Below are 555,405 nucleotides of genomic sequence, written 5' to 3'. Positions count from 1 at the left end.
ATGGGCGTGAGGTTCTGGGGGCGCTCCGTCTCTGGGCTGGGACCCGGACCGGGCCTCGGGGGCTTGGGTCCTGGTTGGTGTGTTGCCGGGGTTGTGGGCGGGTGGGTGCATGGGGGCCCAGCCCTGGAGCAGGGTGCCGCCGGTGCGTCGAGCCACCTGGGGGGCTCTTCAACTGGTGGGGGAGATTGTCACATCTTGCAGGAGCTTTCCTCTCCTCAGGAGCTCCCTCTGCAGGAGGGGGAGATACAGGAGAGGTGGAGGAAGATCTCAGCCTGGGTGTTTATTGTCTTATGTAGTCTGGAAGATGAGTGGATGGTGGGGTGGGTGCAGTTTTCTCTGTGGTGGGGTTGGGTGGACTGTCCCGGGCTCTGTGGGGCCGGGCGGCGCTGCTGCACTGGGCCTGGTCTGGATGGGCCTGGGCCCCCTTTCCCTGGCGGGTCGCGGAGTATGGGGGTGCCTACTGGGGTCAGCGGGGGAGCTGGCCCCAGGGAGGGGTCACTTGCCCCTCCCTTCCTTCCCTCCCCATCTCCAGCTGCCTCCCTCTTCCCGCTCCACCACAACCACCCACACATGCAGGGCCTTGGAGTAGGGGTATGTCACCAGGGTGCAGAGGAGGCTACCCCCCCTCTGTCCCCTTCTGGCTGCCTCTGCCTCAATTTTATCCCACAACTTAGACATTCACATTACTCACACTCTCATTACACATACATATAGGATTTTGGGGGTGGGCACGATACACGGAGTCCAAAGTACCATCAGGGTGTACACCCCACCCCTGGCATCGTTGCCCACCTCTCAATTTTAAATACACGTAGACATTGAGGGCTAGCAGGAGGGACCATGCGCTTACCTGCTGCTCTCTGGCAGGTAGCTCCAAGCCCTCCTGGGTTTTAAATGCACCTTAGAACACACATGCATCAACATTACAATGAGCGGGTGGAGGGAGGTTTGGAGTCTTCTCTCACCCCCATTCTCTGCGACCTGCTGGAGCAGGGGGGCTAGGACTAGGAGGAGGAGTTGGCCGTCCGACTGCGGTCTGGAGTGTGGAGCCTTCCTGCTGCTGCGGAGTCGGGGCGGTCTGCCTCTCCCCACCGCAGGGAAAAGGGAAACACCACCTGGGTCTGGGTGCAGTTCCCCCCTCCAGGGGCGGGGGCACCTAGACCCGGTTTGTAGAGTACGCTTGGGGAGTGTGATCGTGTGTACAACGTCTCTTTATGTCTGTCTCCACGTTGGTTGAGTGTGGAGTGAGTGCATATGAGAGCATGAGGGTGGGAATGGATGTTTGTATCTGTGGCAGAGAGGCAGGCGCGTGGAACAAAGAAGCTGCGAGCAGACCGGCGTCGGACTGAGGTCAGGAATATGGAGGTGAAGAGCTGGCATCCAGCGGGCTGCTGAGAGCAGAGGGAAAAACAGAATTAAAACAGAGTTTAACTATGACGAGGTTCTACGACTGTGAAGCCTTCACTAACGAGGGTTAATCGACATCCTGGCACAGAATGTTTGAGACCACCGGCACGCTGGAAAAATCCAGAACTCACCCGGACCATGACAAAATCTGAATTAGTCAGTCTACACATGCTCCAACACATTGTGAGGTGATTGTATTGGAGCGAGAATCCCCAAGAGAGTCAGGTGCGTCTTCACACATCGGCCAGTGTAGGTAAAAATGACAATCTCGTTGACTCACGAAGCAAACCCTGAGCTGTGGCTCCTCCTCCAGCGATAAAGCAATTTAAACTAGAGGTGGCCCTACCCTTTACCATTGAAAAAAACAACAGTGATCAATAGAGCAATTTCAGATAGGCAGACTCTTGCTTTGACCAATCAGAGAGATTGGGTCTAACCTGAACTGGAAGTTATCGCCTGTCAGAGTTTGAGGTAATGTCAGACCAGTAGAAAAAAGTTACGTTTTTACTGTAACACCACAAACATTTTTAACAAAATATCTTCATAACTTCAAATGCAAATAGAAATTTTTAATTTAAAAATGTATCCACAAGTTTTTCAAACAACAAAGTTACACGCAATCTTTTACCTAAAAATGCAGCAAAGGCTTTTTACATAAGCATTTAAAACTATTTACAGAACAATCAGGTCTTCTGCATCAAATAAGAAGGTACACACATTATTTGTGCCACTCCAAAAAACTGTTTCTGTCCACTATAAGACAGAGGAGAACACCACAGGCCTAAACACTGCACACCTGACAACAGGAGGTGTATCACTCCTGTTTTTCACCTGGAGACAGCGTTTACACTGCAATCCTCCGTTGGTGGCTCTTTTGCGACAACTGTGACATTCACTAGTATAACTGACACACAAAACAAAACAACAGCTACACTACACACTAACTACACAAGACATCAAACTACCTATAGACTCCAAACATGCTAAACGTCACACACCTCTCACATCTCAAAACTTGCTCTCTCCTTCTTTCACTTACTCGCTCTCTCACTCCTAAAACTTCCCCCTCTTCCTAAACAACCAAATGCCATGTTTCCATATAATTGTTTGATTGGTTGACATGGTACAGTGATGCTTATTAACTCAATATGTACATAATTTTCTGGGCAAAAAACAAGAAGCTTCAGGTTATCCATCATCCGCATGTCATAAACGAGGAGGACAGAATGCTTTACATTAATGACTATGATGCTAAACACCCCTCATGTCAGCCATACCTGAAGACATTGATGGTGGCTGACGCTATATTCTGATGGTGACTCCTGAATTTCCTTCACTTCCTCCTCATCCTTGAAATACTCCTGATGGATGTCCACAGCATTGTTCAGTCTGATGGCATCCTCCATGACCTGGACAACATGATACCATTAGAATGACATCATAGAATGAGGGGTGTGACCAGAGCCAGAAATGCACTCATTGATCCTTTTGTTGATTTATTGCTATCATCATACACTACTCAGGGCTCTAGACTAACTTTTTGCCATGGGCGTACCGGTACGCCTAACTTTAAAAAGTTAGGCGTACCGGTACAAAAGTTAGGCGCACACAAATTTTATAATAATTTATATAATATAATGTGTTTTTCTGGATACACTGTGCTTTTTCAGCATTCAAAGATTGATGACACCGTGTCAGAGCACTGGCTATGAATTTCAGAAGGATCAGGCCTTAACTTAACAGAAAAGTTAGCAATAGTTCTTTTCCTATTACAGCTACATCCACTTCTGTCGTGCCTAGGCTGCTCACTAGGGCTGGGTATCATCACTGATTTCTATAATCCATTCGATTCCGGTTTTCAAAGTCCCGATTCGATTCAACTTAGCCTCAGACAGTCAGAAATATTATAATTCTGATCATTTATCAGTACTGACTTCTTCAGAATTGTGAACATCACAGCAGATGCCTTTGTGTGAAAGTAACAGAGAATAAAACAGAAAAACATGAAGGAGATTTTTCTGGTCTGGCTTTTTATAGCAGATAACCTTAAAAATATTCTTCAATGTTCTGCATATAAAGTTTAAATTTCTTCAGTTTTGAATAACAGAAAAAATAGGCTTTCTTGTCCGAGGTCATTTAAGTGAAAAAAAGAAAAGAAAAAGACAGCAGCCACAGCGCTGTAAACAACGGTAGACTGGTGGGTAATAAGCGAATGAATAATACAGAAAACAGAGATTGGAGACGGGAAACTGTTCTTGAAGTACAGAGAGAGATCGAGAGAGAGCTAGCTGTGCATGAAGTGTGATTTTAATAGTCGTGGAAGCAAAACAGCAAAATTCATGACGACATTGATCAAATGTGAAGCGCAGTTTGCTGCTTCTTTTGCTGCTGGCTCGGTGGATTTTGGTTGGAGAGAGACAAAACCTGCAGCTCAGAATCAGCGCAAAAAGACGTAAACACAGCGCGGACCGGACGCATCAGAATCCCTAATCTCCGACTGCGTGTCCGTCTACGGGCCGTCGGGTGAGAAAGCCGAGAAAGACAAAGCTGATTCTGATGCGTTGGCTCTGTGTTTACGTCTTTGTGTGGAATCCGTGTACCTGCTCTCATCTGCTGTTTGGTTGTTGTTGAAATGGTTTTGTGAGCTTTAATCTGAGAATCTGGCGTTTCTTGCAAAACACAGTTATATTTAAAAGTCGATTCAGGATTTAATGAATTGATATCGCTTTATTCAAGCTACTCACCTCCCACTTCCACCTGCACTTTCAACTGGACCACGGCCAATCAGAGAGGTCCCGCCCCTGACTATCTCTGATTGGTTTAGTCCACGATAGGGGCAAAATGTGTGTCTGTTGTTGACCACAGGGAATGTTGCAGATTTTTTTTTTTTTTTTGCTACCCGAACAGTTGGTCGCACAGGTGCAACCAAATTTTTTTTTTTTAGTCGCACCACTGAAAAATGTGGTCGCATTTGCGACCAAATTGGTCGCACTCTAGAGCCCTGCTACTAATCAACTAATCGAAGTGCAAGTGTCACAGTCTGTTATTTATTCTCCCTCCATGCAAGGCAACATCCAGGGGTGCTGTGGGTTCAGCATGGCTGGCAGCCATTGTTCAATCATGCCTCCCCTACTTCAGTTGGAACGCTGGGGCCTGGAGGAGAGAGCTGCGGACTGCCATGCACCATGAGCAGCCGATGGGAGCGAGAACAGTCGCAGTTCTTGCTTTTTCTGTTGGGGGAGGCCCAAATAGTGCCATTCAACCTTCAGCATCAGCAAGGGGCTGTTTTTACAATGTCTGCCAGGTAATTCTACACCGACTGGGTAGAGGGCATCAGAGGGCCACTACCGCCGTTTCTGAGGAGGACGGATGGAGCCAGGGAACAGGCCCTTTGCATATGCTAATGCACAATGCAGTAGCCAGAGATGCAGCCTGGGCCAACAAGGAAGAAGCTCCACTGCTAAACCTCCTCGTACTGCAGCAATTTGTAGAGGCGCTCCCAGCAGGAATAGCGGAGTGGGTCCACTACCATCAGCAAGCGAGCCTCAAACTTAGTATAACACTGGCCAAAGACCACTGGAAATTAAACAAAGGGGCAAAATATACAGCCTAAGGCTGCGGTTAGCTCCTGCGTGACACACACCTTGACTTTGGGAACAGATTGATGTGATTGCTGTGATTGATGCGATATTTGGCCACATTGCTATAACGACACCACTTGATTACTTCACACGCATGCTACCAATTATCCATAAATTGCTGCTTAAGGAACTAAGGACTAACGGAAAATTTTAAATGCAAGTTCTTTTTTCTAATGTGTTGTACAACTATCAAATTCATTTTTTTATGTTACATAGTAATATGGTCCTTACCAATTGTGAAACTAAATTAATTAGTTTCATAGATCTAATCCATACTGCTCCTTTAAGGCAGCAAACTCGCTATATTCTATTCATTATACCAATTAATAACACCAGTGGTAAACAAAAACACTACTTTAAAACAACTCAGTGCAAATAGGCATGCATGTTCATTTTCTTTCAACTCACAACAACAACTCAACTTCCAAACCAAAACACCAACACAAAGGAGTGTGAGTTTAGACAGCACCAGTTAGCTAATCACATAGAACTGTAATCTTTGACATTTGTTTACCAAGTGAACAGCTTTAACATTTAAGCAGCTGCAACTGTTAGTGCAAACACTGTGTATTTATAAGGAAAGAGCTTCAGGTCTCCAGATCTACTAGCTAACAAAAGACACGTTACGCTTTCACCTGCTTCTCTGCTTCAACAGCAACAATGTTCCTCTTACATCAGAGGCACAGCTACAGCAAGTGTAGAGCCAAGCAGCCTCACCAGCGTAACCAGTGTTGCTCTTTTAGCTTTGAATGTTTTAACTTAAATGTATTAACAACTTGTGTAATAATTTTAACAAAAGGTTTCTACTTTTATCTGTTTGTAACCCTGGGCTACACAACATCCATAAACAACATGTATCCATTCAATATCAATCCAACCAACAACACCTGCATTAACCCAACCATCCATAAAGCCAGCAACCATCCCGCCAACATGCATCAACCCAAAACTCCAACCAGACAGCATGCATCATAGTAAGACTAGGTGGACTGCTGTGGATTCATTTGGATCTTACTCTGCACAGCTGCAGAACACTGTTGATATAGCTCTCGTCCTTTTCCACCTTATTCCTGAAAAGGCTTGTTTGTTTCTTCTCAGCAGGGTCGATGTCCTTGGGCCACCCCCCCTCCACTTGGTTTACTCCACAGCTTCTTGTCTCATGAAGTTTTGTGTTCACCTGAAAACAACAAGTAGCACCTGAGATTCACACAGACAGGCAATTCACACAGTGCACTGTTAATCAGGAGGTAGAGCAGGTCACTAATCAGAAGGTTGGTGGTTCAGTCCTTGGCTGCATCCCTTGGGCAAGATACTGAACCCTGAATTGCTTTCTGATGCATTCATCAGAGTGTGATAAAAAACACAGAAAAGTTGCTTTTATGAATGGGTGAATGAGGCATGTTCTGTATATAAGAACCAGTGTCTTTACTATGTATGTAATTTCAACCCTTTTGGCAATCCAGTTCAAGCTGTGTGTAGGTGATCAGTTACTGCAGGAGCGTCACACTCATTTTAGTTCATGGACTGCTTCTAGCTTGATTTATCCTAGCCCAATACTAATAAGATAATAATAATAAATACTGTATTGATCCCCGAGGGAAAATCCCTCTCTGCATTTAACCCATTCACTCAGAGAAGGAGTGGGAAGCCACTGGGCACCCAAAGAGCAGTGCGTAGAGACAGCACCTTGCTCAGGGGTACCTCGGGGGAGCCGTTCAGTGGATTTGAACCCCCAACCTTCCAATCATAGGGCCACCACTGTACCTACTGAGCTATCCCTGCCCATAACTCTAGAGTATTCACATTTCTCTGTGTAAAGGCGGCTGATCTGACAGTGTCCACGACTCATAAATAATTTCTAAAACTCATCAATAGCCTGAGATGTCTTCAGAAAAATAAAACATCTCCATTTCTACAAACTACAAAGAAACGCTGCAGTAAAAAATGAGAGAAAACCATCAGCATGGCTCCTCAGGCTCACACTCTATGATGTGGCAGGCAATTAATTTTCCCAAGGGCCCACATAAGAGACTGGGACTGGGAAGTTCTGGCAGATCACAGTCACATATTCTAGTCTTGTATCTCTATTCAAACTTTTTGGAATGAAGTTTAAGTAATAAGTTACTTAAGTGGCAGGTAATTTCAGACTGACATAAGTCTGCATGCATCAAGACCCTTCAGATTCATACAATTTTGTTTTTAACGTTTTCTGTAATAATTATTTTATTATTTGATTTTGATAATTTAGTTGATAATTATCCCATGATCTCTTGGGAGTGAGGCTCACCTCGTGCTCTGACATCTCCACACCTGTCTGCGTGGCCAGGTCCCGGTGGCTCTTCTGGCTGAAGTTGAGGGCCAGGCTTGGGTCCGGGTGGATGTCCACCAGCAGCTCAGCAGGTGAATCCGAAAACTGACACTGACGGCCAAACTCGCAGCAGTGCTTGGAGTAAGTATAAGTGTTTTCCATGCTGCCATGAAAACACAGAAGAGCCTGCTCTGTACTTGATTCTCTTAAGTGCAGAGGTGGGAAGTGACGAAATGCAAATATTTTGTTACTGTACTTACTTAAAGTAACTTACTTAATGTGGCCGGGGTGTGTGATCTTTCTTCCCCTTCTGTGTATTTAGTAACGGTGGAGCCGGAGGAGCGGATTGGTTGCAGCAGCTAAGGTGTGCCTGTTTCCTGCGTCTGAGTACCGAAAACAACAGTATCAGCTGCTGAGTATTGAATAAAAGCCACACTGAGCACGCAAAGATTGTGTGTGTTGGGTCGATTTCTTCACACTTAGCAGAATTTAAAGACATCTGTATTTTACTTGAGTAGTTTTTTTTCTCACTACTTTTTACTCTTACTCCATACATTTTTAAACAAATATTTGTACTTTCTGCTCCTTACATTTTCAAAGAGGCCTCTTTTGTTTTAATGCATTTCGGAGGAGTTATTATTTCACGTTACTATTAGCCTCCAAAAATCTTTGTTTATTATGCAGCAGCCTATATTATAGGATAATGAGAGATGATTTCTGCCAAAGTAAGAGGTTAAAGTGGAGCAGTGTTTTGTTGATGTTTGTTTCTTCATTTTGTTTTTGCCACAACACCAGAACGGAAGTGCAGGTAATAATAATAATAATGGATTGCATTTATATAACGCTTTTCGAGATCCTCAAAGCGCTTTACAATTCCACTATTCATTCACTCACTGGTGGAGGCAAGCTACAGTTGTAGCCACAGCTGCCCTGGGGCAGACTGACAGAAGCGAGGCTGCCATATCGTATGAGGTGCCGTAAGGGACATTATTACTGAAACGCTCTCACACACACAACTGAAACGCTCTCACACACACAACTGAAACGCTCTCACACACACTACTGAAATTTTAGCTCTCACACACACTACTGAAACGCTCTCACACACACTACTGAAACGCTCTCACACACACTACTGAAACGCTCTCACACACACTACTGAAACACTCTCACACACACAACTGAAACGCTCTCACACACACTACTGAAACGCTCTCACACACACTACTGAAACGCTCTCACACACACTACTGAAATTTTAGCTCTCACACACACTACTGAAATTTTAGCTCTCACACACACTACTGAAACGCTCTCACACACACTAATGAAATTTTAGCTCTCACACACGCTACTGAAACGCTCTCACACACGCTACTGAAACGCTCTCACACACACTACTGACATTTTAGCTCTCACACACACTACTGAAACGCTCTCACACACACTACTGACATTTTAGCTCTCACACACACTACTGAAACGCTCTCACATACACTACTGAAACGCTCTCACACACACTACTGAAACGCTCTCACACACACTACTGACATTTTAGCTCTCACACACACTACTGAAACGTTCTCACATACACTACTGAAACGCTCTCACACACACTACTGACATTTTAGCTCTCACACACACTACTGAAACGTTCTCACATACACTACTGAAACGCTCTCACACACACTACTGAAACGCTCTCACACACACTACTGAAACGCTCTCACACACGCTACTGAAACGCTCTCACACACACTACTGACATTTTAGCTCTCACACACACTACTGAAACGCTCTCACACACACTACTGAAACGCTCTCACACACGCTACTGAAACGCTCTCACACACACTAATGAAACGCTCTCACACACACTACTGAAACGCTCTCACACACACTACTGAAATTTTAGCTCTCACACACACTACTGAAATTTTAGCTCTCACACACACTACTGAAACGCTCTCACACACACTAATGAAACGCTCTCACACACGCTACTGAAACGCTCTCACACACACTACTGAAACGCTCTCACACACACTACTGAAACGCTCTCACACACACTACTGAAACGCTCTCACACACACTACTGAAATTTTAGCTCTCACACACACTACTGAAACGCTCTCACACACGCTACTGAAACGCTCTCACACACGCTAATGAAACGCTCTCACACACACTACTGAAACGTTCTCACACACACTACTGAAACGCTCTCACACACACTACTGAAACGCTCTCACACACACTACTGAAATTTTAGCTCTCACACACACAACTGAAATGCTCTCACACACGCTAATGAAACGCTCTCACACACACTACTGAAACGCTCTCACACACACTACTGAAATTTTAGCTCTCACACACACTACTGAAATTTTAGCTCTCACACACACTACTGAAATTTTAGCTCTCACACACGCTACTGAAACGCTCTCACACACGCTAATGAAACGCTCTCACACACACTACTGAAACGCTCTCACACACACTACTGAAACGCTCTCACACACACTACTGAAATTTTAGCTCTCACACACACTACTGAAATTTTAGCTCTCACACACACTACTGAAACGCTCTCACACACACTAATGAAACGCTCTCACACACACTACTGAAACGCTCTCACACACACTACTGAAACGCTCTCACACACACTACTGAAACGCTCTCACACACACTACTGAAATTTTAGCTCTCACACACGCTACTGAAACGCTCTCACACACACTACTGAAATTTTAGCTCTCACACACACTACTGAAACGCTCTCACACACACTACTGAAACGCTCTCACACACACTACTGAAACGTTCTCACATACACTACTGAAACGCTCTCACACACGCTACTGAAACGCTCTCACACACACTACTGACATTTTAGCTCTCACACACACTACTGAAACGCTCTCACACACACTACTGAAACGCTCTCACACACACTACTGAAATTTTAGCTCTCACACACACTACTGAAATTTTAGCTCTCACACACACTACTGAAACGCTCTCACACACACTAATGAAACGCTCTCACACACACTACTGAAACGCTCTCACACACACTACTGAAACGCTCTCACACACACTACTGAAATTTTAGCTCTCACACACGCTACTGAAACGCTCTTACACACACTACTGAAATTTTAGCTCTCACACACACTACTGAAATTTTAGCTCTCACACACACTACTGAAATTTTAGCTCTCACACACACTACTGAAATTTTAGCTCTCACACACGCTACTGAAACGCTCTCACACACACTAATGAAACGCTCTCACACACACTACTGAAACGCTCTCACACACACTACTGAAACGCTCTCACACACACTACTGAAATTTTAGCTCTCACACACGCTACTGAAACGCTCTCACACACGCTAATGAAACGCTCTCACACACACTACTGAAACGCTCTCACACACACTACTGAAACGCTCTCACACACACTACTGAAATTTTAGCTCTCACACACACTACTGAAATTTTAGCTCTCACACACGCTACTGAAACGCTCTCACACACGCTAATGAAACGCTCTCACACACACTACTGAAATTTTAGCTCTCACACACACTACTGAAATTTTAGCTCTCACACACACTACTGAAATTTTAGCTCTCACACACACTACTGAAACGCTCTCACACACACTACTGAAACGCTCTCACACACACTACTGAAACGTTCTCACATACACTACTGAAACGCTCTCACACACGCTACTGAAACGCTCTCACACACACTACTGACATTTTAGCTCTCACACACACTACTGAAACGCTCTCACACACACTACTGAAACGCTCTCACACACACTACTGAAATTTTAGCTCTCACACACACTACTGAAATTTTAGCTCTCACACACACTACTGAAACGCTCTCACACACACTAATGAAACGCTCTCACACACACTACTGAAACGCTCTCACACACACTACTGAAACGCTCTCACACACACTACTGAAATTTTAGCTCTCACACACGCTACTGAAACGCTCTTACACACACTACTGAAATTTTAGCTCTCACACACACTACTGAAATTTTAGCTCTCACACACACTACTGAAATTTTAGCTCTCACACACACTACTGAAACGCTCTCACACACACTACTGAAACGCTCTCACACACACTACTGAAATTTTAGCTCTCACACACACTACTGAAATTTTAGCTCTCACACACACTACTGAAATTTTAGCTCTCACACACACTACTGAAACGCTCTCACACACGCTAATGAAACGCTCTCACACACACTACTGAAACGCTCTCACACACACTACTGAAACGCTCTCACACACACTACTGAAATTTTAGCTCTCACACACACTACTGAAATTTTAGCTCTCACACACACTACTGAAATGCTCTCACACACACTACTGAAATTTTAGCTCTCACACACACTACTGAAATTTTAGCTCTCACACACGCTACTGAAACGCTCTCACACACACTACTGAAACGCTCTCACACACACTACTGAAACGCTCTCACACACTACTGAAATTTTAGCTCTCACACACACTACTGAAATTTTAGCTCTCACACACACTACTGACATTTTAGCTCTCACACACACTACTGAAACGCTCTCACACACACTACTGAAACGCTCTCACACACACTACTGAAACGCTCTCACACACACTACTGAAACGTTCTCACATACACTACTGAAACGCTCTCACACACACTACTGAAACGCTCTCACACACACAACTGAAACGCTCTCACACACACTACTGAAACGCTCTCACACACACTACTGAAATGCTCTCACACACACTACTGAAATTTTAGCTCTCACACACACTACTGAAATTTTAGCTCTCACACACGCTACTGAAACGCTCTCACACACACAACTGAAACGCTCTCACACACACAACTGAAACGCTCTCACACACTACTGAAACGCTCTCACACACACTACTGAAACGCTCTCACACACACAACTGAAACGCTCTCACACACACTACTGAAACGCTCTCACACACACAACTGAAACGCTCTCACACACACTACTGAAACGCTCTCACACACACTACTGAAATTGTCTGAATGTGTCTGTGTCTGAGAGAGAGAGAGAGAGAGAGAGAGAGAGAGAGAGAGAGAGAGAGAGGGAGAGAGAGGGGGAGAAATACACTTGACTCTTTACAAATTGGCAGCTGGAATACTTTTAAGTTCTCTTTATGGTTTTTTGTTTTAAAATTCTGTTTTACTTCCAATAGTTTATATTGAAATACATGCAGATTGAAATTAAATTTGAAACATGATTAAATTTTAATTTGTGTGTGTGTGTGTGTGTGTGTGTGTGTGTGTGGGGGGGGGGGGGGGGGGGAGGGGGGGGTTGCAAGACAGAGAAAAAGAAGTAATGAGTTGACAGTTAGTATCAGCGAGTGAGTGACATACAGAGAGAGAGTGGGACTGGCATCAAATGAACTGTTTTGTAGTCTATTCCATGTATCTGCTGAGAAAGCTCAAATCTCAAATACTGTATCGAATCATTGGTTTACTTTGTGGTAATAGTGGTAGTAGTGCCACCTAAAGTCAGCTTTACAAATGACACTAAAGTTTATTATGTGATAAAAAAAAAATTTAATTCCTTTTTTAGAAAAGAAATTAATCAAAAAAGTTTAAGACACCACTTAATACAGATACAAAAACCTGGCTAGGTCTCACGTTGATTAAAAAATTCCCTTTTACAATTGTCTACTTGTTATATCTCTAGCTCTGTTCTGTTGAGCATGTGCCACTCCTGCATTAAAAAAAAATACGTTTTTTGACTGACTGTAACTTTTTACTGGGGAAAATAACTTTGAACCTACAATGAAACTTGTAAGATTATGATGTCAAATTTCTTAGAAAGGGCCCTGCAAGGAGAGCTCATTGCCACTATCTGCACTAGTGATGTGTCGGTCGCGAACGAAACAAATCTTAGAGCCAGATCTTTGAAGTGAATTTCCCCGTACCTCCCTGCATATCTGTTTCTGGTTAGTTTCTGTTAGTTTTTCCCAGTTTAGGTTTTCTTAGTTTCATGTTCACCCTCGCCATTCCTGTTGTATCCTCTTTTGGTTTAAAAAACTCACTTGCACCACAGCTGCCGCATTTTGGGTACTAAATAATTCTCACACGGCTTGCCCCGGCAACCCGTGACAGAAAGCTGAAAATTCAAATAGTTAAAAGTTAAAATGTAAATGGTAAATGGCCTGTATTTGTATAGCGCTTTTCTAGTCCCTAAGGACCCCAAAGCGCTTTACACAACCTGTCATCCACCCATTCACACACACATTCACACACTTAAACCATTTAAAATGTAAATAGTTTTTGTATTTTTTGTATTGTAGTTTTTGTAACACTGCTCATGTAAAAAAAAGTGGAACAACTAAGGTTTTAAAAGCTGTAGAAGCTTTACAGTTATATTTTATCACATCGGTTGAACACAGAAACATAAAAAACAACCCTAATGAGACTCATGAGACTCATTTTTCATTTATATTAAGAACAAAGGAATTTCACTGATTATTACTCTGAGGACAGCCTGCGTTCCCCCTAGCTGCACAGAAAATGGGCAAAAACTTTTATCTGGTAGGACCAGGGACTATAAAAAGCCACAAGCCTCTTTATTAAGCTGCAGAACACAGCTTTTGTTTATCATTAAAGCTTTAAATGCAGGTCAATTTGTGGTACAACAAAAACCGGTTCACATGACCACTCCACATCCTTATAAGCCTCTTAAGAATTAAACTAATGTCTCCATATTGTGCATTTTTTAATTGTCTCCTTTCTATCCTCTGTCTTCAGCAGAGTGTCGTTCTTCAGTCATAAATAATGAAGGGATACTGCTCTCGCCAAACTACCCAATGAACAATGAACAACCACAAGTGCATCTACAGCATCAAGGTCATAGATCTTAACGCTTCAGAATATGCATGACATGAGTTTTTATTGAGAAAAATAATGGCTATTGATCATTGCAAGTATTTAAGAGATGTCAAATGTATTACCAGTCTTCAAACCTTTGTGAGGGCTTGTCACCTGCTATGTGGGTCATTAGTGCTAATTTCGATTTGATGTTGATCTGAGGTTCAAGCTGGGAAAGGAATCAACATCTCTGTAAGAACCTTTCATCTTGCCCAGGGTGATATACTCAAAGTAAACTCACTCACACATACACACATTTGGTCTTTGCCCTTGACAGAAGGATACAAACTGGTGTACTCAAGTAAGTTAGCAGTGAACACCACCGTTTAGTATAGAGCGAAAGCCTAATCTGTTTCTCCAAGACTTCATTGAAGATTCATTCAGGAGGTGACAAAAAGCCCTACAACAACATTTCAGGTTCCACTTGCCTCATTTAAGGTCAGAGTTCATGAAATGGAAGTTTTAGAGTGGCCTAGCATATTTTGTATTGACTCTGCCAGTATCTTTGTCTAATCTTTGAATTTTTTTTGGATTATCTGGGGCAGATGTACATACATTCTAGCAGTATGCCTCAAATTATTCACCAGTTAGATGCCTCATGACAACTGCTGATTTCTGACAAATGCAACAGGCTCACTAGAACAGTTTAACTCTAAATGGATGGATGGATCACAGAAGGAAATATGAAATTTTCCACTGAACCGATCACAAGAAACATGTCACGTTTGATTAACAAAGCTTTCAGCGTAGGACGACGTGGTAAAGATGTGTTTTGATGTTCACCAAAGCACACCCACATTTGGCAGTGCCCTCTTAGACGCACAGTTGGAATTCTAATTGTTTAAATGGTGTCATGAAGGGTGATCGCTTAGTATTATTCACTTTGAAGTGTCAGGATCCTGGGTCTCCTGACCCAGTGTTGAGTTTCTTGTATCTCAGTGTTTTTGTACTATGATGTATGTTCTAAGTTCTCTTTGTTGCCCCAGTTTATTCTATAGAGTCTAGTGTCTTGGGTTTCTTGTATTCTGTTTAGTTTTCTGAGTATTTAGTAGCTGCCCTCTGTGCTCCTTTATGTTGATCTCTGTGTTTCTTTGTTGCTCTGTCTCTCCTGTCAGCTGTATCTCCTAGTTCAGTCTGCATCTCTGTGTTACATTTCCTGTTTTACTTTAAAGGTCTGTGTCCTACGTGAATATATTGTGTTTCGATTCCCTTGGCTCTCGTTATGTCTGATTTCTCCTACCTGTGCTCCCCTTCTGTGTCTCATTCCTCTCGTTATTTCCCAGTGTATTTAAGGACACGCTGAAGCGATTATATCTCTCGGCTGGCCTGAAAACACCTTTGTGGAGGTGGCTGAGGAGCGGGAGGTCTGGGCTTCTCTGCTTAAGCTGCTGCCCCTGGTCTTGGATAAGTGGAAGAGGATGGATGGATGGATGGATGTTTTGAGTTTACCTCTCTATTGTTGCTTTAGCGGTGGCTTCTGGAGAAAGTCTCTCTTGGATCAGAATACCAACTTTTGTCTCTGTTATCAATCTGACCATTAATCTGCATTCAAAGAACAAATTAGGGCTTTACTCGTGTTGCCAGCTCACATGAAAGGCATTTTAAGGGCTTTTATTGTGAAGCAAACACAAACTTCACCAACTATACCGATTATTGACCAACTTTTTCTTTCTCTGTGCCAAGCTGAGCTTTGCTACAGTAGTAAAGCGCCCTTTAGAGCGCTCTCACCTTAAGCATAACCAGGTAGTCGTCATGACGCTGTATGTTGGGGATGTTTGACAAAGCTGTAACTCCTGCTTTGAAATCTGGAGAAACCTGAAAAAAACACATTGTGGTTTTAACTCTTATCCTGTGAAGATTTAAAGAGAGAAAGAAGAAAGAATTCCAGAACAGAGGAAGCTCAAGTCAGAGTTTTACTTACTCTTGAGGTTAACCAGAGGGTCCAAGGCTTTATCGCAGTTACTGGAAGCTGCCAGGGGCTGACAGTTTTTGTACTTCTCCACTGTGAAGAGACACACAAAACACGCCACTGATGAACAGACTGACTTGCACTACATCAACGGGGGAGCTCACACTAACGAGTACAAGGGTAACAATTTGTTCTTCTTATTCTGCAATAAAAGGAAACATATGAGCTGACACTTAGCAAACAGTGTTCCTTTTGTAATGTCTCCATCTCCTGGTCATCATTGGAATTTCAACTAGTGACACAGATTAAAGAGACAGAAATTGTTTGTTCTATTGACACCAATAAAACAAGAAATGTCTTCATGTAACCTGTTATATGCACACAACTGAAAGGGACACAATAATAATTGGTGATACTTTTTTCCATACAAATGACTGGCCAGTAGGTGGCAGTTTTGTACACATCATTACTTATCCTGACCATAACCTGCTAAAACACAGATTAGGTGTGGGGCACATAACCGTGTTGATGTGAACCCCCTCTGCAAACCTGTAAATCCAGGTCAACCCTCAGGATATCTCACTAAACCTCTGCTCTGTAGCACAGCTCTCTGCACGTACTGCATTCAATTCAGCTTTATTGATATAGCGTCCTCTTTTCGAGATTTTCGAGATAGATGATAGATGTCTGGGTTTTCCTACACACACATATGTGTGACGTCATCCCTGAGCTGCTGCTTTGTGAGTTGTTGTTCCGCGCTCACAGACGGGACAGAGCTGCAAAAGAAATTTCCCTCGTAGCGTCCCGGTACTGGTCATTTTTCTTATTCAGATTAGGCCTTATTTCTGTACCATTATTTAATTCCACTGGCTTTAAGTTATTATTATTATTTTTTTGCCCTTGTTGACTTGTAAAAGCCTATATGACATTTTTTTGTTTCACCATTCACTAACCACACCGAGAAGGCATCGTTTAAATGTGTTAAAATTATCTTATTTTCTTCAAGAAAACAGTATTATTAAAGTTTATCATGACTGGGCCGAGTGTCCTCTTTTTTTTGGAAATCAAAATATGGTCATCCTACGTGTGTGTGTGTTTATTTCGTGTAAACTGCACATTTCTAATTTCTAATTTTTATTGCACAGATAAACTACGTCATCTAAACACTAATCAAAAATAGCTAAAATTATTAAAAGTGTCGAACATAAGAAGCTTGTACGTTGCTGTTTTCGTAAAGATACCTTTGTCTCACACGGAACATACATGTTCTACATTATTACTCTGGCAGCTCTCAGTCCATACAGACAGGACACGTTGCAGCGTAATTGCAGACAGGTGAGTGGGCCTGAGCTCCACCCAGGCAGAATGACGAGTGGAAGAAAGCAGCAACACAATAAACATATGTAGCCTTGCGGAGCCGGCCGGGCAGACATCGAGACCATGACAGAGTGCAAAAATCGTATACTTGACAACACACACACAAAAAAAACCACACACACACACAACAAAAATCATAATGTGTTTGTGATTTGGATTTTTATTTAAAGGTGAAACCTTTTTTTTCTTTTTTTGCCAGATTAGACATTTTGATTAATTTCATTGAAGTATACTTTAGTTTTTTTGTTTTACTTTGATGCTATAATAGATGTTTTTAAAATTTAGTAATATTTAATACTATATTGCATCATGGCAAAACAACAGTCTCCTCAAGCTGCTTTATACTGTAAGGTGAAAACACTACAGTAAAAGCCAGAAAACCCCAACAATCCAATGATCCCCTTTGAGCAAGCACTGGGCGACAGTGGGGAGGAAAAACTCCCTTTAGGAAGAAACCTCCAGCAGAACCAGGCTCAAGAAGGGGCGGCCATCTGCAGCGACCGGTTGGGGGTGGGTGGGCAATCTCAGTCCACGAGGGCCGGTGTCCCTGCAGATTTTAGATGTGTCCTCGAACCAACACAGCTAATTTAAATGGCTAAATTAGCTCCTCAACATGTCCTGAAGTTCTCCAGAGGCCTGGTAACGAACTAATCATGTGATTCAGGTGTGTTGACCCAAGGTGAGATCTAAAACCTGCAGGGACACCGGCCCTCATGGACTTCTTCTTCTCCTTTGTGTTTAACGGCGGTTGGCAACCAACGTAAAGGGGCATTACCGCTAGGGCTGGGCCATATTATACCGTTCACGGTAATACCGGTATGCAACGATAGGAAAATGAAATATCGCGATAGAATATGAGTAAAACGCGCATGCGCAGTGCCTTTGTTTTCATACGCACATGGCCGATTGTTGAGTGAAACAGATGAACCAGAATTGGTTTGTAAAAATGGTGCAACTTCAGTGATGTGGAACTGGTTTGGTGTTTGTCCGTCAGATACACAACAAAGCACATTTTTTTGCAGAACATGCAATCGGCCGTCGTTATTGTCGTATTTGTCGTATTTGTCGGACTAAGATGCTCTTAAATCTGGGAGTAATCTGGGTCCTAAACTCTGTGTCCTTCAGGTCAAACGAACGCTGTAGCATCACTGAGAGTTAAAAACTGTCTAAATTCTTTCATCTTTAATAAAACGATCAGCATTGCTGCTTTACCAGGTGTAACTATGAAGTTTAACTTCCAGGCATCCATGAAAACAAAATGTATTACATTTAACGGAGTTAGAAGTTAGCAGGAAGCTAGCGGAAGTTAGCTCGCTAGTTTTGCTAGTTACCTAAGCATGATATTGCATGTTCTGACTGAGAAATTTCTGAAAAAAATTCAAACGTACAGCTCTGCTATCACTTCCAACATAAATGAAGACAGGAAACTAAACAGCAGTGACGTTTGTAGGGTTACTGAAGTTGGGCTAGCTGGTATATAATGATGTGCTACATGATCGCTAGCGACACAGCTATGTTAGCATAACATAAACAGTGAAGCTGGAGGACGAACACTAAGGTTCCTGACAGAGGTGGGACCAAGTCATTGTTTTGCAAGTCTCAAGTAAGTCTCAAGTCTTTATCCTCAAGTCTCAAGTCAAGTCTCAAGTAATGTCAGGCAAGTCAGAGTCGAGTCTCAAGTCACTGGTGTAAAAGTCCGAGTCAAGTCACAAGTCTGAAACTTTGAATTTCAAGTCCTTTCGAGTCTTTAAAAAAAACAAACGAAAAAATAATGTTGCAGTTATGCTAAATGTAAATATTAGACCATGTAATTTTAAAATCTGTGTTTTTCTCAACACATACAAAATAGTGAACTTAGAAAATATACACAAATTGTGAAATTGCACCTCTTTAAAATGCAGCTCAATTAAACCTAGCTCCAAGAGTAATTTTCACCGACAGTTCTGAGATAAGCAGCATGTTATTCTTGGATGCGGTTGTAGGACCAGCTTTAAAATCGCATGACAAAAATATCATACACATTAAAAAAAACTGTATCACCAACGTAGCCTGGAAAACATTTGCTAGTTAGATGAAGTCAGCTATCTCATCTTAGCATATTTATATGCATATTTATAATTATACGGTTCTTGGAGTGAGTGCATACACTCATGAAGTTTAGTAACTTCAGGTCACTGCAACAAGCCCAGGTACAGTTTACCGACGGATGGGTGCAGGACCTTGAAATGCACCGTGTAGAACGAAAGACCATCGTACGTATCATAAGTTTACCAGTCTCACAAATCGTCTTCATAAATACACATTCGTTAACCGTTTATTAATATAACCTTTGAGCTCAACGGTAATTAATTAGTAGTGGAAATAATTTCTGGTAGCATCACAGAAATGTAGCAGTGACAATAATATTGTATGCAGTAATCGTACTGGGCAATTAGTGATACAAAACAACTGTTTTATCCTGTGAATAAAAGTATGTGTTTTTGTCAGTGTACCATAATAACAGAAGCGAAACGCAATATTGTGTCAGGACAATTCACTATTTATGCACAATAAATAAAGGAGCATAGCGCGACAATTTCTGTTCAGCGCCAGACTTGCTTGTAACCTATATCACCAATTATGTTAAGAAAAATGACGCATTAACTACAACAGCAGACTGACCTTTGTGTAAATGCTTGGAGCAGACTAACCTGTGAGCTGGAGTGTTCTGGGACGTTATATTTGATCTTTGAATGGCTGCAATCTATTTTGAACACTTTGGAGTTCCATAGCAATCCAGGCCATCCGTCGCGTCTTTGTTACTTCGGAAACATGGCTCGAACAATTTCTCTTCAACGATGTAATCCGATAACAACCGATCTCTTTACCCGTCGGCTTCCCGTGGCTGTCATGCGACCGGCTATTGCAGTTAATAATACAACGGCTTCTTGACATTTTTGTGTTTCTTTTTATCGCTGTATAACTGATTTTAATTGAAAGCCTGCGTGCGCTAGTACCGCTTGCCACGAGTTCCCAGAATCCTTTGCAGTTCTACCCGTGAATGACGTCACATTTTCAATCTCCATATAATATGCATGTTAAATTTTATATTTGGGGTAAAATATCAAGTCTTTTCAAGTAAACCGGTTCAAGTCCAATTCAAGTCCCAAGTCATTGGTGTAAAAGTCCAAGTCAAGTCACAAGTCTTAGAACATTTTTTCAAGTCAAGTCTAAAGTCATAAAATTAATGACTGGAGTCTGACTCGAGTCCAAGTCATGTGACTCGAGTCCACACCTCTGGTTCCTGATAGTTAGAGACAAATGCAATCGCATGGCAGGATGCTGTAAACGGACCGAACTTCAGTCAGGAGAACAACTGAGATAATCCATCCACAATACGAGGTTAGTCATTAATATACTGCAACAACATGGGAATAGAGCAGCTGCCAGAGAATTCAACATTAATGAATCAATGGTACAGAAGTGGAGGAAGCAAGAAGAATGAGTTTAATAAAGTTTGATTTATCTGACTGCTTTGTTTCGCTTAATGTGCGTTATAATCCCGTGCACCTTATGGTCCGAAAAATACGTACTGCACACTGCAGTTTAATGTTGCAAAGCACCTCTTTTTAACTTCAGTGGATATTATACATGGTTATGCTCAGGATATGTCAGCCCATTTCTACTGGAAATGCCTTTTGGTTAAACTTTCAGCAAGGAATTTGCATTTGCACTGTTACATTTTTATAAAGCTTTAATGTACATAAAAACCAGCTTCTTGTTTAAGTGAAAATAAATGGAAGGTTGTCTTTTTGCGCTAGTAATGTTGTGGAGTTGTATTTTGTCTCGCATCAATTATATCGTCAGTTATATCGTTATCGCAAATTTTCAAATATATATCGTGATAAATATTTTTGGCCATATCGCCCTGCTCTAATTACTGCCTCCTACTGTTCCGGAGTATGGGTCAGACAGTGAGTTCACAAGCTGTATCAAAAAAAACAAAACCCTACACTCTTTCATAAACACATATAGCCTTCAGAAACCCCACCAGTTCCCTCACCTGTGCCCTACTACCCTCCAACACACTCTTCAGATTAAATTCCCCAATTCCCCGCTCCTTCAATCTATTCTGCAGAACTGACCTCTCCACATCATAACCCTTGCACCGCAGTATTACATGCTCTACTGTCTCCACCTCCTCCTGGCACACTCCGCAATGCCCCGTCCCATGTTCTCCTATCATCTGTAGTGTTTTATTTAATGCACAATGTCCCAGTCTAAGCCTGGTAATGACTACCTCATCTCTCCTATTACCCCTATACAACCTACTCACTGCCACCTCCTTCTTAAGATGATACAATTGCCTGCCCGTACTCCCTGAATCCCACCGCTTCTGCCACTCCTGAACAACCTGCCTGCAAACAACACCTTTCGCTTCAGATCCACTGCTTGTAATTTCCATCTCAGTCCTATTTTTAGTCAACGCTCTTTTCGCCAACCTATCCACCTTTTCATTTCCACTGATCCCTACATGAGCTGGCACCCAAAGAAAGTGAATATTGCCACCACAACACCTTATTCTGCTGACAGTCTCCAGAATAGCATACAGCATGCCCTGCCTTGTCTTCGAACAAAATGATTGTAGACTTGAAAGAACAGCTGCCGAGTCAGAACACACTACCACCTGCCTGATTTTCGAACACTCTACCCATTTCAATGCTACCAAAATTGCTACCATTTCAACCGTGTATACTGCCAGTCCATCCGAAGTGCGTCTGTGTATTCCAATATATTTTGACGGAACTGTCCAAACCCTGTACTTGCAGTAACTGGACTTTTAGCACCATCCGTGAACACATGAATACACTCAGGGTATTCAGTCAAGCTGTGAAAATGAAATGCTGAAACAAGATCGACTCTGCCTTTCAATGTTCTCTTCAGATCCAGCAAGTACCAGTCCACAGGAGGGGTCTCCAATAACCATGGGGGAACCACAGAGAACACTACTGCAGGACATATTTTAAGTTCATACACCTGACACTCCTTAGCCCACTGATTCCCCACCTTTCCAAAATGAGCCTTCTGACTTCTTCCATACTCCCAGCATTCCAAAAGTACCTCCTTTGTGGGATGTGCGTCACCATGACCACCAAGATGAACCCAGTAATTCACCGACACTTGCTTCCTCCTAAGATTTAGGGGCATTTCTCCCATCTCCACCTGTAGGGCACCGACTGGAGACGTCTTAAAAGCTCCACAGCATACTCTAAGGGCTTCCAATTGCAGAACATCCAAACGTCTCAACACAGAAGGAGCTGCTGAACCATATGCCACACACCCATAATCAAAGACCGACCTAATTAATGCCTGGTAAAGTCTTTTCAAAGCAGAAGAGCTCGCTCCCCAACCCCTCCCAGCTACACACCTCATAACATTAATAACTTTGTTGCATTTGGTTTCAATCCGATCAATATGCTCCCACCATGTCAGTCTCGAATCAAACACAACACCTAAGTACTTAAAAGAGCTCACTTTCCCAATTACCTTGTCATACAGTGTCAATGTCAAAGTCTCACTCACTTTTCTTTTGGTAAAGAACATCACTTTTGTTTTTTCCACCGAAAACCTGAATCCCCAGTCAAATCCCCACTCAACCACCATATTCACAGCCTCCTGAACCTTGCCCACTAGGTGCTCAATATTTCTTCCTTTTTTCCATAACACACCATCATCAGCGAACAAAGACCTCCCAATTCCCTCAGGAACATCAGAAAAAACATCATTGATCATTATAACAAAAAGCAGGGGACTAATCGCACTGCCCTGTGGCGTTCCATTCTCAACCATGCACTGATTAGAAATTGTAGACCCAATTTGCACTTGGATCTTCCTACCAGATAAAAAGTCTTGGACCCAATTGAATGTCCTGCCACCAATACCCAACTTATGCAACTTGATTAAAAGCCCATCCCTCCACAACATATCATATGCCTTTTCTATGTCAAAAAACACTACCAAAACAGACTCTTTATTGGCCTGCGCTTTCCTAATGTAGAGAGTTGAGAATAGCTCTCTAGTAAAATCTGGTATCAGAAATAAACTGGGGAAAACAGCCCCCCCCCCCAAAGGTTTTTGTTGTGATTGTATTTTTGTACCTGTCATTTAAAATGCTATCCTACATCCAGCCGCTAGAGGGCGCATTACGCGCAGTGGTATCGAGTAGCGTTTTGGGGCACAGAGGAAGAATAAACCTTCCTGTTGTGAAACTGACATCAACTCAACCTGTGTCCCTTTTTCTATTCTTTATCACAGGTTAGTAAATGCATTTAAATGAATGTATACTGCAGACCTTACAAACGGACGATGTTGTTTATGTGGGTAATGAGCGCAACTCGCTAAAGAAATGGATTCGTTCTGAGTTGTGTCTGAATTGTGGGTTAAGGCTGCAGGCTAAATGATGCTAATGCTAGCGGACTTGGCTAATGTGGAATACTGAGTGTGTGTGTGGGGGAGCTAATCTGACCTGTGAGAGACTTCTGGACTGTGAACTAGTAATGTATTATGCACTCTGATAAATGGGTTTTATACTATGTTTTATTCTTCTGGTTGATGTTGTGGTTTAATACAAAGACATTTGTAAAGTGTTATAAGGAAACTGTTTGATCAATGCTGACTGCATAGTAGTAGTGAACGCTGTTAAAGGAGCATTGCACTCTATATAGTTGTAGGTTGTATAAGAACAGTGAATATTAGGGGTGCAACGATACACAAAATTCACGGTTCGGTTCGATACTTTGGTGTCTCGGTTCAATATTTTTTCGATACAAAAAAATGTTCATGCCTTTTTAATTTGTCATTTATTAAAATTATAAATATATATTTTAACTCAAAAGTACAGTTTTTAAATTTAACCCTAACCCTTGTGCGTGTTTTTTATTTTGACAGCGAATGCGCACCTGCGGACCACTTATGTGCAGCCCCGGTTATATAGCTCGTCATATTGCAGCCACAGAAATTCTTTTGTCCATGAAACCATAAAGCTGCACTTTCTTTTTGCCTTATAGTCTGATTTGTCATAACTTCTCCGTTTTGTGGTAAGCTTTTCTTTGGCTGTCACTTCTTCACCCTGACCTGTCTTATTTGGCTCAGCAGAACTAAAATATATATCCTGCCGCTTTTACACGCGCACTCACATAAGCTCAGCGATTCTCTGCGCGATCAACCTCTCACATGTTTAAGCTTGCTGCGGGAGATTTCACTTGTCATGTTTGCATAGTAAGCTAACGATTGATAAGACGATGTCAGAGGAATTGGTGCACAAATTATCATCACTCACGGATCAGTGCTGTTGCTCTCTATACACAGTTCGCACGATTGCAAAGTGAAAGCAAAAAAACAAGCGCAAATTCAAATGCGATTTCAATATGTCACATATTGACAGTGGCTCACCGATGCCAATGACATAATTACCCAGCTACATTTCTGAAAGAATGCAAAAGCATTGACATATATTTTTCCTTCCTACAATAGCCCGACGGGCAGGGAAGAGATAGATTTTGGTAGCCCGACTGAAAAAATCGCTAGCCCCGGGACGTCGGGCTAGCGATATTGCGAGCCCTGTATCTGATTGAGGAATCACTCATCTTTGGAAAAGAGAGTTTATTACAGAGAAATGGCTCTTTCCAAAATAAAAGCTATACTATCCACTTCTTCTGGGCTATATTCTCAGCAGCATATTAAACAGCTGTCTAAATGACTCGGCTAAAGTTAGTAGCATGCTTGCTTGTTTTTGTCTGCTTCCACTTGTCTTTGCACTAGGATGATGTCGGCGTAAATGTGCAGTCATATTCGTTGTGTTCCCACTAGTGCTTTCAGGTTAATCTCGTTGAAATGACCTTAACGCCACAACACGGCAAATCTCCGTTAACGAGCTACCGCCGATCGCCCCGTGCATGGGGCTAGACGGCCAACACGTTAACGAGCTAACTGCGCTAACACACTAGTTCCCACCCATGTAATTGAGCATTGCATGGCACATCCAACATACTGTTTTACTTTAGTCCATGACTCGCTTACCTTCAGGGTCATACGTCACATGAAAACCAAAATAATTCCAAACGCCAGATCTAAATGAGGGTGGCGGAGGTCCATGTTGCAAGGAGAGCTTAACTTCTGTCTCGCTAGCTTGCCCTGCGCTCTTCCTTCTGATGATGCTGTCTGTGTTGAGCGCTCAGTGGATCTGCGCTCGACAGTGCAGCCTAGGCGGAGTAGTCGAACGCAGATTCACTGAGCGCTCAACACAGACAGCATCGTCAGAAGGAAAGTTGATAAAATAAATTACAAATGTTGTATTGTTCGATACATATGCGTACCAAACCGAAAGCACTGTATCGAACGGTTCAATATCGATACGAATATCGTTGCACCCCTAGTGAATATGTTTGTTTTATGTCAAAGACATTATTTTCTTGTAAAGAGTAAAATAGCTATATTTTAAAAAACAGAAGTTACATTGTCAGTACAGTGGAAATACATTTCACATAAATAATTTAGTGCTGAACAAGAATTAAAATGTTTAAAAATGAGTTAATTTTATGATGTTTGTAAATGTAGTTAAAAATGAAGTACAGAGTACACTATTGTGTTTTGTTTATCTTTGTAAAACAAATGTGTTTATTGTGATACATTGTGGATCTGATATTATCAATGGATTTAAGCAACATTTTGTTTATGTTTTGTCAAAGTTGTATTGAGAGATTTATACAGTCTCTAGCTCAGGGAACTGTGGCCATGTATGGTAAACCGGACTGAAGCATAAGGCCATTTCTTTGCAGTTAGTATGGTGATATCTGAAGCTGTTCTAAGCTGTTGTGAAGAATAAACCTTCCTGTTGTGAAACTGACATCAGCTCAACGTGTGTCCCTTTTTCTATTCTTTATCACAGCACCACACATTGTTGAACAGGAAACCAGTTGCCCCTCTGGTCATCATCTTAGGGAGGCAACACAAGCAACGTGCCGTTATCGATCACATCCACCCCACTAAAAAGCTGAGGATCTGCAGTTTCTGCTACAAGAATATTAATGAAGAGAAGTTTCGCGACAGGGGAGACAGCGCCGGGAAAAGCAGCTCAGAGGAGGAAGAGTTTTGTCCTTCTGAGGAAAATGAGAAAGTGGAGGAAGGAGAGATAGGGATCTATTCTCCCAGCAACTGGCTGGACACCAAAAACGGGACTTGGGAACGACTGAGCATTTATGATTACCCAAAGTCAATACCATCACAGTAGCCAATAAACTGCAACAAAGACACTTTTGAATGGATTCAGATTACAGAAAGTTGATTTTCTTACATGAAGTTACGTAAATGTAAAGATAAATGTGACGACGTATTATTTGTTTGTGTCTATTTGTGTTTTAATCTTAGGCTGTATACGCAACAATTTGCACTGTAAATAACAAATCAGGAGTGAGTCGAAAAAATCATTTTAAAAAGACAAGAATATATCATCTTTGTACATATTCAGTGCCATTAACCATGCTAGTTAAATGAATAATGCTCCATCTGCCTGTCACTTTGCTGCTGGAACAGCTGAATTTCACAATAAAGGATATTTCTATTCCAAAAAGCACTGTCTTCTCCCTGTGCATGTGACTCTGAATGCATGTTTCTTTGTTTGAATGCATGTAAAGTATTTGCATCCAGTATCTGCTCTTTTGCTGCTCCTTAACCTCAACAATAAAGTGCAGATAATCAATTTGTGAGAGATGTTATTACAACACTGAAATCTCATCATTTAGTAATAAGTCCTCTGTTTAGCCCTCAGAGTCTTATTGGAGCATATTACAGTGTTTTCTTGTACTTCTGTGACTTTTTGGGGTTTTTATTGTGCAAGTCAAGGTCAGTGAAGTAACCGTATATAGTTCCTCACCCACTTAGGGTATACATTTTTCCAATAAGCATGTATATAAAAACCATTCGGGAAAACACATAGAACCTTTACAGCACCATTGATTTATCATCATTTTTCTTCTCACTGGCATTTTTCATAAATATAACATACAAACATACATATCAAACTGTAGCACGTCCTAGTGTTACAGTACTTGATGACGCTGCTCTAATAATGCGGTAATAACAGAATGTGGCTAAACATTTACACTTCTTTTCAAAGATTTAAGTTCATTCTAGTTAACTCTCTGAATCGAGCACATCCTAATACAGTAGACAGCTCCAAAACAAAAGCGAGTACATTTTTGAGTCAGTCAGCCAGTTTTGAAAGAACAGTAAATCGACTGAAAGCAAAATACTGATGTAGAAACTGTAACTATGTAACAAGAAGTAGACAAATTGCCTTCTAACTAGTGGTGGTTTCGTCAGAAATTTACTGACGTTACTTTACTGACTGCTTATTTTCAAAAGTAGTTAGTTACTCAGTTACTTAGTTACTTTTTAAAAACATGATACACAACCTGAATAGGCAATAAAGCAATAGACCTTTCAGCCCAATTCTACTTTTTCTGCATAATACATCATACAAAATGTAATCAAATAAAAAAGTCTCTTTTCAAAACTTGTTTTATTAGTTTTAATCTTTTAACTTTGTGCACATTGCATCAAGCAAAAATTTAATTATATGCAACAGTCTTTGACAATTAAACCTATTTTCTGCATATTCCAGAATATAAAATAAGATATATTTTTTTCTGTTTACACTCACTCTTTCAAATAGATGCAAGTAAAACACTCCCTTACTTTACTCATTACTTGAAAAAAGTAATCGGATTACAATGATACATTACTTGTAACGTGTTACTGCCCATCTCTGATGATGACAAGTGTGTGAGTAGCTAAGGCCAAAAACACCCAGTTTCCTGAATTCTTGAAGAACGCTGAAGTTTGAAATACTTCAGGCTGATCGAGCTGATGCAGTGATCTCACTGCATTATCTGCCACATAACCTGATCTTTGCTGATTGACTGGAAGAAATTCACCTGGTTCTACGAAATCACAGTGAGTCATAACGAGGTCAATGTTGATGTCCATTTAAGTTACCAAAAATGGCTCCTTGTGCAGTGAAGGGTTTATTAGACTGAGAGGCAAACTGCTTCTCGCTCAGTCATGTGGAATGGTTTCCACAGAACCCATTTAATATCAGCACTAGTACTGATATACTGGTCAACACAGAGCATGAAGTACAAATAAATACTTGTTGGTTTAAGAAAAAATACATGAATCCCTTTTGAGAAGTTTAATAGAAGTACAGCCACAAAGACTAGAACACCTAGTGTTCAAAAGTAAAATTACCACATTGTCGGGATGCTTGGGGCTTCCCATGCTTTAATTACAATATGATCAGACACATAGAGCTATTTGTCTGTTTGTATATCTGTCAGCGAATTTCCTGAAAGTGGGTGAAGAGGTGGAGCATGAGGAAATGAAGATCTTGGTACAGATTCAGACTGCTTATTTGAAATATGAAAAATATGCCACTGGCTTTGGCAGATGATGTGCTGCTTTAACTGTTGAAAGTTTATCCCCTAACCTGTCAGTATCTTGGATATATGGCCTGTCTGTCTGTCTGCGAGCCAACAATGATTAAATGATAAATGGTAAATGGACTGATTCTTATATAGCGCTTTTCTACTCAAAGCGCTCTGTCATGTCATAACATGTCATAGTTTCAGGTTTCTGCAGTGTATTTGTTCTGTTTGATCCTTGTTACATTGGCTGTGTTTATGGTTTTTCCAGCCTCCGGCCTGAACGTTTGTCTTCATGTGTTAGTTTTTCATGTTTTTGTCATTTCCTGTTTTAGTCTGTAGGTTCGGTTTTTTTCTGTCTTTTTCAAGCCTTTTTCCTGCTTTTGTTCCTCTCATTTTTGACTGAAAGCCCCATCGTCATTACTCTCACCTGTGTTTCATCGTATAATTAGGCCCGCCAATTTAATGCAGTTTCCTTGTATTAAAATATCTCTGGGATTAAATGTTAAGTTAAAGGTAGTAACTTTCTTTAAGCTGACAGAAAGAGTCTGACCCCTTTGAGATCAGGTACGCTGTATGTGACCCACAGTGTAGTATAAGTTTGACATCCCTGGTTTAGATCCAGTTTGTAGTCTGGATGGGAGGAGTCATTTATGGTGTTGTGAGCCTTCTTCGAGCTGTTATTCCAGGGTATGTTGAGAGTGGAGGAGAGCTGGGCATACAAGATGCCCAGCTCTCTGTGATGTGGACTCATAGAAGCTTAAAGATAGCACTAACAGCTGATTGTTGTACATGTAGGACCAAAGAAATTTCACAAACTAACTTGTTGCAACTGTTGCATCCTATCACACTATCACACTCAAATTCAGTGAGCTCTTAAGAACAACCTGTTCATTCACAAACAATATGTTATAAAGGGAGACTGCATGGCTTGGTACTACATTTTACACACCTATGGCCACAGGACTGAAAACATCTAAATTCAAAGATTTAAAGAGTTTGGCCTAATACTTTCTAACTAAATGGTGACACCGTCACATCTTTTGTAAACATCCAGCTCTTTCTTAGAATGAAGAGCAACCTGTTTATGACCACATGGTACAAGGAAATGTTGCCTCTTTTATACACTTACCGAAATCCACATTGCACATTCCAGTCATTGTTTCTCTCTTGTTATGTAATGCCATTCGATTTTTTTGTTTTTGTTTTTTAAACCATCTGGGTTCATGTTGCTTAAGCAAAAGTTATTTTAGTGATACAACAACAAAGCAGATACTGTATGCCATAAACAGTATAGAGTGAGAATGCATGTCAATGTTATTTAAAAAACACTACAAAAGGGTATGAATGTGTGTGTGAATGGGTGAATGAGGCATGTTTCATAAAGTGCTCTGAGTGTGCAAGTGGAGCAGAAAAGTGCTGTATAAAAAACAGACATTTATGTATTATTATGTATTATATAATTGTCCCTTTTTGTTTTATTTAAAATCTTCTTTCAGATGTAACTGTTTTCTGTTTTCAAGACCGCAACAAAACGAATGTCAAAAACTGACCACAGGGTGATATATCAAACTAAAACGTCTTAAATCCATTTCTGAGGCTGGGACAGACAGTGCGTTGCATGTGGATTCATGAGCATGAGCCAACAAAAATGTCACCACAGACTAAGGCACTGCAAACTGACAGAGCATAACAGAGATTTTTATACAGACACCTTTTGGAAAGAAGTTATTACTGCAACAGATCTCTCTAGCGATTGACTTTGGAGCTGTACATAGCTGGTTCCACGGTAAAAGGGTGACACCTATTGGTGAAAGTGGGTAGTGCAGCGGGTTCAGTACAGTGAGTAGAAAGAGAGAATTTGCTACTCTCCGGGCCATTTATAAAATAAGCACAACTTATGAAATCCAGTAGTTTTCAAATACAATGAGCTGCTGTGATATGCTGTGGCAAATAAAACCACTTTTGCTCTGTTTTGACGTATTTTCGTATGATCATTACGCACCACTTTGATGGAGTAATTATGTGGATGCCTAAATATTAAAAAAGCCGCCATAACTGAGGTTGAACTGAGGGAAAAACTCACTAAAAACAATTATTACAGTGATTTTTAACAGTAGGTACAAAAATGCGTGATTTAAAATGACAGGTTGCGTGGTTGCTATGCGTCTCCAGGTTCTATTTGCATTGCATCTTTTGGTATAGTTCAGACAGATTTCACTCGGCGTGTTGTGCAAAGCTACAAGGGATTTCTGCAAATTTCTGCAAAAGTAAGACAACTTTCTGCTCAAGACTTCTTGCAGCCTTACAAGTGTCCAACTCCCATGTCACGGAGGAAAGCGACCCAGCAACCATCATCCATCATGGAAAATGTGAGATTTTATGACCGTTTTCAATAAGTTTTGAATATTTACTCGACGGCCAGAAAGAGTTCACTTTGCAACAGGGCAACATGAAAATATAGACGACATAAATGTGGATAAAAAGCATTAAAAACTTAGGCCTGTGCACGTGGGAGTTATACCTGCATGTTAGACTGTTGCACTGTAGCTGTAAACGGGTAAACTGTGCATAAAGTCATTTAAACTAGTATGTTACCTATAATAACGTTTTCTTTTGTGTGTATTAAATGATCTTGTGGCAGACATGTCACCAAAGATTGCAGCTGGGATAAAAATGTTCAGTCTTTGCTAATAAGTAGAGTATCTTACACCTCGAATTAACTCAAGTGCATAATGATCACCAGGCCTGTTTCTAGCTTTTTTGGGGGGGGTGGGCTGTGCATGTTCCTGATTGGGGGCCTTTATTTTGTATTTAAAACTAAAATCAGGGAATAAAACAAGTAAACACTGAGACTTTATTCACTGTAGAAAAGCTAATCCCCAAAATGTTTATTTACAAATATGCAAGCAATGTTCTGCAGCATCATCTGAATTTTCAAATGTACACACACTGTCACATGTTTACAGGAGCCACATGTAACTGTGATCATCTTTAAAATCCTCAAAGCTTCTGCTTTTGGGCTTTTTTAACTAAAGTTTTAATCTCCTTCTTCATTGTGGCTTATGCTACAATTATTCACCTGACAAGACAGTCACCTCTGGGTAGAGGTCCCTCATTACACCACAGCCTAATGATGATCTTGAACTCATTACCCCCCACACACAAGGCAGGGCTCTCCTATTATTGCAGCTTGCTTTTCTTTATATCCTACACGTAATTTTAAACCATATAAGTGCCACACGTGACCAAGCTTAGCCAGTTACAAAGGTATTTTGTGCATCTGCATTGTTCAAAAACGGCAATAAGCAGCAATGATTATAACAGAAATTAGAGTTTAATACAACATGGACTTTGGTGTTTGTTTAGCTTATGCAAATTATTATTTGACATGTCATTTGGGGGTATGCAGCAGTGAAGCTCTAACACGACGAGCCCATAAGTTGACACGTCTTTTATTACACTGACCTTGATGCATTGTCCTGGTTTTAGTTCTTATGATTTTATGTGAACATGTTGGATATTTTTTGTCGTTACAATCACTGTGGACAAGTTATTCAACCATGCAAGTGGTTTAAGTAGTTTATGGACATATGAAAGGGTTTGTTATTTTTTAAATATTTCATGAACTACTAACTGATGTCTGCATTACTGTCATTTTTGTGTATACCTGCAGCTTACGGTGCCTCACCTCAAAGACCATAATTATTGTAAGAGAAACACTGCATGCCAGGCCCGTGATGCAAAGAAACCCAGAGCCAGCAGGAAACAACCGTGCTGCAGCAAGGACCAGGTTGGATGTGTAAAATTTCAGGAACAGAATCATTTGAGGGTTTTGAAGTTTGGACTTCATTGTGGTTCATCAAATTTAGATTTTTGTCTTGTTTGAAAAAAATGAGGTCGCTATTAACTACTGACATTCCCTTGTGTGCTTCTGACCTTTCCCAGGTTGTTAATTCAACCCAGAGGCCCCGGCGCCGTGACAGAACAGTCAGTCAGCCCCGGAAAAGGAAGCGAAGCCCAGCATCCAGTTCTTCCCGACCTCCAAAGACCTCAGTGCCTCCCTCTGCAATCTCCCATGATGACCTGCCAGTGTCAAAAAAATTGCCCCCCAGACCCGAGCCATGCATTACCGACCACCAGCCAACCAGCTCCAGTGACAGCACTTTAAAAATCTACAACTTCTCAGTGGAAGATTATCAGCGAGTCTACCATGAGGTGGTAGATAGCATGCTGACGTACGTTTGTCTCCAAATGTCCTGTCACTTTTTTAAATCGCCAGCTCTAAAATGGTTACAGTATGGTTTTTGACCACATGCATCATTTTGATTGAATTTCTTCTTGCAGGTCCAAGCATGGCCGCAAACGTCCCTACAGTTTAGAGCTGGGGAGAAGCATTAAAAAAAAGCTGTGGGAGAGACTGAATCGTCCTATGGTGGAGACATCAACCAGCGAGGACGGACTTGAAGAAATTGACATTGTGTATGGGCAAAAAGTCAAAATCCCACAATATGATTTTGACATTTCGAGTTAGCCAAATCCTCAACATCCACCGAGCAAAAGAGCAAAGGAGAGGTGAATGTAGAGCAGCAGGGGCACTGCTACAAAACATATAACATATAACCCATTTTTAAACTCTGTTTACTGCAGCCTATTTAACAATATAAGCAACTATATAAAAACATAAAAAGAGATCTAGACATAAAAAAAAACACGCAAAAAGTGATTGGCATACGATCACTTTTTGGCACATCAGTGCAGCGAGGTTGTAATTGCTGCTTGTAACCATCAGGGGGCAGTATCGCTAGATTGCAGTCTTGGAACCTGTAACGAGAATCACCCTTCATTATCATTAGAGTTACATTGCGCCACACAATATGAATATGATAAAGTCCTAGTATATGTACAAATGCTATGAAGTGAAGTTTTAAATAATACCGTTCGCCCAGTTAGTTTTATTTTTCTTTCACTGCTCGCTTGTTTTGATGACGTCAAAATCGCCTTTCCGCTTTCATTCGCGGCAGTAAACATGGCGGACAGTTAGCGAAGCCACGGTGTGATATTCAATCCTGGGGGGTTTGGATTTCTCTTTCAGGACGTACGCAAAACGTGTTGCATTGCTTTTGGCACACGGAGGTGTGCGTGTGTGTAGGGCGTTGTGCCCTGTGAGTTTTTACTGAACAAAAGGTACAGTGAATTTTTCCCTCCTGTGCTGCTTTCGTTGCTAACGCGGGCCTAGCTATAAGTGCAAGCTAACGTTAGCCGCTAACCTGCCAGGCAAATGCTTTTGACCGGCATGATTTAACATATGTATGTATGTGTTACAAATGTTTGATTGGCTCTGTGGTGTTTATCAGCTCATTCAATAGTTTAATTGTGCAAAGAGCTTAGATAGTTTGACTCGTGCGTTGATTGTCAACTTTCTTATCTTCTTTGCTAATAATAGCTAACAGTAAAATTCTTTAAGGCGTGTATTGTAGATAGTTTGGTTAAACTGCCTTGATATCGAAGTTAGAATTAACAAAAAGGAGGCTGCAATTTGTCAAAAATGAATTCAAACATTGTTTAAAGTCTCAGTGATTCATAAATATGAGCTAAAAGTGTTATTTTTAGGTTGTGACAAAATCCGACTTATTCTTGAACGTACCACAAAATAACAACGTAAGGTTTCCTTTACAAGTCACTTCTCTTCTGTTTTGCTGTATTACATGGCAGCGTGAAGGAGACCTACCGTCACAATGGGGCGACGTTCAACCTCCTCCACCAAGAGTGGGAAGTTTATGAATCCCACCGACCAGGCCAGTAAGTGCTGATAACAAACTGGCGCTAATTCAATCATGAATTGATCTGCTGGATATTGCTCAGTTGCTGATTAGATATAAAAATGGTCATTTCTTCCCCCCCTTCTACAGGAAAGGAGGCCAGAAAAAGGGAGTTAAAAAAGGTTAGAACCATTCACTTAAAAAAAAAAGATATTTCTAAATATGCAATACAGGATAACAATACTGTGATAATATGATGGTAACATCGTTTTCATTTGGAAATATTAGAACAAGAAGCAGAGGATGATGGTGAGAGCAGCAGTCCTGAAGATGAAGGATCCCAGACAGATCATCAGAGACATGGAGAAGCTGGATGAGATGGGTGAGATGACAGGGCAGAGTTTATGCAATTTAGATGTTAGAGATATATTTAGTTGTAACTATTTAGTTGTATGTTTGCCACTTGTAGAGGACCTGAGCTTGTGGAACACATGTATCAGTAGATTAATGCTATATATAATTAGTGTGTGTATTTAAGTATTTCAGGCCTTTAGGTAACAGCAGAAAATCACAGTCAAAATCTGAATTCTACAATTAATTTGCTGCTTTTCTAATGAAAATAATTACTTTGTTTCTGAACAGAGTTCAACCCAGTTCAGCAGCCGTTGCTGAATGAGAAGGTGTTGCGGGACAAGAGGAAGAAGTTGCGTGAGACATTTGAGCGCATTGTTCGTCTGTACGAAAGAGAGAATCCTGAAACCTACAAAGAGCTACGCAAACTTGAACTGGACTATGAGACTAAAAGAGGGCAGCTGTCTCTTTATTTTGACTCAGTCAAGGTGTGTTGGAAACTACATGACAGTTTTGGGGGGCGGGGTTCCTCAGTTTATAATAATTCTTGCATAAATTGATGCAGGAATGAGAGGTATATTGTATGCACATTGTTCCACAGGCTTGTGTACGCCTTGTTGGGCTGCAAAAAAATCTTAAAAGTCAGGATTATGAATATTTTCGGGCAGACACCAAAACCCATTACTCGTCTTTTATTTGTCTTGAGCTTGATTGCTTCAGATGTGTGCTCCATTACCTTATTTATCCTTTGTTGTGCTCTCTGTTTACTCTGTTGTGTGATATTTCCTCTTTTTCAGAATGCAGAGTTGGTGGAGGTTGACAGTATCCCTCTACCAGACATGCCTCATGCCCCATCCAGTATCCACATCCAGGACATCCCACTACCAGGGGCTCAGCCTCCCTCCATATTGAAGAAGAGCTCCACTTTTGGGTAAGACTCATTCTATGAGTAGTAAAAGTTTCAGCAGTTAAACTCCGTATGTGACATTTTAGAATTTTAATGGGCAGTTGAGTTAATTCTGTTTTTATGCATGTCTTAGTAAAGGACCATCGTCCTCCGGACCAGCATTGGCAACAGTGCCAGGTGTCCCACGCTTACCTCCAGGGAAGAAGCCCCCTGGGCCTCCACCTGGCCCCCCACCTCCTCAGGTCCTGGCACTGTATGGACCTGCTCGACGCGGTTACGGCACAGATGCAGGTGAGATACAGCCAGTTTCCCTCTGATAATCAAATGATTTTTTTCCACCTATAATTTAACATTTCTTCTTGTTACACTATTTCTCCTTTGAACAGAGCCTTCCATTCCTGGATTTGAAAAGGACTCTGCAATGGATTTGGGGAGAGATCGGGACAGCGGGAGTGAGAGCGACAGAGATCAGGACGATATTGATGACGACAGCGACTCTGAAGACATCAGTGAAGAAGAGAGAGATGAAGGGGGAGATGGTGAACAGAGAATGCGCTTGGACAGGCAGGACGATGAGAGAGAACGAGAAGAAGATAGAGACAGAAGTGAAAGACATGGTGGTGAGTGTTTCTGACTGCTTCAACACATTTAAGCCTCAACTCACGTCTTTGTTGCCTTTATTTATCTCTTGATCTTATAACTGTTTGTATTCTGTTGTATTCCTGAATTTGTTATTATTTAACTACTGCAGGTCGTAGCGTACGTTTCGCAGATATGCCTGCAGAGGCACCCCGTGAAGGAAAAAGGAAGAAGAAGAGGGTTGTGAAGAAGACCAAGGCCATTACACCTCTGCAAGCCATGATGTTAAGGATGGCAGGTACTGTTAGTGCTAAGCACTTACTAAGCTAGTGCTCCTCACAGTGTCTTTTCTTTGTATGATGATATGCTATGCCATTTTTATTTGTTCATTTTTTGTCTTCAGGTCAGTCAGTTCCTGACGAGGAGGAAGAAGAAGAGGTAGAGGAAGAATACACAGATGAATCAGACAGCTCTGACATTGAGGACAGAGGCCCTCCAGGGGACAACCAGTCCCATCTCATGGCCAATCAGCGACTACCCCCTCCAGCTGGGACCACGGGACAGCAAGGGCCTCCACACATGCAAGGGCCGCCGATGACAGGACCTCCACCACTTGGTCCACCTCCGGCACCACCAATGAGGCCTCCTGGTCCACCATCTGGCCCACCTCCTGGCCCCCCACCAGGTTCGCATTCTGATTAGCTAAAAGATTGATTGCTTCAACTCTGAAGTCATACTAGAATAATTTCCTGTGCCTGTTCTGTGGGGGTCTTCTACTTCTCTAAGTGTGAGTGCTCTGCATCGTTTTTTCAAAGAGATCTTCTGTTATCTTCAGGTGCTCCTCCGTTCTTGAGGCCTCCTGGCATGCCTGCAGGAATGAGGGCTCCAATGCCTCGGCTTCTGCCTCCTGGGCCTCCACCAGGTCGACCACCTGGTCCTCCACCAGGCCCCCCTCCTGGCCTTCCACCAGGCCCTCCACCACGTGGTCCACCTCCCAGATTACCACCCCCAGCACCACCAGGTAGGCACGTGTGTGGAGGCAATCTAAAGATATAAAATAGTGAGAACTTCTGTTGAATGCATTTCTCATTTATGTTTTTTTTTCTCCTTGTAGGTATCCCGCCTCCTCCCCCAAGAGCTGGAGGGCCTCCGCGTCCTCTTGCACCACCTCTGTCTCTCTTCCCTCCACCTCTCAATTCCAATGTGCTGAGTGCTCCTCCAAACATTGTTCAGCGACAAAAAGGCTCAGGATCCAGCCAGGACGGTTTACAGACCAACCTGCAACCCCCTGCCATGCCCATGCGACCTGGTGTCATGCAGATGCCCCCTCCGCCTGGGACAGCTGCTGCCTCCACAGGCACCAATCCGGGCAGCAATCCCCCCAGCCATCACCACCCTCCCACCATCGAAAAACGCGCAAACATCACCTCTGTCGCAGCTGCAGGAGGCAACCTGGCAGCAGGTGCCGGTGCAGGCGGGGCTACCATCTCTGCCAAACCTCAAATTATCAATCCCAAGGCAGAGGTGACCCGCTTTGTGCCCACAGCGCTGAGGGTGCGTAGGGACAAGGTTGGAACAATGCCAGGAGCAGCACCTGGGCCCATGGAGAAAGCAGGGGGTTCTGTTGGAGGAAGGAGGGGAGATGAAGGTGTGGGAGGAGGCCAGTGGCAGAAACAGCACACCGCAACAGCTCCTATGGGCGTGGCCAATCCATCACAGATGGGTGCTGTGTCTCAGCCCAACATGAAGACTAAAGACCAGGTGTATGAAGCCTTTATGAGGGAGATGGAGGGACTCCTCTAAGACTCGGGAGCGTACTGCCGATAATGATGATCAGTGTGGCAAGCTGAACAACAGCAGTGTGTTTGTTTTGTGTTTTCTGTGCAGAGTTATAGAGGTAGCCGTCTTCAAACTTTCAGCTAGAATCAGTTTGTCTGTCACCTACCAGTGAAAGGCCACTACACCCTCAGCTTTGTTCTCTACAGGCTCATATTCATTTGATCTGGGTTAGATTTTTGTTGCATCAACAAGAATGTGCATTTCAAAAAGAGTAAGAAATCTGTTTATTTTACTGGGTAACTTGCATAGTCAATTCAAGAGAAGAACACTATGCTCTGCACAGAAGTGCTTTTTCACATCCAGCATATTGTTTTGTTTTTTTTGTCTTGTTTTTTAACTCTGAAATTGTTTTTCTTCCAACCACCTGTTTGCAACTTGACCTTAGAAGCAATCTTGTATTACTTTTTTCTGTTTTTTTTATTGCAGATCTCCTAACATAAAAATAGTTATAGAATGTTTTCCAACCACTGACAACGGTAAAAGTGTAAAACTGTTTGATCTTCAGCCAAATAAAAACTCAAACTGGTTTAATCTTGTTTCAGTGTGAATCAATCAGTGGCGTGTCTAGAAAATTTTTGTTGGGGGGGCCAGGTAGGGGCACAGATTTGGAGAAGGGTGGCAGATGTAATTGGCAGATAATGTTTAAAAAAAAATTCTACCAACCGTTAACCATAATTCAATAATCCTATAAACCTAATAACCAAATGCACTTTTAACTCTTATTAGAATGAGATTTTAACCACTATGGTGCAAAGTTTTTAGATACTGCGTTGATAAAGTACAAGAGATACAATCAGTGCTTTGTCAGTGTTTACTCAGCAGTCAAGGACAACAATATTTGCATAGTATTTTTACTGACATATAGTGCACATATGTTTTGAGCAAAAACATTTTTGAAAATTAAAATACGAACATTTGTAACAAACAATTGACAAATTAGCCAGTTCCAATGTAAAACTTTCTCTGCCTGTTAAAAAAAGAAGATAATCTTCTCACAAACTGGTGTTTGATTTTGAAACAGGAAAAAAGTGGGGAAACAACTGAAAAGACTAACATTTGAATAAAACCTGAAAGCAAGTAAATACTTTCTATGCTGCCTTATGGTAAACTTTGGTAATATTGATAAAGAACAACACTGGCTGATGATAAAATACAGTCAGCTGGCATGGTGACACTGCCAGTATTAACCTGCAGGGCTGGACTGGGACAAAAAAATTGGGCATTTTCACTACAGACCGACCCACCAGGTATTAAAGCCATAAAGACTTTGACTGAAAACAAACGCTGTTGTGACAGTGATGTACAGTCTTGTTGGTATATGTATGATTTCTATACATTTTACGTCAGATAAAAACTTTGGTTGTAAGATTCAGATAATTATTTAATAAAAGTGAGATATTTTAAATGAGAATAAGAAAGAAAAGTATTTCTTTGTGCCCCCCTTTCCCTGTTAATGCCCTACCTGGCCCCCTGGCAAAACTTTCCTAGACCCGCCCCTGCACAGTTACCAGCTGTCAGCTACATAAAAAAGGATCCTGGTGTTATTTGTCTCTCAGAAACAGTTGATAACTTCAACTCATTCATGTCACCTAAAAGGTAAACCTGTTTCTCCATCACCTGCTCAGCTCTGATGATTCAGTAAGGACATCTCCTGGTTTCATCTTCATGTTTCCCTCTCACCAGATAACCAAACCGATATCAAGACCAGCAGCTTTACAGCTGTGGCTCCAGCAAACATCAGCTGATACTAGAAATTAATATTAAATAAATTCTAACAACAGCTGATCAAGCTTAAACGTGCTGCTGTTGTTTAGCGCAACATCTGCTGGTTTCCTCTTTCTGGCGCAAAGTGAGCGATAAATAAATGAGAGAGAAAAGCCGATCAGCTGATCATTGATCAGTTTAATGATTGAAGTAGCAACAGGAGAGGGAGGGGGAGAGAATGAGAGGAGAAGAGGCAGCTGTGCAGCATAAAGACAGAATAAATCCAGCTTTGTGTCTTTTTTTCATTCTAGCTGAAGTTCGGGATAAACTGCGTCTCTTCTCAGCTCAATACGAAACGTGTAATATTTTCTCTGAATGAGGGACCATTCCATTTTTTTAAGGAGCCGTTGGCAACTCTACTAACTAACCTTATGAATACAATAAAGTTCACTATCAGTAACATCATAGCACCCACACAGCTGTATAAAAACTCCAAGCTGGCTAGAACGCAGTATGAGTTATTGCAACTGACAGTAAAAAGTCAGCACAATGAAAATAAACTCCACCTAAACTTGGTTTATATCTGACCCAGATAGACTGCAGGTCATAACTTCTTACCTGAAGTTCAGTTCACCTGACACTCGGACTGGCGGCTGCCTCGGGGCTCTCCTCCTGCCTCCCCTTCCCTCATCCACCTGCTGGCCTCTGTGGAAGCTCCGCCATAGTCACCACCAAACAACTGAGTTATTTTTACACATCGACCTGCATCTGGCCAATCCACCACCTCTCATTGTTCATGCCATTAAAAATAAATAAATAAATAAGTCACTGGGGATATGCCCGGTATGCCCGATGGCCAGTCCAGCTATGTTAACCTGCAACCAAATCTGCAGCTCCATACAGCAATGTTACGACTTAGATTATATCTTATAACTCATAACTCTTATGTTAGCTGCCCTCAGTAGCATACTGTCTGAAATATTCCACAGCTGCAATAATTCTTTAAGTGTTATTTTTTCCTTGGTATTCTAATTTCACCGAAGTTTACTAAACTCAACAAACTTAATATTACTTACCAGGACATTTATTCTGTCCTCATTTTCTTTCACCGAAAAATTGTTTCCTGCAGTGCCGTCTTTTGCGCTTGGCTCTCCTACCTTTGCTAACGTGATGCGCATAGTGCAGAAGCCGATGCTGCATTCACTTACACTCGGATATCTGAGCTTCACCGTGAAAACATAATCGGACATTTGATATTTGATTGAAGTTTATTGTTTTGCCTTTGGGGTGGCACCTGGGGTGGCCAGTCTGGTTGGGGGGGTGGCCTGTGCCCCCCCAGGCCACCCCGCTGGACACGCCATTGGAATCAATCCGCGACAGAAATTCCCATGTCGTATTTTTAGCCAATCACTGGCTTTTTCGGTCGTAAACACAAACTTCCATCATCCACTGCGGCTTAAGCTCGAACTCGTTTCCGCATCTGCGCAGTGCGGAACTGACGACACGTTGGGGCGAAAAGCATGGCGGACGAGGAGAGCGTGAAGCCAAACACATACGAAACACTCGAAATTTCGAGCAGCGATGAAGGAAGCGATCACGGTGATGGCGGAGAAAACGACGAGACGGTGAAGAGCTTCAAGGATCTGGTAGGTTTGCTTCAGCGAGTGAAGGAAAAGAGTCAGGCACATTAACACGGAGAGACCACTGCTGTTCGAGTTAGCTACAACTCCGCTGTGTTATGTAAACCTCATTTTATCCTTTTAAATATGAATGGGATATGTCTGTGAGACATATACGGCGCTAGTACACAATTACGATCGTGTTACAAAGATTTCTACCTTTTGTCTGCTTCCGACAGGGTGTTACTGATGTCCTATGCGAGGCTTGTGATCAGCTGGGATGGAAGAGCCCCACGAAGATCCAGATAGAAGCTATACCGGTGGCTCTGCAAGGTGAGAAATCACGCTTACCTCTTTCTGTCAGTTTTACTCAAGTAACAGTACATGATCACACGGAACAACCATACGCACATTTTTGGACATCAGGAAAAATACAACCCTTCTGGAATAAAATTCTTTTCGCTCTGCGGGAAATATTTAGTTATGTAATTCCAACGATTGTTTCAGATCCTCTATTTGGATCATCTTAGAGGCCATTTGCGTCCATGCTGTTTAAGTCCCCTAAGGTTTTAAACAATGAGCTGTAGACAATGGGTGGTTGTTGTTGAGGAGATCCTTGTGATGGACAAACTCGCATACAGACAGAAAAAGAAAGAAGAAAACTTTCTACAAGACTGGGACAAATGTTTATTATACAAAGTGAAGAAAGGACATGAATAAATTGAATTATTAAAAGAGGCAGATTTACTCCGACACTACCAGCCCCTGAATGCTCAAATATTCATGAACTTGTTTTTATATGTTTTTGTATGGCTACTTTTCAGCTTTGTTTTGGCATTAGCATAGCCACCATTTGTGCATCATTGTACTAGACCATCAAAAAAACAAGTTGAAGTAACAATGACAGCAAATATCCTGTTAATCAGAGATGATGGGCTAAATGCATGGCCCAGGGATTTGAAATCTGAAATCTCAGCAGAGGATTGGAAATCAGTTTGTGCTCAAATTCATACCGTGATTACACACCTCATATCTGTACGTGTAACATATGAAACTTCTCCATATTTCTCTGTGAATCATTACGATTTAACATGGACTGAAGCTAAAGGAGCAGCGCTTCAGTCTGAATCTCAGGACTTGTTTAAATCTCTAAAGGTTAAAGTGCGTAACATTTCTTGTCTCCTTGTGACCTGCAGGGAAGGATGTTATTGGCCTGGCGGAGACTGGTTCAGGAAAGACCGGTGCCTTCGCTCTGCCTATCCTCCAGTCGCTGCTGGCCTCCCCCCAGAGGCTTCACACACTTGTTCTCACCCCCACTAGAGAGTTGGCATTTCAGATCTCTGAGCAGTTTGAGGCCCTGGGCTCCAGTATCGGCGTTAAGTGCGGTACGTGTCCTTGAAAGGTGAGGCGGCTTGCAGTAGTGCGGGAGGCTCTGTGCTCTAAATCCGTCTGTCTTCCGTTGCAGCCGTGATAGTTGGTGGAATCGACATGATGTCCCAGTCCCTGGTGTTAGCGAAAAAGCCGCACATCGTTATTGGTAAGACTTTACCTTTAAGAACGTTGCATATTTTTCACACTTCACACGTCTGCTTATGTTCACCCACTGTTGTAATGTTTGTATCCTTTATAAACTGATTTTGATGATATACTTTTAAGTAAAAAAATCGTTTTGTTTTTTTCCAGCCACGCCCGGTCGTTTGATCGATCACCTCGAGAACACAAAGGGCTTCTCTCTACGAGCGCTGAAGTTCCTGGTCATGGATGAAGCAGACAGAATCCTCAACATGGACTTCGAAACTGAGGTCAGTAGCTTCCTATTGGTAGGAGACTCACTATAGCACCTCAGCCACATCCTCCTCAGTGTGCTGTTAAATGGCAGGCTCAAAGGTTATTGATGAAAGCATTTTAAAGTGAATGTGACAACCTTTATGGCAGTTTAAATCCAAAAAGTGAAATTTACCTAAACTTCGCATTACTGGCCGTAAGCTGGTAAAAACCCAAGTTGACGTATATTTTTTTTGGTTGACAGTGGAGCATTTTGAAAGATTACAAATAGCTGATAGGCTGAGCTTTAAATTAAAAACCTGCTGGCTACGGGCTCCACACCTCCAACGCCTCAGGCTAGATTTGCACCTGTGACGTGTCCATTTGTGAAGCTCTTTGCCTATAAACAGAGAAGGTTTTCGAGAATTTAACCTGTACAAATTTCAAGAAGCATGTAGCTGATGTAAACTGTCATTTTTATACCTATTATTATTTATTTTTTTACCAGGTGGATAAAATCTTGAAGGTGATCCCAAGAGAAAGACGCACTTTCTTGTTCTCGGCTACCATGACCAAAAAGGTATCTTTGTGTTCTTCTCTCTTTGTCGACTCTAGATGACGGAGAATGTTAGTCGCGTTTCTTTTAGCCGTCCTTGTCCTGCACATTATGGGGGACAGTAATAAGCAGCTGCCAGAGTAGCCTTTGCCTGACCTTCTGTCATATGTTTACAGGTCCAGAAACTAGAGAGAGCAGCTTTGAAAGATCCTGTGAAGTGCGCGGTGTCTACGAAATACTCCACAGTAGACAAACTGCAGCAGTACTACATCTTTATACCATCTAAGTACAAGGTAGGGTGCACACGTGTACATGTGCTGACCATGTGCTGACAGTTGTGTTTGTGACCTGCTGAAGCTGTTTTATATTCAGTAAGTTTAGCTCTTGGTTTTGCCAACAGGACTGCTACCTGGTTTCCATCCTGAACGAGCTGGCCGGGAACTCCTTTATTATTTTCTGCAGCACGTGTAACACAGCCCAGCGGGTGGCGCTGTTGTTGAGGAACCTCGGCATCACTGCTATCCCTCTACATGGGCAGATGAGTCAGGTAAAGCTTCAGAGACTCGGTTGAGTATAAGGATTTAACCTGAGATGTTAGCATTCATTATAGTGCCTGCTGCTCTGTCAGCATTACCTACGCATACTATAAAACCCTGTAAACAGTTTGGTTTACGATCACACTTGCAACACATGCTAAAGTCATGCTTAATTAACTTTACATGCAAGTTAGTGTACTTTTTGTACCATTTGGAAACATCTGGAAGTCATTGTCATGGTCTGCAGTTTACCATAAGCAGTCTACAATCAAATCTACATTCAAATCAGGCTGCAGTTCACTTAAATGTTTGAATAGAGCTCTTTGCACCATCTAAGATGCTGTTTTTGTAGACCAAGAAAAATTTCTTTCACTCATGAATGAAAGTGAATGTTGACCAGCTTTGGTCCCGTTTGGCTGGATGTCAGCCCTCTTTCTGGTTTTGTGGCATTACAGCAAATGTGACCTAATGTATGATATGAGTTGTGTGTAAATATGCACACAGACATTTATCAAATGGAGTTTTTAAGGAAGTGAAAGTTTTCCCTTTTTCTTTCTGGTGGATACTGTGATGTGATCTGGATCTTCCTTCCTTCGCCGTGCAGAATAAACGTCTTGGAGCTCTGAACAAGTTCAAGTCCAAGTCTCGGTCGGTGCTGCTGGCGACTGACGTGGCATCCAGAGGACTGGATATTCCTCATGTCGACTGCGTCATCAACTATGACATTCCCACTCACTCTAAGGTACCGAGGCGCTGATAATCATGTTGGTGGTGCGTTTGATGATTTATTTCACTTCACCGATGAGCTGATCTGTGGATGTGTTTGATCCTACAGGACTATATTCACAGGGTTGGCCGAACAGCCAGAGCAGGACGATCTGGAAAATCCATCACTTTCGTCACTCAGTAAGAAGGGCCTTTTTATTGTCACCAGTCATTCCATATACAATAACATCTCTGCTTTGTTTCCACTTATTGCCATTTTTATACCATTTTGACATGGTTGAGTAAGTTGTGCAATACTGTGGTTTGGAGAGGAAGGTCACTGCAGCAAGTAAATGTGTCTGGTGTCCATATAACCATAGGTATGATGTGGAGCTTTTCCAGCGAATTGAAAGCTTGATTGGGAAGAAACTTCCAGCCTTTCCAACCCAAGAGGAGGAAGTGATGATGCTGGTGGAGAGGGTGAGCGAGGCCCAGAGATTTGCCAAAATAGTAAGTCATCCTGTCTTTATTGTGTCTTTTCTCTGTATTTGTCAGGTATAGCCTAAAATTTGAAGAAGAAAAAAACATGCTGTGTGAAAACAATGGTGCATAAACCCGTCTGAGCCTGCCTGGCCAATGCATCAGTATTTAGTGGTATGTTTCTACATGAGGTGATTTGAGCTTTGTGACACAGTGTGTTATCCTCTTGAAATCAGCCATCAGAAGATGGATACAGCGTGGTCATAAACAGATGGACATGATCAGACAGGCTGTGGTGTATGAACAGTAAACAGTTGGTGCTAAGGATCCCAAACTGTGCTGGAAAAATATCCCCAAAACCATTACACCACCAGCAACCTGAGCTGTTGATAAAATGTCGTTTATGCCAACTGTTACCATCCTATCCAATTGTGGCAGCAGAAATCAACACTCATCACACAAGGCAACATTTTTCCAATCTTCTGTTGTCCTTCTGTTTCATGAGACCATGCAGCTTCTAGCTTCAGTTCCTTGTTTTTAGCTGACCGGAGCAGCACTCTGTGTGGTCTTCTGCTGCCGCAGGCCATCTGCTTCAAGTTTCGAAGCAGATGACCAGAGAACTGACCACACTGGATATTTGCATTAACAGGCAGGTGTAGGTGGTAAAGTTGTTGGGGAGTGTAATGATTTAAATGTAACCATATATTTAAAAGAGCAATGACTGCAAGCATAAACTAAAAGTTACGAACAAATGTTTGAAACTTGGCTAAACCTTGGCTAATTTCTTCAAAAATACATATTTAGAAATGTTTGATTTTTTAAAATTAAACTTGTTCCGTCTTGACCTAAAATGCCTGTATATAGAATATAGTCAGCTATTAGTGTAGATGAACATTAAGAAAACGTTTGTGTTCCCCAGGAAATGAAGGAGCAAGGCGACAAAAGGAAAAGGCCTAAAAGAGGGGACGGAGACGATGATGACACGGAACAGGCGACCGGCGTGAGGAAGAAGGTTAAAGGAGGAGGAGGAGGAGGAGGAGGAGGAGGGAAGAAGCGTGGCGGAGGAGCCTGGAGGGGCGGACGCTGAAGAGCCCCAACATTAACAGACTGTACAGAACTATGACATACAACGCCTTTACCGTCTTTTGAAACTTTCATTGTTATGACACGTTTTCCACTGCTTCCTTAGTAAAGTGAATGACTATTTAATTACAGAAAACACATGTTTTTCTCGCCCCTGGTGACATGTTTCCATTTGTAATAAAACTCAAGAAGTCGCACGATTGTGTGAGCTGGTGCCGCTGCTGATGTTGCTTTCAGACACAAGAGGGAGCTGTTTCAGTCAAAAGCCACATTATGTTTTATTAAGAAGTACTTAACCCTTCTTGTTTTCTAGCTTTTTTGTTTAGAAAACATGTGAGGTATTAGACAACAATAACAATGCGTGGCAAATTGAGGCGGTTTTATAATGCATGCAAGCAGCAGTTGCAATAGTTATTATGTTTTGGGTTTTTTTTATGCTTGTCAGTGGTTTGCAGCAAATTGGGGGGTTGGTTTGTTCCAGCCAATAGTGGAGAAGGGCAGAGAAAGACCGCAAAGCGAGAGCCCAATCGCTTCTAGGCTGCATGTAGTGGGTGTGCAGTGCCTAGATATTTGTGGGATAGATCTTAAAAGGTATCCACCGCAGCATAATGCCCGACAGTGTATTCATTATTGCTGCCTTCATTAATGCCATTGAGGGGATTCTGACAGGCGTGAAGGCACGCACATAAAAATTTATTAGCGGCTGAATCCTGACAAGAGTGCGACAGTGTGGCGTATTGATCTGCGCGATCACTTTCTAGTGCGCACAGTCCACCGTAGGCGGGAGCAGCGGTGGTCAAGCCTGCTCTCTTTAGGAGGGGCCCGAGTGTGGAGGCAGCACTGTGCACTGTGGTGCATACCGAAGCCCAGATACATGCCTGCATTTCTCTTGTGGCTAGCAGCTGTATAGTTGCGTTCAGGGTCGAATCAGGGGGAGCTTTGTGAACAGGTTCTGACTGCTGCAGGTAAGTTTGCTCGCGCCAGCCGCGAGGGCGAAGAACGATGGGGCGCGTGGTGATTATTACGGCGTCAGTGAGTGAGCAGCCTCCGGGATAGGGGATGGAGGTCGCTCTGGAAACTTACTTTGGCTGTAGTCTTTATTTGAGTAGCGGGGTTCAAAATCCACCGCTCGGCGTCATAAGCGCTCTGGTTGACCTCGAGGACTCTTTCTCTCTCTTTTTTCTCTCACCATAGAAACGTGTTAATTGGTAACACCTGAACTCTTAATACGTAACAGAAAAAGTGCAGACTGTGGTAAGCTAGCTTTATGACTCTTTCTTTTGGCTCATGACAATAATTTTCTCCGACAGTAACCTTATTTTTGTTTATCCTAATGGTTGTTCTCCAGACAATAACTTTTAGCCGCTGTTACTCGTTCTTTTAAATTAACCGTGTCGTGACTTATTCCCGTTACCCACTTATGTAGCTAGCTCCGTCAGTTGCGCAGGTTTATTACGCAGTTATTAGCCTAATATTTGGAAGGGCGACTTCAGCTGCATGTTTCAGGCGTTTATAGTTTCCAGAGCTACCTGGATAGGTGTTAAAATTCGGGTTATTTTGTATACAGCGAGCTCCCTGGAGAACGAGAGCGACTTATTGTATGTGACACTCACAGTACGTCGTCCATCTGTCCCGTTTGGTTTTCTGGCAGAGCGGTGTAGTCTCCGCAGTACGCGCATTATTGTTGTGCAGTGCCAGGCTGCCAAACCTACACTGAAGTCTGACTCGCAACTTTTATTTGATTGTCTGACATATGAGTTCCCTTCTTCACTGTATTACTTTATTATACCAGCTATGAATCAAGAGACATACTTAAATTCATGCATATCTATGTGATGTATAATGATCAGTGAATTCTACTAAATTCATAAGTATTAGTGTCACTGGACGTTTCTGCCATTATTGGATCTATAGTGATGACTACAAGTGGGAATCACCAGACACTAAGTTCATAATGCGATGTTATTTTAACAGAACTACTTTGCCATCTGCTGAGAATTGCAGTAGTATATATCACATTCTTTCAACTGCAAATCATGCCCTCAAAGTTGAAGTTTTTATCTCACTTCAGTTATTTATTTATTCATTTATTCACTAAAACCTAACATACGACAGATTCAGTCTGCTATTGAATGGGGTGAAATTGGCATCTACATGCAGTCACAGCCAGTTAATTGTAATATATCTTCAAACATCACCGTTGCTGTCTACATAGACAGAAATTCACATTTAACAGAAATGTATATTTAACTGTTGCACTAAGCAGTGTTCCTGTTTTATAGGAATATAACTAGAATATAACCAGCTGGCAGCCAGTTGTGTGGAGTACCTTTGAGTTGTGCTCGCTGACAATGACTCATTCAGACTGATGGCAGCATGTTAGCAATCCGTCTGTATTTATAAATTAGCTAGTTATCTGCAAACCTCCATCACTCACTCTGAGAGTGACTACAGTCAGAGTGCAGCTGTTTGCAGAAAGGTTACTTCCTATGAAGTGACCAGTGCAATCCCATTGCGATCAAACACACACACACTCCTGTTGATCACATAGGGTGAGATGTAAAATTTGACTAAATTTCACGTTTTGCTACTTATCGCTGCACCCCCTTTTCTTCTAGGTGGCCATATTGTGGTGATCATTCCCAGTTAAAATGTCTCATCGGAGTGGGCAAGAGGACCCAGAGCGCTACCTGTTTGTGGACCGGGCTGTGGTTTACAACCCAGCCACACAGGCTGACTGGACGGCCAAGAAGCTAGTGTGGGTCCCCTCCGAGCGCCATGGCTTTGAGGCGGCGGGTATCCGAGAAGAGCGTGGCGAGGAAGTGCTAGTGGAGTTGGCAGAGAATGGTAAAAAGGTGGTGATCAACAAGGATGACATCCAGAAGATGAACCCACCCAAATTTAGCAAGGTGGAAGACATGGCTGAACTCACCTGCCTGAATGAGGCGTCTGTGCTGCACAACCTGAAGGACCGCTACTACTCTGGACTCATATATGTGAGTGACTTAGACCTGGAGCCTTCAAAAGGTTCTTTTTTTTTTTTCTAACAGTTTACTGTAAACTCAACACACTGGTGGATGGTTGACCTCAAAATTATTTCTCTGGCTGTTCTGCTCGTTGCAGGCAGTTGTTTCGTGTTTAGTCACCTGTCTTACAGTCTTGGTTAAAAGTGAGATCTGATATTTATCCATCTTTGTTTAGGGAAAAAAGCAGCTCATCTGAGTGACTCATGACCACACAAACACACTCACATATTTGCACACAGAATGACTGACAGAGCTCTATGGTCTTAAATGCCATAACTTCTCTCTCACCTTGGCTAAAGACAGACCTTTGCCATAAACCTTGCTGGTGTCACCCTAACCCCCACATTCCTTTATTTTAGCTGTTTCTCAGATCACAAAACAACCCTATCAGTTCAGTTTTTCTCATCCACATGGCCATTTTTTAAAATATATTACACATGTAGACCAGTCAGGAAAATCTCTGGTGTCTGTATATCTAAATGTTTTGTAGTAGTGAATTTTTACGCAGTGTCTGGAGTGGTCTCTATCACTGCATCGCTTCTGTCCCCATAATCCAGTTTCACCACAGATGAAGCAGCTCTGTGACGCGATCTTGACCCATTTAGTGACATGTTTACCAGGAATAGAATGTGGGTTAGTTTTTACCTGAGAGACTGTGGTTCGGGCGCTGCTGGGTGACTCGTTGCACTTATAAATGAGCCTTTCATCCAACAAGATGTGATAAAGTGAATGCAGCAACGCATTGCAATCGTCAAATGCTTAAAAGTATTATTATAATTTGCCGCTACCAAAATGGAAGAAAGCGTTTCAGCAATTTCCCATATGGCTTGAATTTCCATGTCATTCCACCAGCTCCCTCTTCAGTTTCTTCCTAATACCATGGTGTCATGGTTTCAGTTTTTTTCTGGGTTCAGAATTGGCTTTGGTGCTTGTTAATTGTCCCCTTGCCTAAGAGAAATTGAAAACATATGTCTGACTGTGTTGGTTTTCTAAAAGGAAGAGAATTTTCTCCTGTTTAGCTCACTGTTAGAAAAAGAAACCCCCTGTGCTTGAAACTTCTTTCCAGTGCGTTTGACTTACCCCCCCAGAGCTCTGATATATCTACTGCAGACATAATATAATGCCTACCCCAAGGCTGTGCTTTGAATTGAGATAATTGGAAAGACCTCTGTATCTGAGTCATAATATGATTCTGCAAGTCTTTTACAAGTTGAGGTCTGTACTAACTGTTTTTCTAAACCTGTAAAATATTTTCATAGGTTTGCCTTTAGGACACAATTACTGTTTTCAATAACCTAATATTAAAGGGACTCTGTAGTTTGGTCTAACTGTACTTAGAAGACCTATGTTGATAATCCCCAATATCACAATCCACATTCTAGCAGACAATGCAGGTTGTTGTGTATGTTTATACAGTACAGGACTTACTGTACCATGTCTTTATGTATCAGGTACTTAGAAACTAGGGGTGCAACGATACACAAAATTCACGGTTCGGTTCGATACTTTGGTGTCACGGTTCGATATTTTTTTGATACAAAAAAAATGTTCATGCCTATTTAATTTGTCATTTATTAAAATTATGAATATATATTTTAACTCAAAAGTACAGTTTTGAAATCACTCATCTTTGGAAAAGAGAGTTTATTACAGAGAAATGTCTCTTTCCAAAATAAAAGCTATACTACACGCTTCTTCTGGGCTATATTCTCAGCAGCATATTAAACATATCAGGTCCCCATAAGGAGAATCATGTGCTAACGGCTGTCTAAATGACTCGGGTAAAGTTTGTAGCATGCCTGCTTGTTGTTTTTGTCTGCTTCCACTTGTCTTTGCACTAGGATGATGTCGGAGTAAATGTCCAGTCATATTCGTTGTGTTCCCACTAGTGCTGTCAGCGTTAATCCCGTTGAAATGACGTTAACGCCACAACACGGCAAATCTCGGTTAACGAGTTACCGCAGATCGCCCCGTGCTTGGGGCTGGACGGCGTCAACACGTTAACGAGCAAACTGCGCTAACGCACTAGTTCCCACCAATGTAATTGAGCATTGCGTGGCACATCCAACAAACTGTTTTACTTTTGTCCATGACGCCCTTACCTTCAGGGTCATACGTTACATGAAAACCAAAATAGTTCCAAAGGCCAGATCTGAATGAGGGTGGGGGAGGTTCAATTTGCCATGTTGCAACGAGAGCTTAACTTCTGTCTTGCTAGCTTGCCCTGCGCTCAGTGAATCTGCGTTCGACTACTCCGCCTAGGCTGCACTGTCGAGCGCAAATCCACTGAGCGCTCAACACAGACAGCATCGTCAGTAGAAAAGTTGATAAAATAAAAATTTTGTATTGTTCGATACATATGCGTACCGAACCGAAAGCACTGTTTCGAACGGTTCAATATTGATACGAGTATTGTTGCACCCCTATTAGAAACTGTATTGCTTTGAGAGAATGCCTCACACTGGTGTCCCTTGTGATGTTATATTATTTCATTTTCAATTGTGTAAGCTTTGAAAATTCAAGTTAAGTGGAGTAGACTGAGCTCCTGCTGAGCTAGATGAGTCAGTAGGTCAGTAATGCACATTCTGTATGTTAAGGTTACTGTGAAGAAAACAAATCTTATATATTGTTGCCGAAACATGCAGAAAAGTCAACTGTGGGCGTCCAGTAATTTTCCAGTGTGTATCTTTACTGTTAATTACAATCACACATCTGTTACTGGTCAGTGAAATCCTAGTTTCTGTGTGATTTTTCTATCCTGTACAGCCTCTTTTGTATGGCCCTTTGTAGAGCTGACGGCTTGTTTCGTGTAAAGTCAGGCCGCCTGTCAAGCTGGCTCACTAAATTTGGCACCTTTCTATCTGTACGGTGGTGAGTCACAGGCTAGCCACCATGCTACTCACTAGCTGGGCTACAAGCAAGCCTTTGTGTTGCTAGATAAGCCTCAGCTGTCAGAAAGCCTCAGCATTCTTCCACGGCAAAAAGACCATCCGTCTGTCTGTCTCCTGCCGCCTACTTCAGCTCTTCTGCTGCTCAGTGTCTGTCCTATCTTCATCAACTCAGTTCCTTTTCCCACACTCACTCTGCCTCTCCGCTCTGACGTACTTGTCCTGGAGAATAATGACATAGATTTTCTTTCTTTCTTTGTTTTATGGCATGCATTGGTTTTCTATAAGTATCAGCTGATATTCACTCTGTTGACCGATCATCAACTTCATATATCGCAGTTTTGCACTAAAAATGTGTATGAAAACTCTTACTTTAAACATCAGTATTGACCCACAATCCATTTCTTTCTTATTGATTTCAAATATTTGCGTAGTTCCTACACTATGGCCCTGCTCAGAATGATTACATTATAATAGTGGATCTGCCTGCAGGTCTAGAGCAGGCGCAACCTAAGAAAGAGAAGAAAACCTGCATGGCCAGGCTCATCCTTATAACTTTGTAGAGAAAATGTTTTAATATGATTAGATTAAAGTCATCGGTTGACTTCTATTTCTGGAGGAACTTAGGTTGGTTATGATGTAACCTGTTGCTGTGCTATGATTGTTCTTCATTTTGCCTCTTAGATTTCTACAGAAATAAAATGTGTGGTGGATGTAATGCCATAGATTCATACAGCTTTTCTGATAGCATATAGTATGTTTTATATAATGGGCTCCACTGCCTCAAAGCTTATACATTTGATCGTTCTGCTGCTGCTGTTAAACTGATTGGATACCACACATACCAGTGTTTTACTTCAAAAGCCAAGTCTGAAGTATTTATTAGCTTTGCTATGAAATCAGTGAAGCAGAGCCCCGTTGGGGAACTGGTCAAAGTCTACTGTAGTCCACACAGATTAGTGGCGCCGAGCAAGTCTCTGCACTCAGAGTGCCCTTAACGGCTTTTGGAGTGGAGAAAGTCCCGTCAACGTAGGCCTGCTGTCTGACTGATCAGAGGTGGCAGATGGGGTCGGCTGTTGTGTCTGCTGTTGGCTATGTGTTGCTCAGCTGTTACTAGGCCACGGCATCCCCTCCCCTGGATCTGATTTCACAGTGGAAATATCACCTTCTCTTTCCTGGACTGGGCATGGCTTCTTGTCAGGCGGTGTTAAGTTAGCTGTGTCCTCTGCTAGTTGGCAATAGCAGTTGTTAATGGTCTTCGTACTGGATTTATCCTGCAGGATATTTCACAATAAGAATATCCTTATTTTATTTTTCTCATATTTGCATATGTTTGAGGAATAATAACCACTTAATATTCTGGCATCATATCTTTTTTTTTCACTGTGACAAACCATTATGAATAAGAGAGGAGCTGAAAATAGTGTTTTATGACAAAAGACATTTTACTTGACCCTCAAAATGAACAAGAAATCTATAGATAAGGGCGGGTCTGCTCTGTGCAGTTTTAACCAAATAAAACATGAACATAGAATGTGATACAGCAAACTTCAAGTCCAGGTATCTCTCTGCAGCCACACCAGCTGCTTTTGCACTAAATGCTGCAGAACTAAACCATGGAAACAGAACAGACTCTCCATTTATAGTGGCTCCAGTTTTCAGATACGGGGGAATTAAATTTTCATTAGCCTTCGAAAAGGAGAGTGGAGAGTTAGAGTTTCAGCAGCTCTCTCCCCCTCATGTAGGGAGCAATTTACAGAAAGGATGAGAGCATGGCTAGGTGTTTTTTTACGCCTCTGCTTCTCCATTGGATTGGACCACAGGGAGCTCCGTCAGCTGGATCATTGCTCTGCTCTTCATCCTCGTCTGCCTCTCTCTACTTCATCGCCTTCTTTCTTCTGTATCAGCAGCACAGCATCAGTTGCTCAGTGCTGACTTAGGCCCCTGACTGAGCTGTTACGTAACAGCTACAGTACGCTGTGTGCTCTCCGGGTCCTTTGTGATCGTCTGCTGAGTCACTCAGGTAGACGTCCCAGTGCTGTACTCAGCCTTAGGTGCAGCGTTAATAATGAAGCAGGTGTCATGATGTGTGATGCTTTGATACAAAAAGATCCCAGAAGGAGATTGCTTTTCCAAATATTGTAGCTTTGTTTACTAGTTGTACTATATTAATGGCTGAGGAAGCGATAGAATAAATAGCTTTTTAAATATTTACGGCTCTTCAAAACAAAGGCTCTTATTATGGACAACAGTTCATGGAGCATTTGCCTTTTAAATTTATTTATTTCTGAACTGCATTTGTCATGTTGACAGTCAAAAGAGGAACCTGATCGTCAAAATAATTTCAGTTTCATAGATCAGATTTCTATTTCCGGACTTCTCCTCTGCTCGAGAGGTTTTAGTGATTGGTTTGTTGCCTATTTTTTTTTGCAGGATTACTCAAAAGGCAACTGCTTGAAAATTTAACCAGAAGTGAAGTTGGGCCCAAAATAGAAGTCATTAACTCTTGGAATTGATCCAGATTGAATCTGGATCATCAACACTTAAGAGAGTGCACGATTGGGCATTTTGTGTAATATTTTTCACAAAACCACATCAAGTTGAAATAAAAATGAAATGAGGATTGTTCTGATGTTCTCAAGAAAATGGAGCAGACTCATCCAGACTCTGATATCCTTCTGGAACCCATGAGCTTAATTCAAGCATGGTCTCAAGTGAATTTTTTATCATTGGTGGAGATATGCACCTCTGGAATTATGTTCATGTTTTTGTAAGTAGTGTTAAGTAACACTGCACAAACATATCTGTAACTCCAAGTAGCTAGCAGAGAGGTGCCCGACTCTGGTGCCCAGGGTGTTTAGCCATCTCGGCCTCACAGATTTATAATATCCATCTATCTTTTGTTCAACATCTGGCTCTAATTTTTTTAGTTATATATGAGGTATTAACTCACTGAAAGAGGCATAACTCAAGGTATGCGTTTATTATTACTTTCTTAAGGTTCAGTCACTATAGCTGTACTTTATATTCTGTAAATACAATGGAGATTTGTGTGGGCTCCTGGAATAAGCCTAGCATGTCAGTGTGAAGGTCATACTACCGTGAAGCAGCCTTTTCTCTGTGTCATCCATAGGGGAAATGTGAAGCCCCTATAGCATCTGCAGAATGAGCGAGAGCCACTGCCCCACCAGGGCCCCTCACGCCGTCTGCCTTGCTCTCTGGTTGAGTCAGATTCAGCCTACAGCATAGCTCAGAAGCCTTCGCACACACTCTCTAGGGAGACATTGTCAAGCTAATGGCATAGCCAAATGCAACACCGCAAGTCAGAAAGTAGGCTAAACATTTGCAGTGCACACTGTTTGCTCTAACATGAGTCTTTATAATATTCCATAAACTCATTATTCATATTAATGCGGTGCTGTTTTGGCTTAAAAAGGCTCTCTGGGTATTGCACACAGACAAGTGTCTGCTCAGTGTTTCATTTATCAGCATTCCCTCAGATCTGCTCTGCTCTGCGTCTATCACTGTCTTGCATGCCAGCTATGATGATGTAAGCTACCAAAATGTGGGTAATGACAAGTCTTCCTGCACTGATAAAATGCAAGCTAGATGATTTATAAAACCAGAAATGTACATGCTCCTTTCAATCTAAAAGACCTTAATGTTTTACACATCCTGTTTGTATCCACTTATGGTTCCATTGAGCCTTTATGTGATCATTGTGAGCAAACTTGAGAAACATCCACAACAGACCTAATCATATGTTCTTTTAGTTCTTAGAGAACTCTTTGATATTAACCTCCATGTTTGTTTGTTTCATATCTTTAAATACAGACATACTCTGGGCTTTTCTGCGTGGTCATCAACCCCTACAAGAACCTGCCCATCTATTCAGAGAACATCATTGAGATGTACAGAGGGAAGAAGAGGCATGAGATGCCTCCGCACATTTATGCCATCTCTGAATCAGCATACCGCTGCATGCTTCAAGGTATGTTACACATCTGCTCTTTGGAAATGGACCTTTTGCTATGATTACTTGAAAACTACAGTATGTAAAATAAGTGATAAACACATTTAAAGGTAACTTAACTTATTAGCAAACAGGTATAATGGAAGCTGAAGAATTTTGGTGTTTATCTCACTTGCGAGCAGGATTGGGTTTGCCTGTATAGTGTTGGAGATTAGTGTGTGAATATAGTTGTGTAATGTATGTGGAAGGTCACAAGGTCAGAGAGGTGTCTGTTATCACTGAAGGGGTCAAGTAGCAGATTAACTATGTGGCAGGTTTTCCAGGTGTATGGCTGGGGTCAGTCAGTTAATTGGTAATTGCAGGGTAATGCAAGGCTGTTCAACACAGTCTTTATCCTTTAAACACCAGGCAAAGAGTTTTACATCAAAGCTTTAAGTTGCATCGTTTATTCTTAGCTTGTTCTCACAAATACTGGCCAGAGGTCTGCTAATGTAATGTTTTTGGCTCTCTACATAATTATTTCTCCAAACCATGAACTGATTTGCCTTTTAAACCACTGCAGTATTTTTTCCAAGCTGAAATGAAGACAGAAGTTTACTTTATAATGGTGGCATTTTTAGGAGAGCCTTAGACTGGATGTCTCAGATTAGGAGGGGGACATAAAATGGCATTTTCAGCCCCATGGTAGCTGAGAGCCGTAGCATTTCAACTTTCTAACTCAAGGCTTGGTAGTGCCAAAAGCCAAGGCTTGTTCCTCTGTCTCACTCTTATGGTGAACCATCGTACCATCTGCAATACCGCAGAACCACATGCAGGTTTGAAAGGAAAAAATGTGGTGCTTCAGCTTCCACTGAAATCACAGAACCACTGAGCCATAATCAAACACAGGGCAAAAATAGCGTAAGCTCCTGTATATGTTTGATATATGATGTAATGTAGTCCCAAAGAGTTGAGCTAAAAATCTCATCACTGGGGATGTTTTATAATTTAGGTAGAAATTTCAGTATTGACATCATAGTACAGTGGTATCTTTTACTATGCAGCACATAAGCACGTTTAAGTCTGCACTATGTCTTTAAAAGGTTAGATTTGTGCAGCCAAAACTTCTTACTTTGAATTTTCAGATACTGATTTAGTTTTTTATAGAAACACCGTAGTTCTGAGATCCTCTCCTTTTTGTTCAGTTTGAAAAACATGATTGTTTTGGAAATTTAAGCCAGGTCAGCTAAAAGGTTTAGTATATCATTGCTTTGTTTCAACAGAAAGAGACAGTAGTCTCTTTCTGTGTTTCAGATGAGCGTAATGTGCTGTGAGTTGCGAGAGTGAAGCCTGTAAGCTCCTAATAATGTGTGTAGCGAGAGGCTCGCCTGGTAGACCTGATGCCCTGTGACAAAGGAATTTATAGCAAAAGTAAAGGAGATACAGAAAGGCAGGGCAGACACCGAAGGAGGCAAAGTGAGAAAGCAGGTTTTAAAAACATCAGTCTTCAAGTTGTCATTAACTTGACCTGCAGCACAGATTGGTTTTCATCTTGCAAATACACTGCATAGTTGGTTCATGTCTTGAGCTACAGCTGTTGCATACTTGAACTTACGGTGTAGCTGGAGCTCATCAAAATCCACCCGGCCTGCTGTAGGATAGACAGCAGGAAAAGGTTAATAGAGCATGCATTATTGGAAAAGAGTTGCACAACTTGTTTTGATGGTCTTTTATTGAAGCCCACACTAGTCTCCTTTTTGTAATTCTAAAAATGTCATCATGTGAGCATGATTACAATATAAAGACCCACAAGACACAAGGCCATGACCCAGTTTGAATACCAACTAATTGTTTTTGAATTTCTGATGTAGAAGGACTGCTGTGATAAGCAGAACCTTTATTAGAGTTTATCAGTGTTTAGACAGCTTTAGCCTGTCTGCTCTGAGCCATCGCGGTCACTAGAACAACAGTGTTCATGTCTCCCTGTTGTTTCTCTTGAGTCTTCTTTCACATCTGAGGGTTTTGATTCTTTAAATTGTGTGTTTATTTGTACCTGTTTCAGCTTTATGCGACAGTAAGAGGCCTTTCCCACTAGTACCTGCTCAGTTTTTAGGGTTTTTCATTAGGTGGTAATACCTGGTACCTGGTACTTTTTTTGGAGTACCTATTCGGCCAGGGCTCCAAGTGATCTGAGCTGATGTGGCTTCACTCAATGAGTCATGAGAGCATCACCTCCACAAAATCAAATTAAAATTCAAAACCTGGCAACGAGGGAAATGGCTACACAAAAAAACAACGCTGTGGTCCCTGAGTTTGACCTATATCCATAGACAAAGCAGAAGGCATACCATCACCATACCATGGCATTCGTGTCACATGCAAATGACATCACGGGACTTTCGGCAGTATCACTATAAAAACACTACACGCGTTAGGTGGTGCTGGGTTGTGATGGAAAATGTCCAAAGTCGAGTAGATATAAGTGAAAAAGGGCTATAACTGTCTGGTGGACCTGCTGCAGCTGTAAAGCTTCAGGGTTTGTGTGTCTGACTGATGTGCTGAAGGCTTCCTGTCATGACCTCAGGCTGTTCTCTGGTCTCTGCTTTCAGCGACTCTCGCCACTCCAGGGAAGTCATAACTGGCCAAAAGTCACATTCAGTTATTTAAAAAATAAGAAAATCGCCCACGTTTAGACCATGTGAAGAGGCCCAGCCAGTATATTGAGATATATATCTGCTTGTAGAGGTACATTTGTTTCAACAGAAACATGTCTTTTAATGGATCAAAGTACTAACACATACTAAATAAATCATATCAAATCCGAAGTACCTCCAAATGGGACTTTAACTAACTTCCTCTGAGGCAAGTTGTGAACTCTCTGCCTGCTTTACCACATGGTTGTTGCTGAAAGATTTCAGGCCTAAATTGACCTTGGATCTGATTTTTAAAGTTTGGTTTTGGAACTTTTAAGGTGGCTCGTGTAGAGTTAGATCCCAAAGTTCTGGGAAAACAAATTTATATAACATGAGGTTAATGTTGCACCTTAATTATATAGCTCCTGTCTTTGTATATTTTCTTCAATGTGGTTTTCAAAACTTTGAATACACACACACACACACTCAGTCTTACCGGCCTGTTGTGCCTTCAGAATGTGTTTGTCTCGATATAGGACACCTCTCTGGTGCCATCATTCTTCTCTCTGACCCCCTTTCTCTCTGTTCATTCTTTCGGACCCCTCACAACAGGCAGGGCAAACCAGGCAGTGGAATGAGGTCATCGCTGCTCCAGCTCTCCATACCTCACTGTGTTAAATTATGCGAGCTGAGTCATTGTCAAGTTCTCATAGTTGTCCAAGCAGCCTGTTGCCCACTGCTGGGCTGCTGTGAGCAGAGGTAGATCACCGTGGATACCGATGTGTTTATCTGTATATGCAACTAAAATAACCTACCCCTGGGATCTTGAATGGAGGTGTCACTCTGAGTGGCACTATTTAGCTGGCTGCTTCTGTATGAATCTACTTCAGCCTTTTTAATATTTCTGCAGTCTTGTTCAGGATGTCTTTTGTAGCTCCATCTCAAACTATTTGGGATCTCCTACTGATTTCTTTCTCCTCTCAGCAAGTAGAGCAGCTGGCCTCTCTTATTTCTACCCCTTTACTGTTTCACTTACTAGTTTGTTCAGTCCCTTTCTTCCTTTCAACCAGAATGTTTTGGCTCTGAAGACACTGAAGAGGAAAAATTCCCCAAGTCCTTAAAAGCATTTTGGTCGCCTTTCACTTAACATGAAAAATACAAACCGCAGCTCTGCTGGAAACTCTGTGGCAGCGCAGTTTTCTTTGTTCCTTCTGTCTCAGGCTTTGATTAGGAAACACAGGAGAACAAGTGTGGGGAATGTCCACATTCTCATCCCTTCTCCGTGTCAGGATGAAGCCAGGGTTAGACCCCTGTTTAATTGACAACACCGTGTCTCAGTTTTCTCTTATTTCACCTCTCAACTGCTCAGGCCACAAGGCTCAGTTCATGACAGATTTGTCCGTAAGTATTGTAAGTATGCATTTGTGTTTTGTGTTCAGCAGTTTTCATCCATATTTTTTATCCTTTTATGAGTTAGTTGTCTGTTTCTTACTGCTGCTTCACTCTATGAGAAGAGTGCGCCTCACACTCAGGTTGGAACTGTATAATATAGTCATGTTACTGCCACTCGACTCACTTACAGGACTGGTAAGTGAATGCCACAGATAGTCACATATACTGACTGCACTCCATAGGAGTAATTTGCTTGTCAAAAAAGGGCAATATGAGTGCATCCATTTATGAGTCTTTCTTTTTTCTGTATGCAACACAGCCTGGTTTGCAGCCTCACATCAACAAATTTGAAAAGCAGATTTTACAGTGAGATTATTTTTATTTTGATCTCCATCACATGGTAGAGATCCAGCACATCTGAGAACACAGATGGTACTGTAGACACAACCTGTTTAGAAATAACTAAAAAAAGAAAAGCAAACCTACTGTCTCCTTCTACTGTAAAGACATTTTCTTTGCTTAGGTATTGTAGATCTCATTCCATATTTATTCTATATACTCATCCTGACGTCAGTGTGATGAGCATCTGTCAGTATAAGGGAAATCTACTGTTAATGTTAGGTGTAAATTCACACAAAACCCATTGTGATTTGAATGGGAGGTGAGCCTTTATAGAGTGAATGCAACCTCAGAAATTAAAGTAATGCTATCACAAAACTTTTTCTTAAACATGAGAACTACAAGTCCCTCACTAAAGAATGCAGTGCATTTCCCTTAGTATAGGTCAGGGGTCGGCAATCCTGGGCACGCGTGCCAGGGTTAACTGATGGCACGACCATAGCTGGACTGGCCATCAGGTATACCGGGCATTTGCCCGGTCGGTCGAAGCGCTTTGGGGTCCTTAGGGACTAGAAAAGCGCTATACAAATGCAGGCCATGGTGATTTTTAGTTTTTATGGGCCGATGATTTTTTTTTTCTTGTAACGGCATGAACAATTAAAGGTGGTGGATTGGCCAGATGCTGGCAGATATGTAAAAATGTCAGTTGTTTGCTGGTGGCTATGGCGGAGCTCCCACAGAGGGCAGCAGGTGGGTGAGGGAAAGGGGAGGCAGGAGGAGGAGAGACGCGAGGCGGCCACCGGTCCGAGTGTCAGGTGAACTGAACTTCAGGTGATAAGTTATGACCTGCAGTCTATCTGGGTCAGATATAAACCAAGTTTATGTGGAGTTTATTTTAGTTCTGCTGACTTTTTACAGTCAGTTAGAATAACTCGTACTGCGTACTAGCTAGCATGATGGAGTTTCTATGCAGCTGGGTGGGTGCTTTGATGTTACTGATGTTGAACTTTATTTAATTCACAAAGTTTGTTAGTAGAGTTTCCAACCGTCCCGTAAAAAATGGAATGATCCCTCATTCAGAGAAAATATTACGCGTTTCGTATTGAGCTGAAAAGGAACACAGTTTGTCCCGTACTTCAGCTACAATGGGAAAAAAGGCACAAAGCTGGACTTTTTCTGCGTCTTTACACTGTCAGCTGCTTCTTCTTCTCTCATTCTCTCCCCCTCCCTCCCCTGTTGTTACTTCAATCATGAAACTGATCAATGATCAGCTGATCGGCTTTTCTCTCTTGTTTGTTTATCGCCCACTTTGCGCCAGAAAGAGGAAACCAGCGGAGGTCGCGTTAAACAACAGCAGCATGTTTAAGCTTGATCAGCTGTTGTTAGAATTTATTGAATATTAATTTCTAGTATCAGATGATGTTTGCTGGAGCCACAGCTGTAAAAGCTGCTGGTCCTGATATCAGTTTGGATATGTGGTGAGAGGGAAACATGAAACCAGGAGATGTCCTTACTGAATCATCAGAGCTGAACAGGTGATGGAGAAACAGGTTTACCTTTTAGGTCACATGAATGAGTTGAAGGGAAGTTATGAACTGTTTCTGAGAGACAAATAACACCAAGATCCTTTGTAGCTGACAGCTGGTAACTTGTGCAGGGGCGGGTCTAGCAAGGTTTTGCCAGGGGGCTAGGTAGGGCATCAACAGGGAAAGGGGGCACAAAGAAATACTTTTCTTTCTTATTCTCATTTAAAATGTCTAGCTTTTAATAAATAATTATCTGAATCTTACAATCAAAGTTTTTATCTGATGTAAAATGTATAGAAATCATATATATACCAATAAGACTGTACATCACTGTCACAACAGCATTTGTCTTCATTCAAAGGCTTTATGGCTTTTCTTGTAATACCTGGTGGGCCGGTCTCTAGTCAAAATGCCTGGGCAGATTTTTTTTGTCCCAGTCCAGCCGTTGGCATGACACGCAGTGAGTTAATCTGAGAATGTGGATTAAAAAATAAATGGCCGGGCCAGCGATGCACATCACAAATTAGCTCGCATAGACAGACTAGTTCTGCAGGTTCTTAATGACGGTATCTTAGCTAACAACCCCAACTACCAGATTCAACTTGTAATTGCCTAAAAATAACTTACCAGTGAGAGGGACATTGCTAGCTGGCAGTTTTTTCAAGCGATGTTGAAATTTCCACATTCCGACACTTCAAATGCTTCAGGAGCACCGCGGAAATACACGTATACATCTGTAGACTCGAGACAGAATTCACAATGCGTTTTCGGGACTTTCCGGCATATGGACCAGTTTTTTCTTTACTGACCAAACCAGAAAGCTTTAATGAGCAGCTGGATTTGTTTCGCATTAACTGGCTAAGTTAATGCCAATTAATGTGACTTCGAAATGCAGCTGATTAAAATGAAAAGCTCGACTCTGTGGGGGTCCAAGTTTGCAGAACTACGAACGCAGCTGGGATGCATAGCTGTGCGTGTTCATGGAGCTTGCATTTTCACCTGCTGGACATCACTAACTGACTAGTTTAACTGTCTTCAAAACATTGCAGAGGCCTTATTGACAGTATTTGGCTCTAAATATCTGCGTGAGCAGATTTTCTCTCACATGAGTGTCCTCAGGTAGCCGTCTGAATGCTGGACACTCGGAGACCTGTGTCTCTGAGTGGGAGACCAGAGATCACATTAACATGTGTATCTCTGTATTAACAAACATGTCATATTGGCCCAGTTCATTTTTCTTATCATTGTTGTGAGATCTGTTGTATAGTTCATTTGCTGTTACGGGGTTCTTGTTATGGATAAAAAGTCTTTTTTTGTTTCAAAATAGCTGATAACTATTCGCTGATAGCTGCAAACATCTGCAAACAAATGTAATTCTATAAAGTTGTTCTATATAGTGTGTAACTGTTATTATAGAGCATTATTAAATTATTGCTAATGCAGTTATATGGCACATTGACTTCTGAGGAAATTTTAGATGGCACTCATCATCGGAAAGGTTGCCACCCATGGTATAGGTTATTTTTATCCAAATACAAATCACATATTAAAAGCAGGCGACACTGAGTCAGATAGACTGGAATGTCTCCATCACAATGTCGTGTAGATAACTGAGGGAGGAAGAGGAGACATATTTAGCTTTTTTCACTATTGGTTGCTGACGTCCTCCTATTTTTAGTTTATAGCTATTATACTTATACTTATATCAAATCTGTCAATTAAAACTGCACATAAATGTTCTTAATTAAATATGCCATTTAGGTGCATTACCCTTTATTTAACCTTTTTAGGAGGAATTTTCCCTTTACTTGATGAGGCACAGCTGCAGATGTATTGGTTTTAAGCTCTGTAAGACAAACTGTGGGACATCTAAATATAGCTGCACTGCGATGTATACACATGCACTGCAGCCCTGAACTTGCCTAGTCATTTCCCAGCAGAGGTGCAAGTGAGAACACAAATGTCTGAAGTCATAGTAGACATTAATTAGGTTTTTAATCTGCCATCTTTCCAGTACAATACATCTGTGTGATGTTATATTGCACTGATTTGTGCTGATGTTATAACAACGCTGGAAAAAGTCTAATCAGTTTGTCCAATTAATGAGAACACAGAGGATGAGAACCATCTCCTGCTGTGTGATAATGTCTTAACCTTATCGCCCCAGTGTGTTTTAGTTTTTGTTTTGAAATGTGTAGTGTTGTGTTGTTAAAAACAGGTCTGCAGATACTGGGAAAAACACTGTTGTGGTATATGTTTAGTTTCTCTTCCTCCCCAGAGTTGCAGATACACCTATATATGAAATATCTCCCCAGCAAAGCAGAGAAGGAAGATTCAGAGGTAACAAAACAGTCACAGAAGTGGAAAATGTCTTGGAACACAGAGATGTGAAGGAGGTGGGCTGTGCTGAAAGAGTTTGGGGGGGGGGCATAGAGACGTTAATTTTGAAGGGGATCCTTGGAAAGGGTTGCACAAGAATAAAAGATGGCAGAGCCCAACAGACAGGATCAAAGTTTAAGGAGGAATAACTACGAGGGAAGAGGAAAGACGGCAAAGACTGAAAAGGAGTCAGTGATGGAGATGGGTAAAAAGGAAGAAGGGGCAGAAGCGACACAGTTTATGGGGAAATGGAGTAGAGGGTACAGGGGAAAGGCAGAGGGGGTGGCTAGCATTGTGCCTCACAATGGGGGCTTTGTGCAGTCTGGAGGGGGCTGGGACCAAGGCCCTGTGAGTGTGGGTGCAGGCAGGGAGGCCTGGAGTACAGAGTGCTTCCCTGGGAAATGGGGCCACTTGTTGGGGCAGTGAGGGCTCGAGTGGCGTGCTGGTGAGGGGCACACCCAAGATCTGACTGACAAGACAGGTGTGTGTGTGTGTGTGTGTGTGTGTGTGTGTGTGTGTGTGTGTGTGTGTGTGTATTGAGGAGGGGGGGCAGTCAAAATGACTGTCTATACTCCGAACATACTGAAGCTATAACTTCCAGGGAAAGGGTGAAGCTTGTTCAAACAGCATACTTGGATGAGTGTACTGCAAATATACTCCGACTCATACAAGCACACACACACAAATATATGTGAGGGGATGAGTCTTTAATGACAGGCAGCTGCGGAGTTCGTGGAGGATAAAATCATTTTTCTGTTTGGGGGTCATACATCATTTCTGATTTATGGTTACAGTCCTCTCCATGTGTAAACACTTATAGTTTTCTCCTACCTAACCTGGACAGGGGCAAGGTCCAGAAAGCTGTTCTCTGTCAGTTATCTTGGTATCCTTGGTGTCTGACATGGCTTCTTTTTTTTTTTAACTACAAGTTGATGGACTTCAGAGTCTTGGTAGAAATGTAAAAATTCCTTAACTGTGTATGTTAAGAAGAATAAATGTATTATTTCTGCTTAGTTCACTGATTTGACTTTATCGCCCTTTATTGTCATTGTACATGTACAACAAAATTGTGGATTGTGTTTTATTGCCCAGTGCCATAGTGTCACTTTTCTAAAAGGATATTTTTTGAGCTTTTTAGCCTTTATTTGGCAGGAATGTAGATGCATCATATGCCTGAATAAATGGATCCCTACTTAAAATGGTTCAAATATTTTTTTTATTACAGTTTTGTGGATTTCCTTTTAGGGATACCAAAACCTCTTGGGTTTGATAATCTTTTCCTAAACCTAACCAAATAGATTTGCTGACTAAACATAACCAAAGAGCATCTGGAAAACATTGACACAATTACTACCTCGGTCTGGGTGAAAGTCCTGTTTTTGGCCTACCTATGCATCTCTAGTTTTTATAGCTCTGTATTTATTTCAAGCCCCAAATGTATAACTATCTGCGTGAGATAGGCATTAGTCTACTATGTGTAGATAACACTCTCAGCCCGAACACGGTGCCAATGTTTGAAAAGAGTGGTGAGGAGATGATTTAAGGTGGAGTCACTGTCATATATTCCCCTCGTTCTTCGATAGTGTTGTCATCAGAGAAGCATAGCACTGATGCCAGAAGCCTCAGCAGTACAGATACGATTACCTGCCGTCACTGCTCTCTCTCTGACAAACTCATAACCCTCTGAAGGCAAGAGAGAAAAGCAGATGACTGCTCCATCACTGGGTTTAATGAGCAACTGATTACATGTGCATATTTACTGATCTGTAAGGTAAATATATGCACAGCAGTGTAGCTACAGTACAAGGCTGCAAATCACTTTTTCCATTTTTGAGTTAACAATTACTCTCATAATTTCTCTTTTGAGAATTTACTCCACTTCTACTTGTTGCTGTTGCACAACATTAAGTTTGACTTATATTAGTTACACCCACTAGATTTTTGCTTAACCTTGTTACAATAAATCTGAAAATGTATTTTTTTAAACATCTTCTTTCACTCGTTTTATCAGAGTCAGTCATCATCACACTGATACATTTTTCTCCCTATGATTGAATCCCTTTTCCCCCCTGTGTGTCTGGAATTCCTGTGGGGCTGCAGAGCTTAGCGCTATGATATCAGAGGTACCAGCATAAACACACACACAAACACGTGAAAACCGCCTTGTCCTGTTGGATTATGGCAGGCCTAGCCATCACAAAGAACCACTGTGGACCAAACAAGCCCCCCCGATGGCTGCCATCTGCAATCGATTACATTGCCAAACGCTTGCTGCCATATCTTCCGCAACTGCATTCTCTCCCCTTTCAAGCTCTGTTGGGAAAAACAAACCTGTGCGTATGTCACATCTATAGTTATGCAGCTCAGTGCGTCCACTGTCTTGAAAATTTGTCTTAGGGATAATGTGGATAGTATTTTGAGGGATTTTTGACAGTTGGTAGCCATGCTGATCATGAAGGAGTTGTCCCTGATGTTCCACAGAAGAAGTAGAACAAGAAAGGTTTCAAACGTCTTAGTTATTTTATATTATGTTCCCTACTATGCGATAGAGGTTTTAATAGTAAACAGGCAGGTTGGTCCACTAAAAACATTATCTTTGGACTTCAGAGAAATCGCAGGTTTCTCATTTGTACTCTGCACTAGAACAGCGATAATCTTGTTTTAGTCAATGATGATCTAAATAGTGACTGAGCATATCAGAAGAGGAGACTGAATCCCACCCTCATTTGCTATTGTTGGAAATGGGAACATGACTGTGTGTTTCTGCTATTTGACAGCGCTAGTACTTTGTCTGGTATGGCCACTGTGTTCACTGAACCAAAAAAGTAGATTAAGTCTCAGCGTTGCTATGTCTCTCTACTCCATGTAGTATCCCATGTGTATGGATTTAGTGTTAATGTATTGTGTTTCTTTTGTCAACCCGCTTGGACAATTTTTTTCCAAAATGGAATTTTCAGGCAGTGTTTGAATATGAATATCTTGAAAAGCATGAAATTTTCACTGGCCTTTCTTACCGTCAAAATGAGTCATGATATATATCTCAAGTACTGGCTACTTAAAAAATGAAATACAAATTTAAGCAGTTCTACAAAGTATCAGTATTTATTTATAGTTCAGGAAGTATAAATAAAAGAAAAAAAAAATTAAACGAATGACAAAACAAACTGATTTTCTCAGTTATAGTTAAAGATCTTTTACATTTTTATTCCAATTAAGCTATCTATTGTTATTTTAGTTTTAGCCAGTACTGAAACATTTTTTGATGTATTTGTCCCAAATTACAGATTCTGGTTCATTCTGATAGCAATAAAGGCCAATGAAAATTTCAGGCTTTTATCTTTAATAGTTTTCAAAATATTCATGCCTCAGAGTTCAGTGTACAAAAAAAGGCCTGAAAGTGGGTCAACAGACCATTTTTCAAAAAATATCTTTTTAATAGTATTGATATATAATTCATAAATTTATACCAATAATTGTAAATGTTCAAACTTTGTAACCAAAAATTTTTTATGCAAAATGGAGATGGTCAAGCAGAAGGCCCGTGGAATGGCTCATATGTTAAACTGACCAGACTCACGAAAATAGCATGTTTACTCTTTTCTCTTGTCATAGTAACTGAACAAGGGATACTTTTTAAAATAATTTATCCTTTTCAAATTTGTTAAAGCCTAATGTTTTACATATTATTATGGGCCTACAACTTTAAGCCTGGTTGACAGGTGACTAGTTTTGGTTAAGTGAAACTTTATTATCCTAACAGGTTGTTACTTAGCACTCCACCCACTAAACTTAACATGGCCACTCCTGTTTCCAAAACCAACATGGCAGCAGCCAAAATACCAAAGCAGAGGCTTCAGGATGCAGACTCCATTCACCAATAGGCAGGTAGTTCATGTTTCATAGACATTCTATGCCCCACAAAGTTGATTCTGTTCATGTGGACGTAGCGTTTTCAGTCTAAGACTGAGGAAGAAACTTGGATGAGTTTCCCCCACTGAAAAGTCTACATCCAGATGAACAGGATCAACTTTTTGAGATTTACCCGCCTGAATGATTGGGCATGCATCAACACATACTATGGTTGCAATCATTCTCCAAAACATATTTAGGTGAATTCATGTAAGCACAGGATTAGCTGTGTCCATGGATGCTGAGATGCAGTGCTTCTCATTTCAACTCAATTTGGTTAATGGTTCAATTTACAGATGTCTTCATCCTGTTTATGTTCTGATACCATTACAAAAGGATGTTGATCTGTAAACTGCTGTTCCTCGTTCGTCATGGTCTGTTTGGACAGCGCTGTTCTTTATTTAATAATCTGAATGGTTACTCTTCAAAGCTGATGCCAAATTTAGATCATAGAAGATCATCAGATCGCCCACAGATGTGCTCCACACCACTCCAGCACCTCTTCATGAGAAACATGTGGGAACTGGGTGTAAACTCCTTTCCCTCTCACATTGTCTCTATCTCTGTGTCTATCTCGATACCCCTCATTTTCTCTTCTTTGAAAAATGTGCTTTGTGGGACTCAACATAGGAAAGACTCCAGAAGCCTACTCCCTGTGGAGTCCAGCTCAGACAGAATAACACAGGCTCTACATGTCGAACCCAAGCCGACGGGACGTGGGGCCGAGAATATTAATTTGACATGCAGAAGTCTCTACATTCCAATCATATGCAACACTTTCTCAGACTTCCTCTAACCTTTTTTTCACAGACAGCCATGCAGTGTTACAAATGTTTTTGGGGTTAAGGTTGTCTTGGCTCTTAGTATGAGCGCACACTGATACTGTCTGTTGATACAGTCTAAAATGCTTTAGATATATCAGTCTTAATATGCCTGCTAGGTAATCTAATAAATAATAATAGTGTATATTTTATAGGTTGATATATTGGTGAAGTGGTTAGCCTTACAGCAAGAAGATCCTCTGTTTGAATCTGCTGGCTGGAACCTTTTGTTGTGGAGTTCTCCGACTTCCTCCCACAGTCAAAAGGCATGGATGTTAGGTGAACTGGCAGTTCTAAATTGGCAGCAGGTGCAAATGTGAGTGTGTCTCTGTTAGATAGACTGGTGAATAATACAAGGTGTACCCTGCCTCCTGCCACATGACAGCTGGGATAGGCTCCAGTAACCTGGAACTGAATAAGCTGAGGTGGATGGATAGATTTTATATTGCCATGAAAAAGGCTTTCTATGAGATTAGCTTAAGTGGGTATTATTCCTAAGAATCTTGTTTACAAAGGGTTGTAGATTTTCTGTCCTTCCGTTTCCAGTAGTGTGTTTGAAAAACGGTATAATTGTTAGTAGGGCTGCTCGATTATGGCAAAAATGATAATCACGATTATTTTCACTGAAATTGAGATCACGATTATTTGACGATATTTATTTAACCCTTTAAGACCTACCATAGAACCAAGTCCGCCAGAGCTTATATTATTTTTTTACATGTTGTAGTGCCATTTGTGGGAGCATTTCAAGTTGCTATACATCAATACAACTGTTATAGCCCAAATTTTAATAATATGTCTGCATTAAGTCCATAGTAATTACATTAATTGCAAAAAAGCGCAATAAACTACAAAAAAAATTGAAAATCTTTTTTTTTTTTTTTTTACATATATTTCTACTTGGAGAAATTTAAGAGGTTTATCCCTCAAAACTAAATACAAAAAAGTTGCAAAAAATAGTTTACAACAACAGGAAATTTATTTTGATCCTATGATGCAAATTTGCAAAGAAAACAGCAGGTGCATCAAAATAAACTATTTCCAGCAGTGCAATTTGAGTTCTAAGCATCACGGAATCTATTCAGAAAAGTCAAACATGACTTATAAAAACACCAGTATAGGTATAGGCCTACAAGTAAAAAACTACATTTTCCGCGAAAATGATGTCACTTCCGGTTTCGGGCAGGAAATGCGACAGTTCACGTTGACGTGTTTTTCAATGTGGGAAGTGTTAAGAACAGCTGATCAGATCGGCAAAGTGTTTCTGGAATATTATGTTTTTGTTCCTGCAAGTGCTTTTTATGCAATTTTTGCAAAGCTTTATGTGGAAGCAAACCGTGACTTAGGACAAGCTGATGGCATAAGATGTAAGTACAACTCCTCTGGTTTCATATGCAAAACAAATTATTGCGCTAGCTTACACGGTTCAGGTTCTACAGGGATTTAAAAATAGTTACACAAAACGGAGCGTGCTGCTCTGACTGGCTTTAAAGGGTTAATAATAACAATGTATTGAATAATGACTTTAAAAAATAATATAAAATAGTGTGCAAATACGGATAACAGTGCAAATGTTTGCAATATAAGAAATAAATGAAAAATGTAAACATCTATGTTTAGTGAACTTTGCAGTGTTGCTCTGTGGTGCAGCTACGACACCATAGCAAAGTTTACACACTGTGTCTACTTGATCCACGTCTGACTCCGCAAACCCATAATGTTTCCACACCACTTAAGTTTTTTTTTTTACCTCTCTTTTCAACCAACGGCAGTCACTCTCCTGTCCAAATAACTTCTGCTTAGCTTTCCGAGCTTTCCTCGGGTCCTCTTAATTGTTGTGATGCGTGTTCGAAATGCAGAGAGGTGCGCTCGATTTACCACACGGAGCAGCGCGAGAGTAAAGCACGAGGGAGGGAGGGGCTAATAATCGGCTCAGTCATTTTTAATGATCGTTGAAAGCCCAGATCGTAATCGTGATTAAAATTCGATTAATTGAGCAGCCCTAATTGTTAGCTGCAGCTTTGTCTCATCTTAAAACTGTGGCTGTTGTGAAAATCCAAATTCCTCCTTTCATGCCAAAGACAGTTGAATACACTTCTTATCAGCCGGTATCCCAAATGTAGTTACATACTCCACTCTTTCCCATTGTGTCCTCACACTCCTAACTATATGTATGTCTAATAAGGGAAAAATGCCAAAAGATTTAGCATTTTATAAAAAATAAAAATTCATCCTTGTGGTTTAAAATGTGTGTGAGAGAGAGAGAGAGAGAGAGAGAGAGAGAGAGAGAGAGAGAGAGAGAGAGAGAGAGAGAGAGAGAGAGAGAGAGAGAGAGAGAGAGAGAGAGAGAGAGAGAGAGAAGCCTAACATGCTCCAGAAAGGGAAGCTGAAGGTGTAAATGATGATAAAACCACCTCCACTGGTGTTATTTCCAAGAGGGTGGAGACAATCTATTTCTGTCTGTGATCTCAGCTGCCAACTGTCATCACTATCCCACGAGTGACACAGAAACATCCTTAGGATTTCGTTTGCAAGCGAGTCAGTATTTAAAGCTGGAAAGCTCCCGTTTCAGTACTGTTTTCTTTCTGTCTGCCTCCTATCTCAGTTTCCTCCTGTTCATTCTGCTATCTGGTCGCGTCGCATCACACCCTCCTCTTTCTTACTACTCTCTTCCCTCTCATGGGAAGTATTCGCCTATGCCAGATGCACAGGGGAATGTCCTGTGACTGTCAATGGGATCTAGTATAGTCTCCACCCTTTTGTTCATTTGTTGATGGTGTGAAAATGATGCGTCTCACTGGCACATTTTAAATTGTTTTTTCCTGGCATGGAGAAGGGTTTGATTATTGTGTTTAGTTGATGATGGAGCACATCAGTTTCCGAGTAGGAAAGCAGGCCTCATTTCCCTTTAATGCCACCTCTGTTGCACCACCAGCCTGCTAAAAACAACGCCTGTTCCACACCCAAGAGGCCCCAGTGCTGGAATCAAGGGAAACCAGGAGCAATCAAATTCCAGGACACACACTCTCACACTGACTGTTACTTGCAAAGGGCTTGGCATCTCGATGGGGCTTTCTGCCCTTCTGTTCTTGTGAATGCCTAACTGGCAGCTGGTTCAACAGCATTACATTGAGAAATGCACTTGAGCTGTTTAGTCACTCAGCAGTTACAAATGGCCATATGTAAAGAAACGAACAGTACAAACGAACGTCCTACGAATGACAGTAGCTCAAATATAAGCTGGAATGTCTTTAAATGTTGCATTTTTTGTCCTTAGCTGAGAGTCATAAAGCTTTTCAGTGCCTGTTAACAATTTGGTTTTATGCCAAATAGTAACAGAGCTCACAATTTTACTACATCAATGTCTTAACAACGTTAGTGGGATGTTGTTAAACCATCATCCATTCACTGCAGCTTACTCTGCTCTATACCCATCCAGGGAAACAATGCTGTCAATAAACACTCAACGGACACTTTGTTAGGTATATCTTGATTGTACTGTGTACTAGTACTACTTATTGCACTTATTGTACTGGGTACTAGTACTGCCTTATTTGCTTGTGAAATAGGAATATGCCAGAATTCAGAGGAATCATTCCTCTGAAATTTTGGTCCATGATATGGTAGCATCACAGCTGCTGCAGTTTTGTCAGCCATTTGTGTGCAGTGAACTCAGTCTCGTGTTTAACAAACCAGTTTGTTGTGCTTTGAGCTTGGTGACATGATTTGTTGTGTTATCCTGTTTGAAGCAGCCGTCAGATGGATACACTGCATCAACCATCCCTTTATGACAATGTAGTCATAAAGGGAGGAACACAGTAAGCAGCAATACTCGGATAGATTTGTGAGTCTAAACAATGCTCAGTTGATACTAAGGGGTGGAAAGTGTACCAGGAAAATATCCCCAACACCATTATAGCTACCACCAGCCTAAACAGTTGATACAAGGCCGTTTAGGCCGCATTTGGCAACAACATGCTTTTCATTTACCATCTGAATGTTGCATCATACTAGGGAATGTTTTTCCAACCTTCTGTTGTCCACTTTTGGTGAGCCTCTTGAATTATAGCCTCAGTTTCTTGTTATTAGCTGACAGGAGCAGCACCTAGTGTGGTCTTCTGCTGCTGTGGTCCATCTGCTCCAAAGCTCAAGGTGTATTCAGAGATGCTCTTCTGTTACCTTGGTTGTAACCAGTGAATGTTTGAGTTACTGTTGCCTTCTTATCAATTCAAAGCGGTCTGTACATTCTCTTTTGACTTCTGGCAAAAACAAGGTGTTTTCTCTAGAAACCCTAGAAATGGTTAAGTGGAAAAATCTCAGTAGGTCAGCAGTTTCTCAAGTACTCAGGCCAGGCCATCCGGCTCCAACAACCACGCCACATTCAAAGTCCCTTCACCATGCTGGATTTGAACTTTAACTAGATGTGTTGACCATTTCTTCATGCCTAAATACATTGAGTTGTTTGGTTGATTAGATATTTATATTAACGAACAGTTGAACAGTTGTAACAGTAAAGTGAGCATTTGGTGAAGAAATTCTTATAATTCCTTTAAATCTTGAGGAAGTCGGGATTAAATCTTGTGTTTACTTCCTATCTTATTGTTCTGTGCTCTTAAGTTTTGTCATTATGTTAAAAAAAGAGTAGGTGAACATTTGCACAAAGTTGAGCTGAAAACTGCTGCGCTAAACATTCAAATTAAACCATTAAACATAAAAATATAAAATTAAATGCTTGACATGTATACAGAAATAAAAGGAATTAAGATGGAAAAACCTTATAATTTGATATAAGCCAGAGTCTAAAGTGCCCTGAACACAGTCCAGTTCTCCTTCACACACAAACACACTGTTGGTGCGTCTGTCTCTAGCTACTTTATAGCTAACATTTGTACATTTGGTTTATTGGTTGTCTTGGATCAATCCACACAGACTTCAAAAAGGTTCGGCGCTCTTTTTGGCTCAAAACGAACATTCACTTCGCTTTCTGTCCAAACACACGTTTAGAGGGAATATGTGATAACGTAACCCTGATGATTTCATGTATTTTCTTGGCTTGTCTTTGTGGCCTAGTGTGGGGTTTTTTTTCTTTCTTTTTTCTTCTTTACTCCATTCCACACCAGAGATTGTGTTAAGTGAGTGTTTTTACTACCTTAACTGCCTTTTAGATAATATATAATGTCTAAATGTGTCTGTTTTATCGAAGTTGCTGTTTGAGGATGTGGCACATTACATATTACTCTTCCTTAATCATCTACTTAACTGTGTTAAGTGTGCTTCTCATAATCGTTAGGAAGCTTCCAAGTGACAGTTACACACTGCAGGTACCCACAGACACTACCCAGATCACACTGACTGTTTGCTACTTCCACTGTCTGGGAATGTGAATGAGCGCTCACTCTCTCTCCCACACACACACACACACACACACACACACACACACACACACACACAGCCAGAGCCTTTCTTTTGTTTCAAGTAGCTCTGGATTCTCTCTCTGCTCCTTTATGAGTAATCAGAGCTCCATTTTTATATTACCTTCATATCTGTGTTGTGAGCAGGGAGTTGAGTGTGCATGAGTAATCCCCACAACATATAACAGTTTATGAGAGAGCAGCTCACTGGCCGTCACTCAGGATTTCTAATGTGTGTGAAGTGGTTGCCATGGTGCTATGATTTTCACTGTGTGCAGTTGCGTTTTACGACTTCTTTTATGAAGCAAATTGTGGGAGCTTGTGCTTCAGGGTGGAAAAAATGTGTTACATCCAATTGCAAAGACCCCCTGTTTTAATACTCTTTCCGTTGCTTTTTATTCATAACCAGAAAGTTGTGATTTGTGTCAAAATGCGTGTGAAAGCATTGAGTGCAAAGAGGTGTCAACTTTTCCTGTTTTGTCAACGTGATGACCGCAAGTATTGGATTATTGAAAATGAACACAAGTGTGCAGTGTTTGATAGCTGTCTGATTCATGTGCATAAACGTAAAACATCAGCTTGCAGCAGTTGTAAGCACATTATGTTGATTTAGACTTGAGCTGCATTGGACTGAAGCCACAATGCTGAGGACCATTGACAATAAATGGGCACAATTATGATTCTTGCACTAAGAATGTTTTTGTACACTAAGGTCTGGTTTCAGCTTGGGATGTGGAGTGTTTTTGGTGGCTGCGGTGAGAAGATTGGAGTTTAAATGAGAAATTTTCTTCTGCCCTCGGAGTAATGCTCATGACTTGGGGTCAAAAAAAATATTTCACAGTTTGAAAACTGAACTGAAAACTTGACCCAGGAGAGGAGCGCTAAGGCTGCATAGGGTTAAATAAGGTTGATAATAGGGGGGTTATGATAATGACTGAGGCTTTTGTGGAGACGGGGGGAAAGGGGGGCAAAGCTTTGGAATGTATGGAATGAGGGTTTGTTTAATCCTCATGGGGGATAAATTATTAGCAGCAAAGGGAAACCCTGCTGTGCAAGACAGGAACGTTAAGGGACATTCTTGCATACAAGTGCCAGCATTATATGTCCTCAGTTTGCACTGTGGACATATTTAAATTAACTGGAGTGCAAAATAGTCTTAAGAAATGTTTCATTGTGTGCGTGAAAACAACAATAAATTTTTTATAGTGCGGTCAAGCATTTGTTTTTCTAGCTTTCTTCTTTCTACCTTTGTATTGAAGCGTTCCACCTCTCAGTAAACTACCATATGTCATTGTAGTAATACTGATAAAAATCAGCTTTTTTTGACTCGTTATTTACCTTAGCTGAGCTGAATGAACAGCCGTTTTTATTTCCGACTCACATTAACATCAACTAATGACCTTTGAGTTGTGGTGGAGGAAATAACTAAAGAAACTAAAAGCTAAGTTGATGAGGTGTTTAAATGAAAAACATCTGTTACTGTGAAAAAGTGATTTTGTCTCCAGCAAGTTCCCCCCTCTTTTGTGGTGTGAGTGATCTGGCTTTGCCGCATTCGTGGGGGGTAAAAGGGGAAATGAGAGCAACCGAGAGAAAATGAAGCACAAAGGGGGTGAAGATTTAGTGAGACAGTAATGAGCTACTGGAAAGGAAGCGCATGTTCAGTTTGACTGGTCCACCTACGCCTAGCCAGCATGGCATCCTGGGTAAATATGACCCTGCTGTTGGTTGCTGTGGTGATTTAGGAAACAGGAGCTGCCAAGAAGGCCAAGGTGGCAGCAGAGGCAGGGTGAATGCACCCACTAATTCATTCAGATAGCACAGGTCACAGTAAACTGATTTTTATAGAAGACCACAACAAAAATGTAACAAAAGCGCAAAAATGTCATTTACAGTGAAACAATGAACATACGTTATAACAAATAGACTACTAAACAGTATGCACATAATGTCAGGGCTCTGTGTGCGGGCAGACAGGGATGAGGATCCAAATGCAGGACTCGAAGACAGAATGCAACTCAAAACCAAAGCTTTATTGCAGGCATGAAAACAAAACATGAAGAAACACACAGGCATAATCTAATGGTACGACGCGACACTGAGCATGGGAAAACACAGGGCTTATATACACAGGTTGCTAATCAGGGAATGGGCAACAGGAGGAAGACACAGCTGGGAGGGATTGGACTAACGAGACATGGGGAGCAAAGCTGCACACACTAACATAAGACATAGACTTTCACAATAAAACAGGAAACAAGAAACCATTAAACAAAGCCGCAGACATGACACTGAGAGACAGATTAGACCAGACTAAACATGGGAGCACAAAACGTAAGAACTAATCCCGAAACAAGAATAACTGAAACATAGATTCATAATAATAATCATCATCATCACCAACAAGAGCACCACAAGAGAATAAGAAAACAATCCATGATGCCAAAAACACACCAAAACATAACTCAAAATACTGGGTCAAACTGACCCAGAACTGTGACACATAATCTTTCTAACAGTTTACTACATGCAGTCTTAACACTCAGTGCAGCCCAAACTCGCACAGGCCTAGACAGCAGTCAGCGAATATCTGGCAACTACCAGTTGCTAGGTTACAAGGCATACTTCCTCACCTGGTTAGAGAATGGTTACTGGCAGTCGAAGGTGAAAATTGGTTGCAAAGAGGTATACAGTGGTTCAGTGGAAACCTCCTTGTGATTGCTTTGGTCGTTGACACATTGTATCCTGTAGTTTGCATGGAAAACACCAACTTGACTGCAGACTACATTATGAGCAGAAGAACACAGAATGTTCAACTTCAAAGTAAAAGTTTCACCTTTTGAAATGTGCTGGTTACAGCATTGAGGCACACGTTTTAGAGGGACATTCTCCATTTGTAGTTTGATTCTGCACTAGAGGTGGATAAACAATGGAAATATAGATAAAATTATCAACACACCAGCACTACATGCAAGCTTTATCACTCGTTAGACTTCCAGGAGTCTAGGCACTTACCAGATTAGTTGGACAAGGTGAGCAGTTTAGTTTAGTTTATTAAGATCCCCATTAGCTGCAGCAGTCCAGCAGCTGTTCTTCCTGATTTTGACGGTGCGCCCTAAAACCTAAAACAAATCCAAACAACAAAAACAACTCCTTAAGATCAATCCAGGCTCATCTTAACAATTTCTAACTGTTATCAAAAATTCAGACCAAATAAATATTGTTTTAAAAGTTTTCTAAATACAGTTTTGCTGGTTTCTTGACAGGAAAACGGTGGCCTGTGAGAGATGGCTAATAAATATAACTGACACTAAAAGTGAATAATAATGGTGATACACACAAAATGTATCTAGTGTCACTGAGTAGCCGTATTGTTATACCATCGTTAATGCAGCAGATATATTGTTGCATACTCTCTACTTGATGGATCACTGTGTGCTTGAACATGAGGCTTTGTGCAAAACTCCCCTCTGGCAGGTGAAGTCAGTGTTACCTTTATTTTGTGTGGCCTCACAGGGGAAAGAAATCAGAAAGAGGACACTAGATTAAAGGAATGATTTTCAATCAGTGGAAAAGCTGAAAGGTGTAGGATGTTGACTGAAAAATACATGGCTGGATAAAAATCACAGGAGAGCATCAAAGGTGTGATGGGTAAATAGATGTCTGATAAGCAGAGAATGAAGTGACTGCGACTCCAGTGGAAGTCCAAGGTTGTGTGTGTTTGTGTGTGTCTGCCAATCCCTGTTTTTTCCAGTACAAACAAGATTCGTTATTTTTATCCCCTTTCCATCTGACAGAACTGATAGCTTGTGTATATGTTGCTTGTCCACAAACACACTCACACATCTAAACACCACTTCCATCAGCCCCATCTGTTACCTTATAAAGACACAGTGCAGAAAAAAAGCCTGTCTGCCTTTTTGTGTTGGATCACATCAGTTGACACTTGCAGAGTTTGCTTTATTCTTTTTCTTTTTGTAACGTTAGCAGACACATACAGCAATATCTTAAAATATCCGGGTCTGATTGTATTACTACTGACTACCAGAGATGGGCAGTAACGCGTTACTTGTAACTGAATTAACTACGGTAATCCGATTACTTTTTTCAAGTAATGAGTAAAGTAAGGGATTACTATTGCAAAAACAGTGCGAGAGTGTCTCATGACAATGACGTAAGCGAGTGCGACGTTCGTGGAAACAGCTGTGTGCAGATCAACAATGGATCATAAATCGATTGTAGGAGAGGTTGAGCGTGCAGCGTTTAAAGCGTGGAAGTACTGACCTTACTTTGAGTTTGATTACGTAAAAAAATGACAAAAACATTAGCGTCCGCTGTTCACTGCGTGGGAAGAAAACTTATTTTTACAGCGAAAAAAAAACCCTTAAACTTCCGAGCAAGCACCGAGTGCGCTACGACGTAATGTGAAATTCACAGAGAAACTCGCGGATTCTTCAACTGACCGCTGCGGCACACCTGCACCAGGGCAAACCTCCGCCTACCCTACTCCTGCTTTACAGGTGAAAATAGAGCAACAGGGCCGCTAGTTTTTTATTTTATTTATTTTCTGCTGTGTTTCACTTGCATTTATTTGAAAGAGTGAGTGTAAACACAAAAAATATTTTATTTTATGTGCTGGAATGTGCAGAAAATAGGTTCAAATGTTAAACAAATTTCTTCCAGTCAGAGAATGTTGCAGATAATTTAATTTTTGCTTGATGCATAAAGTTAAAAGATTAAAACTAATAAAACAAGTTTTAAAAAGAGACTTTTCCATTTGATTACATTTTGTATGATGGATTATGTAGAAAAAGTAGAATTGGGCTGAAAGATCTATCGCTTTATCACCTATTCAGGTTGTAAATCGTGTTTTTAAAAACTAACTAAGTAATTAATTACTTTTGAAAATAAGTAATCAGTAAAGTAATGGGATTACTTTTTGGGGGAAGTAATAAGTAATTAGTTACTGATTACTTTTTTCAAGTAACTTGACCAACACTGCTGACTACTGACAAGCTGCTGCCAGAAGAACAAAACATAATTTCTGTGTATCAGAACCTATGTTTCTGGGAACTAACCCGGCACATGGTGTTTAGGTCATAAACTGCCATTTGGGCTTGTCACAGTTGTACTGTATGCATCATTTAAACACAAAAATCCAAAATCACGCTGAATTTTTTGGGATTGTTCTGTTCGAATTGCCATCAGGTGTTAATTTCAGAAACATGAGGTCATGCGCCTCCCCTGTTTAAACCTGTAAACACCTGATGTTGTTCAGAAGCTGTGTAGTTAGTATGTGTTTGGTTTTAATTTTCATGAGGGGTTACGTGCTGTTGCGTGAGTGTCCGATAGGACTTTTGGGCCTGTTTAAACCAATATTGGGTAAATCAGATGAGCATCAGGTCTCAGACTATAAAACACAGGCAGGATGAGTTATCAAACTTTGACCCGAGTTTAAATTCAATTCAATTCAATTTTATTTATATAGTGCCAAATCACAACAAAAGTCACCTCAAGGCAGCCTGATTGTCAGGGGAGATGATGCCAGTTATATTTGCATACATTAGGCTTGAATCTTTGTGTTGCATCTTATCTGCCCTACATTTACATCCGTGATTCTTTTTTTTTTAATCAAACAAAGCTGATTTTCCGTGGAGAGAAAAGAGAATCCCTTTTAATGTTTTCACATGAACACACTCGCACAAACTCATTTGTCACCTGCTTTTTGTCACTTAAAGGAAGTTTCCGCTTTAGTACACAACAAAAGGACATTTCTCTAGGGAAATATAACACCTTAAAGACTGTTTGAGCCACCTGTGAAAACTGAGCCATGTCAACAAGGTGTGAGTAAATTTCTGTGCCAAGTCCTTTAAGCTGAACTATCATCTCTGCGGAGCGGATGGCTTTTAGAGAGACCACTGTAATTATCCATTAGAGCTTTTAGTTAATCGCCATGTTTTTGTGAACCAGCTTTATTCACACATAAAAAAGAACCACTCAACAAGATTACTTTAAACATGTGAGAAAAACAGGACTTTACCTGCAAGCATCTAATGTAGCCACAGCAAAACAGACCCTCTGTGATGTCTAACAGTAAACCTGCTGCTGTTTCCCCAGCACTGATTTGTAGTTGTGATACGTTCCTTTCAGTTTCACTTTTAAAAACATAATTTATTCAGATGCTTCCTTGATCAAGTCATATGTCAAAACAATAAATAAGAATAAAATAACATGTTTTGTCCCCGTGTCATCATTAAATGTGTGTTATAGATATTTTGTTAGCAGTAAGGCATTCACCCTTATGCTGCAGCTGCTCCTCAGCTCAGTGCACGTTTTTACCCCCTGGCCTTTGTCATAGGCACATGTGATGAGGTAATTTCTTCTGTGTTTTCTGTCTCCTAAAGGGCAAAGCGATGATGTCAGGCTTCATTCTTCACATGGTACACAAGCAGATGGTTTTAGGTTTAGTTTTAGGTTATGACTGCAGGTATTAGTCACAGTAAACAGCTACTTAGAGAGCATGGTTTTTATTAAGTGGCTGCTCTCGTGTGAACTAGTAAATGGAATGGTGAGTGATCTTTGTATATTTGAAGTTGTACTTGAGGCTCTAAATAAGTGTCAGGAAAAATTATGGTTTGCTATCATTTTAAAACAACAAGAAAAATATTTTTTAACTGCAAATTGTTTGTTTCTTCAGAGATGACTGCGGTTTTTGAAGTTCTTTTCTCATCATTTCTTGTTCTCAGTCTCTTGAGATGAAGTATGCTTCTTGGCCTGTAGTCACGAAGGCCTCAATTTCACCAAACCAGGTGTCTGTAGCTTAGAAAACCTCAGGGAAGATTCCTAGAAAGTGTAGTATGCTATGAAACTGATAAATGTTTCAAGTAGATACATTACATACATTAGATACTAGGGATGGGTACCGGTGTCCGGTGCCATGATGGCACCGGTTCTGACATAAACGGTAGTAACCAGACCGAAAAGCAGCGCACATTTCAGTGCTTTATTTCGGTGCTTTTTTTTCCTGAGCTGTGATACACTTTTAGCCAATCGTTTTACGTTTCCGAGGATAGTAGGCGGGGCCAGGTACGTACGTTCTGTTAGCGCAGAGCTACAGATTAAAAATGTCCAAGGCGAAGCGGTCAAAAGTCTGGCTGTACTTCACAGCAAAATATGCAAACTCAGCAGCAACAAGTGCTTTAAGCTGATACTGTGATACTGTCAAAGGAGGTAACACCTCGAATCTCATGAAACACCTGGCGACGCATAGCGTTTTTTTAAAAGCCGAGAAATGCGCCGTATTTGATGGCAGCAGCAGCAGCCGTTCTTCTCTGCGTGAGTAGCTTAATGTTGTTCTTGTGTGATTTACGTTGAGTAGGCTAACCACGTTATTACATTAATGCATGTAAGGTGAACTAGCAAACATCATCATAGCTACATGCGGCTGTCTTCTTGTTTGATGGCAGATACTCCCTTCACCCTGGCCAAAAAGGCTAAAATGACCAAAGAAGAAGTGGAAAACAGTTAAACATGAGAGGTTTTTGGACAAAGTTTGTGTTTTTTCCATTGTTTAAGCACTGCTTCCAGCCAAGAGTGATACCATATATGACCCATAGCTGCAGAAAAGGCTAACATTGTTATCTTTTTACAAAAAAAACAGCTGAACATGAGAGGTTTTTGGACAAAGTTTGTGTTCTCCATTCTTTAAGCACCGGTTTGAGCACCGTTTGAGCACCGGCACCATTTCAAAAGTACCGATTTGGCACCGGTATCGGATAAAACCTAAATGATACCCATCCCTATTAGATACCTAAAGTAATTATTTAAACTAGGTGAAATGGCTAAAAATAATACAACGTACATCAGTTTTGAGTTTAAATAGATTCAGCTTCTGTAGTTCACTAAACCATTTTAGTTTTTGACACTATGAAAGGTTCACAATAAATTCAGTTGTTTTAAAAATTGTATTTTGGAGAAAGGCAAAAACTTCTGAATTTGTCAAGACTTGGGAGAACAAGTTAATGTATATAAAGATAACATATACTCATTGCTTAGGTTTAGGGTTAGGTTATGACTTAAATGTCAGAAAATTGAAAAAATATCTGAAAAAACATGAGTAACCCTGTAAGACCCAACCTATCAAATGAGATTTTTATTAACCCTTATAACAAAATCCGCTTTTTTTGCTGTATCATGTTGTGTATGATATATTTTAATTATATATTTATTATATGTTTTTCTATCACATTTGATACATTGGGCATTTTTGGTAACTTCTTTTTTAACAACAATGTTCATTTTAGGCAGCGTTTTGTCCATAACATTTTGAAATCATGGCAAATATTGATCATGTTGATGAGATAGAGGTCTCAAAAACTCATGTATCAAATATGATACAAAGGGTATTGTAGGGTTAATTGTTAGTGTTAGTTAACATCTCTTAAAAATTTTAAATCTCTTCACAAGATCATATTAAAAAAGTCTGGATTTGCTGCCTGGTCATCTGGAAGATTAAACCTGCCATATTACCAAACATGTCGTGTTTTCAAACATATTTTTAAGTCTCTAAATTAGCCCAGAGTTTCTCTTTGATGATAAGCATGTCAGTTCCCTGCTGGCTGTGGTGAAAAATGCATTCCTAACACACCTCCTTTATAAACTTCAGTGTTCACGGAGCAGTATGTTTCTCCTGTTATTCTCAGGAAATTCTCAGGAAAATGCAAGCTGTGTTTATGTACGTGTATGTACTCACAGCTCCAGTATTAGCCTGGTGAAAACTATTAAACTGTTATGTTCCATTGTATGTGACAGCTTAGCCATTGAATGCTATCTCTGTACGTCAAAATGAATGACTAAACAAGAGATGCTTTCTTTCTTTTTCTGTTTTCTCTGAACAGACCGTGAGGACCAATCAATTCTTTGCACGTGAGTACTGCAACTCTTAACTTCTCTTTTCTACTTTTGTCTTAATTTCTTTCTTAGGGCAGATGGTTGAACTGGTCTTTAAGGTGGTTCTAGAGATCAACCAGCTTGATGGACTGGAAAATGAAACTGTCTCAAGACAAGGATTATATCGCTTCACCTTAATAGAGTTACATTATATAAAGACCGCTTGTCCTTGAAATGCCTTTAAATATAAGTATCTTTTATAGTTATGAGTACTTTACAAGGATTATTTATAGTATTTTTTTCCCGTGTCTTTTTATCTTCATTTGGCCAGCTCCCTTTATCCTGCCATGTTCTATTTAAAAGTTGGTTTCAAATAGCTTTTTGCGGATGCTGGGCTTTTACAGTGGCTCTACCCAATACCGAGGGAGTTATGAGTGTGGTTTGGTGGCCGGCCTTCATCTTCTTTGGCAGAGGGTAATTAAGTGCCACTGTCTTTCTTGGGGTTTGATGCTGCCAATGAACAGATGAGAAGCAGTTGCAATAATATGCCCTAAATTCAGAAAACTGCACCCCCTGTTGGGGAAAAGGCGCCCTTTTAAGAGTTTAGCCCCACAGTTTAGATCAGGTGTCGAATTCCAGGCCTCGAGGGCCGGTGTCCTGCAGGTTTTAGATCTCCCCCTCGATCAACACACCTGAATCAAATGATTACTTCATTACCAGGCTTCTGGAGAACTTCAAGACATGTTGAGGAGGTATTTTAGCCATTTAAATCAGCTGTGTTGGATCAAGGACACATCGAAAACCTGCAGGACACCGGCCCTCAAGGCCTGGAGTTCGACACCTGCGGTTTAGATGGTCAACCAGTTTAGAGAAATGTCTCCTCCTCATCCTGCTCTAAGGAAAATTACTCCTGAAGAAACAGATGAAAAAGGTTGCTTATGACCTACATTTATGCAGCTCTGTTGTAATATAGATCACTTTGATTCAGTTGAAAGGCCACCATGCCATTAAGCATAACAGTGCATAGCACAGAATTATATAGTGCATAGTTTAGAATAACATTTAGAGATCCAGGCCTTGTGTGAGCAGTCAGCGTCTGGTATGTAATGATGCATAGTGTTGTATAAATGGTCAAATGTGGCAAGAAACCATGCATTAACTATGTATGATGTTTTCCAGTCATTGGAGTTGACTCTAAAAGTAGGGTCTAACTGCATGAAAACAAGCCACAGAAATGTTCTTTTAATTGGATTCATCTTTAGGTAGCGCCAATTCAAAAGCCGCTGTGTTACAAAATGTCCATATGGTACATATCATAGGACAGGAGAGGGAATATCCAGGAAGACTGAGACCTTGAAGAATCTCTCATTTAAGTTTTCAGAATCTAGTTCGACTCTCTAGCACTGAGATCTGTGAGAAAAGGAGAGGCTAGACATAAAAATAGTTCCCAAAGTCAAAGGTCTTTTAAACCACATGCTTGGCGAAAGAGAGAATATACGAGAAAACCAATGAATGATTTCTGGGAGACTTATTCAAAGAGGATTCATGTCTTCATAGTAAAACAATGAAGACATCAAACCACACTTGGATGAGTACCTGTTTGACCTATATTCCTATGTTCGTACACTGCACTCGAGGACTCGCCCGTGCAGTTCTAGTGTTGCAGCTAAAACTGCAGTGCACAGCTAATAGTGAGTTAGACTAAAGCCACTGGTATGTAGATGGATGTAGTGTCACTGGCTTCTTTTCACTGCTGGCCCTGGTTTTCTGAGCTCCAGGACCCGACTGTGGGAGTTGCGGATGGCCGTGCCTGAACACAGCTATCATTAAGGACAGCCCAAAAGTGGGGTCTGGAAACTTTGGAGCCTGGCTCTCCAAACCACAGGGTTCTCTAGCAAAACAGACTGACAAACAAATGGATTGATTTTTACAAAAACAACAAGATAGCCTGATGTTTAGTCACTCTCTCTGTTTTCTTTTTTGTTTCTATTAATTGTGTCCTTGGAGTTCATCCAATCACTCTTAACCACAATAACGATGAGTGAAAGTTATCTTGGTTAAGGTTTTAGGGTTGTTTTTTCTGTACCTTGGTAAACTGTGAACAACTCATACATAATATTTCCTGTTATGTGGCTGTGCTTCACAAGGGAAACCTTGTAATTCAGGTCAGAAACAAAACCTGTTTGTTTCTCCCTTGTCATGTATTGGCTCACATTTTCTCACTCTATTCATGTGTATTTGTCTTTACTCTTTCTTTTCAGAGGTGAATCAGGCGCTGGCAAGACAGAGAACACGAAGAAGGTCATCCAGTACCTGGCCCACGTTGCCTCCTCACACAAAGGACGCAAAGATCACAACATTCCTGTGAGAGCCGTACTGCCTACGTTTCTCCTACACTAAACATGGCCCCATCTCCTCTAAAATTCATATTTCATTGAAAAACTGGCTGGCTTTATCACTGTGTGAATTATTTCTAAGTATTATTGCTGTGTTTTAAAAAATGTCAGAAAGCTTGAGAAGGTTGATTTCTGTCATACAGTGATTTTATCTTACAACCCATTAGTTTAGCTTGGCACAAATCAGGAAACGGCAACAGCCTGACTCTCATTTATTTAATCCATGCAAAAACTAAAGTGTAATTGAGTTATTTATGTGTAACACTTTTCTTGGCTGTTACCACCAACCTGCATGAACCTCTGCTGGTTTCTACTCAGAGGCAAATGATAGTCTAGCATGTAATGCTCCATAAAAAGGTGAAAAGTCATTATATTGTGGTTTCTGCGTGGATTAACACACCTGAGTAGTTCATTTGTGAGGTACAGTCACACTAGAGAAAACAGTGGAGACCGCGGCACCAAAGTAATTGTGTCTGGGTGCAATGAAATTTGTGATCTCACTGCCTTTGAAATGGTTGCTTCAATGTAGGGCACTGGGGGGTGAACATGTACAGTCAGCTGCTGTATAAAAAGTTACTTTGGTGGATCAAGACAGCAATAAAGCAGTAATAAGATGGCAATAAAGCACCCTGCCGTCAGTTTATGTTAACTGGGTGTATTTAGCAATTACAGGAAATCTGTTTGTGATAATACACAGTAATTAACAGTCAGTGGTAAATTGGCAAAAAATTAAGTGGTAGTGTACATAGACAGAAATTCACGCTATTTGCATTCAGAATCTGGGCACAACATCATAGATGTGAATCTCAGAAATTCCTCCACAAATAGTGACATAGTTGCTGCAGGATGGTGCTTTAATTGCAAAATGACAAACATACTCAACAACCTTTCTTTTCTGTTGGAGTACAACCAGTTTGCAACCAGCTGAGTCTAGTCCTCTAAAGCAAAGAAGCAAGTTGCAGTTTCTGCAACTACTGACTCAGATTGATTGTAATGTGTTGGAGACATGTTGCCTCCCACCAGACGACAAATGCAGTCACCTAGCAGTCAACTTTGGTTGCCATATCTTCTTGCATTTAGTTGTCGAATGTGAAAAATGTAATGCAGTTGTCAACACAGATTGCTATCCTGTTTTTACTCTAGTGTGACTAGCCATTTGTTTTAGCTTTAGCCAATGCTAAGCTAACTGTTTTCTTGTTCAAGAAGCTAAGCTAGCTTCAGGAGACATGAAACTAGCTTAGCGCTCAGCTGTAAAGTAAACTTTTTTAATGCTGTTGTGTTCTACCTAATCCTAAAGTGCCTACCTCAGTAAAAGTTAACCTAAAATGTTAGCTCTTGCTCGAGCGTTGGGCTAAGTTTGCACTGGTGTTCTCTTTCTCATGGCTTTTGTCTGACATAAGAGCTTCAGGTTTTAACACTTGTATTTGTTTATCCATAACAAACAGCCCGATTCTCCCAAAGCATTCAAACTACAGGCAAGTGTATCTCCAGCTTTTTCCAAAATCAGTGTGCCGTCCGTTTTGTCTATGTTTGTGTATATTTGCATGCCCTTCTCTCTAAATCTCTGCTACTTCTGTAATGATGATGACGGACTAATCTAAGCTTCTTTCTTTATGAGGTATTTGTTTGTGCTGGCTCGGTGTTTTCACATGATTATTTGAAACCAAGTGAATCTGTCCGCCGGCGTGCAGGCTCACGATATTAAACACTTTGTTTTATCAGTTGGTTTGGGTTTATTAGAACTGAGGAAAACTGAGAGGTCTTATTAGAAACATCTGTCAGTCAAATACCTGTTGTTAAAGCTGTTCATTGAGTGCTACGGGAGCTTAAATGAACCCTTTCTGGCACAGTTTTGTGTTCTTATTCACAAAGAGCGGTGTGAAAATCAGATGACGGCCACACTAAACATCTCTCCTCAAACTTCGTCTTTCATATTTTGTCAGAGCAAATGTTTTTATTTCAAATATCAATGTGTAAATGTTGCATATATATATTTCTGCATGTTTTCCTTTCGTGATGCATGTTTGTAGTTTAAATAGCATGATCACTGTTGTGATTGAATGTTACAGCCTCACATGGATTTTCAAATATTAAGTCACAGATAAGTTTGAAAAGTACAGAAAACTCCCAAATTCCATCTTCTGTTTGTTGTGGTTTCTCCAAAACTATTTTCTGGCTCTCCTTGTCTCTGGTTGATTTATTTGGTAGCTATTTATCTTTCCCCCTAAACCAATATCTGATGTTTCTTTGTCTTCAGAAAATCTAATAACTGTAGAAAAAGAGGCCCTCGTAGAAGTCCAATAACCCGCTTGTGCAAAGGCAATCTGAGTAAATGCCTGTTTAATATACTTTCAGTCGCAGAGAGTGAGTAGCTGTAACTAAGTGCCTCAGTGCTCCCTTGCCAGTGTACACCATCCACGCTTACCTCCTTAATGCCGCTTTACCGCTGCGTTGCATTAGAGTGACCTCTGAGCGCAGGAATGTAGAGCCAGGGATTGAGGGGGAGCAAAAATATGAAGCAGGACAGGAGACTGTAAGAGGAGTGAAGATGGAGGTGGTGAAGAGGTAAAGCAGACCTGAAGGGAGGAGACTATATGAATTCTCTCTGTAAGAAATATGAATGGAAATGCCATTTGTAGACGAATGTATGTACTGGTTGGAATCGGTTACTCCCAGCTTTTCTCAGTGAACCTCATGCCTGTCAGGATACTTGAATGGAGAACAGTTCCAGACAGCTCATTAGGCAGACATATGTAGCAGACTGCACACGCATACTGAAGCGGCATATGAAGATTCAAGCAGTTCATGATATTTGTATGTTTTTGCACATATTATATTTCCATGTGTCGCCCATATGTCTGCTCAGAGGGTTTAAACTTTAGTATTAACTCTACTCGAGCTCAGTATTTTTGTTCATAAACCTTTTTTCTCCTTTTTGGTATCATATGGAGCGACAAGCTTAAAAGATGGTCCGCTAGAAATGCTTTTTTTTCCACATTTTGACTTATTTGTCTCATTCTGCTCATAATTTTTGCAACACTGAGACTGCTTTTTGTGGAATATAGGATAGAGGATCAGGTTGCTCTTGTTCAGTCACCCAGCTCAGATCTTTTTTGATTTACCTTATTTGTTCTGTTTTACTCTTTGCTTCCTCCATCCGTGCTATAAGATAAAGTACTATTACCTCTTTGTCTTTGAAATATCTTTGTGGGGCATTTTGTTTAAATTAGGTAATGTCGCTAAGATGCAGACAGGAAATGAGGAGAGACATGCGGCAAGTGAACATGGGTCATGAGTCAAGCCGTGCCTGTTAAAGTTATGTGGTATCCGCCTTTAAACAGTAAGCTGCTGGCTCCCTGTTGTCTCTCTTTGCGTCGGTTTCATTTTTCTATTTAAAGTAGACGTACTGTGCTTGTCCTTGTTTTCAGTAGATTGCTCGAGTGGTGAATGGTCATAGTTTCTAACGAGGTCAGCAATTTCATAAGTAATGGCTTTGAGCCAAAGGCTCAGGCGTCTGACTGCTCTTGGTTTTATTCACTTTTTTCAAACACCGGGCTCTGTATGATGTCACGGAGCTGGGATGTCCTGAATTTGGTCATCTCAGGCACACGGCTCTAGCTGTGAGCGCAGAAGCCCCACCCAGTTGGCTTCATTAAAAATTAAATTAAATTATTTGAAATAAGTGGTCAAAAATTAATTTAATTATAAATTCAATTAGTTGAAAATTCTAAATTTTATTAATTAATTGTAAGATATGAGTTTGAGGTTCTTTTTTCCTTCTTTTTTGTGATTTTCTTTTTCAAAACTTTTCATTTTTATGTCAAAAATCAACTTCAGTGCACTTACTATGAGGTTATGGTTTAGGCTGGGCTCTTAGATGCCTTAAAGTCACGATCTGTAACATAGCCTGATTGCTGATTGGCTGGCAAAAATCCATGTCGTTCCAAGACCTCATGGAAAGGGGAGAGAGGCCAGGTTGGATGTCTGCTGAATTTAGTGAATGTGGTTTGCTAGAAATCATGTTTGGTAGACAAAGTAAAATAGAAAAGCTACTCTACTAGAGTCCAAGAATGAAATTATGGCTCTTGAAATAAGCATAATAACTTCAGTTTAAGAAAAAAGATGGCTACAGGTGGACCCATATTTTCTTTATATGCCATTATAGGCCATTACTGACCAGCTTACAACAAGAGCCAGCTTGGCAGCAAATTAGAGTTAAGGCATAACTTAATCTGTTCCCCATGAGTTATCAAAGTCCAGAGGAATATCCTCAGTAGATTTTAACAACTCTCTGATTTGCAGTAGAGGCTATTTTTGGACTGTCATGCCCTGGATATAGGAGGTTATCTCATTTCTCCGGGAGTAAAAGGTTTCATAGGAATGTCTTTTTCCAAAACTGAGAGGAAGCCATCATTATCACAGTGTTGGCAGACTTTTCAGACATACGTTACAGGGTATATTATAACAACGAGAGGAATGCGAAGGCCGGAGGAAGCATCTCATTCATCAACCCAAGATAATCACTCACTTTGGGATATGTGACGAAACACCGTCTCTGTAGTGCCTTTGTGGTTTCACAAGTTCTCTAAAACCGTTTGGTTGTTTTGGCCCCCTAAAATCCTTTCGAGTTCCCCAGAGAAAATTCACATTGTACTGCAATTGACTAAAGTAAAGCCAGCAGAGTCATGGTAAAAAGCTTGTGAGTGGACTTGGTTGTCTAAAGACTGGTTTAGCATATTGACTTTGCTACATTTTCTCTCTCTGCTTTTCGAGAAGATTTGATTTTGCCTTGCCAATTTGTGGATATTTTGGAAGACACAAAAAATAGCGATAACAAGAAAATATTCAGTTGCATAATGCACACGTTTGACAGCTAGTTGGCTTACCTCCCTTTCTTTCTCCACAGGGTGAGTTGGAACGCCAGCTCCTGCAAGCCAACCCCATCCTTGAATCTTTTGGCAATGCCAAGACGGTGAAAAATGACAACTCATCTCGCTTTGTGAGTTCACATTTCTTGTTTAAATGATCATTTTCCAGATTTAAACACATGAGCAAGAACAGATATCCAGAAGGGAAAAACATTGAGTCTGTTATGAGGTTATAAAAACATTGTGTCTTCATGTTAAACAGCTTTAGCATGCAATGTTTGATCCCACTCTAGGTTTGACATATATTTAGTTACAGAATCTATTCAAAATGTTTCATGCAAAAACATCAAACATTTGAATCTTCCTTTTTTCCCCCCCTGAGATAAATTGCTCTTATTTGGAGGTAAAACTAACCATTTCTGGTCTTTCCGACATACTCTCGGTCATGAGTGTTCCTCAAGACGTCATTTAAACATTTCTGCAGGATTGTCAGAACAAGCCACAGTACTCATTCAATCAGTTACAGCACTTTGCAAACATTTTGAGTCATTTATTTTTATTTTGCTTCAACTAAGTGGTCTCAAGCAATAGTTCTCTGGGCTTTCTAACGGTCTTTCAAAGTTTTTCTTTTGACATTGACTTCAGTCCAGTCCTTGTACCTGATCATTTAGGAGGAATGTTTTTGTTTGCTGAGCTACTTAACGCTCACCTGTAAATCATTCAAGCATAAAAGAGTCACCTAACTCCACGTGGGATGAGCCAATGTTGAGTCTGCACAATTTCAAATTATATCTTTAGGCACTTTGATATTAATAGCAGCTTTTGGTTAAAAATGCCATCAGCATGTACAGAGGAGGTGAAGGGAGAAGTACATCAGTGAGTGTGTGTAGCCATCTGTAAAGCACAGTGGAGGCTCTGTTGTGGTTTCACCATCCAGTACCATCTGGAAAGTGGCACTGGCTTTATTTTTCAGCATGACAATAATCCCAAACACAGTGCCAATGCAGTAAAAGCATACTTGGATAGAAAAAGACAAAATGTAACTGTATTAGTCAACAAGAGCTTTAAATGTCAGTCAAGAAGCCTGCAGAACTGTTCCTGAAACTTCAGGAGTAAATTACGGCAATAGAAATTACAAAGAAGCTGCCTAAGAGAGTTGAGGTTGTGTTGAAGAATAAATGTAGTCATGCCAAAACTGACTCTGCATATTGCTAGAATTTTACACATTCTGGCTTAAGACTTTTGCACAATACTGTACTGCTTCTCAATTTGACAGTATATAAAGGTCCAGTGACTTTACAGACTTGTACTGTGTTGAAAGCAATATGTAAACATTACTAGATCCAGATTGTTCAGAAAATTTACCAAAGAGCACATTCACACATGTTCAGGCTCTGTCAGGTTAAATGGGAGGGGTGCATTTCTGAATGAGGTTTTTGTGAGATTTTGACGGGCATGGTGGGTGGAATATTCTTACCTTTGCAGAGTACTGCAAAGTTTTCTTCATATTCCCCCATCTAGATGAGAGCAGTCCCGGTCTTCTAATCCAACGCACAAAACTGTTTAATACATTTTTGGGGCTTTTTGGTTTGACTAATGTAACTTTGGAAGATTTTATAAAAATAAAAAGGTTGTTTCGTAAGTGGACTGATGTCATGCTTCTAATATTCGCTTATTTCAGATCATGTTGAGATGAGTTACAGTAATCGCAACAATTTTCACTCTAAACATTTGACATTTTTTTGTGACTAAGTAAACCATGTGGTCAAGATTAACCACTATGGAGCCTGGGTCCTCGTGAATCACCCTCTGTCTGGGATGCAGAGCAGTGAATACCAGAAGACAGATGGGCACAAATATTCATGCACGCTTGCTCACAATCACTGTCAGGAAACCGCACACATGCCTGAGATTCTTTCTGACCTGTCAACCTGGTATTTCCTAATATAGACATTTTGTTCTTCACCACATTTCTGTCATCTGCAAGGACCTACAAGGTGGTACTTAAAACGCAGCTGTGCCCAGAGGGAGAAAAAATAAAGAGAGGACAGCTGCAAATACACATATACATAATAACGTATAAACACTCATGCATCACAGGCTTCGTGATTATCTGCGGAGTTCAACAAATGTCTTAATTTCTCTTAACAGTGTTTTGTTTCTTGCAGGGAAAGTTCATCAGAATCAACTTTGACGTCACAGGCTACATTGTTGGGGCCAATATTGAAACCTGTATCCTTATTATTTGCAAGGACTAAAGAAGCAAAGGCATAAATCAATGTTTAAAAATAAAACGACACAGAGCAGGGCTAAAGGAGAGGATGCTCACTGGGATAAGAGAGCAGTGAAGGTTGTATGTATCACCAGAGCTTGGGCTTAGCCACAAGAATGTAATTTCCCAGAATAAACACGAGGACACTGAGCTATAGAGAAGCAACACTGTTATTGTTACTCCTCATTTTTATGTGTTGTTATTCACGGTGAGAAATCAAATACACAAGTCAAATTTTTTAGGTGAAATTTGTGTGTTCTAACACAAAAAAAAGTTAAAGATAGTTTCCCAACTTATTCATAGGCCTCCACTGGAAACAAAGGATTACCAAAAATTGCAAGAGGTAAACCTTTCCAGTCAAACTGCATGTGGCAAAACAGGAGCTTCCTCATTAGTGGGACCACAGAGTCATATTTTAGTTTTGTGATTTCCTTGTCAGGACTTAACTTTTGTTCTCAGATCTTCTGGAGAAGTCAAGAGCGATTAGACAGGCCAAAGATGAGAGGACCTTTCACATTTTCTATCGGCTGCTGGCAGGGGCTGGAGAGCATCTTCGAAGTGAGTGTCTGTGCACTGCTTTCAAAGCACGGGCAGTGAGAGTGAACTGATTTAATTGGCAAGCTGTTAAAATTGTAGACAAACAAGGAGTTTGTCAGAGTTTCATTCTAAGTCTGACTTCATTTAATATATATTTATATGTATACAAATGAACTTGCTATTCAGCTGGATCATTGTGCTGTTCCTGGCTTTTCCCCCCTTAGATTAAGAGATGAAATCTTTGTTTTATTCTGATCGCCTTGTTCTTCTGTCTCCTACTGAACAAAGATTACAGCCACAGTCTGACACATAAATTGTGTCAGAACTGGGACCTCGCAGTAAATATTTAAAAAACTAATATAAACAGATTCACCATAAATAATCAAATCACTTAACACAGGATAAGCTGTACCTGCCTTGATACTGCAATAAGAGCATTAGGAAGCTCAAGATATTAGTGAATGTCATAAAAATAAAACATCTGAGACAAATGTTAGAACTTTCAAATTCCAAGTAAAATCTTCTTTAACTCTTTTCCGCTTGAAAGCCAACTATGAGTAACCCTTGAAGCTCTTTTCTGAACTGAGAGCTTCTGTCATATTTTACGCCTGCTTATATAACAGAATGACTGGGTATCAGAAGTTAACGAAGATGCCCACGCAGCTACTCTTGGAAAAACACGGAAACTATTCTAATACCAAAGCTTCAAAACTTGCCATTAAATGTAGAGTGGAGGTCATCACATGTGTTTATGGGGAAAAGAGATGAAATGTTTGATAGTATCATCCTGCCCTGGATCACCATCCAATAGAATTTCCATGCAGAGTTCTGCAGATGCATTTTAGATGTACACAGTAAAACACCAACAAATGCCTATTGTGCAAAATTAAGCAGATACCCACTGATCATTAATATTCAGAAAGGAGCACTTAGATGTTTTTAATCACCTTAAGTCCAGCCCCAACACGCTCACTGCTCCAGAGCCCTCCAAACTCCAGAAAAAACAATTAAAGTTGCTTTTACCATCATCCTTAATTTAACCTCCTAAGACCTGAACTCTTCCAGAGCATGCATTTTTGATTTCTCTTTGATATTTGGGCATATTGGGGCCCAATTAATGTAAAAACAAAGAATTACCAGATTTTGTTTTTACCTTATTTTTGTTTTTAAGAAAAATGAGAGCCACGTATGAGGATATTCGTTTAAAATTTTGATAGAACAGTGGCGTATAAGGAAAATATGTTCTACGGTATAAAGAACAACTCTTTTTTTCCTTTCCTTCTTTAGCGGATCTGCTCCTCGAAGGCTTTAACAACTACCGTTTCCTGTCAAATGGTAACATTCCCATTCCGGGCCAGCAGGACAAGGAGAATTTCCAGGAGACGATGGAGGCCATGCACATCATGAGCTTCTCCCATGACGAGATTGTCTGTGAGTTATAGTTCCATCTGTGCTCCATTCCTTTGGAAATCCAGGTTCAGACACTGCTTTTCCTCAGGCATTGTCTGGCACTCAGTAAGGTTTTTATCTCCTGTTTTTGTCAGGCATGTTGAAGGTGGTCTCTGCAGTGCTGCAGTTTGGAAACATTGTTTTTAAAAAGGAGAGAAACACCGATCAAGCTTCAATGCCTGAGAATACAGGTAAACGACATCCAGTCGAAATAAACAAACATAACTCTTCTCACAGTTTCTGATTTTAAAAAGCTTTTAAATACAGCAGGTTTATGTAAAAATAAAACTTTCACTGTATTCTTTATGATTTGATTTCTGTTGTATATAAATTAGTGGCATGGTTTGTTTTCCCTACTTCTCCCAGCGGCACAGAAGCTCTGCCACCTGCTTGGAATGAATGTTATGGAGTTTACCAGAGCTATCCTCACCCCGAGGATCAAAGTGGGGCGAGACTATGTGCAGAAGGCACAGACCAAAGAACAGGTAAGGTGCCATCTATGGCCAGGTCTTACTAGCCTACCAGGAAGTCCACCTGGAGGATATATTTGTAGTTCTAGCCTTGTAGTGTATGGACTAGATCAGCGGTCCCCAACCCCCGGGTCTCCGACCGGTACCGGTCCGTGAGTTGTTTGGTACCGGGCCGCAAGAGTTGAGGCTCAGGTGTGAAATGTATGGTTTTCAGGGTTTTTATCGGTTTTCAGCGTTATTTTGTTATCGTCTTTATCGTTAACTCTGTTTTCCTGGGTCTTTTCACGTGTGTTATGAATAAATCTTCTTTTTTTCAGTACTAGTACTAGTTTTATTTTGTTGTATTTATCCGCGACACCTTAAAGGCCGGTCCGTGAAAATATTATCGGGCACAAACCGGTCCGTGGCGCAAAAAAGGTTGGGGACCGCTGGGCTAGATCACCAGACCAAAGCAAAATGGAGAAGATGCAGACATCCACACAGAGCTTCACGTTTAACCTCTGATGACATTTTTGTCACTTTGTCCCAAGCGGACCGTTGCATCTTCCCAGAAGATTAGTGTAAAACTGTGAGAATAATTAAGCAAATCTTCTCATTATTTAATTGAATGTCAGGAAATCATGACAGATTTTCTGAAAAATGTTTTAAATCTCAAACTTTTCAAGTAGTTTTTATTGCACGAGCAGCATTGTTAAAATCCTCAGAGCTGGAAACCAAAGTCTGGAAACGTTTTAGATTCCCGATTACAAAAAATCCAAATCAGTAATCAGTTTAGTTGAATTTTAAATTGTTTTTATAAGAACTTAATAAACTAAATGTTTTATAATAGCTATGTTTGTATTCCGTTTTTGTCTTTTTGTTTGCAGCTGAAAAGGTTAATTTCCAGAGTGCTTAAGGGTACACTTCGTTTTTGCGAACTCAAACCATATGTTTGAACTGGTCCACCAGCTGGCTAATGGATTGTCCTAATTGTGGCCCACTGTTTGACGTCATGCCCCAACACTCCAAACTAAAACAACAACACGAGTCTGTGTGTGTCTCATGTATAATTCATGTTGCTCTCCGCACTTTTCTGCTCTCTTTGTTTTACCTCAGGCTGACTTTGCTGTTGAAGCCTTGGCTAAGGCGACGTATGAGCGGCTGTTCCGCTGGCTGGTCCATCGCATCAACAAGGCGCTGGATAGGACCAAACGGCAGGGGGCGTCCTTCATTGGCATCCTGGACATTGCTGGCTTTGAGATCTTTGAGGTGCTCGTGGTGCTTTTAATAGTGACAGATGCTTTTCTACAACATACAAAGTGACGTCTGGCAGATGTAGTTTTGTTCCCTTGTAAGAGTATAAAAACAGACAGGACAGATGATCCAGCGAAAGGATAAATCACATGTAAAAAAAATATGCCAAAGATTTCCTTCTGCTATTCACTTTCCTACCAGCTGAACTCATTTGAGCAGCTGTGCATCAACTACACCAACGAGAAGCTGCAGCAGCTCTTCAACCACACCATGTTCATCCTGGAGCAAGAGGAGTACCAGAGGGAGGGCATCGAGTGGAGCTTCATCGACTTCGGCCTTGACCTGCAGCCCTGCATCGACCTCATCGAGAGACCGGTCAGTGTGCTTGTGTGCATGTATGACAGTGTGTATACGTGTCTGCTTTTAAATACACGGTTATTCGCTAAATATATCTCCTCAGAATAACCCCCCTGGCATTCTCGCCCTGCTGGATGAGGAGTGCTGGTTTCCCAAGGCCACTGACAAGACGTTTGTAGACAAAGTGCTGCAGGAGCTGGGCACACATAGCAAGTTTCAGAAGCCACGTCAACTCAAAGACAAAGCTGACTTCTGCATCATCCACTATGCAGGAAGGGTACGTATATCAGGCTTGGAAGACAAAAATCAAAACGAAAGCAATTATCTTTGTTTCCTTTATAGCTTTAAATCTTTCTGGGAGCTCTGTGCATTCCTTGTCCAACGACTTTGCTGCTTTTCTCTGTGGCACAGACTTGTGGTTGCGTAGTTTAACCAGGTCATTGCATTAAAACAATAGCGCTGTTGTTGTGCTGCTGCCGCTGCTGCTGGAACCCCACATCTGGTTCACATTGGTGTGAGATTGAGTGCCTGATGCCTTGCGGTTGCATAACTGAGATGTGAACTTTCACCTTTGTGTGGTATTCTGCCATCTGTACGGAAAAAATGATCCTCCGCGGCATTCCAAAGGGGGCGCTTGACATCTGATATCACAGCTACCCTGATGTGTTGAATACTATTTACCTGCTTCTTTTTCTGAATTGCACATATTTTTACAAGCTCATTGAAGACCACCAGTCAGTTTAACATTAGTCCGTATGAGAAACGGGTGATTCAGATAAATATTTCACATCCAGCTCACAAAACTGGATCCAACACTAAATCTGAACTTGGGCAAACAAATCCTCTGTGACAGAGTGATACCGAAGAGGAAAATAAGTACAAACATAGCAAGTTTGCTTTTCCTGGACTTTGATTAAACCCATATGCGGCTCTTACATTCTTCATGTTAGGTTGCCGGGCGTGTAATTTGCTTGTTATGTTCCACTCTCGTCCAGCACTGTTCGTAGTATGTCACATTTCTGAAAAACACATACAGGTCATTATCCTGTTTCAGACACTTAATCCAACCCAACTGTGCCGCCGCGATTCTTCACTGTGCTGCCAGTCAAATATAATATCCAACTGTGAATCTCATCATATACAGTATTATATCAGTTTGTGGTTTGAAATAGACTCACACAGCACATCTGGTGCTGCCTGTAAGTTAAAACAACTGCTGCGTGGTATCTGGAAACAGCGCCAGACCTAGCTGTCACTTAAGACAGGTGAAGCAACAGAGCAGAGGCAGTTAATCAGAGCCTGAAAACCATTCCTCTGAGAGTGGATTTTTCACACATGTTCTTTTTATTATTTATACAGTTACACTGGGGTATAAGATAAAAGACAGGAAAGAGAATGAATGGCCTAGAGCCAAATTTGCATAAATAAAGCCTGATTTGATGCTGTTTTTCCTGTGTGGGTTTTAGGTGGAGGTCACAGCCCTCATGGTGTTCTCATCTTTGATTTTTGTTTTTTGCACATATAAAAACACATGAAAGCATTTTTTGTGCTTAAACAATGGCGATCACTGTTTTTGCTTAGGTGGACTATAAAGCTGATGAATGGCTTATGAAGAACATGGATCCTCTGAATGACAATGTAGCCACGCTGTTGCACCAATCAACTGACAAGTTTGTGGCCGAGCTCTGGAAAGATGGTAAGTCATTTAGAAGTTTGTAGTGGCCTGAAAAAGCCCACTGAGTCTTCACCTGTGTGTATTTATATGTATTTTCCTGCTCTCTGCACCATTTCAGACTGACATTACACACCACAAGTTCCAATGTGACATGCTATAACTGAGTGAATGTCATATTTCATGGAGGGAAGTATACTTCCTCTCCTCTCACACTTTCTCTCAGAGCTAGAGGTGTGTTTTATGGTTTTACTAATGAGGGGAAAGGCTTTGCCAGCAGAAACATTAAGGGTAAGTGAGTTAAACCACAGCCCACTCCGTTCAGTCGAATGAGCTGAATGACATTTGGTGCTAAAACTGCCAATTATACCAGTAAACACCTTATTAGTTTTTCAGGTGCTAACTGTGGCCCTTAACATTGTTGTTCTGATTTTGTGGAATTAACAATCTGATTAATGAGAAGCTTAATAACATGGTAATAACACTGATATTTACTCTTCTGTCTTCTTTAATAACAGCTAATCAGTGTTGTGAAAGTGTGCGTGCGTGCGTGCGTGCGTGCGTGCGTGCGTGCGTGCGTGCGTGCGTGCGTTGCATCCTTGCTGTCTTTCTTTTTCTCTCTTACTGTCCTGTCTTCTGTCTGTGTCTCTGTTGCTGTAGACATTCAGACGTTTCAGAGAGCCTCTTTCTATGACAATGTGTCTGGGCTCCATGAAGCTCCAGGTGAATGATAGTAACACTTAACCTTTGTAAACCACTGGCTGCTTCTCCTGCTCTGCACTGGCGGTCTCATTGGTTTCCTGTCCTGTCATGACTGCACCGTGCATCTGTCCAAAAAGTTCTCCTCCAGCTTTGCATGGCTTTAAAACCTCTCATACGTATTTCTATTGGTGCTGGTGGTTTACTGCCACTCTTAATACATCTATTGTTTGTGAAGTCTTCTTTTACAAATTGTGAAAATCTTAAACACTAAATCGGAGTGTGCCTGATCAGGGGGATGCATTTTAAAGTTGATTCAGGCTCTAGTGTACAAATGAAGGATTTAAAAAAAAAAAAAGCTCACTGAATTAATGGGCTGCATATTCAGAATCAGGGTCAACAATTCAAAAGGAAAAACAACTACATCCTGTCAATCCTTATTACTCATAGGAGGCTGTGATTAACAATCTACTGTTTAACAAAAAGTGTTTAGTTTACTTAGACATTAAGCAAATATGATGAAAACTAACAAGAAATAGCTCTTCAACATGAGGGTTTTATTATTATTTTTTTGAAATAGCACAGAAAGAGAAAACGCCAAACCCAACGACCCCCTTTGAGTAAGCACTCGGCGACAGTGGGAGGGGTAAACTAACTTTTAACAGGAAGAAACTTCCAGCAGAACCAGGCTCAGGGAGGGGCAGCGATTTGCTGTGACCACTTGGGGGTGACGAAGAAAGTGAGAAAAGGATTAATAATAACTAATGATTAAATGCAGAGAGAGGTAAAAAAGAAACAGCCACAAGTAAGCCAGCATCCTGAGAACAAAGTGATGTTTTATAAAAATTCATGAATTTGTGGCGAAATCTTTTTTTGTTTCATTTTGTTTGTTTACATTTTGAATATGATTTCTAGCACTGATAATTCCTCTGGTGATGTTTATACCACAGTTTGTAAACATGTGAATAAAGATGTTTAAATGGGGTCTGTTTCTGAAGTTTTATGCAACCTTTGGTGATCATGTGCACATAGTGCCTAATCTAAAAGCGGAGTGAAGAACAGAAACTGCTAGTAAGTAACTACAGATGTAAGAAAATGTTTCTTAAAAATCTGCTTTGCAAATGTCTTATGCAGAAGGAAGTGTGTGTGGGATTCATCCAGCAGAAATATTGTGTAGCATTTATGAGCACCTTGATCTTTTTGTTTATTATATGGAATTTCCCTTTCTTAGATGACATCAGCGTGCCACCACATATTAAAATTTTGGTTTACTAAACCACCGAGCTACACCCAGAGCAAGAAATGTGATTGCATATTGATTTATTTTGGCCAAATTTACAGAAAAAATTTGCAGAAAATTATAAAAGACATTCATATCCAGATCTTACCCGACAGAAAAAAAGGAATAGCGATCCTAGTTTTTCTTATTCTCTACCACACCCCCATTTTTTAGCTATATTTTCATGTGTGTACGGCGTTTAGAAGATCATCTGAAAAACATTACTCCTGCTTTGTGGACTCAAATCCATTAGATTAAAAGCTTTAAAAGCATTTAAGAGTAAAAGACAATTAAGTAGTGTGCTAACTGAGATGGTCATCGCTCACAGCTGGTCTGGTAACAGTGTTGTCTGTCTTCATGCTGTACTATAAAAATAGAAAAGAGCAAACCCAGCTGAGTTTAACACGTCAGCCATTATTGGCAGCGTCTCATGATAAACATTCACATTAGATTTAAAATACACATCAAAGAAAAATTGCCGGCTTTTCTCTTTTCTTTTCATGTAAATAGCAGATCATATCAATCATATCTGCATCTGTGGTTTCCTCCTTTAATCTAGTTATCTGTAATCCTCTTTAACTAATTTTTCTTTACCAGTTGACCGGATAGTGGGACTGGACCAGGTTGCGGGCATGAATGAGACAGCGTTTGGTGCTGCCTACAAGACCAAGAAGGGCATGTTTCGCACCGTGGGGCAGCTGTACAAGGAGCAACTGTCTAAGCTCATGGCCACACTGAGGAACACCAACCCCAACTTTGTCCGCTGCATCATCCCCAACCATGAAAAAAGGGTGAGTCTTAAAATCTAACCATCAGCAAAATGTCCTGCTTCAGCGTAGATTCTGAGTTCGTCACTACAAACAAATGTGCAAATTCTGTGGGAATTTTAAATGCCTTCACTTATTTATGCTTGCACTGAGATGGGAAACATTTGCACTGATCGTCGTGAGTACAGGCAAGAAGCACTGATGTCTTTGGCTGAGAGGATGACACGTGCAGTGTCATGGAAACAGATCTCATTAAACCCTTTTTTTTTTTTTTTTTTAAAGGGCTATTTATACAGAAGCTTTACATAATGTTTTTCATGGTCTCATGTTTTTTTGTTGATCTCATTATTTTTCCTCTTCCTGCTTTGCCAGGCTGGTAAACTGGACCCCCACCTGGTTCTGGACCAGCTGAGGTGTAATGGTGTGCTTGAGGGGATCCGTATCTGCAGACAGGGCTTCCCCAACCGCATCGTCTTCCAGGAGTTTAGACAAAGGTCATTTTTAATCTATGTCTCAGTTTGTCACCTTAATGTTTTCCTACTAAGGTTTGGAATAAGCTAAATGTATTTATTACTTTGGGGAAAAAACGTGTAAGGCTCTTTTCGGAATTAAACTTGTCATATATGAATCCATCCATCTGTGCATTTTCTTAAACGCTAATCCAGTTCAAGGTTTTGGGGGTGCTGGAGTCTATCCCAGCTGTCACTGGGTCAGAGGTGGGGTACACGCTGAACTGGTTGCCATTCTGTCACAGGGTTAATACAGAGAGACAGACAGCTATAAAAAGTGTGATTTACATGTTAAAATACACACTCACTGGACATTTTATTAGGTACAGCTTGTTAGTAATGAGCGGGAGCACCTTTTGTCTTCAGAACAGCCTTAATTCTTCATCAAGGTGCTGGAAACATCTGTATTGACGTGATAGTATCGCACAGCTGCAGATTTGTCGGCTGCACATCCATGACATGCATCTTCAGTTCCACCACATCCAAAAGATGCTCTACTGGACTGAGATCTGGTGACTGTGGAGGCCTCTGCTCAAATAAGTCACGTTATTCTTGGGCTGATTAAATATTTGTATTAACGAGAAGTTGAACAGATGTAACTAAAAAAAGGGATTCATGTGTGCAGCTTCTACCTGACGGGAAACAAAGGACTCGGTCCTGTCTTTCATTCTGTTTTATATAATATTAGCAAGGACATTTTGTCACTCAGTGATGGTGCTTGTTTCTTTCTGCTTTTTAACAAGGTATGAGATCCTCACTCCTAACGCCATTCCCAAGGGCTTCATGGATGGCAAGCAGGCCTGTGAGAGAATGGTAAGGACCCGTCCAAACTCCGGTGATTTATCTTTACATGGAGGAGTCTAAGAAGTAAAGGTCACCTTGTTATTAAAATGATTATAAATAAATTATGAATAGACAACAGTATTATTTCCGTTTCAACCACATCTTCACCTCATCTCCCTCTAAATGATAGATTCAAGCCCTAGAGCTGGATGGCAACCTTTTCCGAATTGGCCAGAGTAAGATCTTCTTCAGGGCCGGAGTCCTCGCCCACTTAGAGGAAGAGAGGGACCTGAAAATCACGGACATCATCATTTACTTCCAGGCTGTTTGTCGAGGATATCTGGCACGCAAGTAAGTATAAACAGAGTTGTTTCTATATATTTGATCACAAAAATCTCACTGTTGTCTCTCTTTTCTTCTCTGTTTGCTTCAGGGCCTTCGCTAAGAAACAACAGCAGCTCAGTGCGCTAAAGGTTCTCCAGAGAAACTGTGCCGCTTACTTAAAGCTGCGTCACTGGCAGTGGTGGAGACTCTTCACTAAGGTGTGTAACTCTCATTTCTCGGTGCTGATAATTATTAAGAGTTTGTAGTAGTCAGTGTTGTGCAAAAGCAGAGTCCCTCTGGTTTTGCTGCTACTGTTCATTTGTACCCACAGGTGAAGCCCCTGCTGCAGGTGACCAGGCAGGAAGAAGAGTTGCAGGCTAAGGATGAAGAGCTGGTCAAAGTGAAGGAGAAGCAGATGAAGGTGGAGGGAGAACTGGTGGAGATGGAGAGAAAACATCAGCAGGTTGGTTACAACTACAGCAATAACATCAAATGTTCGCTTTAATGTTGAACTCTCTGAGGTGCACAATCGACACAGTAACATTATCGATGTGTAGCTAATGGAAGAGAAGAACATCTTAGCCGAGCAGCTGCAAGCGGAGACAGAGCTGTTCGCAGAGGCCGAGGAGATGAGAGCTCGTCTTGCTTCCAAAAAACAAGAGCTGGAGGAGATCCTCCACGACCTGGAGTCCAGGCTGGAGGAAGAAGAAGAGCGGAGCCAAGAGCTGCAGAACGAGAAGAAAAAGATGCAGTCCCATATCCAGGTATCAGGGCATTAATGCTGGGAGAAATAGATTCTTTGTCTCTCAATTACTTATGTAACAGCTGGGAATGTTAAAAAAACAAGTATATTTTAAAATATAACTGACTTACTCAGTGCAAAATATGTTTGCTCATTATGTTTGTTGCTGTGCGTAGGACCTGGAAGAACAGTTGGATGAGGAGGAGGCTGCCAGGCAGAAGCTGCAGCTGGAGAAAGTGACGACTGAAGCTAAAATGAAGAAATACGAAGAGGACATTTTGCTGCTGGAGGACCAGAACTCCAAGTTCCTCAAGGTGAGAGGAAGATGCCTCTAAAAGGGTGGACGCATTCATGTTTGAGTTGGGAAGTTAGCTGTGCATTAAGGGGTCTGTCTCTTTTCATGTTTAGGAAAAGAAGCTGCTTGAGGACAGAATCAATGAGGTGACCTCGATGCTAGCTGAAGAGGAAGAGAAGGCCAAGAACCTGGGCAAGGTCAAAAACAAGCAGGAAATGATGATGGTCGACCTGGAGGGTAAACAAGTATAAAATAGCATACGGAGAATAGTAAACTATCGCTTCTACAGCACAGTTGTTAAAAGAACTGTCTTATATTAAACTGATGTTTTATTGTGTTTTATAATCAGAGAGGCTGAAAAAAGAGGAGAAGACCCGACAGGAGCTAGAGAAGGCTAAGAGGAAGCTGGATGGGGAGACGTCCGACTTTCAGGACCAGATATCAGAGCTTCAGTCCCAGATAGAAGAACTTAAAATGCAGCTGAGCAAGAAAGACGACGAGCAGCAGATGATGCAGGCGAGGTAGGAGATGGTAGCCCGACTACGGAGGAGAATGAGTCCTGATCAGTTCAACAGACTGAGCTAAATATGGGCTTCAGAGTCATAGAAATTCTAAAGTGATTAGAGCAGGAGTGAGATAAGTGTTGCATAGCATTACGAAGCAGTCAGCGCACTGGAAACATTCACACTAGCCATTTTATATGGAGCGTTTTATTAGACTTGCAGGCCGGTTGTACAACAGTGCTCATATTGTTAGAGTTCACTTTTTGTTGTTCTGCTTGGTGACCCGGCGCCGGCTGATATTTACTACGTGACTCTCACGGCACTGGAATGTGTTTGGAGTGTGCGATTGTTATTTGTGAGGCATTATTGATCATTTATAAGTGTGAGATCATACTACATTCATACATTTCTTTTAATTAGAATCAACAGTGATCCTGCCTCTGCTGCCACCCACTGGACCAGTGGTTTCATTACATGCACGGCATTTTTAGAGAAGCAAATCTGAACAAGCACTGGCACTTATTGAGTTCGTGGCTCAAGAGTTGGGAGTTCGCCTTGTAATCGTAAGGTTGCCGGTTCGAGCCCCGGCTTGGACAGTCTCGGTCGTTGTGTCCTTGGGCAAGACACTTCACCCGTTGCCTACTGGTGGTGGTCAGAGGGCCCGGTGGCGCCAGTGTCCGGCAGCCTCGCCTCTGTCAGTGCGCCCCAGGGTGGCTGTGGCTACAATGTAGCTTGCCATCACCTGTGTGTGAATGTGTGTGTGAATGGGTGGATGACTGGATGTGTAAAGTGCTTTGGGGTCCTTAGGGACTAGTAAAGCGCTATATAAATACAGGCCATTTACCATTTACTTTTATTCAAGTCTAAACCGTCTTACATTCAACCAATGGTTTTTCTGTTTTATAATTAGACGGGCTGAAGGAAGAAGAGAGGAAATGACTGAAAAAGTTTCTAGTGCTTATTTTTAGTGGAACATTGAGGTTGTCCTATATCTCCAGAGGCATTGTGTTTTTTTTATTATAGCCACTTTTATACTTTGATTTCAGGAGCGAGGAAGAAGTCAGCCATAAGAACAATGCTCTGAAGCAGATTCGGGAGCTGCAGGCGCAGCTGTCTGAGCTGCAGGAGGACCTCGAGTCCGAAAAACAGGCCAGGAACAAGGCTGAGAAACTCAAGAGGGACTTGAGTGAAGAGCTTGAGGCCTTGAAGACTGAACTGGAGGACACCCTCGACACAACTGCAGCCCAGCAGGAGCTTAGGTACTGTATGCTACATTTCTCATCCATATTTTAAAGAGTGGTGCATTTAGGAGAGCTTGTTATGTTCTCTGTAGGACCAAGCGTGAACAGGAGGTTGCAGAGCTGAAGAAAGCCATTGAGGAGGAGACTAAAAACCACGAGGCTCAGATCCAGGAGATGCGACAGAGGCATGCCACAGCCCTAGAAGAGCTGTCCGAACAGCTCGAACAGGCAAAGAGGGTAACTGACCTTTTTCCAATCAGCAGATTCACAAGTTACTATAGGTGCTACTCTGTCATTTATACTACTAATGTTTATTATGGATTATACGTAGTTCAAGGCTAACCTGGAAAAGACCAAACAGAGCCAAGAGACTGCCAACAAGGAGTTGGCCAGCGAGGTCAAGAGCCTGCAGCAGGCAAAGCAAGAGTCCGAACACAAGAGGAAGAAGCTGGAGGCTCAGCTGCAAGAATTCATGGCCAGGGTCACTGAAGGAGAGAGGGCTAAGGGAGAACTGGCTGAGCGCTCACACAAACTGCAGGTGAGGTGGTGTTGGGTGGTGGTGAAACTGGTTTAAGGTACCAGAGCAGAGGAAAAACACATTTTTATTAAATGTGCTAGCTTATCAAAAATATCTGGATTCTTCTAGAAGTAAAATCCTCTTGTTCGTGTACATAAGCTTAAAGTAAATGAACTGGTTCTTCTTTAGTGCTTTCTATCTATCATTCACCCTCCGAAGGATACTTTGGCATATAGACTCGAGTAGCCAGGGATCGAACCACCAACCTTTTTTAACCTTTTTCATTGTAGTGTAACTTCATTTTTTTCACTGTTCAGTTGTATTTCTTTGTGTGACTCTTTATCTTTTCTCTTGACGATAAGTCGACGTTGTAAGAATTCTTTTGTAGCTGTTTAGTCTTTACTTTGGACAACAGCTGCTTCATTTAATGAGTTTATAGTACATACTGACTGCTAAAGGACAGATTCTTGAAAAACTGTAAATATAAGCTCGCAGAGATTTTGTTTCGCCACTTGTCATTTTTGTATTCAAATCTGTTGGACCAAAGCAGATAATCTGGTTTAAAATCTTCACACAGACTGAGCTGGACAATGTGTCTACCATGCTGGAAGATGCAGAGAGGAAGGGGATCAAGTTGGCCAAAGATGTCGCTGGGCTAGAGAGTCAACTGCAAGACACACAGGTAGCGTAAAGTTAACTGTGATATTAAAGGGAACCTCCTATGCTCATTTCCAGCTCAGTATTTCTATTCTTATTCTATTTCTATTCTTATTCAAGTACAAAATGTTTCTTTGTCTTATACTGGGCCTTGGTGCACACCCTTATAACTTTTCCAGTGCCCATTTCCAGTCTCTATTACTGGAGAGTGTATATAAGATAAGATAAGATAAGATAACCTTTATTAGTCCCACACGTGGGAAATTTGTTTTGTCACAGCAGGAAGTGGACAGTGCAAAAGTTATGAGGCAAAAATTAGAATACAATAAGAATAAATACAGTACACAACTGTACAGAATAGAATAAAATACTATATACAGTAGAATAAAATAAATATACAATAAGATAAAAATAGAATACAAATACAAATACTATATACAACTGAGTAAAAATACAACGATGACAGAAAGGATTATTGAACTTAGTATTATTGCATATGTATGGATGTGTGTGCTTGATCAGTTAAAGTCTTTATTATGGAGTCTGACAGCAGTGGGGAGGAAAGACCTGCGAAATCTCTCCGTCCCACACCATATACATGCTGTAACGGGTCCTCTTTTAGCCTCAAAATCATTTAAGTGAAACTGTTCTTTTAAAATAACTGTATCCATATTCATTGTTATTAGGAGCTACTCCAGGAGGAGACCCGCCAGAAACTAAACCTCAGCAGTCGAATTCGCCAGCTGGAAGAGGAGAAAAACACTCTGCAGGAGCAGCAGGAGGAGGATGAGGAGGCACGCAAGAATCTGGAGAAACAGATGTTTACCTTACAGGCTCAGGTAGGACATGATTTCTGCTGTAGGAAACAAAGTTTAAGTAATGTGACTGTCCTTTAAAGTTTCTTTTCTGTGGTGCAGCTGTCAGAGAGCAAGAAGAAGCTTGAAGACGATGTTGGAACAATTGAAGGTCTGGAGGAGACGAAGAAGAAGCTGCAGAAGGACCTGGAACTGGCCAACCAGCGTCTGGAGGAGAAGACGATCGCTTTTGAAAAAATGGAGAAGACCAAGACTCGTCTGCAGCAGGAGCTAGATGATCTAACTGTGGACTTGGACCACCAGAGACAGATCGTCTCCAACCTGGAGAAGAAACAGAAGAAGTTTGACCAGGTGAGAACATGTCAGTGGATGCATTTCAGGTCAAGTTTGTTGTACATACAATTTTTTGTTTTAAGCTAAGACTATAGAGAGCAACTCTGTTCTCTTGATAGATGCTGGCTGAGGAGAAGAGCATCTCTGCTCGTTATGCTGAGGAGCGTGACCGTGCTGAAGCTGAGGCCAGAGAGAAGGAGACCAAAGCTTTGTCCATGGCCAGAGCCTTGGACGAGGCACTGGAAGCCAAAGAGGAGCTAGAGAGGATTAACAAGCAGCTCCGCGCTGAAATGGAGGATCTGATGAGCTCGAAGGACGACGTGGGCAAGAATGTGAGCGGCACAGTGTTTTAGAAGGGGACCTTTGAAGTTTGTATCCAAGTGTTTCTTCTTCTTTTTTTCATTCACTCCTCTTTTTCATATCTCACACACACATATCAGGTCCATGAGCTGGAGAAGTCGAAGCGCACGCTGGAGCAGCAGCTGGAGGAGATGAAGACTCAGCTGGAGGAGCTGGAGGACGAGCTGCAGGCCACAGAGGACGCCAAGCTGCGCCTGGAGGTCAACATGCAGGCCATGAAGGCCCAGTATGAGAGAGACCTGCAGGGCCGGGACGACCAGAACGATGAGAAGAAGAGAGCACTGGTCAAGCAGGTGGAAATTAAATCTAATTATGTTGCATTGGTTCATTCCCCATAATTTCCACACTGATGACTTGTGATGTCTCCTTCCAGGTGCGAGAGATGGAGGCGGAGTTGGAGGATGAGAGGAAGCAGAGAGCTTTGGCTGTGGCTGCTAGAAAGAAGCTGGAGATGGACCTGAAGGATATAGAGGGTCACATAGAAGGAGCCAACAAGGCTCGAGACGAAGCCATCAAACAGCTGCGCAAGTTACAGGTGCAGATTTTATTCACGTGTTTGCATCAGCCGAATTTTTTTACTTTATTCTCCAGTAATGCCTTGTTGTTGCTTCCTTCAGGCCCAAATGAAAGACTACCAGAGGGAGCTGGAAGACACTCGAGCTTCCAGAGACGATATTTTTGCCCTATCCAAGGAAAACGAGAAGAAGCTCAAGAGCCTGGAGGCAGAGATTGTACAGCTACACGAGGTCAGGACAGTCTGAAGCTCAGACGTTTTGTGATGTTTGTTGCTATGCAGGGTGTCGGTAATTCACAGTTAACAGCAGTTTATACATTCAAGAGTCCCTCTTAATGTTCGATGAAGTGCTGATCAATGTTCCCTCTAAGCTGCACACGTGCGCAATTGCGCACTGCTGGCACGGTCTCTGCGCACAGAAAATCTTCGTTGCGCACAAAAAAAAGGTAACCTGAATTGAAATTAAAATTAAAATTTTAACAATTCTGTTTTGCAGTGTTAGTCAGTAAGTGACTGGCTGCTCCCGTATGGGATTAGAACGATGCCACCTTATCCCATAGTCCAGCCAATAATGCGATTCACATTCGTATATACGCAGCTAATCAATGTCGCTGACAGGCTATGACAGCGTCCTTATGTGCCGACACCGGTGTTTTAGCTAGCAAAGCGGTGTAGCTGATGTGGCGTGAAACCACGTTAATGACAACGTGTACAACCATTGGAGATGTGAGCAGGACAGACGGAACAACTAACGGAAAAAGTGTGGACTTTATACCAGTTTTTAAATTGTGTTGATTGGCCACGTAAAACCAGAGTTATGATAAAAATATCTGCAATGTTTGGTTTTCTTCCTGAATACTATCGTTGTTTATATTTACTGCGGGAAGAAACGTTCTATAAGAAAAAACGCTCGAAAGCACTCTCTGCCTGTGAGCAAAAACAAAACCAAAAAAACCCCACCCTTTCCTATTGGTCGAAAAATTCCATGTCGACCAATCAAAAAATGATATGGCAAGTTGTTAAGAAACGGGGGGAAGTTTTAGGAGTGACGGCGGTGTTTTGAGATGTAAGAGATTTGCACCATAGCGCAAATCTTATGTAGTTAGTGTGTAGTGTAGTAAATAGTCTTGTTGTGTGTGTCAGAACAATGAGGCGACTGCTGAGTGTTACAGGTGTTACAGCAGTGATGCATCTCCTGTTGTCAGGCTTGCAGGTATCAGGCTGTTGTTCTCCTTTATGTGGACAGAAATTATTTTTTGGAGTGGCACAAATAATTTGTATGGAATCAAATTTGATGCAGAACAGCTGATTGTGCTGTAAATAGTTTGAAATGTTTATTAAAAAAACACCTTGGCTGCATTTAAAAAAAAAAAATAGCTGCAAAAAACTTTGTTGTTTGCCAAACTGAGGTACTTTTTTGAAGAAGTAACTATATAATTAATTGCCCAACATTGGTCATTATATACTGTATTTTGCAGACAGAGTTACAGGACTCTCTCCCAGACCACAGACTCATAATACAAGTCAGAGCTTTATAAAAAAGAAAAAAGAAGAAAGTTGTGTTTTCAAAATTTGAGTTCAAGTTATTTTTACTTCCAATAGTGTTACCATACTACACAGGTCAATGACTACATTTTTGTTTTACATTTTCATTGTAAGTGGGCTAAAGCAGTTAATTAAAAGTAGTCTAACATACATGTAAATGCTGTAATTTGATTATCTTAATAAACCATGTAACTTGGATGGATTCAATGCTGGCGTGACCACAGTGCACACGTCTGATGTCACTCACAGTGGTCCAAGGGATCGCTCAGGGAGTTTGTGTGTTCGCTCAGACACATGGAAAATTAGAGGGAACATTGGTGCTGATAGATTTTTTTTTTTTTTCTGCCCTGCAGGACTTAGCAGCGTCTGAGAGGGGACGACGCCACGCGGAGCAGGAGCGCGATGAGCTGCAAGATGAAATCTCAAACAGCACCTCTGGGAAGTAAGTTCACCTGCTCTAGGAAATGACATTACGAGAAAAGTGCAAAAGTCAAAACAAATGACTCTCAAAAACCAAACCAATAATTTACAGAAAAACTAAAATGACCCTGACAGTCGTATTTCGGCTGCTCTGTTCATCGAGGACATCTTATTTTTCTCGTTGTGTCAGGACTGCTCTGATGGATGAGAAGAGAAGGCTGGAGGCTCGCATCGCCCAGCTGGAGGAGGAGCTGGAAGAGGAGCAGGGCAACATGGAGCTACTCAATGACCGCTTCAGAAAGACAACCATGCAGGTTTGATTTCATACCGCAATGTCAGTATGAGCGTATTCAGTGTCTTTAATCATCCGAGTCTTCATTGGACTAAAACATTTACTGAGCTCCAAGAAGCTGTAAGAATGTAAGAAAGATGGATGGGCCCTTGTTTCATTTCAGAGGTGTATCAGTTTGTCTTGAGTTGACTGCAGCTTTTTAAGGAAATGTAAAAAGCCAACAAATCCATGTGAAACCAAATATCAACTGATGTCATCTCCAAATGAAAATATCTGGGGGGGGTTTTGTCAACCTCAGTCTGGCAGCACTGATGAGGAGGGCAGGTTTTTACCCATCTCGGCTATCGGAGAGGAACCATAACCTGTGTCGTGCACCATCCCTGTCCACTTGGATTCTCTCTGTTTCTCCGTGACAATTTTTTTTTTTTACTCCACCTTTCTCGCCCTCCATCAGGTGGACACTCTGACTACAGAGCTGAGCGCAGAGCGCAGCACAGCCCAGAAAAGCGAAAATGCTCGCCAGCAACTGGAGCGTCAAAACAAGGAGCTGCGGGCCAAGCTGGGCGAGCTGGAGGGTTCTGTGAAGAACAGGTTCAAGGCCTCCATCACTGCCCTGGAGGCCAAAATAGCACAGCTGGAGGAACAGCTGGAGCAGGAGGCAAGGTAGGAATTTACTACACCGCTCTTCGTGCTCTAGCTAATGAACAAAACCAGTCAAAAAACTTTAAACGTGGAACATCTTCTCCACTCAAGGGAGCGAGCGGCAGCCAACAAGATCGTCAGAAGGACCGAGAAGAAGCTAAAAGAAGTCTGCATGCAAGTGGAGGATGAGCGTCGCCATACCGACCAGTTTAAAGAGCAAGTATGTCTACTGCTGCTGTAAATAAGCTGCATTTATCACTCACTGCGCGTGTTCTCAGCTTCAGCTTAACAACAGCTCTATGTCTCGCGTCTCCGTGTGTGTGAAGGTGGAAAAGGCCAACTCCCGTATGAAGCAGCTGAAGCGGCAGCTGGAGGAGGCTGAAGAGGAGGCCACGAGGGCCAACGCTTCACGTAGGAAGCTGCAGAGAGAACTGGATGACGCCACCGAGGCCAGCGAGGGCCTGAGCCGTGAGGTCCACACTCTCAAGAACCGCCTCAGGTGAGGAGGGAGAAAGTGGCTGCAGTCACAGGATCCTCATTTACTTGATCTTTTTTTTTAAAGTGACATTCCTACTTTAACCATTTGTCGCTAACAGCAGCAGACATTTTCCATTTTAATTTGTGTCTTCCTGTTTTTTACCTCCTCTCTGCTCCTCTCCCTCTTACAGGCGTGGTGGCCCCATCACCTTCTCCTCCAGTCGCTCAGGCAGACGTCCGCTGCAGGTCGAGGGAACTTCTTCTTTGGACCTCCTGTCCGACGATGAGCTGGAAAACAAGATCACTGACAACAATGCCAATGAGACCCCAGCGCCACAAACAGAGTAGAAGAAAAGCCTTTACCCTCCCTCAGTCAGCCCTAACAGACACAGCGGGACTCTCACAGCTTAAACAGGGACCCTCTTCTGGCCACTTTAGCACATGAAGTCCAAAACATCCCCAGTTTGACTAGATTTCCCTCTTCAAACCACAGGCAGCATGACCTAAGCCATCCTGACTTTCCTTTTCAACCTTAGCAGACACCAGCAGTTGGACCCCCAATGCTCTCACCACCGCCCCACTAAAGACTGTAAGAAACGCCTTACTACTCCAGCTCTGTGCTCAGCTCCTCTAGTTGATTTTCTTCTGCTGGACCACCGTTTAGCTCACAGGTGTCGAACTCCAGGCCCCGAGGGCCAGTGTCCTGCAGGTTTTAGATGTTTCCTTGATCCAACACAGCTGGTTTAAATGGCTAAATTACCTCCTCAACATGTCCTGAAGTTCTCCAGAGGCCTGGTAATGAACTGATCACTTGATTCAGGTGTGTTGACCCAGGATGAGATCTAAAACCTGCAGGACACCGACCCTCAAGGCCTGGAGTTCGACACCCCTGCTCAAAATGCTTCCAAATGCTAAAACGATAGCACTGCAATATTTGAAAGGAGCGCATCATAATGAAAACAGATGCTATTTTTTTTCACCGATCTACAATACATGCACCATGTGACTCAGTTTAGTTATATTAGTTATGAACTGGAACTGATATTGTTTGCTTTTCCAGTCCTATGCTAGGATTGCTTGCTTGCGTATGAGTATAAAATGTGAGTGTAAGCTGCTTCTTGCATTGGTTTCTCTTACGTTCGACAGTAGGTCAGTGTTGACTTGTAATTATTTGGCGTGAGCGCTAAATCGCACTCATGTCCTCTCGCTTCATTCTTCTTCTTCTGTGCCTTTTTTCGCTCTCTTTAAACTCTAAACCCATTTATGCCACATATACTGTTCATATATTGAAACATGCTTAATTTCATGAAGGTATTTTCATAAAGCAAAAATCATAAATTTACATTTGTAACAGATTATATTAGTGGAAACCTGATTTACTTTGGCGTGTATGTCCTCCTGCAGCGTGTATGTTGCCACGATGATTGATATGTCAGCCGTGTGGGGTTCTTTGTAGATGGGTGCTATGACTTTTCTTATCAGTAACTTTTATACTTTTTGAGTTATTAAGAGTTAAAAACAATCCAATAGACATCAACTGTATTTATATCTCTGCTATTGTATACGAGACAAACTCCATTCATATTTCAAAATGCTCAGTATTGCACATTGCTCAACTGTACCTTTGCTCATGACACGTACAGTTTATGAGTCTTTAGAAGTTCTATAATGCATTAAAGTCTATGGAGCCCAATACTCTCCTGGTTTCCTCAGCAGTCACTGATGTTTTTGTCTATTTTTTGTCTTTTGACTAAAGAGCATTTAGCTGAACTCAAAGATGAGATGCTACAGATGTCTTCTTCACTGCCAGAGGCATCAAACTTCTATTAGTTTGGGAGTCACACATAGCCCAGGAAAATAACTGCATAATAACTAATAACACATCCATGTTTTTATCTTACAGCTAATATAAAAACAAGAAGATTTACTTTCATGAACGATCTGTTTAAAGATCGGATGATAAACAGCTTTAGATGTCTCAAGAAAAGAAAAATGATGTGTCCGTTTTTCACCCTCCACTCATTGCTGTTAAGAACCTTGCCAGTGTTTCCTCAGTTTAACCAATTTACTTGTGTTTGGGGTGAGAACCTGTGAGGGTTGAGTGTTACAAAATACAGTCATGAACCAGTTCAAAGGTCAGATAAAAAGGGTGAATGCCAACGGAGATAACAGAGTTAACAGAACCAAAATGTATCTACGTTTTTAAGAAAAAGAAAGAAGAACATCGTGTGGTGAGTTTGTGAATGCTAGTTTGTAGTGACGGATCCTTAAAAAAAGAAAATCTAAACCAGAACAAACCCATACACACCTGCCTGCTGGGATCTTTTAACACAAAACCAGAAAGACAAAGAAGGTAAAGTATGATGAATGTCCTCAGAAAGCCAAAATGGGAGCACTTCTAACACTTTGGCAGCCCAGCAGAAGGTTTTTATAAAATTGTCTTGCTGATCTTACACCTTTTTTGTAAGCCCTCCAGTCCTAGAAGGTAATTTAATGTCAGTCCGTCTTTTTGAGCACAGGAACCTTTTTTAAAGTCACAGAAACCAAACTGTGAACACCAACAGTGTCCAGTAAGTTTACTCCAGTGCTGTACCTTAACAGTGTTTAAAGGGGATCCATTATGTTCTCAGTTATTTGGTTTTGAGGCTCTAATAAAGTGTCTTAGTAGTTCAACATAATCTTTATTTATCCCACACTGGGTGATAAGTTGCTTCCTCTCAGATCATCCTCTGTGTGAAACAAGTTCCTCCCGCTTTCATGCCAACTTTGTTCTGATTGGCTGCCCCTTGACAATGAACATTTGAACTAACATATGTGGATGCCATCCCCAGAGCAGCCTTCTCCCTCAGACGAGCTGAGACATTTCACCCCTAAACATTTTTAGGTGATTCAATCAACAGCCCAAACATAAAATTATGGAGCGTTGGGAACCACTTACATACAGTGCTTCCCTTTTTATCCAAAACACACTGTGGAGTCTGTGTGCGTGTGTGTGTGTTCAGTGAGAGAGGAGATAAAGTGCCTGTAATGCGCCGAGTTGTGGAAACAACTTCTGTAATCCTTCACCATGTGACTCATAGTAATAATCACTCCATAATGAAGAGAGCTGTGCAGCAGGTGAGACGCAAACAGAGAGACGCAGAGCTGCTTCAGCAGTCACTCCGCAAACTTAACGGACTTACACGTCAACACCTTCCGGTAAGTATCGCTCACAGCCTGGTTGTTGCTTTGGAAAGTGTACAAGTGATGGATGACAGAGGTTTGTTTCGTTATAATCTGCTTCTTATCAGACTTGACCGCACTGGATAGTTTGATCAAATGCAATAAAAGCACTTAAGCAAACTTTTACCACCTGCAGCTGCTCCAGGGGCATCATGGCTCCCTGTACACAAGCCAAGAAAAAAAAAGCCAGCAGTGGTGACTCAGTGAGTCATCAATCATTGTCTGTCGGTTTTAATGGTAAATACCAACAATGGCTTCTGTTGATTACAGGGTTCAGAAAATGGCCCTACACTGTTGTGACCTTTTTTTTATTCATTCATTGACAGCCAAAATATTCAAATGCAAATCAGCCTGTGAATCACAGCTAGGAGATCTGTTCTATAAATACGGATCCAAACCCCCCTGTTGTCCTCGCAGGGCCCGACAGAGGTGATCCTGCGAAGCAGGAAGGAGAGCAGGAGAGCGCAGAAACACTTTTTTCCGGGAGGAGAGCGCAGTGTCGTATAATGTCAGTTGTGGGCGCGCAGCCTTTCATCAAGCCAATGCAGTCCCCACCTTCAGTTTCGCCCGGTATCCAAAGGAGACACACGCTTCCCGCGAGTGAAGTCCGACCGCTCAACACGCAGGATGCCATAAGCGTCTTTGAAATCGAGCGAGAGGGTAAGTGATCCTTCCTGTGGGTCTTATGCTGACGCAGAAATCCGCTCTGGACTTTTTGCTGAGTGGAAATAATGATTTTGTTAAAGTGTGGTTTCATGTGGGGATTTGATTTATTTAACGAAGTCACGTGATGCATTTTTCTTTGGTGTATGAACTAAAGATGTCGTGATTGCTCCACAGTCGATTAATTGATCGATTTGGTCCGTTTAAATGTGTGCGTAAAAGTTGTGCCAAACCGCTATTGCGCACGGACCACCAATCTCTCTCTCTCTCTCTCTCTCTCTCTCAGCATTTATCTCAGTGTCAGGTGAGTGCCCCCTCCACCTGGATGAAGTACGTCACTTCCTCACACTGTGTCCAGAGCTATCCATGGGCTGGTTTGAGGAGGGTCGGTTGGTGGCTTTTATCATCGGCTCTCTGTGGGACCAGGACAGGCTCACCACAGTAAGACATCCTGCATTTTTTTTTCTCTCTCTGTCCTTTCACAGTTAAAAATCATCACTAATTATTAAACCTCCCATTTCCGCTCCCCTCCAGGAAGCGCTGACGCTCCACAAGCCCTGCGGCTCCACCGTGCACATCCACGTCTTGGCTGTCCATCGCACTTTCAGGCAGCAGGGCAAAGGTCCCATCCTCATGTGGCGCTACCTGCAGTATCTCCGCTGCCTGCCCAACGTGCGCCGAGCGGTGCTGATGTGCGAAGACTTCCTCATCCCCTTCTACCGCAAGTCGGGCTTCAAGGTGCTGGGGCGATGCGCCATCACCGTGGCCAACCTGACCTTCACCGAGATGTGGTACCCAATCAGCGGCCACGCGTACATGCGCCGCAACAGCGAAGCGATCCGCTTCCCTCAGCACCCCCTGACTGTGCCCCTGACAAAGACTGACGAACGCGTTGATGTATGAAGTGCTTACTGAGGGCCGAGCAGGCTGTCTTTAATCTAAGAGGAAGGAATTCAGTGTTGTTCTCTGTAGCATCTTTCAGGGTTTGTCTCAAGTTTCCAGCCGTTTCTCTGATTTGTTGGACTTTTGATCCCATGTGAAATGATTTTAATATGTATAATAAAACAAAGGATGTACTATATACTGTACTGTGACGTGTTATAAATATGCGAGAAGAGTCAAGTAGTGAGTAACTGGAGTTAAATGTCGCATTTGTGGTAGACTTTGCGCTTGGGTGTAAAGCTGTCTTCTGCTAAGCACCTTCCTGGGCTTCCTACAACTGTGGTCTGACGTCAGTAAACCGGGCTTTAGCAGCTCAGTCACAGCTCCACCATCCTCCAGCTCCTCCTCAGCTCCATTAGGGGGCTTTAGCTATTGTAATCACCGAGTGGGGATTAGTTAACCTGTAGGACCAATGACCTTTACCTAGAGAAGCACAAACAGAGCAGGTTGGCGTTAGTTGTGACGACAGTTTGACAAACCATGTAATTTTTTTTAAGTTCTTTTCTGTGACAGTGTTTCAATAAAATGTTTTATACTGTTTTTTAAGATGAAAAAGTTTCATTTTTAATGTAATTTGTTCTCTCAGACATTTGATATTCTCTTTGCTGTAAGATTGCACTAACCATAGCTTACACAAGCACCCACTGTCTTTAGCTGTCCCTGCACTCCATGCTGTAGACAGTGTGCTGTGCAGGTGAAGCTGTAATCCATGACACAGTCACCGACTCAGGTGTAATCCCCTAACGTACCAGGACGAGCTGCTCCCACCCCTCTGAAGGACAAACCTGGTAGTGGTCACCTCATAAATGACCCAGAACTGTCACATCAACACTACCTCAGAGTGGAAGTCTGAATGTAAGCGCATTTATGGATATTTCTTAAAAAGCTATGGGGAGAAAAATCATCACAGGATTAAAATTGCTCTCTCTTGGATGTGAGAGACGAGCTGGATTCTATCTTTACACTTTGTACCTTAAAGATCAGGTACTTATTTAGACCCCTGTATTTCCTACGTCATGAAGGCCAAACCTTAACCTCTGGTGATTTGGTACTTCCCTGTAATGGTCCAAAAATGATGATTATGGTCCAAAAGTAGGGAATTTGAATCTGCACCTGTAGCCACTAAACACAGAGGGATTTAAACTCATCAGAAATGGAAATAAAACTTTAAAACCATTAAAATATAATCCAACCATTTTCTTCCACTTACCCAGCTGCAGTCTGTCCGAGCTATCAGTGACCGAACACGGTTCAGTGGAATGTAAGTATGTGCATACAGTAGTTTTGTGAAGTATGAAGACATAATGACGCAAGACTCAGACTGTGAAAAATCAGTCAGTGCCTCTCATCTGATCACCTTAGGATCAGCTGGGGGGTTTTTTTGTTAATTAGAAGAAGAAAAAATTGTAAATAAATGTAAAACTGATTGGGGTGCAGTTATACACTCAATAGTCTCTCCATTAGGTACACCTGATCAGCTGTGCGTTAATGCAAATATCTGATCAGCCAATCACATTGCAACATTTCAGTGCATTTAGGCGTGTAGACATTGACGAGGTGACCTGCTGAAGTTCAAACTGAGCATCTGAGTGAGAATGAACTGGGATTTAAGTAACTTTGAAGGTGGCATGGTTGTTGGTGCCAGGCAGGCTGGTCTGAGTGTTTCAGAAACTGCTCATCTGCTGGGATTTTCCAACACAGCCATCTGTAGGCTTTACAGAAAATGGTCTGAAGAAGAGAAAACATCCAGTGAGCAGTAGTGTTCTGGCTGAAAGGCGATGGTAAGCCAACTCATCTCCTGATTTATTACAACCACAGAAGAGCATCTCTCAGTGCACATTGAACATGGAGCTGCAGAAGAGCACACTGGGTGGTGCTTGTGCCAGCTAAATAGGAAACTAAGGCTACAATTAGTACAAGCTCACCAAATTGGACAATAGAAGAAGTTTTATTAGCTAGAGTCGGTTAAACATTGCCTGATCTGATGAGTCTCGATTTCTTCTGTGACATTCAGATAGTGGGTGTCAGAATTTGGCATAAACATGGGTCCATCCTACCTGGTATCAGGCGGATGCTGCTGGTGTAAAGGTGTCGGGGACATTTTCTTGGTTAACCATGGGTCTCGTAGCACCAAATGAGCATCATTTAAACATCACACCTACTAGAGTATTGTTGCTGACCATGTTCATTCCTGTATGACCGTAGTGCACCCATCCTCTGATGTCCCCCTCAGATTCAACCAATCTAACTTGTTGAATCTGTGCCGCAAAGAATTAAAGCAGTTCTGAAGGTAAAAGGCTGTCCGAGCAAAAGCCACCTACCTAATAAAGCAGCTGGTAAGTGAAAGTTTTGTCTCTCTCTTTTACTGTATAAAAATGCTCTCTTTAAATATGATTTTTTCCAGGAAACTGAACTATTTCAATTTGTGACTCCTTTTAAAAATCTTGTAGACTTTGGGAAGGATGATTGCATCAAAGATTTTTTCACATTCTTTCAGTTAAATTTTTCTCTTCCAGCAGAAATCTGCAGAGTGAAGTTGGCTCGCAGCGATATTGTCTTATGGCTGATTCCAGCCAGCTGGCACCTTTGCACATTTTGCTCGATGGGAGTTTCTTCCTCCTGGCAGAAAGTTTTATTTTAGTCTTGTGATACTGAGGTCTTCATAAGGCCATGCATGCTGTTTATTTAAGGATTTGTCAGTGTGTGGATGACTGTGATGAGAACTCATATAGTTTGCAGCTTTATATTTAAATGCTTTCAGTAATGATCAATTTCAAGTAGCAACAATAGACTGAAAATTTGCTGCCTATATTTATTTAAAGAGTGCAAATACTGGACGGGCTGCCTGAATGAGAGCGCTCCAAATGGTAGCTGATATGTTGTTGGCATGATTGCAGGGCAGGCATATGTGAGGCTTTGCCGTCTTCATTCACAGAGTCCAAATCAATTCAGAGACCCATTGTCAATGTTTAACCGATAGCGCCGTAGTCTAGAATTATAACTGCAATAATCAAACAAAACAAAGAGGAGCTTCCAATTATCACATACGTCACTCGGGCAATAATCGGTGAGTCCAAAGGGACCACTTTTGCTGCTACGCACTAGTGATGCTGCCATATAGCAGGCTTTTTAATAGGCAGGCGGTTATTAGACACGCATTATGGGGTTAGACACAAAAACATCTGAAATCCACAATTTAACTCCAATTTTCACTTTGAAAAAATGAGAAATTACATCATTATGTGAGCCAACTACATTAAGTGAGATGACCCAACCAAATCAGGGGACATCCTTCATCCCCCCGGCTTTGGACACAGAATGGGGCTACTGCAGTCTCCAGACAGGCTCACGTGCAATAATCCCACAAAGTCCTTACAGTCACCGGGTAATCTGGCAGGCAGACATCCCAGCATGGAGGCCACACATTCCCAACACCGTTTTCTATCACCACCGCAGTGTTAGACCATAACCAATATCACAACTTAGGCCCATGTAGACAAATCAGCTTCTGCACGCTCCTTTGCTCATCGGCCTGGAGACAAGAAGGCGTGCACGTCGCTGGGGCAGTCTGTTATTAGACGCACGCCTCAACGAGTTCGACCTTGTTAACCTTAACGCACTACAGTGCTCTTATGTGACTCATGTTTAATCTGTATCCGTAATCCACCATTTCCAAACATATGACTCGCTGGGGTTGGCAGCTTTGTACAACTATTTTCATGAGAGGGGTATTTGTAGTTGCAACACAAGCGTCACTTATGAAGAACACTGTTTCTGGTAATGCCAGATTCCTCATATTAATGTTGAAAACTAGGAGTCCGCGGTCATCATGGACTGTATATAAAACATGGACAAAGCTGGCAAACTAAAAAGTGAAGGCCGGAGAACTGGAGAAGTGGCTTGAACCTGCAATGTCCAGCAGGGGGCAGCAAATGCAGCTGCATAAAGTTGTACAGAAGTCTGCTTTATGACCTGAGTAAACGCTTTCCAGATGAGTTTATAGGTTCTATTGCTACTTTCAGATCATACCGACTCAGTTCTGCAGCACTTTGATGTCCAGGTTACACCCGTGACTGGTCAAAAGCCTATCACAGGCTGCAGCTGGTTGTATTTTAAATAACAAGGCAGAAAAAAAATCAAAGTGAAGCATTTTAATAAGCCCCTATGCAGCACATACATAACAAAAAATAACTGTTTTCACAGCAGACCAACAATAGAACTGGAAAAAATGAAACAGATAAAAGTGTGCAGCTCTACCAGACACTTTTTTTTCAGTGTTTTCAAAACATATGAACACCTGTCTTTCTCTTTTTCTTTCCCCCCTAAATATGTTAAATAGACTTTTCATGCACCCTCTAGCACCACAGTCTGTAGAAAATTAAATCTTTAGCTAAATTTAGACTTTAAAACTTCCTAGAAACGGAAGTTTGAGTATGATGGAGCATTGGCAACGTCAGTGGAGGTTGCAGGAAGAAGCAAGAGGCCTGTGCTGAAATCTTTTCTACACAGATCCATCGCCTGTTTGTATGATATCTTCCCTTTACTGATGGGGTCCACCAGCTCCTTTGTGTGGGAAGCCTCATCTTGCAGATCTTTTGCCGTTGTGCTGTCAATCAGACCGGTGGCGAGAGCTTCCTTGATAGTGAGGCGGCCTGCTTTGGTGGGATCTACCAACCCGCCGGTCAAATACTGCGCCTCTAAGTACCTCCTGGCATTTTCTTGGGGAATGAACCCTTTCTGTGCTGCCTGTCCTACAGCGAGACGCTGTTTGGTCACAGGATCCTCGACTCCGGTGAAGGCCTTCTGGGCATTCAGAAGCTTATACTTTTGGTTTGTGTCAATGAGGCCCTGTTCAGCTGCTTTGTGGACAGACAGCTTGTCCTTTTTGCCCAGATCAACTATTCCACCGGTGGCTGCTTGTGCCTCCAGCAGCTTTAGAGCAGTGTCGGCATCAATGAGACCGCGGGTGAGGGCACTTCTCACAGACATGCGGCTTTCGGTGGTGGTGTCAAAAATGCCAGAGATTGGGAAAAACTCATCACCTGGTAAAGCGCTGAGGTTGGTCAGACTGCCGAGACTGCCGCTGTATTGAGTGTTCAGGTTAGTGTAGGAGGACCTCAGAGATGAAGACATGGAGCTCAAGGGAGAGGTTGAGATGGGTTTGGTAGGAGCGGTTGGGATTGTTTTGGTGGGAGATTTTGGCATTAATGGAGGAACGTAGGGCTTGCTTCTTTCGCCTGCAACGAGGAGAGCAAACTCAGAAATGGGCATTTTCCCTTCCTTGTAGCGGCTCACGTCACGTTGAGTCAAACGGCCCTCCCTCAGAGCATCCCTCACAGAGTACTGATTCCCACTTTTTCGATCGTGCAAAATGATTGTATCTCCACCTGGACCAGTTGAAGTGATTTCCTCCCAGTCACACTCCAGCTCTGACAGCTTGATGTACTGGTTTCGATCGATTAGTCCCTGTAAGTAGGCATCGTAGGGTGACAGATCTTTACCAGTTTCTGGATCGAAGATGGTGATCTTGGTGGAAAGATTTGCCTCTCTGGTTTTAGTGTCAGAATGGTCCTCATGCTTTATTTTGTCCAGCATCTCGATGATGAGTTTGTCTTTCTCGTGTATTTTGTCCTTCTCTTTTAGGATCTCTTTTTCAAGCCTCTGTATTTCAGAGGACGTCTTAAGACTTCTCTGCCGCACCGTCAGGTTCCTCTCACTCATCAACTTGGACTGTTGCTGGAAGGTGATGCTGATACTCTGTCTTTGGGACTCTAAGGTTTTGAACTGCTTCAGGAGATCTTCCTTATCTCTCTGCAGAGCATCTCTGATGGAAATGAGAGTGGTCTCCTCCTGAGAAGTCACAGACCTTGACGTCTGCAGATGGGTCATTTTGAGGTGCGTGCTTTGAATGTTATCTTCTTGGTTCCGCCTGAGATTTCTCTCCTTTGTTACTAGCTCTCTGAGTTGTTCCCTTTCAGCTTCAACTGCTGGGTCTTTCTCCACACGGACAACTTCTCGGTAAACAACCTTCTCAATCGATTTTTCCTTTTGCAGAGTTTCAAGCTTGAGCTTTATGTTGCGGATTTCTCTCTCTAAACGATTGATTTCATTGCCCTCTGTCTCCAAGTTGTCATGTATACTACCAATAAGTTTGTCCAGCTGAGGATCCTTCTCCACTTTCAAGACCTCCTCGACAATTATTCTTTCCTCAATGGGTGGTGGGGTATTCTCCAGTTCAAGAATACGAGCTTTGATCTGTCTCAGCTCTGACTCTACTTGGATCTTCTTCTGACGATCATCCAGCTGAGCCAGCATAATCTCTTTATCTTGAATCAGAGCTCTGAGTTGTCGGACTTCCAGTTCAAGTTTTCTGCGGGTTTTCGTTTCATCATCCAGTTTCTTGTTTAATTTCTCATGCTCCAGGATCTGCTTAGGGTCCTTCTGAAGCCGAACCACTTCTTGTGTTAGAATTTTCTCCTGTGGCTTCTGCCTTTCGAGGGTGATGTGTTGGTTCTGCAGGTCAAAGAGACATTCCTCTAAAGATCGGCGCTGCTGAATCTCTTCTCTGAGGTTCCGTCGAAGCCTGTCAGCTTCTTTCTCCAGAAGAGGATCATTCTCATATTTAATGACTTCTTTATTCACTAGCTGTGTCTCCACTTTAGTTTTTTCAGCTTTCAGCTCATCCCTTTCTTTGCGCAGGTGGGTCAGAAGCTCTATGGTGGTGTGATAGTTGACTTGCAGACGGTTCATTTGGTTGTTTAGTCTTTGTAATTCCCTGATGACTTCTGGACTCTTTTCTTCTTTGATCACCTCTTGGGTCACCTCCTTGTACTCCACCTTGGGCTTCTGAGCCCGCAGTGTAACCAGAGTTTTTGTCACTGTGTCAATTTCTTTCTCCGTGTCCGTGCGGTTTTGGCTTGAATCCTGCAGCTCTTTTCTCAGACGTATCATCTCGACCTCTGTCTCAGGATCGACTCTGTAAATCTCGTTGATGATTTCCTTCACCTCCACCTTTGGCCTGAGATTCTCCAGTTCACTGTAACGTAACTGAAGGGTGGTCAGGTCTTTCATCAAGATAACGTTTTCATCCTTCTCTTCTTCCAAAGTCATCCGTAGCTTGTTTGACTCTTCAACCGTTTCCGGATCTTGTCGTACCTGGCTCACAACCTTCGTAATAACCTTGGGCTGGATGGTGGGGATGACCCTCTCCAGTGTGTTTATTTGGCTCCTTGTGCTAAAAATGTGATCATTGAGGGCCTTGCATCGGTACTCCTCCTCTGCAATATCACTCTGGAACAGAAGAACAGCTTTCAGCATCTCTGGATCTTTCTCAAGTCTCACCACTTCCTTTTTAACAACTTTCTCTATGATTTTTGGTTTCTGCTGAGCCAAAACGGTTATCTCTTTTTTCACTTGAACTGCCTCTGTGTTCCTCGTTTGGAGTTCCAGGCGCAACCTCTGTATCTCGTCTCGAAGCTTAGCTGCTTCTTTATCAAGCTGGGGGTCCTTCTCGTATTCGGTGAGGATCTTAGTCACTAGTTTAGGCTCGACTTTGGTTAGCTGCAGCTCCAGTTTGATAATCTTCTCATTGTTGATTTCAATCTCTGTTTTGGTGCCTGACCTTTTCAGTTCTTCATCCTCGATCCGACTTTTCAGCGACTTCAGTTCCATCTCCAGTTTGGGATCGCGGTAATATTGCACCACCTCCTTCTCCTCCAACCTCTCCACTCCTCTCCTGTTCTTCAGAGACATAAACCTCTTGCGGTATGTATCCAGGTTGTTTTCAGCATGAAGACGCCTGTTGACCTCCTCACTTAATTCCTTTTTCAGACTATCGCTTTGCTCCTGGTCTTTCATTTGGCTCTGGAGCTGCAGCTGCTGAGTGACAGCCACCTGACTGATTTTCTCTTCATTCTGCACATAAATAAAAGGACACAAAGGAGGTCAGAGAAGGCAGGTGAGGTGAGGTGGTGAGTATTATTTAATGTAAAAAAACAGAAAACAAAAAACACAGACACACAGTGAAATAACAACAACAATGCTGCTGGGTTTATTTTGATTCCATGATATCCTACCATAGCCATGATGTTCTTTGTTGTACCCAACTGATTTAGTAGCTGGTTGTTCTCTGCAGACACCTCAGCGAAGTGGTTCAACAGATCTTTCTCCTGTAGTAAAAGAAGAAGATTCTTATTTCCATCTACAATAATTTAAAATTTGGTTATACAGAAATGGCAAGACCGCAACAGAGAAAAAAGCAGGGAACTGTGAATTATGACAGTAAATAAGTCAAATACAGCATGACAAAAAGGTGGGTTGCAAAGCTGCTTGCAGAGTCACTTATTGACTCTGTTGAGCCAATGGTGTGCTTGAAGTAATGATTGACAAAGAAAAATATCTTTTTGTAGCTACTTTATTGCCTTTGTGTAGCTGTGTGAAACCATACCGTTCTCTGTATCGCCTGAGACAGAGTTGAAGTTTGACGTTTCAGTGAAACTGGTTCCTCGTCAACGTCTTCTTCACTCTCGTCAGCACCATCATCATCCGTCAGAATGGCACTGTAAGTGTTTGACTTGATCTCATAGTCCTGAAAAGAAATAGAAATACATTTAAACATTTAAGAATGGCATCATTTTGAGGCTATGCCTAATATACAGTAAATATTTCGCTAGGTTTAGGTCTTCTTCTCAGAACTCACATTTAAGACATTTTGCAGATTGCGGGAAAGGTCCTTGACGCGGTTAAGATCACCTGACTTCTTCTTGATGTCCTCTACCACTCTCTAAAAAATAACCAAAAGCAGACTTGAGCTATTTTATTTATAGACATCAGAGTCTTGTTAATGCATGTAAATAAAATGAAAATTACAAAACAAAATACTTCCACTCACCTTCTGAGAATTCTCCTTGCTTGTAATTTGTGCCACTCCGTCCGTAGGTTTGATCTTATTATCTGGCAAATTGACCAAGAAGAAGTCCAGCGACTGAACGGCACTCTGGAAATCCTGGTTTTTATTGACTGCTTGCTGCACAAGAGCAGACCTAAAGCAAAAACATACACGCGAGTTACAACAACACCCATGTGCAATGGTTACCACAATGCCTGATTTTGTCTTTACTTTTCTCTCACCTCTCCTGAAGCTGGCTATTGACCCTTGTGTAACGGTTTTTCAGGTTCTTCACCTGGTCCTCCTGGCGGCGGATGTCGGGACAATACTCATTGAGATTCTGTTGCAGAGAGTTGCACGCCTGCTCTGTCAGGTCCAATTCTTTGCCTAATTTCTTCAGCTCATCTTTCTTTGAGGCCACATCTTTACTCATTGCCTGTTTGACAACATAACGACAAAGAAAAGGCATGAGAAAAGACACATTTGCACGATTCCAGTTATCTATATTGTTGTGTACGTTTTAGATTTATTTACAACACCTGAAGCTTCTGGTTGCGGCTCTGAAGAGAGTTTGGTTGGTCAAGAATGGTGCCGTCTTTAGCCAGTTCTTTCTCAAACCCAGAGACAACGCCCTCTACGTTCTTTATCTCTTTCTCCAAGTACATGGAAGCTGTTGCTCTGATGAAAGCAGAGAAGTAGCAAAGTTAAATAAAATAAAGAAAACGCCACAAGAACACGCACATAGATATGCTACTCTACTATATCTGAACTGACACGTTGCTAAATGCTCAATTTAATGGTAAAATCCATTGAAACAATTGGCTATTTTTGTCCACTGTTTACCACAGCTGTCAATGTTGGGTGAGATGTGTCCATCTTTATTTACTACAGAGGCTGTAAAACCTTTTGAAATAAATCCAATACAGGTCATTCAGTCAGAGAAGTTCACTTCTGACTGTTGTCTCTTTCTTTATGTTTCTGGGGTGAAGGGGACCCCTCCTCTGTCAATAAAACATGTGCATGATGCCTTTTATCTTGAGTCTAAAGGTCCAAGAACGGACTGAAATGTCCATCCACAGCACGCGAACGCCTACAAATTCTCTTCTCCTCCACCTCTGGTGTAATCCATATGTAGCCGGTCTCTAGCCACATATATAAAACACGATCAGGTGGAAGGGAGATAATTGTATTCAATTATGGTGGGGGAACATGACGGTTTCCACAAACCTGCTTATTTTTAATGGCTTAATTATACGTTTATGACGTATCATTTTTCATTCAAGGCATAATTACACGCTAGTCTATGTATATTTATGAGTGAACTAGGCTTTTTTTCTATTAAAACACTTCCATTATAATGACTGCACTTTAAGGAAGATTTCATTCTAGATTTGAGATTTTATTTAGAATTTCATTCTAATGTTCGTACTTTTTATTATAAAGGTCGATGAGAGCATTGATGTCATCAAACTTTTTGTTGGTGGCGCTGAGTTTAGGTGGTAGGGCAGAGGCGGTGGGACCCAGAGGTTTCTTAGCCAGAATAGGATCCACTTCTCTCTGGATGGCAGATTTCTCTGACTCTAGCTTCTTCACAGCGAGAGCCGATTTCTGGAGGGCAAAGGAACACGTTTAGATAGGACATAATTCAATTACGTTGTGACCTGTTTGGTGCCATTGAAGTATAATGCTCGTCATGTTTACCTCATGCTCTTGCAATCTGTTTGCCAGGTCCTGAGTTGGGTTACGGTTGTCTAACGGGGTCCTCGCTCGCCTCAGGATCTCCTTTTCCAGCGCCTCCAGGGCTTTATTGATTTTGCCTAATTCACTGAGGAGCTCTGCAACTCTGGGATTCTCTGGACTTTTAACAGCAACTGAGGAGAAAGGAAAACGGCTCTACAATGAAAAGACAGACTAGCCCAATCGTTTCAGAAAAGACTTCTGTCCTGGTCTGAAAGTCCAAGGAGATGAGAAGAAGTGAAGTGACTGCTTTTGTTCTCACCTCTTTTCTGAGTCTGAATCACTTCTACAGCAGGGCTCTTTAAGGAGGCTATGAGAGCAGATCTACGACGCTTTAGATCAGCCAGCTGTCTGTCCAGACTGAACACACACACACACAGTGCTGGTTTAAAATCAGCTTCAGGTTGAATTATAATCACCAATAAAGTATGCTGAAGGAGTCGTGATTATACCTATTCACTGTCTCCAAGGCCTCAGGATCAGGTGGTGGGATCATAAAACATGCTGCAGAGAGGGTTTTGGTTTTCCCACTGCTGTCCTGAAGCTTCCAGTTGTTATTATCAGAGCTGGACTTCAGGGTTAGCTTCTCACCACGTCGTACGGCACCCTAAAACAGATAGAGAAGGAAAGAGTAATCCCTAAATTTACTATCTCCAACATAAGGTGGCTGCCTGTAAATGACAGCTGTTGACATCGTACCTCTTCATCGATCCAGTCACACAGGGATATTACAGTGGTCGGTTTGCTGAGCTGCATTCTGCGCAACTTCAGAGGCACGACGCTATCGCTAAGTTCCCTGAGGGCAGCCAGGCGCTGCTCATTCCTCTTCACTGCTGGTTCATCTCCCTGAAAGTGAATTTCAAAACAGTTTCAAAGTAGTTTCCATGTTTTCCCACTGTTCAAGTAGTTAGAGGTACAAACTGATTCCTTGAGTATATCCTTAAATGGGGACAATGGGTTTATTTTGCACCATAACACAACAAAGTCACCATTGTTCAGCAAGGAAATGAACACTTTAATGAGCAGAATTAAGTATAAAGTATAAAGTCAATAAAGGCCGAACTGGTGGTTCTAAATGGGCCAAAGGTGCGAATGGTTATCTGTACACAGTATTATTAGGAGGAGACAGACATTTGAACTTTGTCATAAATCCCACACACTTAACAACTACAGTAGCACTGCTGTAATAACCATTTTAACATCCCTGATCTTGAACAGTGGCCTAAAATCATTCCTTTCTACGGCAGTCTCAGTCATCACAGCAGTTTGTTGTTGTTACAGTCCAGCTGAGTCTCCTAATTTCATGGGTATGGAAGTCTGTGCATTTAAAATTGTAACAGACTGAATTCCCAAACTGTTGTCTGGTTTGGTTTGGTGTTAATTTTTGGTAGAATTTTCCATGTACCACCTTTGACTAGTTGTCGGTCCCTCTTGTGTCAGCCATGAAAACATGGCTTTTCTATGCTTGTTAAGACTCCTAGAAGTTGCACAGAAATCACAACATATTTTTAAAAAACTGTGTCTTACCTCGAGTGCCAACAGGATCTCGGGGTTCGTCTTGTTCTCCATGGACTTTGAGTCCAGAGTCGAGCTGAGTCTCTCCAGAGATTCTGACAACCTTTCTGCATCCAATTGGAACTGCATTGAACAGTCAGCTGTTAGCAGCAGGCTCTTAGTCAACTGGAAACTTTTAATTTTCCTCACAGCTCTTTACCTTTTTGTAGTTGTCAATATTGTCCAGGTGTACTTCCTGTGCCAGACACAGGTTGAGAAAGGCTTGCCATTCAGCTTGTACCGTATCTCTGTGTGCCTGACAACGACATCAACGATCATGTTTAATTAATGCTACAACCTACAGCCATACGGGACAGTAGGATGATTTATCACAGATGTAAAATGTACTTTTATGGTTGGGCTGCCGGGGTGTTTCATCTTAATGAGGTTATCTCCTTCCTCCTGCAGCTGGTTGACTTCTTGCTCGTGTGCTAACAGTCCGTTAGCTTTGAATTTCTGTGCAAAAATGAAACGTGCAAGTGCTCAATTCAAAGTTGCCTTTGCACCGATAAAATCACAAACTGGGACTTTAACTAATAATAATCACTCAGCATGCGTGATGCTGGATTCTCACCTCATACTCCATGCGGACGCTCGGCGGGTCAACCATGCGATCACTCCAGTCTCTCTGGAGGATCCTATCCTGCTGGTTCGACAGGTAGATCAGCTCCTTGCTGCAGCTTTGCATGTACTCGTATAAAGAAGCCAGGTGGTTGCGCCGTCGCTCGGAGCTCTCCTGCAGAACACGCAAGGTGCAAACAACATATGAACACCACACACAACACTCCTCAAGTTTAACTCCAAGTGGCAAATTTACTAATTAAATCGACTTACAAAAAGTTCAGCATATTTCTCTTTGACGGCAGCGTACTGCTCCTGTGAACAAACAAGAAGCACGTTAATGATCCATCTTGCACGCAGGAACTGTACATACATGTGAAGCTTTGCTCTGCTACCTGTGAGAGGGTAGTGCTGGGCTTCAGCTGGTCTTGATAGGCCTTGATCTCCTGATGGCGAAGGTTATGAGCTGCTATCTGCCTCTCTACATCAGAAAGCTTAGGGCCGTATGCCTCCGCTCTCAGCTGTTTCTGTGAAACACAACAGAGAACCATTCAAGATTCAAGCGGCTACTAAAAATCTCTGAAGGACTTTAAGGTTGCAGAAATTTTGGTCGTTCAACTGACCAGCCTCTCATCAAACAGAGGACCCCAGCCAATCTTTTGGGTCAGGTCCACATCTTGTACCGATTCGTACACTTCCCTGAAGGTAGCACAGTCCTTGGCCCAGCGATAGTGGAGATTTACCACACTGAGAGACAAAATGTTTAAGTTAGAAGTGAGAAGATGGGTGGAGAGCAAGGAAAGGGATTGTGGAAATGATTGTTTGTGGCGAGTGTGCCTCCGTGGCATGTAACAGATCAAGTTCTGTCTGCTTGGCATGCATGCTAGCGTTTGTGCGTGTTTGAATTTTGGCCATGACACCCCTAAACACACTCACTCCTTCTCAATCTCTTTAGCCTGAGGGTGTTGAAGCTTCTTGGCTCCGCCCACGTCCATGAAAAGATCCTTGAGCAGTCCCTCGGCCTGGGCCAGGTTGTCTGCATTCTCCTTCTTGTGGAGCAGTTGCTCGTTATTCCCCTTTCGCTCTTTGTCCTGCACAGGAGAACCGCAAATGCAACAAAGTAGCTTTTTTTTTTTTTTAAAAATCTCTAGATTTTTTTGCTAAACTTCTTGTGGAAAGGAAGTGCCTCAGAGATTCACTTTAACACTTATGGCAGAATGATAAGTTAAGTAAAGGAAATGCTGGCATACAGTGCCTCCACCTATGATTCATCAGGACTTCTTACCACAGCCAGCAGTTTCTCTGCTTGCAGGATATTCTTCTCCACTTGGTCTGCATTCTTTTGCATGCGAGAAATCAGCACAGCCAGTTCTTGGGCCTGAGTCCTGGGTAGGAACAGAGACAGATGATGGTGAAAATGCTCCCAATTAATCACTATCCTTATCTCCTCTGATTGGGTGTGCCTCATAAATACAAGTGGGCGTGTCTGGAGACGAGTTCCTGCCCCAAGTGGAGGAGTTCAAGTATCTCGGGGTCTTGTTCGCGAGTGATGGGAGAAGGGAGCTGGAGATCGACAGACGGATTGGGGCTGCAGCCGCAGTGATGCGGACGCTGCACCGGTCCATCATGGTGAAGAGAGAGCTGAGTGTAAAAGCGAAGCTCTCAATTTACCGGTCGATCTATGTCCCTACCCTCACCTATGGTCACGAACTGTGGGTAGTGACCGAAAGAACAAGATCGCGGATACAAGCGGCGGAAATGAGCTTCCTCCGAAGGGTGGCTGGCCTCTCCCTTAGAGATAGGGTGAGAAGTTCAGCCATCTGGGAGGGGCTCAGAGTAGAGCAGCTGCTCCTCCACATCGAAAGGAGCCAGCTGAGGTGGTTCGGGCATCTGACAAGGATGCCTCCTGGGCGCCTCTTGGGTGAGGTGTTCCAGGCATGTCCCACCAGGAGGAGGCCCCGGGGCAGACCCAGGACACGCTAGAGAGATTATATCTCCCGGCTGGCCCGGGAACGCCTTGTGTTCCCCCAGACAAGCTAGAGGAGGTGGCTGGGAGGTCTGGGCTTCTCTGCTTAGGCTGCTGCCCCCACGACCCAGCCCCGGATAAAGTGGAAGAAGATGGATGGATGGATGTGTCTGGAGAGGATATCCCTTCTCTGGTGCATCATACAGAGCCAAGAGTTTAAAACAAACCCTGCCACATATGCTGACTTTACTTTAGTCAATTTAACATGAGCATCCATTATTTTAAATCTGTGACAGAAAATAATGAAAAGCATAAAAGCCCAGTTTAAATATTTCCAGATGAACATGAAGAAAAAGAACATCCTAATTGTGAAAGTGGTTAAAGCTAAATGATGGTGTTATTTACCTTTCACACAAAGAAATCTGTTCAGCTGTGAACATAAAAACCAGCTCGGTGGCTCTTCGTGTTTCTTCACTTTAATGTCACTCATCAAACACTTTCCACGCAGCTCTTTGTTCTCATTAAATGTGTTTTTTTCTGTCATTCCTTCTTGGCTGTAGTATGAAAGACAACTATGTATCCTGACACACCCCAGATGAGGGGACGCACATTGCAGGGTAGAGGGGAGTGTCCCCCTGTCGCCTCCCTTTAGCAGTCAGGAATGCTGTCTGTGATGAGCTCAGACATCCCTGTTGCACCTTTAATCATATGATTAACCATTGATTGACATTTGTAGTCAGACATGATGGCTTCCAAAGGAGCACTGATGCAGGAGGGTAAGATCTAGGAGGGTGTTGTTTTCATGTCTTGCAGGGTAAAAAGGGTTTGGATTAATTTGCTCTGTCACGTCTTTAATCTATATTTAATTCATGTAGTAAAAAGAAGAGCAATTTCAACAGTGTGTGTCAATTTTTATTTTTTATTTTTTTTGGGGGGGGGGTGGGGGGGTGATTTTGCTTGGCCAGTGCTTGACAGCCCTGCCATAGCTGCTCGCTTTATATTAAAAAGCGCTTCATATTTCATGGTTTCTTTTGATTATTTTATTATATTTGAAATTAGTAAGAATTAGTAAGAATTTATCCCTTTTTGTTTTTAAATTGCCAGCTCTTTATCAAATAGGGTATGTAGTTATGTTATTGGTCCATGATTAAAATAAATAAACTGCAGTCCTGTTTAAAACAGCCACAGCTTAATTAACACTTGTCTTAACTAAAATTACATAAATATATACAACAACGATTTCATATAAAATAGTATTTTAAAATGTCAATTTTTTGCACTATAAAGTAAACTATAAATGTGTGTGTGTGTGTGTGTGTGTGTGTGTGTGTGTGTGTGTGTGTGTGTGTGTGTGTGTGTGTGTGTGTGTGTAATTAAATGACACACACATTTTCATTTCACAATTTGTAATTCTGACGTACTTTTAGGGAAAAACAGGATATAAATAGAATACTTCCTCGAGCACTGATTTCTCCTTTACTCAAACTGATTTTTACTACAAACATCTAAGATGCGGGTCACGTGCTTCATTCCTGAGAACCGCACAAGAAATACGTAGCGCTGCTGGAGCTCGTGACCCCCATGAATCGCGAATGTTCAGCTCTGTGCATCAGAAATGATGTGAATGCCCACAACACAATTCAATTAAGTTTTATTTATATAGTGCCAAATCAAATCACCAGTCACCTCTACAAGGTAAAGACCCTAAAATAGCACAGACAAAATCCAGATAATCAGACGACCCCCTTGATGACCAGGAACCTCCAGCACGACCATGGTTAGGGGAGGAAGACAAGGACAGAAGACGATGAAAATGCACAGTGGTGTATAAACTCAGTGCATCATGGGACGCGCCCACCACCCTGAGCCTGTCGCAGGCATGCAGGCGGAATAAACATTCACTTCATTCAGGTACAAGTGTCACTGCGCTGATTATGAAAGCAGCAGGAAAACCCTGCCCTGCCGCTCCTTCATGCCTTCTTTCCAGTCACACTTTCAAGTCTTTGGTTTCAGGTCACGCCCCACTGTAACAGTATGAGTGTGTTTGCCTGTGTCCCCTCACACCAGGATGAGATAAAACCCCTGCTTAATCGCTTCAAGAGTCCACACATTTAACATCGTCAGGAGTCAACTCACTTTTCCCCCTCGAACAACTGCAAAGCAAGTACTGCAAGCTGCACACTATACACGCTGTCGGATGAAACAACAGGGACGTTGTTGACGTATCGGCTGAGTGAGTCAGAACTTCAGCCTATTGAGTGGCACCAGAAATGGATAAAGTGAGTCAGTGAACTCTGGTGATACACCCCTTGGTCAAAGAAACAATTAAAAATGTGTGTGGTTAAGTGAAGGAGTTGGGCGAGGTGACAAACAAACTGACTTTAAAGTTAGTGACATGGAGACGAGAATGAATGAGACAGAAAGTCTGTTTGCACGTAAAAACACAGGCTGTACTTTAACACTCAGTGTGATTGTCGGGGGAAAGTGAAACAGCCTGTGCAAACATAAATGGGATCATGGCACAAAAAAAACACCATCAGGCATTTAAAAGAGAGAAACCAAGACAATACAGTAACACACACAGACAGAGGGAGAGAGAGAGTAAATCCCAACTCACTTGTTTAACTTCACAGTGCTGGGATCCTGTTTCTTCGACATCTTGGGACGTCGCTTGTGTGTATAATCTGAGTCCAAGTGTATTTCTTCCTAACGCTCTCTTCTTCCTCTTGCTCCCTTCTTGCCTCCCGTGGCGTCTCCCTCTCAGTTAAGGGAGCGTTCACCTGTCTCAGCTCCTCCCCGGGCCAGCAGGTGTGTTGCCAGGAAAAGCAGAGAGAGCGGCAGACCGGGCGGACCTGTTCCACGTTCCCGCAACCTCACATTCTAGGAGAATAATTGTGTTTACCCTTGTAATTTTGTGTGCTTGTGCTTTCTCAGAAGTGTGAGTGTGCTTCTTCTTTTTTCTCTCTTTTTTAATCCCTTTGCAGGAAACTCGAGAGGAAAATCTGACAGAACATCATTTTGCTCCTGAGGTTACACCAGAATCATTGATTAGCTCATATGTGACTTACAGTCAGCTCAGTGGGATTTGTTTTCCTTTTTTTTGATCATTTTACAGAATTTCATCATAGTAACGGGCTCTAAAGTTGCTTCTCACAAAGCACTCGTGGTCCCCTCAGAGATGATTACAGGGGAATGTAGAAAAACTAGCCACTTGACTGGATATCAGGCTCATCTTTACTCTCTTTGTTTAGATGTGACAATCAAAGGTCTAACCTAGATTTTCACTGTGCTACGTTTCAGTATTTGTTATCTGAGAAGTATGAATAAAAACAGAAAAGACAGAGTATGAAATCTAAATTGTATACTCAGTTTCATTAAATGTTGGGTGGTACTCTAAATAGTTGACCTTTCACCTTTCAGCGTGGGTGAGCATATAAATTTCTATATCGTCTGTGCCTACACACACACACACACACACACACACACACACACACACACACACACACACACACACACACACACAAACAAACACACACACACACACCCTGTGAAATTACCGGACAGGAGTCAAGGTCTAATGTGAGGAATGCAAACTTCACCTGCTGCCAAAAGAGGTAAATAAAGAAAAGAAAAGAGCTGATAACAAAGATAATCTGCAGGGCTGCAGAGCATGCATTGTATCTTGAGTGTGTGTGTGTGTGCCTGTGTAAGTATGCGGCATGCTTAGTAATTAACGTGGGTGATTGGAGTTAGATGCACCTCTGCTCGTGGAGTCAAACAATATGAGTTTGTAAGAAATTAGTTCAGCACGCTGCTCCGTCTCATGCTTGCTGTAGGTGTGTCTGATGCACACCCAGAGCAGTTACTCAGGAAACCAACTCCTACATACCTGCGCAGGAGGACAGGGAGGGATTGAGTAGAAGCCAGAAAAAGGTAAAACGAAGTAAAATCAAACAGAGGTGGTCGGACATGAAAAGCAGCTCATGGTTGGGGTCATGGACGTGACACTTTGACCCCTGCAGCACTTTGAATCTGCAAGATCAACAGTGACAGCATGAAATGTTTTTCCCACAGTAATGAACCGGCAGACGGTTACTGCCTGAGCCTGCAGCCATACCAAGTTTTAGTTTTGGTTGAGGTTTTGACCTAATAATAACCTTACAGCCTAACACCGTAAATCACCCTGTTCTGCAATCAAACATCTGACATGTACTAACTACCTGATGAAGTCACTGGAACATTAAAGAGCTTGAAGAGCCAGATTTACATCCTTGTACAGAACAAAAACAGAGTTAACACCGAGGGAATACTCAGCAGCTTCAATGCATTCTGAGGTTGCTCCAGATTTCACCACAGTCTATGGGGCAAGGGCACAGCTAAAGAATTGGTCTCGGGTTCCCCCTTCCCTCAAGTGGGCTGCTTCCCCCTTTTTAGGCAAACTGGTGTTTTCATCCTCAGTGTACCAAAGCCCTGAGTGGTTAACACTAGGAGGCATATTTAGAAATGAACTAAAATTAGAAATGCAGAAAAAAGCACACAAAATACAACAGAAATGTTTTTGGGTACACAATATCGTGATGGAACAGCTTCCGAAGAGACAGAAACCAAAACATGCGAAGGATCGCACTGAGACAGGAGTCATATAGATATAGATATAGATAGATATATATAAATATATATATGACCAATAACCTGCCTCAGTACTACATGGAAGCTCCTGTCAGGCATCATATCGGCTAAGATGAACAGGCACATGGGTCAATACATGAGCGGGACACAGAAAGGGATTGGCAAGAATACCAGAGGCGCAAAACACCAGCTACTGGTAGACAGAACAATCAGCCGAGACTGCAAGACCAGACTGACCAACCTGTGCACTGCCTGGATTGATTACAAGAAGGCCTATGACTCAATGCCCCACAGCTGGATACTGGAATGCCTAGAATTGTACAAGATCAATGGGACCCTAAGAGCCTTCATCAGGAACTCAATGGGGATGTGGCGTACAACACTAGAGGCCAACTCCAAGCCCATAGCACAAGTCACCATCAAGTGCGGGATCTGCATAGGCCTGAACCCCCTCAGTGAGATCATTAACAAGACTGGCTACGGATGCCGACTACGGAACGGAGCAGTTGTCAGCCACCTCCTGTACATGGATGACATCAAGCTGTATGCCAAGAGTGAACGAGACATCGATTCACTGATCCACACTACCAGGCTATACAGCAATGACATTGGAATGTCATTCGGACTGGAGAAGTGTAGTCGGATGGTAACAAAGAGAGGGAAGGTAGTCAGAACTGAGGGGATTGAACTACCAGAAGGCAACATTGCAGACATAGAGGACAGTTACAAGTACCTGGGGATCCCGCAGGCGAATGGGAACCATGAAGAGGCCGCTAGAAAAGCTGCAACCACCAAGTACCTGCAGAGGGTCAGGCAAGTCCTGAGGAGTCAGCTGAATGGTAAGAACAAGATCCGGGCCATCAACACGTACGCCCTGCCCGTGATCAGGTACCCTGCTGGGGTAATAGGCTGGCCAAAGGAGGAGATAGAAGCCACTGACATAAAGACAAGAAAGCTCCTTACCATGCATGGAGGGTTTCACCCCAAGTCCAGCACCCTGAGGCTGGACGCTAAGCGGAAGGAAGGGGGCCGGGGACTGGTGAGTGTCAGCACCACAGTCCAGGATGAGACAACGAACATCCAAGAATACATTGGGAAGATGGCCCCAACTGACCGAGTGCTCAGTGAATACCTCAGGCAGCAGAAACCCAAGAAAGAGGAGGGAGACGAGGAACCATCATGGAAGGACAGGCCCCTGCACGGTATGTACCACCGGTAGATAGAGGAGGTGGCTGATATCCAGAAATCCTACCAGTGGCTGGACAAAGCTGGACTGAAAGACAGCACAGAGGCACTAATCATGGCAGCACAAGAACAAGCTCTGAGTACAAGATCCATAGAGGCTGGGGTCTATCACACCAGGCAAGACCCCAGGTGCAGGCTGTGTAAAGATGCCCCAGAGACAATCCAGCACATAACAGCAGGGTGCAAGATGCTAGCAGGCAAGGCATACATGGAACGCCATAACCAAGTGGCCGGCATAGTGTACAGGAACATCTGTGCCGAGTATAACCTGGAAGTCCCGAGGTCAAAATGGGAGATGCCCCCAAGGGTGGTGGAGAATGACCGAGCTAAGATCCTGTGGGACTTCCAGATACAGACGGACAAAATGGTGGTGGCTAACCAACCGGACATAGTGGTGGTAGACAAACAGAAGAAGACGGCCGTAGTGATCGATGTAGCGGTTCCGAATGACAGCAATATCAGGAAGAAGGAACACGAAAAGCTGGAGAAATACCAAGGGCTCAGAGAAGAGCTCGAGAGGATGTGGAGGGTGAAGGTAACGGTGGTCCCCGTGGTAATCGGAGCACTAGGTGCGGTGACTCCCAAGCTAGGCGAGTGGCTCCAGCAGATCCCGGGAACAACATCGGAGATCTCTGTCCAGAAGAGCGCAGTCCTGGGAACAGCTAAGATACTGCGCAGGACCCTCAAGCTCCCAGGCCTCTGGTAGAGGACCCGAGCCTGAAGGATAAACCGCCCGCAGGGGCGTGCTGGGTGTTTTTTTTATATATATTATATATATATATATATATATATATATATATATATATATATATATATATATATACATACATATACATATATATATATATATTTTTTTTTTTTTACTTTTGCTTCATATTCTTCCATATCAGTCGTGTTTCATGTGCATTTCTTTTTACTGGTCTTTGCTTAAGTTGCCTCACTGGGCCACCGTATCAATGCGTAATTGTAAATGTAACTATATGATTTAAAATAATATAATAAAATGAATTTGAATTTCATTATAGAAGCGTACACCTCACAGTGGTTTGCTCCACTTCCTGGCGTTCAGGGAAACACATTAGCACCATTAACTTGTGCTTTAACGTTAAAGGGCAGCTAAGTTTCATAATGGATATTTTTATTGTTATGTAACTTTTTTTTTTTTTTAACTCTAATGGGCAATAAATAATTGTCATTTAACAAACTTTTAAATGACCTGATTTAAAATATGGCTGACTGCTTTCTACTCTTTGTTTATAATTAATTAGATGAAATTAATTTGAGAAATGGATTTGTTACTACAGTGGAAGTATATATGAATGTGAGTATATGTTGCTAGAAGACATGCTCAGCCTGGTCCCCTTGTGCCCCCCAGCTTTAAGATGACAGTGTTAGGGTGGGAATGTCAATGATTGTCTGACTCGTGGTGGACTAGCAGCCTGTCCAGGGTGTACCCCACCCACACTTAATTACAACTAGGATAGCCCTGACTTGGATAAGCATTAAGAAGATGTTTCAGAAGAGAGGATATTATAGTAAACTAAGAGGAAAAAGCATCTAATTCATTTCAAATAAGATAAAAATTCATTCAAAACTATGACAGCTCTGCTTTGAAGCAGCAGGGTTAATGATGAACTTTTATCAGTGGAAGTGTTTTGCCATGAACTGTTTCTAGAAAAAAAAGTGCAGAATGACACAAGCAATGAGTAAGACGAGGGCAGTGAGGTCATAGGCACATTTTAAGCTTCCTCAAAGGCAGCAATGGTGTGATCCACCTCTGTCCTTAAACCCAGCCCATCTGTTTAAATGACACATTATGCAATTCATGAAAGATAAGCTTGTTCTCCCAATCAAACGTACCTGCCGTAAATTGATTTCACAATGTAAAAAAGGTTGTAGTCCTGAAAAGAAAAAAACATACAAGACAAGCGTGTGTTCATTTCAGATAATGCTGTCGGCATTGAGGTGTGGCTGTCACAAAAAAAAAAAGAGCTCTTCTCTGGCTCTGTAGTATTTACACAGCGTGCGTTCCTCACATACTTCTACGTTATGGTTCTGTAAACATGTAGAAAGCAGTTTAATCAGCCGCACCCACAGCACCTGTGAGCAGCAGCGGGGACTGTTCATCCAGAGATCTGATCTGTAATCATTCGCCACTGACCTGTGACCAGATTTCAGTCTCTTTATCATGAATATATACATTCATTGGGTGGAGCACCAGCTGCGCTGTGATAACTGGGACCCGCATCCTCTTTTAACCTTAATGAGAAAGACTGCAATGCTTAGTCTTACTAGAGCTATGACAGAACAGTTGTGCTTCCTAATCAAAAAAGGAGTTAAATGAGCAAAATCAGTGATATCTCCATATCTTTATGTAGTGTACATAAGTACACTTGATTCCTTTAGTTTGTTCCTAATATTTCTGCTGCACAAAATTTCTTTACCTGTGACTTATTTTAAATAGAAGGTTGTAGTTGTGAACCTAACATGTGCTTGCCTAAAGATAGATATTGGATAACACTTTGTTTTGTACATTTTATGGATAACTGGATGTTCTCAGGAAGTAGCCAAACATGTGCCAACTGCTATAAGGAGTGTAAACGCGGAGTGGGATACACAGCTCAAGACTGCCTATTTCCATCTTAACACTGCAGAGATGGCTAACATGCATGGGGGCCCAGCCCTGGAGCAGGGTGCCGCCGGTGCATCGAGCCACCTGGGGGGCTCTTCAACTGGTGGGGGAGATTGTCACATCTTGCAGGAGCTTTCCTCTCCTCTGCAGGAGGGGAGATACAGGAGAGGTGGAGGAAGATCTCAGCCTGGGTGTTTATTGTCTTATGTAGTCTGGAAGATGAGTGGATGGTGGGGTGGGTGCAGTTTTCTCTGTGGTGGGGTTGGGTGGACTGTCCCGGGCTCTGTAGGGCCGGGAGGCGCTGCTGCACTGGGCCCCGGTCTGGATGGGCCTGGGCCCCCTTTCCCTGGCGGGTCGCGGAGTATGGGGGTGCCTACTGGGGTCAGCGGGGGAGCTGGCCCCAGGGAGGGGTCACTTGCCCCTCCCTTCCTTCCCTCCCCATCTCCAGCTGCCTCCCTCTTCCCGCTCCACCACAACCACCCACACATGCAGGGCCTTGGAGTAGGGGTATGTCACCAGGGTGCAGAGGAGGCTACCCCCCCCTCTGTCCCCTTCTGGCTGCCTCTGCCTCAATTTTATCCCACAACTTAGACATTCACATTACTCACACTCTCATTACACATACATATAGGATCTTGGGGGTGGGCACGATACACGGAATCCAAAGTACCATCAGGGTGTACACCCCACCCTGGGCGTCGTTGCCCACCTCTCAATTTTAACTCATTCACTGCCATTGACGTCTATAGCCGTCAATGGCAGTGAATGAGTCAATGGGTTTAACTCATTCACTGCCAATGGCTGGCAGTGAATGAGTTAAATACACGTAGACATTGAGGGCTAGCAGGAGGGACCATGCGCTTACCTGCTGCTCTCTGGCAGGTAGCTCCATGCCCTCCTGGGTTTTAAATGCACCTTAGAACACACATGCATCAACACTACAATGAGCGGGTGGAGGGAGGTTTGGAGTCTTCTCTCACCCCCCATTCTCTGCGACCTGCTGGAGCGGGGGGGCTAGGAGGAGGAGTTGGCCGTCTGACTGCGGTCTGGAGTGTGGGGCCTTCCTGCTGCTGCGGAGTCGGGGCGGTCTGCCTCCCCCCACCGCAGGGAAAAGGGTAACACCACCTGGGTCTGGGTGAAGTTCCCCCCTCCAGGGGCAAGGGTACCTAGACCCGGTTTGTAGAGTACGCTTGGGGAGTGTGATCGTGTGTACAGCGTCTCTTTATGTCTGTCTCCACGTTGGTTGACTGTGGAGTAAGTGCATATGAGAGCATGAGGGTGGGAATGGATGTTTGTATCTGTGTGTGCCTGTATGTCTGTGTCTATATGTCAGGTTGGGTATCAGACGCCACCTCTCTGGGGACATCTCAGGCCCTCCAAGGTTTGGAGGCCTATCTCCCCCTACCACCACTTCTCCTGCCAGTGGCGGACTCCCTCAGACATCGGTGCGTTGGTGGTTCTTTGTGTCCGGGGATGGGTGTCCAGGTACACACCGGCTCACTCCTTGGCGGCCGCTTATCGGGGCCTGGAGCCTGGGGCTCGCTCGGGCCACTTCGGAGGTGGGGTGCCCCCGGCCTCTCGGCCTGGGGCTCGGTCACTCAGGCACGACTGGCTGCCGGCGGAGCTCACGGGCGCGTCACTGCAACTCCCCCTGGCTTCTGCTCCGCGGCTGCTGAGTGAGCCCTCATCTGGGACTCTCCTCAGCTCTTTCTGGGACAGTGGCGCGGCTGCCCCTCTGTTGGTCTTCCTTGGTCTCTTGTGTTCTGGGGGCCTCTGGATGTCTGGAGTTTTGATCTCCTCCATACCTGCTTCATGCCCTGGAGGACGGGGCTGTGCCCCCCCCCCCTCTAGCAGATTATTACATGAAGGAACCTTTTAAAAAACAAAAAACAAGCGCGTCCATGCTCACAGGTGTACACACGGGTGATCACACCCACAAACTACACCCTTTTTGGCTCCAACCTCAAAGCACACTGTGTTCTGTTGATCTTATGTGCTGCACAATAATGTTTAATATTTAGTATTTACTGTCATATTCCCATATATCATTGTGATGTTGTTTATTCTATTACTCTTGTTCTCTTCTGCTTGCTTTCTTTTTTCTTTCTCAGCAGGTGACCCAGGTGATTGATATATGCATTTTTTTTCTCTGCCCGTTCTGTTGGTTTATGTTTTTTGCCCTTCTCCCCCGTCCCTCTTCTCAGCTGTTTCTCTTTCCCTCTTTCTTTCTCCCCTTCTTTCCCCCAGTCAAGTCTGTCCCATGTTCAGTAAGTGAAAATAAAATAAACAATAAAAGGTGAATCAAATGGACCATTACGGCAAGGCTGGGATGGTCAATTTGGTAAAGTAAATCCGTTGGGCATCTTTGTTTGCCTTTAGACAACAATTCTGATGGCAAAAGAGCCAAACGGGACAGGCAAAAAAAACAAAAAAAGAGATGGCTAACATATGAAATAACAGATTTTGCTGATAGTCAAGTGGAGCACTGCATGGAAAAGCTTGCCCAGTAGTCGTTACTCTGCTCATACTGCAGTAAAACGTAACTTGAAGTAGACAAGAAATCACTTTGCTATTCAATTCTCTACCAGCAGATGTAGACATTGCTTCATCTCAGCCTACTAGCAGCTCCACAGGTATTCAAAATTTAACATTAATGCATTTATACAAACCCAAAACTCATGTTTTATGAACACTGTCATTAAGTTGTGGTGGGATGCAACCCTTTTAACCATTTTGCCTTCACCTGGCACCACCCTCCCTGCAAAACAAATACTATTTCAGCTACTAGATTAAGCAAGGTGATTTTTATTTTTACTCCTGTTATGGCAACATCAGTAACACAAAAACCGAGACACCTGATTGTCATTAGGTTAAATGCTGGTTTAAGGGATTGTTGTACCTGATTGCACACTTCGCTTGAATTCTTGCAGGACCCTGACATCTGCTGGACATTGAGAGTCATACTAATACCACTCCTCTAATGACTCAGCAACATTCATGTTGTAGTAAAGGAGACACAAAACTGTCTTTTCAGGAGTTTATTTGAAAGATCATGCAGTGCACTTTCAAGAAAGGAACTTAACATCACTTTCAATGATACACGTGAAAACTGATACATTTTTATTTACCTAGTACAAAATTTTAACTAAACAGGAATGTAACAAATTAAATAGCATTAGGAAAAATGTGTGCAACATCACTAGTGCTGCACTGCAGATCTTAAAAAGGTTTGACAGAGGTTGGAGTTGTTGTAACCCTGTTGTGTAAATACAAAAAAAAAAAAAATCTGGATCAAGTATACAACTCAGACAAAAAGCAATAAATTACTTCTTTCAAGTGTACGACAAGTTTACTGTGAGAACTGAGGAGGCATGGGGTACGGCACCAGTGACGGTGGAGGATGCTGCTGTTGCTGCGGCGGTGGCGGAGCCTGTCCCTGGGGGAAGGGGAATGGGGGATGACTCACACCATTCTGCGCAACAGCCTTACCAGCACCAAACTGCTGGCCCTGGAAGTTGTTCTGGCCTACGAATGACCCAGTCTGGTTACTACTAAAGTTTGACTGTCCGTTACCATTGTAGCTTCCTCCATTGAAGCCATTGCCGTTGTTGCCCCCATAGCCTCCATTCTGAGAACTCATGCCATAAGACTTAGCTGGTCCATTATCAAAGCCTCTGTTGTCCCTGTCCCTAAAATTGCCAAAATCGCGCCTTCCTGAGGAATACCTATCTCGATGATTATCTCGATAGTCACCACCTCTGCCTCCCCTTGAACGACCTAAAAAGAGATGTGGCAACATTAGAAAAGCGATACAGGAACACGTTTTAGTGAAAGCAATTTAAACTCAAAGTTGACGCAAAGATCAAGTCGTGATAAAGAGATTAATCTTAAAAGAGAGGAGGAGCGGGTTAAAGAGACTCATCACCATTTTTGTATCTCACCAATTAGATTTACCTCCTCTGTCTTCTGCCATTTGGAGGAGCTTTGGGTTGATAGCCTGGTTGGCCTCTCGAAGTACAGAGACGAGGTCGCCGGCTTGCCTCATGTTGTTTGGTGTGAAGAAGGTATAGGCTGTGCCTGTCTTTTGGCTACGAGCCGTTCTGCCAATGCGGTGGATATAGTCCTCGGAGTTGTTGGGGTAGTCAAAGTTGATGACAAATTTGACGTCTTCAACATCTGTAATGTTGCAGTGTGGCATAAAAAGAGGACAGCACACAAAATGTGCACCGGCGCCACCACAACAACCGGATCAAAAACAAAAGAGGGCAAGTTAGTACGGTCATGACGGTGGGATTGCTGGTTAACCCACAAAGGCTGCAAATTGACTGGCATTAGACACATAATCCTCGGGGAGACTACGGTGGGAAGAGAGGAACGATGCACACTCCGTTAGCTCCTAATCCAGTGAGAAAATAAAAACCTTCCCTGCTAAGCAACTGCCAAACCACACAAAAAAGAATGGATCAGCAGCCTTACCATTCTTGGAGTATGCATTCACTAGTCCATTCCCATTGCAGAACACGCCCCTCATATTGTCAAGTGACCTCATGTCGCTACACAGTAGGGCTGCTATGCACACTACTGCCTCCGAGTGTGCTTCAACTAGCTTTTACCGAGGTCCCTTTGTTACGCACACATGAGACCTTTGTTTTAAAGCTCACATGTGCATCTCTTGGCAAGAAACTGTAGCTCTGAACCCATTTGCAGGATGTCTACAAGTGCACCCCTTCTCAGCTTTTCCAGACCCACTGTTCACTTGATCACAATGTCTCTCGTTGGCAGGTCTCGACATGACTTTGAAACGCAGGCGAGGGAGGAGTGTGAGCTTGGATTTTGTCCAAGTTTGTCCAACTAGCATGTCCCACTGTCACCAAAAGGGCCAGTAGCCATGTCTTTACAGAGGTGAAGGTATGACCGATCTGACAGACTGCTCTTCAGACAGAAGTTTAGGAAACTGCAACATTAAGCCACCCATGCTTTTAAAAGTCTAATAAGGAAGCACCTAATATGACTAATGACTTGCCATGCCCAAACAAATGCAAGACAATCAGAGGCTGTGTTGGTGGGCTTCGAGCTGGGAGAGTTAGAGCCTGGGTGTGTGAAGCAGTCCAAACCATTGCCAGAGAACAGATGAGCATATGGGGAGTCCTTCAACTTCCCCCTCTTTTAGGCAGGCCAGAGCGTTATTCTGCACTTGGGCCTGGTCACCTCTGTACATCTGCACAACTGGGAGACCCGTGCCTCGCCAGTCGGGACACCTCCAAGAATCCTCCTTCCCCCTCTGGATACCTGGGCTTGTCATGCCAAGGCCCTGCCACATAGACTGCTCCTTAAGGCCAGGGGAGAAACTCAGAAAGAAGCAGAAAAGTTAAAGAAAGCAAATACACTCTCTTTTTAGAGGTACAATATAGGTATTAAACACATCATGGAGGATACTGACCTAAACCCCTGGATGCAACATCTGTGGCAATGAGAATTGGCGCCTTCCCATATTTGAACTCTAGAAAACAGAAACCAAACGCTGTAAGACTCAACCATGATGTGCACTTTTTATTCTGAATCTCAGTTTAACCAGTGGTTTAAATTTACCATTGAGCACCCAGTCTCTCTCCTGCTGGCTTTTATCTCCATGGATTCCCATAGCAGGCCATCTAAAAGTAAACAAGGGTTCAAATTTAGTTGTGTTACTACATCTCAGCAAAAGCAGTACTTTAGTTTTAACACTTACCCGTCCCTTCTCATCCTCCTGGTAAGGTCATCACACCGCCTCTTAGTCTCTACAAAGATGATGGTCTTGTTCTCCTTTTCACTCATTATTTCCTCAAGCAGACGAATGAGCCTACAAGAAATCAGACACTCCGTAAGTAAAACTGAGGAACACATCCTGTCACCTTACAGTTGGCACTTTACTATAGAACAGTTACTCACTTGTTCTCCTTCTCGCCATCATTGCACACATCCACTATCTGCAGGATGTTATGGTTTGCACTGAGCTGCAGTGCCCCAATATTGATCTGAACATATTCCTTCAAGAAATCTTCAGCTAGCTGGCGAACTTCTTTGGGCCAAGTGGCACTCCACATCAGAGTCTGCCGGTCAGGCTGCAAATATAAAAAAAAAATAAATAAATTTGCAACGCATTACATGTCTAGCAGGGAATCACTTTATTCCAACAAGTCTACTTGGATATATATGCAGAAACTTACTCTGATTTGGTCAACGATTTTCCGAATCTGTGGCTCAAAGCCCATGTCCAGCATTCTGTCAGCCTCATCAAGCACAAGGTACGTGCATCTACGGAGGTTGGTCTTTCCTGCCTCCAGGAAGTCAATGAGTCTGCCTGGAGTGGCAATGCAGATCTCCACACCTTTAAAGTAATAATGAGAAGTTAACATCTTAACTATACAGGGCAAGCACTTGACCCCCGCCCCCCAAAAAAATAAAAAATAAAAATAAGCAACAGTACCTCTTTCCAGGTCACGAATCTGGGGTCCTTTAGGTGCACCACCATAGATGCAGGTGGACTTTAGACGAGATGCTCTGCCATATTCAGCGGCCACCTGTTGCACCTGTTGTGCCAGCTCTCGGGTTGGGGCAAGCACTAAACACTGTTAGAGGAAGATAATAGCTTTTTACAAATGGCTCAGGGAGGCTACACAACTTCAACACTGAGAAAGAAAACACGAAAACCCCTACTCAAGCCAGTACTGAAGCTAACACACACACACACACACACACACACACACACACACACACACACACACACACACACACACACACACATATAAGGAAAGCATGTCGTTACTTACAATTGGACCATCTCCACGTTCCAAGAAAGGCTGGTGGTTGATGTGAACGATTGCAGGCAGCAGATACTGCAAGTCAAAAGAGTTTCATAGGTAAGAAAAGTATCAAGGAAATATTAAATCATCTGGTCAGCTCAGATGATTAAAGCTGCAATTTGTTTAAAGACAAAACAATACTGAACTTACAGCAAGAGTTTTGCCAGAACCAGTCTGAGCAATGCCAACCATATCCATGCCACTAAGAGCCAGAGGCCAGCCCTGAGCCTGGATGGGTGTAGGTTCAGTCCAGTTCTGTTTGTTGATGACATCCATCACATATGCTAAGAAGAAAGAAATCAAATGTTAATTGAAATAATTTAACCTGTTTGCAATACCATCTCACCAAGTTGTTTTCAAACTTACAGGGAAAGCTTGCTTCATGAAACTTCATGATAGGATTTGGGCAATCCCTCCCCTTCACTGTAATTATTTTGGATCTCCTGTACTGTTCAACCTCTGGCTGCAAAGAGTGAAGAAAAATAAGATCAGTGGTCACAACCAATTGCATAACTTCTAACACGTGCAGGGCAGAGCACATGTCGAGAGGCGTTACAAAACATGTCATACGTACATGAGACCTCCGGGCAACGTCTGGATGCTGCTGATAGAAGTTTTTCTCAAACTTGGGGAGCTCGTCCAGGTTCCAGTGTTTCTTCCGCAGTCGGTCACCGGGATTGCCAAACTTTCCTCCACCGCCACCACCACCACGGCTTCCACCGAAACGAGGAGGCCCACCGCCATAACTGAAAATAATAAAGTAGTTTTTGTGTAAGTTTTTTTTTTTAAACTCAGTCTCCTTACAGTTATTATTAAAAATACGACTTGCGCTGTCACTTTAGACACCGACTATTATAATATAGAAAACTTCTTATTAACTGCGTCATTCTCTGAAATTACATAGCTGCTATATACTTTCCAGCCAGCAGAGGAACAAAGAGGGGGCGAAAAAGCCGGCATTTTGTATCCGCATTCACGCTACCACATGGCGAAAAGCCGACTAGCCAGCTGTGCTAGCATTACTAACATCACTCGCGCTGACCACAATCATTTCTCAGAAAAGGCTAGATTTAATCACAAAAGGTGGGGAGGACGCGAGGCCAAGCGATTCCGATCACCAACATTTTGAATTAGCTCCCTGCTTCCTTCCGAATTTGCTAACGTATCCTGAAGCTAACGAAAACCCAGTGTGCCAGGGCACGAGGCCAAACTAGGCCTTGAGCCAAAGACAACGACAGCGGGCTTCTCTCACCGGCCTAGGCCTTGGGTTTGAAATATACCGGTCAAAAGCCTGTTTTTCCAAAGCGAGACACTTTCTGTTAATTCAAGTAAATTCTGCCTGTTTTTTCATCGACAAAAACTACAATATTGAGCTGAGTGGTTCTTTTTTTCGACTACGAAAGCCTTTGGACATTTTTACTAGACGGTGATTAAAAAAACAAAGTCTAAATATATCAAATAATGTACTTACCCTCTATCCCTGTCTCTGCCACGATCTCTGTCGGAATATCCAGGCATTTTGTGTACAAACCGTATAAATTAAAAGGAAAAGGATAAATACAACAGACTTGGCCCGCCGACTGAAAAATTCCGACCGGCACTGACGCTGAAATGCCGGTATCGCAAAAACGGGGTCCGGTTTTTATAACAAGAGGAAGTTCCACCCCCCGGGATGTATTCATCCGCCATACGGGGTTCGACTTTTAATGCTCAAAATGTGAATAAAACACACAATAACACACAACAAAGAAGTAAACTCACCATAACTTTTAAGCTATAAGCTGTCTTTCCGAGAGTTTTACTAAATCTATTTTAGAAGCTAAGCTTGGCAAAATAGAAGAAACGTCAGAAAGGCTTCAGAAATAATAACTCAAAGAAATGTTTTTCGTGTTTTATTCCTGAATAACATGCTTATAAAAATCTCTCTTAAATCGTAAAGCACAAGTTAGAAAAGGAAAAAACTCAGGATCGCTTTGACCTCGGTTACTGAATCATATACTGGCGGAAGAATATGTACGAGACAGAAAAGCGGTCACGCGGCTTGCTTGAACTCCCGACTTATAACTGTAAGTGACGTCATTAGAGGTTTCACCATATAAACTTTTTTTTGTTTGTTTGATCGTATGTTGTATACAGTCAGTCACACCCCGCGCAGCACGTGTAAACTTGTGTTTTACATATACTCGAACGACTAACTAGAAAATATTGTGATATAATAATAATAGTATTGTAATAATCAGAGAAAATATTTAAAGAGTAGGGAAAAGCGTTTTTTCCCGACAAGAAATGATCCCATAGCAACAAAAGAATACAGAGCATTATTTGGATAACCGTTAACAAAGAGAGACTAAACAAATCTGTGTCTCTGATTAGGGAGCTGTAACTTTGTAAGACCCGAACTCTTCCACGACATGCATTTTTAATTTCTCTTTGATATTTGGTCACATTGGGGCCCGATGAATATAAAAACAAAGAACTACCTTACCCAGCAATATTCGACTTAACTGGCTAGTTAAGATAAGTGAGCCATAATCCAGTTCTCCATTACCAGTGTTGTCAACATTTTGAACCCAAACCCACATAGAAAAGTCTAATGTTCTTTTTCCTTCTTTACATTTATTTGCACTCCCCAAGATCAAAACCATTCAATGGGCCGAAATTGATAAAGCCACATCTTGTTAGTGTCTAGGGTGCCATTATAAATCAGAACTTAGGTCTGGGCTTTGACACAGGCCATTTTTCTCTCCCCAAGCCAGGAAACACTTGATCTCTGCGACTTTCCCCCCACAAACCTTTATTTGGATTACAGTGATTTGCTATTTATGAATTCACCAGGCCAGTAACTAAAGAAGCTGGATACTGTCTGACAGGATTTTATTTTTAAATACTGGTTGTGGAAATCATGTACATCACTGTCCTCTACATGCTGCTGCTAAAAGGCCATCTCTGCATACCCGCTGACTTTCCCATTGGTTGTTTTTTTACATCTACAAATCTTTGTTTAGACTGGTTTCTTCTTATCTGTATGTCTAAATGTGTAAAAGCCACAACCAGTGTGACCTACATTCTCCCTATATTACACAAGTATTTTTCCCCAGAGTGAGAACAGGTCAGTTTCCTGTACCAATCTACAGGAGGAGTTGAAACCCCCCTCCCCAGCCAAGTACCAGCCGTTTAATCTGGAGTGGTCTCAGTGGGTGGTCACAGCCTTATCCCATTCACATATAAAGACTTTGCACACCCACATGAGCTATTCTTATATTAGATGGTGCTAATGATGCAATCAAACTGAAATAAAGTGATTGTTTAGGATCAATACTACCTGAAGTACCCTCCACCCCACCCCAATACTAATCATAATCAAAACACTCTTCTTGAAGAAACCACAGGACATCTGTTTGTACAAGGCCTTACATTGTTAGACAAAGGCAAGTTTAATTAGAACTAATTACACACAAAAATAAAATACTCTTACAAAATGATAGTGTTAACATACATCAAATTGCATCAGTCAGCTATGAGAGATATAGTCCTGCTAGTGGATCATGCTATTAAAAAAAATTAAAAAAAGCAAAAAGAAAAAAAAAAGCGGCATCTCTCAACTTATTGAATAAAAAGTGTAGTTCAATGGAGAGGCAGCTGTGGGGCGTTGCTGAGCGACGTAGTGTAGAAAGACAATTGGGCAAATCAGCCTGTGCACTGGACTTAAAGGTGAATGAGTATCTGGCACAGAGGTCGCCGAAGAAGAGGCAACCTCCATCTGTTCGTGTGCAATTCCTCTACTCGGTTCAAGAAAAAAAACGTCTTCTTCTGCTTAAGTTAAAAGATAAATTACAGTTGGTTTGATCCACATATACGAACGATATTTTTAATTACTGTACAAAAAGCACCATCTGAGGACACTTTTCACTTTGCGAGCACTCGGTCTAAATGTATTTCTTTTCAAGCGTATGCAAACGTTAAGAACAGTCCACGGTCGTAGAGATTGCTAGACAGGCAGCATCTTTTAAAAACATTCAAGAGTTTCATTTTCAAAAATTGTAGAAAACACCCCCCCACCCCCTCCTGTCTGGATTAAAACGTAGCGAAAGCAGGCTAAAAAACAAAAAACACAGGACTTGTCTCATTTTAGTTCACGTTCAAACAAACGATGGAGACATGCAACAGTGAGTGTGCGCTTATGCTTTTCTGTGGGCACACTGAAAATATGACTTTTTAAACACCTTAAAGAGGACCTATTATGGGATTCTACTAGAGTAGCTTTGCATGATTTCACAGCTCAGAATGATCCTGGGCCCAGAGCACCCGCCTCAGTCCAATCCACCATCTGAAACAAGCCAGCTTTACTTTAATAGGTGGGCGGTGCTGTGTGTCTGAGCATCCTCTCCTCAGTGACTCACACAGAGACAGGAGTGTTAGAAAAAGAAGCATAAAACATAACATTTAGCAGTGAGAAGTCTGAGGTTTGGGCTTACAAGGATTACTCTGTGACCTCTACATTTGAAACTTTACCCACTGTAACAGCAGATATATGACACAAAAGAAGGAAAAACACAATAGGTCCCCTTAAACATTCAGGAAATCGAGACAAATAGAATTAATTTCAAATCAAACCAACATCCCAAACTACTTTTGACATCTCCTGAGAACGTGGCTAAGTAGAGCTCTTGGTGTCCACAAACAGGTAATGAGTGCGAGTAGTGTATTGTGCACTTTAAGCAGTAGTATGTCAGTGAGCGAGGATGCCGATACAAGACAAGTGTTAATGCTATTTAGCACCACGTGGCTACAAGGTAGTAGAGGTTTTTCTTTTTTCTTCTTCTTTTTAAAAAACAAAAAAACAATAGCAATATGGAGCCAGCGCAAAGAAGACACCAACAGAGTTTGGACAGCTTTAGAAATGAATGGCAGGCATTGTGACATTAATATAGCCCAGCTACAAATGACTGTTTAAATAAAAATTCAAAAAAAGGGGGTGGGGGCTCACATCACCATGTCTGTCGCTCCAGGATGAAAATCAGTAGAATTTAAAGGGTCAGCTCAATATTTGCAAAGATCCATTCATTCAGAACAGCTATGGCACTGAGAGGACATCGCATGTGTGTCAAAGACCTTGTTTGTTTTGCCCTTTCTGACAAACGTCTCCTCGTACAGTGCGAGGGGTCACGGCGAGAGATAAACCACAGCATTCTTTAGTGAGATTGAGTCAAGCTTAATTTTTGTTTTTCACAATTTGTCTTCTATAATTTAAACAGCAACACTTAACAAAGATTTTATTTTTCTGAAACAATGGAAAGGGGTTTCTGAAATATAACAGCAATAAATTATATATATTATATAGATTTATTTTTTTTAGTGTTTCTTTCTCAATTTTCCCTGTTATATAAAAATAACACATTTCAAGCCATTCATCCATTTACTCTTTTTTTCTGAACACGGACAGTTGTCAAAACTGGTGAAAACAGGCTTTCTGGGTATGCAGACACAGGAGCGCTGGTCCCCCACTGCTGTCTTTGGAGAAGGTTGTAAACCGTCGATTGTAATTCAGTCTCGAGTCCTGCCCTTCTCATCCACGCACATCCCCAGTTTTCCCATCCTTGGCGTTAGAGATAACCCCAGCGTGATCGCCGCGAGGCACCACACAGCCCGAGTCACCACACAGCCCGAGTCACGCACTCTCGGCGTCCAAATTTAGTGTTTCCAAGTAGTTGTGCTGTAACCACTTGTGACCCTGTGCTCTAGCAAACAACAGTCTTGTTTAAAGTGGCCATTGTTTCAGAGCGGACTGACCTTGTTTTCTGCTTGGCAAGATCGACAATTGCTACATGGAATATGTTTCTTTTTTTAAATGCTAAAATGAACTTAGAAAAAGGGAAGAGCCAGCAAATTTTGCCAGTTCAACAAGTTAGTAAATAGTTTGAGTTATTAGCAGCTGAAGAGATCCTTTTCAAAGATAAAAATAAGATATTAAGGAGGGCTAGGGGGCAGGGGGGGTGTCTTTAAAAAAATACCCAGAGTCAGGTGACATTTTGAGGTCTTCTTTGCCCACCCTCCCCCTTAGCTTGTCCTCTGGGAAGTTCGAGCACCCCTTTGTGAAGCATCCATCAATGAACCCCAGTTGGAATGGACGGGTGCTCATCGTGGCCGAACCACATTGCTTCTGGTCGTCGGTGAGCTCCGCCAGCGTCGGAGACTCACTCTACAGCAAAGCCGCACGTCTCCTCGATGGCAGTGAGCAACTTGTCGTACAGCTTGTCGTAGCTCTCATAGGGAGGAATGTCAATCCGGTTGAAGCTGGAAGACAGAGGGTGAGATGGAGTTTAGGATCGTGGGTCAACGCCGGAGCAACGAGTCTTAAAGCGAGAGGACTAAAACTATTATAATGTCAACAGTTTGCTCACCAGGTGTGGGCTTTGGGCAGGTTGTTTGTGCTGGCGTCAATCTGGTGAATGGTGAAGAGTCGGGGGCCAGCAGCACCTGTATACAACAGCAATAAAAAGGATATTTACATACCTGCATTGTACTGTGTCGAACTGAGGACCACATAAACAGAACAAACATGGAAATGTAGTCTATAATTTAAAAAAAACAAAACAGTTTTTACAATTTGTAACCAGCTTGAATTCAATATTTGGTACGACCTCATTTATTCTTCAACACAGTCTAAACTCTCTTAGGCAGCTTCTTGTCATTTCTTTAAGTAGTCTTCAGGAATAGTTCTCCAGGCTTCCTGAAGGACATTCAAAGCTCTTCTTTGGATGTTTCCTTTGTTCTGTTCTCTGCTTCAGTAACATTGAGGCCAATGCACGACTAATTGTGCTCCATTGTGTGATTGTGTATCCAGGTTTGCTTTTACCGCACTGGCTGTGTGTTTGGGATCATTGTTGTGCTGAAAAATTAAGCTGTGGCCAATCAGATGTTTTCTAGATAAGTTTGTATTTTGGATCAAAATCTGATGGTACTTTTCTGTGTTCATAATTAGTTTTAATAAGATCTCCAACACCATTAGCTGAAATGCAGCCTCAAACAATGACAGAGCCTCCATAATGGTTTACAGATGGGTGTAGAGACCCACTGCTGTACCTCTCTCCTGATCTCCTCCATATATACTGACAATGATTTGAACCAAATGTGGATTCATCACTCCATCAGACCTGTTTACTCTCATTTAGTTCTTGTGTAATTCAGCATATCTCAGCCTTTTCTCCTTCTTTTCCTTCCTTAAGAATGTAAGAATGAGAGTTGTCTTTTGGCATCTGCAGATATTTTACTCAAGACAGGACGATCACGTTATGTAAGGTGTTGTCAGCATGTGGATCGCTGTGTACTGCTCATGCCAGGGTGATGTGTCTGTGCACAGATCTGTCTGCCAGGACGGACCAGGGTGCATATCAAGTCGCAGAAATCCAGACAGAGACAGGCAAACACTCCAACACGCACCTGTGTTTCATGTTTTCATCCTGAATGGTATTACCTTGGAGAGCCTTAAAACCTTGGAGGGGGACCCTGGAGGAACCGGTGACAAACTGCAGCAGCCGGGCTCGGCGTTCCTCATCGAAAGACTCCACAGCTTTCCAGAACCATTTAACGATGTTGCTGTCTGGAGTGCAGTGCTTGAGTCGTGTGTTGGACTTCCAGTCGTTGATGTCGATTTTACCCAAGCCGCACACAATCAACTACAGAGAGAGAGAGAGAGAGAGAGAGAAAGTCCTCAATTAGAGTGAACAGACTCACAAGCTAAGCTGAGCAACATAACATCCTCACACAAATAAGGAGATGTTAAGTTACCTCTAGCTCCTTCTCATCAAAAGCCTTGAGAAGGTGTTGGGGGATGACCTCGTTGAAGCCCTTCTGCAGAGCCAAAAACTGGGCTTCTATGCCTCGCAGGAAACGCCAGTTTACGTAAAGCCGCACGTACTCCTTCTTTGTGTCCTGGGTGACGGAGATGCTTTTCCCATTGGGCTTGAGCTCGTGCTGGATGATCTCTCCATAAGCATTATGCTCTACACAGAAGGTGTGGTCCAGCACACCTGTGATGTCATTATCCCTGGAGGAAGATAAACCTTTAAATTACTTTTGAAGAGTCAAAACAGGCTTAAAAAAAAAGGCATCATTAGTAATGTAACATTTTAAATAAGTGGTAATCAGTAAACCCAGCAGGTAGAATGCTAAACCGGAGTAATGCCCTGACATCATGTCACATTACATAATTTCTTTAGAGATTATTAAAGTATTCTGACTCTGATGAGTCTGAAAATATGTGATTAACAGACCACTGATGTAAAAACTGGTTTTAAACCATAGGGGGCGCTGTCATCAAAGTTAGAAGAAGTAAACACAGTTATACCCCCCCACCCCACCCCTTTGCATAACATGTATTGACATAATGGGAATAAAATTGTGAGTGATGTGTTGTAATGATCCAGAAATCACAACAAAAAATGAAAAGAAAAGGAACGCTGCTCTGACTTGTACGTACAGGATCCAGACAAGACTGTTGTGCAGGTCAGGATCAACAGACTCCATGTCATCCAGGGTGATGGGTTTACCCAGCAGCTGTTTGTAGAAGGGTAAAGTAAAGCCCCCATCGATGTAGTGGCCATGGAACACTGCCATTCCCATGATACGGCCCACGAAGTGAAAGTATGACAAGTGCTCCTGAAGGCAGACAAAACAAACTTCAGTTTCCAAATGAATAGATGGCGGCGAGTTATCTGCAGACGTGAATGTTCACAGTGTATTTTGGACTCTTCCCCCAGACTGTGCTCAACATAAACACACACCTCTCTGACAGGAGGAATGTACAGTAATATAAAGCTGCTTCTACATGGCAGAAGCAGTAAATAACAAAGGTGAACCTACATCTCAACCACACTACGCAGAGGCTGCTTCTCCACTCACGCAAACATGAAAGTGCTAATTAATGTTAAATGACACCAGCTTAAACATAGCGCAATGACGCCGTGTAAGGTAAGACAAAACGCCAAGAAGTCCCTGATGGCAGCTGCACAGCAAGCTGTTATGAAAGAGGACGGCCTTGGTGTGACAGTGGCAACATCTAAAGGAACCAAGCAAGAGAAAAAAAATTAGGAGACGAAAAGAAAGAAGGAGAGGAATGAAGGAAGAAGAAAGGAAAGAATGAAAAAGACAAAAAAGAGAGGAAGAAGAAGAAAGAAGAAGAAGGCAGAAGGGGAAGGAAGGAAGAAGAAGGAAGAAGAAGAAAAAATAGGAAATAAGAAAGATGTTTATGTGTGTTTATTTACTTATTTATTTAAGAAAAAGAAAATCCCATCTTTTTTGTGGACACTTGGTTCTAAAAGCATATTTCCAACATGGCTGCAGGTTATATGTGCAACTCACAGGATTGACTGCAGAGTCGGGGTTAATCTGCAGAGTGTAGATGTCATCACGGGAGTACTGGAACAGGCCGTAGTACGGGTTCAGCATCTCATGTGACAGCAGATAGAGCCACTCCCTGCACGGGGGTACAACAAGCATGGAAGAACAGAACAGAAAGCAGTTACACTCTCTGCACTGTAATCCCAGACCTAAACAGGAAAAGCACCTAACAACAAAACAGACGGGTATCAGGAGGCAGATGCCGTATTCACAGTTGGTCAAACTCTTTACCTCGCCACTCCTCCATAGTCGAGCCCCTCTTCACCTCTAAACTTCACCATCAGCCTTTTCCACAAATCCTTTGGCCTCATCTTCATCACCTGCCGATAGGATTCCTGCAACGCAGACACAAACATGTCAGGAACAGTGTCGACTTAGCTAGATGCTGATGTTAGAGTCACTGAGAAGACTCGCGTAATGCTGCGGCCGCTGTCAAAAATCGCGCGTGGCCAGTTCCCCCGTTACCTTCTGGTCATGAAGCACACATACAAGAACACAGCCCTGACCGCTGATCCTACACCTGCAGCTTTTGTGGCCATTGAAATGAAAGGCAATGGCTCAGAAGCCATGTTGAGGTCTTTTATGCTAATATGGCAGTGCATTTTTTTGGTTTTTTAGCAGTTGCTTCCAAGGATTTAGGACGACCTAAATCAGCGTTCCTCCCACGTGCGACCGGCTCACAGTGTCGTGTGGGGGGGATTCATTTAAAGTGGATTAGGGGCAGTTATAATAAACACAGTCGTAAGACTATAATAACACCGCCTCTTCCACAGCCAGGTTCCGCTGTGCCCTCCAGACGGAGCAGACAGCTGAAGGGTGCTGGGGAAGAACTGGGAATGTCTTATCTGCGCCGAAAAAGCACACACGGAGACAGCTCTGACAGTCCACCGCCTAACACTCGCCTGTTCACTCATAATTTAATGCTTCAGCTGGTCTGGAGAAACTATGCAGTTATGTCTCGCTCAACCTCAAGATGTCCTCTGCCCCGCCTCCCCCCCCACCTCCACCCTCTCTCTTGCTCACATCGAGATCAGCCAACAAAAATGTCTTCGTTCAGATTAACAGACGTGGCTGTTCCAGCACATTCCAGTGCATATTTTATGAGGGTCATGCAGTCTGTTGCAGGTGTTGTTGTTCTGGTGAAGGCCCTGCACGTCATAAGACACGGGAGGAAAAAAAACGAAGAAGGAGAAAAAACCCCAAAAAACCCTCCCCCGCTGAGAAAATGTACTTCATCTCGAACAAGAGGGTCTGCTTTAGATTTTGAACAGACTGCCTTCACACATCATAGATAACTGTGTGCGTGCGTGCAGGTGTGTGTGTGTGAGAGAAATCGCTCTTACAGCCAAACTGCTATGGGCAACGACCTTTATGGGAGCACACACGGAGAACAGGGGAGAAAAATACCTATAAATAACGCGTGCAATTACAAGCTGCTCAGCGGGTACACAAGTAATTGTGGTAGTTGCTCAACTTACAAGGCATGTAATTTTGTAGCATTATGGAGAAATTGAGGGCATTGGTTGTTGTGTGTTTTTGGGGAGGTTTTTTTTGCCAAATGTCAATATGTTGGCTGGAGTTTTAGGTTAAAGGATCAGGTGGTTGTGCAACGGAGCGCGTTTATTATTTCCACAATCTCATTTCAAATGTTTCGCACATGCTCTGGCTCTCAAGTGAATACTCTCCTGGTTTAAATCACGTACCAGTTTCTGAACATGCAAGCTTTAGTTGTAACGAGGACTTTTCCTTTCCCTACTCACCTCAAAGATCTCCTCGCGGGACACCTCAATGCGACAGTGGCCGGCCTGAGGCTGCTGCTGAGACAGTTCCTGGCGAAGGATCTTGAGCTTCTGAACAAGATCTCGCTTGTACTTGGGCACCGTGAGGCACTCGGCCTCCTCGGGGAGCTGACCGGGGGACACCAGAGCCTGCTGGGCCTGATCCTTCAACTGGTTCTGACGACTGCAGGGGAAAGATCACACGGAAAGGCAGAGGAAGATGAGAACGGGCCAAAAGAAGGAGACAAAAAGACACACATCGCTTGAGAGAAAAATAAGCAAGCACTAGTGCAAGAATAACAAGAGAGAAGCCAAAAGGCTCAAAAACGCGTACTTTCTTAGTCCTTTGCTGAGTGCAGGGAATGAGGAGTAAACACACTGAGGTCATCTGGTAAGAACATCAAGTCAAACAGCTCCTCACATACACACAGACATATAGTAGGTGGAGGTGGGATTACTGGAGGTAAGACATCACAACGTGCGCATGCATACATTCCCCCACACCTGGCAGAAACCTCGCACACAGAGATGACTGAATTGAAAACTGTCTTTTAAAAAAAAAATACATACTCTGTTGTTTTTGACTCATCACATAAACTTGAGCTAATGTAAGGTCCTCAAGGCCATCCCTCAGAGATGTGCAGGCACATTCTGACAAGTCCAAAAGTTTGTCACCAACAGTCGGCGAGAGAAAAGCCTACACGCTGTCATACCGCATACTGGCCTACAAAGTAGAAAAGCAGCAACTAGATATTTGGTCAAAAGTAAGTCAAGGCAGGATTTACCGTCTGCTTTGGCATATGGAAAATGTTGTGTGGAAGGGAAAAAGAAAAGCATGGATCTATACAGCTAAACAGAAGAGTCACAGTCGGCCTTCACTAAAGCTACTCCCCAGTCAGGTCTAAAGTCTTACATATCACAACACGAAAATGGTCTTAAAATTAGGCTACGTCCACGCTAATACGTTTTCGTTTCAAAATGCATCTTTTTCTCTCCGTTTTGGCCTCCCGTCCACACTGAGACGCCGTTTTAGTTCAAGGAAAATGCAGCGTTTTGAAAACGCATACATTTAATGCCGTTTTCGCTTCACAGTGTGGACAGCGAACCCGGAGCCTTTTCGAAAAGGATGACACATTTTAGTCGTGTGACCAATTAAACTAAGATAGTAGAGGGCATTATACAGCAGTTGTTTTGTTTGCTCTCAATTTTGACAGTCCTCTCAAAGATTAATATCAGTTTGTACATGCTCCAGATAGCTTTTCTTCAAATTCTTTAATTCTCACTCGTTTTTGCAACTTTGTACTTTTGTGTTACTTGCAGCAACAACTCCACCTCATTGTTAGCCCATTTAAAAAACTCGGTGCTTTTCCTCGACATTTTGCAGCGACGCTTCAAAGAGCCGGAAAGTAAATAAACAGCAGACAGTAATGAGGCAGGTCGAATCTTCTTGCGTTTCACACATGCACAGTACTGGAACGTAAGCGTTTTCAGCCGTTTCAATGTAGACGCACAACTCTGTGAAAACGATAGTTATCCGGGCTAGTGTGGACGTGGAGCGTTCTGAGGCTAGTGTGGATGTAGCCTCAGCCAAATACAACCTGGGATGAATAATAAAAGGTCACATATTGTTACGCTGTGTCACATATTAATACACAAACATTCAGCTGAAATGCAGGAATGTGTAAAAAATTAAGTGCATCCTAATAACGGCACAATGCTGCTGTGCTTGGGATCAGAGTCCTTTTGCACGACCCAATTTCAGCCAAACTTTAGCTGTCAGACAGACGGCCTCATATTTGACTCTAGAATACTTTGGTATACAGAGGAGTTCATGGTCGACTCAGTGACTGTGAGGTGCCCAGGTCCCGTAATAAGCCCAAATCATCACGCCTCCACACCACTGCGTTTGATTTTCACCAAATATTACATATTTGTAACATTACATCCATCCATCTGTCGAATGTAGAATGATGGGTTTTAAAACCAATCTTTCCCAGATTGATGGGCAGCAACATTTGCTTAATTACGATGAGTGCTGGTCTCTTTCCTCCATGGCATTGTGTTAACACACACCTGAAAGGCCCGAACTGACAAAACCTCAGTTTATATGAAGACCCTCACCCTTGCTAATCATCAGTTAACAAACTACACTGGATTGGCAGCACCTGGCTGCCATTACTCTCTTAATTCCTATGAAACCAGTGAAAAGGTTGGATTTTGACACACTGCATCTGCATTGGGCGTTGTACATCTGAAGCCATATTTACCTAATTTTAAGACCAAAGCATTTGAAAATGTTCACAATTAAAGAGTTTCTATGGTTCATTTTTGACAAGTGTTCAGTGTTTTTCTTTATAACTCGCTCTTTAAACTATAAAAGCTTCAAGTTGTGCATTATTAGGAACACGGCCACTTTGATTGACGGGTTGGAGGTGAGTAGGCTGTTCGTTTTCAGTTAAGGCACTGAACTGAATCGTGCGGTTGATGTTTTTTTGAAGCATTTGTAAAGCACTTGTCTGTCAAGAATGATGGCCTGTGGTATGGTTAACTGTAACTACAACCCACCTGTGAGTCTGTGTGACAGTTTGGGTATTTTATTTGATGCTACTTAGTACTATGTCTATATGTTTCAGCTCGCTAGGTAATAGCTTCACCATCTCATCCAACAGAGGTCGTTCACAAAGCACTGGGTGGTCATGTTAATCTTCTTTAGATCTAAATGTCTGCATCAGACTGCTCTACATAAGTATAAAGTAAGCAGAGAATAAAACACTAATGTTTTAATTTAAACACTGCTGCCTTTTAAAGTTCTTACCGCCCGATCAATAGCGAGACTGTGATCTTTGTCTGAGGCTAATGATGACCAAGCTCCCGACTCCAGTGTAGAATACAACTTTTGAGTTTGGTTTGGGAAGAACGCCTCAGAGGGGGGTACACAGCACACACACAGAGTCAAAAGAGCCTCTATGAGGCCTTCACTAAAGGATTATTTACACAGTGGCCTTTTGCACTTCAGTGGCCCGGGGGGGCAGGCATGAGCAGGGTCATAAACACCAGACTGTGGAGCTGAGCACAGAGGGTGGCTGACACACACACATGCACACACCACAGTCTGCGGGCACAGTATGGCTATGTAGGAAGTAACACTCAAAAGGGACGCCAAGGTTAAAACAATCATGTCCACGCCAACTTTTATCAGGTTTTCAGTGAGGCAAAGAAACAGGGAGGAGACCTAAAAACGTGTCCAGAGTTCGTTTAGCTCAGCACTACTACCTTAAACTATCCACCCAACAGCTTGCATTCCTCTGCACCACAATGACAACTTCTTGAAAAAGTGACTGAGTTTGGTTTTGGTGACTGCCAGGCAGAATCCAGTTTGGCTTTTCAATCACTTCCTGCTATCCCAGAAAGCCACAGGGCCCCATAGGACACTGAAGACCTCCTTGTGAAGCCCTTTATTTCCTGCAGACTAGACTTAGAGGGAGGGAAGGCAGGAAGGGCACTCTCCTGACAGCCCAAAATACTGTAGACACTCAGATGTTGGGAGGGAAGGAGCAGGAGAGGAGGCACAAGCATCTCTCGCTGCACTTTCCCCCATAAATCAAAACGTCCCTGCTCCGTCTCTCTGTCTCTTTCGCTCAAAGTCGTCGGCCCTACGGCTCTGTTCTCCTTCCAAAAGCTCACCGAGGAGCACGACTCTGGTGCATGTTACCTGAAGACGCTCACTGCAAAGACAAGTTGTTGCAATAAAAGCAATGTTTTCGCTGCGCAACAAATCACAAACGTCTGAGAGGCTAATATCATTTCTCATGCAACTGTACAGACGGGCAATTCTGCAGCCAGGTCTTAAAACCAGACGAGGATTCGGTTACCTATTGGACAGTGACCTTGACCATTCAAGCGGCTGGAATCTGCAGAGGATTGCAACATCACAGAGGAAGTTTAACCAAAACCACACTCTTGATGCTCAGGATGTTTCTTTAGCAAATAAAAAGAGGGCAATAAACTATAACACTGACAGATGTATATATAAATATATATATATCTCTCAAACATTTTTCTGGGGTGACAGCACACGGAGGGTGAACATTTTTTAAAAATCTGATAGAAGGCAGATGTCTTGAAGGAAATGCATGAAGAATGATGTGTTTTCCAGACTTTTGTCACGAGTTAGAAAGTCATTCCAAAGCTGTGACAGAACGTAAAAAAGCCTATAGATGATCTATTATATGGTAGTTGTAAAGAGAAAGGATTAACATAGATTTATGGAGGTTTTGCATATCTCAGACCAAGGTCCAAGTGTTCTTGAGTAACCAAGACTTAACACACGCACACAAAAAAAGAGGAACCACACAGCACAAGAACTCCAATAACTGCAGACATTTTTCTATCTTACTTTAAAAACACACACCCACTTATTAGCTAATCTTCATATCATAATTTATACACAATCAAAATTCCATTTTTTCTCCTTTATACATCTGGTCATAATTATGCTTATGACAAATTATTATAAACAAATGTGGCATGCAAAGCAACCAATTTTATTTTTTTAACTTTGTTAGGAGGGCCACAGGGCCCAGCTAATCCAAAAGCCCAAACACGTCCTTTGATCCATCAGAAAAGAGAAGGAGGGGAAAAAAAGAAGAAAGAAACATGATCTCCGTGTCGATGCATTCCATCTCTGCACGGAGCAGGAATGAGGTCAGGCGGAGAAAGCCCACCAAAGCGCCCGTACACTTCTGCAGCTTTTGCAGAGCAAAGGCCTCTGGGTAATTCTACGGCGGCTGCTGATGCTTCTACGCAGTGTGTGTTTGAACAGCTGCGCAGGGGAAGAAATTCTGAGCATGTGCATCCCCGCACGCCGACATGCACCGAGCGCGGGCCATTACAGTTCCTTCATTTACTTTGGGCATAGAATTTATGCTTCGCCTCCTGGACGTTGAGACGCTGCTCGGCCGCAGACACGCCAGCCTCGGTTTCCACTCTGCTATTTGATGTCTGGCCAAAGACAGCTTTGTGACGGATAGTGTGCTAAAACGCCTTTACGATCAAAACCCTCTGCATGGACTGAGGAATTTGGAAATTTGAAAAGAAAGAGCGTGCGGGGGAAGTGCCCTGTGTATGTATTTCTGTGGGTGAGTGCTCACAGACGTCTGCTCAGCAGAAGCAGTGCGCTGGGTGTTGAACGTCTGCAGGTGGTGAACACGCAGGATCCCGGGGCAAAAACATTGGCTCAGAGGGAGGCAAACTATACGAATGAAGTCTGGCAGTGTCTGCTTGTGTGTGTGGGTGTGTGTGTGTTGCTGGCACAAAGCCCGACCCTTACCTGACATTCTGACTCTCGATGCCTCCTCGAGAACCATTTGGACTTGGACTGCAGAGACGAAATGGAAAGAAAAATAAATCTTTGCTTTTGCATCGGTCTATTTCACATTTTTCCCCGATTGAAGCGTCCCATGCTTACTTTAGGACTAGATGCAGGTTAGCGGAGAGGCGCGGGTCTGTGAACTGTGTGGTTCGGTTGTTATGATCGACGAAGTACACTCTCCCGGTTGCCGTGTTCCGTATTTCCCATCCCGGAGGTAGAGGACCCAGTTCCTCACAGTTTACATTACTCAGATCTCTGAGGTGTACGAAAACAGCAAACAAAGAGTTAGAAAGCGCAAATTTAATGTAGGGTAGATATGAAACACGTGAAAGCACTAAGCACTGAAAAGAATTAAAGCAGACAGCGGGATTCTGAATGTCTGAGAAATCACTTTTATTCTGTTTTTCTTCTTCCTCCCATCTAAAACTATTTACAGCTGCCCTTCAGCCTTTCAGCTGGACTCCAGGGAGACCAAGACGTTCAGAAATTGCAGCTACGCTGGCGCTAACCTTTCAGTTTTTAAGATTTGGAGCCAAAGTGACCAGAGCCTCACAAGCTGTGGCTCCTGACAGGCTCTATCACTCATAATCTCATTGGATGCAAGACAGAAGTGATCAGTCGTGATTTATTGAGCGAGCGCACTGAAGTCTGTTTCTACACATTTTAGAGATTGTGCATTCTTTCAGAATACGGTAATCAATAAGATGCACATGCCTCAGCGGGTGTTACTCAACAGCCTCTGGTATGACTGAGTGAGACCTGTGTGCTGTTGGCCATGTGGTTCGGGCCTTTCGGTACTCATGCCAGAGGACCGAATTGCTCTCAGAGCCCCGTGACATGGGTCTTCTCACAGCATGTTAGGCTCATAATCAGCTCCAGGTTTACGGCGCACTGCAAGGCGACCGGGAATAACACGAGCTATGGATTCTGTCAGGGGGACCGTGAAGTATAAGAAAGAAGGATAAGTGATTTTGGTGTCTTCCCCATTCCCCCCAATTAAAATAGCCAATTGTCTACCACAGACAGTCTGTGTGCAGTGACCTGAAACTTTTGATTCTAGCAGCATATCATGAAAAGTGGAGCTAAGCAACAGGTTTGACTACATTTATTCTAGAAGCATTTTTGGCTTTAAACTAGTGTTATGTGTATGCATTTGGACGTCCTGTGAAGAATATACCTGGGTACCCTGGGATCGTGCCACGTGCTGACACCTGTCTGAGTGTGGAGGAAGTAAACTTGTCCTTGCTGTGTTGTCCTTTGCTCTGTAGTAAGACAAAAACATACAATTAATCGTTCATTATATGTTCGCTTGAACACTTAGATTAGGCAATTAAATGTGCATCAAATCATCCAGACGAATTTGAAAAAACAGAGTTGAGTTTGTATGCCACTGGGCGACCCCCGTCTGCATTCGAGCGTGATAGACAGATGGAGTTTAAAAAACTGCTCGAGTCAGTGGAGATCCCAAAAGGCAGCCTGAAAGTGGCGGCAGGGAGGGGGTGAGGTGAGAGACAGGGAGATGAACGCTGGAGAGACTGGAGGGGGGGGATGTCTGACTCTTTAGTTGGTGAGCTCATTCATCATGGCATGACATATATTTCCATGGAGCTGCTTGCCAAGAGAGAGCTCTTCGCTGGCATCCCTTTGGCTGTGCTAGCCTACTTTAATACGCACGTACACACGACCTTACAAACCCACCACTTAGCCGATGAGCGCGCTGCACGCTCGAGGCGCGGGCAGACATCTCTTGGCTCATGCGGGAACCAAAAAGCTGCTGACAGGTTTTACGTGAAACCCCGAAGAATTAACAAAGTAAGGGCAGAGTGAGGACGTACTTATATTGCTGGATCTGTCTAGCTCCAAGTGCGGTTTCAGTTTATGGGCCGGTTCAAGCCTAATCTCAAAGAAACAACATTGTAAAGTCAATTCATAGATCCAATTTAAAAATCAATAAATAAATAAATACACCCTCCCCCTGGAAAGTCATCTAAATAGGCCAGATTGAATCTTTTTGGCAGGTCTGTTCTGTCCTGCAGGCTGTACAATGAACCCCCCTCGCTCTAGCTGCTCCTTTAATTAAGCCACAGGATCCTTAGAGCTTTATTCAGACATGCTAAGCAAGTACAGGAGGCTTTCTCACGGTCTTGTTACACTGGCTGTATGTGCAAATGAAAGGTCACTCTCTGAATCAGCAGCTTTTGGTGTTATCAGAAAAAATTGAATGAATTGATGCCTAAACATCATAATCTTTACTTGTTTTCGGTCCAGCCGAGGTTGCTTCTTCTGGCACTCATGTTAACTCGATTAAGAGAAAGAGGTACAGAGATGGGGAGCAAAGGAGGTAGAGGACCAAGCATAGCAATGCTTGGAGCCTCCTAATCTGAGGGACTGAGGGCAAAGCTGTGATACGCTTCTATGGCTCTGGCTCCCAAATCCTGCAGATGATGTTACTGTGAGGATAAACAAAATTCCCTTGAGCTGTGCAGGGAAACACAGCCTGTGTGTGTTTGCTTTTATATGAATGCGTTTGATTGTCTGCTTCCAAAAAAACAAAAAAATCAGGGGAACAGAGGGGGGAAGACTGTGTCTGCAGCCAGCTTTTAACAGTTAGATCAATTCAATTAGATGGTCTAAAACGGAGCCAGTATTTCAGGCTCCTTGTGTCGAACTGCAGAGTCATGTGAGCAGCGGCCGACTGAATGAGGACGCAGATTAGCTGGGCTCAGCGTTGAGCAGGGAGGAGGGCCAAGCAATTAACACAACAGCAGTAGAATGATGGCACTATTTGTTGTGGAGGCGGCTTTCGCTGGAGATTTATCTGCATTAAGATTAGAAAATCTGGGTCAAGTGCAGAACTATTAGCACAGTGCACTGAATTATATCACTTTTTTTTAAAAGATTGGAAGACTATCTTTTCAGAGAACTCAAGTTCAACTTCACCATTTCAAAAGAACTGAACTGATTAGTCAGATTAGTTAATAACCTGTTTGTCTGTCAGGAGGAGTAGGAGTTTATGACTCTTGCCACCAGTAAGAATGATTTTATTATAAGTGATAAAAGATATAAAAAATTCAGAAAAGAAAACAGAGAAACAACAATCAGAAGATGCCCTATGAGCAATGGCTTGGCGACAGTGGGAAGGAAACACTCCCTTTTTACAGGAAGAAACCTCCAGAAGGACCAGGCTTAGGGAGGGGCAGCTATCTGCTTAGACCGGTTGGGAGTGAGGGGAAGAAGAAAGGACTAGAGACAAATTGTGGAAGAGAGCCAGAGATGAATCACAACTAATGATTACGTTCAGAGTGGCGAATAAACAGTGAAGAAGAAATGCCCCGTGCATTATGGGAAGCCATGACTCGTATAGGAATTCTTTCAGTGCATTTGCAGCAAATGATGACAGTTTGTCAATCTTCTGCAATCACTTACTCAGAACGGTGCACAACCTGCAAAAAGCATGTAAATGTGACATTTTTAGTCTTTTCACCAGGCTGTGCGCATGTTCACAAATACTAACCGTATCCCTCGGGAAGGTCAGGGTGCGTGTGCAGATGGGTTCTGCTCATGTAGTTGCGGTGCCTCTGCGAACGGACCCGTCTCTCCTGCGCTCGCTGGTCGCCGTTGCTCGGCGGTAACGCTGTGGTGGGCGTGGCGCCGTTCGTGCTAATAGGCGTGTTCTCGTCCACAATGCAGCTTAGAGGACGGCCGGGGCTGGAGTACTCCGATGCCGGCCTGAGAGGGCAAAAAGGCAGGTAGGAGGAGTTCAATAATTAACAGAAGAGCGTGGCTGACGTCAGAATCGAGTAATAAATACAAAAGAGGTTGCTTGAGACATTAAAAAAAAAAAAAAAAAAAGAACCTAAGAAGAAAAGGCAGAGGAAAAAAAGAGATGCCTTCATTTCTGCTCTTCTCAGCTCCTCCGTATCATTTAACGCCACTGTCTGAAGCAATTTGTCTGACACCTTTTTTTTGGTTTTTTTTTCCCCCCTTCAAGGAGCCCACACAATTTTTCTCCAGAGCTCCCCAGTTTGGGAGCACTGAGGCCAGTGATGTGGATTTCCATCAGCCTGCTGCTGTTTGATTTAAGAGGTCTGGCTTTGAGATTCTGCAGAGGCTGCAGAGTGTACTCACCTGGTAGGCCTCTCCCACTGTGTGGTGCGTGTGATGTGGTTCAAGTACTGGATGCGCCCAGACGCGGTCCTCCTCTCCTCCCAGCTGGCAGCAGAAACGTACACAGACACAGCACACGGTTAAGCAGACACAGAAGCATCTAGTAGACGCGCTGCCCCCTTTCACTACATGCAGATATCGTATTCTTATATGAATTTCAAAAATAATATCTCTTCCGAGAAGACAAGAGAGTTCCCCGACTCACTCACCCATCTGGAAGATCATTGTCAAACAGCCGACTGCAGTCCACCACAGGACCTCCTGTGCCTATCCGGTCCCTCGACTGCAGGCTCACTACAGCAACACATGGCAGACAGATGAGCACACACACACACACACACACACACACACACACACACACACACACACACACACACACACACACACACACACACACACACACACACACACACACACACACACGTTACTAGACTGCAGCTCACAGCGTAGGCACAGATATTTTATCCATGCACAAAATGGAACTTTGTGTCTTTATTAGAAGCAGGGAAAAGGTTATTTCTTTTTAATTTTTTTTTTTTTTTTTTTCAAATCAGAGGTATGCTGAAGGGTCTGGTTAAACAAAAATGCATTTCCTTCCAGATCTTTTTTTGTTTTTAAACTTCTGCCGGGAGCACGTGGTAAATCTGAGCTTCAGTGATGTATTTTGTGTGTGACAAGAGAAGCAGATTTTCAAGCAACATTTGGCAGGTCGCATTCATTTTGAGCTGTTTATACACGTGAGAAGCAAAACAGAACACTGCGATTCTTCTACAACCTCTGTCAAAGGAAGTTATAAAGTATCACCGGATAGTTTTACAGCGGGCACACAAAACCGTACTCACCCACTATCTGGCCCCTGACTGTGTCGCTGTCGTTGGGACTCAGTTTGTTCAAGTCTAGTCTCTGATCTGTTCAGGAGAGAGTGAGAGAGGCAAAGAGGAGAGGAAGAAGCCAATCAGACAGACAGGAAATGAGAATAGAGATGAAAGGAGGAGTAAAAAGAACAAAAGAAAAAAAAGGATTCATCAACTTCAGAAAGACATGTAAACTAGCGTGTGTTGGGATGTATTCGTCTCCCCCGCACACTTTGGATAATTCCCACTGCTCTGTATCATTTACATCACTCAGAGTCTCCGTCATTATCTGTCTCTCATTCTTCTGTCTGCAGACCACAGCTTGGCTGTGCCCTGGAACAGATGGTCTGCTCCGTGGAACAGCCACTGGCAGTAAAAAACAAAAACTCACTGAGCATCGGTACAGAGCGGGCTTCAGTTCAAATGCTGGGGTCAAACATTTGACAAATTTCAGTACAAAGCCTGCACTATTCCGCTCAGCCTTAGCGTGGACATGAACTTCTGCCAAAGTCTGGAAACTCTTTGTCTGAACTTCTTAAAGTCTGCGGAATTTGAGAGTGAGTGAGAAACGGAGAGAGATCAGGCGGAAAAGAGAGAAAGGAAAAAAGAAGTTGCCTGCAGACATGAGAAATGCCACTATCTGCTCTCTGTTGTCTGGGTGTCATGCAGATCAGCTCAGGATGTGTGTCTAGACTAAACAGGGACCAAAACTGGCAACGGTCGAAGCGTTACGAGGCTGGCCGGAGGTCAGCAGCCACTGACAAAACAGAAAATGTACTCGTGCTGAGGTTGGATGAAAGTGTATACATGTAAATACTTGCACAGTCATATACAAGAGGACATGAAACATAAACGTTGCAATTATGTATAAATGTTACAGTCAACCCGAGACGCTCTACAATTATACACAAAAGTTGTACTCTGTGCCCTCGGTAAGGCTTGTGGAGGGGACTGAATGGCAAGTGCTGGTAAAAGCACACACACAGACAAAAGAATGACAAACGCACACAAGGGGAGAGACCACAACACTACATATCTATGCTTACACTTAAATAGCTGCACAATTATGCATGTCTGCGTGAAATGACCGGTTGTCTAGATCGGCAGACGGAGATAGAGCGAGATTAGTTACAATGGCATTTGTGTGTGTGTGTGTGTGTGTGTGTGTGTGCGCGCGCACATGTTCCCAGTCTACAGAGGAGACTCGAGGAGAAACCCGAGGGGTGAGGAGAAGGCCAGGAGAGAGAGAGGGAGAGAGAGACAGCGAGGGGAAAAGCGGGAGGCAAACCACTCACAGCTGTGGCACAAGGTTCAGGTTTCCTGTGTCCCTCCAGGAAAACAACAATGTCAGGAGCTTCTAGGAAAACTGGTGGGATTCTTTCACGGTTCTGCCTACAAGACCGCAGGCCCATGGAGCAGGTACTGGCTCAGACTCACTCCAGACCGCTTTTGCTGAAGCTACAACAATCTGGCAGGGCTTTTATATAGGGAGCCATTAACTAAGACCTTCGTCTCATTTATCCAGTTAGCTTCTGACATGAGACATTTTTACCGTAATTGCTGGGTGATGTTAAATGGCTCTTCCTGTTCTGGCAGGGGCAGAGTGCTGACCCCTCTCACACCCCGGTCTGGCCTCTGTCAGGCTTAGCGAGTGAGACAGGGCACTAAATGGAGCCACTCTAAGTTGCAGTCATGTAGCTCTGGCAGCAGCGGTGTGGACAGATAGTCCAGCTTCAGTGAGCTGTGGAGGTCTGATGGCCATAAATGACAATTTAACTGCTGTCATCTTCTCCAGCAGATTGTAATAAACCGAGTAAATCAAATAACGCATAAAGAGCTAATAGAAAAAAAAACTGAGGTCATCCAGACATATTTTAAAGTACAAGATCCAGATAAAATAAACCTCACATCAGCCTGCTGTTGAGGTTGGCCTCCTCTGCCAGCTTTCTTCCGATTGGCTACCCCTGGCAAACAAAAGCTTTGAACAGCATGTGGGTGGAGCCCTGTGACTGAGATGACCATATTAGGAATATCTGCTCTTAACTACATCATACAGAGCCACGAGCACAAAAAACAGTCTGAAACTGAGCCTTTAGCATTTGTCACACTACACATGTGTGACAAGTATAAGGAAAACTGTAATAGATCATCTTTAAAGTTTGTGATTTCATACTTGTTTTCATTGAGATCAAGTCCCTCTGTCTCATTAGCAAAGCACAGGCTAATCCTAGCAGCTGCTAATTAATGCAATGAACATATTAACAGTCAGTTTGGAAGGAAAAGCCCTCTTTTAAGTGTGAGGAGAGCAAGAGTTCTTTAAATCTCAATTTTAAGGAAGTCCCGTTAAAGAAAATGTCTGAAAAAACAAAGATTACGGATATCCTGTTCCACATGCATTATAATTTAATGCAATATATTAAGTAGGAGCCTGACAGTGTCTCTGTATGTATTAAGCAACTGGATGTCAAGGAAAAGTACAATACAGCAGTATTTTAGCATGTTTATTATCAATTTTCACAACAACCTGGAGAGGACTCACGTTTTAACCTGTATTCATATCTTATTAACACATTTAGTCTTCAGGACCTTCATTATCTGAATCAGAATTATTTTAATATGTCAAATATACATTTCGTAATAATCAACCGACAACTATTAGGAAGCATCCTTCTATTAACTATGCTCCAAAATATTTTACATTTCTTTAATTCCTGGGAATTTAGTGCTCCTTTAATCAAAGTCTCAGCAGAGCTACACTGACCACCCCCTCCCCTGAGGCGGCCTTAAGCCAAGCCGGAGACAGATTTCCTTCAGCCTGTTCTAGTCTGCCCTCAGGTCCCCCCCACCAATTGGACATGCACACTTCACCTGACCCAGGAAGAATCTGTGAGGCATTCTACCCACCTCATCTGGCTCATTGCAGAAGAGATGTACTTTAAGTCTCTTCTGAAGGACTGAGCTCCACGCCTCATCCCTCACCAACTCTTTGGAGGAAACTCATTTTCACCGCTTGTATCTGTGATCTTATTTTTTTAGGTCACTACCCGCAGCTTGAGGCTCCCATCTCTCCACATCGCTGAAGATACTCCATGATCTGCCTGTCAATTTCTCAATCCATTCTCCGACTACTGACGTACGAGATCCCAACGCACATTAGACAAGAAACAGTGCAGTCCATCCTTTTCCCACAGAGATCCATGAACGCAGACTTAGAGCTGCTAATTTCAACAATTAATATAATTAGTTGCTTTTTTGGGGCCAAAAGTACGAGGCCAGTTGGCAAAATTTTAAAAAGATCCATCTGGTCATAATGTTCATAATGATAATGAAGTATAACCTATAACCAGCAGCTGTCATTTGTCATGTTTGTACAAGCTTTTCAGAGGTATAAGGTTGGGCTGGAGATTTGAATATTACAAGACAATCTTAACCTGGATGCAGAAATCTATACGCATTAAAGTACATCACTTTGCTACTTGTGCTGACACAAAATGCCAAATATATTGTTAATCCACAGAGAGCTACACTGTTAAAGAGGGTTTAGGGAAAAAAGGGAAAATTAAACATCATAATGTGCGGCAGATACATTAAAGCATCACTGGCACTTACAGCCTGTGTCTTTAAGGCGGTTGATAGCATTGGACAGAAGGCGGACACAGCCCAGAAAGCCAGCTCCTTGCTTCTTATGGATCTTCTTGTGATTCCACACGCTGATGGTGATGGAATCCGATTTTCCAATGTATCTGTTGGGAAAGAGAAAAGGAGATATAATAGGTACACGTATTTAATGAGATGTGCCATAGAAACTCTCTTTTACTGCTCAACAAACAGACATCTGGTGAAAGGTAATAGAAATTTCCCTGAGGATTTCCCCGGCACTACAGCAAAGACGCACCCACGTCACGGAGGTTACTACTAAAACTCCTTGTCAAGGACTACAAAGCGAGGCGGAGTCGGCACACATGGATGTGGAAGAGGTAGGTGAGCAAGCTCAGAGGGATTTTCTGATCCTCTGTGCCTGAGAAGAAGACGAAGCACCACAAGTGGAGTGGGATTCTCTGAATCATTTATCACCAGCCATCCTCAATAAAAGTGGGACAGAAGGCCACGGTACTCCTGCGATGACACCACAGCAACAAAACCACTTTAACTGTAAAATGCCCCCTGATCTGTCGTCATTTTAAATACTCTCCCAGCGTGCAGGGGAAATGAAATAAGCCCTACGTTTTGCTACAAAATGGATTTTTAAACTTGGGCTGACATCGAGTTTTCTTTTGGCTTATACAATTTACACACAAGACATTTTAAGAAAACCATTTTCCTCAATATATGAAAAGTACAAATGACTTTCTTTGATCAAACCAGCAGCACTGAAATTATGATTGGGTATAAACAGTCATTAACTGCTCTGCCAAACATGGAAGGCCGTAACATTAGTTATATAATTTGAAGGCTGTTTGCGTCAAAGTAAACTATTTTGACTTTATGAGTTTATGATGAGGTAAGAAGTGCAGTAGCTGTACAGTAAGCCCTCGACATAATGTTAAAACCCACTGTAATCTCGGTTGAAGATGGTTAATGATTGCACTTAAAGAGGATGAAAAAAAATTTAAATGACAAGTCAATAATTATAGGATGAAATATCACACAGCAAGACCGACTCTGCAGCAGCGCTAGCATCTCTGAGGGGATATCACCCTATTAAACATCATAGAGGCTCCTGTTTTTCAGAGGTTGATGTTCTACGGTTGTTTTAGACATGAGCTTTTCTAGACAGCAGTGGAAGGAGTTGCAAGTGTAAATGCAGCTCCAGTACAAAGGCTTTGTGATGCCCGACTGCACCGATCTGTGGCGATGTGAAAAAAGCTGCAGGTGAATTCGCGGTTGTTGATTGGCTGTCCTGTGTTCTGCCTCGTTCAGGCGGCTCATGGCTGATGTAAATGATCTCCAGCTGTGGGCTACATCTACAAAAGAAAACTTCAGACAATGTCCTGACCCAATTCTTCTGACATCTTTTGTAGTTCCTGTGTAAAAAAAACCCCAGCTTTAGTCTCACTGTGATACTATTTGTTATTTCAAGCTAACTGAATGGCAATGGTGTCACGAGACAGAGTAAAGAGGGAAATAATAACAGGTATAGGTATACAAGTTTTTGTAGGTAAACACTACACAAACTTAGCGTAAAAACTAGCCCGTGTTATGACTGACAGCGATTGCTACGGTTGTACTGCAAGTACTGAGAACATTACAAGGTCCTATTATAGTTTTCCTTACAATGTTATGCCTGATTGTTTTTTGTAAGACAGAAAATGAGCACTGACCGGTGAAGTGAGTAACAATGATTATCTCTCTTTATCTCCATCTAACCAGCGTTAGATGGAGTTTGTTGTGTATGGTTCTGCATAGCTGCAGACCAGTCAGGGTATCCATGCTGACCCCTTCCCACGACCATAAGCACCAACAATGGGTATGTGAGCATCAGAACTGGAGCGATGAGAGAAGGCGGCCTGGATGGCTGGGTATTTGTGGGCATTGGTTACCTGGGGAACACCTGAGACCAGGATGACCTATGGAAAGCCATGTTCTGCTGGGAAACCTCGAGTCCTCCAGGTGTCTGTTAGTTTGACACGTACCATCTACCCAAATTGCTTCATGAACATGAACACCCTTTCATGGAAACCGTATTTCCTCATGTCCGTGGCCTCTTTCAGCAGGATAATGGACCAGGCCAAAAAGTACGAATGGTTCAGGAGTGGTTTGAGGAAAGCAATAGCAATTTTAAGGGTTGACTTGGCCTCCAAATTTTCCTCCAATTGAGCATCTCTAGGATGTTCTGAACAAACAAGTCCAATCCATGGAGGCAGCACCTGAAAATTTGCAGGACTTAAAGGATCTGTTGCCAACATCTTGGTGCCAGATACCACAGCACACCTTCAGGGGTCGAGTTGAGTCCATGCTTTGATGGGTAGGTCTGGCTTTTTTTGGCAACTAAAGGAGGACCAACACAATCTTATTCAATGGTCATAACATTGTACCTGACTGGTGTACATTGTTACACCAATATTATTGTTGGTCAAGCTTTCAAATAATGAGGTCAGCTTGAGTACAAACTCCTGAGAGCCAGAAAGCTCAGGCTTCAAACTGCTTTAAATGCTCCATTTCAACAGTCTTTTTACTTTTTATCATCCTGGCTCTGTGGTCTGATTTCAAAGAGAGATAATCATCATCATCATCATCACCACCACAGGCACTGAGCTCAGGTTATAGGTACAAAAGCCCCTCCCACTCGGTGGGTCAAATCTTCTGTCAGCAAGGGGCAACCAATCAGAAATAAGATGCATTTGAGGGAGTGGGAATGGGGGAAATGGGAAAAATAATTGGGATAGGCCAGTAGACTCCATGAAATTTTTTTTTCTTTTTTTAAAAGGGAGCTGGAAATGGGCATAATTTTCTCTTTAAAAGATTAACTGGTTTGACCACTATGCAAGTAAAGGACATGATCAGGCACACACAGAGTTACAGATGTGCTGGCAATGAGAGACGCGTCTAAATAAGTGGAATTATTTCCTTATCGTGTCTGCCTCCTCGTGTGTCAGGCCTCAGTGTGATAAAATCTCAGCATGTGAACCTGTTGCGGCACATCTGCTCGGGTGGGCTCCCTCCTTCAGTCTAAAACTAATCGTCTGTACGATTCGGAGAACTGCATCCCACTGTAATTATCATGCTGCTTACCAAAAGGGATATGAAACAATGAGGCTGTGAGTAAGACGTCTGGACATTTTGAGTCAGTGCCAAATGCCTGTCTGGGGTGCGATGTGAGAGAGCGCGCTACTATGTCAGACAGACATGACAGGAGGGAAGTATTATAACCAAACCAAAGTCATCTGGATCCTTGTAATAAAATTCATTAGTCTGGCTAAGATTTTTCATACAGTCATAGGTACACACACACACACACACACACACACACACACACACACACACACACACACACACACACACACACACACAGTCAATGGGAAAACTGGCATTAAAGGAAAAGCAGCAGATTTAAAGAGCCATATGTGCTTTTTTAATACACCTTTCATTAAGTAGAGGAATCTTTGGTTTTATTTTAGGTTTAAGAAAAAAATACACACCAAAATGAAAAATTCATAATCAGAGATACAAATGCAACAAATCCCAGACCTGTGAATCAGTGTCAGATATTTGTGTTGTGGATGAACACCAACAAAAATAAATCTGTTTCCTAAAGACTCTTAAAAAAAGGGCAGTAATAAAATACCTCTTTGATTTAACAAATATAAAAAGTTTAAATTGAAGTATTCTAAGGAACCCAAACCATTTCATCATACACAACAGCTTGCTTGCTACAGATACAACAGTTACATCATTAACCACAAAGTGCAATCATCGCTCTCAAGTCATTTCTTGTTAGACTTTACTGGACCTAAACAAGCAGGCTTCCCAGCGAGGCTGCTTTCAGCATTATCCTCAGGGTTTCTTTCAATGTATTACATGTACTAAACCAAATCCCAGCCAAAACAAAGCAACAAACAACAGTCAGGAGTTGGACTCGAAAACAAAACCACTTAACCCAGTGATTTAACGGGAAAAAAACCCTCGCAAAACAGAAAAATGATTTTAAGACGATATCTTTTAAGGTCCTTTGTTAGCAAATGTGTGTTTAAGATATTTTAAGACCAAAAGACACAAGCAATTATGACAGATTTGGAACTGAAATAGCTCAAAGTAATAGAATACACCATTTTTATTATAGAATTAATAATGTATTATATTGCAAGGTCAGTCATTTGCCAGTCAAGTAGTACCTAACATCAGTGGATAGAGCTAAATAGGACAAGCAACATCTGACACACACAAAAAGTTGCAGTAAAAAAACTCAGTTGAACAGTGGCTGACAAGAAGCTATTCTTAAAGCAGCAGGAGAAAAGGCTGAGGTATGTCAAATTACAGAAAAACTGGACTGAAAATCAGTGGCAACAGGTCTGATGAAGTGATGAATCCAAATTTGACATTTTTGATTCAAATTCTAGTCAATATATACACAAGTGGTCAGGAGTGTGTGTACATCTGTAAAGCATGGTGGAGGCTCTGTCATGGTTTGGGCTGCATTTGAGCCAGTGATGTTGGGGTCTTGTAAAAATTGATGTAATTATGAATGTAGAAATGTATGCAATCAGGAAAGTGTCTGATTGGCAAAGGCTTTAAACACACTGCCAATGTAGTAAAAGCATAGCTGGAGAATTATATATGGTGTTTTCTATCAGTCAAGGACTCTGCTCCCCAGAGCCGAGACATCAACATTATTGAAGCAGTGTGGGGTCATTTAAACAGAAAGGCAGACGACTATTCCTGAAGACTATTAAAGAAATGACAAGATGGAAGAGTTCAGAATAAAAGTCATCATACCAAATATTGGCACTCAAAATTGTACAAATTCTGTTTATGCCTTTATATTAGTATGTATGTTTGCACATGTCTCAATTAATTACCGTACCTAAAGAAATGAGTGGTGGCACAAGACTTTTGCACAGTACTGGTAGTACCTTGGAAAGCTGAGAAACTGGAATAGCCAGCTATTAGTTCTTTTGAACTTGTCGCTTCTACAGAATTAGAGCTCAGACGATGGGAGGGGAATGGATAAGCGGGTGGGTGTAAAGAAATTTGAGTCTAGACAGGGCACTTAACATTGCAGATGTATTATTTAATAACACTATATCTGATGGATTCCTAATTGAATAAATGTGACAGCATGACAAAAGAGTGCAAAAATGCAGGAAGACACTTCCCGTCACTTACTACAACGATGAAGGTCCTCCAGACGAACGGTTTTATTACTCATAATTACAGTATCCTTGCCTCTACTAATCCCCAACAGGAGTTATTCAGCTTAGACTTCCTTTATTTCAGTCATATCCTATGAGTGTTACGGATCTGTTTTAGAAACCGAGAGCAAGCAGAAGGATTGTGCGACCCAGGCAGCTAGCTAGACTGCGTCTACTATTCTTGGCATGCTGGCAACATCCTGCAACAATGCTGAAGGGTCACAGACCATGGGCCAGTTTGCTCTCTGCAGCATGCCCAAGAAATGAAGACCCAGCACACACACACACATCATTTCTACACCCTCACACACAACAAATGGAAAAAAAGAGTCACTGCCAACAGCTTTAATGCACTAGGCTCTTTTGGGAACACCAGGTGTTGCAGGCCCTATTTTAATAAGTGTGAGCCAGCCAGACAGCCAGAGAAGCTGCTCTCAGTCAATTAAAACCTCTCTCCTCCAACACACCACCTGAGGGTCCTTCTGCTGTTCACCACGAGAATAAACACAGACAGTAAAACGGGATACAGTCATGGTAAACGTATCACCGGTGCAGAAAAACCCAAGTCGTTTTCACATAAATTCCAGTCTACGATATCTGCAGGCTCTCGGGACAAATTAGAGCAGAGACGTTTCCACTGAGCCACGAGTCTGTGTTCTCCGCTCCAACAATTCATCCCCGAGGTGTGCGTACGTGCGCGTGACTTTTTCCCTCTTGTCAAATGCGACAGGCGTGGGGCCTTGTAGAGAGAGGGTCCTGTATCCCCAGCAACCAAACAAACGGAGACACGTGCTTCCTCTCGCTGTTGGCTACGCATGACGGCTTGGATAAACACTGGGCCAATACTGGAAACTTTCACTCTCACATTTTCACTCACGCTCTGTCTCTGTTTTTTCCAGGTTACTTTCGCAGGACACTCCATCTTTGGGAAAAAGGCAATCGGGGTACAACAAGACATGCACGTGTTTCAGTCAATGGAAGAAAATACTATTGGAGACGGCCCTCCTTTTCTGATTCCTTAAATACTGTTCCAAGGGACATTTTTCGACTGAAGGGTTATGTCATTACACAGTATTTAAGTAAGTGAGAGGCCAGATGCAAGAGCTGTTTTCATCGGTTGGCAAAGTCTCACACTTCAAGGTTATAAAAAGAAAGGCATACTAATTGAGAGGCACTGCAATAAGCCAAGCATGGCCTCAAACTGCTGTTTGTAATCAGATTTAGTCTGTGGGGCGGTGGGAGGTATTCAAATAAACCAAAGAAGACTTTTTAAATCCTTACAAACAGATGTCAGAAATGATTCAGTGTTATAAATAAATAAATAAATAAATGAAGAAGAAGAAAAATGACTCTGAGACTCACAGATCATAATGTTGGTTCCACTTTGGGTCAAGCGTGTTCCTCACAGTGTCTGTAGAGTGGCATTGTCCTGAACCATCCACGACCACCTTGGCAAATGGATCAGGCAGGCCTGCGGGGAGAAAAGAGCACACCGCAGCACAAGAATAAACAGTTTAACAAGACACAAAGACAATGCACATGCAGTGATCAACACAACACTGATTTCTGTTGCAGGACCAGTCCAGGCAGGCTAAAGATTACCATTTTATTACTTCCACAAACTTTTTCTATTCTTATGACAACTGACATCCTCTGGTGTTAACGCATTGCAGTGCAAGGATGCACGGGACACCTTACATAACAAATGATTAATTCACAGTATAAATGGTGCAAATGATAATTACAGTTCTTGTGCTCCAGAACAGTTTGAGAATGTGGGACCAGTGCTACTAGCCTGTAGCAGCCTATCACTGATTGGTGTATATCAGGGGTGTCAAACTTATTCTTTGTCAGGGGCCACATACAGCACACTTTGATCTAAAGTGGGCCGGACAAGTAAAAATCCACTTTCTGTCTGCGTAAGTTTAGCTGCACATTTAATCCCTACGATATCTCAATAAAAGAGAAAGAAGCGCAGCTAAATATATTCTGCTCTATTTAATTAAATAAATCTATCAACACAACTCGTTGGACTTAAATTGTAAAAACACTGGGGAACCCAAAAGCTGTTATTTTAATTGATTATTACTTTGGTGTAGTATGAAAGACGGTGGAGGTGTTCTTTATTAGTAGCACAAGCTGTAAAATGTATTAACATTTTACAAACACGGCCAGCGGGCCAGGTTGGAGTCTTTGCCGGGGCAATTCTGGCCCGCGGGCCTTATGTTTGGCATCCCTGCTGTATATGTTCTCCAAAATTCTCTGATAGGGAGAAAACAAAGATCAGGGGAATTTGTAAATAGTGTCATAACACCGTTTACTTAGCTTACCGGCTCCAGCTGCACTCGTTACATCAGTCTAGTACTGTCTGCAGCACATGTAGCAGAGTAGCATGATAGCAGCGCAGATGGTGAGCAGCTTTCCCACAATGACTAGATTTGAGACTTGTATTTTGTATCCGTCTTAGAGAACTGTGATGTACTTAGTAACAGAAAATCTTCCGTCCTCTTATTTTGAAAGTTCAGTTGCTGCTAACCAGCTACGGTTACTGGCTGGCTCACTGGCCAGGTTGCTTTGTGGCACTCCCTGTCTTTTAGCTGCTCTCCAGAGAGCCTCTCCCATCCTGCAATCGGATTGACTCCTCACTTGTGAGCATGAGACACATCCCTGCTTTGTCTGGGCAAAATACAAGCTGCAGACATGAAATACATGTTAAAGCCATTCTGTCATGAAAAAAACCCAACAAAAAAAACAAAATTGTGCCTGAGCACAAAACAGACTTTTTCGTGACTATTTCACAAAAAGCGCCTGGCCTCTATGATTGATGTTTTCCTATCTACAAATAAAGTAGTTGTAGCTTGGATCAGCATGTTCACATAAGTACACTGTAATACACCACGAGAGCCAAGTCTGTATATGTATCCATGTTCGCAGCACCACTCTCCACGTAACTGAATGTTTGCTCAGCTCCTGAGCGAGCAGAGGGTCTTAAACGCTCATTCACCATGACAGCCTGACCCAAACACACCAAAACGTGACACTTGCTGACACCTACGCTGAAGAACCTAGTAAGCAACAGTTGCACAAAACTTACACTTATAGGGTTTTAAAGGCATTCTACGATACGAGACAAATTTACCAAACACACTGCATATTAGGAACATTTGGAGAAAATCTGTTGAAATGAAACTGTTTAAATACTAGCATAGCTGCAAACAGTGGCCTCTCTGTCAGCCCAAAGTGTCCTCATACCACTTTCACTTTCATACCAAATTCCCATGGTTGTTGGTTAAATGAAAGTCTGAATAAGGTTTAAAAGGTTTATGATGAAAAGATAAATAAAAGGCAATAGATACTTACGGAAGAAGTCCTTCTTCACCAGGTTTTTTGCGCAGAGGACTGAAAAACAAAAGCAAAAAGTCAAGCATTAGATATATGTTTAATATTCATCCCAACAAGATCAGGTTTCAGGGGCATCACCAAGGGGGAAACTGGCCACCCCCCAAAATTTGCTGGCCCTTGATCCCTGGCAAGACTGTCCTATGTTGGTAACAATTTTGTTGTTTGTTTGTTTGTTTGTTTGTTTGCCACTCTGCTGTGCCCCTGCACTGTTCTGTTTTTAGTGTGCTGCCCCAAGACTTTTAGTGGCCCCCATACATGGCCACCCCTAAAAAAATTCTGGAGGTGTTCCGGTCTGGTTTGCAATATACAACTTTGCAACTTAAGGGTTTTTTCTTCCATCTGAAACTGTGGATATCTTTTTTTATTTTTATGCATTTTCTTTTAATTCCCTGGTTAGAAAAGTGGCAGGAATGTGCATGGGTAGGCCGCAGGGAACGATTCGTCTAGTTTAGGATTCGAGTCGGAAAACAGTGTGCTGAGAACGACTACATTACAGCTGTGAGCCAAACACAAGCCAAGGCTGGTACAGATTACACAAACAATCTTTCCTTTGATTAGACTGCGTATTTATAGCACATGTCGACAGCAGCAGAGAAACCAACTCCCTTGCTGGAGGTTTAAAGTTGAAACTTCAGCACAATTAAGATTTGGTGTCATTAAAACAAACAGAAATAATAAAAAAACACCACATTGCACTTTTCATTATAACATGATGTTGAGCTGCAGGAGTGAGTGTTTGTTTAGTCTTTCTTTCTCCCTTCCAAAATTTGTGCAGACTCGATAGTACTGTTGTACTCTGAGAGCCTTTGTGGCAGTTGCTGAGGTGATGAGGCAGAGCCACTTACTCCCTCTTGTGCAAGTGTGGATGGATTAGGAAGCTCAGTAACCACCTGGGTGTCTGGAGCTCACGGTTGCAGCCGGTGAGTCAGGCACATGGAAATAGTTTTGCTTTTCTCAGGAATAAAGCCCTTCTGAGAAGCTTCCCCTAATTGGTCTGGACACTGATGTGGCTGAGTCATGGGTTCAAAGAGGGATGATACATTACACCAAAGTAATACAAACATAAAACAGTGAAAGTCTGGTTTATGATTCAGTCAGTCACTATTAGTACAGAGGGAAGTGCGCCAAGTTAGTTTTATTTTGAAGAAATTGTGCCAAAAAAAGAAATGGTTAGCTGATGCAAAGTATGACACAAAGTAACTAATCTCACTTTTGCCTCTTTTTGTTAATTAAACACTACACAGGGTAAATGTTGTCATTTAAAGTTCAGTCTACTCCAGAATCTGTTTTGCTGCTTGTAACTTTATTTGGATGCTTTGCTCTTACTGCGTAAAAAGGTGTACAGAGTGCAGAGCTAGTCATATTGTGTTATCAATGGTATATACATGTTTTTATGCCAGTACAATTACATTTCTGAGCAGACAAAATGAAACTCAAGTCCTCAAAAGCACCTGAGGAGACACTAAGTATGGCTCCTGAGAAGCCATAAAGTTCCTTTAATTCAATTCTATTCAGTTCACAACACTATTAACCTCAAGGTGCTTTATACTGTAAGGTAAAGACCCAACAATAATACAGAGGCAACCCAATGCAACCTCCTATGGGCAAGCACGTGGTGACAGTGGGAAGGAAAAACTCCCTTTTAACAGGAAGAAGCAGAAGCAGATTTGGAGAGGGGCAGCCATCTGCCGCAACCAGTAGGGTGATAAGGGAAGGAAGAATTCCTTGTAATATAACAAATATAATGTTGTAAACTGTTTTCTCAAATCCTAGTATTATGTAAACCTACTTAAAACTAATGCATTCCAGTGCAATTTAAAATAAATACTACTTCTATGAATGTCATCAAATTCAGTATTGTTTAAAAAGTAAAGCCCGACCAATATTTCAGCCCCAACATCAAGGTTGGGCTTCAGTTAACCAATAGCCAGTATATTAGTGTTGGCATTTTGGCATTTATAACTGCTAACAAATGCAAATTTTAAAAGTACAGAAAAATAAGGAAAAAAGAAAAGCAAATTTTAGAGGACAGTTGGGGTGGTGCTGAACTGTCATGCTAGGACAGTGTAAATGTTGGCATGTTTTCTCTTATGTAGTCAACTCTTTTTAAAATCTTTCTAATATATTAAAAAAAAAAAAACCTACTCATCATTGCTGTTGTAACTGCATACATAAAAAACTGTGATAGTAGCAACAGACTGGTCTAAGCAATGCTTCACATGTATTTGATTCAGGCTTCTGTGCTCCTGCCCCTCATTCACCTTGAAGAAGTTGGCTTGGTTAGTTCTTATGTTAAAGGTGAGAGGGCAGCAGGTTGTGCCATTCAAGCCTGCAGCAGAACTGCCTGTTCCTCTCCCCCATGCTGCATGTACTCAAACGTGCACCATGTCAAGCATCAGTCTGAATCTGAGTCTGGTTTGAGCTCAAAGAATTTTACCACAAGAAATCAGAAGGAGAAAGCCATATTATTGACATGCTGCATGGACAAAATTAAAGGAACCGACAATCAGCTTTATGGTGTTGAAAGACACACAAGTGACACAAGTGAGCATGCACATGATACTAAAAACAGCCATCGTGTGTGTGTGTGTGTGTGTGTGTGTGTGGGGGGGGGGGGGGGGGGGGGGGGGGGGGGTAAAGAACATGCTCGACAGATGAGGAAGAATTTCTTTCCGCAAACATCCCTGGGAATGCATTACGTTCCAGCGAAACCCACCTCATTTCTAAAACATCTGGTACACATCACATTCGGTCACATTCTTCCTGAACACAGAGGAAAGCATGTGAGCACACGCATGCTCCCCGAGACACATCACTCTCCTCTCCAACGATCTAATTAATTATTAACAAGTACTGGGGAGTGAATGCATGGGTTTTGTGTGTGCGCGTGGTGCACTAAAGGGCTGACTGAGGTAACAGATGATGGTGTCTCCAAAAAGATCTAGTATAGTGAAATGAATTCAGACAGTTGATGTTTACATTGTAACATGACTGAGGAAATGACTAGCAAAAGACTGAGAAATATGACTCTTCAGCAAGGAAATGTATAGACAACAAAACATTTAATTAAAGTCCAGGCCCAAAGGAGCAAGAGTTAGGACCCTATGAGATCCATTCAAGGGAACGGCAAGACAACCACAGCCGGAAAAAGCTGCAGACCCTTGTGTAAGTGGCATAAGCAGCACTCAACTAGCCACAGAGCAGGAAGGCAACGCTACAATTATACCTATATAGGCTTCTTATGGAAAAATAAAAGGGGCCGAACGACAGCTGAAAACAGAGGGGAAAACCGCTGGAATGGTTGATGCACAGAGACAATAGCAGCGAGAGAGCCAGTTAGGTCTGATGCTGCTGTGCAGCGAGAAGGGGAGACAAAGGACATCAATCAGGATGGAGTGGCATCCAGCCATCCATCCAAACACAGTCATTAGAAAAAGTAAAAATGTACATAAACCTAAGTGGAGCCATATTTTACAGATCTTGAAACACTAGAAGGATTACAATGTGTGTGATCAGACACCCACAAGACACAACGGAATGAAAGGATTGCCAGTTCTGATATGCCCTGATTCCAGGAAACAGCCACTCTAAAGTTCAACATGACAGCAGCTTTGACCTTCTCAACGTCTACATGCAAACAAATGAACTGCCAGCCACTGAGCGCACTATTTCCTTTAGTTAACCCAAAGACTTCAAATGAGGGTATCAGCAAAGTCTTTCTGTCTTTGTGAAGCGAAGTGATTGATGTTGCGAGTGCTGAGGAATCAAAGGATTCCCAGAGTGGTAACATAAAGGGCGGGCTGGGTTTTTGGGACCCTTGGTTTGAAACGACTGTCACACTTTGCAAAAGCACTGGCTTCATTTAATTTCATGAAACTTCTCTAAGGGTGGCTGCCGCCTTCGCTCTGACAATCACCGTCACTCTTCACAAGCTCTGAATTTCACACACCTCCAGCTTGTAAAGTCTCTCTAATGAGATTGTTGTAAGTGCTGTGATCCTCCGATTCTAGCCTGAAAAAACATCAAATAAATAAACACGGGGGGAGGAGCTGAGCGTGGGTTCTGTCAGGCAGGAGAGTCCAAAGTGTAGAAAGGAACTCAACAAAGCTCAATGTTGATGAGAAAATGAAATTTGTCCTCCTACATATTCATCCACACATCCATCCTCCAACTCCTTCATCCAATTAAGAGTTGCCATAACTACATGGGAAGCAGCAGTACCCTGAGCAAACTATTTCCAGATAGCTCCTCCTGAGGAATCACTTATAGAGAGTTTTTGGCAATGTTTGAAGTTCTCATCCAGTTTTGGATTTTTTCCAACCGCCCGGTAAAGAAAATTGAGCCACCTGTAGTCTCAGTCTTGTTCTTTCAGCCCTTTGGGTGAGTAAAAAGCAGAGGTGTGACCTACTGATCCTTATGTCAGATGCTTTCCTCACTATAGCTTTGCCTGGAAGCCTACATTCTAAAGACCACAAGCAGGAGTGGAGACAAAGTACAGCCTTGGCAAAGTCCAACAACCACAATTAACACGTCTCGTTTAACGCTGCAGACGGGATGTGAAAGTGCACTCCCGAAGCACCTTCCCATAGAATCCCTTGAGAAACCACATCATAAGCCTTCTCCAAGTCTATAAAACATGTAGACTGGATTGGCAACCTCCCAGACTCCCCTCCATCACTAGTGAGAGGGTGTGTTACTACCTACATAGTTTCTCTTTGATTCAATCACACCTATTGGTCACCCTTCCAGTATCCTGCCATGGTGTCTACCAGGGAAGGTGGAGAGAGGGATAACCTGGTAACAGGCACACACCCTTCTTTAACAGACCACAATACGCCAGTCTGCAAATCCAGAGGCACCGTCTGCAAGGTTTATGCAAGACTACACAGTGGTTTCAATCAAAACAGCCTGATAAACATCAAGTACGTTCTAGGCAAATTTCATCCACCCCCAGAGCCCAACCCCTGCGGCTTTACACACAAATATTTTATTGCCGTTATTGTGAGTTCATGACTGGGCATTCCCCTCAATGCTTTTGGCATGGCCTACAGATTTAACTGGGGAGCCTCTGCAATGCTCAACCCCCTGTAGAGACACCGTACATCATCAGTAGCTAAATGACCCAACATACAGAGAAACAGGTTCTTTTCCTCTTATGCAAAAGGTTTATGTAATGACTTTAAGTGAAATGGCTTTTCATCCAAATTTATGTCATTACAGGATGAGGTGATGATGACCGATGCCTTTTCTAAGTAAAGTAAGTGAGTGAGCTCTCACCTACAGGGTAACATCGTAAATCTGCTATTTTTCTGGGTCACCGCTGACGGGCTTTCTTGAACTCACACACAGATAAATGTAATCATGTGTTCTTTCTCCATCTACATAAAGCTGGAAGAAAGGCATGATGCAAAGATCCAACCCACAAAAAAGAAAAAGAAAAAAAAAAGAACAGACTTCACTTTCTTACATTTCAGAGGCCAGCTAGACTATTCCATGGCTATAAAGCACTTTAGACAGATTTTAGACAGACACAGTGTTAACTCCATAATCTTTTGAAGGTAATATTAATCCTAAAATATATAGAGCAGGTCATCTACTGATCGGAAGGTTAGTGGTTCGATTCCTGGCTCCTACAGTCTGCATACCAAGTATCCTTGGGCAAGATACTAACCCCGATGCATCCATCGGAGTATGAATGAGTGTGAATGTTTGTTAGTAAGCAATTAAAAGCATAGAAGTGCTTGTGTGATTGGGTGAATGTGGCATGTTGTCTAAAGCGCTCCGAGTAGAAAAGCGCTATATAAGAATCAATCTATGTAGTGAATAAGAATGGAATGGCTTAGTGACTTGTGCCAGACTATTTCTTAGGTTTTGGAAGGAGTGCTCCAAATTTTGTGGGAACATCTTGGGGATGGACCCTTTCTGTTCTAGCATGACTGTGCACCGGTGCACAGAGTAAGGTTCATAAAGACACGGATGAGCGAGTTTGGTGTTGAAGAACTTGATAGGCCTGCATAGAGTCCTGACCTCAACCCGACAGAACACCTTTGGGATGAATTAGACTGTGAGCCAGGCCGTCTTGTCCAACATCAGTGTCTGACCTCACAAATGTGGTTCTGGAAGAATGGTCAAAAATTCCCATAAACGTTCCTAAACCTCTTGGAAAGCCTTCCCAAAAGACATGAAGCTGTTATAGCTGCAAAGGGTGGGACGACATCACATTAATCCATTCTATGGATTGAGAATGGGATGTCACTCAAGTTCATGTGTGTGAAGGCAGACGAGATGCCAATATCTTTGGCAATATAGTGCTAGTCAGTGTCTTTGAACATCCTTGTTCTGTGTTGATTTTGTATCCAATTTAATAAAATGTATGATTAGATTAAAAACCCCAGTATGAATTAAGAATGAAAAGTCACTACATGTGAAAAGCTCTAACTAGAGATATTTGTGACACTTTAACTCACTGAAGTGATTGTTTAAATAAGATGATTAATTTGCTTAAGGACTTACTGATCAGCTATCAGAGTAAATGTTGTAGCTCTGGTACGTAGAACCCTTTTTTTGATTTAAATATTAATCTTTTTTTATTTGAGCGAACCATTATCTGCATTTTACACAGACACGCAATCTATGGGACGACTGTATCGTCACGCGACTGTTCCTGACTTGCTCTTCTATCACATAGGCACACAGTCGCTCACTCCGGAAAAGCATCAAATAACCCCTCGCATCTCGGGCCCATCTAAAATCCTCTGTCGTCATAGCGACGGCAAGTATCGAGGCAAAGCTGAGAGAAGGGTTTCTCTGTGCTGCCTGTGTTTCTCATTCCGGTCGCAGCGGCTCGCGCAGCCAGTAACTGCGGCGCTGACTGATAGGACTGATGGGGGGGGACACCACTGTGGAGACTACAGACAGGATGAATGCCACTGAGACACTCGCAGCACGATATGGGTACAAACATTTAACATTACAATCACGAGGCTGTGAGCCTTTCACACCACGACGAACGACTGGATAGGAGCGACAAGTGGGCATGTGCGCTTTTTCCACAGTAGTCGGAAATCTGTCATTCGAGTTTCTCACTTTGAGTGGGATTTTTTTTTTTTGGGTAAAGTCGTGATGTGTCACTTCAGACTATTTGGCCGTCCCCATCTTCCTGTCCTGAAAGTGGATCATAAGTTTCACTTCCTTGCATCTGATAAAAAACTACAACCTCTTAGCCTGAGAGCCCATTTTACTTTCTTATTTTAATAAACCACAAAGAACTGGGTAAAAAATGATTTGAGGACTGCAGGCAGAGGGAAAAAAAACATTTTAAACAATCAAAATCAAGATGCTATGTCACTCAAGGCTCACCTGTAGATTTACAGAGTACCTCCAAAAAACAAAAAACAAAACCTAATTTCTCAGTGAGCGAGTGGAAACGCCTCGGCTGACTGCAACTTATTAGTCACATAATGGCTTTTCACATTACAGCCCAAACAGAGCTGTTCCCTCCCCCCACCCATCCCCAACCCCCCAAAGGACAGCTGGGAAAGCTAAACAAACACAGCATACAACTGATTATCGGCTTGCATTGACTTAGCTCCTTCCTTTGCCGGCCTGTCTCTTAATAAAAATCAAATACGCAGAGTGGCGACAGCCGCTCCATGCGGGCAAAGACGGAGACCTTGGGGGTGAAGTTTAAAAAGTCCCACCTGTGGGGAGAGGATGGGCACAGTTTCTCACAGGCTGGTACACAAAGAGCCCTACTGTGCAGACGAATCAATGAAGTCCACCAGACGCAAGCCAAACACCTGGGAAGGGAATGGTCACGTGATGTCTAGGGGAGGTGGGGAGGGTGGAGGTCGTGGTAGTGAATGCTGGTCAGGACTAGGAATTGACTTTGGTCTGTTGTGAGCTAAACATATGTAGAAACTATAATGGTTACATTCACTCAAAGCAACACAACAAAGCATGGGAAAGGAACACAATGCCGTAGGGGGAAGAAAACAAAAAAAGAAAAAGAGGGCTCGCACTGCCTCTAGTCTGTTGCTCTGCGGTTAACCATTACACTAGAGCCCATGAGGTGGAGGAAATGGGGGTGTGGGAACAGAGACAACCGCCTGGTAATATTCCACCATTCCCATCCCTATCCATGAGTTAAAAAAAAAAAAAAAAAAAGTCTGGAAAAGTAGGCTGCTAAGAGGAAGATGGAGAGCATGAGCAGATCGTCTGGTTGCGTGAAATCCCCGTAGGTCTGCCAACTCAGGTTGACCACATTCTGATCATCGCTTCCTGTCCACCTGGTCCCTCCAGTTCAGTGCACTGACCCAGCATCGCCAGACAGTCTGACACATCTTCAGGGAGTAGCATTAACCCCCCATCTCCTCCTCCCCTCTCGTCCAGGCCCAGACCTTTCCTCTGCCTGTCTGCCCTGTTTTGACTGCAGGCCCAGCGCCATGCACTCTCATGCGCCGCATTGTTCTTCTATAAACAAAGGGCTTCCTTTTCCCTTTTCCACTCCTCCCTAACCTTTGTGGGATTTTGAACCTAAACGGAGGGAGAAAGCCAAGATGAAGAATTCTGATGGCTCATTGCTAATCTTCAAGCCGCCTCCTTATACGTCTCCAATGACAGCATGCTGGGTAATGTTTAGTCTTGAACACCATGTCTTCAGACCACTATCACTGTAACTGCAGCAAAGGGAAGCTGATATTAGCTGGGTACCGGAGCTTCCATGCGAGACAGGCTCGCTGGCATGCAGCTATCGAGCCTGACACAAAGAGGAAATAACGCACAGTCCAGCAGGAACAAGTCCAAGTTCATTTTGAAGAGAAATGACTCTGATGTATCCAATTGCTCTTTTGACAACACAGTTCGAGGAACTAGAGAAACTAAACCAAGACTGTGTTTCTAATGTGCCACAAAGATTAAACCCATAATGGGCACGCATAAGGAAGTCCGCGAGTTCTTGTTTAGACTTCAAGTGACTACACGTGAAATAACCACAAACAAGGCAAAGTGGGCGGGACCTGAGATTATCTTCTCTCAACTTCCCAGCAAGCGATTGAAGCGACTACCAAGGAGGGCACAGGATTCTGTTAATCGACATGTAACCTGGTAGTAAATATATCAGGGAAAATAATCGCTAAAGCCCCACCCATACAGGCCTACAGACTATTCGGTGACCCTTTTCCCCTCGGGGACCCGCCTGTCGTTTAGGAAAAATGTACATTCCCCAACATGTTGCAAAAACCGTGCACATGTTAGCTGCAGCTCTGAGGAACATCTTTTACTTTGAAGGCAAACCGTTTCCAATTCAAGTTTGTCCCACTTCTCAAGATTCTGTACCGCTCAGCTAGTAGTTGGCGTGTTTTTGCAGACCAGCATGAGGAGGAAAAAAAACCAAAACACCAGGAGGTTTGTGGTTCAGTTTCTTTGCAACCGATTTCACCTGGTGAGAGCCAGAAACCCGTGTTTACATCACGTCCAACATGGCAGATGTCTCAAGGAACAGCATAATAGGATTTAACCGGCACTAGATTCCTTGACAGGTTCATAGTCGCCTGGGAAACTGAGAATTCCAGTCAATATGCTAAAAATGTACAAAAATCCATTTCATTCCTCATCTTTTCCATAGTATAAATATGATGGATGAAACATTGAAGAGTCTAATTATCTCTCAGGCTGATGCAAAATTTTAAAAAAGAGAAAAGAAGGCCTGCTTTAAGACCCTGCTTTAAAGGGCAGTATGTTTGCCACAGAGGCAACCGCACCACCTATTTACCGAGCTCGTTCACTGCTTCCCTGTTTATAACAAAGTGGGTTACTTTTTAAAGACCTGGCTCCACCACTTAAACGTTAGCCCTTAAACTGCAGTCAGGCAGAGTAGAATGAGGAAGCTGGGTAGAATTTCAGGAGCTCCGTCCAACTCTACATGGGGTACAGACTAACTATGGAAATGTGGTTGAGACAAACTGGCTTGTAGGTACTGGGAAATAACTTTGCTCTGGCAGGTTTTTACATCTTAGTAAATCCACTTATGTAATATGCAAATCTGATAAGACTTCTGGTCACATTATACAGATATTAAAGTCACTGGTAGCAGAGTGATCATGGAACAGCTAGCTGCCAGGAAAATCTCTTTAAAAACCTCCAAACAGACCTGCAATTTCAAGGGTTTTGAAAATTAGAAAGGAAAAAGAACAACATAATATCCCCATGAATCATTTTAAACGGAGAGAAAAACAGAAAAGGTAAACTTTCAAGTTGCACGTGTCTTGAGCATGGTGGGAAAAAACCGATGTCAACAAATGAGCAGCAGTGAGACGCACTAAAGAAACTCCCTGTGACATCCACTGTATATGGCACAAACAAAGATAGAAAACTCAAGATTCCCTGGACTCCTGTTGCAGGAGGAAAGGATGACTGGGGACATCTGCTGCACCCAAATCAGTGTGACCAGAAGCATAAAAAAAGTGATGGAATTAGAGGGAAGAAAAACCACAGAAGACATAAAATCCCCCCAGAGCTTCTTTTCATAAAAAGGATAAAAGGCCGTGACTATGAGAAGCCATATATCATCATACATCACACTCAGCACCTGCTGGAAAAGTAATGAGAGCGCTCGTGAAATGTTTTGAGACGCTCAGAGGAAGCGAAGACCTGTTCTTCCAGGTGGCGTTAGAAAAGGATGTATTAAATTCCAGTGATTATATGATATTGTTAATGTTTGGGCAACCAGTCGAGGTGAGTCATTAGGTGGGAAGATAAGCTTTGGTTTTATTTTAAGCGCTGGCTGCTCTCACCAATAGTTCTTTGGTGACATTTGAGATTTAATGAGCAAAGGAAGTGACTGTATTAATGTTTATGTCTCACAGCAACAATCACAGTAACTGGAATAACAGACTACTCCTGTTTAAAAGCAGGCGCCAATTTGTGGAAGTCAACATGTTGCACCGCCATTTTGAATTCGACATCACTGTTCCATCTAACCACACTTTATCTATGTGACTAGAGAGGGGTTACATACGTGGTACGCCGAAGGTAGATGAATACAAAACTAGTATATTAATTAATATCAATTTGTGTCTACACTTTTAGATTCAAGACATGAAGGATCATGCCTGTGATTAATGATATGAAAAGTCCCCTTTACCAAAGAAGTGAAAATATGAAGGACAGGAGACAAAGAGACATCTAGATAAAACCTCACCTCAAGCCTCATCTCCTGAATTAAAGTCAAGGCTTTAAAGACACGAAAACATGCATGTATTGTCACAGTTACTTATTGTCAGCAGGTTAGACATGATACCGTACCATCTCCGGGCAGCTGATAACAACAGGGATGCTTGTGGGACATGATGGTATATTTTTTCATTGTAGGTATAGAGGATTACAGAGCTAGGTTTAAACTTAGAGGATTTTATTTATAGTGCTGAGGTGGGGTAGACCAGAGGCAGGACAGTTGAAGGGGGTGGTACAATGGGTGGGACACCGAACCCATAAGATTGTGTTGACTTCCGGTTGTGAGCCAGACCTCGCTAAACGTAGCGGAAGCAGGCTAGTTAGCTAGGTCTCCGGATGCATCCGTATTTTATTGTAAAGCGCAAATAAATACATCTGGTTTTGGAAGTAAGAGTCTCGGCCTGATCGCTACCATCAAAAAGAATCCGTGAAGTCGGCGTACTTCAACACTAGCTAATGTTAGGCTGAGTGAGCTAAGGAGGAAAGTTTATTCGCCAAGTGTCTGACAATTAGATGCGCTTGGTTTCACTACCAGCAGCCAACAACAGCAAAATCAGCAGCACTTACTGAGACAAAAGTTCAGGATATCCTCAACAACTCACCTCAGTATCTCTGATACAAATCGATGACTCAGTGAAGCTCACTACTGTCTGATGACAGACTCCTTTCACAGTTTTACACCCTCCTCCAGAGCAAATAACCTCCAGCTAAGGTAAACAGCGGACGGACTGCCTAAACTCACTACAGATGAACGGTAGCCAGAACTGTCTGTCCTACAGCTGCCACTGTAGCAAGGAATATGCACTTGCATTGGGAGGTACAAGAAAACTAAATTCAGTTGACTGCAATCTGCAATCTACTGACATCTAGTGGGGAGATTTTAAACACGGGAGCTTTAAAAGAAGACAATACCACAGAATCCAGTTCAGGTTTCTGTTTTTTGTCCATTATTGTAGTAAACTAATATTTAGGGGCTTGGATTGTTTAACAGAAGACATTTGGGGAAATTCACCTTGGGAAACACGCCATGCATTAAGAAAGAAAATAAAAGTTAGAACAGCAATCTGAGCAGTCAGCAAAATAAGTTGCCATAAATCAGGAAATTGCAGAGGACCATTAAAAAGTGCACACAAGCAGGGACTATTTACACCAATAAAGCAAGTATATTGTGCCCACGCCTCCCTCCCATGTTATCTTAGGGCCAGCAGCAACTGATATGATTGTGATGCCTCACACTCCTCAGATGGGGATTAAACTTTGTAGTGGACATGGACAGCTGCAGACACCATGGAGAAAGAGTAGTCGCTCCTGTTATAGCTCTTTGAAGCCCGCTTGGATCTGGGCTGACGGGAGCATGTGTAGTTGTTGCTTGTAGTACGGTAGCAAAACATTGGCAGGGGTGCAGACATCCACAAGGAGCCTTGAGCTCACCATCTGATAACAAAAATTTGTATCACTTGGATACAAGTGGACTCTAGCACACTCGCAGCCGCGAAAACTATCACATGGCTTTTAGGGTGTAACAAATGATTATTGCAGCTATATAGTGTAAGAAAGTGTGTCCACATTGTGAAGTGACGTTAAGCCCTAAATTTTCCTCTTATATAAGGGCTCCCAGTCCCGGAAACAAAAAACAGCTTTTTAACTGTGATACAAAATCCTAAAAAATGACTCTTTAAATGCTTGAAAACACACAATAGGACCTCGTGACGTTGAACTAAGATTACCTTTTGACCAAACTAGTCTTTAAACAAAGAGAAGATGCCGATACAAAGATACACACAAAGGGAGATTATCAAACAGGTCAGCTGCCTTTGCAAAAAACCTGTTGTATGACATGGGGAAAACTTGCCACACACATCCACACGTGAGAGGAAAGAGGCTGGCAGCATTCTTAATGTGAGAGCATTTCATCCGCCTCACGTCACCTTTTCCCTCCGTGATACAGTCCGCTGCAATTGCATAACAGAGGAGTCCGGCCCTCCTATTTTCAGCTCCCAAATAGTGGGAAACCATGCCACAATGGCACTGTGGCATTCCTGCTTCCCCTGCGCAGTACATCACTCTCTCTTTCCACTCTGTGTGCTACAATGTGCCTGACAGAGAGCCATCCAGACGAGTAAAGTCTTCCACAGTACCATCACTACTAAGTGAGAAGTCAAAACAGTGAGCGGAGCAGAGCAGAGGCACCGCTCGGGCTTCTGCAAGCTTGCACCACTGTTGGCTTGGACCGGAGCTGTTTTGAGTGGCTGCGTGGCTCTTCTAGCTTCTTGGCTCCTTTGCCCACTCTGATGTAATGGAGGAGAGCAGAGGAGAGGCTTGGATCAAGCTGCAGTGGAGGGGTGCTTAGTACCAACTTGTTTAACAGAAGTTGAGGACCACCGCGTGCTCCCTCCAAAATTTCCCGGGGACTTTTAGTTTCTAAGAATGACTTCACAGCTTCGTCTGGGAGCACCGTTACATCATTACCACCATGCCATATTTTCCCTTCTGCACTTCGCCAATGGATGCGTTGCACTGGGTGGATCTCGGAACAATAACAGCACGGTCATCGTAGATGAAAGCGCTCCGCTGCACGCCAGCAATGTCCGACTAACGCTGTGACGTCACATGTTCATTAACAGTAATTGTCAGCATTAACTAGAGCCGAATGCCGCTGTGTGCAGGTGCATGCAATAAACGGCTTTTACAATGCGCTGCGAGTCGCGTTTAAAGTGCCTGACAAGTGTCAACAGGACATGCGTCATCATGTCTGACCCAAATTTAGCCATGCTGAAACCATTTGTGAGGGCATCCATGTGTGCGAGGAACGAGGCACACCCGTGCTTTTCTAAATTATTAAGTAATACTTGTTTAAGATGCTCCTGTTTTTTGTTAAATATGAGACGATATGCTTTAGCTCAAAAGTTGAGAAATCCCTGTATTACAGCAGCCAAAATAAAATATCTAAAGTAGAATTTGACAGCTTGTAAATGAATAATGAAACAGCATAAGGCACAGTCAGTCTCATCCTGCAGAGAGACGCCATCACCTTGGGTTGCAACTGGCCAAGGAAGTCCCTGCTCTGCTCTGAAACCTCGGTGAGCTTCGTGCATACAGCTCTCCACTGGCTGCAGGTTCAGGATTTTAAGAGCCAAAGTACAATCACCAGCTGCGGTGCAAGATGGTGGAGTTGAACCGTGTCTGACCGTGGGATGAGAAGCTCTCTGGAGAGACAGCAGAAATACGAGATGGAGAGGCCAGGGCTAGCTGAACTTTTAAAATAAGACGGGGGGGAATCATCCACCGGTAAACCGAGTGCAGATAGAATTGCTCTCTCAGACAGTTGGAAAAATTGCTAAGATGAGTCACCAAATATACTTTGCTGCCTACAATAAAATAAAGTCTGTGTGCAGGAAACTCTGCAAGCCTGTTGCTGATAATCGTTTTTCTGCATTGGACTGCTCTGCAAAAAGAAATATTTTGGTTGAGAGGAAAAAAGCAGCACCGTTGGTGGCTGGTTACATCACTAGAATCTGAAGTTGGATATCAACCAGAAAAAACTATTAGACCCAGCGCAGATGAGGGGGTTAACAGCACTATACACCCACAATACCAGTGGCGGTCAATACAGGCCTGGAATAATTCAAAAACAACAACCGTGTGGCAACAGTGGCAGAGATTTTACAACCCAATGTGGCTACAGAGAGAACAATTTAAACGGAGTCCTGTTTGGTCAGTAGATGAAAGAAACTGTGCTGACTAAATAATGAGTAGGCACGCACTGCAGGGCCCTGATGACTTGATGATTTCCTGTTTCATGTTTAGAAAAGCGCCTAGCTCAAGGCATCAAATGCACATTCCATATAGTTTAACCCATTTTTCCAATACTTACTAAAGTGTATAGGTATGCAGACATTTCAAAGACATGCTTAGACGTGTTTATCTATAACTAAGTATGCCTACACAATTAGTGCACAAGTCTCCTGCTGTATTGGTCTTTTAAAAAAAACGCTTTTAGTCTTAAGCCATTTGTACATCAAACACTTTGCCTGTAATAATATGGGTTAAAAGCAGATATCAGACTACATCTGTAAACATGAGTGAGTTCAGTGTCTGTAGCATCTGCCCGAGCGCTGACTCATCAGGCACTCCCAGTTTTGGCTGGATCTTGACTTCCTGCGAAGGAAACCGCAACGCTTATCAACCAGACAGTCATTCGAGAGTAGACCGGGAATAGTGAGTAACTACGAGCCTCTGCACATATTTAGGATTTTTCTAACTCTGAGGCAAGCGCCACTGCTAAAATATCATAGTTACTTGTCTGTGCGTATGCGGTCAGATTTTTTTACTGCACAGGAATCCAGTGGTGTATTTTCTCAGCTTCAGAGGAGATGCCATTGGAAATGTGATCTGGTGTGAATATAAACATCTCTCTTCTGATCCTGTCTCCTAAGAGCACTCAAGGGGGCTCAAACGTCAGGCTAAGGCATGAACAGACATTTCCAGTCAGCTGTTGGCGTCTTGTGGCTTTAGCACCAACACCACCACCACCAACAGCTGGTAACACTGGGAGACTAGAGAGCACCCCATCTGCTTAAAGTTAGTCAGAGTTACACAGATAATCTTGTCAACCCCTGTCCATCAGAGTTTAAAGTCAACCTAGCACGTTGAAGAATTAATCTCAGGTTACATGCATGCGTCGATGTTTATCAGTGCTAATGAGACTTTGTGCAAACGTGCTGAGTGATCTCACCTGGGCACGCTGCTGAGTGATAAAAATAAATAAATAAATAATCGCAGACATCCTGACCATCAGGTGAAAGACAACTCGAGCTTCATGCACACATGGGTGATTCTGACCCAAGTTACCCTCAAATTGTCAGTAAAATAAGATATAATCACAATGTCTGATGGATACTGTTCTTCAGTATACACTTCTTTTAGACATGCAAGGGCATCTAAAGTCAAACAGGGTTCTGGACTGATATCGGTTATGCATGCAACTCTCTAATGGAAAAAATACCCTCAAGTGGAGTTTCTAACTTCAAAGGGAGAACCAGTTTGGGAAGTAGGCAAGAAATGGAGCTGGGGTTGGGAGGGTTGGGCTTTTGGGACCGACAGCATGTATAACAGCTATGCAGGGGATGATAGGAGAAGTGCCTGCGGGCGAGAATCTGTTTAGTTTTCACTGGAACGTCCCTCCCTCACACGCACTACTAATCCAATTCAAGCCCATTAACCACCACAGCCAGGTTAAGAGAGCAGGCCTTTGAAGGTCTTCCCCAAACCACCCTGAAGGATTAGTATTTTTCCAAAGGCCAATAAGATGGTCTCACTCTGTGCACTCTTTTTTTTTTTCCCTGTCAGGCCCACAGAAGCCACACCACTAGTGCGATCCTGGAGTGTAGCGATCCTGATCTGACTCATCCCGGACCCTGAATATACCCTGCTAATCTAAATTCTTTAAAAACTGTAATTAACCGTGGCTTCGAGCACATACACTACATAAAACATAGGTATGGAGGTCGTCCCTGTCTCAAGATAACAGCAGACATGATCATCCTTCTCTACCTGGAGGGCCAATTGACACACAGTGCAAAAGATGTACATCTGTGTGTGTGTTTAGTGTTTAAATGGGTCAGAAGATGAGGCGGCACAACCTACATGTGAGGCAACCACACAAGCTTGAGAAAAGCAGTGCATTTTTCCCCCTCCGATTTGGCCTTTAGTCCCATTTATTCATCTAGATTTTTGTCTGGGTCAACACTGGTTTGATTCTGCCTTTGATAACTCCACTGTCCTGGCCACTAGTGCTGCTGTCAAATAAAAGGCATAAAGGCCTGCAACCTCCAATACAGGAAGTCTGAGGCACACAGAGGGCCTGCGTGTCAGACTTGAGCATCTCGGGGACCTGAATTGTCTCAGTTGTGGTCCCAACTCTGCCAACAAGAGCTCAAACGGCCGCACTGAAATTCCCAAATATCTGTCGCACAGCTTCAACATCTGGATCGAAATGTAAAAAAAAAAGTTACTCCCCAAATAACAGCTGTAGATAAGCTACCAGGATGGATCATGAGTGGTCTGCTTTGCTTCTCAAAGGACTATGAGCTCTGTACCCTACTGGTATCTCTAGAACTAATCCCCTTCGGATACAGGCCACCCCGGCTGAGGATCTCTGCTGTCGAAAACTTGAGTACAAACAGGGAACACCGCGGCTGATTTTCCCTATTCTTTCAGACACCAAATAAAACAGAGTGTGTGGATACAGGAAAATACTGTTTGTTCGAATATTAATATCACAAAGCAACCAATATGAGGTGTTGAAGCTCTGCTCAGCAGGAAGAGTTAATCTCCCCAAACCACACACGCTGCCCACTAATCAAACCCATACACACTGTTATAATTCAGCGAGCACATACATCTGCGAGGCACCCAGTGACACAAGCAACACACTAGACGCCTGAAGTCCCGCTGAGTAATACGACTGCGGTTCTTCACTTTACTTATTATCATAAGGGGATCTAGACTGCTCTGCTCCCCACCTGTCGGGGGTGACGTTTGGACAAGTGTTCGAGTCTGGGGAGCACTTCCTCTCTACAAAGCTGCCCACTCTTCTCTCCCGCCTGCTACATCTGGTCTCCTCTGGGCCGTTGCTGGCAGCAGTTGAGGGCTAAAGCAACCGCAAGAAGGCTTTGTCCTCATCGAGGAGCAGCTGAACCAACAGGAAAGCCAACTTCAGCCAGTCAATTAATTGATGGGACAATTTAAAAATTATGGGAGGCTCACAGCGGAGGGGGTGTTTACAAATGATGTGCCATAATTGCTCGTTGCATTCCTCCACCCTTGTTGTTTTATTTTCTCCACCTCTCCCACTCCTCCCTGGTCTTTTTCAGCTATTCTTTTGTTTTCTTTTACAACCTGTCAAAAGCTTAGAAAAAAACAAAACAAAAAGTAAAAATGTGGAAATGTTTGCTCAAGATGCATGACCGCGATGGGCCGAGCAGAGTCGACATTTCACCACATGCAGCTAATCACTGTGTATTTACAGTGTATCCTGTCTGAACACCCAGATGCACCCAAATCACTTCCATACAGCCACTCTGTAAAAATGGCTCTGACTGAGGCCACATGAATGCACCGAGCAGCCAGCTCAGACCACATTAAAACATTTTTGATGATCAGGTCCTGTGTGCCTCCACAGCCTCATCGGTGCCCAGCTGTGTGTGTGTGTGTGTGTGTGTGTGTGTGTGGGGGGGGGGTTCTTCTGCAGTTAAGCAGCATCCAAAAGACCCTCATCTGGAGGCGATGAGCTGCACTGAAAAGCGAGGACTTGCAATTTAAAAAAGACCCAAGTCTTTCACTCCAACCCACACTGGGCCTTTGTTGCAGCTTTCAAATAAGTGTGTTTTTTTCTGCATGTTCATTCATTGGTATATTGCAAACCACTTCATGAAAAATAACAGCACTGTCAAACTCTCATGTGTGGTTATTTAAAACAGAAAAAAAAGAAAGAAATAAACTAAACACAAAGTGCATCAGACAGAAGGACGATCGGAGAGTGATGAGGAAGCTCGGTTAGAGAGGGTGGGAGTGAAATATGCTTTGGACCCTGGTCTGAGAGGGAAGAGGCTTACAGTCGGAAAGAACAGGAGTGACTCAGAGAGGAAGAGGTGGGAACGCGAATGGAGAATTGCAGGGAATCCCACTGAGATAGCTCTCTTCGGCGGTTCACGCCGCGCCAAAGAATTCAGATGAGCAAACCATATGCTTAACAAGTCACATGTAAACTCAGAGCTGAGACACAACAGCAATAACCCGTAAAGGACCTAACCAGAAGAGACAAAAAAAAAAATTAAATTAAACATCGGTCAGTTTTATTATTCTGGTGCACATCTTTCCAGATAGAAGCATTTTTCATGAGGACATCGCTCCAACTGTGCCTGATTATTAACCATCTATTTTATGTGTCTGATTTTACTTCTATGACAGGCGAGCTTGTGGTTCTATATTTGCTGAGGGTACAAATGACGTGCTCTCTTTTCTGCAAAGTTTAAAAAATTCAGGCACAGATGATGGAAAGCATCCCAAGTTATGCCAGAAGCCAGGCGTGCATGACAGAGCTTAAGATGCATCGGACGATAAGACGAGTCGTTTCTCAGCAATTTCACTTAGGTGCATGTGATGTAATGTTACGCCATTAGCCGTGTTTGTTTCATGACATAACTTAGCAGACATCAGCTGCAGGTTATAATGGAAACCTGCCCTCAGGAGCCTAAGTGTGGGCTTTAGCAGCTTGCTTGTGATATTTTTTTTCCCCTGCTTTAATAGCCGGCAAACATCTGCAACATCTGCTTTAAATGGACAGGAGGCTTGTCAGCGAGGAGAGAAGCCTACGACGCAAACAGTTCTGGGCCTGTTTAAATGTAGCAACTCGTCGCTCACAACCTGTCGGGGGAAGAAATTAATCAGAGAGCTATGTCAAAAAAAAAAAAAAAAAACTCCACTGGAGATGACAACACGCAGCTACGACATAGCAACACTCTCTGAAGTCATTGCTTCTTCTGTACCGACCTAGTACACAGAGCTGTGCAGGGCTAAACAAAGAAACATAATGACAACGTGGAGTGAAGCTTCAAATATGAAAGTGAGGACTCTGTCTGCCTTCCTACAGATATATCTTTCTACGTAGCACTCTTAATTCTTATTCTCATGTATATATCTCATGTATAGCTCATGCACATATCTTTCTACGTAGCACTTTTAATTCTTATCCCTACTTTTATTTTTTCATGTCTATTTAAGTGCTATTTATGACACTATTTAAGTGCTATTTATGACACTATGTTTGCACTGAAGCACCGCAGCAATTTCCTAATGTTGTAAACCTGCTCAACATTTGGCAATAAACCCCTTTCTGATTCTGATTCTGATTCTGAGAACTTCCTCTGAGCTCCGCTTTGCACGAGCTGGAGAACAAGGGATCGCGACGGCCTGAGCGAAGGAACAGAGCGGACCATATGGATGAGATAGCACCAGATTACATAAGTCTGGGGGGGGGGGGGGGGGGGGGGGGGACTTTCCATGGATAGCTGGTGTTACTGAAAAAACAAAACAAAGCATGCAAGGATCCTGAAAGCCAAACACATACATGTGTGCAAGTAGTAGTTTCTATTTCTCTTGCTGATTGATAAGTAGGGAGCTTAATATTGACTCTTGATGAGTGTTTCACAAGTTTAACTGAGCTTAAACAGGAGAGGTGCGCTGCAATGTCCTGCTCTCACCATTTTTTCCCTACAGTGGACTCAGATTCTTCGAATTCCACCAGGAGACGACTGCAGTGACAAACTAGTTCACAACCGAGACTTTTATTATGCTCATCTCCAAAGTCGCATTTTTCCTCAACCCTGCAAGTCTACTAGAGTAGCTTTGCATGACACGGGGTTCAAAATAATCCTTGTTTAACTTGTATAGCTTCTCAGTTCATATACTCTCTGCAACAAGCCCTTTTAACTTTAAAGGTCCACTTTAATTTGAAGTTGTGTACCTAAAAAAAAATGACATAACTTCATTTTGCAAAGTAGAGTTACAAAGTGCTTCACAGTTTAAGTAAAATCCACACATCAAAGTATAACGATCCAAAATACGGACACATAGACAGCCATATAATCAACTATTCACACTTCAATACATGCAAATAGTTGTAAACAAGGGTCGAAAATAAAGGGGACGAGACTAAGGGAAAGCTAATGTGTTTTCAGCTTTAAAACCAATAACACAATCAGCTGACCTGACAGGCTGAGGAAGGCTGTTCCACAGCTTGGATGCCAAAACCTAAAAAGCAAGATCACCTCTGGTTTTAAAATTAGAGCGAGGGACAGTTAGGAGATCCTCGGTAGAGAATGGGAGAGGCCAGCTGTAGTCATTGGGTCTCAGATGCTCTGCTATATAAGCAGGGCTCTGTACATGTCGAGCTTATATGTTAATAACAGTGTCTAGTTTCTGTTAGCAGCCTTACTTCAGAGGAACATCACTGTAGAGAAAGTAAGGACTGGGATCCTAACAGTTTTGAAGGCAACGCATTCTCAAATACACACTCATATACAACTGTATGGATGATCAGTATCTAATTTTTGCGTCATTGTGAAACTGTTGCTGAAAGCTTTCCTGTCTTCTGCCACTCTGCATGTATCCCACTCACCTCACTGAGATCCCCTGTTTATCTCCACTTGTTCCTATCAGAAACATCACCAACTTAAATGTTTCCCTCGGCAGTTCCTGGTGGAACAAACAGCCCTTTAATTGGATTCAGGTCGGACCTTGGACGCACATCAAAACAAAACAAAAAAAGACCCAGGAGGCAGCCGTCTGACCCCCTCTTCCAGTCAAAACAGTGAGCTGCTCTCGTGTAAACCTTTTTATTTCCCCCCCTCCTGAGTGTGCTGATGCCGAGGAGAGCGACAGGTCCGAGCAGACCAGCACAGCTACATGCTACTTCCAAACAAAGTGACATTCAAGTGTTTCCCAGTGAATCATAACGTAGCGGTACAAAGGGGGCCACGGGTTCACGGATACAACTTTAACCTGCTTTAACGACGACACCAAAACAAAGGGGGGCAGCCGTTTGTCGGTTCTGGCGCACTGCTCAGACTCCAGTGACCTGAGCTGCTTATCATCTCAGCCGAAGCTTGTCCTGTCATAAAGACTTGATTAGAGCTAACCGGGAATGCTACGTTCAGCTAGCCAACTTTTGTGCGAGCCCGTCTGTCAGCGGAACAGCACAACACTTGTAAAGCTCCCCTTTGTTTAAAAATAATGGAATTTTACGAGCTGGAATATAAATGTGAGACACTAATACACACTAAGGTTTGATAAGCGTCAACCAGCTACAACTGGAAGGCGGCTCATTACTGGAGCTGAGCGACCCGGGTACCACTGTTATGGCTGGTGGTGCTTTACTGGCGACAATCACGAGGCTGAGACTATTTCCAAGAGCAACAATATCCTCATTAAGCGTTTTCCTCGCTTTTCCTGCTTGCCTTAGCCCTGTGAAGTCAGCTAGTAATTTAAATACACTGTTGCTGCTAACAAATCTGTGCAAATGAGAGCAGAAAGCACCGGCGGCGAGCCAACTCCGTAGCCCATGTGAACTGTTCCCAGCCAGCAAATACACGGAGCCTTCCTAGCTGGTGTGTGTGTGGGAATACGTGGGGATTTAAAAGCGTTGCAGGCTACCTGTTAATCGCAGCTTCACGGGGCCATTCCGCCGAACTCCTTGGTTAGACATCTCCTCTCGACCCCAGCCGTCACTGCGCGTCCCAAAAAAATGTCTATTTAAATGTAAAAAATGACAAGGTTTATCAACCTCTCCGCCAGTTTTAGACAATAATGGAGTCAAAGCATTGTGGCCCGGATGTGGACTGAACTGCCATAGCGATCGCTCACAAATGAGAAAAATTAAGGAAAAGGAAAAAGAAAAGCCCGAGTGGAGGGCTGCTGCAAATTGCATTTACTGGAAATGAGGCCGCCGTTGCTGGAGCGTGTGAACGAGCTGGTGGTGGAGCCGAGGCGCTGCTTATCTTCACATCTTCATTGAGAACCTCTTCCTCGGACTGTGAGAGTCCTCCTCTGCTCGTCGAGAGTTGAACTGCGGAGCCCTCCGGGGTAGATCCCCCTTCAGGAGGCTGCTGCTGGGAGCTGACCAGTGACGACAACACGCTTTGTGGGAGTGAAGCATTTCTCCAACATGTGGCATATAACTATGAATCATATACACAGCCCCCTCCAACAAGGGTTGGTGATGAGTAGGACCGCCTTTGATGGCACAGGCAAGCCCAGCTCCCTGTGTTTATATCCCTTTATTAATTTAACATGGGCGTAGTTACAGTCTGAAGTTGCCCAAATTGTTTTAAAGACGGGCACATTTACATTCCAGGTGTCAAAATATATGAAAATTCTTTTGACAGTTTTTTTTGTTGTTGTTTGCTGTCAACTAATCATAGTGGAAAGTAAAACATCACAGTGATTTTGCGGTCATTAAAGTGTGTTCAGCATTTGCAAATTGATGATTCATTTCATAAATTATGAGGCACTATTTATCCCTACATAAGCTGCCTTTATAGGTTAAAATTATCAGTATCAGTTTTGGTATCGGTAATACTGGCTCTGTGTTTACTTGGTATTGAATCAATACCAAAATTTGCAATGTCACGCAGCACTAACACGGATACCTTAGCTCTTTTTCTATTTATTAGTGTTTTCTTAAGTTGCACTGCATTTGACCTCTCAGGGCCACCGTATATGGGTATCTAATTAATGATCTGTAATAATAAGCAGTAATATCAGAAATTAAAAAACAATCCTAAATAAGTAAGTAACAAAAACATCATTAACAAAAATGAAAGGAAATATGTCACTCAGGTGAACAGGTGAACACCTTAACAAAGGGGAAAGTCAAGACTATCCACTACGTTGACAAAAGTATTGGGCCAAACTCTTTGAATCTTTGAATTTAGATGTTTTCAGTCCTGTGGCCATAGGTGTGTAAAATGTAGTACCAAGCCATGCAGTCTGCCTTTATAACATATTGTTTGTGAATGAACGGGTTGTTCTTAAGAGTTCACTGAATTTGAGTGTGATAGTGTGATAGGATGCAACAGTTGCAACAAGTTAGTTTGTGAAATTTCTTTGGTCCTACATGTACAACAATCAGCTGTTAGTGCTATTGTTGCAAAGTGGAACCACAGCAACTTAGCCATGAACTTTTAGAACGTGTTCTCGCTGAGTGCTGAGTCTATAGTGTGTAAAAATCACCAACGCTCTGTCAACTCAAAGCTGCAGAGTTCCAAACCTCACAGATGATGTGCAGCTCTCCTCCACTCTCAACATACCCTGGAATAGCAGCTCGAAGAAGGCTCACAACACCATAAATGACTCCTCCCATCCAGACTACAAACTGGATCTAAACCAGGGATGTCAAACTTATACTACACTGTGGGTCACATACAGCGTACCTGATCTCAAAGGGGTCAGACTCTTTCTGTCAGCTTAAAGAAAGTTACTACCTTTAACTTAACATTTAATCCCAGAGATATTTTAATACAAGGAAACTGCATTAAATTGGCGGGCCTAATTATACGATGAAACACAGGTGAGAGTAATGACGATGGGGCTTTCAGTCAAAAATGAGAGGAACAAAAGCAGGAAAAAGGCTTGAAAAAGACAGAAAAAAACCTAACCTACAGACTAAAACAGGAAATGACAAAAACATGAAAAACTAACACATGAAGACAAACGTTCAGGCCGGAGGCTGGAAAAACCATAAACACAGCCAATGTAACAAGGATCAAACAGAACAAATACACTGCAGAAACCTGAAACTATGACATGTTATGACATGACAGAGCGCTTTGAGTAGAAAAGCGCTATATAAGAATCAGTCCATTTACCATTTATCATTTAATCATTGTTGGCTCGCAGACAGACAGACAGGCCTTCAGGCTGGTAGCAGAAGGGTAGAAAAACACATCTTCTCTCACAGGATGGTCACATAAATCAGTCAACCTCAAAGAGCAATTAATATTACTCCCCAACATTATCATATCTGCTATACATAATAATAATAATGATAATAATTAAAAGAATGCCAAATATATCCAAGATACTGACAGGTGAGGGGATAAACTTTCAACAGTTAAAGCAGCACATCATCTGCCAAAGCCAGTGGCCTATTTTTCATATTTCAAATAAGCAGTCTGAATCTGTACCAAGATCTTCATTTCCTCATGCTCCACCTCTTCACCCACTTTCAGGAAATTCGCTGACAGATATACAAACAGACAAATAGCTCTATGTGTCTGATCATATTGTAATTAAAGCATGGGAAGCCCCAAGCATCCCGACAATATGGTAATTTTACTTTTGAACACTAGGTGTTCTAGTCTTTGTGGCTGTACTTCTATTAAACTTCTCAAAAGGGATTCATGTATTTTTTCTTAAACCAACAAGTATTTATTTGTACTTCATGCTCTGTGTTGACCAGTATATCAGTACTAGTGCTGATATTAAATGGGTTCTGTGGAAACCATTCCACATGACTGAGCGAGAAGCAGTTTGCCTCTCAGTCTAATAAACCCTTCACTGCACAAGGAGCCATTTTTGGTAACTTAAATGGACATCAACATTGACCTCGTTATGACTCACTGTGATTTCGTAGAACCAGGTGAATTTCTTCCAGTCAATCAGCAAAGATCAGGTTATGTGGCAGATAATGCAGTGAGATCACTGCATCAGCTCGATCAGCCTGAAGTATTTCAAACTTCAGCGTTCTTCAAGAATTCAGGAAACTGGGTGTTTTTGGCCTTAGCTACTCACACACTTGTCATCATCAGAGATGGGCAGTAACACGTTACAAGTAATGTATCATTGTAATCCGATTACTTTTTTCAAGTAATGAGTAAAGTAAGGGAGTGTTTTACTTGCATCTATTTGAAAGAGTGAGTGTAAACAGAAAAAAATATATCTTATTTTATATTCTGGAATATGCAGAAAATAGGTTTAATTGTCAAAGACTGTTGCATATAATTTAATTTTTGCTTGATGCAATGTGCACAAAGTTAAAAGATTAAAACTAATAAAACAAGTTTTGAAAAGAGACTTTTTTATTTGATTACATTTTGTATGATGGATTATGCAGAAAAAGTAGAATTGGGCTGAAAGGTCTATTGCTTTATTGCCTATTCAGGTTGTGTATCATGTTTTTAAAAAGTAACTAAGTAACTGAGTAACTAACTACTTTTGAAAATAAGCAGTCAGTAAAGTAACGGGATTACGTTTTTTTGGATAAGTAATCAGTAATTAGTTACTAATTATTTTTTTTCAAGTAACTTGACCAACACTGGTCATCATAACATCAAACAGGGGTAACTTAATGAAACCCTTGCATTAGAAAAATTTAAAAGATTGTTTAATTTTTAGAAATTAGTGAAATGTGTAGTATAAAGACGGTGACCTGTTTACTTAAAATTAGCAGCAGGTATTAGACATTGACCAGACGGATCTAAGGAGCCATGATATCTCCAAAACAAAACAAAACAAAACAAAACAAAACAAAACAAAACAAAACAAAACAAAACAAAACAAAACAAAACAAAACAAAACAAAACAAAACAAAACAAAACAAAACAAAACAAAACAAAACAAAACAAAACAAAAAACAAACAAACAAAAAAAACTCCAGAAAAACAAAAAACACTCCTAATAAATAAATAAATAAATAAATAAATAAATAAACATAGAACATAGGTAAACAGGATATTTGATGTTGCCAGAACTTTGCATATCACTGTACAGTGATCCAGTGACAGATTTGACCCATTTATACATCATTTTCTTTATTCATTTATTTTTTGTGACCTTATAATAGTTTTATTATACTTAAATCACATATATTGGTGTTTACTTTTACTGTAAGTCTTATTACTGCTAAAATTAACGGAATAATTCAATATTTATAATTTATTTAGTTTTAATTGAGTTGCATACAAAAAATGTGCAGAAACCACCACTAGTTAGAAGGCAATTTGTCTACTTCTTGTTACATAGTTACAATTTCTACATCAGTATTTTGCTTTCAGTCGATTTACTGTTCTTTCAAAACTGGCTGACTGACTCAAAAATGTACTCGCTTTTGTTTTGGAGCTGTCTACTGTATTAGGATGTGCTCGATTCAGAGAGTTAACTAGAATGAACTTAAATCTTTGAAAAGAAGTGTAAATGTTTAGCCACATTCTGTTATTACCGCATTATTATAGCAGCGTCATCAAGTACTGTAACACTAGGACGTGCTACAGTTTGATATGTATGTTTGTATGTTATATTTATGAAAAATGCCAGTGAGAAGAAAAATGATGATAAATCAATGGTGCTGTAAAGGTTCTGTGTGTTTTCCCGAATGGTTTTTATATACATGCTTATTGGAAAAATGTATACCCTAAGTGGGTGAGGAACTATATACGGTTACTTCACTGACCTTGACTTGCACAATAAAAACCCCAAAAAGTCACAGAAGTACAAGAAAACACTGTAATATGCTCCAATAAGACTCTGAGGGCTAAACAGAGGACTTATTACTAAATGATGAGAGATTTCAGTGTTGTAATAACATCTCTCACAAATTGATTATCTGCACTTTATTGTTGAGGTTAAGGAGCAGCAAAAGAGCAGATACTGGATGCAAATACTTTACATGCATTCAAACAAAGAAACGTACATTCAGAGTCACATGCACAGGGAGAAGACAGTGCTTTTTGGAATAGAAATATCCTTTATTGTGAAATTCAGCTGTTCCAGCAGCAAAGTGACAGGCAGATGGAGCATTATTCATTTAACTAGCATGGTTAATGGCACTGAATATGTACAAAGATGATATATTCTTGTCTTTTTAAAATGATTTTTTCGACTCACTCCTGATTTGTTATTTACAGTGCAAATTGTTGCGTGTACAGCCTAAGATTAAAACACAAATAGAAACAAACAAATAATACGTCGTCACATTTATCTTTACATTTATGTAACTTCATGTAAGAAAATCAACTTTGTGTAATCTGAATCCATTCAAAAGCGTCTTTGTTGCAGTTTATTGGCTACTGTGATGGTATTGACTTTGGGTAATCATAAATGCTCAGTCGTTCCCAAGTCCCGTTTTTGGTGTCCAGCCAGTTGCTGGGAGAATAGATCCCTATCTCTCCTTCCTCCACTTTCTCATTTTCCTCACCAGAAGGACAAAAATCTTCCTCCTCTGACTTGCTGCTTTTCCCGGCGCTGTCTCCCCTGTCGCGAAACTTCTCTTCATTAATATTCTTGTAGCAGAAACTGCAGATCCTCAGCTTTTTAGTGGGGTGGATGTGATCGATAACGGCACGTTGCTTTGAGCATGAATTGCAGACTAAGAAGCCGCAATTCCTGCAGTGGTGTCGACGATTGACCCCACTAAACTTTGTAGAGAGGCACCGCATGCATTTGCAAGCAGCCGGATCAGGAATCCAGGAAACAGCAAACTTCTTGGAAGGTTTGCGGCTGGTGCCCTGCATTAGGCTGGACCGGCATTCATTGATGTGCTCTATCCAGGCCTTCTTCTCCTCGTATGAAGGGGCGGACACAAAAAAAGACTTGCTCGGTGTTCGGATCAGCCACTGATGCTTGAATATGTCACTGTCCTCCAGGTCTTCCAGCTCAATGTCCTCTAAAATCATAGTGAATTTGATAACAACATAAAAATTACATGGATAAAGTGGTATGAGCAGAAAGCTGAACATATGAAGTTAAATTAGCACAGCACACTTGCTATTTTCTACTTGCCAGTCATATTATGGACAGTATTCAATAGTGTTGGCTCTTCTTGAAGCTTTTGTCTATATTTCTTTCTCTTCAGTCATAAAATTGTTTTTTGGCAGTTTCACATTAATCTTCTCACAGTAGGTTAGCTGCAGGAAACGCAGATGAATGTCTCACCTAAAGGGATGATCTTCTGCTTTTTGTACCAGCGACCAGGCACAACAATGCTGCCGTACACCAGAATATCAGTGAAGAGGAAGAGGATTTTCTGCTGTATCTTCTTGCGACCCTGCTTAAACACAGTTCCCTCTCCGATTAGAATCCGGCCCGGCTTGGACAAGGGCTTCCCTGCTTGATGGAATGAACTCTCCACCGCCTGCACACGCTCTTGGTTCTCTCGTTCAAAGGTTGGGTGATCCATCATTTCTTTGGCGTGAACAAGTTGTGAAGCTTGATAGTGTCTGAACTCCAGAGTGCCTTTTTAAACTATTGGTGGTGATGTAACGGGGCGGGCCAAGTGACAAACATGTTATACTGGAAGGCAAGAAAAGGGAGTAGTGAGGCAGATGTAACTCTAATGATAATGAAGGGTGATTCTCGTTACAGGTTCCAAGACTGCAATCTAGCGATACTGCCCCCTGATGGTTACAAGCAGCAATTACAACCTCGCTGCACTGATGTGCCAAAAAGTGATCGTATGCCAATCACTTTTTGCGTGTTTTTTTTATGTCTAGATCTTTTTATGTTTTTATATAGTTGCTTATATTGTTAAATAGGCTGCAGTAAACAGAGTTTAAAAATGGGTTATATGTTATATCAAATTTTAAAGCAGCTCTATGAATCTGCTTTATTGTACCTACATTATAAAGATCCACCCAGTCCTTTTCGGCCACTTGAAGAACATCACAGTTTTTTAAAGGACTGTGATTTTTTTGTAACTTCTGCAGCCCTCCAGGCCAGACCTCGTTTGAAAACGACATTTTTAATGTCAGCGACACTTTTTACCTGAAAGCTGAATAAAAGTCACATCTGATGAAAGGAAGTTTCTTTTTGGATCAAAATGAATTGATCTCATTCATGAGAGAAACGTTTGACAGATTATATGACAGCAAGTCATTTACATCTGTTACCATCAATTATCTTTCGGCAAATACCAGAAATCACTTTGGCAAACGATCACTTTTTGGCACAACACTGGGCACCGGTCATTAGAGAACATGAATGATTATTGAATATTTAGTATGCAAACAGAATGACATAAATCTCTAGCATTCTGCACTTTATTCAAGGAAGTTAAGTAATGTGTTGTCTTTAAAAAGACAAAGGCGCGAGTGAATTAAAGTTGGATGTTATGTTTTGTTCACAGTGCCTGAATATATATCATGGTCAAGAAGGACTTCAAATGAGCCCTTTTGAGTCAGATAAATAATAATATAAGTAGTGGTTTTTCAAAATAAAAGTCCTATGAAGGTTTTATGAATTTTCTCAGCAGTGACCTTAAACAGTTGTCCAAACACACAGTGGAATATATCTATAATACACAGAAACACAAACTTGTGCAGAAATTACATTTTAATCAAAGTCACATGTGAACTATTTACAGAAAATCATATTGTGAGATTTTGACTTTTTGCCCATACACAATGTCAATTTCTTCAAGTCCGTCCTCGCTGGTTGATGTCTCCACCATAGGACGATTCAGTCTCTCCCACAGCTTTTTTTTAATACTTCTCCCCAGCTCTAAACTGTAGGGACGTTTGCGGCCATTCTTGGACCTGCAAGAAGAAATTCAATCAAAATGATGCATGTGGTCAAAAACCATACTGTAACCATTTTAGAGCTGGCGATTTAAAAAAGTGACAGGACATTTGGAGACAAACGTACGTCAGCATGCTATCTACCACCTCATGGTAGACTCGCTGATAATCTTCCACTGAGAGGTTGTGGATTTTTAAAGGGCTGGAGCTGGAGCTGGTTGGCTGGTGGTCGGTACTGCATGGCTCGGGTCTGGGGGGCAATTATTTTGACACTGGCAGGTCATCATGGGAGATTGCAGAGGGAGGCACTGAGGTCTTTGGAGGTCGGGAAGAACTGGATGCTGGGCTTCGCTTCCTTTTCCGGGGCTGACTGACTGTTCTGTCACGGCGCCGGGGCCTCTGGGTTGAATTAACAACCTGGGGAAAGGTCAGAAGCACACAAGGGAATGTCAGTAGTTAATAGCGACCTCATTTTTTTCAAACAAGACAAAAATCTAAATTTGATGAACCACAATGAAGTCCAAACTCCAAAACCCTCAAATGATTCTGTTCCTGAAATTTTACACATCCAACCTGGTCCTTGCTGCAGCACGGTTGTTTCCTGCTGGCTCTGGGTTTCTTTGCATCACGGGCCTGGCATGCAGTGTTTCTCTTACAATAATTATGGTCTTTGAGGTGATCGGGCACCGTAAGCTGCAGGTATACACAAAAATGACAGTAATGCAGACATCAGTTAGTAGTTCATGAAACATTAAAAAAATAACAAACCCTTTCATATGTCCATAAACTACTTAAACCACTCGCACGGTTGAATAACTTGTCCACAGTGATTGTAACGACAAAAAATATCCAACATGTTCACATAAAATCATAAGAACTAAAACCAGGACAATGCATCAAGGTCAGTGTAATAAAAGACGTGTCAACTTATGGGCTCGTCGTGTTAGAGCTTCACTGCTGCATACCCCCAAATGACATGTCAAATAATAATTTGCATAAGCTAAACAAACACCAAAGTCCATGTTGTATTAAACTCTAATTTCTGTTATAATCATTGCTGCTTATTGCCGTTTTTGAACAATGCAGATGCACAAAATACCTTTGTAACTGGCTAAGCTTGGTCACGTGTGGCACCTTATATGGTGTCTGTGGAACCAGCTCCTAATCTGGAGTTGGGAGAAAGACATTCTCTTTACTTTTAAGATTAGACTTAAAACTTTCCAGTGTTACACTGTTGAAATGATGGGCCAACTCATCTCCCGTGCAACATATTTATTTTTACAGAAAACTGTAAAAACAGAAAAATAAGACCATCAGTTCTCTTTGGCGCGCAGGCCGTACGCTGCCTCTTCACCACTGGCACTACTTCTTCTAGTGTAGCGTCAGCTACCGAGGACCGAGCGCCCGTACAGGACCGAGCGCCCTCTGCTGGCGGAACTTATACAACAGTAAAACTTACATTGCAGTGGCCTTACTAAAAGAAAATGTCCTTGAGTATAAAATAAAATGGGGGGCTACTATTTTCATGTCTCTGTCTTTAACATAGTGCCACACTCTCCCCCACAAAATTAAATGTCACCTGACATTTCTGTGTGCATCATCTATTCAACCATAGCTTTAACACACTCCCACAGCCCATGGTCTCCAGAAGCCATTACAGTCAATAACCTGAGCCATAGTCACTGTACAGTTCCTCTGAACCAAAGTTGGCTGACCTAAAGTGTCATAGCTCAGTACCGTTGGTTGCTGTCTTTGTCTTTGAGGTCGCTGCCTCACAGAGTCAGTCTCACCACCAGTTGCAGCTAGAATGTCAGTCATAGCATCACCACTCAGTGGCCTGTCATTGTCAGGGTCAGGGCCTTGGATCTGCCCAGGCCCAGTCTCTTCAGTTTGTAGTGGCAAATCCTCTTCGCTCTGTAGTGGCAAATCCTCTTCGCTCTGTAGTGGCAAATCCTCTTCTTGACAGTGGAGACTCAGATGAGGCTGGAAGGACTCTGCCAAAGGGTTAAGCGGAGTCTGCCTCTGTCGTCTCCCTGGAACCGGCCTGAGGTACCACTGGAAGGTGCCACTGTCGTCATCATCCGATGTGTCGCCATTCCCTGGCTGCTGCTGTCTACGCGGAGGTCTGAACTTCTTCCTTGTCACAGTCGGCGAGTCTTTTTGGGGCTGAACAGTCTGTGTTGATGGCTTCTCACTTGGTAGGAAGTCACAGGGCAGTAGGAGATTTCTGTGCACCACTTTATCTCTGCCTTGGCCATTTTCAGGGCTGATCACATACACTGGACTGTTATCTGCTTTCCTCTCCTTCACTTTGTAGACTTGGTTCTCCCAAAAGGACTGGATCTTCGCGGGACCACCACGAGGAGTGAGATTTCGGAGGAGCACTCTATCCCCAGGCTGAAGATCTCTCCCTTTAACTTTCTTGTCGTAGTACGCTTTGCCTCGAGCAGCTTCCTTGGTAGCAGTTTGAGAAGCCACTGTGTACGCCTCCTGCATTCTCTTTTTCCAGCAGCTAACATAGTCATCATAGTCCACATGAGCTTCATCCCTTTTCAGGTTGAAGAGCAAGTCGATGGGCAGGCGTGGGGAACGTCCGAAGATGAGGTAATATGGGGCGTAGCCTGTTGCCTCATTCTTCGTACAGTTGTACGCGTGGACGACTTTAGCTAGCGACTCTTTCCAATCATCCTTCTCCTTGTCCTCCAGGGTCCGCAACATGGACAGCAGGGTGCGGTTGAATCTCTCCACCTGTCCATTACCCTGTGGGTGGTAGGGTGTCGTGTGGGAGCCCTGGATACCAGAGAGTTCTTTCAGTCTTGCCATGAGTTTGTTTTCAAACTCCTTGCCCATGTCGTGGTGTAGTCTGGTCGGGAAGCCAAATTTGAGTGCAAAATCATTGAAGAGCTTGTCAGCGACTGTTTTAGCTGCTTTGTTCTTCGTTGCATAGGCTTGGGCAAACCTCGTGAAGTGATCCATGATAACAAGTATATACTCGTAGCCCTGCTTACACTTTTCCAGGTGAAGGAAGTCTATGGACACCAGCTGGAATGGGTAAGTGGACTGGATCGAGGACAGAGGTGCACGGGTCTGCTTACTCGGTTTTTTCTTCTTAAGACACTCACATTCTTCTGTAACAAAGTGTTCAACCTCTTTCGCCATCTGCGGCCAGTAGAACCTGTCTCGAATCAGGTCGAGCGTCCTTTCCACCCCTAAGTGGCCCATGTCTTGGTGGAGTTCTTTAAAAACCAGGGAACGATAGGCTTTAGGGACCAGTAGCTGCTCTCGCCGTGATGTTTGGCGACGCAGGACACCATTCTGGTCGACGTGAAGCTTCAACCACTGCTTGAGTAGTGCAGCTACTGCAGGATGCTCTGACTTCACCTCAGTTCTACTTGGTCTTCTACCCAGCGACTTATACCAGAGCACTCTTGCCAGAACTTCATCTGCCTCCTGGGCTCTGCGTATATGGTCTGGTGTAAAAGACTGGGTAGTGTCAGAATCTTTGATTAATTTCAGAGCACTCACCTGGATAACTCCAACGCCTTGGCAAGGGTCTCTCTCCTCCACCGTTACAGACTCCATTGATGCGCTTATGGCTTCCTGTCCAACTTCAGCTGTACAGCTCTTCATGTAGCTGTCAATGTCCAGCGGCATTCGCGACAGCCCATCAGCATCTGCGTTGGTCTTGCCTGGACGGTAGCGGATGGTGAAGTTGTAGCTGGCCAGCTCCGCGACCCATCTGTGACCTGTGGCGTTAAGCTTCGCAGTAGTGAGCACATATGTTAGTGGGTTATTATCAGTGTACACCACGAACGATGGGGCATGGTACAGATAATCCCGGAAACGTTCACAAATCGCCCACTTCATAGCCAAAAACTCTAATTTGCCAGAGTGCAGGTGGTACTTTTTCTCTGCTGGACTCAGGGTGCGGGAGCCATATGCTATGACTCTCATCTTGCCTTGCTGCCGCTGATACAAAACAGCACCTAACCCAACCTGTGATGCATCACAATGTAACACAAAAGGCTCTGTGAAGTCGGGGTACCCGAGAATGGGGGGTCGTGTAAGTGCTGGTTCAATGTCTCTTGGTGGGAGGTCGTCCACTGAATGGGCGCCGGTGATGGTAAGTGGCCTTTACTTTTCTTCACTTCCTTTTTGGACTTGTCGACTGAGACTGGAGCAGAGTTCTCAGAAGATGGAGGGCTGAGCAGGCTGTAGAGTGGATGGGCTATACGGGAGAAGTTGGGGATGAAAGGCCTGTAATAAGAGAGGAAACCAAGCATTTGACGTACCTCTCCGACGGTTGCAGGTGTCTTTTCCTTTAACGCCATTACTGGGGCCAACTCTGCCGGGTCCATTGTGTAGCCTTCACCTGTTACCAGCTTTCCCAGAAACTTCACACTTCGCCTGAACAGTTCACATTTCTTTGGGGTCAGCTTAACACCATGCTCTCTGTAACGCTGGAGGACAAGGCGGATATGTTCCAAGTGTTCATCAAAGCTGCTGCTGTGCACCAGGTTGTCGTCCAGGTTTGGGAGGCAGATAGTGTCTCTGAGGCCTGCCATACAGTGCTCCATGCTTCTCTGGAACTCAGCGGGTGCGGAGCTCAGGCCAAAGGGAATGCGTACCCACTGATAGAGCCCCCAGGGTGTGATGAAGGCGGTTAAGGGGCGGCTTTCTTCATCCAAGAAACCCTGGTGGTACGCCTTACCCTGGTCTAACACAGAAAACCAGGAGCTCCCGCCCAGAGCATCCAACATGTCTTGGATCCTTGGGATTGGATGGCGGTCTGGGACTGACTTGCGGTTGAGCTCCCTAAAGTCACAACAAAGGCGGAGAGTGCCGTCTTTCTTGCGGACACACACCACAGGTGATGAGTAGGGGGACCGTGATGGTGTGATCCAGCCTTTGTTAAGCAGGTCTTGCAAATACTCTTTCACTTCGTTGTGCAGGGGTTTTGGGATGGACATGTAAGTCTTTTTCACAGGATTTGTGTCATGGAGGCTTATATGCATCCTCAGGGATGGTATGCAGCCGACATCGTCACTGTCATATGCAAACGCCTCACATTCCTCTCGCAACATCTTCCTCGCATCCGCTCGCTGATTTTCATCCAGATGCTGGAGATCCACTGGTGGGTCCCATGACTTTGGTCTCTGTTGGTTCTCTCGTGTCTGTGTGTTACTCGGGTTGTGTGACTTTAGCTCTGTACCATTTTTGTTCTCTTGTGTCAGCTCATTTACTTTAGTCTGAATGCCAGCTGTGTATACAGTCTTTACTGGTTCAAGGTATCCAATCACTTTACGGCTCTCCAGATAAACGGTGTGGTCTGTGGTGTTAGTCACAGGGATGGGCACATATGGTACTTTTCTGTCTGGGATTTTCACCAGTACATCACTGAATATTATGCCCTCTGGTTGTGGGTCAGCTCCATCAGGTAGAAAGAGCATGTCTTGGCCCCGGGCATGTGAACTAACGTGTGCCCGTACATAAACTGTAGTGACTTGGTTCGCTGACAAAGGCACTCTTCTTACACCAGTCCTTACCACACCTGTCTCTGGGCCTTCACTGCTGTTCTGCACAAGCTTGACAACATTATGTGCAGTGCGTACAGTTATTTCAAATGCTTTACTCACATAGTGTGCTAGCTGTTTTCTTCCTCCTTTGGTCTTTACTTCTTCCTGGTTCACGATAGCTTCAATGACATTGTAGCCAATGATGGGATCACTGGCCACAGCCGGGTCACTGGATACCAATATTGGAACTTGCAGCTCATGGTTGGGGACAAATCACTGCCTAGTCTGAAGCTGACTTCTATCCAACCAATGTAGGGAATGGGTGTGTCATTTGCAGCAAACACTGTGAGCGTCTCATTGTCTAACAGTTCTGAAACAGGTCTGACGACTGTGTGAGGGAGGTGGTTTTGCCGCCAGTTTTCATTTACTATGCTGGACTGTGCTCCTGAATCCCACAACACCTTAGCTGGGTGATTGTCCATAAAACAGTTCACAGTACATCTGTTTCCCACCAGGCTTACTAACCGTGACTTCCGTTGAGGGGGTAGATAGTGAACCTCAGTTATCGCTGATGGGACACCAGTTGCAGTTTCTTTGGAGGATGTTGGTGGGCTTGACTGTTCATTATGGGACCGTGGGCTTTGGACTACTGTTGGTCCCGTCTCAGTAGTCCCTCCCCGTTTCCCGATGGCAGTCTCGGTGCTCGGCATCCACGGGAGTAGTGGCCCTCTCGCCCACATTTGAAACAGTGCAGGCAGCTCTCTCCTTTCCCCTCTTCTTTGCACTTTTTACAGCCTTTTTCTCGTTGCTTTGGTGCCATGGGGCGGGGACTGGTTTCCATAACAGCCATAAACATTTGTTTCATCTCTTTACGTAGTTCTTCTATAATCTGCTGCGTGTCTGACTTAGTCTCTTTATTTTTCACTGTTGTCATGGCCACTGTAGCGGGGGATTCTCTGGGTTTGGAGGGACTCTGAGCAGATGTCAGGGCTGTTTGGCATTCTGTTTGGAGCTCTTGGACCCTGGGAATCTTGGCTGCAGTGGACCTTTTCCGTTTCTCAAATCTTTCATTTTCTAGCTTTGAAGCTTCATTGACTTTCTCAATCAGTTCTTCATCTGTTATGGTTATGTCATTTAGGGGGGGCAGTAGCTGATACTTGATAGAGTCACTGAGCAGCCCAGTTTCAATGGAGCGGAGGAATTTGCGCTGGATGGTGGCTCTGCTATACAGTTCATCTGTCTCCTCATTTGCCGCTTTCCATAACAACTTCTCTTTAAGTTCAATGGCACGAAATACAAAGTTTAAAGCAGTTTCTTTGGGCTCTTGGGAGATATTGAGGAGCTGATGGTAAAGCTCAGTGGGGCTGTCTACCCTATAGTGTCCCTTTAATATGGTGAGCAGTTTGCTAAGTGTTAACCCACGTTTAATCTCCAACATGTCTCTTAGGGGTGTTCCTGGACTAATGGCCCTAATTACCGCTTCCACAATTTCAGTCTCCGAGTGCCCTTTTTCACTCCCATTCTCAATCTGGCGAATCAAGCTGAGATAGGATAGCTTGTCCTTCTGCCCATGCTCTCCAATCTGCCCACAGATTTTAAACTCCTTCTTCAGTGTTACCTCTTGAAGAGTTCGCGTTGCCTCTGGTCGGGCTCTGGGTGAGTAATCTGCAATATGTACTGGAGTAGCACATGCGGTGTTCTCAAGATCTTTCTTTTGCATAGACTCTATGCCTTGGGGTTCCCTTTCTGACTGACTCTCCCCTTTGCTTAGTCTCTGGATGTATACAGCAATGTCTTTATAAAACTGTTTCACTTGATCCTCTTCCTCACTTTTCTCCACATCATCAAACATGCCCTCTGCCAACCTGATGAGTGTCCTCTTGGTCTTGCTGTGAGACTCTGCGCTGTCCAGGCCGGAACATTTCAGTCGCCTGCAGACATCCACAAGATGCTCTCTCTCCAACTGCCACAAGGCTGCACTCACTTCGTCACGCAGAGGTTGCAGAGATTCCATTTCTTTTGGTTGAAGGTTCGTCTCTTGGGAAAGAAGGTGGTTGGTGATGGTGTTGACTCACTAGCGCCACCTCCTGGCTGGCTCGCCAAAATATGTTACACTGTTGAAATGATGGGCCAACTCATCTCCCGTGCAACATATTTATTTTTACAGAAAACTGTAAAAACAGAAAAATAAGACCATCAGTTCTCTTTGGCGCGCAGGCCGTACGCTGCCTCTTCACCACTGGCACTACTTCTTCTAGTGTAGCGTCAGCTACCGAGGACCGAGCGCCCGTACAGGACCGAGCGCCCTCTGCTGGCGGAACTTATACAACAGTAAAACTTACATTGCAGTGGCCTTACTAAAAGAAAATGTCCTTGAGTATAAAATAAAACGGGGGGCTACTATTTTCATGTCTCTGTCTTTAACATAGTGCCACACCAGCATATAATTAGGTCTAGATCAGGTGACCCTGGATTCTCCCTTAGTCAGCCTGCAATTGGGCCTAGGCTTTTTGGGGGTTCCCATGATGCACTGAGTTTTTTCTTCACTCATGTCTTTATGTTTATACTTGTTATTATGAAACTCTGGCTCCACAGTGTGTCTTTTGTCCTGTCTCCTTCCCCTCACTCCCAACTGGTCACAGCAGATTGCTGCCCGTCCTTGAGGCTGGTTCTGCCGGCGGTTTCTTCCTGTTAAAAGGGAATTTTTCCTTATCAGTGTTGCCAAGTGTTTGCCCATAGGGGGTCATTTGATTTTTGGGATTTTAATATTAAGTCCCTTTATATTAACTAGTAACTACAATTGGAGCTTTTAAATCAAATGTTATATGTAACTGGGGACAGTTGTGATCACTCAGCTTATGGCCAGCAAACTCTTACATAAGCTGCCAGAAATGAACAATGAGGTAGAAACAAACTCACTGTATACAAGTCAGAGGATTTTGTCTCTAACTAGCAGCCTGAGTGATGTGGCTGAAACTGACAGTATTGAAGATAATTTAAATGAGCTTTGAGCCTGAACACCTCTGGGTCATCATATAGCTGCAATAGCACGAAAGGCAATCATAATAAAATATAAATGTGCAGTCTGCCTGGTACTACAGTAAGAAAATAGCTCCTAGCATCCATCTAACTACATGGTAACCAGACTTTAATACATATTAGGAGCAGGCTAGAAAAAATATGGTTGGCGTAAGCAATGGTCAAGGTACTCTTTGTTTTATCACACTAACAGATTTAAGAAATGTGAATAAGCAGAGTAGCTAATGCCTCTGTCTCCTAAGTCCTGTCACTGTAAACAAGGAGGGATGCCTCTCTACTACAGTGTCTCACCTCCAAATCTCTTGCAGGTCTTTCTTAGGGAAAAAAGGAGTTTTGCAAAGCCGGCACATCTTTCATGCTGGAGTTTGATTTCCTCCCTGCTCCTGCGACTGTGACTCTAAAAGGAGGTGAAGAGCTCAGCAGCGGTTTTGTTGGACAGATTACACATAGTGTAGTGTCCAAGCGTAATGCACACAAACACACTGATCGCCTTTTTAGTGCAAATGCTTGAGCACAACATGTGGGCCACTAAAGCTCCTAACCTATGAACTCTCATTCTGTAAGCTGTGAGATAAATACATTACTTTCTAACAGATCAGCCATTAAATGGAAACTAAAAGAAATCTTTTTGCAATTTTCCAGTTTTTATTAGCATTTATTATGAATTTATAATGAGTTGGATACTTCCAGTGCTTACCTTGGTATAAATGAGGCCTAATTGTAGTCCAATAAACACACTAATCAACTAATGATGATAAAATATACAGTAGTTATACTTTTCAGTATATAAAGTAAATAAACAGCATTAACACTTTTCACAGTATGCAGTGTGCCATAGGTCAGAGTGGTTTTACACTGTGAAATGTCTTATAACACCCCACACAAATTTTGGCTTTTCTATTCAATCATATACATCACACACCACATGCCCATCAGTGTCCACTAGGTGTCAGGGAAAAGCAAGATAAAAACACTGTGGGGTCTGTGGGGACACATGCTCATTGGGTTTACTCATAGAGATCACAAATGAGCTGTTCTGTATTCAACAGGTGCACGGCTGATGTTTTAAATGCAGTATAGCGACTGATCACATGCTGGTTTCAGGCAGTTGAATTGCAGCACTTAAAGGTTACCAAAAAACCCCCAAAAATTTTAGTTGAGTAAACTGTGTCGGCAATCAGAGAACTGTTAGGCATAGCTAAGCCCCACATAAATCCTTTGCAGCGATTTTAACTAAAAGCTATTTTTCATATATTTGTAAAAACTGAATGTAATGCAAACAAAGTTTTTTTTTTCCATGTCAGCACTGTTGGAGACTGCTAACAAAAACATTAGCCAGGTACTTTGCAAGATTCAAATATCACATATGTCCTTAGAAAGTCTGAACTTGTAACATTCATCAAGCTGAGAGATGTAAGACATGTAAGAAAAGATGTGTAATCACTGCTGTGCAGTCCAAGCATCAACCTGCAGAATGCCTGACTTACTTCCTCCCAGGTGGCCCTTTATACTTACTTATTTAGGATTTAACGGGTCTGGGTTTTATGTGGAAGTAATCCTGACGTGGACCACCTGCCCAAACACTGTTACAGACTGAGCACACTCCCTCACAGTGACAGCCCCCGACTACATGAGCAGCCAGAGAAACATAACAAACAAGCCAAGGTGTTGCCAGACTTCCAAGATCAAAATACAATTAAGAATCCAAGGAACACATTGGAGCCAGATCCACTGAGGACCCACTCCCCAACCATCAGCTCCCAAAGGATCCACTGCCAACATCCTAGTGCTAGACTTCACATCCCAAGGTGCCTGTGTCCACACCCCTGTGGGGCTTGTACACAGCATTATGCAGGCAGTTTTAATGTTGTGGCTAATGTGAGCATCTCTGGCTGTTGCTGTCTCATTGTGCCTCCGTACTCTCACATAACTTGTTAAATCTTACTTCCCTAATGAGGTTTGTATCGCTGGATGCTGTGGAAATGCGGTGTGTACAGAATGGTAACTGTAGTTCAGATGCATGTTTAGATATCCTGCTACTGAGCTCCAGGAGACGTTTGAAGTGGTTTGAAAAAAACTGTTTTTTTACCTGTCACGTTAATGAGCTGGTTAATAGCACAGTTACTGACCACTCAAGGTTTGCAGTGATATCTGTGGTTGTGTAGTTTTGCACTGAAAGAATGCTGTTATTTATTGTACTACATGGATTGGTGCTTGTCTTGGTACTTAAGCGATCCTGCTATCAGTATATGTAAATAAAGTGCACATTGAAGATGCAGATAACAAACTCACCTGTTGGTAATCATCTCAGCTGCCTGCTGTTTAAGATGGTTGTTGAACTGGAACTAGTTAGTGTTACTGGCTCATAGTCTGAGGTATTGTATGCATTGGCTTGTGTCATCTCCTCACCTCTTCCGTTTCTCTCCGCGGGAATCCTGAGTGGGTCTCTGAGAGTGGGTTTCTCCTTGTGTGGAGATGATTCTGTGGACTAACATTTCTTCTGCCGTCCCCACTGCACCGTAAATAAACACACCTTCACTGAATCTTTCTGGGTTCTGCATCTTGAGTCCAGTCTGTACTGTAGACTATGACAGAATGATCAGGCTCACGTGGACTCAGCGGACTCAGGTGCTGAGTCGCTCTCTGGATCTACAGAAAGAGAAGCTGAGCACACATCAAAACATGCTCTGTCAAATGCCATTGTGCAAAAGATTGCTGAACTCTAGGATATGTTTGTTTCTTCTGCGTCTCACCCATCTCACACTATTAATCCTCCACTTGTCACTACCCAGGCACAGCCTTTGCTCGCTCCTTCGCCACTGTCACCTCCCAAACCTCTGGAGAGACCTGTTCCAACCCCTGAGGTATTTTTTCAGATTTCTTAAGACAATTTTTCTTGGTGTTTAGACAACAGAGCTGAACCTATTCGTCAGACGGCACAAAAATTACTGGTTGAGTTACTGCGGGGATGTGCATTGAGGTGGGCGCAGGCAGTTTTAAACATTAACCCTTATCCGTCTTAAAAACAATAATATCCACCACCCTCTTACATCTGCTTCAGTAGAGGTTTTAAAACCTATTAGGCAGGAAAGAAATTGGCGACTACAGACGGCCGTGCTGGAGATGAAATATCACATAGAAGCCAGTAGTCCTTCTCCACAGTTTCACCAAACAGCCACCATTGCCTGGTCTACCAGTCTCAGATAATATGTCTGACATATTTCAACTATGGAGTGGAAACCAGTCTAAAAGAGAAGCCACGTTTCAGATGGATGGGGAAGACTGGCGACCACCTGCATCACTGACGGTTGATGACATTTTCCCATCAATCCAACTTCCGAGGTGGACCCAGAAAATCAACTAACCACCAAAATTCACAGACTAGGTGAGATGCAACCAACCATCTTTAAACTCTGACTGTGGAAAACCAAAAGGTATCTGTTGATTAATAGACCACCTCCCACTATGGACACACATCAGCTGGCCTTGCAGGGCATAGCAGATTTAATAGATGGGCCCGTTACACCACAAGTTTGCCTCTAATATGATCCATGAGCTAACAGGAAAAGGAAACAGTGGGGAAATGGATTTGAAAATGAGGACTGCATTCACCATTTTAAAGGTCAGAAATAAAAGAACGGATGGGTTTTAAAATGTTTTCAATGTTTGAGTTAGTAGTTCTTTGCAAAATCCATCAGATTTAAAGAATTATTGGATTAATTTTGAAATATTTAGTGTTACTTTACTTAAATGATAAATTTAGTAATGTCTTACTAAATAAAATTTTAGGCATTTTACTGCATATTTTGTTGCACAATTGGAGCACCAAATTCTTTATTCTAATGCGTGTCCCACTTCTAGTGCTCCATACAAAGCCAATTCAAATAACCACCAGTTAAGTTATACTGTCAGCACATCATGCTTCTACTTAAAGATCAAATCCACTAAGCTTTTTTTGTGAAATCTATGACCTGCAGAGGTCCAGAAATTTGGAATGAACTTTTTTTTAAAAGAATCTGTTTTAGGAAATTATACTATATGTATTATGTAAGCTCTACATAGCTTTTCCAGGGCTCCTGTTTATAACTAATGCATTGTGACTTTGGAAGTTTATTAACACAAACTCTTAAAAAGCATTTAAACTCACTAACAGCCATTACTATACACTATACAGGGAGTGCAGAATTATTAGGCAAATGAGTATTTTGTCCACATCATCCTCTTCATGCATGTTGTCTTACTCCAAGCTGTATAGGCTCGAAAGCCTACTACCAATTAAGCATATTAGGTGATGTGCATCTCTGTAATGAGAAGGGGTGTGGTCCAATGACATCAACACCCTATATCAGGTGTGCATAATTATTAGGCAACGTCCTTTCCTTTGGCAAAATGGGTCAAAAGAAGGACGTGACAGGCTCAGAAAAGTCAAAAATAGTGAGATATCTTGCAGAGGGATGCAGCAGTCTCAAAATTGCAAAGCTTCTGAAGCGTGATCATCGAACAATCAAGCGTTTCATTCAAAATAGTCAACAGGGTCGCAAGAAGCGTGTGGAAAAACCAAGGCGCAAAATAACTGCCCATGAACTGAGAAAAGTCAAGCGTGCAGCCGCCAAGATGCCACTTGCCACCAGTTTGGCCATATTTCAGAGCTGCAACATCACTGGAGTGCCCAAAAGCACAAGGTGTGCAATACTCAGAGACATGGCCAAGGTAAGAAAGGCTGAAAGACGACCACCACTGAACAAGACACACAAGCTGAAACGTCAAGACTGGGCCAAGAAATATCTCAAGACTGGTTTTTCTAAGGTTTTATGGACTGATGAAATGAGAGTGAGTCTTGATGGGCCAGATGGATGGGCCCGTGGCTGGATTGGTAAAGGGCAGAGAGCTCCAGTCCTACTCAGACGCCAGCAAGGTGGAGGTGGAGTACTGGTTTGGGCTGGTATCATCAAAGATGAGCTTGTGGGGCCTTTTCGGGTTGAGGATGGAGTCAAGCTCAACTCCCAGTCCTACTGCCAGTTTCTTGAAGACACCTTCTTCAAGCAGTGGTACAGGAAGAAGTCTGCATCCTTCAAGAAAAACATGATTTTCATGCAGGACAATGCTCCATCACACGCGTCCAAGTACTCCACAGCGTGGCTGGCAAGAAAGGGTATAAAAGAAGAAAAACTAATGACATGGCCTCCTTGTTCACCTGATCTGAACCCCATTGAGAACCTGTGGTCCATCATCAAATGTGAGATTTACAAGGAGGGAAAACAGTACACCTCTCTGAACAGTGTCTGGGAGGCTGTGGTTGCTGCTGCACGCAATGTTGATGGTGAACAGATCAAAACACTGACAGAATCCATGGATGGCAGGCTTTTGAGTGTCCTTGCAAAGAAAGGTGGCTATATTGGTCGCTGATTTGTTTTTGTTTTGTTTTTGAATGTCAGAAATGTATATTTGTGAATGTGGAGATGTTATATTGGTTTCACTGGTAAAAATAAATAATTGAAATGGGTATATATGTTTTTTAAGTTGCCTAATAATTATGCACAGTAATAGTCACCTGCACACACAGATATCCCCCTAAAATAGCTAAAACTAAAAACTACTTCCAAAAACATTCAGCTTTGATATTAATGAGTTTTTTGGGTTCATTGAGAACATGGTTGTTGTTCAATAATAAAATTATTCCTCAAAAATACAACTTGCCTAATAATTCTGCACTCCCTGTAGTCATTCAGACTACAGCAGTGTGTGAATGGGTGGATGACTGGATGTGTAAAGCGCTTTGGGGTCCCTAGGGACTAGTAGTAAAGCCCTATACAAATACAGGCCATTTACCATTTTACAGCACTCCGTTTAGATACAATAAACTAAAACCACACACACACACACGATCTGACAACTTTATTTACAGACTTGTTTCATCAGCCATGTTAAAACAGTATGTACAACACATACAAACAAAAATAGTAAAACATCACACAGACATGAACAAAGGACGCACAATAGAAATGATGGTACAGTAGGGAGAGGAGAGGTATTAGAAGTCAATCTAGAAATTGAAAGTGCTCTGGCTTTCGCTGATCTGGAACGCATAGCCGTCATTGGTTGCTTCTGGGATGACACTCTGCACGACTTCCTCCTTTAAAAAAATAAAAATAAAATAATTATTCTTATTAAAGTTAAAAAAGGCACAGAAATGCTCATTTTGCAAACCACTCTCCAGGACTATAACCCACCTCCTCAGAGAAGTATTTCTCAATCAAGTTCAGGGAGGCTTTGTAGACCATCTCATTCTCATGTGACTGCAGCGCCTCAATCTTGTCCAGTCCACCGCATTCCTCGATCATTAGACTCAGCTTGTCGGACTCACCGATTTTATCCCCAGCCTAAGATCAAAAACACACCAGTGATGTCATTTATCATCAGAACAAAAAACCCCATCATCGAATCTTGCAAAAATATAAATATCAACTCACCATGAAAATGTTGGTAATGGCATCCAAGATGACAAGAATAGTTTTGCTGTCCTTGGAGGAGAGGAGATTCAGAAGTGGCTCAATCACATTGGCTTGAACCAGGTAGACCACCTGCTGAACAGTGCCCCCACTGGTGAAGTTTGTAACTGCCCATACAGCCTCTTTCTGAGTTTTGTAGTCTCCCTGCAGACAAAGTTCATAAGGAACATAGATCATTTAATTTAAAATAAATAAAGGGTATAAAATATGTACCTTTACATACACACACAAAAAGCATACCCGTGCGAGCAGCTCAACCATGTATGGAACGAGGCCTGCGTTGATGACCTCTTGGATTTGAGAGTCCTTTCCTGCTGTGATGTTAGACAGAGTCCAGGCAGCTTCCTTCTGAACGTTGGCCTTTTTGTGGCGAAGCAGTGGGGGGAACATGGCCAAGGCTCCAGCATCCAGCACCGCCTGTGTCTGCTCATCTGTCCCAGTCACAATGTTGCCAATGGTGCGGAGTGCAGGAGTCTGAGGAAAGGCGAGAGGAAATGCAGTGAGAACAAGTCGCTGCACATCAGGGGGACTGGGTGAGAAGTTACGACATAAAAGAAACTCAAGCAAGACTTTATACGTACAACCACAGGCAAGACTTCAAAGCCAAGCAGCTTCACCAGACGAGGGATCAAACCGGTTTGGATGACCACCTCAATGCGGTCGTTGGGGCCATCTGTCAGGTATGAAACAGCCCAACACGCGTCAGCCAGCACCTCCGGGTCATCGTGGTGTAGCAGACGGACGAGAGCGGGTAAAATCTGCTGGATGGCTGTCATAGGAGGGGAGGGGTTCTTATTGCGGCACAGGTTTGACAGTGTCCACGTCACATTTCTCAGGTAGCCAGCCTGCAAAGATTTCAAATATGAGAAGAGCACAAGGTCAGTTATATTTGAGTTGGGAAACCACCTACTGGCCAAGGAGGAGAATAAACGATTGAGTCTGATCATGTCAAACTTTTGAAACTTTCACCAGATATAAACAGGGAGAGAAACAGAATCCACACTCACACTAAATGCACTGAGGTCAGGGACAGCCAGCAGACCGAGCAGAGGGGCCACAGCGCCATGCTTGATGACCTTGTCTCTAAGAGCTGATCCATCACCTAAAAAGGAGGGGAAAATATATTTAAAAAAAATAAAAAATGAACAAACCTCACTTTATCACCACTAAAAAAAAAAAAAAAAAAAAAAAAACCAAACAAAAAACCAAATATGAATATTTTCATATTAATTACCAGCAATATTTCCAAGGGCCCAGATCGCCTGCTCGCTGATGTGCTGGTGGGGGGATGTGACCAGGCTAATAAAGGCAGGAATGGCCCCGCCTGACACGACAGCGGCCGTCTGCTCGGACGTCCCGGAGGCGATGTTAGTCAGAGCCCAGGATGCTTCGAACTGGATCGGAGGACAGTCCACATATCCCAGGAAGGAGACAAACTTGGGGATGAGACCAGCGCTGATCAGCTGGTCAATGGGAGGATGTTTGTCACGAGACAGCAACTTCCTGTATTCAAAACGGTACATAAGAGTTACTGTGCCAGTAGTTATGTAGCCTTTATTTATGGAAAAAGAAGAAAAAAAGAAAAAGGATGATTTCTTTAATGCACAGTCATTACCGTGCAGCCTGTGTAGCCTGGAGCTGGGACTCAGAATTCCCACTGTTCACTCCTGCGACAATCTCCTCGACCGTCCACTGCCTGAGCCCCTGCACAGGACAACAGAAAGCAGTTTATTGGACATGCAAATTTAAAACTGGATTTTGTGTTGCTATATTTTGACATGTCAGTGGGTTAACAATGAATATCACACTGAACGAACTCCAACCCATACAAAAACCTAACAGATGGGCAGATCAATCCCAATGGTACTGATCCCAACAGCAGTATTGGTATTGCCTGATTGACTAGCACGATAAGATTGATACCGAGTTTAAAGGATAGTATGTAACCCACTCAATTTCTAGTTTTGTGGACATTGAAACAAAATGATTATTGATATTGGCAATAGAGGCCCCTAGTATCAGATCAAAATTGGCAGTACTGCACAGCACTAGCACCAAGCTGTTGGGACTAGACCCGTTTTTTCTGTTTACTCAATGCCAGATTTAAGCAAAACAGCAAATGATGCTTTCAAGTGCTCACCTGACAGTTCTGGCTTCTTTCTTGTAAAGGAGAAGTGGCATCCTCAGGCATCGCAGACACATTTCTCCTCTTGAATATCTGGTCATCTTTCTTGGCCTTGCGCAGCTCCACGTTCACCTCCACCCTCCTGCGTCGAAGCTCCTGCATTTATGTCACATACCAATAAATAAAATAATCAATTCTCACAAGCTTGCCGTTCAGCGAGCAGTTGTGAATAGTGCAGATGAAACTCACATTGACATCTTTGCCTTTGTTCTTGAACTGGTTCAGACGGGGGGAGTTCTCAGCCATTTTTAAGTAACAGGAAATGTCAACAGCGGTGGGCAAAAATAAAAATAGCCTCTAGTCGTGTTTATTCCTGAAAGACATTTAGAAGAAGTCCTTAAGCACACGGAAGCGCCTCGCGATCGCGCATTAAGACATATGGCGGTACTGCTTGTTTGACTTAAGCTATCGGGCAAGCGTTTTACGTAGAAAATACAGTTGATGCAATAACTACACGCAGAAAGACAACAACTTCTTTTTCAAAACTTAATCGTAAAACACTTTTAAAAGTCTCATTAAGGAGTTAACACATGCTTACCTGTGCTCGAGCAGAAGTTATGGCATACCGAAAACGCCGCACAGACCTTTAAATTCCTGCTTTGGAGCCTTCTGATTGGGCTGTTCAAGCTGAAGCATCCTGCCGCCTCTTCTTATTGGGCCGTTTAAAAAAATCACGGTGAACACAGGAAATGTCGTCACTTAAATATCGCGAGAACTCTGTATTGGGCGCTACCACGTCAGATCTGACTGCGGGTCGGTTTTGTGCCAACTTTGTACATTTCGAGTTGAATATTGGAACGGTAGCACTGCTCCCAGATCTGTGCATATTTGTTCAAGTATCACGCTGCTCTTGCAGGGAAACAACCCCCACAAAATAACTACCTTCCCATGTCTTAACTAACCTTTAATAGAATACATTTAAAAAGTACGTGTAATAAAATATATTAACAATAAATCTGGAAGTTACATTATGAACCATTGTTTAACAATACAGGTGTGGTCTGAGGATGTACACATCATGGCCGTGAATGTCATGGTAAATTTGGGCTTTTAATAGTTTCTTTGAAATGTTCTTTTTCCAGGATACAATGATTGTATAGCATACATCTTTAATGACTTTAAAAAAGAAGAACTGGGTGAACAAGTTTTGGATTTATGTTGGATATGTAATCAATACAGGCTCAAAAGAATACATGCACTCTCTTAAACCTTTTAAAAAGTAGCGCTGAATGTTCGACAGCGTCCTTTAATTTGGCCTGCTTCATTAGTGATCACGATCGACTAGAACCGGTAGTTTCTCTTTGCGAGCATGAAAAGGAATAATTTGACAGGATATATACACTGGATTCATCAAAGTCAGAAGAACTCTGAATAATTTTACATTTAAACAAATTTGTTGCATTCTTTAACAACTGCAGGATCCATGATCATGGGTTTAAACAGTTGCACATAAGTACAGGTTTTATATCGCCGTGGACTGAGAGGCTGCCGACCAAGAGAGAAGCCCCTGCTCCGAAACGGAAACATTCAAACGCAGCTAAAAATTGCTTGTTTGCAATTAAGGTTTTTGACCACAGTGACAAGAGATGTTTGGAGGGGTAAAGGTGAGGCTTTCAAACCCAAGAACACTGTACCAGCTGCCAGGCACGGTGGTGGTAGCATCGTGCTCTGGGGGACGACCTTCAGATTCTTCAACTTCGGCTCAAATAAATAACCGGCTTAAATTCAAACACACCTGGGCGTTCCAGCAGGACAATGATCCCAGACACACATCACAGTTGGTTTTGTAATAGATAGAACAGGCCAATGTTAAGCTTATGGAACGGCCTCCTCAAAACCCCGACCTCAACTCTACTGAAAATTTGTGGAATACACTTTAAAGCTGGAGTCAGGAAATCAGCCAATTTAAATAAACATCTGCCAAGAAGAGTGGTCAAATATCCAAAACTATGCCAAGGACTTCTTTATGGATAACAAAAGGGTCAGGCTGAAGTGGAACTTGCTAACCAAATAATAGCGGGAATGTGTGTTTACTTTTGACCTTGTATGGATTAGTAAAATCCAAAATCAATTTTTAAAGTCATTAAAGAGACGCTGTACAATCACTCCACCCTTGATAAAGAAAAGTTCGAGGACATCATTACAAGCCCATGAGATCCGTGCCGATAAGTGAATATATATTCCTGACCACAACTGGATATTGTTTTGAACTGTAACGGTTACTTTTCTGTACAGGATCAGCGAGCATGAGGTTATATTTATTGGGATTTTCATATAAAATAAAAAGGAAACAATTATAAAAAGATTAACCAATTTTCTGTCAGCTGATCACTCAGTTGATATAGAAACTCAGGTTATGTACAGCATAACCTGAGTTTGTCAGTTTTTACATTATGATTTATGTCTGCAAGTTAAGAGACACTAAAAAAAAAAAAAAAATCTCTTTTGTGTCAAAATCAGAGGAAGGAAATCTGTGTTTTCCATTTTATTAAGTTCCATGTACATCAATATTTCTTCAGTTGTAATACAAAAAAAAGGAAAAGAAAATCAAGTCAAAATCTGATGATTTTTTTTGTGTTTTTTTGTTTTGTTAAACAAACAGGGCAGGAACCTTCAAATACATCATCCTTCTCAGTCACTACTGCAAAGCAACTCATTTACAATAGCTTATTACTTTCAGTAGGTTATAGAAGTTTAACCAAGCAGACTATCGATGTCCAGATAATTAGTACTTAAACGATCTTTCATGCCACATCAGACTAAACAATGAGTGGAAATGGGAGAAAAAACATTGCTCCACTGTGATATATGAATTTAGACACAAAACTCTACTCATTATGCTGAGTAGAACCTAGCCATTGTTTGACAGTATTCCGTTTCTATTACATTGGACATGATGACCACAGGAATGGTCTGAGGGATTTTTTCTTCTTCTTTTTAAACCAAGTAAGAAAAAAAAAAGATAAAAAGACTCAGATCAAAAAAAAAAAAAAAAGTACATGGAAATATGAGAGCTCGTAAGAGTCTTTTCTCCGAGGTAAACTTTCTTCTGAAATGCCTCAGTTGTTCTCGCTCCTCTGATGAAAGCAGGTCCATAAAAACAGGTCCCTTACAGCTGAAATGAGCAGAGGGCGGCTCTGCCTGGAAAAGAGATCCCGTGAAAGCAGCAAGCTGGTTGTCCAGCTTCCCCCCACCACCACTACCACCACCTCCCGCTGCAGCGGCGAAGAGGAGCAAACCCCAAACACAGGGTGAGGCAGAGTCCATCACAGAGTTACAGTTCAGGAAAGCCATATTCTTGGCAAGTGCATTTTTGTTTCGCGCAATGTGCGATGTATCCTAAGAGGCTGCAGAAGACTGAAGCTTGTTGTTATGAGACCTACAGAACGTGAAGAGAGGGGAAAGTTGAGAGCCCTTCGCAAGGTTGTTTATTGCTATAACAGTGATCAGACAAGAGACAAGAGGATGCAAAGGGGTCTGCATGGGATCCTACAGCCATGTTGGTGTAATTAACTGGGAATGCTTTTTATTAGTGAAGAAATCTTCCACAACTACAAACTGAGGTTACTTTGCTCTAACTCCTTACTCCGTCTAGTACATTTTAGTCTCATAAAATAATACTATCTAAAAATTATTTCATTGTTATTTAAAACAGTCAAATACAGGCATATCTTACAAACGCTGTACATGATTTAGAGAAAAAAATAAAAGAAGGGTATATACATTCAAGACAACCACCTTAACAGCCAGGACAACAACAACAACAAAAAAAAAATCAAACTCAAGGAGGGAGGCAGTATACAAAACGTCTTATAAATATCTCTCTATATTAAAATATGCAGCTTTATATCGTTGAGTCAAAATTCCCAAATTAACTCGGGTGTAGAACTGAAATAAATACAAGAATGAGAAACTAAAACGCATTTTCTACTGAACACAACCCTCGTTAGTGTGACTGATTGTTCAAAAAGGCCACGACTCCTGATTCGGGATCACAGACTGTATATAAAAGATGGAAGTAGCCACCGTGGCTCACCATTATCAGTTTTGACAGCAACAATGTTGCATTCAATAAAACCTGAGACTGTTGACTGAGAGTGAAAGTCAGTGGCTTGTTTTCTGTAGCTATAAGAAAGAAAGCAGATAAAAAGTTGAAGTTGGGGCTACTTTCATTTTTTCTATACAGTCTATGTTTACGATGTGAAGACAGCATGCCCCTCAATTACATGACTGACACCTGTCAACATGGCTGCCATTGTGTTGTCACTGAAAACCGTGATCACAACGGGTTCCTGAAAACTTCTGGTGTTTTGTTTGTGTTCTTGTGCCTTTTTATTCTTTTTGTTTTGCTTTCATATCAATATTACTAGAGACCCCAGCATCCAGTCCAGACTCCAGCTAGACTGGCCCACTTAAGAATCTGACAATCTGTAAGAAAGAAGAAAATGGGATGGCATAAATCAAAAAGGCATGCAGCAAAAGTGAACAGACACAAATGCAAGATGATACACAATACAAGATGTAAACATGGCACTCGGGTTTGCCAAGACACTGGATGTAATGGCCTAAAGTCTGTCAGCTCTCTTGGGTTTTTAGTACTGCCAAGCAACTACAACGTACAAGTAAAGCACAAGTAAAACATCATCACTACACACATGCTAGTGCTATAAAACAAAAGAAGAAGAAAAGAAACCGTGAATGGAAAGCCATAAATGCACACATTAAAGGGGACCTATTAAAAGTCCACTATAGTAGCTTTGAAACTTCAAAGTAATCCTTAATTCTTATTTCAGCCCTGCTCTGTCCCTTTAAGCCAAAACTCTGCTGATTGGCTGCCCCTTGTAACAGCAGTGGGTGGGACTTATATGCCTGTAAAGAGGACTCTCACTGACATCAGGCAGATGAATACCTGCTCATTATTTGAAACCTTACCCGTGTTTAATATGAGCATAAATACACCACAGCTGATATACTGGTATTGGCATTTATAACAGCTGAGAAATGGCAAAAAACAAAACATAAAAATAGTAAAATAAAAAAGCTGAGGGAGAAAAAAATCCCTAAAAACCTGGCAACCATGTTATGAGTGTTAATGTTGCGTGGTTTGTCCACCAGAGGGCACTGCCCTGTTGGCAATACAGATTAGAAACATGACAAACAACCAGCTGATCCAACCTTAGCAAGAACGAATGTCAGGAAATCTGTTTGTTTCATGCTAAATATTGGCCAGAATATCAGATTTCTTTAAAATCACTAAATATCGGTACCAGTCTTAACAATCCTATATAGGCTCTAAGCATAAACCATTACATAACAGTATCGAAAATATGGAAAACCATCATAGGTCCCCTTTAAGGAAGAAACAAATGAAATGGCAGAATTACTGAAAAAGCCAGTCAGGCCAGTCGAGTGTTTACAGCAAACAGACGAGCACGGAGGAGAGAAACTTGTAGGCCGAGTCTGCGGCACCAGCAGCGCTTAAACTCACCTGCTCGCTTTGAAACCTTTTAGCTTCTGTACAAAGAAGGCTTCGAGCGTCTCGGCGCACTGATAGAAGGGCGTGTCGTTGGGGTTGTAGTAGCGGCAGTTGTCGAAGATTTTGGTCACGTCTGCCACAAACTCCGTGAGCTTGTGATAATGTCGCTTTTGCAAACGGGTTTCCATTGTGGAAAAGTCTGCGAGGAAGGAAAAGCACGACACATTGCTCACATCACAAAAAATACATACATTTACACAATTTTTTATCACATAATTAGTCTATGCAAACTTGACAAAGAGAGGCAAAAACAGCAAATAAATGCTGTAACTGGAGGAGAAACTAAATAATTATAATAAGTTAAAACAAAATTCTCCCGTACGTGGTGAATTCACACGTGAGTAAATACTTTAAAAAGCATTGTCTTTTTTTTTTTTTTTTTTAAATGACCTTTTGTCACACAGTCTTACCCATTGGCTCCTTGATCACACGATAATAATCAGGCGCGTCATGTGGATCCACCGGCTCCAGGAAAGGCCATGCCATTTTATGAGACTGGGGAAGAGAAAAAAATAATAATTCAGGAAATGATGCCGGTTTTGTTACTGCAACTACTTTAGGCATAAAATAAAACTTCACTGTCAACATCCCTTGACTACACAAACAAACACACACATAAATAGCATCAAAGCACTTAAATGTAAAGACAAAGCAAGTATTTTATTGTGTCTTGTTGCCATGTTTTAATCTCAAAAAATCCATAGTTTTCACTCACTTTTTCTACAGTTTATAGATTTTACAGTTTCACCCAGTTTTGGAGCCACCTGCATTTTCTGAAATATAAAAGACCTAAATAGAGATTGACTCAAAACATCCCCATCCCCACGTTACCAGTTTATAAATTGTGTTGATAGGCCACGTAAAACCAGAGTCATGATAAACAATATATGCTGCTTATGAGCAAAAAAAAAAAAACAGGGGAAGTTTTAGAGAGAGAGAGAGAGAGAGAGAGAGCAGAAAAAGAGGGAGAGCGAGTTTTGAGATGTTGAGAGATTTGTGACGTTTAGCGTGTTTGGGGTGTGTAGTTAATGTGTTGTCTTGTGTAGTTAGTGTTTAGTGTTGTGGATAGTTTTGTGTTGTGTGTCAGAACAATGAGGCGACTGCTGTCTCCAGGTAGAAACAGGAGTGATACACCTGCTGCTGTCAGACCTGCAGGTATCAGGCTGTGATGTTCTCCTTTATAGTGGACAGAAATTATTGTTTTGGAGTGGCACAAATTATTTGTGTGGCATCTTATTTAATGCAGAACAGCTGATTGTTCTGTAAATAGTTTAAAATGGTTATTTAAAAAATCAAGGTAAAAGGTAATTGGATGCAAATAACTTTGTTGTTTGCAAAACTTGTGCATATGATTTTAAAATTGAAAATGTATATTTGCATTTAAAGTTATGAAAAATGATTCATTAAACATGTTTGTGGTTGTTACAGTAAAAAAATATTTTCTTCTCTGATTTTATGTTTTTTGTCTGATTTTAGATCAATTGTGTTAATACAGTATGTCAAAATGAAAACATAACTGTAAATTCAGACACGTGAGGTTGTGCTGAAAAGAATGATACCAAACAAGGCAAAGTAAATAGTTTTTAAAGGTGAAATGTGGAGGGAAAATCAAAAGTAGTTAAAAATGGCCAATTATACCCTGGACCCCAGAGGTTTAAACGCTTTTTTTTTTAAAAGTAACGCAATAGTTACTTTTCAAATAATTAATTACTTTTAGAATACTGTAACTCAGTTACTTTTTTGAAGAAGTAACTAGTAACTATAAACTATTAATTACTTTTTCAAAGTAACTTGCCCAACACTGTGTATTCCTAGTGCTGACCCCGTAAATAAAAACCTTGTGTGGGAAATAAGGAAGTCGCTGAAAGTACCTCTCACTGACCTCAGCCCACACATTGGAAACCACCTTGTTACTGTTAATATAAAAAAAATGACACAGTCTTGAATTCCAAAACTTTCATACCTGTAACGAGCGTAATATTCTTTTCAACCCCTCGTAGTCTTTGTCAGTAAGCGGCGTGAGGACCGTCATGGCGTCTTCTGTCGACTGGCACTGCGGGCACACGTACACGTCGATGTGATTGGCTTCGCTCTGCAGGATCCCCACACAGCGGCCGTGGTACCAGTTCTGGCAGCGATCACAGCCTATGTAAAACCTGTGGGTGAGCGACGCACACATCCCGGTTAGCACACTGAAGGAAGACTCCACACAAATATGCAAACAAAGGAAACGTCTGACACAGACTGAAAAACAAAAGCGGTGCTATAATTAGAGCAGACAATGCTAACGTAAAGCCATCCATATGGTGACTTACTGCGATTCATCGTATGGTGTCCGGCAAATGCAGTACAGCTCCTCATTACTTCCTCCCTCCTGCCCGCGTTTACAGTCGTTACACACAAAGTCCTCCAACTTCTTAGCCTCCTTCTCCGTGATGCCAACGCAGGCGCCGTGAAACCAGTTGGAGCACAGGTCACACCCGATATAAAACCTGAGAGAAATCAGGTGATTTAATGACAGCAGAGTGCCTCACAGTCAAATTACAATGACTTATTACAAGTCCCCCCCTCCCCTCAAGACAGCTTACTTTGACTCGTCATAGGGCGTTTTACAGATACAGTACAATTTGGTGTCCTTCTTGTGATCCTTTGAGGTAGAAGACAGCTTCTTCTTCTTCTTCTTGTGTTTTGAAGAGTTGGAATCTCTGTCCTTGTCTTTGTCCCCATCTCTCTCCTTGTCCCGGTCCCTATCCCGATGTCTGTCCCGTTCTCGGTCTCTCTCCTTCTCCCGATCTCTTTCTTTATCTCTGTCTTTGTGTCGCTCTCTCTCCTTGTCTTTGTCCTTGTCCCTGTCCCGTTTCTTACTCTTGTCGTGATGCCTCTCCCTTTCCCTGTTTCTGTCTTTGTCTCTCTCATCTTCTCTCTTCCGCTTGTGGGACGATGAAGGTGAGGTGACTGTGCGCGTGCTGTGAGAGGAATGTGTGGAGTGAGAGAGTTGGGAGGAGTGGGAAGACTGGGAAGAGGCAGCCTTGACTGTTGCTGCAGCAGCCTGGGCAATAGCAGCTCGAGCTTTCTCTTTCTCTCTCTGCAGCCTGGCTATGTCCCGCCTCAGCTCCTCCTGAGAGGGAGACAGCACATGTAAGGAATAAAAGTAAACAAGAATATTCCCACTCTCTCTGTCTATAGACAAAAAAAATATGTTTGAGAAGGCTGGAGATGTGCTCACCTGCACTTGCAGCTGCAGCTCTTTGTCCAACAGGGCCCTCTTTTTGAGGATTTCAGCCTTGAGATGTTCTTTGTGCTTGTACAGGAGCGCGGTGAGCTTGGTGGCATTCTGCTTGGAGCGTTTCTGCTCCACCACCTCTTCCTTCTTTCTTTTCTTAGCTGCCTGCTTCTCGTCCTTCTCAATCTTGTCGAGGAGGAATTTCATCACCTGGTTGCAGACGATCATCCTGAAGAGAGAAAAGAGCGCGTTAGTCGCTGGTTCATCCGCGTCATCGGTTTTAAACAGTTTTAACCGACTCGAGCTCCTGAACCTTTGGTTCTCCTCTCGCTCAGCTGCAGCCAGGGTCTTCCTCTGTTTCAGCTGTTCTGCTGTAGCATTCTGCTTCACTACCGCCTGACATTAAAAAAAACCCAAAGAAGTTATTTTAATATATGTTCGATTGTAATACAGTGTCAGGTCTAAAACAGGTCTTTATATAACTAACATTTGCACACAGACATAAATTTTGTGAGAAATCCCTAATTTTTGTTCTTCTTTTGACTCATACCTGCTTCTGGATGCCGTCTCCAGGGCTGATCGCCTGTGCGTTCTGCTCCTTCTGTTCCCTTTTAGCCTCCTGGTGTTTCTTCTTCTTTGGTGTTTGCTGTAGCTGCTGTTGTTGAACTTGCTGCTGCTGTTGTTGTTGCATCCTTTGAAGCTGCTCCTGAACACTTGCCGGTGCCTGTATGGTTACCATATTCTGGATCTGGTGGGCTTGAATCTGTCCCCCGGTTTGCTGGATCTGGATCGGAAGCTGCAGTTTGATCTGCTGAGGAACCGTGCCACCCTGCTGCTGCGCTTGCGCCTGGATCTGGGCTTGGATCTGGGCTGCAACGTGGGGCGGCAGAGCTGACAGCAGCTGCACGGGCTGCTGGAGACCTGGAACTGTGATGAGCTGATGCCTGATTGGAGACTGGACCTGAATCTGAGGCTGTGTTTGAACTTGAGTTTGGTTCTGAGGTTGGAACTGGACTTGGAGCTTTGCTTGGACTTGAGGTTGGGCTTGGACCTGAAGCTGTTGTGGGACTTGAGTTGGTTGCGATGAGTGGACTTGAAACTGGGGTTGGGTTTGGACTTGAGTTTGAACTTGTGACTGAATATGGACCTGGGGCGGCTGAGAGGCCTGAGTTTGAATCTGGCTTTGTTGCTGGAACTGAACCTGAACCTGCGGGTGGAGTTGGGTTTGGATCTGAGGCTGCTGTTGAAGCTGACTTTGGGCCTGAGACTGAACCTGAGGCTGGGGCTGAACCTGGGGTTGCGGTTGGACCTGAGGCTGTTGCTGAGCCTGAGGTTGGGTTTGCGGCTGCGTTTGGAATGAAGCTTGTACCTGGTGGTGGTACTGAGGTTGGACCCTCGGTTGGATCTGGGCCTGGGTTGAAGCCTGAACATGAGGCAAGGTTTTTGTTTGGGATTGAAACTGCACCTGAGGTTGAATCTGAGCATGAGGGGGTACTTGCCCTTGGGGTGGCTGCTGAGTTTGTGGTTGGATCTGTGCTCGTGGCTGAAACTGAACTCTGACCTGGGGGTGACTTTGAGGTTGTGCTTGCAGATGCGCTTGAGCCTGAATGTGTGGCAACTGTTGGACTTGGCCGCGAGGCTGAACCTGAACCTGTGCACGGATTTGGCCTTGAAACTGGGGCTGAAGCTGAGTGCGGGTTTGGGGCTGAAGCTGAGACTGAGCGGGTCTCATGGTGGTCACGACAGAGGAAACCGGCAATCCCGTCATATGAACCTGCACTGCTGAGACCGGTATTTGTGCCACCTGCTGCACGGACACGACGACCGGGTGCTGGACTTGTGCTTGAGACTGAGGAGTCAGAGATGCCTGAGGCAGCGGAGTAACGGGGGAGTGAGTGGCGATTGGAGCAGGGGGGGAGTGAGTGGCGATTGGAGCAGGGGCGGAGGCGGGTACAGCAGCCAGAGCGGGTGGCTGAACAGCATCTGCTGCCTGTAGAGCTGGCTGAACTGGAGTCTGCGCTTGAGGCGAGGTGGGAGTCCATCCTGAAGGCTGAGCTGCCCTCTGCTCTGTCAAAGCTACAACGAGACAGAGAAGCAAACAGAAAATTTTAAAGTCAACTAAAGCAAAACCATTCTAAGGTCCACTACAACAGGACAGTGCTGATGATGGTGGGCACTTTACCTGGCACTGAAGGTGTTGTTGAGGTGGCAGTAACTGGTGTGACAACAGCGTTTGCCACAGCAGCATGGAGGGGGACAGGACCTGTGGCTTGGATTTGAGTAAGAGCTTTGGCTGGGGACGGGACAGCGATCTGCGTGGACACGACGGCTATGACGGGAGCAGAGACGGGTGCAAGGGCCGGGGTGGGAGCTTGGACAGGTGAAGGAAGAGAGGCAGAAATGGGCACTGGAACAGAGTTAGGACCAGCTGCTGCTACACCAGCAACCTGGGGGAGCAGGGGATCAGCAGCATGCACCTGAACTGGGGTGGAGGATAACCCTGGAGCAGAACTGAAGGCGTGTGCCTGGACTTGGGATCTGGGGACAGCTTGTCCTGGTGGTGAGCCTGCAGTTTGGGTTTGTGTAGGTAGAGAACTGGGTGCGAGGCTGGAGACGAGGGTTTGGACCACAGGTTGGAGGTCAGCTTGTGATGATGCTGAGGTCAAAACCTGTTTCTGAGTTATAGACGGGCCTGCATTTGGTGCTGGGAGGGCTGGAACCGATGATGCCAGCTGGGGCTGTGCAACAGCTGAGGCTGGTGTGGAGGGCAACATCTGTGTGGAGGAGTGGGTTGCAACTTGTGGCAAAGCAGTCATGGGAGTGGATATTTGCGAGAGTGCAGGGACAGGTGACGGGGTAGCGGCTGAAAGGTGCATTTGAGATGCAGCCTGGACGACAGCCTGTGGGGAAGTGGGCACGGGGGCTGCGACTTGGGTTTGCATGGGGACTGGAGCTGGAGTGGGGGCTAAACTTGGCATCTGTGTCGGGCCTGCAACATGCGTTGGGGCAGGCAAAGGGGCCGTCATTTGGGTTTGGGCTACAGATGAGGGAGTCGTCTGGACTTGTGCAGAAGCTCTGGGTTGAAGAGGAGTTGACATTTGGGTTTGGGGGGTCTGGACTGCAGTGGGTTTGGCAGGGGTAGCAGGAGCAGGTGCTGAAGTTGGAGCTGAAGATGATGGTGGAATCGGAGTGAAGAGGAAGCGCTGGACCTGGCCATTGGGCATAGCTGCCTGCATTAGTTGTTGACCGGGGCCGGGGATGACTGTTACACCCTGCGGGATGATCTGCAGCTGTCCCTGGGTCTGGCCTTGACCCTGGATCACCACTGTCAGACCTGGGTTTCCTCCCTGTGGAGTTGCACACAAAAGGATTTTTTTTTTTTTTATATTTGTAAGATTAAGATATTATAAATTACTTTTAGAGAGAAAGAGTAAGGGAAACCTGTGCACTCTGTGTAAGCTGCATGAGCTGTGCCATAGTGAGTTTAACTTGACCCTGCTGCGGTCTTTGTGTCTGGGGAGGAGCTCCGGGAGACTGTCCAGGAGCTGTGGAGGCAGCACACGGTGATGGTGCAGGACCTGCAGCCCTCTGACCCAAAGCTGCCTGCACAGGTGTAGAACCAGGCACAGCTGCAGGCTGGCCACGGCCCATCGGAGCCACAGCCTGATGAACCTGACCTGGAAGGGATCAAGATTTATTATTTGTATTGAAATGTTGGGGATGTTAACCTGAGAATAAAAAGTAGCATTCAGACACAAACCTGGCTGAGCTGCTGAACTTCTGACCCCTGCTGTGCCTACAGAGGTAGACTGAGTGAGTGGCTGATTCACTGCGGTACTGGGCTGTGTTTGGCCTCCTGCTGTGGTGACCTAGAAAAACAAACCCAAGGGTGAAAACATCAGTAATCATGCTTAGTGTCTTTAGTTAATAAGTGAAAAATGCAGGGTGAAGGACAAAAGACCTGTTGCTGGGTGGTTGAGGTGGAGGTTGTGGCTCTGAGGTTGATGTTGCCAGTTGTAGGATGTAGTGTGCTGTATGTCCTAAGGTTCGCAGGAGGCCCAGAGGGGAATATACCCAGGACTTTTTGCTGCACTACACCTGCTGACAGGAACATTTATGTTAAAAGGAGAAAAAGCAGAAATGTGCTAGGAACATAGATACAGGTAAACAAGAACAGAAGGGAAAAGCATGCGTGTCTGAAAGTCTTCCTCACTCAGTTAACTAGATTAAAGTAGTTTATACACACAAGCCAAAGACCAGAAAAAAACGATTTTACAAAACAGCGATCAGCTTTTAGCCAGAGAACCTTTTCAGAATACAAAGAAAACACACACACACACACACACATACACACACACACACACACACACAGAAAATGTGGCATTATCTAAGCTCAGCATCAATACTTCAACGCAAGTCTGACATTTTCACATAATACTTCACCATCCATTTTTGGGCACACATACGCCAAAAACGGCAGGAATGGATGTCATTCTCGTGCTCCCTACCTCCTTGAGTAGTGGGCATGTTCAAGGTGACAATCTTGCTGTTAGCGGGCAGTGGCAGTTTGGCGGCGAGGACCTGGCCAGCCACAGTCACTGGGCTACCAGCGATCTGGAAGGCTTGCTCTGAGGTGGTGATGCTACCAGCCACAGTGGAGGCTGCAAGACACACCACGCCACCTGTGGTCATGGGTAACCCAAGAAGGACCACCACAACAGCCAGTCTACGGCTGTGGTGTCCACTGTTGGGAGTCAATATAAGGAGGCTGATGTTTTGAATATTTTGGTATCGGGTATATTGGTTTAGAGTCTAATGACACACGGTATTGCATGAATGCCTCAAAGGATATACAGAATTGAGAATTTTTGCAGGATTCAAAGTGGACACCACGAACCACAAAATTCTTTTGGCATGCGAATCGTACTCATAATGAAAACGCTGAAGTCGTGCAGATGATGTATTTTTTATGGATGCCAATATTACTTAAATAGAAAAAACAGAAGAAATCTTATGGCACCCTCCTCGGTTCCTCCATCTTACAGATGATGATGAGGATGATGAGTAAAAAGGAAGATGACTAAACCTCTCCTCATCTTCCAGCTGCTCACCTGAGCTGTTGTTAGCCTGACCCTGCTTGACCCAGGAAGCAAAAGACTGATGGAAGTTCTTGTCTTGCTGGAACGGGACTGGAGAGCTCAGTTTGGAGGCCAACACCATCTTGGTTCCTGAAGTTATTTGACTTGTCTTCTGGCCCACCGATACTGGGGTGCCGGGAGTGCCGGCTGAGGTGGTGGTGCACATTGTCGTGGTTGTTGTGGCAGTTGTGGTCGGTCTCTGCTGCTCGAGACGTTTCTGAAAGAAATGTGTCCAACCATTTAAATGTGCTGCTGGTGCGGCGCTTTACCCAGAGCCAGAATCTCTGATTACACCCGTGTAACTGCAGTGCGCCGAGTTTCTACCTGCTGGGCTGCCAGTCTGGCCTGCTTCAGCTGGTTCTCTAAATGGGCCTTGACCTCCTCCGCTGTCTTCAGACTACTGCCGGTCTTGGAGGGATCTCCGCCCTGTGACTTCTCCCTCTCCAACCTGTGGCACCAAAAAGAAGGTAAAGTGTTCACTAACACAGTGACGCTATGAAGAAACATACAGAGGCGACGCTGAGGGAGTTCCTCACCTCTCTGCAAAGGCTCTGATCTCCCACAGCTCCAGCTCCTCCTCGGGCACCCACGTTTCCACAGCAACAGGACCAGTCGGTTTAGTGGGCTCCTGCTTCTTAGGCCTCAGAGCACTTGAGCGCAGGCCTTTCCTCTGTGGAGTGGGGGTTTCTGCTCACAAAAAGTCAGAAAGCAACAATTAATTATGTTTAGAAATCTTCTTCAAGTGGACCATTAACAGCTTGTCAAAGATCCTACATCATGCCCAAACAGACTTTCGTTTTCTACCTTTGGGAGTGTCTCTGTTTCCGAGGGGGCAGATGATCTTCCTGATGCAGTATTCAGAGCGGATGCCATAGGGCCCCACGTCTCTTCGTTTTATAATCTCAGTTGTGGTGATGTCTGTCTCCGTTGTTTCTTTGGTGAAAGATAAAACACATTGCCACATTTTCATATTTTAAATAAAAAAAACAGCAGAAAACTGTACATAACATGTGCTCAGAATTTTCTAACCTTTTCGCGTTGTCCCTACAGCAGCAGAGGGCTTCACAGCCATGTCGTCCCACCTCAGGCAGGCCCACAGCAGCCTCAGCATTAGACTGACCCCTGCCAGCGACCTCACAGTCTGAAGACGGTACCTGAACAGTCACCAAAGCTGTTAGTTAGTAAATCTTCCAACAGTAATTCAGTTTATATTAAACTTTTTTCAGCTGCTCTCTTATTCACTGGGGTTCATCACAGTGGCTGAGAGGCCACTACTACTACAGCCAACTGTGAGACGAGAGCCTTTCATTAAAGAAGCAGCTAAATTATTTGAGGGATTGAGTCTATGGCAACCTGGCTATTGCAATGACATCATACTGTAGCAGCAGATCTAAAGGTAATTTCAAGAAAAGGTTAAATGTGTTACGGACCTCCACGTGATTCCAAAGGTGGGCCGAGGTGAAGGGTACGGCCATATATCTGGAGCAGGCTTGGCATTGTAGTTGAAGATGGGAACTTCTCTGAAGCCTGCCTTCCTCGCCAGTCTCTTAAGGTCATCGTTCGGGAGGACAAAGATGCTCTTCTTGCTGCTCTTGGTGACAAATTTGCGGTAAGACGGCAGGGCTGTGCCCGAGCGGGCCTTCTTAGTTTTGGAGAACCTTAGAAGGCTGACTCTATTTTTGGTGGAGTACTCTTTACTTATTGTCATGGAGCTGGCTGAACCAGAGGCGCCCGTTTTGGTGTCAGCAGCTGGAAGTTTAGTCTTCTGGGAAACGGGCGTTCCGGAGCTGGGCTGGGTGGCGGAGCTGGAAACGGCGCTACTTCCTGCGGGCACATCGAGCTTGCTGGTGCTGCTGGGCGTGTCTGGTATCAGGGAGTTCTGAGATACTTTCGTGACAACGTCATTGGTGGCAGAGGACTTCAAACCTTCACCACTAGAGCAATTATCTGTAGTTTTATTATTCTGGCAAGAAGGGCTTGAAGACTGAAGCGTAACAGGCACTGCCTCCTTGGTATCCATGGCCACATCCTCACTCTTACTAACAGAGTCTCCTTTCTCTCCAACATGGTTCTCTAATTTTGGGACTTTCATAGGAGGGGGGTGACATATATCGGATACATCGTTTTGCGAGAGGTTTCCATTCATCAGGGACTTGACGGGCTCTTTGACGTCACCTTGATCTCGGGTTTCTGGGTTTGAGTGCACGGGTTCTGTGACCATAGTTTTCCCATTCACCTGTACTGGACTGGTCTTGCTTTGGGTTACCTCCATGCTCTCTGTGTCACTCTGTTCAGAGTCTTTCTCAACTTCCTCATAGGCACGTTTCTTTGAATTCTCAGACTTCTGTGTTTTTTCACTGTTTTCTAATGTCTCTGTTATACAGTTGTTTTTATTGTTAAGGCCAGGGTTAGTTAAGGGTCCTCCATTCACCTCTTTATGGGCACAAACCTCCCCGCTGTTTCCGTGCACAGAATTTAATTCCCCCTGTTGACCTCTGTCGGGTCCTAACTCCTCTGATTTGACCTCCAGGCCGTCCGTCTTTGCTTTTATGTCCTCTTGATCGAAGTCAAGCTTTTTAACCATGCCATCTTTCACTTGTAGGCTTTCGTCCTTCTCTTCTACTTTAACGCACGGAGTCGTAGCTGTCTGCTGTCTGGTTGATCCTTCAGTCTTAATAACAGGAGCAGGTTTTGCGGCTGCCTGTCTTAACTTCTCAAGTCTCTGCTTCTCCTCCAAGGTGAACTGCTTCACCCGGCGCTCCAGGAGCCCGTCCAGCTTGGAAGGCTTTACTTTCTTCTTATAAACTGTGCGCAGCTGGAAGCCCTCACTGACGTTCACGACGTCAGCGAAGAGTTTCGATGTTGCAGGCTCCTCCTTGGGTTGCTCGAGTTTCTGGGTTGGTTCATCCCTCTCAGGATGTGCAGCAGGTGAGGAAGGGCCTTTGCCATCAGGATTATCTATGACAAAGAAGAGCAGGGGTTAGTGGATGATGGAGATGCACATTCATGGACAGCATAGAGGCAAAAAAAAACAAAAACCTTAAATTAAACTTACCCTGCTTGTTGTTTGAAGAAACCTCTGTTTTCTCATCTTCTCTTTTTGCTTCAGAATTTTTTCCCTGCGCCTCTTCTGCAGGCTTCTCCTCCTCTGTGGAGTTCTCAGATTTACGGTCCTCCTCGCACGAGGCCCTCTGAGATGACTCTGTGACGGATGCTTGTTCTTTGGCCTTGTCGGCTGTCTTTTGAATTGCCTGAGTCTCCATTTCTGTTGGCATTTTCTGCTTATTTGTACAGTCTGCTGCATTTTCCTTCCTCATTTTAGCCGCTAATGAAGACAGCAAAAATAGTTTATGCACCCAAAGCGTCAGCCGCAGGAGAACATATCAAGTACCATTAAGAAATTAAGCTACTTCATCTCTTACCTTCCAGTTCTTTGCGGTAGTTTACGTTTGTGTTTCCCGGGAGCCTCGGAACAAAATGGGCCACGTGCGTCCTACTGACCCAGCACCACCCGCCATACCCCGTCACTCTGTACTCCTCCCCCTTCTGCTTCCACACCTTGTTTGGAAAAAATTACGAGGAGGTTAAAAAGTAGTTTTCAGACGAGGTAGTTTACACATTAACACAGAGAAGAGTTAAGATGCTGCTGTTTGTACCTGGTGTTTGATGGGGATGGTGTATTTCACCCATGTGGCCTGCTGCAGTGTTTCCTCATCTTCCAGTTTTTTCTCTCGTTTTTTCACCTTCTCCTTCTCTTCCCGCTCCATGGAGGTCATACGATGTAGCCTGTATTAAAAAAACATGAGCAAAGACATAAAGCACAAGGACCGTATTGGAAACAGGAAAGTCATTACCGAGTTTGTCAGCCGTGCACTCCAAAAAGGAAAAATGAAGAAATCCCAGGTGCAGTGACTCACAAATAACCCTTTAGTTGTGTTTTACTGTTTGTACAGACATTTTCACAGCGCCACGTTAGTTTTGTTTACCTTGTGTGTCCAAGGGATTCCTTCCATACAGGCAGCATGACCACTGGTTTGATGGCACACTCCAGTATAGCCAAGGCCAAAGCAAATTCTCTGGCCTTGCTGCACATCTGCACTGCTTTGTTCCAGTTGGTCCTAGAAACACCAAACACAAGCAGCATAAAACTACTGATAGTGATGTTCATATCTGAAATGCGACTCTGCCCAAACGTAGCACGTCTAAGAACTACACGGGGGGCGTTTCCACTGGTCCCAGGTGTACCTGTGTGATGCCCAGTTGGGATGCATAAACGGTCCAGGGATGTTCGTCTCCAGCTGGATGATGGTAAGACGCAGGGTGGAGATTGTCAGGCTTCTCGAGCCGTAGATGGAGCCGTTCCATTTGAACTCCGACGCGGTGGTCAAGCTAAACTTGTGGGAGAGGTGACGCTTCTTGTCGTGGTCCTCCCGGTGCTGATGTTTGTTGAGGGCCAGGACATTGGTGCTGTACTGGTTTTGGTAGACCCTGTATTTACCCTCTTGGCCAAGTTTGAACAAGTTGTTCAAATTCACCGTCAGGTCCCGTTTCAAGAAGCTGAGACGCAAGGACTCGACGTCTGAGCGAACGGGCGATGACTGAAACACGAGCAGAGGACAAAGGCACATAAAAACCCGTTTTTATATTTAAAAAACAGAATGACAGTTGCAACAGACTAAAGCGGCACATTTCACTTTTCAGCAGTGAAGCTGGACCAAACCTCTTCCTCACCTCCTTGCTCCCTCTGGGCGTATGGTTATTAGACTCCTGCGCCGCTCCTCGCTCATTCTTGACCCTTTCGTTATACTCCTCTGTTATTCAGAACACACACTCACTATCAGTATCACCAAGGCAAAGGCAATTCACCACAAATGAAAAAGCCCATTTAATTATCACCTGTCCCATCCTGGCTGGTAAAAGAGGACTGAGAGGACCTATCGGCCAGGTCAGGTGGCTCGGGTTTCTTGGAACTCGCCGATCCAGGAACCTGGCTGCTGCCACCATTTGCCTCCGCTTGAGACGACTGCGGCTGTTGTGGTTGATTTTTAGTTGGTGCCTGCAGATCACCAGCTCGCCTGACTTTGCTGCTAGACTCTTTCGAGTCCTCGTCTACAGAAATATGCCAAAAAAGACTGAGTGCAGTTAACAATAACAATAACAGCATCAGCAGTGCGAGGTGTTAGGAAGTAAAAGTTCCTCTATGCATGTGGGAAAATGTGCCTGCTCCCATCACTACTAAAGTATTAAAATACCGTGCATGCATGTGGAAATTTATGAAATGTGCTTATTATATTCACATCGCCATCAGAAATGTAAGCCACATATTTATGCTTGCTTCTACAAAGACGTCTTTTTCATCTTAGCATCTGCCTAAAGCTTTTATTGTGAGGGGTAGCCTCAGAAAGAGCCCATGGTGCAGCTCAGGTAGTGACGGTGAGCTGTAAGTGGTAACTGTGTGTAAATAATTGATCAAAAAAAGAAAAATGTACACAACATTGGTGAACAAAAAGAACAAACCAAAAATAACAATTATTAAATCCTCAAAAAAAGGTGAAAAAAAAGAAGTGTATATGTGAATTAGCATATACCCAACAAACTGTTATAAAAGAAGAATGCTTAGTCGACAATTCAAAGCTTCCTCAGACCTAAAATAACTGAAATCTATGACACTTCCAAAATGAGGCGAACACCTGCGGCAACCTAAAACGTCGGCTCTGCCTCAGAGTCGTAACGGGAGAGCGTTGCACACACATGGAGCTCTTTGTTGACGAGGTAGCAGGTGGGGAAACGGCGGAAAGAGCCTTTTGTCTTGAGCGACAAGAACCCGACCAAATGGCCATAAATTGGAAAGAGAATAAGGAGCTGCTTGTGACAGACATGGCGTGGTAGCTGCTGCCAGGGACGCCGTTTATCACAGTGCCAAAAACAAAAAAAAAGAGAGAGAGAGGAAAAAAACGACATGCTTTTCAAGACCAAGCGTGCAGCAGACAACACAAAGCACAGGATAAGTAATTAAATGCACCAGGAATAACTGGGAGAGCTTGCTAGCAGCGCTTAATGCACCTGCCTTCTTTTAAAGCTAAGCGTAGGAGCAAAACACACGGAAGGGTTTCTGTGCAGTGACGTGAAAGGAGAAATCATCTTCTCACAGTTATGGCCACTCCAGTGTCGTCAGGTCTTGAATGTTCAGAGACAGATGGATGTGTAAAAACTGCCACTGAGGCTTTTTTTTGTTTGAAATGTTTCCCTGTGTCCAGATCTTCAGCGTTTTCTTTCACACCCACCGAGACGCATGGAATGCACCCGAGCGGCCTCCGCTAGGAAATATGCATCACAGCGTTTCACACTAGCCCGTTAAAGTCAGGGCAAACCGTAACAGAGCGGACAGCCAACACTACAAATAAGCTATAAGTGGAAAAAAAATAAATGAGACCAGAAAAAGTGTTGCAGCTGAGCTGCATGGTTAAAAAACTTAAGTATATTAAGGAAGGAATGGAATTAGTTTTTATATTATAGTATAACAAAACCACAGTTCTATTCCTACATTTGCAAGTGTTTGATAAACGTAACCAAATGTGTGCAATATATGAAAAGATTTTACTGTGCACAGGTATGGTGACACTGGAGCCCAGTATGATGGCTGATGTTAGGGCAGGGTCCTTCTCATATCTGCTGATATAAATCAGGTCAGACACATGTAGATGGTAACTGGTGTAGCCTGTAAAATATAATGATACTAAAACTCTTTCTCTGGTTTAAATGCCTGCTCAGACGAAATCAGACCAGTTCTGCTCCTTAAAAAAAAAAAAAGTTCTTACGCGTGATCGACGAGGTTTGAGACGAACCCTTAAATCCAACAAAACAGATGAGCGGGGTAAAATGAAGGCAGGGTGAGCAAGAAACAGCGGAAACAAAGCGACAGATGATAATGGATGCACAGCCCAGCAGCAAGGCGTGAAGTGCAGGACGACAGCTGGACTGCAGACCAAACATGAGTCTGAGTACCTGTCCTTTCCCGCTTCGCATCTGGAGCTGACTCGCTGCTCTCCTGGCTCCCAGAATGGGAAACTTGCGCTTCCTTGTTTGATTCAATGGATTCTGTTTTAGGCAGGGCTGTGTCCAGCGCGGCAGAGCCCGGGTCAGGATCTGACGCGCGGCTCTCTTCTGCAGCAGGCGGAGCGCTAGCCGCTGTGGTGCGACAAGACGAACAGCACCGGAAGAGTCAAAATGGGTCAAGTAGAGGTAAAAATGAATTTGCTTTGATAATGCTGCAGACAGAATTTCAGCTTCTGCGTGTAGGAGGCTAGCTCTTTACTTTGAGGAATTGGAGAAAGTTCCAGTGGGCAGTTGAACAAAAAAATAAAAAAAATAAAAATACATCGGAGAAACTTTTTACCTTGTGAACCAGCTTCTCCCATCGGTTTAACCGCTTTGCTCTCTGCGTTGTCGGGCTGCGATGTGGACTCGGCAGTAGCGTCAGCTGCATTTACAGAGCCTTTATCTGAATCCTGCTTTGGCTCCTCTGCTCGAGTCTTTGCTTCCCGTGCCTCCCGCCTGACCTTCAAACGCTCCACGACAACTTCTACAAACAAACGGAAACATTCATTCATTCGACATGGAAGGCAACAATTACACATATGTGCAAATGACGTAGAAAAGTAATACTTTAAAACTGTTAAGTCTTAAATCTAAAGCATTAAAAGTAAAATAAGAGGTCTTTCAGAGCTGCTGCTCTGGGGCACGAGGGATAAATAAACAAACATGTACTACGGCCAGCCTGTCACAGTCTGACAACATGTTGTTAGACGTACTAAATAGCAGTGAGGAGCAGACCAGCATCTAACCAAACCCCACCAATGTTTGTGAGATGTTTACGTGCAGATAGTCATTGTTTACAGGAGGCTTACATTCCAGCATCACTGAAATAATAAATAATTAAAAACCGCGTTAAAGAAATTATGCATAGAGGCTCTAGCATTTCCTTGATCGTTTCTTAAAAGACAGAAGATATAACGAGCCGACAAATATAGTGCAGCAGACCAAAACAAAAGAAAAAAAAAGGATAATGAATGAATGGCATAGAAATAAAAATTCTGCAAGTATAAATGGCATTAAAATAGCTTCTCTTTTTGCCTACTGTACTCCACTACATTTGTGGTGTACTTACAGTAAAACAAAAATGAAAAAGGTTAACCACGAAGTTTCGGAACAACAGAGCTAATCAGACACGTAAACCACCTTCATCCAGCTGAACATGAATATTTCAAAGAAGCTAACAAAGGCAAAAGTGGTTAAAACCAGCCAAAGGTGAAGGCCCGCCACAAGCCAGCAGCCTCGGTATGAGCAAAGGTTCAAAGAAAATTATGGCGAAGAGTGGAAAAAGAGAAAAGGCTTTTATTTAGTGAAGTTATAAAGACAATGGAAAATTATGCAAGCACTGACATTTGTTTTGCCCTTCTTTTGCTTTTGTGTGGTAGGTGAAATATATCAGGTAAAGGTGAGCGTACAGCAACTCATTTTCAGGTCTTTGTACCACTTTCTAGGAGGTGAGCGCTTTATTTTCAGGGTTGTTTAAGTAAACGAAGATCCTGTAACTTTTACTGCAGCTTGAGAGAAATGGTAAAGTTTAACAAATGGTTTTATTATGAACATAATAAGGTTAATTAAAGAAAAGATGTCATGCAGTCAGTTGTAGTTCTCACAAAGAAAAATCTGTATCAGGAGATCACAATCAATGCATGCCTGTCTGACATTTCCCTTATTGAGTTATCTCATGATCATTTTCTTGACTAATTATTTCATATATGAGTTATTAGACAGACATCTTCATCTTCCGCATGAAAACAAGCGCTCACTCTTCCTGCTCAACAAATGACAAGGGCGGAGCCTTATACCACGTGATACAGAAGCTGTGCCGTGTGATGCTAAAATTAGCAGGGAAAAAACAACGGAGAGCACGTCAGGGATGACGAGAAAGTGACAGGAGAAAATCCGTCCCGGTCAACCACCCAAACATCAATAATGGGAACCTTATACAGCGCTTCCCTATACACGTCGAACTCCCGCAGGCACAAAGAAATTACGGAGGCTATCACTTATCACCTGACCAAAGATATGGCTCCCATCAACACTGTGCAAACGAGGGATTTAGGAAAATGATCAACACCCTAGACAAACGCTACACAGTGCCGTCCCGCAACTATTTTTCTATTGTTGCACTACCTGCTCTACACGCAGTGTCGAGCAACGGTGGAGACGGAATTTCAAGCAGTACAACATTTTGTGGCAACGACAAAATGTGAGACATTTGTTGTTTTTATGTTTATTTATTGTTTTTATGTTCAGTCTCAACTGTTACGAAGTTGATGTGCAGTTAATAAGTGCAATAAATATTTATACTGGAAAAGAGAATTGTGAGAGAATCGTGATCTCAATTCTAAGCCAAAAAATCGTGATTCTCATTTTATGCAAAATCGTGCAGCCCTAATAGTATCCTCCAGAGTCCACTACAGAATAAGGCATCCATATCATACTTTTGAGTTCCAGTATAACCCGCATTATGTTTCTATAACTTCACTAATCCAGCAAAAATTAAGTTATTCCCATAAATAAAGATTTAAGATGGAGTGGAATTTCCTTTATCAAATGTTCAACATCTCAAAGACATCATGTGTCATAAACCTAGTTTTCACTGGGACAGAGACAACTGCATCCCCACTGACACGAACCAGGTGCAGGCCTCACCGTGCAGCTGCAGAAAGCTTTTAACTGATGAAAAACACCAGCTTTACTCATAACTCTCTTTTGTCTGCAGTGGCTTAAAAAAAACAAAACATTTTCTTCCTCTTCAGGCTTCAGAATACCTACAAAAACCTCTATCTTTTGGCAGATCCTTAATAAAACACAGCATCTAGCAGTTTCTGACATACACAGGAAAACTGTTAGAAAACACAGGACAGACATGGCAGCCTGTCAAACTCAAACGGAAACTGCTGGCTAAGTAATCAAAAGTCTTCTAACCACTGCCTCCCTGGAGGAAAACAGAAGGGGAAAACAGTTGCTTGCTGTCTGAGAGAACACGACGCAGGAAGAAAAGGCAGCACCTAACATTTCTGCACCAACTGTCAGAGATGCAAAGTGCTGCTGCCTGCAGAGCATCGTCTGAAGCATCGACGTGTTTCAGAGTGCAACCCTGCGGGACCTAAACGCGCAAGGATGCAAGCGTATCACAGCTCGAGTCGCACGTGCTCTGATCACTGTCAAATCAATGATTTCAAGCTAAGCGTCGCTACATTCTACATCTCTATAGCATGAAAATCCACTACTATGAGCCTGAGCTCCCTCCATTTGCAGCTATCGCACAAAAGTAAAAAATCCATGATGTGTACCGTTGGCTGCAGTGAGGTAGGCTTTATTGTTTCCACGGGCTTTGTTGGTAAGGTCCTCTGTGATGTCCATGTGAGCCTGGACTTCCTCCTTCATCTCCTCGAGGGTTGCATGCAGGTCCATCTCCCAGTACTCCTTATCCAGGAACTCCATGAGCTCCTCCAGCTGAGCCTTGGTGCTGTAGTACCAGATCTTTTTCTTCTCATGCTCCCCATCCTCCTCACTAGGAAGAGAGAAAAGGCTAACCATTAGATTAAAAAAAAACATTATTTCCTTGGCTATGACAGTGCAACGTTTAAATAGAATATAATTTAAAGGGGCTGAACTCCAATTGCACATTTTTCTTTTGGGCTCCAATAGAGCAGCTTTGCATGAGTCAAAGTTCACAGTAATCCTTATGCGTCTTACACAGAGTCTGAAACAAGCTGTTTTAACTCCTTCCCCTTCAAGGAAGCTTTGTGCTGATTGGCTGCCTCTTGTAAACAGAAGCTTTGAACAGCAGGTGGGTGGGCATTCTGGACTGCTAGAATAAAGATAAAGAATAACTGAAACATCATCACTGCATCTTCTTCAGGTGTAGCAGCTGCCATAGGGTGAAAGGCAGGTTACACACAAGACAGGTCACACCATGGTAACACAGAGAGTGCTAGCACTCACATTCACACCTACAGCCAGTTTACATTAACCTTTGGACTGTTGGAGGAAGCCAGAGCACCTGGAGAGAACCCACGCAGACATTAGGCAGAATATGCAATCTCCACACAGAAATGCCCCGACCAGATGGTGGATTCGAACCCAGGACTTTCTTGCTGTGAGGCAACAGGGCTAACCACCAGACCACACACCAGAAATGATGACTACCAGGTGTTAAATAGGTTTCGATTCTTTGCTTTTATCATGCGTTCAGCTCAAGTATAAAGTTTCTTTCCCCTGAGTCAAAGAGATTAAAAAGATTATGGCAAATACTGCCTGGCACTGAGATTGATTTCACCTGTTGTTTGTAAAGGCTATGCTCAAACAACATCATTTCCGGGCATGAGATGCAATCAGGAAAAGCATGACTGGCACTAAAAGATAAAGGGCTTGGATTGCAGGGCTCTTCTATAATTTCTTGACAAACAAAGGACTGAATATATGAAAGCTTATATTATTTCCCAACAACTTTCACTTTCTCTCTGCAGCTGTTCACTCTAAAGGTTAGAAAACAAAAGGGCGATTAATGAGGGATCATCTTTTAGAAAATGGTATGCAACTTTATACATTTATGTCTGCATGGTCTTTTTTTATTGTATGCTCAAAGCTGGGGCCTGTCTGCTTATGGTATCATTCATTAATAGCTTGTAATGTACCATTTATACTTAGACCATGTAGATGTAAGTACATTTGTTTAGCTAAAAATTAGCCAGAAAACCAAGGATGACTGAACTTATTAGGACATTTAAAACTGTAAAATAACTAGATGTTGCAAATCGGCCATATCTAATCTACAGTGCAACTGAGATAACCGAACAGACACTCATTTCATCGAACTGTGCTTCAGTCTTTTCTCTGAATAAGTTGCAAAGTGGTTGGTTTGATAATATCTCTGGTGTTACATCATTCAAGTTACAATTGGGCAAAGTCAGATTTGAGAATAACAATCTGAATAGATTTTGACCACCTTAAATAACAATGATCAAATGCTTGCTGCTTGGAAATAAGCTGCCGGAGCCAAAGAGACCAGCACAGAATAATACTGAGGGAAACGAGGGCTCCGACTTACACAATAATCCTTCTGTTGAGGAACCAGTATTTCCTTTGGTGGCGGTCATATCCAATGGGCTCCTGGCGGACGTAGGGCCTACATTTCTGCGCCTCGGGCACACAGTCTGTGACACCGGACACCTTGTGCGCCACACAAATCTCACACTGCCACTCGTCCTCTGGAACTGCTTCCAGTGGCGGTTTCACGCACTCCAGGTGGTAGACTGCCGAGCAGGTCTCACAGCACAGCAGGTCACCCAGGCGGTGACATACGCGGCAGTGGTCGTCGTACTGCATGCTGCCGTCAGACATGAGCTCCTCGCGGGCGATGTTGGTGGTTAAGAACTGGTCCACCAAAAACTGCAGCACCTTAATCTTACTTCCAAGAGGACTGTAAGGGTAATCATCCACCTCCTGGTATTTCAGAACATGATGGTACTCCACATCGCTCTCACAGTATGCCCGCAACACCTCGGGCCACGTCATGCCGTCAATAAAGTACAGAGTAGAGTTGACACTGTCCTTGAGGTCAGCAGGGCCAAAGGTAGTGTTGGAGGAGTCCTCCTCATGCAGGATGGCCTTCAACAGGGAAATATGGGTCTCGGCAATTAAAGTGCATTGCTCCTGGCCTACCAGTGCTGCACAGAAGTCCTCGAAGCGGAAGGGGGAGAGACGCAGCACCGTGCTGAAGTTCCGTAGCACCTCGTAGATGGAGATGGCATTGAGTAGCTCCTCATTAACCACCAGGAGGTCCTCAGAGGTGTCGGGAAGCTCAAGAGGAGGGATCTCCTTCTCTTCAAGAATGGGAGTTCGAGGTCGGGGAGTTCGGCCTTTTTTCCTCCCTGTGGGAAACACGATGAGATTTGTGAACGAGAAATACGGCACCTCAAAGTACCAAGTACAACGTAACAAAAGAAAAAAGTAACACAATTACTTTTAAAGCTGTCATGGTAATAACTATGTTAAGGATATTACCAGCTTTTGAATTGTCATACATTTGCAATATATTACAATGCTCACCTGTAGTATTTTTTAAGGTAGTTCTAACTATTATTGTTTTCAAATATGCCTGTGAAACTTATGTGCCAGAAAAAAAATCAAATAAAAAGACAAAATAGAACATTTTACCCTAAATGTGAAAAAAAGTTAACTTTCCAAGTCTGGTTCAAAAAGTAAAACCTTGCATCCATCATTTTAGTCGATACTGGCAACAAAAAGTCAGGAGAACCCCTAAGCAATACACCTGCTGTAACGTGTTAATTAGACTCTCGCCGTTTAGGCCGTTCCTCAGCCTTTGGCTTATGATGGGAAGGGGTTCTCTGCTTTTCTATGGAGAATTTAGTGAACCTGCGCATCTTTAAAGGCTACATTGACTATGAATGATACATACGTATGCAGATTATGGAACAACATATGGTGCATGTACACGGTGCTTTGAGTGCTCAATGAGAATAGAAAGGAAAGAAATCACTGTCTATCTTTCTAAGGGAAGGTCTATATTTTTAGTAAGACAATGTAAAACCGAGAAGTAGCCTTATTATAGCAGCATGGCTCTATAATAAAGCTCCCCACTAGAAACCCCATGGTTCATTGTGAAACAGAAAACACGGGCAGCTGTGCAGGGCTACCCCTGAAACCCCGTGCCAAGCAGGGATGGGGAATGGTTTTACTTTCAAAACTACAGCATTTGCTCTCCTCAGGTTTACCGAGTATTAAAAAGAAGCTGCGATTCAACACAACACTGAGAACCCAGATTCAAACTCAAAACGAGCAACTGGTTTTTTGTATTTTTAAATGTCCCTTTTTTTGTGTTAAAAATCAAATTTAGATAGTTGATTTTTTTTTTATTTTCACTACTTTCTATCTACATTATACACAGCGGCACACCTTTTTGAGAATCCTGCAGTGGTGGGAAACTTTTTAGAGCGATACTTTGGCATAGCCGGGTCGACACATGGCCAGTGTCATTATTAGCTAAATGAGGGAACCTCCACCTCCCTGCACTGAGGAAAACAGTGACTGTCACCTGGCTAATATTGTTACATCTACTTAAGAATCCCAATACAATGTTTCCTGGCTCGGTTGCACCACGAGAACAGTTGCTGTCGGTGTTTTCATGAGTTTGAACTTGATTGATTTACAGTTAGCCAAGCTGTCAAAAAAAATGACAAGCATGCTAGCTTCGTGGGCTAGGTTAGTTAGCAGTCTCTTTTGTGTACTCCTAATAAAACACTCAAAGTAGAAAGTAGAACATACTGCTCTCATAAAAAGCACTGGATGTTACGAACACTGATTAAAAAACATACAGGTGTCGTTCTTTAACCAACGCAGACTTATTAAGACATTAGCTAGAAGCTAATATTTCCTGCTAAAGTTAGCACGTTAGCAGCTAAGATGAATGCATTTGCAGATTTGATACTTGGAGCCAGAGGCCGGTGGTGTTACAGGTGAAATATATGTGAGCTATTTGGTGACAGACGTTTGTGACAACCAGGTAAGCTGGTGATCCCGCTGCCGCCTCGCTCTACCTGCAGTAGCCTTAATGAGGGGACTGCGGCCTGTGTGCATTCTCCATTTTGAACAATAACCTAACTGCTTCCTGCACTCATCAGCAACATTTCGGGATGCATTTTCAAACCCCTGCAAAGTGTGTGCAGACACCGTGCCCGTGGCAATATTTAAGTGCTTATTTACCCGGAGTGCTGGCGTGTGTGCTCTGACTCCGAAAACTACTCTCTGTGCAGTAGCTGGCATTATCCTCCTCCTCCTCAAGCATATCATCTTCCAGGCAGTCAGAGTCCTCCTTGAGGGCCTCTTCCTCCTCGGACTGAGGTTCCTCCTCAATAAACTCATCTTCCTCCGACCTCAGGCTGACAGCATCGTCGTCCTCCTCGCTCTCGTGGTCATCGTACACAACCGCTTTGGATGCAGGCGTCCGCCTTCCTCCACGACCACCCCTGCCTCCTCTAGCACCAGCACCTCTCCCTCGTCCCCTGCCCCGTGTCGACGGTCCCCCTCTTCTCTTTTTCGGCGTCTTTACGGTCTCCCTTGTGGGGCTCTCAGCGTCCTCGTCCCCGCTATCCCTTAGCCTGGGCTTCAAATTCCTCCTAGGTCGCAAGCCCCGGGCCGCAGCTGGAGATGGCTCCTCGGTTTGTAGCGGTTTGGGCGGCCTGCCCCTTTTCCCTCTCATGATAGGCGAAATCTATTATTTTACGCTCCCAATGTTTGCGTCTCTTTAGCCTGCACGAACGCGAGCGAAAGCGGGACCGCCACAAAGCTGAACTGGCGAGGATTCAGACGGTGCAATAGGCCCCGTAAAGCCCCCGTGTCTTTTTCGGGTGTGAAAGCTCAAAAGGTTAGCCCGGCGTCCCGTTCTGGTGCGCCGAGAGCCGCCATTTTTTCTTCTCCTCTGCCTCTCTGGCTGAACAAACAGCAGGCCCTCGCTACGGGAGTCACGTGATGTCACTGCTTCCAGCTCAGTGGCAACAATGACCGAAATGACAATTACTCCAAATTAGTCTCATGTTAAAAGTCACACTTCTGTTTTTGTTTAGTTTATAGAAATAAGCGCACATTTTAATTTTAACCGAACATAACTGAGGCCATCTGTTTTTCTGCATCTCCATGGCTCAGTGCCGCCCTTTAGGTTTTGTTAAGATGGGAGATAAACGGCAACAAAATAATCGAAAGTAATGCACCTAATGTAAAACTACACGTTACGACGAGCTGTAAACTGGACAATGAGCTCATATGCATGTGTGGAGGATTTCAGCTGATGCATACTTTCAGAGATTGCAATAGTTTATATACGTGCAGTGCTAATATATTAAGTCGTAAGAACTGAACAAATACAAACACTTGGTATTAATAAAAGGGGAGAGGATACTCTAATAACTACATAGAGAAAATATTCAGCAAATCTATTTATTTGGCACGATTAAATAGATTTAAAAAGCCGATGAGGTTATATTAAGGCGAGTATAAAGCGGTAAACTGAGTTAAGATTGGCTCTTGTTTCCCTGCTTGTTCCAGCTTCCAGTGCCTTATAGATACTCTTCAAAACATGCTTTATTTGTGTAACTAGTAGTATAACGGAAATTTTGTTATGAGTTGACGTCTGTGTGATTGGGATGTACGAGTTGTCGTGGCCGAGTGGTTAAGGCGATGGACTAGAAATCCATTGGGGTCTCCCCGCGCAGGTTCGAATCCTGCCGACAACGTCATCTTTTTCATTTCAACAAAGATATCTTCGACGTGTATTACCTCATGCCGTGGCACAAAAGCGGAGAATTTTCACGAAAATCAAGCCATTTGAATACGACGTGTCGCGTTCAGAACACGCGCTTAATGAAATGCAGCGCCCCGCCACACAGTGATTCTCATAACCACCGCACTTTAACAAATCGCACATCACATATAAAACTCGGAACTTTGAATCGTTTGCACATGCGGACACGCAGATGGATGCTGTAGTTTAAAATTCTGAGGGATTTTTTTTGTCATTTTATCTGATGAGACAACAATAATAGTGGTACATGAGAATGTAAATGTTATTCAATTCAATTCAATTCAATTCAATCTTTATTGGCAGACTTCATGTCCATAAAAACAAGACAAGAAACAAGAAACACACACACAACTACCCCCCCCCCCCCCCCCCAACGACACAAGGTATAAACCATTAAATATATATATGTATATAAATAAGTATATAAAGCATTTGTAAAAATATAAAACCATAATATACATAAAACACAATTACTTAAAATAAATCAATAAATACACAAACACTTTAACCAGTGCTTTCTGAGACTGGATGAGTAACGGGAACCACTCACTGTCAGATCTGTAAGTGCTAAAATTATACTGTTACTCGAACCATCCAGTCGTTCTCTAAAATTGAACATTAACTTTCTTAAAAGTGCTTTAAAAGTCCAGACACCCACAGCTACAAACATCTGGCTGGCACTACCACTTTAATTTAATTTCTATTTTTAATGAATATACTCATCTTAACAGAATATATATTCTGTTGCCTACATTGCAGAATGTGACTTTGCCATCTAAACAGAAAAATGAGAACGGTCACAGTGAGATTTGAACATTTCGTGGGAACACAAAGATCTGTTGCAGTGGCTCGGTGTGGGGAAAATACAAACAACTCATACTGTGATCAGCTAACCTGCTGCTCTTTGTGGATTTATACAACTGAATTCAACAAGATGTAAGCAGATGATTCAGAGTTTTCTCGACTGAGTTCCATTTCCTACACCAACATTATACTGTACAGTGTCTTTATACTAGACAGTATACGTTGGTATAACGATTCAATTCAGTAAATGAATCTAAGCATCATCAGCCTAAATGTAGATCATTATCTGCTTTATGATGTAACCAAAGACTGACCACCACAGCCACTATCAGTCCATCGCAGTGCTTTACTGTGAATTCACCACACTACTGCAAACTAATCTGTTAGCCTGCACAAACCTACACAGCATTTTCATGCAGCTTTTGAATAACACAAAGCTAGTATTGCACATACAAATCAAATATGTGATAAAAAATAGTTTTAGCAGTTTATCAGGTATCACTGAGCAGTCATTATCTTTAAATCTAACCTCTCTTCTTCCCCCCAGGTCCTGTCTTTCTTGCGGCCTGATAGATAAGTTAGCTTTCTTTGATAGTGAAGTTAGCTTTCTTTATTTTATGCCCCTGTGAGATAAAAGGTAAAGCTGGAGCTTTAGCTACCAACACACTGTGACACAGTTTTTTGAGCCGATAGAAAAACAGCTGAAACATTATGTTGTAGTGAAACCTCACTTCCCTTGTGCTCCTCCTCTTCTGCAGTGGATACTGACTACAACATAGGACACCTGCACTCACTCGCCCACTTTAACCCCTGACCATAAATGCTACATAAATTTTATTCCACAACCCTGACATCCACATTACTCACACTCATAACACATACATATAGGGCCTTGGGGGTGGGCATGTTATATGGCGTCCAGAGAAAGCTCTGTGTATTCAACCTCACATCTGGCGCCGGTGCCCACTTCTCAATTTTAAATGCATGCAGACATTGAAGGTCTTCAGGAGGGGCCGTGCTGACACCTGCTGCACTCTGGTAGGAACCACATTGCCCTCGAGTGTTTTAAATGCACTTTAGAACAGCATGCAGCAACACTACAGCTGGCAGAGGGAGGCTCTTCACACACCCCCATTCTCTGTTAGCCATTGGGGCGGAGGGACTGGGAGGAGCAGTTGGCTGTCTGATTGGGGTCTGGGATGCGGGGTCTCTTTGCTACTACGGAGCCAGCAGCGTCTGCTTGTCTCAACCCCAGGGAAAAGGGTAACATCTCCTGGGTCTATAGGTGCGGTTTCCCCCTTGACCTGGGGCATAGAGTATGTTTGGGGAATGTGATTGTGTGTACAGTGTCCATTTGTGTCTGTCTCCACGTTGGGTGAGTGCCGAGTATTTGTATATGTTTGCATGAGGGTGGGAATGCACATTTGTGTCTGTGTGTGCCTGTACGTCTGTGTCTATATGTCAGGTCGGGCCTCTGGCCTCTGGGGTCCACTTTGGCTGCCAGCAGAGCCCGTGGGCACGTCACTGCAGCCCCCTCTGGCTTCTGCACCGTGGCTGCTAGGTGACCCCTCGTCTGGGGCTCTCCTCAGCTCTTCCTAGGAGGGTGGCATGGTTGCCCTTCTGATGGTCCTCCTTGGGCTCTCGCACTCTGAGGGCCTCTGGATGTCTGGGGCCTGGATCTCCTCCATACCTGCTTCATTTGCTGGGGGACTGGGCTATGGTTCCTCATACGCTCGAGCAGATCGTTACATGGAGAAACCTTTTGAATACAAGCACGCTCATCCACACAGGTGTGCACACAGGTGTATGCACGGGTGTTCACAGACACAAACTACACCTTTCTTGGCTGCTACCTCAAAGCACATTGTGCACTGTCAGTCTTGCATGCTGCACAATAACATTCAATATTTAGTATTTACTGTAATTTACACTTAGCTAGATTATTGTGATGGTGTTGTGTTTTATTATATTTGTTTTAAAATGTATGGAGTATCCGTGAATAAATACTCAAATAAAGTACAGTACCTGAAAATTCTACTTCATTACAGGAACAAAGTATTTGTACTTTGTTAATTCCCACCTCTGGTTGCTGGTACTACTGCTGGTCCAGCTAACATGTCGGTTAATTCCACACATTTTGCTACATCAATTATTAGTTTCTTCTTATTGTTTTCTCTCAGTTTTTCAACTCCATCTTTTCGCCAATTCTTTCTCACTAAATTGTTTCGACAAGGTGCGTCAGAGCAAAGCGAAGGTAGGGGAGGGGCCGGTCGCGTGAAGAGATTTGATTGGGCAATCCAGTGTCAGTAATGAAAATGAACGAATGGGCTGCTATCGGTGCCCATCGGTCCAAAAGTGAGTCGGTATGTCTGATTACCAGTGAATCCCTGCCTTCAGAACAATGAGCCCTGTTTTCTTTAAGACACCACAGTTGAAATGTTGCAGTTAACATTGTTTGCTGACTTACAGTACAGGGACCGAGCAACTTGGTGTCACCGAATCAAACATCACGTGGAGCTTTGAAGGAGATAAGTATTTATAAGCACACTAGCAAAATGCACCAAGGAGCGACTCAATAAACCATTGAGTGACAATCCCTAAAAATGGGAACTGCTTGGTGTAGAAAAATTTATATTTTGCATTTTATAGATGTAATAATATATATTTCAGACCGTATAAAATAAACAATATATAAGAATTATGAATTAGAATGGTTATTAATAGGATGTAAATTAGAAGGTCTACATAGGAGGTGAGCATTAGAGTTGAAATTGATAAAATAAAGGTACACCTTGTTTTTTCTCATGTAGAATAAATAGCCGCTTTTAACCAGTAGGTGGCAGTCACACACTAAAAAATGGTCTCAGCATACATTGTGGATGGAGGAGCTCCAATAATTTAAAATCCTTCGATTTAAAAAGTATGGATAATTATCCGGAGCTGTGTTACAATGATATAAAGTAAAACCACATCTTGTACTTATCTAAAGTTGAAGTGTGAGATAGTTTGCGGCAGCATTAACACGCTGGCATGGGCACAAAGAAACCAATGTTTGCAATACACAGGCGATATTTGCATGAAGAGTGGTTAAACAAAATGCCACATTACGTTACAGCAGAATATGACATATTGTTCTGGAGGTGCTGGGAAGTGCAGGCTTTCAATGCAACTTTTGTATTGCAGTTTTCCACTTAGCGCAGCCATAAAAGTCCCCACGGGGCAGGAACATGTGGGAGCTTATGTCATTTACCTGTGATGCCAGCAGGGAGTGGAGTGGAAAGTGTCAGCCTTTGCATGCCAGATAAATACATACACTAATGAAACATGGGATCTGATAACTTCATCTCGTGTCAGATGCCTACACAGAGATCAACCTCTCACTGGATAAGGCAGCCATCCCATCCTGTCTAAAATCAGCCACAATCATCCCAGTGCCGTCTCCCATCTCCAGCCTGAATGATTACCGCCCTGTGGCCCTCACACCGGTAATCATGAAATGCTTTGAGAGACTAGTCCTTCAGGACATCAAGGATTACCTCCCCCCAGAATTCGACCCCCACCAGTTTGCATACCGTGCAAACAGATCCACAGAAGACGCCATCGCCACAGCCCTCCACGCTGTGCTGAGTCACCTAGAGCAGCGGCAGAGCTACGTCCGAATGCTCTTTGCGGACTACAGCTCAGCCTTTAATACAATCATCCCGGACATCCTCATCACCAAACTGGTCACTCTTGGCCTCCCTCCTCTCACATGTGCCTGGATTAAGGACTTTCTCACAAACTGGCCCCAGACTGTAAGACTCGGCCCTCATCTCTCCTCCACTTGCACACTGAGCACCGGCTCCCCACAGGGCTGTGTGCTGAGCCCCCTCCTGTATTCTCTCTACACCCACGACTGCAGTTCGACCCACAACAACACTCTCATCATCAAGTTTGCTGATGAAACCACGGTAGTCGGACTCATCTCGAAGGGAGACGAGGCAGACTACAGAGAGGAAGTCCTGAAGCTGGCAGCATGGTGTTCAGAAAACAACCTGGCACTGAACACTAAGAAAACCAAAGAGCTCATTGTTGACTTCAAGAGACACAGCACTGACTTGGCCCCCCTTTACATCAACGGGGAGTGTGTGGAGAGGGTCCACACCTTCCGGTTCCTTGGTGTCCTCATCTCTGCTGACATCTCCTGGACAGACAACATCTCAGCGGTCGTCAAGAAGGCCCAACAGCGGCTGCACTTCCTGAGAGTCCTCAGGAAGTACAAGCTGAACTCCAACCTGCTGCTGACCTTCTACCGCTCGTCCATTGAGAGCCTGCTAACCTACTGCATCACGGTATGGTACGGCAGCTGCACCAAGGCGGATAGAGTGAGGCTTCAGAGTGTGGTCAAGACAGCACAGAAGATCATCGGCTGCCCTCTCCCCTCCCTGATGGACATCTATTCCTCCCGCTGCCTCACCAGAGCAGCAAACATTATCAAGGACAGCTCCCACCCTGGTCTCAACATGTTCAGCCTGCTTCCCTCAGGGAAGCGCTACAGGTGCATCAGCACAAAAACCCACAGACTCAAAAACAGTTTCTTCCCCAAAGCCATAACCACCCTGAACTCACACATGCACAGATAACACAGCCCCCCCCCCCAAAAAAAAATTTTTTCTTCCCACTTCCTCTATGGACCACCACTGTGCAATACCAATTCTATGTGCAATAACTCAACTGTATATACACAACACTATTTATTACATATTACTTTTTTTTAAAAACGGCTTGTATATTTGTACATTTTATATACATTTTACTTTTTCCCTTTGTTAATACTGTCCATATGTATATAGCGCTGCAGAACTGTACCCCCCCAGCATGTTTACACTGAGTAGGAGATGCTCTGTATCTCATTGTACAACTGTATATGTCACACAGTGGAAATTTGTATTTATCTTGTATATTGTTTTTATTCTGATTTTTAGTGTTTATTTATGAGTGTTTTATTTGCATGGTTTTATTCTGTTTCTATTGCATGGTTTTTAGTGTTTTATGTGACATGGTTTTTATCCACTGTGGACTGGCTGCACATGGGACAAATTAGCTGATAGGGACCACCTGCTGAGGCAGGGGTGGCCTATCAGCTGTGTAAAGACCTTTTAAAAACAGGCTAGCTGGGCACTGAAAGAGAGAGGCCCCAGACTGGAAGGTTAATGCGAGATGGCCAGTGTGATGCGGCGACCAAGTCCTGACCTCATGGAACGGCAACAGTAAGAGACAACGCGTGTGATTGGCAGCAGGGCAGAGGTTTACCTCTGCCTGCATTTGTGAGTAGGGTCTCTACTGTTGTTTACTGGGTGCAGCTGGATTGGGAGAGGGTCACCATGGCCATGAGCCAGGGCCGCTTCTGGGACCATTGTTCTGGTCCCTATTTGTTATGTTGCAGGACACCGACGCAAGGGGAGCTGTGGCGGTGGTCGCATCATGGATTCGGGTGCAGAACGCAAGCCGGGCTGGGAAGTGATGGGCCAGCGGAAGGACAAGAAGATGGGTGGCTCTTTCTTGTCTGCTGAAGACGGGGCTGGCGTGGACTCTGCTCTAAAGGAGGAATTCCTGGCCTGCTGATGGACCCATAATGAACATGTGGCCTAATTATAGCAGGGGGGGGGGTTAGTGAATGTAGAAAATGGTAGTTTTATGGGTTTTAGAATTGTTTTTAGTAGAGAGCAAACATTTTATTATGTACATTTTAAGGGTGTTTTATTTGTGCTCCCTGGCCTAGTAATAAACTGTTTCTGATCAGACCTGCTCCCTCTCTGTGCCCGTGGTATCTGACTCGCTTGCTCCCCCTTGTATTTTAAAGAATCTTTCTTTTTAGCGTGACATTCTGGCGCGACCGCTTTAGTGTCCGCCGCGCGTTACATATAGTGACAGTAAAGGCATTCTATTCTATTTCCATGGGATTTAACTTCATCTGTCTGGCAGACCGCTGCCCACTCAGGTGTTCTTAACAGCAGTAAACAGTAAGCACAGAGCAAACAAGGCTCTGATGAGCTCAGCAGACTGGCGCTCAGTTTTACATTATTAATAGCTGCTCTTTAACTCAGTTTAACAAATTAATCTAAAACCCCATTTGGTTCATAGCCTTGGGCAGACCGTGTATCATACTTCCTCATTCCTCCTGCACTGTTGGGGGGAAAAAAAGTAAACAAAACAAAAATCACCTGTAAAAATTTTATTTTTCTGCCAGCTGGGGAGCAAGAAAAGTTCAGTAAATAATGGAAACTTGCAGCAATAAAAATCTCTATTTTTATGGGACAGTTATTTAAAATACAGTTATTTTCTTTATTCTACTTTTACAGATTTTTTATATGGAATAAAAGGTATTTATATGTGTAACAACATTGAAATTACCTAATAATATGGCCAAATACTATTCTAATACAATGAAGCAGGCTTAAAATGACAACTGTACAGTTTCGTGTGAAAAATCTTGTACTTTTTATTAATTATGGAAACAAAAAACAAAATGCATGTTTTCCACCAAATCTGCCAGGCATTTCCACCCCAAAATACCAGAAGTGGTGCCCAAAAGCTAACAACAGCACAGCACCACAAAACCACAGAGGAAAGGAAAACGACCGCTTCTGCTTGCAATATTGCATAATAGCATGTCAAAATGTCAGCCAGTCATATCCATGTGTCATGCCAGTAACTCCGAGGTCATCACTACGTGGTCTGGTTTTAGGATTTAGTTTGGCGACTGGAATTTTTTTAAGTCTTTTAAAAGGTCACATTACATTATGTAAAGTTTCAGGTTGTTTTCCCTTTCATTTTTATCTTAGAGACAGTTGCAATGAAAAAAACCCAAAAACGAATAATACCAAAGGATTATTTTTATATCCACAAAAAGACAAATGAGGCCGAGCCAAAGTCATGCATTCTGTAGATCTTTCTGGCACGCCATTCATTACTAAAGCAGCACGCTACGTGGCCCTATGCAAATAACCTAAACAGGGGAAAAGCTACGAGATCGGATGATAAGCTTTGTGTATTTTACACGTAAAATTGCATATCTCTCTGTCATGCATTTCCTCAAACGGCCAAATCCAGTCACACACAAATATATAATCTATCTAAGAACAACTATGCCAATGCACACGCGTATTCAGACAGAGTTTAATAGTAATGCTCAGAATGGCACAAACAGGTCACATGCGCTCCTCACTTGTAAATCCTCAAATTGTGATAAAGCGTCCACAGAGCAGAGCAGAGAGCCTTTGAAGCTGACGCTGCTGTTGTCGCCTGCTATAGCAGCACCATATGGCAAATAGCCTTGTCAAGCATGAGAGGCCAAACCCCCTGGGGCAGAGTTTGTACTCAGGCCCTACACTTTTTGAAAGGCCTCCCAGAATTCTGAGTGGCCTATAACTGTATAAGGTTTAAACATACACATACCCAGCAGAAAAACCCTGACATTCACTTTATTTCAGTCGCTATACTGGTCAACAGATGTGGCAGAGCGAGCGTCTCATCAGGCTTCATAACTGGTAAATGTCAGAAAGATGAATAGATGCATTGGAGCGGGACGCTATCCTAGACCTGGGATGCATTCCAGCTGAGCGGGCTAGAAAGAGGACAGCAGCGTTGATGTAACAGTGTCTGTTTAAGGCGGTCTGTGGCAACCCCCCCAAAAAAACCTGAAGGCTGAGAGAGGAGCCACACTGAAGGGAAGAGCTTAAGTGGCACTCTGAGTGCTACAAGTCGAAATGTGGAGCAGACAGAGCAGCAGACCGTGGCTAACGTGCTGTTAAAGATCTCGCCAGGCTGCAGCAGGGAGCTGCACGCAGAGCACCCCGGGGTTCTCTCTCTGAGAGAAATAAAATTGTGAGCTTCCTCCTCACTGCTTCTAAAGATCAACTGACACGGCCGCGTCATCAGTGCCTTAGGAAACAGAAAGACATTTGGAAAGCTTTACAGTGAAATGAGGCCTAATGTCTTGACTTACCCGTTCTTAGAAACTCACTGACTGGTTCACTGCCACGATTCTGGACTCTCAAAGGATTCCCAACAGTATTATCAACAGGTCTGATGGAATGATGGAGAACAGGGGCGGCACCAAGGGGGGACCAGAGGGGGCACTGGCCACCCCCTAAAATTTGATGCTCCTCAGTAGTAATAATGTAATAAGCTGGCATAGAAGCTGGTGCCAATCCCTGGACAGATCAATGGTGCATCTCAGGGCCAACATAGAGATAGGCAACAGTTCACACTCTTACATGCTCTAATACTTATTGGTCTTCCCTGTCTTTACATTCTGGCAGAGTGAATCTTAAGCTGCTTCCACTCCCCCCACCAAAACAACAACAACAACAACAACAACAACAACACACTTCAAACATACTGTCCTGTATAGTTTACATGAATCGTGCACCAAACTTGCAGTCTGTATTATCTGCAGTTCAAGCATGCACGGAAAGTCTAAAAATAACATCTGTTCATTAAGTATGACATCGGGTTTCTTTTCCACATCAGTACTGATGAATGCAACCCTCAAAAAGTCGTTGTTTGCTTTTTCCTTCTGAGGTTCCAATAAATGCTTAACACCCATTCACAGATGATAAAACAATCTGTGATTTCAGTGAGTCGTAACGAGTTACAGCACAATCTGCTGAAAATCAAAGTGGGCCTGCCACTGCGATCTGTTTCTCATAGCAAGTTTCAGGTCTGCAAGCTCATTATCATACTGCAGTGACATGCAGAGAAACCACTTGCCCTGAATGTAGATGGGGAAAAAACCCTATTTAAAACATTAAGCAAGTTTAAAAGTTAAAAGTACAGCATGTCATATTGGTCAGCATAACACATTTCTCTCTTACAGATGAAAACTTGAATTTGTAAATTATAAAATTTGACCTTATGTTGCACATTTATTTAGTCATAGATACAGTCCAAAGACTGTATATTAAAGATGGAATTCACCCAGTGGTTTCCCTTTTTTTTTTGGTGGTGGTGGTGGTGGTGGTGGTGGGGGGAAACAGCAGTGACAAGGGATTCTGCATGCTCATATTGTATACTGCTTTATTTTCTATTTTACTCTTTATGTAATCATAAAACACAAAATTATGCATTAAAATACATGTTTGTTAAGCCATTTAACACCAATCTGTGAATCATACAAGGTCAAGAAATTCAGGAGGCAAACCACTGTTGTGTTTTAGAATTGCAGACACCATAGAACTCTTCCTACAGGTGGTCAGGAGAAAGATTCAACAGCAAGCATCCACAGCTATCTGTAAAACACGTTGGAGGCTATATCATGGCTTGGGCTTCTTCTGTATTTGTATTTCCATGTATGTTTGCATGTTTCAATGAATCGCTGCATGTATCTCCCATTTTCTTAGGAAAATATAAAACAATACGGGGTGGTTCTGGACTTTTGCGCAGTACTGTAGATCAAGGGAGCTGAGGGTCATTTTCACGACTTCTCCACAGTTTGACATGTTGCGCCTGGCTGACTGAATGCAAGTTTAAGGCATTTCTGCAATAGTGTTATTTTTTTTTTACCTGTCGTTTATATACAGTCTTAGGTCTGAAATGTTTGCTATTTTTAGCACAAAAATAACATTTTAAAGAAAAGTTAAAGAACATAAAACACCATCAATCCATCTTCTTCGGCTTATCCAGTTCAGCATTGCAGCCTGTCCCAGCTGTCACAGGGTGAGAGGCAGGGTACAACCTGGACAGGTCACCAGCCTGTTGCAGGGCCACCTGAAACACCACAAACAAAGGAAAACGCCACGTGCCTTTGTCCTGTATTTGCTACTTCGTGCCACAAAGATAGCCTTTTATGGTAAAAAAGTATAGACTGTATATAAAAGATGGGCGTAGCCACCGTTGCTTGTTTTGAAATCGAGCGTGACGCATGAGGGTTTGCTCTGCTGACAGGTCAAGACTAATGAGTGTTTGCACAGTGTCAATCACAGAGAAGCCAATCCCTAAAACATATCCAGCTTTGTGGTGCATTTTAGGATTGTGTTTAAAGGTCGTACATGAAGTGACAAATAGGTTTGTCAACCCCTTGTTAGAAAAATGCATCTTTGAGTCACTTCTGCATCTTTTAAAGATAGAAGCCATGGGCATCTTTTATAGGCAGTCTTTAGTTTAAAAACAAAACAAGAACAAAACAAGAACAAAACAACAAAATGCTATTTTTGTTGTTATAAGTCAGTCTGTGATGTGGGTTACTCAGCAGCAGGTTGAAAATACAGATACATACAGATATACACTTACTGCCGTTACCACCTACATTATAAGTCTCTAACAACACGTAGGTGTTTCAACCTGCAACAATTTAGAAAATTTAAGTTCAGTTTTCTAATAAATTATTGAAACGAGCAGATCGATATCACCATCATGTGTTTTTTTTAAGAGTGCTACTTCTCTATGTAACCAAAGCTGCTGCACCACATAAACTTTGCAAAATAAAGATGATTGTGGTTCTGATCAAACTCCTTGACAAACTTGTGGTGATCCAGTAGCAGCACATCCAACTATTTGTGTAGACGTGTCATGTCTTTAAATGAAGATAGAGCAGGGAAATGTGTATTAAAAATGTGGCTGTGTCACTCAATTCAGGAAATGCTTGCGTTCCTGCGGCACTGCTGCCATTTTCTATTTTTATTGTTGATGCAAGTTGACACGACTGCACATGGAGGAACTTTGCATGCAAGGCTTTTCTGCCGCAGAGGCGCTGCAAGATGTGAAGCAGCAGGATGACTGTGGGCTTTTGCTAGCACCGACAAGTTTTGTTGCCAACTCATTTTCATTCTTGGACTATTAGAGCAGCATTTCATTGTTTACTCTTCAAAATTGTCCTTGTTTATTTATTTATACTTTTTGCTGGGATTGGAGCATCACTTTAATCCAATCTGAAACAAGCTATGTCTTATGATTTGCTGCCCCTTGTAATCAGGTTTGAACAGTTGTGTGGGGATTGTCTTTTGTGCTTTTGGCTCACAGGGGCTACTCACAAAGGGTAACCTCAGTTTTATAGGCCATATTTAATTTGAGTGCAGCCACTGTGTATGCCAGAAAAAAAGCAAACGCATAGTAAGTCTGCTTTGTACAAGTGGTCATTGCTCTTGTCCAGACTTCTATACTTGAGTGAATTTCTGAGGCAACAACAACAACAACTTGTGTTCCTGTGGAATTTCAAATACAGAAGAACACACTACAAAAATTTTGCATTTTTTAATAATTGCATTTTATTAATTGAAAACAAAAACAAAAAAATGCAAATTGAAAAAGGAAAAAAAAAAAGAAAAAAAAAAAAGGCAAAAACCAAAACAACATGATTAGGTAAGACAAGCAGAGACACTTAAATAAGAAGAGTTCCATGTTTGTGAGGGGAAAGGTGAAGGTGGGTTGATGCGGGAGGAAGGTGGAGGAAGGGTGTTGCTGAATGGGACATCTTGGATTATGTACACTGTCTCGCTGCAGGACTGGCAGGCCCCAAAAAGAGAGGGTGGGGCAGGAGGGGGTTGGGGGCTCAAAATAGCAGGTCGGAGACACTGAAACACCAGAGAGAAAGGCACTATCCAGAGAACAAGAAAACAGAAACCAGTTATACAAACACGGTAAACATGCACGCACACACGCACACAGGACCAGACATGAAATTAAAATGACAACACCGTGCTTACTGCAGCACAACTTTGAACGAAGAAAACAAACAAAAGACCAAAACAAAATCTTTTACATCGTTTACAGATGATCTCTCAAATTGAAGCAGAAAAGACAATCTCAGGTTTCTGAACTGCTGATCTGTGCCAGCTGCAGATCTACACTGGTGATTATTACACAACGTGATTATCCGAACTCAGCCTCTACGCTACGTGCATGTATTACAAGGAGGAGAGTGTCTGCATATGCATGCATGAAATGAATGTGTTTGAATGTGTTAACTGCCTCCACATATCCTCATTCACCAGTCTCTTCACAAATAAACACTAATTTCTTTTTATTTTTGCTGTTTTTTTCCCCCTCTCTACAAGTCTTAAAATCCCTTGCGTGGTTGTGAAATTCAGTTCTCCGACCTAGCTTCCCTCATGTTTGTGTCTATAGACTCTGTCAGCTACATTCACTGCCCTGGTAAAAAAGAAAAATGGCTGCAATAAATATATTGGCTTTCGGAAAGGTTGCTGACCTTTATGTACAGGGCTCTGTGTGACAGCTCTTGCAGCATTCATGGCTCTGCTATGCTGGTCAACATTAGCTTCCTGACAGGACTTCTTCAGAGAATCGACTTTACTTTCTCTGCGTTACAGACAAAAACATTTTTCAAATGGAACTTGTGACCCTTTAAATGTCATGTGGTTTTATCTGAGAGCCCTCAGATAATGTAAAGGTTAAAAAAAACGAAACAAAATTGACAATTCATCACATTCTAGAGCTACTAGGTCTTATTCAGACTGACAGAAGATTGAACATAATTTACAAATGGAAAAAACCCCAAAACAATTTGTGATGAGAGGTAAAACAGACAAACACATACAAATATATAATATATATTCTTAAAAAAATGACTTCTCTCTATAATTGATTTATTTATGCAGCCTGAGGCTGATGTACAATTCTCTGCCAATGATCTTAAACATGGAGACTTTATGTATTGTTGATGCAATCATCTTTTCCTCTTCTTTTTGTACATTTCTAAAACAGTTTCTTCTTCTTTTTTTTTTAAATTTTATATATTTTTATGTATTTTCTTTTCTTTAAAACAGAGTTAGGATTCATCAGTAGGCTCTTCGTTCAGTTGATTAAAACAAAAAGTGGCAAAGAAAGCAGAACAAAAGAAAGGCAGACTGTTAGGAAGTTAAGGAGGAGACAGAAGCAGCTGTGGGAGCGGTTGAATCATTTGGTTATCTTCACGGTTGAAGCAGGACGCTAATGTATGCTGCATCTAGATTTCCCTCAAAGACAGTTCGGTCCTCGCTGAGGCGTTCACTGTGAACATTCTCAGCACATATAAAAGTTGATTTTTTTGCTCAGCTGTCACCCACACAGCGTCGCCCACGACAGCGTTGCTCCTGTCATTTTTATTCTCTGTCTTTCAGTTGTTTGCGTTCTCTTTGCTCCCATTATCGTGGGATGGCCGAGAGAGAGGTGGGAAGGGGGTTGGGTTTGGGAAGGGTGGGGTTCAGATGAGATCAAAAACGATGATGATGGTGGTGGTGGTGATGGTTGCTGTTGTGGTGGTTGTTGTTGTTTACATGGTCTGACTGTTTACATGTTCTGACTGACAGGCGTGACGTAGTTGCGAGGGAACATGCCCGTTTGGCCGTGGCAGCCTCCTTTCCACCAGTTGGGGTCAGAGTTGTCCAGGACTTGAATGAAGTCGCCGCGTCGGAAACCCAATTCGCCTTCCTCCTGGGGGTCAAAGTCGAAGAGCGCCTGCACATATGTGGGATTCTGCGGGATCGAAAGATGATGGTTAGCAAAACTGCAGCAACGGGGATGCAATGAAACTAAAGAAAAACACTGGAATCCACACCGACTCAACTGTAAACGAGACAAAATTCATGTTCTGAGCACCCTACAGCCTAACGCCACAATAACAGACAATATCCATGACTACAACGAATTAAATCAATTCTGTGAAGCTTCAAAAATCGGCAGTTTCCTTCATTTCATTTTCTGCTTTGTGATCTTTATGAAACCTCTGCAGTCTGCAGCTTTTGCTCACACACACTTGCTACCTCACTATGTCCTCTCCCACTACCTGCCTCTGACACCCACAGATACACTTGACTCTCTGTCAGTCTCTCTCTTCCTCTGGTTTACCTGCAACTTCTTCTCATCTTTTTAAGTTTGACTCATGTTTCCTCTTCATCCTCTGTGCAACTAACCCTGCAACATGTCCCTCAGTCTGCAGCTTTACCGCATCCAACACCACTACAAAACCACTACTGCTAGTTCAAGGTGACATCAAGATTCAATCCGAGCGTCCAAACACAGCTGCACGTTAACATGCAGGGTTGTCAGAGAAGAGATCACGTGTTACAGAAATAGTTGCTAGATTTTCATCTGACGTCTGGCTGCCATCTATGGTTTTTATACTGACACATTAGCCAAGAGTTCTTTAATAGCTTCAGAAGAGTATAATCTCCTCTAGCTGAAAATGCAACTGCAATTCTCAAATAATCAGCTGCTCTTTTCTAAACCTTGTTCATAACCAATTTGGAATCCAGGACAGCAGGTCACCTGTGGACATTTTTAATCAACCTTCTGCCACAACACTGACAGCTGTGTTTGTACATATTCTCCAGTGAAAGAACAACATAACACAGTGTGATCAGGCAAATCGTGCATCTGCATTACTCATCTCCAAAATATTAATGCAAATGATCTAAGCAAAAACATGTCCTCAGAATACGCACATACAAATTTGAGGGACAGTTTTCCATTCTGCTTCAACATAACATTTCAGTTTTACTCATATACCTTTAAACAGTCAGAAATCAAAGCAACTACCTCCACTCACACATGTGCACTGCATGATGTGCAAGTGAAAATGAAAAGTGCACAACTACATATTGGTCTTAATCGTTCTGCCCTCATGTGCGGTCCTTTTAAATCCGAATACTAAGATGCTAAACGCATGTCTGTGTCTAGAAAAAATCTACGTACAGTAGTCTGTCAAAGACACTGCACCGCGTGTTTTTTTTTAGCGTTTTCTTTTTTTTGGGGGGTGGGGGGAAGAGAAGAAAAAGACTTCCAACCCACAGCTCATTTCGCTATGTGCGTGTCATGTCTTACCTGGGGGACCTGCTCTATATCTCGAAGAAAGATCTGCTGATTGCGGGAGACTGAGTTCAAGCGGTGGTATTCCACCAAGTCATTGAGGGAGTTAAACTTCACCACCCATAGGAAATACTTCCCAGCTCCGTCACGAAGAACCTTGAAGTGCTGGACATCATTTCCAAACCTAGAGAAGGTCACAGAGGGGACAGTAAGCGACAACTTCTGACAGAAGTACCTAGATGCCCTGAAGGCAGTGCAAATTACACATACAAACCACCACTTATCAAATAGGGATGTCTGACAGCCTTGTAAGTATTAGTCAAATGAATCAACATGCTGGTAACAGATTGGCATTTGTTCCAAAGCAACTAACTGGAATCAGAACAGTTCAGACAGTAATTAAGATCCATATCTTGGCATCAAACTTTACATGTCGCCTACTGTTCTTTCCAGAAGGACAGAATGAACAAAGACAGACAAGAGGAAATGTGTGTGTGTGTCGGCTGTAAAGTTAAGAACACTGAAGGCTCCGGTCCAACATGGCAAACACTGGCCACTGGAGGGCATCACTGAGACTTCACCAGAATAAGGAAGTGGCTTTGTTGATGACTCAAACATGCCAAATATGGAAACTTAGGAACCTGATCAAATGTCAGGAAACCATGTGCTGATATAATGATAATAGTAAACTGTATTTATAGATAACCAAGTGTGATACTAGTTGTTTCTATGTGATACTCACTTCACAGACAGAGAGAAATCCCCCGGTGCACTCTCGCTCTCTCTGATGAGGAAAGCGCCATCATGCCTCTGTTTGTTTAGCATCTCCTCTGCTTTGGCACGGGGAATCTTCCCAAAGAACCACCTGGAGAGCAGAGAGGACTCAGTGTCACATGACCGATGATACAAAACACCAAGCTCTCCCAAAGGTGGCAGGCTTCGAGCCCAGTTATACAAGGAACAACATATGACTGAGACTACATCCATAGAAAACAAACAAATAACAAAAAAAAGCAACTTTTACTTTGTTTTTACCATAAACAACATCCTACTGAGTCACTTTGAACCCAGTCTGTGGAATTTGGCTACACAAGTCTTTCCTTTTAAGAAATGACTAAAAAACATGTTTCTGCAAGCTTAGGTTTAACACACACACCGTTATTTATAGAAAGTTATTTATAAATCTGTATTGTAGGTCCCTTTTAAAACCTTATCTGATAACCTTTTACAGTAATATTGCGCAACCTCACTTGACTTTTGCATCTACCAAGCCAAAAGCGGTGTTTTACGAATACACAACTGAAGTAAGGGGAATGTTACGAGCACTTGTCAGTCCTATCTTCAAGAAAGGAAAGTGATCTCCATATTAAAATTAAATAGGTTCTGTTAATGATAAAAGGGTCTCGTAGACTTTCGTAATCTTTCTAAAAACCACACATGAAGAGCAATGAAAACACAGCTTGACCTCAACTCTCACATTGGCTTAGAAATGAGTGACTCTGAGGTTTTGAGATGTGTTTATTAGATTTTAAAGTGCACTCTTTTTTTCTTTTTACACACTTGAACACAGGACAATGCTGGGATAATTATTTTCAGTAGTCATTTCTAAAATATAGCAAATCTGTTTACCATTTACCAATCGTTAAATCTGTTTACTAGTGAAAATAATGTTTGGTTAGAGAAGCTGGGTACAGCACTTACTGCCCACTACTGTGTTCTATGCAAATTTATTAGACTACTAGCTTATCTAGCCCTACACAGATTCTGTACTAACAAGCTTGCAGGGTTAAGTGTGTTTAGGGTCCAGGTTGACTGAGTGGGACAGGCTGAGAAACGTTCAGCGCTGCAGTGCTTCTGTTGTGAGTGAAAGCAGCTTAATATATCACAGTGAGTGAGATTTATAAAGACTGGCAGAGAGAGGAAGAGAAAAATGGGAGACAAAGCAAGTGAAGGCTTTTTACTTGTGTAAATAATTAAAAAGTATAGCCAGCCCAAAGACGAAATCTTGGCTCCTTTACACATCGGTGAAGATCAATAATGTAATGGCCAACTCTTAATCTTGTATCAGGCTTGGCAGGACAGTGCGCCTGTGCAGAGTCCCTTTCCCTATTTGATAAAAGTAATAGCAGAGCAATATTGGAGCCAAGAAAACAGAAGTACTGGCATCAGAAACACGTTCACCTCTGTGAGAGGGAATTATTGAAACCATTTGTGTTCTTATTACATAACCGCACGGATAACCCACAAAACATCATTACTACTGGTAAGAGAAACAGAAATGCTCTTCTGCGAACTGCTGTACAGCACAGCTGTGTGTGCAGTTCTGTTGGGGAGTGCGAGTGCCTGGTGCTTTGGCTCTTTATTTTCAAAACAAAGAAAACTCGATATCAGTGCTGTCACTACCATTTCTACTTCACTACAGTATTGAATAGTTCCATCTGTAAACATTACAGTAAATATACAACCTGGCTGTCTTTCTCAGTGAACATCTGACTTGTGCTGAGTTGAAAGTGAGAAGTACGTACAACTTAGTAAGCTTGTCATGTTGCCATTTAAGGAAAGCAACTGGGGAACAAATTCAGCAGTTTTTAGGTTCAGATGGCAGCAGATTAACTGTGTCTGAGAGGGCCTGCACAATATCTGCTCACAGCATGCTCATTATGAAGCAGATAAGGAAACATGTTTTTAAACAGGAAAAAAAAAAGCCACACTGTTGAGAACCATCATACAATTATAAGTATTGTTGACGGACTGAAGTACTACAGATGATGCATGAAGCCCAGCTGAAAATCGATTCCCCATAACAATAATAAAATTCTGCAAACACTTTAGTATTGTTGTTAAATCTGTACAAATGATAGGCAAACGCACACTAAAGAAAAGGCTGATCAATAAGATCTCCTTTGAAAGGCACATCTGATAGCAATGCTGCAGTAGGTCAATATTCAATTAACTGTAAGAGGCCTTGAGCACGTTAATAAAGAGAGAGCTAATTTGGCACTAAGCACAGGTCCAGGGGTAATTGTCCTCTTGAGGATCAAGCCAGGAGTGATCTCAAGGGCTCTCTCTTACCCTCACACTCGGTCAAGTCTGCTCAGGTTGCGCATATCACTGAACAAAAGCTCCCCTGTTCACGCTTCAAAAATCAGTTAATATGTCCAATTTAATGATTTGCTATGAAAGAGTACAGATGCATAAGTGACAATACTTACGGATGGGGTTTCATCTGTATGTAATTCTTGGGGATGAAGCCTTCTCTTCCATCCTGCTCTGCCTTGTACCAGTTTTGATCACACTCTTCATTTAATACCTGGTGTTGGAAAAGAAAAGAAACCCCAAAACAAAACAGAGAGGTCATTCAAGTTAAAATGTCAACAAATGAAAAGCAAACATAAATTGAGCCTTACGGCAACTGGTTTAATTTCCTGTTATGTCAAGGTGGTGATTGTACTGCATACTAGAGAAGCTTTTGGTAAATATTAGCAAAGTACAAAAACACTGAGGCAAAAGCAGCCTGCAGCTTAAATCAAATGTAGCTTCAACCATAGATTTAAGCTGGCAAAAGAACAATAAATGTGTCCTAAACTTTAAAGCTATAGAAACTAACAAGCCAGTAATATCAGAGAGACACAAGACAGCTGTGAGGCCATTCAAGTCTGACAAGACAGAACCACAGTGCAGGTGTGCTGGGCTTGTGGTTCAACCATGTGTGTCACAATTTAATGTGCCTCTAAATGAATGCGTGTGAGGGAGGTCATGCAAGAGAAGAGGGGAAAAAAAAAAAAACAACAACAACCAAAAAATAGTATTTGGGCATTTCCCAATGTTAACCCCAAATCTTAATCTAAATGAATGTCACGTCACTTGATCCATTATTATTATTATTATTAGTCAATTACAGAGCCTACCAGAAGTTTCATATATTTCTTGTCTCCGATTCAGTGCGATGGGAGTATAATGGTAGATAATGACTGCATCATGCTCGCCCTGACATGCTTTAAATGTGCTCAGATGAGAAACAGTTTCCTGCCGAGTAGGGAGGAGGGGTTGTAGGTGTTTCACAAATATTAGGAACATAACTGATGACAAATCTAACTGCAAAGACAGAGAACATCCTAATTTTCAGAAGCTACTTCAGAAAATACCTGTGACAGCATGTTGACAATTGCGCAACGATAGTGTGGCTTTTAACACAAGTTTTTTCGGTTTGTAACCCTGATTTCTGTGGGCAGAATCTGTCTCCATGATGTGTGTGTGAGGAGCACGCTATAGAATGCTACTGAACGATCCCCTGTGTTACGTTGCCTAACTGTGTTTGTACTCCATTCTCAGCAGCACAACGTGTTACTCTGAGATCATCGCACTCACATCTGTGCCATTCTAAACAACAGCAGGCAGGAACAAAAATTACTCTCAGAGAAGGGAGATGTAAATAAGGAATGCTCAAGAACTTTAAATCTCAGTGTTGCAGCCAAATATTAGTACTGGCCAATAATAGCATGTTGACTGAGATCGGCATATCAGCAGATAAGATGCCATTCCGAGATATCAGTGGCAGATATTTATCTGGCATGTTGCATAATTCTGCCCTCGCTAAATGGTCAACTGTGGGATGAAGAGCTGAGAAATTTGAAAAGGGATTCTTTGTTTCCCTGACACAAAGAGGAAAACTTATTTTAAAGCTAAGAATTTTGATGCTCCCCTACCAAACCTTCTTTACCACTCACCACTTGACTGAAACCGACAATTATAGAGATCTGTGAATAGCATAAAATACTGAGCATCAGATGCCCTGTAAAATAGACCCCAATAGTTGGGTCTCCATATCCTTGTGGAAAAGCCTTCGCTGATAATTTAGCTTCAAATATATAAGTTGAAGAATTACACTACATCCCTCCTTAAAGTTAATTATGCATTACATAACATTGGTAACATGTTTATGCTTTCAAGCAGCATCTTGACATGTAGATTTGAAGGAAACTAAGCTCTAGCTTACAGTCACATAGCTTTTATGTGAATGACAACACAAAAAGGATTCAAATCCTATCCAAGAATGACTTATGCCCAGCACCAGCAGTGTATAAAGCCTGAAATGAAATAAATATGTGACACACATGTTACACAACCAAGCTGTCATTTGTTTGATTCTTTAAGAAGCTTTTAAGTAAAGCAGTACTGGCATTAAGCTCCACTCTGTCATCCAGTCAGAAATCTGAGTTGAAGGACTGTTCAGTTCTGAGCGAGTAACGTCTGCTAAAATCCCCCCACCATCTTGGATCAGACTTTCTTTGCATAATTTGGAGAAAATATTTTTAGCTAGAGTATGCACCCCATCCCTAATGCAGCATCACACATCAACGTGCCCCTCTATTATAGTCACATTTTCCCACTTTGCTGGCCCCCCTCCCCTCCACTTAAATTCACAATTTACCCTTTGCCCATCCCCAGACAGCTGTCTTGTTGGCCCAGTGAGTGATGTGGGTCTATTTGCCTGCAGAATGCCAGCTGTCCCTCAACTCCCCAGCTGCTAACCCTGCACAAGACCAGCATTACTCAATAAGGGAGCGGCTTTAGAGAGTGAGGGGAAAAAAGAAAATGCAATGAAGTGTGGGAAGGTAGATGTGTCCATATTCGCATGTGCAACAGTGGATACAGGGAGAACTGTAGTACAATGAAGTACAAGAAAGAGTGACTGTGTTTTCCCTAGTGAATGTAGCACTGTCAGAGCTACACAAGTCAAAGGGCCTTAGCCTCTGGGATGGATGCAAGCACACAAAACTGGCCTTTTAAGAACAAGCCTTTAGAAAGACAGACTACCCAGACTAATACTGTGTGGCATCATTCAGTTCTCTGCAAACACAAAGCTGAATAGTTACTGCAAGTGGAGCATAACAAGACAAGACAAAAAGGTGTTTAATCTGGTGGTAGGCTGTATGAGATTTTATAGCTTCTAATACAAGTTTTTCCAGGTCATCCTAGGTCTACAGAAAAATTCAGATCATAAATGTAAGACTAAATCCGAGAACAATATCCCAGTACATTTTATGGTAGGGAAAGTTTTTCCTGAATCACAAAACTTTATGATAGCAATGAAAAGAAGTGAGGGTGGGCGTCAAATCAACGGAGCAGATCTGGGGAGCACACATTCATGCTTCCTAAATAATTGATCACAAGTTACTGCATGGCCCAGACTATTGGATCAACTGACAGAAATTTGTAGAGCAACACTAGCAGACTAATATGCAGAAATCAAACCATTAACTGTATCACTAACAGCCAGGCCATGCTCAACTGAAACACCGTCAGTAAGAGAAGATTTAATGAAAAAGTCAAAAGCAAAGACTGATTATTACCCACGATATCTTTGAGATATTGGGAACGCCAAGTCAGTTTTGTAATACACACACTCCATATACTGTACATGGTCGCATAAATTGTTGACTCACAGGGTGGATCATTTTGAGACAGAAACAGCGCCCTGGGCGCACAATCATGAGCAACATGTGATGGCGCGAGTGACTGATTTGCCTGATCTATGTATGATGAAGTAGAACTCATCCAAGAAATGAGCATACAGTGTGCACCCTGTGGTTTCAGCAGTGCTGCGTATGAGGTAGAGGTGGCAAGAAATCTTAGTTGTCTTCTTCCCATCTACTAAAAACAAACATTAAAGCAACAAATACTGTAGGAGTACAAAATGTGCTCTTGTACTCTAGTGTAGGATGAAGAGTTGCCAACAAGTAAGAAAGGCAATGATTCATCTTCATGACCCAGGCTCAAGCCCACTTGTTGGCAAGCAGGCACTCTGCTGAAGCACCCTTCAACCCAAAGCAGCATCAGTCGTGCTGTTCAAGTCACCCTCCACTCTGACCCCCCTCAAGGAAAAAAACGTTCTCAGCTCGATTAATTGTTGCATGTAGATTGATATGAGCAAAGGAGACTGAATGTGCAACTGAAAATGAAACTTGAAATGGCATTTTACATTTCATTTTCAGCTAGGTGACAAGATCACATTAGATTCAGACATTAGAAACAATGGAGCCCCTTCACAATCAAATACAGTAAAGTGTAGAGTAGGTTACAAATATATTTACCGGAATTAAAGTTTGTCACTTGTGAATCATGTCTCTTTTCTATCACTGTAGAGACTGACTGTCTGCTAGACGCCACAATATGCCATTAGGCCTCCTGAACTCAAACTTAGTCCATGACTAAAGTTAATAACAGAGCACTGAGGTTGCTGCATTATACTGTATGCTTTAGTTTTTTCTTATACCTGTGAGAAAATAGTTAACAGGTAACAGTTAAAAATGCATTCAAATCTTAAAAACAATTAAAATTATCTCCAGTGTTCAAGCAGCATGTCCCCGAGTCATAGAAAAACAGTCTGAGAAGCTTTTAAACTTTTTAATAAGCAAGGAAGTAAAATCATCTCACGTAACCTGAAGATGTGCTCTACTTTGTTAAAATTATAGGACCTCCAGCCACAAAGTTACCATGGTGAATGTTTAAAGAGGGAACTAACATGGTCAAAAAACTATTTATTAGTGGTTTCCATTTGAATGCTTCTGGGTTGGCTTTCAAAACTGAAAGAATGGCAGTCCACGAGGAAAAGCAGAAATAAAATATTTGCAAGGTTGGCAGTTTTTTTTGAAACCATAGAGGAGACAACCACAGCATTCTGTCTGACTGTGCTTTTTTCCTGTCCAAGCTGAGCAAGTATTGTGCCATTGCATTTCTGTGGATGATACACATTCCCTCCCCTTCTCTGAAGATTTTTTTTTCCTTTGTAATCCGATTGAACCACAATAGTTGTATGAGTTTCTATTTGAGACGCAGGCAGAGGATTATCTCCTCCACAGCTGCCGCTATAGACTCCCTCCTCCCCCAGCTCTTTCCATCACACACTCTAAAATAATATACAACTTCCACCCACAAATTTAGTGCACACTATAGATGCATAAATGTCATGGCAGTCCTCAACTATTAATTTAGCATGTGTGTATAAAATAAAATGTACAATACAGTGAATAAATCCATGTCATAATGATGCTTGCTGTGTTTCAATGCCCTTTATCTTCAGAGCCCAGTCATCTTTACAGAGGACGCGTATTTAGACTAATGTACAGAAAATGATGCCACATAACAGGATTTCTTCACTTATGCATAACTAAAAAGAGCTGATGTTTTAAAAATAATCTGCCCTGCAGCTGCCAATGATTAAAAAAAACAAACATAATGTACAAAAGGGGAAATGACAGAAACCATAAAAATGGAAAACGAAATATAACATGTAAATTACACTTGAATGTTTAAAAGTCTTTCACCTCTTCACCACACTATCTGGGCAAATTCAACACTACAAATTAAAAATATTAAACTCGAGCCACAACATAAGGACAGTAAAGTCGATGGGACACACACCCATCAGGCATTGCCATCAGTGAACGTCATCATATTTGCTGATAGGCCAACAGGCGCCTTATAGGCAAATTCCGACTGATAAATCCAAACATCCCTAATGAAAACTTCAGAAATTAGGTACTAAATTCTTCTGTTATGTTGTTACATTGAGAGAGAAAACTGTTAACCAAAAGCTGCTATGACTGTCTATCAGAGGGCCTATACAACAATAGAGTCATCTGTTCATTATTGTCAGTATTTGATATGGAGTATATGTAACGATTGCATGGAGATTACCTTAAATCCCAAGCTTTAAGCTACAAAATGTACTTATGAAAGAAGAGAAGACACATCCACAATTACGATAGCATGAGTGGAAATGGTCATATAACCAAATACTGGTTAAAACGAGAAAGTGAGGTACACTGGGATACACACAGCTGCTGCAGAAAAAAAAAAACAATTTGCTAAATAAAGCACATGTCTGCAAAGTCCACACAGGATTGCAATAAATCAGCAGCAGGGATTACCTTGGACTGCGGGTTAATCTCAATGTGCAGCAGGTCAGAGAGGGGCCCAGACAGAAACACAGACACGCTAAAGCTTCATCTGACCCTCACAGGCCAAAGACTAATGGATCTGCCATTGGTTCTAATGGACCTGATAGAGACTCATCTGTTTTCTGACTGCACGGCACAGGATAACCTTGGCATACTTCAAATATTGCTCGGTTATCTAATCAGACGACAGAAAATTAGCAGTTACAAGAATAGTATACAGTTTTAATAAGCAAATTCACTGTAAGTCACGGGTAAGAAGACTCTGTGAACCAAAGCTAAGAGCCTACATATTTTTTTTAAAATTATTATTATTTTTTTAAAGCAACCCATTTGAAGAAGAAGATCATTTCCTGAAGTTTATAAGACATAATATTAATAATAATAATAATAATATCATCATCATCATCATCATCATAATAATGGGTAATTGATTGGTTTCATGAACAAACTAAGCTCATTTCAAACCAACATGGCAGACTCTATAGATATAAGTGTGCAGACAAAACTGAAAAGGTCAGGAAAAGCAGAAGCCCTTTGAGTGTATTATTAGGGTATGCATAATAGATTGATAGTGTGTGTGCCAAATTAAAGACTGTGCACAGGATCCTGAGATAGTCTTTAGAATCTCCACACTAATGCATCACCGACCAGATACCCTACATCTGTTTTCAAAAGAGAGACAACAGTACTTTGAGACCGATGGAGCGACAGAATTAAAACTTCAGCAGATTTAGAGACGTTAAGGGGAGAGAGGGGGGGGGGGGGGGGGGGGGGGAAAGAAGCTCAGAATGAGTTTGACCTCTTTTGCTCCCAGCAGGGAGGTAGCAGACTTAGAGCAGGGCAGGCAAGAGCCAGGAAGGCAATGAGTGTGCCCCTGATGCAAAAAGACACAGATTACATTAGATTCTAATAAACAAGGCTTGAAACACTATTTTAATTAAAACAATGCTCTAGGTCACTACCAAATGTGGAGCAAAGATTACAGGGCAAAAATCGTGCTTTCAAACACTCATTACACATCTAACCAGAAATAAACTGAATCCTGATATGTTCTCAAAGTGCTTTTACTGGCACATGGGGAATAACCAGTTTACATGGACTGAAAACAACATTGTTTTCATTGTACCAAACTAGTATTCGTTGGGAAAGAAACAGAAACAAAGTTAAAGATGGACGCATTGTGTAAAAGGTAATGAAGAAAAAGAAAAATCTTTATCATTTCTGGAATAATGCATCTAGGATATAACTGTCAATAATGGAGAAAACCATACAGAACAGTCAATCTTTTTAAAATCATTAGAAAGGACCCTGTTATAATTAAGCTGATTTTATTATACATACACATATAAAAAGTAGAGAAGGAAAGCTCTTTCACACCAAGATGCTATTTATACCAGGTTTAATTCTCAGTGCACTCTTCCTTCTAATGGATGGAGCGTAAAAACCACAGATCTGTTGTGCAGTAAACAGACGTGACAGTTTAGACAATTGTATCTATTAATAACAACTGTTGCACTTGAAGCAACAAGATTAGGCTAGTTGCAGTCCAAGGTGACTTTTTTGTTGTGCCAGTGAATACAGGTCACCATGGCCATATCAATTTTTGTGGGCCATCTCCTATGCTATGCACAGTGGGAACAAAAGCTGAGGACACCCAAAAGGGGGTGGAGGACAGAAAGAGAATAAATTATAACTTTTTGGTTTAAATACAGCTGTCAGTGTCTTTATGGTGCATCATCAGGGAGTGATGTGAAGATGAGAAATAGCGAGACCTAATTACAGCTCTAACTTAACACTCAGAGGGAATGACTAGTGAGAAAAAAAAAAAAAGAAAGGAAAGGCGCAGGATCAGGCAGAGAGAGGAAAAACAAGAGAAAAAAAAAAAAAAAAAACAGTGTGACAAGAGAGACCAAGAGAGCAAAATAGCTAGCTAGCAAGAAAGAGACGGAGAGGGAGAGAGAGCACTTTGAAGATTCACACTCCTTGTGATCAGCTTAGGAAAAGTCCTCAAGGGCAAATCACATAAAATGAGGCCATTTCTTTTTCAGAGCAGAGAGGCTATGTTTTCTTCTGCAAAGTGCACACGTTCTTTTTTTATGTGGTACCCTGTGAATTCACTGAAGGCTGCATCCAAGGGTTGTTCAGAAATATCTGCGACAACATCTAACCTGCACCTGCTGTGCCACTGAAATGGTTGAGGGCATACAGAGAGAAAAAAAAGATCAATTATATTATGTATTGTTAGGATAGACTGATAAGGGTATTGATGAAGGCTTTTCCGTTTGTGGAGAGGGTGACATCAGTAATCAGTCAAGAGATTTGAGCTGGCTTCATTACTACTTTGGAAGACTGATTTAATGAGCCACACAGATTGCCTTTGCTGATTACTGAATGACTGAGCTAATGTGAGTCTATGATGGCCACATCTTTAGGTTATACGCACATTTCTTTTAGCAAATGCAGACGTGTAAGGAGGAAGTACCTATTTAAAGTAAGCATGGTCAACACTATTATCTCTTTATAAAGGGCACTTTTAGTTCACAGCTACAAAACGGAATGAGTGTCCATCACCTGCACTATCAACCATTTTAATTTCAGTGCAGTTTACTTTAAAGGTCTGCCCTTTAATAGTTTTATAACAACTTACTTTAATTAGCCACTTTTGACAGCTTCATATAAACCGTGTACTACTGTGCAATTAATTACATTTAATGATATAGTATTACATTTATGATCCACCCCCCACCCAAAAAAAATGAAGTTGCACTAACCTACTTTCTGCTGTCAATCACAAAGCAAATGCCACGTGTCGCCACATTACATGTTGTCTACTCAGTCCCAAATACTTTGTCAAGTGGCTGAATATCAGTTGTGAAAGTGTGACTGCTGCGTATGGTCTACAGATGGCTCTTAGCACAGACAATTTATTGCACTAACAAGTTACTATCAAGCAAGGCCACAGAGAAGAGGGAAGGAGAGTGCCAATACAAGAGAGCAGATTTCAACTCAAGTGTTAGCTGCAGGCATAAGAGACTAAGTACACCATGGTCATTTGGGCAGCCATCAGCTCAAAGTGTGCACTCGCTGGGTCAACTGTATGTGAACTGTTCAGACCTGCTGTTGTGTATTGACTCTGAACAATGACAAAGGAACAGGACAGGAAAAAGGCTAGTTCAAACACACTTTCCTCCATTACTAACCTTAGGCAATATTTGCTCATATAACCCCCCCCCCCCCTTATCGCTATCCATTGGCACCAAACAAATGTGTGCTGTCACAAGAGGAAAGTGGTAACTAATGTTGACTCCCTCAAGCTGACCACTGACCCTTTTTGACTGTAACATTGTGTCATTCATGAATGCAGTAATGCGCCTAGCTCTTCCAATGACTTGTAGAATTTAATATTGGTTGAGCCTTAGCCTCTAGAATGCCTTGAATAAAATAACTTTACATCGCATAGATTATATTTTGATGTCACTAATGGGATTTTTGCTTTGCAGACACCAGTTACAAATTGTACTTTAAAGAAACATTAATGATAAATTGACTTAATCGACATATTATTGAGAACCATTTGAAATTGAACAAAGAACAGAAAGGCAGAGAAGCAAATAAATATATTTATCCAATCATTCTCTACAGAAATTCAACACTTAATCAGAAAATAGCCTGCTCCTGCACAAATCTGATCTCAATACATGCAGTCTCCGAGACGACACAGAGATCCTACAAGTCTCTGGCAGTGTAAAAGTCAAATTTCTATTAAAACAGCATGAATTTATTGACCCTTAAGCTAGTCATAGTCAAATTCAGCACTGGTTTACAAAGATGGCCAAGAAATACACAGTAAAGCGTGGCCAACCTAAACCCAATGATGGAAAGGAAAATAAAAATAGCAGTATTTGGATCCTGTGAAATCTTACAACAGCTCATCAGTTTAAGTTAGACTTATCATTTCAAAATATTCAAGCATTAAAAGATAGCACTGATATATTTTTTTTTCTCCATTTAGTGGTCAAGAGGACAAAAGGAAATCAATTCCCTAACTTGCGACGAGGGTGTCATTAAGCAGCAGAGACTGTGAGAAAGCAGTCAAGTAACTGGCTAAACGCTCCATCTTCCTTTATTATGCAACTCCCAAAAGAAGAACAGGTTGTTACAGAGGGGTATTAATAGAGCAGTTTTTGAAAAAAAGAGCACAGGCAAGTAATTTGACAACAATTCTACAGTGAGTATGGTGAGCACCTAGGTTTATCTATGTCAGAAAGGGCAACGCCTGTACTTTTCTTTGTAAACTCAGTGTTACAGTGTAATACATGCACACTGTGCTGCTGGAGTTTGCTGTGGAAACACAGGAAGTTGCTGGGGGTTGGAAGACACATCAAACAGGATGTGAAAACAGCTAAGCTTTAGTATTAACAAATCATATAGATGCATGGACATGCTAATAGGCCAGACTAGACAACTTTACCACAGACTGAGCCAAGTATGATTTAAAATAGGTTTGGGGCACCAGGACAAAGTGGGTGGGTGGTGATAATACAGTTCTTTGAATAGAAAACCACCTTAATATTCAGATTACGTCAAAACCAAATGTTGTGATCTAAATACACCCAAAATTTAGAACTTATGTTTAAGCTGTTGTTTACTCATATTTAGAGAAGACCTTCATGTAGCTAGCAGAAATATATGAAAATGTGGTGAGGAGTGTTCACTGACAAATGCCAAAACTAACTCGTTGTATTCACAAAGTTTCTTTCTTTCAAAAGGAAGTTCAAACTGCAGCATATATCATCAACCCTACGTGTCAACAAGTCTTTGAATGCACACTCTGTATTTGATTTCTCAGCATAACAAAATATTAGTCCTCTCCTTTGTTGGCAGATACAAGACATCCAATTTCATTAATGCCCGAAATGTGATACTGACAGAGTAGCATAACTTGAACTCTTGCCTACAGATTTAAAACTTATTTAGTTATTTAAAGTGTTGTCAGAGCATATTTTACAGTTGCAGTTCAAGGATATTTTAATGGGAGACAATTCTGCAAACTAGGAGGATGGGCAAGCTTTATTTATTTATTTACAGAAGAAATGAGAACAAGTGTGCAGTGCTGGGGGCAATGACCAGATCTGACTGTAGCCTCCTCATGCATGCTGCTTTGCCTCTAGATGCAATTTCTGACACAGAAAACTGACTAAAAAGAATCGTGTGTGTGTGTGTGTGTGTGTGTGTGTGTGTGTGTGTGTGTGTGTGTGTGTGTGTGTGTGTGTGTTGAAAAAGTAAAGAACACCAACATCTGTAACTGAGACAAGAACCACAGTTAAAAATGACACAAAAATGCTGGAAATACAGTAAGCTGCCAGATATGGTATCTTCCCCTTTTTTGTCTATGCATGATGGGAAATCACACTGTGAGACCAAGCTAGTCTGCACTATGCAAATTTGTCATGGGCCCACACACAGCACACTTGTACTGCGAGCCATTTTACACATAAAATCATGCCAGAGAATTATGAATTTCTGAAAACACCTAAGCATGGGTTTAAGTCTAAACGACTAACCTCTCTGTACGGTCAGATTAAGAGAAGTTGTAACGATGAATTGCAAGGCTAAAACAGGAAGGTTGTTGTCACAGCTTCGTCTGCCATTTGTTGATAAGGAGCAAATAAGAAGAATAAAGAGTCACAGCCTTAATTTTAATAGACAGTAGTTTATAAAATGCATTTAATTTTAGGTTGCTTCTTTAAAAGAAAACTCTGTTTATAACAAATACAACAAAAAACAAAGAAACTGCAAAACAAATGTTCTGTGAAGAAACACTGGAAGGGTAGACCATGTCTTATGTCACTCTATTTCCCAACTTACTAACCTAGAAAAATGAGACAACTCAATGTTGGTGTATGACTCCATGCTGCAAATTACTCGGAAGCCGAATAGGGAACCAGATGGGCTAAACACAGTGCTCGCTAGTTGGCTGACAGTAATAGAATATGACTTCTAAATATCTTTGTGACAGTGGGCAAGATAAGACTCCTTTTAATGTGATTGATATTCTTAAATGGGTTGCTGTAACAGTATCAAGAATGCAAACAGAAATAGCCTAACAAGGGGCCAGCCAGTTTATGCATTAAAAAACAAAGTAGTATGACTGACCACAGTAAACCACACTAGTGAAAAATAATCATTGCTAATAAATTTGCATCAACACACAAAACTGAATAAGCTTCTTTTTGCTGTAGTATGGCATCATTCATCACAACTTTCGTCTAGTTAGAAAACTTTAATTTGACATACTGATTTGAAAATTAGCCATTGTGCCAATTGAGTTAAAAAGTCAGCACATGTGGTGGGTGTTCAGGCCAAAGCATCTTATGATCCAAATGCAATTCTAATACCAATAGGATCCCCCCCCCCCCAAAAAAAAACAAAACAACAAAAAAAAAAAAAAAAAAAAAAAAAAAAAAAAAAAAAAACCCAAAACACTGTACCAACTGAAACTAGCCCTGCACACCAAAGGTGCGTTTAAAACCAGTGGAACAATTCCCAACACTGGGCTAAATGCTGCCTGGACAAAAGCTGGGAAATATTTTGAAGCTGATTTGATAAAGATAAAAGTCGCTTTATTCAAAAACTGATTTTGAGACTCGTTTTCCAAAGGGCCACAATGTAAAAATACAGGCAAACCATCTCTGCAACACCATCATATTAGGTGTGTATTAATGTTATAGCAGCTAGTACTAGAATTTACCAGTAACATTAAGTCAAACAGGCAATTCAGTAAAAGACTACTGCTTTTTATTCCAAGTATATCTGGTACTGCACCCAGAGCTCATACACCACTAGATGATTATTTTGACATTTGTGGTTAAGAATGTTTCCTTAGATGAGACGCTGTTTAAAAACGCCAACGTGAGGCCACCATCTCCGAGTGATACTGAAAATGGTGTAAAGTTAAGGATGCTACATACAAGCAAAGCCTTAACACAGGGCTGCTCTCTCATGAGTGGGACCCTTTGTCCTTAGAGCAAAGCTGTTTAGTATTAGTATCAGCAGCCAGATAGCACTGGTGATGGAAGCAATGGAGCCCCAACTAATATAGTCCACCTCAGAAAGGCTCTCTTTATATGTATGAAGTATGCTGTGTTGCATCAGGCAAATCAATGTGTTTAACAGTTTAGACCTTCTCTCTCTCTTTCTTTTTTTACCGTAATGTTACCAATTAAGACGGGAATTTGGTATTAATGTTTAAATAACTTATGTAATCAAACTGATCTTTACTCTCAGCCTTGAGTCAAACAGAGTGAGGTAGTCAGAAAGAGACAGACCAACTTGCGCATCTTCATTTCACTAAAATGACTGTAGCTAATGCAAAACAGTAGATAGTTTACAGACTGACATAAGGCTGGTTGGTCAGTTATGACTGCAAAGGCTGATCTTCAAGGACTTAGGACTATCCTACACTTAAAAAACAATGACAATATGCACAACATCCTGCTCTTACAGGTTTAACATTGTGCCACTTGCATAAAACAAAAACAGAAATTTTTTTTAAGACTAATTACTAGCTCAATCACGAGTACAGGCTTAACTGACAGTTATCAACGGCAGCCACATAGTTACATCGTTAATGTCCAGCAGGCTCTTGAGTGGAAAAATTAAATCTAATACTGGATTCTTGGACTAAAAGAGATTGTAGACAACAAAAAAAGATTTGAGGACACAAGCTGAGACCACTACCATTAGACTTCTGTTAGACTGACCCGGAGCAAGGCTTTAAGGCTGGAGCTGATGAACCGGATTTGCACAGTCCAGTGTGACAGCTGCTCCACATCAAGCTTGTGAAAGCACAAAAATGTGTCCAGTGTGACCCTGCTGAGTGCTACACAAATATCCTGAATTGACACTCGGCCAAACATGGACTGGGGTGTGGCCTCCACACCTAGAAGCCAAAGATGACGGCCTCTACAATTCAATGAGTTAATCAGTGGCAGGACAAGGCCTCTTCCTTATCAGGTGAGGCCTTGGAAAACGTTCAGCTGACTATTGGAATTCTGTTGCCTAAAAACACCCACATGGTACACACAGAAGAGGATGGGGTGAAAAGCCAAAAGTATTACAGCTAGAGACCAGTATGACGACCTAATCACCTTTTTGTGACAGAGGTTAGTTCAGGCTGCAGACACTCTAAATCCAAGGGACCAGCATAAAGATGGATGAGTAGACAAAGCCTTTAAAATGCTCAGTTGGTAACATCCTGCCACTGGATAACATCCAGGACTGCGGCATTCAAATTCCAACTTTCAAGGGCCAGGCCAAGGCAGCAACATGGACTGTGTGAAGGTGGTAAATCTCTCATCAGGTCCTGGACAATTGAGAGGCTCATCCATCACTCTGAAAAATCTCAGTAAACGGTACAGTGCACGATGAAGTTATTTTCACACTACAGCAGAGATGGTGAGGACAAAAGCGATGAGACAACCCAACCCTGAAAAATCCCCCCATCATAAGAAGCCAGAACCCTGCTACAGAGATGACTGTGGTGAGGTCAAGTAAACAAGAAGGCAGTTCTCAGTTGAAAGAAAAAAAAAAAAAAAAAAGTTCAAACACTACATGAAGCACCGGATCACCCACCTCTCACACTGTGACACAGTAAGAGAGGGAGGTCTTGTTGAGCTCCAGCAGTGCAATCAGTGCAGATTCTCTGAGGCTCTTTTCTCAGTTCTGTTGTGGCTCTGTCAAATTTCTGTAGTAAGTATGTCAGCTCACCATGACACTTAAGCTAAATTCTGCTAGTATATTTGGCTAAATTTGTTTGACAAAAGAGCTTGCAGCAACTGCAGCCCAAGTTACACAAGCATCAGATATTTTCCAAATGAAAACTAGGCAAATTAATGGGAACGATCTTGATGAGGACAGCATTCCAAAACAACCATGTAACATTTAAAAAGCGCTTTCAAAAGAGTTTACTCAGCACAGTCCACACTGAAATAAAGAAATGTGCTCAGTGACATGCTCCTCCACAGGTCACATAACTTAAGATTATATACAATCATTACTTAAATTCCCAGAGGTAATGCCAATTAATCTCATTTCAGTAGTCAATCTCATTTTGAGATTCTGGGCTCACTAAAGCTCAACAAAGCAAGTAAGACATCAAAGTGGAGCTTGCCTCCGTGTGTGCGCGAGGGTAACTCAGTGAATGACAGGAGTATGTTCCCCTTTATCGCAAGTTTCCTGAGGGGGAAACATTTAAAGCTTAGACTAATGCACAACTACTGAGGTGAGTCACAAAAGAGGAAAAAAACTGGATAAAAGAGGATGAAAGAAACTGGGGGGGGGGGGGGGGGGGAATCTACAAAAATCATGCCAATTCTTACATTCAATTCCACAAAAATTAACAATTGGTCCTATGGGCAAAGCAGCCAAGAAATGATTCAGATGAAATATGGACACTGCTCGGGGCAACATTCATCCTGACTTTCTTTCCCCGTTTTACAGTCCTTTTCTGTTGAGACAAACTGTATTACGTTTATTTCTGTAGCCTTTATCGCAGTGCACTTACAGTATAGTACCCCATGGTCATCAACTAGTGTGGAACAATGAATGAGAACATGAATAGTTTTCTTTAAATTTCAAACCTGCATACCCAGTGGGCACGAAAGATCAGACATTTTATATTCTTCAAAGACATAAATAACATATTTTATGCATTATGAGGAATGGAAAAGTAAAATCTAAGGTTCGAAAATTACAACAGAAAAAGGAAGAAGAGAAAACAAAAACCCCAAAATAAAATGTTGCCATATGTGTTCGATTTTTCTAAGTGTTTTTTACAGAAGTACGTGACTTTCCCAGTCACTAATGCATGTATTTAATATTTAATTGTGTAAACTGAAAGAAAAAACCCCATTTCCTATTAATTTCTTGGATGGAACTCATCCATCTGGTGAAAAGCTTGAGATTTCTTGACAAGACAGCTGGCAGTAGAAATTAGTGAAAAAGTTCAATAATTCCTCGTCTCATATGCAAATTTAATAGAATTTATATTTAGCTCAGTGTTTCCTAATCTGACTTTCTCTCTCCCTCTAGGCCTCTCCCCTCCTGCTGTGATAAGAAGTCTTTTCAAGACTCTGCTCAAATCTCTTTTTCAGGGAAAACGGCACCCATTCCCCTGACAGAACCGTCAACTTGTCTGCCAAAGCTGACTGCAAAGTAAAACTAAATGATAAAACAACAAAATAAAAAAAAAATAAAAAAAACTCAAACAAAAACAACCCCCACCCCCAATAATAAACTACAAAATTTGGCATGTTGCATGTTATTGCCCCTAATTTCATTCCACCTATATCACAAAGCAAAGCAGACCTTGGCCACAAAAGCAATTTACTGTGATGAGGAAGACTTGACCACAGGTTTATATTACTAGTCCATAAAAGAAACCTTTACAGCTTTTATCTCTTATTGTGACTTCTCAAAAGTCACATTGATGATGTCCATTTACAATAATTGTCTCTTTGTAGGCGTTTTCTCTACCATTAGAGGGCTCTAACCCTACAATATAAAGTGCCTTAAAGCAACTGTTGCTGTGATTTGGTGCTATAGAAATGCATTTAATTGAATAATTCATGATTTTAAAAATAGCAGAAACATTTAACCATAAAGGTTATGCCATCAAATGTAAATACCAAGCATATAATCACATGATAGTGGTGAACTTTGGATATTGAGCTACATCCCAAACTACCTGATGTGTTAGATTTTGTTTCCTTCTATAATAGCCCACTACTGCCGAGATTTCGCTTTATTGGCACTTTTACTCAACAGTGCCAGTAATGGATAAAAACAAAACCTTAGGGCAAGAATACACCTTACAGAGTTGCATAATTATGAGCAAAACAGACAAATCTTAACATTTAATGCTCAAATACTTGTCACTGACCTTGAGGACATCTCCACGTTTGAAACTAAGCTCATCATCAGCAGTAGCTTTGAAATCGTATTTGGCAATGGCCTCCATGGTCCTTATAGCTGCTGTAAAACTGCTTATCTGCAGCCGTTTCAGTGACTGAAGAGAAAAAAAAACAAACTAAAAAATGTATCCAGGCTTCTGTGATCAAATACTTTCTCTGCGTCTCTCCTCCAGTCAATGACCCGTTCCCTTAGGTTTGAGACCTCACATAAAGGTGGCAGAAAGGTACCTGCAAAAAAACAAACCAAAAAACCCCAACGTGAACAAATATAACTAAACAGGCAAATGTTAACCCACGAAGCAAAATTAAAATAGTCTATATTGCATTTTTAGTCTTTAAATTTTCACTAAAAATGCATACTGGACATACGATTCAACTTTATTCCCATTTGACTTCTGAACAGCCTCCAAAACACAGCACAATTTCATGACCAGTGGCAAAGCTCTAACCAGAAATTATCAGAGGATAAGGGAACAAAGTTCACTCTATCGAGTGTCAATTTCAACAGACCTTCCAGACAACCAACCACCTGGCCCGATCAAAGATAAGACGGTGGTTACTTAAGTAGAGATGACAGTGATACGCTGGCTAAACCTACGGCTATTTAGTTAAACAGATAAAGTTAAGCTATCTAATTAGTTTGCTGCTAATATGCTACCGTACAGCCCTGATGGGCTTTCGCTAATACAACCGTGTGTCTAATAAGGCCTTTAAACCTGACAGTCCACCAGATGACCACAGAGGAACACCAAACGGATGAGAAATCATTTTTCCTCTTTTGAAAATCTGCATTTCCTTTTTATTTTTGAGAACTTAACTATTAGGCAATAACAAACGACACATGACATATTTTTCTAGAGAAAACGAGTTGCCGTCACCGGCATCATCAAGTCCAAAACGTTACTACATTCGCTTTCGTTTGTGTCTTTTACAATAACAAAACGCCAAACAACTCATCGCTAGTCAGCGTTACCGAAAACAAAAGAACAAAAGGCATCGTCGCTGTCAGAGGTGGCATTAGGCTTAGTATTAAAAAGGGAAGCTTGAAGTCCAAAGGCAGACTGTAGCTAACCTTAAACATGACAACCTTCTCACACGCCCATATTATTGTGAAAATTATATGGAATTTTTTTTCATTTCAAAAAGGGCATGGAGAGCAACAGAGTATGGTTTTATACCTCTTTTTTTTTTCTTTTAGTCGCGCTCGAGTGAATCGATTCCGTTCCAGCCAACAGACTGCGCCCACTGTTCTAGAACGCTACAGCTAGCATACCGGCTAACGGTCGGACAACAATAACTGCGATGCAGTATGGTTATCAAACCCGAACCTCAATTCTTCCGCACCGGACCATCTGACATCGACATCACTTAAAGCTCGTGGCTGGTCTGAAAGAAGTGTGGGGTGTTTCTTAGCACCCGAGGCCTAGTCGCTAGTTTAACGCTAGCATATGTGGAAAGGAAGAAAACATCTTTTTTTTTTTTTTAAACATAGCGCAAGCTGTTATTGCTACTGCTAGCCCAGCTAACGTTACTGAACTTCACTAAAACAGCGTCATGAAATAAAACAGTACACAACTTTTGAGTTGACAAAACGCGTACTGAAAACTCACCACTATAGATATTCCGTTTCGATAGTGTCACTGTATAAAAAAACCCAGCAAAACTCTGTCGTGTAATTATCCACTCCCTGCTTCCTCTAGAGGCAACCAGCAAGGTACGTGTGGTGTCGCTTACACCCGTCCTAGAAGCCTAAAAAACTAGCCACTAGCATAAGGTTTATGACGCTCATTTCCGCTTCCTTCCAAAGAACTGGGAGGATCTGCCTCCGTGTACGTAAGCTCCTCCCTGCTAGTCTTTTTCAGTGTTAAGGAAAATTAATTTTCGCAGAGACATACTAGTTGTTAAGATTCACTCACTCTAAATCGTTCAATTTCTTTTTTTTTTTTATCAACAGCTAAATAGCACCTATTTGTACCACGTGACTAAGGCACTGAGATCAGTTTAGCCAAGATAACTTTTAAATAATCCGGTTTAACTAAACCTAACGTCAGCAATTACACCAGCTAATCACGTGAAAATGGCACTCTGAAAGGTTATCCAAGAGGCAGTGACACCACAGCATGGGCAGAACCAAACTGTTTTCATAATCCTCAAAAGAAGAACAAACTATAACACGGAGAGAAAAAGAGGAAATAAAATATGTAATCCAAGATGAAAAGAAACTCAGCTGCAATTAAAGAAAGGAAAGCTGGCAAAAGATGACAACTGTGCAAGCCAGTATTATCACTAACATCACTACCTGTGAACAGATCGGACTTAATGGATTCAGCCGCTTCTACTGAAAGAAAAGCTATAGGAAATGTCAGTAAACTTGTCCACAAGGAATCCATGTGACTACCTGATAGCCAGGCTGCAGTTTGTGAGATTAGGCAGAGCTTTGTCTGATTTGGTGACGGTATAGTAGCTCTACAGGAGACTCTGCTGTCTCCATTTCCGATGGCTCTTTCCTGTTGAAGCTGAGATCCTTCAATGTATGCAGCAAAAATGATGACCACCTTCTCTAACAGTGATTCAGCTCCACTGCCACATGCTATCACAATATATCTGACAGAGAGGCACCTACCAGATAATATTATCATTATCATTAATATATTCTTATTCACCATCTCAGTTGTGTAACAAACGAATACTCCCAAAACGGGATAAAGATTTATCATCATCATCATGTCTTGTCATATGTTTATCCTTATTCTTTGAGCTAAAATCTTGTGGTGTCTAATGATCGTGAGATGCCAAAAAATCATAATTGTGGTGAATAGAAGGCATTTAAGGTCAACAAGCCTGCAATACTTTAGGACTCTCATGTAGAATTGATTGGTTATAAAAAGCTTGCAGGCAGCAAAAAAATAAAACAAGCGATAAAGTCCCTTATTATTGATCTTAATGGAAAGCTAGAAATTTGAGACCATCTCACTGTCAACTCATTGATCTGTGGGCTCTTCTGGGAATAACTACAGTGTTTTCAGAGAGACCTGATTGGTCAGTAGGCTTTGGATTTGTAAGTGTTGATCTGTTATCTTGAACATAACCTGCTCCAATGAGTGAATGACCTTTATGGCCCTGAAAACTTGTGATGTTGTCTCACGTTGTCTCGAGTCTCTCTTTCAGTCACAGGCAAGCTGCAGGATGGCTATGCATTAATTCATTCACAAACTTTCATTGAGATTTTCAGCTGTGTGTCCTGGCTTAACCTTATAGCTTGGTCATCTTCTAGTTACTTTAAACCGCCTACCTGATTGTCAACACCATATCTGACAAGACAAAAGGACTGCCAAATATGTAAAGGCAGAGAAGTGAACATGTTCACTGTAAACTAAACATTTATCAATGCCACACCCTAGTTCGTTCCCCCTTGCCACAAAACTGTCACCCATATTTATCATTATCCTACAAACTACAATTAACTACTATCACTGTTAACTATAGCCACATACATAACACATTTCTCACTTAGATGCATTTATGTCCATCTCATTCAGTCTGAAATGGGAAATTAAGAACACAGATTCATGCATTTTAGCTGCAGTGTAATAAATTAGTCTACTAGGTTAAAGTAGGACACATTAGAGAACGCAGGAATGCAAATTTCTCAATATTATGTTCAAGGATCCATATGGCTTCAGCCATAAAATACGATATGTATAAACGCCATCTCATAAAGCTTTACTTGGATAATTGCTGGAATATTTGGTCTTCTGTTTTCCTGTTTTCATTTCTTGCACATCTGCTTTTAATCCTGGCCTTTGACAGCAGAGGTATTAAAACCTTGACAATGCTGCCACCTAGTGGGAATAAACAAAAATGGGTTCTTTCTGTCTTTAACCAATCAAGGGTTGCTACCAGAAGTACTTAGCCATATGTTAATACCGCACAGTTGAGATAAGAAATGTGCATATCTTTTCCAAATATTACACAGCAAACAATATGGAGAGTGACACTGTTCAGTTGGACAATTAATTAGACTGTTTATAACAGATAACCTATCGTGTGACCTCCATCGTAACGGCATTGTGAATGATAAAGCTATTTGGTCTGACGGCTAACGCTTTTTAAAAGAAAATAAGGTGGAATGAAGCGAGGATATCGTCCATTAGGTATTCACTCAAGAATGACTTCCAGTATTACTCACACTGGCGGCGGAAAGTATAGCTCACAGCTGTTCAGTGGGTGACGACACAAACTTAGAAATAAGAATGATGATTTTTTTAAGGGTCTCCGAGTTGCGGAGTACTTTATCTCGCAGTTGCCAAATACCAGACTCAGAGCTGACGCGAGCGCGCGCGTTTTATCTGTCGCGTGCCTGCTGAAGTGTCTTGGACGACAAAAACATGCGCGCGCGGCTGAACCTCTGCTATCAAAGCCATAAAGCAACAGTTTAAGCTGGATTTTTGTATGCATATGTATATTTAAAATATGCGTATTTTCTCAAGCTCATCTATCTTCTTTGCCTTAAACTGATATATAAGTTATTTTAGAGTATATTCGTATTATTCTTCGAGGTTGGATGGAGGACTACATTATGAATTCATCTTCTTCGTACCTCAGCTCACCTGACAATCTGGAAAAAGGTAAGCTTTTCTTCTTCTCGTTTTTCTGTTGAATTGGGCACATGCATAGAGATTTATCACCAGAGATGAAATATTATGTTGTTCATTTTCATGCAAAAAGTAGTTATTGACACTTTGAAAACAAATGAATGAAAAAAAGTTATAAGGAAAGAAAGCTGATGGAGAATATTCTGTTTTTGTCCTTTCTACCAGATCATGAGCAGTACAACAATGTGCTCATGCCCAGCATCTTTGGTGTTATTTGTTTCTTTGGGATCACTGGGAACTGCATTCTCATTTACACCATTGTGAAGAAGACCAAGTTCTGCTCTCATCCATCAGTGCCAGACATATTTATCTTCAGCTTGTCCATCGCAGACCTCCTCTTTCTCCTTGGCATGCCTTTTCTCATTCACCAGCTCGTGGGCAATGGCTCCTGGTGCTTCGGTGGCACCATGTGCACTGTCATCACAGCGCTTGATTCCAACAGCCAGATCGTCAGCACGTACATTCTGACTGTCATGACTCTGGACCGCTACTTGGCAACAGTCCATCCCATCCGCTTCAAACACGTTCGAACCCCCTTCGTGGCAGGGGCGGCAGTGGCGCTGGTGTGGGTGTTTTCTCTGGTCTCCATTACTCCGGTCTGGATGTACACTGGACTCATGGGTCTCAAGGACGGCTCGGTCGGCTGCGCCCTCCTGCTCCCAAACCCGGCCACAGATACATACTGGTTCACCCTGTACCAGTTCTTCTTGGGCTTTGCTCTTCCTTTAGTGGTCATCTGCAGTGTCTTCTTCAAGATTCTTCAAAATATGTCAGCCACAGTTGCTCCACTACCCCAGCGCAGCCTCAGGGTGCGTACAAGAAAGGTGACCCGCATGGCAGTGGCCATTTGCCTGGCCTTCTTCTTATGCTGGGCCCCTTATTATATCCTCCAGCTGGCCCACCTGGGAGTACAGCGGCCCAGCTTTGCTTTCCTGTATGTCTACAACATCGCCATCAGCCTGGGCTATGCCAACAGCTGCATCAACCCTTTCATCTACATTGTGTTGAGCGAAACATTCAAGAGGCAGTTCATTGTAGCTATTCGGCCACCCCACAGAGGCTTCAGAGTCGCCCCTGCTCAGGCTGAAGGCTTGAGTTTGAGGGTTGCGCCAGAGAGCTCTCATCCATCCCGCTCGCAGTCATCACGGGAACTGCTCCAAAACATGCTGCCCGTCACCGTGGCTGTGCACTGAGATTGACAGCTATCTGGCCACCCCGACCACTGCTAACTGCCACCCCCAGCAACGAGCCATCTGCCAGTACAGATGTCTCTCTTTTTTCTTTCCCTCCTCGGAAAGCACCCGCTGTTCACATCAACACGTGACAAGAGGAGGAATTTCTATGCCACACACACACTGCGTTAATGTACCAAGTGGTGATATTACCGGTGAAGTTTGGAGACGTGTTTATGTTTGTTGTGAGGAATTAATGTATCAACTGTAGTCGTCATATTTTTAAAGAATGAGAATGAAAAAAGGAACAATAGGCAACTTGCAGCTGACATGTGCCATTTTAAAAAAAAATCTGACTTTGTTTAAACTATTCTTGATTTATCAGTATGGTATCTGTGTAAAGGTTTGATGTAAAGCCAACTTCATCACACAGCTGCGTTGTACTTAATGTGTCTTAAATTACTACATCGTGGTAGCAGAAAAGTGCAGATTTGTCACTGTTTTGTGTTGTGCACTGTAAGTTTATCAATGTTGTGGTGGAGAAGAAAAAGCATGTGAGCACATTTAACACATTCTAAAGGTCAAGCCAGCTGCACCATTAAAGAATAGCACACACGGCTGAGGGCAGATTATGCACTAATGAGACAGTATGCAAAAAACCCCTCTAGTAGCACTTGGAGGATGAGCTACTCCTCTCATGCAATCACCGAGGACAGACTGCACGCCTTCACTGGCAAAGACAAAGGATTTGCAGACTTAGTACTGATCTTCTCTTTGTGTGTGCTTGAATGTCATTATTCATGCATCTCCAAATGTTATTCTGCTGTACCTTGGTGACTGTGTGACTTTTTTTTTGGAGGCATTTGTCTCCACGCTGGCTTTGGAGACTCTCACTGTGAATTGGCTGTTGCCGTGTGCAGCCTGTCTTACTGTAACTGTAACTCTTACCTGCTACTGGAAAACTGTGTTTACTGTGCTTACTGTGAAAGCTCTTGTCTCACCCAGTGGGTGGGTTTGTTTTACTCTAATCAATAATAAAATGTGTGTGTGAATTTGTCAGTGTGTGATGGATTTTTGTCTTCAAAGGCTCGCATTTTGCACCGTAAAATCAGACGGGACATCTTGATTGCAGTTTTTTTTCTTCTAAAGAGATCTTGCGATTCTCTAAATATAAGGGTGAGTGAAATGTGGATTTCAGTTTCAGTTTCTCACTTCAGTGGTTTGAAACATCATCTAATTATCAGTAGTGAAACATCAGAAGTAAAATGTTAGTTTTGATGAGATTTATTCAGCCAAACTGCAGCTGAAATTAACAGAAACTGTAACAAAACATCTTTATTGTTTTGATCCTCAATGGCATAGGAAACAAAGTAATGAAGTAATATAAAAAAGTAAAAGAGTAAATGATTATGATAATATATACTTGGTGGACTCTTTATTAGGTACACCCTCTCTTGTCTTCAGAGCTAAATTCACTCAGAGGTTTTGGTCCATCTCGACATGATGTGAATACCCCATTCTAACACATCCCAAAGGTGACTGCAGAGGCTATTTGAGTTCAGTACAAGTTCAAGAAACCGATTTGTGATGATCTGAGCTTTTTTGACATTGTGTGTTATTTTCCTGGAAACAGCCATCAGATGATCGTCACACCGTGGTCATAAAGGTATGGACATGATCAGCATCAGGCGGGCTGTGGAGTTCTCTCCCAAACCACTAAAACTTTGATCCGGGGCAGGATGGATTCTTCCTTTCATACTGTTTAAATCAAACTGTGACCCAGCCATCTGAATGTCATAGCAGAAATGGAGACTCATCAGAACAGGAAACGTTTTTGGTGAGCATGCCTAAACTTTAGCCTCTGTTTCCTGTTTCCCCTGCAATCAGAGTTTGACCCATTGTGCGTTCACAAATGCCACACTCAAAGTCACTTGAACACCTTTCTTCCTCATTCCGATGCTCAGTTTGAACTCCAGCAGACCATCTTTATATTTCTAACTTCAATGAGTTGCTGCAATGTGATTGGCTGATTAGGTATTTGTGTCAAAGAGGAAGTTGAACAGGTGTACCTAACAAACTGGTCAAACTGGTGTTCCAGGTTTTGGTAGCTGTATTCAGTATCAAAAAACAAACAAACAAAAAAACCCCCAAAACCCAGCAGAGTGGGATAAAGCTGTCATTACATCTCATTTAAATGGTAATTCCTTACACACACACTTCATAATGAAATCTCAAGGCAGCCTATTTACTGTCAACACTACTGACAGATTACCTTTGACTGTGGTTATAGCCCTGATGACAAAACTGCGTGGCACCGCTAATGAGTGTTTTTCTGCTCCTGCGCGTCTCACCTCCTAAGAGCAGCATTTTGAATTTAAATTTCAGTTAAAGTCTCCGGAGGGACTTAATTACATAAACCGGTGTAATAACACTGGAGGGGCCCTAAATGAATTCACAGATTATCAAGCTTTAGAATGAACTTCAGATTTTGATTGCAAGACTTTTGTCACACAGATCCAGTGAACGGGAAAGCACACACAAATCAAAGTAGTGTTTTTACTGCATAAGGTAACATGAGGGTGAGTGAATCTCCAAGGCTAAGGAGCATCGGGTTACTGGGTTGAAGGAGGGGGTCATTTCAGGAAGGGACTTATCAGCAAACAAATTCTCAACAGCCAACTAGATGAAATGATGCTTGAAGAGTAATATGGAAAGACAGAGAGAGAGCACCGGGTCCACTCCAGCAGGGGCTCAAGGTCAGGCTGACCCAGAATGAGAGAATCTGCAGGGGCTGCAGAGGGCAGCGTGATGTTTTTGCAAAAATATGTTATTTTCTCTACTCTAACCTCTGTGAATGGAGGATTCAGACAGAACTGCCAATACTTGTAACTCTTGCTGTGCCAACCTTTGCGAAGCTCACGTCCTGCTTTGCTCAGACTCCATTAAATGTCAACGTTAACGCTGTAAATGTAATGTTAGTGTAAATAAATTGGTCACAAAGGGACCACAAAAAGTGGTGGAAAATAATCCCATTGAGGTTGAAAAGAAACAGTAAGAAATTCAAAATGACAGAGAGAAAAATCAGACGGCTGTGTCCTCTTCCAGCGGCCTGTAATTCCATGTTTTCCATCAATAGGTGTATTTGTAGCTCAGTATGAAAATGGCATTGAGCCAAACAGAACCACTGCTATGCTGCACAATGGATTGTTCATGAACACAATGTGGTATAGTTGTGCATGTATCCTCACACCCACTTTCACTGACTAGAAGTGCCTTCAGAAAAGAATTGCACGCTGTTGCTCACTCGCTATCTTGCCAGTGGCATTAGTCATCACCTTCAAGCCAAAGAGATGGAGGAGAGTGGCTAACATGCACTCAGCCCGCATAGATTTCTATAAATGTGTCAGTGCAAATGTGGCAGATGGGATGATTTCGATGCTGAGAGCACATGATCTTGTGATGGAAGTTAGGGGCTCCTGCGTGTGCCCACCTCCCTTTTGATTTACACTGACGCAATTTCATAAATTTCAAAAGCAGCTATAGCCACAGGAGAGTTAACCTCCCCCGAAATTTCTGCCCCAGCAACAGCAGCAATTACCCTTGTTATGATGAGTTTTGTCCACCTCCTGGCCTCAAACAGCCTTTTGATGCACCCTGTTTTATTATGCTCTGTATCAGAGCACAAGTGTGTCTTTGTAGCTATTAGGAAATTGATGTAATGCCATGCTATTTGTTATAACAAATGACACGTGGATTGCAAAAAGAGGAATAAAAGACACGTTTTTTTGCACCCTGATCGTCCCCCTGGCAGGTGAACTTTCAGAGCTGTATTATTCCACGTCTGTTTGATGTGACACACTGACACGGGGCTGGATATCATCTGGTTTTAATGCAGCGTTATAATATCAAGTGTGCAGGATCTGGGTGTAAGTCTATATAGTAAACCTAGTCTTTTGAAATGAGCTTGTATAATATTGTTCGCTCTAAGTGACATTTTGGGAAAAGCTTCTATTGGTATGTTTCAAGGGTTTAAAACTGGAAAAATGTCAAAAAATAATAGAATTCAATGAACAAACCCAACTATAATGAAAGCAATGCCTTGTGAAGGTGTGAAAATGTCAGAGTATTAGAGCTATATTGTTCCACACTGGTGTGGAGCAGGAATTTGTTTGGAAGTCATTTTCACTCCAATATTGCAGCAACAGGTGAGCATGAGACTCTGAGCACAGCACACTGGCTCAAAGTCTTTTTAAAGCTGGTTCTTTAAGATGTGCTGATAAAAAAAAGTGCTTGGAATAAATTACAACTTTAATGAAAAACTTTTCAGGAATACTATATTCTGTTTGGTATGCTTCATTTCAAGGCTTTCAAATAGGAATAAGTGCATAATTAAATGAAATAAATATGTATATAAGAATGAAGCACTTGCTTCTGTGGGTCTGATGAGAACATTGGTACTACTCTTTTTTATCTATATTTTTATTAGTTTATTGAGGATTGACATTAAAAAGCTGAAGAAAATAAAAGCTAACTTGTTTTCTTCATTGGGTTTATTGAGTCTGATATTTTGGGAGTATTGTTTAAATGACAGCTTGTTAAAGGCGAAGAAGCAGAGGGGGGACTGCTCGTCACACCTGATCAGAACTGTGCAGACTTTATGATTATTTGCAGGCATATGGTTAATATTAGCAGTACTCACCTTTTCCTGGATGTCTTCTCAGCAGGGTGTGGATCAAAAAAGCAAAAGGAGCTCAGCACACGAAGTGTTTCTAATATCCTAATAACCCCTTAACGCCTAGTGTCTCATATTTGATTCATACAGTTTTTTGTGAGTTTTTGAGGCATCTACATCATTGTTGTGATCCCCCCCCCCCCCCCGCATTAAAAATCTAAATAAATGGCACAATACATTTTAAGCAATTGCTACAAACACGATACAAATATGGAAAATAAAATTGAATTATTATTTTTAACTAATTTGTCAGATGGTTCAATAACTAGAATTTTATGGCAATTATTTTATATTTCAAGCTTTAAGGGTTTAAATCACAAATGTTATTGAATCATTTAGAGGAAGTTGTACAATTTAAATGTTTCTTTTCTTTGTATGATACTTTGGTTTGGTGTTACCTTGTGTGGATAATGCCCAGACTTTGTTTATGAATTTAAATCTGACATTTTCTTTCTCTTGTCACTTGTTTTATTTAAAAGCTTGAGTTGCTTCAGACTTTAAACAAACTATAATCACCATATAAAAAACGATCATACAACAATGGAAATGAAGCTACCGACAACTTTGTAAAGTATTTACATGAATTATACTTTGCAGGCAGCAATATGATGCTTATTGCAGAAAAACCAAGAATACATAAATAAATGATAAGCCATGCTTTTTCTGATTTACCCATTGAGAGTACCAAAGGAGTCATGATTTATTCAAGCGCTGTGCTTCTGAACATCCATCAAGTCTTATTAAACACATGAGGAAACCCATCGTGATGCTGAGGAGTAATACCCCATGCTAACCTATGTTGATGTAGGGTGTCTGCAGAGGTAATTCAAACAGTTTGTCAATCAGGCACCACCACACTCAGGGTGATTCAATTCTGTTTCCTCTGAAATCACATACTTGCTAGTGGAACAGAGCCAGATTTGAGGAGAAAAGAAGTCCTCATCTATCAGTCCCATTTCCCTTTGTATCCATCCTGGATAACTGCATTGCAGAAAATAACAGGAAAGTGGTGCATTTGTGAAAAATGTGCTTGAGGAATAACAAGAAACAACAAGTACTTTGAAGTCTATGTTTTACACTTGTTAGTGAAGTGTTTCTGGAATCATTAAAAAAGAAAAGCTGGCATGTTCAGACATACAGCCGTGTTTTTCGCAGAGTTTAAGGGTTCTATCAGAGTGCTTGAGTGTGCATCAGGCTACAATCTTTTGATAACAAGAGTGAACATTGCAGTAACACACCAGACCCTGGCTTGTTTTCCTGCTGACATCAAAGAAAGCACCAGAGGCTGAATATGATGATTAATATTGCTCCAGCACACCGCTTCTCTGTTAGCAACCATTTTCCTGAAAGGTCTTGCGGAAATGTCAAACAGTGAAAGCTGTTTTTATTTACATTTGATCAGCAGTTCTATTCAGTGTCGTGTTGGGCATCTGGCCCTCCTGCTGCAGAAGAGCATATAATTGTATAATTATAACAAGCAGAACCTCCCTTATTTTGGTAACTTAGACATAGAAAACACATTAGCCTTGTTGGACAACACTGGGCATTATATTAGTCTGTGTATGTTAATAGGAATTTATTTGCACAGCAAGTCCTGTTAATGAAGCAGATGCTGTGAGAACATTTAAAGCATGTTGCTGCATACAAAATAAGCTAATGTCTTTTTAAATGATCTTTGGTCATGGCAAGAATAAGAAAGTGAATAAGAAACACAAACCTCCTCATTTGAGATTCAGTCCATGATCCCTTTGTCTTGCAGTCTATAACCCTCACTGTTCTCCAGGGTATGCTGAACAAATGCAGAATATGCAGAGTGTAGAGAGGCTCCTGACTTTCCCAATTGGTTAATTGTTGATTCTAAATTGGCTCTAGGTGTGAACTTGAACGTAAAAGGTTTGATTGCCGACCTTTCTGGGGTCTTGTTTGGCTTCTGGCTCTGTCACACCTGGGATAACCCCTTCATGCTACCTTCACGCTCACATAGCTGAATGTCAAAATCGTGTCAGGACAGACACAGTCTCTCTTCAATAACACAGTGAGTTTATTTACAAGGGAACAGTGCAACAATAGTCCAACACAAAGTCCACAGTAGTGATGATCCCGCTTCCTGAGTGTGCGTGAGTGTCCTCGCTAAGTCTCTCCACAGGAGCTCTCCCAGGCTCAGTTTGCCCCCTGCTTTTTCGGAGGGGTTTCTCTGCAGGTGTCTGCACACAGAAGACAACAGAAAGTCTTCCAAACAGATTACAGAGCCAGACAAGAAGCATGGAAGCCAGAGTCACTCTAACTGTGAGCTATTCAACAATACAGCGACGACTGAAGCTCTGCAGCTCCATAAGTAGTGGCTTTGAGGAGGGCTCAGGAACAGCTGTGTGATGATCAGCAGGAAGATTGGAAAAGCTGTAAAACCTGTGGAAATGGAGAAAGAGCCAGGTGCTGCTAATCAAATACACCTGATTAATTGATCATCTAAAAGTGAATGCACCGCTACGAAAGGAGAAGTTTTGTCAGTTTGCAGGTCTGGAACAATTGGGTCAGTGTTAATGCAATACCAACAAGGAAAGACATCAGCTTCACATCAATCAGGGGAGGGTTATAAAGTCACGTCGAAACCATTTGAAGTCCATCATTCAGCAGTGAGAAGGATTATTCACAAATGATTCAAGATAGTTGGCAGTCTTCCCAGGAGTGGATGTCCCAGCAAATACACTCCAAGGCCAGACCGTGCAATGCCTGTAGTAACTGCCAAAACCCCAAGAGCTACGCCTCAGACTCTACAGGACTCAGTTAGCAGGTTAAATGTTAAAGGCCTTTTCCAAAACAGGACTTTAAACCTGGCTCGGGTTTAAGGTCATTGTGGAAATGCTGGGGTGGGAACTTATAAGAGCTGTGCATACATGAATGACTGCAAACCCCAATGAACTGAAACAATATTGTAAAGAAGAGTGGCCCAAAGGTTTTTTGTTTTTACAAGAAGATACTTGATTATTTTACTGATGCTTTCTCCTGATGCTTGAAGTTTTTTCAGTAATACTGTAATTTCTAGAGTGTGTATATAGGGGCACTTAAGTTTTTACAGTAATAGTGTAATTTCTGCAGTAAGTTATTTTGCAAAATTATAATATATTTGACAGAAAAAAAATACCTGTTATTCATATCTAGAGATTAGTACAAGCTAATTGTGCAAATGTCCCAAATGTAACAGACTCTCTTTAATAATTTGGTCCTAATTCTGTTTCCCACAGAATTGCACTCGATTAGTGGCAGCAGTTTGTGCCCAAAAGAGGTGGCACACAAGCTTTTGCAAATATATTCATGTATCATACTACAAATACTTTTAGGAAATAAATAGCAGAACAAAAATTGCCATTATTCTGAACTACAGTTAGTAATAACAATCCTTATTTCTCTCTATAGCCTCAGTCAGCTTGGCACAGAGCAACATTTGAACCTATTATCTACATATAACATGAGGAAACATGAGATGGGACGGGTCAGTGGTAACCGTTTAGCATCGACTGAAACTTAACTGTAACAGAGGCGACCGCCACTTTCTTCACAGATTAAAAAAATAAACATGTAAATAACACATATGGATGTTGCTTTGGTGGTTTGTCTATATCTTAGATTGGGTAACTCTGATTCCAGCAGTGATTGGGAAATTGTAATTCAAGTATAGTCAGTACATTTGATGTAACAGTCAAATAAACTTCCACCAGCTCCCAGAATGCTTTGCTGTTTACACAATACTACTGGATTTTTGAAATACAGCCTGCTTACTGTAAAATCCTGCTGCAGTTTTTACAGGAATTTGTTACAGTGTATTTATACAAGTGTTGAACAGCTAACACACAGCCATGTTCCTGTTTAAATAGATGAAAGGGCTTATTTTTCTTCCCCTATTTGGCCTTCTTTAGTAAAAGACCAAAAGTTAGACTCCATTTCATTTTATTCTAATGCTGGTCCGTTTGAAAAACACCCTGAAAATGTACATCTCCCAGTCTCAATGAAACTGATGTAACGATTTCTTCTTCTAGCACAGACTCCTTCAGGGTAGAGATGTCCTGATATAGTTTTAGACATTTTTAGATTTTTAGGCTCTTTCAAAGAATATCTCGCACATCTTATGTATCTTTGCAACACCTAACCCAGTGAGGCTCTGTCAGTGTGCAAGAAACTTCTTTAACCTGGGAAACTAAAGAAAAAGAAGGCGTAGGCAGAAACAAAATGCTGCTGGTAACAGCTGTGGTGAGATAAGGCAACCTTGTAGTAATTCAAATAGTTCACCCAGCGCTGTGTTGTGTCAGTGTATGAAATGTGGTGTGAAGCACTTCATGGCACTTCCCTACAAGCTTTGAAATATGGCTCACACTTGGACTATTCACTCCATTCAAATCAGCTCTAAGTTAATACATAGGTGCTAAAGAACATTTAAAAATAGCACAGGTACATACAGAGGGTAAAAGTTCAAGACAGATGACAACTCATACTGAGTTAAAAGCCAAAGAGAAAAGGTTTTAAAAACAGCAAAGGATATAGCCTGCCTGCTTCTGGGGGCGGCTCATTCCACATTTTAGGAGCCAAAGCTGCAAAGGCTTTGGCTCCTCTGGTTTTATAAAATGTCTTTGGGACAGTCAAAAGCTGATCTAAGAGCACGTGACGGCATGTAAGGGTGAAGCAGCTCAGACAAATAAGAAGGGGCAAGATCATTAAGAGTCTTAAAAACAAATTACATCATTTTAAAAGGGATTCAAAACTGAACGGGAAGCCAGTGAAGGGATGCTAAAAATTGTGCAGCAGCATTTTGTACAAAGCGGTAGATGTGAGAGGGAAGCCTTGTGAATTCCACTTAAAAGACTATTATAATAATCCGAGAGATGATAAATGCGTGGATCGGTGCCATCTAGACAGGATGGGCTTGGTTTTGCACTGCCGCCTCAAGTGGAAGGAGGCTGGGGTCCATCTTCACACCTAAATTGGTGATGCTGGATTTTTCATGTGGAGCCAAACAGAAAAAGTCAAAGGCAGGGAAACAGCTGGAGCCACTGGATTTAAGAACTGTGACCTCAGTCTTTTCTTTCATTAAAATGGAGCGGTTGGTCCTGGCTCAGCTTCGGCGCCTAATAAGCTCATCACTGGACCCACTTCAGTTTGCCTACCAGCCTGGCATTGGAGCGGATGATGCCGTCATTCACCTCCTACATCGTTCCCTCGCTCACCTGGAGACCGCTGGAAGCACTGTGAGAATCATGTTCTTTGATTTCTCCAGTGCCTTCAACACCATTCTTCCCTCTAAAGGACAAGCTGGTGAACTCTGGAGTGGACCATCACCTCACTACCTGGATCCTGGACTACCTCACCGACCGACCACAGTATGTGAGGGCTGTGTGTCGGACAGGGTCGTCTGCAGTACGGGGGCCCCACAGGGAACGGTTCTGGCTCCGTTCCTCTTCACCATCTACACTGCAGACTTCTCCCACAATTCCACCCAGTGCTTCCTGCAGAAGTTCTCTGATGACTCTGCAATAGTCGGCCTCATCACTGATGGGGACGACAAGGAGTACAGAGGTCTGACCCAAGACTTTGTGGACTGGTGCCAGCTGAACTACCTCCAGATCAACGCCAGTAAAACCAAGGAACTGGTGGTAGACTTCCGCAGGCACAAGCATTCTCCACTGCAACCACTGAACATCCAAGGTATGGACATTGAGGCTGTGGACAGCTACAGGTACCTTGGTGTTCATCTGAACAATAGACTGGACTGGACTCATAACTCAGACGCCCTCTACTGGAAAGGGCAGAGCAGGCTGTACCTGCTGCGGAGACTCAGGTCGTTTGGAGTGGAGGGCCCACTCCTGAAGAAATTCTATGACTCTGTTGTGGCTTCTGCTATCTTTTATGGCGTGGTCTGCTGGGGCGGCAGCATCTCTGCTGGGGACAGGAAGAGACTGAACAGGGTGATCCGAAGGGCCAGCTCTGTTCTAGGATGCCCTCTGGACCCAGTGGAGGTGGTGAGTGACAGGAGAATGGCGGCTAAGCTGTCATCCCTGATGGACAACATCTCCCACCCCATGCAGCAGACTGTGACAGCACTGAGCAGCTCCTTCAGTGGGAGACTGCGGCACCCACGGTGTGGGACGGAGAGATTTCGCAGGTCTTTCCTCCCCACTGCTGTCAGACTCCATAATAAAGACTTTAACTGATCAAGCACACACATCCATACATATGCAATAATACTAAGTGCAATAATCCTTTCTGTCATCGTTGTATTTTTACTCAGTTGTATATAGTATTTGTATTTGTATTCTATTTTTATCTTATTGTATATTTATTTTATTTTATTCTACTGTATATAGTATTTTATTCTATTCTGTACAGTTGTGTACTGTATTTATTCTTATTGTATTCTAATTTTTGCCTCATAACTTTTGCACTGTCCACTTCCTGCTGTGACAAAACAAATTTCCCACGTGTGGGACTAATAAAGGTTATCTTATCTTATCTTATTAAGAAAATTCACCCCCTGATGTCTTTGAGACATTTAAGGAGAGGCTGAACAGAACCACTGTGTTTTAAAAGGAAATAGACTTGACAGCCATCAGCATATAAGCTGGTAGCAAATAGAAAGAGAACAGTAGAGGACCAAGAATGGAACCCCAAGGTACCCCCCAGGGGAGGGCAGCGGAAGTACAGGTAAAATCATTCATTATGACACACAAAGTCCTTTCAGAGAGGTCGGACCTAAACCACTGCAGAGCTGAACCAGTGATGCCCACCCACTGCTACAGTCTGTTTTTACAGTCTGTCGGCTTGCAAAAGCAGGTACGGTCTTTCAGCGGCTCCGGACGATCTGGTCAATCCCAAAGATCGATCTGGTGACGAAGATTCGTCTGCTCAACTCCATCGTTATACCTACCGCGATCTGTACTTGTGAGATGTGGAAAACATCAGCCAGAAGACTCAATGTGGCCCAACAGCGATGGCTAAGAGGGAACCTGGGGGTCTCTTACCGGGACCATGTCACCAATGAAGAAGTACACCGTCGGACTGCCACACGTCCCCTCCAGGACATTGTGACTGAGCGACATGTGCGCTTTGCAGGTCATGTTCTATGCCAACCCCCACACCAACTGCCCAAGATTGCCATCATGTGGAACCCACCCTGTTACGACCCGGCTCAAAAGCCGCAACATAAAAAAAGGAGACGAACAACAGAGTGTGGGTGAGAAGAGGTTTCATCCTAAAATGGAAAACCAGGTTGGCTAAAATGGCTGGTGCCACCAAGGCAAAGACTAGTGCACTGCCGGAAAGCTTGCCTCAGGTATGCTTTTATCCACACCTGACTAGGTGTGGCCAATTAGCACCAGCTGAAAACACTGAGACGATTAGAAGCTGCAGAGGGACGTAACCAAGATGGAAACCAGGCTGTCCCTGTACAACATGGTAGAGAACTTTCATCGATGATTTACGCACCACAGACATTGCGATGAGGGCGAAGCAGCTACAGCTGATCGAGTACGTTGGCGGACATTTGACGCCCAATGCGCCGAATGGCGCAGGAGGACCTAACTAACTAATTAGAATAATAACCATTATGACATGACATCATCACACAGTTACTACAGATTTGTTGGCTGCACATCCATGATGTGACTCGCCCATTCCACCACATCCCAAAGATGCCCTATTGGTTTGAGATGTGATGACTATGGAGGCAAACTCATTGTCATGTTCAAGAAACCAGTGTGAGATGATATGAGCTGGACATGGTGTATCATCCTGCTGGAAGCATTAATACTCAGATAGGCTGTGGTGTTTAAATGATGCTGAGTCGGTTCCAAGGTGTCTGAAGTGTGTCAATAATTTTTGTTTTTGCACCAAATTCTGACCCTATCATCTGAATGTCAGAACAGAACCTGACACTCATCAGTGGAGGGAACAGTTTTCCAGTCTTCTGTTGTCCAATTTTGGTGAGCTTGTGCAAGCTCTTCCTCAGTTTCACCCAGAGAACTGCCACATACTGGATACTTTCTATTTTTCAGACCATTGTCTGTAAACCCGAGGGACTGGTTGTGTGAGAAAATCTCAGTAGATTACCAGTTTCTGAAATATCCACTTAATTTCACTTAGTTTGAACTCCAGCGGGTAGCCTTGAGCATGTCAGCAAACTTAAATGCATGTAGTTGCTGCCATGTGATTGGCTGATTTCATAGTTGTGTTAACAAGCAGTTGAACAGGTGTAACTAACAAACTGGTTTCTGGAAAATTAATCTTGGTTATTATCTATACATTGTTTTGTATGCATGAACATTTTTTTTTTAAATTTAAAAATGTTATTATTCACACTTTGAGTTTAAAAAAAAAGATGATTAAGTATGAATTAAGAGGAGCCATGCAATGCCTTTTTTTTTAAATAAAAGAAAAAACTCAGCTGTTTTTCATTTATTTGAAGCAATGTTGAGAAAAATGCACCACAAATAATTCTGCCACACTGACATGATTTGTGAGAAAAGCTGTGTTTAATTTGCAACCCATAAAACTCTCAGTACGTTATGCAGATGTTACAGACAGTCCGATTCAAGAACTTGCGTGTGTTGTGTCACATTCAAACCTACCAAACCTATTATTCCGCCCTTTCGTGGTAATCTGAAGCATACAGTTTTAATCTGGTACTTAAATTACATAATTACACATCAGGTACAAAATGTAGACTTTTAAAAAAGTTAATAAAATAGAATCTAGCCATTGTTCCCAAATAATGTATCAGACACATCCTTCATGTATGATCACTTAATTTGGTAAATAGTGATTTTAAACAGTTACGTCAAATGACAGAACATAAAACAGCGAGGACAGATACAGTGTGTGCAACTAACAGGGACTCTGAAAAGCATCAGTGACAAATTTAAAACACTGAAAACAGTTTATTGTAAATCAAAAGCTTATCGTCGAGTTTGAATAGAGAAAAAAAATGTTATTTCTGGTTTGCTCATCCTTCCGCCGCATCGGAGAAAGCTATCACGGTGCAGCTCCAGAAATGGTGATTACTCTGAATTAAACAGACACTAAATATTCAGGAAGAGCTCCTGCTTCTGGCGGCTACTTTATACAATTTTCAGGGAATGCTTTGAAGCATGATTGCCATTAACACTCTGCTTATCTTCAAGTCTTCGATGAAAGAACAACCTACGATTTTTTTAAATCAGCAAAATTTCAATCCAACTCGAGTGAAAAAGACATACAGTACACACTCACTCTCCCACACACTGGAGCAGCAGATGTGGAGATAAAAAAAAAAAAACAGCCCTCTCCTTTATTGCTGTGCAAGCCACTGAGGTGGTAAAAACATGTTTTCTGTGCTTTCTTAAAATTTCCTCATGACGTCAGAGCAAACCAACCACTGGAAAATGCACATTTGGAAAGAATGGGGTTTCACAGCTCCAACACCCCCCCAGAACAAACCTTTAGTCATGAAAGTCCCCTTACATACTCTTCACCAGCCGAAGTACAGATGAGAACAAAATTATTATCACCTGTATGAAATTTCTAATTTTCCCTATTGCTTTTGTAACAGAGCAATCTTGATAATCCCAAAGCAAGGATATACAAAGTGGTCACAGCATTTCCAGGTGTCAACAACTGGAGTGAGAAGTATCATCAAGAAATTAAAAGAGAGTCACAGAGTACAGAACGAGCCTGGCAGAGGTAGGAAGCCAAAGATCTCAAAGACTCTGGAAAGAAAATTTGCCAACAACTGCCAAGACACCATTGAATGACTTAGTCAAGTAGGGAATTGTAGTCTCCAAGAAGACTATCACTCGAACCATGTACAGGAGTGGATTGGGAGGTTGCAGAGCAAGAAAAACTTCTGCAGAAGAGACAGATGAAAGTATGTTACTAACAACTTGGAGAAATAATAAGCGTACTGGAAGCGTGTCCTTTGGTCAGATGAGATGAAACTAGAGCTCTTCGGCCACAGAGACTCTGCTTACATTGTAGGCCTACAACCAAAGAATACCGACCCCACAGTGAAACACGGTGGTGGGATTATTAGGCTGTGGGGATGCTCCAGTGCATCTTGAACTGAGGATCTCATCAATGTGGAAGGAACTCTATCTTGCAACACAGGAATGACCCAAAACACACATCGCTCCTGGGGAAGAACTCGACTGAGAAGACCAAAGTGAATATTATTGACTGGACTACACAAAACCCTAAATTGGATCCTACCTAAAATCTGTGGGATGAACTGAAGACCAAGTTCCATGCCAGAAGGCCATCGAATCTGTAGGAGCTTGAGAGATTCACCAAAGAAGAACATGCAGGTGGTTATCCAGCAAAAGGGATTCACATTTGACTTTTTACATCAACTGGGCTAATAATTTTGGCACTGATAAGTAAAATAACATAAGCATCCAAAATAAAACTAGGATGTTTGGAAAAGCTTTGTTAAAAATTGCCTGCTCTGTGTATCAGTACTTTGGAAAAAGGGGAGGCTAATAACTCTGTCCTCATCTGTATCTGTTGGTTTTGCCCAATTTGTACAATGCAATTGTTCCAAATGAGCTCAGATATGGAAAAGTGTACAAAAAAGAAAGTGCAACAAAATATAATATTTAACTGATAATACAGCCGGTTAACAGTGCTGTGTTAGTATAGTTTTTGCAGCGCTTTAGAACAATCTTACACATCATCGCCCATTAACTGTAAACTGTTCTTTAGTCAGTACATGCCACACTCCACAATGGACTAAAACTATGCAAATTCACCATATCAACCTCCACTTTCAAAAAAGTTGATCATAAACTCAAACATGTAGTGTACTAACAGCAGACAGCAGTGTAAAAACAACACAAAAAGTGCAGGAAACAAATCACATTACAGCAGTATTTTCCCTTAGTAATTCATCTCTGCATAGATTTCATTTAAGACACACACAGGTGAGAACTTAGAACAGTACTATGAAGGGGAGAGAGAAGATGTACTTTGATTCGGCGATGCCTCCAGCTGTGGGCTTCTCCCAGTGCGTGGGTGTGGAGGAATCAGTAGGGAGCTCGGGTGTTCAGCAGTCATTCAAGGCTCTCACAGAGGCACTTATAATGGGATATAAAAGGAAACAATTAGTATTTGATCACCTGTCAAACAGGAAATCAGCATTAGCATTGGTAACAAAGAAAAAGCTGGCTTCAACTGAGATTTTGACATGTGTGGCTGCATTTGCTGGAATTTAATAGCTTACACCTAATCCATCAATTGGAATTCATTCCACAGTTTCAATTAATGCATTACAGCAGCAGGAATGTTTGGCCAATCCGCTTCCACTGTCACCACTTCTTTGTTCACCAAAGGCAGTTTCTCATTTTAAAACCAAGCTGACATAAGAAGAAAAACATCAACCATGCCGCTGACATTAGCTCTAATTTGTGCTTTTTGTTTTTTTAGACCAGACAAACTGAAAGGATTTTATTTACAATTCCACATAACATAATAATTAATTTCAGAGTGCAATGTGACCTTTAAAACAGGCCTCAGGGAAAGCTCCGTGCCTACCCAGTGAGGTGGTACTGTATCGCGTCCGCTGCAGAGTGGCGTAACCCGGCTTGTCCGCCAGCAGGACGCGGTGAGCTGCAGGGATCGTGACTTCTCCGTTCCTCTGCAGGGAGGCGCACCTGCGAAATGTCAAATCTAGTTTCGTCTGGATGTTGCTGGAGCTGTGAGCGCGTTTGATGTCGACAGGGTCATGACTTCCAGCCTTTCCGTTGACCAGCTGGACTTTGCAGTTATGGCCATCGCAGTTGGGCCCACCGGCGCCTTTCCTCTCTTCTAGTGCCGCAGCAGTCAGAGTCCCGTTGGAGAGGGACAGCTTGGCTAAATTGCTACTCGCCAGCCTTCCCAGATCTTCATGGTCTTTCAGGCGCTTCTCTTGCCCCTTGACTGGTGACCTTGGAATGTCTTTCTTCAAGAAACCGGGCTTAAAAAAAGAGAAGAGACTTTCTTGGCTCCGACCTTCATGTCCTCTTTGCACCCTCCTGTCCTCAGGCTGAAGGACCATCTGTAACAAGTCTTTTTGTGCCCTGGGAGTCGCCCCTATGTGGACCTTAGATCTTCTCAGTGTAGAATCTCTGCTCGGGGGTGCGCTGTGGCTGAACTGACCGCCTAGAATGGCCCCTCTCTGTAGCTGGAACTCCAGGGTCCTGCCCTGGTCTGGCCTCGCTCTCTTAGATGATCTCCTTCTCAGAGAATCATCATCTCGAGCTTTGACATCTTTGCTGCCATTATCGCCTCCATGGCCGATGTTTCTCTCTGCAAAAGTTCTGCTCTGTCCCTCTGGTATTTTGGGGGAGTAACAACTTTCAGAGCTGACTCTGTCTGTACAGCTGAGGCTGCTGCCGCTCGGTGAACTGCAGTCCTGTCCTGCTTCAAAGACTCTTCCATGGGGGTTTCTTTGTGGCGGGGTAGCCACTAGCGTGATGATGGGGTCTTTGGTACATCTTGGACGCCGACCGGACTCGAGATACTCCACCAGCTCTCCAGATTGAGTCTGGGCAGAGTGCTTGATACGGTCTCTGGAACCAAAGGACCACCTCAGTGGGAGAACTTTGTTCAGGGTGTCCTTGGGCTTAGTTGGCGATCTCATGCTTACACTCCTGCCCTGGTACCCTCTGACAAACTGATTGTTTTCTGACCCATCTATAGGAGACAAGACACGAGACAAAGTTTAAAAAAAGAAATTGACATGACCTGGATAGATTATTGTTATACCAGAATGCAAAAAATGCTTCCAAGGAGGAGGAGAGTTTAGGATGATATATTTGTAAAAATCTGCATGAATCTGCAAATTTTGCATGATTAACAAAGTCAAAATAGTCCTTATTTAAAGTTGGGGAAAAACTTATTTGTAGGTCTCCTGAGTTACACAAAAATGAACAATCTCTGACTTTCATAGTAGTTTCATTTTGATGGAGAGAGACAGAACATCAAAGAAAAATGCAGAAAAACACATCACATAAACATTATCTATTGATTTGCATGTAACTGAGTGAAATAAGTATTCAACAACCAAACCAGAGTCTGACTCTCAGAGATTGTGGTTGTGTTAGATTGGTGTGAATGAAGCACACAGAATACATTTCATCCATTCCAACCTCTCCACCACCTCTCCACTCACTGCTTAATTTATTTTTTAATGAAATTAAATAATTCACATTGATATATTTTTAAAATATCTTTTTTTTTTTTGGGCAAGACCAAAAAACTGTCAAAGGACGTCAGGGTCAAGATTATAGACCTGCACGAGGTTGGAATCACATCAAGATCATCAGCAAGAACAACAATAAAATACTAACTCAAAACAAGGAATTGTTTTCTCCTTTTGTTAAGATGAGAAAGGAGTTAACCAAGCTTTCCATGGCTTATCATTGAGACTGGATGCATTTGAATACAAGTCCTTTGGTAACAATGTAGCAGTGTAAACTATAAAATGCACCTCATCTTTTACTCTTAAAGGGTTTTTTTTGCCTTCTTGTGTTTTATACAATATACCAACTATACACATTAGTCCAGATACCTACATGTTTCCACTGTTTTGGGAGGTTCATCTCTAAACACTGGCAACTCAGGAGACTCAGGGGCTTGTACGGCTCCCAGAGATCCTGGCACAGGTCCTCCTGACACCACACTGCCCCTCTTACTGCCCCCTGTCAGCCGGACCAGCCAGTGGTCAGAGGCGGACGAGCTGGTGGAACCTAAACAGAGGAATGAAAATAATTTGTTTTGTTGCTCTGCAGTCCAATAATAAGCATGCACATTAAGAGAAAAAGACCAACTACAGCTCCATTAGAAGAAGCAATCCTGCATCGAGATGGCAACAGATCTGTGATTGTGGAGTAGTATCTATTTTCATCCATTAGGAAAAACAGACATTAGGTAGAAACTATGAAAAAGAGCGTCTCTGTGACTCATGTAAATAGAGACTGGCAGCAGGTCTTGTTGGCTATTAGCTACAACACAAGATGAGGCAGTGAAAATGAACACTGATGGGGCTAAAAATAGAGTTTTTACCAGATAATGAGGGTGTGAGGTGCAATGACACTCTCATGTTGCCTCCATTAGTTTTATATTATATGAATGAGGTGTAGCAGATTCCAGCCAACTAATAATAGCAAGGCACTCTGCAGCATCTGAAAGGACTGACCTGTGACTGAGGAGCTGGCAGACCAGGGGGGGATAGTGTTTCTCCTCTGGTAGAAGAGGATGTAGGCTCCACGTGTGCACACCTCCGCCTCTGGAACTGGCTCAGCGCTGCTGTCATCATAACTGTACCACTGGCCGTCAACAGAGTTCCTGCAATAGGCTGAAATTACAATGGAAAAAGCAGAGAGACCAAACTCTTTGATTTCTGCTAGGCTCCGGCGAAAGGATGTCACTGCAGTTGTTTCTTTATTTGACTAATTAATGAGTGAAAAAGTGGTACACAGATGGGTGTGTCTGTGGGAGTTTGCTCATAAACATACACAGGAAAATACACAATGCATGGGTAATTGGATCCTTAACTGTCTGTTCAGCTTTCTATTAATACCCATGCTGCGGCTAATGACCAAGGCAGCTGATAATATGAATGCTTTTCTATGTCTTTGCCACAGGGTGTCCTCACTGGGCTTTTAAACAGATTGGGCTCTTGTATGGATCCTTTCTGAGACTTGGGATGGCTCAAACTGGAAGTTCTGGAACAGCTCATTTTTGGCAGCTTGTCTGAGATGAGTGCAAGTCAATTACACTGTTTCTTCTCGCACTTGATGTAATTCTTTTTTACCCAAAGTCCTCTCAGTTAAATCCTTTGAGTTTCTATTTTTTTATTCTATTGCTTACTTGCAGTCATTTAGTTGTAGGCAGAGGACCTGTTTATGAATGAGACTTACATCAATCAGCATGTCAGCTGGCGTCTAATGATGGTGGTGGTCATGCTGTTTGTTTCTGCTTCTTCAAGAAGATCATTTTCGGGGCTTACAATGTCAATTTTTATTTTATGGAAGACTTGCCGAGGTTAATTAAGATCCTTGCTGTCTTTTTTTATTTTCTTTAAAGTCACGCCGATGTGCAAGTTTGCCCAGACAGAGCCATTTAGCATGCACTGAAGATCTTTTTCTGTGTGGGCGATGTTAGTGCCGTCATCTACATATTGCAACTCCACGAGGGCTGTGTGGGAGAAATCGGTCTTGGCCTTGAAATCATTTTATTTCATCGCCTAGCTTGAGCAGGCGACCCATATATCATAAGGCTACTGCAGAAACCTGAGTTCTATCTATCCCAGGGCTTTTGCTGCTTGTCTTCCCCCGCTCTCTCTCCCAGCTTTCCTGTTCACTCTAAAAACTTCTGTCATAATAAATGTATCCTCACTTTTATGGGAGAAAATGCTGCAGCCTTCTCTGGACCTGAGGTAATTTAATACAGACTGAGGTTAAGTGGAAAAGTGCTCTATGGTTGTAAAAATCAAAATTTGAAATTCTTTTTGGAAGTCATGACACATCCTCTGAGTGAAAGAAAAGAAGGCCACAAAAGCCACGCACATCTCACAGGATAAAGTGTGAAGGCCCAGTTTATACTGAACGATGTAGCCTATAGAAAGGTATCATTATAACTTATGGTGCCAAAACTGCTTTTTCAGGGAAAGCCTTGCTTCTTTCATCTGCGTTACAGCATCATGACAGTTTGGGTGAGGGGTCAAATACACCAATTACTCACAGCATTAAAACCTGGAGCTGGTGCAGAGAAAGACCGGTTTCTGGAATGTTCTTTTTTACTGATTTTCAGACTGACTTTATCTGCTACTGTCACTATCATCTGAGCGCATGCCAGATTATTTTAAAACAGCCTCTGTCATCCCTCTGCTTAAAATCCCCCCCAAAACGTCCGGAGATCCCACCGACAATTACAGGCCCATTTCCAATCTTCTATTCATTTTTTGAAATCCTTAAGAAAGCTGTGTAAAAAATTCCGGTAAGAACCTTGCAACAAACAACTGAATTTTGAATCTCACATCCCAAAACTCATCCAGTCTTGCTTCCTCAGATAAAACTCAGGTTTTACATAAATCTCTGATCTCCCCAGCCTATCTTCAACTGGTCCAGAAAGCAGCGGTTAGACTGCTAACAAGACTTCGCACAACCTAAAAAATCCCCATGGTGGTGTGGTGTAAGAAGTAAGAAGGCCCTGAGTTCAAATCCACCATCTGGCTGGGGCCTTTCCCCCCAATGCGTGCACGTCACATGCACTTAGTGAAATTAGCTTAATTGGCGATTCCAAATTGCCCATAGATGTGAAAGGTTGTCTGCCCTGTGACAAATTAGTGACCTATCCAGAATCCCCACCTCTTGCCCAGTGGCAGCTGGGATAGGCTCCAGCTCCAATAGGATAAAGTGGAAAAAAATGGATGGATGGATAAAGCCCTACATGGCCAGGCTCCTGTGTATAAAGTAGAGCTACAGAGACCTTAAAACTGCAGCTCTGATCAAGGTCTCCTAACGCTCTTATTTTAAAACCAGAGGTGATCACGCTTTTAGGGTTGTAGCGTCTAAACTTTTAAACAGCTTCCCTCATCCTAAGAGGTCGACTGAATGTGTGATTTGTTTTTAAAAGAAGGTCAGCTTTTCTTAAATCATCTTTAATCCTTTTGCTGTGATCTGTGGCCTCTGCTTCTCCTAATACGTGTACAGGAGTTCATATGCAGGAATGAATTTACATCTATAAATATGGTCACTTGGTTTTAATGTGTTTTTATCTAAACTGTGAGGGACTTTGTTACTGTACAAATAAAGTACAAACTTCTAAGTACATTTCTTAGATGTTACCTGTGTAATGTCCACCGTGCATGCCTCCGTGGTGGTTGCACACAGCATACAGATCATACAGATAGTCAGGAGGAGCCAGGTCAGGTCGTCTGCTCTGCTTCCAGCCCGGCTGTAGAGGGTGCTGATGGGCGCCGTGGCTGCGATGCACCACGTGCGGCGTCATGTCCAGGCCCACCAGGGGGAAATGCACGAATGTGGTGAGCTTGTTCCTCCGCTCACCCACCTGCCTGAAGCGCTTCAGATGGAGAATGAGGATGTCTGGCAGGGTCCACAGGCTCATCTTCACCATGCCCTGCTGCAGCTGCTTACAATGGGGGCACTTCCAGGCATCATCAGGTGCCAGCTGATTGGAAAAACAGAGAGGAAGGGAAGCAGAGACAAAACTGGCGTTTAAATATTTGACAGTCTCTCAAAAATCCCTCTTCTGCGTCATATGTTTGCAAATCAGTTTTCCCCTCCTGTTTTATTGCATTCTTATAACGCACACACTGGTGCAGCGAAAACCTGGAAATTCTTTCTTCCTTTGCTCGTGGAGCACTCGGCTCAACTTTGACCAAGACGTACATTTAGAATCTGTTGCCATGGTTACTACTTGTGCACACTTTTCTCGCTTCCCTATGTTTACCATCCTGAATACTGTGAAGTGATGAGCTGTTGCATTCAGCAAGGTCATGCACTCAAACTTTACAAAGAAGCGCTGAAGATTGTTTATCGCTTTGTTAATGTCACATGCATCGCAAATAAAGCACGGCTGCACTTTTCGCTGACACACAACAACAACGACCATCTCATTGCTCAAAAAATACTCTGTGAGGCGAAAATCACCTCAAACATACAGAGAATCTCAGAAAAAAAACACATCCTCCGCTTGCCTTCTGTACCTTTGTAAATGTTTGCATTTGCTTTCTGGACTGCAGTGAAAAAAAAGATAATTATGATTTTATGCTTTTATCTTCTTTTTTATCAGGTTTAGAAAGGAATCAACACCTGCAATTTGTAAAAAGGAATTTATTTATACAGTGAAATATTGGTAAGTTGGCTAAATCAGAGGAACATTTACCGGCTTAGATTGAACAGCGTCTCCCTCGAGACTGCAGCTCCACCAGCTGGTAACAAAATGCAACTGTAACAAAAAATGGATTCAACTACTTTCTAATCTACGTCTACTCTTAATTATTCTAATAAAATGTAATAATAAATTACATTCATCTACATCTCCATGCAAAAAAACACAGGAAAAAAAAGTGCCTTTTGGATGTTTTACTGGGAAAAGAGACATTTTTGTCTCTGGAGTGTTTGGCTGAACGCATCACTGAAGCACATGGACAGTCATATGATTCTGACACTCCACATAATGGGAACAACCCACTTAAAAGCTGTCTAACACTGTCATGTACTGCCCACAGAGGAGAGCATGAACAGACATTTGACATGTTGCAGTCGATAAAAATACTTCGCCTGCTTGTTTTTACCTCTTTACCACCTACTGATAGACGATAGACAAACATAACCTTTCAAAAACAAACATTCCTTTCCCGTTTCAGTCAGCGTCAGTGTGTTGTACGCTGGCATATCTACATGCAACAACAACTGTCTATTTTTGAACTACCTGATTACTTCCTGATTTAATACCAATACAAACACAAACACGTGGAGCCAGTTCCACACTGCACTAGTTCAGTAACAAAATGTACACAGCTCAGAAAAATGAAAGGAAACCTTTGAAAACACATCAGATCTCACCTGGAAAAAACAAACTTAATGGATGTCTATACTGATATGGACTGGAATATGTGTTAGGATATAAAAATATGTCACATGGTGTGACAGAAATGAAAATGATCAAAAACACCACAAAGAGAAGAACTGACGAATAGTCCGTTTTGGCAAAATTTCATCGCAGCAACTCAAAATGTTACTCAGTACATGCTTGTATGCATGCCTGACGACATTGGGGAACACTCCTAATGAGACTATAGATGGTGTTTTTGAGGATCTTGTCCCAGGTCTGCACCAGGACCTACAATACTATGACCAGAGCCAGTTATTAAGAGACATTCACATTAGTTTCCTGCTGGAGGTCATTTTGTCACTCTGGCAGTGCTCGTCCTCTTACTCCCTGTCTGTCCAGCTCTCCAAGAGTAACTGCTTGCTTCCTGTAATCTTCTTCATGCTCTTGAGACCATACAGGGAGACGCAGCAAACCTTTCAGGCAGTGGCAGGTATTGATGTGCCATCCTGGAGGAGTTGGGCGATGTGCGTGACCTCTGTAGGGTCCACGGTGGTTGGTATGGTTCCAGCACTTCGAGCATTAGCTCTTGTTCTATTCGAGCTCTTGTCTCTTCTTATCGTTTTGTGCTTGTGGAGATTAGAAGCACTGCTGGTGCTTCGGCGTTGGTTTTGCATCCTTGGTTTTTATTCAGCCTCGATTCCTATTCTGAGTTTGTTATTTATTTTTAGTTCCTTCAGTGTTTCCCCATCTGTTCCTCCATCTGTCACTGCAGCTTCAGCGCCTCCTCGTTCATTTCCTGTTTTTATTCTGTTAACTCATTTCCTCTGGCATCTTGTTCCTGGATTTTACTTTCTGTCTGTTGACTATCTTGTTTTTCTTCAGCTGAGCCTTGTCCCCCACCTGTCTCCACTTTATTGGTCAGCCCTCTGAGTATAAATAGTTCTGCCTTCTTCTTCCTCTTCGTCAGATTGTTTGTTGTACTTCCTGGTTTGCTTGTGTGGGTTTTCAATGCGGCTCCTCTCCCCTGCAAGTGCCGTCTGTTTATTTTGGATTGGTTTTGTCACTTTGGATTTGTTACCTCTGCTGGCCAAGCTATCAATTTTTAATAAAACTTGATTGTTTTTTTTAAATTCCTCATTCTGCTCTGAATTTGGGCCAAACTTTTAGTTGAATCTTGACACATACAAAACAACTTGCTAACTTCTATCCCATTGTTAGCTTCAAATGTTAAAGTGTTTTAATTGTGTCTAAAGTCTTTGTCTTTCCCTGATGGGTATCAGTAAGAAACATAGATTAGATGGAAATGTATTCATTGATTGATCTATCAGCATTAATATTGTATTATATTAAGATATTAATATTTTCTTTTATTTTTGTGCACAAGTTACCACTTTAAAAAACAAAACAAAAACAGAAATCAATTACACAGTTTAGGCCGCTGAACTAAAAGAGCATAAGCAGCAACACATCTGTGCTGTACTGTTGTTCCAAACTGTAAATATCTATAACAGCACACAGTCTACCTGTTCCTCTTTGGTGTAGAGCTGGAAGCACTCATCCAAGGTGCAGCTGTACTGCTGTACATGCTGCTGTTGCTGATTCCTCACGCTCTCCGCATCCTTCACCACCTCCTCCTTAATGTTACCGAAGAGGCTGCGGGCACAAAGAGTTAGTTAAGGTTAGCGCGAATGCTAAAGTGATACTGAAACAACTGGATGCACAATGTACTGACCAGTCTTTGATTCTGTGTTCCCACTCGATAATGAGCTTCACATGTGGAGGGCCTCCTGAGCCGCACAGCTTCAAAGCTCTAAAAGACATCAGGATCAAAGGTAGTTGTGAGGCATCGGTACAACGTGACATCGATCCTGTCAGCAGGACTACTCCATCTGTTTTATTTCCATCAGGCTTTTCTAACATTTGCTGCAGTTTCAAGTTATGACACATTTATCAATTTACTGGACTGTTTAAGTACATGTGCACTGACGCTTTCAAACCACTAGGTGTCAGCATCGTTGTTGCTTTTAGATGGGACATAAGCAGTTGATGTTTTGACTCTGAGAGAGATGAACAATTTATCCCCATAAAATTAAACATAGGAGTGAATGTTTATGTGAGATGTGCAATACAGATGAACATATCTGAAGTAGCTGATGTTGATTTCAGCTTGTGCTGTTAGACTGCTGTCATCCCATTAAGACAGAACCTTTAAATGTCTCCATTAAAAATCAACTTTGAGCATTTCTGAGGTGCTGTGGAAGCTGTCGAACAAAATCAAAGTTTCAAAAGAAAATTAATAGAAAGAGCAGGAATCTACCAGCAGCTGTCATTCGTTTTTATGGCAGTTGTGATATGTGTGACACTATGCACATTATTATTTTAAGAAGAGCATTCTGTTGTCGGTACACAGATACAGAAATCTTTGAGCTAAAGTCTTAGATCAGGATGCTAAAACATGCTGATGGTAAGCAAGTGCAATTCCTATAATTGACACCATCTAGCTAATTATGGCAGCATGCTAACATTTAATAGTTAAAGAGACACCCACTAAAATAAGACTCAGGGGATGACTGAAGTCAGTAGGTGGTGCCGTTTCAATCTGATAGTGGTTCAGAGGTTTCACTCAAAACCAAAGTAGTTGCCATCCAATATTTACATCCATGCTTTAATGCTAACATGACCAAAAAGGTGCTAACAAGGCAATCTCTGACCTGTGTGACATTACACACAAACACAAACAGTTTACAGAGGCCAAAAGAAGTGAACAAAGTGTAGTGAAGCACTTGCACTAGAACACTCTTGCCTACTTGATATGGGCTGACTTGGGGACAGAACATATTTCTGAATCATTAGAGTTCAAACGCTATCATTACACGAGATTCTCGGATACAGTGTGCTGCTTTTGCATTTGCATTTCAAAAGATTTCAAAAGCATTTGCCCCCATCAGCACCATTCAGTGAGTGAATGAACTGTTCTTCGCAGCCACACAAATGGAAGTCCTTTAAAGACCTTGCCAAAATGGTCCTTTGAAACAGCAATTCACTTCTGCAACTGAAAGCCATCAGACATGCGCCTGTAAAGAAAGAGGAAATGTCTGCACATTTCAGTCACTGCTGTGAAAATCAAAGCCAATCTTTCCAGTAAATGTGATATACATAAAAAAGATGAAATTAAAGCCAACTTTGCCTTCAGGACAGCATCAATCAGAGAATGCTAAACTTAGCATTGTCAGCATGCTGCTTGTAGCTTTTATTTTCAAGAAACCTTCTGGTTAGATCAGAGAGGAATTCAAATCCATTCAAACTGATTAAATTAGACCTAACATGAGTTAGCTTATTGAAACAGGTTATTGAGGTGAGTTTGTTGGATTTCAAACATAATACCAGTCATTCCACAACTCAGGAGATATTTACAATGATCTAATAATTCTTTAGACCAATAAAATATGAATATATCTGTCAAGGTGTGTGCTGTAGTAGGCAGGATGAAGGACAAATGCAGGACCCGTACACGGAATGAAAACTTAAAGTGTCACCTTTTATTGCGGGGAAGACTTTCCATAAAAAATAAACTCACAAAAAAACCAACCAACCAAACAAACAACAGAAAAAACTTGATCATGAAAACTAGAAATTAAACTGGAAACTTGAAAATAAAAAACACAGACTAGGAAAACAAACTAGGAACTGAGAACTAGAATTAAGCCAGGAACACAAAGAGAGAAAACAGCACGATGAGGATATCTGGATTCCTTATCTGGAAAACACGGGGCTTTAATACACAAGGGAGTAACGAGGGAATGGGAAACAGGAGGGAAGCACAGCTGGGCTAATCTGACATAACGAGACACAGGGACATAGGACACGGACTACCAAAGTAAAACAGGAAGCACGAGACAGTTTATAAAGAGGCAGGATAGACACTGAGACGTGGAAACATGACAGACTCTGGAACAGACAGAACATGAAGCACAGATACAGAAGGAACTAGACGTGGAGCACAGGAAGACATAAAGACCGAAAACTAAGACTAAGCATGCAACTCGCAGGGACCAGAAACTGAGCAGAAACCTAGAAACCAGGAACAGTAAATATAATACAAAACAGAAAAGCATAATTCAAAAAGTATAACTCAATCCAAAAACACAAAACACTGGGTCACCGACCCAGGACCATGTCAATATCAGCCTTATAGTTTGCTCAAACGAGATCTGTCGCACTCAGTTTTATTTATATAGCTTCAATTTACAACAACAGTCACCTCAATGTGCTTTACATTGTAAGGTAAAGACCTTATAATAATAGAGGAAACCCCAACAGTCAGAAGACCCCTATGAACAAGCACTTGGCGACAGCGGGAAGGAAAAACTCCCTTTTAACAGGAAGAAACCTCAGGCAGAACCAGGGTCAGGGAGGGGCGGCCATCTGGACTGACTGGTTGATGGGAGGAAGACGGGACTTCACTTATCTAGTATAAACCCTTACCAGTTGGCTAGCTACGCAAAACTAATAATTATCTCACAGTTCTGACTGTCCTTCCTATCCTTGATGTTCAGAAGCAGTTCTCAATGCTACCACCACCTCTTCTGTACTATTAGCATTTTCTAGATGATAGGCATCCCAAACAGTTCAGTTGTATAGCTGCTCTGATGGAGTGCTGCTGGGATGGTGGTCCGTTCAGCAGGTTTTTCCGGTTCTACAGAGGACATCTGAAGTCTTGTTCTTGATCGCCTCTCTTAGCTGGGTTACACATTTTGGTAAAACTCCTAGAAGACTCTGATCTCAGTCTCCTTGTATTTGACAGTGATTGAGGCCACTGCACTCCTGGGAAACCGCAAAGTTTCAGATGTGGATTTAGACCCTTCTGCCGATCTACGCCTCGCCTTAGTTTTATCACGGGAGCATACAGAGTTATTCTTGGATGTTCACAGCTTGATCTTTTTCCTGATGTGTGGAGTCAATTTTTGTACACTTTACAGCCAATCCCTGCAATTTTCCACTGGTGGACTCTAATCAAGTTTAAGTAGACACCTCAAGGGCCATAAAAGATAACAGGATGCATCTGACCACAATTTAAAGTGGTACAAAATAGCCTCTGTATCCTTTTGCGAAAGGGAGAGTTGAATTTTTGAGAAGTGATAAATTTTGAAATAAAAATCTAATTATATAAAAATACTTTACACACTGTCTATTCAGAGCTCAGGGAATATGTTCTGTGACCTTTCGCTTCATGCACGCTTTCAATTTTTTGTTTGGCATAAAAGTTGCTGCAGCTGTGGGGGCTCCCAAGAGCTGCAGAGGAAGATTCAAGTTTCAACAGGAACTGCAATTAACACCCCAAAATAAGAAAAAGTCATTATGAGTGAATAAGTGATAATTGGAAGAACCAACACATAACATGGGGACTTGTTATGCCCTGATATACGCTAACTTATAAGATTCAAGGCATCCTGACCTGTCGACAGCAGGGTGGTAGAGAGGCTGCCCATCCTGAGGTGACAGGTAGCTGTAAAACACAGATCCCCCCACCACACGGATGTTGAACAGCACTCTGGTGTTCTGAAAGAGGAGCATAAAACACACGGTAAACACACGGACAGCATCAGGATACTTTATCATACAGCAGCACCTCCTGAATGTCTTTAACATCTCTCAGCGCCTCTCTATAGATACTGTAAGTGTTTTATACTTTCTGGATCTCAGCAGTATTATTAGATAAATGCATCTGCATGTAAAAATCAGTGTTAGTTTGCTCCTTAAGACGTTCTCACATACACCATTTAAAAACGTAATGTGCTTTTATTTCTATGCAGTGTCAGGTAAACAAGTTAAAGCTCACATTTTCATTCATGTTAGTGCCGTGTGGTTACATGGATGGTTAATTCTTCATATTCAAATACACAAACTCACTGATTAGCTGTTTAGCATAAATAGCTGTGGCCAACACAGGGTCGACCCTTTCGGCGTTTGGATTTCTCCCCCTTTTTTCTAATAACCACACAGATGTTCACAATAGCTGCTAGTTTATTATTTCTTTTACATTTCCTACCTACGCTGCTTATTGCTTTTTATATGATTTATCACATTTTGATGCATTCTCAATCATCCAGGAAAGTAAATCAAATGTTGCAGGAAAGTAATTGCAAATGTACTGTTTATAAGATTGGGGAAACCTGCAGTCAGCTGAGACTGAAGAAGTCACCTGGATGAGTGACGAAATGTTTCTCCCACAAAACGCTACGTCCAGATGAACAGAATCAACTTTTGGAGATTTATCACATTATTTAAAATCACTTGGTGAAGTTAAAGCATTGGGCGGTATTCTCTTCTCTTATATTTACAATCTAGCACAAAGTACAGACGGCCTCAAAGAGCTGCTATTATCGCTGCAGACTTGTTGTCTGCATGTTACCACAACAACTACCAAAGCTCTGCTGCTTGGAGTTGAGTGTTATTATTCATCCAGTCAGGGTTTTGTGTACTGATCAGGCAAAAATGATGGCTCAGTTTGCCGAGCGCAGACCAAAAATAATTATTTTATGAACCTAATACGTGAAAGACAGTCGGCAGCTATATTAAGAGGTTGCTAAAAAATTTCAGGATTAGAAAATCACGAGATTATTTGCAAAGGCAAAAAAAAAAAAAAAGGCTTGTGAAAACTTCATTTAGTCACATAAAAGCCTTTTATTTATCAAAAACCACTTTACTGTCACACCCTATAACACTAAAACTATCTGGAAGGTCAAGCTTAACCACCTAGCCTCCCACCCACAGACATCACAAGTCAGAAAAAAAAGAATAGGAGGAAAAAGGGAGGTGTAGAAGTAGCAGTGTAAGAGAACAGAGACAGAGAGGGACTCAGTGCAGCTGGTAAACTATGGAAATGATCGCATGTCTAAAAACTGGGTGAGATGTCTGTTTTTGTGTGTGTTTTACCACACGGTGGGGTTAGGGGAGCAGGATTTTTGGAGGCCATCATCTGGTTGCCTAGTCACAAACAAGATACCTGAGCCTTCAGTACTGATTTGCCTCTTTGTAATCTTCTGGAGTTTTTTTGGACACCGACACATGAGTGCAGAATGTACAACAGCTTCTGTTTTCCCATCACACGATCAGTCAGTGCTTCGCCTTGGCAAATAATTACTTCAGACATCACCCACTTCACCATCCCATTAGGTACATCCTTCCCCGCGGCTCACCAAAACATAGCCAGAATTTCTTATGGAAGGAATGGTGCCTCTTTATATAAGGCGTCATTGAAGGCTAATGATCTAAATCAGTCTTTACAGGCAATTTGTTAAGAAAAAAAAACTAAGAAAAAACCCTGAGTGAAACTTCCTGCCTTGATATCTTTCAGACGGTGATTAGTTGCTGGCGCTTGCGTGCTAAAAATGGTTCTTGAACAGCTGTTCCAAACTATTTAAAAATTCTGAAATGGAAATTAGTGTAGATAAAAAACAATGGCCTGTTTTTGTGTTATATTTAAGTTGGAGAAATGTGCTGTGTATGGGCTCGGGAGATACAAAAACAAAAATGGGCCATCGTGAAATATAGGCTGAGACCTGCACCTGACATTTTTAGCTCATGGCTTGAATCAGCACGGAGCATAGCAATTAAGTGTCTTTTTCTTAAATCCAAACCACAAACAGACTCAGGCTTTTCTCTCATATGCTATTCAACCACGCTGGAAAACACGAGTTCAGGAGAAAAAAAGAGAAAAAGAGTGTTTCTTGTCCTCTGAAGCCCGAGTATATTACCCTGAGATCTGCCTTAGATCAGAAGTGCTTTAGGAACGAAGGAATGGAAAAATGAAATCGATTTCCTTTTGTTCTGGGGAAATCTGTTGCTGGCTGGCCTCAAACACAAACTCCCACACGAGGCTGAGAGGAAAAGCTCAGACCGGCAGGATCTTTCTGATGACCAGGAGCACAGCGGAGCAGACAGAACATTCCTGGAGAATATTGACGTGCTGAGCCCACCGGTGCGCACGCACCCCTGGGGAAAGTTAAATGTTACTTTTGAATTACTGCCTCACAAATGCACACGCAGTACTATCCAGAATGTCAGCTAGCTGCTGAAATGCAGCAGTTAGCACTTATCGTTAGAAAGTAGCATTTTGAGGGCACACACACACACATACATAGTAGTTTATAACGAAGCTATCTTCACTGTCTGTGGTCAGTGAAGGCATCAAACGTCCGTGTGGTGTCTAGGTGCTTTGGGCGGCCTTTCCAAAGAATTCAAAACCATTCCTGCCTGTTTATTTGAATGCTAGATGACAAGTTTAAAACCAAAGTGACTTTTTATTACAGCCTTGCCAGGCTTGTTGTGAGTTCCACTGCAAGGCTTGTGTGTACATGCAGAGCGACCACCCAGTGAGTTCTTCCAACTCGAGATTCTCATCTCAAGAAGCAGAGAAAACTTCCTCTACAATAAGATACATGCACTTATATTTTTAAATGCCCTTCTTTTGACTCCTTCAACAACATTACCTCTCCTCGCACACATGAGATAATTCAGTCTGAACTCTTGTCTTGAGCTGCAATTCTCCAGAGATGGCTTAGCATCCATAAGGAGTCATGACAGAGCTGTCAAGCTTGAGATGTCTCTACATGATGTAGAGCTGTGAAAATACAAAGAGTCTGAACAGCACTGCAATGCAAGATCAGTGCTGTTTTCCCATATTCCCACATTCCATAAGCATCATTAGTGGGCGAGGAGGGAAACTAGAGTTTTATTTCCCTAGGACATGCAGCTCCAGTCTTTAAGCACAATATAGCATCAAGTGCTTCTTTAAGACCTTTAAAAAAATAGATCAAACTCTACTGTTAGAAGTTTGTTTCCTTCTGTCTGTCTATGCTTTCAAAGATGACTTTACCTTTTGACTGTCACTTAAATTCGTAACTGTGTCAGACCATATTCTTGACAAGTGACAAAAGTAGCATATTGTTCTGGTAACTGTTCTGTATGCGCTTATCTTCCTCCCAGCTTTAAGATGAATCTGTGAAGGCAACGCCAAAAACGAGGCGGAGCTAACAGACCATTGGTTGTGTGTCAGACAGTAAATATGAGATAAAAATGAGCCGAGAGATTCTCAGGTCAGTGTCGTAACCATAGAAGATTTGCATAGACTGTGCAGGCGCCGGGCTGCAACAGGTGTGGCAACACTAGCCTGAGGACCACGCCCTACATAAGGTCCACTGTCTGGAGAGGATCGTTTGATTCCCTTTTCATTCAACGAGTCAGCTCAGCGATTGAGACTTGCTGCGTGCCAAGGAGGATAGAAGGAGTAAGTAGGAGTGAACTGCTGCTGCTATTCTGTAACTGTGTTCTCTTATTATAAATAGACTAAAAACGTAAGCCCATATTTTTTGCTTTGTTACTTTCAGTCAGGTCTCTGAGTTTGTGTTGATGCATAGTTCTGTTAGTTTGCTGTTTTCACTTTAGCTCACCCTGACAATTTTGTATTTCAGAAGTTGTCAATCTGCTAAATAATAAATACAATGTTTTTTTCCACATAGAAGTTGTTCTTAGAGAAGTAGATTTTCATGTTATGTCCTGCCTCTCAGGTTGGAAGTTACCACAGTGAAACATGAATATAGTGATTCTGAGAAATATAATGTGATAAGGATATTAAAGGTACCTGAATATACATTTAAAGACAATTTTCAACATCAAATGTGGTCAAGACGACGTGCTGAAGTTCAAACAGTAAAGCATCAGAGTGAGGAAGAAAGGTAAAGTAACTTTGAAGCAAATGGGAAGACAACAGATACTCAAATATTCACTTGTTACAATCAAGGTGTGCAGAAGAGCATCTCTGAACACACAACACATTGAACCTTGAAGCACCAGCAGCAGCAGAAGACCACACCGGCTGCCACTCCTGTCACCTAATATCAGGAAACTGAGGCTATGATTCACATGGGCTCTACAGAATTAGACAACAGACGTTAGGACAAACAATACCAGGTTGTTGTTAGTTTTAATATCCAATCAACAACTGATGGGAACACGAAATGTTTTTAAAAAACTTTTAATATATTTAAAGTAATGAAACAGACAGTTACACGTTTTCGTGAATCCTGGATAGAAAGGCTGTATGTGGGGTGCATCAGCCATTTACATGGAAGATCATGTACCACATTTCAAGTTTGAGTCTTTGAGTTTCATTCTGAGTTGTCATCCTCTCTCTCTTTACCTGACATTTTCTGATGCAAACGGTCATATGGGTCTACTTAGAAGGGCACGGGTCTCAACACTACGTCGTTAAGTGATGTCAGTACCAGGAAAAATGGCAGAGGATGTGCGTTTTTTGCCTTTGCTAAAGCTAAAATTAGACAAAAGCGGAAAATATCCACTTGTGAGCATGATTCATTGAGGCAAGAAAACCACATATTCTGCTGAGTTGAAAGATTTAGAGCAAACATCTGCTCTGAGCACTGCTCCCTCCTTGGCAAAGGTAGGCTTCCAGCAAACTGATTATACTCTACGAGCCTGGTTTTAATTAAACAGCTGACAGCATGGGGCACAAAGGAGGCTGCAGATCTCCAACAGAGTTACAGAAAACGCTGCACCTGACTCTTCTCTTCCATCTCTCTCCTGGCGCTTCTGAAAGAGTGGCGAGCAAGTCTGCGCCTTTCTTGTGCTCTGTATGGCTGTTTATTGCAGCTGCATGGCACCTGCACCACGCGGGGAGAGGCACTGATTGAAAATCAGTTTGGCTGCACAATTAGCAACAGGCTTATGCACACAGTGATATGCTCAAGCACAGGAATGTGTTCAGTGCAATCATAGACTCTTTGTTTGGGGGTGTCTTGGTAGCAAAATTATTTACAAAGGTGAGTTGAGAGCTATGCAGTTATCTTTGTCCTTGTGTGCACAATACGACTGATAAATGCATATTGAGATAACAATAGCTGAAAAGAGTGATTGTTCTTGTATTTGTTGCTGAGGGTAACATGTAACCTGAGAGTGACATCCCGTTCTTAATCCATAGGGTTTAATGTGATGTCGTTCCACCCTTTGCAGCTACAACAGCTTCACTTCTTCTGTTTATGGGAAATTGAGGTCAGACTGATGATAAGAGACTTGCAGTCTCCGCTCTAATTCATCCCAAAGGTGTTCTTTCGAGTTGAGGTCAGGATTCTGTGCAGGCCAGTCAAGTCCTTCTTGCTCATCATCTTTATGTACCTTGCTTCGTGCATTGTTGCGCAGTCATGTTGGAACAGGAAGGGGCCATCTTCAAACTGTTCCCACAAAGTTGGTAGAATGAAATGATTTAATTAACTTACTAATCTGATCAGCAGATGGAGGAGTATTATTTATCGCTCCAGAGAACCTGTCTCCACTGCATCTGACGTCTTGTATTGGACTTGGTGATGTAAAGATGTCACAAACCTTTGGGAGATTATATAAATATATCACACAACTGTAAATTTCAGTTTAACACTGGAAGAAAAATCACAGCTTATTTTGTGTCTGATGTGGTTTTGACAGTTTGCATATTTGGAGGGGAAGGTATCACCAGAACGAATGTATGATTGGCACAGCTCAATGCTGTGAACGAGGTGCGCAATGATTTGGTTCTGTCCTGTAACTCTTTGCTGCTGAGTACAGATTTTTCAGGTCCTCATTAACACCAGCATTTTGATGGAAGGGAGCAGAAGTGAACTGAATGTAGAGCGTCAGGGGAATGAGGAACCCGATGGACAAAATACAAACAGGCAAGTTAGCTTTATTTCTTTTTACACAATGAAAACATCTCGTGCGTGTTGTTTCTCAGCAGTGCAAATACAGAGCGAAACAACAGATACTGAGACTCAGACACACCTGACGTGTGTTGTCTTTTTAATGGTGCAGATCAGTTATAACAAACTGTAACAGTTTGTAACAATGTAGCTCTCCTCTGAGTCAAATCTGCAATAAACCTGAGAAGAAATTTGATGAGTTTGCCTTTATATTAAGAACACATTGATTCTCCTTTTTGGGGCTGCTTCCAATCACATGGTCTGGACTGATCCCCGTGTCCTACACAGGGACGGATGCATCAATCTTAAGTTGATGCATCTATCGTCCATGTGAAGGTTCAAAGATTACAAAAAAGTGCTATTTGAATGAGAAAATGAGGCTTGTAGAAAGAAAGTGCTTTGAGTATGAACGGAGTAGAAAGTCAGTTTTAGATCGACCTTGGGTTGATCTAAAATACCATGTTATTCCAATTTTTGTGTATTATTTTTATTTATTATGTCAGTGCGCCCCAATCACATCCCATGAACAGCTCAGTGTGTATTAGTAAAGAATCCACATTCACCCCCTAAGAAATCCCAACATTTGCTCATAGAAAAGATAACACAGCGTGATTGAGACTGAGCAGGACCAGTAAATGTGATTGGCAAACAACAACGCTACACCGTAATGCATGAGTGGACAAAAGCAATGCTCCCAGCTCAAATGTGACTATATAAATGACTTATAAATGAGGCTCTGAGACAGAGGAAGCAATCTATTCATTCATCAGCACACGAAAAGAGGGAAATAAACAGCCTAGACGAGAGAACAGCTACGCTCATGCATCCCTTTAGGGTGCAAAACTCAAATAAATATTTATTTGCCTTAAAATAACCGGATTACATATAAATTTGTTACATAAGTATGACATAAAAGGCTTTTTTTGATGAGTTGGTCAAATTCACCTGACTAGCATACATTCAGTTCATACCAAGCATATCTCAATTTAATGATTAATTATTCAAATGCAGTAAATAAACATTTTATTTTATATATTTCATTTGCATTTTACCCAAAATGATTGCCTTGTGTTTTTCGAGGGCAAAGAATCTTTCTTTTTTCTTTTCTTTTTTACGACACAAACCAGCATTTGTCATACCAGTACACCTGACTCTACTTTGGTGTGCTGGTAGGCACAGCGAGAGGACACCAGCTCGTCTCTGCTGCTTCCAGCTCTGAGCTCTGAGATCTCGCGGCTGTGAAACACAGTGTCACTGTGTTCACTGTGTGGGCATGCTTTGCTCTGTCTCGAGCCAATAAACCTGGCCTGGAACAGGTGCGCCAGCCGGCTCTGCAGGAACTCTAGCTGGTGCTTGAAACACACCCGCCTACGCACACTGCCATTAAATATAAGCTTTAAAAGCATCATAGGTGTCATAATGCAGGGGTACAGTACAATATCTTTTCTGTATTATTAATATTATTATTGTTATTATTATAATTATTACTGATTTATTGCACAGGGCTGTATTGTAGTTTTAGTTTAGTCTTTATGGGGCTTTACTATAGCTTTAGTTGTGCCTAATTAGTGTGTCTAATAATCAGTGTTAGTTTTTTTGGTTCCTAGACTGAATTCCTAGACATCTCTGGCAGTTGGGTTTAACCAGAGGACATCGAGTTAAGCATCTGTTGTGCTAGAATTTCTCTATAGGACATGAGGAGAAGACAAAACAAAACAAAATTTCCTTCAATCATTAAAAAAAAAAATCTATCTTTGTATTACCTGTGCCTGAGCTCCGTTGATCATCAGGTAATAAAGCTTGCTGAGGATGCTCTGCTGCAGCTGATCCCAGGAAATAGACCGGTCCTCCCTCATGAGGAACGGAGGCCCGAACCTAAAACCGGCACAGAGGAAATTAGTGTCACAGGAGCTAAAAGATGATGAATTCAAAATGGCAACACCACCACTCAGCCATCCCCGCCTTCTTATCCTATTGTAATGTAAATAATTATTTATCATCATTATCAGTATTAGAGCAGAATTCTCATTACAGCCCATCTACAGAAGGGAGATAAGAAATGGAAAAGACCCTGTGACATGACAGATCACATGACGCATTTATTATAATACTCATTTAATTGAGGTCAACCCGCTATTGTATGTATTAGATTTATTAGCATACACGTCCATAAAGAGACAAAATAAGAAGCAGATACACATCAGAATTGTAATGAATGAAAGAAAAGATCTGGTGCATGTTTAAAGACACTGTGTTTTTTCATTTGCACATTTTTGCAGACACTGAAGCAAAACAGTAGATTTTAACATATTGTGCCAGTGAAAGCTGGGTGAGGCCGTAGCTTTCTGCAACCCCTGAATTGGATGAGCAGTTAAGAAAATAGATGAATGGATTTCTTAAAATAATCTGCAAAGTTCTCCACTCGACTCCAAACCTAAAAAAAAATCAAAAACAGTGCCTCATTCAAATGTGTCCAAATTTACCTGCACTGCTTCCAAAACACCAGCTAATTTTAGATGGCTTTGCAGGATTACCATTGAACTTGTGCCTGAGCCATGTGTGCTAAATTCCCTTCACTTTGTCAAAACAGTCACTCTTTAGCTTGAATTTTATTTTGGGTGAGAAAGCAAAGTCACAAGGAGGCAGATCAGGCAAGTAGGCATTGGTCAGTGGGTTAAGAGTATGCCAGCACACTATCTGCCATCATCTACAACATGCATGCCCCTCTCCTGACGTGCTGTCTGCAGGCCTTTATGATGTGGACTCTTTCATTGGAAGCTGCTTTTCTGTTATTGCCAGCAGTATGAAATGTAATTGTCTTGCTCTATGGTTTGTGACAGATAGCCTTACCTTCAGAGATCCCAGTTTATTATTTCTTTCACACAATATTTTGGAAGTTTCATGAAAGAAATGTGAGAGTTGGGGTCATACAGAAATATCTATTATCTACTGATAGGTCTATATTTTATACTTGAGCCGACAGGTGTAAGAATTGGCATCTACAGGCAAAATGCAAAAGAACCAAATTGCTAATAGAAGTAACACCTTTGGGTTTCCACACATAAAAATATCCCATCACAGTTCCAAGTTTTCACACTGGTGCTCAGAAATGTGTCTGTGATGCTCGACTAAAAAGAGTGAAACAACTATGTGACTCCAATGTCATTTTCTTGGCGCTGCACAGTCCTCCAGCTGTCATCTGATGAGAACGAGATAGGTGGGTGGGCTGAGCAATGGCAGAGAGGCGTTTGAAGGAGAAACGGAGAGGCCGACCCTTATAGATTTGAGCGGACTTTCTCTCAGTCGCGTTGGCGAGCTCACCTATATTGATCTCTCTGGACTCTGTCACAGTGTCTGATGGATCTCTGTGTATAGCGCCAGATGTCAGAGTCCTCGGTCGTTTGATTTGAAACTCATCTCACTGAGTCACAGAGTGAAATGTGAGCCTTTTCTGTGACAGGGAGATAATCTGACCTTGAAGTGGTTCCCTAGAGGAAGGCTATGTATAAAACAAGTTTATCAAAGTTGATTAGGTTTAAAGGACAAGTGGCTACTTCCTGGATTCATTATTTCTATATATACAAAAAAATATATATAAAATAAAGAAAGGAAACATTTTAAATTCTAAAGTATGAGCCTGCATCTTATAGCATGGACAAACTGACAACACTGGCAAATGTAACATCCAATGGCAAGACACTTCCATGAGCTTAGAATTCCATTTTTCTAGTACCTCGGATAAAACAGGGCGGATGAATGTTCAGCTTAAAGTGTAACCTCACAACATTAGGTTGTCCACCACTTGATGGCAGGACACCAATGGACTGTATGCATTCACTTGTTAAATCTATGATAGTGTATGGAATTAAAGCTGCTTAGCTTGCCCAAAGATGCTCCTGCATCTGCAAGCTGCTTTGCAACCCGCCACCATCTCACACCTACAACTGATTTAGGCCTGGTACCCTAACATGCATGTCACTGGGAGGAAGCTGGAGAACCCACATAGACATAAGGAGAGGGTGCAAACGCCACACATAAAGGCCCCGTGTCACTAGTGGGTTCGACCTCAGGAGCTTCTTGATTTCATGCGATCATCCTAAATGACTGGAGATGGAAATATCAGTGTTTTTAGACTACAGTGGCCATGAATAAGCTACGTATGACCTGGCAAGGAGCAAATGTTGTTGAGCGAATAAAGTTAAAGTTGAGAGATGAAGTAGATGAACTCTGATACTTAAGGAAGTCATCTTCCAAACTCTTCCCATGGAGAGTATCACTCTTACTGGGACCTTACTCCCACACAGCGATCATTTGACAGGTCTGCTGCTTAGGTGTGATGTCTAAGCTATTACAGAACAATTGCTGTCAGAGAGGATGTTACAGTGAGCAGCCCATTGATGTAATTACCTAACCGCCTGCTGGCCGGCTCCTGCAGCGTTGCACACCAGCAGCAGAATCTTGACGGGGGCACCTTGGTTGAGGAACTCTGATGATAACGTCCCAGATGGGGGTAACCTCTGACCCTCAGGACCTGTTGCGTATGGGGATGATGGTAGGCTGTGATGGTACCCTGGAAGAGGATGGGGAACACAAGTCTGAGAAGTAGAGCGTGCTCAAAAGAGGAAAGAGGCACTAAAATGAGTCAGCTTTTAACAACTTTGCATTTACAGCACCAAATATTTCACGTTGCTCTTGAAAGGAAGCTGAACTGATTCCATGTGCCGAGAATGTGTTCACGAAACTTAACACCTCTACTGGGGAGTAAGGAGGAGAATTGAGATATATAAAGTGGCGAGACAGCAACTTTCTATTTGGGGAACAGTGATTCAGAGGGGAGAACAGATGGACCAATGGCTGCCTGCACTCTCAGCAGGAGGTATTATCTGATACAGCTTCTGTTCCACATCCCGTCCTGGTGGGGTGCCAAGAAGCGCCACTTCTCGCTCGGTCCCCTCGTGTCTGTACCAACACACAGAGGAGTGTGACCGAATGAGGGAAAAGCGGAGACTATAAGATTCCTGCTTGATGTGACGTCAGTGGAGCTGCTTTCCCATCACACAGCTGACAACCTTCAGGCTTGGCACATAAGTAGATGTTTCAGAAGTTCACGGCAATAAATCACATGTTAAATTACTTGCAGACGGTATTGATTGACCACAGCGGCTGTGTTCCCATACAACAATGTTTCATTAAACAATGCTGTTTACACCTAACACATGATTCATCAATGACAAAGCAAATGTCATGTTACTGAGACTGTTGTAAAGCAGCAAGCCTGTGCTGAAACGTGCCTCCTCTTACACATTTAATTCAACTCGGTTCAGTTTAATTCAGTTTTATTCACGTAATGCCAAATCACAACAGCAGTCACCTGAAGGCACTTTATTTTGTAAAATAAATTAATGCATTAATGCAGAGAAAACCTCAACAATCAGATGAGCCACTATGAACAAGCACTTGGTGACAATGGGAAGGAAAAACTCCCTTTTGACAGGAAGAAACCTTCAGGAGAACCAGACACAGGGAGGGGAAGCCACCGCCCTGGTTGGAGGAGAGGGGAAGAAGACTGGAAAACACACACACATATAGTTGAATGGTGAGGGCATTAAGCTGTGCACTGTATGAAGGACAAGATCTCTTCAAAATGAGTCGAACCACCACAGCTTAAACATTAAACTTCTGATTGCAGTGTCTTGACCTTGCGATTGAGCGCAATAAATATGCACAGCTTTTGATTTCCTAATGTTGCCCTAATCAAGCAAGCGGGTGATAAAACTTGCTCACTAGGAGCTTTCCATTTACATGAGGGTTGACCTCAGGGGAATGATTTATGGGTGAAAATCTCCTTTTAGATCCCCCATGAAACATGAAATTCATAAGCCATATTCTGGCTTGTCCCACTAAGATTTATGCAGGGGTGCTTGGGAGGAGACCTACCTGTCATTTGTCATTAAATCTGTTTTTTACATTAAGCTGTCAAAAACTGAACTGTTTCTAGGCTTTATATTTTTTTAAAGCTCCTGTTGCTGCTCTCATTATTTTTTAAACCTTGTTTCCAGGATGAATAACAGTTCAGTGTGTGTCTATTTGACTGTTTTCATTCATGTAACCCGAACTTGTCTATTGCCACAGGCATTCTATAAAAAGGCAATTACAGTGCAGCCATGAGACATTTATAACACACAAATGTGCACCACACTAAACCACAAACCTGTTGATCCTGACCTTTTATCCTGAAAAAGCCTCTAACTAATTCTAAGAAACCGCAGGAGGCCGGCAAACTCTTCCTTCCCCTGCACTCTCAGGCTTCTTTCACTGTCAAACAGATGAAGAGGTTGAGCCTCACTAAACACAGCCAGACTATGAGAACCCATAATTAAACACCTCTACGCCTAATGGGATATACTCTACCCACAGCAACAGCTATCCCTCCTTTCCATTAGCAGTCTGCACAGTCGTGTCTTTGAACAGGAAAGGCAGTCAGACGTGAACTTCAGTCAGGTAACAGATGCACATTTACAGCTTTGAATTTGTAGTAAAATATTACATAACAAGTATGTATTAATGACAAAAAAATTAAGCACTGAAAATATGATGCATAAGGAGGAAGATTGTCTGTGAAAACTGTCAAAGCGCGATTTCAGACCTGCTTGGTACTGTTGTGTGTCTCAGTGAACTGATGTCATTTAGGCGTAACCTTATCTTCCACAGTGATTTATTGTCACATTTAACAGATTTAATCATATAAACAAAACAGTGAAAGGCAGTGGTTTGGCTGGACAGATGTTACTCATAATGAATGCTCCATTCATTATTGGGAAACCTAATAACACCACCAAATATTTGATTTGAGCTAAACTGTTTGTTCAACAAGACTGTAGGTCTTGTTGAACAAACAGGGTTACAAACAAACGATATTCCTATCGTTACAACGCTGTTTCAGTTACTAACAAGAAAATGCGGTCGTGTTACTATTTTTCAACAAACAGCCGGTTGAAGCCATTGACTGTACAAAAGTTGTTTTCTACAGTCAATGGTTGAAGCTGTGTTCAGCTTACCGCATCTTATATCAGTTGCACGGAAGTAGCTATAAGTAATCTGGACGCTACAGCTTTAAGGGGCTGCGCGCGCTCCCGCGGACGGCAATCACTAGGGGTGCAACAATACTCGTATCGATATTGAACCGTTCGATACAGTGCTTTCGGTTCGGTACGCATATGTATTGAACAATACAAAATTTTTAATTTGTATTGTTTTTAATTTGTATTGTTTTTAATACAAAATTTTTTTAACATAAATTTTTTTTTTAATGTGATACCCCTGCTGCTGTCAGACCTGCAGGTATCAGGCTGTGATGTTCTCCTTTATAGTGGACAGAAATTATTTTTTTGGAGTGGCACAAATAATTTGTTTGGCTTCTGATTGAATGCAGAACACCTGATGGTTATGTTAATAGTCAAGGTAAAAGATAAATGGATACAAATAACTTTGTTGTTTGCAAAACTTGTGCATATGATTTTAAAATTCACAATTTATATTTGTATTTAAGGTTATGAAATATGATTCAATGAACATGTTTGTGGTTGTTACAGTAAAAATATCACTTTTTCTACTCGGATTTTATGTTTTTTTTTTGTCTGATTTTAGATCAATTAAAATGGCCAATTATACCCTGGACCCCAGAGGGTTAAACATATATTTTTTTAAAGTAACGCAATAGTTACTTTTCAAGTAATTAATTACTTTTAGAATCTGGTAACTCAGTTACTAACTCAGTTACTTTTTTGAAGAAGTAACTAGTAACTATAATTAATTACTTTTTCAAAGAAACTTGCCCAACACTACCTTAGCATCTTGAGGCAACTATTTTGATTTGGCGCTGATCAATAAAACTGAATATTAAAAAGGATTTTAGTTAAAACCACTAATATCAACAAACATGTGGTACAACGGTCGAGTGGTTGAGGAAAAAAATCAATACAGCATACTATTGTGACGTTTTGGATGGTAATGCCCTATTGATATAGGGACACCAAATAAATCATACTCTGGGAATGCTGTGAACAAGTTGGCTCATCTCACGCACCACCATCCTGAGATAAAATTAACCTTGTGTTAGCTTTATATTAAATTGACTCAACCCCCCCAAAAACCATCCAACACTGGACACACTTAGCTTTGCAAACCTACCTCCTATTTATAGCCTGCATGGTTCGTTGGCATTGTGACTGGGCAAGCAAGGCAGGCAGTGCTTGTCCAATAATATCCAAAACAGACATGAATTAAAACCAAAGTAAAAGCAATCTCATCTTAAACTGATAGTCTTCTGTAATGTTAACTTTTTTTTATTACCTGTTTGCAAAATCCTGTGAACTGCTGCCATGTTGTGGCTACATTTGGCTAGTTGGACAGGCAATGATAATAGAACAGGTAAGTCGAACAGCTTCAGACCACAAAAGTTCTTCCATATTTGCATCTCTAAGAAATCACTTGACAAAATGTAAAGTTGCTGTTTTGCCAATAAACCACCATTACATCCTTATTAACATCCACCTGTAGATATTTACAACTAACCATGACACAGTGCTCAAGTGCTTTTTTACTAATAAGATATTTTAAAATACATTTTTTTTGAGCTCATTAAAAGCAGCTTATTTAGTGATACACACTCCTCACAGGACTACAAACGAATAATAGAATAAGAAGCTACATTTGGTTGTTCATTTAATCAAAGTGATCGCCACAGCGGGTAGCTCTGAATGCATTAATGTAGAGTTAACAGAACATAAAGTACTTTAAAAAAGCTCAGCCTTTAACATCTGCACCATTAAAATCAATCCATTTAACACTTGTTCTAGAAAATAATTACTTTACTTTGGGTACTTCATGTACAATGTTCCAAATATACATTTTTATGTCTAATAAGGTGTGATATTGGTACATTTTTTTAAAGGAACAATTCTAATTCAGCTAACATAAAACATTCTGTTTATAACCATAGAAGTAATATTTTTTGCCAATTATTCAGCCTAGAAAGAGTGCAGAAAGGTGAAGATGTCCAGGTAGAGTGCACTAAGATGCACAAGGATGTTGGCTAATATAAAGAAATACAAGACAAGCAGCAGAAAATCAACATAAGGTACACTGTGGACCAAGAAAATACGCTGGGGGGTGGTGGTGTGTTCATCAGCTCTTCCGTAAAACACTACATGCCGCTGTCATGACTAGATCTGAAAGTCTACATGTTTTGAAAGCAGAAATTGTTAGAAAACTGATACCTTGGCAGATTTCACACTAGATCCTCTAAGTTTTTAGGATGTGCAGATTAAGAAAGCTCACATGATGATGTTAAATCAGTCTTTGCTTTAAAATGATGAGACAGTAAACGGTAAAGAAAATGTTCAAACAGACTACAGTATGGGAGATGATGTCATCTTACTGAAACTTGGCAATAAATGAAAAAAGGCAGAAACTGTTCTATGTTTGTAACAAAAAGAAAAACGCGTGAGATGGATATATAACCGTGGAAGCCAAATATCTGTTTCCAAGTATTCTCTGGCAGGCGCTCCTTTATTCAAGTCTAACCCCTGGCAATAATCTTCCTGACAATGATATTGTGCTCATTATTTCTTGTCAGAGCACCATCAGATCTCAAACAGGAAAGACTCCTCTTCACTTAAATGTGTCAAGATTACATTTTTAATGTAAATCCAACCTAGTTGTTTACCAGTACATTAAAGAATCTCAACATTAAGACATCAATTTAAGTGAGACTGAAATGAATGAAAGAAAGTATTCCAATAAATAAATCCTAATTAATAAAAGATGGTCATAATTCTGTCATCCAGCATGAACATGTGAATCATAGGATGCAATGACGTATTTAGTATACAGGGCAGGTGATAAGCATCATGCGGGAATATGATGCAAGAGATTAATTTTAAGACTGCAGCAGCGATGGTGAGAGTTCTGAGTGGAAAGGTCACATCGTCATGGGTTTGACTTTGGTTTAATCCACAGCACACAATTTTTTCATTCATCACAGCTCTTTAGTGAGCACCTCATGCTGTCTCTAACAGCATTTCACATCTGCTGGATATAACGCTAACTTATGAGTAGCTGTTACCATGATGTTCACTACATGAAAAAGTAAATATTAGTCAATCAAAAAAGTGTGATAGGAGTAACAGGGACCACACATCAGTGCAACTGCATCAGTGCAACTGAGGATTATAAAACATGGTTACATTTTTTGGGGGGTTTAACTGCACACCAGCTGTATTAGATCTGTTCTTAAAGTAAACGCTTCAGGGTAAAATCCACACGGGTCCATGCACCGTTCATGAGCACTGAGCGGAAAAATGTTTTTAATCAGACTCCTGGTGAGTGTTGGTTATCATATCATATAGTTAAACAACATAATTAGTTTTGTTTTCCTTTTACCGTTTATGAATAGTTAAATAAACTCATGGATCAGACCTGTTAGTGATTGCAGACTGTGCCAGATTGTGTAAAAGCATTAGAAATCACTGAAATCAGATAAAAGCAATAAAGTATTGTTTATTTAAATATAACACTATAGCACTAAAATAGCACAAAAATAAAAATAGCTCATACTTTGCTCATAACTTAATTTCATTTTTATTGCATTGGTAATAAGACAGAAAACATTTGTCTTCCTGGACTAAAATGAAATCAGAGATAAAATTTAACTGAGCAAAGTATCTTTACTTATGAATTGTGTACATAAGTAATTTAGACATAGAGGAGTGTACATATATATGTGGGGTATTTAATGAAAATCTGTAGATTAAACACTTCAAACAACTCATAACATGAGGTTATGCTAAAGACTCACCAGCCACTTTATTAGATACACTTGTTCAGCTGCTTGTTAATACAAATATATCCAGCGAGCATCATTTATCTGGGGGAAAATACCTATTTGGTAACAGCAAGAAGGAGAAGAAGAAGAAAGTGTGCAGAACAGCATGCGGCAGGTCGGCTGCAGCAGCAGAAGACCACACTGAGTGTTCCTCCTGTCAGCTAAGAGCAGGAATCTGAGGCTACGATTCTTAAAGGCTCACCAAAATTAGACAGCAGAAGATTGGAAAAATGAGTCAAGTCTTAAATTTCTGCTGCAGGGTCAGAATTTGGCATAAACAGCATAAAAGCACAGATTCATCCCGCCTTTCATACTAGCAAGAACTAGCAAAGTGTCTATGTAATGTGTTGCTGAGATGTCTACTAAAGCTAGCATGCTAACAAGCTAGTGACAGTAGCCTTGTATAATCAGGGGTGCACATAAGTGGTCCGCAGGTGCGCATGCGCTGTCAAAATAAAAGACGTGCACCAGATAAGAAGTTGCAACATGCGTTTGTGTACATATAAAATGCACTGTTTTGCCTGCTAAAGTGGGATTTTCACGGCATACTCTGCACCACATCTCTCATCATTTGTTTGAAGCCAGCTCATCTCCTCCAACCACTTTTCCGAGAATACGCGCTTCTTTTGTGGTTCAGACTCCTTCTGACATTTCTTTGGAGGTGGAGGAACACAAAAGTAATTGCTTAAAGGAGCTTGCTTCTTCGACATCCTTAAGAGTTCTAAACAAATGTCTGTCCTCCTCCAGAAAATCTTATGTACGCAAACGAGCGTTGCAACTTCTTATCTGGTGCGCGTCTTTTATTTTGACAGCGCATGTGCACCCGCGGACCATTTATGTGCACCCCTGTGTATAATATCCGTTTGCACCAATCAGGTTGGATGATAGGCAGTCATTGTATGAAACTCTGAATGCAAAGATGGATGAAGGCAGTCCTTCATCATCACTGAGTTAGTAGGCAACCACTGAAGAAAAAGTAAGATGGGAGAGCTAGAGTTTGTTTTTAGCCTAACACTTAATTTTCCTGCACACTGCGTACAACATCCTCTATCTGCCCACTGCTTGCTGTTTCATATCATTGACCCCTTTTAAAATAAAGTATTTTTATATTTCAGCGTTGAGTAGAGCAGAGCAAATAAAAACTTCTCTTCTGGTAGCCTTTTACACTGGGTTTTGCCAGTTTTTTTCCCTCTTAGAAAAGCTGGCTAAACAGAGACTGAGACATTACATAATATAATGCGAGATAATGTTTAGCAGAGGAGCTTTACTCAAATAACTTTATTATACCAAGGGGCCATTATTAGATGGATGCATCATTTAAAAGCAGGTTTTACTGTGACTGAGTGACACCATAATTGAAAAAAGAATTACTAGCATTTTGGAAAAATAAGCAAAATATCAATTTTCTTTCATATTCCAGCAGCCTGTGCAAATGGAAAAAACCTATTTCAATCAACGCGACTTCTACTGAGACTGTGTGCTTACTGGCACTACAGGTGCCTGACTACATCCTGTGCAAGCACAGACGGAGGGCCTAAGCTGCTCTGCTAACACACTCTTCATACTCTTCACAGCCTGTGCAGACATTGTGTAAGTCAGGCAGCAAACAAACACATATCTTGCAATTTCCTTAAAACATAATAATATCTTACGTCTATTTTCACGGGGCAAACATTTCTCAGTGAATGATGGGACAGTCTCATGTGGGCAGAAAAGTGCTGAACGTCGATGTTGACTCAGCCAGTGAGAACCAAGAGATTTAGTCTGGAGACCAGACAGACTGTCACGTGGACCTCGTTTTAGGCAGCACTGCTCTGTACGGTCACTGACCGACATAAATTAAAGCACTAAAAGTCACATTTTTTCAAGGACTCCTTCAGCGTTGACACGACTGGAACTTACAGCCCTGTAAGAGTGGACGACAGTGCAGAACCTATTTGTTTCCAACACAAATCAAAGAAACAAGGGGATACTGTGCACTAAAGGACTTCTGAGAACACATTTTACATCGCTAGCTGAGAAATAGATGAAATGAAGACATAAATCTGATAGCACAAGGGAGGCCTGCACGGGGGATGTAATTCACTGCACTCTTTGTAAAGTTATATAGCTGTTAATGTGCTCCCTGAGGACCCCCTACAGGAAGGTGCATTCCCTAATGGTTTCATTAAGCAAAGTAAATTCATAAGATGAGCTTGTTTGCTTACAGACTTGTGTGCACTTGCACATTAATGTGTATAAATATATCCATGCTGTACCACAAATTAGTTCTAATACTCAAAGACAGTGTGAGTGCTTTGTTGTGACTGAAAATAGCATGTTATATGTTTAAATCTAGATTAAAAACTGACTTGCTTCAGTCATACCTGAGATCCGTGCAGAGCCGCCTCTGATGTAGAGCGGGGGAGCCTGAAAGGCATAGATGACATCGTTTTCAGCTATGCTAGTCAGGTCGTCTTCATCAAAGAAGGAGCGTTGGAAACCAATGGAGTAAACCTCTGTCAGGATCACCTGGAGACCAACATGCAAACACAAGTTGGTTCCTTGATGTACATCCTTTAACGTGGTGAAGGAAATGACTTTACTATTATTTACTTCATGTGTTGTAGCCAAGAGGAAATTCAAGCCAAAGGCGGAGTAAGAAAAGTACAATCACACCAGTTACAGTTGCTTTACTGTACCTGGTCTGGAGAAATTTTCCCCTCGTCAGCCACCAACCTCCTCAGGAAGGCCACAGAGCCAAACAGCGGCACAGCCAGCCCGACCCGGAGATAGCGCTGTCCTTTGGTGCTGAACACCAGAACCACACACAAGGGCCTGCCGCAGACAAAGACACACAATCAGGAACAGTGGGCAATGGGGTGGCTTCTATTTTGATTTCTGTGCCATTTCTACTGCAGCCTCCTCTACAGCCAAGAAGGGACAAAAGAAGACTTTCATGAATAAATCAATACATTTTAACATTAATAATAGATCATTAGGACTCAGTTTTATGTGTGCAAAATAATGGAATCTCTATTGCATTTTTAAAAACGGGGAGCACTCGGCTCTGACCTCTACAGAGGCAGCTTTGACATACGGTGCTGGGACATAATGGCTTCTCTGAATAACAGCTCACTGAGGAGGTACAAAAACTCTGTCAGGGACCTGTTTGAGTCTATGGCCTGTGGGCAAGAGCAATTATGTTTAAGAATTTAAGGCTGATGACAGATTTTTCTCTAATCACAAAAAAGATTAAAGCAAAAGAAATACAGCAAAATATTCACAATACAGATAAGGAACAGAAAAATCATCCAAAGAAATTGTAAGAAAGAAAACAAACTGTATACACAATTAAAATGAACACAAGTTGGTAGAGTTGTTCGATATAACGATATATATCGGATGACGATATAAAAACGTCTATGTTTCATTTTATACTATCGTTTGTTACGTGGTGTCGCAAAAGATGCTAAGATTTTAACTCAAATTAATTAAAAAATAAATACATTTAAAAACGGAATCTAATAAGCAGTAAAATAAAATAAGAAAACATCATGGAAATTATCATTTGAAAGAATGGATGTTATGCATCCTGGGGAGACCCTGAGGATGCCCATGTGTGCAATAATTGTGATACCAAATACAACTTCAGTACTGCAGATCTCCAATTTGCTTAGCGTACAGTGAAATAACAGCTTCACCAATCTGCATGTCAGTCCACTGCCCAGATACTTTGAGCCTCTGAAAATAGGAGATTATATATGAAAATGTCTGTAATTCCTAAACTGTTAACACAATACCTTTATTAAACACCTCAAATTAAAGCTGAACGTCGACACTCCAGTGACAAAATTTCAAAAATGTGTCATAGTCCAAAAACCTATGGACCTAACTGTATATGGTCGCGCATAATTTTCATCTTTGTCTGCCTCCAGAATTATTCCGATGCAGTTTTTCTGTCACAACACACAAGTTAGTGTGAATTATTTATTTTGAACTGGACTTCATTAAGTTCTGGGACCACCAACTTTATGTGTTTGAGACCTCTAAGGGTCCTGCTGGCTTTATGTTTCCCAAGCATATCAAATATATTGTGACAATAAGTAATTAAGTGATGTATAAACTAGCAGCACTTTGAAGCTTGCTCAATAACTGGTGCTAGCATCAAGTTCAACAACAGGACTTTTCTGGCTCTTGTTAGGTAAAAAAAAAGATTTTTTTTAATCTATTTGCAACTAGTGAGCTGGTGCATTTACTTCTGCTCTGCTGATTTGGACAGGAAATAGGAGACTTCAAACAAGCCACAGTCAAAGGGAGACTAATTTGTGCTAAAGACATTTCAGTATGAACAAAACCTAATTGCTATTAATGACTGCTGTACTGGGGACTGAAATGTGCTCTTCACTAACAGTTTTAATTTCTTTAAATAATATTCAATGTGATGGAGGTTTCTTCTTTGGTTCTGCTTGGTCATGGGGTGTCTTCTGTTTGTTGGGGTTTTCTCTCCACTTTATACCTTACAGTATAAAGTGCCTCGGGGCGACTGTTGTGATTTGGCACTATATGGATAAGACTGAATTGAGCTGAGCAAGCGTGGTGGCACAGTGGTTAGCACTGCTGCCCCACAGTAAGAAGGTTCTGGCTTCAAAGACACCAGCTGGCATGGTATCGTCCTCTTTAGCAGAAATAACTACTAACTGTTGCATAACTGTCTGCCTCCTCTGAAATCAGCTGACTGAAAATCTTCACCACTTTTACATGTTAAGTTCATTTAGTTTCTAGATATTTGATGGTTTTCTTGATTTTTCAATATTTCCTGGGGATTCAAGTCTAGTTTCATAACTACATTTCTTCTTTCAAAGCAATTCCTTGGTGGACTTCTGTGGTGTTAAAATGCTTTAGTTTTTAAACTGATGTTCTTTTTGGATATCAAAGGATTTTCCCCCCAGCACGCTTTCAGGTATGTCAGATTTGGGCAATCTCTTTGTGATTGTAGATGCAGCTCTAAAAGTTACCTGTGGTCAAATGTTTTGATTCTGTTTGTTAAAATCTGACAATCTGACAATGGGCAGCAAGTCCTGGACAAACAGACATTAATATAAAACTTTGCTATGTGTGGATGATTTTTATTATAGCTGAATGATCTGTTTTAGGATAATTTACCAGTTTCATGTGTGACTCTCTGCCTGCAGGCCTTAGAGGTCACTCCCCAAAGATGTTCTAGTCACTGGCACCATTCTGAAATCTGTGCTTTTGAGTTTTCCAAGTTTTTCATTAAAATTACGTTTTATATTTTATAATTTTTTACCAGATGAGTTTATGTTTAGATATATTAAAGAAAAAAATCCAAGTTTCATGAGATCTACTCGTATGTATAGTGTAAACAATAGCAAACAAGGACACGACCGCCAATGGATGGGTTTGGATCGTCAAGCCCAGCAAATGTTGGTTTGGTGACAAACAGTATGTGTTCACTGAAAAAAAGGGACTGGCCATCTCTTGGATTTATGTAAGCATCTTGCATGCATTTAACACAATTGCCTCATGTTTTAAAGTTAAATGTAACTATATAGTGTAAAAACTACATGATATGCAGAAAGGGTGTATTAAATTGTTCATATCATGTTCAGGTGACGTAAGTCAATAAGATAGCAACGTTAAATCTCGTGAAACCACGCGTGATTTCATCTCGCGGGCTTTGGATCGTGGTTTAAAAAAGGCATCCATCTCAGTCAAGTCGAGCAGCCAACTCTACGTTTTTGGTATGTCTTGATTTTTTGAATTCATTTTTACCATAATTCAGCCAAATGTAGTTAAACGTCTAGAATGTCGCCATGTAACATGCTAAAAAAGAGCCGTTAGCTTATTTGCTGTTTTATCTGTTGTCAAAGAATTGGCGCTTTTTCATTTGAATTTGTCTTTGGCACAAGAGCCGTAATATCACATTAAACCTAATTACGAGGCACTCATAACATAATTTGGTTTTCTGTGTGAATAGATTTGTCAACTGACTCTTCAGTTACATTGTGTATTTACTGCACCGTGGTGTTAGTGAGATTTTGGACATTGAACAGCTTTAGCTAATATCATCAGCGGCATTATGCTAGCTTACATCCCTACCCCTCCTGCCCTCACCTGCTGTCCTTTTGTTTTTGTTTTTTTTGCTGCACATTGAGAGATGACCTCTATTCTGCATTTCACCAGGAGTCAGCTGATGGATTGTGGGTTCAAGGTGTTATGGTAAGAAAGTATATTCTATTTTCGTTTCTGTAACTTAATTATAATAGGTTTTTTATAATTATTAGGTGCATGCATACTCACCCTATTAATACAACTGAGAGATCCAAAATCTGCCATAGGTTTAACTTATACCTGTATGTATTGCCAGAAAGGTGATTACTGGACTCGCATTAATGCACACTTGAACTGAAATGAGGTCATAACTTGTGGGTTGTTGGGTTGCAAATCAGAAACAAACATCTTTGGATTTTTTTTAATCCCATAAGATCTGGAAACACAGTTTTTATTCAACAAAACATTACTGATTAACCAAGCACAGTGCCTGCTGTTATTTCAAAATAATTTTATGTCATTTCAGATAAAATGCAGCATTCCAGTGCATCCCAACCATGCCTTTACAGTCAAGGTTTCTGACGGAGCTGAGTTTTTCTCTGACAGTCTGCTGAAAGTGTTTGCAAAGTGATCGGGGGAACAGGGCACAAAGCTAAAGGATGTAGCTGCCATAATGACAGTAAGAACTTTAAAATTCTTTAACTACAAAGTGTATATGTATTGCATTAGGTCAGTAAAATTTTTATGCTACATCCATTGAAACAGTCAACTATTACCTGTGAGTAATGATTCCACTAAAAGGATGCCATAATTTTCGTCATGCATTTACTGGCCCACTGAGAAAAAATTCTTTTTTTAAAAATAAATGTTCTGGAAACTATATATCCATAAAGTTGATGTCAAACAGGAACTTTTGATATTGCTTTGTAGATGCTGGTGTTGCATGTTGACTGGTTTAAAAAGTCAAGAGTTTTTGTCTGGGATCATTTTCTTCTGTGCTACTGAAAAGTTCACAAATCTCTGTTTTCTTTGTTATAATACTTTAGGATGACATTAATGCTCGGAGTCCCTCATCAAAGTGCTCCGCATCTGTGTGAAAGACAATTGCAACATCTTGGTGCAGGAGTTCATGGTGAGTGTTTTATGAGTAGATTGTGGCTTTGCAACATTTAAAAATGCATTTAGTTATCCACTTGATCCTCATTGGACTGGTTAGGACCAGTAGTCCTCTTTAATAATTTGAAGTTCACATGAGGCCTGGTAGTGAACTCGGCCGCCGGCCCTTGAGGCCCCATCCCCACCCCTGTATTAGGGGTCACATCAGTGTGAAAAAACTTTAAATTTGTCATGCTAATGAACAAAGGAAAATCCCACCAATATTTATATTAGCTTTTGTTTGAAAAAATGACCAACTGACCAACAGCTAACCAAATTGTGGGGCTGAAAGTCTAAATTCTAACATCTTCTGAGTGACATAACCTGGATTTCTGATGGGCTGGTGTCTTTCTAACAAAAACTAATGTAAAGCATTTGAAATTATTATGTTTTTCACCCTCTCTTAGAAACTCTGTTAGACCATGAATGGCAGCATGGCAGGCCACTCTTTGGCTATAGCTATTTACTATGTTGCTTGCATTGGTTTAAATTACTCTAACATTAGAACTGGTAGATTCAAAAGAGATGAGTTTAAAAAGGAATCTTAAAGAAATGTTTTGTGTTTAACCAGGACTTGACTGAGGCCACTGCACAGATTGAGAAAACCACAATGAACATCTGTCTCCAGAGGATGCGGCAGGCAATGACTTTTCTGATGTTGTTCTTCAAGATCTGGATAACGTGACCTTTGCAGTAGCCATGCTGTTTGGACCTTTTTTATTCCTTCAACATGAGTTACCCATCACAACTCTGCTACACTTTTGAGGTGATTCAGTGGGTGGTAATGGAGTTGGATGCAACTCAGCTCTCAAGAAAAGCTCACAACTAAGACAAAACTGCTCCTGCAACGAAGCTCACTGTTATGCATGTGAGGTGACCAGCTCTAGGTGAGAGGACATTTAAATCTCACACTTGTTCTGCTGCATTTTTGAAGCTCAATTCCAGGAACGGATCGCAGGGTTCATTTTTATATACACTGCAACTGCCATGAGGACGAGCCGTTTTTTGTTGTTGTTTGTTTTTCCTTTTGCTCTGTACAAGTTCTGTTTGTCTGTTTGGCAGCATTTTTAAATTTCTCTTTGTATTTTTTCTTTCTTTTACTAGTGAAGAGATGTAGCGTGAACAGTTATACAGTCTAAATATCCCATATGGGTCATGTGAAATGGTATTTTCAGTTTCATTCAGTTGAAGTAAAGAACGTTGAATATTTCTAAGTGTGCTGTTTTGAACCAAGATGTCACAGTATGATCAGTGCTGTAATTTTTGACAGTCACTGTATCAATGTTATTTTTGCGTCTCTTGAATAAAGGTTTTGACCTGCAAGTGCTAATTTCTTTAGTTATTGGGGTAAAATGGGTAGTGTTAATAGGAAGGTGTTTGCCAATTCAGTAACCTAATTTAATGTTAATGGAAACTAACATTACCTCAAATTGTTTAGTCATAATTGTTGTTTAACTGAATCTTGACGTTAGAGGCCTTAAATAGAATGTTTTGTATTGTTCTTTCCCAACATTTTTCAAAAGAAACAGTCCAATTTCTTTGCTGTGATTGATTCCAGAGAACACGGAAGAACTGACATTATTTAACTGTTGATTTATATAGATTCAGTAGAGGAGTAATGTCAGTTTAATTCTTTACCTACTGTCAATGCAGTGAAATTAGACATTTTGTTTTGAAAGGTTACTGGTGGATGCCAGCAACCATCTTGGAAGAGAACAATACAATCTGTTATAAGGCCTCCATTTGAAAATTGTGTATTTGATACTAGAATATAATAGCAAAATGTAATTTGAAGATAACATGTAGTATTTAAGTGACCAAGTAGTATTGGGTAAAAGTTATTGAATCGTGTTGGGATAACGTGAGAAAATTGTGAAGGATTAAAATATTCCAAGAGCTCAAATTACTTCATCAAAACATGTTTAAGTCACATTTTATCAACACAAATTGCACAAGTTTATTGAACATGAATAAATTGTGTTAATTTAACTCAATTGTTTAAGTTGCTGCCAAAGCAAAACATCTGTGTGCAACAAATGTCCACCATTGAATTAAGTAAATCCAACAACATATTTTTTTCAGTGTTTATGGCTTACACACATGATCTGGGTGTGATTGTGCTGAACTTCTTCACACAGGGAAATATATAATGAATTCTTTAAAAGATAATCCATCTGTTTTCTCCTCTGTTTATTCCTTCTGATGTATTTTTTCTCTCAACCTATTTACTGCACACCAAAAACGACAGGTTGGAAACACAGCACTCTCAACCTGGCGCACCACGAGAAATCAGCTCTTAAAAAACATTTTCCTAAATTAGAAGAGAGGTAGGCTGAACTTTTAGGAACTATTTAAAAGAATGGATAATAAAAGGCAAATGTTTAGTGAGAAATCTACACTCACAGGATGTGATGTTCATTTTCAGGTCTCAACAAACGCTGTCCATCAGACACATGTCTTCATGTTAAACCAGTTTATTCTGCAGTTTGGGAAATGCATATATATAAATATATTCATCTTCTTGCTGAAGGTGAAATGAAAAAATTGATAAAACTCCCATTTCTGTCCTTTTATTATGTAGCCAGGTTAATGCTTGGCTTTTGAAGTTTGGTATCAATCTGATACCAAATACAGATCCTGATACTTTTAACCTATAAAGGCAGCTTGTGTAGGGGAGAGCAGTGTGTCACGATTTATGAGATGAATTATCATCAATCTGCACATTCTGAACACATTTTAATGACCGCTAAATCTCTGTGATTTTTACTTTCCATATAATTGATAGCAACAAAACGCTGCTTTGAGCTTTTTGTGTATTTTGAAAGTGGGATTTTTGGAGACCTGGGTCGACTTCTGATGTGTAAGGCTATAAATAAAACAGACAAAAAGCCTCGGACATTATTCATTGTGCATATTTTAGGTACATTTTTTATTTCCCCCAAAATAATGCATTTAACAGAATTCAGTGGACTATATACTGAACTTAGAGGAAAGGAACAAAGTATTGATCCTGTCACCCTAGTATCAACCCGATACCAATACCAGCGTTGTAATTGATACTGTTTGGATATTTGGATCAATCCACCCACCTCTAGGCTTTAGCTAGCATGAAAGAACACAACTAGTCCGGCTCTTTAACAAAATCCAGCTTTCACGGATCATTAAAGCTTAAATTAAATTAGCACCTTATAGCTTGTTTGCTTTTAGCCACCATTAGGCAAAGTATGTTCCAGACTAAGGCTATGTCTACACTAATCCGGATAAATTTGAAAACAGTGTTTTCGTCTAAAAACGCTCCGCGTCCACAAGATCATTTTCAATCATTTACGAACAGTTGTTCAATTCTTACGTCACTGTATTGCACATGCATGAAATGTAAGACGATTTGACCTTTCTGTCTGCCATTTATTTACTTTCCAGATTTTGAAACATTGCTGCAAAATGTTGAGGAAAAGCACAGAGTTTTTTAAATGGACTGACAATGAGGTGGTGTACAAAGTTGCAAAAGCGAGTGAGAATTAAAGAATTTGAAGAAAAGCTACCTGGAGCATGTACAAACTGATATTAATCTTCAATAGGGCTGTCAAAATTTCAATCAATTGAGAGCAAACAAAAAAACTGCTGTAATGCCCTCCGCCATCTTAGTTTAATTGGTCACATGACTGCATCATATGATTAAAATGCATCATCGTTTTCGAAAACCTCCGTTTTTTCGTAGTCCACACTGCGATGCAAAAACGTATTTTTCAAATGTATCCACTTTGGAGAGCATTTTCAAAAAGCTCAGGTCTCCTTGACCAAAAACACCATCTCAGTGTGGACGGAAGGCCAAAGCTAAGAGAAAAAGATGCGTTTTCAAACAAAAACGAATTAGTGTGGACATGGCCTTAGAAAAAGTCTGCCACGTAACACCCTTACAACTCTGAATTGCTAATTTTACATTTTAAAATGCCGTTTCTTGTACCCAAGTCTTAATGCTAAGCTAAGCTAACTGGCTCCTAGCTCTCGTTTTATACCAAACACACACACCCACACAAACACACATATAGTTTTACCAGCAGCAAGCCTATTTCCCCAAATTCTTAACTGTGCTCTCGGGTTTGGAAACACGTTGTGCTGTTTCCTGTGGATACTGGGAAACACTCCAGGCTCTGTAGCTCACCTACCTTATTACAACTCATACCAGCTGTCTAAGCAAGAGCTTCACTAAACTACTAACAGTCCACCTCCACAGGACAGGACATGAGAACAGGCAAGTTGTGGGAGACAAAATATTCCATGTTGTTTTTAGAAAACTATCAGCATTACGGTAAAGATCAAAAGCAAGCACCTGGAGTGTGTTGTAAGTGCTTAAGAGCCAGATTTTTATCCAACTGCTAAAGACAGGTGATAAAATAAAATAAAGGGTTAAGTGCTGGATCACTGTGTGTTGCCAGAACAGCTTTAGTGTTCCCTGGCACTGGTTCTCCAAAGTCTTTACTGGAGGGATAGGCACCATTCACCCAAAAAATATTCCCTCATTGGTTTATTGATGACGATGGTAGAGAGCACCATCTAACACGGTGGTTCAGACATCTGTGTTCACCTGGGTTGACCTGAGTGATTATGGCCAAAGTATATGATTCATATCATTTCATCCTGTAAGAGACCACTCCCACAACTCTGTTTTTGCAGCGACCCATCTTAATCCACGCCAGCAAAAACGTTGTGAAAGTCTCTTAACTTGAAAGTCTTGGTCACCTATCTGTAGATATGTACATGTGTTTTTGATAAGAAGGGGAAAAAAGCCTGATGCATAAATAGAGAGGCACTGGCTGAAAAAAGGAGGAATGGGTTACCCCTCCCTGAAAATGTCAGGATTTCCTGAACGGGCTCAGGGCCTCGTTAATCTAACGTGGAGGAGAAGTGGCTGTTTTCATGTAAATTTGAATAACACATTGTTTTAATGCGGAGAAGGTTTCCCACTAGCTTTTCCTTTCTGATACCAGGCCCTTCAGCTCCACAATGACCTGTGTTCCTACTGTATGTAATGCATGAACAAAGCTGGGTGTTGTACATCCTATTTTCTAATTGTGTCTCGATTTGTTTGGTGTTTTATTGCCTGAAGTTTCAAGAGCACCTATCATGCTTTTCCTTATTTTCCGTCACATACAGTATGTACTGTTACAGTAGTGGATTCACATATTAAACATGCACAAAGTTTCAAATAATGAGCTCTATGTATGCAAAAATAATCCCTATGTCACAATATCAGGTTCTCAATGTGGTCACAAAAATAGCAGTGTTTTGCAATATCTATATAAAATTACCAATATTGCTATTAGTCAAAGTCTTCTGTGATTTTATAACAAAATATTCACAGCTCAAAAAAAAGAGGAACACATTCAAAAATCATTAGATCTCAACATTTTCATGCACCAGGAGGAATCTTGGACCCACTGCACCAGGGTAGTGTCAAGAATTTCATCCTGATAACTAATGGCAGTCAGGGTGCTGTTGCTTAGTCAGTCTGTGAGTCCTTCCATGGATATACCATCACTGACCCACCACCTAACTGGTCGTGCTGAACAGTGTTATAGACAGCATAACATTCTCCACGGCTTCTCCAGACCCTTTCATGTCTGTCACATGTGCTCAGGGTGAACCTGCTCTCATCTATGAAAAGCACAGGGTGCCAGTAGTGCATCCGCCATCTCTGGTATTCTATGGCAAATGTAAATTTGGCTCGGCAAAACGGTGCTGGGCAGTGAGCACAAGGCCCCCTTGGGGATGTTGGTCCCTAGTGTACCCTCTGCCTTATTCAGTTAGTTCTCTGATTATTTGTTCAGTGACATCCACATCAGTGTCCTGCTGGAGGTCATTCTGTGGCTCTGCCAGTGCTCATCCTATTCACAAAGGAGCAGATATCGATCCAGCTGTTGGGTTAAGGGCCTTCTATGGCTCTGTCCAGCTCTCCCAGAGTAGCTGGAATCTTCTTTATGCTTGAGACGGTGCAGGGGAACATAGCAAACTTTCTGGTAATGGCACTTATTAATGTGCCAACCTGGAGGAGTTGGACTGCCTTTGAAACCTCGGTAGGGTCCAGAAGTGACAACATTAGGCACCCTAGTCCAATGCAAAACTAGTGAAAACAGTCAGAAATAATGGGGAGGAAAGAAACTTTTTTTAACAGTGCTCACATGGAGGTGGCGGGTGCGTTGGCATTAAACCATACAAAAAGAAGAACTGCACAATTATTTACAATATAAGTTATTAATAAGTCCATTATCAGAACTTTTCTAGAGTGAATATCCTTTAAATGACTATCTCAGAAACAATCATCCACCTGTGCGCATAGAAGCCTGGCACATATGATGTTCAAAGCTTCTGTGAGGTGTAGCCAATCTGAAGAAAGTTAGCTTGAATGGAGATAAGCTAGCTTGTTTCAGACACAGGAAGAATTACAGAGCTCCACAAAACTGCAAATCATGCAAAGCTACTGTGGCAGAGCAAGAAAAATATGGAGATGAAGAATGAACATAACAATTTGACTTCAAAAGAAGTAACTATCAAACTATCAAGATTAACAATCAAAACATATGAATATTTATATAGATCACGTATTGTAAGATACCTGAACAGTGTAATGATCAGAGGTCCACATCATTATTGTGAATGAGTTTCTACTCGTCGTTCTGACTAGAAAAACCATATCAGATAATAGACAGAAGTCTTTTTTGAAAATAACAGCACTGCTCACCTGGTCTGGCGAAGAGGAATCGGTAATGAGATGCAGAGGAAAGGGTCAAAGGTGTTGCTCTGTTTCAGGCAGTGTGGGCATGTCAGTGAAGATCTGCGGGGACGAAAGAACACAGTCACATTAGTCTCGAAAAAACAGCTGCACTGACTTGACACGGGCTTCCAATTAATCTCAAAGTCCTCCTGATTAAGTCTGGCAGGAAAGGAGATGGCTTAATCTTGTTACACAAGTGAACACCACAGGAAAAGTGTTCACAGTGCTCCATTCAGACGCCTTGATCTGATTGTGAGAAAGGAAAAGATGAGTGATGTAACTGGTGGGAATGAGAGAGAGTCGAGGGATGGGGTGGGGGTTAGAGGTAGTTGAAGCAGCCCCCCTGGGATGATTGGCGCTATAAACGCAAAACAGCAAAAGCGGTTTCCACGCTGTTGCGTCACTTTCGCTGCTCATGTGATGCCATTAAAGGAGGCTCGAGCAAAGGAGGTAGGTGAATTTCCTAAGTTTCCTAAGTACGTCTGAATGCACAGAAAGGAGGGAGTGACTACAACAGCGATTTTTGTTCCTGTGGATGGCTTCACTTCTTTCAGTTAATCCCTCTTAATGTCATTGGAAGAAATAGCTTATTCTAGTGAGCTAATTGTCTCAACAATGAGTCAGGGAGCCCACAGAATTTAAAAGCAGGATTGCTGGAAGTGATTTTGTAAACCTCAACTCTCTGTAAACAGATCTAATTATGTGAATGTTCAATAAATTTATAAAAAAAAAAAGCCGTACAGATTCAAAAACAGGCGTACTCATACACACTCTTCTGAAGTTACCAATAGAAGACTGAGCCTGTCCATGGTTTTTATGGTTTACAGATGAAATGAATAAAATAATATATTCGCACAATGAGCCATCTGTACCACCTGCAGTATTTGCTCTATGTGCTGAAATTCAGGCTGTGGTTTTGGTCAGTATGTAGACCAGATTCCTTCAGATTCCTTCCAGTCCAGTTAAAAATCCAAGTTGGAAACATTCCTCAGAGATTTTGATCCATGACATGATGGCATCACACAATTAAAACCAGGTTGAAATGATTTGGGGTTTGTGACAAACAGAAGAAGAGTACACTGTCGTCATAAAGGGTTGGACATAGTCTGCAACAATACTCAGGTAAGCTAACCTATTTAAAGGATATTTAGTTGGTACTAAGTGGCCCAAAGTGTGCCAAAAAATTTACAACACCATTACATGACCAGCAGCAGCCTGAGCTATTGATCAGGATGGATCCATTCTTTCATATTGTTTACAATATACTTACATCAAATTCTGACCCCGTTATCCAAATCCTGCAACAGAAATCAAGACTCGGACCAGGCAGCATTTTTCCAATCCTATATTGTCTAATACTGGTGAGCCCATGCAAGCTGTAGCCCCAGGTTTCCTGTTCTTAGCTAACAGAAGTAGTCCTCTGCTGCTGTAGATACCAGGTTCAGCACTTTAAGGTTCAATATCCTGTGCATTCAGAGATGTACATACCTTAGTCATAATTAATTATTTGAATTTCTGTTGCATTCCTATCAGCTTGAAGCAGTCAGACTCTCCTCTGACTTTTCTCTAAAATACAACAACCATGTTCAAAACCACTCAAATCAACTTTTTTCCCCATCCTGATGCTAAGTTTAAACTTCAGCAGGTCTTCTTGTCCATGTCTGCATGCCTAAATGCACTGAGCTGCTGCCATGTGATTAGCTGATTAAACAATAATACATCATCACATCATATTATTTGCTCCTTATAAGATAAATTAAACATACTATATGTATAAAAATATATATTTATAAATATAAATGATAATGACCATCAGAATTTGTAACTTCCATGAACTGACCTCCTGTGCTCAATTCAATAGCTAATTAAAACCAACAGTTACAGCTGAGCTTCGCCTTTGGCTGCTGTTAGCTCAAAAGTTTAATTTCCAGACTAGCTAGAAAAATTATTTTAGTGTAAAAATTACTAAAAAGTTTCTCAGGAGCACCATTTGACTGTGTTAACATAAAAACGTGTGGTTATACTTTGCAGGTGTTTGGTATGGCTCTGTGTAACTGCTTAAGTGTGACGGACGGTTCTGCTGCAAACATCTGTTCAGCTGTAAACATATTCCCGAGGGTTTTCCTTTCCCGCCGGCACAGGAACCTCACACCACACCGGAAGCGTGCACAGCATGTTTCAATGGAACTATAGTGTTGATCAGTCATTACTCTAATTTATCTTTTCATTTGTATTACTTCAATATCAAAACAACAGAAATAAATCTGTTGAAATAGTGTGGAAAGCACCAGGCAGAACATTAACTAAGAGATTTGTGGGAAATACAGCTCATGCACAGCAATATGTAAGCGTAAGTAGAAGATCTGAAGTTCACATCATGTCTTGATTGAACTGAGGTCATGCTAACGACCTGTGAACCTTTTCCGACCTTAGCACACTCCATGAGAAAGACATAGATAAACTGACCAAATGTGTTTTCCTTACAGAAAGGCACCTGACAGACCCAGTGAGGGAGTAAAGGGAGGTGTGGGAGGCTGGTGAACAGAGCTCTATTCAAACAAGCCCAGCTGACATGGGCTCTTAGTGGATCTCTCCATTTTGGCAGAGTCGAATGGCTGCCCTACGGATGTCTTATTCTCGCCAGGAAACAGTGAGGGCAACCGCACTGCATGCATACAAATCACACTCAGCCTTAGCTAAAACATAGATGTGCCCAGCGCTGCTCTGAAACACTTAGAAAGAAAAAAGCAGCAAAGGAAGAGGTGATATTCTGGTGATGCTCTAATGGAGGAAGCGTGGAAAGGTTGAAAGGTATGTATCCCCTCATCTGTGATGCAGCCATGCTGAAGAGACTCTTGGCTTGATGCTTTCCTACAGCACAGAGCTTTGAACCTTCCTGAATAACACTTAATTTACTTATCTGCTTCCACTTCATTTTCTTTTCTAAGCAATTAGAAAGAAAACAACTTGGGTTGAAATGAAACGCGCTGGCACCTCATTTTTCTCACTAAGCCTCGTCGCTATCCTCCGCTGGGAGGTGGGGAGCAGTTTATTGACCACGTTAATGTTCTGAAATTGAAAAGGCATGAACCTTAATTTGTGTCTCATAATTCTCTAATTAAAAGTACAATTGAGACATAATAATACTAGAACGAGAGAGTAAGCGAGATCCCTCGGAAAAATTGGCGCCACAGTAAGACGAGCTCCACACTCCCACTGAAACTGCACCATATCTGTAATTTGAAACACTTGACTGACTGTCATTCAGCCTTCATGCGGTGCACACTGCTGGAAAGTCTTTTTTTTTTTTACTAACTACAGCTACGGTAACTCACCCACATATAGTAAAAGATTACAATCTTTGATCTAATTTAGGCTTTACTTTATGTCAGGGTCCTGGGACTGGGCGACCCAGGATCCCTGAGCAGTTATGTATTATATTATTATTATTATTATATGTATTTTGGTATTGCTGCTGCTCTCCTCCATGATTGTAGATGTGAGTGTGTGTGTTTATGTCTGCGGGGATGCTTGGAGGATGGAGCTCAGCCACCTGCAGGCCTGAGGGGTGTGGCCCTGCGGAAGGACTGGCCACACCCGAAGCCACACACCTGCCGCTGATCAGGGCTCGTCGGGGGAGCTACTTAGGAGAGTCTTGGAGCTCCCACCGACGCGGGATCATTGCATGAGACTCCACGTTAGTCGTCCTGTTACTGAGTTAGTGTGTGTGTATGCCCGCGTTGTATGTGTCCTGACGGCTGCGTCTTTTGTTTCCCGCAGGAGGAGCGTGGAAGACACGGGAGCAGCGAGCACCGGGGGGTGCTGACACGGGAGCGGAGAGCACAGAAACACGGACTATTCACGGGGAGACACGACACGGGAGTCTGGGAAAACACGGGGATTTATTGTTACGTTGTTTGGATTGTCACCATTGTAAATAAACACTGTCTATACATAGAGCACCGCGCCTGGGTCCTCCTTCCCCACTCCTTCCACGGTGTGCCATGCCATACCGTGACACTTTATGTGGACCTATTATTTACATTTTCTGCCATATACATGCTGTTATAATATCAGATGCTCATATTCAACGTGGCCAAAGTTTACAGTGTACACCGATCACACATAACATTATGACCAGTGTTGGTCAAGTTACATGAAAAAAGTAATCAGTAACTAATTACCGATTACTTCCCCAAAAAAGTAATCCCGTTACTTTACTGATTACTTATTTTCAAAAGTAATTAGTTACTTAGTTACTTTTTAAAAACACGATTTAATACCTGAGTAGGTGATAAAGTGATAGATCTTTCAGCCCAATTCTACTTTTTCTGCATAATCCATCATACAAAATGTAATCAAATGGAAAAGTCTCTTTTTAAAACTTGTTTTATTAGTTTTAATCTTTTAACTTTATGCATCAAACAAAAATTAAATTATATGCACCATTCTCTGACTGGAAGAAATTTGTTTAACATTTAAACCTATTTTCTGCACATTCCAGCACATAAAATAAAATATTTTTTTGTGTTTACACTCAGTCTTCCAAATAGATGCAAGTGAAATACAGCAAAAAAATGTTGAGTGAAAATGTTGAGTGGCATAGGCTGAGGTTTACCCTGGTGCAGGTGTGCTGCAGCGGTCAGTGGAAGAATCTGCGAGTTTCTCTGTGAGTTTCCCATTACGTCGTAGCGCACTCGGTGCTTGCTCGGAAGTTAAGGGTTTTTTTTCGCTGTAAAAATAAGTTTTCTTCCCACGCACAATGGACACGAATGTTTTTGTCACTTTTTACAGAATCAAACTCAAAGTAAGGTCAGTACTTCCACGCTTTAAACGCTGCACGCTCATACTCTCTCCCGCACTCGATATATGATCCATTGTTGATCTGCACACAGCTGTTGTCACAAACGTCGCACTCGCTTACGTCACTGTCATGAGACATTCTCGCAAAAAAATCACGGTTTTAGTAACGCAGTAACGCAGCGTTACTACAGGAAAGTAACGGTAATCTAATAACCGTTTTTGCTATAGTAATCCCTTACTTTACTCGTTACTTGAAAAAAGTAATCGGATTACAGTAACACATTACTTGTAACATGTTACTGCCCATCTCTGTTTATGACCAGCTGCATAATATTGTTGGCGAAGACCTTTACTGGTCTGCAGCTCTGCAGCCCCATACACAACAAACTGTGTTGCTCTGACAACTTTCTACCAGAACCAGCATTAACTTTACAGCAATTTGAGCTACAGCAGCTTGTCTGTTGGACCAGACATCACCAGCCAGCCTTCACTCTGCCCATGACCCTGTCGCTGGTTCACCACGGTTCCTTCCTTGGACATTTTTTGATAGATCCTGACCACTGAAGAATGGGAAAACCCCATAAGATGCTCTGACTCCGTCATCTAACCATCACAGTTTGGTTCATGTCAAACTAGCTCAAATCCTTACACGTGCCCATTTTTCCTGCATCAACTTTGAGGACAAAATGTTCACCTTCTCCCTAATATCTCCCATCTACTGACAGGGCCAAGATGAGATAATTAGTGTTATTCACTTCACCTCTCAGTGCTCATATGTTATGCCTCAAGCTATGGTTTCACTACAGCTAAACACTTGGAGCCTTATAGTTTTTTTTCTGCTTCTGGCTTAGTGGGACGTCACTGCGAGCAGATTTCCCTGATATCGCATGTCAAGCACGCAGCTCTGGCTGTGAGTGCAGCAGCCTCGTCCAACTTCTACTTTTTTGGCACAGCCAATAAACCAAGAAGGAAGAGAGTTAAATGGCTTCCTTTAGACATTGTACAAAGGCCCAGTATACAATTATTAAGGATTATATTAAACTTCATATAATGTAAAGATGCGATAATATAAAATACTGAGCTAGGTCCATTTTAGAGGGCCTAAAATTCTATGCATCAGTGAGTGAACCGAAGTAGAAATGAAACTAAAGTCATCACAAAACGAGCCTTTTGATCAGCTCCAGAATGTGATGACACATAACATAAATAAAGATCTAATAATTGTTGGCGCTGCTCGCTTGGACGGTGATTTAACTTGTTTGAACATGTATAATGGCCGTGATGATTGCATAGTGACAAACCGGGCTATTACAAGGATAATTCTCCGGTCTGTCAACTCTAGATGTTGTATTGCATTGGACACTGCATTGCAAAGTGCTACACGGGCAGTGACGGAGCCCCAGGACTCAGTTCCTTGGAAGCCAAAAGAGAGAGAGAGACAGGAGTTGGGAAATTTTTCTTCCAAGTCTAATTCTAGCAGTGCAATACATTCATAAGCAATTAAAAACTCAGTGTTTGGATGCTTGTCTGCAACTCTTGCACTGGTAAAATAGACTGACAGTGTAATGTATATGCTGGAGTATCTGTGTAAAGGTTTTGCTAAGGAAAACTCAGCCTGTAGTACACAGTATACAACAGAATTGAATGCACGCATGTGCAGTAGCACTTTTAAGCAATCAAAAACAAGTAAAGACTATATTATAAATAAAGGACCTGAAGTCAGAGTACACCGGTGTATACTTTAGCTTATTCATTCTCATTTGACCCCCTGCTGAGGTAAAAAAAATATACACAAACAAAGCAGAGGGTCAACAATAAATACATCTATCACCCATGTCCAAACACAGATACAATCGCTTTAAAAATTCACATTTAATAAAAATGTCTTTAGAGTTAAACAATGTCGTTATCTTATATGCATTTGGTCTCAATCTAAAATATACAGCAGATATATTTAATGATTATAAATAAATAATGAAATAATGATACTAATATCCAAGGTTTCCCAAGCTACAGAGTATGTGATTAACATATGTAACATAATAAAATCTGCCCCACCTACACCTCGCCAAATAACACCAAACCTAAACTATGCAAATTATTTTCCAGCTGGAACTGTTGCTTAAATAATCCAGAATGTAAACAGATACATGGATACACTCATATCACTTTTAAAACATGCCAGGTTTCCAATTTTGCCTCAGGATATCAGATATCCTTATGTCAAGTGCTGCTTTTATGTACTTGCCATTTACCACTCCAGTCTGTCCCCATAAATAAGAAAGTCCTACATGATCAAATATTTGCTTTACCTTCACAGCCCAGTTTGATATCAAGTGGGCCGGACCAGAACACTCTGTTTTCCTGCAGTGTAAAGACGTTTAACTACACATTTAATCTCTGCTACATCTTAATGTGGTAAAAACAGAGTAGTGCATCCATTTTTGGACTCCTTCACATTTTTCAAAGTAGTCCCCTGGGCCAGATTGGAGTCTTTATTGAGCTTATTCTGGCCCTCAGGCCTTATGTGTGACACCTCTGATCTACACCAAGATCCAAGAAAGTCCTTGGTAAAACTAAAAACGCAGCTGCAGCAGTATTAAGGATGTACAAAAGCAGGTAAAGCACCACTAAATACAACCACAATGGCTGTCCGTCTGCAGTGATGCCACTGACAGTGCACTGCTTTCATCATCTACCTCTTAAAAACAGACGATTCAGAGCCGGCGGTATTCTTGTCTGTAGGAATTTTTGTGACAGCTTGCTCTCAAATTTGCTGAAGAGCACGAACAGAAGCCTAACGAACACCGGGCGCAGGCTAAATGCTTCAGCTTCAGCTCCAGTATGTTTCTTGTGAACATGACCAATACATAGCGCAGAGGTTGGAGCGTGATGATATGGACCTGGACGAGTGCAAAAGGGAGACAACATTTATAGGCGGCACAGACAATGCCTGAATGCTGGCTGACAAGATGACTTCCGTCTCCTAAAGCTTGGCAGAAGATGAATATTCCAGCATAAAAAGGATCCACAGAGCTCTGCCAGAATCACACAAGAGTTTCTAAAGAAGGAAAATGTAAAAAAAAATAAAACCCAAAAAACTATTACTTGACCAAGCATTTCACCTGCCTTTAGTCAAATAAAAAACCTTTGGGGTGTTTCAGAAAAAGGAAAGGTGAGGCAGCACATCCTCTCCATCAAAGACGAGCAGGAGGAAAAAAAAGAGTCTCAGAAGAATGGCAGAACATTTCTTCAGAAATTTGCACAATAGCAGCATCAAAAATAAAGGTGGACATAAGAAGTGTTGAAAAAAAACTGCTTCAGATCTGAGCTCCTTTTGTGGGCCGCGTCTTTTTACTGCAGTAAACCTCAAACGGTGGTTCTAATTTTCAATAAGAGCAATTACCCCGCCCTTCAAATTGGTGCAATTATTTTGAGGTGATAACATTTTCAATCTTTTGACATCTACGTGCTACCGCAGAGCGATGCACTCGCTCCTGTTGTATACTGCGCACTCTCTCTGTGCCGTCTCACCCACTCTCGCTGGCTAGGACACTATTTGAGTGGGAGAGAGGAACAAATCTTGCCTGCCGGGCTGCTACGGCTGCTGCTTCCTATGTAGACCCACCCAGTGTGTCACAGCTGAAACATTTGAGAGTGAGGGTGGCAATTACCGTAGGCGATGCGCTCTGACAGATGTAATACTGGCAGTCACACAGAGCTGCCAATTTTCCAAAGAATTAGCAGATGGAAGAAGGTACAGGCCACAGAGAGTACGCATCAGAGGCAGTTCAGCCTGGAAAGCCTGCACTTTTATAAAAAAGTCTTGTTTATAAAAAAATTAGATTTGAAATCAGCAGCAGCAGCAACAACTGCTTAGATGTTAGGTATAATAGAAGTAAACTGTAACCTAACTCAACTAACCAACGAGGCAAAGCGTTGAAAGCTAAACTGCGGCATAAACGTAGTTTCTAACGGACAAGATTAAAAATTCCATTGAGATAAAGTCGACCTGTTCCACTCTCAGGAGGCTGCAGCTGACAGACGTGTACATCAGCCGCCTCTTTATCTCCAGGATGACTGATCTGTGGGAGACATGAGGACATCCAGCTGCACCGAAATGTTAATAAGACAGTGTGCTAAGCGCTTTCCCCCTTTTTTCCCCTTAAAACCCACCTTCCAAAAAAACAGGAAGAAAAGTCTTTGATTGAAAAATATTCACAAAGCATTACAACAGAGAAAATACTCGACCATTGTGACATCCCTAATTGTTTCAGCACAAAAAGGAAAGCACTCTAAATAAGTACTTAAGAGATTTCTGTTTTTCTAAGAGGCTCAGAGGTTAGAGAAGCAGGCCAGTTTTTCATTGGGCCTTTTCAGAATAACTGCCTCTGTCTGCCTGGTAATTAGTGCTGTGTGTGTGTGTTTGTGTGGGCGAAGATTTAAAGTCCTTCTAACCTGGCATGTGTGTCTCTGAGGGCTTCTCTGTAAAAGAAATTATGACATCTCCATTAAATCGGCCGTATTTAGCAATTACTCTGCAATCTGACCGGTGAACCCTGAACACCGTGTACTGTGAGCCTGTAAGTGGATTGTGTGATTTGACCCCCTCTCTTCACTGGTATTATTCAGTAATATTTATGTCATTTATCTACACAGTGTGAGCCTGGACGAAACACAGGAGTGCCATGAGACAGACGTGTCCGCAGGAGCTATTTAAGTCGTGACCTTTCTCTTGCAGAGCAACCTGACATTTAGACCACTTGACAACATGGCAGTGGACCTTTGTGCAAACAAAACTCACAAGATGCTTGATATGGTATGTGCTGATTTCAGCCAAACAGAAAGAAATGTCTGCTGGCAAATAGTTTTTGGTTCAGAAGAATTTTTTTTTTTACAAAGTCACTTTTGTCTTGCTACAGTCATTCAATGGGAGAAACAGTTTGACAGGCCTTCTGTGTCTGGTAACTGTTAGACCAAGTTACAACCATAGTCTGTATATAAAAGATGGATGCACCTGTTGAACCTCTGCAAAAATCCCTTAAACCCAATTCTTTCTACTGGAGTAGACTCCTTTGGATGCACAAAGGAGTCTTTTTTTAGTACTTAGGGATGAGTTGATTCTTGTTCTGTAACTTACTGTAGGTAGTATTGTGATTTTCACTTAAATAGTTTATATGCTTTACTAAGTCTGAAAGGTGAAAAACAGGTTTTTAATGCAAAATGATGTTTAAACTGTTGCTTTTATGTAATACATCTATATAAACACAGTTTTTTCCTCCACTAACTTTCTATATTGTGTTTTTGTGTGCCCCCACTCCTTTGTTCTTGGTCTCCCTCTGTGACATACATTAAAATGCCACTTCAAGGAAGTTACCCGCATCTTTGAAATACAGTCTATTAATGACTCAGGGAAGGTTTCAGCAGTCACTTGTACCATTATCTCTTCACGTAATGATAGTAAGCCAGCAAGATGTGACAAACTGATTTGTCCTTAATGTCGACTTCATTTAAATCAAATTTTATCCTTAGAAACTCACTTGTATTGTGCCTGGAAATGCTCCTGGACAAAGCTGTGCTGGACTCTGGGCTGCTGTGACTGGGATGGATCAGGAGACGGCACTTCCTCAGCTCCAACAGGGCCCTGCGGCACAAAGGAGGCCACACATAAACACAGAAAGTCTATCCCATTCTCACATTTATTATATATATACTGCAAAAGTTGTTAGGCATTGTTAATGAGACAGCAAATGTGTACTTTAAAGGTAAATTGAGTAAAATATCACCAGTAGATGTCAGTAGATTGCAGACAACCACCCATCGAATTCTGTTGTTTTTTTTTTTTACCCCTTCCTAATTCAAGTGTATAATCTTAGCTATGGGGGATGATGTAGGACAAACAACCTCGGTTGCCATCCATCTGTAGTGAACTGTTATGTGTCCATATCTATCTACTCTGGAAGAAGCTGTAAAACCTTGTGAAAGTAATCTGAAGAGATAGTGAAGCTTAGTAGCAACAGCTAATGAAACTTTCTTTGAAGTGGATCCAACATTGTTGGATTTGGACGCTTAATAAATAAACTCTCATACGATGTGAGAGTGTAATCAACCTTTTTGAAGGAAAGTGTGATTTTTTTTCTGTTAGCTAACAACCAGCTGTTTTTTTTTTTTTAGCTAGCTTTGTGTCAGATGCCCGAAGACAGGATGGTTGCATGTCTTATTTTCTGAGTAACTGTAAAAATACCAGGAATAAATCAACATGTTTACGCACGTTTTTGTGTGCTAGAGCCCTGACTTCAGTTTAGGAGACAAGGCTTGAGGTAAGGAGGAAGTGGATGAGGTGGAAATGAAGGAGGAAACAGAGCAGCGTTAGAGGAAGAGAAAGAAAATATACTGTACATGTACAAATGTTAAACAGCCGATTAGGTGTTAATCGATGTCCATCTCGGTCACTGAACAAAGGCATTTGCACGTTTTTACTTTGCTTTTTAAAAAACCTTTAAAAGAGTGCTCCGTCCTAAATATAACCCCTTCAAGAAGCCTTTATTTTTATTTTATCAAATTCTTACAAATGGGAGGAAGCTGGCCTTGGATGGAGATAAAAGTAGAGAAGTTTAAAAAAAGGAGTGAGCAGCCAAAGAATTGCAAGGTCACACTAAATGTGTGGGATGAAACACGCTGGGAGGATCATAAGCAATGCTGACGACACAACTATGTGAACAATCTTCTGCATCAGTTTGCAGATGAATTCATGTTTTCCTAATTACAAACCATAAGCAATAAACGTTTGAATAATGTGCCTTTCACTTCATAATGCTGCCAAAATGTATAGATCTGTTTGGCTGTGTGCGTAAACCAAAGTTATGTGACGGGCTGAGAAGAACACAGTAGTGTTTGTTGTGCTTTAATGCCTAGTGCATCATATTTGATACACAGAAAGAGACTGCATCATCAGTGTAATCCCCCCCATGAAAAACCTCAATAAATGACAAAATACATTAGAAAAAAAGAAAATATGAAAATCGTTTTTTAAAATTTGTCAGCAGGTTTAATAAAAACTCAAGACACTGAATTTTCTGGCAGTTATTTGATGGTTTAGGCTTTAAAGGGGTTAATAATGACACACTTTAACTAAAATTTAAAAGTGCTGAACGTTATGACACGTAGTCACACAGTGATATTTCTGTGCTGTATTGACTCATTCACACCTTTTCAGGCAGGGGAAAATAAAAGCTGGAAAACATTCTTTAAGTGGTTCTGCTTTAAAAGGGCATAATGTGGCATACAGACCTGCTGCTAGCATTCCTCTGCTCACACGCTATCAGTCCCACAATAGCCTGGTGTAAAAAGTCAGGTACTTGAGACTGCATTAAGTCATCATATCATCTCGGTGCTTTTTACGCCGGGCTGGCAGAGCCAAATGGAAATGCACTCTCTGAGCCTTCTCTGTTGACCCACACTCTCGCTCTGTTTACTATTCCTCAAGTTTCTAGCTACTGGTCCCGTACTGGCTGCCGCTGTTCCCAGGCTGGCAGCTCGACCATGACGTCCCCTCACAAAGTTAAAAAAGGGGGTTTTGAATTTCTAAAGGGGAGAGGGAGGTGGAGGGTGTGTGCGTTTGTTTGTCTGTGAGGTGCACTCAGAGTAACGGAAGACTCCTTTGCAGTTTGCCAGCATTTCCAAATGCTGACTCTATTCTTCTGAAAGCATTTGAGCTCACAGAGACCCCAGCCTGAAACCTGACCACCCTGCTGCACTGTGCTTTAAGAGGAGCACAATGACAAACCTCTACCTCCTCTCTTTTCATGGAGTCGAGGAGCTTTCATATCTTCCTGTCACGGGAGGATTAACCAAAAGCGGAGGTTCAACACGGCTGATCTTCCAGTTACCGCTTTATGTACAACAAGCAGTGAGAGCTTGAGAGTGCAGCCTGTCGTGCATTTGCATTTTGAGCTGACATCAAGCGCAGCATTTTACTCCCTCTTTTTCTTCCACATGCTTGCTAATGGATTCCACTGCTATCTTTATGGAAAGATAAAAAGCAACACCGAGGCCACAGAGTTCAAACACAGTTGGTCTTATCACCTCTCTGGAAACCCATGCCCTGCCGTGTCAGTAGACTGCAAGGTGTTAGATGTGTGCTAACAGTAGCTGTTGACGGCGTGGACATTTAAACACAGTGAGGAAGTGGGGGCAGCTTATGTGCCTTCTGATATGGGGTTCTGAAGAGTTATCTAAATGATCGTGGTCAGATATCAGTTCCCACAGAGGAAGCTGCGTCTGCTGCTGGTTTAAGAAATTGTTTTACAGGTTGGGAAATGACCCCAGCAGAACAGGGGGGCCATCTCAAGGGATGGCATGCACAAGTCTGAAATTGAGATGCTATCTTTGAAATTGCTTGTCAGAAAAATGTGCCATCTTTCAACCTGATAAAACTGTAACTAAACAGACAGGCAACAGAGAGAGAAAAAAAATCCACCCAGCTATTTATAGAGCCACGAAGGAAAAGAGAGAAAAAAACCCGACATAAAATGTCACTACTTTTCTGACACTTACCTTTCAGTATTTGAAGCAAACACACACACAAATGTTCCCTACTCTTTACAAATATTTTCATTTTGCTTGTGTCTCATTACGACATTTGTGACAAGCAGAGGCTCATCCAAGGGGAAACTGTTTTACCAGTCCAGTTTAATTTTATTTTATTTACACAGCTGCTTTATATTGTAAGGTAAAGACTCAACAATAATACAGAGAAAACCCCAACAATCTGATGACCCGAGCACTTGGTGACAGTGGGAAGGAAAAACTCTCTTTTAACAGGAAGAAGACTGCAGCAGTGATAAGGAGTCAGGCTAGCAGCATTATGGCTTTCATTTGTACACGTACAGTAGAATTACTGCTTTAAAGTCTCTTTTGGGTTGGTTTTGTGTTTATACCTAAAAAAAAATCTAAGAAAGATTACTTGTGTATTCTCATTGGGACAGGTATATAGAACTGTAGCCTAAGGTTTATATAGCTATCAATTTAGAGTGTAATGTAAAATTAATGTAATGAATGGCATAACAAATTACTTTCTCCAGGGAGTATGTATGATAAAAAACTGCACTGCTTTTTTATGACAAGTTATGCGTAATGTGTAATACATTACTTTTTAGAGTAATGACCCCAAGACTGGGTCTAACCTCGTTGGAAAACTCAAAAGTAAAGTGTGGAACAATTCACACATTTAATGCTCAACTTGGTTGTGAACTGAGGACAGCTGTCTAATCTTCACCCTGCAGGAGGAGGGCACATCATCAGCACAGAAGGTACCTCTGCTAGTTAGCCAGCTAACAGCAACAGCTTTGTTAATGTCATGTCAAGGCAGACAGTGTGGAGTGGAAAGCAGTGGACCCAAATACAGATGAACGAAATGTGGAAACGTAACTGTATTATAACAAATGCCGTGCCTTTTATTGACGCCGAAAAACAGAAGATGAACCAAACATAAGAAACAGACAAATGAGAAACTAACCACAAAAACCTAAACTGGGGAAACTAAATACACAAAAACCAGGAACACTAGGAAACACACAAATACCTGAGACATGGGACGTTAGTGATGGATGATAAGCAGACAATCAGACGAAGACAAAGTGCTTAAATACACAGAGGAATAATGAGGGAATGAGACAGCAGGAGAGCATAGCTGGGAGTAATCACGTACAACAAGACCGTGAGGAAGCAAAGCTGAAAACACTAACATAGCACATGAGACCGTCAAAGTAAAACAGGAAACATGAGACAGGCACAGAGACACGGACTTGACACTGAAACGATGAGAAGCATAGACATGAAAGCATAACTTGATTAAACGTGACAGAAGGAACACAGGGGAGACAGAAACCTAAAGACTAGAAATCACCATAAATACTAAGGAATAACTAAAAGAGCCAGAAATACAACACACTGAGAAACCACTAAATCACAGCGCACTGGGTCACCAGACCCCGGACATGTCAGGCATTAATGTTCCACCATTAACATTACTGTTAGTATTAACTGTGGTCTTCAATAGAGAAAATATGTGTAGCTATAGTTTCTTTTTATTTGAAACAACATTGCTAAGAATTGAAGTCAGATTGAAGTCATTTCAATCTGGGCTACCTTTTAACAGCAGGTTCCCTCGTGGGGCTAGTGCTGACCTATCACTGGTGGCAGTGCTTCTAACGTTACTGCATCCCTGTGGCTGTTAGGCTGCTGTTACACACTGGGTCTTCATAGTTTTACATGGTAACACAAGAAGGGTGGTATCACCCCACCCTTCTTGTTGCAACTGACCAGTCATATATCTGTGATATTGTAGCCTTGTAACTGTGTGGACAAATACAATAACATGGCTTGTCCCTAAGTAGAAGTAGGATGAAAAAAACACAGGGTCATGGTGGATATGTGGGCCACACATGAGACTTTCACCCAGAAGAATGGAGCTTGTGTCCTGCGTCAAACTTGAGGTCAATGATAGTTGTTTTGTTTTTTCAGTTTGACTCAGTATAGCCACCAAAACTACCTGAATAGATTTTGAAAATAAAATCCTGGATGAAAATTTTCTTCTGTTTCTTTGATGTCTTGGGAATGAGAATGTGTTGGGAACACAATGTAGCGCGTTTTCAATCCAGATCTGTTTGAACTGGTGAATTCTGATGCATTTTCATTGTGAAGACTGTTAATTTAGCTGGACCAAAGGGAAAAGGAGAGTCTCAGAGTGCATATGGACTTTGTTATGGATACTTTAAAGTAAATTCTTTTGATTTTGGCACACTAATCCAGTATTAAATTAATCTGGTAAGGGGAACTCCAAAGAACTGGCCCCTCTGACTTATAGAGTCAGTCAGAAGAAGAACACTGCCAAGAACAAACTAAGTTGCTAAACAGAGAAAAGACCCCAAAATGAAATCGAAATAAAAACCAAGGCCAGTCATATCTACAAAAGCAACACTGGGAAATGTAAACACAAAAATGTGCAGCTGCCAATATCCGAGATATGTAAAGCCTGAGAATTGTCTACCTCTGCTTAATTCAATAAGCCTCAATGCCAGGAGAGGGGCATGTGCCAGTGCCTGAGGAGCAAGGAGTAAATTAAAACTCAAATCCCTCACCCTGGCACCTTGGAGTGCTGTAATTGATTTCTGGGATTTAGATAAATGACAAACATACGGCACGCAACTGAGTGGTGGGCTGGAGGCCGGCCGCCAGCTCAGCACTGTCAGAGTTCACGAAGTGTGATTTTTTTAAGTCGGCTGAAAGAAGAACAGAGAGTGAGGCCACAATGATTGAGAGCGAGTCGTGATAAGCAAATTGTTGTGCGGTTGGCTGCTCAGCATCAGACAGCCGCCTGGAAAGAGTCAATTTCTAGAAAAATCCGAGAACGCTAGCTGATTTAAAAGCAGAGGTCAGGTTTCTTGGTAGTTACTCATGCTGGAAACAAAAATATGTCATTGCCTTAGTGTAAGTACATTACTGACTAGGATTGTGATGGTGTATTAAATGGATTCCAATCGTTTGGTTTGGTAAATAAAAAAAACATCTTATTTTGCTATGCCCTTTAAGCCAAACATTTACAACATGCTGACAGCGCTGGCCGATTCATGTCTGAGTGACACGACAGGCACAAGTGATGTTCACTATGTCTAAGTGATGATATAAAAGTCATGTTTCATGTTACTGCAAAGCTTTAAAAGCTGCAGCTGCAGCCACCCTGCATCCAGCATGGCAGAAGCTGAGCAGACACCCTGCCAATTTTAAGAAATGTGTATAATGTGTTAACTCACACTACATACTGAGTTTATGCTATGCTCATGGTCTGAATTTGCAACATCACAGTGCAGAGCTCATATTCAGCAGAAATACCAAGGCCTTCTGCCTTCTTATTGTTTTCTGTGCAATAATAATATACCTGTGATACAAAGGGTCATACCAAAAGAAGAACTTTATGTAATGTTACACCACTTGTAGAAGCTGCTTTTGGAAGTTTGCCTATAGTGTTTTAGGCACCCTTGGCAAAAGCACTACATTTACTCACAATACGTTTCAGCAGTGTGGATGTAGACACCGATGACTAGCGCACTACCACATCTCTGTTAAAGACTGTTGACTGCTGGACATCTGTACTTCAGCACGAAAGCCTGAAATCACACAGATTAACAGTGCACTCTCATCCCATTGGAGAGGCTTTCAATAATTCACCCCCCAAAAAAGCGTTGCTGGGAGTGATTCATCTGTGAGTGGATCCACTGTAAAAGAACTCAGGCGCTTTTACTCCACTGTGGCGAAAACCCAGGAAATGTGGCACCCCTCCCATCCTAACAGACCACCCATCTCATCCTGATGGGGGGAGATGATCGTATAGGAGGGGGTGAGTGTTCTTAGTAATGGCCCTGATGTGAATAATTTAAACAAACCCTGGAAATGCACAGGAACGGACACTGGAGAAAGCACTATGAGGAAGTGATTGAGAACAAGCCACAACAGCACCTAAATCCCCATGGCGATCGTAACAGAGAGGGTCAGAAAAGGATAGACAGCGATATAGGGCAGCTGTAAAGACACACATATGCATGCATTTATTGATATAAGTAGTGAGTCAGTAGTGTACTCAGCTGACAAAAAGACTGTTGATAAATAATGGACGGTCTCTTTCAACACCACCTGCTGTTGCACGGTTATCTCTCTATAAATAGTCTCAATAACTGATTCTGGGAGCTTTTCTCTCTGGCCCTTTTGGCCCATTACATCCTCCCCAGGCGATCGCTCGTTGTGGGGTACATTCATATTTATTTGCTCAGCGTCCAGACATAAGGGCTTGGACTCTAAGTGACCTCATGGTTGTAACTGAATGACGGCTATGTGCTGCACATCTTAACAGTATAATGGCTTCAGTCTGCTCTAGTTTTGACTGACTTTGATCTTCCACAGTTTCCACAAATCAGAAATGATCAAGACAGCCTGTGCTGCTAGGCAACAGCCACGGAAACATGTACACTGCTTTAAAAAAAGTTAAAGAAAAACTTTGAAAACATCAGATCTCAATGGGGAAAAATTAAGCTGGATATCTATAAGGACTGGGTAAGGTGTAAGAAACAAAAGGATGCCACATTGTTTGATGGAAATGAAAATTATCAACTTCACAAGGCTGAATTCAAAGGCAACTCGAAAATCAAAGTGCAAAAAATAATGGAGCAGGCTAGTCCAGTCTAACAGTGGGTCTAAGGATGTTATCCTGATACCTAATGGCACCTGTCTGCATCTTTTTCTTTCTCCCGCTCTCTCTCATCTATCTTGTCAATGACCCTCACCAACCTGTCCTCCCATCTGCCATCTGTTTGTGTAGCAGCTTAGTCTACCACTGCCTCATGAAAACCTTGGAGCTCAGTTGCAATAAGATGCTCATCCTTGAAACACCTTTTTGGATTTCAGTTACTACCATCTTCACCACTTCTTCAATCATGTGCTGTTAGAGATTTGCTTCTATGCTTCTGAAATAATCAAGTAATCAATTGGCTTTGTTTTGCATCTTATATGTTGTCATGGCAATGACATCACTTTATGGATGGATAAATTGATCAGTAGATAAAATAAAGCATTTGATAGCTGCTCTGGTCTGTGAGACTGAGAGACACAGATTTATAGATGAACATTTCCTTTTTTTCCCAGCTAAGGTGGGCTTGCGTCACCGTGCATCAGGAGGACAAACCTCTCTACTACTTGAGCTGGAGCCACAACAATAGGCGTTCGCCCGACATGAGGCCAAGTTGTCAACTCTTTGCACTGAGGGGGAGGGGTTTCACATTACACTAACCAGTCACTGAACATCAACGTCCCCCTGCTTTACAGCCATGGTGCTGCAGTGCTAATCAATAGCATTCCCACAGCATTCACTGGACTGATTACTTTTCAGCAGAGAAAGCGCTGTTTCCTCTCACAATGCCACATGAATTACTCAACAGAGCAGTGTGTGCTGATTCAAAGTTCTGGACCAAGGCAGAATAGACAGATGACATGGATTCTAATATTTCTTCTTGTGTTGTGCTGTCAATGGGTTTTGCAATTTTCTTCACATTCAGATCATCCTATCATTTTCCTGAGCTATCACCAATAACAGATCCACTGCTCCCACTCGCCACACAAACAGTGCAGAGTGGGAGCATGAACCTGTGTGAGATATGGACATGTGACACACTCTCCAGATGCTTCATTACATACACCTTGCTAGCACTTGGTTGCGCCCCCTGACACCTTCAGAGGTGCCCTAATTCTTCATGGCATAGATTCAACAAGGTGATGGAAACATTCCTCAGAGATTTTGGTTCATATTGACCTGACTTGTTGACTTGTTGGCTGAGAATTTCCCAAAGGTGCCCTATTGGAGTGAGATCAGGTGACTGTGGAGGCCATTTGAGTTTGAACTCATCGTCGTGTTCAGGAAGCAGGTTTGAGACGATTACTTTGTGACATTATCATTATTATCATTATCTTTAATCCAAATTCTGACCCTACCATCTGAATGTTGCAACAGAAATCAAGCCTGTGTGAACAGCTTCTTGTTGCTAGCTGACTGGAATAACACCCGTCATGGTCTTCCGCTGCTGTAGGCAGCATGTCTGATGGTTCAGGATTTGGCTTGTTGTGTGTTCAGAGATTCGTCCAATTGTTACGCATACCACAGCTGTAATGCGGGATTATTTGAGCTACTGTTGCTTTTTAATCAGCTCAAAGCACTCTGACCATTCTCTGACCTCATCAAAAAGGTATTTTCAACCAGAGAACTGCCGCTCAATGGATACTTCAAAGTTCAAAGTTAAGTTTTGAATTTACTTTAAAGGCAATTCACTTGCTGGGCCCATGTCCGGATTGTAGGTTTAACAGCATTTTAGTAGGTAAAGGTGATTGGCTTGGACATGAATTGAGCTGCAGTTTGGAGAAGGCCTCGAAGGGGACTGGCAGCATCCCCCAGGCAGATCCTCATGTACTAAATAGGCACATCATCCGACGTGCAAACAGCATAGTGAAAGGCACTTTCCACCCCTCACATGCATTGTTCTCCCTCTTCCCATCTGGCAGTAGTAGTATAGTCTTGTATAATATAGTACTGTATAGTTAGTAATTAGTACCTTTTTATCCCTTAATTTTACCGAAATTTAGCATGTTATTTATTTGTAATTTCTAGTTTTATATCTCTTGGAGATATATCTTTTATATACACCATGAGGGGCTTGGGGTGAAACAGCCTTGTTGTAAGCTGTATGCTCTGTATACTGTTGTATTGACAATAAAGCTCTTGAATCTTGAGAAGTGAAGAAGTAAAAGAAAAAGGGCAGAGAGGATAGGGCACGTAAATGATAATGAACAGCTTGTAGAACTGGGGTAACCTATGTAGATGAGAACCGGAAGGAGCATGTTTGCAGGCGTGGTCACGCTCCTGAAATTCTCCAGAAAAACCAAAACAATGAACTACGTGTGAATTAAACTAGCAAATACGTGATATTCTTTCTGATTTTGAAAGACATTATGTAAAATTATGTAAAAGCCACTGTGAGGGAGCTTTGTGTACTTGCTCTGCTAGTCTAAGAACATCATGACAGCAGAACACAGACCTATAAATGGATTTCATCATCATCATCATCATCATGATTATCATCATCACCAGATGGTAGAGAACGGGCTTTCAGCAAAAGAAATGAAAGCGACAGAAGGAAAAAATGATGCATCAGACAGACACGGTGACACGAGAACAAGCCAAGATGCAAAGCTGGTCAGAAAGCAGGCTATAATCATGTGGCCTAAAAGGTCTTGGTGTGGTGTAAACACAGTGTCTGAGTGACAGGTGCAGCATATCCACTAACCACGCTGTGAAAGACTAGGTAGTGTTTCTATCTTTCTGTTTGTTTTGCTTTGTGTTTTTAACCATTCAGTGTCATACGAATGAGTCATATTTTTAAAGCAGGTCATGAGCTGACTGTTATGCGTAACACTGAATAGGACATCAGTTTTGACAAAACAGCCCTTGCCCCAATAATTTGACCTCGGCGTGAGTCACAAAAACGAAAGACACTGACTAAGGGCTGCAAAAAGTAGAGCTTGATTAAATAAAAAGTGATAAACGATGAATCCTGGTTTCTCTCCATTTTTTTATCTACTTGTTTTTAGCTTTGTATTTGTGAGCTGAGCACTTTTTCTTCTCAGCAGTTGGTCACCTGTAAAAGGAATATCCCACACTTTAGTATCTGCTGCTGCATTTCTCTGTCTGACTTTAAAGGCCCTGCTGGAATTATACTTCTTGTTTTTAACCAGGTAATGAACCGAAAGATCTTTGTACCAGTGCCTTAAGACACTCACAGGCATAGTGTGTGTTTGAGTGACTGTCTGCATTAAGAGTGAACTTGATCAAGACCGATCCTGTGCACAGGAGCTAACGCTGATCCAACACACACTTTGAAATTATTTAGTTAGTTTATTTTCTTGCAGAGAGAAAGAAAACTGATGAATAGTATGTTCAGTAAAATGAAGGTAAAAATTACTGTACACCAGTGGATGTAATGTAATGTACGTTCATGTCACTGGAAAAAAAGTGATTCATGTCTCTTTGAAGGTATCTCAAACAATGTCATGGTCTCTGTGTCTCCTTGGTGGACCTAGGTTTCAGGCTACATGTTGATTTTAGTTTGTGTCTCTCTCCCCCTCCCTCTCCTCTCTCTCACCTGTCTGCCTCTCTCACCAGCTCAGCTGGGCTCCCGCCCTTGGCCCACGCACCTGCTGTGAATTTACCTGATTACCTGGACTCCTGGGCTATTTAAGCTGAGGGCTCAGAAGGCTTCTTTGCTGGATCGTTGAGTTACTCTTGTCAGTACAGCCACGATAAACCCTGTTTCTCGTGTGATTACTCTGTTTATGCTAACTGCAGTTCTCTTGTGCTTAGGGCCTCGGACTCGTCTGGTACCCCCGATCTGTTTCCCTGGTGTGGAGTGGAGTGAGAGTGAGTGTGCTGAAAACAAATACAAGAGGAGCGAATGAGCGGAGTGTGTTTTGGACCGTTGCAAATCCTTGCCCTGTACACTGTATATACTTTCACGTGGTGTTAATGAACATTTACAATGAAGTGATGCGGAAACATGAAAAGTGTAATGTTTCCAGAAGTTCCCTCCCTGTACTCTGAGAAAACACAATCATGTTGCCACCATTTAGCCTGAAGAACTTGGCGTGGTTGTGATATATTTGATTAGGTTTAAAACATGACAAAGAGAAAATCTCAGGAGTCAAAAGTGGTTACACCCTTTATAAGGATGCTTAAAGCAAATGTAACGACTGAAAATACAGATAAAGTCGGTCCACTGATAAGGCCCCCGCTACTGTTTAAGAATAAACCTGCAGTTAAAGCTGGATGATATAACAGATCTCAATTTTGTTCATGTGGAGCGAGTTACAGAAAAAGGCTTATCCACATTTGGTAAACTGGGTTTACTTGATAATGTCAATAATTTTAGAAGATATTAAAAAATCCCAGAAAATATAACATAGCGTTATTCATCCGAATATGAGCAACAAACATGTCACAGTTACTTTTGTTTAAGTGGAGAAGATAGGTACGTCAAGTCTTTTCTAAAGAGTTTATGGTGTCAATCACCAGTTTCAAGTCTTATTGACTACAGCTGTCATGATCCTGGGCCATGTTGGCCCAGCATTCTTAGTTTCATGTATTTTTGTATTTTGTTCCTTATGTGACTTCCCCTTGTGACTTTTACCCCCTGTGTGCCCCTCTGTGTATCTGTGAGCCCTCGTTTCCCCTCTTGTTTTATTCCCTGTTTTCCCCAGCCCGTTATGTCTGTGCTCTCCCCGTGCTCCCTCTCTCCTCCTGTCTGCGCCTCTGTGTACTTCCTGTTTTACTTTGACAGTCTCCCGTCAGTATGCGTCATGTTGTGTTGCTCCTGCCCTGTCTCGTTACGATTATCTGTGTCAGCTGTGTTCCCCGTGTGCTCCCACCTCCCTCGTTAAACCTCTGTGTATTTATGTTCGCGTCTCCCTCTGTTCAGTGTTGCATTCTCCCTCATTCATGGCCGTGTGTTTCTCTGTGTGCTAGTGTATTGCTTCCCAGTGTAGTTTCTTATCAGTTTGTTTCGCCGTTTCCCTCCAGCAATAAAGCTGTGTTTTGAGTTCATTCCTGCCTCTGTGAGCTTGCGTTTGGGTCCACTTCCTGCCTGCTACACAGCCGAATCATGAAAACAACATGTTTCATTTGTTCATTTCGTTTGCTTCACCTCTTCTCACAGCTGTAAATTACTGTCCCATTTAGAGTCCAAAAGGCCAAATGGGTCAAGGATATGGTGCGACTGATGAGTCTCTATCATATGAGCATGCAGTTTAAGTCAGTTTCTCTTAAGGATGGGCCCCACTAACCAACAGATGATGTCACAGTCTCTGGATCCATCTTTTGTTTACAGTCTATAGCATGAACCCAATGGAGCCAATCGTCACTCACTCTGCCTCACAGCTTTGTTCCTCTCTAAAATAGGAAATGGGCATAAAACAGACAGATGTTAAATCTTAAAACATACAAACAAAACCTCTGGGTGAAAAGGGTTCTTAAGATGAATTCTTCCAACTTTAAGTCGGAGAAGCTGAGAGATAAATTAATTCTAATGAAGGAAGGTCGACCTCCTGAGCTGATGAGGTTTATTATTACCCTCCTGCTTCTGCGGCTGCTGCTGATGATTGTGGTGACACAGATGAGGATAAATGACATGCGCATCAACAGAGCTACACAGGAGACTCTGGTACCCGTTTCATGGCCTTCAAAAACAGCATATACTGTGTTATAAAACAAGTAATGGAGCTTAACTCAATCACATTTTTATTTCTGGATCGACGTTCTTTCTCCAGCGTGGCATATCTTGGTGAGGCTGGATTGATAATTACTGCTTTCCATTCATCTTTACAGGCAGCTTCAATTTAAATCAAGATAACACATTAAAAGTGGACCTGGCGTGACAGGCACACCTCCCTCCTTAAATTATTTCTATCAACAACTGTTTAAATCATTTCACTCAGCCTCTTTCAGGCAATTGAATTGACACACTCGCTGGAAAACCTCCACTCAGCAAATCTGAATCATTTAAATTGTTGGGGCCGGTGCTGTACGCCAATCAGACCCAGCAGGGTTGTGAATAATGTGTGTGCAAGTCAATCTCTTTATATTAAATAAAGAATCAGTGTGGTCATTTAACTAGATTTCTCTTCAGGTAAGAGGCGCTTCACTCGTGGCTCGTGTTTGTAGACCAATCTGTTAGAGTTCAAACAATGACTTTTAAAGCTTTAAATATTTTAGTTTGAATGTAATTAAACCCATCTAACCCCTCCGAGAACTCACAATGACACAAAAGCAAACCCTAACCATGTTTCCTTTCATTTCAAAGCTCTCCACAACCTAATGAGAAAATGTCTTTCTGGGTTGGGCTGCATAGCATGAGAGCAGCTTTTATAGCAATGCCCTTAAACTGTTATTCAAACCACCAGTGATACATTGTTTGGTCTGGAGATGTCAGACAGTTAGAGTTTAGCTGTGTGTCTGCTGCAGTGAGCAAGCTCATGCCTACAAAAGTGTCTCTTTTTGCAAGAATCCAGCCTCTAAGACTGACAGACTGACTACAGCTAGATCAGCTCCTGTGCTGCTTCAGATATCAGTCCCTTATTGTGCTATTCCTTCCTATGACATGCTCAGAACTTAGCTAAACATTGTGGTTTCGGATATACATCATTGTTTTTGAATCATACTGACAGCTACAGTGCAACACAAGGGTTCAAAGATAAGGCCTGGGGGCCAGAATCAGCCCAGTGAGGACTCCACGCCAGGTTCCTACTGATAAATAGCCCCATTGTAATTCATGCTAGACCAAAGTAATTAAATAACAGATAAACAATTAAATGACAGTCCATTTTTTAAAAACAAGGACATTTTCTATGACTTAACAAAAATGAAAGTCAAAAACTATCATAACTTTTTCTGCAATTTTACATCATGTTGTTTCATTGGTCCAGCCCACGTAGAAATGTGGATTATTAAACATTTTTTGTGTGTCTTTTTTAGATCAATATATCATTGAGTGGAAAGTGTTATGAGCAAAGATTTCTTAGATTTCATACTACATTAGACTGGCAATATACTGGAGTTGAGTGTGTTGTAGTGGTAGAGTTGGAGCAGCAAGGAAAAATGTATTTATTTTGCTCCTTAGCAGTTTAGAGCCACTCATGTATCACTGGCATTACGCTGCAGTGCCGCAGCATGCTTATGCATAGAGCCTGGTCAGTTGGTAAAATGGCCTGCATTTGTATAGTGCTTTTCTAGTCCCTAAGGACCCCAAAGCGCTTCACACTACATTCTAGAGTGAGTTCTAAGTGTATGGCTTCTTTAGCGAGTCATAAATGCACAACAGCTTTAGTACAGACTGCAACATTTAAACCTTTACATGCGCATTAGTTGGGTATGGGGTTGGTGGGGTTCCAAGTTGGAAGTCTGATTTAAGGGGGAGTTCTGACTTGGATCTTGGACATGGAGTGCACCATAAGCCAATCAACACTGATGTGGGTCAAAGATGAGTGAGGAGCTCAGACACTTAGTGGTCATATTTGCACCCTAACCTCCAAGCTGCTCTTCCAGCTGGGTAGCTCTGAACCACAGGAAACCATTTCTGCTTGGCAGGACAGACAGTATCAAAGGCTGAGCACAGAGGAAACGCATACACACACGCACCCACAGCACAAAACACACGGGATGCCCAACAAACCCATTCACATCCCAACCCTACCAGAGTGGCGAGCGGCACCGACCGCACACAGGCAACTACTTAGCTGTGGGTTTAACTGTGCAGTGCTATAGTAATTGAAAACAACCCAAGTTTGAAACTTGGGCCCACTTCTCGGCTCCTGGCTGGATGTGTCTAATTTCAGTTCACGAGCACTGAGGACGAAAAGCTGAACTACTGGGAATGCACTGAAAAATCAGCCGAGTATCAGACTTGTTGACTGATTATGGCCCAGAAAACACTGTTCTAGATTCTGCTTAAAACAGATCATTTATTCTGTCATGACTAGATGAGCCTGTTTTTTTAAGCTCTCTTCAGAATCTCCTGTTTTTGTGTTTGCAGCTTTAAATTCACCTGGCTGCCATTGGCCACACACCCCTTTTAGATCAGGGTAATGCCTTTTCCTAGGAGCGATTATTATAGTTGACCAGTATAGCAAGGAAAAAAAACACAGGAGGGTTTGATTCAAAACTGGAAAAGGCATCTTAGAGTTAGCGACAGCAGAAGCGGCTCTAGTGAGTAAATAAAAATAAAGAAAAGCGCAGCTGCTGGTTTGGAATTGAAGAGCAGATCTGCTCCAGTTCATGTTGATTCAGACATAAGCTTCCTGATCTATGAAGAAAGGAAAGAAACAGTCACTTCTCAGATTTTGTGGGTCTATAGACACAAATGAGTCACGCAAATTGGAAGCTGCTGAATATGTCCGACCACTGGCTGAAAATTACTGTAACACAAGGGAGGTGGAGCACTGCAATTTTAGGTGACGCTATGACTTTGTGCGTCTATTTACTGTTTGTGCTCTATAACACTGCCATTACTGATTAAGACTCAGGTGTATTAAATATATTGTTTTAATAAATGCTAGAAATGTTAGAAAATGGTGTCGGCAACATGTAAAATCTGAATTTGATGCCAACCTCACGATTCGACAAAGTTGGTACAGGAGAAGGTTTACCACTGCATTGCATCACCTCTTCTTTTAAAAACTGAGGGAACCAGTTGCTGTCATTTTGAAAAGCAAATGTTTACTCAGTTCTTGCTCAATATTGGATTTCAGTTGTTACATAATACGTCAAATTATAGGCATTTGATAGTTTTGCACTGCAGCCAGCTACTTCAGAACCTGAACTGTTATGCATGTTGTTGTACATAACTCACTTTTTCAGAAAAAGGAATGTTTATACACTGGTCAGGCATCACATTCTGACCACTGACAGGTGACGTGAATAATTTTCTCTTCATCATGGCACCTGTTACTAGGTGGGATATATGAGGTAGCAAGTGAACATTGTGTCCTCAATGTTGGCGTGTTAGAAGAAAGAAAATTGGGCAAGCTTAAGGAAGTTAAATGAGTCTGACAAGCGCTAAACTGTGGAGTGGTCAGTGATGAACCAGCAACAGGACAATGGGCGGTCAAGGCTCACTAATGCACGTGGCGAGCGAAGGCTGGCACCTGCATTATGATCAAACAGATGAGCTACTGTAGCTCAAATTTCTGAAAAAGTTCATTCTGTTTCTGATAGAAAGGTGTCAGAATACAAAGTGTATCACAGTTTGATGTGCATGGGGTGCATAGGTGCAGGACTATCCACGACTGAAAGCACCAACAATGAAGGTGGGCTGGTTTGATGAATAACAGTTTTCTTTTAATGTCACAAGGCTGTGTGTCATTTACCTGAAGAACACCTGGCACCAGGGTGCATTATGGGACTAAGGCAAGCTGCTGAAGGCAGTGTGATGGTTTGGGCGATGTTCTACATGCAAACCTTGGGTCCTGTCTTCCACGAGGATGTTACTTTGACACGCACGACCTACCTAAGCATTGTTACGGATCATATACACCCCATCATGGAAACGGTGCTCCCTGATGGCTGTTGCCACTTTCAGCAAGATAATGCACAAAACAAGGAACACAACAACAAGTTTGAGGTGTTGACTCGGCCTCCAAATTCTCCAGATCTCAATCCAATCGAGCATCTGTGGGATGTGCTGGACAAACAAGTCCAATCCATGGAGGCTCCACCTCACAACTTACAGGACTTAAAGGATCTGTTGCTAACCTCTTAGTGCCAGATACCACAGCACAGGGTCACGGGTCGAGTGGAGTCCATGACGTGACAGGTCACAGCTATTTTGGCAGCAAAAAAGGGAGCAACACAACATTAGGCCGGTGGTCATAATGAAATGCCTGATCGGTGTACATTGGTGGAACAGTGATGTGATGGATAGCATTGTTACCTCGTAGGAGGGTACTGGGTTTATATAGAACATTGGGTCTTTTCTGTGTGGGTTCTCTTCAGGTACTCTGGTTTCCGCTCACAGTCCAAATACATGCTTTTTAATTGGTGGGTGACTCTAAACTGGCTGCAGGTATAAATTGCCCTGCCTCTCACCTATGACAGCTGGGTTAGGCACAAGACACCTTGGCCCATGACCCTGAACTGGATAAGCAGAGGAAAATAAATGGGTAGATAGCTTTGCACATTCACTTTGTATTTATTTTCCTGATAATGACAATTCAGTCTTGGTTCCGTTCGGTCAGGCCTCATTTAACTGTTTATGCAGACATTTTTTTTGTCTTGTAGAATTGAAGCAATTTCTCACTTCGTATCCACTGGCTGTCACCGTTCTTTGCCACACTGTTGCAAAGAACTCAGCCTCACCTCACAGGCTGCACAACAAGCGTTTCTTTCTTCCTTCTACTTACAAAGAGACACATTCATGGAGAGAGAGCAAGAGAGAGACAGAGACAGAGAGAGAGAGAGGGAGAGAGAGGTAGGGAGGGAGGGAAGTTCACACTTGCACTGTGTTTCCTAAGAGATAAATGATCAACAAACTAAGAGTGAAAGTGTGTGCCTGAGTCAAAGCCATGGAAAGTCAACAGTGAATGTTAGTATGTGCATAGTTCAACTCTGATTGTGTGCGTGGGGAGGATGTCACCTATGATTACAAAAACAGAAACGCTCCAACTACAAAGCAAAACCAGCACAAGCAGGTCATCAGCAGAGAGGGATAGCGGGGCTTCCCTCGTCTTCTCTTTTCTTTTGGCTCTGGCCCTCCTTCGCTAAATGGTAACTAAGAACAGATGCTTAAAAACAATTAGAAAAAAAAGCCAATGGGCTCCTTGATTTGCAGCAGAAGAGAACGGCGCTTGCAGACTCCTTGGCTGTGAGAAGGAACGTGCATGGACTGGTAAACTGACTGTGACCCTGGATGACTCTCAGCCAGCCACCAGAGCCACAGAAAGCTGACTGGGGAGAACATTAAACAGTGAGGTGAGGCAAACCTCCCCCACAAAAATCATAGACAGAATCATGATCCTGAGTGACTCTTTAAAGTTTTAAAGGAATGTGATTTACACTCTTTCTTGCAGTTGCACTTCTCAGAGTCAGCGAGGCCCTTTCTGCCCCTCACAAAGCTCCTCTGTGGGAGGGGCAGTGATATCAAACTGCATACCACAGCTTTGCTACATATTGTACCTCCTACAGAGATACAATATGTAACAGGTATGAAGGACAAAAGACAAGATAAGGCAAAGAGTAGACTGATTCATGGGAAATAGAATAACTAGAATATCCTTTTCTTTATGTGATACTAAGCATCTGACCACATGTTGTTTTTTTTTACCAGTAAAACTGAAACCCATGACAACCTTGATTTCTGCAAAAAAAGCCTGATAGCAGAAGGCCTGAACAAACAACTCTTATGAGGTTTTCACCTCAGCGCAGAGGCCATAGTGCTGATTACTGCCTCTCTATTTTCTCCTACACCTCCAAGCATATAAATTCATATGCTGCATTTACTACTACAGCACTATACAGCGCTCAAATAATTACTGATAAAAACATGTCAGAGGAGCTTGTTCCAGAGTCTGAAGTCTCTTAGCAGAGATTTTATTTTTTTTTAATTTTGCTTTTGAAAACAACAGAGATATCTATAGTTAACTGGGAAAAAAACAACATAATTTTAAATGCATATTGCTTTTAATACTTGGATTTTAAAAAAATCCTTTGCAGTCAATAACTTCCTGATTTCTAGAACCCATGTGTCATGGTCCTGGGTCCTTTTGACCCAGTCCTTGTGCCTTGTTTCCCTCTTCTACGCCCATGTTCTCTTCCTTGTGTGTCATTCCATGTTCCCTCCCGCCCATCATCCTTATCCTTATCAGCCTGTCATGTCTCTCTCGTCTCCTCTCTCTTTCTCACTCTGTCTCTCATGTTCCCTCACTCCTCCCTGTCTGCCTGTGTCAAGCTCGTTTGATAGTCTTGCGTTCCGTTGTTTCCTGTTTTATTGTGAAAGTCTTGCAACCCTTGTTTAGTGTGTTTAGTTTTGCTCCCCTGGCCTTGTTGTGTCTAATTCGTCTCTGCTGTGTCTCTCATGTGTTTTCTGTTCCCTCATCATTCCCTCTGTATTTAAGCCTCTGTTTCCCTCAGTCCACTATCGTGTTCTCCCTCATTCATGGCTGTGTATTTCATCGTGTGTTTCTCCGTATATTTAGGTTCCGGATTTGCAGTTTAGTTTAGTTTAATTTTGTATCACCTGCACACCAGCAACAAAGCTGTGTCCTATCCTAAGCTGTCCCATCCTGCCTGCTGCACACAGCCAGCTCATGACACCATGGACATCATTAGCTGCTATGTCTCCTCCCCTGAAATGCAGCTGCTATGATTTGCTGTTTATTTGTGGGTCTCTATAACTTCGGTTTTGTCTTTAGTAACTGAAAAGCTGCTCTACTAGGTAGAGCTGAGTTGACTGACATGGCCATTGCATTGAGAATCTCTTGAGTCGCTTCTGAAGTTTGCTTTGGGTCATCATCACTTTGTACCGTGAAGAGCTGTGTGATCAGCTTTGCAGCATTTGGCTCTTCTGAGCAGGGAGTACAGCCCCACACAATTCATTCAGCTACTTCTATTCGTCACATCATCAATAAAGACTAAGACCAGGTTCCACTGGCAGCCACACATGCTCGTGCCATAACACTGCCTCCCCCATGTTTCACAGTTGATGTGGTGTTTTACCCACCATGTGTTGTTTCTCCATTTGTCCGCACTTTTCTCTTCCCATTCTGGTATAAGTTAATAAGTTAATCTTGGTTTCATCTGTTGAAATCGTTTTTGTTTGTTTTTTTGTTTTACAAAACAATGCAGGGTTTTTTGTGTGTAATCTGACCTTTCTGTTCTCGAGTGCAACCCTCTATCTCCTATAGACTGCAGCTCCTATTAATGATAGGCCCACATCTTTTAAAGTTTTCCTGACTTAGTTCAATGTTGTGAAGTTGTTTTTCTTAACTATAGGCATATAGGGTATAGGCATCACCACCCCCTGGCCATGAAATGGGTTGTTAGTCAGTTTTCCAATTAGTTTTGAGGCTCTGGAAATGGGAGACTGTTTAAAAATGGCACTAATTCCTTACCTGGTGTTAATCCCCTTGAATTAAAGCTTAAAGTCTGCAGTTCAATCACATCTGCATTGTTTGATATAAAATCAAGTATTCAACATGGTAAAACATTTTGGTTACAATATTAAACTAATTTAAGGATGAAAAAAAAACAAATGAGCTTCACATGCTGTTGCAATTTTTCTCTAACTGGATGTAAAGGTGTTGAGCAGGAACACCCCAGTAAACATCCAGCTCCTTTGATCAAATGAATCCTGATGCTGACACCATCATATATCAGGATCAAGGAAAAAGTCAACATGCTTTTTTAAACCTTTATATCCTACAAGCCACACCAGCTGTGCTGAGCAAGGTGTGACAAAATTTTCCCGGGGGGTGCTGCAGGCGCGTAACATACCTTATCAGCAGCTCCAGTCCTAAGATTCTCTCATGCCCCTTGCACACCCAAGTTTACTCAAAGATACAGTCCTGACCCTCCCTCCTTTGGCCTAAAGCCTCACCCCATCTTTCACTATAACTCCGAGCTGAGATTACAGCAGGAGGTAAACTCCAGTTAAGAGACATCAGATGGGTCTTTGTGTGATGTAAAAAGAAACAGAAGAAAAAATAATTTAAGGGATTCATCGGGCTGGTCACACAAAAAGGGCAAAGTGAACAGAGCTCCAAATTCTCACAGCTACACTACAGAGAAGACAGGAGAAATGCTATACTTTACAGTGTGGCTTTGGCCTTTTAATGACATGCTGACAGTGCACCTTCTGAAAACAAGGACTTTCCTCCTTTCTAACTGAGAACAAAAGACATCCCAATAAGTACTTGGAAGGTCACTTTGAAATATAATAGGCTACAGATGCTAGCTACCCTGTTAAAAATCAATGATATAACTTCGGTGATTACTTCATTAAAGCACTGTAAGTTGTTACCTTTAAATATTCTTTGATTATTTGTCTAGAAAACATATAAAAGACAAATCTAGTTGCAAAGAGATTAGACATAAAGATACCCAAATTTAGACTGTAACCGTGACTATTACTTCTGTAAAATTTGAAGCCAGTTTAAAGAGGGCATTTGGATTCCAAGGTTGCTACTTGGTTTTAAACTGGATTCTGATGTCGACTGCACTTTTATGTAAACATCTTTTACACTGTACACAAGAGCCATTTTCAGCTTTCGATATTGATGCATTTGCTGTACTGAAACATGTTCTTGGCCACTGCTTGGACAGCTGTTTGTTGTTAAAAGGCTGTTTAACCTCCTGAGGCCCAAATTTTTTCATGGCATGCATTTTTAATTTCTCTTTGCTATTTGGGCTTTTTAGTGTTCGATCCAACACTATAAAGTACAACTGAGTAATGATGTGCAAAACTCTTTATTTGGTGTCTAAACACAACAGCACTTTTCCTGAGTACAAAAACAAAATGAGAAACAATAGTTGTGCCGCTTAGAGCAATAAGGCTCATTTGAAAGCCATTTGAAAGAGCAAACTTTTGTATTGTGGTCTAGACAACCCAAAATGTGATGTCCCCATATGTGGACACCAGATCCTAGGAGGTTAAACTCAAACAAGAAAACAATTCAAAAACAACACTCAAAATTTAACCTGATGATCCAAAATCAGTGAAAGTTGACTAGATGTAGAGACAGCTGCTCGTTAGCAAATCTAGTACTGATGGTGAAATTTGTCCAGATGACATGTTCATACCCAAACAAAAATAAACAAGGATCAAAAGTCATATTCTACACAATCTTTTTACAGAGAATACATTTGGACTATAATCTCTAACATTTGCATTTTTAACTAACTTAAACCATATTTTTTCCAGGAAAAGTTTGATTATGAATGCATATTTTGGGCTGTTTCGCTGTTTTACAAATAGTGACTTACTCCCCTACATTGGGCGGCTCTGACTCAGGTGGCAGTGTGGGTCATCTACGAATTGAAATTAGTAGATGTAAAGTTTTTAATCTACAGTCGAAGTATCTTTGACGTGTGAGTGATCAAAGATAAAAAGCACTTAAGCACAGATAAAAGCGCTTTTGAATGTGTCTGTGTGTGACTGGGTGAATGAGACTTGCAATACAAAGTGCTTTGAGTGCTCAAATTGAGTAGAAAGAAACTATATAACTACCATTCATTTATGTATTATAACTCAATTATACAAAACTCATGGAAAAAGGCATATTTCATATCTAAAGCTAATTAACATATAACCTTGGGAGTGTCAGGCTTCTTTATCCCTATCTCACAATCACATGTTGAAACAACACATTAAATTATTGCCTTGAGAAACATGGGGCAGTGAGATGAGTGGATTTATTTGCAATGACTCACCAACAGCACTTCTCATAAATTGGTTATCAGCCCAATAACACTTCAAATAAAGAGGTATATCTATTTCAGAAGTAAAAACATATTTTTAATAATGCATGAAAATTCTGCTTTAATGTCTCACGGCAGAGCAGTTTAAAGTTCTCTTCAAGGGGTATCTGGATGCATCGTGCCTGCAGGCATGGCTTCAGGAGAAGACATGCTGAGAACAAATCAAATTGCCATACTTGTATTCCCTTTGTCCACTGGCAATGCATTAGACACAGGGCAATATTGCAAAGTGCAGATTGCCACATTACATCTGGTGACATGAAAAGCTGCTTTGCAAGACAAATTTCGAAGCTGACCTGTGAAGATGTGACTATGGCGATGTTATCTGTGGAATTATCGAAGCCAGTCGGGACGTTATCAGTGAGGTTAGACTCGCTGGCTTGATAATAAACAACACGAGATATGAGCCACTGGGGGGAAGAGAAGCACATGAGATCTGAATGATGGATGCTCTCTCATTAGCTACACGGCTACAGGCCATGAATAGTATAGATGCATAAACAAAGACCAAATGTACAATGGAGCGTTTAGGCAACTTACACTACAAACACACTGATTCATAACCCTAATTATATAACTGTGCGTTGAGTTTGATTAACATTGACAAAATTATGACTCCTTAAATATTATTTAAGCTCATGAAATAACAATGCCTGTATAATATATCAAGCCAAAGAAGGAGAAACAGATTATTCATTAAATCACATATTTAGTCACGTATTACTTCTGCATTAGTTAAGCAAGTAGATCATTTATATTAAATTATTACTGATGTGTCTGTAGAGCTGAGATCCAGATGTGATGTATTTTACATACTTTTATGACTTTACGAAGATCATTTCCAAGAGTTTCTATGTAAATTTTGGAAATTAACTGCATACATGCTAACTGCTTCAGTCCTACCTTTCCAGGAGCTTTGGTCTTGTTGTTGTTATTGTGGGAGGCCAGAATGACGTCTTCGTGGACGCGATCCAGAAGCCATAAGAGAAATTCCAGGGCATCGTGCTGGGAATTACCACGAAACTGTGATCCATACTTGGACACTGTAGCCTGAAGAAAAGAAAAGCAGACACAATTTAAGTCTCTTATTTTATTTATTTATTTATTTCAACGGATGGATCGACTTCAGAGAGAAACCTTCATTAAAATAATATCTATTCCATTCACATACTCCCCCATTCTGTTTTGGTTGTTATTTGAGTTTTATAATTTGACAGCCTGTTAGATTTAAAGCAGTGTCAGGAGAACCCAAAAAAGTGCCTCGTTAAGATATCCTTTCTACACAAGTTACTCCCACAATATGCGAATCTCTTGGACTGCTTGTTTACTGGTTTTAACAGCCCCAGTGTGTTCGCTGGTATAGCTGAGCCTCCTGAATGGGCAGATGTACCCTGGGCTTCTCCACAGAACGCTGATCAGAGGAATCCCAGAATTGCAAATTTGCACTAACGCACTTCACGCTTCCCTCGTCTCAGCCCAGCCCACGCTTTGACTTAAGAATGTGCAAAATCTGCCTTTTGTGTAATACTTAAAAAAACATGCTTTCTAGTAAAAGTTTAGCCAATCTGCATTTATCATCTACCCACCTTGTTGTCTAATTTAACTAAAATTTCAAGATTTTCATATCAAACAAGAGGTGTGGATAACATTTTGCTTAAAAGCAGGTTGAAGACTGCATCAACTCAAGTACAGTTTAATGTCACTTCACATGTGAATTGCACACAACTCAGTTAGGCAAAGAATTTGCTTCGTGAACTGCAGCTGGCAGCCCGGAGAAGCAGAGGCTGTGATGAGAGATCATTGCAGAGGGAACAAAAGACTGACACTAATATGTGATATGCCTCTTAAAGCTATTACACCCCAACGTGATGTAGGGTGTCTGCCTAAGCTGGAGGATTGGGAGTCGAGAGCTACCATTTCAGTTCTTTAATAAATGGGTAGATATGCTGAATTTAAAAAAAACAAAACAAAAAACAGCTAAACCAGCCCTGAAGTGTCCTTGTGCAAAAGCAAGTAAATGAATTTTGCTTCAGCTCGCAATATAAAAGGTGCAGTTGTGCTGGGCAGCTGTCCAGCCTGACTGTGTGCAGCTGTTTGTTAGGAGGATAGAGGAATAGATGTGGAGCTGGGACTGCCTCTTCAAAGTAATTACTGAAATGTGGACAGGAGCAAAAAGTGAACATAAAAATTCATAAACATAAAAAATGCTGGCATAATCTCGGCTGAGCAATAAGGTTCTCTAATCTTGTCTTCTGATCTTGTCATGAAAGTGAAGTTTCCCTTGCCTCATGCATCTCGAGGAAGCAAAAAGTGAAGAGTTTTGTCACTGCAATAGCTACAAGATACGGCAGTCGGAAGAGACACCACAGTTAATGAATACAGAGCTGCTATTTTTAGCTGAAACAACTGGAAATCCACGCCTCTGTTGACCAACATTTCCATTATGTTAACCCTGTGAGGACCCTGACACTTTCAACAGTTTATGATTCACCCGGCCTCCTTCTGTGAAAATGCTCAGATAACATTAGCTCTATAGTACACAGTCTTTGTTCTTGGTAGCGTATATCAATATAATCTAAAAATATATAGTATCAATCCATTCACTGTTATTCCATTTGCTATCCCACATCTGAGTCTGGAAGACTTCTGGAGAAGCCAAGACCCATCTTAGGCCACCTCCTCAGCCTCTTCTGGAGGCATTCTCAAGGTCAGCTGAGACATGAAATCTCTCCTCATTTAGGAGGCGTCCCCGTCAGCTGACACAACAGTGTCAACTCGCTTCAAAGCCTATGCTGTCAGAACATTATTGAGAATTTTTAGCTTTTAAAATTAATCACGAGCCAAGTCATTTGTGAGGTCATAAAACAATAAAACTGAAGCATCTGAACAGACTCTTTTTCAGAATCAGAATACTTTAATAATCCCTGAGGAAAATATATATGAAATTATGTATGTTTTTGCAAATATTGCGGGCCTCACTCACTATGTGTTCATACACCACACTTAAATTATTACTTGTTATTTTCCCTGGCTCTCTTCCACACTATGTCGCTTGTCTTGTGTTCCTCATCTCACCCCCCACCAATCACGACAGATGGCTGCCGCCCCCTGAGCCTGGTTCTTTCCGACGTTCCTTCCTGGAAAAAAGGGATTTTTTCCTTCCCACTGTCACCAAGTGCTTGCTCACAGGGGGATTTCTCTGTGTTGTTGTAGGGGCTCTATCCTACAATACAAGGAGCCTTGAGTTGATGCTATGTAAATAAAGCGGAATTGAATTGAATTGAATTGAATTGAAGATAACACCTGGAAGCTACTGTGTATGTGATATCACCATGTTCATGTTGCCACTGGAGCATCACACTAATTCCCTTCCAGGACTGTCATTAAGTACCTTATAATTTTTGGACTTAGAGGTCTTATTCTGCAAAAAGAAACCCCAAAACCAATTGCCAGTTGGGGTTTATTTTTGTTTAGGGAAGGATTGTGACTTTTTTTTTAATTGGACCTTTCACACTGTTAATTGTGTATCAAAAACTGGAAGTTCTGAAGGCAAACTTCTTCCAAGTGTGGTCTTTTTTTTTTTAAATCAAAACTATGATGCTGCTACACGAACTATCAACATAATATGAGATTGTGCAGAAGCTACATATTTTATTATGGTAGACTATGGTGACTTCTAATCAGAGCTATTTGCAGAGTCAGACCATGAACACTGGGTTATGGGTAAAGTGACACTGGCAGTGATGGCTTATTTTTACCAGTATAGATGGTGTACCTTTACTATGAAAAGTCTTAGGCATGTACCAGTGTTTGAAATAAACCCTCTGCAGTCTCAAATATGTGTCTTGTAAGATCTAAACAGACTTTACATTCGGTCCAACAGCCCAGCCTAGGATCGCACTATCATACCTTACATTACAGATATTTCTGAATGAGACCAATCAGGGGAAAATCAGTCTAGTAATAGGGCTGCTCGATTATGGCAAAAATGATAATCACGATTATTTTCACTGAAATTGAGATCACGATTATTTGACGATATTTATTTCGTCCGCCAGAGCTTATATTATTTTTTTACATGCTGTAGTGCCATTTGTGGGAGCATTTCAAGTTGCTATACATCAATACAACTGTTATAGCCCATATTTTAAAAATGTGTATGCATTAAGTCCATAGTAACTACATTAATTGCAAAAAAGTGCAATAAACTACAAAAAAATTGAAAATCGTTTTTGTTTTTACATATATTTCTACTTGGAGAAATTTAAGAGGTTTATCCCTCAAAACTTTAAATACAAAAAAGTTGCAAAAAATAGTTTACAACAACAGGAAATTTATTTTGAGTGTCTTCATAGTTTTATTTTTGGAGATACAGCAATTTTTATATACTGCAGGAAAAACAAAAAAACAATCCTATGATGCAAATTTGCAAAGAATGTGCATGTGCATCAAAATAAACTATTTCCAGCAGTGCAATTCTAAGGCCTACAAGTAAAAAACTAAATTTTCCGCAAAAATGACGTCACTTGCGACAGTTCACGTTGACGTGTTTTTCAATGTGGGAAGTGTTAAGAACAGCTGATCGGATCGGCAAAGTGTTTCTGGAATATTATGTTTTTGTTCCTGCAAGCTCTTTTTATGCAATTTTTGCAAAGCTATATGTGGAAGGAAACCGTGACCGAGGACAAGCTGATGGCATAAGAAGTAAGTACAACTCCTCTGGTTTCATATGGAAAAAAATTTATTGTGCTAGCTTAGCGTTCAGGTTCTACAGGGATTTAAAAATAGTTACACAAAACGAGCATGCTGCTCTGACCGGCTTTAAAGGTTTAACAATAACAATGTATTGAATAATGACTTTAAAAAATAATATAAAATAGTGTGCAAATACTGATAACAGTGCAAATGTTTGCAATATAAGAAATAAATGAAAAATGTGAACTTTGCAGTGTTGCTCTGTGGTGCAGCTACGACACCATAGCAAAGTTTACACACTGTGTCTACTTGATCCACGTCTGACTCCGCGAAGCCATAATGTTTCCACACCACTTAAGTTTTTTTTTTTTTTACCTCTCTTTTCAACCAACGGCAGTCCACTCCTCTCCAAATAACTTCTGCTTAGCTTTCCGAGCTTCCCTCGGGTCCTCTTAATTGTTGTGACGCGTGTTCGAAATGCAGAGCAGTGCGCTTGATTTGCCACATGGAGCAGCGCGAGAGTAAAGCATGAGGGAGGGGCTAATAATCGGCTCAGTCATTTTTAATGATCGTTGAAAGCCCAGATCGTAATCGTGATTAAAATTCGATTAATTGAGCAGCCCTAGTACAGCAGTCGTTTACAGCCGGGGAACAAGCCTGAGGCATTCAGGCTCGTTTTGAAGAAATGCTTTGACATTAACTGTGAACCATGACCTGCGCTAACCTAAAGCTTTTGTGCAGCTAGTCATTACAGCAAAGTAATAACAGTAATTACCATCAGCCCTCTGAAGGTGGCAATTGTGTCAGTGATATAATTAAGGCTGTGGAAAAGGCCATGTTTTTGTTTTTTGTTGTTTTGGTATCTCTGATATAATGATAACAAGCCACTGTATTTAGACAAAGTTAAATATTTATGCAGTTCATCCATCATCAGTTAACTATTTACTTTTTTTTAAGTTCAGCTTTATATTTCATCCATTTCCACTTAGCTATTTAAACATTCAACCTATGATTTCAGGCGCTTGTTAAAATTATTATTGTTCCTTTTTAACCATTGGTGATATAACTCTCGGTGCTTACTTCATAGTTTTTTGCCCTCCAAATATTTATGAAGCAATAATATTCAATAATATGCAACAAAAATATATAAAATCAAAGGCGTATTTATTCATATAATTAATCATTAACCAATTAAAAATATGCTTGGTATGTATGTATATATATATATATATATGTATATATATATATATATATATATATATATATATATATATATATATATATATATATATATATATGTATACACATATATATATATATATATATACATAGTAAGATTCCATTAAATTGAACATTTTGTATTTATGTAACAATATTACATGGAAAACTTAAATGTAATCAAATGAATTATTAAAATATTTTTTTGTGTATTTTTGATTCAGTTAAAATAGCAACAACCTCACAACCAGTTACTTGTAACGCGCATTACTTTTCTTCAAGTAACGAGTAAAGTAAGGGATTACTATTGCAAAAACGGTAATTAGATTACCGTTAGTTTCCCGTAGGAACGCTGCGTTACTGAGTTACTAAAACCGAGATTTTTTGCGAGAATGTCTCATGACAGTGACATAAGCAAGTGTGGCAACATCTGTGTGCAGATCAACAATGGATAATATATCAAGTGCGGTAGAGAGTACAAGCGTGCAGCGTTTAAAGCGTGGAAGTACTGACCTTACTTTAAGTTTGATTTTACATAATATACATATTTTATGTGCTGGAATGTGCAGAAAATAGGTTTAAATATTAAACAAATTTCTTCCAGTCAGAAGAAGAAGAAGAAGAAGACGAAGAAATGCATATAATTAAATTTTTGCTTGATGCATAAAGTTAAAAGATTAAAACTAATAAAACAAGTTCTAAAAAAGGACTTTTCCATTTGATTACATTTTGTATGATGGATTATGTAGAAAAGGTAGAATTTGGCTGAAAGATCTATCGCTTTATCAAAAGATTAAAACTAATAAAACAAGTTTTAAAAAAGGACTTTTCCATTTGATTACATTTTGTATGATGGATTATGTAGAAAAAGTAGAATTTGGCTGAAAGATCTATCGCTTTATCACCTATTCGGGTTGTAAATCGTGTTTTTAAAAAGTAACTAAGTAACTAAGTAATTAATTACTTTTGAAAATAAGTGATCAGTAAAGTAACAGGATTACTTTTTTGGGGGAAGTAATCAGTAATTAGTTACTGATTACTTTTTTCAAGTAACTTGACCAACACTGCTCACAACACTATGACCATTATCACTATCACTGCAGTCTAATGTAGATCTCTTTGTGAGTCATGTTCTGCACCCTGCAGCATAGATAATTGTGCAAACCTTAACATGGAGCTCGTAATTACTCACACATACCTGTGACAAAGACCCACTTTCACCACAGCATATGCTTCCCAAACCGGCCTATCAATACACGCCGCTAGGAGGATTCCCGTCCAGCCGTCGCGCCTGCTCACCCTAACTCCCAAACTCCCTTCTTTCTCAGGCCTCTCATGTTATGGAAACCAGTAAACTGGCTGTTGAGTAATTGTTTGAGTTTCAGGCTCCGTTCCTATCTAGGCCCCTCTGTGCAAACACACCACCCCGTTGGGGGGGGCGACGATGAACGGATCAAAACAACACATCTGCTCACAGGTTGAAGAAACTCGGCACCTCAGCCGCAATGTGAGAGACACGTCAGTGGGAGCCGAAGCCTTGGACACACTGCCAGTGCTGGTGTTATCACAAAGCAACCCAGAGGTACTTAATCTTTTTTTTTTCTGGTTTTTTTGCAAATACTTATAAAAGCTGCCTCCCTCCTTCTACCTGTGCTGTCCTATAAGCCAGGTGGTACTGGAATGTAGCACAAAGCTTGTTTTTCCTCCACAGCAGGACTGGAACAGACCTCTGCTGAGTCATTAACTGTAAAGATCTGCTGATCAAACCAGGATGATTCGACATTTACACCACCAGCAGCATCATTACTTAAAATATAAAGTGCGGCACTATAAATTCTACCTAGGGTCCTTTTCAAAATGAGAACCCTTTCCAAGCCTGGCCTTTTATCTTTTCTTATAAAAGTCAATTTGATATGAAGATGGGTACTGTGGTTTGTCCTCTTCTGACAAAAGACGCAACTTTCAGATACCAGTAAAGAAAGATAATCAACTTAAAAAACGACTAGATTAATAGAGCTACTAAAGCAAAGCTTAGTCCTTTGTGGAGAATTGTTTATTATTGGTTTGTGCTGTCTGGAGTTCCTGCAACTGGGAGCTAATTTAGCCTCTTAGAAACAGGCCTCAGAGCTATCTGATCATTTTATAATGCCTCCCTTCAGGCAGCTGTGGTATTACTCAACAGGCAATTTCAGAAAACCCAGACAGCACGAACTCTGGACCTCCTATGGTCACAAACCACAGCCAAGAAATCCAGTGTGTGTGTGTGTGTGTGTGTGTGTGTGTGTGTGTGTGTGTGTGTTTGTCTGTTTATAGCAGGAAACATCTCATCACATATAAAGAAGAGGGGTTTTTTTCTTTTTCTTTTAATCTTGGCAAGATGTTTCTCTGCTCTCCTCTTATTGTTTTAGTAATAAAATGTGATATCAGAGTCTCCCGAGATCAGAAGGAAATGAAAGTGTGGGATCGAAAAATTATTGGCAGCATCAATTATGTTTGATGGGGGACTTTTTCGGAGAGAACAACAAATGGGACAGCAAAAGAGTCAAGACAAAAAAAAATAACCTCCGTGATGATCAACACTCCGTTTATAGGCTGCGAAATCCTGATAATCTGGCTATCTGGCTTTCAGGTAAACCTTCCGCTTCTCTGTAACCACAATGAGGTGTGACAAAAAATCATGCACGTGTCTGTGCTGCAGGGGTCAAGATCTTTCAGCAGTCATCTTCACAGAGTAATTAGCATTTCCAAGAATAGATCCATTGTGAGTCTCTTTGTTCGCCGCTCCAATATTATCTACTTCTTGCATTGAGCTAAGGCTCAGAGAAATCCAGAGCAAAGAAGAGCTTCAGGCAGATAAAGTACAGTTGCATTTCCCCTCCTATCTTCAGCGTGGGTAGAGTAGGAAAAGCCTGAGGGTCTCCTGATAGTGCTCACTGTCCCTGATCCTCAAGGAAGAAAGTCTCTTAAGTGTAAAGTAAATCATCTCTTTCTGGTGCTCACTTTGCATCACAACTTTTTCACCTACTATAAATAAATACTGTAAAATAGAGGTGACCAAGTCAGGTAAATCTAAACGATTTTTCCCTTAACCTCTTCTAACCCAGTGCTCATAAAATAATGCGAGCAGAGTGAACCTTTTTAAAGTTTTTGTTAGTAGTATCCATCAAGTCTTCATGTGCAAACCCAGCAACAGCATGAGAGCCAGGCACCTGCTCACCTTGTGCCCTCAGACTGCTGCAACTCTGAGCACCAGTGTCATTATCACCTGTCAGGGAAACCCTGGAGTGTCAGGGCAAAGCACTGCGCCCTTGTTGTTGACCATGGCAGAGGAGTTGGTGCTGTGCTATTATACAAAATGATAATCATCTGAACAGGACACTGAGAATAATCATAGTGGTGTTAAAGGCATACTGTCTGAATAACATGTGATTATGTGTGTCTAAACAGAACACCTGTACTTACCAAGGAGCTAATAATGCAGTAACTAACTGGTTGCTACAGTGCCCTTTTTAATACTGTTTCCAGTACCTTTCATTTTGTGCCTATGTGTGCCTTTCACGTTAGACAACTCACAACCACCTGCAGACTAAATTCGGGGTGGTGGTGGTGGTGTGGGGGGGCGGTGTACCTTGAAATCCACAGACAGCTGAGGGGTGTACTCCAGAGTCCAGAGGGCTCTGACAAGTGACGCCAAGTGCTCCGTGACTTCTCCCCTGACATGCCTCGTCCCGTCGCTTTTCACCACCCCGTTCATTCTGGTTTGGCTCATGTCCATCTTGTATCGCTCCAGTCCCAGATACTCCGCGAGCAGGTCGGTGTTGCTCAAACACTGGACCACGGCGTTCATGAAACAGGTGTTGCCGTGGTTTTTCAGTCCCAGCACACCTGGGATTTTGTCTCCGTATTGGTAAAGTAGTTTCTCTCTGCCGGTGCACAGAGAAGACGACGTGCTCGAAGTGTTTTTCACTACCCGATCCCGAACTACTTGTACATCCTCTCTGATTATTCCTGAGCTGGCGCTGAGGGTGCAAGGTGCGCCATTCCGAAACCCTCCATCATCATCCTCCGCGTCCTGCGCGTCAGCGTCTCCAAAGTGGGTGAAAGTGCCCAAAGTTTTGATAATTCTGTTCATAAAACTCCCCACAGACTTTAACGATTTTTTGCGGAAAAGCTTCCCAGATTTCGGCTTCTTCTCTTTGCGCTTCTCCTCCTTCGATGTCAGCATTTCCTCCTTGTTGGCTCTGCTCTGTTTCTCCATGACAGTACCTCTACTCCCGTGCCGAGCTATTCTGAGACTGATAATTGTAGGAATTCCGATTCCGGTCTGTCACTCCTCTGCCAGCGTCCCTTGTCCGGATAGCAGAGGGGAAAGCGCACGGGGGTGCCACCATCGCGGAGGAGCCAAGAGACACAACAGCACACTGTTATTCCACCGCGCTCTGACTTAAAACCTCCCTCGTCCATCCCAACACTTACTGAAGACGTTCATTATCATCCCGACACCGCTGTCACAAACAGCATCTCGTCATGGCCGGGACAATGCGAGCCGCTGCGCCGTCCAGTTGCAGCACTGCGCGCTCCTCTCCCACTGCACCCAACTTCGCCTTCATAAGAAGGCTTATGATTGTGTAGCTGCCCCCTCCCACTTTCCCCACACACGAATGACCTAAGAGAGCCCTGTATATAGCTTGATTTGTGGTCATACAGGCCGGTCATTTAAAATCCTGAACACAAATAAAATATTATGAACGTGATGCACTTCTAAAGTCAAAACAAATTCGGTAGAAAATCACCCCAATGATGTTATAAGATTAATACAGTTGCATTGGATAAGCATTTAGATCCAAATATAAATATACGTTTAACCTTTAAAAGCAGCTCAAGGCAGGGGAGAGCAGTGTGTCACGATTTCTGAGATCAATCATCATCAATTTTGCAAATTATGAACAGATCTTAATGACCATTAAATCACTGTTTTGCGTTCCACAACAAATACACACCTCTCAGCTTTTTTCATGGATCCTGAAACAGTTTTTTGTGTGTCCGTCTCTAAGGCACTTCCAGTCAGTTTCTGTTCTTTAAATGTGCTACAGGCTATAAATAACATATAACATGATGTGACAGTCAACACAAAAAGGTTCAGACATTTTTCATAGTCCACAGTGGTTTTAGGTACATTTTTTCATTTCCAAAGAAAAAAAATATTTAACACAATTCAGTTGGATGTATACTGAACACTGAGGGTAGAAACAAAGTATCGATCCTGTCACACTAGTATTGATCCAATATCAATACCAACATTTATATCGATACTATCAATTCTTGAATGAACTCACCCTCTTCTACTCTTAAGACAGAGTGAGAGGAGCTGTAAAGAGTACATACCGTTAATGTTACAGTTTTTCAATGAAACGGAAAAACACCAGAGCATTTGGAGTAATGACAAAAGCTCTGGTAAGACAGACATGTTTGGTACAAAATAATTAAGACAGCTTTTCAGTGGAGCAACCTCATACCAGCTGTGAAACATGAGGGTGGAAATTTTATGGTCTGAGGTTATCTTGAGCGTTTGGAAGCTTGTAGTCAAGTGAGTTATGCATCCTGTCTCAGAATGCTTAAAGATAATGAGGGACCATCTGCCTGAAAGTTTAAGGTGAACCATGAGTAGGTCTTTGCAACAAGGAATGGCTCAAAAGGGAGGGTCATGGAATTTGAATCCTGTTGAAATTAGGGGGGATTTGAAATAGTCAGCATGTGTATTAAAATAAAGATGTGGATGAGTTTTGTATGAAAGAGTTGGTCACATTTTTTTTAGGAAGACATTGTCAGAGAATGTTGAACTGTTATGAAAGAAAGGATTTCTAGTTTAGCATTGCTAGTTTCTTTTGCCATGACCCCCCCACCGCCCCACCCCGCACAGAATAATTGTTTTTATACTTGATAATTTGGTTGAATAAAAAATTGAAAAAGCTTTTTTATCCCTGCACTTATGTTCAAGAACTTTTCCATGTGTTTAGCAATTATATAAACATTTTACATCATATGAGTTTTAATGTAAAATCTTACTTGCCTCTAGCAGATAGAGTTTTGAACTGAACAATACATTTTAATGTTTTTATTTATGTACCACCGAGTCAAAAAACAAACAAACAGTCATTTCAAGTCACTTTATATTGTAAAGACAGTGGGAAGGAAAAACTCCCTTTAAGCCGGAAGGAACCTCCAACAGGACCAGGCTCAGGAAGGGGCGACCATCTGCTGTGACCGGTTGGGGGTGAAGGGAGGAAGACAAGACAAATGACAGTGTGGAAGAGAACCAGAAAGTAATAATAACTAATAATTAAATCTGGAGTGGCATATAAACATCATGGAAAGCTGACAGCAGCCCAGACTTATTGCAGCATAACTAAGTAAGGGTTCAGGATCACCCGATCCATCCCTGACTGTAAGCTTTATCGATAAGAAAAGTTTTAAGTCTAATCTTAAAAGTAGAGAGGGTGTTTGTCTCCTGAATCCAAACTGGGAACTGGCTCTGCTGAAGTGCCTCCCATTCTACTTTTAAATACCCTATTAAAGGGAAATACTGGAATGAAGTAGAAAACCATTTAGACGTCAGCACAAAATCGAATGCAGCGTGAGGCTGTTTTATGAAGAAATCAATAATGCTATTCTAAAGTCATCACAAGTGTAAGATCTTTCATTTCACATTTCCACATTCCACAGATCCTTTGGCTGAAGATACATTTGCATCAGTGCATCTTTTATATGGAATCTCCTTTATTATTCCACGTTTTACTGCCAGCATACCTCAACTTCTGTTACACAATGAATCATTTTTTGCGAAGATGATATTACTTACGTGGGTAACGCTGTCAAAGCTCCCTGCAGTCAGCTCTCTCCCCTGAGGCCAATGCCAGTAAATTAAACTCTTGTTTATTGGCCTTTCACAGAGATATGGCTGCTAATGAAACTGCTAGTCTAATGTCCTGAATTCTAGCAGTTCTGAATAAAAAAGAAGGGGTGCATATCTTGAATGAACATGTGTGTGTGCGTGTGTGTGCGTGTGTGCGCGCGCGAGTGACCCCAGTAGCCTCCAGCAGAAATTCATTAGCTAAGCCTTGGAAGCTTTTATCACAGGTTACAGTGTTCTGGATTATTACTATCATTACTGGGCCGTGAAGCATGGGAGAGCTTATCTCGTTTGCTCACCACATAGATATGTTTAATCACACTGTGCTGTCATTTATAATAACACTAAAAACTGCAGATTTATTGCAGCAGCGAGCAAAAGCGTTATGACCAAAGCTCCTCCTGCCTTCTAATGCAACCTGATGAGTGAGACTGAGCCAAGTTTTCTCCGAGAGCCTCCTACTCTTCTTCCCTTCAGAGTGGCGTTGATGATGATATGAAATACCTGCTGTTGTTGTCGGTAGGAAACAACAATCCCACCAGGAGGCTCAATTTGAGAGGAGAGAGAGAAAAATCATGAAGTGCTCTAAGCTGAGAGCCTGAAAGAGCTGTCAGTGCATACAGCAGAAGGGCTTGCAGTCTGAATACTACACGCTGAGTCTGAAGGCCCGTACCCAACCAAGCAAAGCCGGAGGCCTACTTTCCAAGCAGCATCTGACTCAAAGAGGAAGTCTCTCTCTGTCTGTCATGCATCACTTCCCAAACACACCACCTTTTCACGTGAAGCCACAGAGGCAATGCAAAATATAGTCAAGCAAATCTAACTTCCATGAAATTAAATCATGTTTAAATTGAAGTCGTGCTTCTGCACAGACTGTTTTTTTTTTTATGTTTTCTTAGTCAAAGCAAATCTGAGACAGACAGATCTGCTCAGGATTTTTTTTTTTAAGTCCAATGAAGCTACAAGGAAGTCTGCCAAAAGTCTTGGACCAAAATATTTGCTTCATTCACTATCCAATTTTTTAACTTCGGAAATAATGAGCCTTGGGCACCTTTGAGTGGCTACCATCTATCATTATAATGCTGAGCTGTCTGTGGCAAAGCCGTAATCACCTCTGTTTGGCAGTTGCCTCCTTCCTGTTTCAGCCTCCTCTTTCAGTTATTTGATGTTATGTTTAGAGAGATTCTCAAACCCCCGTCTCCCCTGGACCAGTCGCCAGTCTGTCGCAGAGCTAACATAGACAGACAAACATTCACACCTACGAGAAATTCTGAATCAACAGACATGGGGAGAACACACAAACCTTGCCTCATGGTGGATTCAAACCCAGGACTTTCTTGCTGCTGGTGTCTGTTCAGGGTGAGTGACTCTAGCAGATCCCAGGAAGGACATCCAAGATTTTTGCCTAGAAGTGCAGTCCTAGGAGGGGCAATGATACCAGGCAGGACCCTTAAGCATCCAGGCCTCTCACAGAGGACCCGAAAAGACTACACACAGGTGAAGAGGGACGACTTTTGCCCAACCAGATGTACCGGATGGCCCTGCCCTTCCCTGAGCCTGGTTCTGCTGGAGGATTCTTCCTGTTAAAATGGAGTTTTTCCTTCCCACTGTCACCAAGTGCTTGCTCATAGGGGGTCATCCAATCATTGGGGTTTTCTTTGGATTATTGTAGGGTCTCTACCTTAAAATATAAACCGCCTCGAGGTGACTATTGTTGCGATTTGGTGCTTTATGAATAGCATTGCATTGAAATTGAATTTAATTAAAAATGCTATAAAGCAGATTGATATGTTCCTGCATGCACGGCCCATGCTTTATTGTCTTTGATGTGAGGAGGCTCGCACATAAAGCCGCAAGCCTTTAAAACATTAATGTAGTACCAACTCAAAGTTCTGATTATAAGGATAAAATACACAGCAGAGTGTTTTTCTTTCAGAGTGCCGCAGCATATATAATCAGTTCTGCAGCGTCTTGGCCCAGTAGTTAACTAATGTTATTCCTCTAAATGAAGCGCTGGTTTTCCCTCCGTGACACTTTTACTGCAAAGAAGAAAATGTCATCCCTAAAGATGAAGTAGACAGCAGAGCCCATCTGGTTTCCTGAGTCACATATGCTGTATGCTGCGGGAACAAATGCTGCCTTAACTGATAGAACAATGCGCTATCACTGTCACGCTGCCCTGTTAGGGCTGCCTTGACACAAAAAAATACAACCAGAGGCAAGAGCACACCAGTTTATAGTTTCTGAACATTTCTGAACTTCATCAAACATAATGGAGCACGGTGAAAGTTTTGTTTCATTTGACTTATGGTGTTGAAGCCCCGCTGTGGTTCTTTCAGTAATAATGGGAGGTACTGTGGGGCAGTGCAGATCACAATTATTTGTGACCACTTGACAGACACGGAGAGGAAACAGCACACCCTGAGGAAAACAAGTATTTTTACAGGATGTTTTGCAAAAGTTATTAAAAAGTTTAATAAGGTAATGGCAAATATTAGGAACTAAAATCATTTCAATAATTTCTTTACATGAATGTGTTTCAGCAAAAAGAAAGCAGAAGGGGTTGAGTGGGCGAGTTCTGGCTTCAACCGGGTCCCAGATTATGCAGGCCCCATCTGAGCTGGCAATAACACATTCCTTGTCAATGCCTTTAATCTTAATGCATTTGGCAGAGGCCTTATGCTTTCTCATGGACTCCAGGAGCCTGTGAGTCCTGGGCTGGATCTCCCACACACGCACCTGGATGGAGAATAGACAGCCATCAGCTTAACAGCACACATGAGGCAACTAACACAGCACTCCCTCCAGAGACTGGTGCCCAGGCTACTGAGCTATTTCTATTCATGCCCTATTTCATCCACCACCAGTCCTATTTTCACTGTATCAGGACTGTTATCAGTAACAGCAAGAATTCAGCAATGAACCAAACTGGCTCACATTTAACACTGTGGCAGGAATGCCTTTTATTTCTTTCGCTCAGCACCGTGCTTAGATCATGAATATTAAATATATATTTTTATTAAAGTCCCCTGGTGTGTTTTTATCTTTCTTCCCGATCCTCATTATTCTTTTGCTAGTTCAGGTGGTGGCATCAGCTGTCAATCCCAAGCTGTTTGCTGTGAGACCAGACACCATCCTCTGTCCTCTCCCAAAAGTAAACACTTTTCTCGCCATTCCTGTCGAGAATAAGAAAAATATTTATATATATATTTTATATTTATGTATATTAATGGAAGGAGAACGTTTGTTTTGTTTTGAAGCTGTTATAATTGTTGACATCTAGAAGAAAGAGGGGCATATATGACGGGAAGTATCTGCAAACTAAATAGAAAAGCGAGAGATGAATAGCAAAAAACACTTAGATTTAGTTCAATGAAATCTGCTGGTTAATGATGCTTCTATCTGTCAGGAACTGTAGAACAGCAGGCACCCGTACTGGATGCTTTGCTGCAGTAAAGGGTTTATAATTGCCTGTAGTGCCCCAGAAGCAAACCGAAAAGAAAAACAACCATCATTTTTATAATTTCTATCATCTCTTTTAATAATTCAAAAATTTAATTTCTTCAGAAATAATAGACAAAACAAAACAAAAAGACAGCCTTCTAGTCCATCTATCCAGAGGACTCACACAGGGCTTGTGCTGTAGCGCCCTCTACTGATGTTTTTTTGAGTTTGTCTTGCAACAATTTCCATTTCAAAGCAGAGACATAATAACAAATGAATATTTAACAGATGATGCTGTTACTGATGATGATGCTACCGGTGACAACAGGCCAGCGCTCACAGCAGTAGGACTGCCACAGTGCATGAGCATCTGTTACAAAGGGCTGCCCATATCGTTTGCACGGTGAGCTCTGAAGTCTGTGAGGGCGAAAGAGACCATTTGTGCTGCGTCAGCATATCTACGCACAGCCACCTGGTACTCTGACGGTGCACCTGCAGCCACAAAAATGCAATCTGCTACATTCTACGTAAGCCGTGTTGTACCACTGATATCACCAGAAAGGTGATGCCATGTTTGACCTCACGAGAGCAGCAGGGGATCCGCTCCATAACAAGAGGCACTCAGAACAGGAAGAAGAAGAGAAGAAGAAGGAAAAGCAAGAGTGCAAACTCGCTCTCTGGGCAGCATTTACTTCTAAGAGAACGTAATTGCATTTAGCTCATTCATGATATATAGAACCCCCATACACCAGTGTCATGTCCTAAATGTTGCCAATGCAAATAAAGGAAGCAGAATTTTAAAGATAAAAGACATTTTTATAAAAGCTTGACCTTATTTGACCTTTGCCCTGACTATTTCTTTTTCATTCGCCTTTTTTACTCACTGCATGTACACACCATTCTGCATTTAATCAGTAGTTATTAGCTAATCTGTTGCTCTCTTCCACAGTGAGTTTTCTGTTCTGTCTCCTTCCTATCACCAGCAACCGGTCACAGCTGGCTGCCCGTCTCTGAACATGGTCGCTGGGAAGTTTCTGTGCCATTCACTATGTCTATGTGTTGCCAATGCAAACAATGGGAGAAAAAAACATAGCTTCTTAGCTCTATATATCATTATTATCACTTTGACCTTGAAGGAGGGATCAGAGGTCAAATGTGGGATATTTTAAATCTTTATACTGTAGTTTCTATATGTACAATACACACCAAACTTTCTGTGTTATAAGGCTTGTTGTCAGTTTTCGACCAGTATATCACTGAATTAGGCTTGAAGACCTGGAAGGCTTTGAACCCTTAAGGCAGATCTCTCATGTGTTTTCTTCATAGTAGACTTCACAGATTTTTCCTTGGTTTCTGTTTTAAAATATCTGATGAAATATGTCTCACTCTCCTCCGTGTTGCCTGCAGTGACATCTAACGGTCTGTTGCCTCAAGAGGAGTTTTTTTTTGAAGGAGGTACAGATCAGAATGTATTCTGGTGTTGTGGGATTTTCCCTTTTCTAACAGATCATTTTCTGTCGTTGCATCATTCCTCAGCAAACTGGAGACCTCTGTCGTATATTTGTGTTTTTGTACACCTTACCAAGGTGTACCAATATATCCGCCCTTCATGAAGAGTATAACATTCAGTTATGTCCGAACAGATATTAATTTAAATGTCTGGACAAGCTGCTGTAGTAATTAAGCTTCACTTGTGCAACTGCAGAAGTCTGATAATTTATTGTGTCAGTTTTAGCTAAATAGAACAAATAACCTTAACACAGCATCACAGTTGCATCACAGTCTGCACAGTTTTCAGTTTGCTTATGTGTTCAGTATTACAGTCATGGGATTTGGTTTTACCTTTTCGATGCTGTAAATTACCTTGATGAGACTAATTTCCTGATAAATAAGTAAACATGCTGCTGTTGACTGGCAGTAAATTTCAATGTGTCTTAGTAAGACACGAAAGCATGAATCATTGGCTAACCTTGCTAACTTTATGTCAAGCCCTCGATAATCTAGTGCTAGTGAATAAAAGTAGTATTATACACCTGCACAAATATGATCAGTATGAACCACCAGCCTGGGCCTCTGTGGAGACACATTACAAACACTGATGAAAAGTGTCTGATGTGTGAATTCTTCTTGTCCAGGACTCATTCATATACTGAATGAGTCCTGGACTGACACTCACTCAACAACAAAACTTTGAGAATCCACTGATACAATGTTACAGGGAACCTGTGAACTAAATACTTGGAAGCCACGTGGAATTTTCTAGCATTCATTGAAACACTTCTTATAGTCATGAATGACAATTTCTAGTTCAGCAACAATAGTGTCAAAAAGACCATCAGACAGTCAGAGTTTCATATGTAAAAATATATATGGACCTGTTCATATCAATGTTTGAGCTTTTGAGGAAAGATACAACAAGGTTTATCCATCACTAGCCACACATATAAAATATATTACCATTCTGTTACAACAGCATGCATACTCCTGCACCCTCTGTCATTGTCTCTTCTTCTGCTTCTTCAAATTTGTTGGCTGCAGACACTGGTAAAGAGAGAGGATAGGAGAAACTGGAGAACAATAAATTCACAAAAGATGACAAGATGACATAGTGAAAACATTTTATCACAAGAAAGTGATATTTTAAAAGAGAAAAATTCAAAAGAAATAATTCTGAGGAAGAGATCTCAGCTTTCACTCGTTTATTCAATTCTCAGAGAAGAGCAGTTGCTGTCCTAGCGTAGTTTATTGATGTAGTCATATTGTCATCATTCATTCTCTGATGATACAGATCCACTATATCAAGATCCACTACCAAACTAATCTATACAACTTAATTTGACAGGAAGCCTCTGCAGTGGTGATTTGATGTGACGAGTTTGCACAATCCCACAGCAATAACGAGAACAAAAACATTATTTATGTTATTATGACTAATTTTACACTCAAAAGCACCATTGATGCATACCTCAAAGTCATTTTCATTAAATTCAGAAGAAGAAACAGTTACAAGTAATTACTCTCCTTCGTGTTGTAATAAATAATAATGTTAAAGTGTCAAAATGGATGAATACATTAAGATCCATTAAATTATCAGCATAAGATAACAATAAAGAAGGATATTCATGCCATGCTGTAGCACAATACTCCAAATCTGGAAATGCAGCAAATAAAACAGGTAAGTTGATTATTGTGCTGTTTGTTTTTCACACAACATCTGAATAAACTAGTTTTAGAAATATGCACACATAGTATTTAAAAAATGTACTCATAATGCAAAGTCGTAAATATGTTTGTATCTCTAGTGCAACACTTTACTATATTTACAATGTATTGTTTTTTCACACTTTCAAAGTAAGTCAAGTATACAACACAAATTAAAGGATGTATTTTGCATTATTTTTATTTTTATTTTTTGCATAATTAAATGGGATTTCCCTCCAGCTGCAACTATCAAGACGAGGGGTGAGCCCTTGAAAATGACCAAGGCCCGTTCCATTAGGAATGGCAGTAAAACTCATTTTATGTCATGCCATAAAATCCAGACGATATCTTTGCAGTGCATTTTTAAGAGCAAACAGGGTTTTATTTGTTTCTTTGTTTTGCATAATGTGTCGTGAATCACTGCCCCCAGACACTTCAACAAAAGCGAGGTTCGCGGCAGAACAGGCGCCGTTTAGAGTCACAGAACTCTTTATTAGGGTCACACTCAGCTGGGTGGGCAGACCACCCAGATGTGTGGGTGGGACGCTTTCACGTCTACGTACCCAGAGCTTTGCCGCGATGACAAATGAGGAAAAAAAGTGTCATAATTCTCTCTTAGACATAAATGACCCATGACACCTTAAATCAAAGCGGCTTCAGTTGTCCTCTGCGGCTGACCTCCGGGGTGGCATCTGTGCAGGGTGAATTATGGCAAAATGAAAGGCGCATGAATGCCTTTAGAGCTCTCTGTATGTGACATTAATCCCCGAGTGGGTAGCATGACCAAAAAAACAGTCTTCCTTTATGCCAACATCCTTTCAAAAGTGGACTTGTTCCCACTTCTTGAGCCATGTCGCTTCAGTCCTGCAGAGGGCAGTATTCAGCAGAGAATGTGGCCAAGGGGTACTTCTGTTTTTCTGAAGCACGTTGGAGAGTCCATGAGTGAAAACCACAGAGGTGGCCCAGAATAATTATGTCATAGATTTTGACAGAGCACATCCTTTAATTATGAATGACTTAAGTCGAATGATTGTAATATGGGCTGCTAGTCAGAGTCAGTCCGCAGTGGTGGTTTCTCTTCAATTGCAGGGTGTTTTATTGACCACTTTGAGTCCCCTGCATCATTATGGTGCTATTTGAGTGCAAATTTTACAATCACAGTGGAAAGGACTGTTCACTTTCTTTGGTAATCAAGTTTGTTGGATGTTTTTAAAGCATTTTTTCTTAGAAATTTTATCAAGCAAAATCTGTATGGACGGTCCTTAAGGACACACGGTGTGGTCTTGTCACAATATTGTTCATGCTTCAAGTGTCAAAGCTTTCTCCTCTCTAATGTTATTTATAAAAAATCTTCTTTATGTTTAAAATTCCTACTTTTCTTTGTGTTCTGCGGATGTGTGGCGTAGCTTTTGGTTTTAAATGTGTCTGATGGGTTTAGCTGGTCTAGGCACAAGGCTAATTGGATAAGCTTTTAATCTTCACACCCTTGCTGCTCATGCTGCTGGATTCAGGGTGAAGGATAGAGGTGGAATGACTTGTTGAGTGCAGGGATACAGCCATCATAAAAGTCCTCAGCTCATGTTTTTGGACACGCTTCTTTTGTAACCAACAGCTTGTGCATGCATTTGTAGTGTTAATATTTTTGGAAAATTGTCAAATCATTTGATCAGTTCTTTTTTTTTCTTTGAGGAGGATTTTTTTTTCCTTTTGTGTCCTGGCTTGTTGCCTCTATTGGGCCGAGGCATTTGATGTTTTTGTGGCGGGACGTTAAGCAGATACTGTATGTGTTGAAAAGTCAGGTATGCGCTTGGATTACTTCTGTTTACAAAGAATTCCACATGATGTAGTAGCAGCGCGCAGCTATGTTTTTGCAAAACCACAAAATAAACTACTTCTCATATCACCTCACTGGTTTGACTCTGTTCTGAGATAAACATTTGTCGGCTGTTAGTGAAAAAACCCAGATGTTTATGGAGTCAAATCCATGCATGTAAAACATTGTGATCCATAACTGTGATTGAGTGCAGAGCGTGTGCTCAGAGATAGTTTTATTCTTCTTCTTGTGTGCCTACTTTTATTATAAAAATTATATTTATGTTTTTCCGATTCTTACATGATTTGCAGTATGCATGCAGTTTAGAAACGCTGTGCATTAATAAATATTGAATAAATAGAAAAGGTGGTAGTGTGCCTGCTCCAAAATGCCATGCTAACAGCTTGTACCAGGATATCCTTGAGAGGTATTTCCACCATCAAAGGGTGGTGGTTCCTATCCAGTGTCACCAATACGAAGGAAGTGTCCTTGTGAATGAATATGTGTGTCAGTGCTGAAGGCCAAGTAAATGTCACCAAGTCTAATTGTTGCCCAGACTGTGTTACAGAGATAGAGCGAGTCCTGCTGAAAACTCACACCAAAGCAAGTAATAAAAAGTCGACGTGCATTTCCAGGACCAGTGCTGAGGTCGTCTGGTATGCACTTCTTAATATTAGGCCGGCAATATTTTAAGCGTTAGGTTTAATGTGTGAGGTGCAGTCTAATAAATGGTGATAAAAATCTGTCTTCAAAAGCTCTGCTACCGCTTCCTAAACTGAGTGTGGAGCCGCTGAAGAGGAGTAACAGAGACAGAGTGAGTAAGGCAGTACAGATTCAACCTCAGTTTAGACTAAAGTATCTTAATAAACGTTACGTTTTCTACACACTTTCATCTTTTTCAGAAAATGACATTGATGAAGCCCAGACAAAGCACCACCATGAGGAGGAAATCCCTAAAATCCCTCTTCTGTCGTAAGAATTGCATTGAATTTGATCCAGATTCAGGTTGCTCTCAGGGTGAATTGTAACTAATAACTAATAAGGACTTTTTCACCCTTAAATTCTACCTCAGATACCCTACTTTAATATCTATGCTTGCTATTTTCAGTGCATAAGTACTTTTGCTGGAGCCCTACTGATAGATGAATTTTAAGACAGATACTGGTACCGATATTTGTTGATTTGAAAAACTGACTTTCTGATATATTGCCTGATATTATTTTCCTTTCAGACATACAAAGCATAAACACATTTCTCTAAAATCTACTATGTGTAGTTATTTGTTTAATTGGTTACTCTCTGCTCAGCTCTGTACTGATCTTCCAAATAAGTGATGCTAACGGGGAAGTTGCATAATACCCTCTAGTGGAAGAAAATGCAACCTCGTCTCTTATAGCATGGTTAAAGAGTGTTTCTTTTTCATTTTTCTTCTTCTATACCCACAGATTAGCAAATAACTAATACTGGTCTGTAACTTTGGTCCCAGCGGTTTCAGGTACTGGTACATATGTAGCAGTGCACTGTGATTACCTGGATGACACACATGATGTGGAATTGTTTGGAAAATGTTTGTTGAATCTTCATCTTTAAATGCAGAAATCCCAGATGAATTCTGTAATAATTTCCAGGAGTTGACAACTGGCCATGCTTGATTTGAGACAACACTTCAATCCTCAAAATTCAAGCATTGTAAGACAGCTTGTGGTAAGCAAATGGAGACAGTGCAAAATGAATAGCATAACCTTTAACCTCAGATATATTTTGTGAGGAGTGTTATTTATTTGACTGGTGATAATGGTGACTATCATAAACACAACACTTGAGTATTGTCCAAGAGAGCCATTTTGACCATGTTAGTATGCTAATGTTAGCTAACTGCTTAAGGCAGTGCTGTAGGTTCCTAGCACTGTTGACATATTTGTGTGAATTTGTTATTTTGGCATCTGCAGCAGCTGAAAGAAGTTCAAAGTTTTTTGGGCCTTAAGCGCTACAGCATGTGTGAATGTGTATATGCCAATAACAGCATGCCTGTGCTTTGTTTGTGTCTTGGAATATGTACTAGCAAATTGCAGACATAAGAATTTATGCGTGGCACCATGTTTCCATTTATGTGTTTACGCTGTGTGTGTGCAGAGGTCTTTGAGGTATTTTGGGAACATAAACTTGCCATAAATGAACGTCATTAGTGGCGATTGTTTGTAGCGCGCACGCAGCTCGGTGCAGCAAGGCACTGCAAAAGAATGCAAGATGTAAGTCCAAGTTAATCAGCTCCTCCGCTGCTTTTCTTGGCATTGGCCAGGCCCACCACAATGCCACAGCCCCAGAGGACGGTGTAATTACACGCTGCTATCGCGCTAAATAGGGCTCTTGCTCCAGTGCAGAACAGTGATGACATGATTAGTGTTTTCCTGCTCATCTAGGCCCTGTGAATGGCGATGATGACAGCTGTATGTGGCTGGGGAAACAGCGTTAGATTGTTCTGCAGTGCCCAACAACACCTACCACAGTGAAAGCTTCTTGTGTGAGCCTCACAAATTAGCGTTAGAAGAAGGACGGCAATCTGTCTGCATTACGTCATTGTTAAGCCGAGTTTGTGATCTGTGGTATCAAAGGACAGCTGATTTTTAGGAGACGAACGAAGATAAACTGTGTTGCATTGTAAAATTACAAGTTAGAGCTTCACTCCAATACTGGAACCACTTTTTGCAAAGCAGATAGGATTGTGCGCATGTTCAAAACACCAGAATAAGGTTTAATTGAAATGATAAACATACGAGTACAAATTCCTGCAGAAACTCTATAAATCAAGGCAAATAGTTCACCGTTGATTTTAAAGCATTTTCAAAAAGTCAAACTCTTATAGGCTTTCTTTGCCTTATATTTTATATGTGCTGTCCTCCTAAAAGGAGCTTTTATGGAAAGTTTTACGAGGCTTTGCATTAAAAGAAGACCTCTGCGCCTCTCGTGCCTGACACCTGTAGAAATATTAAAGGGAACTTTGCACTCCATTAAACGTGAGGCCCGGTGAGGAAGTGGCGGGTTCTATCATCAGAGCAAACCCTTGACGCGCAGGAAGGCCTTCACCCAGAAAGACTCGAGCTGGGATCTGCCACGGTGTGAGTTACTGGCGCTCTCCTCTGTCCTGCAGGTGCTGGTTTTTATAGTGAGGAGCTTTTGGGAGTTGGCGGAGGTCGCTAGAGGAGGTTCCTTTAGGGAGTAAGTGACGTTCGCTCTAAACGGCATGTACAGAGAAGTCAGGAGGAAACGGTTTTAGTCTGAGCGATGAACGAGGCTGTTAACGGTATGCTTTAATAATGTTTCCATTAACGACTTCTCATTAAACACCTTCTGTTTTCCCCTGTTAGCAGTCCATAAGCTCCCTGCACTACACCGACACCATTTCAGCATTTTATTAAAATATAAGAGCTGGGTGTCTTTTATAATATATCACATAACTCATCCAATTTTCCACCTCACACTTTCCTGGTGAGTGGATGAAATGTCTTTAAAGTGGTTTAGCAGTATCAGTTCAGCGCAGAGGTATTCCATCCCAGGCGAGGTTTGTTCTTGTTATTTTTAAACTCCAGAGGTTACATCCATCCATAAATCACCTGGCCCACAGTGTCGAAACGTTCAGCTCAGCCTGCCTGTCCGACGGTGGATTTATGATTCGCGGGTGTAGCAGCGAGCGCCAGCGCAGTCTCCTCTGGGCTCGCTGCCGCTCTCTTGTGCACTTGTGTACATATTTAGAAAAAGTGTGGGGTGGCTGAGTGTTACTCGGTTGTGGGTCAGAGCGCCTGATCCTTTCTGTTAGGATGCTGCCTCACCTCTCCGGCTGCTTAATAAGATAACAGCACTAAAAGCGTAACACACATCCATGCGAGAGCCTTTTATAGGTGGGAAGAATCAACACTAAAAGATTTAGGTTCAGGACAACTAGACGCACACAGATACAGTGCAGAGCTGAAACCCGAGGGAGGGCTGGGTGGTGACTGTAGAAAGCCACACTGTAGGGTCTTTTTTTCTCTTCCACATTCATCTTGTGAAACTATGCGATTTCGACAAAGCTTGGCAAAGGGGTAAACAGCAATAAAAGGGGATTGGAGTGTACAAGTCTCCCTTGCCAAGTGTTGGAAAAAAGATCTTCCCTACATTCAGCCTCTGGCAAAAGATCCTAGGCTGGTGATGTCATCTCCAGGTCCACAATTTCTGTTTGTTTCACCTCCATTATATGTGGAGGTTCAGCAGAACTGAATCTCATGTGGCTTCTACCCTTAGACACATTTTCCCTTGTTTGGTGTCCAGTTCAGGCTTCAAAGTAAAAGAAAAAGTTATGCCATTTATCCCCCAGAAAATTTTATTATTCTGACTTGTTTATTAATTCAGCAGGTAAAAAAATATATAGTATTCTTAGAAGAAAAAGGAGGTGATTGATGGGAAGGATGGATGATTCAAAGTCCCACAATATCAAAAGGCTTTCTTTACTCATGCTTGTAATGTCAGTGGCTGACCCAAAAACTATAGCTACAGTAACACTGGTTGGTTTGAATCATCATCACTTTATTACCTTTTTTGGGGTTTTGTAAAGTTTAACATCAAGTGTCATCAGGTGAAAGTTTAAATGTGCCCAATACTTTGGTTCAAAACCAAGTATGTGAAAATTTTAAAAAGAAGTGCTCATAAGACCCAGCTCTGCAGCCACAGAGCTAATAACAACACTGTGGGCTCTTCATCGTGTGTTTCTTGTGTACAACACGACACTACCACCAAGCAAAGAAACGGAGAATTAAAAACAGAACATTTCTTCTAGTTTTTAAACATTTATGATATAAAGTAAAGCTAGCGCACAAAATAAACTGCTTACAAAAATGATGAGACCACCCATAGTTTTTAAAGTCTCCTAGTGTAGGGATTTACAGCTTAGCCTAACAAGTGAAAGCTCCCCAGTTTCATCTCCGGGGGAGACACAAATCCCTCTGGAATTACATCAGGTAGAGTATTTTGTATTTAAAGCAATCTGCCAAAAAACTAAAGTGTGCAGTTACCTGCTGTGGTGACCCCTTTGTGAGTAAGAGAGCAGCTAGTAGATAAGGACTTAACCTTCTGGCACGATGTTGTCCTTGAGCAACAAACCCAATTTTCGTTGATTTCTCCCTTTTTCGTCTATTTACTTATTTTGTCACACAAACAAACCTTTGACTTGGGGTGGAGCAATCCTTTGAGGAAGAATAATGTCATTTTCATGCATGTTTAAATTTAAATATGCATATTTGAAAAAATATGTGTAAGTTCAAGAACATCTAAAGAAGTATTTGTATTTGTTTATAGACAGATTCTAATTTAACGTATTTATTTAAGCAGGATTTTTTTTTCGTTCATTGCCTCAGGCCAACAATGTGCAATAACGGTGCCAAAATGTCAGTATTTTTGTATATACTCATTTTGCAAATTTATGAGAAAACAACTAATTGCTTCAAATTTTTTATTTAACAAACATCAAGGCATTACATTTTCATGTAAGTGTTTAATGCAACAGATAAATAAATGGCGAATGGGCTGCCATTTATGTAGTGCTTTTCTACTCTACTTGAGCGCTCAGAGCTCTTTATACATTTCTATCTGACATTCACACATACACAGCAGCCAGGGATCAAACCACCAACCTTTCAATCTTTAATTAATTCATACGAATTTGATGGATTACTCGGGGGTGGTCGTGGCCTAGGATGTGAGCCAAAACCACCCCAGAGTAACAAAGTACCAATAACTGTGTGTTTTTGTGTGTCTGTGTCTATGCTCATGGACAAGTTATGTTAACTAACTGTTCAATAAAATTCTTTCCTCCCATAAAATGTTCTTGTTACCATTTCCTGAACACATGATTCAAATGACCAGCTGGGTATTATGTGCTGCAGCTGCCCGATAACAGACTGAATTTGAATCAGGTGTCTTGGAGTGAGGAAAGACCTAAATAGTTAAAACATGCAGTCCAAAGAACCAGAATCTAGAACCACTCCTTCACTATTATTGCCTTCAGAAAAATGGGCTGACTGGCTGGGGTCTAATTTTATTTAATTTATTTCACTGTATATTTTAGAATGAAAGTCTAAGAACTGACTTTGCTAGCCCCAAGTGGCCATATAAGGAACTGCAGCTTATTACGCTCCCATTGGTGGCTTCATTTTTCATCTGTGATTCATGGTGGGACTCAAAGCTCATACCACAAGAACAGAGTGAAGTGATGCATTTATTGCGGCATTCTGATGTGTAAATCTTTCACCAGCAAACTCTGTCATCGTGACATTTCATTCCTGTGCTGGACTCCCACCCACAGTGTCAGGAAGAATTTGTCCTTTGCCAGGCTCTGTGTAATACGCGAGTGAGAGGATGTATGTTTCCTGTCAGTGAAGAGCAGTCTTCTTATTTCCTGTGGGGATGTTTGAAACCTTTCTGCACAAACATTTTCATTGGCCCTAAAGCTGATTTTTACCACAAAAATCTTCAACCTGCCAGCCACTGTGTTTCCCCAGCTGGTGGATAACCTCCACTCCTCACGCATCTCACCCTGTACCATTTATTTCCTCTTGTCTGCCTCCTACTGGCCCATTTTTCAGCACCTTTCAATAGGCAGTCATCATGAGTGAGTATGACACAATTTGTGCTGTGAGCTCAACTAAAAGCAAAATCAATTTAAATCTTAGTCAGTTCCAGTCAAACACGACGTAGAAATACATACTTAGAAATGAAACATTTTAGGGTTTACAGACAGACAGGTCACTAACGCTGTCTTTTAAAAAGTGATTGTCCAATAAAACATTTCAAAAGCTGTCACGTTTTGAATTTTTCCATGTCTAAGCAATGCATGATGTAATACACGTCACTATAGTAAGAAATGTAAGAAATAGTTAGAGAGTGATGCATTTTTCTTGCAAAAGCAAAAGCACAATTTTAAAGTGCAGGAAGCAGTGTATCGATTTTTAACAACTCAGTCTCCACAAAAGGGCTCAGTTCTCAGACTCGGGAGACCAGGTAGAAGTTCACACACTCTTTTGTTAGGAGAGGATGGCAGAGTTCAGTGCACAGGATATCAATTCGATCAGGGAGACAAAACCACAAGGTGCAGGCAACGATGAAAACCACGAGTGCACTCATGGAAAGTTTAACATGGAGGATAAACAGCTAATGTTTGGCACACAGACAAAGGCAGAGATAGAGATGAAACCAACACATTTGCAGAACTTAAGGCTGAGGAAACCAACCACGGAGGTGGTGAAAATGAATGGACTCAAAATGGGCATTTCTGGAAAGAATACATACTATATAGTTAAGACAAAGAGCTGGTACCGCACTACATAAAAAAGTCTGTACACTTTCATTTCTGGCCATTCATGCAGGGTAAATGAAACTACTGTGGTTGCCCTAAGAGGTCTAAATGCACTACAGCTTAAGAAAACTCCAACAAATATAAAAATGCAGTAAACAGCTAATAACAAACATGTATCAACAGTATTATATCGCTTTACAACAGCTCAAAAATGCTGCTTCATGTTCCTGGCAGTGTTCTTTAATTCCATGTCTTGTACACCCTTAAAGCACTGAATCCTGAGTGCAGTCAGCTCGAGCCACTTAATATGGAAATATTAGACAATAAATGCTAACAATAAGATGATCCCTGTGAGCAACTTGGCGACTAGAAGGGAGAGGCAGCTGTCTACCGTGATTCGTTGGAGAAGGAAGGAAGAGAACCAAAAACTACGCGATAAAGTAAACCAAAATTAATGACATGCAGTAGAAAAAGTAAAAAAGTAATATTGATGGACGTAATTTCAGTTTAAAAGTTAAAAAAGAAGATTGTTAGGCTGTAACTTCATTTATTTTCTACAGTGTATGGGCCCAAGCCCCCTTTTCTGTAGCTTCAAAGCAGACCGGCAAGCCCTCCCCTGTGACCTCCCCTGCATATGCCTGACTCTGGTCCCAGCCAAAAATCCAACTATGTGGCAGGTTGGAGATGAGGAAGCCAAGGGTGAGAACAATGGCGTGAATGTGATACTTTGAAGTTCCTGCATGCTCTGGAAACAGGGCAAGGAATCACCTGCCATAAAGGAGTGTGCATAAGTGCTATGCTATTTGTTCTTGTGCCTTTGGGTGGTTATGGGTCTCCAGGGAGGGCTGGCCCAGGTTCCTGTGAGATCACATCAGTGTGGATCGGGCAGGAGTCCACCCGGAGGTGGAACTAATGGGCCCATGTGTTCGCAGACACTTCTAAGAACCAGATGCTGGGAAGAGAGACGTCCATTGAGTTTTTCACAACAGCTCCCCCGGAGAGAAGAGAGGGGAACCTCGTCAAGCTTCACACACATGCTGGACGTAGAAATGCTGGACAGACAGGAATGCTCTCTGTGACACACACACACACATTTTTAGCTTGTTGAGTCTGCACAGAGGCTGTTTCCACTCTCTCCCTCAGTGATGCGGCACGCAAGGTGAAGTAGTCTAATAAAAAAAAGATTTGGGGCTTACATCTATCTTTTCCATATGATTCGCCTGCCCCAGTAAAAGTCACGTACAGGACTTTAGTGGCTGTAGTTTTGCATGTTATTGATGCAATCTTGACCTCTCCAATCTGACATCTTATTTAAAGTGGATAATGAGTTCCATCTTCCAATGTGTTCAAGCTGTGTCACACACACACACACACACACACACACACACACACACACACACACACACACACACACACACCCTCGATGGGTAGGATTGTTTCTGTGGTTGTTAAGGCCAAACAAGTCAAGGTAGGCCTACTAGCAACAGGCTACAGGATCAAGAGAACTACCTGAAGGCTTTAAATTTCTTTCGTAGCTTACTGTTTTCTGCATGAACTCATACATTCACTGTGTCTCACTTAGCCACGTCCGTTCTATTTATTAGCCATTTTTCTTTAATAGACCCAGAATTACAAGAAATAAGTGTTAATGGTCGCCTTGTAAATCTCAAACAAGATGAACAATGCTCACTAACTTCACAAGAACTGACGCTGCCCTAATTGCTACAGACACAATAAAAGAGCAACACTAAACAAGATCTCGTGACTGGCCGCCCCAATGAAAGTTTACCGTGCCGTCCAGACACGTGAGCCGCAATCTCGAGTGCTGATGCTGTGAGAAACCTCCATGTGAAACTGAAGGGGAATGCGTCTGTCACCAGTTCCAGTCCAAACCGGAAGACTGGCGCAGGCCAGAGCGCGCAGATAATGCGACGCCACCCTCTTCCTTTTCTTGTGTATAACATCCTCGAGTTCTGTCTGGATCAGAGCTGAGCGGTCACATGTATCCTCTTGTAAACCCCAGAGAGTGACTGTTTGTGGGCCATATTAGTGTCAGAGAGGGTTTGTCCAAGTCATCTTCTGCAAAAAAGGTTTGCTGCTGACAGTAGCGGAGGCTCCCCGCATGAGGAAAAACAAGCACAAGAGGTCAGCGAGACCTCTCTGATGAGTGCTTAATAACAAAAGAGGTACAGATGAATCAGAAAATGAGATGAGGAACAAAATAGGAAAACAAAATGTGAGTCAGATCTGGCCAAGATGAAATTTCTATCCAACTTCCAAGGCTTTGATGGCTATTAGTGTGTTTAAAGTAGAGCTGTAGTCAACCAAAGCAAATTTTGGACAGTTGTAGCTTATTTTGAATCAGTGTATTAGTTGCGGGTGGGAGGGGAACGCACATGATCTCTAGATGAGTTAAATCTGCTACAGTGAAAACTTGTCTTTGTAGCATAATAAATAATTCAGTGTCATTATTTTGAACTTAACTCCTAACTATAGACTTTCTGTGTTGTTGGAGAGGTGGCTTCGCACTACCCTTGATCTGTGCAGGAACCTGATAAGAAGGTGTAGCTGGTGAAGCTGTGCCTGTGGTGCATTATAAAAATGATAAATAGGCCAAACATGTTAACATAGGCCAATGTCCATACGTTCACATTCAAAGCCTGGGGCTTTAAACATGAAAGCTGGTGGAACAACCAAACAGAGACAAATTAGGTTACTGCTTTTACAGGTTATGCCATGTTAGAAGTTGAGCTGTTTGCATTCAACCATGTTTTCTTTCTATTTTTTTTTTTTTTTTTTGGCTGTTCCTTTGAGTAAAAATGCAGCCACACTGGCGGCATATTTGACATGGTGTCAATTAGTTTGGAGTCAGCTCTGAGTAAAAGTTCAATAAATATAAACATTAATTAAGCTAGTAGTTGCCATTCGGTTTTGACGATACCACAGCTGCAAAAACGTGAGGGAGTGGGTTCCTCTCACCGCCAGAAACTGTGGATCAGTCTTGAAAGGCTGCTGATGTCACACGTTTCTCATTAGGAAAGTGGCAAACAGTCATGTCAGCACATCACCCACTGGTGCTGTGCAATACTGCAAATTTTGGTGTCGATACGATATGCAGCATTAGTATTTTCCAGAGGGAAATCATATGTCTGACTTGGTTCATCTGCTAGAATTAAAAATCCTGACTGCTTGTGTTGTGGGTCACAATGCAGGATGTTTTTCCACAGTGCCAGCACTGACCTCAACTGTAAACTCAGGTGGAAATCCGCTGGAGAGGTTAACACAGTTGGGCAGCATAGTCCGTAAGCAACCTTGGACACACATCGTCTGGACCAGGAGCTTTCCCAGAGCATAGTCTTACCCGCTCTCACCCTTGCCTCTGTGACAGACAAGGCTGGAGGAAGACGTGTGAGAGGGGAAGTAGCTGCCACATTAGACATGGAAGGGAAAAGGCGAGCTGTGGTTGAAAAGCACACTTTTGGAGGAGAAGATGGAGTTGCAGTGAAGATGCCCACATGTTCAGGAGAACTGGGGGAAGAAGACGGAGGAGCAGGAGTGGGCGTAGTTGTGACTGCAGAGTCAAATCTATTGAAGAGGAGTGGTGTTTGCACAGATGTGGTACTGAACAACGTACAATGTACTGATCTTACAGGAGATAAACAAATGTAAAAATTGATCTTGTCACGCTAGTATCGATCAAATACCAATATCAGAGTTGTTATCAATACTTTCAGTATTTGGATATTGATCCACTCCTATCAAACAAAAATCAACCAGTCAATCCTTAAACTACAGCCATAGCTTTTACTTAAAGTCCAAAGTTGATGACGTGAAATTACATCTTCATTACACGCTGCACCTTCAGTGTTTGTTCAACACCCATTCTTCAATTACTAACAATTAATTCATTAAGTTCAGGTAATCCCTTGGACATGTGTCTAGACACTGCTCGTTAAGGCCCAATAAGATTCACACCACTGCTTACAGGATGAAAGTGCATTGAGATGCGCTGTCACACTCTGATAATGTGTTCGTGTGATTAGAAGTACTTGGTTTATCAACGTTTTTCCCCACCACATGTGAAAGGCTTAGCTGTTAATTATGGTCTAACCGTGGAGTTCTTGTTTCCTCGAGAAAAACAAATCTGGAACAGGTTGATATTTTTTTTCTTGTAGGGCTGGTTATCTTGTCTGTGCACATACAAGCATCAGATTAGTCGTGATAGCCCTGTGTTGATGTTTTTTTTAATGTTCTTGTCTTTTGTGTTTAAAAAGAAAGAGGTAGAGAGATGTTTTATCATTTCTCACACAGGTGTAATCCAGACTCTGTTTGGTCATAGAGAATTTAACCGTTCCCCCAGATGGTAGCAGACAGCATGCATCGTTCAGGAATCTTAATCATGATTGGATGAGGAGAAAGTGGGACTCAAAAGCTCCATCCTGGTCACAGGGGTATTTTTAAGGGATAGATGATGTTAGTCTCTGGTTAGAAAAGATCATACAAATTAGTTTTTTCTACTTATCTTGACAAACCACTTATTGCATATTAAACATTGTGACTCGAGGAGTGGGTTTTCCAGCCTCTGTGTTAACTGTGCTGGAGCTCAGGAGTCCTGGCAATCTGTGGTGCTGAAAAATAAAGTGCCAGAAAAATGACACTTTCTGGACTGGTTACTTGAGGCTATTTCAAAAATGAGTGAGTCTCCACAGAGTCCCATATTAAAAAGTCCAACTTTACACAATTAAAAACATATTTACAACCTGTTGAAAAATGAATTTTGTTCACTATAGAAAGTGTATTTGCAGATGTGGCAACACAGGCACCTCCCCAAATCTGAGTCACAGCATTGAACCTCACAAGAGTTTCTTTTCTTTTGTGTTGTTGATGCTTTCTGGAGCATTTCAGTGGACTTGTCTGACCAATAAATGGTCTTCTGTGTAGTACAGCTCACCCAAAAAGTTTCTGTTCCACTTTGATGAGTGAGATTATTATGTTGTTTATCGCTAATTAGCAGTTAGCTTGCTAGCATTAGCCGATAACTTAAGCTGTGTCGACATACAGGGCCTGCATCCTTTGAAGGCTGCATTTCTAGGCTTATTAGCCCACAGCGAGGCAATGAAGGCTCTCCGTATTTAATTTAACAAAGCCTCCTGCAGGACAGCACTGTGGCATGGTGGAACAGTGGTTAGCACTGCTGCTTTAAAGCAAGAAGGTCCTGAGGTCAATTCCACCATCAGGTCGCGGTCTTTCTGTGTGTTTGTCTGGGTTCTCTCCGGGTACTCCAGCTTCCTCCCACTGCCCAAAGACATGCAGTTAGTGGAGTTAGGTGAATTAGAAACTGAATGGTTGTCTGTGTCTATGTGTTTGCCTGGTGACAGACTGGCGACCTGTCCAGGGTGTACCCTGCCTCTCAACCTAAGATACAGCCCCCCCTCGCGACCCTGAAATGGATAAGCGGAAGAAAATGGATGGAGAGAAAGCCTCCTCCAAATGTGGCACACTAATGTACTTCTTATTCCGGATATGAGGGATGTATTAGCTGGATCCTTTGTGGTCTATCCTATGTCACGATTCATTGCATATCTAATGGCACATGGTCCACACGAAGCAGTCAAGAAGTCCACATGAGGTCAAATATGGAGACTTTTTTTCTAGCAAAATGTTAACATCAAGGCTTCAAAGGTTGCTAAAGCCATCATTTGCTTCCTATTTATGATCCCAACAGTTCACACATTCGCAGCTGGGTGCTGTAAATGGACTGAGCTTTTCTACTCTGAGCACTCAAAGGGATTTTTACAACAAGCCAACACAAGCTATTCTATGCTTTCAATTTTAACACTACTGCAACACATGTCCCAGAGATCACTGTCCAACCTGTAACACCAGTGAATAAATTATGCAGCAATATTTCCAGTTTTACAAACTGACTCAACTTGCCTTAAAAATTCACACATAACTGACAGCAGCGGCCAATAACGATTTAAAAACCAGCCCAAAATGAATTTTTGTTTTTAACATTTTTTAACTGCTTACATGAGACACGCTGAATCAGAAGAGCATAACATATTAAAACAGTGATGAACGAAGAACGTTAAAGGCATAAATCTTCCTCAAGAGGAAAATGGATCTGTTTTTCTGTTCAGTGCAGTAATTCTTCAAATGTTTGCCCCACAGAGGACCAGCTCAGCCCCCACACATTATTACACACAGGGGACACAGAGACAGGGTGATCATTTTTAAGAAAAATTTTAATTTGTGCACCAGTTTGTTTTGAACAAGGTATTTACATGTAGCATTTTTATAGCATTTGAGCTTTTAAACTAATTTGTAGGAGACGGCAACAGGTAATCAAAGCCATTTGGACACTTTAGCAACTGCTGATAATCGTACAAAATGTCCTAACAAAAATCTCAAAGCCATAAACCCAAGGTCGCCATCCTGAAGGTGAATGTCTGTGTGTGCAGGTATCTGAAAATGGATTTCCTCCTGGCTCCTGGCCTCCGTGTCTCCCTCCTGTGACCCTCCTGATGATTAGGGTGAGTGAGGCGTGTTTGATCCCTGGGTTGATGCTGGGCTTTTGATGGCCACACCACTTTGATGCAGCAGCAAAAATTGAATCCAACCACCCACTGTGAAACACGCACAGGTAGACATTAACACACAAACACACATCGCATCCGCAACAGCAGCATCAGGCCTCACATGTAGAGAGGAGGAGCTGTTTCTTTTTTCTCTCTCTCTTTAATCCCGAGCATTGATATTTGTGGTATTTTTGACACTCTGCACCCACTATTTGATACTTTTGAAGGAGAATGTAGTGTTAGGCCTAAATCTCAGAAATAATATCTTTTATTATCAATGTGTACATTTTTAAATTCCTGTTGACATATATTTGTCTTCCTCTGAGACAAATTCAGTGCTTGTTTTAGACCTCACAGGAAATACAGGAAAGTGCACAAGTAATTGTCTCTTGCACTGTCCACTGCTTCGCTGTGCAGCGGTTCTGCTGCTTCCTGACTGTTTGATGCCTCCCTGTGTTAATCTGAGCTAGTGAGGAGCCTGATTTACTAGCAGCGCAGGACCACTTTCCTTTTGCTCTGCTTTTATGTCCGCTTCAGCAGGATGGAACAACAGTCTGACTAATGGCTTAAGCAGACGCAAACCTCTTAAACACACGGCTTGTTGGGGAAAAAAAAGAAAAAATCAATGCTTTTTAGTCACAGTACATGAAGACAGTTTCATTGAATAGGATTTATTGTAAAGCCAAAATCCAATACTCGCACACAAATTTGGAAAATATGCTTGTGTGTGAGTTTGATAAAATTACTGATTCTAAAGTTCACTAATCGGCTTGCCACGTGACTGAACTCGGCTTTAACCATTTTCATGTCACAGTATTTAAACTTCCGACTGATCTCTCTACACCACAAAGATAAGCATTAGCTACAATGCAGCGGTTACAGAATGACAGCTTGGCTCGTCTCGCCGTTCTGGGGCCTCTTGTGTGCTTGTACTTACAGACATGAAAAATTCCTGTAAATGCACTGAAACAAGATCAGTGACGTAATTAATACGAGGAAAATGAAAACAAGAAGCCCTCTGAGAGAGCAAACCATAGCCAAGGCGGGATTTACTCTTAAGGGAACTGTATTGTGTTTTGTGTATATTCATTTTCTTTTCTTTGTTCTTTTTAAACGTACTTAAATCAAGTGTACTGCAGTAAAACTCAGATTATGTGGCAGTAGGTAATTGGTAATAAATAACACGAGCTTATTATACAATAGTATGGTACAGTATATGACCCCACGCTGCACCGCTACAAAGTTTTATCAGAATTCATTTATTTTTGTTATTTATTTATCCTGTCATGATTTTTATGATTCCTTTAGAGATGCAAACCGGACAGAAAGAATGAGATTTTCATCTTAACAAAAGGAGCCCATAGACTCCTCGTGGAGCTCGCATAGCAGGATGTATGTATGGATATATGGACATTGGATGTTGGGATTCTCAGATCACACATCATGGAGCGTATTAAGTTAATTCTTATGATCCAACTTTACATCTTCTTTAATCCTGTAATCTGTGTGGATAAATCAATCTCACCTGTCCTTCCTCTTGACCAGAGTTTGATTCTGTGTTGCACACCACAGCTCCACACTGGCTTCCAGTTAGATTTAGAATTGATTTAAACATTTTAGCTATTTTTAAAGATCATAGGACTCGTATGTAAACTATGAAGCAGCTCAGGTTATCTGAAACGGGTGACGATCTCAGTGCTGCTGAAGCCGTCACACCACGCCATATTTGATGTGCTCCAATATGATTAGTGTTGAAACCAAACCAAAGACGTTCTTTTTAAGTTGTCTTTCACTAATCTTGTTCCCAATCTTAATCATGGTTTTATTTGGCTTCTCCTTTTTTTTAAAATCTATTTTAATTTGGAGGATTTTCTTATTTTTTCTAATTTTTTGGTTGTCTTTGATCTTAAATGTTATTTCATTTCATTCATACTTCTTTTATTAGTTTTAGTTTATGATTCTTATCGTTTTACTGCTGCTGGTTTTATCTTATCTATTTATTTTTTTTTACTTTTCTTTTGGCGCATTGTTGTTTTTTTTTTCTGTGATTGTTGTTCTTGATTATTTTATTCACTCAACTGATTTAGTTTCACTTTATCCATATCTTGTTGCAGTCTCTGTAGCTCACGTTTCATGCAGCACATCGTGCTTTATTTGGAATGAAAAGTGTGATATAAATAAAATTTTGGTTTAAACAGAAGCATGCAGATGTAGGAAAACTGACAAAAGTTGCACTTGACCAATACTAATGTTATTTAATAACTATTCTTATAAGATGCTGTTTTTTAAAATGCTTTTTCTTATTTTCTGTCATTTACTGTTACAGTTGTGGATGTTCATATTAAACATGGGCAAAGTGAATGATAATAAGGTGTGCAAGCCCAATTTACAAATTGCTGTACATGCTCTGATTTTTTCTACTCTTTGCTCTGTGTGATGTCAGAGGATATTCTTAAAATGGAACAGCCAATCAGGAGAAGGTGAGGGTGGCCTTAAAGGGAAAGGCGCTAGCAGCCTGTTTCAGACAGAAGATGAACTGAGGAGCCCTCATCGTGCAGTTCTAAGTCTAGTAGGTTCTAAAAAGTGTGAATATTCTACTTCCTGTTCTGACCACTGATTGAATACAAGTTATCAGACTGCACACTAGAAAAGGGGGAAGGTTTTGAGAAATTGTTTCACATTAACCTCGCAGCCGCTCTGGAAACTGAAGCGTGGCATTTACAGATAGTTACCGACCGCCTTGCGTGCTTTTCCTAAAACTAAATCTCACCATAGGTCTGCGTACGTTTCAGCCTCACACTCGACCCAGAACTGTCTGCTAGCCTCTCAGATCTCCACGGATGGGCCAGAGCAAAAGAAGGAGAAATGGTGATATAGAAAGCGATTGTGAAATGTGGGAGCGAGGAGTGTTTGGCAGGGCTCATCTTGTTTGCTCAGTAAACCCCCGAAGCCTGTGTTTCTTCGCCGAGGGAAATGCCCGCATTGTTGGGCCCGGAGACCGTGGTTACGCGCCAGCCCGGGGCCCAGCCAGGCAGGTTGGGACAAACAACAAGATGAAGGTCAGCTAATATAACAGTTAATTCCACTTCCTGGTCACCATGACACCCAGGCAGGGTTTATTTGAAGATCCCAGACCCTGAAGTCACTCTGCACTTTGTTTAGTCAATGAGTATTTCTGGTCCAAGCCAGCACTTTTAGATATGAGTGTATACAGATGAGAAGGGAAGGGAGGGAGGAAAAGGGGAGTGAGCCAAGTCAGTTTTTTCCAGATTCTACACATTGATGCAATATATCTGTAACACGCCAGTAGCCTTGGTAGTATAATTTATTGAATTTGTGACTAAACTACACAAGCTGAGCATTAACTACATCATCTGCATCTTTATTCAGCTTCACGGGAGTAGACAGTAGACAACAAGACTCACAGAACTGGCAGATTCTGTCACGAAACTAAATGAAAACTCATTTTTTAACTAATAAGTTGAAATTATGTAGGAATAAATTGCTCAGTTATCTCGGAAAAAAAGCCAAAAAAGTTTCTACTTTGGCATTTAATTTGAAACTACAAAAATGTATAAATTGCTTGTAGTTTCTGGTAAACTGTGTCTGGTGTCCCTTTGGATGGGGTGCCACTCCAAGGCAACTGAAGGACTCTCCTCATGGCACCAACTCCACAGAGATCTATCCACTCTGGCATCCCCTGGACCCGGCAGCGTAAATGAATAGACATTAAGCAGGGCTAGTTTATGAGCTGATTGTCTTACCGATCATTTAAGTTGAATCACGAGAATGCAGAGAGGGTGGGGAGGGGGGAGGGAGGGGTTGCATGGGTGAAAAATATAGCACACACCATCCAAAAGCCAAGTGGCTTAATCTTGTATGGGAATGTTAATGAGGGGAAAAGGAGAGCTAACTCTTTCTGTGCGCGCTCTTCTAACCGGGATGGGATCGAGGCCTCTCTAGTGGGGCTTCTCCGGGATGTATAAGAAGAGCCTTTGTGCTCCAATCTAGTAAGCCAGAAATACAGCTTTTGAACTATGTGCATAGGAAGAAAAGGCAGAAAAGGAGACGCAGTTTTGGGAAAGAGTGAATGAGTGAATGGCCGGGTGGGGAGGGCCTTAAAGGTGTTGGTGTCAAAAGCAGGGGGTGTAAAGCATTGTGTGTCTGTGCACGTGTGTTCGCATACGTATCACGCTGATCACATGGCGGGCCGATATAGAGGACTTCCTTCTGTCTCCAAAGGTGCATCATTGTTTGTCTCTTAATTATCCATTTCGCTGAACCCTGACCACTGGGAATCAAAAGAGCGGCCATCGATGGATGCAAAACACCACTAAAAGAAACAAAGGAGAGGAGCTATTAGAGAACCTAATTTTGTCTTTATCTAACAATATAAAACTCCTCTAGATGACTGCTGTTGTCAGCTGGCGCCATGTAAATAAAAGCGAAATGAATTGAAAAATACCAAACACCACCTGCCTGAAGATAAACTGTCAATCCAAATTCCCGAGTTGTCATGTTCTGTCAATCTTCACGCACATTTGCATAATTGCGAGTTGAAATTTGCTCTGCTTTTTTTTTTTTTTCATTATTCCTCCCGTCCTTATGAGAAGCAAAGCAAACAGAGGTTGGAAATGCATTTAGTCAGCTGAGAAAACACAGTGTTGTTTTGTTCTCTGTTTAGTCGGGTGCTTAGGAGCAAACAAAACAGCATCTGCGGTGCAGCTCCGGTTTTTACAGAGGGTTAAGAAGAAGGAGCAGGAGGCCAAGTGGGTTTCAGAAAAACAAAAGACTGTGATTACATGTAGTTTCCAATCTCAGAGTGAGCCTGCAGAAATCTTATGCATAAAATCAGGAAAAATCTTTCCTGACTTGATAAAATGATGGAGGCTCTTTGACTAAAATTAAATGTGGTGCTACTCGCGGAGCCCTTCTTGAACTACTGCTAGTGATTTTCCTGGAGGTGCAGAGGTCGTCGGTGAATACTGATTAGAATTGATGGATTTAAATATTTGAAGTTGTTTGGAGTTGTGAGATGATGCAAAACAAAGCTCATTAAGGTTGTCCTGTGAAACATCTTTAAAGTATTAATCGTTATGTTTTTGGTTTGCATGCGTTTAAATGCATGCGCGTCATTCTGTCTCTTAATGCGATAGACTTCATGTTAATAATCCATTCGACTTTGACTTCCAGGTCTTCCACATCAACTTAATGACCTATTGGTGAAAACGTTACCAAAAGCATGATAACTATGATTCTGTGTGCGGTGTATTGTCAAGATTTAGCACCACACAAGGAATTGAAATATCATGTCACATTTGACCTCTGACCTCTCCTTCAAGGTCAATAGACTGATCTTAAAGCTAATTAAAATGAGAATAGGTCAGACTGGGAAGGACATTTTGCTGAGGGATACTTTGGGAATATAGTTGGTTTGTTTTATTATGACTTTGTTTTGTGCATTACTGTAACAGTTATAACATTTAAATACATAACAACTTGAATACATGAGCAATTTTCATGAATGTGTTCTTGAAAATCTGGGAGGGGGAAAAAAATAAACGTGTTATAAAAAAAAATTTTACACCTACTTTTTCACGTAGCCTTTCACAACGACTGTGCTCTGTGCTTGTTTTTGCTGCAAACTTCTTAAAGTGCATTTAAAAAGAACAAAAACAGTAAAAACAAAATATTAACAATGAAGCTGGAGGATGAATTGGAAATACACTGTAATTACATTGTAATAAGGTTGTTATTAGATGGGTTTCTTTGTTCATTTTCTATTGACTGCTGATTTAAACCTGTTGGTGAGGGTCTATGCACGGGAACAAGGTGCTTCCTGCTCCAATATTGTGGTCATTTTATCAGAATGAATTTTTAAGAGCTTTTGGGTGTTTCATCGATTTCTCAGTGTATGGATTTATTCCAAACTCGTGCTGAAAAAGCTCATACAAACTTCATAGTGTGGACTCTTGCACAACCAGTTAGCAGGACCTTTCCTTTTACTATTTTTTCCCCAAAGTGTTGGACTACTTTGAGGCCACTTGGGTTTAAGGACCTTGGAGCACGCTGTGTCTCTGTAGACTTTTAAAATATGTGGAAGTTACATAGCCCCTGATGTGATGTTGTTTCAACATTGCAGACAGCCACAGTGGTCTCATAATGGCAGCTGGTTACCTTTCGGGGAAAAACAAGGGGGCAAGGAACAATACGGAAAGGCAATAAATTCAAACCGTCTGGTTGTTTTTATGGGCTCGGTCTGATAAAGAAATCAGGGTCTTTTCCATCCTGTTGTCATCAGCAGACATATAGGATATACTGCTCGTCATGGGACTTTTTAGCCACTTGCTGTTTCCATTTCCTGCACAGCACATAACCGAAGGCCAGCGGGCCACCCTGCCACCAAAGCTACAACCTAAGCCTGTTGAGCTATCAGAAACACCCTGCTTGGCTTTGTTTTCCGAGGAGGACAATGGCTGAGGGATTCGTCTGTGTGGAAAGTTCCAAGTTGCTGCTGCTGTGAAAAACCCGACCCCGCCGTTAGGTCGACTTTGGGTAACTTCCACGCACAAAACTATCGTCATATTGTGTCTGTGTGTTTGTTGTTCCAGCCTCATCTTTGTGCATACTGAGAGGGAAGTGCACACACGCCCAGATCTCTTTTCAGCTCTCCCATCCCGCCCAAATCATGAGAAAAACTACAGTCCAGCGGTCTCTCTCTTGTGCAACGCTCGGACTCCGAAAGAGTCTGTTGGTGGAGTGAGATTGTTGGTGTTTTCAGGCCTTTATGACCTCGCTAACAGAGCAGTCAGGGAGCTCGAAGCATACCTTTAACAACAAAACCTAATAGACTTTGACGATGCATTTATCCACTGAGCTCCTCATATCTTGCTCTTCTCTCCTCTTTTTGCCGTTGGAGTGATTCTGTTTCTAGTGATCCTGGTGGCCTTATATTAATGGAGAACACAGCTTAAGCTTTCAGCACTCGTTGTATAATTGGTTGGCCCCTTCGGAGTGTTTTGCACTGGGCATTGGAGGAACAGTATATCAATACCCCTCCATGAGCCAAGACAGATGGACTCTCATTTGGACCAGGTTCAGAATAGTGTGCTTTTGTGTAAAAAAAGCTCCCGTAGGAATAAGTTAAGGGTTTCCACCGAATCCAAAACCTCCCAGCTACAACAATAACATCTGCGGTTTGGATTAGACACGTTGGTGATATCACCCTTTTTTAGTAATTTGCCTGCAGAATCTTACAGCCAGTCGTTATTGTCTGTGAAGTCTATCGAGGCACAGGATCCAACACAAATGATCTGCGCTGCAGGACACGGTTCAAGTTCTTTGGCAGCGGCCGATGTTTTCATTTATTTGCTGCTAATGCTTTACTATTGGCTTCACATTTTTCTGTCACACTGACACCTCAGTTTAAAGGAGTCACGTCTTCGGAAAAACGAACCAAATCCTGTAGATTTAAAACAACGTAGCAACGCGATCGTTTTTCAGATACTTTAATTATGTAAATGTAATGTAATCTTTGACAACGGGAATATACTTCAACAAAAACGAGACACTATAATTTGTAAGTGCTTACTTTTCTGTACAGCATAGAAATGCTCCTTGGCTCCACTCAGTTGCTTTGTAGCAGAGAAAATATGATAGTAATTTGTACACAATATGGACAAAAGTACTGCCACCTACACTTTACACCTACATGAGCTGCTCAGCCATGGAAATCCATGCATGAAGCTCTTGGCACACAGTTTTTGTACTGATGTTAATGATGTTAAAGATGTGGAACTCTGTAATTTTACGCACTAAATGCTTCTGTAACGTTACACGGTCCGACACTTTGTGGCTGAGTTGCTATGGGTCCTAAATGCTTTGCAACAGAGACAGTATAAAAGATGCACGTAGCTGCTATGACATCACCCACTAGTTTTCTTAAGTTGCATTTTGAACCCTCGACATGAGAGTTTCCTCCAACATAACTGCAACAAAACCCTGGATGTGTGAGTCTGGTTATGAAACAGCAAAGTATTTGTGATTACCAACTCGTTTGCCGTTCAGTTTGATACCACACATAATCCTGCATTTTCAAACATGTTATAACAAAACAGAAAACTGCTATAGGACTGGAAGAGTTTTTGCAACCACAGCTGCTATCTGGTAGCCTGGTTTTTGGCACTTCCAGGCCGGTTTCATTTATCTGAACCAGAAGCTATGTCCATGTTTTATACACTTTATGCTTTGCAATAATAGAACTTAAGCAGAGGTGCTTAATTTTATACACCTGGGGACATAGGACTGAAACATATAAATGATAAATTTAAGATATGTAACCTAACACGTTTGTCCCTACAGTTTAAGTGTAATGGCACCAAAAAGAAACATCTTCATGGCTCTTATGCACAGTTCCTATACAATACTGTGCAAAAGTCTTGAGCCACCCCTTCATTTCTCTATATTTTGCTAGGAAAATGGGAAATGGGTGTTTTTTTGTTTTTTGTTTGGAGATATCTCCACACATTGATGAAAACACAGCAGACACGACACTGGTTCATTCCTTGAATTAGATCCCATCATTTTTATGCTACAATGATCCACAGGTCAGTGTTAAGTGGCTTAACGACAAAAAATAATAAATAAATAAAAAAGGCCAGTTTGTCTTCAAATGGTTAGGTAAAGATAAACTTTGAAAGGCCTTCAGAAAGTCAAGAAAACTTCTGGTCAAGACCACTTTAAAAAATTACAAGTAAGTCCGGCTCTTTGGAAGCAAAGTATAAAGAATAAAGGGGTGAGTTGAGACTTTTGCACATGAGTGTAATTTGTTAAATTGATGGCTTTTTATACTCTTTATTCTGTATATTGTGCAATAAATCTCAATAAATGTGCAGCTTTTTTATTGCAACGATATGTCAAGATCTAAAAGCTTTAAACTCAACATTGATGCGAGCATCTGGTATTGGATCTGACAGCTGCAATGTCTACATCAGTATTTTGTCATTATTTAAAATGTAACCCTTTTTAACTACCTGCTGCATTAAAGGCAAATCTGTGTGTTTACCACTTTACTGTGTGTCAAATCCACTTATTCTTATTCCTCCTGAACTCTTTTCCTGTACTTAGCGTGTAACTACCAAATAAGTATTTGCATGAGCTCTCATACCCAAATTATACTTTTGGGGGGCTGTAATCTAGAGTGTTACCAGAATGGAAAAATCTACAATTTTATATTTGGCAGGACTTTCAGGAACATTTTATTGTGTTAGATTCTTCTTCTTATGTCTTGCAATGCAAAATTCATGTTACAAAGTGGTTTCCAGTTGCAGCTGAAACTTGAAGCAAATAGTAGGAACTGTGTTGTTGTGTCGTGATAGCAAAAGAAGCTTTTTGATCATAAGAGGAAATAGGAGCTAAACATGCAATTTCAGCAACAGATCCTCATTTGTTTGTTTTTCTTTCTTTTCTTTTTCTTTTCTTTTTTTTTGCACAGCTTTATTTCAAATTAAATTTCAGGTCTGTTAAGCTGTTCAATAGCCAAACACGCATCAATCATTTTCATTACAGCCGTCTAAAATCCAATGTAAAAGTAAAAAATAAAAGATCGACAGCAAAACACCACAAAAGCCACATTTTTTTGTCATGTGTCATTAAATATATTCATTTTCGATAAACATAATATATTAGTATTACAAGACATTACACAACCATTTGCAATGGACACTGCTAAACAACATTTACAAGCCAATGTATTAACATGAGCAGATAATTATTCTGATATAATATCCATGGAGAACAAAAGTCTGGCGGGCCGTACCTTTCTGCAGATGCCTGCAGGTTGAAAAATGTCGGTACAGCTGAGTGAGCGAAGACTTTGTAAAAACTTTGTAATCAACAAATACATACAGTATGATGCACAGAGTACTGAGGTGTACCCGTGTATTTACGTCAAAGTGTACATGTGTGTATTTGGGTGTTGCTTGTGTGCGCGCGTGTGTGTAAATTCAGTCCAAGTTTCTCTCAGTGTATGTGTGTGTGTGTGTGTGTGTGATTGTGTGTGAGAGAGAGTATGTGTGATCCCCTGGGTGCACAACATGAGAAATTTGTCTGACATTCATTTGTTTGTCTTTTTCTTTTATTAAGCCTCTAGTATTTAAAAAAAAAAAAACTCTGGTTAATTTCACATGGATAGATCTAGTTAATGTTTTAACAACAACAAAAAAGTAATACTATACAGCTATATAACATGTAGACAATCGGTCATGCCTTTTTGTCCAGTACCAAGTCTTAACGATGAAATTCAGTCCTCAGAAAGTCGTTTTGAGGTGAAGAATATTTTACACAGTGTGCTAAATAAACATCTGTGATTTTTTTTTTTATCACTCCACAGGTTATTTTCCCACAACATTGAATATTGTGTACAAAGTAAATGTGTACATAATTCACAATCATCATTAGCCAGTCAGCTACAGTAAATAGTGAGCATGCAGTTTGTCAGTGGTATGAGGTTTGCTTGATAGGTCGATATTCTCTCTCTCTCTCCCCCCTTTATTTAATGAGGTGAAATAGTTCACTTCATCAGTTCTCCCACTGGGAAATGCTTGGGAAGTCCAACTTACAATTAGTCCTTTATTAAAGAAAAAAAAAAAACTACATTCTGACTCCACTGTAGTTGTGATTTATACAGGGTTGTTACAGTCCACCAGAAACATCAGCCTATGGAGTCATGAGTGAGGCAAGCGGGGTTTCTACTAGCTATACATTCTATTAAATGGTAAAGGCTTGTTTTTTTCCCTTTTTTGGACAGCACTCTAAAAATGTTGGAACATATTTTATATGTTCTTAAACGTCTGACTAGTAAAAATAAGTGCATGGTTGACAAATCTACTCTACACCTACTTGATGCTACGGCATCGTCTACTAAAAATAATGTCTATGTATCCAAATATGGTTACTTTACATTGCAGAGGTCACAACCACAACATACTGTTGATATATCAATAAGCGCTGAGCAAAGGCTTGCTTGTAGTGAGATCATTGTACAGAAAAATGGCATTTTTTTTCTTGTTTTACTGAGGTAACACTCGCCTATGAGCAAGAATGGCACTATAAGACAACAATTACCATTTTTTCACTTGTATCTGAAACTTTTTTGCTAACGTTTGGCAGGTTGTGGAGAGAAATTACGGCCGTGCTATAAGTCTTCATTGAACTAGACAATGATTTTTACACCACAGTGGAAAAAGATCCTCTGAAGACACAAACAGGGTGACAGAGAAGATGTGTCACTCTTTAAAAACTGAGCAAGGGGCTTTAATAAAAATGCATTGTGGGTAAAATGATCAGGGTGAGACATATCTGTAACACTAGGTGCAAACTCTGCAATAATACAACAAAACAACCGCTGAAAGACAGACTGTTGAATGAGCTCCTTCACAACTGTTCCTAAAGAAGAAAACACTAAACTCTTCGCTCCAGCTCAGAGCAGCAGCACTCAGTCATTTCCACATTTCTCCTACGTATTACCTGTCTCTCTATTTTTAATTCTTCCAGTTTTTTTTTCATCCATCCTTATCCCTCGTCCTTGATTTCATCCCATCAGAGGCCTAATTCTGCCTCTGACTCTTTTTTCCCTCTCCTCTGCAGATACTTTTAGCACTTCCCCCTCTTGTCGCGCTGTTGGAACTTCCTCAGCCTGCGGCCCCACAGGTCCTTCCAAGGGATGAGGAGGCTTCCCTTGTCGGCAACTACGCCGCCCTGCCCAGGGGAGTCGTCGTCTGTACCCAGGAGCAGGTACTTCCTTCCGGGCTTAATCTTGGGACATTTGCAGGCCACGTCCTTGGCGCGCACCCACAGCAGCTGGTCTCCACGACGGATGCGGTGCTCACCTTGTTTGTAGATAGAAATGATGTTGACCGTGAACTTCCACCACTCGCCCGCCTTGTCACCCTTAAGAACGTGCACTTGAACAGCTGGTTTAAGAGAAAAGCACAGGTTAAGTCACCCACAAGAAAAAGTGATTCAAGTCATATAGTAATATAGTAATATAGTGTGGATATCAGCACCCCTTGTACTGGTTAAAATCTAAATATCTGGCTAAAATTACAGGTAAATGTCAAATTCTTTACCAAATTCAATGCAAACCAGCAGGGGTGTGTCTACAGCCGAGGTATGGGGTGCACCATTTAACTGAACATATAATCCCCAACACCAATTAAACATTAAAGATGTATACGCAATAATTGCAGCCCAATAATATCCTGAAGAAGACTGTAAAAAGTGTCATGTTACATGAGTACATTTAAGGTACTTTAAGTATATTTCAATATACTAGTATACAGTGAACTATTGGGGCACTTAAAAAGGATTGTATCTTATACTTCTTTTCTACTTTTCAATAAAGTATCCATCAACAAGGCTATTTTCAAATTGTTAAGCAGGTCTGCTTTCCTGATAACAAATATGCAATAGGATGCATGGCTGCATAACTTGAAAATTGTGACTTGTATACATGTTTTCCACGTTGAAGTACATTAAAAATTTCTGACTAAATAGTTTGATTTCCTGTGGCCCCTCTGGTGCATTCTCAGTCACTCCCCATTTTAAAAGTCCTGGAAACAACCCAGTGACAGAAAAACATATTGTAACAGTGTCAACTTGTATAATATAATTATAATTATATAATTATATATCAAATCGACTTCTATAAGTATACACTACAGCAAATAGAGCCCTTCAAAATTATTTTAAATGACCACATTTGCCTTGAGATGAATTAGTGAAGTGGAAAAATAGTGGGAATGATTGACAAGCACCTTCTATTTCAACAGCGTTTATATATCATTGCATGAAAGGGTGAATAAAAATGTCTGTTTGAACCCAGTAATCTGCAGCATATCACAGGCCCCTCCCTTCATCTCTGACCTAGGACCTTTCCTTTTCGTGCCCCTGAGCACACTCCCTATTACAGCAACAGTTTCCACAGCACTCCCTGACTCCCTTTGCACTACGCTTTCTGATGTAGAACATCTGAAAGCACGCATCGGCATAAAGGGCACGGAGGCATTTTACTTTTAGGTGGCCAGGCTGGGTTAAAGAGAGAAGAAATAGGATATAGGGTTCTCTAATTCTCTTTTCAAAACATAACTGGCCAAAAAAGAAGTTTTATAGGAAAACACCACATCTGCTAGTAATATAACTTCTGAAACAAATGCTTTTCAACTGGTCTTTCAGGTGTTAGATCTGAACATCTAAACATGGACGTCCTCAGGCTAAATCAGGCCAAACCTGGTAACTATTGGTGCACCACTTGCAAGTGAATTCATACCAGGATGTGACTCGAGCTCCACTCGCTGACGCTTTCTTGTGTAGATTCTCCATCAAACCAAGCAGGTAATTACTGCATCACTAAGATAGCAGCAAGAGCTAAACAGCGAAGACGCCGGAGCTAATATGTCCTTCAAGTGAAGGACTCTTCCTGGGAGGGAGGGTTAGCTTGGTATGCATAGTATATCATCTAAGCTCCAGATTCTCAAAGAGAGGCCCGCGGGTGGTTCATCAAGCAATTATATTCTGCTTTTCACACATCAGTTGAATTATAAAACAGCAAACCATGAATTGGAATCCCTAAATTGTCATCATATTGATGGAGCTTGGATTTAGAAATGACTAACTATAGAGTGCTACTGAGATGTATGGAAAGTTTGTACACTTGTCCTCTTGGTCGATGTCCGTGCAAGCTTCTCCCGTGCCAGTAAGGACGCTTTTTAGCACCTAAACACAATCTAATCTGGACAAGACTTCATTAGATTCCATATAATGCTCATTTGTATACCCAATTTAACGCTGTGTCAGCTAATGCGTTACCTCTGCAGTTTTATAATAATAACAAAATAGGGTTTACTTTCTCTGTTTTTAAAGCAGGTTGGCCTTATAGTCGCCTTTCTGGCTTAACACGATCACTTTCCGTGTTCATCGCCCGTCTTATATCGCTGCCAAGAATGCAGAGAACTGAAGGAGTGGGGTGTTTAAGTATGTGTGTCGATGCATGGTGTGAGCAAATTGCACACAATTTCAGAAGAAAGAAGGTTTGTTGGGCTGAGTAGAGGGAGCTCTCACAGCCCCGCCATTCATCGCAGCCCTCTCCTTCATCCAGACACATAAAGGGTGTGTGAGGAGGAGGAGGGGGAGGAAAGGAGGGGCCACTATTTGTCTTCGCAGCCACAGAAAAAGTTCCAGCAGAATCGGGATGTGTTTCCGACCTCATGAGCTGTCCGGGTTCTGCTCCCAGAGCCCCATCCAACTTCGCAGCGTGAGAATCCAGTGGAGATAGCGCTCTCCTCCCCAGAGCTGCTGTGCTCGACTCATTGGAGGAGACTCTGTCAGGCGCAGTCTCTCTGTCAGGGTCTGCCTCTCTCTCTTTCTCTCTCAAGTATGTTTTCAGTCTTTGCGACGTATTCAAACACACACAAATCCACACACACCTTCTGCCACTTGGTTTGAGCTAAATAGACAGCACAGAGGGAACGGGAGCACGGGGTCAAGCAATCTATTACAAAATAGCGCACACTGTTTGGTGAGGCAGACTGTGAGAGGAAGTGTGAGATGATCCTGCAACTCGCACAATGGCTGCCAACCGAGCCTCCCTCTCACAGCCAAACTTCCCACTGGGTTTATCTTCTTTGGGTGTGCTGCGACTTGACACTGCGTGCCACCAACAGGCGAGGGCTAATGAAATTAGAGCTCGCTTAATTACCGTGCAGAGGCCCCTGTCCCCTCTGGTTATCAGCTGAGTGAATGATCAGGGACCTGTTACCCTCGGGTGAGCGAAGAGAGGTGGCCAGCTAGGCTGGGAGGCCCTGCCTTTGAGCACCATCCCGGAGCGTCGGTAAACACGCGGCCCTTTGATTCATTGTCCTCCCTGTGGCAGGGAGAAGGGAGGGTATGTGTGTGCAGAGGAGGGTGTCAGGCGAGAATATAATCCCTTTATGTCCTCCGTCTCCGTAGCTACGGCAATGATGAAAAACAAAAATTGAATAAACAAAACATATTTCTTTTTCTCCGGGGTGGCAATCCGTCACCGTCTGGTTAATTTACCACCTGTTTGCGCCCCGAGGAATGCTCTGTGCCGGCGGAGTGCACAACTGTGTTTAAACAGAGGGCCCCTTCCCGTGACCCCCGGGGGGCCTGCATCGCCACTCACACATGGGGGTGCCCCCCCCTCTCCGAAGAACAGAAAAGAGACTCAAAAACCCCACAAAAGCGAGGCGACAGGCCTGAGAAATGAATTAGACCACGGCAAAGGAAATGCATGCTAAGCAATGATGTCTGCCATAATGTCCCAGTGCCGCGCCGCCAGAATCATCTGCTTCCAGAGTTTTTTTCCGCTTTTTTTTTTCTTTTTTCTTAATGAACGTGGCAGATTTTTAGCTGCACGGCCTGTCTCAGCTCCAGTAACTAAGACTTAAGTCAAGGGAAATATGAATAATAGCTAAATTTGGCTCAGTAGCAAAATGTCACAAATGGACTGAATTATTGTCTTCCCAACTGTAACGGGCAGGGGCGGGGGGTCAAATACAGTTGGGCAATTTACAGTTGGATGCTGTTTAAAGTGTAACTGATGACGTTTCACCAATGATTTTGATTGAAAGACACATTAGTCAGCTCTGACAGAGATCAACGTAACTGGAAAGGAACGGCTCTCAGCAGCCCTGATCAGGACAAACTTTTTGCAGCAACCAGTTTTTGCATGAATTGACATGAAGTTAGTTTTAGTGAGTTAACTAAAAACTGGGTGGTTTACCTTTTCCGGATAATGTGCTGAAACTTTTTGTGTATCTGTCTCTGTTGTTAACAAATGTGGTTCCAGTGATAACAGATAATGGATAACAGTGTGACTGATTAGCATTGCTGAAAATCTGCATTGAATCATTTACCATGTAGATGAAGGGAGAGATAGAGTGAAATTAAATAACTGCATATGTTATTTTGTCTATTTTATCACCCCACCACTGTGTGGTTGTGGTTTCTGCTTCATAATGGACCTGCATCATTAATCATCAAAACATCAAATATCCTGCAGCCAGTTTTAACACAGTGATAGTGATATTTATATACAGCTGGCACTGCCGTGTTAACGGTTTGTTGCAGCCGCTTCGTGTCCTGCACATTCACTGACGACATAATTTGATTTCTGTGTATTTTGGCCTCCCTTATAGTTTGTGATTTGCTCTGAAATTGCAGTAGGTTTTGCAAAAAGCTTCAGAATAACCAGCCTGGGCAAAGCGTATGTGAGTGTGCATGTTTGTGCATCTCTTTGTCTTTTACAAACTCTGCTGCAGGGGTGCAAAGCTGCTATAATTTTAAACATAGTTCAGACATCCATACTGTGATTCTTTTACAACTGGTTGTATATATATGGCTTTTACCCAGTACAAAATAGTGAGAAAGCAATGCATCCTAAACAGTTCCTAATCTTCACATCTAAGCATTACTTTCTGTGAGATATAATAACTAACCTCATGTTGTGTTTCAGCCTTTTAAAATCACCAAAGTGATTAGATCACCCTTTTTGGATGTCAAGAACAATATCAGACTCACATCTGCATTGTAAATTTTTAGCTGGAGCCAAAAGCCAGTTAGCTTAGCTGGCTATTAAGAAGAAAAAAAAAGCTAATTTGTGGAAAACAAAAATCACAAATTATAATGTGCATGAAGTGATCAAATTAAATTCAGGCAAGTCACAAAGTGAAGCTTAGTCACTATCCCAGAAGATCAGCTAGCATCAGCAAATTCCATGTTGGATATCTATTTAAGCTGCTGTAGCCTGCACATAATCGCAGTGCATTTGCATGCCACTTTGCAACCCACCTGAACACCAGCCCCACCTTTTGTGCTGTGACTGACTTAATCAGTATCAGGTCTGTTGATTCCTGTTTTGTCTTGCTGCTTCCCCCTCCTGCTTTCAAAGTATTTGTGTCAAAAATGGTAACAGATCCACTGCCAAATCCAAATTACCGTGCATGGAAATAACAATCTTCCTTTAACTATAATGATTGATTAAATTATTAAATTTCCAGTTTTCGGCCAAAGTAATCTATTGCAAGCCAAGCTCAACTCAAGCCAGACTTTCTTCACGTTAGCTGGCTCCACAAAACCTAAAACCCCAGTAAGAGACAACCGTGATGGTTGGGCTTACGAAGCCCCAGCTTTCTCTTGTTAGGCTTTGTGTGTGCTCACATAAAGTGAGACTTCTGTCTAATTTAGTCAAAAGAAACAGCTTGCGTAGGGCTGTGAAAAAAACTCAGTTATTTTGGCAAAAAGCAACAGAGGTGCTACAAAAAAAAGGCCAGATCAAAGTAAATTTCACATTACTGACTAAATATTCACTACTAATACTAATAGGCCATAATGGATTAAAATCTTGCAGTGCCCACAATGTCCCTCTGCTCAAGATGGCACATGTGCAGGTGCACCAGACGTTTTCTCATGAAATTGAGCTCTACGGCATCAACTGGACCCATTGTGTTTATAGGCAGCGAAATGGTGAGCATGACCCAAAGAACACCATCCTCTCAGTCAAGCACGGAGGTGGAAACATTATGCTTTTGGACATTTTTCTGCTTAGGGTACAGGATGACTTAAATTAAAGGGCAAATGTATCCTGAAATGGATGGGTCTTCCAGCACGATAGTGACAGAAAACATACCAACTAAGGAGTGGATAAAGAAGAAGCACAATACGATCATGTAGAAAATTTGTGCGCTTCCAAGCAACAGCAAAGAAAACGAAAGGATTTAGAGTTTCTGTAAAGATCAGTGGGCCAAAATCCCACCTGAGATGTGTTCAAACCTGGAGAATAAGTACTAAGTGATGTTTTGCTTGAGGATCAAATACTTATTTCAATCAATGAAATGCAAACAAATGTATAACTTTTAAGTAATGTGGTTTTTTTTTTATGGTTTATTGATTGATATTCTGTCTCTTTGCATCAAAATGAAACTACCATAAAATATTTGACACTGTGCATTTCTTTGAAAGTGAGCAAATTTGCATATTCAGCAAAGGACCCTTTCATTACTTTCTCCACTGTATAGTTCCAAATGTTTGTATACGTACTTTAAATACTTTTTTGTTACAATATGACGTTTTTAACATATCATACTTTTGCTGACATATTAATTTTGTCCCATACTTTTCTCATACCTCACACTTTTTGATGACTGGTTCTAATCATGTAAGACCAGTAACTCGCACCAGTGTGCCAGTTGCAGCATCATCTGACCATCCACATTTGCGTTCAGGTATGGATCCTGTACGCATTTACATTTTCAAAACATCCTCTATTTCCTAACAAACACACTCTTTTAACACAAACATCTGGTATGAAGTCAGGCTGAGTGTGGTGACTGGCCAACTATTTTTATATCGCTATAGCCACGCAACTGCACAAGCAACTTTAATAAGTGACTTAATCAAGGTTAAACACCCACGGTGACCCATGCTAATGGTAATTCTGATGTATACGCACCTTCAAACGAGTCTCTATTGTACTCATGAGGGATAAGAAAAAGAAATATGTCACAAGCGTGATGCGATCAGATCAGCTGAATCAGCATAATAAATGAGCAATTACAACTTGACAGAATGTTGGCTGACGGTCACACATCTTGAAAAGCTTAATTTTCAGAAGAGTGCTTTCTTTTTATAAACCTTTTTTTTCCAGGGGTCAAACATGTTAACTTGAGTGCATGGAAACTCTCAGAGAGAGCAGAGATGGTTTTATATTAGTGGACGTGTTCTAAGGCTATTTAAAATAACCTAGCAGTAAAGCACAAAGACCAGCTACATGGTGTGGACTGGCTATGCTCCGGATCAGATTAATTGAGACATTTGACCTTGTGACATCTGGCGGGGCATGTTCCTGTGTGCTGGGCTCACTCACCGTAGTCTTTTTTACAGTATTTCTTCAACGTGATCTTCATTTTGCCCTTGGAAACTTTACAGTGAGATTCACAATCTGAGGAAAAGAAGACAGAGAAGGGGAAGAAGTTTACGAAAATGTTTTAAATTTACATTCGCAGCATGTGAGCATCGTCAGACAGGGCTTCAGATGGATGACCTTCACATTTAGTCCCTTACGTCACGCTCCTTGTGCCCCCGGGGTCTTAAGGATGCTTTCAAAGTGCCACTGTGAAGCAGATTACAGCTTACACAGATCCTCCTGTGTCCGTCAACACGCTCCTACTATACGCCTCCCATGTTTTTCCATTCCAGCCCGTTCCCTCGTCACTGTCCTGGCATCCCTTATGTCAGCTCTGAGGGCTGCTGAGGTCACTCGTGCACAAGAGAAGGTCGCAGGGGGGGGAATTAACCGGAGACCTACCAGACATTAGTGGGGACCCTTAGCACACTCTAAGCCACATGAGGCGAGAATGTGAATACTCTATAAGGCTGGCCGGGGCTAAATGTTCTGGATCCCTCCAGAGAGTAGCAGTGACAGAGAAGCTCACAGACTTATGATTAATGTCTCAGCAGCGTCCCCCCCCCCCCTGCACTTTTACCTCACTGTATGTGAACGTGGGTTTGAGCGCCATGGGGCTTTATCGATGGCCACTCTGGTGTGCTGTCACCCCGCCAGGTACCTTTTGTAATGAGGAAGGTGGTGGTGGGACCAGAGGCCAAACTGAAAATTGAAATCATTTGTTCCCTCCACTTTCCACTGACTGACACAAATTGGAAGCAGACCATCTCCAAGTGTACCCCCGCCGCCCCCTCCCACTTCCCACTCTGCCTCTCACAGAGCAATAAGCCTTGTGCTCCTTTCTCTGGGGGGATGGGGGGGTGGGGGGTGGGAAAGCTGGGCTGGGCAGTCTGAAGAGAAAGGAGGGGGGCAATTGAGAGAGAGGGGGAACCTTTCAGCTTGCCTGAATATGGACAAACTTCATTATTTCTTCCAGCCCTCTGTCCAGTCTTCCCCTTTCTTCCCCATTATACTCTGTGTGAATGAGGTTGCCTGGGTAATGATGGAGAAAGAAAAAAACACCCCTCTCCTCCCTCTCAAAAAAAAAGGAGAGAAAGAGAGGGAGAGGAAAAAAGAGCGGTTTGGTACGTGGGATGAGGATTGAATTCATGTATGTAGAGAAAGCATTTCTGCTGGAATTCCTGGCTGGTTTCTGGGTTGGCGGGAAAAATAAGAAAAGAGGAAATCCCAAAGTAAATGAATCTGACGAGTCCATATCGAGCGTGCCTGATTTCCATGTAAATGAAGTGGTGGTGGTGGTGGGGCTCTTTATCTCCTGCAGGCCCCTGGGGGCCTTCATCATACCTTTCTTTGATAGCTGACGTTGCCCATTAGCCCCTTAGCGCAATTGCTGCTGTGGGCCATTACACCCACGGCACTCATTAAGGTCCAATCTCCTGCTGTGAGGACAAACGCCCCCTTTGTGTATCTCTGCAGCAGTGCCACGTTCTTTCTGCGGGGTCCCCGGGGACCACACTGCTCCTAATTTGGAGGGTGGTGTCTGTTTGGAGTCTCTGACAGGAATCCAAACTCCACACAGCCTCGGCAGTCACTATAGCAGGAAGTGGGGCTCGCAACAAAGCACGCTGAAGTCAGTGGCGCCACTCTCGTCAGACGCTGATCGATGATCAGAGGTGACTCAGCCTATTTAAACAAACCTGGATCACGGTGAAAACTCATTAATATGCTGAAATTTATTTAAGCTGCTGTTGGTTATTTAAGAATAATTTGAAATAGGACAGAGCTTCCCCAAAAACTGCTGCACATACTAGCGTGGCACATGATCCAATGCCAGCAGCCTGACATGGAGATTCTTGTCAGAGCACATGAACAATAGGTTCAGGCAGAGCTTCACTGCTGGTACAGCCAGCCTTGATTGAAATACAAACTGGTGCAAATGAAGCATGTAATCAGATTAGGGCCGAAACCCCGGGGAGGCTGCTGGGCAGGCTGGGAATACGGGCAACAAGGCCACAGGGAGCACTGGCAAAATATCTGGAGTTTACATCAGCATCAGTCTGACCTCGCCGACGTGCGTTTAGCTGAGGAGCGTGGAAAGATGTGCGTGTGCTCAAAATGCACTTCTGATTTCACGCATGGAGGAACAGTTGGCTTAGTTAAAAAAAAATCCCACCCACGGTGATACATTAACATAGCTGAATTAATATAAATGAAAGGGCAACAGCAGCTTGAAAACAGAATATGTAGTAAAAAAAAAATTATTATTTTAAAAACGACACAAAATCTCTTTGGTTACTCACCTGTCGGCTCCTCATAGCTGCTGTAAGTCGCTGTCGGAGATGCAGCTGGGATCTCTGTGACAAAGTAAGGAGCACAGTGAAGAGACAATTTTCTCTGCCGCCATATTGTTCTGTATATTGAATAACGATAATTCCAACTGTGAGAACATGAAGGAATTTCCAAGTGCCGTCGGACACGAAGCTGATTTTGACACACAGATGTACTGAAAAGATTTCCTATTAATGTCCTGCTCCCTCCTGACTCTGGTATGTTGTAGGTACAGTGAGCCAAGGCCGCTGGTCTCGTTAAACTCGGAGCTGGCAGCGATTTAGATATACACAAAAATTTAATATCATACTATTAAAACCAAAAGACATTATCTGAAAAAGTTACAAGAAACCAAATCCATTCTACTCTACTAGCTGAGTCTCTTCCAGCTTTTACACCACATTTGTAACTGCCCCAGCAAAATTAAAGAGATCCTGGTCCAGCTGGTTTGCACTTTGAAATTATCTCTGTGAATTCTGGCCAAACACTCTGATTCTTACTGTACAAACACCACTGCTCCACCTCCACACATGGGCTTTATCAGAAATGTCAACCCTGTTAGCACAGGGGACAGTCATTAGGGTGTATACGTCCACCGTGGACGTTGCTGTTGTCTTATCTGTTCATACCAGCCACCTACGATGTCCCGAGCTAAAGCAGCTACTAGTGACCCATCTTTGCTTTTGTGAGACGTTGGTGTTTACTGCCAAGGGCCTGGAATCTGCCAGGGGTAGATACAGCCAATAAACATATCAGCCATCAATCCCTTGGATTCATTCCGGGGGATTTACTGCGAGTTAACGGCCTCGAAGGCAAACAAGGCCATATTAGTCAAGCTGTAATCGTCTGTTTATCCAGACTCAGGCTTAAACAGCCAAATATCTATCCAAAGTGATGGAACAAGGGGATAAAAATAACATGGGATGAGAGACAGAGAGCAATGGATTCATGGATAAAAAGGCACGGTCTGTCCTTTTCAGGTCCTCTCTGTGAGGCAACCTGGGTGTCACCACCTCCAATTAGAGGTGTAGGAGGTGATCTGGTTAAAGGTGTGCTTGTAGCAACATTTAAAATGAAAAAGAAACACAATATTTGATAAATGAAAGTGGTAGAAGTAGCCCTTACTGATACAGGGGGCTATGGGAGAGCGGCTCTGCTGGTAGCCCTTGGCACAGCGGTTGCAGGTGATCCCCGTCACGCCGTCCTTGCAGGGACACTGGCCTGTTGTCTGATTACACGTCTTCCCTGCTGCTCCAACTGGATGGCAATCGCATGCTAAAGAGGGAAGAAGAGCACCAAGCTAAACTGTACACAAGTAAACAACTTGCAAGTTAAAAAAGAAAAAGAAAGGAAACACGAGCGGTTAAAAGTAAAAAACAGATATCAGCTTACAAATGACTACAGCATGTCTCGGGCCTGTCCTCTGCTGACTCTACATATTCTATACAATAAAAAAGTCATCTTAGCACTAAAACCTAGTAAGAAATCATTCGCATTAGAGGAGGCTGTGTTTTGCTTCCAGACCATCACAGATGGGGAACTGGGCCCTGCACCAGCATAAAACCTCAATCAAATTACACTGCTTCCCTCCGCCCATTACGACCATAAGATTCTTCATTAGGTCTGCTTTGGAAGGCACGCAGAAGGGTAAATAACTTGATTAATTACAGTGTTTCACTTTCACCGCGCAGCACGACACCAAATGTTTGGCGTGTGCGCGTCGCGGATGTGTCTGTGCGTGAGGGCAGGGAGCTCCTCGCGAGTCGGCTTTGAGTCCTCTGCTTCGGTGCGATCAGACAGGCTGTGCGCTCTTCAGATTGAGTTTCCAATGTAAAGCCTTTTGGCAAAAGGGCTCCTTGCAAATACTGCCTGAATAATGTTTCCCAGTAATGGACGAGTGGAACGCACTTCAAAGTGTGTTTAAGCTTTTAGTTGGGAGGATCGCACGTTAAATGTGAGAAATTTGTTCTGTGTGTGTGTCACTGCCAAACTTTTACTATAAAGCCAGTGTTTGAAGTTGAAGCCCAACCTCCCTATTAGTCCTGCATGTGTACCAGCAGAGTCATTCGAAATTTGCTTGAAGTGGTCCAGTAGACGTTGCTTTTTACTTGGAATTTATGGAGCTTTATGAACATTAGGGGATGCTTATTAAATCTTTCTTTAAGAAAGCCTAACGTCTTTGTTTTTCTTCTGCCTCATTCGTATCATATAAAAGCTTCTGCCAGTTTGCTGAAATAAAACCAAATGGTGACATTTTTAGGGATCTACCTCTTTTCCCCTCCAAGAAATCAACACCAGTGCGTTTTTCACATAAATCCAAGGGATGGTCGTTTAACGGAAACCATAGCTGCAATAAAATGATCATCACATAAGCTAACGATAAAAATTAACAATGCGATGGAGAGATGTTTTGTTTCAGTCGAAACATTTCAACCAGCTTAGTTTTCTTTTGACTGCTACTGTATGTTTGCATGTATATACTGCAAAATATCAGTTCATACAAATAAAATTTCAAGCTAGTATGGGAACAAAGCTAAACTGTAACTTCTGGTTTCTGCTCCACAAGTAATTAAACCTCATTTCAAAATCCTATTGACTTTATGACAACACTGATTAAAATCCAGGCTTGGAAGAGGTCTTTTGTCAACAAATGCTGTGAGACTTGCTTCATATGTCTGGATAAAGGCTGTAATCAAAGACTCAAACAATCCAACTTCGTTATTTATTCAATAATTCAGGTTTTTGCAGGAGTTAATTAACAAAATTTCCCATGAGCAACAGACCACAGGGAGTTAAATGTCACTTTGACAAAAGAGTTCATGAGCAGGTTGTGGCTTTGCTTCAGATACTAATAACAGCAGGATGGAGACAAGCATGTTGTCGTTTTCAGGGCGCAGAGAGTAAAGCCAACAACTAAAAGACATTGAAATATGACTTTGGAGGAGAGCTTTGGTGAATTTTATGGATATAACTTAAGATCCAGGGCAAGCAATAGAAGCAAGTATCTGGATGATGACTTTAAAATTAAAGTGGCTCTAATTTATTTTGCTGCAGTGTAAAAAAAAGAGAAAAAGCCTAATTTTTTCATGAGAGATTGTAATTTTATTATGGTGTTTAAGTGGATTAATGAATCTTCCACACACTAGGACAGAGTTGCTAATTGTAAGAGGAAACTCTCTTTAGCACATTTGAGTACACTCATGCTTTAAAGGTACTTACACAACATTATGACCAGGAGAAGTGAATAACACTGATTTTCACTTCATCCTGGCACCTGCGAACATTATGTACTCAAAGTTTATGTGTTAGAAGGAGGAAAATTGGGCAAATGTAAGAACTTGAGAGAGTTTGGCAAGGACCAAACTGTGATTGCTACATGAGTAGGTTAGATCATCTCCAAACCTGCAGCTCTTATGGGATGTTCTCGGTCTGCAGAGGTCAGTATCTTTGAAAGTGGTCCAAGGAAGGAACAGTGGTGAACCAGTGACTGGGTCATGGGCGGGCAAGGCTCTCTGATAGCATGAGAGTAGCAAAGGCTGACCTGTGTGGCCTGATCCAACAGATGAGCAACTGTAGCTCAAATTGGTGATTCTCATAGAAAGGCATCAGAATACATCACGGTTTGTTGTGTATGAGGCTGCATAGCTGCAGACAGGTCAGGGTGCCCACGCTGACCCCTCCCCACCACTGAACACACCAACAATTGACATATGAGCATCAGAACTGCAGCACTGAACAATGGAAGAAGGTAGCCTGGTCTGATGAATCACATTTTCTTTACATCACGTAAATGACTGGCTATGTAGAAACACCTGACACCTGCACGATGGGAAGAAGGTAAGCCAGCAGAGGCAGTGCAATACTTTATTTAATATTCTGCTGGAAAGCATTGGTCCTGCCATCCATGTGGATGTTACTTTGAGACTTCAGCATTGTTGCAGGCCATGTACACCCTATCATGGAAACAGTACTTTCTGGTGGCTGTGGCCTCTTTCAGTAGGATAGTGGACCCTGCCACGAAGCAAAAATGGTTCAGGAATGATTTGAGGAGCACAACAAAAAGTTTGATGTTTCCTCCATTTGCGTTAAAGCCTGTTGTTAGTTTTGGAGAGTTTTAAGCTATTTCAGTATTTAAACAGAAGAATTTACCATCAGTACCTTTAAAGATGGCTGCACGAGGTGACGAATGACATCTTTAATAGTTCAAAGTAGAAATTGGGGTTCTTCCAAGTCTAGTTTACATCTCCTGTAGCTCGGTGGTGTCAGATTTGTCAATCATGCTGCTTACCTCTGTTGTTGTAGGTGAAGTAAGCCTCATTAGCTTAAGCTGGCTAGCAGTGCAGTTACTCATTGCTAATGAGGGTCTTTAAGTCTGCCACTAATATGAATGTCTTAATCTTGTAAAATTATTTCAGACTTCTATCAAAGAAAGAATTCAGCTAAAGATTCAGAGTGATCATTATAGATGTGCCTAAACTGCCTGCTAACAATAACACTAACGCTGAAAGCAAGTAAGCATATTTCCTAAATATTATTTTTCTGAATCATATTTATTTAAGTAGTTGTAGACTTGACTCGAAACTCTTTAAGGTTTCCAAATCAATATTTGATCTAAAACTGTGTAAGCGGAAGGATAGGCTAGACTGTATATTAACCACTGGAAAACTACAGTACTATTGCCCTCATTACAGGTGTTAAATACCGGAAACATGACTTAATTTCATGAATGGTTACTGAATGGTTTAGGAGGGAAGGGGGGGTACGATGCAGTGAACCATGTACCAGTTCCATCTCTCTGGACTCACCGTGCCTAGTTAAATACTTCTAGGCTGCCAACCGTAGGAGGTAATTCGAGAAAAAACAAACTGTTAGGGGCGGGCGGCGTGCGCTGTGGTTCTCCATGAGCCACGTTTACACTGCGCTTGATGAGGGGTGAAGTTGTTAATCTGGGAAATAAAGCATGAGGCATTCCATGTAGCTATTGGAAAAGTAGGCACAGTATAAGGAAGAGCCTGTTTTTTTTCCCACTAAACCTCCAAGCAAATTATTGGGAGGAATGTTTTTTGTTGAGATGTGAAGTATTTTGGGGGGTGGAGGGGGAGCAGGCGGGCGCAGGAACGGAGAATGAAAGCAGACTTCCTCCTGGCTGTGTTGGCGCTGCGCTGTATTTCCTGTCCAACAACAGCAGAGTGGGATGGTTGGCTGAATTGAACAATAAATATAGCGGTTTTTAACTGATGTCACATCACCGTGTTTTTGTCACCTGAGGAGTAAGGCAGCAATCAGGCTGTTTGGGTTTGATTCCAGAGCAATGAGCAGCACACGTGAAGGGGATGGGAAGAAGGGCTTCAAGTGTTCAGGTTACAGTACAGCTGTTTGTAAAGACTTTGGAAAGATGTATGGGTGTTGCTTCACCATTAGGCGCAGTGAGAACCTCTGTTAAAATAACCTGCTCTTAGCTCTGACCCCCTGAACTGAACAACTCCCCAAATATAGCCTGAGAAAATGTTTATGCTGGCAGACTGAAACAGTGAACCATTCGTCATGTTTTAAGCTAAGTGCGCAGATGATCTATCAGGCTTCAGTTCGCCTCATGCAGCAAGCTCTGTTTGAGGGTGTCTCTGATATAAAACGCCTCTATAAAACGCATTTGTGGGCTCGGCTTCTCGTGCATTCGCTTTCCTTTCATGCGAGCTGGAGAAGTCTGAGTGAATTAGGAGAGGAAGCTGTTGTGGCATGCAGTAGGAAATATCACGTTGCTGTTCCGGTGTTTTGATAGCCAGCGGTGTACCAAGGATAGGGGCACCAGAGGATAGGCATTTCAAGACTTTGTCACCAGCCAATCAGAGCTCAGCGGTGGATGTGGCTGAAGACCACACTATGAGCATCTATCCAGAGTTTCTCATTTGTCATTAGTGTGTGGGAAGAGGTTGGAGATTAAATGCACAGAGGCAGGGTGAAATATTGTTTAAACAAAGCATGCTGAGGCACTGCTGTAAAGTTAGTAAAAAATTACATTATTTGTTATCCAGACTTTCCATCCAAAAGGCAAACTTTAGCCCGACTGATTACAGAAATAAAGAACAATGGTCCATGCACTCTTACTGTACATATCTCACACAGGACTGTTTGTGCATCTGTTGAGTATTTTGCTAGTGCATGTGACTGAGTGACAGCAGTTTGTTTGCTCAGGGCCTCTGAGCCTGTCTTTACTCCCAGAGGAGCTGCAAGACAGAAGGAGCTCAGCTTTTGTCCCCCACGCACATTAATCCTCTGCAGCTCGACGTATGTGCTCACACCTGTGTGCGCGTGTTGTTTTTCCTTTCTCCCCGTCCACATGCGTACGTGCATTGGAAGTATGAATGGAAGAGAGGGACGATTAGCGAGCTGTTTTCACCGCTCCACTCAGTGGATCAGCTCGCACCTTTGCTTTGTTATGTTTGTCTTGTCAGGGATTCACTGAGAACCTCAAATATCTGGGGAGCTGCAGGGGTCCTTTCATCGACACCAAGACAGGTGTGTGCTTTACTCGAAACTTTTCAACGAATTCTTGTCATACCTGAGCATGGTGAAGAGTGAGTGTATAAACTATTACAAAGAGCCTGGTTTTGGAGGTTACAGTTTCTATAAAAACTACATCTTTCCTTTTTTTTGTGATTTTTGTAGGCATTTTTTGTAGCATTTCTTGGCCGAATTTGTATTACTTAACTTAAGTTTCATTTATTTTTTTGGTAGCATCTCTTTTAAAGGGCTGGGATTTCTGGATCCAAACATAGACTGTATATAAAAGATAGTCGCATACCCAGACATTGGTGGTGTGGGCATGTGGTGGTTTTTTCACACTTTTTTTGGAGCCAGAAATACCAATAGTCAATAACAATATGATTCTGGGTCATACCTAATAAAAGTCTATTTTGGAGGGTTATCTGGGGAATCCTCACTGGCTAACAACTTGCAATTTCGCAGTGAGATCTGACACACACTGGCTTCAAAAAACCACGTCAGAAACACCCACCTCAACGTTTCAAAACAGGACTTCACAAACCAGTTGGTGACTTCTTGTAGCTGCTTTCATCTTATGCCAACGGGATACTGAACACTGACTCGATGGATGTTTTTTTTAGACAACTTAGATCAGCGGTCCCCAACCTTTTTTGCGCCATGGACCGGTTTATGCCCGACATTATTTTCACGGACCGGCCTTTAAGGCAGCGGTCCCCAACCCCCGGGCCTCGGACCGGTACCAGTCCGTGAGTCGTATAGTACCGGGCCGCGAGAGTTGAGGCTCAGGTGTGAAATGTATGGTTTTTATCGGTTTTCAGCGTTATTTTGTTATCATTTTTATCGTTAACTCGGTTTTCCTAGGTCTTTTCACGTGTGTTATGAATAAATCTGTTTTTCGGTACCGGTACTAGTTTTATTTTGTTGTATTTATCCGCGACATCTTAAAGGCTGGTCCGTGAAAATAATGTCGGGCATAAACCGGTCCGTGGTGCAAAAAAGGTTGGGGACCGCTGCTTTAAGGTGTCGCGGATAAATACAACAAAATAAAACTAGTACCGGTACCGAAAAACAGAAGATTTATTCATAACACACGTGAAAAGACCCAGGAAAACCGAGTTAACGATAAAAATGATAACAAAATAACGCTGAAAACTGATAAAAACCCTGAAAACGATACATTTCACACCTGAGCCTCAACTCTCGCGGCCCGGTACTATACGACTCACGGACTGGTACCGGTCCGAGGCCCGGGGGTTGGGGACCGCTGACTTAGATAATGACATTCAGATAATGTTGGGCTTTTATAATCCAAAGCACACCAACGCCGAAAACATGCTCAAGAGGTCCAGGTCAGTGGTACAGGTGAGTTGAGGTGACACCTAGTGGACATCTCTTTTCAAGCAACCACACCTGAAAGCCCTCAATTTTTGGCTTTAAGCCTTTTTTTGTGCAGCTTACAAGATATGAGATTTTTAGATGTTGCTTACTCAAATCTGTTTCGCCGGCTCTGTAGTGTGGTGGTTTTAAACATTTGCCTAACAAGCGAAACATCCCCAGTTTCATCCCAGGCAGAGATACAAATCCCTTTGGGGATATGTGAGGAAGAGTATCCGGTGTAAAAATCTGCCAAATCAAACACATGGAGCTACCTGCTATGCCAAACCTCGTGATAAGGCAGCAGCCAAAAGTCGCTTACTCAAGTCTGTTTTAAACTGTTGTGTTTCTACTTGTATGCATTGTACCAAGCACAGCATTTTTTTTCCTTTTGGAAGACACCTTCAACATGTGTCCAAAGGTTGGTCTTAGAGAAAGACTGAGGATCATTCATATTCCAAGAATTACACCATACCATCCTGTTACCTTTGCAAGCTCTGCGGTGAGAGATGGATTTGGTCATGTCCCTGTAGTAACCCTCCTTGCAGTAGTGACAGTGGCGTCCTGCTGTGTTGTGGCGACAGTTGAGACAGACTCCACCGCTTCTACGGCCGGACAGCTTGTACAGCTCCATGTTAAAACGACAGCGGCGGGCATGCAGATTGCAGTGGCAGGCTGAGTGCATAGAGAGAGAAAGAGAGAGGGAGACTTTCATCACTAATGCAGAAACTCCTACCTTGACATTTTGCAGCTGGGCTAAGCATAATAAGTTCATTACTTAGTTTATTGAATTTAAACAACCCTTTGTGGTAATGCCATTGAAAACCGTTCAGTTTTTCTGATTTTCATGTTTTCACTTTGGTTGAGTAGTTACACAGTCCCCTGTCGTTTGACACACTCTAAACCCGTGGACACGCAAAACCAAATGCGGTGTCATCAAGCTAGAAAACAGCGCTGTTTTTCTTAGCTCCTGAAAAGGTGACGTTTTAGAAATATGAGCTTGTTATCTGACAGTGACGAACTCGGCACACAAGTTTAAAGACTTTCCAAATTGCAATTATGAGGCAGCCAAATTCAGTCTGAGAAAATGCACTTTCTTAAAAAACATCACAGAGTTCAATCTCCCAGTATGGGTTCGTCAGAGTAAGACGAGGTTATTGAAACAGATGGTGTGCTGTGGTCTGGATTGGAAATAATGAAGCCTCTAAAAGAAACGTCCTGGTTCAAGCTCTGTGTTGCTGGGCCACCTGCTTGTGAATTTAACCTCTGAACTCTGGTGATGTCTGGCAGGAAAACTTTCTTCCGCTCTCCCACGCATCTGAGAGACTTGTTAATATCGACCCCAAGATACATATTGCACTGATGCATTAAATAAAGAATTCATTTTTGAAATCATAGCTCGTGTGAATAAAAATGACATTGTACCTGTTTAATTTATCACACTTTTGTCACTGGTCACACAGTTCAATTCAATTAGCTATTAGATTATTAGCTATAACAAGAAGTGTATCAGAACAAGTATTATTAAACCAAGTACAAGTCACTGAAATGACAGTAATACTTGGTTTAAGCAATTAACAAGCTAGCTATATTGACCTGTGAGCTTGGCTCAAAACACACAAGTGACACAAAGTGTGTTTCCTCCAAGAGCCACTTGAGGCTGCTTCCAAATGTTGAGCAGAAAATTAAGCATGGGGAAAATAAGCATAGGCTAGTACAAGTGTACAGTGTTGATTTTGTATAAATACTTCATTAAATTCTATGAAAATTGTCATAACACTGAGGTATTTATGTCCTAACTAAGCTAACGTGCTAGAGCTAGCATTAACTAATACTGTTTACCTTTCTGGCTCTACCTCCTTGTCCAAAGTAAAAATAAAAAAACAAATAAAAATCAAAATGGCAAGTCAAAACTTTATAAGCATAGTCCATTAAATACATACGGAGCCCCGCAGGGGACATGGGAGAAAAAAAAATTAAGACGGACTTTTGCAAGATCTCGCAAAACAAACTCGGGATCTCGCAAAAGTTTTGCGAGATCCCGAGATAGATAGATAGATAGATAGATTGAGCAGATTGATCAGAAACCCATTGTCAGGCTTTCCTGGTGAGGTAATCATCTTCTCTTCGCCCTTCACCGGACATTCAACCCATATTTGATAAATGAGCAGGATGAAGGCAAATGTGCTTGTTTTCTTTCTAAACCTCCGAGGGCCTGGCGTCCACATATGTGGACATCACATTTTGGGTTATCTAGACCACAATACAAAATTCTGCTCTACGAGGGCCTGATATCTACTTACGAGGATATTGTACTGCCACTGTTCTATTGCAATTTTAAACAAATGTCCTCATATGTGGATCTCAGGCCCTTGTAGAGTATCATCAGGTCCCAATCAGCACAAATAGCAAAGGGAAATTAAAAATGCATGCCATGAAAGAGTTCGGGTCATGGAAGGTTAAGGCAGTCGTCTTTATTTGTTTCACCAAAACGTCACCAGACTAAAGTTTCAGCATAATGTCGGCAGACAGTACATGATTGCTGTAATCTCTGTTTCAGTGTTAGTGCTGGTTTTTCACTTTGGCTTTACTGTATGCACGTCCCTTTTCATTCAGCCCATTTCTTACCGTTCCTTCGCAAACACTGGCTCATGTTTCTGCACATTTGCTTTTCATTTCTTGTTTTGGTGCAAATAACATCTTTAAGGAGTTGCATAATCTTTTCCATTGTTTCCACTAACAGCTCTCTTGCTGGGGCCACGCTTCCTTTCAATTAGCCAGGTACAACAGCTTGTTTTAACATATTTAGATTTGTGCAGGTATTTGTTTCAGACTCGCAGAACACAAAGTGATTCCACAATTCTTCCTCTACTTGGAAAATATATGTGATGAATTAACCTAATTTAATTAAACTTGTTTGATTCATGCGTCACACATTTCAAACTTTGTTTTGTGTCATATTTGTGCTCGCTCTATTTGCTACAAAGTGGTCCTTCAGGTGTTTTGATTCTATAATTTTTGCCAGGTCTTGTTGCATGCGTTGCCTTTTAAGCAAAAGTGAAACAAGACACTGCTTTGGGGGAACTTTAGTGTTTTTTGTGGCAGGGTAATTTTGCAAGTTATTTTATATATAAACACCCAGCACGGCCCTGCGGGCGGTTTATCCTTCAGGCTCAGGTCCTCTACCAGAGGCCTGGGAGCTTGAGGGTCCTGCGCAGTATCTTAGCTGTTCCCAGGACTGCGCTCTTCTGGACAGAGATCTCCGATGTTGTTCCCGGGATCTGCTGGAGCCACTCGCCTAGCTTGGGAGTCACCGCACCTAGTGCTCCGATTACCACGGGGACCACCGTTACCTTCACCCTCCACATCCTCTCGAGCTCTTCTCTGAGCCCTTGGTATTTCTCCAGCTTCTCGTTTTCCTTCTTCCTGATATTGCTGTCATTCGGAACCGCTACATCGATCACTACGGCCGTCTTCTTCTGTTTGTCTACCACCACTATGTCCGGTTGGTTAGCCACCACCATTTTGTCATATATATATATATATATATACCATAATTTCATATTTGTTTTAATATTAAACACATTTAAATTCTCAACTGTTATCATCTTTGTGTTATATATATATAATTTATTTTTTCTTACTTTTTTATTTTTTTTGCCTCTGTCAGTCATGTACCATTTTTATGAGCAGCCCCCACAGTACCTCACATTTTGGTAATCTCTCCATCAGTGCGCTCTTCTTGCTGTTATTACAGGGAGATGCAGGCGATAAGACTGTCACATATGCTCCGTGTTCATCAGTGGTCTGAATCACGTACAAACGGATTCACACCTGCCATAAGAGACCGGAGCTGGCAGGTGGCTGGGATTCAAAAACACTGCTTTTGAATGGGAGGCCCAGAAGCGCGCGCACACACACACACACAGTAAAACACAGAGGTGTTTGGCAGCTGTCGCAGGCTTATCTCCCACACCTCCCTCCCCAAGACTGATCCAACACGCACTATGCCAGGCTTTGAAGAACCTCTCTCTCTCTCTCTCTCTCTCTCTCACACACACACACACACACACACACACACACACACACACACACACACACACACACACACACAGGCTCCCTCCTCCCTTTCCCTCTTACTCTCTTTCTTATCCCAGATGTTATCTCCACTTAAGGGAAGTGTGAGGGAAAATGCAACAGGGCCTTTTCATGAATAGGTAACGGAATGCTCTTAGTTGTCTTTCTCCAAGAAGGCCGATGCTGGTATTGCACTTTTCATCTTTCCACATACTGTAACACTTAAGTCATCATTTAAAAACACACAATCACTTTTCAGACACAACAACATTTGACAAAAAAAGCAGGAAATACATCTTAATTTCATTCTTTTTTAAAAATTTGGTGTCAATGATCCTTAATATTTACTTCACATGGGAAAAAAAACTTCTATGTTTGCGAGAGCATCATGAAAAATAATAAGTGCTATCTCCTCAGCTGTCCCCAGGCTCTTCTAATGAGCTGTGTTATCTCATCCACACATCCCCACTCTGCTCACACTGCCACTGTAGTGGTTTTCCTGCAGTGACAATAGCTTGAGTGCTGATAATAAGCCATGTGCACAGTAGCAGGCTCCAAATGCCTCTCAATAAAATCTGTCACACATTTGCCAAATAACTGAGTTAGTGAAAAGCCCAGCCACAGGTAAATCTCGGCCAGTAACTCCAATAATTCCACTGTATGCTGCTGCCATCTAATACTAAAACTGGTGCAAAAGTTCTCAGTCGGGTGACTGCAGCTCATTAAAGAAGAACATTTAGCTAATTTGGTTAAATAAGCTATTTTATTAGGTCTAGCATACTGTATGCAATCAGAGAGACACACTGCAGGACAGAGCTTCATCTTCTATGAGTTTAGAAAGGAATGGTTACTGCAAAACAGCTGCTTGCTTTGATTGGACATCCAGAGTGGCAATGTGTCTTTTCTGGGTCTGCTTTCATTTGGTTTCAAGGGCCTACTTAGAGCTATGCTATTGCAATCTATTTATGTTCAAGTGCCATCTATCAGGGTTAGTAAGGAAGCGCTCCCGGTGGGTGTGCATATTGGATGAAAATTACGCATCCCACAGCTTGGTGGAGGCGGTTTTTCGTCCCGTCTACAAGGGGGGGGGAATTACACTTCAGAAACAATCAAATGTCTGTGCACGATGATCTCTAATGAAATTTTGTTACGGATGGTTTGAAAATGCGCCATGGCGGCAGCAGGAATTTACCAACCCTGTCAACAGGTGTCAGATGTCTAACCATACAACATGTATGAGAGGGTTGTGCGAGGGTTGTATTTTTTCTGTGTGTGTGTGTGTGTGTGTGTGTGTGTGTGTGTGTGTGTGTGTGTGTGTGTGTCGGCTGAAAAGAATGTGCCGCTTCTTCAGAGGTGGAGAAGGAACGAATTCCAGCGCAATTGTTGCTTATCCAGGAGCAATTATTCTCTCACTGTGTGTAATCCTGTACAGTCGCTGGTATGATGAGCGGGAGGCGTGCGCCAAATCAAACAGGGTTCATGTCTCATGGCGGTCTGTGATCTCAGGGAAAGACAGCACTTAGGCTGCAGATTACAGAGCCATATTTTCACGACAACAGTGGGTTTATTGATCTGGGCACACAGAGACACAAACGCGCACTTACTGCGAATGCGTCACGTGTACTTGATTCCAGTGCACAGAGCTTATACAATGCTTGCATAACACCTATGGCGCATATGTGGGTGATATTTCAGAAAAGTCGCAAGAGTTCATTCATTTCCATGAAGTGCTTCTGTACTTTATGTGTATTATAAAAAGAAAAGTAACACTTAAATTGTATTAAATGACTTACACTATAATAAGTTAGCTTTCTCCCTCATTTCTACAGCTATGTCTCTGTAGTAGTGTAGTATCATTTAGTAGTAACACACAGAAAAGCGATACTTATATGTAAAGCTTTTTTAGGAGGTTCTCCAACACTTTTGATTCCTAGATGGAGCTCAAAAATACATTTACAGTTCCCCCAACATTTTATCATTTCAAAAAACATGTGCATAACTATTTTATGGCTTCGGCTATACAGTTACACCCTTCTTTACAGCTTATTGTTCTCAACTATAAAACTGTATTATAAAATATTTATAATAAAAAGTAGTCTTTTTGGAGGATTTCCATAGCGAATTTTATGCCAATGACATTTTACATACAGTATAGCAGAGTCATATTTTGACCATAAAGTTTTTCTTTTAATGTTATTTAATGCTGTATAGGCAAACACGTCCCCTGTGTGTGTGTGTGTGTGTGTATATATATATATATATATATATATATATATATATATATATTTTTTAAATACTGTACAGAGCTGTAGCAGTGTAGTTTTAATAGATAAGGTGGTTCCCTAATCTGATGCTTAAAACTAGAAATCCACTTCTAATAACGCAACCAAGAGATTATCCTTAATTCTCTGGCAGTAGTCGTTGCTATTAAGGCTCATAAAGACGCCACGGAGTCGTTGATCACATCATGTTGCATAAAACGGATGGCAGAAAAGCAGATGATTGATGATGAACAGCCCTTAAATCTTTATCATAAATACAGTGTTGCAGTTGCCACGGCCCCAGAATGGACTCGTTATTAAAGTCAGTGCTTGTGTCGCACAGAATTCCTGGACTTTCTTTAATAAAGCACGTTTTACTCGGTGATGCAAAGGCATAAAAATGATCCACGACCCCCCCACCCCCACCCGCAGCTGCCTCCAGGCTCGCTTCCACCAGACTCACGACACCAAACAATGAACGTTTCGATCACACGACGCTGCAGCAGCTGCGATTTTGATGAGGGCAAAGACAACAACAAAGGACTTCAACAACAAGGACTCCAGATGATGAATCCTTTTACAAGTTTCCGGAGCGCTTTTGATGATTTCAGAAAAAAATTTAAAGACTGAACGAGAACCAAATGGATCTGCAAAGGGGAGATTTCAATCTCCCGCAGAATATGGATCGGGTTTACGCATCGACCTCTGCCCTGTCACCTTGGTGTTATGTAAACAAACAAAGCATCAGAATAAGAAAATTATTTAAAGATTTCGTTTTTCTTTGATCAAGCCAAAAAGGAGATGGCATGAATGAGATAAACAACTGAGTCGGAACATGAGGAGTTGGTATTCGAGATGTGGTTTTAATGAGGCACATATTGGAGGTAGCAGGATGTTTGAAAAATGAGAAAGGGGCCTTCATTTTGCTGCATTTTATCACTCATATACTATTTATACTAAACAGAAAAGGAGAGACTCCACGTTCAGATATTCAATATCACAGGAGAGCCAGAGAGCCATTTCCTTATAGAGAGTACATGCTGTATTTTCTAGTGACAAGCATCCTTCTAGCAGCTTTCTTTATATTTTGCTAGGAAAATTGGAAAAGGGTTCAGTTAGTTATTGAAAGATGTGCAGAACACACATGGAAATACAATATATAATGCAAAAACTGTTTGTTTTGTTTTAAAAAGCGTGAAGGCCAATATTTGGTATGACCACCTTTATTCTTCAACACAGCCTGATGTCTCTTAGGCAGCTTTCTTAAGTAGTCTCCAGAAATAGTTCTCCAGGCTTATTGAAGGATATTCAAAGCTCTTCATTGGATGTTGGCTGTTCTTTCTGTTTCAGTAATGTTGAGGCCAATCCATCTCTGATTGTTCCATTGTCTGTTTTTCTATTCAGGTAGTTTTTTTTTCTGCACTAGCAGTGTGTTTGAGATCACTATCACTGTGAAAAATGAAGCTGTCCCTAATTAAATGCTTTCTACATGTTACTGCATGGTGGATCAAAAATCTGATGGTACTTTTCTGTGTTCGTGATTCCATACATTTTGACAAGATCTCTAACACCACTGGCTGAAATGCAGGGCCAAAACATAACATATCCTCCACCATCTTTTACAGAAGGCTGTGGACACTCACTATTACACCTCTGTCCTCTGTACATATTATTTAAAGTTTGAACCAAACATTTTAAATGTGGATTCATCACTCCGCCAGACCTTTTGCTGCTGATGTTCAGTCCAGTTCTTGTGTAATTCAGCACACCTCAGCCTTTTCTCTGTTTCCCTTCCTCAATAATGGCTTCTTCCACTCTTCCAGTGACACCATTTCTGACGAGGCTTCACTGGATGAACTGATTCTATGTATTTTCCAATGACACACTGCACACCATGCTGAGAGAAGCTTTTGATTAAAAGCTCTTTGGGAATAACTTTGTTTATGCCAAAGTATTTCATGTCTGTCAAACTGTGGTGTCTTTGGCATATTTTTTATATTTAAAATGGGGAACAAAGAATGTGTGTTTTTGACAAGATACACTTCAAAATTGGTTCTTTGCTAAGTTGTTTGTTATGTGTAGACACAACGCTGGTTCAAAAATAAAAATAAAAATAATCCACTGAAAATGGTCCGGTAGAAGGACTGGGCTGAAAATGAGTCAAAAAGCAGTCAATGTCCAAAGAAGAACTTTGCAAAACCTTCAGAAAGCCTATTGTTCAAGACAATTTACAAGCAAGTCTGGCTTGTTGGACACAAATGCTAAAAAGAAATGAGGGATGGCTTGAGACTTTTTTTTGCAGTACTGTAGATCAAAACTATCCTCACAATTACAGTCCATATATTTTCCCAGGGACAAGAAACCAGAGCAACATGCACTTAACTACAGGATTTTAGAAACAGGATTTACTGCACTGTTTATCATACAATCACCAAGTGGCAAGTCAAGTTTGCAATTGCTTAAAAATCCACTTCCTTTAATAGTGAGTAGATGGTAGTTTGGGGGAAAGCAACAGAAATAAAAAAAAACCCACCAACTTAGCTTTTTTGTGAAATCAGTTTTTGTCTCAGTCTCGTGTCTCTGTGGCAGCGATGATGCTGCAAATTGTTATTTATAGAGCTCCAAGTCACAGTCATTTTATCTCAGGCCATTTTATATCGTGAGGTAAATAAAATCACTATGATCCTACAATTCCCTATGAGCAAGACCTCGGCAGCACTGGGAAGAAAAACAAATCCTTTTAAAATGAGATCTTCTGTGACCAGTTGGGGCGCAGCCAAACTGCAGCCGTGGGGCGTAATTTTTAAGGTGGACAAAACAGTTCTTTGACATATTTGTGGAAACTGTCAGAGCTACAAGCCTCTCACTGGGTATTTATCTTGACAATGTGATGAGCGCATCATAGCAAAGTGAAGCTTTTAAAATACAAGAAATCATTTGACCAGTTTTTAAACAATAGCGCTACATTTAGTGCGTGATCTTTTACTAAATAAGCATCTGAGAGAAGATTGTTGGAAAAAAACACAGATTCCCACTATGTGTGGTTCAATCCACACCTCTGTGTTCATCCACATTAAATAAAGGAGGAGGTCAAGCTCGTGTTAACGTTCTCTCCCTCTCAAGTCTTCGGCTTTGGCGACAGATAATAGCTGCACGGTCAAAACTCAGATATGCCACAATGTCCTCTTTGGTCCCCAGCTACTAAACTGCCTGTGTGGCCTTTGGGGCTGAATGATCACAGCTCATTTCAGTGCCAGCCCACGGAGATGTTCCACAAATCAGGTTAAATTCATGATCTTGGAGAAAGCACAATGCTGTGGCAGAAACATAAATAACAGTTAAATGTCTTCTTTTTGGTTCGTTTCATTTCTAGCCAGGCAGGATGTACATTAAAATACACACTGAGGCTACAGAGTGTCTGCTGGATTCTTGACTTGACTGTTTTCACATTCATTTTGTCCCCCCGACTCCACCGCGTTGCCAACCCACGTGGTCTACCCGCTCAGGGTGATTGGGTTTCAGCCATCAAGTGTCAACGCAAGATATGGATATGGACCAGGAGTCAAGATTTGGGGCTAGGAATCTGTTGGCACTATCAGACTAGTTCAGGGACCAGGGTCCCTCACACACTAAGTATGGCTCATCGCAAACCTTGGCTTGGTGCTACCTATTAGGCATTCGTGACGGCAGTGCAAAGCTATCCACCTTGGGTTATTTGAATTTTTGGCTCAAAACAACTGCAACCACATCTTTTACACTTTCATAGAGAGCTAACATTACATCACATATTTTATGGTCTGTGACAGCAAAAGCAAAGCTGACAAGAACCATTACCTCTGTCCACTCCATATGAAGGCCAAAGGCTAACAGAACAGCTTAGCAGCATCTGCCTGCTTTTATGAGGGCAGATGCTATCAGGCTAATGATGCCATCACGGCTAATTTGGCAGCCACACATCTGCTCCTTGCTGGCAGGAGTTGCGACAGCTCCGCTACCATAACTGCAGACACAGAAACACAATGAGCCATCGCTCAGCTCACCTTTCACCTCCGATGAGCTGCCAGACAACACAAGGTTGCACTTTGTACCCGGGGACCAGATAAGAGATGAAAGGTATGAGTGGTGCTAATGAACTGAATTATCCTCACAATGAAAGACTGTCTAAAGCCATCCCTCTTTGCCACTTCGCCCAGGCCCGAGCATGTTTCTTCGTCTGTGTGAAAACGTGCGGCATTACTGTGTTTGCTTTTGGCCTCGGTGCAGATATCAATTGATGGGTTGTGTTTAAAAGAGAGACAGAGAAAAGAAATATGGGATTATGTGAAATAATCCCAGCTATTGGGTCTTAGTCTTTGTGCAGTTCTATCACACTTGAAAGTTGTTGTTCTCTCATATCTGTGTAATAAGAAAAACATATAGCTGCTCCAATCCAAAATCTAGAATAGATTAAATGACTTATATTTATATAAAACACATGAAAAGTAGATTTTTTTTTCACTACATGGAATTTAACAATGATTTTTTAATCTGTGCTTAAACTCTTGGCTCACATCAGCTTCGCTGAAAGACACCGAACACCTGTCAGCTCACAAAAAGGGAATTTCAGCAACTAAAGCTGGCCTCTGACCTAACAGGAATTTCCCTGTGGGTGTTAGGCATAATCAAGATTTTGGAAGCAAATTTTTTGCACAACACTGAAAGAGAAGGTGGCATGGCAAATGTTTCCCATGAAGCTTATGTGTATATTATTTTATATTTCGGAGTTCTAATAAGGTTGTCATTATACCACCAACCACTTTGTCTAATAGCAGAGTACCCCGCTGCTGATTATTGGTTGCAAAATGTGTGTAAACTCTCTGCCGACTGCATCTCTCAGTGTGGGAAGAAGTCTTTTCCCTGAGTTGCAGGTCCCGTCTCGCCGTGCAGCATGCGCTGATGTCATGGGAGGCGTTCCCCCTCCCTCTTTATGAGCACGGCTCTGTGATCTCTGGTGGAGATCAATTAGTTGAGCAATCAGCCCGCCCCTTGCTTTTGTGTGAGTAACTGCTCGTAAACCGTTTGGTTGCCTGGCGAACGGGGGAATGCACTGCCTCAACATAAACAGCCACCCAAAGTCAGCCTGGCCTCTCCTCCTCAGTGTAGTGCATGTCATTAGGTAATGCAGCGTGACATCAGCTCGTTGCAATTTACCATTAGCCAGTGTAGTTTAAGATTAGCTGGTAATAATTTGTGTGTCAATTAATGACCTGTTGGAGGTGATTTAAAAAGAGCAGCAGTTGCCTGCAGGTTTTAATGCAGCCAGGTTGATCTGTAGACATTATCCTGGCTTTACTTGCTTAAAACACACACGCAAAAAATGTTTATTCTAACAACATTCAGTGCATTCCTTCACAGTGTTCTGCATGTGCTACAGCACAATGAAGCACTTCCCAGTTTCTCTGCAGTGTGTGAGCTCTGACTGATCCGAGCCATGACCCGTTTTACTTCCAAGGGGGGCTGAACAAAACCGACCCGACATTTTGTAGCAGCCACATTTTGTAATTGTGCAATCAGTAATGACCAGAGTTATTCACTCCCCTTTCTAAACAGCCGCTGCTAGGTGGTGCCAACGATAACACACCCTCTCTTATGAATAATAACGCATAATGGCCAGTGTATCTCAGCCCATTTATCCTCTTGTTGTAGGATTGGGAGCGGTCCAGAGGAGGCGGGAGTGGGCGTAGCACTAGTTCAGTTTGCTGGAACATACGCCATGTAACTGCAACAGCCTCACTTGGAACCTCTGTTGCGTGTCACTCGTTTTTTCTGTCACGCTTTTATCTCGTCTTTTGGAATGAAATGGGACACAGATACACGAGGGGATGGGGATGGGGTGGGTGGGTGTAAAAGAATGTGTTTACATGCTGGCTATTAGCTCTCTTTTTTCTTCTTCTTCTTAGTTTTTCTTTAAATGTCCAGACCTGTTGTCGAGGCCTCTCTTTCACCTGATCCTCCCACCATCAGAGGTCATGTGTTTAAATTTAACGCAGAGCCAAATCTTGATCGCGTTTGAGGTTCGCTTCCTGGCAGCCCACTGGAGGAAACAAAACTGCACTTAAAATGACCAATTAAAGCACAAAGCTGATGGATTGGTGAGGGAACATCCTGCTGTCACTGCTTTTCAAGACTGCGGGGCGTTCACTGGAGAATACTTCCTTTTTTATGCTCTGTGTTTGTATGTGTGTGTGTGTGTGTGTGTGTGTGTGTGTGTGTGTGTGTGTGTGTGTGTGTACAACTGCGTCACTGACTAAAAATGCCCGCTGTGACTGTTGCTGAAATATTCTCTTGAGTAATAATCTCATAAAAGCTTATTAGCTTCTGATAGAGCTGTGTGTTTTTGTTTGATGCCTTGTATATTTTCATTTATGAACTGGAGCGCTTCCAAAGTGTAGGTGTGGAAACAGGCTGACAGGAGTGCTGCTCCTTTCCTTCCTCAAGTTTATGGGAGAGGTGATGAAAAGGTCCTCGGTCATTAAGGTCATTAAGCTTGATAAGCAAATTCTGTTCCCCCCGTTCTGTCTCTAAAGGAAGCTTATATGGTTATTGCATGCGGATTGCATCTAAATGCTATAACACCACTGTGCCCAGCTTTCTTAACTGTTCATCCATTACTTCAGTAGCTCTTTACACCATTTAATGTTGAGGTCTAGGCTGTTCCACTGTGTTTTTCTATCCAGGTATGCTTCTACCGTGTTATTGTAATGATGAAAAATTAAGCTGCTGGCAGTCAGATGGTTCTGCATAGTGGATCAAAATCTGATATTACTTTCCTGTGTTCATATTTCCATCAATTTAAACAAGATCTCAAATACAAATGAATGAAATGCAGCCAAAAACATTGACAGAGCCTCCACCATGTTTCACAGATGGCTGTAGACACTCACTGTTGTAACGCCTCGCCTGATCCCTCTCATTTGTACATATTGATGATCATTTGAACCAAAGATTTCAAATTCAAATTCACTCCATAAGACTTGTTGCTACTCATTTTCATTCTAGTTTGGGAGTTAGTATGCATGCCTCAGACTTTTTTTGCTGTTTCTTCCTCTTCCTTCCATTGAAGGTTCATCTGCATCTCTCAGGTCCTGTTTCTGGTCTTTGTTGGATTTCTTTCCTATTTTTTAATGACATGATTTTCAGATACTGTTCATCGGCTGTAGATTAAAGCTGCCACTTCTTCTTTTGTCCTCCACTTATCCAGTTTCCCAGTTTCCTCAAATTTCTTAAGGTCACGCTGGTGGTTCAAGACTTTTGCACGGTACTGTAGGCCAGAGTATATGGAGTTAAAATTACTTTTGCATTTTTAACCTGCATAAGTAAGCAGTGGGATCTGATCAGGAGTCAGTGTTTAATTTTTAAAAAAAATGTTAATAATTTCTTAACATTTGCCAGATTTCCTACATCATAAATTATCGCTGTAAGTCCATATACCTTTGTCAAACCTTTTTTCTCCATGTCATTACCAAGATCTTAAAAGTTCTCTGTCACTGAAGTTGAGTCACAAAGCTAGCTGGTTGGAACAGGGCATGACGTAGGATAAGACTTTGGAGCAGTGTGGCCTTTGTGGCACCACAAGCTTTGTACTTATTTTGTCCTTTGTCTAGATTACTGCAGCCTATAGTTCTTATTCATTGTGTCTTGTGAGTAATTTTGGATTATGGGAATTGTGGTTTAGTGTTGATACAATAGGGAGACATTTGAAAATCACCCACTTATCCTAACTGTAATCACCGAACTGAGGCCGGCCTGAATAGTTTCCTCCAGCTCACGGCTTGTATTTACAGTAAACCTGGCATTACATGAATTGAGCCTAATTGAGCTTGTGGTCATAAGAGGTATTCTCCAGACTAAACCTGTCCTAAACAGTCCTGCTGCAGGACTCCAGTGTTAGGCTGAGGTCCAAATCTCCCCCACAGAGCAAGGAGGTTATTTTAACACTCCGGCACACGGCAGCTCCACGGTGTTCACCCGTGCAGAGGGAATAAGGGAGGAAGAGGCAGGAAGCCACTAGGCTGTAAATCATAATGCTGAGGTGACAATCCATCGTTCTTGTGGCATGTTTATTGTGCTTTTCTTCACTTTTCTCCAAAGGCCTATTTATAACTGGCCACATTCCCATCTCAAAAATGTCTCTCCTGTGTATTTTAGATTGCACATTTAACCCCCTGTCCTAGCTATCAAAGATAAAGCTTAAGTGCAATTGTTTTTCAGTTTTCATTCAATTCACTGAGACATTTGTGGAGTTTTTGCACACAGTGGTGTGTAAACTCTTTACAAGTCAAAGAAAGGTGTGAAGGAAAGCTGTACACCAACTTAGGAAAACTCTTAGAGCTTGAACAGCATCAGATTTTCTTCAGATAGGAGGGGGGGAAAATTAGGAAAATAATGGTTAATGGTTGCTTTTATGGAAACACTGAGAAGTCACAGGGATTTTGTTACTGCTGTGTACATTTCGTCCCAAAGTTTGTCCTGGTTGCTAGGTGGCTTCCAGGACATGGTACTGAGTGAAGAGGAAAAGGCTTGGTGTCTTCCTGAGGCACGTTAACTGAGGAAATCTTAGTGGCAATGTTCAGTGAACCTGAACCTTACTGGAGTAATGAGTAAAACAAATGCAGTACAAAGGCCTCAGCTGTCAGTCAGACCTGCCTGGTTTATTACTAATATATCATTTTACTGTTTAAAGGGACGTGACCCTTATTTTTGCAAATCATTATCAGTTGCCTGCCATAACAAGAGTCACAGGCCAAAGACTGTATGTGAAAGATGGCCACAGTAACGTCAACTGTTAGTTTAAAATGGCTCTTTTTGAATCCTTGATTATAGCGTCTTTTGTTGTTTGTTTTTATCATTGTTGTTGTTTTGAACAAGAACTAAAGAGACATTTGGGGTCGTCAAGGTGCACGCACAGATTGCATAGCTGTTCTAGTTACATTATGCCGACCTGCTAATTAGTAACACAACGCAATGCACATGCTTTTTTGTTAGTTGTTAGTGCAATTACTGCAATTACATCTGATGTTTTTTTTCAAATAACTGCATTAAAAGATAACATCATTGGTTAACCCTTTAAGACCTACCATAGAACCAAGTCCGCCAGAGCTTACATTATATTTTTACATGCTGTAGTGCCATTTATGGGAGCATTTAAAGTTGCTATACATCAATACAACTGTTATAGCCCATATTTTAATAATATGAATGCATTAAGTCCATAGTAACTACATTAATTGCAAAAAAGTGCAATAAATTACAAAAGAATTGAAAATCGTTTTGGTTTTTTTTACATAAATTTCTACTTGGAGAAATTTAAGAGGTTTATCCCTCAAAACTTTAAATACAAAAAAGTTGCAAAAATAGTTTACAACAACAGGAAATTTAATTTGAGTGTCTTCATAGTTTTATTTTTGAGATACACCAATTTTTATATACTGAAGGAAAAACGATGATGCAAATTTGCAAAGAAAACAGCATGTGCATCAACATAAACTATTTCCAGCAGTGCAATTCGAGTTCTAAGCATCCCAGAAACTATTCAGAAAAGAATAAAGTCAAACATGACTTATAAAAACACCAGTATAGGCTTTTAAGGCCTACAAATAAAAAACTATATTTTCCGCGAAAACAACGTCCCTTCCGGTTTCGGGCAGGAAATGGCGGACATGCGATCGACGTCGGTTTCAATGTGAGAAGTGTTACGAACAGCTGATCGGATCGGCAAAGCGTGTTTCTGGAATATTATGTTTTTGTTCCTGCAAGAGCTTTTTATGCAATTTTTGCAAAGCTATATGTGGAAGGAAACCGTGACCTAGGACAAGCTGATGGCATAAGATGTAAGTACAACTCCTCCGGTTTCATATGCAAAAAAAATTATTGCGCTAGCTTACGCGGTTCCGGTTCTACAGGGATTTAAAAATAGTTACGCAAAATGGAGCGTGCCTGCTCCAACCGGCTTTAAAGGGGTAATAGGTCCAGTTATGTACCTTAAATATATGTGGCCTAGCTGATGGTAAGTGACTACAGGTGCTGATTTGGTACCCACCTGTCATTCAAATCAGATATGGTCCAAATAATCCAACCTTTAAGCCAGCGGTCCCCAAACAATTTTTGCGCCACGGACCGGTTTATGTCCGAGAATATTTTCACGGACCAGCCTTTAAGGTGTCGCGGATAAATACAACATAATAAAACAGTACGGGTACCCAAAAAAGAAGATTTATTCATAACACACGGGAAAAGACCCATGGAAACTAAGTTAACGATTAAAAAAAAAATAGCACTAAAAAGACCAAGACCCTTTTTTCTAGAAGAATTTAAACAAGTTCATTTTCATTTCAGCTCAGAAGTTGAGCATTTTAATACTGGAGTCTATAAAGATTGACTCACTTCAGAAGCCAGCCTCAAGTGGTCATTCTAGGAACTACAGTTTTTGGCTCTGGCTTCATTTCTAGCTCCAGAGGCTAATGACTGTATATAAAACAGGGTTAAATATTTATGATTTTACTCTCTGATCTCGGCCTCACTGTATATGCACATTACCCACAATGCAATAGGAATGCTAACATTTTTTTCTGTTGGGGCTTTTTTTGTGGCTAATGCACAATCTGCTAGTAGAGATAGTGAGCGAGCACAGTGGTCTGGTAACCTCAGGTCAGTCTAAGAATCTGCTCAGTTTGTGGTTTTTTTTGTTTAGTTTCATTTTTAATTTTGAAATCTGTAATGTTCAGATCAAAATCAGAGCAAGCACAATGAGCTGTGAGATCAAACAGACTGTAACTTCTCAGCAAGCACTGTTGCATCAGTGTCTACATTAAGTCTTTTTTATGTTTTTTTTATGCATTTTTAAATAAGTAAATAGAAACCTTGCAGTCACTTCTGTGACTTCTTTAAAGTCTTATGGTTAGTGCCACAAGACAAAAATGGTGCCGTAACAGAGCCCAGGTACTGCACCAGTTGTATGTCACGGTCAAATCTAACATACTGTTTGGTTTCTCTGTTCTGAGGTCATTTTTCCCAAATGCCTGTATAAGTGGGAACCAGATACAAGGCGTTATCTCTAACTCCCTATCATGAGAAACTGCCTCGCTATCCGTGTAAATAAACACATGTAGGTGTTTGCAGGCTATAGGCTGTTCGGCGTTGCCTGAGCACAGTCAGCGCCTGAGGTTTTCCTGTGAGCAGAGATGGAAGGAAACCGCCTGTTATATGTCTCAGACGAATCAGGAGAGGAAGGAAATCACTTTATACTGTTTGGCTTGAGCCTGTTAAGGCATCGTGAGCCATCTGCCCCACGGTAGCTGTGACGACCTGAACAAGAGATAAGAGGAGGATGGGAACAGTCTACATGCCCACTCAGACTGGAAGAGTTACAGGAGACTGGAAGGCGGCTTAATCCTCTGCCTGTGGATGATTCCTTGCTCCCAGGCTGCTAAAGCAGTCTGCGTCAGTCACACACACACACACACACACACACACAGTGAGCAGAGGGAGAGTTCCTGCTGATGAATCCCCAGGTTTTCCCGCCTTTGAGCAGATGTGGAACCCTAGGATATTTATAGTCATTTAGGGAACGATGTCTGGTAGCCAGAGAATTTTCCTGTTCTCTATCTATCCTGCTGGATATCCCCTCAAATCCAATAAGTGGTTCCTCATTCTCTTTCAGAGAAGAATTGGTCACTGGGGTATGTGAGAGATGAGGCCAGAGCACAGGAGGATGTAGAAATCCATTATGGAGCAACAGGGCCACTCGGAGACGCCTCCGCAGAGGTTATATGGAAAAATAAATATGTAAGCGGGACCAGCAGCTCTATTTCCTCTTTGAGGCCGGCATATTATGTCTATCCTTTGTTTAAAAGTGAAGTTGCTGTTAGTGAAAAGAGGTGTGAGGCCATTAGCAGCTGGAATTTCTAATGCGTGGTGAAGGTTTAAACAGCAGTCACGTTTAATTTACATGATGTTATTGAGATCAGGCACACACACTGTGAGGCCTAAACTAATGACGGTTTCCCATAAAACTGTAGCAAAGACTTACTATCAATGCTATTCTAGTAGGGTTCAAGACATTTTGCAGATGACCATACGTGTTAGACATCTATAACTGAGCCGGTTGTCACTTGTTGCCTTTGTCTTCCAGTAAAAAGACGCCTGTGTTGACAGCGCAGCAGGAAGGATGGTACCAGCTAAAGGAGCTTAGCGTTTCCTCCACAGTGGAGCTGCTTAATGCTTTTTTTAGTGGAGAGGTTGGGGGGAGGTGGCACCGGGGGAAAGTTGGGTAAGTGACACCGAGGAAGCGTGTTGTGTGTGGTCGTACAAGCGGCGTTGTCACTGAGCTGGCTGTGTCGGGTGGCGACACAGCAGGGGAGCTGGCTGGGGGTCTGAAGCTGAGCTGCGGAGCGTGTCACTCCGCTGGCCCATTAATCATTCCCAGGCTGCACTGCTTCAGCGCCTCAAAAGGGCTCGATGTGCACACACTAGGTGGTCTCGATGCCACCCTGGAAGCCCCAGTCAGCTCCGTGTAGACAGACGATGGACACAAAGAGTCGAGCATCCGCACATTCGCACAAACATGTGCATCCATTTCATCTCGGCTACGTGAGCAAGAATGAAGACAAATAAACACTCAGAGCTGTCTTCGCCATTCACCTTGTGGCACTGACACTGTGGTCTGTTGTCAAATAAACAGAAGAATTAAAATAATAATAATCATAATATTATTTAGGATCTGAAAGTGAGTGTAATTGGAGTCCAAGTAGGAGTATGTCATACAGTGACCTACCGATCAGGTCTGAAATTTATATATGTCTGATCATAAATAGGAAGCCATTAAAGGGTCATAGCTGACAACCTGGGAGGATAATAAAATTAAAGTTAGTTTGACATATGTCATTTGTTTTAACATACTTGATGTCTTGTCTTGTTTTTCATGTTTGTCCATTTTGCTGCGAATTTTCTGAAGTTTGATTTTAATCCATCTTGCTGGTTTTATTTTGAAGTGGGTGCTTTTATTTTGAAAGATGAGAGTTGACAGCGGAAAGAGAGAACAAAAACACAAAATTCTCTCCAGTTAAGTGAAAATATTTAAGTTTTTTGTTAACAGGCACCTGTCTGACAGTGGAATATGGTTCACTTGTATTTAAAATTATGTTGTTCGCACTGAACAAATTTGTTGCCGTTTTTAGAGGTTTGTGTGTCTTTGATTTACAGGACTTCAAGCCACCAACGATATCTGCCAATTTGATGCTTTGGATGAATTGTGTGGTAGCTGAGACCTATATATGAGAAATCATATTTCAAACATGCATGAGTCAAGTCTGGTTTCCATATTTTATTTGGTGTAAATTGTGTGTTTTGTGCATCTCCGACCAAGTGGACTTTATCTAAACATGTTTTTGTTCAAATGCAGTAAGTACAGTAGCTCTTATGCTGTGGTCACTGCACTGTTTCATGTGACTGACTGTTTCTGTGAAGCATCAGCTTAAGAGACAATCATTCAGCCAGGGTTACTCTTGGCTGTAAGTTCAGTCATGCAATGAGACACAAGCTGAAGGCGACACCTGTGCAACACGAGTCAAACTTTGTTCTCTACTGTGCAATAAATTCCATTAAAGGAAAAGAACGGCTGGATGAACTGCACTTGTTGTCTGAAACTACATATTTTGGGCCATTTTCACAGCCCATCATGTGTCCAAATCTACGTGTGGTTCTTGTCATCTGACAGAGGCTAAAACTTTTGGATTAAAATGTATAATAAAGCAATCTGTATGCTAGTTGTCAGCATGTTCTGTGTTCTGTGCTAGTCGACACTGCTGTTATGGCGTCCAACAGCTCCTGAGTGAAGAATACGAGCGTTAAGCGAGGGTGAACACACTCCTCTCGAAACACTGAGTCACCTCTCCAAACCACCATCCACAACTTCGCAGAACAAGATTTTTCAGTATGTTCTTAAAAGCCCGAGTGAAACCTTTCTGGCTCCTAACAGCCGTGTCTGTGTTGAATTATGAGCTCAACAAAACAAAATCCTCAAAACATGCAGGCTTTACCCAGAGGACACTGGGTTGTAGCGGAGCATGGATTTTTTTGAGATCCCCCAAATACATCTCTTTGTTTTATGGTTTGGTTGTATACAGAGAAACCTCTTACCAAAGGCACATAGGCTTATGTTGCAAGACAGACTGGAGGCGACAGAGCGAAGGCCAATACCAGAAGCATTGTTCTCCACTTGTAATCGTGACAGAGCTAAATGATGTATTTCTGGACGTATCCAGCTCCAGCATGAAGGATCACCTAACATGGAGGCTTAAATACAAAAAAAACGTAGGTTGTAGTCCTACTGAGCAGAAAGGTCTATGAAAGGTCTATGAAGTGCAATACACTAAACACTGATTTCCCTGTAATCAACCACACAACATGCTTTTAAGTTTATGGTCATGGACAAATAGCTTTAGCAAAGAGCATGTGCAATATGGACTAAGGACTGTATACAAAATATTTGGAGGGAATATGTTTTGCTTTTATCATTGACTGTATAGAAGAGATGGATGGAAGTACTGTGACATCACTCACTGTATAGTGAATCTTCAAGCTGAGCATTGAAGCATTTAACATGCTGGTTTTGGAAACCAGTCATTACAAGCAACGGGTGGATTTTACTGAGAAACCGAAGGACACTGCCTTCTCATTAAAAGCTTCTTATACAGAAGATGCTTTATCTTCCCTTATGACTCTAAAGGGGCCGTGAATTACAAAATGAACACCACTCCATATTAAACAACACTTTAAACTAGAGATTTTAAAAGTAAACTCATCAAGAAAGTGTTTGCTGAGCTCATACGATAAAGAAAATGAGGGGTTTTTTCCCATAAACCTCTATAGAGATGGACTGCTTTTGGCAGCCAGAGGAGTCGCCCCCTGCTGGCCGTGAGAATACATGAAGATTTAAGGTGTTCCTGCTTCATTTGTCAAACCCAAGAGGTACAACCAGCTTTCATCCACTGTCCATTATGTTTATATATCTGGGGCTAAATTACAGTAAAATTTAGAGTGTTAATTATAGTATGTTGGAAAATGTAACATTTTCTTTTTATTTATGAAATTACTTAAAATGACTGTTTACTTTTCTTTTTGTTATTAACAGTTATATTTGTCCAACTAATTCAGTGCAGTTTTATTATTTTATTGTCACTTTGAGATCATTAAAGTATTTTTTTTCTTTCTTTTTACTTAAATGATGATAAGTGTGAGAAAGTTCTAGCTCAAGTAGATAGGACAGACTTTCTTTAACAAGGGGTTCAACCCCCTCTGATAGTAAGTGAGGTGCCCATAAACAAGGCATTGGTGCGGAATAACCATAATGATATGGTTATGATAATAATAGAAAACAAAGTAAATGTTGGAGTGAGCAGCATGCTCCTGTTGTGGGTTGTTAATGATCCCAGGGATAACCTCCTTTTCCTTTGGGTTTGAACCAACCTTCACGAGTGCTGTGCAAACAGTCTAAAGCAGACCAAGACTCAAAAACAGAAGAACTAAGTCTCTTTACTGAAGATTAATTTTTATCCCGCTTCTAAGGTATTTTATTGTCAAGTTAAATTACTGATTTTAAAAAAGTACATCATATATGATGAGATATGGCAAACAAAGCCCTGGTAGGCGTTAACTCTTCGCAGTCACATCTCAGTTCTTGGGGTTTCCTTCAACAAATGCCAAAGGAATCTGGAATTGTTCAAATATCATTCGAGATAACCTCGCAATTAAGTGGCCTTTAAAAAATGGATCCAAAAACAAAAGAAAATGATGGATAATGGTTCTTGTCACAGTTTCCACAGCGAGTGTCTCCAGTTTTCCTGCTAGGGTCGACCCCAGAGGAGTCCGTCATTTGAGCTGTGCCGATAGTTTTTTTTTTTTTTTTCATATTCATAAGGAAAGCACAGGCGGGTCTGCTTCACATTTGATTTTACTGATTGAAATAAATTGCTTCATTACTGCCTGCAATTTTCTCTCCCGTCGGTCACCCCGTTTGAGATTTCCTCCCTGTGCGCCTCCGAGCTGCAGCCGTGCAGCGCTGACAAGTTCTACATGACTGAGACTCGTCAGTCCGGCGGCCTGGCGGTCCGGTCCCGGTTGGACTCTGTCAAGGGTGTCTGACTTTCCACGCTGCTGCAGTGCCAGAAATGTTCCCGAGTGTTTCCTCACCTGCAGCACACCTGTTTCCTATTAACTGCTTTTTATTGAACATCTCTTTCTATTTTCTTCTCATTATTCCACCTTTATTAAAGACACTTTGCTTTGCTGTTGTTGAGTCTGCTTTAGACTGTTTGCACGGCGCAGTGAAGGTTGTTTCAAACCCAGGGGGGAAAGACTGTTCCTCCTGCGATCATTTACAGCCCACAACAGGAGCATGTCGCTCACTCAAACATTTACTTTGTTTTTTATTATCACTATCCCTATTAAAGCCAACCTGATTCCTCGCCAGTGTTGTTTATGAACGCTTCACTTATTATCAGAGGGACTAAAAACCTTCCTGTCTGATCATCTGCAAACACAGTGTGTATTGTGCCTGCTTGTTAAGACGTATGAAACCCATCAAAACAACAACAAGCCCAAAAATAGCGGTCACCTCTGGCTATTGTTGCCTTAAAAAAACATAAAGAAAGAAAATTCACTCTACCCCGCAACACACACACATGCACACTCACACAAATATGTCTCAGCTTCCAAATTCAACAGAAAGGGCTGACTCTGTGCCCCCTGGCATTGCCACACAGCGACAGGCCAGAGAATAAGGGGGGGGGGGGGGTAAGAGCGAAGGGACCCGAATGCAGCTTCTATTACAAGGAAACCTATGACATCATTGCTTTGCAGAAATTCTTCTCTCCCGTCACATGGGCTGCTGCTAAGGAGCTGAAATGAGACCCAGATGGTGAGCAGGCCTGGCCCGGCCTAACCTGGCATCCCAGGGGCGGGGAGCGGGTGGCACAGACACCGTCAGCAGAAACGGTGTCAGTGGTGCCACTGAGCCATATTTGAAATCATCATGGCTCAGCGGTAAACTGAACATGAAAGCAGGGCTTTAGATGTGGAGTGGCTCACATGGTTGCGGTGTCCTTGTATCGCCAGGCTCTGGTTCCCTCCTGTCTCCAGCAGTGTCTCCTCTCCCCCCTCTCTCTCTTTCTCTCTGAACTGCTGCCATGCAAGGTACTCATAACCCGACTGATTTGAAAGTCTGATTCGATTGAATCCAAGTGCACAGCCCAGCTGCACAAATGCAAATGGCCTTGAACACGGACACTTCTTCCAGATGAAAATATTGTGCGACAATATCCACTTTTCCGCTGGCAGTAAGTGCACATTAACATCCATTTTTAACGGATTTTAAAATTCAGATGAAGGCATTTTAAAAACGAGTGCTGCTGTTGGCAGTACTTGAGTGTCTTTAAGAGGACTGTTGGGTTACATGTGACCAGAAGAAGCCACTTCAAAGGCAGCTGTAGCATTGATTTGAATTCTTCTGTCATATTTACCGTCAATCCCGGCGGCTCTTTAAAGATACGTGAACGTGCATTTAGATTCTTTATTACAGAGTGTACTGGCAGAGTCAGCCAGCAGCCGTCTGATACAATCACATCCTAATTCAGCTGCCTTGTGGGTGGCAAATAGGTTGGCTCTTCCTCACAAAGATATCTGTGTAGGTTTAATGAATGCCTGACGCCGTTTTCTACACTACAGGGTTGCTCGATGGAATCTCTCCTACAAACACTTTTTTTCCTTACACTTAGAGACACATAAAAGCAGCTACAGGAAAATTCACCTCAAAATTGTATGAGACTGAGACTGTATGAGACTCCAGTTGTCCGGAGGTTCTAAAAAAAAAGAAGAAGAAGAAAGAAAGAAAAGAAAGAAAAACAGAGCATCACGCGGCAGGGTGACAGCAAAAGCAAAAGCATAAATCGAACAAGTGCAAAATTACACGTATGAGTGAAGGGACCATCTTCATCTCGTCTCGAAACCCACTTGGCAAGCCAAAGTTTCCCACAGTACACTCCCCCCTCCCCCACCCCCACCTTCACAGCCCATCAGTCACTCAGGCCGGAGAGGAGCAGGGGCCTGACTGTCAGGGGTCAGAGCGCCATATAAGCGGAACACGAAGAGAATATGAAGCAGCTGCCTGGGACATGAGAGCCTGATGTGTCACCATATGTGCGCGTTTCCCAACATTATGCATTCCTTTATGGCTCACGGTCAAATATCATCACGCACTGAGTAATTAAACAAGCACCGAGCTGTGTGTGTGTGTGTGTGTGTGTGTGTGTGTGTGTGTGTGTGTGTGTGTGTGTGTGTGTGTGTGTGTGTGTGTGTGTGTGTGTGGCAGTAGTGTCTGTTACGTAATTAAAAAACAGAGAGCTCGCAATAAAAAATATGTTTTGGAGAAAAACTATAGATGCTGCAGTTTTTAACGTGTAACACACTTTAAAAAATGAATTGCGGATTTAAATGATTTGCTGAGCTTTTCTCAGACTTGAAATCACATTTATTTTACTTTCCACGGCACAGTTTTGAGAGCAGCGCCTGCGTGGTTTTGTTTTCACGGCCGTCTCTTTTACTTGCTTACCTTTTCTGTTAGATTGGGTGAAAGTTTCAAAGAGTTTTGAAAGGTCGCGCATAGTAAAGGCACCTAAATGACTCCGGATAGCTGAGGGCCGCACGGAGATTTAAAAGAAGTGGATACTTTTGCCCAACATGCAAAATATTCCCATTTATAATAAGATGATTAAAAACAACTATGCGAGAGATGCAATACCAAAATAAATGATGCATTTTTTTATTTCTAATATAAAATATGTGCAAAAAAAAAAAAAAAAAAAAAAAACCTCGTGACTATAGAGAGACAGTTTGAGTCTCGCTCTAATCTTTTTTCAGTCTCTTTACTGTAATTTTGAATGTCCTGGGGGGTTTTCTTGCAGCCGTTCGATGTCTCCTTGTAAATGTTGACGTTCCCTTCATATGGAAGTTATGAAGAAACGCTGGGTGGCCAAACGCATTCCACGGGGTGAGAGTGAGAGGGGGAAAGAGCAGGAGGGGGGACCCGTGCCCCTCTTGTTTTATGGTCAAATTTGTCAGTCGTTCACCTCCAGCTGATAGGAATGCTGCTGCCAACGTAAATGCGTTTCTTTCTTTCTTTTCTTTTCTTTTCTTTTTTTTTGATGACGACCCTGCATGCAAAGTCATGGGAAGTTGACTTTGTCCTGAACAATAAGTGAAACCAACTCTCCCATAACCGCTCTCTCTCTCTCTTCCCTCAGCACCGCGATGTCCTCCAGCGGGGAGGAGAAATCCAGACACATCATTAGCGCCACAACTCTGCATCCCCACCGCCAGACCATATGGACCAGAGCGCTCAGTGGAAACAACCCCTCCCCCTGGCTCCTCTTCTTTCATGCAAAAGGTGTCAGGACACCCTTATTATTTTCTCTTAGGGAGACATGATCAGTCTGGCTTTTTTTTTATTATCTGATGACACCAGTCGCACAAAAAAAAGTGAGTTGGTGGTGTAAAGGGGGCCCTCCCTCCCTCCCCTTGACAGCGAGATGGATGCCACAAGTGACAAGCCTTTGTTTTAGTAAAATACACTCACATGCTGGCTTTTGCAAGGGCGAAAGGCGGAGGCCAAGGGGAACAACTTGTTCACTTGTTCCGTTTGGTTGAGCAAACCATGGCAGTGTCGGAGACTTTGTTACATTTCCAGGTTTGCTTCGCTTTAAGCTGTTGATATAAACTTTCCTGCTCTCTGTTCAGAAATAATCAGCATCGCAGCAAATACACTCTCCCTACAATTTAAAAAAAAAAAGAGGGGAGATCTGGCTTCAGATTACCCAGCGCTTTGTCCTCCTCTCTGAATAGTTTACTGCCTCTAAAGTGGCAGTTTATACTCTACGTGCCAAAAATGTCAATAAAACCGCCCTAATCGCCCGTCCAATCTGTAATAGCACCTGCTTATGGAAACACAACACGCCCCTGCAGTGTATCTGTGCAGCTGCAATGTTTCCTTTCCTATTAGAGCTGCTACTACAGTCGGAAACACGCGGGGCAAAACGAAGTCACGCATTTGGGCAGGCGCGCTTTGTTTACTGAAACGACTTCCTGCCTTTTCTTTGCTATTCATGGATTTATTGTGGATGTTGATAAAGATCAAAGGTTGACAAAGTGCGTTTTTGCAGAACTGATATGGAGGATGTGAAAGTTGGGAAACAACAGAAAAAGACTTTTTTTTTCTTTATTTCACGGTGGCGCACCTGCCTCCTAGAAATCATTGGTGTTTCTTTTAGCGTAATTTGTTTTGTTTTTTTTCAAACTAAATTGGCGAAATCTTTAATTTGCTGAAACAGCAATTAGTCCTAATTTCTACTGAAAAAAGATCTTGCTATTTTTTTTCCTGCGGTCGTTTCAACAACAGTTTATTTGGTTTGAGAGATATAAAAAGTATAATAAATACCCTTATAAATGATAATAATTCACCAATAAGTTGGTTAATTTTCAAGAAAGTATTTTGAAGATATAGACGTTTTAGTTTGAGGGGTTTTCACTGCGCAGGTGCTGAGATTTCAGCTTGTTTTTGACATAAAGGCCTTTTCCTCCTCTTTTCCTCCAATAAAATATATTTAGCCAAAAAGAAATTAATTATTTCTAATTTAAGGAGCACCATTTACCATATTTCCCTGTGCGTAAAGTACGCATTTTAGACTTAGGCGCAAAATGATATTTTAAATTGGAGAGACTGGAGTGAGAAAAACAAAAGTAAAGACAAACGAATAATCACCTGGCTAGAATTAAGTGTGTGTGTGTGTGTGTGTGTGTGTGTGTGTGTGTGTGTGTGTGTGTGTGTGTGTGTGTGTGTGTGTGTGTGTGTGTGTGTGTGTGTACAGCAGAAAACACTGATAACAACACTCATTACGATTATTTTGGCACTGATAAATGCTTAAATATTTCCAGAGTGAATTGGAAAACAGGGGATCCCTTACCGACACATTCGTTGGCTTCTCTAACCGTGGCGCGCTGCCAGGGTCGGTCGTAGTGGAAAGGTTTGCACCTGTCGCACTCCGGTCCCGCCGTGTTGTGTTTGCACTCGCAAACCAGATTCCCCTCTCTGTCCTTGACGCACTTTGAAGCGTGCCCGTTGCACTTGCACCGTCCTCCGACCTGCAGGTCCGACACTGCGTAAAAGTAGGAATCGCGGGCTAGCTCGGAGTCGTCCTCGTTCTCGTCTCCGAACGTGTGAAGCCGGCTGAAGATCACCTTGATGTCCGTGGCTGTCACCCAGTCCTGAAGCACCGGAGAGTTATCAAAGTCGTGTGCCGACGGTCTGCCGTCCAGCGTGCTGAAGGCTATGAGCCCACCTGTCAGCGGGTGCATGTCTGTGTGGGAGTCCGTGCAGATCGCCTCTTGCTCGTTCTGCTTCGTAATTGCTGCCCTGTTCTGCCGGTTGTACATCTTCTTGCACTGAGTGGAATAAAACTGAAAAGGTACCCACGATTTGCCATAGTCCATGGACTTGTAGATCGCCATGGACTCGGGTCTGGGCGAGCAGAACTGCAGGCTCACATAGGTGACCTCAAACTTTTTACCCAAGGACAAGGTGAGAGTGACGTTCTGCGGATACTGCACGTAGTTTTCAGACTGCCAGCAGGTGAGGTTGTGAGGGTTGTTGAGGTCTGTCAAATAGGCAGGTGGATGGGACTTTTTGGGATCTCCGGAGTCGCACGTGTGACAGTCCCTACTCCTCTCCTCTCCTTTTTCGGTCACCACGCAGTAGCGGGCGGCCGGAGTGCCGCAGGTGCTGGACACGCGCACGTCCTTCCCAAAAGCAGAGTTGACAAAGTCGGGGATGCATCTCCGAGGATTCCCGTTCTCGTCATAGCACGGGTCCGGAGGGGAAGACTGTGCAGCAAACATGCTGAACCCGTATCCCCCAAAGACACATTTGGTAAGCGCAGAAACTGTCACCAAGGTGACCCAAACCTCCAAAATCCTTTGCATTGTAATCCGTGAGTCGTAGGGGGTGGGTTTGCGCTGAAATACGACGAGGACAAGATAATCAGTTAGCAGCGCTGCAGTCAGGTATTAAGAAGAAAACAAGACAGCTATTAAACAATAAATAACGCTCACGAGGAAATTAGAGAGTGGGTTAGGACGCAAACAAATGCATGAAAAGAAATAAATGTGTATAAAATATTCTTACAGGGCCAAGAAAACTCCACCTAGACCACTACCTCCAAATATACAGCTCAGCCTGAAAGTGCAGGAGAACTCCAAAGAATTTGGAGAAACAGCCTATCCGATTTAATCCGCAACTACTGCTATAGTTATACTTCCCCCCCTCTTTAAAAAACCCAGAATAAAACCAAGATATGGCAAATGCCCAGCTGGCTCTGACCCTCCTTCTGCCTCTGCCTGTCCACTCAGTCACACCTCTGCCCACCTCTATCTCCTTCTGTCCCATTCCCTCTCTGTTATAATAGAAAAAAGGGGGCTCCGCTCATTCAGTCAGGAGTCGGAGCTTTTTTTTTTCTTTTTTCTTTTTTAATGTCTCGACGTCGGAGATGGAGCAGCGACATCGTCCGACATATTACTTGAACTACAAGCTTAAAAAGCAAACTCGAAATGAAACTTAAGAGTCATGCAGTCATTTGATTTTTTCAGCTACCTCTCTCTCTTTAATCAGCAGTGTATGTATGTGTTATTTAACTAAGATACAATAATAAAAAAAACACGTCTAAGATACCATCAATGACCACCGTGGTTTCATCGCTGGTCTTTAAACCACATCCTTATCTTCACGCACAGGAAATCAGCTGCACGTTTGCAGCCCCAGTAAGCTGCAAGTAGCAAGACACAACCTTCCTTTTCATGTCGTTATTGTCTAATGTGCCAGCAAGGGAGTGATGCAACATTGCCTAACAGGCACACTGTACATTAAAAAAAATCATCTGAACTGTCGTCTCAATGAGATATATAATGAAATATTACATATAAACAGCTTAAAGCCATCTTTTTTTTTATCATAGGTTAACTTTTGTTAACCTTGTCTTCAGTTTTAATTGGGATTGTTATTTTTGGATTCCATTTATTTTATTTATTTGAACAAGGTTGTAAAGTCAGATAAAGTAAGTGTTGTGAAAATATGAACGAGTACTTAGAATGTCTTGATACATGCTCAGTCATCCAGGTATAACGAAATCCTTTGAAGGGAAAGAGCATCTTTGAATCAAGGAGGGGGGCTAAGGATACGTCTTTCACCATCTTACAAAGCTGTGATTGGAGCCATTCCCCATCTCTCTGTAAATTGTACGCACCATGACAATTTAGATATTGAAAATGACCTCATGGCCCATCATTCCCCAGTTGGGGAAACCTCTGGTGTTGGAAACTGAAGGAGTCACACACAAGTGGATGAAATGGATTAGGGATAGGGACTATAAATATATATAGTATTATATATGTGTGTGTGTGTCTTTTTTTTAACCATTGTTTATTTTTGGTAACTTGTAGATAAAATTTTACTCTGATTAATGTTTTTAGAAATTGCTGGGTTGTTGATAGGAAAGGGGAAGCTGATAAATGTTTCAGAATTGCAACACTCTTTTGGGTGTTTACGTATGCTGTGATAATGTTAGGTAAAAGAGGAAACATCACAAAACAAAAGCAAATGTAGCACATTGAGCATCACTACTGATACACAAAGCAACAATAAGTTACACTCAGCAGTTTATTTCTTACATTGTGCTAATATTGCGTTGGACTACCTTTTGTCTTCAGAGCTGCCTTAATTCTTAACGGCAGAGACTGATAAAGGTCATGGAAATATTTGCTAAAAGGGTTTGTTCTGTATTGACATGACAGCATCATGCAACTGCTGCAGATTTGCATGTGCATCATCTGTTAAAGCACATCCCAGTGGCGCTATATTGGATTGAGATCTGATGACTGTGGAGGAAAATTGTGCACCGTGGAGGAAAATTGTGCACCGTGAACTCACTGTCATGTCCAAGAAAGTTCTTTATCCTGCTGGAAGCAGCCAGAGAAGATATGAACAATGTGGTCATAAGACAGTGGATATGGTCAGCAACAATACTCAGGTATGCTGTGGTTTTACATGATGCTCCGTTGGTACACAAAGTGTGCCAAGAAAATATTCCTCCCACCATTACACCACCTGGATGGATCCATGCTTTTATGTTGTTTACTCCAAATTCTGACCATATTATTTGAATATTACAGCAGTAAGAGACTCATCAAACCAGGCAGTGTTTTTTCAGTTGACTAATTTAGGTGAGTGCATGCAAACTGTAGCCTCAGTTTCATTTTCTTAGCTATTAGGAGTGGTGCCCAGCATGGTCTTCTACCGCTGTATCCCGCTTCTCTTTGGGGAGCACCTAAAATTTGCTGTCCCCCCAGTGCCTCCCCTGACAAGACTGTCCTATGTTGGTAATACCTGTATTAAACATGAGCACAAGAGATGAAGACACCCTACAATGAGTTGAAACATGAACGTGTTAACTTAAACAGGCTATTATGGATCTCAGAAGCGATATCAACTTTAATAGCAGGAAATTAACCAGGCACATAATTATTTTCTTCTTCTTATGTTTTTAAAAAGGAAAAACAGATCAGCGACAGCTTCAGCTCGCCTCTCTTTGGTTTAAGCATCTAATGGGTTTACTGTATTTGCCTGAAACCGCCAAAGCTAATTTTGCATCTAGAAGGATTCAAAATCTACTTAACTGACATCCTACCTCACTTTATCTTCCCTTTATTCTACTCACACAATGCACTAGAGGGAACTAGAGTCCTGCACTCAGGGCACAGAGAAGATGCACACATCTAGTTCCCTCTGACACTCACTGAATTATACCATGTGAACAGGCATTTACCAGTAATGGCATAAATATGTTTCCTACTAAAGGGTTTTCTTACCAGAAAGAGTAGCTAACATCTCTTGGTGTCATCAGAAAACTGACTGATCCTTTCATTTACCAGAGACTGTTCAAACTGGCCATTCGCTGCCACTTACTACCTAAAACAGCTTTCCTAACTGCTGTATGTGCACTGCTTACACTCACATAGGCCATCCAAAGAGGCTTTGGCATGCTGTGGAGTCTGTGTTCAGAAATTTATATGAAATTTGTGTGATTGATTTCTCTATGTAAAGGACTAAGAACCCCAGTTTTTATCGCCTTATCTCTGGGGACTGACACATTTGATCACAACAGTCTAGACGTTTATGGCACAATGTTGTGAACAACTTTAGTCAAATGAGGTCTGTCTTAAAAAAAGACTCCTCCTACTGCTTCAGCACAATGTCTTGTGTAAACTACTTCAGCATAAAGACTCATCAAGTTCCTGTTTTGCAGCACATGCTCTCTTAGCTGTGCAGTTGGAGGGTCTATTTTTGAAAAGCACCAACACAGGAGGATGTGGTCTCCGTATTGTTTCCCTTCGTTGGCGTTTCTCAGTTGTGGTACATCTGGGATGATCTAGGACACAGATTACAGTGCTCACTGGTAAGATTTATCTCGCTTTGCTGGTTGTCTCTAATTTTATGCGCATTAAAAACATTTAAGCATCAACTTGCATGTGCATCTCTGCTCATATCAGGCTGTCTGTAACTCGTTTTAGAACGAGCATCTGTCACCCAGCTTATAAGAGACCTAACGGCAAACTTTAATTCAACCTCTGCAGATTTCCTGTTCCTCTTCTTTTGTTGAAAGCTGATGTTGATGTAACCAGGCTGTCACGCCATAAAAATACATTTGATTGGCTTAAAGTGCAGCAATCCTATTGTGTCAAGTTCCCATCAAATAATGGTTTTTTTTTTTTTTTTGCATTGTGGCACGTCATGTTTACATGGCAGGCCTGAACAATATAACCTGAAAGCATACAATGGATTAACACCTGCTTCCTCAGTGGACAATTGATGGACTTGCTCGCTGCTAGGGGATATGCCAGGTAGCTGCTGCAAACAAATACTTCCAGCATATCCTTGTTGGTCATGTGCTATGTGCAGATGTAGTTATTTCGTGCCCTGCAGCTTTAGATTTTAAGCTTGAACTACGACTACGAAGCCACAGCATGACTAAAAGTCATTGTCTGTGTCAGTGACTTGTTTCATGTTCCGCTTTAATTCCTGTTTTTCTGTATCCTCTGTTACGGCCGTTCCCAAGTAGAGGATGTGTGTCTCTGTGTTTGTGTGTGTCTTCATGTACACAAACAAATTACACAAAGTTTGAAATCATTACCTATAAGAAATACCGTAGGCAGCTGAAAGTAAGGGATATGTGGCTGAAACATCTCATTAGACTGGTGATGTTGGTGAAAGGTTAGCTGAGTTCATCTGACCATGGAAGCAAGCCCCTTAAAAAAATAAAAGTTCGGCGTCACCACTATGTTGCAATACTGTGAACGCTCTGCATGTCTACCCATGTCTAAAGAGAGTAGTTCCATTTTTCTTTTAAAATTTCAACTGGACTCTTTATCCACATTTCAAGCTACATATTTTTGGTTGTTGCTGAACTCTTTGGATAATTTGCTATTCAAAATAATGCCTACATATTTTACACTGGGCCTGCTGTCTAAAACAAGCTGTTGTTAATCTTCTTCCCCTTCCTTTAAGCTAATTGTCTTCTCATTGACTGCCTCTGGTAAACAAGTTTGGACAGCAGGTGGGTGGGGCTGTTGCGCCTGAGATAACCGTATAAGGGATATCCTATCTCAGTGACATCATATGAAGCTGAGACAAGAAATAAGTGCTGGAAAACACATGTTTGGAGCAGTCTGAAGCCTTGAAACGTTTTGCTCACATTATTTCATTAGGCATGCTTAATATGAGCATCGACAATATATATATAAATGACACAAGATGTTCCCTTTAATTTACACTGTGTGCCTCAGAGAGGCCTTTTCCCGTTTTGATTGGTTGAGATTAGCCCATTTTTCCAGTTACAGCTTCCTTAGAAAAAGTACCAGGGGAAATATTCCTTCTCATCCATGTCATAGGGTGTGATCTGAGTTTAAGTAAATACTGCAGCAAACCATGTCTCAGGGGAATCTGCTCATGCTGCTACCTACTTCACTGTGCGCTTTTTATTGCAGCTAAATGTGTGAACGCCCAAACCACAGGTGCATGTAAGTGAATTCCAGCAATTCTTTTTTCTTGTGCGACCATGTTTACTTCAAAGTCACACATTTGCTTGATTTAGGACTAAAGAGGCTCAAATAGGAAGTTGTCCGTTTGTAAGTCATTTCCAACTTGCTTGTGAGTCACATGAATGTGGTGTCACCAGCTGATTTTAAGAATGAAAAAGTAGAAGTTGTTGAGCTGTTTTCCACCAGCTCATCTCCGGTCCACTCCCCCAGTCTGTGACTCACTGGCATTACTAGGAAGTGCCAGTCTGCTGTGGTTTTTTACCCTGCTGTGGACACTGGTTGGACACTTGCTGTTTGCTTGTGAGAGCAAGTGTTGGTCTGGAAAGGGATAAACAATGATTGTAAAGTGTGGCCAGCACCATCAGTGGGAAGTCTGAGTGACTGAAGAGACCAGAGACCAAAAGAGACCAAAGCATCAAAGGGAGTAATTTAGCTTTTTTCTATTTGTCTGCCTCAGTAGAAGACGATGCAGACGCTGGATCAGAGCTCATGCACCGAGGATCGAATCCAGCATGTCCTCGAGCGCTGCCTCAGTCACCTGGGTGTCGACACTCCTGACACACAGCTCTGGAAAGGTAGGATTCAAAAGCAAAGCTGCTTTTAATGGTAACACCCCAGAAAATGATATCATCAGCCTAACAAACCACTATGAGGGGGCGGGGGAAGACATGTTAAGACTACTGGTGGAAAAACTGTAAAACTATTTAAAATAATATTATTTAAAATATTATTTAAAATATTAAATATTTATTATTTCCAAATAATAATAATGTAATAAGACTTATACCCTCAATGAACTGGGAGCTGTAAGAGAAAAATGGGAATTGAAAGTGGTGACACACAGAATGAGCAAGTATCCGGTTATGCAAGATCCTTTTTTAAAATTTCTAACTAAAAACCCTTCATTGAAAAACAGGCAGCAAGTGAAAGTGGCGTCATCGTTTTCAAGCATCTTTCTAACTATAAGCCGAGTACCTGAACAGTCTGTTTACTGGTTGCCATCAGACTGAAACCTAAAAGGAGAAATACGCAGCTCAGTTCAGGTTTTTTAAAATTTCTCTCTGCCCTGACTAGCCGGACTGTGCATCAATCGCTGGTCTTTGGAGGAACTTGTGAAGAGAGATCCCCACAACTTCCTCATCCTTCTACAGCAAATACTGAGGAAAACAAAGGAGGTGAAAAGCCGAAACACCAACATCAATTTCTGCGCTGTTTATTGCTATAGGAGGAAAGGCAGTGGTTTCAATTCAAGTTTTTTCTTCCTCTACAGGTGCTGGAGCAGTGTCAGTATGAGCTGGTGGTGCCGCTCTCGCTCTTGTTCTCTTCCACCCTCCTGAGAGTGAGTTATTATTTACTGATCAGGACAGAAATGAGAAGGAATCCTCCCATTATCAGCTGCACAGTAAAAACATTTGTGGAACTTACATTAACACTTACTCACTCTTGCAGGCTCCTTACTTGCCAGCAAACAGTGGCGTGCTGCAGGACGCCAACCTGTTGTTCCATGGTTTCCTGTCCTGGCCCGAGCCCTGCAGTTCTGCTGCTAAACGTCTGCTTAATGTCATCCAGCAGGAGCTCCGAGCACCAGGTTGCAATGAAACTAATATGCACAGCAGTAAAATATGAAAGACATAACAATAGATACCACCAGTAGTTACTACTAGCTAAGTGTTTATACAATAATAGTGAGCGTCATTGGCAGCAAAGCCAGTTTAATAGAAACAAAAAGAAGAAGGTTGTATCCTTTAATCAGAGAAGGAGGAAGCAAACTGAGTTCAAAACAAAGCAGCTAACAGATAGTTTAGAGTTAACTCAAAGCTACTTATCAGTTTAATGTTAATCAGACTTGGTTAATCAGGTAATCAGACTTGACCAAACAATCCCAAATGGTGGTTAATTCTGCTGGTAAATGTGGAAACTTCCACCAGTAGAATTAAGTGCCACCTAATATGAATCCACTTAGTGACTGACTGCTGTTGACACTTGTTATGTATTTAGTAAAATCAGTTTATAGTTTTGTGGTACTACTTTCTGTGTAAAGTAGAGAACACCAAGTGTGGTGTATGTGCGCATTGATGTGCCTTTCCTCAAAATGGTTATTAAAGTAAGCTACTAACAACCAAAAAGGCATTGTTACTTTACCAGTTAAGTTATAAGAGAGAATATAACAACACTGAAGGTCTAATAGAGTTCATTTGGTGTTGACACATGAAAATATAGAAAACACTGGTTTGGTTAATTACCATGTGACCACATGGAGGCAGTGTCTCCCTGACAAAACCACCTCATGCATTCATACTTGTAGATCCATGTATTTGACCTTTCTCCTATTTGTTTGCTGTAGGTATTTCATTTCAAAGACTGGTAAGGACGGAGCAGGGTATTTCCCATGAGATTCACGGCTCTAAAACCATGTAAGTCCACGAAAAATGTAATGATTACAGAATGTGAGTGAAAATATTAAAAAAAAGATCTGTTAAATGAGTTAAACATTGCTGATATTTCTGTGCGCACTAAACATTTGCGTGTGTGTTTGTGGGCGTTAATGTATGCAGCACGGTACTGCTGGTGAGTCCAGATGATGATGTTCCTACAGAGGTGCAGTCTGTCTCCGAGCAGCTGAGTGCCTCCCAGCATTGCAGCAGAGACGTCACCATCACTCTGATCCTGCACAGCTTTCAGGCAGCTCTGGGCACCAAACATGACCTACAGGAGCTCCACAAAGCCCTGCAGGTGACTCCTCACTGACTGTTTTGGTAACACTTTTTAATGTGACTATACTTTTCAATTGCATATTACTTAAAATCACTTACTTAAATTTGCCTACGGTATAATTATTTCTTTGCTTCCTGTGAAAATCTGACTTGCCTCCCCCTTATTCTAGCATACCGCACCTTTATTTGTAGGTAAATATTATTATATATTATATGTAATTTTACTGTATTACAGGAGAACTACATCCCTAGTTGCAAGCTGTAAATATCTAAAGGTTTTTCACAATTTTTTCCCCTTAAAGTTTTTTCTTTGTTTGTTTTTTTTCTTAATGTTTAATGTTTCTTTCAGAGTAAGCAGCCTGAGGAGCTGGACCAGATTCTGCAGTCACTGACAGAAAGCATGGAGATGGCAGCCTCTGCAGCAGATCTTGGATCAGCAAGAGAGGGAATACTCCAAAGAATGGAGAGGCTCAAAGAAAGCCTTGCTATACCTGCTCGTGCCGATGAAGGCACAGACATGGGTAGGTCAGGGAATAACATGAAATAACATGAAAGCACTATATATGAAAATGGCGCTGTTCACTTTAATCTCAGTATTTCCTCTTCTCATCAGGAGCTGTTGACATTTTCACGCTGCCCTTCCCCAAATGCCACAAATGCCACTGGGAAAATGATAACTTTGGTAACAAGCTCAGTTTAAACAGATTTATGACTAAAGCTTCCTTTAACTGAGCTACAGGATAATCTGCTAACGCTAATCCTGCTCTTTGCATCACTGCAGATGTTCTGAAACACATTCTTGGAGCTCAGAATGACATGGATTCATCAGACTGTTTCCTTAAAACCGGACTTGACGATGATGACAATAACGACACCAGCTTTGATGAGGAAGACGAACCGGAAGGAAACAAAGATCATCCTGAGTTTCAAAGTCATCGCATCTCCACCGCGTCCTCGTCCTCCAGGGACTCTGGCTATTCTCTGTCTTCCAGCTGGTCTGTGCCGTCTGGCTCATCGGGTGTGGAATCGGGCGAGGAGACAACACAGGAGGACATAGAGGAAAGACCAGACAGACAGCCCAAACCTAGAAAGAAACCAAAGAAGAAGTCTAGATCCCTCCTAGGCTTCTCTTTGCTTTTCAAGCCCTCTCGCAGTCCTAGGGTTTGCCGCCGTGTCCAGAGCATGGCCTACCACAAAGACTTTGAAAGAACTCAGTCACACCTCAAACCCTCCAAAGTTCATCCCCTTCATGAGTCCCCTGCTCCCTTGGATCCTCTTTCCCCTCAAAAGCATTTGTGCGTCCGCAGGAGACCGATCCTGAGTTGCAACGAGGAGGATCTGGTAGAAGCACCTACCCTCGTCAAGGTGGTGGTGTTTGGAGGTGACAGAGAGGCTGGAAGGCTGGCCAGAGCCTACAGCGACCTGCATCAGAAAGAGAGCAAATGTCCCCAGCTCACCAAGGTGTGCAAGCTGCAGTTTTACTTTGTTCCCACCAAAAGACAAAGTGGAAGTCCGGGAGGAGGGCACACACCAACTGAGGAGCGGATAGTAGGTTTAACCAAAACCACTACCTCTGTGGTGAGAACATCTGCCACCTCTGCATCTCAGTTTATCCCGTCTTTTATCTCCATATGTTCATAGATAGGATGGGACCACTTTTAAAGAATAATCCTTAAAACAACTTTTAATTTCATTGATCAGCTATGAATGAGTACTTTATGTGCCTGGCTCCAAAAAAAACGTCTTTTCATTGTTCATAATAAATTCGCTTTCTCTCCAGGACTTAGACGTCAAATATATAGACTGTACATTAAAGATGGATGTAGCCAGCAAATTTATTTTAGTTTTGTTTCGATACCTTTATCTGAGCGTTTTGCCTGCTTGCTGTTTGTTCAACTTTACAAAACCAACTTGATAAGAACTTCATAGCAACACTTCAAATCATCATACAATCAGCTTCTCTCTAAATAGATTCATGTCAAAATTGATACTGCGTTGCGTTAAATAAAACTTCAACAAATGATATTTTGACATCATTAATGAAGGGAGGCGAGAAGTCACTTTCTCATAGATTTCTTAAAAGTCTGGAAGAGAGGAGTCGCCCCCTGCTGGTAATTAGAACAATTTCATCAGACTGTTCCTTTATGAGTGGTTGACACTATTTCTGAACATTACCCAAAGCACTGGCTGCTGAGTTCGCATTAATCTGATTTTGTAGACATTTTTTTAACAACCTGCCATTTCTGAAGTTTTCTCGTTATAAACTTAAAACTGATATATACACTCAATGGCCAGTTTATTAGGTGCACCTTGCTAGTACTGGGTTTACAGCTACTACTTTTAGAGATTTTTGGTCCATATTGACTTGATAGCATCAAACAGTTGCTGCAGATTTGTCGGCTGCACAACACACCGGGTAGCATTAAGCACTGAGTACTGTAAAATAACAGCCATGTTTTTATGGCTGTGCAAACAGTTTGGATAATAAAATGTCATTAATATAATTGAACAGACAACCTTACTTTTCATACAGGACTCAAATGGCCTTGCAGTGGACGACTGGACGACAGATATAGCTCACATGCTGGGTATAATGGATCCCTGGTATGAGCGAAATGTCCTCAGTCTGCTCAGCTTGTCCTCTGACGTGCTCTCTCAGGTATATTTTACTCAGTCACCATCACCTCTCAGTGTTTCATACGCCACACAGTAGAAGTCTATAAAAGTCGCTGATGTTTTTCCAATCACTATCCTTAAGTGATGAAGTTGAATTACAGGGAATAAAGAATCCAGTGTCCTTGTTTTAATTTTTCTTACAGCAAACTAGCACTAAAAGTAAGCTAGGCCTCATTTTGGACACATCCTTTGAGGTCTTGTGAGGCACTTGCTATATGAAAGGAGCAATGAAATGGCTGGAGATCATAGTGATGATCATAGTAAATCTCTCAGTTTTTCCATGTGTGGAGGACTTTTTGGAGATCTGAAAACACCTCATGAGCTGAATCAGTTTTGTGGGGACTTTTCAGTGTTTCAGAAGTTCATCCTAAAAATAGCGACCTTTTCAGTTCTCCTTATACCAGGGGCGAGTTGGGCAAAACTATTTTAATGAGCATACTTAATTTATGCGCATGCTGCCAACATAACAACATAGTTTGTTTTGTTTTTTTAAATGACTCAGGCGGCCTCTAAGGATGACAGCGTATCGCACAGCAACAGCGGTACGGAGCAGCTGCCCCTGCTGGCTGATTTGGTGCTTTATTACTGCAGACATGCAGACCAGCCTGTTCTGGTGCAGCTTTACCAGGTTGAGGTCAGAGCAGATTCATGCGCACACACACACACACACACACGCAGACAGACACATACACAGGCATGCACAGGACACAATAACCATGAATACTTCCTTCCTCTGCACAGCTCACCCTGGTTGGAGGAGAGAGGAGAAGGGAAGTATTTATTCAGTCTCTGGAGCTTGGACACACGGCTGGAACCAGAGCTGTGAAGGCCATGGGTGAGTCACACTCTGAAATCAGTCTGTGATGTCTGTAATCAGACAGCAGCGACACCATTCAGGCAAACACACACTTTTGCACATGTGCGTCTAATTTTGCCTTGTGTTCTTTCTGAAGGTGCTGCCAGCAAAAGGTTTGGCATTGATGAGGAACGAGAGGCTGTCCCTCTAACACTAAGCCTTGCATACAACAAGGTATTGTTCCCACACACTCGTTTCCTGCAACACAAGCAATAAGATGATGTTTAAATTCACAGCCTGGCGTATTTCCTTAATCTGTGACTCGGCAACAGGTGGCAATCAGTGGGAGGAGCCAGTGGATCAATAAAGAAATCATGTGCACATCGATTAATCTTCACAAACAGTGGAGGACACCTCAGCAGCTCGGTGCGTGTGATTCCCACTTCTTCTTTTGTTTTTTTCTTTGTCTTGCCTATGCTTTGTTGTAAGTTAAGCTATTCAAATATTGCCTGTGCAGATTCAGCAGAGAGCCTGCAGCTCACAATGACTGAAGTCCTGAAGAGGCAGTGCTCCAAGTCCAAAAAGGGCTACAAACAGGTGAGGGTGATATTAAATGTGATGACGTGCTCACTCTCCCTTTGAAACAACCCCCCTTCCCTTCCTCACACTTCTTCTCCCTCCGGCAGCACATCTCAGTCTCAGAAGTGAAGGTGGACAAGATGCAGGTGAATGGGAGAGATCCCGGGACGACGTTTGCTGTGTGTTTGGATCAGGATGAAAAGAAGTTTATTCAAAGTGTCACCAGGTATAAAACGAAGCATCACCTCTGACTTTGGTGGCAGAAAGAATTCCTCCTGCATTTTAAAGCCTTGGAAAATAAATATACTCTGATGCGTGACTTACATGAAAGGATCAAAGCAACGTGTTAAAATTACACTGTTACAAGCAAAAGATGTGGACAGATGTTGAGCTGCTGATCTTTCATATTTATAACTTGAAAAACATATCAGCTCAGTCTTTCATTTGCCCTCTTTCTTGGGACCCCTACACAAAGAAAACACTCTCACCAAACTTCAAAATACTTTAACTTCTAATAATGTCTTGGAGCATAAATTGATAACAAAAAATAAATTTAGTAATTTTATCCAGACTTCCACAAAAACCTTAGATAAAAAGCCCAAAGCTGGTGGATTTATTACAGTTTCTTTATGACCTTTCTTTTCTGTTAACAAAATACGAAAAATTCCCAAGACCCACTTTAAGCAACAGGACCAATTGGCTCATTTTAAAAGCATTTTCCAGACCTGCTTCTTCTTCTTCAGAAAGAAGGACACCAGATGAGCTGCTGCACTTTTGTATTTGTGCATTACTGTAGCATTAACAACAAAACCTTTAAGGTTTCAGCCCCAATTATGAAGCACAATAAATCAGCAGCACTTAATCTACTTGATTTAAATATCAACTGAACAAAGCTGAACCAAAGTGTGCTGTATATGTTATCTTTTGTTGTTGTCAGTGCCTATATACTATTTATACGCTGTCCTTATGTATATGCTGTATATATAGTAATTAGTTCACTGTCCCTGATTTATTCCATAATTTATTCCAATGTCTTTGCACTCAGCACCATTGCACAGCTACATACAGATATGCCACACATGCTGTTATTTTCTGTTTTATGTAATCTGTTAAATGCATTGAGAGAAAATGATGGGGATGGGGGGCAAATTTCTTTCTTGTGCCTCCTTTTTCTCCGAATGTGAATCACAACCTCAGCGTCTCCGAGTCTAATGCAGTGTTGCTCTGTCTCGCCCGCAGGTGTGAGGTGTCTCTGTGCTGTAAGCCGGGAAGCGGTTTGGACTGGAGGACCTACCAACCGCTGCTGGGCCAAGTTCAGCCTCTGCACCCATCCTACTGCTCTATGCTCTGCCTCCCCATCACCTCTTTCTCGTCCTCGTATCCATGACCAGCTCGGTGCCGCACTGAAGAAGAAGAAAGCTGTGGGATTCTTTCTAATGCTGGGATGTTTGAGGACAGGGACACTGTACAGCTGGTGAAAAATAAACAGACTGACAAAGAGTGACATTTTTTCATGCGTGCGCCACAATTGAGATTAAGGTGTGCCGCCTTGTTGTTAAGGAAGTGTACGCATCTTTTTCTTCTGACACACTGGCACGCTCACTGCATACTGAGGAATGTGGGTGTACTTGTCGGTGTGTTGGGGGATTTTACAGGTTCTTGTCTTACCGGCACTGTTTGTGTAGGGGTGGGTTAAAATCTGCTGTGGGTGATTTGAAAACTGATTACTTGAGTACTAATGTGTACATTTTCAAGTCAATAATGTTGTGTAATAAACTAAGTTATTTATTCTCATGTGTTGTTGGTTTTTTAAACCTTCATGAGCATTTGCATTTCACTTTGTTTTTGTAGCTCATCCAACTGAAATAAAGACTACACTCATCTGTTTGGATAGTGACGTTTTGTTTCAGAATTTTATTTCCTCCAATAAGTTAATCACACCCTACCGAGCATGCTTAAAATAGCAATGTGATGATCATCATGGCATTATGTCAGTAACAGGAAGCAGCAGGGAATATTCAGGAGGGAACTGTGTTCATACTTACTTGAAAACGCTCGCTCGGACAGAAGCTTCTGTAGTAAGCTTTGGAGAAATGCTGCACACAGAGCAGGAATGAAAGTAACAATGCTTTGCACGATGCGATGTATTTATAGCTGAGCCAGTCATCGGACAACAAAGCAGAAGTGCACTTAACTTTCACTGCAGGGTATCAGGTATTTGTACTCAGTTCAATTTTTGTCGTTTCGGTTGCTGGGCTGTTGGGGACTAGTGCTGAACTCTCTCCTCAGAGGAGAGGGCTTTTTGTGATTTGTTCTGGTTTGAGTCAGCTGTGCTAAAATTAAGCCTTCAAAAACTCTGAAGAGTGGAAAGGATGGTCGATCCCACAGGTGAGAGTTTTCATTTCTTCATGGGCATTCTCGTTTCACCAGTAAAAGCTGCAGTTTCGGAGTCTAGAGAATGCAAACAAAATGTGTGTGTGTGTGTGTGTGTGTGTGTGTGTGTGTGTGTGTGTGTGTGTGTGTGTGTGTGTGTGTGTGTGTGTGTGTTTTAACAGCTAAAGAGGACCTCTCCTCCACTTGGGACTCCAGCTTGTGTGATGATGTCCAGGCTCTTTTCAAAGAGATGAAGAGCGAGAGTTGTTCCCACAAAGGTATCCACTACTGAAAGTATATAAGCGCGCTGAAATCAAAGTCTGAAGTCAAAGAGCAACATAATGGATTATTAAAAACTCGTCATCATTGCTGAGAAACGTGTTTGTCTAGTAAAACAGACGCTTCCGTTAGCAGATAGTTTGCATCAACACAGGCGATCATTTTAACAGTATTGTTTAATTACTAATTATAATAAATAGATTCTAAAACTGTGATATATTTCCTTTTCACTTCCTGTTTTCCTTCCCTTTGTTTACAATCTATTACACATACAGTCACTGGACACTTTATTAGGCACATGCTCCTAATACTGGGATAGACTCCTTTTCCCTGCAGAACTGCATTAATTCAACAAGCTGCTGGAAACATTCATCAGAGGTTTTAGGTGTATGTTGACGTGACAACATCACTAAGCTGCTGCAGATTTGTTGGCTGCACATCCATGATGTGACTCTCCCAGAGATGCTCTGTTTGACTGAGATCTGGTGAGAAGGCCTGAGCCTCTGATACAAAGCAGAATAGATCCATGCTTTTATGCTGTTTCATGTAAATTTTGACCCTACCACCCAAATGTTGCAGCAAAAATTAAGATTAATCAGACCAGGCAACATTTTTTCAATCTTCTGTTGTCCTGTGCAAACTGTACTGTAGCCTCAGTTTCCTGATTTTTGGTGGCAGGAGTGTCAGTCTGTTGGTGGGGCCCTGTCTGCCTACAAGGTTTAATATGTTCATATTTGCATTCAGAGATCCTCTTCACCTTGGCTGTAACTAGTGGTTATTTGAGTTATCATTGGCTTTATCAACTTGAAGCAATGTGCCCCTTCATCTCTCAATTCTGGACTCAACAAGACATTTTCACCCAGAGAACCGTCGCTAGCTGGATATTTTCTCGTCTTCTGATCATTCTCTGGAAACTCTTGAGATGGTTTCCATGATCAGCAGTTTCTGAAATACTCAGATCATGGTACCTGACTGGCACCAACAACCATTCTGATGCTCGATTTGAACTTCAGCAGGTCATCTTGACCTTGTCCACATAATTAAATCCTTTGAGCTGCTGCCACGTGATTGGTGGATTAGATATTTCTATTAATGAGCAGATGAACACGTGTACCTAACAAAGTGGCCGGTGAGTGTAAAGTATTTACACATGACTATGTGACTCCTAAAGCTGTGATTTATAGTTTTGAGTGAGGGATACCTAATTAGGGGCTGCAGAGCTTAGTTATTTTAAGCTAATTAGCTAATAGTAGTGGTATCAACTTTCCACCCTTTTCACACACAGTGGGGTAATTTAGCTGCTAAAATAGATAGTCACACTTATCTGAGACAATGCAAGCAAACTACTGTCTGCCTGATTTGCAGGAATGCTGGTATGGAACCTCCAAAGGAAGGTGGAAGTCAATCCTTCCTGCAGCCTTTCAATAATCTCAATTCTGGTCCAAAAGCTGGAGAAGACGTTAACAACAGTTTCCAAGGTTTGTCCTTCATCAAGTCTAGTCAAAATCAAGTTGTGCAGTTGTGCAAAAGCTGTGCATTTAAAGACTTTCTTTTCTTTACTTCTGCTTAAAAAGTACAAAATGAATTCAGATACTGAATTCTTGTTTGTCTGGGTTTTTTGGCTGGTGTAGCTCCATGAGAAAAAAACCTACATGTCTGTCAGCCCAGTGCTGCACACGCTCTACTATGTAGTCATTCAGGTAAGACGCACTTGGCAACACACAGCTGAAAATACGATATTGTTCATGAAAACACTGCAGCAACAGCAACAAGCTGTAAATAATGTACAAATACAGGCTGAAAGGCTTTTCTGTATTTCAATGTCCAGTCAGGTGTCACAATTCCTAAAGGTCTTTATCACAAAGCGTACGAGTGTTTGGGGAAACTGCTGATACTGCCATCGCCATACTCCGCTGTGGCTCTGCACACTCTGAGGAGCATCAAGATGGAAATGACTGCACCAGGTATCACATATCCTTACACGCGTGACCTCGATACTAAAATCCGCCCTCACTCTTACCAGACAAACCCTTTCCTCAACAGGATCTCTGTACCTGAAGAGAGTCATCGCAGAGCAAAATATCAAGAGCGAGCATTTTGCTGCCAGGGAAAAGTAAGCAGGCCATATTGAAAGACCTCCAGGCCTGTATCAGAATGATTCAACTGTATATCGCAACATTATTGTCTCCTGCTTGTGTCCTGCAGAGTGTTTGTGCTGGCAGACCCAGCTGTGTTTTCTGTTTCACTGGAAGCTACGGTTAAAGCATACTTGGAAGTGTCACGCCGGCTCACAAACACACGGACTATGGAGAAAAGTGTGCTTTTCCATGTGCTGGAGACAGGGTTAGGGACGACCTGCCAAAGCTCCAGACTAGCTCAAGCTCTTGAGGTAAATACATCCATGAGGGTGCTTTGGACAAAGAAACAGTAGTGATCCCCAGAGGATGAATCCCATTCATTTTCATGATCCCAGATTTATTATTTACTATGTATATAAATATAAACATAAGCTACATGAACTAATCACCCATTAGTTCAAATGGTGTATATGTATAAATCAGGTTTCATTTTCCAGGTTTCAAAAACAGAACTTTAGTTCACGCCACCTTGATTTCTATAAATATAAAAAATAACATGTAATGCTCAGAAAAATCAAATCAAATCAAGGAAAACTTAACAAAATTAACTTTTTTTGCTGTGAGTTTGAGTCCAGCACTGAAAGGATTTGTTTTCCACTGCACGGTGACACGGTGGTTAGCACTGTTACCGCACAGCAAGAAGGTCCTGAGTTCAAATCCAGTTTGTGTTTACGTGGGTTCTCTCGGGGTACTCCAGCTTCCTCCCACCATCCAAAGACATGCACTTAGTGGGGATAGGTTAATTGATTCATCTAAATTGCCCATGGGAGTGAATGTGAGTGGGAAAGGCTGTCTGTCTCTGTGCATTAGCCCTGCGACAGACTGGCGACCTGTCCAGGGTGTCCCTGCCTCTCACCCTATGACAGCTGGAATAGGCTCCTGCGACCCTGAAAGGGAGAAGTGGAATGGATGGATGTTCCTGTGTCATTTTGTTCCCTTATTCACATCAAGCTATTCATCAAGATCTGATGTGTTCCCCTAATTTTTTTTTCCAGGTTTTAGAGGACCATGATGTGAGGCAATATTTCCAGGATGTGGTTGAAACTGTGAAGCAGAGTTTACAGCATGGTCCCGGCAGTCGTGCAGATTATCTGAAGGGGCTGAAGCAGATATACAAACACATCTTGGCTGCCTCTGAAAAAGGTCTGAGTGTAGTGTGTTATAACACAAGTTATTCTAAGTGGAGATAATAATAATAATATTTCTTATCAACTTCTCTCAGATGTATTGCATGATGAACAAGGTCCTGTGTACAGCACTACAGTGCCCTTGCCAGAGATGAACTTCCTCATGTGGACAGATGAAGAGATGCTATGTGAGCCCATCAAACAAACAAGAACTGATGCTTCATATCTATAATCTTACCACACATACAAGAAGGCTGCAGTTTTACTTGAAACTGACGTTAAATTTGTCTTTCCTTAAGGGAATCTGTTGACAGACTTTGCCCTACCTTCTGGCTCCAACTCCATTAAGGATGACAAAGAAAGGATCTCAAGAGACAGCGGGATAGTGAAGGACTTAAAGGACTCAGACGAAGCAGAGCAGCTGCCTTACATGGCTCAAAAGACACTGTGGGAACGGAGAAATGCCTTGAAGAACTCAAAGTCTGCAGAAAAACTGAGTCTGATGGAGGAGAAGATGAAGGAAGATGTTACCAGAAACTCGCTTCTACTCAAAGAGGAGCGAAGTCACACGGCTCGAGTTGTGGTACTGGGGGATGACAGCACCCTGGGAAAGCTCACCAAGGCTTATTACATCATACGGTGAGGATCCCAAATACTGGAGTGTGTGTATGTGTGTGTGTGCATGCCCACTTTTAAATAAACTTTTCTAAAAATGTCCATACAGCAAGAAAGAGGCCAAACGTAACATGCTGACCAAGAAACTAGACCTGCAGCTGTACTACATCCCAGTCTCTGATGCAGAGGCTTCACCGAGTTCACCTGTGAGTTACACTGACACATTCAAAGCAGCTCTGACAGGTGTGAGTGTAGAGGACTACGTAACTCTTAATACTCCTCACAGGATGAGAGCAGGTTGTCTTTGGCGTCCTGTTTGGAGAGAGTGGATCCGTGGTACAGTGTCAACGTTAGCAGTCTGGGAGCTGCCATCCCGACGCTACCTGAGCTGGTAACCAACTGTAGCGATTACATCTTATTAATAATAACTATATGCAGTCCATCTAATCCTGTCCGCCCTTTGCACAGCCTTCTGTTTCCAGGAAACCGACAGAGCTGAGCCTTTACTTGTTGGACACCCTGTGTTACTACCTTCGCTGTGGGACACAGCCAGTTAACCTCCCGGTCTATTCAGTTAAGGTACAGCAGAGCTATCGTGTGTAGATATTGTGTTTTACATGCATTTAAATGTGGAAGGCAAAGAGCAAGGCTGGCTTTTCATGTGTCAAACATCGTAGCAGAATTCAGCTAAAAAGAAAATAATAATAAATAATGTCTATTTTTCTTACTTAAAGCTGGACTTGTGTCAAATCATGTAACTGCGTGTTGAATTTGAGTTTTAGAGTTTGGACAATGAAATGTTTTCCTGCTGATATGGGGACTTAGACATTTAGTATTAGACCTCCTGTGTCATATCTTTGTTTCATAATTTCTCACATTAGTTTTATTTGTGTGTGGATCTTTGTATCATTTTCAGTGAGTTTCAGTTCTTTTTCTCTGTTTCTAATGTAGTAATATCAAAGTTCACAGCCAAAACTGACTTGGCTTGTTCATTATTCCAATAATAGATGAGGGAACAGCCAAATTTTCAAATTGTATTCTTAAGCTCCTGAACCACATAGTTCAACTCACAGAAAGGTGAACCAGTCCCTGTGTTTGCATCTGAGGGTTTTCCCCTCTCAGGGATTCACTTATGCAACAATTTCTTGTTGTTGTTGTTGTTTTTATGACTGTAACAAATTTCATGTTGATCTAATTTAAATGCTGTGTTATTTTTGGAAACTGTTTTTTTTTTCAAGTTTTAGCATAAAATATTTTTCCTACAGTGTGTGGATAACAAATCTGAGCTAAGATGAGAGAAAATGTTTCACTTTATCCACTAGGTGGACCAAATCAGAGTACAAGAAATGTTGATCTCAGTTCATAATAACTTCACAAGCTTTTTGGTGACATGCACTGGCCAGTTTATTAGGTACAGTTTGCTGAATTCATTATTTATGAAAAAGATTCAACAAGATGCTGGAAACCTTCCTCAGAGATTTTGGTGTGTTGATCCACGATAATGTTCAGTTTTGGTGAACCCATTCTAATTCTAAAAGTATTGTGACTCTGATTGTAGATTTAGTTTCCTGTTCTTAGCTGACAAGAGCAGCGAACGGCGTGGTCTTCTGCTGCTGCAGCCCATCTGCTTCAATGTGTTGTGTGTTCAGAGATGCTTTTCTGCATGCTTCGTTTGTAAAGAGTGGCTATTTGAGTAATAATTTCATTCCCATTGGCTCAAAACAGTCTGGCCAGCAGACCAGCAGTTTCTAAAATACTCAGATCATGGTGCTCAGTTTGAACTTCAGCACGTCGTCTTGACCTACATGCCTTTATAAACATATGTGACTTGATCCTTACTGCATGCCTGAATGCACTGAGTTGCTGATTGTTTGACTCCATATTTGCATCAATAGCAGATGAACATGCGTGCCTAATAAAGTGGCAGATGGGCGTCCAAATGTCTTTCCAGCTCATTCACTGTTTCCAAACAAATTCAAATGTTCCAGCTTTAACTAAACTAAGTTTAGCAGTTACTTCTTCAGTGTAGAGTCTGGTAGGTGCTGTCATTCGTTTGTTCACGCTGGTTTTTGATTTGATTAAATATGCCGTGTGTTTAGATGACCCTCTCCAACTCTGATCTGGCCTCAGTGGAGGAGCTGTTTGTGTCCCACCTGGAGGCCGACATCCCAGATTTCAGACACCTTAAAGACTGGCAGCAGAGTATGTGTGCGAATCTTTCTGTGCATGTGTGTGTGGATATTGATGTAACCACGGTAACAGATGGCGACATAAACTGGCTCGTCTTTGACAGGGGAACCTTCTGTACGACAAAAGAAGTCATCGGTGGAACTCTTTGGCGTGGTTCTGTCGGTCAACTACACAAAGGTGCACCCCTTATCCTTTTACACTCATTAACACTGTCACACTTGCACACAGACTCACACTCACTGATGTTCTCAACAGGCCACTTTAAGCAAACGAGACGTTAAAGGAGAAGCATCTATGACCTGGCGTGTGGTGATTACCTCAGAGCCGGCAGCTTCAGCGTCAGGTTTGTTGTTGGTTTTCTTTTTTTGTTTGGGTTTTTTTTTTATCAATTGCTTTATTTCATTGCAATAAGAATTATGTGGAGAAAAAACTGAGTCATCCTTTTCATTTTGTTTAGGGGAGAGTTACCTGGCTGCAAGGTTTGACTCTCTGAACCCCGCATACAACACAGTAAGACGTTATTCTCTTCTGCCTTGGATTATTGGCTAGTTATATCTCATTATGCATGATGCAGTGGAAGTGCTTTATCCATATCTGAAGGCAACCGTTAACTGAATCTGTTAATGATAGAAAATCGAAACTCGAAACATCAGCATCAGGACAATGGAGCAACGAACACTCTGCGTGTGTCTGGACAAAGACCCTCGCAGGATATACACCAATGTCCAAAAGTAATTTTATGCTTCTTCTGTTTTTACTTGTCCACTCTCACCCTTTAAGAAAAACTAACATGCTGCATTGTTCTTTTACAGAATAGAAATCTCTCCATGCTTGGACCCGGGTTGCACCATTCGGTGTAGGTACAGCATCGGCAGCGAGCAAGAGCTGCCACTCAGCAAGTATCTGGACAAAGTCATGTCACTGCCAATCAACAGCTTCTCTGGTGTCAGCATGTGAGGGACACAGGCTGACTGCTTCACAGTCATCTTAATGTTACATTAGCAAAGCATATCCGTCCACCCATCAGTTCATTTTCTTCACCTCGCATACAGTTCAGGGTCGTGGTGGGCTAGAGCTAGAGGCAGAAGCAGGTCACCTCTACATTGCAGAGTAGAATCATCTACACTGTCTTGTGTTTAGTAACATTAATGTTAATCCCTTTGGATCCTCTTAATTTAGTAACACACAATTATTTGGATTCCATTATCTCTCTCGCTAACTGAATTCTAAATGCTTACAAATCCTGTGATAAGAGTTAACGGATCCTCTACAGGAGAAAAAGTAGTTAGGTTCTACTAACTAAGAATGCAGAGCAAGTCTGCATGTCGAAGTATCCAAATGCATCGATCTACCCCTGAATGTGTGAATGTTAGAGGTGTGTATGCAACAGGAAAAAAGTGCTTGTATGAACAGGCGTGATTGGTTGAATGAGGCTTGCAGTAAAATGTGCTTTGAGTGTTTGTATTAAAGCTCTACATAAGTACCTGTTCAGTTAATTTGCTTCAAAGACAAAGTACTACAAGTATCCAAGTGCTTGTTACCTGTGGCCATTTTTCAATAATAAACTTTATATTTTATAAGCTGGTCGTGGATTTTTTATGTCATAAATCAACTTAATCAGTGCAATGAAATACTACAATAATGCCATGTGGCATCCAGCAGACGAGGTTAAAGTCCCACATGCTGGGGAGGTAAAAAGAAAGAAGAAGAAAGAAACATATATGTGATTTGAACCTCTTGATGTATGTGAATTTTTAGGGTTGAATCAAGTTGAATCACCCCATGTGACACCTGTTAGAGAGCAGAGGTGTAAAAAAACAGCATGTGCTGGAGTTTGGTATTTTCTGCTTTGTGTCAAACTGCTGTACGATGCTTTCTGCGACTTGAGCCATGATCCAGGCAAACAAACACACAAGTTTTATTGCTCAAAAGAAAAGAAGTCCGGAGATTCAAATCCCCCCAAAAAGGGGGTCATTTTAAAGTCAGCAATAATCACACTAACTGAAGTGGTTCTTACTGAAGATTTTTATCTTTGCACTGAGGAGACAAATATAAAATTCAAACCAGATGACCTGCTTTAATAACGTGTAATTGGACATCAAAACAGAGGAGTTGGAGCTCTCTGATCACTCTCTGATGAACTGCGCCTATCGCCTAATCGAGCTGCGACGATGCTCTCTGTAGTGCACACGGGCATCCACACCAACAGGAGGAGCTATAGTCGTGGGAATCTGCGCCCACAGGTGTGAACTCGCACTGCTGCTGCTGCTGAGCGCGTACCCGACTGCTACAGGTGTCCAGAGCTCAGAGCAACAAAGGTTCAAACCCGGGAGTGCGCTGTCGGAGTCGCGGGTGGGAGATGATCGACAGAAGAGGATAAGGAACTTGGGCAGAATTTAAAAGGTAAATGTTAAAACTTTGTTTTTCTTCCTTTATAAAGTTGGCGTGACGTGGACTAGTCCTCCACATCTTGCAGGCACAGGTGCGTCCAGCCTGACGGGTGGTTTCCTGACAGTCTGTCATTTCCTCGTTTTTTTCGTGTCAGCTTATTTCCTCAAACACAATGAAGTCGCTGTAGGGTGATCATTTGAGTCTGTCTGCTTCGCATGTGAGTGTGGATAAGTTACTATAAAAACAGATACTTTATTATTGTTGGAGCTACAGCGAAATAAACGAGGGCCAGCCCTCAACTCATTTATTAAGGGCCTCTATCGCATTAGGAACAGCACGAGGAATCATTTTATTACCCGAGAACAGAAATAAATCGCCTGGAGTCTTCAATTTATTTATTTAAACAACTCTATATGGCCAACATAATGGCAAAACATAACTAAAATGAATGTCCACATTTAATATTTCTTAAATGCTATACAAGGATAGCATGACAGGTGTTTACTTTGACTGCACAGATGTTATCTGTGAGCAAGTAATGGATTCATTTTTAAAAGACTGGACATGAATAACTTGAGCTTATTATATAATATTAAACTAAAGTGTATTTCTATCTAGTTTGGCATCTTGACAATCCTTTCTTTAAATATGTAACACACATTCTAGGGTCAACTTAAAAAAAAGCAGATCTGAAAATGTAAAACTGAGGTCAGAGGTCAAATGCGACTGATATTTCCACGCAAACTGTAATGTGATATTTAGAGTCCTCATACACCAGTATCATTTCCTGATTTTTGCCAATACAAACAAAGTCAGCAGAATCTAAAGCACACTTCTGAAGATAAAAGACATATTATGAAAGTTTGACTTTATTTGTCCTTAAAAAAGGTCAGAGGTCAAAGGAACGTAATATTTAGAATCCCTATATATCTATATGCTGTCAATATAAACAATGGCAGGAAGAAACATAGTTTTAAATAGCTTTATATAGCATTATTACCACTTTGACCTTTAGATAATTTTGCCTTTCTTTAAGGAGAGGTCAGAGGTCAAATCTTTGTATGATGATGCCTGATGCCTTTTCAGAATGTATTAGTATCAAAAGACTGAAATGTCTGCACTAACATTTTTATATTTTCTCTGTCTCTCTCAGTTTGAATCGCTCCATGTGACAGCTAGCAGGACGGACTCTAAGCTGCTCAAACATGAAGAGGATCAAGCAGATTGACATAAAGCGAGCCCTCGCTATGGCTGGAACCTTTAACTTCCTGTGCTCCTGCGCTAAAGCATGCTTGCTGCCCTTCCTCACCCTGTACTTCAGACAGCTTGGCCTGACTCCTGCCATGACGGGCATCGTCATGGGTACCAAGCACTTTATTACGCTGGTGTGGAGCCCCGCGGCGAGCCTGCTCTCCAAACACTACAACAAGAGACGAGCAGTGATCTGCGGCTCTGTCGTGTTTTCGGCAGCAGCCGCTCTGCTCCTCCTGCTCATCCCGCACACGGATATGCATGCATGGACTTGTAACGCCTCGGATCCGCATGTCGGCCCACCCCAAGATCCATCTGATGTATTGTCAGTGAACATCACTGGACCTGTAACATCCCATCCAAAACCTCATGTTTCCCAGTCGCTTGTCACTCATCTTCCTGATGCTGATAGGAAAGCTCCTGTTATTACAAATGAAACTTCACCTCATCACCATCACAATCACAGTCATACCACTGAATCTCCTCTTCTTTATGCGCCACAAAAGAATGAATCAAAGGTGCTTGAAAGTTCCAGCAGCTCTTTGGCAACTCCGGTCAGAAACAAGAGGTCTGAGCTGAAATCAGAGCAGCAAACGGGGGAGAAAAAGGATGAGAGTTCTTTGGGCTTCCTGGGCAGCCTAAAGGTGATGGACACTCAGCATCAGCTCTTCTTCTTGATACTCATCATCATGTGTGTGTGGGAGGTGGCATCCGCACCCTTGGAGTGGAATGTAGACGACGGCCTATACGAATATTTAGATTTCGCGGATGCCTCGGACCGCTACAGCAGCACCAGGGTGTGGGGTGTACTTGGAGCAGCATGCGGGGTTGGGGTAACCGGCCTGCTGGTGAGCCGACTGGCATGCCTCATAGCTGCTCAGACCTCAAGGAGTGTGGTGCATTTCTACTGCTATGCCAGCCTGGCATTTCTGGTCCTGCCCCTGGCCATGTCCCTCCCTCTCTACCTGAACAAGAAGCGAAACAGGACCAGCGGGCTCCTGAAAGCCCTGCAACTGGTGCGCGGCTCCCCACAGGCTGTGCTCTGCGTCTTCACCACCCTGCTGGTCGGGGTGGCGAACTCGGCCATCGACAACTTCCTCCTGTGGCAGATGCAGGATCGCGGAAGCAGTGAGCTGCACATGGGACTATCTCTTGCCCTCGCTCTGCTCTCGCAGGCCGCCTTCCCTCTGATGGCTGGCCGAGTCTCCAGGCTGCTCGGCCCTAGGAGGATGCTCGCAGTTGGAGCCGCGAGTCTCGGCCTGCAGTGCTTCTACTACTCCTTCCTCTGGGGAGCGTGGGCTGCACTGCCTGCTCAGGTGCTGAGTTGTTTCAGCAGCGGAGCTCTCTGGTGGGCCGTGAAGCTCCAGTGTGAGGACATCGCCACACCAGGGGCTGAGAGGAGCGTCAGGAGGGTCTACAAGTCCCTCTCTATTCATCTGGGTAGTGCACTGGGGAGTTTGGCTGGAGGGTTTGTGGCCCAAAGCATCGGGCTCACATGGATGTTCAGAGGACTGGCGATGGTTTTGATGGTGTGGTGTGTGTGCCTGCCCCTGCTCCAGTGGAAAGCCCCCCACCACCGCAGGATTAACTATTCCCGCCTGCTGGCAGCGGACGCAAGCGAGGCCAGTGACTCCGAGTCAGAACAGGAGAGAGACTGGCTTGATAAAGCAATGGAAAATGACAAAAGCAACAACAACAGTGCAAGGAAGGTAAACCACTAAAACCTCCAGACGGTGAAAATACTAAAAGGAGCATAAAGCAATTCTGTGAATAAGAAGAATAAATTCACTGTCACATAATAAATGAATCAGATTTTGCTATTAATATGGAAATGGGAGTCATCGTTCCCTTCGAGCTCTGCAGCCTTGCTTAAAGATATGTCACTCTTCATCACCAAGTTGCACAGTCCAGATGGGGATGATTAATTTCCCACCCTGACAGGATTCATTACAATCAAAAGTGTTGACTTTTCCTTCTCATTACTTTTCCATCAGAATTAAATGTTATGTCATCCAGTCTGTCCCTCCATTTTTTATTTTATTTTCTTTTATCAATCTGTGAGTGTCAGCTCTACGGATGGATTTTGGGATTCATCTCTGGGCCTCCTGAGCTTTTACTAATGTACATTTGCATAAGCGGTTATTGTTTTCTAAAGCAAAGAAGGCAGCAGGATTACAGCCGAGCAAATCAATTACTCAGTGCCGCCGGGCAGCTTAAACAGCCTGAGGTATTGTGTTAATGGAAGCATGGAAGCTTCTCTCATGGTGTATAAACACAAGACGTGTGCAAAAGGTGAGGCCAAACTGTTGCACCACCACACCCGAACCTGCTGTTAATCAGCTGGAGGAGTCGCAGCTGACTGCTCTCACTTATCAGCTTTGTGTCTCCCTCTGGGCTCTAAACTCTGAACTGAAGATATAGATGAAGCAAGATGAAAATCTTTGTTTATGTGTATTGAACTGGGGTAACTTGAGCACATTCAGAATGTCTTGTGCAAAAATGACTTGAGTTGTACAGCCCTGAGCTGCGACGACAGTCAGAAGACACCTGTTTAAAATTTTATTTGTCTAATTTATATTTCTGCTCATGTCAGATGTTCTCTCTCCATAAAAGATGGATTTAGACTGTGAAACCTTAAATCTGCATTTCTTGCACTGACCAGCAGGGGGCAAATGCTACGTTTGGAGAAAGGACTCCAATTACATAGAAGTCTATATGAAAGAGAACCTATTTCTGAACCAATTTATCATAAATGCTTTTCCAATGAGTTTATGGTCTCAATTCTGAGCATCAAGTGTTCTTATTTTGTAAATTTTGGTCCAGTTTAGAGTTTAATAGACAATAAATGAGAGTATACTATAGGACGGGGTGGGCAACTACAGGCCCCGAGGGCCGGTGTCCTGCAGGTTTTAGATGTGTCCTTGATCCAACACAGCTGATTCAAATGGCTAAATTACCTCCTCTACATGTCTTGAAGTTCTCCAGCCGCCTGGTAATGAACTAATCATGTGATTCAGGTGTGTTGACCCAGGGTGAGATCTAAAACTTGCAGGACACCGGCTCTCGAGGCCTGGAGTTGCCCACCGCTGCTATAGGACATGGCTTCACAAGTACAAGTGTAACTTCATAGAGTCCTCAGTCAGATTCAACGTTGCTCAAGATGGCTATGGCATAAACTGCTGAACTAAAAGCTTTAAAAACCAGTCAGTGGAGTAACACTGGTTAAGTCCATCTTTTGTATACAGTCTGTGGGAATGCTGTAAGTCACAGGTGTCGAACTCCAGGCCTCGAGGGCCGGTGTCCTGCAGGTTTAGATGTGTCCTTGATCCAACACAGCTGATTCAAAAGGCAAAATGACCTCCACAACATGTCTTGAAGTTCTCCAGAGGCCTGGTAATGAACTAATCATTTGATTCAGGTGTGTTGACCCAGGGTGGTATCTAAAACCTGCAGGACACCGGCTCTCGAGGCCTGGAGTTCGACACCTCTGCTGTAAGTGGAAAAAAATCCCAAAACGTTTTGTCTCCAAATGAAAACTGTGAAATCTGATATTTTACCTCCGGTTTTGTCTTCACTTAAAAGTGCTAAACATTTAATTTCTATGCAGTGAAGTAGCATTGATCTAAGGGCTCCATAAGATTATTATAGTTGCAGGGTTGTTGTTTTTTTGTTTTTTTTAATGGTATATAAAAGAAATGATTGTGATGTGTTTGGGGGGTAGATAGTAAAAACTTGAATGTGCGACACATTTTGAGCCAGTTTTAGAAACAGTGTTCACTCTGTCGGGCTTACAGATGTTCTTGCCTTGTCATATAACATGAATGGCAGTCATTTTCCTTCATGTGCTTCTGGGCTTGTGGCAACAAATGTGTGAAGTGTCTGGCTGGCTTCGTGGCTGTGGGACATGGCTATCTATGGCACAGTGGCAGCTCTAGTGTGCGGGCAGACGCATGCTGCACTCCCCGAACATCTGGCCTGCTGCCTCGAGGGCCCGCCTGCGTGAAATCGAGTTCTCTCCACTTTGTCGAGAGCTGAACTCAGTCAGGCTAGATGAAAAATTCATGATGATAGACAGCTGGATTCTCCTGTGGAGAGTGCTACTGTTGTGGTTACAGTGGAGGAAACCATTAAAACGGAAGAAGTCTGTTTAACCTTTGTTGTCTTTTGTTGTTTTAAAATGAGGATACCTTTGTGCCTTTGCCTAACATCCAGTGAACCTGTGTAGAGATTTTTTTTTATGACCACCATAGTAATCCACACTGAGATAGACTGCGATTGACGCTGATGATGATGGTTCTCTGAGAGTGGAACCATGAGAGGTATACCTGAACTTTTTGAGGGAAGGATTTGAAAGTTTGACTAAAATGTCTCCGTTCATTGATCTCCATGAATTCTGATTCAGACTTTTGTGCTCCTCTGAAGGTGAAGTGAAGGGAAGTCGGTTCAGTTTTGGATTTAAAAAAGCAGAACTTGCTTATAAAGAGATTTCGTTCCCCAACTTTGGGAAAGAGTACATTCATGACAAGCACTGCTGTCTATAAATATCACCTGGCATGGCTTTAGGCTCCTTATAATCTGACATCCTTTAAGATCTTAATGTGACTCAGAGTGAAAGAACAAATTTAGTTTGGAGCATTTTTTTTTCTCTCTTGATGGATTTAATTATAATTTTCCACATTCTCCCACTTTGCACTCATTGCTTTGCTCCTGCCAGTCAGTAGGTGGAGCCTCGGAGCTCGCATGAGGTGCAACAGCTTTCTTTTTTCCATGCTCAGAGATCCACGGCTGTAGGACTGGATGGACTCAGCATCAGCTGGCAGCTGTCCTCTCTTTGTGTTTCCTCACACGTTTGGGCAATGCTGCATGGACCTGGGGGACACCTTTTAATATTCATTTTAAGCTTGTGCGAGAATCTCCTTTGAATTTCCTCTGCAGACAAAGAAGAAGAAGTGTCTTTTTTTTTCTTTTTAAGAAAAATGGAAAAAGAGAGAAAATCCTCTCAAGTGTGCGGCGCTCTGGAAGACACGCAGGTGGATGAAGCGGCGGAAAAAGCAGGTGACTTTCTGAGCATCGTGTTTGAGTTTGCCTGTGTGCGTGTGCTGTTGCTGCGAGAAGTGATCTAGGAAGGAAGCAGACTTTTAGATCCTTGAAGATCACCACTGTGAGCATCATGTTAAAGTTGTATGTCAGCAGGGCCGTAGCCAGGGCTCCCTCGGGCTGGGGGCGGGCTATGTGTAAGAAGTTTACTAGAATAGATCAGTTATCAACATTAATCCCATCTCGTATGGACAATTAATTAAACGATGTCAACCTTTTTTATTACAATTGTTTGTCATTCCCTAATATACTCAAATTTTAAAATATAAATACACAAATGGCAATAAAAGCAAAATGAGGCAACCAGCAGCTTGGTCTGCAGCAATGTGCCTGAAAGTAATCCTTTAATTTTTTTTTGTTTTTTTTTAATGAGAGCAAAAACTGTCAATCTCTTTAACTGACATATAGATTTTTTTTCTCTAAAAAAAAAAATGAAACGCAGTGGAAGATAATCTCCACGTATTCACATTTCTGTGACACAAGAAGAGGAAAAGTGGTGCATTCAGCTGAGGCGTGCACTTTTTTTTTTTTACTTAAAGAATGATGCAGCTGTCTGAACTCTGCAGCCCAAACAAAGTCTCCTCGGTCAGTAGTCCCAACAGCTGTAGTTTATATGCCGACCAAAATTAGAACATTTTACTTAAAATAACATTTTACTGAATTTGTAAAAAATATATATATATTTATGGGAACATCTGTATACTGTTAGGGCTATAAGTATTTGGACAATGACACTTTTTTCTGTAATTTTATCATAATTAATCTTAAATCAAAAAGTAAAAGCTGTGATTGAAGTGTGGAATTTCAGCTTATAGTTAAGAGACCTGACAGAGGTTAGAGTTAAGTGTCAATCATATATATTTCAGCCTGTAATATTCTTAATATTTATAACTGAACGATTTGTATATATTAGTGCTGTTTCTTAAATTTGTAATTTTTGTAATATATCGTATTATTTAATTAGTCTGTTACTGTCTTAGAGCAACTATAACCTACATCATTTCTTATGGATCATTAAAGTATTCTGATTGTGACCAACAAAGTTTTTCATTAATTGTTTTAGGAATAACATTTTTATGCCTTGTTCTCTGCATTCAGAGACTCAAACGTAATTAGTAATTAATGTTTTTAATGGTCCTCAGCTGGAAAAAAAGGGTGGAGTGCCCACTCCGGGTCAGGGACGAGTTCCTGCCCCAAGTGGAGGAGTTTAAGTATCTGGGGGTCTTGTTCACGAGTGATGGGAGAAGGGAGCCGGAGATCGACAGACGGATTGGTGCAGATTGTACCGGTCTGTTGTGGTGAAGAGAGAGCTGAGTGTAAAAGCGAAGCTCTCAATTTACCGGTCGATCTACGTCCCTACCCTCACCCATGGTGACGAGCTGTGGGTAGTGACCGAAAGAATGAGATCGCGAATACAAGCGGCGGAAATGAGCTTCCTCCGAAGGGTGGCTGGCCTCTCCCTTGGAGATAGGGTGAGAAGTTCAGCCATCTGGGAGGGGCTCAGAGTAGAGCAGCTGCTCCTTCACATCGAAAGGAGCCAGCTGAGGTGGTTCAGACATCTGCCAAGGATGCCCCCTGGGCGCCTCCTGGGTGAGGTTTTCCAGGCATGCCCCACCGGGAGGAGGCCCCGGGGCAGATCCAGGACATGCTGGAGAGATTATATCTCTCGGCTGGCCTTGGAACGCCTTGGTGTTCCCCCGGACAAGCTGGGGAAGGTGGCTGGGGAGAGGGAGGTCTGGGCTTCTCTGCTTGGGCTGCTGCCCCCGCGACCCGGCCCCGGATAAGCGGAAGAAGATGGATGGATATTTTTAATAGTGGGATAAAATTTAGAACTCGTGCTTCTGTGCTGTGTTTCCTGCCTTGTGTTGCTCTGCTTGGCCTTTGCTGCAGTCACCTTCAGCTGCTGCTTGCTTGTGGGTCTTTGCACCTTCAGTTTTGTCACACACTTATGGACCTACAGCAACATTCAAAAGGGTAAAAAAAAAGTTACGGTTGACAGCAGCAAAAATCTGAAAGGAAACGACATCAAAGATTTTTGGATTGGGTGCTCGAGACGAGTAAACGATACAGTTTGCGTGTTGACATGAAGCTTCTGTACAAAGTGAATAATTTAAAGTGACAGGGTGAAATAAAAAGCTTCAAACAGTTTCTGACAGAAAGCTCGGAGCCAAAAAAAAAATGACAAAAGGAACGCATGCAGATTGCTTCAACACTAAAACACCTGCTGATAATTAATATGTAGATGAACAGCGGCGGGATTGCCATGTGGGGAGTTTTGAGGGTTTTTGTTTGTGTTGGCTCGCTGTTCAGTGTGATTGTAGTATGTTTTCACACAAGGTCGGGTAATTAAAAGCCAATCCAAGCTCTGCTGGATGACTCATCGCTCCTGGTGAGGAGTAGGAGGCTGCGGGAGCAGGGTGGGGAATGCAGTTATTCAGGGACGTGCAGAGAGTTACTTGGGGGAAGTATCCACAAAGCTCTGATCACATCGTAGCGGGAAGCTGTTTTAGACCCAAGGTGGTTTTAATTGCTTGTTTGACTATCTTGATTTTGATTTTCCTGGAGAAATTTGCCACACATGGCTTACATGTTAAAATCCATTGTTGCAATCAAGTTAAAATAAAAACTGCAAGTATTCGACAAGCCAACAATACTGACTTTGCTTTCAATGTGCACAGACAGCAACAGCTTGCATAATTAGCCTGTGATGCATGAATCAGCACCCACAATACCAAAGCTCTGCACCTGGATCTCTTGAAAAAATCCAGTTGTACACCTGTCCTGCTGCTACATTTAAATATTAGAAGTATACATAGATTAAAGTTACACATGCAAACCACACGCTGGTAATAGTAATCAGCTGTTCTTATGAAGACTGCTCATCACACTCTATGCTATGCTGGGATTTCCAGGGTAATTCAGTTAACAAAAGATACTTAAAAGGGACATATCATGCTTGTTCAGATTTTTTTTTTTTTTCATGTACTCTACCAGAGTAGCTTTGCACAAGTCACAGTTCAAAATAATGCTTATTTATCTTAACAAGTCTGGAGGCTGTAGCCCCTCTGTTTATCCACCATCTTAAACAAACTGTGCTAGCTCTTTCTCCTCTTCTTTAAGCTAGTTTCATCTGATTGGCTGCCCCTTAAATATACGATTTGAATATAGGTGCGCCGGACATGACCATATCAGGGGTATCTACGGTGGCCCTGAGTGGTCAAACACACTGCAGCTTAAGAAAACAGCAGCAAATAGAAAAATACTGATGACCGTCAGTGCTACACCTCAGCCTCTTAGTAGATGCACCTATGGTAAATATTTGAAAATCCTAGGTGACTTCCTTCTTGACTTATAGCATTCAGAGATGGTTTTGGGAACACAATAATGTGACAGAACAGCTGTGAAAGTGAAGGAGACTGAGACACGCTTAAAAAAAGCGGAGGATTCATCTCTATTGTGATGGAGAAAAAGAAGCCACTCATGTGTGTTTTAATACTGTAGATACATGTTTGCTGTTAGCTTGTTGCTTCATGGTCTCCACAAAAGACAATAAAGCAACAAGATTTTTGTGATATTTTTTCTCAGTGTTTTTTCTTTTTCCATTGTGTTTTATTCAATTTCTGTTGTGTTTTGTGTGATATTTGCAATATTTTATATTTGTGCTTTTGACCTCTCAGGTCTACTATAGATAACCGCTCCCAGTGACTTCATTCAGAGCCACAAGGTGAAAAAATGGGCAAAACAGAGCACTTAGGGCACTCACGGATTACATACACTGAGATCATCATATAATACTCTGGCTATGTTTAATACGAGTGCACACTTTGCAGCTATACATACATGTTTAAAAATAAGGAAAAGCGTAACGGGTCCTCTGTATGCCTCCATGTTCGGAGCTAACTATGAGTAAACTCTCCAAGGTGTATTATCAGACCCAAACAGCTGTATTCTGATCTTGTCTGTCTCTCAGCAGATGATGTCATTTCCATGGCCGACTCCACAATCACCGTCGAGGATATCGAAGGAGAGCTGTTCAGAATCGAACGAATACGAGACATTCTCGTGCGGAGAGAGTCAGAGCTGAGATACATGTAAGATCTGCCTGTTCTCCAGACCTCTTCGTGTTAGGTACATTTAAACATGCTCAGGGCATAAATCCAGACTACATCTCATTAGTTTAGTTTGTTTTTTTAGGATTTATGGTTCTCTGTCTGTTGGAGGAGGAGAGCTTTTGTAAGAGGATGAAATATTCCTCTGTTATCTCATGTGATGTTTTACTGTTTGGTCCCCTGCTGCCACATACACTACAAAACTTTAAAGTTCAGGGATCTGAATGCACCAATATACTGCTAAGATACCCTCAGGAGTCAGAGATGATGCACCACAACTGTCAACCATCAGTGACTGGAGCAGCCATGTGGATGATGGAAGTGAGGAAAACAGCCGTGCTATTTCAGGCCTTAGCAGACGAACAGCACATACACACCCACAGTTTGTTTGTTATTTTATTCGATCTTGAAAGCTGGCTTTTGTTTCTGCTGGTCTTTTCTCATTATTTTGGCGCAGCAGAGTAAGAAAGAGAGGCTAGCACTGTATAATATAGCCATATGGTGAACTTGAAAACTGAAAATAATCATTGTTGTTCTGGGTTTTGTTTTGTCTTTTGATGAAATATGTCATAAATATCATCTCTTTTCATGTTCAGCCATAACCAGAGGGTGAGAAGTGGTGCACAGTCTCAATGTTCCTATCTCTCTTTTACTTTCACTCACAATTATTAAAGCCATGGTTTTACTTTTTTACTAAACATGTAGCTGGGAGTCTTGGCTTAAATACATGAAGCAGGAAAAATTGTGCAAATAACAACAGTTCTAATAAGAATCCTGTGAAAAATCTGTTAATTTACTCTGTTCATTTAATCTGCATGGTTTCATCCGTTTGACTGCATGCAGAAACCAAGCTGGTGCAATTACTTTTGTAGTAGTTCCCAGACTACTTTTAAATCAGGGTTAGCGCTCATCCTATTCCAGGAGAAGTGAAACCCAACTTGTCAGATCAATTATAGACACAAAGCCTATTTCAGATTCCCACTGATACGTATTGTGGTCAACATATGGTTCCATTTCCTAAGTAAGACGTCAAACTTTAGACGTCACTTGTTCATGTGATTTATTTGTTCATGTAATTTTACATGGAAATGAAATTGATGACACAAAGAATATTTATTATAGTTTATTTCTTTGACCTTTTAAACAACAGGTTTAGCTGTTTCCTGTGTAGAGAGCCTTTTACCCGACCTTTTATAATAATAACTGCCAATAGATAACTTTTTTATTCTACTATGTGGATAGTGTTATAACTTCAGACTTTGTCACATTAAAAATAAAATTGTACAGAACTGTGTAGAGTACTGCATAAAAGTTTTAACACAACACAAAGTAGTCATGGATTGGTCTCTCCAGAGCCCGGATCTCAGCATTATTTAAGCAGTGAAGGGTTAATCTTGACAAAGAACAGAACAAAAGGCAGCCAACATGAAAAGAAAAGCTTTCAATGTCCTTCAAGAAGTCTAGAGAATTGTTCCTGAACACTACTTAAAGACACTACAAGAAGTCTGCATAAGAAAGTTCAGGCATAACAGAGTTCAAGAATAACGGTGGTCGTACCAAATACTGACTTTCAAGCTCACCACAATTGTAGAAATTCTCTTTTTGCCTGTGTTTCCATGTAAGTTTGCACACATTTCATTTAATCACTGCACATACTTTTCCATTTTCCTAGCAAAATATAAAGAAATGAAGGGTTGCTCAAGACTTTTGAAGAACTTAAGTTTACTTTTGCCCAATGTCAACAACTAAGCAGGTCATATAGTTATTTCTTGGCTGACTTTCCATTCTGTTGTTAATGTTTAACAGCACATCCTTTTAAGCAGTTAATATAGTTAGCTAACTATTAGAGAACAGCATTAGCAAAGAGATAATAAGATAAACGTTTTACATTCAGGGCTCCCCTTTATCTGGGTAGCAAAGCTTAAAAACTAAAAAGATTAAAAGTAACAAAATTAAGTAGGTGAATCTCAAACTCAACCTTTGAAGCATAGTTCTATTATTTATCCAACACTGTTTGGGTTTATTTTGATCTCTATGTTCTCTGAGTATCTTTCCTGGGGTTTTTTTTTTTTTTTTTTTTTTTTTTTTTGGTGGGGGGGGGGGTTGTACCACAGAAGTCCTCTTATAGGCAGCAAACACATCCTCGTCCTTTAGGCTCTCTGTGACATTCATACAAACTCCTGCTTTCAAGCATTTTGAATAAACACGTCGCTGTGAGCCTATGAGTCACGCTGGCATATATACAGCTGAAGTACACTGAAGTGAAACCTATTTAATTAAAGCAGCAGCTCAGAGCACATCTATTACAGTCACTTTCCTCTTTTTAACACCACTGTTATTTATAGCAGCCCACACGTATGCGCACACGCCGCCACATACACAGATAATACCCATGCAACCAGCCCCTGTTGTTTGGAAATCGCCATCAGAGTCAGAGGACAAAATGAGATGTGATACTGTTGGGTGTGATTCATTCACAGAGGGCAATGTGGTGGCGTTACTTCAGCTAATAAACCACTGTCATCTGTGGCCAAAAGCTGAGTCCAGTGGTTGTTTCTTTGATATACCCATACAATTGTCACACAAGGTGGGAATTACCACATAAAACATATTTTTTCTAAAGCCCATGTGAAGACAAGTGTAGCTTAACTGTTGTTTTACCTGAATATCAGCTTGTTTGCTGCAGATATCTAAAGTTTGGTGAAGAAATATTTTCTTTATTTGTCTTTTTTTCTCTCAGGATGGACGACATCCAGCTCTGCAAAGAAATCACAAGGCTGAAGCAGGAGTTGCAGAAGCTTGTCTCAATTCCAGGTAAATTAAAAAGTAGCCTGCGCCTCTCGACTTTAACCTGGTGACAGTGTGCTTTGAGCGGGGCCTGTGCGGTTCTTGTTTGCTCTGTCATAGTTGAAAAGATATGAGCTGTCTCCAGTAACGCAGTTCAGCGAGGACTGGAGTGAATTAAGCACATCTTCAGAACGAGCTTGCTGTCAATTAAAGAAAAATACTTTTTAAAAGAAAGGTTTTCAGGTAAAGCAACAATGAGCCTCTGGAGCCTTTTCTGTGTTCTACTTAAATTTTATTTCTTTATTGTCGAAGGAATACTCGCATTCCTCTGTTCATTAAGTTGAGATGGAAACCCAGAGAGAAAAGACAGTTGCTCTGGCAACTAAAAAGAAAAGTAGTAAAACTACCATAAAAAAATTCCAAACTGTTCATTTGTTTGGAAGTGAGCAAACTTACAAATTCAGTGAAGGACGCAGTACTTATTTCCCCCGCTGAGTGCAGAAGGGCATAAGAATCTATATTCTTGGTCGACTCTTGTGGTCCCAAAAAGAAGTCAAGATGAAAATGACCCTACTCACTCACCTCACTAACATTTATAACAAGTTCGTTTCTCATCGTACTGAATACAACACGATGGGAGTAAAATAGAGGATGAAGCAGCTTTGAATTAAAGCTCAAGGCTTCTCAATGAAACTGACAGATGCTGGCACAGTGGCTACATCCATCTCTTTTTATAAAGTCTGTTGGTACACTGCACAGTGACTACAATTTCTAACAGAAGGCTTGTCTCGTGACTACTGAACAGACAAAGACAAGTCCAAAGAGGACCGGGAGAGAGAAGAGAAGCTGCTGCAGCAGATCAACAAGCTGGTGGAGACCAGAGACTTCCTTGTGGACGACGTAGAGTTTGAAAGGCTGAGGTGAGGCTAATGGATGAAAAGAACTTTGACTGAGTGCCACACTCTGGTATTCAGGGGGATTACAGAGATGAGTCAGACATAAAAAGCATCTCCTGACTTGTCTTTTAATTCTACAGTTTATTATTGATTATCGGTTCTGTTCTGTCAGAGCACTTCGGTTCACCACCTTTGCCGTGTAACAGAATCTGGACAATAATCTGATCCTTCATGTGATGTTTCCACTGACAAAAGCGCATACAGCTTTAAAGCCTTAATTAGTTATTTGTTACTTAATTCTTCATATAGCTCCACTCCTACGAAGCCCCTTTGTATATTTTCCTAATTAATGATAGCATGTCCACCATCACTCACAGATCAGCTGTCGCTTCTGATAACTAGGTTGTTATTTCGGAGAAAAATCTGCCTGTAAAAACTTAGCAGGAGCGTGACAGTCACCTCCGCTCGTTAGTTAAAGTAAATGCGAAAATATTCTGAACTGTGAGGATGCTGTGATGCCCACAGCCTGGGATTTAAAGCAAGCCTTGTGGTGTTTAACAAGATGTAATAAAAATTTTAAACCCTGTAATTCACAGTGAATAACAAGGAAATATGCTTTTTCACAGGGAGAGAGAGGAAGACAGAGAGATGGCAGCCTTCTTACAGTCCAAATTTCCCAAAGCTTTGGCTGCAAAAGGTGAGTCTAACCAGAAAGCTGGCAGTTAACAGTTAACTATTGAAGCCAGTTAAGTAACCAGTAAATCTTAATGATTGTGAACCCACTGTGGTGATTGTACTGTCATGTCCTCTCCTTTAAGCTTCAGGTGCTTCGCAAGATCGAAAGGTGGCGTTTAAATCCCAGCAGACCTCAGCGCCGCTTCTCACGAAAACCGGCCTCACGCTGCTGAAAGACTGCTGCGGCTTCACCTGCTCCGTCATGTGACTCAGAAAGCCCAGAAAGTGGGTTCTGCTCATCTGGGCGTTGAGTTTTCAGTGGGAGAAATGTTTCGTCACACATCCCAAGTGACCAGACGTTAAGACGAAAAGTGACAACAGTTGATACTATCTTCAAATGTACGTTTGTTAGTGTGTGTGTGCGTGTGTGCACATAAACAGGCTTCCTCAGTGCTTTCTTGTATCAGCTGTGTCCTTACAGGAAAGATTATATGTGTTCTGCTGTAATGTGAGTGACATGTACTGAAATAGTTTGTTTGGTGTGCTGCTGTGAAATACCGTGTATTGCAGCAGGAGAGCTTGCCGCCTTATGAATCTGCTAATGATTCCTGCTCGGTTACAGTACTTAGACGTTATTGTAGCTGCTCTGACGGTGCCATTAGCCTTTGAAGATATATTAGAAAGTGGAAATGCAGATATCTCTCTGAGAGCAAACTCTTACCAGTCTCACTTTGGCATTTGCTGTGGCGCATTGATTAATGTAATTACATTGTTATGACTGTAACTGGGCATAACTTGTTTTTTAGTAAGGAGTCATGCAGTGTTTGTTTAAAAAGAACATTTAAAAGACGAGTTTCACATGTGAGATCTGATTCATAGTAAACAACTGTGTCCACTGTTTAGTAAGTTTCATGTAACTCTTAATGTAGCATCTTGGAGTGTTGTAATAAAGATTTTTAGTGCTCTTCCTTTGTGTTTGTCCTAAATATTAGATCCACTGGTTAAAGGAGCCTCCTCCCTTCTGTAAGTGTTCGGTGATCGCTCGCTGATATTTCCCTGTGCTTCGTTTAATATGTGGTCCACGTAGTTCATGGACTCCTTCGCTGACTCCATCCAGAGACTACTCCAGCTGTGTGTAGCAGCAGTGTCAGCTCTAAAGTTCCCATTTTTAAAAGATATCATCAACACATCAGCAACATCAGACTCAGCTATAAAATCATGAGCAATTTTTAATAATAAGAATAATGTTTCATGTAATTATTAAAATAGTACATATTACATAGATAGAAAGAATGATTGATATGCATTGTTTATTAGATACAGCTTGCTAGGAGCACCTTTTGCCTTCAAAGCTGCCTGAATGACATCTATGTCCAGATCTCCAACAGAGCATTTGACTACAGTGAACTCATTGTCATGTTTAAGAAACCAGCTTGAGATGATTTGACCTTTGGGACATGATGTGTTGACTGCTGGAAGCAGTCATCAGAACATAGGAACACTGTGGTCATATAGGGATGAGCATGATCAGCAGCAATACACAGCAGCATGGATCCATGCAATGTTTTTGCAGTCATTTATTGTAAGATTTTGTAAACTCTCTCTTTTGTAAATTAAAGCCTCAATTTCTGTTTCTTAGCTGATGGAAACGACACCCAGTGAGGTTTTCTGCAGCTGTGTAACATCTGCTTCAAGCTTTGACATGTTTTGCATACAGAGATGCTCTTCTGCATACCTTATTTAACATAATGTTGCCTTCCTATCAACTCGAAGCAGTCTAGCCATTCTCTTCTGACATCTGACATCAATAACACATTTTCACCCAGAGAACTGATGCTCTTTGGACAGTTTTTCTTTCACTGTGATGGTTTCTGAAATTGTCACGATTTGCTGGGCAGGACTCAAATGCAGGACTCTGAGATGTGCAAGCACAAAAGGGTTTATTTACAGCACCAGGTGAGATTTGTACATATATACAGTGAATGTGGGGAGAGGGTTCCTGGGGTTCAGAGGGAAGGTCCAGGGCTTGGGGAAAAACTCACTCACACACCTCTTCAATCAGTCTGTGATAATGAAAACACTCAATCTGAAAGGAAGGGTGAAGTAAGTACAACGATCCAACGAGGACCAACACTCCACTGAGGCCTTAAGTACTGCCTGGAGTAATCAGTAGAGATGAGCAGCAGGTGATTAGAGCGTGGGCGTGGAATCCAGGATGGCACAGACGCCGCCCTGGAGGAGAAGGTGAGCACAGCAACCAGAGCAGCAAGAACCATGACAGAAATGTTCAGTTTCTGAAGTACTCAAAGCAGCTTGTGTCGCACCAACAACCATGCCACATTCAAAGTCACTTAAATCACCTTTCGTCTCCCATTCTGATGCTCGGTTTGAACTTCAGCAGGTTAGAGTTAGACCATGTCTACATGCTTAAATCCACTGAGTTGCTGCCATGTGATAGGCTGATCAGATACTTGCATTAACACACAGCTGATCAGAGGCTCAGTGGTGAGTGGGATAAGATGTGCTGAAATATTTTTAGTTATGTATATGTGTATATGTGTGTATATTTACATGGTCAAACTAACAATTAGGTTGGTTTTCAGTATAAAGCTTATCAGATGTCACTCATATTGAATAGTTATTTTATAATCCATATAATGTTTGCACAGTTCAGTCATGTTGATTACATATTAAAAAGCTACTGTGCGTGTGCCACACTTCTGCCACACTACACGTAGTGTAATTACCAGATAACAAAACCAGCTGTTTGGTGGAAGCCATGAACATAAATATCTGACCTGCTCAAAGAAATATTTTTTCGCCATCCTGCGCTTTACTGCCATGACAACAGGATGAGAGGCTGTTGCGCGTGTCTGGTGACAAGTTGAGGTATTTCTGTTCTCTGTGATGAGGAAGAAACCAGATGGTTTCAGTTCCACATAACTTAACTCAGCTGCCCTCCTCTACACACGCACGCACACAGAAATACACACTGCGGCCACTGATGACTCATACAGTGGAGATTTATTGTGTCCAAAAGCAGAACTACTGTCACCAAAAAAATGCTTCCTGATGGACCATCCCGCTTGAATATGAATTTTCACTTCAGTTGCTGTTGTCTGCCCTGCTTTTATCTGCACCTCTCCTCCAGGCAGTCACTTTTGCAATTGCATTTTCATGACAGTTGATAAAGCTCGTTTCAGATAAACAGACCTATGTACGGATGAGCAACACTCTCCACTGCATTTCATTTGCAGGCTGAGAAGACTAATCAGGGCTCCATAGTGTGTGAACGTAGACAAGTTACTGCCAAGCCACTCTAATTAGATGCTTGTGGAAGCGCTTGTTCTCACACATAGCGCTAGATGAGACATTAAAGAGTCCCAAGAAAGGCAATATCATGCTTTGCCAATTAAAGACTTTATGCTTTCTTATTTCTTTCTTCCCTTTCTTTTAACTGCTTTGACAGTATGTTCTTCTAAATGCCCTGAATAATCCCCAGCGGTGGAGAGGAAGCACACCAATTCATGGTGCTGCCCACGCGTTTGGAGAGGCCTGCATCGCTCTGAGGCAGTTTATATTCTTTCCCTCTGGAAATCATCTCTGACATTTACTCCAGGGAAAGTAAATGAAAGATCTTTATGTGCCGGCATGTCAGGCGCTGGGAGAGGGAACCAAACAGAGCGTTATAGTGGGATGCAGACACTGTTGGCTGCAAGAGAAGGAGATGGTGGTGGGAGGGAAAACAGAGAAAAGTTATAAAAACATTGGTCACAGACACACTTTTTACAACAAGGAGTTTTAATTGCTCCTTGTGTCGTATCTGTGATTACACAGAGGGGAAAAGGCACTTTTATATAACATTTGGAACCAAATTAGCTCTAAGAAATAAAAATTTTCTTGGGTGAAACAGTCACACAGTGACTCTGAGGGCTGGTGACTGCCATCACTGTTTCTGTCTCGTAGCAGGACTGTCCTGATCTCTACAGGAGAAGAAATATAATTGTCTGTGATCACTTTTTAAAATCTTTTTATGTTCTCAGCTGATTCTTTGATTGACTTTGATGATGAAACACCACCACACTACTCTGCATTTAATCATTAGTTATTGTTAATCTCTAGCTCAATCATGTCTCCCCCCCCCCTCACCCCCAACCAATCACAGCAGAGGGCTGCCCCTCCCTGAGCCTGGTTCTCTCTGAGGTTTAGTCTTGTCAAAAGGGAGTTTATCCTTCCCACCATGGCCAAGTGCTGGCTTGGTGCTGGGGGTTGGGAAGCGCATCTGTAACCAGAAGGTTGCCGGTTCGATCCCCGGGCTCTCTGTCCTGGTCGTTGTGTCCTTGGGCAAGACACTTTACCCTACCGCCTACTGGTGTTGGCCAGACGGGCCGATGGCGCGATATCAGTTGCCTCTGTCAGTCTGCCCCAGGGCAGCTGTGGCTACAACTGTAGCTGCCTCCACCAGTGTGTGAATGTGAGAGTGAATGAATAGTGGCATTGTAAAGCGCTTTGGGTGCCTTGAAAAGCGCTATATAAATCCAATCCATTATTATTATTGTTTATAATATAAAGTGCCCTGACAGGACTGTTGTTGTAATTTGGAGCTAAATCAAACTAAATTGAATTAAATAAAATAGCTTCAGCTGTAGGCACCAAAGCCCCATGTATCTGTCGCTCTAACTCTCTGTTTTCAGGGGAAAGACAGTCAAAGGAAAATGAGTTTAAAGTCAGGTCCTTAAAGGAAAAAACAGCTATAACAGCACATTTTACACAGTGAATGAACTGATAGGCCACATCAGGGCCTAGCATAACATAACTAAGGATTACTTTGAACTCTGAATCAAGCTAACACACTTTACAAATCATAGAATAAGAGTGTTTTGGTGAGAATTTGAGTAATAGGTTCTCATTAATATTTGTGGGATGACAGAGCTCCGTACATATTCAGCAGGTTACGTGGACAAACATTACAGGAAAGTCCATGAAAGCACTTGGAGTATTCCTTAAGACTGCTTAAAGAGCTTGACTAAGATAGTTCGCACATGATTGCACATTACTGAAGATCTACTTAATAAGAAAAGATATGATTATTATTCAGTCTTTTAAAAACCATCCATCCATCCATTCGCTTCCGCTTATCCTTTTCAGGGTCGCGGGGGGCGCTGGAGCCTATCCCAGCTGTCATAGGGCGAAAGGCGGGGTACACCCTGGACAGGTCGCCAGTCTGTCGCAGGGCCAACACACAAGGACAGACAACCATTCACACTCACATTCACTCGCACATTCACACCTAGTGGCAATTTGGATTATCCAATTAACCTATCCCCACAAGCTGCATGTCTTTGGATGGTGGGAGGAAGCCGGAGTACCCGGAGGGAACCCACGCAAACACGGGGAGAAAATGCAAACTCCACACAGAAAGACCCCGGCCTGATGGTGGAATTGAACTCAGGACCTTCTTGCTGTGCGGCAACAGTGCTAACCACCGTGTCACCATGCTTTCTCAAATATTTTGAGAAAACCCTTATAGTATAGTTCTGATTTAAAAGCAAGGATCATGTCACTTGGAGAATTCAGATTAATGGAGTGGGCGTTTTCTTCTTACACTCTGAACCTTTTACTAAAATCTCAGTTTTGACTGACATGATCTCTGGAACATTTTCTAAGTGCTGATATCTAAAATACATTTCAAGAAAAGCATTAGCTGCTGTTGATGTATCAGGACACACAAAGAAATGGTCCCGATTATAATACTCCTAGAACTATCTACACCACTTGCTTTGGTGCCAACACATCATTTTAACTGCTATTAATGCAAATATCTACATTGTTTATGTAGCTACAGTGTTATATGTTACTGTATTTAGTAATTACATGCATTTGTCTCCATACTTCAGTGGTAGCATAGCAACAGTGGCTTACTACATTGCAGCATTACTGCACAGACAGATACGCTCACTCTGTGAGACTCGTGCTTAAAAGACATGGGTTTAACTGCAGTGCAATAATCACAGGCTCACCCTGTTTGACAGAGGACCAAAAAAAAGCGTCTGTCTTGTTAGACAGCGATGATCACACATGCCTTGAAGAGCAGTATGTGGGTGATCACAGAACAGATCAAAATGCAGCATGTTAATAATTACGGATAGTGTCTGTGGTTTGTTTTAATGGGCATCTGCGGGTGTAAGAGAGTAAAACTATAACCTCTGCCAGGCTGTGAGTCACCGAGTCTGAGTCATGCACCACGGTCACGGTCAAACATAACAAATGTATTACCCTGCTGTCACTCTGAGGGACATTTCTCAGTGGAAACGGTCATTTATTTCTTGGAAAACTGCAAGCTGATCTGCCTTCTGTTCCTGTGATCTTGTGTGTGACATTGTGTGTTCTGGGGTTTTTGTCCACTGTTTGCAAAGCAGGAAAAACCTGCTTGCTACACTCTTGGTATTCCCACAAGTTGTGCAGTTTGTAGTTTTTCCAGTTTTGCATGCGGGAATATTAACTGACTCCAGGTTTGTTCTGTGGCTGTTGACACAAGGTAGAGTGGATCTTTGCTTTTACATTGTTTGGGCCAGATTCTAACCCTACCATCTGAATGTTGTGGCAGAAAGAGCCTCATCAAACCAGGCAACATTTCCTAGTTTAAGTGAGCCTGTGTGAAATGTAGACTCACTTTGTCTGCATCTCTGCACCACTCATTACTTGGTTGTAACAAGCGGTTATTTGAGTTATTGTTGCCTTCCTATCAACTCAAAGCAGCCTGACCATTGTCCTCTGACTTCTGGCATCAACAGGGCATTAGTGCTGTCACTCACTGGATATTTTCTCTTTTTCAGACCATTCTCTGTAAACCTTAGTAATGTTTGTGTGGGGAAAATCCCAGCAGATTGACAGTTTCTGAAATACTCAGACCAACACGTCTGTTACCAACAACCATGTCACGTTTAAAGTCACTTAAATCTCCTTTCTCACACATTCTGTGCTCAGTTTGGACTTCAGCAGGTCATCTCGATCACGTCTACAAACCTAAATGTATTGAGTTGCTGCCATGTGATTGGCTGACGAGATACTTGCATTAATCAAGCAGCTGAACATATGTACCCAATAAAGTGACTGGTGAATGTATATCAAAATACCTAGTATATAATATGCTGAAACTCATTATACTGACTAGCTGAGTCATCTTTGAACTATACTGTGTTTACGTCCATAGTGAAACTAAAAACGTGGAACAGACTTGTTTTCAGATGTCACTTATATTGAATTGCTGTTTTACAATCCTTCTGTTTGCAAAGTTCTGTTGTGTTGGTTATATATTAAAAAATTATTATGTGTTCAGGGGTTTTTGTTTACCGTAAGCAAAGGTGGAAAAACCTGCTTGGGGTTCCTGTTAAGCTCTTGGTATTCCCACTAGTTGTGTAGTTTGTCATTTTTCCAGTTTTTTCTGTCAAGAATATCACCTGACCCAAAGTTTTCTTAGGGATGTGATTTACCAAGCAATTGAGTAAAATGCAAAATGTGAATATAAGTATGATACTGTGGCGTTAAATATTTAAAAAACAGTTTCAGGGAAGGACAGGAAGGATCAGGGTGTAAATTAAAACCAGGCTCTTGTGATGTTTGCTGATCATGCACTGGATCAAACTTTGAGTTAAAGTCTAACAGCACACCCGTGTGGCAGAGAGCTACACAAGTATGAAGAGCCTCTCCTGTCCAGGTCTGTTGTATCTTAGCTATCCAAACTCTTATAAATGCACTTTTCTGTTCAGCTTTTAGGACCCAAGGAACTGATACTGTGGTGCGATCGGTTAAGATGAGTGTTTTTTTCTCCAGCTATGGTATGTAATACCTGATGAAGACCACGTTCAGTTGAGAGCTCCAGAACAACCAAGTTGTTTGCATTTTAGTTGCATTCACCATATACCTTTTGGTGTCAGAGAAGCACATGATTGATGTTTACATACAAAACTGTCTGCACTGAGAATTAACTCTTTTTACAGTTAGAGATGGTGTGCATTGTATTTCATTTTATGTAAAAAGGTTAGGCTATATCTCTCTATCTATCATAGATAGATAGAGAGATATAGCAGAGATATTCAGCTGCATGTGAGTGGTTCGGGAGATTCTCCATTAATTATTCACAACCGTTATCCCAGCTACAGTTATTTGGATGGTCTCTGCATCAGCTGATGGAGGAATCAACCTGTGTTTTAATTCAAACTGCATTCAAATAGCAGCAGCAATGATGAACTCCCTCATTCCAACAGCTAGCAGTCCAATATTCAGGCCACAGAAATGGCTCCTCACAAAAACAACAACAACAATAACAAAGCAGATACTTCAGTTATCGCATTTACTTGTAAACATACAGCAGTGGTGCTCAGTTACATTTTGTTATCTGGCTGCTTTGTAGCATTGTCAGTCTCTCTTTTTTAAGAGCCATCCATAAGTGTAGATCAACAAGAGGGATTATTGGGGTAAATGTGTTTAAGTTCCAAAATAACAATTATGCATTCACAGAACCAGAAAATCTTATTGCTTGAAATGTAATTATCTCACTCATAAACACACACAATGTTGTGTCTCAGTCACAAGCTGCAAATCCTGTCCCCTTCTCCTCTGATGCAGTGAGCAGGTTGATAACCACGTAGGACCCAGAGGTAAAATGAGGAGGATATTAGAATAGTTTTGTTCTCTGCTGTTTTTCAGTCAGCCTCCATAGCTGAGATGATTCCTAAAACCCAGCGCAGCAAAACTACATATACAGCACATGTGACATATTTGAATGTGAAGCATTAAATTGGTCAGCTGAGATATTAAAGTCGCATGAAACTATAACTATACCATGATTTGATTTGAGCTCGCTACTAAACCCATCACCAACAGCCCACCTCAGCAAGGCTGACATTTGCTCTGTATTGTCAATGCTTGATCATTTGTGCATTATACATCCAACACCTGCATTTTCATGGCTTACTAGTGTAAAATGCAAATATAAAAACGGACAGAATTACATCAGCATGAACGTCACCACAGCTCTTACATTGAAAATGGTTAATTGTCTCTCTGTTAACTTATTTATCAAAATATTTCATTTTTAAATGATAACTATTGATATATGACACACAAAAACAAACATTTATCGACCTTTCTTAGGTGACATTTCAAGTGATCTCGGGGTGCCCTGCTGCTTATGGCTGAAATCTGACTCTAATAGAGGACCCTTACTCAGTGCTCAGACAAAACTGTGCTTCTTACACGCAGGTAAGTATTGCTAATAGAGTGGCAGCAGTGCATGCAGCAAAGAATAATGCCTGTGTGTGGCGCAGTTACGCTGTACTAACACTGGTACGCTGACCATCTGATAACTGCGGGCTGCTTTCCCTTTAAAACGCATGACGCAGTTCAACTGGTGCCCCACTTTGTTGTGTGAAGCCGCAGCAGTCTGCAGGAGAGAGAGAGAGAGAGAGAGAGAGAGAGACAGCGGGGCCGCTTGCTGTCGCATACGGCTCGGCCCGGAGACGTCGGTGCTTCGCTGGGCCCCTCACCGCGCTCATCATGGAGTTTTTAATGGGGAATCCGTTCAGCACGCCCGTGGGACAGCGCATCGGTGAGCGCCTTTATGAGTCTTTACACTGCATAAAAAGAAAATTCTCCAGTCAGGCTCGGGCGTCTTATACCGACACCTTACATCTCCCGCAGTCACGTCCCTGCAGAGCTGCTCTGTGGACTCTTATTGTCGAGGCTTTTGTCGGGGTGATGCGTTATAATGCGATTATGTTAGAGAAATAGAAATCAAGTTAAATTCATTAGGACTGACAGAAGAACAACGGCTTATGGTTTGATTGACGCCCCTGTGAGACAATGACTTGGCAGAGGCGGGAGGAAGACGCTGAGGTGCTTCAGTTGATTGGTTGTCCCCGGCTCTGCCTTAACCTGCAAATAGCTGGGCGGGCCGCAAAGAGTGGCCGACATCCCCCTGACCCAAATCTGACGATCGTTTGGCTGTAGTCAGTGATAATGGTGGAGATCCAGAGATGCTCATTAAGATATGTAGATGAGGAGATCTTAGTTGAAGCTGCAGTAAAAGTCTTTACACGATTTGTAATCTAAATAATATTATAATCTAAAGAAAACTTAAATATAGCCTAGTCTTGAATATAGTGAATTTAATATTTCCATCAGTTTTTTGGTCAAGTTAATTCAGTCATCTGATAAGCTGGTCTAAAGTTTAACCTCCACACAGTAAACTGATCAAAAATCCAAACAAGCCACATGCTGTTCTAGAGTCTATGGGGGCCCAGGGCAAAAATTCTCAAAGGGGCCCCTTCAACCAGTTCATCACCATTATTCTATAAATAATCCAACGCCACCACCACCAACGATCCTCTAAAGTTACAGGTAAAACACTGATCAACAAACGGCAGCGTGTTCATTTTAGCAACAGTGTCCAACACTAGGTTGACCGGTTACGAAGTGTAATATTACTGTAATTACTATCTGCTACATTATATCAGCCAGCTAGCTATGCTAACAAGTCATTTACCAGTGTCCCATCACTGACTGGCTGTGCTAACTTGGCTGTTCTGCTAGGCTAGGTTCACTTATGTTAAAGGGCAAAGCAAACAAAAGAACTAACGTGATGATAGTGGAAGTGTCTGTCCCCCACAGTTAAGGCTAGAGTAGCAACAATTAGTTATTCAGCATTATGTTTAATTATGATCATTTTCTCCTCTTCCTCTTTTTTTCTTCTTCCTTTTCCTCACTTTGATGAGTGAGGAAAATGTGCCGTGTTCTCATGGCACATTTTGATATAGTTTAAATGTAACTCCTGACAAACCTTATTAAAAGTGCCCACTTTTTTATCTTTTGCCAATTAAAAGTGCCAGCAAATTAATGATTTTCATGTAATTTTAATGTTTCTAACATGAAATCTTTTTTTTCCACACAAAAATTTTAAATAGGGTGAATTAGACATTAGACACCTCGGTCACTAAGGCATATAGGCTAGTCAGTGACATTCTGGCAAACATGGAGAAATGGCATGTTGCCTGACTGTTTGCAAGTCGTTGTTGGAGGTTATGAAATTGGTTAATGTTGGGACAGTGACAAAAAAAAGTCATTGATGATGATTCTTTGTTTTCTTTTCTTTTTTCTGTCATCAAATTTAAAATGTACTGTAATTTTTCATAAGATAGTAAAATGTAAAACCCAATATTTCCAAAACTGGGTTTGCATAATATGAAAAAACACATAAAAACATTAATAAAAGACAATTAATACAGTCCTGGAATTACTACAACTTCAAGCAGACAAAAAACAAACAAAAAGCAGCTTAATGTTTTCAGAGACTGAGGTCAGCCCCGTGGTATACTGTTTAAAATATTCCAAGTCTGTATGTTTGATTATAGGGTGGCTGTAGCTCAGGGTGGCAGAGCAGGTCAGCCACTAATCAGAAGGTCGGTAGTTCGATCCCATGGCTACATGCCAAATATCCTTGGGCAAGATACTAACCCCATTTTTGCCTACTTGTGGTGGTCAGAGGGCCCGGTGGCACCAGTGTCCGGCAGCCTCGCCTCTGTCAGTGCGCCCCAGGGTGGCTGTGGCTACAATGTAGCTTGCCATCACCAGTGTGTGAATGGGTGAATGACTGAATGTAGTGTAAAGCGCTATGGGGTCCTTAGGGACTAGTAAAGCGCTATACAAATGCAGGACATTTACCATTATTGGCATCCTTTTAAGTCTTGTCACTTTTAAAGGAGGTTTTACAATTTCGGTATAAATTTCAGAATTTACAGTTTGACTGTGGCTCTATAATCAGTGTTGGGGAGTAATGGAATACATGTACCGCCGTTACGTATTTAAAATACAAAATATGAGTAACTGTATTCCGTTACAGTTACTGTTTAAAAAGTTTGTATTCAGAATACAGTTACTTTGCTGAAATAAAGGGATTACACGGTGGTATTTTACTTTCCATATGTTCGGCTATGCCCTCTCTATTTTTGGTTTCCACGCTCCAAACAAAACACGCATTAAGAGGCTCTAAAGCCTGTGTCTCAATGTCGCGGCCCATGTCACCCCTACTTGCATAATGACGTGAAGAAATATTTTTAAAAATTATTCACAAAAATGATTTAATATGAAGGCAATAGGCAGAGTGTTACAGGCATAGGCCTAAAGAATGTAGCCTCATGGGCAGTGTAGTCCGTGCTTCAGGGAGAAAGGACCGCAATACCCGTTATGTGTCTGTGAGCGAGGGAGGGAGAAAAAGGAGAGTGGAAAAATGAGCTGTCACCGAGCAGAAACGGGAGCTGGAAGCATGTAAATATAATAATAACCACTGCAGCCAAAAAGAGTGCCTGATGAGCCCAGTTGTAAGTAAGCTATTAAGACTCGACTGTACACTTTGTTCGTGTTTTTCTCCGAAACAATAAGTTCCATTGGAGCAGCCTTTCAACACCTCTCTCTGTCTCTCACTAGCAAAGTTGACCCAGACAACAAAGTAAAGCTATTTTTCGGCTACGAGCCCGACATGAACCCGACGTATTAGCCAGAGGTCCCTGTTTTATATACGCGTGGAATAGTTTTCTATACGAGATCGCTGCAAAAAGTGCAGCCTTACCTAATGTCCACCCAACTGTTACTCATTTTATATTAAGATTTAAACATCTAGTTGGTATGGCGAGTAGCCTTCAGCAATTGTAATAAATCACACATTCATGTAGTTGTAAAAAAGCATGATAATGTAATAGGTAATCCAAAGTATTCAGAATACGTTACTGTCATTGAGTAACGTAACGGAATACGTTACAAAATACATTTTGGGGCATGTATTCTGTAATCTGTCGTGGAATACATTTTAAAAGTAACCTTCCCAACACTGTCTATAATGTCTGCTCCCTATGTATTAAAAGGCACCTATTTATATTCCTATTAAAAATATGGGAGTCCTAAGGTCAGTCCCTGTGGAACGCCACACAATCACAACCTTGACATAGGAAATGAAAATAATGTTTACTAAAGGCGAATTTGTCTCTACGTTGTTACCATGTATTACTCATAAAGGAATAACAAATTCATGTATTTCTACTAATTATAATGTAACAATGAGACATGTTTCATGTTTTCACCTACTTTGCACAGAGCGTGCGACCAGCTCCAGCCTGCCATCTGAAGACTGGGAACTCAACATGGAAATCTGTGACATAATCAACAGCTCAGAGGAAGGGTGTGTGCACATTCGTTATCTGTTAGCATCAGGAACAAGCTTGTCCTCTTGAGGTTGCATGCGGCTGACTATTGAAAATGTTGTAATTACAGGCCCAAAGATGCACTCAGAGCCATTAAAAAAAGGATTGTGGGGAATAAGAACTTCAAGGAGGTTATGCTAACGCTGACTGTGAGTGTTGACTCTTTATGTTCTCATCAGATGTGTGTAGTTTGTAATTGGTAAGGCATTTCTCTGAAACTCTGTGATTTCAGGTCCTCGAGACCTGCATGAAGAACTGCGGCTACAGATTTCACATCCTGGTTACAACGCGCGATTTCATAGAAGGGTTTCTGGTGCGGTCGATTATCCCGAGGAACAACCCTCCACAAATCCTACATGACAGAGTGCTTGGCATCATACAGGTGAGGTGTGGCTCAAGGGAATAAAAGAATAAAGTTGTTGTCATTCTTTAGTGTCACATTGGTTTACTGTCTAGTCCTAATTTGTGGTTTTCTCTTGTCAAGGCGTGGGCCGATGCATTCCGCAGCTCACCCGACCTGACGGGTGTAGTATCGGTCTACGAAGACCTGCGAAGGAAAGGACTCGAGTTCCCCGCCAATCAGCTGGAAGGTTACACACCACCCGAAGCCCCGAAAAAGGTGGATACAGGGCTGGGTGACCTTTGTTTTATTGCTAACAGTTGGGTGTTGCCTATCATCCTATCATCATCTTTGGTCTTTTTTCCTGTCTGGTCATTTCTCCGCCTTTGCTTATCAGACTTTGCCTGGCAATGGGCCTGCTGTTACTACTCTGCCTGCTGTACTCCTGTCTTCCAAACCGCTCATCCCACCTCAGACCTCTGATCTAAAACTGGCCCTTGAGGGAAACAATGCCTTGACTCACAGCCAGGTGATGGGACTGGAAAAGGACTTACTCTTATTATAATTGCACTGTGCTTCTCGCTAACTGGCTTTTCTATGTTGGTTACAATAGAGTCACAGAACTCCTTTTTGTAGCTGTGCTTCTTAATTCTTTTTCGCTTCCAACCCTTATAAAATCAATATTTGCCTTCTTCTTCTTTTCATCGAGTCACCGTACCTGTGTTTATTCAGTAAGTGCTGTTGATATTCCAGGTGAAGAAGCTAAAGGCAGAGCTAGGAGTGGTGCGCAGCAACCTGACTATGATGTCAGATTTGATGAGTCAACTAGATCCAGTTACGGTAAAACAAGCAGACATGGAGCTGCTGGAGGTAAACACGCACACACACAAGCGCACACACACAAATGAAGTCACATTTAAAAACAAGCTGCGTGTGTTTTACTGCATGAATGTGTAATATTCTCTGTGAGTGTGATCCTTTCCATTAATGCTGAGTAACAGTGCCTTACCCTTAACTGATCTCCTACTTTATACGTTCTGTGTTGCATCTGGCCCTTCAACGCCCCCCCCACCCCACCCACGCATTCTTTGTCTGATTGTGTCATTAGCAGTTATACACAGTATGTAAAGAAATGCAAGACAGGATAGTGAAGATAGTCCCCAGACTCAGCGAGGAGAAGCTGATCGAAGAGTTATTAGCAACTAACGATGAAATGAACACCGCCTTCAATCGCTACCACAGGTACCTGCTCCATTCTCTCCATCGCGTCATCGTGTTTATTGGCAAAATAAAGAGAAAGGCAATATTTCAGCATGGAGTTTCTCTGCACACGATGATTTCATTCTGTCGTCGGCAGGTTTGAACGACGAATAACAAACGGTCAGAACGCAGAGCAGAAGGTAAAGAACGTGGCGGCCATTTTTGGAGTCTTTCCACACAGTAGTCATAACGGCGTGAACTGGTTAAATTGTGCTGTTTCCCTCTGTGTCTTTCAGGGCCACACCTATGTCAACTTAACAGAGCTAGACTTGAAGACTGACAGCCAATCAGAGGCTGCTTCAGTTACCAATGACAGCTCAATGAGTTTTCCAAAATCTGACAGTTTGTCCAGTCAGATGGCAAAACTTAGTAAGTACTGTACTTAGATATATTTTATCATGGCAAGCATAGGGAAAGGAATTATGCAGCGATCCCTAATTTCATGCAGAACGTGGAGACTTATTCTGCTCTTTATTTGTTCCTTTTGCGTTTCTTCTTCCAGGTACAAGTGAATCAGATGACACTTTATCACAGAAAATAAATGTGTCAACTCAACAAAGACCAAGGTACAGAAAAAACCTGCATCATAAATGTGCAACCTTTATGACATAAACAGATGTTTGCACAGCAGGGTGATGTTTTAAATTGTAGAGCTGCACCACTCACAAAAATGTCTTGTTTAAGGCAAAATTAAGTCATTAGTCTAAAGGAATCTTAAAGGAATATAGATTATTTATTAAGCACTTATTAAACTTTAAAGTAACTCTCTTAACTGATAAATACACAACTGAAATAGCTGAAAATTGATAATTAACTCAAAATAAACAGATTTCAGTTAACTAATAATTCACTGAAATCGCAGTCTGGCCTAAATAGTTAAATAAGAATTTATATAAATGGTTGCAATAATTAGCTAAAAAGCAAACCTTTGGCTTAAAAGAATGCATAATCTGTTAACAATTTCAGATAGTTAGCTATCAACAAAAGGTTTAAATAAATCACTAAAAGTGTCACGGCAAGTGCTGTGTGGCAGGCGGGATGAAGGACCCAAACGCAGGACTCAGAAACTGAAAGTTAAACTTAAGGCGCAGCTTTATTCCTGGGAAAAACTGCACATAAGAAATACACTTCACAAAAGTAAACCAAAATCTCAAACATGAAAACTAGAACTAAACCGTACAGTGGAAACTAGAAACTAGGAAACACATGCGAGAAAAACAAACCAGACTGAAAAGTAGAATATTTATGGGAACACGAAGGGAGAAACACAGCACAGAGAGGGTGTATGAAGGTTAACGACAACAAGCAGGGGGAAACTGAGGAGTAAGATACACAGGTAGGATCACGGGAGGATGGGGAACAGCAGGAAACACAGCTGGGACAAATCAGACATGAGAGAAGGGAAGGCAAAACTAGATACACTGACCAAGCACACGAGACTATCAAAGTAAAACAGGAATACGACACGGAGTCAAAGACATGAGCTTAACACTACAACATAACTGACATGGTAACAGAGGCAAGGATTACTAGACAGGAGATGTGGGACCAGTACAGGGAAAGAGAAAACATGGGGACGGAGACTGAACACAGAACAGAGACTGTCAAAATAAAACACAAAGCACACAACAGGCACAGAGACACAGACTAGACACCGAACAGAGGGAGCACCCAATCTAAACCTAAGAACTAAACTCTTAACAAGAATTAAACCAAAACATGGGATAATAATAATAATCAAAACAGCACAACAAGTGAATCAGAACATAAACCATAATACAGAATAATACCAAAACACAAGCAACTCAAAATGATCCAGAACTGTGACAAAAAGTTATAAACATTAAAATAGCTAGCTAAAGGTGGTTGAACAATTTGGCTTTTTACAACTTGAAGTAACCACCCTTGCCCTTATATGAACAAATAAATGTGAAAATAGGTTTTAAAATTAATTTTTTGTGACTATTCAAGTAAATTACGGTGATTTAATAGAATTGTTTTGTGGTGACAGTTCCCAGTCTTTCTTTTCATTTGTTCCTGAACACATGAGCCAACATTTAACTTTGTTAAAAGTAATATCGGTTACTAGATTACGTTGCAGTTAACCTATTAGTAATTTTTGCCTTTCAGAGACGGGAGCGGAGTTGTGGTGGACGGTCTTGCTCAAGCTCGGGACAGCAAACTACAAAACACTGAACCTGTAAGCAAAGATGTCTATACTGCTTGCAAGGTTTCGATTTATCGGCTACTATAACTGATTTTTTCTTTTACTTAGCTGTGACATGACCTTTAGGACCAAAAGTAAATTCAGTTATGATATTGTTACATTTATTTTAAACAGCAAGCATACGTGAAATCCTGGGTTTTTTTGTATATGACAGAGCACCAAGTGCTGTACATAATATCTGAGCTACAGGCCTGAGTATGCGTTACTTTGTTTGAGTAACTGTTTTCCTCCTGAATGAAATCTGTCTGTACGTGAAGGATGGCAGTCCAGCTTCCACTCGCAGCTCTTCACCAAAGTTAGATTGGATGATTAAAAGGGGAATGGTGGGTGTGAATTTTAAAACGTGCCCTGGCTTTACGTTGGTTTCGCCTTTTCATACCCTCTGTCTTTTGGTTCTTTTCATACAGTTTTGATTTACTTTGCTGTGGTCTGGGTTGGGTCACTTTTTGGCTTTGGTGGTTCAGTTACTGAAATAGAGCACAAAGGTTTGCATGACCAGTTGTGGCGTCGTAAGAGCATGACACTGTTCGGTTTGCACTTTTGATATGCTGCATTGTTGTCACACCCGAAGTCTTCCTCACTGAATGCTATGTTTAGCCACATGTGATTTTTCTTTGTTGTTGCTTTTGCGGTTGACTTTCGTTTTTGTTTTCATGGCTTCGTAGCTTTGTCAACCTTGATGAAGTTTTATCCATGTAGCCAATCTGTGTCTCTTCTTTCTTTCTTAGATTCCTATCACCCAGTCCAGTGTAATGGATGATATTGAGAAATGGCTTGCTTTGGATGATGAGGTAAGTCTGAACTGGGAATGATATTCATTCATCGAATCTACTTTGCCGTATTTAAAAGTTTAAAAAAGAAAAGATGTTGGTGGACTTTGCAGATACCAATCCAAGGTATTAGAAATGTTTAGATATATCTACATAAAGGTGACTGACTATAAAAAGAAAGGACTAAGCGGGTGGGTTTAATTTGAAATTTGGTACACAGTTATCTTAAAGGATAATCAAATATACTTATTTTGTGTTTATGACACAGTATGATGACTTTGAGGACTCCGATGGTGTGACCAGTGAAGGTGAGGATCCTTACCCATATGTCCTGTTCCAAAGGAGCAGATTTTATAACCAAGTTAATACATGGGGCACACACTCTTAAACAGAAAACTTTCTTTGGTTATATTAAATGGAATATTTGCAGTGAAATACACACCCTCTTTTAGAGCTGATAGACTGTATATAAAACAATGGAGATAGTCTATATGGAAGCGTTGCCTTTGTCAAATGGCCAGCAGGTGGCAGTGTCTGCTTTCAAACAGAAGTCTGAACCTATGATCTTGGTCACTCCTTTAAATTCAGTTTCAACATGGCATGGTATGTATGCTTCAGACTGCGTTCCTGAATAAGTTGGAAATTATGAATTTTTAGTGGAACACTCCCTCAAGTCAGAGTGGACCAACATACCCATAGTTAGAAATCCAAGATAGCAGCGCTGAATTTAAACAGTAGTAAAACTCTAAATATTTGATCTGTACTGCAAATGTTGTGTACTTGTTACTCATTAAATGAGCCATAGCAGAGCGCTGATCAGGTTGCATCACTGAATGTGTTTTCTGAAAGGCTTTATAGCTAGTGATACCTGAAGGTCTCTACCTTGCTAGGAACCAATATTCTCTTTCATTGCTCTTTCTGGAATGTGCTAACTCGGGATTGACATCGCTCGTGAGTTCCAACACATGCCTAGATATTCCAGTGTATCTGGAACACGGCATTTGATCATGGCTGGCTTTGACTGACAGCTCACTACTATCAATATATCCTTGTTTTTTCAGTCAAATCCACTCTACACTCATTGCGACAGCTAAAATTCTCAGGTTAAGGCATGAAAATGGGATTGTTTTTTGTTTTCTTTTTTTGGTAGCTTTATCCATCTTTTATATGCAGTCTGTGCTGAAGCTATAGACAAAACCTATTGTCCATTCAGATTGCTGCTAAAATATTTGAGCCACTGGTGAACTGCAGTGAGCTTCTTTAATGCTTGGTAAATAGCTCCCCGTGTTACCTCTACCAAGGTAACCAAGGAGGTTAGAAGGACTTTTGTTTTTACCCCCAAATGTTTACTACTTCAAGGACTAAAAATGAAACATAAAGCACTCACATGTCTGGTCACAGCTCACTTTAACTCCAAAGTTGTGGCTTTGTTTACTCAGTGCAGGAACTTTCCTATAGATGTCTGTTAAAGTGACTCCTGCTTGCCTCCCCAGAGTTCGACAGGTTTCTGGCAGAGAGAGCGAAAGCGGCCGAGCGTCTGCCGTCCCTGAGAGCTTCCTCGCAAGACAACTCAGAGTCTTAAAGTCTCACCTAAACCTGCCAAAACTAACATTACTCATGAAGCTCCGGCGCCACCTGCTGGATAATGGAGATTTCTTATTAATGAACAGTTGAATGGCAAATGACATTGTATATGTGTACCCTGCTCTTTTGCTGGGGGGAGCAAATGTGTTTTTTAACTTAAAACTAATGTCTGCGGAAAGACCGAAGTTTTTACTTGACGTTGTTACGAGGGTTGATCCACAAGCAAACATTTGCACATTTTTTATGGTTACATTCCTGCTGTTAAATGAGAATATTGTTACAAATTTTGCAACATAGATGATGTACTATATTGCTGTTATCTATACATATATATATATATTGTTAAAGATGATGATGAGGTACAGAAATGCCCCTGTCAAAGTAGCAAACACTTGTAAGAGAAGCTCAGCCATAACTTGTGGTAATAGTTTGAGGCTTTATGTCGTTGTTGATGTCGGATGCTGAAGAAAATTTATGAGTTTTTTTCACATTCAGCTTGTCCCTATGAAGATGTTTTACTTGAAGTTTAACAACAAGTGATGACACACTGCTGTCATATTAAACTAAAAGTATTAACTGGAGATTTGTGTGTTTGCAGTCTGTCTTTTTTTAAATATGTTTATAGACTTTTTCTTGCCATTACCAAAAAAAAAAAAAAAAAAAAATGGAGGCATAAGAACACATTATTTACAAATTTGCAAAGACTGGTCCTGTCCTTCTATATTGCCACAGGCTGTCTCTTCTAATTTTGATAGTAAATGGTAAATGGACTGGTCTGCTCTACCCAAGTACTCAAAGCATCTCGCACATACATTCATTCATACACATGTTCAAACTCCGATGGACGCATCAACTCAGGTCTTGAAATCTTGCACAAGGATACTTTGACATCCAGACTGCAGGAGCCAAGAAGCAACCCATCGATTGCCAGAGAAGCCGCTCTACTTCAGTGTCCACCTGGGCTGGATGTGAGGCTGGTGACAGCTGGGTACCCATATAGTACTATCACAGATTATAAAAAAATACTTAATGGTGGCAAAGGAATAGTACATTTTTATTTAAAAAACACATGCATGGTTCATTTATTGTTTGTGTTTTAGCGTGATGTGTATTCAGTCTGGATACTGAAGGCACTTTCAACACACTGAAATAAATGTGTGTGTGTGTGTGGGGGGGGGGGATCTCGATCTCGGTGCCGACACTCAAAAACAAGCAATGTTTTTTTTTCTAGTTGTAACATACTGTATTGTCACATTTTTTTGCTATAAATGTACTATATTTAAAACGCAAAGTACTTCCTGTGATGTACAAAGTATTTGGAACGTACGAAACGTGACTAAAAGGAGTAAAATGTTGTTATAGTTTATATTAGGCATCAGACTGTGAACTACCAAAGTGGATATCAGCCAGTTAAAAAAAAACTGTCTGCAATGCGATTGGCCCAAACAAGCCACCTGCCAGCGGCCCTGCGCTCTGATTGGTCTTCCAGACAGACGCCTACCCCTATTACGTGACGCAACCACGCTTGCTCTTTACATTGAGCCTTTCTGTGCCACGGTTCGTATATCTTTAACAGCATAACGAGTTCACCGCTATGTCTCTCGGAAAAGCTGCCCGCAGTTTGGTGAGCCCGCTCCGGGGGGCTCTGCGGTGTTCGGGCCTGAGCCGCAGCTACACCGCTGCCGCTGAAGCCCGGGCGGTGCTGGAACACGAGCTGGAGACGATCCGAGCCGCGGGGACGTGGAAATCGGAGAGGATCATCACCTCCAAGCAGGGTCCTGAGATCAGCGTGGACGGCAGTCGTGGCAGTGAGTACTAGGAGTTTCCAGTTACAGCAGTTTTATAAGTGAGCAGTAGCACCCTCCTCGGTGATGGTCCTTAAACGCACCGTCCCAGGTAAGGTTTCAGTTCTGCCACGTTCTTATCTCAGCGGTGAACTTGAAGTAATCCCTGCTACTCCCTTGTTTTGCACTTCTGAAGCTATTCTCGGCGCAGCCTTTGGAAAAACATTAACCAAGAACTCGTAACAGCAAAAGTATGAGATTCAAGCTTTAAATAATTCAAAATAATTTGTAAAGTGGTCTTTATATCATCAACAGAAAGCTGTTTTGTGCTTTGTACAATGCAAAGTTCATTGTTTGACTTGTGAAGGCTCTAGCATTTAACTGCACTGCACCAGTTAATCTCTGCTTTATTTGCTATTGTTCCAGCAAAGCAGCCGATCACTGTTTATATTTCAGCATGAACCCTTGCCAGAGATTGACTCTGCTGATTTATGAATGGGCCACAGACTTTAGGTCGTGACCCCTCGTGCACCAAAACAACCCCGTTCATTTCATGTGCCCAACAGTGCCACAGTCCCATGCATTGTTTTCTCTGTCACTCTTTGTCTTCTCTCTCTTGTCTCGTCTGTAGCCTAAAACTACAAGCAGAACTTCTACTCCCAGCTTTGACATGCTCAAAGAGGTTATTATGGGACAGTGACTCTCTCTTTTTTAACCTTAATTTTCCTTTTGTGCATCCAAAATTCTCTCAGGTATACTGAACTTCTGCGCCAACAACTACCTCGGGCTGTCCAGTCATCCAGAAGTGGTCCAGGCAGGAATCGATGCTCTGAAGACACACGGTGCTGGACTGAGCTCTGTCAGGTTCATCTGTGGGACGCAGGTCTGGTGCTTAAAGATCACGCATATCACCCCAAAGCTGTCTAATTCATGAGGTTAATTTTGCGTAATGCGTGATTTACAGGATCTCCACAAAAAGCTAGAGCAGAAGCTCGCTGAGTTCCACGAGAGAGAGGACTGCATCCTCTACGCCAGCTGTTTCGATGCCAATGCGGGACTTTTTGAGGTAGGTCCAAATGGATTTGAAGCTAAGGACTTCCCCCGTTACGATCAGTATAACTCTGAATTATTCTCACAACAGGTGCTGCTGGGCCCAGATGACGCAGTGCTCTCTGACGAGCTAAACCACGCCTCAATCATCGATGGCATTCGCCTGTGTCGAGCAAAGAGGCTGCGGTACAAACACATGGACCTCGGTGACCTGGAAACCAAACTCAAAGAAGCTCAGGTGCGTGGAGTAAAACATTCCTTCTTGATCCAACTCTCCTTGCAGTGTGTTAGAAGAGAGTGAAAAATGACAGCTTACTCAGAGGAGGTCACACACCAATCACCTGCGCTCTCTGTTGTCCTCAGTCGTCTCGTATGCGTCTGGTAGTGACAGATGGGGTCTTCTCTATGGATGGAGATGTGGCTCCCTTGCGAGGGATTTGTGACCTGGCTGAGCAGTACGGAGCCATGGTGTTTATAGACGAATGTCACGCCACAGGTTTCCTAGGGCCTCGGGGAAGGTGGGTAAGAAAAGACTTCAACTGAAAAATCATAAATCGGTTATTTTGCAAAATAAAATACAAAAGACCCCTAATCATAAAAGTGTAGTGCCCAAATATCATTTTTAATTTCTAAGAGAAGAGTGGATTGTTATGAACAGCCTTTTAGGGCAGTTTTTTTTTTTTATTCAGTGTCTTTTTCAATATGACCACTAGGTGTCGCCAAAGCCCCGTCTTACAGTAACTACCGTGAGACTGGGCTCTTGATAAAGTTTAGCTATCTCTATTATCAAGAGGTGACGAACTAATGTTACCACTTCCCTCTGATTTGCAGAGGAACTGATGAACTCCTTGGAGTGATGGATAGAGTTCATATTATTAACTCCACTCTTGGCAAAGCGCTGGGAGGAGCAGCAGGTATGACTCCATTCTAACATGAAGGCTCTCATAACATCTTTTTATTAAGTATAAATTAGTAAAACATTGTACATTTAACACAGACATAGAAAAGAAGCATTTGTTTAGTGTAGTGCATCGGCCCACCTGACAATTCCACTTTTGATATTTACTCAAAGTTTTTCCTGTAATAAATGCGAGTGTAAAGTCCCTTTTCCATTAGTACCTACTCGATTTTCAGGGTTTTCCATTAGCTAATAATACCTGTTACCCAGGTACTGTTTTTGAAACTCCTTCTAACCGAGGTTCCAAGTGATCCGAGCAGGTACTAACAGACTTATCCAAGGTGTGATGTAGTTGTCTTGTTTTCTCTCAGGTGGTTACACAGTCGGCCCAAAGCCTCTCATTGACCTACTCAGGCAGCGCTCACGGCCCTACCTATTCTCCAACGCGCTCCCCCCTCCTGTGGTGGGCAGTGCCACACGGGCTGTGGAACTGCTGCTTGCCTCCAACGAGATTGCCCAAAGCATGACGGCCAAAACGATGCGGTATGTTTTGTTCTTACAAACAGTGGAAGTCTTCTATGTTTTTAGTGTTGTGTACATCATAAACGCCAATCGATTTATCTGTAGCAATACTAATATCATATATAGGATGTCCTGCACTTAGTGATAAGGTTTATACTGCTTACAACTGGTTTTACCAATTTGTGAGTATAATAGTTTTCTCTTTGCTGTCAAATCAGGTTCAGGAACAAGATGACGCAAGCCGGCTTCACCATTGCAGGCTCAGCTCACCCCATCTGCCCTGTGATGCTTGGCGATGCACGTTTGGCCTCTTTAATGGCTGACGATATGCTAAAATTTGGTGAGACCATAGACTGTATATAATAGATGGAATGTTAGCCATTCATTTTCAAAGAATTAATGTTCAAATTCTGGCCTCTGCCATGTTGTTGTTTTTTTTGTTTTTTTCTTTAAGTCAGACATGACCATGTTTTGATGAATGACAACTGCTAAGTTATTGGTTTATTATGCTAGCAAGGCTGGTTAGCAAGCTCTAACCTGAGTAAGTGCTATGGCTACACAAGCTAATTAGTGCTAAGTAAGAAAGAAATTAAATACTGCTTTTACACTCATCAACTGACCACACTGACTTGCTGGACAAGCTAGAACATCCTGTTTCCCGTACAGCCATTTATCAGTAAGTCAAGGTGGCCACAAGCTTAAATTTACCTTATTACAGTTTAAAATTGTGAGTAATAAAATAATTCACCACCTGCACTGTTGTTGTGAAGGGGGAAACTACAACTAGAGACCAAAAGTAGTTTTTTGTACCAAGCTAAAAAACATGTTCATTTCTGGGAGTCTGAGGATTGACTCACTTTTGGAGAAAGCCTCAAGTGGCCGCTCAAGGAACTGCAGTTTTTTTGGCACTTCCACGTTAACTTTATTTTTTTCTTTAATGTAGATGAAACTGACTCACTTAGCAGAGAGTATGTGAATCTGCCACTGTGTTTATACAGTGTCACAGTAGTGTCTTCCCTCCACAGGAGTGTATGTGATTGGATTCTCCTACCCAGTCGTACCAAAGGGAAAAGCCAGAATCCGTGTTCAGATTTCGGCAGCACACACGGACGAAGACATCGACCACTGTGTTGACGCTTTCATCCAGACTGGCAGGAAGCACGGCGTCATCTCATGAATCGAACAAACGAGCTGGAATCAGAAGGATTCAGAAAACTGCTTGAAATTGCAGGGTCACGCTGCCTGTTACTCAAGATCCATGAATGATGGTGATGGAAATTTTAGTTATATTTGTAGGTCACTGGAGGTGAATGTTATTTTTGTGCTTGCTTAACTGATTAAAGCACTTTTGCTAAAGTGTTTGCATTGGAACAAAAAGGGCAGTTGATTAAACACTTTTCATGAGTGAGAAAATGTTTCTGAAAGGGCATTTATCCACCCCGCAAATGTGATTCTGATGACTGTGAGGATAATGGTGACACATAGTGTGCATAGATTATCAGCATGTGTGGTAAACATTAAACATCCTTCAAAGAGTAGAAGAGTTTTATTCATAAGAAAAGTCCATAATTCTCCTCTGAAGTTGAGATGCTAAATGCTAGATGTGTGATACCACTGATTTCCTTTTCGATCCCAAGTAATATTCAGGGTGGTATCGACGATACTGATCCGATACTTTGTACAAAAGCTTATTTTATTTATTGTATCTCAAATTATAGCATCATAATGATTACAGGACATCAGATTACTTGTTCTTATCACTTAATAATGCAGAGTTCATCATATAGAAATAAAAAACCTGAAGTTGTGCGCTATTTGAACACCTTGCCAGCAGCACTAAAGGGCTCCGTGAGAGACGTCTGTCTCGCCCTAGCAGCACCTGTCCCTGTCCTCCTCTTCAGTTCACCTCAGCATACGCTCGTCATATTCTGTGATATGATTTACTCTGAGGTGTTTGACAAGGTTAATGATGTTGCCACAACCATACATGCCAACCCTCCCGATTTTTCCGGGAGAATACCGAATTTCAGTGCCCCTCCCGAAAATCTCCCGGAGCCACCATTCTCCCAAATTTTTCCCGATTTTCCACCCAGACAACAAAATTGAAAAACCATATTGCAGAATTCATAGCGCGGCCCAGCCAATTCCAGTTTCCAACAATGGCGGCAGCGACTTAGTTTTAATATTACTCTTATTTCTCTTTCTGGGTTGCAAAAAAAAAAAAACTTAACATATTTTCAGGTGAGAATGTAGCTGTGTAAACTTCAAATATCTGAGCCGATTGACACATCATTTTCAAACCCCCGCGGTCTTTCGCTACTCGGGTTAATATATATATTAATATTAATTTATATATATTTATATATATATATATATATAAATTAATATTAATTTATATATATATATTAATTTATATATATATATTAATTTATATATATATATATTAATATTAATTTTTCCGGGGTTTCACACAGCTGAATAAACGTCAAACAGAAAATGATTAAACAGAAGAGTTTACGTCAGTGCCCGGTTATATTTTAGATAGCAAGGAGCAGACGGCAGCGTTTCACTCCACCGAGGGAGCTCGTGACGTACTATGGTAAATGGCCTGTATTTGTATAGCGCTTTTACTAGTCCCCCCCCCCCCAGGGACCCCAAAGCGCTTTACACACCCAGTCATCCACCCATTCACACACTGGTGGAGGCAAGCTACAGTTGTAGCCACAGTTGCCACTGACAGAAGCGAGGCTGCCATATCGCACCATCGGCCCTTCTCGCCAACACCAGTAGGCGGTAGGTGAAGTGTCTTGCCCAAAGACACAACGACCGAGACTGTCCGAGCCGGGGCTCGAACCGGCAACCTTCCGGCTCCCATTGAAATTTGTATAACCTATTTAAAATCTAAAACTTAAAATTGTCCGTAGCCTACTGTTGTTACCACTGTCCTGTTTGTAGTGATGTATCTCTTGACAGTCGACCAGTTGGATGGAAAGCTTCAGTTCATCATAAGGCTTCATCTCAACATCACTAGTGTGCAGGCAGGAGTGGTGAAATGGAGGACCCAATGTGCAGACTGTGGAGACAAACGTGAACTCAAACAGCTTTAATGCTAAACTCAAACAGAACAAAACTTAGGCTGCGTTCACACTGCAGGCGAAAGCGCATCAAAAATCGACTTTGACCCTGTGCGACCCATATCCGATCATGGTGTGACAGTGTGAACAGCACAAATCCGATGTTTTCAAATCCGACCTGGGTCACTTTCGTATGTGGTACTGAATCCGATACAAATCTGATGTTTTAGAAAGCGACTGCTGTTTGAATGGTCATCTCGCATTAAATCTGTCTTTTACGTCACTGACACAAGACAGACGCCAATTATCAGCGCCCAAGAAGACATCGCGAACGCTTCCGGGCCATCCAGTATAGATGTTAGTGAAACTGTTGGGAAGACAGCGTTGGAGAAACGTGAACATTTTATTTGTACTGTATAATCTGCAGATTCTGACAGAAATCTGCAACTATCCTTTGAAGCACCGCTCCTCTCTAAAACAGCAATAAGGATAATTATTAGGCCATATGTAAATAGCACAATAACTTTATAACTTAAAACAAAATTGGGAAATGTAAAGTCCGAAACAAGTCTTTATATTAAAGCCATCAGTCAAACAATACTGTTTGGTTTGGGTCTAAACAGAGCGCGTTGTGTGTGACGTCTGATTTTGCGCTGTTACGGCCCTAGCAGGGCCTCCTCCTGAAGGTGCCTGTGTGGGCGTGTCCCACCACCTCTTCTGCCTGAGGTGCCACCTTTCCCTGTAACACAGCTGACTCACATCAGTAATTAAAAGTATTTAAGCCCAGGGAAAGGTGAGCTCTGGGCCAGAGTGCCATTTTGTGTGTTGTGCTTTCCTTTTTGCTTTATTTGACCAACGCCTGAGTTTTGTTTGTGTTTTATGGTGATAACGGCTTGTCCGTCTCTTTTAGTTGACTTACTTCAATAAAACTGTTTTATTTAAACTGTTTCGCCTCCTTGACTCCTTTTTCTGACCCGGTCACTTTTGTTACTTCCCCCTCACCGCCTAGACCCCCCCCCCCCCCCCCCCCCCCCAGGGGAACGTAACAAGTGGGGGCTCGTCCGGGATCGTTGAAAAGGGAGTTTTGAGTTGGAATTGGTTTTTGATTATCTTGCTGTTTTTTACCTTTGGAGATTCAACTTCCCAGTTGAGTGTCCAGCTGAGCTTTGTTTTAAGTTCTTCCTTCGGGCACTCTTTTGTTATTTTGCCTTTTTTATTTTCAGAGTAATCCTGGGCGGGGATTAGTTCCCTGTTGGGGGTAGGCAATTCAGGGCTCCGGTCGCTGAAGTTTCGCCTTTCAAGTTGCCTCGAGCCCGGCACGCTCCAGAAGATAGGTAAAGTTTGTTGTGCTTAGGAACTGGGTAAGTTGTGTTTGTTGTGTATACTGTAAGAGGTAAGTTGGTCATTTAAACCAAGTTGTGTAGTTTCGGAGTGAGTTGGCAGAGAGGTGTGGTTGTCTTAATTAGGGTGTGTTTTCTAACCCTTCTCCGGCCCCTAAAATGGCTGATGCAGCCATCAGTGCACAGGTGTCTAGAAGCTCGTTTGTAAGCAATAACGTCCACCTGGTTCCCGTTTTCTGTGAATCCAGTGTTGAGAGCTTCTTCAGTGTATTTGAAAGCATAGCAACTGCATTACAGTGGCCTGAAGATGTGTGGGGGGTGATGTTGCTGTGTAAATTCACAGGTAAGGCTCAGGAAGTTTGCTCTGGTCTGTCTATGCAGGACAGCCTAGTTTATGAAAAGATTAAAAGTGCTGTCCTCCAAGCCTATGAACTTGTGCCTGAGGCCTATAGGCAGAACTTTCGAGGTTTGGAGTTGGCACAGGGTCAGTGCTACCTTGACTTTGCTCGGGAGAAGGCAAAGCTTTTTGGTAGGTGGTGCTCTGCAAGCCAGGTTAAGAGTTTGGGGTTGTTACGTGAGCTCATGCTTGTGGAGGATTTTAAAAACTCTGTTCCTGAGTGTATTGCTCTTTATTTAAGTGAACAGAGGGTTTCCACTTTACAGCAGGCTGCCATACTGGCAGATGAGTTTACCCTAACTCATAAAACAAATGCTGTAGAATGTGACATCCCTTCTCACTACAATACATCTTGGAGAGCTAGGAGGGAGCCAGCTAACGAGGCTGAAAAAGTGGTGGTTTCAAGTTCCAAAGCAAAACTGTTTCTTCTGCCACAAGCCTGGCCATGTGGTTGCTGATTGTGTGAAACTGGCACTTAAGCGGAAAGCGTATCGAAAGGGAAGAAGGCCTGATTTGAAAACAGTCACTCATGGTTCTCAAACTAACAAGGTTGTCAGGCCCAGCAAAGGACCACACTTGGGGCATAGTTGTTTAAGGGGCTCCTGTGGTCAGTGTAAGGGATCAATTAACCCTGAGCGGCCGCTGGTTGACAATTTCCCAGGTCCCCAAAATGACCTGCAGGGGGACAGGTTGTGTATAAAACCACCAGTAAGACCCGCAACCCTGGCTAACAAACATGCCTGTACCGGTGACTTGAGGAATCGTCTGCAAAGTGTTGCAGAAAGGTCTTCTGACTGCCTGTGTTCTCCACATGTGATGGCTCAAAAAAGCCCTAGCCATCACATGAGACATTGTTTTGAGGGTCTGGGGCCACCTTCAGTAAGTATTTTGAACCCATTGAGATGGGGTTGGCAGCTTCCGCTGACAATGCCTAACCGTTGCTATGGGGTTTAGTAGGTGGAAAACCTGCAATTTGGTGATGCAATGGTTACGGACTTGATTAATCATTTTGGTTATCGAGATAATTTGACAAACCACGGGTTTGTATTTATGGGAGGGGGTGTTACGGCCCTAGCAGGGCCTCCTCCTGAAGGTGCCTGTGTGGGCGTGTCCCACCACCTCTTCTGCCTGAGGTGCCACCTTTCCCTGTAACACAGCTGACTCACATCAGTAATTAAAAGTATTTAAGCCCAGGGAAAGGTGAGCTCTGGGCCAGAGTGCCATTTTGTGTGGTGTTTCCAGCTAGTGAGCTGTGTGTTGTGGTTTCCAGCTAGTGAGCTGTGCTTTCCTTTTTGCTTTATTTGACCAACGCCTGAGTTTTGTTTGTGTTTTATGGTGATAACGGCTTGTCCGTCTCTTTTAGTTGACTTACTTCAATAAAACTGTTTTATTTAAACTGTTTCGCCTCCTTGACTCCTTTTTCTGACCCGGTCACTTTTGTTACTTCCCCCTCACCGCCTAGACCCCCCCCCCCAGGGGAACGTAACAGCGCATGCGGACCGCTTTGAGCGTTTTCACCTGCAGTGTGAAAGTAGCTGCAGGCAGGCAGGCCACACCGCATACATGATGGTAGATCACAACATGGACACAGAGAAACACAGGGCTTAAATACACAGAGGAGCAATCAGGGAATGGGAAACAGGACGGAAGCACAGCTGGGGCAAATCAGGCCTAACGAGACAGGGGAAGCAAAACCAGACACATTAACATAAGACATGGACCTTCAAAGTAAAACAGGAAACATAACACAGAAATGCAGACTTGACACAGGGATACAGCAGACAGGGGAGACAGCAACTATGGATCACAGACAGAAAACCAGAACACTAAAACTCTAACAAAACCCACACAAATAACCTAAACTAAGAATAATCCTATGACCTATAAGGCAAAGCTAGAATATAATGAAATAAACAAAATCAAAGAACCAAAAA

General features: G+C 41.9%; 21 protein-coding genes, 4 long non-coding RNA genes and 1 other non-coding gene across 43 annotated transcripts; 16 read left to right on the top strand and 10 right to left on the bottom strand.

Annotated features, from left to right (window-relative positions):
* Positions 1-31,286: 31,286 nt before the first annotated feature.
* LOC143418332 (uncharacterized) lies at positions 31,287-33,807 on the top strand. Its single transcript, XM_076882970.1, has 4 exons — positions 31,287-31,438; positions 32,743-32,859; positions 33,015-33,304; positions 33,414-33,807. Exons 1-4 carry the CDS (start codon positions 31,391-31,393, stop codon positions 33,598-33,600), a joined length of 642 nt encoding a protein of 213 aa, XP_076739085.1. The 5' UTR covers positions 31,287-31,390; the 3' UTR covers positions 33,601-33,807.
* Positions 33,808-34,086: 279 nt separating this feature from the next.
* On the top strand, positions 34,087-39,035 carry wbp11 (WW domain binding protein 11). The gene is made up of 12 exons (XM_014407548.4): positions 34,087-34,253; positions 34,782-34,868; positions 34,979-35,010; positions 35,117-35,210; positions 35,471-35,667; positions 35,977-36,110; positions 36,220-36,377; positions 36,473-36,706; positions 36,838-36,963; positions 37,069-37,350; positions 37,501-37,686; positions 37,780-39,035. The coding sequence occupies exons 2-12, from the start codon at positions 34,805-34,807 to the stop codon at positions 38,466-38,468; spliced, it is 2,196 nt and encodes a 731-aa protein (XP_014263034.3). The 5' UTR covers positions 34,087-34,253; positions 34,782-34,804; the 3' UTR covers positions 38,469-39,035.
* A 2,649-nt stretch (positions 39,036-41,684) lies between these two features.
* ddx47 (DEAD (Asp-Glu-Ala-Asp) box polypeptide 47) lies at positions 41,685-47,148 on the top strand. Its single transcript, XM_024802152.2, has 12 exons — positions 41,685-41,854; positions 42,067-42,160; positions 43,024-43,212; positions 43,293-43,364; positions 43,511-43,629; positions 44,100-44,171; positions 44,324-44,440; positions 44,548-44,694; positions 45,288-45,425; positions 45,519-45,589; positions 45,769-45,898; positions 46,788-47,148. Exons 1-12 carry the CDS (start codon positions 41,729-41,731, stop codon positions 46,953-46,955), a joined length of 1,443 nt encoding a protein of 480 aa, XP_024657920.2. The 5' UTR covers positions 41,685-41,728; the 3' UTR covers positions 46,956-47,148.
* Positions 47,149-47,280: 132 nt separating this feature from the next.
* On the top strand, positions 47,281-114,800 carry LOC101471213 (myosin-10). 3 transcript variants are annotated; one of them, XM_004563008.6, is made up of 42 exons: positions 47,281-47,916; positions 49,570-49,947; positions 56,700-56,856; positions 84,122-84,149; positions 86,375-86,477; positions 87,955-87,984; positions 91,416-91,508; positions 93,546-93,609; positions 94,109-94,207; positions 95,474-95,617; positions 95,731-95,826; positions 96,002-96,120; positions 97,201-97,353; positions 97,540-97,713; positions 97,799-97,972; positions 99,277-99,391; positions 101,943-102,136; positions 102,485-102,606; positions 103,365-103,434; positions 103,595-103,755; positions 103,838-103,946; positions 104,060-104,191; positions 104,286-104,492; positions 104,647-104,784; positions 104,879-105,002; positions 105,115-105,286; positions 106,315-106,527; positions 106,602-106,746; positions 106,841-107,047; positions 107,604-107,708; positions 108,370-108,522; positions 108,601-108,849; positions 108,951-109,163; positions 109,272-109,484; positions 109,565-109,726; positions 109,809-109,937; positions 111,604-111,692; positions 111,861-111,984; positions 112,417-112,625; positions 112,716-112,824; positions 112,931-113,103; positions 113,273-114,800. In XM_004563008.6, the coding sequence occupies exons 2-42, from the start codon at positions 49,603-49,605 to the stop codon at positions 113,427-113,429; spliced, it is 5,973 nt and encodes a 1,990-aa protein (XP_004563065.1). In that variant the 5' UTR covers positions 47,281-47,916; positions 49,570-49,602; the 3' UTR covers positions 113,430-114,800. The 3 variants fall into 3 exon arrangements, with proteins under 3 accessions (XP_004563065.1, XP_004563066.1, XP_012777799.1); XM_012922345.5 differs by lacking the exon at positions 47,281-47,916 and adding an exon at positions 48,089-48,205; XM_004563009.6 differs by lacking the exon at positions 87,955-87,984.
* A 1,369-nt stretch (positions 114,801-116,169) lies between these two features.
* Positions 116,170-118,449, top strand: LOC101470946 (serotonin N-acetyltransferase). The gene is made up of 4 exons (XM_004563007.4): positions 116,170-116,279; positions 116,721-116,963; positions 117,253-117,407; positions 117,501-118,449. The coding sequence occupies exons 2-4, from the start codon at positions 116,810-116,812 to the stop codon at positions 117,867-117,869; spliced, it is 678 nt and encodes a 225-aa protein (XP_004563064.1). The 5' UTR covers positions 116,170-116,279; positions 116,721-116,809; the 3' UTR covers positions 117,870-118,449.
* A 3,595-nt stretch (positions 118,450-122,044) lies between these two features.
* evplb (envoplakin b) lies at positions 122,045-135,384 on the bottom strand. The gene is made up of 22 exons (XM_004563006.4): positions 135,231-135,384; positions 131,933-132,032; positions 131,584-131,738; positions 131,271-131,394; positions 131,043-131,174; positions 130,921-130,962; positions 130,661-130,822; positions 130,435-130,542; positions 130,247-130,342; positions 130,060-130,170; positions 129,232-129,378; positions 128,985-129,139; positions 128,795-128,892; positions 128,497-128,666; positions 128,225-128,403; positions 127,335-127,473; positions 127,038-127,231; positions 126,799-126,949; positions 126,607-126,690; positions 126,355-126,495; positions 125,984-126,076; positions 122,045-125,822 (listed from the first exon to the last, which is right to left on the bottom strand). Exons 1-22 carry the CDS (start codon positions 135,269-135,271, stop codon positions 122,322-122,324), a joined length of 6,123 nt encoding a protein of 2,040 aa, XP_004563063.3. The 5' UTR covers positions 135,272-135,384; the 3' UTR covers positions 122,045-122,321.
* Positions 135,385-144,142: 8,758 nt separating this feature from the next.
* ddx5 (DEAD (Asp-Glu-Ala-Asp) box helicase 5) lies at positions 144,143-149,592 on the bottom strand. Of its 2 annotated transcripts, none has more exons than XM_004563004.2 (13): positions 149,433-149,592; positions 148,536-148,707; positions 148,328-148,424; positions 148,112-148,245; positions 147,929-147,994; positions 147,586-147,727; positions 147,326-147,486; positions 147,048-147,220; positions 146,848-146,958; positions 146,709-146,770; positions 146,560-146,619; positions 145,074-145,295; positions 144,143-144,896 (listed from the first exon to the last, which is right to left on the bottom strand). In XM_004563004.2, the coding sequence occupies exons 1-13, from the start codon at positions 149,477-149,479 to the stop codon at positions 144,469-144,471; spliced, it is 1,875 nt and encodes a 624-aa protein (XP_004563061.1). In that variant the 5' UTR covers positions 149,480-149,592; the 3' UTR covers positions 144,143-144,468. The 2 variants fall into 2 exon arrangements, with proteins under 2 accessions (XP_004563061.1, XP_004563062.1); XM_004563005.5 differs by having other exon boundaries at positions 144,729-144,896; positions 145,061-145,295.
* Positions 149,593-152,796: 3,204 nt separating this feature from the next.
* On the bottom strand, positions 152,797-204,793 carry LOC101469682 (E3 ubiquitin-protein ligase SMURF2). Of its 2 annotated transcripts, XM_004563003.6 has the most exons (20): positions 204,506-204,793; positions 204,228-204,322; positions 181,740-181,778; positions 179,742-179,850; positions 173,140-173,273; positions 169,519-169,584; positions 168,886-168,970; positions 168,638-168,721; positions 168,024-168,238; positions 165,687-165,771; positions 164,606-164,764; positions 164,468-164,515; positions 159,121-159,322; positions 157,592-157,695; positions 157,322-157,436; positions 156,441-156,619; positions 155,750-156,008; positions 155,436-155,637; positions 154,363-154,438; positions 152,797-154,255 (listed from the first exon to the last, which is right to left on the bottom strand). In XM_004563003.6, the coding sequence occupies exons 2-20, from the start codon at positions 204,277-204,279 to the stop codon at positions 154,156-154,158; spliced, it is 2,313 nt and encodes a 770-aa protein (XP_004563060.1). In that variant the 5' UTR covers positions 204,280-204,322; positions 204,506-204,793; the 3' UTR covers positions 152,797-154,155. The 2 variants fall into 2 exon arrangements, with proteins under 2 accessions (XP_004563060.1, XP_004563059.1); XM_004563002.6 differs by having other exon boundaries at positions 204,228-204,793.
* Positions 204,794-209,293: 4,500 nt separating this feature from the next.
* LOC112434769 (pleckstrin homology domain-containing family F member 2) lies at positions 209,294-210,787 on the bottom strand. Its single transcript, XM_024802301.2, has 2 exons — positions 210,504-210,787; positions 209,294-210,234 (listed from the first exon to the last, which is right to left on the bottom strand). Exons 1-2 carry the CDS (start codon positions 210,748-210,750, stop codon positions 209,636-209,638), a joined length of 846 nt encoding a protein of 281 aa, XP_024658069.2. The 5' UTR covers positions 210,751-210,787; the 3' UTR covers positions 209,294-209,635.
* Positions 210,788-211,888: 1,101 nt separating this feature from the next.
* LOC143418474 (uncharacterized) lies at positions 211,889-212,776 on the bottom strand. The gene is made up of 3 exons (XR_013098467.1): positions 212,657-212,776; positions 212,211-212,500; positions 211,889-212,101 (listed from the first exon to the last, which is right to left on the bottom strand). It is a non-coding gene; the product is annotated as an uncharacterized LOC143418474 (long non-coding RNA).
* Positions 212,777-226,518: 13,742 nt separating this feature from the next.
* Positions 226,519-229,991, bottom strand: kpna2 (karyopherin alpha 2 (RAG cohort 1, importin alpha 1)). The gene is made up of 11 exons (XM_004562995.3): positions 229,871-229,991; positions 229,522-229,645; positions 229,288-229,428; positions 228,763-228,851; positions 228,382-228,650; positions 228,155-228,249; positions 227,729-227,992; positions 227,388-227,621; positions 227,109-227,291; positions 226,869-227,018; positions 226,519-226,771 (listed from the first exon to the last, which is right to left on the bottom strand). Exons 2-11 carry the CDS (start codon positions 229,576-229,578, stop codon positions 226,682-226,684), a joined length of 1,572 nt encoding a protein of 523 aa, XP_004563052.3. The 5' UTR covers positions 229,579-229,645; positions 229,871-229,991; the 3' UTR covers positions 226,519-226,681.
* A 1,811-nt stretch (positions 229,992-231,802) lies between these two features.
* LOC101468431 (nucleosome-remodeling factor subunit BPTF) lies at positions 231,803-258,802 on the bottom strand. Of its 6 annotated transcripts, none has more exons than XM_004562996.4 (32): positions 258,053-258,802; positions 255,378-256,200; positions 253,618-253,838; positions 250,626-250,811; positions 250,235-250,417; positions 248,126-248,338; positions 247,961-248,040; positions 247,475-247,827; positions 247,216-247,347; positions 246,886-247,015; positions 246,652-246,787; positions 246,285-246,554; positions 244,660-246,187; positions 244,259-244,383; positions 244,034-244,162; positions 243,766-243,916; positions 243,554-243,677; positions 243,203-243,446; positions 242,600-242,752; positions 242,053-242,192; positions 241,852-241,960; positions 241,533-241,768; positions 240,274-241,438; positions 238,642-240,167; positions 238,405-238,487; positions 238,095-238,320; positions 237,457-237,986; positions 237,184-237,360; positions 236,832-237,024; positions 235,279-235,363; positions 234,821-235,007; positions 231,803-232,711 (listed from the first exon to the last, which is right to left on the bottom strand). In XM_004562996.4, exons 1-32 carry the CDS (start codon positions 258,546-258,548, stop codon positions 232,672-232,674), a joined length of 10,374 nt encoding a protein of 3,457 aa, XP_004563053.3. In that variant the 5' UTR covers positions 258,549-258,802; the 3' UTR covers positions 231,803-232,671. The 6 variants fall into 6 exon arrangements, with proteins under 6 accessions (XP_004563053.3, XP_004563054.3, XP_004563055.3 ...); XM_004562997.4 differs by having other exon boundaries at positions 242,053-242,189; XM_004562998.3 differs by having other exon boundaries at positions 231,803-233,760; positions 258,053-258,801.
* Positions 258,803-259,496: 694 nt separating this feature from the next.
* On the top strand, positions 259,497-259,578 carry trnas-aga (transfer RNA serine (anticodon AGA)). The gene has a single exon. It is a non-coding gene; the product is annotated as a tRNA-Ser (tRNA).
* Positions 259,579-265,566: 5,988 nt separating this feature from the next.
* On the top strand, positions 265,567-266,233 carry LOC143418473 (uncharacterized). Its single transcript, XR_013098466.1, has 2 exons — positions 265,567-265,699; positions 265,876-266,233. It is a non-coding gene; the product is annotated as an uncharacterized LOC143418473 (long non-coding RNA).
* A 6,637-nt stretch (positions 266,234-272,870) lies between these two features.
* Positions 272,871-296,951, bottom strand: grb2b (growth factor receptor-bound protein 2b). Of its 2 annotated transcripts, none has more exons than XM_004562994.4 (6): positions 296,781-296,951; positions 295,140-295,398; positions 278,447-278,544; positions 275,977-276,099; positions 275,250-275,418; positions 272,871-273,902 (listed from the first exon to the last, which is right to left on the bottom strand). In XM_004562994.4, the coding sequence occupies exons 2-6, from the start codon at positions 295,215-295,217 to the stop codon at positions 273,717-273,719; spliced, it is 654 nt and encodes a 217-aa protein (XP_004563051.1). In that variant the 5' UTR covers positions 295,218-295,398; positions 296,781-296,951; the 3' UTR covers positions 272,871-273,716. The 2 variants fall into 2 exon arrangements, with proteins under 2 accessions (XP_004563051.1, XP_012777818.1); XM_012922364.4 differs by having other exon boundaries at positions 295,140-295,265.
* Positions 296,952-299,537: 2,586 nt separating this feature from the next.
* Positions 299,538-302,011, top strand: mchr1b (melanin-concentrating hormone receptor 1b). The gene is made up of 2 exons (XM_004562993.3): positions 299,538-299,798; positions 299,991-302,011. The coding sequence occupies exons 1-2, from the start codon at positions 299,735-299,737 to the stop codon at positions 301,016-301,018; spliced, it is 1,092 nt and encodes a 363-aa protein (XP_004563050.1). The 5' UTR covers positions 299,538-299,734; the 3' UTR covers positions 301,019-302,011.
* Positions 302,012-314,223: 12,212 nt separating this feature from the next.
* Positions 314,224-404,848, bottom strand: usp43b (ubiquitin specific peptidase 43b). Of its 2 annotated transcripts, XM_076882967.1 has the most exons (17): positions 403,878-404,848; positions 395,240-395,386; positions 394,633-394,746; positions 371,265-371,368; positions 360,889-360,981; positions 349,622-349,757; positions 349,307-349,451; positions 340,463-340,625; positions 337,819-337,930; positions 329,761-329,864; positions 326,038-326,115; positions 325,829-325,958; positions 322,574-322,916; positions 319,921-320,079; positions 319,298-319,471; positions 317,277-318,416; positions 314,224-316,819 (listed from the first exon to the last, which is right to left on the bottom strand). In XM_076882967.1, exons 1-17 carry the CDS (start codon positions 404,505-404,507, stop codon positions 316,809-316,811), a joined length of 3,783 nt encoding a protein of 1,260 aa, XP_076739082.1. In that variant the 5' UTR covers positions 404,508-404,848; the 3' UTR covers positions 314,224-316,808. The 2 variants fall into 2 exon arrangements, with proteins under 2 accessions (XP_076739082.1, XP_012777815.1); XM_012922361.4 differs by lacking the exon at positions 394,633-394,746.
* Positions 352,733-355,297, top strand: LOC143418331 (uncharacterized). The gene is made up of 4 exons (XR_013098288.1): positions 352,733-353,162; positions 353,521-353,673; positions 354,041-354,126; positions 354,721-355,297. It is a non-coding gene; the product is annotated as an uncharacterized LOC143418331 (long non-coding RNA).
* On the top strand, positions 361,216-365,007 carry LOC143418330 (uncharacterized). 2 transcript variants are annotated; one of them, XR_013098287.1, is made up of 3 exons: positions 361,217-361,371; positions 363,408-364,618; positions 364,702-365,007. It is a non-coding gene; the product is annotated as an uncharacterized LOC143418330 (long non-coding RNA). The 2 variants fall into 2 exon arrangements; XR_013098286.1 differs by having other exon boundaries at positions 361,216-364,618.
* Positions 404,849-438,775: 33,927 nt separating the features above from the next.
* On the bottom strand, positions 438,776-487,570 carry ntn1b (netrin 1b). Its single transcript, XM_004562992.3, has 7 exons — positions 487,316-487,570; positions 486,099-487,146; positions 459,197-459,385; positions 451,958-452,107; positions 450,805-450,858; positions 448,466-448,540; positions 438,776-441,494 (listed from the first exon to the last, which is right to left on the bottom strand). Exons 2-7 carry the CDS (start codon positions 487,111-487,113, stop codon positions 441,175-441,177), a joined length of 1,803 nt encoding a protein of 600 aa, XP_004563049.1. The 5' UTR covers positions 487,114-487,146; positions 487,316-487,570; the 3' UTR covers positions 438,776-441,174.
* Positions 487,571-490,509: 2,939 nt separating this feature from the next.
* LOC101466926 (phosphoinositide 3-kinase regulatory subunit 5) lies at positions 490,510-500,838 on the top strand. The gene is made up of 18 exons (XM_004562991.4): positions 490,510-490,637; positions 492,740-492,854; positions 493,354-493,454; positions 493,550-493,618; positions 493,729-493,867; positions 494,624-494,693; positions 494,835-495,012; positions 495,343-495,514; positions 495,607-495,675; positions 495,775-496,571; positions 497,527-497,652; positions 498,172-498,303; positions 498,411-498,504; positions 498,623-498,699; positions 498,798-498,891; positions 498,983-499,062; positions 499,152-499,270; positions 500,284-500,838. Exons 2-18 carry the CDS (start codon positions 492,746-492,748, stop codon positions 500,429-500,431), a joined length of 2,574 nt encoding a protein of 857 aa, XP_004563048.1. The 5' UTR covers positions 490,510-490,637; positions 492,740-492,745; the 3' UTR covers positions 500,432-500,838.
* A 252-nt stretch (positions 500,839-501,090) lies between these two features.
* On the top strand, positions 501,091-509,308 carry pik3r6b (phosphoinositide-3-kinase, regulatory subunit 6b). The gene is made up of 19 exons (XM_012922335.4): positions 501,091-501,432; positions 501,600-501,695; positions 503,062-503,174; positions 503,328-503,396; positions 503,525-503,660; positions 503,740-503,809; positions 503,902-504,085; positions 504,830-504,977; positions 505,057-505,149; positions 505,261-505,600; positions 505,686-505,782; positions 505,863-505,967; positions 506,045-506,155; positions 507,676-507,778; positions 507,870-507,943; positions 508,022-508,109; positions 508,224-508,276; positions 508,397-508,497; positions 508,579-509,308. Exons 1-19 carry the CDS (start codon positions 501,417-501,419, stop codon positions 508,721-508,723), a joined length of 2,142 nt encoding a protein of 713 aa, XP_012777789.3. The 5' UTR covers positions 501,091-501,416; the 3' UTR covers positions 508,724-509,308.
* A 682-nt stretch (positions 509,309-509,990) lies between these two features.
* On the top strand, positions 509,991-513,423 carry mfsd6l (major facilitator superfamily domain containing 6-like). The gene is made up of 2 exons (XM_004562990.3): positions 509,991-510,169; positions 511,311-513,423. Exon 2 carries the CDS (start codon positions 511,363-511,365, stop codon positions 513,127-513,129), a length of 1,767 nt encoding a protein of 588 aa, XP_004563047.3. The 5' UTR covers positions 509,991-510,169; positions 511,311-511,362; the 3' UTR covers positions 513,130-513,423.
* An 858-nt stretch (positions 513,424-514,281) lies between these two features.
* zgc:171844 (bMERB domain-containing protein 1) lies at positions 514,282-525,931 on the top strand. Of its 3 annotated transcripts, none has more exons than XM_004562987.2 (7): positions 514,282-514,900; positions 516,381-516,463; positions 520,479-520,596; positions 523,355-523,428; positions 524,207-524,321; positions 524,924-524,994; positions 525,116-525,931. In XM_004562987.2, the coding sequence occupies exons 2-7, from the start codon at positions 516,385-516,387 to the stop codon at positions 525,238-525,240; spliced, it is 582 nt and encodes a 193-aa protein (XP_004563044.2). In that variant the 5' UTR covers positions 514,282-514,900; positions 516,381-516,384; the 3' UTR covers positions 525,241-525,931. The 3 variants fall into 3 exon arrangements, with proteins under 3 accessions (XP_004563044.2, XP_012777787.2, XP_004563045.2); XM_012922333.2 differs by having other exon boundaries at positions 520,476-520,596; XM_004562988.2 differs by lacking the exon at positions 514,282-514,900 and having other exon boundaries at positions 514,913-516,463; positions 520,476-520,596; positions 525,122-525,931.
* An 8,459-nt stretch (positions 525,932-534,390) lies between these two features.
* On the top strand, positions 534,391-544,987 carry tom1 (target of myb1 membrane trafficking protein). Of its 4 annotated transcripts, none has more exons than XM_004562983.3 (16): positions 534,391-534,582; positions 538,119-538,203; positions 538,296-538,374; positions 538,458-538,607; positions 538,710-538,844; positions 538,963-539,094; positions 539,319-539,435; positions 539,674-539,807; positions 539,923-539,965; positions 540,062-540,194; positions 540,328-540,391; positions 541,956-542,025; positions 542,310-542,375; positions 542,781-542,843; positions 543,091-543,130; positions 544,316-544,987. In XM_004562983.3, exons 1-16 carry the CDS (start codon positions 534,531-534,533, stop codon positions 544,402-544,404), a joined length of 1,452 nt encoding a protein of 483 aa, XP_004563040.2. In that variant the 5' UTR covers positions 534,391-534,530; the 3' UTR covers positions 544,405-544,987. The 4 variants fall into 4 exon arrangements, with proteins under 4 accessions (XP_004563040.2, XP_012777780.2, XP_012777782.2 ...); XM_012922326.3 differs by having other exon boundaries at positions 534,399-534,582; positions 539,677-539,807; XM_012922328.3 differs by lacking the exon at positions 538,963-539,094 and having other exon boundaries at positions 534,401-534,582.
* Positions 544,988-545,912: 925 nt separating this feature from the next.
* gcat (glycine C-acetyltransferase) lies at positions 545,913-550,195 on the top strand. The gene is made up of 9 exons (XM_004562981.5): positions 545,913-546,214; positions 546,943-547,073; positions 547,155-547,256; positions 547,332-547,478; positions 547,604-547,758; positions 548,072-548,154; positions 548,510-548,681; positions 548,879-549,000; positions 549,686-550,195. The coding sequence occupies exons 1-9, from the start codon at positions 546,001-546,003 to the stop codon at positions 549,835-549,837; spliced, it is 1,278 nt and encodes a 425-aa protein (XP_004563038.1). The 5' UTR covers positions 545,913-546,000; the 3' UTR covers positions 549,838-550,195.
* Positions 550,196-555,405: the final 5,210 nt, after the last annotated feature.

The sequence above is a fragment of the Maylandia zebra genome, linkage group LG4 (assembly GCF_041146795.1).
Source record: "Maylandia zebra isolate NMK-2024a linkage group LG4, Mzebra_GT3a, whole genome shotgun sequence".
NCBI lineage: Eukaryota > Metazoa > Chordata > Actinopteri > Cichliformes > Cichlidae > Maylandia > Maylandia zebra.
This window is presented reverse-complemented; position numbering and strand designations above follow the sequence as displayed.

Coding starts and splice junctions, on each gene's coding strand:
- wbp11 (XM_014407548.4), top strand. CDS start 34,805: ATGGGGCGACGTTCAACCTCCTCCACCAAGAGTGGGAAGTTTATGAAT. Junction 35,211..35,470: donor GGAGAAGCTGGATGAGATGG/GTGAGATGACAG, acceptor GTTTCTGAACAG/AGTTCAACCCAGTTCAGCAG. Junction 35,668..35,976: donor TTTATTTTGACTCAGTCAAG/GTGTGTTGGAAA, acceptor CCTCTTTTTCAG/AATGCAGAGTTGGTGGAGGT.
- grb2b (XM_004562994.4), bottom strand. CDS start 295,217: ATGGAGGCCATTGCCAAATACGATTTCAAAGCTACTGCTGATGATGAG. Junction 276,100..278,446: donor ATACAGATGAAACCCCATCC/GTAAGTATTGTC, acceptor TCTGCTCTCCAG/GTGGTTCTTTGGGAAGATTC. Junction 275,419..275,976: donor GATTTCTCTCTGTCTGTGAA/GTGAGTATCACA, acceptor GACCTTCTCTAG/GTTTGGAAATGATGTCCAGC.
- mchr1b (XM_004562993.3), top strand. CDS start 299,735: ATGGAGGACTACATTATGAATTCATCTTCTTCGTACCTCAGCTCACCT. Junction 299,799..299,990: donor ACCTGACAATCTGGAAAAAG/GTAAGCTTTTCT, acceptor CCTTTCTACCAG/ATCATGAGCAGTACAACAAT.
- pik3r6b (XM_012922335.4), top strand. Junction 506,156..507,675: donor TCCCGGTCTATTCAGTTAAG/GTACAGCAGAGC, acceptor CCGTGTGTTTAG/ATGACCCTCTCCAACTCTGA. Junction 508,498..508,578: donor ATATACACCAATGTCCAAAA/GTAATTTTATGC, acceptor GTTCTTTTACAG/AATAGAAATCTCTCCATGCT.
- kpna2 (XM_004562995.3), bottom strand. CDS start 229,578: ATGGCTGAGAACTCCCCCCGTCTGAACCAGTTCAAGAACAAAGGCAAA. Junction 228,852..229,287: donor AAAGAAGCCAGAACTGTCAG/GTGAGCACTTGA, acceptor TGTCCTGTGCAG/GGGCTCAGGCAGTGGACGGT. Junction 227,292..227,387: donor TGGTTGAGCTGCTCGCACGG/GTATGCTTTTTG, acceptor CTTTGTCTGCAG/GGAGACTACAAAACTCAGAA.
- ddx5 (XM_004563004.2), bottom strand. CDS start 149,479: ATGCCTGGATATTCCGACAGAGATCGTGGCAGAGACAGGGATAGAGG. Junction 147,487..147,585: donor GATTCGTGACCTGGAAAGAG/GTACTGTTGCTT, acceptor ATTACTTTAAAG/GTGTGGAGATCTGCATTGCC. Junction 145,296..146,559: donor TGTTGCATCCAGGGGTTTAG/GTCAGTATCCTC, acceptor GCAACATTACAG/ATGTTGAAGACGTCAAATTT.
- LOC101468431 (XM_004562996.4), bottom strand. CDS start 258,548: ATGAGAGGGAAAAGGGGCAGGCCGCCCAAACCGCTACAAACCGAGGAG. Junction 256,201..258,052: donor CACACACGCCAGCACTCCGG/GTAAATAAGCAC, acceptor TGTTTCCCACAG/GGAGGAAAAAAGGCCGAACT. Junction 241,769..241,851: donor AAGTTCAGCAGCTCAGCCAG/GTTTGTGTCTGA, acceptor GATCCCTTCCAG/GTCAGGTTCATCAGGCTGTG.
- LOC101466926 (XM_004562991.4), top strand. CDS start 492,746: ATGCAGACGCTGGATCAGAGCTCATGCACCGAGGATCGAATCCAGCAT. Junction 493,619..493,728: donor TCTCTTCCACCCTCCTGAGA/GTGAGTTATTAT, acceptor TCACTCTTGCAG/GCTCCTTACTTGCCAGCAAA. Junction 499,063..499,151: donor CCAAAAAGGGCTACAAACAG/GTGAGGGTGATA, acceptor TCCCTCCGGCAG/CACATCTCAGTCTCAGAAGT.
- tom1 (XM_004562983.3), top strand. CDS start 534,531: ATGGAGTTTTTAATGGGGAATCCGTTCAGCACGCCCGTGGGACAGCGC. Junction 542,026..542,309: donor AACTACAAAACACTGAACCT/GTAAGCAAAGAT, acceptor CTGTACGTGAAG/GATGGCAGTCCAGCTTCCAC. Junction 543,131..544,315: donor CGATGGTGTGACCAGTGAAG/GTGAGGATCCTT, acceptor TTGCCTCCCCAG/AGTTCGACAGGTTTCTGGCA.
- ddx47 (XM_024802152.2), top strand. CDS start 41,729: ATGGCGGACGAGGAGAGCGTGAAGCCAAACACATACGAAACACTCGAA. Junction 44,441..44,547: donor TTATACCATCTAAGTACAAG/GTAGGGTGCACA, acceptor TTTTGCCAACAG/GACTGCTACCTGGTTTCCAT. Junction 45,426..45,518: donor ACATTCCCACTCACTCTAAG/GTACCGAGGCGC, acceptor TTGATCCTACAG/GACTATATTCACAGGGTTGG.
- evplb (XM_004563006.4), bottom strand. CDS start 135,271: ATGTCGAAGAAACAGGATCCCAGCACTGTGAAGTTAAACAA. Junction 132,033..135,230: donor AGCACTGTGAAGTTAAACAA/GTGAGTTGGGAT, acceptor GTTCCTACCCAG/GACTCAGGCCCAAGAACTGG. Junction 131,175..131,270: donor CTCTGTTTGATGAGAGGCTG/GTCAGTTGAACG, acceptor TGTGTTTCACAG/AAACAGCTGAGAGCGGAGGC.
- mfsd6l (XM_004562990.3), top strand. CDS start 511,363: ATGAAGAGGATCAAGCAGATTGACATAAAGCGAGCCCTCGCTATGGCT.
- usp43b (XM_076882967.1), bottom strand. CDS start 404,507: ATGGAGAAACAGAGCAGAGCCAACAAGGAGGAAATGCTGACATCGAAG. Junction 395,387..403,877: donor AGCTGTCTGTGGATTTCAAG/GTACACCGCCCC, acceptor TCTTTTCTTCAG/GCTACAGTGTCCAAGTATGG. Junction 360,982..371,264: donor CATTTCCAGGCACAATACAA/GTGAGTTTCTAA, acceptor TCGTCCCCGCAG/ATCTTCACTGACATGCCCAC.
- gcat (XM_004562981.5), top strand. CDS start 546,001: ATGTCTCTCGGAAAAGCTGCCCGCAGTTTGGTGAGCCCGCTCCGGGGG. Junction 547,257..547,331: donor CCAATGCGGGACTTTTTGAG/GTAGGTCCAAAT, acceptor TTCTCACAACAG/GTGCTGCTGGGCCCAGATGA. Junction 548,682..548,878: donor ATGACGGCCAAAACGATGCG/GTATGTTTTGTT, acceptor CTGTCAAATCAG/GTTCAGGAACAAGATGACGC.
- LOC101469682 (XM_004563002.6), bottom strand. CDS start 204,501: ATGCAATTTGCAGCAGCCCTCCACTCGGGCTTTTCTTTTTCCTTTTCC. Junction 157,696..159,120: donor CCCGCGAGGAGATCTTTGAG/GTGAGTAGGGAA, acceptor TCTGCGTTGCAG/GAATCCTATCGGCAGGTGAT. Junction 157,437..157,591: donor GACTATGGAGGAGTGGCGAG/GTAAAGAGTTTG, acceptor ACCCCCGTGCAG/GGAGTGGCTCTATCTGCTGT.
- ntn1b (XM_004562992.3), bottom strand. CDS start 487,113: ATGCAAAGGATTTTGGAGGTTTGGGTCACCTTGGTGACAGTTTCTGCG. Junction 459,386..486,098: donor AGAAGCCAACGAATGTGTCG/GTAAGGGATCCC, acceptor CTATGCACTCAG/CCTGCCACTGCAATCTGCAT. Junction 450,859..451,957: donor TCCCATAGCCCCCTGTATCA/GTAAGGGCTACT, acceptor ACTTTGTCACAG/AGATCCCAGCTGCATCTCCG.
- zgc:171844 (XM_012922333.2), top strand. CDS start 516,385: ATGGAAAAAGAGAGAAAATCCTCTCAAGTGTGCGGCGCTCTGGAAGAC. Junction 520,597..523,354: donor GAGTCAGAGCTGAGATACAT/GTAAGATCTGCC, acceptor TTTTTCTCTCAG/GATGGACGACATCCAGCTCT. Junction 524,995..525,115: donor CAAAGCTTTGGCTGCAAAAG/GTGAGTCTAACC, acceptor CTCTCCTTTAAG/CTTCAGGTGCTTCGCAAGAT.
- LOC101471213 (XM_004563008.6), top strand. CDS start 49,603: ATGTCTCATCGGAGTGGGCAAGAGGACCCAGAGCGCTACCTGTTTGTG. Junction 95,827..96,001: donor TTCAATGCCTGAGAATACAG/GTAAACGACATC, acceptor TACTTCTCCCAG/CGGCACAGAAGCTCTGCCAC. Junction 104,493..104,646: donor AGATGCAGTCCCATATCCAG/GTATCAGGGCAT, acceptor TGCTGTGCGTAG/GACCTGGAAGAACAGTTGGA.
- LOC101470946 (XM_004563007.4), top strand. CDS start 116,810: ATGTCAGTTGTGGGCGCGCAGCCTTTCATCAAGCCAATGCAGTCCCCA. Junction 116,964..117,252: donor CTTTGAAATCGAGCGAGAGG/GTAAGTGATCCT, acceptor TCTCTCTCTCAG/CATTTATCTCAGTGTCAGGT. Junction 117,408..117,500: donor ACCAGGACAGGCTCACCACA/GTAAGACATCCT, acceptor GCTCCCCTCCAG/GAAGCGCTGACGCTCCACAA.
- LOC143418332 (XM_076882970.1), top strand. CDS start 31,391: ATGTCACGGAGGAAAGCGACCCAGCAACCATCATCCATCATGGAAAAT. Junction 31,439..32,742: donor CATCATCCATCATGGAAAAT/GTGAGATTTTAT, acceptor GTATACCTGCAG/CTTACGGTGCCTCACCTCAA. Junction 32,860..33,014: donor CGTGCTGCAGCAAGGACCAG/GTTGGATGTGTA, acceptor GACCTTTCCCAG/GTTGTTAATTCAACCCAGAG.
- LOC112434769 (XM_024802301.2), bottom strand. CDS start 210,750: ATGATGGATCACCCAACCTTTGAACGAGAGAACCAAGAGCGTGTGCAG. Junction 210,235..210,503: donor GCAGAAGATCATCCCTTTAG/GTGAGACATTCA, acceptor CTATGATTTTAG/AGGACATTGAGCTGGAAGAC.